At 38.3% G+C, this 576716-nt stretch overlaps 1 protein-coding gene, 1 long non-coding RNA gene and 1 pseudogene across 2 annotated transcripts; 1 reads left to right on the top strand and 2 right to left on the bottom strand.

Annotated features, from left to right (window-relative positions):
* Positions 1 to 26493: 26493 nt before the first annotated feature.
* LOC139031232 (uncharacterized) lies at positions 26494 to 40284 on the bottom strand. Its single transcript, XR_011483679.1, has 3 exons — positions 40128 to 40284; positions 33567 to 33642; positions 26494 to 32389 (listed from the first exon to the last, which is right to left on the bottom strand). It is a non-coding gene; the product is annotated as an uncharacterized lncRNA (long non-coding RNA).
* Positions 40285 to 40436: 152 nt separating this feature from the next.
* On the top strand, positions 40437 to 422944 carry CNTN3 (contactin 3). Its single transcript, XM_070455661.1, has 23 exons — positions 40437 to 40632; positions 143221 to 143355; positions 170050 to 170176; positions 184433 to 184608; positions 249068 to 249163; positions 300870 to 301073; positions 302541 to 302643; positions 303161 to 303345; positions 307046 to 307182; positions 308316 to 308445; positions 310836 to 310986; positions 344815 to 344942; positions 347413 to 347588; positions 374135 to 374252; positions 375147 to 375305; positions 375405 to 375554; positions 377457 to 377527; positions 378474 to 378708; positions 381810 to 381925; positions 398691 to 398877; positions 417755 to 417867; positions 418495 to 418663; positions 420945 to 422944. The coding sequence occupies exons 2-23, from the start codon at positions 143301 to 143303 to the stop codon at positions 421043 to 421045; spliced, it is 3087 nt and encodes a 1028-aa protein (XP_070311762.1). The 5' UTR covers positions 40437 to 40632; positions 143221 to 143300; the 3' UTR covers positions 421046 to 422944.
* Positions 422945 to 512004: 89060 nt separating this feature from the next.
* Positions 512005 to 512168, bottom strand: LOC139031327 (U2 spliceosomal RNA; annotated as a pseudogene).
* Positions 512169 to 576716: the final 64548 nt, after the last annotated feature.

Below are 576716 nucleotides of genomic sequence, written 5' to 3' on the forward strand. Positions count from 1 at the left end.
TAGAGGGAGGAAAGTGTGGATGGAGCAAGAAATCAGAGTACAGGATAACCATGAAAGCTATGCTTCTTGACTTTCAGACATCTCAGGGGGAATATTATACTTCCTGAGGACAACAAAGCAGGCTTGAACTAATTTTATTTGCATCTCAAAGGACAGAGTAAGTTACTTTGGCTGTTATCTGGGTTATACCTAGAACATAACTGGTACTCAGGAATTCTTCCTGAATGACCTACTTCTAACTGAATACTTTGAAAGTTATAAAACCTACTTGCTTTTTACTGTAAACATTTGTCCAGAGTATTGTGTTTCTGTCAGATACTTTGCTTGAAACTAAGTGGTAGAGCCTGAGAAATAGAAGGATATCATTTGCACCCATCATTTTGGGAAACTTTAATGATCAAATTTATTTTTAATTATTTAATTTTATCTGAGGTAAGAGGAAATGACCTGCTTATTAAACCAGTGTGGTAAAAACTTTCTGGAAGGAAGTTCTATGAAGTTTATCAAAAGCCTTTAAAGGACTTCTGGCCAAAAGTTTTCATTTCTAGGGATTTGCTATAAAAAAAGGCTCATAGATATATACAGTAAAAGTTACAGTGATAATGAATTGGTTCACTAAGTCTTGCCACATCCCTTCAAAAGCTTAAGTAATACATAACTACTTGGGCTGCTTTTACAAGACTGTTCAATGGCATGGGGAAAAATTTTGTACAGTATGAGAAAAAAGCCATAACGTATATTGTGACCTTTATTTTATAAACATATGTATACACATATAGTCATATGTAAAAAGTAGAAATATATACATATGTATATATAACCTTAATTTAAAAAAATATTTCTAGAAGCATAGACCTAAGAATTTTAACATTAATAACCTTTCTTTTAAAATTAATTAATTAATTTGATTGTGTTGGGTCTTAGTTGCAACATATGGAATCTTTTAGTTGAGGTATACAGGATATTTAGCTGTGGCATGCTAACTCTTAGGTGTGGCATGTGGGATCTAGTTCCCTGACCAGGGATCAAACCTGGGCCCCCTGCATTAGAAGTGTGGAGTCCCAGCCACTGGATCACCAAGGTAGTCCCCATTAATTAAACTTAAGTGATGCAGTAGTAAGTGACCTTTATTGATGCCCCTTTTCATACTTTTTGCAATTAATGCATGAAGTATGTGTGCATGGCAGCTTTGTCTTCAGAATTGCCTCACATGTAATTTATAATGCACATAAAATAAGAGTTAGAAATAAATATACCAAGTTGGGGAACAGTAAGTTCCAAAAACCTGGTCTTGAATTCAGGTTAGTATTCCAGCCGCCTGACTTAGCAAAGAGCTGGTTAAGCCCAAGACTCAACACCTTCATCTTTCTCTGAAAATGAAATACTTTGGCATGATTTCTATTTTTAATTATTTTTAATTAATGCTTAATTAATTCCTATTCATTTAAGCATATTTTCATTACAAAGTAGGCAACAAAAGTATTCTGACTCAAAAATATTAACAAAACACAGAAACAATAGATTTTAATGTGAATGTCTCAATTCCACCCAGTCTTCCAACCCATACCTTAATACACATACCTTAATACACATACACATATACCTCTTCTTCTGTGAGGTAATTACTATATATATGAATTTAACTTTATATGTATACTTAAATATGTGTATGTAGTTAATTTAAAATGAAAATGCTATTTTTTTCTGTGACTCTTAATGGAAATATTGACCTGACTATTCATCTATGTGACTATAGAAAGGGCCATCTCATTGTAAAATGTCTGCATTTTGTCTTATAGTATTGATGAATTGAAATTTTTTCAGTCATCCCAGTCCTGATCATTTAGTTGTTTCTATGCCCTGGAATTATTTATATGATGTAATTTATATCATATAGTAACATCTTTTAAAAAATATCATTTATAGAAATTAGCTTACTTTAGCCCATGTATGGTGGCTCAGTGGTAAAGAATCCGCCTGCTGATACAGGAGACTCAGATTCGATCCCTGGATCAGGAAGATCCCCTAGAGAAGGAAATGGCCACCCACCCCTGTATGCTTGCATGAGAAATCCCATGGACAGAGGAGCCTGGTGGGCTACAGTCCATGGGGTTGCAAAAGAGTCAGACCTGACCTAGCGATAAACAACAACAAATTTGTGAATGACTTGTCCATTTATTACTGAGATAGCCATTTGTACAGGCTCACTACTACCTGAGTGAATTAAGAAACTGTATTTAGATGACACCTTTCTCTTCATAGTTAAAATAATTCCGCATATAAGAGAACTTTATGTCCTATGAATTAAAACTTAAGGAACAAACCAGACATCACTTCTTTCGTCCCTTGAAAAATACCAGGATTCCTTTATAGATATTCAGTGTAAAACTACCCTTGACTTCTGAATAAATTCTCTGATTCTTCAAGTTTCCAAAGGCATTTGACCTCTTTTCGGGTGCATATCAAAAGTGCTTTCCTTTTTAACAGCCTTTATAAAAACGTGCTCATTTTATGAGTAAAAGGTCCTTTCTTCACTATTGATTGCAAAATCAGTTTGGAGAAGCTTTTTGGAAGGTGAAGGTGGGGGTCCTTGGGTTATGGTCATATATATATATGACCCTATATATATATATATATATTCATATATATATATAAGAAAGGAAGAAGTTCCCCTCAACCTTCTAGACTCCTTGGCTGGGTCTGAAAAAATCAAACTGACAAATACAGATTAAGAGAGAATAAAGCACACATGTTTATTTTCATGTGCGAGAGCCTTTCATTAGGAAATAAAAACCCAAAGAAACAATTAAACCTGAGTGTGGGCTTGATGAAGAGCAGGTAGAGGAATATGATAGGTTAAAGAATATGAGGTTAAGTGTAGTAAACTGAGGGTACAGCAAAGACGGGTTTGTTAGGATTCCTTTTGGTTTCTTATTTGTCTTCAAAGATAAGGATGCATCTTTCTTCTGAGTATGGGGAGGGCTCCTCTCATATGGGAATTTTATGTCCTGTTTCAAGTGAGCAGGACTGGGGAAAGAGCAGAGTAACCTTCATACTTGAGCTGTTTTCTCGAACTCTTTCAGTTTAAAATATTCAACATGCCCAGGGGTCATACTTTCAGGTTAGTGTCTCTTCAAACAAACAACATTAAGTCTTACATCACAATTTCATATCCAAAGTCTTGGCCTTTTATTTCCTCAAAATATTGTCTGGAAATTCATACATTTTGGCAAGATAGCAGTCATTTATTTTTACATCTCCTCCATACAATTGAAGTTCCCCGTATCCTTCCTATTTCTGTTTATTCCTGTCTTTTCTTCTTTTTCTATCTCAGACTTTCATATGTTCACATGTCCTTTTTATAAAAATAAAATAAATTTATTTTTTTCCTGTGCAGCAATATGTTTTAGATTTAACTAGAAGGAAGTTTTTACTAGGCTCTTTGCCTGCCACATGTTTTTGTAATCAAGTTTTTAATTTCACTTGCTTGCTTTCTTTGTATGTATGTTAAGTATGCATGTATTGCCAATACATATCCTTGAGTAATTCTTTCAAAGGCAAAATGGTAAAATTCAGAGTCCTTCCATGATAAAAATGATTATACACTTGAATCCAGAGGAAATTCTGAATTTTCAATTATTTTTTTACTGTTCTATTACATTGACTCTTATTGAAAATAACCCTGATATCATCTGGATTTTCATTTACTTGTAGGCAATTTGCTTTCCTCTGTATTGTACTCTTTATTCCTCATTGTTTACCTTGAATTTCCAGACTTTCACTAGAGTGGTTGAGAAAAAAATGAATAATTTTCATTTCATTCATCTTATTAGCTGCCCATTTAGAAATTTTTCCCTCATTACTTTGTCATCCTCTCTTCATCTCACTGAAACTTATAAATGCCTCCTCTCCTTCCTATGACGTTTAGTTCTTGTTTTCATATCTTTTGCAGTAAATTTTCTAAAATCCCTGGGTTTCCTTTTCTTGTTCCTTAATTTCCTCCATAGTTGTTCCCATTCTGATATTCAGCAAAATTTATTCTTACTATAATTTCACAAGAGTTTCTTGAAAAAAATCTTGAATAGCTTACTTTTCCAGCCTGTTGTTGATGTTAGGATGCTAATCCTCCTTGATGGCTCTGAATTTACCTTAAAGCATTTCCTGAGTCCTCTGCTAACTCTTCCACCAGCCCTTCTTTCCCCTTGCCTGAGTTTTCCTGATATGTAAAGACTGTCTGCTTTCATGTTGCAATTAAGAAGCTGATTATGATTACAAGAGTCTGCCCTTGACAATTTGGATAAAAGAGCAGAACAGGCTATATGTATGTACATATTCTTTCTCTTGTTTGAAGAGATTTGGAACAGAAGGGAATATTACAGACATGTAGCCATGTTGTCCCCTGAGTCCATATTTCTCAGTATTTTGCGAAAGTTTTTATACTTGGATTTTGATTATTGCCAAGACAGCCTCACTCTCATTTTAAATGGAACAATTGATATCATTTTAAAACCATCACAATTCATCCCTAGAAACAGATATAATAGGAAAAATATATATTAAACATATAAAACATAGGCCCACATCTTCCTTTCAGAGTTCTTAGGAACAGGATAAAATGTAGAGTGCTATGTAAATGTTATGGTGAAAACAATGGCATTCATTTTCAGTTTCTAGAAAGCATGAACCATGTTTTAATTCTGATAGTAAGCCCTTGTCCATTCAAGTGATTGATGAGTCACATTTTGCTGAATGAATAACTTTGTCCATGTCATATTTCATTTTCAAAACATACAAATTATGAGAATATCATGTTATATACATGAAATATCAAATATACAAATTTCATGTTATTTGTTATATACAGCATCATATGTTATATCTATGAAAATAACAAATATACACCAGTTTGCACTTGCTCTCCACTCTCTTCTCCACATTTACGGGCTAAAGTGTAGCCTGCTCACATTCCCTCACTCCTAGTACCTCAGGATGTTTGGAGATAAGATCTTTTAAGAAGTAATTAAGTTAAATGAGGTATTTCAGGTGGAACCTAATTCAATATGACCCATACCTTTATAAAAAGAGGAAATTTGAGGACAAACATATCCAGAGAAGAAAGTCCATAAGAGGGCACAGCAAGGAGGCGGCATCTGTAAGTCAAGGAGAAAGGACTTAAGAGAAAAACGAGCCTGCCAACACCTTGATCTTGGACTTCTAGCCTCTAGAACTCTGAGGAAAAATAAAAGTTCTGTCTTTTTTTTTAAGCCTCCCAGTCTGTACTATTTTGTTATGACAGCTCTAGCAAATGAATACAGATAACCTGCTGTGCTTTAAGAACAATATCTCTTTTAAACATCAAAATAGCACTATTGAAGTAGATGCATTGATCCCACCCACTTTATAGATGCAGTAACTCAAGTTTAGAGTTACTTACTTCAGAGTTAGGAACAGCCTGGTGTAAGTAATTGAGCAAGGTTTGCCTGACACCCCTTCAGGCTTTTAAATACTATGCTATGCTATTCAACTTTATACAGCCTTTAGGATGGTCAGACAAAAACAATTTGCTATACTTAAGAAAATTGTGGTAAAATACACATAACAGAAAATTTGCCATCTTCCCCATTTGCAAGTGTACAGTTCAGCAACAAGTTGAATACTCACATTGTTATACATTCCTAGTGTTATGCAGTCAATCCCTAGAACTCTTTTCAGTGGGATGTACCCATTAAAGAATGTCTCCCCACTATCCCCTCCCCAAAATGCCCAGAAACTTCTACCATTCTACTTTATTTCTCTAAAAACTTGACTACTCTAGGTGCCTCACATAAGTGGAATCAAACAATATTTATCTTTTTGTGACAGGTTTATTTCACTGAGTGTAACATCCTCAGGGTTCATCTATGTTGTAGTATGTACCAGTGTTAGGGGAAACACACTGACTGACCAACCAACCTGGTTGGGCACCATAGTAACCTTTTGCATGAGTTATTTTGTGACAGGAGGTCCTGATAAGCACAGAACTAACAAGCCACCACCAACTGGAAGAGTTCAGAAAAGGTCAAAAGTAGACACCACATGTCCTACCACCTCCCAGAATCCTTCTCATTGGCATCCATCTTGGCTGAACAATGAATGTACCACTAGGAATGACCTTGAGTCAGAATGGTTGGCCAAAGACAATTCAAAAACTAATCCCATCACCATAAAACCTGAGGCTGTGAGCCACGTGGCAGAGCAATTTTCCTGGGTTTCCTTATTCTCTGGCTCTCTACCTGGGAACTCCCTCCCAATAAAGTCTCTTGCACATGTTTCTCCTCAGATAATTCATTTGTGAGTGCTAGACAAGAGACTGCTTTTAGGCCCTAGATGGGGTCCCCCTTCCTGCAATATCAGGATTTCTTTCATTTATAAGGCTGAATAATATTCCATTGTTGTATATATTCTGTTTTATTTATTATCTATTATCTATTATTATCTGTTACCTATTATTTATTTATCTATTCATTTGTCAATGGAAACTTGGGTTGCTTCTACCTTTTGGATATTGTGTATAGTACTTCTAAGAACATGGATGCATTTCTTAGAGACCCTGCTTTAGATTATTTTAAATATACAACCAGAAGTGGAATTGCTGGATCATATGGCAATTCTGTTTAACATTTTTTTGAGAAACCACCGTACAGTTTTTTATAGCACCTGAACCACAAGGGTTCTAATTTCTTTACGTCCTCAGCAATACATTATTTGTGTTTTTTTATTAGAAAATTTAAGTTGTAGGGATTTGAGTCACTTTCATGGTAACAATTTACATCTGTATATGTTCTACTATTTACAATATAACTTTTTCTTCCTTAAACCTTCTCTATAAACCTACAGGCATATTACTATCCTCAGGTTATCAACAAAGAAACTGACATTTTTTCAGTATAAATAATCTAAGACCTCATGACCAGTGAGCAAGGAAACTAGACTCTGATTCCAAGTTTCCAGCTACAACTTGTAGTCTTTCCCCATGACTCTCTGTTGCCACCTTCATTATGTATTTGGCTTTTAAATATGAAGGAAACATTTTATAACAATACAATGCTTGAAACTAGGAGGAAGACAAACTATAAAAATGAAGACCATGAACTCTCCCTTCTCCAACAAATGTAATAACAAAATGCAAAAAAACACTTATTATTATTTTTAAATAATTTTTTATTGTAGTACAGTTGCTTACAATGTTGTGTTAATTTTTACTGTACTGCAAAATGAACCAGCCATACATGCACAAATACTGTCTCCTTTTTGGACTTACTTCCCAGGTCACCACAGTGCATTGAGTAGAGTTTCCTATTATACAATAAGTTCTCATTAGTTATATAGTTTATACATAGTATTAATAGTGAAATTAGAAATCCTTTGCTTCTTGGCAGGAAAGTTATGACAAACCTAGACAGTGTGTTAAAAAGCAAAGACATCACTTTCCCAACAAAGGTCCATATAGTCAAGCCTATGGTCTTCCCAGTAGTTATGTAAAGCTCTGAGAGCCGGATAGTAAAGAAGGCAGAGCACCGAAGAATTGAAGCTTTCACACTGATGATAGAAAAGACACTTGAGAGTCCCTTGGAAAACAAAGAGATCAAACCAGGCAATTAAAGGAAATAAACCCTGAATACTCTTTGGAAGGACTGGTACTAAAGCTGAAGCTCCAATAATTTGGCCATCTGATGCAAACGGATGACTCATTGGAAAAAGACCCCGATGCTGGGAAAGATTGAAGGCAGAAGGAGAAGAGAGTGACAGAAGATGACATGGTTGGATGGCATCACTGATTCAATGGGCATAACCTTGGGCAAACTCTGGGAAATGGTGATGGACAGGGAAGCCCAGCATGCTGCAGTCCATGGGGTTGCAAAGAGTTGGCCATGACTTGGCTGAACAGCAACAATCAATAGTGTATATGTGTCAATCCCAGTCTCCCAATTCCTCCCACCCCAAGTTTACCCTTGGAATCCTTTTATTTGATCTCTACATCTGTGTCTTCATTTCTGCTTTGCACGTTAAGTTCATGTTCACTGTTTTTCTAGATTTCTACAGATATGCATTAATAACAATACTTGTTTTTCTCTTTATGACTTACTTCATTCTGTGTCTCTGCAAATGGCCCAATTTCATTCTTTAATGGCTGAGTAATACTCCATTGTGTGTATGTATTGCATCTTATTTATCCATTCCTCTGTTGATGGACATTTAGGTTGCTTCCATGTCTTGGCTATTGTAAATAGTGCTGCTATCAACACTGGGATACACATGTCTTTTTGAATTATGGTTTTCTCTGGGTATATGCTCAATAGTGGGATTGCTGGGTTATATGGTAGTTCTATATTTAGTTTTTTTTTTAAGGAACCTCCATACTATTCTACATAGTGGCTATGTCAATTTACATTCCACTAAGTACACGTGGGTTCCTTTTTCTTCACTCCTGCTTCAGCACTTATCATTTGTAGATTTTTTGATGTTGGCCATTTTGACTAGTATGAGATGATGCCTCATTGTAGTTTTGATTTGCATTTCTCTAATAATTTGTGATGTTGAGCATCTTTTCATGTGTCTATCAGCCATCTATATGTGTTCTTTGGAGAAATTTCTATTTAATTCTTCTCCTCATGTTTTCATTGGGTTATAAAAACTTACATGTTATTGTAAGGCACTGATGTCAGGTTTGAAGAAAAGTAAAAGAACAACAACAAAAAAACTATAAAATATTTTTAAAAGATTGAAAATATCTGACACATTAAGATGAATGACTTAAAATGTCAAAGTTCATAATCCAAATGCCCAGTAGTCTAAACTGAGGCCAAGATAACATCTATTTAGATTTATTATTAGATTTCAAATAGGGTAATTAAGACATTGTCTGTGTAATATGTAAAAACTAAGTAACTGACTTACTGTCTCAAAACAGGCATCTGAGATTGGTAGTAAATATGCATATTACAGAGGCTCTGCCTTAGTATCAGTAATAGTAATAATAGAGAATTTATTGTTCTATTAATACATATCATTACAGTCACTCTCTGGTCAAGGTATGGTTCCCAGTTTAAAGATGAGAAAATAAGGTTTAGATATTTGCCCAAGCTCACAGATTCAGTTAAACAGTTAAGATAAAGTCACCAGGTGACACTGACCACAAATCCTAAATGTCCTTCACCACTGTACTACACCACCTACAATTTGATAGAGGAAGACCAAACTGTGATATAAACCCATTATACACCCCATCAGACTATCCAAGTTTTTCTTCACTGATTGTAACTGATTGAAATGTAAAAGTGATGTTATTAAATTTGCCTCTCTCCTTGAATAGATTTAGATGCAGATAGTATCATGTCATGTGCTAGTTAGTATTGACAAAGTCTAAAGGGAGATAAAAGTAGTAATAGCTCCATTATCGGAAAAATATGCCTAGGTTATGTGAATATCATTTAGATGGACTCATTTAGATAGGACTAACAGTGTTTGTTTTTACAAATTTCAAAGTCCTATTTATCTATAGGAGAACATTAAGAAAAAAGATGCTTTAAAAAGTCTGCTGATTAATTGAAAGAGAGAGTATGTATGTTATGCTAATGAAAGCATGATCCTTTAGCATGATATCTTATTGAAAATGAGCTGCCTGAGTCTACTAAGTGAAAAAAAAAGAAAGGCTGGAATGGAGAATATATTCTTATGAAAGAAAAAATGGGGAAAAAAAGTGTAAGATCAACAGAATAAGAAATAAAGGCAGATGGGAAGTAAATTAACCTTCGGGTTCATTGCAGCATGATAAAGGGAGATAGAACTGAAAGTTGCATTCAACATTTAATTCCAGATGTGAGGAAATATTCTAGCTGTAACTGCTCTTAAGGTGATTTGTTACCAGTAATGAAATGATTATATTCAGACTCCCAAGTTTGAGGTAGGATAAATCACTGTTCCACAGTTAATCAGTGAAATGTTCATTCATGTCAGATTTCACAAGGGGAGGTTCAAAACATATCTTGCAGAATATTAAATAACTGCATGTGTCTAGAAGTTTCATTTATTTTTAAAATAAGTTTATTGGCAATCTGTTGACCACATCTGTAATATTGACAGATACATTAAAAAAATATTGATCCTTTAGTCAATCTTCAAAAGAATCTTAAACAGAAGTGAACATTTTGGGGAAAAAGATGTTCAATTTCATGTTAATAAATACTGCCTTTTTCTAAATACCTTCTTTAAGTCAAAAATTCTAAGAACAGGATGTGAAGAATTGATAATGGGCCAAATCACACACTCACACACACATGTACACACACACGCACACACACACTCTTACATAAAACTGTTCTCCTTTCAAGCACAATTGAAGTCCTTGCCTCACTAAAAACCACCAAATTTGCAGCAAGTGTGTTGCTCCTTTTGTTCCCTCCCCCTAAGAAGTCCCTCTTATTCACCAGGTTTGAGGAGACACTTATTTCCTTTGACAATTTTTCCTGTTGCAATGACCTGAATAAAATGTTCGTGTCCTTACATTTTGACCCTCAGAGAATTTTTTTAAGCTTTTCATTTTGTATTGGGTTACAGCTAATTATCAAACAACGTAGTGATGGTTTCAGGTGAACAGTGAAGGGACTCAGCTCTACACATATATATGTGTCCCTTCTCCCCCAAACTCCCCTCCCATCCAGACTGCCATGGAACATTAAGCAGAGTTCCCTGTGCTATACAGTAGATTCTTATTGGTTGCACATTTTAAATATATTAGTGTATACATGTCCATCCCAAACTCCCTAACTATCTATTCTCCCTATCCTTTCCCCCAGCAACCATAAGCTTGTTTTCTAAGTTTGTGAATTTGTTTGTTTTGTAAGTAAGTTCATTTGCATCATTTACTTTAGATTCCACATATAAAGGCTATCATACAGTATTTCTCCTTTTCTGACTTACTTCATTCAGTATGACACTCTCTAGGTCCATCCATGTTGCTGCAAAAGGCATTATTCTGTTCTTTTTAATGGCTGTGTAATATTCTATTGTATACATGTACCACCTCTTCTTTATCCGTTCATCTGTTGATGGACATTTAGGCTGCTTCCATGTCTTGGCTTTTGTAATCAGTGCTGCAATGAATAATGGGGTGCATGTATCCTTTCAGATCATGTTTTTCTCTGAATATATATATGCCCAGGAGTGGGATTGCAAGGTCATATGATAGCTCTATACTAAGTTTTTTAAGGAACCTTCATACTCTTCTCCATAGTGGCAGTAACAATTTACATTCCCACCAAAACAGTGTTACTGTTCATGGATGCTGGTTCAGAAATAAGATGCCTGGTTCAGAGACACATGCCTTTACACTTACAGCACAGTCAGCATCATGAGTATTGATGTATCTGTGTATCTACCTCAGTTACCCTTGCTCCCAAGTCCTGTGGTGGGGGTGGTGGGTAATGTGTGTGATGCTACACATAGTGGATCTGTGTCATAGTTGAGAACTCTGAGGTTGGGGAAATCCATTGTTTTTATAACAAATAGTAAGCAAGCCTGCTCTTCAGACAGGAAGTAACCTCATCTGTCAAGGTTACTGGCTGAATAAATAACCCTGAGAAATACCTAAGAAACGCCTAATAGGGCTGTAAAACTTGTAGCTTTAGCGGAGCCAGCCAGACATATAGGCGAGCAAGAGGCCCAAGGAAGCTGTATCTAACTGTCTCTTTAAACACAGATCAGAAAATAAAGAAGAATCAAGGAAGAGAAAGAAAGATCTTGGTGAAAACAAGCCTTATCCTTATCTGCAACAAGTTGTCCTTCCAACTTACTTGCTCTTCACTACAGTCACTCCAAGCTCCATTCACTCGATCTTAATTTTTTTAACTCTTTCCCATCTCAGATCCTTTGTACATATTTTTTGGTAGAATGTTCTTTTCAGCCTCTGCATGTCTCCTTCTCATAGTTCAGGTCTCCGCATAAATGTAACCTCCTCAGAGAATACACTCCTGACTTCTCTATTTAAACTATTTGTTTCTCCCAAATCCTTTATTACTCTGTCTTAGCAATGACTTAATTTTCTTAAGAGGACTTTTCATAATATGCAGTAAGTATGTTTACTGATCTATGATAATTTTTGTCTGTTTCTTTCATAATTAGTAAGTTTCAATATGGAAAGCTCTCTGATATCTTGTTCACATTTGCATCTCCAGTAGTAGGTGTTGTCTAGTAGGTCCTAAGTAAATACTTCCAAACTAAATGAAAGAGTTAGCATGGTTTCAATCCATGTGCATATTTATAAACAGAAATTAATCAAGTTAAACTCATAAAAATGAATCAAAGTAAAAACACAACCTGGTCTTCTTCGATATCAATTTTTCTCTTTTAATTAAAAAACAGAAAGATGGGTGAAGTGGAATTCATAAGTCCCAGGTTTTAGTTCTATCTTCTTAACTGGCTAGAAGTGTGATCTTAGTTAAGTAATTTAACCCTTTTAATTCTCATTTTATTCATCTTTCAAAATGGAGAAGTATATATCACTAGTTTTTCATTAACTTTCAGTTCAGTTGCTCAGTTGTGTCTGACTCTTTGCCATCACATGCACTGCAGCACGCCAGGCTTCCCTGTCCAGACAAGATGTAACCAACTCCTGGAGCTTGCTCAAACTCATGTCCATCAAGTCAGTGATGCCATCTAACCACCTTTTCCTTTGTCATCCCTTTCTCCTCCTACCTTCAATCTTTTCCAGCATGAGGGTCTTTTCTAATGAGTCAGTTTTTTGCATCAGGTGGCCAAAGTATTGGACCTTCAACATCAGTCCTTTCAATGAATATTCAGGACTGATCTCCTTTAGGATGGACTGGTTGGATCTCCTTGCAGTCCATGGGACTCTCAAGAGTCTTCCCAGCACCACAGTACAAAAGCATCAACTCTTCAGCACTCAAATGGTCCAACTCTCACATCCATACATGATGACTGGAAAAATCATAGCTTTGACTAGATGGACCTTTGTTAGCAACGTAATGTCTCTGCTTTTTAATATGCTATCTAGGTTGGTCACAGCTTTTGTCCAAAGGAGCAAGCGTCTTTTCATTCATGGCTGCAGTCACCTTCTGCAGTGACTTTGGAGCCCAAGAAAATAAAGTCTGTCACTGTTTCCATTGTTTCCCCATCTATTTCCCATGAAGTGATAGGACCAGATGCCATGATCTTAGTTTTCTGAATGTTGAGTTTTAAGCCAGCTTTTTCACTCTCCTCTTTCACCTTCATCAAGAGGCTCTTTAGTGCTTCTTTGTTTTCTGCCATAAGGTTGGTGTCATCTACATATACGAGGTTATTCGTATTTCTCCTGGCAATCTTGATTCCAGCTTGTGCTTCTTGCAGTCTGGCATTTCACATGATGTACTCTGCATATAGGTTAAATAAGCAGGGTGACAATAAACAGCCTTGATGTACTCCTTTCCCAATCTGGAACCAGTCTGTTGTCCATGTCTGGTTCTAACTGTTGCTTCTTGACCTGCACACAGATTTCTCAAGAAGCAGGTATGGTGGTCTGGTATTCCCATCTCTTGAAGACTTTTCCAGTTTGTTGTGATCCACACAGTCAAAGGCTTTGGCATAGTCAATAAAGCAGATGTTTTTTCTGGAATTCTCTTGCTTTTTTGATGATCCAGCAGATGTTGGCAATTTGATTTCTGGTTCCTCTGCCTTTTCTAAATCTGGCTTGAACATCTGGAAGTTCTCAGTTCACATACTGTTGAAGCCTATCTTGGAGAATTTTGAGCATTACTTTGCTAGTGTATGAGATGAGTGCAATCGTGCAGTAGTTGGAACATGTTTTGGCATTGCCTTTCTTAGGGACTGGAATGGAAACTGACCTTTTCCAGTCCTGTGACCATTGCTTAATTTTCCAAATTTGCTGGCATATTAAGCCACTTTCACAGTGTCATCTTTTAGGATTAACTTTAAAGTTTTTTTATTGTCCTCCACATACAGCATTGCATTTCTGGTGTGTCATCTCACAGTTTATTCACCAAAGCCATCAGTAAAATGTCAGGTAACTAATGAATTTAATTTTTCATATACTTAGGGACTATTTTTTTTATCATCCAAAGCATAGCTTCAAAGTACATTCAAACATTTGCATGTACTTATTTTTCTTCAGTCACTATTACTGTATTAACTGCCCGCTTTGTTGCAGGTTCTGTATTAGATGTTGGGGAAAAAATAGTGAACAAAACTATTACGGCTTCTGGTCTCTGAGGGAGATCTGGTGTGATCTCATACCCACATCTAGGTTGCATTGCAAATGTATCCTTTGTTCACTCATAGTTGTACTTGGGTACATGGTACCACTGCAGTGAACAATCTTATTAACACCAGCTGTAAAAACATGTTAGTTAGGCCATGATTCTCACTACACAGAAAGAGGTTTGCTGACCCAGAGGAAGAGTCCCATAGACAGAGAGACAGAAGATATACACACAAACATATCTGGAAAGCACTGAGACTTCATTTTTAGACCCTAAAGCCTTAGATCTCTACCTTTCATTCTGAGAACTACCCTGTGTCATTCCCTGCTGCATCCTGAATAACTAAACTCTTTTTGTTAACCTTAAACTAGTTTGACTGTGTTTTCTGTTACTTGAAACTGAAAGGGGTTGGAAATACTCAGGGAAAGCATGAGGAGCGCAAAATGAAGATGAGAAAAACTCTAATTTAAGATCTTTCCCTATGTGGTCTGAAAATAGCACTGGGAAATCAACACAGTGGTTGTTACTGGATGGAAGATATCTTCCCACTTGTGACCCCAGGACAACATTGCAAAGGGGAATCTGGATCCAGAAATATAAGGGTTAACCTACTCAACCTGAATTTGTGTTGAAAAGACATGTATGTGACAATATTAGTTAATTGAACTGAATAAATTAGATTAGTCATAGCCTTAGAAAAAATTATTACTTTATGCTGACACTTTTGAAAAAGAATTTTTATGGTTACTTATCATACAGGAGGGTTTCCCTGACAGATCAGTTGGTAAAGACTCTGCCTGCAATGCAGGAGACTCTGGTTCGATTCCTGGGTTGGGAAGATCCACTGGAGAAGGGATAGGTTACCCACTCCAGTATTCTTGGGCTTCCCTTGTGGTTCAGCCAGTAAAGAATCCACCTGTAATGTGGGAGACCTGGTTTCAATCCCTGGGTTGGGAAAATCACCTGGAAAAGGGAAAGGCTACCCACTCCAGTAATCTGGCTTGGAGAATTCCATGGACTGTATAGTCTATGGTGTTGCAAAGAGTGAGAGATAATGTGAAGAATCAGAAATGAGAAGGGAAGATAGTCAGTAGAGGTTCTAACACATGCATAAATGGGCAAGAGTAGACTTTTGAAAATGCTATTAAAGGCAGAGGATCTACTAAAACTGCATACATTGTGAAACATGGAAGAGAAAGTTGGAAAGGAAAGGCTAAGTTATTTGACATCCTTACATAATATCACATACTATCAACCTGGAAATACCATACCTCTGTGGCTCTTTTCCCTGTATTCATTGCACAGTTTAGAAAGACTGCATGTATTCACAAATGTCATATGTATGTTTCCTGCATCATTTAAAGACTAGCAACAAGATATGGAAAAGTAATTTTATTCATATTTCTATGTTACATTTTGATATATGTTTCTGATATTTTTGTAAGTGTATGGTTTTATGAAACAGGCAGACAGAAAAATGGAGAGAGAAACAGAGGGTACTAGCAAAAGATTGAGATCAGAATTTACCATTTTGCCCTCAAGTTCCCTTCCCTGGAGGTAAACCATTCTATTTTTGATTTACCATCTGAGGATCCGTGTTTTACTTATCAAATGATGTCAGACTGGCTTAGTAAATGCTAGTAGATGTGATTCAGAGAACAACTGACAAGGTCTGTGAAAACCTGCTTCTGAACCTGTTACACGTTAAGAAAACTGAAGTCATAAAGATAATGATCGATAGATGTGTCACTATTCTAATTAAGAACACCAGGATCTGTCAGATGTTTGGAAATAGAATTGATGACCTGAAAAATAACCTTGGATTAGAAAATACCAGGTCTGTGTTGCTCCAGAGGCTACTGAGACAGCCGTGTCAGCTGAAATAGTCTTTCAACGGTGGATTATGTGGGAAATGGATAAGTCTGACCACTTTCAACAATAGACAGAGGCATTCAACATAAACTAGGACAGACACACAGGTGTGTGTGTGTATGTAGGTGAAAGGCTTTAGAAAGAAGATCTATTTGAATCTCATATTCTTCAATTTAAAACATTTGTCATTCTAAGTGATCGTTTCACTCTGATGAAACTGTTCACCTGTTATGAATAAGAGCTGGAGAATATTTTGTAGGTAGCTACTTTCTCCAGTCTTATGAAAGGCATTATGGAATTCAGATTTATATTATGTTTGAACCTAACTTGAAGAAATTTTAGACTGTCTTTGTCATATTATGTGGAGACCTTAAAATGAAAGTGTATGCCAGTGGATATTGCCATTAGCATTCTTAGTAATTCACTGTAAGAGGCTGAAGCATTTAAATTTATTTTTGAAACAAAAAGATATTTATTTCTCTATAATTCAAATACTGCATAAGCTGACAACCTCTTTGTAGAATGGAGAACAGAAAATTACTAGCCTGTAAAATTCTTAATGGAAACTACCACTTAAGTCTCAGATATTTAGTATTTCTGTTTCTTGTTATTTTGGGTTCTTATCAATAGGATTTAATCTAAATATTCCAATATCTACCCATAGGGAAGGCTTGAAAGCGATTTTTCAGATCTCTGCACCCCATACATTACAACCTTGGATATTTTCAGGTTAATGTTAATGAATTTAATATTCATAATATGTTGTTTATGTAAGGAGAGTTACAGAACCATATTCTCAAACTAACTGGGAAATGATAGAATTTTATGGGCCAAGTGGTCTTCTAAGCTTTCACTTTAAGTTCTAAATCATTTACTTCTCCACATCTGCTATAATTCTCTTTGTTTTTTCCCCAGCAGAGGGTGCAAAATGTTAAACCTCAGAACTACTGCATAAATGTGTATAAAATTATACTCATTTACAACTTCAAAAAAAAGATCCTTAAATGATCATAGAGTCTGACTTGATTATGAGAAAGGAGGCAATTAATAACACTGCCTCTCTGAAGACAGTGCCATGATTATAACTGTTAAGGATGCAACTTACTTAGGGGAGTGTTTAAAATGAGGGTCATAATAAGGACAATCTAGTCATGAAAGACACTAACCTTAGATTTAGTAAGCACAGCACAGCAACATTTTGATATCATAAATGTATACAATTTATATTGAAAATGCAGTAAAAAGGCAACTCATAAACCTCAACTTAGGAGGTCTTCAAATATGATTTAAAGTAGAATCATCGTTAGGTATCTTGGATGCCGACCACAGATAAATCCCCAAACAGCAATTGCTGAATGAAACTATCCAACTCTAGGATTGCCATTTCTTTCACGAATCTTCTTTATAACCTGATATGCCAGATGGAAATGTTGACCACAATTCTTCACCCTTGCCTGTCCCTATGCCCTTTACTCCAAGATTTTCCAGTTCTCATAGCCTCAAAGTATACTTAGCCATCCACTGACTTTAGGCTTAGCCATTTGGATTTTTATTTTATACCAATTTTATATTATAATTTTTAATTGAAGTATAGATTATTTATAATATCACATTAGTTTCAGATGTACAACATAGTGATTCAATATTTTTATAGATTATACTCCATTTAAAGTATTTGCAAAATAATGACTCTATTTCCCTGTGCTGTACAATATATCCCTGTTGCTTGTTAATACCAACTTGATATTAGTATCATGATACAAGCAAACACTTGATATGTTTATGTGGTTAGATTTGCTCTCTTGCATTTCTACCATCACTATGACAAGGGTTTCCATGGGTAATTTGCCACATCTCTACTCAGGCCTCTAGAATCAATACATATGGTATCAGTTCAATTCAGTTAAGTTGCTCAGTCATGTCCGACTCTTTGCGACCCCATGAATCGCAGCATGCCAGTCCTCCCTGTCCATCACAAACTGCCGGAGTTTGCTCAAACTCATGCCCATCGAGTCAGTGATGCTATCCAGCCATCTCATCCTCTGTCGTTCCCTTCTCCTCCTGCCCCCAATCCCTCCCAGCATTAGGGTCTTTTCCAAAGAGTCAACTATTCGCATGAGGTGGCCAAAGTATTGGAGTTTCAGCTTCAGCATCAGTCCTTCCAATGAACACCCAGGACAGATTTCCTTTAGGATGGACTGGTTGGATAGACTGAGCCCAATATGTGGTGAGGAGCCTGGACCAGCCGGATTCACAGCTAGATCAAAGCACAGACACATTAGCATGAATAAATGATTGTTATCTTAATCCACACAATCTTGGGGCAGTTTCTTATGAAGTGTTATCATGGTGAAGCTTAACTGTTACACCAGAGTCCATCCTCCTCTGTGGAACTGTCTTAATTATCTTATGTTGAATACATTGTTCCATTTATATAACAGGAAAAATAATTATAGACCAGAATTTACAATCTAGGCATAGGGATTACAAAAATTAAAACAAAAACAAAAACACAGTCCTTGTCTTTTGATGGGCTCACAGAAATAGGAAATGTGATGGGCACAGAAACTATTAATAAAAATGCAACCTGATAGAAGCATAGAAATGGTGGCGTGAAAGGTATGTTCAGTTCAGTTCACTCAGTCGTGTCAGACTCTTTGCAACCCCATGAACCGCAACACGCCAGGCCTCCCTGTCCATCACCAACTCCTAGAGTCCACCCAAACCCAAGTCCATCAAATCGATGATGCCATCCAACCATCTCATCCTCCATCATCCCCTTGTCCTCCTGCCCTCAATCTTTCCCAGCATCAGGGTCTTTTCCAATGAGTCAGCTCTTCTCATCAGGTGGCCAAGTATTGGAGTTTCAGCTTCAACATCAGTCCCTCCAATGAATACCCAGGACTGATCTCCTTTAAGATGGACTGGTTGGATCTCCTTGCAGTCCAAGTGACTCTCAAGAGTCTTCTCCAACACCACAGTTCAAAAGCACCAATTCTTCGGTATTCAGCCTTCTTTATAGTCCAACTCTCACATCCATAAATGACCACTGGAAAAACCAGAGCCTTGACTAGATGGACCTTTGTTGGCAAAATAATATCTCTGCTTTTTAATATGCTGTCTAAGTTGGTCATAACTTTCCTTCCAAGGAGTAAGCATCTTTTAATTTCATGGCTGCAGTCACCATCTGCAGTGATTTTGGAGCCCAGAAAAATAGTCAGTCACCGTGTCCACTGTTTCCCCATCTCTCTGCCATGAAGTGATGGGACTGGATGCCATGATCTTAGTTTTCTGAATGCTGAGCTTTAAGCCAACTTTTTCACTCTCCTCTTTCACTTTCATCAAGAGGCTTTTTAGTTCTTCTTCACTTTCTGCCATAAGAGTGGTGTCATTTACATATCTGAGGTTATTGATATTTCTCCTGGCATTCTTGATTCCAGCTTGTGCTTCCTCCAGCCCAGTGTCTGCATATACGTTAAATAAGCAGGGCGACAATATACAGACAGCCTTGACATACTCCTTTTCCTATTTGGAACCAGTCTGTTGGTCCATGTCCAATTCTAACTGTTGCTTCCTGACCTGCATACAGGTTTCTCTGAGGCAGGTCAGGTTGATCTGGTATTCCCATCTCTTCAGAATTTCCCACAGTTTATTGTGATCCACACAGTCAAAGGCTTTGGCATAGTCAATAAAGCAGAAATAGATGTTTTTCTGGAACTTGAAACATACGTGGAATGAGCCAAAGATAAGTGATCAGGTCTATCTGATTGCAAGTTAGGAGTATTTATAAAAAGTACTTCTCAGAGGGGCAGCCCTTTATATATTCACAGAAGCAAAGCAAAATATGGATTTCATTACCAACTACAGTTGAGATGATCGAGGTAAACACAAGACATAGGCATTTTTAAGACAAATGAAGACTAAAAGATTCATGCTATTCTAACAAATACGAATTGTGTACCAACTCTCTACACAGAATCCTGGACCAGGCTCTGACTAGATACATCAGTGAGTGGAACAAAGATCTGGTCTTCAAGGTGAATGTGATACTATTGGAAGGCTTGAATAAGTACAGCATAAAAACAAATGTGAATATCACAGAGGCAAGATATAAATGCACCTTGAACTCAGAAGGTTGCTATCTGAGGCTTGCACACAATGACTCTAATTCAAAGCAGAAAATAATGATTCAGTGTGAAGTTCAGAACTTGCTGTGATGGTTTAGAGGAAAGTGGCATCTGAAAAGTTTCAATACAGAAAGAATTTTAAAGGTATTGAGGACAGAAGGCCCTTTTTGAGGATTTAAGGACATTAAAAAAAATTAATGCCTAAAGTAGGTTATAAAATTTATACTGTATCTTTTAAAGTTTTCATGTCTTTGCATCCTATTTTCTACTGGGGATGTGTTGCGTAGCAGAATTAAACCTTTCAGAAATGGCTTTTGAATAGTTCAATGGGGGAGGCAATGTCTTAAGAGGGCTATATTGAGTTGTCAATTTGACTGCTGCACTGCAGTGAGGATCTGTGTTGCGAGGCTTAATGCAATTGGGAGGTCCCCGGTGTCAGAATGATTACCTCACCATCCTTGCTATATGATGTTCAGTATATGATTAAACCTATGTTGAATATATAGTTAAACATCTCAGAGGGTTACAGCCACGAAACTCTGGTCCAAATTTAAGCCTTTACTTTAACAGAGACCCAGTCCCCCCAGAAACAAACGTCTTTGGGAATGAGACTTGATTTTAAGACTAAGTTTTGGACTAATAACTGGTAGAAAGATTTCCTGCAAATTTTATATGCCTGAAGGCAGTCTCATGGGAAGAGGACTCGAGGACTACAGCGCCCTAAACCATGCTTGATACTCATGACCTCCCCTTATTTGTGCTTGGCTGATAAAACCTAGAGGTTTTGGTTTAAAAAGCTAAAACCACAACAGGTTGTTTGAGGGAAATGAGAGAAGATAAGAAATGTAGGCTATGGGTTCTGGTGGATGTCTGTTGTTACTTCCTGCCCAGCTGCAACTCTCTGTTTGTTTGTCTACAGGACCTTACTTTTCCTATGCGTATCACAGTCTGTGCAGTTAAGGGGAGCTGACTCCATGCCTGAGAGTCAAGAACAGGACTCAAACCCATCAATTAAAGCCTCATCTCCTCTGGTTCCAGAGACTGGATCAAAGATCAGTAAGTAACATAAGGTTGGCCAAGGAATACAATGAGATTTACTCTTTTAATATTTATATTTATTTATTTATTGTGCTAAGTCTTAGCTGCAGCACACAGGATCTTTGATCTTCCTTGCTGTATGCAGGATCTTTAGTTGCAGCATGTGGGCCCTAGTTCTACAACCAGCTATCAAACTCTGGCCCTCTGCATGCAGAGCATGGAGTCTTAGCCGCTGGACCACCAGGTGAGTCCTAAGACTTCATTCTGGAACTTCTTTTAGGACTGTTGGGATTTAGAACAATCTCATTCAGATATACTGGACTGTGAGAGATGTAGGCCTGCAGCTACTAGGAGTAGCCAAATGGTGAGAAAACGGAACTTAATTCAAAGGCAAGAGAGAAGAGAGAGCCTGAGTGTTGATGAGATGATATAAGGCTCTGGATCTAAAGCCTTATATCTTTATCTAAAGCCTTTAGTTTTATCTAAAACTTAACTATAGCTCTGGAGTTTTTGGTTTTACAAACAAGAACATTTTCCTTTTCGTTTGGGTATCTATTTTTTTTTTTTTTTAATTTTTATTAGTTGGAGGCTAATTACTTTACATCATTACAGTAGTTTTTGTTATACATTGATATGAATTAGCCATGGATTTACATGTATTCCCCATCCCAGTCCCCCCTCCCACCTCCCTCTCCACCCGATCCCTCTGGGTCTTCCCAGTGCACCAGGCCCGAGCACTTGTCTCATGTACCCAACCTGAGCTGGTTATCCGTTTCACCCTAGATATACATGTTTCAATGCTGTTCTCCTGAAACATCCCACCCTCTCCTTCTCCCAGAGTCCACAAGTCTGTTCCATACATCTGAGTCTCTTTTTCTGTTTTGCATATAGGGTTATCGTTACCATCTTTCTAAATTCCATATATATGTGTTAGTATACTGTAATGGTCTTTATCTTTCTGGCTTACTTCGCTCTGTGTAATGGGCTCCAGTTTCATCCATCTCATTAGAACTGATTCAAATGAATTCTTTTTAACGGCTGAGTAATATTCCATGGTGTATATGTACCACAGCTTCCTCATCCATTCGTCTGCTGATGGGCATCTGGGTTGCTTCCATGTCCTGGCTATTATAAACAGTGCTGCGATGAACATTGGGGTGCATATGGCTCTTTCAGATCTGGTTTCCTTGGTGTGTATGCCCAGAAGTGGGATTGCTGGGTCATATGGCAGTTCTATTTCCAGCTTTTTAAGAAATCTCCACACTGTTTTCCATAGTGGCTGTACTAATTTGCATTCCCACCAACAGTGTAAGAGGGTTCCCTTTTCTCCACACCCTCTCCAGCATTTATTGCTTGTAGACTTTTGGATAGCAGCCATCCTGACTGGTGTGTAATGGTACCTCACTGTGGTTTTGATTTGCATTTCTCTGATAATGAGTGATGTTGAGCATCTTTTCATGTGTTTGTTAGCCATCTGTATGTCTTCCTTGGAGAAATGTCTGTTGAGTTCTTTGGCCCATTTTTTGATTGGGTCATTTATTTTTCTGGAGTTGAGCTGGAGGAGTTGTTTGTATATTTTTGAGATTAATCCTTTGTCTGTTGCTTCATTTGCTATTATTTTCTCCCAATCTGAGGGCTGTCTTTTCACCTTGCTTATAGTTTCCTTTGTTGTGCAAAAGCTTTTAAGTTTCATTAGGTCCCATTTGTTTATTTTTGCTTTTATTTCTGAAATTCTGGGATGTGGGTCATAGAGGATCCTGCTGTGATTTATGTCGGAGAGTGTTTTGCCTATGTTCTCCTCTAGGAGTCTTATAGTTTCTGTGGGTATCTATTTTTTAATACCCAAAGCATCCTAATGCTGACAGAGTACTAATGAGAAAAAGCACAATGTAAAGTTGATGAATTTATACTTAATGTAGTCAGCAGCTGCAAGTTTCTAGAACTGAAGGTGGGGGGTGTTTGAGGAACAGGTGACAGACTATGAAATGAATTTGCTCTACATCAACTCTAGTGAAAAGTGAAAGTGTTAGGCATTCAGTCCTGTCCAACTCTCTGCGATCCCATGGACTGTAGCCAACCAGGGTCTTCTCTCCATGGAATTCTCCAGGCAAGAATACTGGAGTGGGTAGCCATTCCCTTCTCCAAGGGATCAAACCGAGGTGTCTTGCATTGCAGGCAGATTTTTTACTGTTGTTTCCCTGTTGGCTCAGATGATAAAGAATCTGCCTGCAGTGAATTATACCAAAAATTTAGTATAAATAACACCTATCCTACTCAAACTCTTCCAGAAAATTGCAGAGGAAGGTAAAAACCAAAACTCATTCTATGAGGCCATTATCACCCTAATACCAAAAGCCACAAAAGAAGAAAAAGATGCCTCAAAAAAAGAAAACTACAGACCAATATCACTGATGAACATAGATGCAAAAATCCTCAACAAAATTCTAGCAAACAGCATCCAATAACATATTAAAAAGATCATACATCGTGACCAAGTGGGTTTTATCCCAGGGATGCAAGGATTCTTCAATATTTGCAAATCAATCAATGTGATATACCACATTAACAAACTGAAGGATAAAAACATATAATTATCTCGAGATGCAGAGAAAGCCTCTACAAAATTCAACACCAATTTATGATAAAAACTCTGCAAAAAGCAGGCACAGAAGTGACATACCTCAACATAATAAAAGCCATATATGATTAACCCACAGCAAACATTATCCTCAATGGAAAAATATTGAAAGCATTTCCCCTAAAGTCAGGAACAAAATAAAGGTGCTCACTTTCACCACTACTATTCAACATAGTTTTGGAAGTTTTAGCCATATAAATTAGAGAAGAAAAAGAAAAGAAGAAGTAAAACTCTCACTGTTTGCAGATGACATGATCCTCTACATAGAAAACCCTAAAGACACCTCCAGAAAATTACTAGAGCTAATCAATGAATATAGTGAAGTTGCAGGATATAAAATCAGTACACATAAATCCCTTGCCTTCCCATACACTAACAATGAGAAAACAGAAAGAGAAATTTAGGAAACAATCCCATTCACCACTGCAACAAAAATAATAAAATACTTAGGAATTAATCTACCTAAAGAAACAAAAGACCATATATATAGAAAACTATAAAACAGTGATGAAAGAAATCAAAGATGATATAAATAGATGGAGAAATATACCATGTTCACTGATTGGAAGAATCAATATAGTGAAAATGAGGATACTACCCATAGCAATCTATAGATTCAATACAATCTCTATCAGGCTACCAATGGCATTTTTCACAGAACTAGAACAAATAACTTCACAATTAGTATGGAAATACGAAAAACCTCAAATAGCCAAAGCAATCTTGAGAAAGAAGAATGGAACTGGAGGAATCAACCTGCCTGACTTCAGACTCTACTACAAAGCTACAGTCATCAAGATAGTATGGTACTGGCACAAAGACAGAAATATAGATCAATGGAACAAAATAGAAAGCCCAGAAATAAATCCATGCACCTATGGACACCGTATCTATGACAAAGGAGGCAAGAATATACAATGGAGAAAAGACAATCTCTTTAACAAGTGTTGCTGGCAAAACTGGTCAACCACTTGTAAAAAAATGAAACTAGAACACTTTCTAACACCATACACAAAAATAAACTCAGAATGGCTTAAAGATCTAAATGTAAGACCAGAAACTATAAAACTCCTATGTAGGCAAAACTTTCTCTGACATAAATCACAGCAAGATCCTCTATGACCCACCTCCCACAGTAATGGAAATGAAAGCAAAAATAAACAAATGGGACCTAATTAAACTTTAAAACTTTTGCACAACAAAGGAAACAATAAGCAAGGTGAAAAGACAGCCTTCAGAGTGGGAGAAAATAATAGCAAACAAAGCAACTGACAAAGAATTAACCTCAAAAATATACAAACAGCTCATGAAGCTCGATACCAGAAAAATAAACGACCCAATTGAAAAATGGGTCAAAGAACTAAACAGACATTTCTCCAAAGAAGACATACAGATGGCTAACAAACACATGAAAAAAATGCTCAACATCACTCATTACCAGAGAAATGCAAATCAAAACCACAATGAGGTACCATCTCATGCCAGTCAGAAGGGCTGCTATCAAAAAGTCTACAAACAATAAATGTTGGAGAGGGTGTGGAGAGAAGGGAACCCTCTTACACTGTTGGTGGGAATGCAAACTAGTACAGCCACTATGGAGAACAGTGTGGAGACTCCTTAAAAAACTGAAAATGGGTCTGCTATACGACCCAGTAATCCCACTGCTGGGCATACACACCGAGGAAACCAGAACTGAAAGAGACACGTGTAGCCCAGTGTTCATCACAGCACTGTTTATAATAGCCAGGACATGGAAGCAACCTAGATGTCCATCGGCAGATGAATGGATAAGAAAGTTGTGGTACATATACACAATGGACTATTACTCAGCTATTAAAAAGAATGCATTTGAATCAGTTCTAATGAGGTGGATCAAACTGGAGCCTTTTATACAGAGTGAAGCAAGTCAGAAAGAAAAACACCAATACACATACATATGGAATTTAGAAAGATGGTAATGATGACCCCATATGAAAGGCAGCAAAAGAGACACAGATATTAAGAACAGACTTCTGGACTCTGTGTGAGAAGGCGAGGGTGGGATGACTTTAGAGAACAACATTGAAACATGTATTTACCATATGTCAAATAGATCACCAGTCCAAGTTCAATGCATGAAACGGGGCACCCAAAGCCGGTGCTCTAGGACAACCCAAAGGGATGGGATGGGGAGGGAAGTGGAAGAGGGGTTTGGGATGGGGGACACATGCACACCCATGGCTGACTCATGTCAATGTATGGCAAAAAACCACCACAATATTGTACAGTAATTAGCCTCCAATTAAAGAAGAAAAAATAATCTGCCTGCAATGCAGGAGAACTGGGTTTGACCCCTGGGTCAGGAAGAACCCCTGGAGAAGGGAGTGGCTATCCCCTCCAGTATTCTTGCCTGGAGAATTCCATGGATGGAAAGTCAACTATAATTTACTTCAAAAAATAAACAAAAACAAAAGAGAGAAACAGAGAGAGAGTGAGTGAGCTGTGGATCACAAGAGTGTTAAAAGAATAAATGAAGAAAGTCTCTGTGGTCTTATTTCATGTATACATTAAAATACTCAGAGTGATCTGGTCTTTCTTAGAGTTTAATCATACAGATGCACGCAGGCTGTGAGAAGGGAAGTACATCATACAACCAGAAGTGTCCTGTTCATAGCACATACCTATGAAATCATTTATAGTTGCACAGGTTTCAGAACAGAAAGCTGATCACATGAAAGACAGAATCAGAAAAACAACAGTGCTTTCCAAATATGTAATCTACAAAACATTGCAACAGATGCAGGAGGTTGGAGGCTATGACAATTCTATTTAACAAGCAGTAAAGGGAGAAATAAGGAAGGAGAGACACATTTTCCTCCACTTTCCTAGATTTAATGTCCAGAATACTTCCTGACTCATTGTAGCCCATATGCCTCTATCTGCTTTATGTTTTAAACCCAAATATTTTATTCTCAAATTGAGGGTAGTTGAACCAAATGGTTTTCAAGTTTTCAGGATGAAATGTTTACAACAAGCCAGAAACCATTGAAAAATCACCTACTACTTTCTCATGAGTTCTGCAAGCCAAAAGATGTGCTAGACAGAGAAAATGCATGCATCTTATTGCCGCCTGTGGCACAGAACACACAGTTATCTAAGTAGAAGGGGGGAAATGGTATATTGGGAAAAAAATAGGTCTTTAAAAACATATCAGTTCAGTTCTGTTCAGTCACTCAGTCATGTCCAGCTCTTTGTGAGCCCATGGACTGCAGCACGCCAAGCCTCCCTGTCCATCACCAACTCCTGGAGTTTACTCAAACTCATGTCCATTGAGTCATCCAACCATCTCATCCTTTGTCATCCCCTTCTCCTCCCGCCTTCAATCTTTCCTAGCAACAGGGTCTTTTCGAATAAGTCAGTTCTTCACATCAGGTGGCCAAAGTATTGGAGTTTCATCTTCAGCATTAGTCCTTCCAATGAATATTCAGGACTGATTTCATTTAGGATGGACTGGTTGGATCTCCTTGCTGTCCAAGGGACTCTCAAGAGTCTTCTCCAACACCACAGTTCAAAAGCATCAGTTCTTCTGTGCTCAACTTTCTTTATAGTCCAACTCTCACATCCATACATGACTACTGGAGAAACCACAGCTTTGACTAGATAGACCTTTGTTGGCACACTAATGTCTCTGCTTTTTTATATGCTGTCCAGGTTGGTCATAATGTTTCTTCCAAGGAGTAAGCGTCTTTTAATTTCATGGCTGCAGTCACCATCTGCAGTGACTTTGGAGCCCCCCAAAATAAAATCTGCCACTGTTTCCCCATCTATTTGCCATGAAGTGATGGGACTGGGTGCCGTGATCTTAGTTTTCTGAATGCTGAGTTTTAAGCCAACTTTTTCACTCTCCTCTTTCAGTTTCTTTAATAGACTCTTTAGTTCTTCTTCACTTTCTGCCATAAGGGTGGTGTTTAAAACAGATATTTTTATCTAAAAATCTATATTTAATCTGGGCAGGAGAAAATAAATGATACATGGACAATAACAGAGACATCTCTAAATTGAAATAATTGTTCTCATAATACTACTCTTAGCTTGTATTTTACAGACATATTTCATTTATTTTGTTTTTGGAAATAGGGTTTTGTTTTTGCACTGATGGGTCTCAGTCAGTGATGAGATTCCCTATGACTATTCATTAATTGTTATAGCTCAGTCTCTGGTGAGGTGTAAATATTTATGAAGGCTGTTCCTTTTTTGATTGGCTCTGAACCTGGTAGTCTTATGAAGAGTAAGGTTTATGAGATTTGCACTCTTGGTTAGCAGGGCGGCATACCAGATACAGGGCAGAGTTGGAATGTTTCCAGCAGAAGTAGCACCTGGGAGTATGAAAACTTGGAAGAGTGTATGTAGACCCCAGGCTGCTTTTGTGAAACGTATGTCAGTTTTGAGATTCTGCCATTTCTTGCTTAAAGTTAATGATGTAAATTTTCAATGCAAGAACTCTCTAAAAAAGGAGTGGTGGCGAAAATAGCTGAACAGTGTGGAAAAGGCAGATTTACCCTCAAAAGCTCTATCCGAATCACAAGGCCACATGTCTAAGAACCCTATCATCACTATCTTAACATGCAGGGTAAAAGTTGCTCGCTAAGAAAGACAACAAAATTAATGACTTCACTAATTTAAGAAAAGAATGAAACACACGTGAATGCATGCAGAAGAGGGAGAGTATGACTGCTTGTGGAATTATATTGTTCTCCTGTTGTCCAGTTGCTAAGCCGTGTTCCACTCTTTGTGACCCCATGGACTGTAGCATGCCAGGCTTCCCTGTCCTTCACTGTGTCCGGGAGTTTGCTCAAACTCATGTCCATTGAGTCAGTGATGCTATTCAACCATCTCATCCTCTGTCGCCCCCTTCTCCTCCTGCCCTCAATCTTCCCCAGAATTAGGGTCTTTTCCAATGAATCCTGATGCTGTTGGCATTAGGAGAACAAAGTATTGGAACTTCAGCTTCATCATCAGTCCTTCCAATGAATATTTAAGGTTGATTTTGAGTAAATATTAATTGTCTGAGGCTTCTTAGATAGCTTTTTCAGGTCGACAACACAAACTGTGGGTAGTTCTTGAAAGCAAACTTCCAATATGAATCAAAGAAATGACACTGGAAAAAGAAAGAAAAAGAAGAAAGGAAAAAAGAAAGAAAGAAAGGGAAGGAGGGAGTGGGGTGATACATACTCAGGAACACAGTTCTTACCTATTTTATACAAGAAAATAATAGATTTTTAGTGAGTCAAAATGTAGCTATAAGGGCTAAAAAAATGAAAGCACGATTTTTTATATATATAATCTATTAGATTGAATGTCTTTAGCTATTACCATGAAACCTACATATAATCCAGGACATTGTATGCTAGTGGAAGGGCAGAGTTAAAATTGAAAACTATAATTATAGATTTACAACAGCTTTTCCCAGGGGGCTTCATGGTGGCAAGACCCATGCAGTTGTTCAGCTCTTGGTTTAATGCTATATTGTAGCTGCCCTGACATTCTTAATAAATTTATCTTTGACCTTGTGTTCTGTAAATGAAATCCACCAGACAACAGAGTATGTGCTTAGGCAGAGGAGATACATTCAGTCTTGGTGTCTGACAGTCTTTGGTGTGCCATACACAAGTGTTCTTGCAAGCCCATAAGCACAGACTTCCATTGCACTCACTAAGCCTGGACATTCAACAAGAATCAAAGTAAAAAGTAAGCTGGTTACATCTGTAACTGAGTAAGCAAGGTGCTGATAGCCCTGAGAGGGCACATTTTCCATTGGAATCAGAATTTTGTTTCCAGTGCAGAAAGAGCAATGGCATTCTGAGAAATACTATCAACCAAAGAACACTATTATATTCTTTCTTATTTGCTATCATTTCCTGTACTAGCCAATTTTCACAAATGTGAAAGTTAAAGATAAAGCAACCTACGCTTCCTTTTCCTTTCAATGCTTCCTCATTCATCACTAAACACAAAATAGAGAGTATTGGTAGAATGTATGCATATCAGATAAAATAACAGCAGCTGAGTTAGCTTTGTCCAGTATTCCCATTGTTCTTGGAAGAGTGAAATACATATGCATGTAGAAGCTACAAAATATAAATTGTGTAATTTCGGTGATACCACATATGAGTTAAATGTTCCTATATTTGAATTTAAAACTGGCAGTGCACAACATAAATATTCATGGTAAAATTCATGCTAAAAATTAATATTTTTAATTCTTCTTAGAATGACATTAAACAGCAAATAAAGAACATGATAACTCAAGAGAGATTAACTCTGAAAGATAGGAAAAAGGTGTATTTATAGACAACATTTTTTTCCTGTGTTTCGAACAAGGGTCCCACATTTTCATTTCACACTAAAATTATGCCACAAATTATGTCGTCAACCATTAGCTACATATAAAATATATCAGCTCTCCATAGCAGGAGAGATCTTTCCTCTTCAATCATCTAGGTAGTATTATTGTAATTCTCCACCTTCCTTTCATTATGCCTGCTTTCCTTGCTAAGGATCCTGAGGATATAAAAGCCAGAAATAGCCCCAGAGAAATACACCTAGTGGTCAAAATAGGACTAGCCAAAATATCACAAATGCTTATTTCTAGAAACTAGCAATCTTTGATAACAGAAGTCAGACGCTCTCTCTCCATTAGTGGTATTTCTATACATATGACTCACGAACCAATGTCAAAAAAAACTCACTTGATAACTCTCCTGATGCTTTTGTAATTGTACACCTACATTTGTGGTTCTAATTTTTGTTAGTTGTGTTTCCAGTGAATTTAAAGTTCTTGCTTCATTGAGAAAGAATTCAGAGAAGAAGTGATAGGTAATAAGAGGATTTATTTACAGAGAAACACATTCCACAGAGAATGTGGGCCATTTCAAAATGCAAGAGAGCCCTGAAATATGACGTGGTTAGTTTTTATGGGCTGGATAATTTCAGAGGCTCATGAGTGGGTGGATTATTCCAATTATTTTGGGGAATGGGTAAGGATTTCCATGACTGGGCCACCACTCACTTTTTGACTTCTTATGGTTGGCCTGAGGACTGTCATGGCACTCACTGGTGGGTGTGTCATTTGGATGCTAATGTATTACAATGACTGTATAATGAGGTTCAAGGTCTACTGGAAGTGTAATCTTCTGCCACCTTGGACCTTTTTGATTCTAACCAGGTCTGGGCATCTCCTATGGCCAGGCCATTCTGTTCTCTTAAAGGTTATGTCCTGCCCCTTTTCTCCTGTCTCAGTTAAGGTGTCAGACACACCATGGTCATACTGGGGACTGTAATTTATAAACTTCTACGTCTGCTCTGAAGTTTCACACACATTCATGCTATAACCAGAATATCCTCATTAACTACAGAGTCATATTTGCGATTACTTATGTTATCACCTAAAACAGCTGATTGGGAAGAGAGTTGCTTTCTTGGGTTTTGATTACCAGGTTGTTTGCACCCATGTTCAAATCATGCTTATTACTTGTTTTCCCAGTGAATGTGATAATTGTGATAACAGTTTGAAAATGATTAAGAGTCACCTAAAGTCACTTTGAATCTCATATTTAAAATAATTTGTAATGTAGGAATATTTCATAAGTACTTAAAAACAATTGGAAGAGATTATTTTATGGGGACATATATTTGGGGACCTATCGCCTTGGCTAAAAAATTCAAGAAAAAGAAAGCCATTTCTTGTTCATTGTTTTCAAATGTTAAAATGTTTCAATTATATTAATTGAATCTTGCTTCAGTTGAACTTGGCCAAAAGAGAAAATACTGGAGTAATGTGACTCAGTATTTTACAGACCGTGATAGAAAGAATGTAAGCAAACATAAGCTTGGGCTAACAAGCGGCAAAGTCTAAACCCTAGAACAATGACCCAAACAAATGTTTCATGCAAATAAGTGCTTTGAATTTTTCTGCCTGGCTTAATGATCAAGGTACGGCAGAGAAAGGAATGGAAGGAGGAACATTTGCTCTAGCATAGTCAGTGAAAATGGCTATTGATTTAGAACCCACCCACCAATTCAGCTAGATGACTAAAAGTAAAAGGAGGAATTCACTAACTGCAAGCCAGCCTTGTTCTTGGACCCACTAAGAGGTGCTGCATACATTCGCTAGAGCTGCAGTGACAAATTACTCAGTAGCTTAAAACAACAAAAATTAACCCTTTCACAGCTCAGGAATCCAGCTGTCCAAAATCAAAGTATCAGCAGGGTGGGTTCCTTCAAGGTGGCTCAGAGGGAGCAGATGTTCCATGCCTGTTCTCTCGTTTCTCATGCTTCCTGGAAATCCTTGATGTGTTTTGGCTTATAGCTGTACAAAGCCAGTTTCAACCTCCACCTTTTCATGGCTGTCTTCCCTCTGTTCCTGTTTGTCCCTGGCTCTTTTCAGGGCATTCTCTTCTCTCTGTATATCCAAATTCCCTTGCCTGTAAAAGGACATCAGTCATTGCATTAAGGCTCACCATAATCCTTAAAATCTTCCGTTAATTTAACTAATTCCATCTGCAAAAATCCTATTTCCAAATAAATCATATTCACAGGTACCTGGGTTAGGACTTCAATATCTTTTTTGAGGGGACACATGTCAACCCACAGTGCTTCTCAAACTTAGCTACACAGTTGAATCACACGGTCTGTAAATACAGTACTGATACCTGGGTATTGTACCCTAGAAATATCAAGCTCAGCATAAGAGGTGAAACCAGGGAACTCAGATTGTTTAAGTCCCCCGCGGGAGCTCAGATTGTTTAAGCCCCCCACATGAATCTAATGTGAGGCAAAAGTCTCAGAAGTATTGAAGGATTCTAGTTATCAGTCTCTTGAAAGGATATTTAGCATAATAAAGTGTGTGTATTCCAATAAGAAAAATCTTTCCCTTTAATCATATTGACATTAATGAAAAAAATCAAAAGTAGGTGATCAGAATAAATGGCACATAATCAAAAGGAATTTTAGAAATTTGCCACTTGATACACATTCATTCAGTGAACATTTTAATGTTTTCTGTGTTAGACCCTGTGAGAGGTCCAAAAATGGTTATTAGAACCTTAGGAATCAGCTGCTTTTACTCCAATGTCTGGAGGAATGGAAGGTTTCCTTGCATTTTGGTCAGTTGCAACTAGGTGTGGAAGTTACTCCTCCCCTAAGACACTGCCCAATTATTAGCAAATGGTGGAAATGGATCCTTTTATTATTATTTTTATAGATCAAGTGGCTATGATTAGATATTCAACAATTATGACAAATACTTTGTGCTACTTTTAGCCTGGTGGGCTCCAGTCCATGGGGTTGCAAAGAGTCAGAGAAGACTGAGCAACTAACATTACTCATCTTAGTGTTACATTAAGTTCATAAAGAAAAAAGCATTTCAATGGGGTAAACTGGCTGAAATGTAAAACAATTTCTTATATTTCCTTTTTCAGAGCCTGAAAGACTCATTTCATACAGATGGCTATACATGTTGTCAAAATATTATTCACTATATTACTGTGTAGGCTTATTAGGATCTGAGGATAGCAAATAAAGCAACACAAACTTGTTCTTCTTTCTCCTCTCTTCTATACGATGGTTTCTATATCTAGCATAGTATTTACCTCAACTTACCTCATGTCATTGTGATGCACTGAATGTGTCCTCCCAAAATTCATTTGCTGAAATCATAACCCCCAATGTGATGATACTGTGGAATGAATGAAAGAAACTTCAGTTAAAATTGGAGTCTGTGCAGGTTTGTAGGGGGAGCTCTCATGCCTGCTATGCATGGTCATTTTCTACAAATATGAAAAAGACACATGCATGCATCTCATGGAGAAAGGCTTGCCTACTCTACTATCTAGCAGACAGGAGAAAAGTTAACTCCACCCTAAGACAGCTCATCCAATCAGAAGGTAGCAGCTCAACCAATGTAAAGCCTCCATACTTTGCACTCCCAGCTTCTCCCAAAGGACCATACTTTGGGACCAACCCCCCCCCCCCAACAATTCCCTATTAAACCAACTTCCTCTTCCTTGTTCTCCAGATTTGTCTGTTATCTGTCACAGTCTGGGTATTCCGAACTGCAATTCCTCTCTTCTTGAATAAATTCACGTTTACTGAAGTAACTGCCTGTTACATTAAAAATTTGACATTAAGAGGTAGAGCTCTGGGAAGTACTTAGGTCACTAGGGTGCAACCCTCATGAATGGGATTTTTGCCCTAATAAGAAGAGAACAGAGAACTCTTTCTGTGTGTCAGGTGAAGATACAGCAATAAGTCGTCATTTACAAACCAGCTGGAGCGCTTTCTAGAACCAACCATGTGGTATCTTCATCTTGGGTTTCTAGCCTCCAGAATAGTGAGAAATAAATGCCTGTGGTTTAAGCCAGTTAGTCTGTGGTAATTTGCTTTAGGACACAGAGCTGACTAAAACAATCTTTGTTTTCATTCTTTATTCCTCATCCAAGATACTTTTTCAATTAATACTAGTCATCCTCTATTCATTAAAAAAGTGTTTGTTTTTCATCCTCAAATTCCCTGTGAAGAATTTTATTTCATCATGAGTTTAGAAAAACACCCTTTGTCTTACCACATTAGCTAAGCTTTTTAGATATAGAAAATATTTCAAAGATACACATAGAGAAGAAGCCCATTTTTAACATCAAATACTTATTATTGTCAAAAATTTGCATCATAATAACAATATGAGAAGAATTAAAATGTAAAAAGGATGTTTTTCTATATTTCAGCATGTGAAAAAAATCTTCATTTTATTTCAAGAAACGTTGGCAGTCTTGGGGAAAACATTTTAGATAGATACAGTGATAAAATATTTATTGAAGCTCATAGTAAAAAAAAAAAAGAAGGATGAGGTAAATTAATGAAAGGCAAGTTACTTTGTGCAAAAGCCCATATTTTCAATGAAGGGACATATGTGCAAAACCTCTTTTTTGAAACATGATATTTAAATATTTAAATAGGAAAGACAGTGTTATGCCCATTAATATAGGGGCAAAAAACCCTATAAATAAGAGCTACTAAGTAGGAAACGTATACTGTTTGTGTACAGTCACATACATTAGGGGAAGGGCTTTTATATGCAGCAGTCTTTATCATGCTGTGTAACAGGTTATCAGTTCAAGAGCTCTGAACTTCAAATGGCCTCATTTCTTCCTTAGGGTGCAACAACCTCATCTCTACCAAAGTGCAATCGCTAACTACATTTGTGCACACTCTCTTTACCAACTCTCTTAACCTTGTCAGTCTGTTGCTGTTTCAAATTTTCATGCAATCTACTTTTAAAAAAGTGATCAAGAGGAGTCAGGGCTTTCTGATCAAAAACAGGACAGGTGGTTGCCATTTTAGCTCTGCAACCAGTGAACTGGGAAAAGTTACATAAGCTTTCCATGCCTCAGCTTCTTCTGTAAATACCTAAGTTGGTAAAGAATCTGCCTGCAATGCAGGAGACACCGGTTTGATTCGTGGGTCGGGAAGATCCCCTGGAGAAGATAGGCTACCCACTCCAGTGTTCTTGGGCTTCCCTTGTGCCTCAGCTGGTAAAGAATTTGCCTGCAATGTGGGAGACCTGGGTTCGATCCCTGGGTTGGGAAGATCCCCTGGAGAAGGGAAAGACTACCCATCCCAGTATTCTGGCCTGGAAAATTCCACGGACAGTCCATGGGGTCACAAAGAGTTGAACATGATTAATTTATTATCATGTTATGAAATAATATTAATTAATTTCATTAATTAATGAAAATTAATATTCTTTAAGATTTTAGTGGACTAGTCACTGTTAACCTAGATGAAATAATTCTCAGTAGAACTCTGTGATTTCATACCTATTTATGGAATTCCAATATTGTTTTTTAACTTCCATTAATGTCCATCCCTAAGGTTTGAGATGTGCCAATTGGATGATATGTTAACATGAAAACATAGTTCTTCCAAGTATGGTTCTGGACCAGCAGCACAAGCATCATCTGAGTACTTGGTAGAAATGCAGAGTCTCAGGTCTTACTCCAGATGTGCTAAATGAGAATCTGTGTTTTAACCAGATTTCCAGTTGCAGGCACATTAAAGTTCTACAAGTGCTAGACTAGGATGGGTGGTAAAATCCACTGTACAGAAAGGCGAGTCTAGGACCAGACCCCCTCAATTCAAGGCCAAACCTTGCTACTTTCAGCTTGTATAATTTTCAAACAGAGAGCTTCCAAATATATGAACTCAGTTTTCTGTCTTAGTGCCTTCATCTGTAAAAAGATGTTATAACAACAGTTAACTCCTAGGGTTGTTTTAAGAGTTGCAAGGTACTGGGTATAAGCAATGAATACCTGGTACACTGGAAATTCTTTCAGTCATTAAACGTTTATGGTACCCATATCATGTAGAGGTCAGATATGTACTGGGAGCAGTGAATGCCATAGTAAACAAACAAAAAAAGGCCCTACTTTTGTGCATCTTACATTCTATCGAGGGATTCTGGCAACAAAAAAAACATGTAAAGAAAAGTCACATAGGGATATTCTGTGAAGTAAACAGAATGACAGCATAGCTATTACAGAAATGTTGGCAATCACCTTCAGAGGAGAAAAGTGAGTTGTTGTTCGGTCCCTAAGTCGTGTCCGACTCTTTGTGACTCCACAGACTGCAGCACACCAGGCTTCCCTGTCCTTCACTACCTCCCAGAGTTTGCTCAGACTCATGTCCACTGAGTCAGTGATGCTAACCAGCCATCTCATCCTCTGCCACCTCCTTCTCCTCTGTGCCCTCAATCTTTCCCAGAACCATAGACAAATGAATATTAACCAAACAGAAGCTAAGTTTCAGGGACATTGGTAAGCATTTTACATGCATTCATGTTTCCAGAATCTTCCGGTTTGACTCTTACCATAAAGTGGAGAAATTGCTCGAATAAGACATTTAAGGTCAAAGTTTCATGGAAGAATGTTTGCTTGCATTATCAAGTTATTGTGACAACTAGTTTTTACTCCCATTTGGAATTCTGAAAACTCTTTAGTCTGACACAAGGAATTTCCTAGAGCTACCCACCTCAGCCCTAGAGATGACAATTCTGTATACTCAATAATACAATCTCTACATCTGGCTCTTTAACTTGCGGACAGTAACATGGCAAAGTTCATAGGACTTCTCTTTCCACCTATGGAAACTAGAAGACTCCTCACCGCTTTTTATAGAAATGGATATGTTTAACATGGGGCTTTCCAGGTGGCTCAGAGGTAAAGAATTTGCCTACAGTGCAGGAGCCTCAGGAGATGCAGATTGGATCTCTGGGTGGGGAATATCCCTTGGAGAAGGAAATGGCAACCCACTTCATAATTCTTGTCCAGAGAATCCCATGGAAAGAGAAGCCTGGTGGGCTACAGTCCAGAGGGTCGCAAAAAGTCGGACACAACAGAAGTGACTTAGCATGCATATGTTTAACTTAGTAACTTGGCTACATTCTGATTTACACTTTTCCCTCAGAATGTCAGTCTGTGGGTTTAGTAGGTATTTTTCTTCATTTCCTTCTGCTTTGCAATAAATAGGCAAACAAATAAATGTTACGCAGTGTCAGTGGCATGAAATAGCTTCTATATTCCAACACAGATGGGGTATCTTAATAATGGGAAGATGATCTCACACTTTAAAGTGCTTTGATATAAAAGGTGCCATATAAAAAGGAAGTTATTATTCTTAGTTATAATCCCCTAAAAAAAGGTGGGGGGGATTTGCCATCTAAATGGCTGCTGAAAATTAACTGCAGAATTGCTTATAATGCTACAATCAGTTGAGGCCAAATTCAATAAAAACTCCATCCGGCATTCACAGTGAGAAGACCCACATGTGCCTTTAATTTTTTTTTTTTTTTATTTCCTGGGCTTCCGGCCCAGAAATTGGATGGAAATTTTATTTAAACCTGCTCTTGTGTATCAACTTTTGGTAAATATCAGGTTTTCAGTTGACTCACATTATGCTTTACATTTTGAGCAAAGGGAGGAAATAAAATGATGCATTTCTCTTTACATACATATATTTACACACCTCTTACCTCTTCTGATTATGAAACTGTGGCTCACACAAAATGCTCATCATTACTCCTGCAAATTTAGGGTGTCCCCCTCTCTGCTGCAGCCACAGATTCGAAATTCCACTAAATTTCTTTCCAGCGCTAATCAGCTTTTGCCAGCACAGGCAGTGTAATCTGAGTTTGGAAATGACTAATTATTTGGAGACAGCAGTGGAGGGTTCAGGTTTAGATTTCTCTCCCTCTAATTTAAAGCAACGTCTGTCTTTTTCCCGTTATTTTGCTGCCTGGGGCCGGTTCCCCCTCCTTGATAAAAATGCTCTTTCCCTTCCTATTAGACAGGGTCTATGTTTATGTATGTATGAGAAGGAAAATGCATTGTGAGACATCAACTTGAAAATATTAAGAGAAGAGGCACTCCTGTGATGAATGTGGGCCTGGCAGTAATTGCACCTGCTAGGTGAAGGCATGAACATAATTTGCATGGAAAGTTTTCTCAGTTTCTTCCAGAATACACCAGTTCTGCCCAATAAAACATGTTGTCACACTCAGGGGGTTTGCCAACATGTTCCCAGATTGCAAGCAAAAAGATTATTTACAGTAACCAATAACAACTGAAACGACCATAAACCACCGTTGGGTACCTGTTCTATTTTTTCTTTTGCTAAGTAGAGAGAACTTAAGGAGCCCAAATTTACTGCAATTTAATTCTGATGGGGAAAAGCACATTATTTTTATTTATAGTAGTGAGCTCTATCTATGCTTGCCTCCCTTCTTTTGAAACATAAATAATTCCATCTTCTTTTTTTTCATTCAGCCATTTCTTTGACAGGCAAGAATAGTTTTCCTGATAAAGTGAGAGACAGGGTTAAAGTGGCCATGATCAAAGTTACCCAGTATATCCCAGGACCCTGCTGTGTGCTCAAGGGGAACCGAGGCACAGCTGCCCAAATGGTTCTGGGGGAACACTGCCTCACTTTGAAGCAGTTTCTTTCTGCCAGCAGGCAGGACTGGAGCCCTGCGTGGCGGCTTCACTGAAGGGAGCAGTGCCCTGCATCTTACTGACTTGGGTTCTACCTGTTGTCTTGTATACCTCCTGAAGTTTTCCAAATGCTTGAATTCCTTTCTGAGTTGTAGGGGACTAAACAGAAACACACATTTCTGGGAGAAAGAAGCAAAAATGAGAAAGAACAGTCAAGCAGCCATTTTCCTTAAACCCTCTCTCAGATCTTTTTGGCCCAGGTCACTGCCCTTGACTGGAGGTTGTGTTCCTCTGACAGTAGGGATCAGAGAGAGGAACCCACAGGAGAGGAGACAGGGACCTTTTAAATGTAATTGAAAAAAAAAAAAGTGGATTTTTTTTTAACTATAAAGGAAAGCAAATTTATGCTACATTTTAAAAACAATGTCAAATAATTATAAAATTCAGTCCCAGTTTCAATTTTACTCACAAGGACTCTTGTTAACAGTATCTTGGGACATCCTTCCAGAAATGGTGAAGGCATAAATATGCATGCACACATGTATTATGAACAAAATCTAGGAATACTTTTTCTGAACCCTTTTCCTCCTAGTAATACCTCTTGAAGGTCATTTCATGCCAATATTGGTATATGTTCTTCCCTCTCTGTAGTTGCTATATTATACTTTACATCCTATGCCTCCACTATGTTTTAACTAGCTATTCTCCTAATCATGGTAGGCTGTTTCCTACAGTTTTTCAATTAGAAGTAAAGCTACACTGAACAACCCTTGCACAGGTAGGGAGGTAAGCAGAGTCTAGCTGTTCAAAGCACGGGCTTAAGACTTCAGTAGGCTTTCATTCAAGGCCAGGTTCTCCAAACACTGTCTGATTTAAGAAAATAAAAGTGATAAGATCTACCTCACAGGATGCTTGTAAAAAGACACCGCCCCCCCAAGAGGGGAATTATTCTCGTAACTGACTCAATGAAGCCTTAGTCAAATTATTTCCTAATCACTAAAGCAGGGAGTAATAATAGATCCAGGGGTGCTCTGGGGACAAGCAATAACTAATTCACTTCAACCGCGCAGTCTACTACCTGGTACAAAGAGAACCCTTAGTATATTACTGAATTCAATATTAAAATTGTCCATCTGCGTGCACTTGTAGGAGCGAAGCAGCAGAAACCCCTGACCCCTACCTTTAACCCCGTGCTCCCTGGAGCCCAACTGTGCGCGCACGAGGCCACCCAGTGGTGACGCGCTGAGCGCCTCCCGCCTCCGGCGCCGCGCCCTGGGCCCTGCGGCGGGCGAACGCACGCGGGCGCACGCGGCCCGAGCGCAGGGCGACGCGGGGTCCGGCGGGGCGCAGCGGGGCGAGCCGGCGGCGCGAGGCGCGGGGCCTCGTTGGCTGTGCCGCAGCGCTCCCCGCCCCTCCCGCCCGCGCGTCTCCCCTCCTTCCCGCGCCCGCGCGGAGAGGCGGAGGCGCAGGCAGCGCTTGTCGGCGCCGGCAGCAGCCACAGCAGCCTGGCGCGCGGTGGCGGCGGCTGTCGGGCGGGCGCCGTGGGCTCGGCTGGGAACAGCGCGGGCCGGGACACTGCGGCGGCGGCGGCTCGCGCGGCGCGCACTGCTGCCCAGCGGGCCCGGGCTGTCGGCGGCAGGCAAGTTGGCGGGGCTGGCGCCTGGTCAGCTAGCTGCAGGGACCAGGTAGGTTCTGGCATGCCCGGCTCCTCGCGCCGGTTCGGGCACTGGGATGAGCCATCCGCTGGGGCAAACTTTCCTCACTGGCTTCTTGGCTCCTCAGCCCCAAAGTTTGTTCGCGGAGAAATACACCTGAAGGGTCGAGAATAAAAGCTGCCTCTCCTGGCTGCTTTGCCTTAGGGGGGTTATTTTGCCTTTTCTCGGGGGAGGATTGATTTCCAGATAGGAAGACGCCGCATCCCTGGCAGGAGCGTGGCGAAAAGCGAGGTGGGTTCTCCTCGCTTATCCTTTACGGAGCGGTTTTGGCCAGTGAAAGTTGGGAGGAAAAGTTGTGAACCATGAGGGTGCAGAGGAAGAACCCCAGGTCCATGGTGCAGAGAGTGGAAATGGGGAACCTTTTTTTTTTTTTTTTTTTTTCGCCAGAACCCTCCTTCCTGGCTTCCAGCTCTGAGCAAGCCAGGGTGGAGGATGCTTCTATTAGCAATCAAGTTTTCCAGCTGCATTCTTTTTCCACTTTCAAATCTGCAGTCTTGGACGGAATCCTCCGTTGCGTTCATTTGCCAGGTTTTCTCTGATGGGCAGTGATCCAGTGTAATTGAGATTGGCCGCTCGTCTTTGGATGCTTCTCAGTTCTCTGAGGAGCCCTGCGAAGCTCACCAAGCGGGTACCAGAATATTGAGATCAGAAAACTAGGAAGTGCTAACCGGGCACCTTAGGGGATTTTTTTTTTTTTTTTTGTTTGCTCGATATGAACAGCTTCTGGGCTCAGCTTGTGCAAAGCTCCACAGCTCACCAGTCCTATCCTTCCCTGTATCCTTCCCTGTTTCGTATTTGTTTATTGATTTACAACACGGAGATGCGCCCAGAGGAATGATTTAATAACAAACGGTGCCCGCTATGGGAAGGAGAGCAAATCTCCGTTCTGAGCCTAAGGGAGGGACACAGTCAGAGCTCTGGGAAAGGGGTGGCTAAATCTGTTCGTCTCAAACCAAGATATGGGGAAACACAGCTAGAGAAAGCAACAGACAGGAGATGTGTCATGTGCAGGAGGGAGGTCAGAAACCCCAGCTCATATGGTGACTAGCTAAATCCAGAAATAATTTAAAGATGATTAAGCAAGAATAACTGGGGGGAAAAAGAAGTAGGAAGACTGTGAGTGCTGTGGTCTCTGTCTACCCCCACAGAGATGAATATCACGCCGGCTGAAAAAGAATCCTGATCTGTAAATAGATTAAAAACAGGGATTAATCAGAACAATGAATCAGAGCCCTTCTGAGATTGAAAGGAGGAGTAATTGCTTTTGAAACAGCTATTATGTCTCAATATTGAAGTCAAATGTGTTACTTTTGCCTTGTTAGCCCCTGTTTAGAAACAGTAACAGGACTTTGGCTGCTGTAACCTGGCATCTGAGTTTGTGCTTTTAACCCTTTGTGGGTCAGGGTACAGGGACGAAGTTATCTGGGGTTAATATCCATATCCGTTTGAACCGTGCTTGCAAAATGCCTACTGTGTGTCAATTACTGAGTGCAATAAGACAGGTTCTCCCAAGCATTGTTCATAAAAGATGTCTGATAGGTTCAGCTTTCTTAATGGGAAGACTACAAATTATAAAATTAGGGGCTTCAGGGATTACTCATGTTTGAATGGTTGCTTGTAATCAGTTGAGAGTCAACATGTGGTTTGAGGACCCCGGAAAGGATCCATGTCCATCAGAAACATAGAGCAAATTGCTGCACATTTGTTTTTACACGAGTGGTGAGATTGAATACATATGCATGGGCCTCCTGTCTAAAGATGGGCTATTGGAGGCATTGAGTGGCTAATTGATTTGCAGCAGAATAGATTCAGGCACTGCCTGCCTCAGCAGACAATAACGTTCAGCCCCATGCCCTACTTGCTGTGTGGAAGTCATTAATGTAAGCCTGAAGACATGAAGGCATCAAGTTCATTTCTGCAGGAGAATGCTAACTTTTAAATATCCTTTACAACACAACCAGATAGCCCTTCAAATGGGAACAAAACATTTAATAGGACCAAAGTGCTGAGCAATTTCAACTCGAGCAAAAGATTAGCTGCGGACAACAAGCTGTGGCCTTTCGGTTGCTGATTTATGTTCAATTTTATCACTGTCACATTTCATATATGCCTAGTTATTACAAAATAATAACCTCTTCGCTCTGCTGGCAAGGTATGTCTTTCTCTTTTATAAGTTCCTAACTCCTTCTCATCCATTTAGTACACATTTTCTAGCTTTGTTTTTACTGCATAATTTAAGTGTCCAACTTGAAGTTCTCATTAACTCTTAATATGTTCTGTGCTGAAATAGTATATATATATATAATTGCCCCTTTCAAGCTACCAGATCTATCTATAGCTCCATGTATTGTTGCAGTGCCACCAAACAGAGAAGCTCTATTTTCCAGTTACCAGTTATTAAGTTGTTAGCAGTAAAGTAATGTTATCTTATGCATTAGGAGATACGCAGATGGCAGGAGGATTTATTGATGCTGTGCATGTTTGCCTGCCATCTCTGATTTAATCATTACCAGTCCAACTTTAATAACCCTTCTGATCTTAGGGAGGTACTTTGTTTCCCTGATGCTGCGCATCTCTGAGGTGCTCCTATAGTTTTATGAGTCACTTAATGCTATTGGGCTATTCCTTTCTTACGCTTGATAATAATGCATTGGATAATACTTTTTTGCAAAGATGTTTGGCAGTAATTAGCATGCTGCAGCCACAGAATATTTAAGATAGAACACTGCTTGACATTGATGGGTTACAGGTCTCAGTCTCAGATCTAATTTGTATAAAAAATTCAGAATTGAGTATTGGATCATGTGTGTGAAATGACTTTTGTGTCCACTCCCTGCAAGTGTTCTTTGCCCCTTAGTCCCTTTCCCCATTGCAGCTCAGTATGTCTCCTAAACACGATGGAATAGTCCTTTTGAAAATTTGCTGCAGGAGAAATGCACTTTCTCTTTGAAACTTTGCATGCCAAGTTTCAATCCACAGTACAGTTTTATTTCCCCCCCTTTTTATGTACATGTTATAAACAAGAAATAAGGCTTTGTAATAGAAGTGCTGGCAGAACTTTATTGCATCTCAAACAGCTCTGCTACTTGGAATGTAAATATTTGTAGAATCTTTACTGTGCAAGAAGCTGCCTTGCAAAAAAGTGAGAAGAAATGACTATTTTATTAAGTAGGATAAAATAATTCAGAAGGTATGCATATTCCTTATGGCAGACGTATTGACATTTTAAGAAATAGATTATGTATGTTATAGCAATTCCATAGCACTCTCTTAGGTGCCTTTAGAACTCAGGCTATAAATTTTCTGTGTTCTAAAATAGAACAGATTTGTTTTTCTAAATCGTGACTCTGAATGCCTTGCAAATGTTGAGAGATGAGCTCGGTAATTCAAAAAGCACTTTGATTATATTGCTGATAAATGAGCCTGACAGTATACTATTTTTAATAGAATAAAGAATTATTGAGATCACAATACTTGAAAAACTCTTATTTTGGGAACTAGTGCAACTCAGTTCTCATGTGTGCTTTTGATTATAACTCTAAAACATTTCTCCGATTTGCCCACTTCCCTCCAGTCATATCATCCTACTCCAACTCACCATCTTCTCTCCTGAGACAACTACACTGGCTTCCCTGCCTTCTTTCTTGATTCTTTCCCCAAATTCTCGCACAGCTGTCAGGGCAGTGTTTTTCTTTCTTCAGTGCAAATTAAATTAGTACTCCTCTCCTCCAAGCACTTAGATGGCTTTCTGTGGTGTTCAGAGCTATCTGTGGTAAGAGAGTCCTGTAGGATTCAAACACTACCAGTAAGAACTTACTAGGCTTTATTTTTTATGTCCCTGGTTTTGTTGACCTCTTTCCTGCCTTAGGGCTTCATCTGTCCCTTTGTCTGGTAGCTCCCTTTAGCCTTTGCCCCCAAGCAGAAAGACACATGAAGACACACACATAGACACACTCTGAAGATTTTGCCTGATGCTCATTCCTCAGGTCACGGTTCAAATACCAATTTCTAAGAGAGGGCTCTCTTTCATTTCCTTTCTTCTCTAAATTAGGGCACCTCTGTTAGTCTTTTTCTGTTCATATCCTCCAGAACTTTCTCTTCATGTCCTCCTTATTGTAACTTGGAACTGTTTCCTCATCTGATAACCTGTTGACTGTTCTGTGAGCCATCTGGTAAGCAGTTGTTGAGTCGCTCAGTTGTATCCAACGCTCTGGGACCCCATGGGCACGCTGCAGCACACCAGGCTTCCCTGTCCTTGACTGTCTCCCGGGGCTTGCTCAAACTCATGCCCATTGAGTCAGTGATGCCATCCAACCATCTGGTCCTCTGTCATCCCCTTCTCCTCCTGCCTTTAGTCTTTTCCAGCATCAGGGTCTTTTCCAATGAGTTGGGTCTTTTCAAATGAGTTGGCTCTTTGTATCAGGTGGCCAAAGTATTGGAGCTCCAGTATCAATCATTCCGATGAATATTCAGGTTTGATTTCCCTTAGGATTGACTGGTTTGATCTTCATGCAGTCCAAGGGACTCTCAGGAGTCTTCACTAGCACCCAAGTTCGAAAGAATTGATTCTTCAGCACTCAGCCTTCTTTATGATCCAACACCCACATCCATGTGTGACTGCTGGAAAAATCATAACTTTGACTAGACAGACAGTTGTTGGCAAACTAATGTCTCTGCTTTGTAATAACATGGTCTAGGTTTGCCATAGCTTTTCTTCTAAGGAGCAAGAGTCTTTAATTTCATGGCTGCAATCACCATCTGCAGTGATTTTGGAGCCCAAGAAAATAAAGTCTGTCACTGTTTCCATTGTTAACCCATTTTTTGCCATGAAGTGTTGGAACCAGATGCCATGATCTTAGTTTTCTGAAAGTTGAGTTTTAAGATAGCTTTTTCACTCTCCTTGTTCACTTTCTTCAAGAGGCTCATTACTGCCTCTTTGCTTTCTGCCATAATGTTGTCATCTGCATATCTGAGATTATTGGTATTTCTCCCAGCAATCTTGATTCCAGCTTGTGCTTCATCCAGCCGGCATTTCACATAATGTATTCTGCTTACAATTTAAATAAGCAGGGTGACAATATATAGCCTTAATGTACTCCTTTACCAACTTTGAACCAGTCTGTTTTTCCACGTCTGGTTCTAACTTGCTTCTTGATCTACGTACAGATTTGTTAGGAGCAGGTATGTTATTCCCATCTCTTTAAGAATTTTCCACAGTTTGTTGTGATCCACAGAGTTAAAGGTTTTATTTAGTGTAGTCCATGAAGCTTCAGTAGATGTTTTTCTAGAATTCGCTTGCTTTTTCTGTGATCCGATGGATGTTGACAATTTGATCACTGGTTCCTCTGTCTTTTCTAAATTCAGCTTGTACATCTGGAAGTTATCAGTCCATGTACTGTTGAAGCCTAGCTTAAAGGATTTTGATCATTACTTTGCTAGCATGTGAAATAAGTGCAATTATGCGGTAGTGTAAACATTTTTTGGCATTGCCCTTCTTTTGGTTTGGGATGAAAGCTGAACATTTCCAGTCCTGTGGCCACTGCTGCTTTCCAAATTTGCTGACATATTGAGTGTAGCACTTTAACAGCATCATGAAATAGCTCAGGTGGAATTCCATTACCTCTACTAGCTTTGTTCGTAGTGATGCTTCCTAAGGCCCACTTGACTTTGCACTACAGGATGTCTGGTTCTAGATGAGTGATCACACCATTGTATATATCCGTATCATAATGATCTTTCTTGTATAGTTCTGTGTATGCTTGCCACCTCATCCTAATCTCTTCTGTCCATACCATTTCTGTCCTTTACTGTGCCCATCTTTCCATGAACTATTCCCTTGGTATCTCAAATTTTCTTGAAGAGATCTCTAGTCTTTTCCTGTTCTATTGTTTTCCTCTATTTTTTGCATTGTTCACTTAGGAAGGCTTTCTTATATATCGTTGTTATTCTTTGGAACTGTGCATTCACATGGGTATATCTATCCTTTTCTCCTTTGCCTTTTGCTTTCTTTCTGTTATTTGTGAGACCTCCTCAGACTACCCTTTTGCCTTTTTACATTTCTTTTTCTTGGGGATGGTTTTGAACAGTGCCTCCGGTACAGTGTTATGAACCTCCATCCATAGTTCTTCAGGCACTCTGTCTATCAGATCTAATCCCTTGAATCTGTTTGTCACTTCCACTGTATAATTGTAAGGGATTTGATTTAGATACCTGAATGGTCTAGTGGTTTTCCCTACTTTCTTCAATTTAAGTCTGATTATTACAATAACTAGTTCATGATTTGAGCCACAGTCAGCTCTTGGTCTTTTTTTTTGTTTGTTTTTTTTGCTGACTGTATAGAGCTTCTTCATCTTTGGCTGCAAAGAATATGATGAATCTGATTTCATTACAGGCTTCCCTGATGGCTCAGATGGTAAACAGTCCAATTTCCATATTGACCATCTGATGATGTCCGTGTGTAGAGCCATTTCTTGTGTTGTTGGAGGAGGTTGTTTGCTATGACCAGTGTGTTCTCTTGGCAAAACTCTGTTAGTATTTGTCCTGCCTCATTTTTTACTCCAAGGCCAAACTTGCCTGTTACTCCAGGTATCTCTTGATTTCTTACCTTTGCATTTCAGTTGCCTCTGATGAAAAAGACACCTTTCTTTGATGTTAGTTCTAGAAGGTCTTGTAGGTCTTCATAGAACTGTTCACCTTCAACTTCTTCAGCATTACTGGTTGGGGCATAGACTTGGATTACTGTTATGTTAAATGGTTTGCCTTGGAAATGAACAGAGATCATTCTGTCGTTTTTGAGATTGCACCCAAGCACTGCATTTTGAACTCTTTTGTTGACTATGATAGCTACTCCATTTCTTCTAAGGGATTCTTGCCCACAGTTGTAGATATAATGGTCGTCTGAGTTAAATCTACTTGTTCCCATCCATTTTAGTTCACTGAGTCCATCGATGTTCATTCTTGTCATCTGTTTGACCACTTTCAATTTACTTTGATTCATGGACCTAACATTCCAGGTTCCTATGCAGTATTGCTGTTTACAGCATCAGACTTTACTCCCATCCCCAGGCACATCCACAACTGGTTGATGTTTCTGCTGTGGCTTAGCCTCTTCATTCCTTCTGGAGCTATTTCTCCACTCTTCTCCAGTAACATATTGGGCGCCTACTGACCTTAGTTCATCTTTCAGTGTCATATCTTTTTGCCTTTTCATACTGTTCATGGGGTTCTCAAGGCAAGAATGATGAAGTGGTTTGCCATTCTCTTCTCCAGAGTACCACATTTTGTCAGAACTCTACACCATGACCTGTCCATCTTGGGAGGCCCTACATTGCATGGCTCATAGTTTCATTGAGTTAGACAGGGCTGCAATCCGTGTGATCAGTTTGGTTAAGCAATTACCACATCTGTTTCCCTTGTTACTGCAAGGCAGGCCCTGTCATAGTACCTGGCTCACAGTGAGTTTGATCCACCCATGCAGCTTGCTGTTGCTCTTCACTTTCTAAGTTGCATCTGACTCTTTGTGACCCCAAGGACTGTATAGCCCTCCAGGCTCCACTGTCCATGGGATTTTCAAGGCAAGAATACTGGAGTGGGCTGCCATTTTCTTCTCCTGGGGATCTTCCTGACCCAGGAATCGAACCCCTGTCTCCTGCTTGGCTAGTAGATTCTTTACCACCGAGCCGCTAGGAAACCCTGACCCCACCCATGAGAACTGTGCTTTGGGGGCATTGAGTTTGCAACATGTGACAGAGCACCCCTGTGACCAGGGATTCTGTGAAGAGTCTCCCTGTTCAGCAAAAGTCTGCAGCTGGCTTTCAGAGTATTCTCTCTGTGGCATTGTGCATGGTCTCCTAGAGCTCTTGAGTATCTACTCCTTCAGACTTATTTTGTCAATATGGCAGTCATCCTTTTTCTTCTCAAGATGGTTCAAATTTAGAAGGTGTCTTTTTTCTTTGACTCTCATCGTGGTCCTCAAGGCATGGTGCACCAGAGGTGTTTAGCATCATCCTCTTCCTTTGTTCCTGTAGGTAGTCAACTGCTTAAAAATACAAGAACTTTTAGGTTATTATGCACCAGTGTAGTCTCCAAGGGTGACTCAGGTAAAGAATCTGCCTGTGATGCGGGAGATCCAGGTTTGATCCCTAGATTGGGAAGATCCCCTGGAGAAGGGAATAGCTACCTACTCCAGTATTCTTGCCTGGAGAATTCCATGGACAGAGAAGCCTGGTGGGCTACAGTCCATGGGTTGCAAAGAATCAAACACAACTGAGTGACTAACACCTTCACTTTAGGGTCCAAGCACTTTATTTCCTGTACACATTTTACTTAAATATGGCAGGTTAAGAAACGATCTTCCTTCCCACACTCCCCTTTCTTGCTCCAGTCTTTCCAACCCGTGGTGTTGTGTTAATCCATCTTGTGTCATTGGGCATTCACTGCCTAGAGAAAAAGTGCCACTGATGCAGCCTGTCTACATGAGACTTCTTCCCCTGGTTCCCCCCACATAGAGCATTCCCACTACAGGCACCATCTTTAACTTTCCTTACAATTCAGTGCGACACGACTTCAAGGTCTCTGCACCCAGGGGTTCCATCTCAAGCCCCTCATTCCCATTTCAGTTCATCTCTACCCTCAATTCACTGTTACCTCTGACAGGAAAGCTCTTTATTTTCAATCCTACCATTTATCCAGTTATGCCCATCCATGTTTCTCCAAGAAGTTTTTCTTGTCCTCCCAGACTAGATTTGCCCCATGCTGACTGCTCTTACCTGTGTTTTAAAATGTTCTTTAGAGAGACAATGGATTAGAGTTTAACACTGTTCATTTTTTAACATCTGCCCTTCCTGATAGACTGTGAGTAGAATAGAACCCACATATTAGGATTTTGGTAAGTATTTGTGGACGGAAAAAAAGATAGATTCTACTGTAGTTATATTAGGGCTTCTTTTTTTGAACTTAAAATTATTTTAGTGTATATGCAAAGATTTTATTTTACTTTACACAGGGTGACAAGCCATTCATTGACAGTAGATGAATATCTTGATAATGATTTGAATTTAGAAAATTATTTTAACAGACCTATACCATAAAAGAAGCATAAGCTAAAGGTTGTCAGTATCAAGGATTGGTCCTTGGTGTAATTGGTTCATTTTAGTGCAAGGGGATACTTTGGAATTCTCAAATTTCATTTTTTATTAGAATAAAACATTGGGATAAGAAATAACTAAATGACTGCATCGCAAGAAATCAAAAGCATTTCTTCCTGAGCTATAATTTTAATTGCTTATAAATGGATGAAAGCTTTATAAGCATTAAACAGTCTCACCAGTTATCCTTCAAACAGAAAGCCCCTTTTATTGTGCTGAATATACTCTTTTTTTCACTGCTTCCCAGTTAATGATCTTTCTAGAAACATGGACTATCCTTCTTGAAATAATGGAAATCCCTTGGCCCTTACAGGACTTTCGGAGTTACCTGTGGAAGTGAGTCTTGGTACCCTTCATCTTAAAACTTTTTGTTTTGAAGTTATTATACTCATAGCAAGTTGCAGAGATAGTACAAAGAGTTCTGACTATCCTTCACCCAACTACCTGCGATGGTGACGTTGCCTATAGCTGTAGTATCATACCAGAACCAGTAAATCGATCCTAGTGCATTATATTAACTAGACAACAGATCTGATTCTGGTGTCACTATTGTTTTAACCTGACTGCAAGAATGTGTATATACCTCTGTGCTGTTTTATGCCATATATAGGTTCATGAGTCTAGAATTTTAATTCAAAGGACAACTATCCTGAGAGCTGCAGTTTCTGTGTGAGCCTACACTGATGTAATATTTTTCAAGTATCTTTGAGGTGTCAAAAGTTCCACTTCTACAGACCTTTTTCCATGCAAATATTTGTCTTCTTCTTAAATATCATGCAGTTCTTTACCTTGGAGTTGCCTGTATGTTAAAAAAAAAAGGTTGCTATGGAAATGGAAATCTTGGCATTTTATAAATCAGGATATGACATTTGGGTGGTTCTCTGTGGTCATTGGTTTGGGAATCTGTGTTGACTTTCAGTACTACTTTTAACAAGTCCTGCAGGTAAACATGTTTGTTTAATCAGAGTTGGATAGCACTTTTATGCCACCAGGATGAAGACCCAGCTGAATGCATTCTTGTACTTTCAGACTGAATTAGAGTCCATTTTTATTTCTTACATAGAAATAGTCATTCTTTAAAATAACTTAACACGTTGCAGTAGACGGTAATGACCCTTTTCAGGCAATTAAAATCAACCGAACAGTATAGCTAGTGATCTAATCTTATGGCTGCTACTCACTTGGGCTGGCCGCCTCTGTGAATGTAAAGCAGCAGAAAGTTGCTGATTACCATTCCTTGTTACTAATTCTGATGAATATTCTGAAGCCTCTAGAATATAGATAAGGCACAGTTATACCCAAGTTGGGTGCCTGCAACAGTAGACAGTACCTCCTTTACCCCCACCCATTCCCTATATCTACAGAGGCATTCACATTTATATACTGGGCAGTTTGCCATTTTTCTCAACTCTTCTCAGCGACTCTTTACTGGGACTTCTTTTATTTTTGACAAGCGAAACCACCTGAGTGCTGTGTATAGATGCTGTGCAGTTTGGAAACTTGAGTCTTGGGTGTCAAATATTTTCTCACTCATAATCTCATGCCATTAAATAAAATGTTTCTCATATGCAATGGAAAGATAATAGATGTTTATACTTAGTGCTAATTTACTGAATTGTTATTTCACTAATATTAAGCAGTAATTGCCTCTGTGGGTTTGGTGTTATAGTACTCATTAGAGATATTAGTTTTTAAAAGTAACAGAAAGGTCTTAATATATAGATTTAGTTGCGTCATGAAACAAACCATATATTCTGTAAAGGTTCTTATACGTGGAGGGCATACATATCTCCAAAGATGAGAAATGCTAGACTTAGAGGCATTATCTCTTTTTAATCTAATAGGGTCATAATTGTCTGTTGCTGTAAATGTTTTTGCATTACAACTTGCTTGGGGATATTCTTGTCATTTTTCCAGAAATTTCTTATGGGGTTTTCTTCCTGAATCTTGATTTTCTTTTTTTTAAAAAATTATTATTCCATCTGATTATTAGTAATCTGATTATTTCTTTGTCATTCTTCCCACCCACTTTGATTCATCTTCCCAACACACCTTACCCAAGACATAGATTAGAATAGTGAATAGATTAATCCCAAATCATAAAGTTATAGGACTTCCCAGGTGGTGCTAGTGGTAAAGAGCTTGCCTGCCAATGCAGGAGATGTAAGTGATGCAGGTTTGATCCTTGGGTCAGGAAGACCCCCTGGAGGAGGGCATAGCTATCCACTCTCTTATTCTTGCCTGACAGGACTGAAGCGACTTAGCACCCACACACACACACACACACACAACTTCATAGAGTAAGAAATACATTCATTTTGTATGCGTTCAGGCAGAAGAGAATAAAATCTAATGATGGAGAGGCTTTTGCAGTTTTATATAGGGTTAAATGTCAGTGTTATTTAAAGTTAGTATCTTCTTCCTCCCTTCTTTTTCATCTCCCCTTCTCTTTATTTCCTTTTCTTAGTTTTATTTCTTGCTTTAGGGTCATTTTTGAATGGACTCTTCTATACTGACCCCTAGTGGGTAAAGGTTTTCAGTTGTCTGTAATTGAAAACATTACATATGTTTGCAGGTATCCCCCACCCCCCACCCCCAGGGATGGGAAAGGAAAGTCTAAACTGTGTCTGTCGAGTTTGATTGTCAGAGAAAAATAACTTTAGAAAAAGATAAAGCACACATCAGCCCTGTGGGAGACTGTCTGCAAAGATGGCTGCAATAACACTGTCTTTGGTACTCTGCTCTTTCTTCCCTTTAAGCAATTAATCTATTTCCCTTCCCTTTGGGCTAAGTTATGGTATTTGAGCAATAAAATGTAGATAAAGTGAAGTGTACGTATGAATCTGAATGCTGATCCTCAACCTTAAGATACTGGGAGGTTCCATTCTTGCCATGAGTTGTTGTTTTAGTTGCTGAGTCACATCCGACTCTTTGTGACCCCATGAGCTGTAGCCTGCCAGGCTCCTCTGTCTGTGGGATTTCCCAGGCAAGAATACTGAATTAGGTTGCCATACCCTTCTTCAGGGGATCTTCCAGAACCAGGGATCGAACCTGTGTCTCCTGCATTGGCAGGTGGATTCTTTATCACTGAGCCCCCTGGGAACCCCATCTTACCCTGAGACCACTACATAAAAAGTCCAAGAAAGCCTTTTAACAATGAGTTAAAAGACAGATAAAGACAGAGCCGATAAACAAAATTAGTAATCAGTCATGTGAGTGATCAGTTAAGTCATTGGAAGATTAATATTACATGAATGACCCCAGGCATAATGGCCAACCAATTGCTCAGGTTAACTCAGGTCAAATGCATAATAATCAGCAAATACATGTGGTTAAGTGATTCAGTTTGGGGGTAGTTTATGCAGCAATAACACACACATTCTAATTTTGAAAGCATATTATAAAAGATAGGTAAATGTTCTTAAAACATAGGGTCTCCTCTTTTTTGTTATTTTATAAATGTCTTCAGTCAGCTTTTCTTTTGTAAATAACTATCTGAAAATCTCAAGGGTTTGTAACAATAGAGTCCCCTCCCCTCTGTTGCCTGTGAGCCGAGGGTTGGCTCCAGGACGGTCTGGCTCCCTTCCATGCTGTGGAGTGACTGTGCATCTGCCCGCTGTGGCTTTCAATTTTGGAGTCCAGGTTGAAGGCCCAGCTGTAGTGGATACTGTGGTGCTCTCTCCAGGCCCACCTATTCAGGGCTGATATATCTACCCATGTCTGCTCGGAATACCAGCTACAAGTGGCCCTCAGCGTCCTCTCCCCCCTAGGAATTTCCTTCTGTGTAGGGAGCTGTCTCGGCCAAGTCTATGCCTTTTCTTGGGTGGTGCCTTGTACAGGTGACTGACTGATACAGGAACCACAAAACCCGGTCCCCTGGTTTTGGCACAACTCTGAAGGATCATCCCAACTCCAAAAGCCCTTTAGGACCAACTGATGCCTCCGTTGTAGCTACTTTACCAGTTCCCCTCTGGCTCTTCTTGCCTTTTTTCTTTTTTTAACTTCCTAATACCCTTATTTTTTTTTTTTCTTTTTCCTTTTTTCATAATCATTTCTCCATTAAACCTTCTTCATCTCGGATTTTGTTCCTAGGGAATTCAAGTTAAGAAAGCTCCTTATTTCTGGTATATTCTTATGGAAGGGAATAGAAACCCAAGGAACTTACCTGAACTGTGCAGTTGCTTTCAAAACTTTGGATAGAACTGGTCATATATCAGGTTTTCTAGCATTTCATTGGCCAGAAGCCACCATATGGCCAATAAAAAGATAAAGTAAATGTTTACAAATCATAGTAAATCTACCACAGTGTACCTGTTGCACACACAGTATACTTTTAATCACATGTATACAAATTTTGCTCACTTCCTCTACACAAATTATACCCCCAAAATCTTATCTAATCGTATCATCAGGTTAGAAGTCTAAGATTTTAGTAAAGTCTCAACATCTTATGAGACTAAGCCAGACCCTTCCTAGCACATTATAGTTTCTTCTGGGTCCTGGCATATGTCTCATATCTTGATACACTATCAAAAGACTGCATGGGCAAGACAATGGGCAGAAACACATTTCCTCATATAAGTCTGGGGGTGAAGAAGAACTATTTGTGAATCATGAGTACAGTTTACATCTATGATTGATTTATTGCCACAGTAATTCAAGTCTGTGCCCCAACCAGTAATGCCGAAGGAGCTGAAGTTGAACAGTTCTATGAAGACCTACAAGACCTTCTAGAACTAACACCCAAAAAAGATATCCTTTTCATTATAGGGGACTGGAATGCAAAAGTAGGAGGTCAAGAAACACTTGGAGTAACAGGCAGATTTGGCCTTGGAGTACAGAATGAAGCAGGGCAAAGACTAATAGAGTTCTGCCAAGAGAATGTGCTGGTCATCGCAAACACCCTCTTCCAACAGCGCAAGAGAAGACTCTACACATGGACATCACCAGATGGTCGACACTGAAATCAGATTGATTATATTCTTTGCAGTCAAAGATGGAGAAGCTCTATACAGTCAGCAAAAACAAGAACGGGAGCTGACTGTGTCTCAGATCATGAACTCCTTATTGCCAAATTCAGACTGAAATTGATAAAAGTGGAGAAAACCACTAGACCATTCAGGTATGACCTAAATCAAATCCCTTATGACTATACAGTGGAGGTGAGAAATAAATATAAGAGACTAGATCTGATAGACAGAGTGCCAGATGAACTATGGACAGAGGTTTGTGACATTGTACAGGAGAAAGGAATCAAAACCATCCCCAAGAAAAAGAAATGCAAAAAAGCAAAATGGCTGTCTGAGGAGGCCTTACAAATAGCTGTGAAAGATGGGAAGTGAAAAGCAAAGGAGAAAAGGAAAGATATACCCATTTGAATGCAGAGTTCCAAAGAATGGCAAGGAGAGATAAGAAAGCCTTCCTCAGCGATCAACACAAAGAAATAGAGGAAAACAATAAATAGGAAAGACTAGAGATCTCTTCAAGAAAATTAGAGATACCAACGGAACATTTCATGCAAATATGGGCTCAATAAAGGACAGAAATGGTAGGGACCTAACAAAAGCAGAAAGGAGAGGTGGCAAGAATACACAGAAGAACTGTACAAAAAAGATCTTCATGACCCAGATAATCACAATGGTATAATCACTCACCTAGAGCCAGACATCCTGGAATGTGAAGTCAAGTGGGCCTTAGGAAGCATCACTATGAACAGAGCTAGTGGGTGTGATGGAATTCCAGTTGAACTATTTCAAATCCTGAGAGATGATGCTGTGAAAGTGCTGCACTTAAAACGCCTGCAAATATGGAAAAGTCAGCAGTGGCCACAGGACTGGAAAAGGTCAGTTTTCATTCGAATCCCAAAGAAAGGCAATGCCAAAGAATGCTCAAACTACCGCACAATTGCACTCATCTCACATGCTAGTAAAGTAATGCTCAAAATTCTTCAGGCCAGGCTTCAGCAATACATGAACTGTGAACTTCCAGATGTTCAAGCTGGTTTTAGAAAAGGCAGAGGAACCAGAGATCAAATTGCCAACATCCGATGGATCATCGAAAAAGCAAGAGAATTCCAGAAAAACATCTATTTCTGCCTTATTGACTATGCCAAAGCCTTTGACTGTGTGGATCACAATAAACTGGGAAATTCTGAAAGAGATGGGAATACCAGACCAGCTGACCTGCTTCTTGAGAAACCTATATGCAGGTCAGGAAGCAACAGTTAGAACTGGACATGGACCAACAGACTGGTTCCAAATAGGAAAAGGAGTACGTCAAGGCTGTGTAGTGTCACCCTGCTTATTTAACTTATATGCAGAGTACATCATGAGAAACGCTGGGCTGGAGGAAGCACAAGCTGGAATCAAGATTGCCAGGAGAAATATCAATAACCTCAGATATGCAGATGACACCACCCTTATGGCAGAAAGTAAAGAAGAACTAAAGAATCTCTTGATGAAAGTGAAGGAGAAGAGTGAAAAAGTTGGTTTAGAGCTCAACATTCAGAAAACTAAGATCATGGCATCCAGTCCCATCACTTCATGGCAGAGAGATGGGGAAACAGTGGACACGGTGACTGACTTTATTTTTCTGGGCTCCAAAATCACTGCAGATGGTGATTGCAGCCATGAAATTAAAAGACTCTTACTCCTCGGAAGGAAAGTTATGACCAACCTAGAGAGGATATTAAAAAGCAGAGACATTATTTTGCCAACAGAGGTCCGTCTAGTCAAGGCTATGGTTTTTCCAGTGGTCATGTATGGATGTGAGAGTTGGACTAGAAAGAAAGCTGAGCGCCGAACAATTGATGCTTTTGAACTGTGGAGTTGGAGAAGGCTCTTGAGAGTCCCTTGGACTGCAAGGGACCAGTCCATTCAACCAGTCCATCTTAAAGGAGATCAGTCCTGGGTGTTCATTGGAAGGACTGATGTTGAAGCTGAAACTCCAATACTTTGGTCACCTGATGCGAAGAGCTGACTCATTGGAAAAGACCCTGATGCTGGGAAAGACTGAGGGCAGGAGGAGAAGGGGACGACATAGGATGAGATGGTTGGATGGCATCATCGATTTGATGGACATGGGTTTGGGTGGACTCTGGGAGTTGGTGATGGACAGGGAGGCCTGGCATGCTGTGATTCATGGGATCTCAAAGAGTCGGATACGACTGAGCGTCTGAACTGAACTGAACTGAACTGATTCTGCATAAATAGCAACCAGAAAAGTTCTGTAGCCTCAAAGGGAAATTCATCTAGTTTTCGCTGTTGCAGATTGGCTGGGGTGGCTCTGCTGAACTCAGCTACGCTTGCTCATGTTTTTGTGGATGATCTGAGAGTTGGCACATCTTGACCGGGCTTGGCTAGAGTGCTTTGCTCAAGCTGCAGGTCTGGCTGATGCGGGTATTTCCACATGTTATTCTAGGGTGCAAGCTGAAGGAGAAGCTCCATGGTAGAAACTGTTCTTATGCTAGTTGCATGAGTACAAAAGGATAAGTAGAAACATAGATCTATTACAATCTTGACTTGCAACTAGCATAAAATTTTTGTATATTCTGTGGGCCATAACAAAAAACACGGCCAAAGCCAAATTCCAGGGAGTGGGACTATCCTCTGCCCCTTAAGTGAGAGGAACTGTCATACGGCCAAGGCACAGGTAGGGAGGGGTAGAGAATTTGAGCCAATAATGAAACTGCCATACCAGCAAGCCTCATATCCATTAAGCATTGTAAATACCCTTTAGATTTTAGTTGCTTTTCAAATAAGAAACAGGAAATATAAATGTCTGTTTATTGCCTTTGAATGAATTATAACTCTTTAATTGCTGCCTGAGTGGAAAAGTTCAGTATGAGGTTGAGTAATACAGAGAGAGAAAATATAATGAAGGCTCTAAGGGAGCATACAGTCCAATGGGAAGAACTGACATGTATTTAGAAGCCTAGTGAACAACATTATGAAATTGTGCCTGTCGTTATGCCTGTGTGTCTTAATCCAGGCAAATTTTGTTTACCACTTAATAGTTTGTGACCTTGGCTACATTCTTCAGCTTAGTTTCTTCATCTTTGAAGTTGGAATATTGATTCCAACTGTGTGAATTTGTTGTAGTAAATATAGGAGGTAAGGACCTTAGGGGAAAGTCAACGGTTTTGCTGCCTATCAAAATTTGTGTTTGTACAGTATTAGTGTTGGTGTCCTTATTCTCTATTTGCATTCCCTCTCTCTCTCTCTCTCTCTAATTCATAGAATAATGGAAATGTGATATATGTGAAATGACAAGGGAGTTCAGAAGAAAAGGAATCTTAGCTGACTATCAAGTAGAATGATCAGGGAAGGCCTCCTGTGAATCTAGGACTGAACTGAATCCTCAGTGCATGGAGGGTTGGATGTCAAAATACATATAGTTTATCTGGTTGGTAAGAGCTGTCCTGGTAAGTTCTTGAACCGGTGGATTATTTCCATGCTTGTTGCAGTGGAGAGCATGTTAGGTGGATAGTTGGCAGGTTGTAAATTGTGACAGAGGAAGATTTTGCTCTGGGTGGAGTGTCAGGTATTAGACTATGGAGGTAGATGGGAGGTTGTGTCCTGTTGTGAATCTCAGGTACTAAGAGACCAAGGAGGGGGTGGATCTAGGTAAAATCTCTCTTTGTATTGCTTTCATGTTAGGTCCAAAAATGCTCGTACAGTTTAGCATCTTAGAATATATTTTACTAGTGAGACCAAAAAGATTCATTGAATACCTTAGGTCAAATAACAGATTAATAACCTAACCAGAAATGGAATCTGCATGTCCCATGTCTGAAAGTAATGCATTTTTCACCCCAGAACAGCCTCCACTTATAAGAAAACAAAATTATATAACTGTAAATGAGAGCTATTACCTTGTCTTCCATAGTGATTGTGAGTAAACTTTTCTACTCATCTCAGACCCCAAGTAGACTCAGTTTTCTTTCTATGTAAAATTTTATCTCTATGACTAAAATTGACTTTACTTTTCAGGACCTGTTTCAGCTTCCCTTCCCAGCTTAACCCTGTCATTTCCCTTCTTTCCAAGATGGTCTTCCTTCCCTCTTTTGGTCATGGAGACTTTGATTGGTTCATTTTCCTTCTCCCTCAAATGAATCATTTACTTATTTTCTTCCCCTCTTTTTCCTCTTCATTGTAACAAGAGGAATGCAAAATCTAATGAAAACTTTCACCTGTCACTGGTGATTTCCTTTCCATCATCCCACATTAGTATCAGGAATCCTCATAATTTCTTTTTCTTTAAGACTGATTTATTTATGGCTACGCTGGGTCTTTGCTGTGCACTCTTTTCTGTAGTTGTGGTGAGTGGGATCTACTCCTTGTCGTACGCAAGCTTATCATTGCAGTGGCTTCTCTGGTTGCAGAGCGTAGACTCTGTGGCACACAGGCTTCAGTAGTTGCAGCTTGCAGTCTCTAGAATACTGGCTCAGTAGCTGTGTTTCACAGGCTCAGTTGCTCCACAGCATATGGGATCGTCCTGGACCAGGGATCAAACCAGTATCCCTTGCATTGCAAGGCTGATTCCCAACTACTGGACCACCAGGGAAGCCCTTAATGATTTTCTTTCTTCTGTCAAAATCATGTGCTGTGCTTATAAGCACAATTATGAGCTGCTCAGTAGTGTCTGACTCTTTGTGACCCTGTAGACTGCAGCCCAACAGGGTCTTTTGTCCATGGAATTCTCCAGGCAAGAGTACTGGAGTGTGTTGCCATTTCCCGCTCCAAGCAGTCTTCTCAACCCAGGATCGAACCCGCATCTCTTGCATCTCCTGCATTGGCAGGCAGATTCTTTACCACTGTGCCACCTGGGAACCCCCTTAAAAATCATACCCATCTTTTAAAAAATTCACCTTAACATCTCTTTTTTCATATCTCTCTCTCTTTTGCTCTCTCTAGTTTAATCTAAAAGTCTAAACCTATTTATCTTAATTGTTTGCTTTATTACTGGAAGAAGCTATTGATAATCATTTACCCCTTCCCAAGGAAAGGATGATTTCTTTCCTGCCGCATTGTTGATGGCAGGCTTGGTCCCTTGACTTACTTTGGCCAAGGGAATGTGAGCATTTCATATTTAGTCCCTCCCTGCAGGGACTCTGGGAGCCCATGCATGGTTCTGTGTGTCCTCATCTGCTTCTGCAGCCATGAAAGCCTGAGCTTAAATGGAGTTTCCGTGAGCCTGGGGACTGAGTGGCTGCCTTGAGCAGAGCCCTCCGTGGACCTGCAGTGGACGTCAAATAGGAGCATGGGTTAAACTTCACTGTTGCCATCTACAGAGATTTTCAAGTTGTTTGTTGGTATGTGTGAGGGTGAGGCAGAAGCAATGGTATACTATAACCTCCTTTATGCTGGTCAGTACACAGTGTCTACTTGCATGTTTCAGAGCCCTTCAGCCTTAATATGTGTAGAGCTGACCTTGTCAGCCAGAGTCCTGGCCACAGTTATTTTTCTACCAATGTGTTCTCCATTGTCCCCACAGGAAAGCAACACCTGAATCAAATCAGTTGCTCAACCCACAAACCTAGGATTTCCTACTGATTTCTTCCCCTTTTTTGAGACATTAATTAGCAATAAGTCGTGTCTTTCCTGTGTCCAGAATATCTGCTGAAACTGCCCAGTTCCCTCCACCTTTAATGCCAACAGCTTCAGCTAAACCACCGTCATCATTTTTCTCAATTATTGCAAAAGCATACAGTCTGGCTTCTGTCTGTCTCCAGTATCTATTGACTATTCTGATTCTATTTTCACACTGCATCATGTGTTTTAAATACAAAACCCTGTTGAAATGCTTACCAAAACTCTGGTAAATTTCAGTTGACCTTAAGTTAAAGTCCAGGTTACTTGACATGAGTCCTGAGGACTCCGTGTGATCTCTTACCCTCCTGCCCCCTCTGGCCTTACTGTGGGGAGGTCCTCCCTGTGTTTTCTGATTCTAACAATGATGGATGTCTTCCATTTCTGGACCAGACCTTTGCATATACTGTTACAAATGTCTGGGTTACACTTCCCATTGCTTCTACCTCACCCTCACACATATCAATAGATTCATACATACATACCCAGCAGCCGTTGCCTGGCTTATTCCTCCTCCTCTTAAGAATTTCAAATTAAGCAACATTCCTGAACAGGTTATAATCTTTTACTCTACCTTTTGTATCTCTCATTATTCTTATTTGGTGTGTATTTTACAGATTGAGTAGTTTGAGAGAGGGAAACATGTCTTTATTTTGGCCCCTCGGGGTTATACTCCCAATGGGCAGAGAGTACCCTCTGAAAATTATTGAACCAATTAGAAAAAATCTGCAAATAACCTGCAAGCCACTCATGAGCTTTCCTTGTTTGAGTTCTTGTAACTCTTTGTATAGTTGAGATTTTTCAGCACCATTTAATGTGGACTAATTACGGTGTTAGTAATTAGTGCTAAGTGCTATGCTAACCACTTCATTTAATCCTTACAAAAAATGAGCCACCTTTCTTATGATGCTTATATTGCTTCAACATAGTTATCTCTAGATTGAGAAAAAAAAATCTCTATACCTTTATTTTAACTCTGTTATTTTGGGCTTCCCAGGTGGTGCTAGTGGTAAAGAACCCACCTGCCAATGCAGGAGACTTAAGAGACGTAGGTTTGATCCTTGGGTAGGGAAGATCCCCTGGAGGAGGACATGGCAACCCACTCCAGTATTGTTGCATGGAGAATCCTGTGGACAGAGCAGCCTGGTGGGCTGGAATCCATGGGACCACATAGAGTCAGACACAACTGAAGCAGTTTAGCACAGGGTAGCACATGATACCATTTGGTATTATGTATTATCATTGCCTTTATACCCCTCTACACTATAAAATTTTCTACCTGCTGGTCAGCTGTTCCTGGCATGCAATCAGTATCTTAGTAGCCATTCCATATTTATTTAATGAATTAATGATCATGCTTAATGCACATTATATTGTTGATATTACATGGTAGAGAGGTCTGACAGAATGTAGTCCCTGGAGAAGGGAATGGCAAACCAACTTCAGCATTCTTGCCATTAGAACCCCATGAACAGTATAGGACAGGATAAGACACTGAAAGATGAACTCCCCAAGTTGGTAGGTGCCTAGTAAGCTCCTGGAGATCAGTGGAGAAATAACTCCAAAAAGAATGAAGGGATGGAGCCAAGGAAAAACAACACCCAATTGTGGATGGGACTGGTGATAGAAGCAAGGTCTGATGCTGTAAAGAGCAATATTGAATAGGAACCTGGAATGTTAGGTCCATGAATCAAGGCAAATTGGAAGTGGTCAAACAGGAGATGGCAAGAGTGAATGTCAGCATTCTAGGAATCAGCTAACTAAAATGGACTGGAATGGGAGAATTTAACTCAGATGACCATTATATCTACTACTGTGGGCAGGAATCCCTTAGAAGAAATGAAGTAGCAATCATAGTCAACCAGAGAGTCTGAAATGCAGTACTTGGATGCAATCTCCAAAATGACATAATGATCTCTGTTCGTTTCCAAGGCAAACCATTCAATATCACGGTAATCCAAGTCTGTACCCCAACCAGTGATACTGAAGAGGCTGAAGTTGAATGGTTGTATGAAAACCTACAAGACCTTTTAGAACTAACACCCAAAAAAGATGTCCTTTTCATTATAGGGGACTGGAATGCAAAAGTAGGAAGTCAAGAAAAACCTGGAGTAGCAGGCAAATTTGACCTTGGAGTATAGTATGAAGCAGGGCAAAGGCTAGCATAGTTTTGCCAAGAGAACGCACTGGCCATAGCAAACACCCTCTTCCAACAACATAAGAGAAGACTCTACACATGGACATCACCAGATGGTCGACACTGAAATCAGATTGATTGTATTCTTTGCAGTCAAAGATGCAGAAGCTCTATACAATCAGCAAAAACAAGAACGGGAGCTGACTGTGGGTCATGAACTCCTTATTGCCAAATTCAAACATAAATTGAAGAAAGTAGGGATGACCACTAGACCATTCAGGTTTGACCTAAATCAAATCCCTTATGACTATATGGTGGAAGTGAGAAATAGATTTAAGGGACTAGATCGGATAGACACAGTGCCTGATGAACTATGGATGGATGTTTGTGACTTTGTACAGGAGACAGGGATCAAGACCATCCCCAAGAAAAATGCAAAACAACAAAATGCTGTCTTCGGAAGCCTTACAAATAGCTGTGAAAAGAAGAGAAGTGAAAATCAAAGGAGAAAAGGAAAGATATACCCATTTGAATGCAGAGTTCCAAAGAATAGCCAGGAGAGATAAGAAAGCTTTCCTCAGTGATCAATGCAAAGAAATAGAGGAAAGCAATAGAATGGGAAAGACTGGAGATCTCTTCAAGAAAATTAGAGATACCAAGGGAATATTTCATGCAAAGATGAGTCTCAGTAAAGGACAGAAATGGTATGAACCTATCAGAAGCAGAAGATATTAAGAAGAGATGGCAAGAATACACAGAAGACCTGTACAAAAAAGATCTTCACGACCCAGATAATCACAGTGGTGTGATCACTCACCTAGAGCCAGACATCCTGGAGTGTGAAGTCAAGTGGGCCTTAGGAAACATCACTACGAACAAAGCTAGTGAAGGTAAAGGAATTCCAGTTAAGCTATTTCAAATCCTGAATGATGATGCTAGGAAATGCTGCACTCAATATGTCAGCAAATTTGGAAAACTCAGCAGTGGCCACAGGACTGGAAAAGGTCAGTCTTCATTCCAATCCCAATGAAAGGCAGTGCCAAAGAATGCTCAAACTACCATACAATTGCACTCATCTCTCAGGCTAGAAAAGTAATGCTCAAAATTCTCTAGGCCAGGCTTCAGCAATACATGAACCATGAACTTCCAGATGTTCAAATTGAAATTAGAAAAGGCAGAGGAACCAGATATCAAATTGCCAAGCTCCATTGGATCATCAAAGAAGCAAGAGAGTTCCAGAATAACATCTACTTCTGCTTTATTGACTATGACAAAGCCTTTGACTGTGTGGATCACAACAAACTGTGGAAAATTCTTCAAGAGATGGGAATACCAGACCAGTTGACTTGCCTCTTGAGAAACCTGTGTGCAGGTCAGGAAGCAGCAGTTAGAACTGGACATGGAAGAACAGACTGTTTCCAAATCAGGAAAGGAGTATGTCAAGGCTGTGTATTGCCACCCTGCTTATTTAACTTCTATGCAGAGTACATCATGAGAAACTCTGGGCTAGAAGAAGCATAAGCTGGAATCAAGATTGCCAGGAGAAATATCAGTAACCTCAGATATGCAGATGACACCACCCTTATGGCAGAAAGTGAAGAAGAACTAAAGAGCCTCTTGATGAAAGTGAAAGAGGAGAGTGAAAAAGTTGGCTTAAAGCTCAACATTCAGAAAACTAAGATCTTGGCATCTGGTCCCGTTACTTCATGAAAATAGATGGGGAAACAGTGGAAACAGCAGCTAACTTTATTTTTCTGGGCTTCAAAATCACTGCAGATGGTGATTACAGCCATGAGATTAAAAGACGCTTACTCCTTGGAAGGAAAGTTATGACCAACCTAGATAGCATATTAAAAAGCAGAGACATTACTTTGCCAACAAAGGTCTGTCTGGTCAAGGATATGATTTTTCCAGTGGTCATATATGGATGTGAGAGGTGGACTGTGAAGAAAGCTGAGCACTGAGAAATTGATGCTTTTGAACTATGGTTTTGGAGAAGACTCTTGAGAGTCCCTTGGACTGCAAGGAGATCCAACCAGTCCATCTTAAAGGCTTGGAAGGACTGATGCTGAATCTGAAACTCCAATACTTTGGCCACCTCATGCGAAGAGTTGACTCATTGGAAGAGACCCTGATGCTGGGAGGGATTAGGGGCAGGAGCAGAAGTGGATGACAGAGGATGAGATGGCTGGATGGCATCACCGACTGGATGGACATGAGTTTGAGTAGACTCCAGAGTTGGTGATGGACAGGGAGGCCTGGCGTGCTGCGGTTCATAGTGTCGCAAAGAGTTGGACATGACTGAGTGACTGGACTGAACTGAACTGAATAGCAGTGGAAATGACGCGGTGTTGAATTCAATTATAAATGTATCAGTTACTTTTTGCAAGGTAACAAATCATCCCCAAATTTAGTGGTTTTTAAAACAGTCATTTTATCATTTACAGCTCTGCAAGCGAGTTAGAGATTCAAATAGGGCTCTTCAGGCACAGCGCATCTTTAATCTGCATCTGGGCTTGGGAATCTAAGATACCTTCACTCCCAAGCTTGATGCTTCCTGCAGTAACTGGACTGACTGGGACCTGGATGGGTTGCTGTGTCATCGTTCATGAACCTGTCATGGTTCAGTAAGTTAGCCTTGGTTTCCTTTACTTCCCACGAGAGTGAAAGTGGAAACCTCTCAAGGTCTAAGCCTGGAACCAGCGGAACGTCTCTTCTCCTGTATTCTGTTGAGTAAAGCCTGTCACCAGGTCAGTCCTGAATCAACAATAGGCTGTACATACTTGATGGTTAGAGGCAGTGCGGCACAGAGCATTAGGAGGAACTGTTTTAATTGTTTATTTAATTTTGGCTGCGCTGGGTCTTCTCTGCTGCATTCATTCTTTCTCTAGTTGCAGCACGTGGGGACTACCCCATGGTTGTGGAGTGTGGGCTTCTCGTTGCGGTGGCTTCTCTTGTTGCAGAGCACGGGCTCTAGGGCTCATGGGCTGCAGTAGCCAGGGCACTCAGGCTTAATTACTCCTAGGCATGTGGGGTGTTTCCGGCCCAGGAATTGACCTTGTGTCCCCTGCATTGTCAGTCAGATTCTTTTTTTTTTTCCATTTATTTTTATTAGTTGAAGGCTAACTACTTCACAACATTGCAGTGGTTTTTGTCATACACTGAAATGAACCAGCCATGGAGTTACATGTATTCCCCATCCCAGTTCCCCCTCCCACCTCCCTCTCCACCCGATCCCTCTGGGTCTTCCCAGTGCACCAGGCCTGAGCACTTGTCTCATGCACCCAACCTGGGCTGGTGATCTGTTTCACCCTAGATAATATACATGTTTCGATGCTGTTCTCTTGAAACATCCCACCCTCGCCGTCTCCCACAGAGTCCACAAGTCTGTTCTATATATCTGAGTCTCTTTTTCTGTTTTGCATATAGGGTTATTGTTACCATCTTTCTAAATTCCATATATATGTGTTAGTATACTGTAATGGTCTTTATCTTTCTGGCTTACTTCACTCTTTATAATGGGCTCCAGTTTCATCCATCTCATCAGAACTGATTCAAATGAATTCTTTTTAATGGCTGAGTAATATTCCATGGTGTATATGTACCACAGCTTCCTCATCCATTCGTCTGCTGATGGGCATCTAGGTTGCTTCCATGTCCTGGCTATTATAAACAGTGCTGCGATGAGCATGCACGTGTCTCTTTCAGATCTGGTTTCCTCGGTGTGTATGCCCGGAAGTGGGATTGCTGGGTCATATGGCAGTTCTATTTCCAGCTTTTTAAGAAATCTCCACACTGTTTTCCATAGTGGCTGTACTAATTTGCATTCCCACCAACAGTGTAAGAGGGTTCCCTTTTCTCCACACCCTCTCCAGCATTTATTGCTTGTAGACTTTTGGATAGCAGCCATCCTGACTGGCATGTAATGGTACCTCATTGAGGTTTTGATTTGCATTTCTCTGATAATGAGTAATGTTGAGCATCTTTTCATGTGTTTTTTTGCCATCTGTATGTCTTCCTTGGAGAAATGTCTGTTTAGTTCTTTGGCCCATTTTTTGATTGGGTCATTTATTTTTCTGGAGTTGAGCTGGAGGAGTTGCTTGTATATTTTTGAGATTAATCCTTTGTGTCAGACACATTCTTAACCACTGCACCTCCAGAGAAGTCCAAGGATTGTTGACTGCTTCGTTTTCAGACGATTTTCCACTCTAAGGGAACTCTGTATCTTCTAAATTTTCTTCTAGAAGTTTCCAAGGTACTCTTAAATGATATGGGACGTGGGAAGTCTATTCTGTTAATTTCAATGTCTTGTAATTTATTGAAAGTTAATATTTTTTTTGGAAACCTGAGGTAATTTCTAAGACTTATCCATTCTATTTCCCTTATTACCATATTTATTTTTAGTATTGCTAGATGTGTCTCATTTTTATGATTAAGAACAATATACAGAAATTAATCCTGTTGAGTGAATTAGAATGAGAAGTGTCACCTGCAAAGAGAGTTTTGAACATTGTAAAGTTGTTTCAAATATGTTGTGATAATATTTGATTGTTTTTAAAATTTACATATGCAAAGTACAAACTCTGGAAAAAGAAAGTCCTAAGTCCATTGTAATGTAAGTATGGAAGAAGAAGTTTTCTTCCTCTATGAATGTGGCTCTAACTTTATCTATTTTTAAAAATAAATGTGCTGATCAATGCCATGAATAATTAAGTGAAAGGAGTTGTGGGATTTGGGGCTCTTTTCTTTTTAGTAACTGTAAATTCCATTTCACAAAGCCACAACTCAGTAAATAGGCGGAACAAAGTCTGGGTTACGCCTTATCTTAAAAAAAAAAAAAAAAAGAACCAACAACCTACTCCCCAGTAAATTTTAGCTCTAGGAAGATTTTTGCTTAGAAAAGAGTTTTGCTTATAGATATTTTCCCCATATGATATTAAATCATGTGAAGAGGTTTATATATCTAATGAAATTATTCTTCCAAGGATAACGATGAAGTCTTTCTTTCTTAAGTGGTTACAAATAGTGGCTTTTTGGTTCAGGACCAAACCTAGTATAAGTCTGATTTATCGACCTTTGTATACGATCAATCTGCAGTGATGATTCCCGTCAGACCTGTGAACTGATGAGATGGTGAATGGAGCCCTCTTATCCTTCTCATTACTTTGCCGCCTTAGAATTCTCTGTAAATGAAATGGATGGTATATTTAAATTGCCTGCTTCTCCTGCAAGTAAGTATACCTAGGAGGATGGGAGGGACATTAATTCCAGGGCAACATTGCTCATGCATCCGTTGAAGGGAAAAGGATTAATTCCAGGTCCATAAGGTTCTTATTGATGCCATGTTGGAGACAACACTCTGCCTCATAAACAGTAATACCTTGTAGTGACTGAATTATATTTTTTCCAACTGGAAGGGCCTTTTTTACTCAAGTCCGTTTGCCTTTTTTATTTTGCATTCATTGACTTGCTCAGGGAATGAAATCCATTGATTTCAATGTTAATGATATTAATACATTGTACGGTTTTCTGCTGTTGTTTTGTATACATTGTTTTAATGCTTTTTTGAAATAGGAAAGGTTGTTTAGAATATGTAACTACAGTACTATTTTTTGTTTTCATATAAGTATAGGCACTGATGGAATTGCCCACTGCAAAAATCCCTATAACCTAGCGCACCCACATGGAGTGGACTAGAATATTTCCAACAGACCAGATCCTGATAGTCTATTGAGGGGCTGCCTGTGCTTCTTAACTCACCCTTATCTCTCACTTCAGTTCAGTTCATTTCAGCTGCTGAGTCGTGTCCGACTCTTTGTGACCCCATGAACTGCAACGTGCCAGGCCTCCCTGTCCATCACCAACTCCCAGAGTCCACCCAAACCCATGTCCATTGAGTCAGTTATACCATCCAACCATCTCATCCTCTGTCATCCCCTTCTCCTCCTGCCCTCAGTCTTTCCCAGCACCAGGGTCTTTTCTAATGAGTCAGCTCTTCACATCAGGTGGCCAAAGTATTGGAGTTTCAGCTTCAACATCAGTCCTTCCAATGAATATTCAGGACTGACTTCCTTTAGGATAGACTGGTTGGATCTCCTTGTAGTCCAAGGAGACTACAGGAAGACTCTCAGGAGTCTTCTCCAACACCACAGTTCAAAAGCATCAGTTCTTCTGCACTCAGTTTTCTTTCTAGTCCAACTCTCACATCCATACATGACCACTGGAAAAACCATAGCCTTGACCAGACGGACCTTTGTTGATAAAGTATTGTCTCTGCTTTTTAATATCCTGTCTAGGTTGGTCATAACTTTCCTTCCAAGGAGTAAACGTCTTTTAATTTCATGGCTGCAGTCACCATCTGCAGTGATTTTTGGAGCCCAGAAAAATACACTGACACTGTTCCCACTGTTTCCCCATCTATTTGCCATGAAGTGATGGGACCGGATGCCATGATCTTAGTTTTCTGAATGTTAAGCTTTAAGCCAACTTTTTCACTCTCCTCTTTCACTTTCATCAAAAGGTTCTTTAGTTTTTCTTCACTTTCTGCCATAAGGGTGGTGTCATCTGCATATCTGAGGTTATTGATATTTCTCCTGGCAATCTTGATTCCAGCTTGTGCTTCCTCCAGCCCAGTGTTTCTCATGATGTACTCTGCATAGAAGTTAAATAAGCAGGGTGAGAATATACAGCCTTGACATACTCCTTTTCCTATTTGGAACCAGTCTGTTCTTCCATGTCCAGTTCTAACTGTTGCTTCCTGACCTGCATACAGGTTTCTCAAGAGGCAGGTCAGCTGGTCTGGTATTCCCATCTCTTTCAGAATTTTCCACAGTTTATTGTGATCCACACAGTCAAAGGCTTTGGATAGTCAATAAAGCAGAAGAAGATGTTTCTCTGGAACTCTCTTGCTTTTTCGATGATCCATCGGATCTTGGGAATTTGATCTCTGGTTCCTCTGCCTTTTCTAAAACCAGCTTGACTGTATCTTGAACATATCTCTCATTGGGCAGAATAAAATGTTCCCCTTGAAGTTTCATCTCTTCTCTTCTATGTTCCCTTAGTCTTTTCTGTCCTCTCTGTCTTCCGAAGTGCTGTCTCGCTTTCTCCTCGTCCAGAGAGTTAACTGTCAGTTACTCTGTTCATGTCACTCTACAGTGTGTTGTGGCTCAGTTGTGAGAGGGTTTGGGAGAAGATATATCATATTTGATAATTCTATTTTGTAAGGATTTTTAAGTCAATGACACAGCTTTTACTCTCCAGGGCTTCCTCTTAGCAGATGCTCAAATAATAGAAACAGCAGCTAATATTGATCCCACTAGTAAAACAATACCAACCAGTGAACTGCATCAAAGTGAGGTTTTTACATAGCTTCACACCCCAAGTGTGTGTATACACACACACACACACACACACACACATATACATATACACACATGTGTTGTCTTTTTCAAATTAAAAATAATATGGTTTCTGGCACAGAGTTAATATTGGCACTTGTAACTATTTTGCTCAAATAACAGTAGTATTTTCTTAGCATTGATGGAAATACTTTCTATTCCTATGGGCATGTAGACTTTATAACACCACTAGGAATTCTGGAACTGTGTTATATTTTTGGAAATTTGAAGTCACATATAGTAATCTTCTTTAACCTTCGAAGTGTCTCTATTGTTCTTTGATATTCAGTAGCAAATCACCTTTGCACCAGAAGTTGTTATAAAGGAGAAGAGAAAATGGAGTTTCTATTCTTTCAGCCACTTACATGCATTGAAATTTGAGAGATTGAGATGGTTCAGTAGGATGTGAGGTGAAGCTATCACAAGGCTAATGCTTTATGTATGTCAAACCACAAAAAAGTCATTAATTAGCCACAGTATATTTTGGACTCCTTGTCAAAAATTGTTCTAAAGTGAAAACAAATTTGCCAGGCTATAAAACTCTCAGTTAATTTGCTAGTCAAAATGTGCGAGACTTCTAAAAACAAAAACAAAATTAAATATCTAATAATAAGTGTTAGACTATTGAGCCAATATACATAGTCATTTACTTTTTTGGAGGCTAAGTTATTTTAAAGCTATATCTGTGCCTGAAATCTACTAGCCATTCAATGGTTCCTCCTTTTATGAAGTGATTAAAGGTAACAATTGTTGATTTAGTATGTTATACATATTTTATTCTGTAACCTTACTAGAAAGAGATTTCCTAGAGAGAATTTATGATCAGTGAGACATATGGATCCAGAGTTTTGTTTAAGCTCTTTGAAAAATAAGTTTATTAAGAACACTGGAGAGGTAAATCTTTAGTTAGGTGCGACACACAATCATTTGCCGTGAACAAAATTGCCTTTAAGAATCTGTGTCTTACCCTCATTTTTGTTCAGGGAAGCAGTGACCCAGAGTGTCAGTCCATCTCGCAGCCAAGCCACGTGGGGCAGCCACATCCTGAAGTCTGAGCGCTTTGAAAAAGTGTGTGCGTTTCTTTCTTTGAGAATTATTGGGTATGATTTGTATATGTCTCATTTTGTTTTTCTTTTTGCCACGTGATGCATTTTGGAGTTGATGTATTTTTCCCCCAGTTCTCAGTTTTAGGTTTAAGTCCCTGTCTACATCGATCAACATATATTTTCATCTTCCATGTGGAAACCAGTAGTCAGTGACTTGAGGTTTCTTCCTGTTTCCCTCTTGTGCCCCTTGATTCCTTGCCCTCTTGACTTGGATAGCCTTCCTGTCCTGGCCTCACCCGTGTAGCAGGGGCATTTCTGAGATCATAGGTGGCTTCTTCAGGTCAGGTGCAGTGTTGTGTCTCAGTCCTTTTTTCCAAGCTCTCGGTGCTGTTTGCTGCTGATCTCTGCCATCACTTTACTTCTTTTGACTTTCATACCTCTGAACTTTTGGAGTTCTTTTATGTGTCTGCTCCATCTAGCTGGTTTTTATCCCTTCCTTGCTTCTTGTGGATGTTATCTGAACTTCAGCTGTTGACTGTCTTTTCTCTTTCCTCCCTCTTTCTTCCATTAGAGTCCTTCCATCCTCACTGTAACTCTGTTGTTCCTGTGTGCTGATTAAGTTTTGTCTGTCTAGTCCCAGTTTGCCCAACCATTGTCCACCATTTCCATCTGAATGTCTTACTGTTGATTTAAACTTGAGTATGTCTGAAACTGAACTCCTATTTCTCCTCGTATGTGACTTCATGACTTATTCTTCCCTATTTCTGTCTCTGGACCATCAGTCTTCCCTGTCAAAGGAGCCAGAAGCCTTGGATTTCCCATTGATTCTTTCCTCACCTCCCCACCTCCTTAACCAGTCACTTACCATGCTGGAGTCACCTTTGCATTGTTCTCAGATCCGTCTCCCAAGCCTGTGCACTGGGTTAGGCTTTTATTGTCACGTTCCCATGGCCGCAGCAGCAACCTCCTGGTTTCCGCTCTTCTGCTGTCACCCTGTGTGGTACCGTAGCAGTTACCTTTGGACATGGCCATGTTCATTCAGTTCTTTCTGCATGACTGTAATGCCTTTCTGCTGCTTGTAGGGGAAAAAACGCCAACCTGGTATCCAAGGCTTCCTGCATTTTGGCAACAGTATTATTCTTGCAGTTGCTATCCTCAAAATCGGTGATTCTCAATGAACCTACATATGAACTCGTATTTTGTAACATCCCTTTTACATATTGACATGACATTATGGTTAATACAACAGAATTATTCACATGATTTCAAAAAGGCCAGTGCAAGATCTTATGTATGATAAAAAAAGAGAAATACAAGGAAATTGATTCACAGTTGTTTGAAATTATAGTGTTTTATGATGTGTAATTTATTGTTTGAAATTGATTCATGGTTCTGTTGTTTTAGTCTTTCAGTGTTTTGTTATGCCCACCCCAGAAGATAAGGTTTTCTGTGCTTGCATGTCTTATAATCGTTAAGCTTGGATTGAAGAGACACTAGACAGTAGTCAGCTAAACTTTAGTGTTGTCTTCATATTTGACATTAACATGATAAATAAGTATGTGTATGTGAATATAATCATAAAAATCACTGTGAATGTGGTGGCTACAGCTGCAGACCAGTTACCTGTGAGTCAGATTGTTGACTGGGTGCCCATTATGGATGTTGCCACTGGTGATGTGGTAATGACATGAGCAGCAATTCTTGGTATCATCTGAACATTCATTGCAAATTTGATCTCCCTTTGATTCACACAGGATTTGCATCATTATGTATTAAGACCATGCAAATTATTCTGCATAAGCTGAGGTAGTGATGGATAGGTTTTTTTCTTACATAACATTCCTATGTGAAAACCCTGTGGGAATTGCATTGCAAAATATCTGGGTTTCATGGCCTCTGCTTTCTAAAGACCCTGGTATTCCCCAGTGAGAGAACCCGAATGCCCCGAGATGTTTTCCAGAGTATCCACACAGTAAGGTGGGGGATGGTGCCAAGAGCCATCACTCTGATCTCTGCGCAGGCATCTCTACCTCTGTGCTGTGCACCAACCTTTACCTGTGTGTCCTTCTCCTGGGGAGAGTCTGCACTCCTCTGGTTGCTTCTCAGAATCAAATCCATGCCTAAACCTTACACTCTGCCCTCCTGTCTGCTTAAAAGTGCATTGTGGTAATTTAGCACCTGTTGTGTATGCTCATTTTTTTTTTTTTTGTACATGAATGGTGCCTCTTTTGTAGTAGATGGTATATATTTGGTTGCAAAAGTCAGTTTGCAACTCAAACTGGCTCAAGCCTCTACCCTCTACCCCCTCTAAGTGCATCAGCCCTTCTTGTTGAAAAGTCCAGGACTCATTCACTGGGCAGAGTGAAACCAGAAGTTTATCCATGGTTTTTGGCTTGCTCTGCCCATATCTCCCTCTTTTCTTTTTGCTCATGTATTCATCTGGCAGGCTAAGTCCTCAGAGTCGTCATAGCTTCATACAGTTGCAGCTTGTGTCTTGCCCATGCTACATGCCTGACCTAAGCAGCAGATGGAATCTGCTCATTGTAGTTACTTAGGGACCCACATTGACTTGTGCCTCTGTTCTCCCAATGACGTGGAAAATGGAGCATGGCAAAATGTGTAGTTGTCTCAAAGCCTACAGGAAGTACAGGTCACTTCTGCTCACATCTCACTGACTAAAACCAGTCAGATGGGCATGTCTGTATTCAGAGTGGGAGTGCAGTCCTATCCTGTGCCTGAACTGAAAGGAAAAACAGCACTTGTGGACAGATAAGCCCTGATGTTGAACACACATGGGTTTCTTTTGCATTGTTGTTATCTGCCTGCACTGTATTTCCATACACACCCCATCCTCCATGCTTACCTGACTCCACTGTTATCTTTTAAATGCTTTTTTATTTCTCCGTGGAAAAAGAGGTCATTTTCTTATTACTAGAGACCAAGTTCTTGAAATTGACTTTTTGGAGCCAAGTCTGGGCCATGTGTGTATCCTTGAATCTTTCTGGGAACCAAGGAAGTGGGAAATGCCCCGCCTGAATTATAAATGGGGAGAGTAGCTGCGGAGGGAGGAGAGGTCTGGGGAGGGTAGCTTGGGGGTGCTACTCATCACAGTAAACGCAAGGCGGAACAGGTGCGAGGCAAAGGCAAGCAAATGCCATGGACACTCCTGTGTTCCCTACTAGATTCATCATTTCTTGAACAAAGATGCTTAATACTTTTTTTTTTAATATGCCATGGAAAATGTTTAAGATAGTATCTTTCTTAAGTTGTTGCTTATTTATTCATTCATTTATAATAATATAATTATATTAGTATTATTTGTTATTGTTGTTTAGTCGCTAAGTTGTATCCAGTTCTTTTGCAACCCCATGAACTATAGGCCACCAGGCTCCTCTGTCCTTGGGATTTCCCAGGCAAGAATACTGGAGTGGGTTGCCATTTCCTCCTAGAGGGGGTCTTTCCGACCCAGAGATCCAACCCGGGTCTCCCTCCTTGCAGGCAGATTCTTTACTGTCTGTGCCAGGGTTTTAAACCCAGTAAGTGCAGCTCTGTGTTCCACCCATATAATTATTTACTGAGCAGCCACTTGATATATTTTAATACATTTTTCCTCACACTGCACAGTATATCCCTCATCATTAATGCAGATTGAAAGGCAGAGAAGGACTTAATTCCGCAAGATCAAGGGGAGTGTTTCTGTCAGTCAACCCAAGGAAAGAAGTTAATGGGGTGTGTGTGTGTGTGTGTGTGTGTGTGTGTGTGTGTGTGTGTGTGTGTATGTATATATATAGTTTAATATTCTCCTTCCAGTCTTCCATGTTATTAATGACCTTTGTACATTTTCTTGATGAAACACCCATTCCATGTTTGGTTGAAAACCTCCTCTATCACTAAGAGGAGCAAATATTTTGATAAGTGGTTTTCTCAGATCTGGAATCTCTGCGGAGAAACCATTGCCCGAGGCTGCATGCCCTACTTTGTTTGCTGTCTTGTCCTGTGCCAGCCAAGATCAGGGTATTTTGCTTTCCTTTGTAGTTTGAAGACATCTAGCAGCTTGTCACAACTTCCAGAATCTTTGAGGAAATGAAGTCTGAATACCAAGACAGTAATTTTCCCATTATCCCAGTGGGTCGGTGTTCAACTTGATACATTGTAATTTTAACAAGGAAGTTACAAGAAAAGAATTTCATACTGTGCCTCTGTAGAAAGGTGAAATAAAATAGAATGCAATTCCCATTTGTTCTTCTGTAGCTCATTTTGACAGCTAAAAGAACTCTTAAATGGGCACAGATAGATCCCCTTTTAATCTGTTTATCTGATATATTAAAATTACATTTTTAGTTTTGTTTATTTTAGACAGTACAATCATTAGGTTTTGTTAAGAAAGCCATTTAGTATTTCAAGATGATAGGTACTATAAAGGTTTTTTAAAGAGTTTTAATTTTACACTGTGTTTTAAAGTATACATATACTTAATGTTTAATGATCAAGTCAGCATGTATTGTCTTTGGTATGTCCTACAAAAGGCAAATTTTATTCTATAAGAGATTTTGGGTCAATTGCAAATATGACATTTAATTCAGCTTATTATACCATAAAGGGTGGTCAGTTGTATGTAGTGTTCTGCTTGTCTAAAACCTGACTTCAAAATAAGAAATCTTATGCAATTTAAGCCCACAAATGTCAGTAAATGATTAATTCTGTAGTTTGCAGAACTTGATTTCCTCAGTTCTTTTGCAGAAAATCCAGGGAGTTTAGACTTATACACCATTATTATTTAACATTGAAAGCAATGTGAATTAGATACTCCAGTTCTGTTTCAATCGTATGTAAGTTCAGTCTGGGATTTACAACTTTTTTTTTTTTTTACAACTTTTAATTTGATTCTCCCTGTCACTCTAGCTTGGATTCATTTGTGCAGGTCCTCACTTGTGACTTGCGAATATGGACCCATCAGAACCCTTCAGTCTAATGACTCTCAATGCATGTAAAAATATCAGCTACAATATTTTTTTTAAAGCAAGATAGGCCACTTCCTATCTTCTTCCTTTCAAAGGAATTTGAAAATAAGTAACTCTGTGTTACTTATTCAACTGGTCGGATTAAAGAAGAACAAAGCAGAATGGCCATCTTTCTTCCTTCTGGACTTTGGATTCTGTATAAAGATGTGACATCCAATCAGAGACAGCCATCTTACAATCAGGAGGGGATGAACTGTTTTCCTGAGGCTTTCAGGATGGAAAGATGGAAAGAATCTGAGTTCTTAATGAGAAGAACTTACTCAATCCTTACTCTATCTCTTATCCATTTGCCATCTTTGAGCTTGGTACTTGTTTAAGCCTCAGTTTCCTCAAATGTCAAATGAGAATAATAATAGGAGCTATTTAATTGTCCTGTTGCAAGGATCACTTACAATAATATACATAAAACAGATTGTAAGTACTGTGCTGCAGTTCATACCTTTTGAGAAACAAGATAATATAATGACATGTTATATTCCTGTATATTGTCTCATTTGGATGTCAACAACTGTATCAGGTATCACATTCTACTATAAAAAGTAAAGTATAAAATTTACATATAATAATCATATATTACAATTGTATTGCCTCTAATTATCCATCCTGGAGACATGTTTGATTTAGGTTTTATTAACAATATAATCTTTACTGTGACTATGATTATCAGTTACCACCTCTGTTTGTGTTGTTGCCAGACTATTTATGTAGATAAGAAATAAGTACTGTTATCTCCATTTTTGTCAAGTGGAAAAGCTGAGGCTTTCAAAGAATAAGTACCTTGGTAAAAACTCACAGAGGTTTTTGGATAAGAACCAGGAACAAGAGCCAGGACTGGAAGTTAGAAGTCTGGAAAACCTGCACTTAGAACCCCTGTAATTGCCTCTCGCCTGCATGCGTGCTCGGTTGCTTCAGTCTTGTCCGACTCTTTGTGACCCTGGGACTGTAGTGGTCCGGGCCCCTCTGTCCGTGGGAATTCTCCAGGCAAGAATACTGGAGTGGGTTGCCCTCTTCCAGGGGATCTTCCCAACCCAGGGATTGAACCCGAGTCTCCTGCAGTAGAGAATCTGCTCCTGAGCTACTGGGGAAGCCCTTTATTGTCTTCTTATTGGACTCTAAATAAGCATACATGTGAAAAGTAAGCAATAAAAATAGAGCAATTCTGTACTTCAGATTTCTAATCTTCCTTAACAGATTATTTTCATTTTAAATAGTTGAAGCATAATTAACATGCAATTAAATGCATAGGTCTCATATGTTCAAATTGATGTCTTTTGACAATTAATTACCCTCAGGTTGTCACAAATGGGTACCCAAAACAAGATATAGGACACTCATGGCCCTTTCTAGTCAATCCCAAGCCCCTCGCCCCTGCCACAATAGATTTTTACCTGTTCTTAGACTTCTTATAACCTGAAGCATCATGTATATATTCTTAATAGTATGGCTGTTTTGTTCAGCATCATGTTTTTCAGATTTATGTCAAGTAGTGTTGCATCTACCAGTGTTTTTCTTTTTTTTTTGATTGAGTATTTATCTTTCACTACAGGGATATATCATAAACTGTTTATTCATTGGTCTCCTGTTGGACATATGGTTTGCTTTCCATGTTTCCACTCTCGGACTGTTGTTATACTAACTGTGTTTTCTTAGGTTCTGTTATTTGTCTCTTTGACATCTGTTAATTACAGGGCCAAACTACTGGCCAGAGCTGTTTATCTCTCCCGTGTGATCCAGAGTCCATATTCTGAACCACCTCCTTTATGGACTCTCATGCACCAAGCCAGTATTTCCATAGCTCTAGATCAATCCAGCAGAGAAGGCAATGGCACCCCACTCCAATACTCTTGCCTGGAGAATCCCATGGACAGAGGGGCCTGGTGGGCTGCAGTACATGTGGTCACTAAGAGTTGGACATGACTGAGCGACTTCACTTTCACTTTTCACTTTCATGCATTGGAGAAGGAAATGGCAACCCACTGCAGTGTTCTTGCCTGGAGAATCCCAGGGACGGGGGAGCCTGGTAGGCTGCCGTCTATGGGGTCGCATAGAGTCGGACATGACTGAAGTGACTTAGCAGCAGCAGATCAATCCAGAATCCTGGGGACAGTTGCTATGCCACAGAACCCACTCTTAATTATTCAAATCAGCCAATCCTAAACTGTATATTCAGCCCTGCCTTGCCCTCTTCCCAAGAAAGTTCAGATCATTTCAGTTGCTAAGTCGTATCTGACGCTTTGCAATGCCATGGACTGCAACATTGCAGGCTTCCTTGTCCATCACCAACTCCCAGAGTTTACTCAGACTCATGTCCATTGAGTTAGAGATGCCAGCCATCTCATCCTCTATCATCCCCTTCTTCTCCTGCCTTCAATCTTTCCCAGCCAGAGGTTCTTTTCAAATGAGTCAGTTCTTTGCATCAGGTGACCAAAATATTGAAGTTTCAGCTTCAGCATCAGTCCTTCCAATGAATATTCAGGACTGATTTCCTTTAGGATGGACTGGTTGGATCTCCTTGCAGCCAAACATCTTCTCAATTGTGTCTGACTCTTTGCAATCCCATCGACTATTGCCTATCAGCCTCCTCCATCCATGGAATTTTCCAGGCAAGAGTACTGGAGTGGGTTGCCATTTCCTTCTCCAGGGGATATTCCCGACCCAGGGGTCAAACCCAGGTCTCCTGCACTGCAGGTGGACACTTTACTATCTGAGCCACCAGGAAAGCCCTCTTCTCCAACACCACAGTTCAAAAGCATCAATTCTTCAGCACTCAGCTTTCTTTATAGTCCAACTCTCACATCCATACCGGACTACTGGAAAAACTATAGCTTTGACTGGACAGACCTTTGTTGGCAAAGTGATGTCTCTGCTTTTTAATATGCTGTCTAGGTTGGTCATAGCTTTTCTTTCAAGGAGCAAGAGTCTTTTAATTTCATGGCTACAGTCACCATCTGCAGTGATTTTGGAGCCCCCCCAAAAAAGTCTGTCACTGTTTTCATTGTTTCCCCATCTATTTGACATGAAATGATGGTACTGGATGCCATGATCTTAGTTTTCTGAATGTTAAGCTTTAAGCCAACTTTTTCACTCTCCTCTCTCACTTTCATCAAGAGGCTCTTTAGTTCTTCTTCGCTTTCTTCCATAAGGTTGGTGTCATCTGCATATCTCAGATTATTGATATTTCACCTGGCAGTCTTGATTCCAGCTTCATCCAGATTCATCCAGTCCAGCGTTTCTCATGATGTACTCTGCATATAAATTAAGTAAGCAGGGTGACAATATACAACCTTGATGTACTCCTTTTCTGGTTTGGAACTAATCTGTTGTTCCATGTCCAGTTCTAACTGTTGCTCCCTGACCTTCATACAGATTTCTCAAGAGGCAGGTCAGGTGGTCTGGTATTCCCATCTCTTTTAAAAATTTTCCACAGTTTGTTGTAATCCAGATAGTCAAAGGCTTTTGCATAGTCAATAAAGCAGAAGTAGATATTTTCCTGCAATCTCTTGCTTTTTTGATGCTCCAACGGATGTTGGCAATTTGGTCTCTGGTTCCTCTGCCTTTTCTAAATCCAGCTTGAACATCTGGAAGTTCACGGTTCACATACTGTTGAAGCCTGGCTTGGAGAATTTTGAGCATTACCTTACTAGCGTGTGAGATGAGTGCAATAGTGTGGTAGTTTGAGCGTTCTTTGTCATTGCCGTTTTGGGGATTGCAATGAAAACTGACCTTTTCCAGCCCTGTGGCCACTGCTGAGTTTTCCAGATTTCCTGGCGTATTGAGGGCAGCTCTTTCACAGCATCATCTTTTAGGATTTTTACAGCATCATCTCTTAGCTCATCTGCACAGTGCTGGAGGGGTGGCTGTGTTGTACTGGAGCAACTTTGAGGAGATAGGCCATGTCCAAGGGCAAAGGAGAAGCCCCAGCAAGACAGTAGGAGGCGTGAAATCTTGTTTAGAATCAAACCCTGTACCTGTCAGAGATACTGAGAGGGCTCAAACAAACCTTGTGCGCACCAGGACCCAAAGACCCCACGGAGACTGAGACAGACTGTGTTTGAGTGTCTCCTGTGGAGATATGGGTCAGCAGTGGACTGCTGCAGGGGCAGGGGCCCTGGGTGCTGCAGACTTGGGTATGGCATAAGCCCCCTTGGAGGAGGTCACCATTAACCCCACCATAGAGCCACAAGAACTTTACACAGGACTGGAGAAATAGACTTTTGGAGGACACAAACAGAACCGTGTGCATACCAGGACCCAGGAGAAAAGATCAGTGAACCCGCAAGAGAATGACCCATACTTACCCGTGAGTCTCCAGAAGTCTCCAGTGGAGGTGTGGGTCTTAGTGGCCTACTGCAGGGTCGGGATCACTGAGTGTAGCAGTGCCTACCTGGGACCTTTTGAAAGAGGTTGACATTGTCTTCATTATCTCCACCATAGTTTGGCCCCAGGTCTTGTCTAACTCAGTGAAACCAAGCCATGCCATGTGGGGCCACCAAAGACGGTCGGGTCATGGTGGAGAGGTCTGACAGAATGTGGTCCACTGGAGAAGGCAATGGCAAACCACTTCAGTATTCTTGCCTTGAGAACCCCATGAACAGTATGAGAAGGCAAAAAGATAGGACACTGAAAGAGAAACTCCCCAGGTCGGTAGGTGCCCAATATGCTACTGGAGATCAATGGAGAAATAACTCCAGAAAGAATGAAGAGATGGAGCCAAAGCAAAAATAACACCCAGCTGTGGATGGGACTGGTGATAGAAGCAAGGTCCGATGCTGTAAAGAGCAATATTGCATAGGAACCTGGAATGTTAGGTCCATGAATCAAGGCAAATTGGTAGTGGTCAAACAGGAGATGGCAAGAGTAAATGTCAACATTCTAGGAATCAGCAAACTAAAATGGATGGGAATGGGTGAATTTAACTCAGATGACCATTATATCTACTACTGTGGGCAGGAATCCCTTAGAAGAAATGGAGTAGCCATCATAGTTAACAAAAGAGTCTGAAATGCAGTACTTGGATGCAATCTCAAAAACGATAGAATGATCTCTGTTCATTTCCAAGGCAAACTATTCAATATCACGGTAATCCAAGCCTATGCCCCAACCAGTAATGCTGAAGAAGCTGAAGTCGAATGGTTGTATGAAGACCTACAAGACCTTTTAGAGCTAACACCCAAAAAAGATGTCCTTTTCATTATAGGGGACTGGAATGCAAAAGTAGGAAGTCAAGAAAAACCTGGTGTAACAGGCAAATTTGGCGTTGGAGTACAGTATGAAGCAGGGCAAAGGCTAGCATAGTTTTGCCAAGAGAACGCACTGGTCATAGCAAACACTCTCTTCCAACAACAGAAGAGAAGACTCTACACATGGACATCACCAGATGGTCAGTACCGAAATCAGATTGATTATATTCTTTGCAGTCAAAGATGGAGAAGCTCTATACAGTCAGCAAAAATAAGACTGGGAGCTGACTGTGGCTCAGATCATGAACTCCTTATTGCCAAATTCAGACTTAAACTGAAGAAAGTAGGGATGACCACTAGACCATTCAGGTATGACCTAAATCAAATCCCTTATGAATATACAGTGGAAGTGAGAAGTAGATTTAAAGGACTAGGTCTGATAGGCAGAGTGCCTGATGAACTATGGACGGAGGTTAGTGACATTGTACAGGAGACAGGGATCAAGACCATCCCCATGGAAAAGAAATGCAAAAAGGCAAAATGGTTGTCTGAGAAGGCCTTATAAATAGCTGTGAAAAGAAGAGAAGCGAAAAGCAAAGGAATAAAGGAAAGATATTCCCATTTGAATGCAGAGTTCCAAAAAATAGCCAGGAGAGATAAGAAAGCCTTCCTCATCGATCAATGCAAAGAAATAGAGGAAAACAACAGAATGGGAAAGACTGGAGATCTCTTCAAGAAAATTAGAGATACCAAGGGAACATTTCATGCAAAAATGAGCTCAATAAAGGACAGAAATGGTATGGACCTAACAGAAGCAGAAGATATTAAGAAGAGGTGACAAGAATACACAGAAGACCTGTACAAAAAAGATCTTCATGACCCAGATAACCACAGTGGTGTGATCACTCACCTAGAGCCAGACATCCTGGAATGTGAAGTCAAGTGGGCCTTAGAAAGCATCACTATGAACAAAGCTAGTGGATGTGATGGAATTCCAGTTAAGCTATTTCAAATCCTGAAAGATGATTCTGTGAAAGTGCTGCACTCAATATGCCAGCAAATTTGGAAAAGTCAGCAGTGGCCACAGGATTGGAAAAGGTCAGTTTTCATCCCAATCCCTAAGAGAGGCAATCCCAAAGAATGCTCAAACTACTACACAATTGCACTCATCTCACACACTAGTAAGGTAATGCTCAAAATTCTCCAAGCCAGGCTTCAGCAATATGTGAACCAAGAACTTCCAGATGTTCAAGCTGGTTTTAGAAAAGGCAGAGGAACCAGAGATCAAATTGCCAAGATCCACTGGATCATCGAAAAAGCAAGAGAGTTCCAGTAAAACATCTATTTCTGCTTTATTGACTACACCAAAGCATTCAACTGTGTGGATCACAATAAACTGTGGAAAATTCTTCAAGAGATGGAAATACCAGACCAGCTGACCTGCCTCTTGAGAAACCGGTATGCAGGTCAGGAAGCAACAGTTAGAACTGGACATGGGAGAACAGACTGGTTCCAAATAGGAAGAGGAGTACGTCACGGCTGTGTATTGTCACCCTGCTTATTTAACTTATATGCAGAGTACATCATGAGAAACGCTGGGCTGGAAGAAGCACAAGCTGGAATCAAGATTGCCAGGAGAAATATCAGTAACCTCAGATATGCAGATGACACCAGCCTTATGGAAGAAAGCGAAGAAGAACTAAAGAGCCTCTTGATGAAAGTCAAAGAGGAGAGGGAAAAAGTTGGCTTAAAGCTCGACATTCAGAAAACTAAGATCATGGCATCTGGTCCCATCAGCTCATGGGAATAGATGGGGAGTCAGTGGAAACAGTGTCAGACTTTGTTTTTTTGGGCTCCAAAATCACTGCAGATGGTGACTGCAGCCATGAAATTAAAAGACGCTTACTCCTTGGGAGGAAAGTTATGACCAACCTAGATAGCATATTAAAAAGCAGAGACATTACTTTGCCAACAAAGTTCCGTCTGGTCAAGGCTGTGGTTTTTCCAGTGGTCATGTATGGTTGTGAGAGTTTGACTGTGAAGAAAGCTGAGCACTGAAAAATTGATGCTTTTGAACTATGGTTTTGGAGAAGCCTCTTGAGAGTCTCTTGGACTGCAAGGAGATCCAGCCATTAACTGGGAGGGAACACCGCCCCACCCATCAACAGAAAATTGGATTAAAGATTTACTGAACATGGCCCTGCCCATCAGAGCCAGACCCAGTTTCCCCCTCAGGCAGTCTCTTCCATCAGGAAGCTTCCGTAAGCCTCATATCCTTCTCCATCAGAGGGCAGACAGACTGAAAACCACAGTCATAGAAAACTAACCGATCTGATCACATGGACCACAGCCTTGTCTAACTCAATGAAACTGTGAACTATGTCCTGTAGGGCCACCGAAGACGGATGGGTCATGTGGATAGTCCTGACAAAATGTGGTCTGCTGGAGAAGGGAATGGCAGACCACTTCAGTATTCTTGCCTTGAGGACCCCATGAACAGTATGAAAAGGCAAAAAGATAGGACACTGAAAGAGGAACTCCCCAGGTTGGTAGGTACCAAATATGCTACTGGAGAAGAGTGGAGAAATAACTCCAGAAAGAATGAAGAGACAGAGCCAAAGCAAAAATAACACCCAGTTGTGGATGTGACTTGTGATGGAAGTAAAGTCCAATGCTGTTAAGAGCAATATTGCACAGGAACCTAAATGTTAGGTCCATGAATCAACAAATTGGAAGTGGTGAAACAGGAGATGGCAAGAGTGAATGTTGGCATTTTAGGAATCATTGAACTAAAATGGACTGGAATGGGTGAATTTAACTCAGATGACCATTATATCTACTACTGTGGGCAAGAATCCCTTAGAAGAAATGGATTAGCCATCACAGTCAACAAAAGAATCTGAAATGCAGTACTTGGATGCAATCTCAAAAATGACAGAATGATCTTTGTTCGTTTCCAAGGCAAACCATTCAGTATCACAGTAATCCAAGTCTATGCTCTGACCAGTAATGGTGAAGAAGCTGAAGTTGAATGGTTCTGTGAAGACCTACAAGGCCTTCTAGAACTAACACCCCCCCAAAAAATGTCCTTTTCATTATAGGGGACTGGAATGCAAAAGAAGGAAGTCAAGAGATACTTGGAGTAACAGGCAAATTTGGCCTTGGAGTACAGTATGAAGCAGGGCAAATGCTAGCATAGTTTTGCCAAGAGAACGCACTGGTCATAGCAAACACCCTTTTCCAACAACACGAGAAAACTCTACAGATGGATACTATCAGATGGTCAACACCGAAATCAGATTGATTATATTCTTTGCAGCCAAAGATGGAGAAGCTCTGTACAGTCAGCAAAAACAAGACCAGGAGCTGACTGTGGCTCAGATCATGAACTCCTTATTGCCAAATTCAGACATAAATTGAAGAAAGTAGGGAAAACTACTAGACCATTGAGGTGTGACCTAAATGAAAGCCCTTATGAATATACAGCAGAAGTGAGAAATAGATTTAAGGGACTAGATTTAATAGACAGAGTGCCTGAATAACTATGGACAGAGGTTCATGACATTGTACAGGAGGCAGGGATTAAGACCATCCCCAAGAAAAAGAAATGCATAAAGGCAAAATGGTTGTCTTAGGACACCTTACAAATAGCTGAGAAAAGAAGAGAAGCGATAGGCAAAGGAGAAAAGGAAAGATATGCCTATTTGAATGCAGAGTTCCAGCGAAGAGCAAGGAGAGGTAAGAAAGCCTTCCTCAGTGATCAATGCAATGAAATAGAGGAAAACAAGAGAATGGGAAAGACTGGAGATCTCTTTAAGAAAATTAGAGATACCAAGGAAACATTTCATGCAAAGATAGGCACAATAAAGGTCAGAAATCGTATGGGCCTAACAGAAGCAGAAGATATTAAGAAGAGGTGGCATGAATACACAGAAGAACGGTACAAAAATGATCATCATGACCCAGATTATCACGATGGTGTGATCACTCACCTAGAGCCAGACATCCTGGAATGGGAAGTCAAGTGGGCCTTAGAGAGCATCACTACTAACAAAGCTAGTGGAGGTGATGGAATTCCAGTTGAGCTATTTCAGATCCTGAAAGATGATGCTGTGAAAGTGCTGCACTCAATATGCCAGCAAATTTGGAAAAGTCAGCAGTGGCCACAGGACTGGAAAAGGTCAGTTTTCTTTCCAATGCCAAAGAAAGGCAATGCCAAAAAATGCCTCCTTAGAAAGGCTAAGTCTTATGCCTTCACCGCTGTCCTGCTTCTCCTTAAAAAAACTGGTGTTTTCCCATGTCCCCTTGTGTGGCCTGGCTTGTCCCCTTCTCTTGGAATGTGGAAGCTGTGAGTCTTCTTTCAGTGGCATTTCCCTCTCTGTGTCTTCACTCAGTCACCTTCATAATTTAAAATCCCATAGGCAGAAGTGAGACTGTTTGAACTGTGTTTTGGGCTTTCTTTTTGACTCAGACAGTAACAAATATGTCTGCAATGGAGGAGACTTTGGTTTGATCCCTGAGTCAGAAAGATCCCCTGGAGAAGGGAATGTCATCTCACTCCAGTATCCTTGCCTTGAGAATTCCCTGGACAGAGGAGCCTATCTGGCTACAGTCCATAGAGTTGCAAAGAGTTGGACATGACTGAGTGACTAACCCCACAGAAACGTGCATATCATTCATTTTGAGCACTTGCTTTAATTTCTCTGAGTTAAATACCTAAGTGTAGAACTTCTTTGTCCTTGGGTCATACACATATGCATGCACAAACACACACACATTTTGTTTTCTAAAGTGGTTGTACCAATTTGCATTCCCATCAGCACTCTTTGGAAGTTTCCATTACAGTTCTTGTTTGGGATATTTCTGTCAGTATTTTTTATTTTAGCCATTCTAGTAAAAGAAAAAGTGTTTAGTACTATGATTTTAATTTGCATGACTAATGACTGTTAAGCATCTTTTCATATGCTAGTTTATCATTTATACATCTCCTTCTGGGGAGAGTTTGTTCAATTCTATTGCCTTTTTTTATAGGGCTTTTTATATTTTTATCTTTTACTTACATATTCAACATACAAGTTGACTGCTAATATTTTTCCTGACTGGCTTGTCTAGTAATATTTTAAATGACATTGTGATGAGAAATTTTTAATTTTGAAAGAATCCAATTTTTAATTTTTTTAAAGTTGTTGAGTTTTTGTTTGTCCTGCCCATGGTTACAAAAGTATTCTTGTATATGATGTTCTTGAAGCTTTCTGGTTTGCTGTTTTATGTTTAGATGTATGCAAGTGGAAGTGAAGGTCACTCAGTCATATCCAGCTCTTTCAACCCCGTGGCCTATACAGTCCATTGAATTCTCCAGGCCAGAATACTGGCATGGGTAGTCTTTCCCTTCCCCAAGGGATCTTCCTGACCCAGAAATCTAACTGGGATCTCCTGCATTGCAGGCAGATTCTTTACCAACTGAGCTATCAGGGAAGCATGAGCCATGTTAGATCTATGAGCCATGTCAAATAAGTGTTTGTTGATGCAATGACATAGGTTTTGAGGATTTTTAATATATAGTTATCTGTTTCTCTAATAACACTTATTAAAAACACTTCCCTCATGAAATGCCTTGGTACCTTGTTTTAATAACAAAAACATTGACCTAACATTTGGGGTCTGTTTCTGAAGTCTGTCTTCTCTTTAATGATCTATTTGTCTATCGATGTAAATTCAACACTGTCTTAATTGTTCTTTGAAATCAGTTAGTGTTTTTAAAATGTGTTCTTCTTTGAAATTTGTTTTGGTTATTCTAGATCCTTTGCAGTTGCATATAAATTTTAGAGTCATCTTGTCTGTTTCTTCAAAAGGGCATGTTGGGATTTTGAAAGGAATTCCATTGAAGCTATAAGACACTTTAGGATGAATGGACTTCATAACAATATTGAGTCTTTAAATCAATGAGTGTTGCATAGCTTTTTATTTCAGTTCAGCTCAGTTCAGTCGTTCAGTTGTGTCTGACTTTTTGTGACCCCATGAATCGCAGCATGCCAGGCCTCCCTGTCCATCACAAACTCCCCAAGTTTACTCAGACTCATGCCCATCAAGTCAGTGATGCCATCCAGCTATCTCATCCTCTGTTGTCTGCTTCTCCTCCTGCCCCCAATCCCTCCCAGCATCAGGGTCTTTTCCAACGAGTCAACTCTTCGCATGAGGTGGCCAAAGTATTGGAGTTTCAGCTTCAGCATCAGTCCTTACAATGAACACCCAGGACTTATCTCCTTTAGGATGAAGCTTTTTATTTAGGTCATCATTAATTTAACTCACCAATATTTGTGGTTTTCAGTGTAGAAATATTGCACATACTTGTTATATTTCTTCCTGGATATATTGATGGTTTTACATGCTATTGTAAGTATAATTTTAAAATTTCACTTTCCAACTTGTCATTGTTATATTTAGAGATACAATTAATTTTAGTGTGTTGTCCTGATATTCTGCATTTAATCTAATTCTGCACATTTTAATCTAAGCAGTTGTGTGTGTGTAATGTGCATGTATGTGCCTGTTTTATACATTTTATGGTGTTTTCTAAAACACAGTTACAATGTCTGTCAATGAGAGTTTTATAAATATTTCTATCTGAATGCCTTTTATTTTCTATTTCCTTTGCCTGCTTTATTACATTGTCTAGAATCTCCAGTACCATGGTAAATACATGTGGTTACAGAAAACATGCTTTCTGTCTCCCTGATGGTATGGGAAACGGGTTTAATTTTTACTATTAACAAAAGTGCTGTGGGTTTTTGTTATAGATAGAGGTTTTTGTTGTTGTTGTTGTTGGTGGTGATAATCAGTGTATTTTGATGATTGCTTAGTATTACTACTTTGTTGAAGGTTTTATTGTGAGGATCATGGCTTTTGTTTATATGCATTTTCTTCTTACATTGAAAGTGCTTATTTTATTAACATGGCGGTATTACACTGAATAGTATTTTGAATGCTAAACTGATTTTATCCTCTGGGGTAAACCACGTATTTTTCATGATATTTTACTTTTTTATATATTGAATGTTTGACTTGCTAGTACTTTTAAGGAGTTTCGCATTTTGTAGAATCTTAAGGGCCTTTTTTTTTTTCGCATGAGAAAATATTGGTCAGTAATTTATAGTATTTTCTGATATTTTTAGTAACATGATAATGCTACCTCATAAAATGATTTAGGAAGTATTCTTCTTTCTCCTATATTCTGAAACAGTTTGTACAAAATAATTGTTATTTTCTTGATATTAGAACTCCTCAATGAAGTTATCTGGCCTAAGGCTTACTTTTTGGGAAGGGTTTTGATTTCAGGTTAAATTTCTTTAAGAGATATGGGGTAACTTTGATTTGCTGCTTCAGCTTGAATCAACTGGTATATTTTTGTTTTTGAAGCAATGTATCCTTTTCGTCAAATTTTGTGAATTTATGGCATAAAGTTGTTTGCAGTATCTTCCTTTATTATCATTTTAATATTTGCGGGATCTGTTGTGATACTGTTCATTTCATGATATTGAATTTTGTGGGTTTTTTTTTTCATGTGTTGAATTGCTGGTGATTTATCAATTTTATTAATATAGTCAAAGAAACTGTTTTACTTTGTTAATTTTCACTGTTGTTTGTGCCTTAAAATTTCATTTATTTATGGTCTTTTAGAAACATTTTCTTTGTTACATTCATTTTGAACTTCAGTTGCTCCTCTGTTTTTGCTTCTTAAAGTAGGCTCTCATATGATTAATTTTGAATCTTTCTTCTTCTCTGTTGAGACTTAGAACTATATACTTATAAGAATGGAATTCTATACAATGCACAATTTTGATAGGTTAATTTTTATTTTTTATTTTAAAGTATGTTCTATTTATATTTAATTTCATCTTTAAATTTGTGGTTTATTTTTTTATTTTACTTATTATTTCAATTCTTTGATGTTTTCAAAACTTAATTTATAGAGCAATGTGTGGCCTGTCTCCATGTATGTTCCAGATGCTCTTGAAAAAAATGTATTTTATGTTGTTGTTATATTAGGGATACATACACGCTGGTTAGGTACAATATGCTGATTTCTGTTTTTAGATTTTCTCTGTCTCTAGGAATTTTTCAGAGAGACAGGTAGAGTCTACTTGTTCTATGTATAACTGAGAAGGTTCATTTAAAATCTTCAACCATTACTGTAAATTTTTCTGTTTCTCTTTCTGATTTGTCAATTTGTACTTTTTTATACTGAAGCTCTGTTATGTGCTTACTCTTATAGGACTGTTATGTTTTCTTAATGATGTGATCTTTTTATCATTATGGAATGCTTTTTATTTTTAGCAGTAGTCTTTGGTTTAAAGTCTACTTCGTCTGTTGTTGGTTTGTAACACTAATTTTCTTACGTTTAAAGTTTGCATGGTAACCCTTTTTTTTAACCTGTGTATTTTCAATCTGTCTGTTACCTCTTTTTAAAGTGTATTTCTAATAAGGAGCATATAGTTGCTTCATTTTTATTTAATATAATAGTTCTGCCTCTTAGTTGCAACAGGTAGTCTGCCTACATTTAACTGTTGATGTGACTAGGTAAGAGTGTCATATGTCAGTATACATGAATTCACTCCTGATTTCTGTTGAGGAAGGGGACAAAGTCACCATTTTAATTTTTTAAATTTACTTATTTAATTCTTTAACTTTGTGAGATATAATCGACGAACTTGAGATTTTTAAATTAAAGCTAGGTAACTCTTTTAAAACCAGATAAAGCTTTTGCAACTAGTGATTGAAACCTTGTAATTTTTTCTCCCCTCCCCTAAGGCTTTTAGAACACATAGAAAATGTAATAAGTCCTGGGGCCCTTTATGGAAGGGGCCTTCATTTTGACCTTTGTGGAACATTCTGCTTTAGCCAACTTTGAGTTGTTAATGATTCCTGATTTCTTGATGGAGTACTCTTAGGGTTAATGAATGCACTTGTAAATGAAGTGCAGCATGGGCTTGTAGAGAACGGATGTCCACATTCCACTCTGTGGAAGAACAGTACTTTCATTTAACTCTAGATGACCTGCCAGCCTTTCATAGAACATGATTTCATTAATTCACTACTGGAAGTGATGCACTGCATGAGAATCTCTTTTGTGTGTGATTTGTAACTTTTTACATGAATTTCCAACAGTGGAGAAACCTTTGACTGTGGTATCTGGTAGTTTGATACTGAATTTTATGTACTGTTTTCTGTAGTGTTTTTATAGTTTCAACTTTTTCGTTTATATTTTACAACCAAAGTCTGGTTATAGGGCTGTTTGATATTCTACCTCTGTTAATAACTAGCTTAACAGAAATGGGAATTTTAAGTATACAGTCATTTAGGCTTTCTTTAACAGGGAGTTCATAAATAGCATTAACTTTACCTTATAAGGAAGTTGCTATTTTTGTTGTTTAATTTGCAAATTGGTATGGATTCATCAGAAATTTATTGTAATGGAAATATGGAAAATTTAAATAAATATATCCTTTTATTAAAAAACTCTAAAATGAAACTTCCATCAGTTAGGCATTCATTAGTAAAGTTAACAAATGTGTGTAAAATTACTGCCTTGGGCCAAGCATGTTTCAAGATTCTGCAAACTGCATATGTGTTGGTAACATAATTAATATTAAAATATCTAATCATAGGTTTCTGTCAGTAACATCCATCAGTAGTTCAGGAGAAAACTTTTGCCTAAAATTAATGTTAGCATGTGATCAAGTCTTCAGCTTTTGCCAGTGTTATAATGCTTATTTTTTGAAATACTCAACCTTCTTTTATTGTAAAGAAAGGTGATGGGTTACAAATGCTACTAATCAAGAATGGAAATGGCTTTTCTTTTTTGGGTGAGTGAGAACATATGGATGGTACTGGGAAGGAGTGATCATGAATAATTTAGAATAACTTGAGCTCTTGTGTGGTAGTAAAAATGAAATATGCATTGGTTAAATGAGAGAGAACTATGCTATTTGGGTTTGAGGTCATTGCAGTAACATACACGTACTCTAATTCTTTTTTTTCCCCTCCACTGTTGAAAATGTGTAATAGAATAAGTAATGCTGTGAAGCCAATCGAGGAATGAAGCCAGATGCATTTTAATGCAATCACTTGGGAAGTTTGAGCAGTTAGAAATCACAACTTCCAAGAAAGAAATTGCTGATATCCCTTAGATTAACGATCTGTTTTAGTGAAGGATCTCTTCATTTTTATAGTGCATGGAAGCATTTGATACTCATTTGATATTAGTTTATCCATTCATCTAAAACATCTTTGGAGTGGTTCCCTGCGTGGCTTTTCTCCTGACTTTAGGTCATGAGGACTTGACTTTGTATTCTGACTGTAGTAACTACATTGTTTTCTAGGAAGCAGTGTACTTTGTTTTGCTTCCTGAGTGAAGTAGGGACACAATAAACTTCCAGGAAGTGTTCATTTACATTACTCTCAGGTATAGTAGGAAGTCTGCTTGCAATTTCTCTCCTGCTTCTCCTTAGAAGGCCAAGGATGGTCACTGAGATTCTTCAGGAATTGTTGGTTAATCTGAAAAGTAACATCACCTTAAATGTGGGAGTTAGGATTTAAGGCTTTCTTTGAATTTGTTTCATTAAAAACATTAGGATGAGGTAGTTAGATAGCATCACAGACTCAATGGATATGAATCTGAGCAAACTCAGGGAGATAGGAAAGCCTGGCATGCTGCAGTCTATGGGGTGACAAACACTCGGACATGACTTAGCAACTAAGCAACAACATTAAAAACACACACTTGTTAAAGGAATTCCCTGGTGGTCCAGTGGTTAGGACTCCATGCTTTCGTTTAGGCGACCTAGATTCAATCCCTGGTCAGGAACTAGAAGGATCCTGCAAGCTGCACAGCATGGCCTAAAAGAAAAAAAAACACACTCACACACACACAGAAGCAAAAAACCATACATTTGTTTAGAGCCAGTACTGTGTAAGATTACTTTTTATCTTTTCTAAATAGGAAAAAACATCATTAAGCATTGGGGTATGCCCACCCCCCGCCGTTTTTTTTTTTTTTTTTTTTTTTTACTTAGTATAAGTTTATATCATCAGGAAAAAAATTTTTTTAAAGAGTAAGTACAGTTTAAGGATGTCAGTTTAAGGATGTTATAATAGAATCATGTATGATTAGCTTAATTTTTATCTCAGCCATTAAAAGACCTTTTTGTCTTACAATAAATGATTAATGTAGTTTCAATTTCTATAGATTTATGAAATCATTTCCTCCTTGCTTGTGGCTAGGTTAAGGATTATTGGTTTTGTACATTCAAAATATGGTATTTTGTCTGGTTAGGTTTCGGGGATAAATTTTTCTTCTTCCATTTAACTAGACGTATGTGATATTGAATTTTTTTCTATTTTAAATGGGAAGGATGAGGCTAGGCAGCTTCTTTCATTTTATTGATGAAAATATTGGAAGCTTGTTTGATATGCTTAGATCAGAGACCTGTGTTTATTTTCACATACCTGCATGGCAGGATAATTTCTGAAGATACAGATTTGTGTGTGATATTCCTACTGTTCCTTTCCACTGTCTCTCAGGGAAAATGTCAGATTCTGGCAATGAGGGAAGGACAAAAAGAAGAGAAAAGAGTAGGGAGGGGAATGAGTTGATGAAAAGCAGGAGGAGGAAGCTTAACATTGGAAGGAGGTGGAGGTCTGGGGTGTTGGAAGGAACAGTGCCTGTGGCCAGTCCTGCTCAGGTGGTAGAGTCTTCCCGCGCTTAGGCTGCGTTGGTTGAGGCAGCAGTACCTGTGGGGGACCTAGGGAAGCTGGGCTCTGGGTACCACGATGGCCACCCTAGAAATAGTTTACCCACCCAGGCTCGGCTCTGAAAAAGTAAACAAACATGCTGGGTTCTCAGAACCCTGTGGGCTGAGATGGTAGGTATTTCCATAGTAACCCAGTGGGCTGAGAAGCCGCTCAGAAAGATTTCACATGGTTTAAGACAGGGACACCCCAAATTGAAGGGAATTAGGGGAACAAAGCCAGACATGGATATATCTCCTTAAATCAAGGAGCCACAAAAGATTATGCTGTGCAGTTTGAAACACTCTGTGTGTGTGTGTGTGTGTGTGTGTGTGTGTATGCATGTATGCATATGTGTGTGTTGTGGTAGAGACTGAAGGGTCAGTGACTCACAATTACATATCTTAAAATCACTTTATTTTTAATAGGTAAAAAATTCTGAGAAAACATCTGTTTTCGTCACAGTTATTAGTATGCTGTTTAGTATCTCATATTCACTTTCTCACCAGTGGTTTTAATCTTTTTTCAGAGGTAGGACTAAGTATAGGGAGGTTTTGTGGCTCCTTGAGGAAATGTCTGGTATGAGCTGATTTTTCTGAGAATCTTACAAAAATAGGTTAATCTAATTTGGTAGCATCTGATTCCCCAAATTATTGGTACTATTGGAACAATTGAAAACATAGGGGTGACACTGGAAAAGGAAAAGGAAAAAGCTTGTTAAAGAAAAGTGACATGAATTCTGTTGGAAGATCTTGAAGTTCAAAAGCCTAAGTGGCTTTGGTTTCATCACAATGAAACATAGCCAGGAATTAAAGAACTTTATTTAGCTTTGTAAAAATGTTCTAAGCAGTATTCTTTTCTTTAAATATAAATCACATATCATTCAATTCACTAAAGTGTACACTTCAGTGGGTTTCAGTATACTCAAAAAGAGGGAAATTGTAAGAGTTGTGCAACCATCACTACTATTTAATTCCAGAAAATTTTAATAACCCTGAAAGAATCCTATACCCATTACAGTCACTTATTCTCCCTCCCCTCCAGTTCCTACCAATGACTAATCTGCTTTCTTTCTTTATGGATTTCTTAACACACGAAAGTCCATATAAATGGAATTATACAAGTGGACTTTTGTGCCCAGCTTCCTGTACTTAGCATAATGTTTTCCAGGTCCATCCTTGTTGTAGAATGTATCAATGATTATTTTTGTGGCTAAATAATATTCCATTCTGTGCACATAGTTCTGTTATTTTGCTGATTCTTTAGGATCGTTTGCATATAAAAATGTGTCATCTGAAAATTCTGTTATTTTAGACTTATGATAGAAAACAAAAATGGCATGATGCTTTTATGTCTGGCACATATATTTAAATCATTTGATTTTCAATAATCCATGTGGCATGGTAAATAAATAGTATGATTTTTAAATAAGTATTTCATTCTTATTTAATGTAAATATAAATAATCTTAACTTTTGACCTATGAGGAAAACTGAGACCCAAAGAAATTAAGTGAATTTCCCAAGGTCACATAGTCAACAAGTAATCAGTCAACCCAGAAACTGAATATTAATGATCTGGCTTGACAGCCCAGTCTTCTAACAATTGTGCTCTTCCAATAAGCAAAGAGAGGAAATAGAGTATTCAGTAAATGTATGTGTTTAGTTGTTTCTGTATCATTAAAATTTGATACATACATATGTTTTGTGTAGTTTAGCTATTTCTATATCAATATAGATTGTGTATAAATTTATATGCTTTTTCAAAATGAGAAAATATTTCATTGTATTATGAACTTTTTGTATCATTTAATGGGGATTCTTGATTAATGATAATATGAATAGAAATAGCTGTTATTTACTGAAGATTTACTCAGTCCAAGGCCCCTTTCTGAGGTGTGCGTGTGTATAGTTTAATTCTCACAACAGCCTCTATAAGTCTGATGCATTTTAATACTGAAACACAGCTTACGCGTATTGCTAAAGTCTCATTAGCTAAGAGACTTGGTGGGAGATTTGATGATGTTTTCCACAGATTACAAGTGCAATATCCTAGACTCAGTCCTAGGCTGTCTGCTTTAGGACGCCTCTGTTGAACTTTATATCACTACTTGCCTCTGTTGAGCAGTTTTCTGTGTTGAACAATCTGTATCTCCACTACCCCTTTAAAAGGCACATAATATTCCAGTAGTGAGTATACTGGAGTCTACTAATCAGTCCCTAACTGTTGGATATATAAGTTGGATATAATTTTGGCATGCCCTGAACCTTTGAAAGCATTTTCTTGTGTAGGTAGACCATGACTCCTAGACTTGCTTTTTATGGCTTGGCTTAGGCATTAACTGCTCTAAACTTTCATTCCTGTCAAAGTTATCTTCCATAACCAGAATAGCAGTGGTGATTTGTGAATTATCATATAGATTCAGAAATATAAGTGCAGAGGAAATACACTGACCTTACTCTGTGGCAGCCTGGTATTTTGGAACTGGTGCTTATGAAAGCGTGCACAGTTAAAGAGTCTTTTATTTATTTGACCTGCCCGGTCACCCACCCCCATCTCATGCCACCCTCAGACATAGTCTGCTGTGTCTGTCTCTTTATGTCCTTTCCCTGAGACTTGGGGTGTCCTTCAGGTTGAATAGGTCCTTTCCAACTTAGTGGTGGGTGTGCTGATGGATCCCCTCCATTGGTCTGGGTAGAAGGCAAGCTGCTCTGGGTGTCAGGCATTTAGGCAGGGAATCGTGTTCCCTGTGGAAACTGCCATCCCAGCTTGCTCTATGAAGATAAAAAGGCACTTCCATTCTCTTCAGTCCATCTAAGCACTAACTGTATTCCAACATGGTGATTTAAATATGGCTCTTAGAGTTCAGCCTGGGTACTTTCTTGGGGAGCTACTTAAAGGGTAGAATAATTCAGACTTTCCTCATTCTCCAGATTGCACATGTCTGTCCATGCAGGTAGACAGGTACCCCGCGCTTTGGTTTCTCTTGGCTTCTCCTAAACGCTTGCACTTATCACCAGTTTAAGTGCTGCACGGGGAAAGGAAAAATAGAGGTCAGCTTTTCTTATTTTAGAAATAGGAATTTTATAATCACAGATTTAATTATATAATTAATAAATATATCCTTTAATAAAATTCAAGTAGTATAGATAAGATTACCCACCATTCTAGGGACAGTCAGATTTAAGAGTTTCATTTGTACATTGTGGGCCTTTTACACACACACACATATATACTTGCACACACACACACACACACAGTAGTGTCCTATGTTGTTTTAAAAAGAATAACTTCATAATATGTCCTCTTGCATCATCCTTTTATCACTTAATATTATGTTGTGTTGTAGGTAGATCTGACTCTTTCTTTTATTCCATAGTGGAATATATCATAGTTTAATTAGCCATTCCCTTTCTGCTAAACGTCTATGTTGATTCCCGATTTTTGTTATTGGTCCCAGGGCTGTAGTGAATGTCATGGGCTGTGCCTCTTTCTTCAAATGTGGGAAGATTTCTCTTACATTAGATATTCAGAATTAATTGTTGGTTCATCAGTAAGTGTATCATGCAAAGATAAGTCCATTTTAAATTTTGATAATTTCCAGTTGCTGTTCAAAGCGATAATTCATTTCATTCCCTCAAGCAGTATAGGGGACTTCTTATTGGCCTCCTTTCTACCAGGTTTTGAAATGTGTGTTAACCTAATGGGTGAAAAGTGGCATTTTCTTTTAGCTTAGCCTTTCTTGGAGACCCAGGGAACTAAAATTCATTATGTGCATTGGTTGGAGACCTTTGGGTGTAGCTGTTCTTAGTGAAGAAAGTAGTAAAGCAAGGCAGGCCCCTTTCCTTTATTTAGAGGTAACTCAGAAACACTAAAGAAGTTGATAAGATTTGCACAGACTTGGAGCCTGTGGCAGGTGGAACACAGATGGTGAGGCAGTCAAGACAGAGGTCAGTATACGACCCAAAGCCACCAGTGAAATATTTGATAGTATACCTTATTTGACAGCTGTGAAAGACTGCAAAGCCAGAAAGAGAAAATATGAACTTGGGCAAAACTAATGGTTGAACAGGAAGAAGTGACAAAATATATTAACATGGGATTTCTAATTGGTGTTAGTCAAAGAGAGACCTAAGTTCTGTAGGCTTTGTTTCCTAGTTTCAGACTGTAAAATGATGGTTTCTAATGTGTATTATCTTCAGAAATGACTAGATTATTTTGACAGAAGCCATCAGTAAATATCTAAGTTCATGTTTCCTGTTGTGGTAGGTTTTTAACATGTCTGAACAATAGCTACCACTTTAGGACATAGAGGGTAGGTCCTTTGCTAAGTGCTTTATATATATGATTTTCCCTGGTGGCACAGCGGTAAAGAATCTACCAGCAATGCAGGAGACCGAGGTTCAATCTCTGGATTGGGAAGATTCCCTGGAGAAGAAAATGACAACCAACTCCAGTATTCTTGCCTGGAGAATTCCATAGACAGAGGAGCCTGGTGGGCTACCGTTCACGGGGGGCAAAGTGACACGACTGAGTCCTGGTGGGCAGAGTTGGACTCGAATGAGTGACTCACACTTAAATATATTAAGGCATTAAGAGGTTTTGAACTTCCCTGGTGGCTCAGATGGTAAAAGCGTCTGCCTACAATGTGGGAGACTGAGGTTGGATCCCTGGGTTGGGAAGATCCCCTGGAGTAGGATCCCACTCCAGTACTCTTGCCTTGAAAATCCCATGGACAGAGGACCCTGGTAGGCTACAGTCCATGGGGTCCCAAAGAGTTGGACACAACTGAGCGACTTCACTTTCACGTTCAAGGCATTAAAGCCTCTTAATAATCCTATTATGGAAGAGTTCTGTAAAACAGACAGTAAAATTGTACCCGTATTACCATGCATCAGGGTAATACAACAGTGAAAGGCCAAGTTTTAGGTCTGAACCACCGAGCTAATCACCATCTTCATAAAAGTCCAGGCCATATCCCAAGTCAGCCACATTAGAATCTGGGTGCATGGAGTGGGTGTGAGGAAGCAAGCTGCTTCTGCTACTGCTAAGTCGCTTCAGTCGTGTCCGACCCTAGGCGACCCCATAGACGGCAGCCTACCAGGCTCCTCTGTCCCTGGGATTCTCCAGGCAAGAACACTGGAGTGGGTTGCCATTTCCTTCGCCAGTGCAGGAAAGTGAAAATTGAAAGTGAAGTCGCTCAGTCGTGCCATACTCTTAGCGTCCCCATGGACTGCAGCCTACCAGGCTCCTCTGTCCATGGGATTTTCCAGGCAAGAGTGCTGGAGTGGGTTGCCATTGCCTTCTCCAGTGAGGAAGCAAGCATGCTGAGGTAACTTAAAGCTCCCCAAATGATGGAATGGTCAACCCAGGGTGAAAGCCACTGAATCCAGTGCTACTGCTGATAGGAGCATTGTCTAAAATACAGCAGTGCTTGTTATATGCCAGAGACCACATTAGGCACTTGAGATGTATTAAATGGCTTTCAAATTGCTTTCGCTACAATCCATATTATGAAATGGGCTTTTCTGGTGGCTCAGTCAGTAAAGAATCTGCCTGCATTGCAGAAGACTAGGGTTCCATTCCTGCTTATGGAGATCCCTTGCAGAAAGGAGTGGCTTCCCACTCCAATATTATTATCCAGAGAATTCCATGGACAGCGGAACCTGACAGGCTGTACAGTCTATGAGATCACAAAGAGTCAGACACGACTGAGCGACTGACACATAATATGAACTATATTTCATATTGTAACCAAGCACAAATATACAGATATACATAATTCCTAAGTTACACTTTCATGTAAAAACAGTTATCCATGCAGATGTGACACACTATGATGTTTCTATTCTATTGTGTTATAAATCACATTGTCTTAGGAATGCCTTAAATTCAAATATGAATAAATGCTCCACTGTCCTGTACCCAAGGAAAATGTTCAGTCTAAATATCAAATCCTTCTCAGAAGTAAGCAAATGCATTCAAGTTCAAGTAAATTAAAATCTGCAATCAAATTCCTTGTCTTTCAGTTACAATTTCAAAATCTTAAGTAACAGTTGTTTCCAGTTCCATTCCCTCTAATTCATTTTAAGTGATGCCTCAGAAAATTGGTGATCCTTGAGCCCCTGCAGTCTGAGGAAGACCTCAGAAATTGAGGCCAAGACTTTGATGCCTTTTCCTTTTTAAGAATCAGAGAGTTAATGTGACACACAAGATTATTACACAACATTGGCTCCACTACAACATAATCTGAATTAAAAAACAACAACAACAACAACAACAAAAAACCTGTCTCTAGTCTCCAGAGCAGTTATCCCAGGCAGCATATGTTTGCAGAAGCCAGCATTTAATGTTGCCAGAAATCCAGTGCTCCACTACCACAAGGAGCTGATAGAGAGTATCTTGCTTTCAACTTCGTTTGCAGAATCTTCACCACGAAAAGAAACTCTGTCTTCATGAGAGTTTAAAATTGATGCTATCCATTTGCCATCCCTGGGAGAAAAATCCACCTTTGCATACTGTTTTCAGAGAATGGTTTTTTTAGACATTAGCCTGTTTTGCAACATGTAGTAAGCAGGATTGCAAGGTGGCCCCAAGACTCCTGAGCCTCTGCTCTATTATATCATCTAATTGAATATGGATGGAGCTCTGTGAATATAATGAGATCTCACTCTATGCTACTGGTACCTTATAGGACAAAGAGATATTATCCATGTGGACCTGATCTTATCAGGCAAGCCCTCTAAAAGCAGAGCAGTTTGTCAGCTGGCTGTAGAGAGATGCGCTTCTCTTGACTTGGAAGGAAGCAGCCGTCTGTATTCTGGACTGTCTTGGGTTTCTATGTGTCAAGGACTCAGGTGCGAACTCTAGGAGCAGAGAGTGGTCTTTGGTTGACAGCTAACAGGCTACCAAGAACCTAGTTCTACAACTTTAACGATTAATTCTGCCACCAATCTGAGTCACTGTGGAAGAAGTCTCAGAGTCTCAGGTGAGGTCACATCCCCAGCTGACACCTTGAGGTCAGCCTGGTGAGACCCTGAGCAGAGGCCGCAGCCAAAACATGCCTGTACTACTGACTCACAGACGCTATGAAAGCCTAAATTTGTATTATTGTAACCAGTGAATATGTGGTCATTTGTTATGCAGCTACAGAAAATTAATAAATAAATAATAAAGGTCGCTTAGTCGTTTCCAACTCTTTGGGCCCCCATGGACTATACAGTCCATGGAATTCTCCAGGCCAGAACACTGGAGTGGGTAGCCTTTCCCTTCTTCAGGGGGGTCTTCCCAACCCAGGGATCGAACCCAGGTCTTGCACATTGCAGGCGTATTCTTGACCAGCTGAGCCACAAGGGAAGCCCACGGAAAATTAATATGCAAAGTGAAAAAAAGTGTGGTGATGGTAGCTCTGATTAGTAGGTCTTATTTATCTTAACTACTAGATATGTCTTCATTTTCACTCCATCCAGACCTGAATGGAGTGTGGGCTTTATCTTCTGACGTAGTATCTCTTGTGACGTTGTACATTTTCACTTCCCTGCCCCCACAGCCCTCCTACTGCCTCTGTGTTTCCCGGGGAAGATTTTTTTCTGCATCTTCTCTGGCAAACTTCCTCTAAGCTCATCCTAGGACTGGAGGCTGCTGTTGATGCTGCTGAAGCTTGTACCTCAGGAGCTATTGAAAACCAGTACTTCTGTTGGAAGACTTTATTTTGAAGTTCTGTTTGTTTCTCCATCCTGTTCCCTCAGGGTTCAGACCTTACTTATTTACCCACTTCAAAGGTCATAGTTAGGTCATCACTTAGTCACTAGGTGATTTGAAAGCTCTTTATTCTTGAATCCGTGGACCGGCAAAAGGACTTCAGTCTCAGCCTTACTACGACTTCCTGCCTGCGGCCCAGAATACAGAATGGTTTCTAGGGCTCTTTACTTGGTGCAGCTGTCCTGGGTCTGCTGCCCTGGTTCTGGGTGGCAAGTGGAGCAATGCTATTAGACATGGTAAAAATTGTTGTGCCTCTCAAAGCCTACAAATGCTTTTCTTCTGCTCAGTAAAATCTTGATCCCAACCTTGCCTGGAGATAGTGGTGTCTTTTTAGTCAACTACAGCAGCCAGCCCTTGTGGCTTGAAGCTTCCCACCTCTCCTGGTTGGAGACAGCGCTGCTTTCCCCACCTCGCCCCCATAACCCCCTGCCCTCAACCCCCGCGCTGCTGTTAGACTTGGCTTTCCTGCCGCTGAGCTTGCGCTTAAGGCCTGGGCTGGGCTTTAGTTCCTGTCTCTGTGTACACAGCTACTCACTTGGGCCGAAGCTCTGGTATCTCTCAGGCTGGACGCCCCGACGCTGACCCCTAGGTGAGGTCTTTTGTATTAGTGAATTTTTCAGGAAATGCTTCCAGAAGGGGCTGGTGGAGAAGTGAGGGTCAGCGTAAAGAAAGGGGAAGCAGCCAAGCCGTGTGCAGGTCCAGGCCAAGTCTTGGCTGAACTTGCTCCTGCAGGGAACTTGGGGTATAAATTACCCCTTGAAGTCTGTCCCATGTTAAGTGGAGGAAGCTGGGCCTTTTTTTTCCCACACATTCACCTCTTGGCTTTGGGTTATGCCATGTGATATAATTCCCAGGCATTTTTTGTTTTGTGCTTAGAAAGGCAATCCATCTCTAGGAATACAAGGAGAGATCTTTAATGGAGGTTACAGGTAACAGGAATGAATTTTTATAAACACAAAGCATGTAGAAACTGGAAGTTAGATACATAGGACCTGTCAAATGGATCCAAGCGGATCTTGGTAGAATAGCAGCTTTTTTCCCTAAGTCCTCCAAGTTCAAGATACCACAAGCCCCAGACATGAATCCTCTTTCTTAAGGCATGGCTGTTTAACCCTCTTGGCCTTACATAAGGTTTATCCATCTATTAATGTTTTTGGGGTTTTTTTTTTGCCCATAGTCTAAAGTTTAAGACTCAGTCATCAGAATTTCTTTGCTTTACCCACACGATAAAATGCAAGACTAAAAGCCACAGGTTTTAGTGTCTGAGAGCACCATGTGCTTCACCAGCTTTGACACTTGGATGTGTACTTCACAGTACCCGAGATAGTTCCCTGAAGCCTGAAGGCATTGAGAGTGCCCTCAATAAATAGAACCCCATTCACCTACTTACTTACATTCTGAAACAGTGGAAAATAAAGTCATCTGTGGAAGATAAATTATTACATTTGTTACTGGTAGAGGCCAAGTCGGAGAGCGGTTTTAGTGCTATGGGCTAAGTGGGCTTGTTAAGGCTGAACGCTACAACTAGCGCAGTGTATCCCCACTCTTATAAGCAAAGATGGACAGGGTCTCACTGCTCAGACTCTTGTTCTAGAAGAGCAGGAGAATGAGCATGGAATCATAGGATAGCAATGTGGAGTGAGCTGAGAATGTTCAGTTTATTGTTTCCAACTGGATCAGGCACTTGAATCACTCCACATGTCCAGGAGCAGGGAAATAAGAAGATGCAGTGGTAGGTTAATAAGATTGTGTCCACATAGAAGGAGTGGAGGAAATTGTTTTCCCCAAACACATATACATATGCTCACATTCAAGTGCAAACACATGTATTTAGAGTCTGTATTAAGACTTTCTGTAATGCAGATGAGACTATTTCCATTTGCCATCATCAAATCACTTAGGAATCAATACTCAAATAGCGCATAACATTTTTTTTTTTCAAGTTAGATACATGAGTTTCTTTGTTGGACAGCACTGAGAGAATATTGCCTTGCAGTCATTAAGAATTGATATTGATGATTACTAAAATGCTTAACAGTTTCTTTCTGCTTTCGTTTAGAAAGTTACAGGGCTGCCATGAGGAATGTCCTTGAGAACAGTCAGCAAGTGGGCTTCAATTAGTAACTCCCAGTTTACAGAGAAAGATCGAAAACTACAAGAACTGTTCCAATTTTGCTAATGCAAATATTCCTCTAGTTATTTTTCACAGGTTGACAATTTTTCAAGGAGAGGAAATCCAGTAAATTATAACCAACAATGTACTGAACCCAGCTAATTGTTCTCTCATTTGTATTCTCTTAGCTCTTTTACATACTCTTAAATTTCCCATCAAATTGTTTTTGTTTAGCTGTGTGTCTTCCCCCATGCAACTCTAAGCATCTTGAAAACAGATACCCAGAAGCAATTGTCAGGCTATCAGCAGAGGAAAATTATCTTGTGGAAAAAGCCTACACTCTTTATCTTCTCAAGATTCAAAAGGGTCTACCTCTTGGAAGATGGGCAGGTACCTTCTGTTTCCCACTAACAAAGTCTTTGTAGGTGCTGTATTCAGATTTTGTCATTGCTCTAGTGCTTACCATGGTATGTGTTGCACAGCAGGAACTCAAACATGCTGAATTGATTTCTACTAATGCATGTTTATTAAAGGTTCAGAAGCCACTGTGTTGCTGAAGGTCCCTTTGGCAGAGACTTTAATTGCCCCCTAGTGTAGACTCTTGTTTCCTTCTTCGTCCTACTCTCCAGTCTGCTGTATGCCCTGAGGGATTGACTTGTATGGATTGGTCTAGTGGACTTTCTTGCTGCTCACTCCCCCATATTAGTTGATACAAGTTAGTCAGTTGATGGCAGGACATCAGAGGGTGAGGAGAATGTAGTCACAGTGGTCGTTCCATCATCTGTATCCATGTTGAGTCATCATACATCGGCTTTGTACCTGTACTGGAGGCTACAACTTCTCATATGCTGTTTCTCTTAAGCTGGAAGCCCTCTCCAGTACCTGGTGACCTCCTCCTCTATTGTGGGTTGGATTATGTTCCCTCAAAAAAAATTAAAGTCCTTACCCCCTGTACCTGTGAAGGTGACCTTAATTGGAAAAAGGATCTTGGCAGAGGTAATCAAATTAAGATGAGGTCATATTGGATTAGGATAGGGGCTCCTAAATAAACCTAAGGGTTGGTGTCCAGCATCCTTGTAAGGACAAAGAGAGCAATGTAAAGACCAGTGGAGATGCAAGGAAGAGGACCATGTGAAGTTTGAGGCAAGGAATGGAGTTATGATGGCACATACCAAATAAGGCTGAGGATTGCCAGCAACAACCAAGAGCTAGAAGAAGTAGGGGAGGGTTCTTCCCTGGTGCCTTTAGAGAGAGCCTGGTCCTGCCAGCACCGTAATTTTAGACTTCTGTTCTCCAAAGCACTGAGAGAATAAATTTGTTATTTTAAGTCAGCTGATTGGTGGTATTTGATTATGGCAGCCCTAGGAGATATTCCTCCCCTCGCCCCTCCGTTAGGCCTAAGAGTGACAAGTGCTCTTCACTATTGCTGATTTTAAGGTAATATCCCATGATAACTTCCTCTCTCCTTATTCATATTGTGGTTGTTCAGTCGCTAAGTCGTGTCTCCTTATTATGACCTCACTGACTGCAGCTAGCCAGGCCTCCCTGTCCTCCACTATCTTGCAGAGTTTCCTTGTTTATACATTTGTGAATAGTCAGTTTATTGAACTCAGTCCCTTTATTGAACTCAGTTACAGCTTTTGAATTTGCCCTCTCCTGCTGAAACAACCCTGATGGACACACCCAGTTTCCATTCTTCTCATCTTCCTTTTAGTTATAGAAACCCATGCCCTTTACCATTATTATTAAGTTTTGGCAGGGCACATGTTCACAGGGTTTTCTGAAATGCTCAGGATCCCTTGCAGCTATGGGTGGCTATGTGGCTAATTTTAAGTTAGTGAGATGTGAGTGAAAATGATAGGTTCTGCTTCTGGGGTTCATTCTGTGGTTGATTGAATGATGGTCTTTCAGGTGTGTCTATGTCCTAATCACTGGAACCCCTGAATATGCTTCTTGCTTTCTGTGGCAAAAGGAGCTTTCTCTATGCAATTAATTTATGGCTCTTTAAATGGCATCCTGGATTATCCCAGTGGAACCAGTGTGATAACAAACGTCTCTATAAGAGGGCTCCCAAGGATCAGAGTCATACAGATGTGTTATGGAAGCTGATGTTATAGTGTTGGTTTTGAGATGAAGTGAGGGGACAGAGGCTGAGGAATGCAGGCAGACTCTAGAAACTGGAAGAGCCTCCAGAAGGAACACTTTTGGCACCTTTAGTTTAGCTTGTAAGATCCATTTCCTACTTCTAACCTCCAGAACTACAAGATAATAAGCTTATGATATTTTAAGGCACAAAGTTGGGGAATCTTTTATAGCATTAGTGGGAAAAAGATTCAAAAAAGAAAACTACTTGTATTCCACTCAACTGTTTTTCCTTTTCCTCTGGTTTGAACTGTAAAAATAGTGGCAATTGAATTGGACCTTGCAGAAGAAGATGATGGAAAAAGCTCTAAGGAACCCAGATCCCCAGGTGACTTCATGGCACAGAGCTGGTGATGTCTGGATTATTCAGAGAAAAATAAGCATCTGTCTTATTTGGGTCACTGTATGATATGTTTCTTTGTACCAACCTATACTCCAACCATCATATATCATTGTTCTCCGGCCATATTTGTCAGGATTCTTAATTTGTAGGCAATATAGGTTGACTCTACCTCTTTAAGCAGAAAAGGGAATTTATTTAAAGGATGTTTGATAAATGAAGGAGAAAATATCTGAGACCCGAGAGCTAGGCCAAGAATTTACACAGACAAAAACCACGCACCTCACACCGTGTGTCATAAATATCATGACTGATGTAAGATCCAGTGCTAGAATCGCCGCTATGTGTTCTCCGGGAAATGAATGGACCTACCAACATGGCCATCACTCTGCATTGAGAGGTGACTGTAAAGTGGGTTTCGTTCTCACTTAGTAGCACCCTGGAACTTGGCACTAGCAGATGTAACCTTTTCAGTAGACAGTGATGTGTCTATTTTTAGCTCCCTCCGTTTGAAGAGCTACTGTGGATTTTTTTCCCTTTTGGGCTTATTTGATTTCAAATTTAAAAAAAAAAGGTATTCTGGAGAGGGGAAATAAGAAGACAGAAACATCTGCAACTTGGCAACCAGAAGGAGCATGAAGAGGTGGGTTGAGTAGTGGAATGTGTAGAAACAAATAGATGGAATCCAGCAGCTGTGGTGGGTATGCTGCTTAAAGCCATCCCCCCAGAAACAGAGCGGGGGGCAGACTGTTATTGAATTGCATGATGCATTGGAACGTTGAGCTAATCAGGCAAGCTAATTGACTGAACATCTGCAGCTGCCTTATCATTATCCTCAAATGGGCGTACTGTCTTTGCATGCTGGGGATGCCTCAGTGTCTCCTAGCCTTCCTAACAGAAGCTCACTGTGGGGTTTACATTTCAGCTGTTTTTAACTGCACTGAAATTCAAGCAATGAGATTTAAGGTCAAATACAGTAATTTTTTTTTTTCTTTCTCTTGTCTAAACTGCTTTGAAGGAAAGGGTTAGAAAAGTTAAAGTGTCCTGGAGGGAGAGGTACTCCCAATGGCTTGAGTGAGAGTGCTCTGGAATTGCTAATATAAAGCATCCAGAGATCAGTGCTGAGTCAGGGTTGCAAAGGGAGAGGTAGAGAGAAGGAATCATTTACAGCCAGTGCTTTCAAGATTATAGACACCTTCACCAGCTTATGTTCAACTCATTTTTGAAAAAAAAAAAGACTTTACCTTCCAAGGCCCATCATTAGCCCTTTATTTTTTTTTTTCTTTTGAGTTTACTACCTGGATATAATTTGTGTCAATGCCTAAGTCCTAATTATTTTCAATAATCGTTTTCTGGGTGCTGTTGCCATAGCATTTAATTCTTTGGCAAACAGAGAAGAAATAACAATGATGTGTGAGCTTTCCCTTTAGATACCAAAAGAAATATTAAAAAGGGAAAGTAAACACACAAAAATGAGAAATTTAAAAAGAGAGAATGGTATTGTTTTGGGAAATTATGACTCTAACACCAGATGCAAGAAAAGCAGGTCTTCATTTACTTCAACTTGGATCTGACTTTGTAAAACTGAATGTGTTTATTTTCCTAGCTAGTCATACATGCTAGAATCCATTACCTGCAGATATATTAACAGTTTTTTTCGTTTTGTGTTGTCAATCATTTCTGTTACGAATAAGAATAAAAAATGATGTGACTGGTTGGAAATACGGGGGAAATGCCAAGAGGCTTATAGGATCTCAATCCCAAGGGCTTAGGTGAATTACTGTCCTGGATGAGTCAGGTTTGTGAGAATAGCTTACTTCATATATTCTGGAAATGTTCTGTAAGGATCATACAGAGCTGCATTTTGAATGCTAAATCCAATTCAGTCTTTCTTACTTGTGAAATAGATGGTCAGTAGAAATAAAAATAAAATGCATTTCTGTAAAAAATATGATTACAGGTTCTCTTGGTGTATAAGTCATTTACTCTATAAAAATGATTTCGGGAAATCATTCATTTACAATGTACCGGATTACTTTTGACTGTGCCTGAAGTATTGCAGAAGGTACTGAGGATGTGATGGCTGTTTTCAGTCCCTTTCTCATGGAACTTCCTTGCTAATGGAAAGGAGGTGAACAATAAGTATAAAAATAAATGACTGTTATGAATCCAGGGAGTGATAATGAATAGGAGGATGATACAACAAGGTTTTGTAATGGGGGAGCTGAGGGACAGAGGACTCTTATGGAAGGAGGCTTCTTCTTGGAGGCCAGAAACATGAGAAGAAGAGCCAGCTGTGGGATGTGGGGCAAAAGAAATATTCTGAGACCTAATGTAGCAAGTGCCAGTGCTCTAAGGAGGGGATAATTCTGTCTTACTCAAAGAGTAGGAAGAAGGCCACTGTGGCTGGAGTGTCGTGCGGGAGCCTGGGGGTAAAAGAGGATGAGGTCAGAGGGAGAGACGGGGTCCGGGTGTGAAGGCTCTTGTAGCTCATGATCAGGAGTCTGCATTTCATTCCATGGACAATGGGAAGCTGTTGGAGAGTTTGAAACCAGGTACTAAGTGCCAATTTGGGTTTTGAGCACTGGCTCCTAGAAGAAGAGTGAAAAGGAGGAGGGCAAGAGCAGAAACAGATTAGTTAAAAGTCATTTTTCAGTCATCCTTTTAAGAGATTACAGGGATGAAAGCCTGAAGATGAGAGTCATTGATAGATTATTTCTAAGTTTCTATAAATCTTTATTTGCATACATGTATACACATAAATGTATACATGTGTAAGGAGATATAAATATCATTATGTATTTTATTTCATATATAAAATTAAAAGTTGTAATGTATTTATATGAAAGTGAGGCATTGGAGGCATGTCTAAAAATATGTGACTTATGTTGAGGTTGTCATCAATAATAACATCACACATAATAAATAATAACCCTTTTTTTTAAATTACTGTAGGAGTAATAGGAGTTTAGGAGTGGACCCAAAAATATATTAGTGTGATTTATGTCAAATAGTCTTCTGCCTAGGTTTTCCTCAAAGAGTGTTATAGCAACCAGTCTTACTTTTAGGTATTTAATCCATTATGATTTTGTTTTTGTTTACGGTATTACAGAAAGTTCTAATTTGATTCTTGTACTTGTAGCTGTCTAGTTTTCCCAGCACCACTTATTGAAGAAACTGTCTTTATTGTGGCATATTCTTGCCTCTTTTGTTGTAGATTAATAAACCATAGATATGTGGGTTTATTTCTGGACTTTCTATCCTGTACCATTGACCTATATTTCTGTTTTAGTGCCAGTACTATACTGTTTTGATTACTGTACCTTTGTAGTGGAGTCTGAAGTCATCTTTTTTGATCCACCTACTAAAGTAATGAAAATAAAGAGAAACAAATGGGACCTAATTAAACTTAAAAGCTTTTGCACAACAAAGGAAACCATAAATGAAAGACATCCCACAGAGTGGGAGAAAATATTAGCAAATGAAGTGACTGATAAAGGATTAATCTCCAAAATATACAACCAGCTCAGAAGCTAAATATAAAAAACAAACAAGCAAACAAAACCCAACCTAATCAAAATGGACAATTATTAAAATAGACATTTCTCCAAAGAAGACATACAGATGGTCAAAAAGCACTTGAAAATATGTTCAGCATCATGAATACTGGAAAAATGTGAATCAAAACTACAATGAGTATCACCCCATACTGGTCAGAATGGCCATCATTAAAGTCTACAAACAATAAATGCTGAAGAGGGTGTGGAGAAAAGACAACCCTCCTACACTGATGGTGGGAATGTAAATTGGTACAGCCACTATGGAGAACAGTATGCAGATTCCTTAAAAAACTAAAACTGGAGCTACTGTATGGTCTAACCATCCCACTCTGAGGTGTATATCTGGAGAAAAATATACTTCTAAAAGATACATGTACCCCAGTATTCTTTGCAGCACTATTAGCAATAGCTAAGGCATGGAAAATAGATGGATAAACAGTGGAAACAGTGACAGACTTTATTTTGGGGGGCTCCAAAATCACTGCAGTTGGTGACTGCAGTCATGAAATTAAAAGACACTTGCTCCTCGGGAGAAAAGCTATGACCAACCTAGACAGCATATTAAAAAGCAGAGACATTGCCAACAAAGGTCTATCTAGTCAAAGCTATGGTTTTTCCAGTAGTTGTGTATGGCTGTGAGAGTTGGAAAGCTGAAAGGAACATATAAAGAAAGCTGAGTGCTGAAGAATTGATGCTTTTGAGCTGTATTATTGGAGAAGACTCTTGACAGTCCCTTGGACTGCAAAGAGATCAAACCAGTCAATCCTAAAGGAAATCAGTCCTGAATATTCATTGGAAGGACTGATGCTGAAGCTGAAACTCCAATACTTTGGCCACCTGATGGGAAGAACTGACTCATTGGGAAAGACCCTGATGCTGGGAAAGATTGAAGGCAGGAGGAGAAGGGGACAGCAGAGGATGAGATGGTTTGATGGCATCACTGACTTGATGGATATGAGTTTGATTAAGCTCTGGGAGTTGGTGATGGACAGGGAAGCTTGGCATGCTGCATTCCATGGGTTTGCAAAGAGTAGGATGTGACTGAATGACTGAACTGAAATGAAGACATGGAAGCAACCTAAATGTCCATTAATAGAGAAATGGATAAAGAAGATATGGTACATATGTACAGTGGATTATTATTCAGCCATAAAGAGAATTAAGTAGTGCTATTTGCAGCAACGTGGATGGACCTAGCGATTTTCATAATAAGTGAAATAAGTCAGAGAAAGACAAATACCTTATGATATTGCTTATATGTGGAATCTAAAAAATGATAAAAATGAACTTATTTATAAAATAGAAACAGACTCACAGACTTAGAGAATAAATTTATGGTTACCAAAAGGGAAAGGTGGAGGGGATAAATTATGGGATTGGTATTAAGGTATGCACACCTCTATATATAAAATAGTGATCAACAGGGACCTATTGTATAGCACAGGGAACTCTACCTAATATTCTGTAGTAACCTATATGAGAAAGAATCTGAAAAAGAATGGATGGATATATGTATAACTGGATCACTTTACTGTACACTTGAAATGAACACAACATTTTAAATCGGCTGTATTCCAATAAAAAATTAAATATATATTAAATTTAAAAAATAGCCCTTATCAGGCAATCAGCCTTTATCAGGTGCTCTGTTCAGTGCTCCATAGGTATTAGCGCACACAGTTCTCAGAATGTAGGTGCCGTTGTAATTCCTGGTCTAGAGCAGGAACTGATGGTAGCTGGCCAGTGAGGTCACTGCTGAGATCTGTACCCAGGGTTTTCTGGCTTCAGAGCCTGGGTGGTGCTGACACTATGCTTGCATCATTTGTAGTCATCCAGGCCACATAAGTGAGAAGAAAAATAGCATGCTTATTGAATTTCACTCTTTGAGTAAATGATACAAGATCTTACTTTTCTTGGCAATGCACGTTCTAGACTAGGAGATTGGACTTCCAGATTATTTGAGTGCCCCAAGGTCTTGGATGCTAAGTTCTATCATAACTGAGACAGTTGTCTCCATGATTCTGGTAATGGGTCCCTGAAATACACTTTGCGGAGTCACAGAATCTCTATATTATTATATCAAATAATTGTACCTTGTGATCAGGAAGCCGTCGAAAGAGCAGAAAAAATTGAAGTAAAATTAGGATGACTGCATCTTCATTTCTTCTAAGGAGGCAGACTTTTTTCTTCCTTTTCTGTTTTCTCCTTTGTTTTCTGTACAAGTGCTAAAATATTGCTCAAGGTTGCTTCCCCCCACCCCACCCCAGTCCAGGTTGGTTGTATGTGTGTTTGTTTATTTTAATCTTCTGTGTTTACCCTCCAGTTCTGTCAGGATGGGCTGTCAGCCACAAAGCTCCCTGTTTGGCCTAGGTATGTAAAGTCACAAGCGACTGCCACGCGCCGAAGTCCCTGAGAGTGAGGGGTCCTCTGAGTTGCTGGGCAGCCGGGCTCTAATGAGGCCCCAGCGGAGCAGGGGTCGCCAGTGCCTCTCCTTGACTGCCAAAGAGTCAGCAGCATCCCTGGGGTTGTTAATACTGAAAAACCCACTGATGCAAGTCATTTGGGTCTATGTATCCAAAGAATCATGGTGTTTTTCTTTTCTTTTCTTGAAGAAAATAGCTCAGCAAGTCTTCTGTGCTTTCTTCATATTGTATTTAAGGAAACTGAGGTGTAGGCTAGACAAAGAAACCTGATTAAGCTTTAACAGAATTGGAGCTTAAACTCACTTCTGTGAGTTTTTTCCTAGTAATTTTAATTATGAAAATAATATGTAATTTTTATTTAGCTCTGTTGCTCATTACCTTTTGTGCCAGGGATTATTTAGTTCTTAAAATGACTCCCTGAGCACAGTTCCTTTTATTAACCTCATGTTATAGGTGAAGAAAATAGTATATGTATATTAAGTAATTTACCCAAAGTTAGAGACAGTAAGTAGCAGATTAATGACTCAAATTCAAATACATCATATCAGAGACTATGCTAATCACCTGTGTGGTGTTTTTTTTTTCTTTGATTTTGAAATGATATATATCTGATTTTTTTTTAAAGAAAAGTACAACTTAGATAATCATTTTTAATATATGGCTTAGGGATATATGGATGTGTCAGTCACTGTTGTTGAGTTGTCTCACCTGTGTTTCCTGCAGTTGGGGACATGAATGCTTCATTCTGAAAGGACCACTGCATCTACTCCTTGTGTCGGACACATCCACTTGCGTTTTCTGATAGGTTTTGGAAACAGCATTTCCAAGATTCCTGTTGGCCTTATTTTTGAAGAATCTTTCCAAAACATTTGGTCTGATTAGGGGACAGCCAGTGGGACAAAATGCATTGTTTATCTCTGCATTTGGCCTCCAAGTATAAAATCTGTATATCATTATACAGATAATATATTAAAATACTAGATTCTCTTTGACTGGCATTTCCTTTTCTACCGCCTTTTATTATAGACCATCTAGCATGAGGACCCTGAGGTGACAAGGTGCAAACTATAACTTAAAGTTCAGTGGGACTCTGGCTTTGTCCTCTGGCAGAAATGTTCTCTCTCTAGAAACAGATTCTTAAGCGATCAGAGTTTGAGAAAATCTAAAGAAGAAATTTTTGATGTGAGTTAGAGTCACAAGTGAGGCTGCTTTTGCTTCCATTCGTTGGTTCATAAATGTGTGTGTTTTCCTTATTAAGGACACAGCGCCATAGGATGGTCATTGATTTAGGGTATATTCTATGCACTAGAGAATTCTTGTACACATCCTTGCAGGGAATGCTTTACAAGCTGATGCCTCATTGTACCTTGGAAATGGGATTGCAATGCTGGGGCAACTGGGTATCCATATGTAGAAGAGGTTAGACTGCTGCCTCACACAACAGGCCATGTTATTTCAAAATAGGTGATAGACCTAACTATAAGAGCTAAAACCATAAAAATATTAGAAGAAAAGTGTAAATACTCATGGATTTGAAATAGAGCAATGATTTCTTAGGTATGTTGTCTAAGTATTAAAAAAAAAGACACAAATTGAACTTTGTCAAAAGCACAACACTTATGCTTTAAAGAATATCATTTAGAAAGGAAAATGTCAACCAATAGAATGGGGTGACATATTTTTTTAAGTCATATACCTGATAAGAGATTTGTACTAGAATAAGTAACTTTTACAAGGCAACACTAAAAATACAAATAACTCAAGTTTTAAAATGGGCTAAGAATTTGAATGGACAGTTCTATAAAGAAGATACAGAAATCTCCAGGAAACACATAAAAACACACTCAACACAATTAGAAGGTAAGTCACAGACTTGGAGAAAATATTTATGAAAGACATTTCTGATAAAGGATTATTTTCCAAAATATATGAAGAACTCCTAAAATTCAGCAATAAGAAAACAAACAGCCTGATTTTTTTAAAAATGAATCAAATATCTTAATAGAGACTTAATCAAGGGACATATACAGATGGAGAATAAATATATGAGAAGATGTTTCACATGATATATTGTCAGGAAAATGCAAATGAGAAGAAAATACCACTACATACCTATTAGAATGGCCAAAGTCCAGAACACTGACTTTCCCAAATACGAGTGAGGATGTGAAACAACAGTAACTTTCATTTGTTCCTGGTGGAAATACAAACTGTTTTCCAAACTGGTGGAAATACAGTTTGGAAAACAGTTTGAAAATTTATTAGAAAAGGAAACATACTCCTACAATATGATCTGGCAACCATGTTCCTTGGTCTTTACCAAAAGAGTTGAAAACTTATGTTTGCATGGATACCTGCACATAGATGTTTATGGCAGCGTTATTAATAATTGGCAAAACATGGAGGCAACTGAGATATCCTTCAGTAGGTAAATGGATAAATTAACTATGAGACTTACAGAGAGTATAATATTCTTCAGGGATAAAAGAAATGAGCTATTAAGTTATGAAAAGGTATGGAGGAAACTTAAGTGCATATTCCTAAGTCACATGTGCCAATCTGAAAAGGTTACTTGCAGTATGTTGTTCGGTGCTCAGTCATGTCCAGCTCTTTGCGACGCCATGAACTGCAGCACACCAGGTTTCCCTGTCCTTCGCTGTCTCCCAGAGTTTACTCAAACTCATGTCTTTTGAGGCAATGATGCCATCCAACTGTTTCATCCTCTGTCATCTGCTTCTCTTCCTGCCTTCATTCTTCACTGCCTACAATCTTTTCCAGTGAGTCAGCTCTTCGCGTCAGGTGGCCAAAGTATTGGAGCTTCAGCCTCAGCATCCATCCTTCCAGTGAATATTCAGGATTGACTTCCTTTAGGATTGACTGGTTGGATCTCCTTGCAGTTCAGGGGACTCTCAGGAGTCTTCTCCAAGACCACAGTTCAAAAGCATCAGTTCTTTGGCACCCCGCTTTCTTTTTAGTCCAACTCTCACATCCGTACATGACTACAGGAAAAACCATAGCTTTGACTGTACAAACCAATGTTGGCAAAGTGTTATCTCTGCTTTTTAATATGCTGTCTAGGTTTGCCATAGCATTTCTTCCAAGGAGCAAGCTTCTTTTAATTTTGTGACTGCAGTCACTGTCCATAGTGATTTTGGAGCTCAAGAAAATTAAATCTGTCACTGTTTCCACATTTTCCCCATCTATTTGCCATGAAATAATGACTCCACCCACATGACATTCTGAAAAAGTTAAAACTATGGAAACAATAAAAAGATCAATATTTCCAGGAGTAAAGAGGAAGAGGCCCTGGAGTAGGAAATGCCAACCAAATCTAATATTCTTGCTTGGAAAATTCCATGGACAGAGGAGCCTGGCAGGCTATGGTTCATGGTGTTGCAGAGTTGGATACGACAACAAGGGGATGAGAGGGATAAGTAGGTGGAGAACAGATGATTGCTTAGAGCAATGAAACTAGCCTTTATGATACTTTAATGGTAGATATATGTTATTATACATTTGCCAAAGTCCATAGAAGGTGCAGCACCAACAGTGACTCCTAAGGTAAACTGTGGATTTGGGGTGATAATGATGTGTCAGTGTAAGTCCATCAGTTGTAAGAAATGTACTACTCTGGTGTGGGATGTTTATAATGGGGGAGGCTGTGTGTGTGTGTGTGTGTGGAGGCAGGGAGTATGTAGAAAATATATTTTTTCCTCATTTTTGCTGTGAATTTAAAACTTCTAAAAATAAAGTCTCTTTTAAAAAGTGGCTATTATATCACTTTATCAGGCTGACAGCTTCTTGATATTGTGGAGTGTGTTAAGATAGTGGCTTGGGTACCATTGTGCTGTCTCTGGCATCTCTGTGGCTGCAGAATATTCTTTTTCACCTTATGTGCTTTATGTGATTTCATGTTGGATGATTTAGATACCCTTGGAGCCCTTTTATAGTGGTGCTAGCCAGGACACATGGGCAGAAAAGGTAAATCTGTGTCTAGAATATAGGTCAATTTTTGTCCAGATGAATTACTGCACCTTCCAGTAATAGAAGGAGTTTGATGTAACCAGCTCATTGCCAAGTGGCTTGTTTGCTGGTGGGATAGTGCGATTTCGGGACGTCACTGGTTTCCTGGTGGCAGGGTGCCCTGACTTTGGTGAGTGGGGAGACCGTGTTTTCGGGCCCACCCATAGCCTCTCTCTGTGGTGCCACTCCGTTCATGCACCTGTTGTGCCGGCTCTTTGGTGGATGAGCTGGTTGCTACCATCAGGCGAGCTGTTCTGCCTGAATTGGGTCTTAGGTGTCTGTCTGTTTTGTTCCTGGCAGCTCACCTGGTAAAGAATCCACCTGCAATGCAGGAGACCCTGGTTCAATTCCTGGGTCGGGAAGATCTGCTGGAGAAGGGATAGGCCACCCACTCCAGTTTTCTTGGACTTGCCTGTTGGCTCAGCTGGTAAAGAAGCCACTTGCCATGCGGGAGACCTGGGTTTGGTCCCTGGGCTGGGACGATCTCCTGGAGAAGGAAAAGGCTACCCTCTCCAGTATTCTGGCCTGGAGAATTCCATGGATTGTATAGTCCAACTATAGAGTGTCAGACACGACTGAGCGACTTTCACTTTCACTGGTGTGTATTAAATTGTAAGGTCTTCACATTTTATTCTCACTCCTATTTCTGTTCACAAGACTGTTGCCCAGGTTACCTTGTCTGTGGTCTACAAATTTTTTTTTTTCAGGCTCCTGACCACCTTAGCTAAACTATTTACCACTGCCTGTCAGTACATTTTTTTTCACCTTGGGATGCTTCTCTTTTAACAGAAAATGGATGCTCTACCTATTGTGAAATATTTTCCTTCACCACTGTCTTACAGGGTGACCTGTGATTGAAGATGTGGTCCAGGGGTTTACTTTTGATTTGTACCCACATACACAACTGGCTGGTCTGGCCCTGTTCATGCCTGATCCCAGGAATACCATTTTCATGTTATGATGGGTTTTGAATGTGCCTGCCTGACTGTATGATTTGGTGGGTTTGACTGAACCTAAGTTGTGATGGTCAGTTCTGTTGGAATGGTCGTATCATGTCCCATTTAATGTTAGACATCTCTCTTTACAGGAGCTTAGTGACATTCCAGGGACTGTTTTTCAATTTGGTTTATCATTCTTCACTGCAGATGGCATGTACTTGTTTCTGGACCCAGAGGGGATATGCTGTGATTCTCTTACTGTAACTTGCCAGAAACTTTACAGTGCATCTACTCACCACTCATATCTCTAAACCCATAACATCTGCCAAGTCATTTGGCCCTAGGAGAAGGGTCTCATGCAGAGTCTTTTACCACTCTGGGCCTACTCAAATTGGCCACCTTTGTATTACATGACAAACAGGTCAGAGTAGTATTCTTAAGACAAAGAGAACAAACTGGTAGTAGAAGATTTGACATAGAATAGTTTGTCCTTCAGTCTGGTGAAAATGTCCTCACTTGTCCCAGATCACTGAATCATAAAACAAAAGAGAAAAAAAAATACAGTTCAGCTGTGAGTAAGACCCCTGGATGTTGATGAGATTTTCTTCCCACCTTCTGGAACACATGTTCCAGAACACATATCAGGGCTTTTAATATCCTTGACATATCTTGCTCTTTTGGTCTGATTAACATGATTTTATTGACATAACATCATTTTTGCAGAGGATCCACATTATCTACTTCTCTTGAAGCTATAATGTAAATAACTGGAAGAGTTACTGTATCTTAGGACAAGACCATAAATACATACATACTGTTGTCTATCCCAAGCAGATGCCCTAGAAAAATATAGAAAGCTCAGCAGTTCATATTATGAATCCTATATAGTTTTGATATAGAAAGCTGTTGAAAGAAAGTGAGGTTGCTACATAGTGTCCAAATCTTAGCAAGCCCATGGACTGTAGCCTACCAGGTTCCTCCATCTGTGGGATTTTCCAGGCAAGAAGACTGGAGTGGGTTGCCATTTCCTTCTCCAAGAGATCTTCCTGACCCAGGGATTGAACCCAGGTCTCTCGCAAAAGCTGTTATGGTATATTAAAAGGAAGTTACCAAAATACGTGTGATTTTAGGAAAACTAATTCTAACTAAAATGTAAAAATTATAACTGAAATACTAACAGCTGGAATTTAGCAGTATGTTAGAGAACAGTAATTCTGACCAGGGAAGGTTTCTTCAAGGAAAGGAAGAGTATTTTACTATGCCATCAGAGTCAACAAGTTATTTTGGAAAAATCATGTGACCATGCTAAATATATAGTGAAAAGCCATCTTATAGGGTTCAGTTGTGATTCCTCATTTAGTAGATAGAAGAGACAGTATTTAGATATAGTAAAGACTATGTAGCAAAAACCTTCAAAGCTGCATATTTTGGCTAAAATGGCCAAGCATTAATGCTAAATTAAGAAATAGACAATGATGCCTTTGATCACATTATGTCAGAAAACTTTATTAGGGATTCCCTGGTAGCTAAAATGATCAAGAATCTGCCTGCGTTGCAGGAGACCTGGTTTTGATCCTTGTATCAGGAAGACCCTGTGGAGAATGGCTACCCACTCCAGTATTCTTGCCTGAAGAATTCCATGGACAGAGGAACCTGGTGTGGTACAGTCCATGGAGTTGCAAAGAATCAGAAATGGCTGAGTGACTAATGCTTTTACTTCAACAAATCTGTAGGATTTGACATAAGAATAGATTCGTGGATTATAATATAGAATCAGAAATAGATACTAGTATGTGTGGGAATTTAATATATACCAAAGGTGGCATTTCAGTGTAATGGTATATGGATGATTCCTTTAAGAAGTAGTGTTGGCACAAGTGACTATCCATCTGGAATAAAAATTAAGGTGGGTCCCTTATCTTACTATGTGGGTGTGTGTGTGTGTGTGTATAAGATAAATAATTAGATATGAATTCTGTATGAATGAAAGAAATTTAAGAGGCTCCAAGTTTAATTTAGTGGTGAGAAAACAATCCTTAGTCAAACAGCAATCCAGAAAAAATAGACATTTTCTATGTAAAACTTAAGGCAAATTACTTACACAGAAAATATTAGCTGTCTGAATCAACATCTTATCAGAGATTAGAGAAATGTTTAGGACAGATTTCTATTTAGAAAACTTTAAAGTAGATAATAGAGATTTAAATTGTAGTTTGGGGTAATAGACACCAATAGCTGTCAGTTAACTAGTGAGTATTTGAAACAGTTGCCTTACAAGTCAAAACACCCCAACAGTGTCTTGGAACTTTAGTCACTTCTTATATGCTTTTTAAAATAAGCACTCCAAGGGATTCTGAAGGGAATAGTTCAAGTCGTATCTTTCTAAAGGCACCATACATTCTTTATTTTAGAATAGATGATTGTCTGTATTCACCCTCTCAACTTTAGAAAATTTGTCATGGACTTATAAACAGCTGTTCTTAGATAAAATGATGATGTCTGAGCATCATTAAATAAATTTAAGTGCAAACACTAAAAACCTGTATTGCAAGTACTATATTAGAAGCAAATATTCAGGCATATGTTCAGTGAAGAGTTCAATAAGATGATCTGAAAATGAATAAAGCCTCCTTTAAATTTCAAAGTTTCTCAAAGTCAAGCGGATTATACTCTTGAATGTACAGTGTGTATTGTTTTATCATAAGGTTGTGAGTTCATATCATAATCTGTCAAGAAAAAATTCTAATAATGCCTTTCCCCTTTCAATGCCAGCCTGACCTCCCATGTTAGTTGCTTCAGTTTATTTCCTACCTTGTGGTCTGTGATCAATATAGAAAAATCAGTCTATGTTCTTTCTGACCTTTGAATTCCTAGCGTTGCTGATGAACTTATCCTCAATGGCTCTACAAAGTCCACCATTGCAAATTGAGAGTTTAACTTGAACTTCCCAGTCAAATATGAGGAACAACCATTTGCAAAGAAATGTTAATGTTCTTTCGTGTTCTTTGAGCTACCTTTGTACTTCTCCTTCCTTTCCTCTGGAAAACCTCTTAAGAGGACTTGGTCAGATGATCACACTGCTACTCTGTCCAGTTACATACTCCATATTGTCTCAGTTGTTCTGCCCAACCTTGGCATTTCTGTGATCTTCTGATTGGAAAAGTGAGGCTGTGGCTATCAGGTCTTTGTTAAGGTAACCATGGTCTAATCACAGATTTGACTATACATTGCCTATGCTTGTGCCGTTGCTATGATGGAAATGTTCCTCTAAATTTGGGGGAGGGATGGAAATAAAAAGTATCTGTGCATAAGATATGGATGTTAAGAAAATCTTCCAGGTAAAATTATGTAACAATTTTGAAGGTCTAATGTGTAGTACTTATGACCTTCTACTATATTAATTTATATCACTCAGTTCAGGTCAGTTCAGTCACTCAGTCATGTCCAACTCTTTGTGACCCCATGGACTGCAGCATGCCAGGCCTCCCTGTCCATCACCAACTCCTGGAGTTTACTCAAACTCGTGTCCATCAAGTCGGTGATGCCATCCAACCATCTCATCCTCTGTTTTCCCCTTCTCTGCCTGCCTTCAGTCTTTCCCAGCATCAGGGTCTTTTCAGATTAGTCAGTTCTTCACATTAGGTAGCCAAAGTATTGGAGTTTCATCTCCAGCATCAGTCCTTCCAATGAATATTCAAGACTGATTTCCTTTAGGATGGACTGGTTGGATATCCTTGTAGTCTAAGGGACTCTCAAGAGTCTTCTCCAATACCACAGTTCAAAAGCATCAGTTCTTCAGTGCTCAGCTTTCTTTATAGTCCAACTCTCACATCCAGACATGACTACTGAAAAAATCATAGCTTTGACTAGATATACTTTTGTTGGCAAAGTAATGTCTCTGCTTTTTAATTTGTTGTCCAGTTTGGTCATAACTTTTCTTCCAAGGAGCAAGTGTCTTTTAATTTCATGGCGCAGTCACCATCTGCAGTGATTTTGGAGCCCCCCAAAATAAAGTCTCTCGCTGTTTCCACTGTTTCCCCATCTATTTGCCATAAAGTGATGGGACCAGATACCATGATCTTAGTTTTCTGAATGTTGATTTTTAAGCTAATTTTTTCACTCTCCTCTTTCACTTTCATCAAGAGACTCTTTAGTTCTTTGCTTTCTGCCATAAGGGTAGTGTCATCTGCATATCTGATGTTACTGACATCACGGCAATCTTGATTCCAGCTTGTGATTCATCCAGTCCAGCATTCCTTAGGATGTACTCTGCGTATAAGTTAAATAAGCAGGGTGACAATATACAGCCTTGACGTACTCCTTTCCTGATTTGGAACCAGTCTGTTGTTCCATGTCCAGTTCTAACTGTTGCTTCTTGACCTGCATCCAGATATCTCAGGAGGCAGGTCAGATGGTCTGGTATTCCCTTCTCTTGAAGAATTGCATGGTTGTCTGAGGAGGCCTTACAAAGAGCTATGAAGAGAAGAGAAGCGAAAGGCAAAGGAGAAGAAGAAAGATATTCCCATTTGAATGGAGAATTCCAAAGAATAGCAAGGAGAGTTAAGAAAGCCTTCCTCAGTGATCAGTGCAAAGAAATTGAGGAAAATAACAGAATGGGAAGAACTAGAGATCTCTTCAAGAAAATTAGAGATATCAAGGGAACATTTCATGCGAAGATGGGCACAATAAAGGACAGAAATTATATGGACCTAACAGAAGCAGAAGATATTAAGAGGAGGTGGCAAGAATACACAGAAGAACTATGCAAAAAAGATTTCATGACCCTGATAATCATGATGGAGTGATCACTCACCTAGAACTAGACATCCTGGAATGTGAAGTCAAGTGGGCCTTTGGAAGCATCAATACGAACAAAGCTATTGAAGTTGATGGAATGCCAGTTGAGCTATTTCAAATCCTAAAAGATGATGCTGTGAAAGTGCTGCACTCAATATGCCAGCAAGTTTGGAAAAGTCAACAGTGGCCATAGGACTGGAAAAGGTTAGTCTTCATTCCAATCCCAAAGAAAGGCAATGCCAAAGAATGCTCAAACTACCACACAATTGCACTCATCTCAGATGCTAGCAAAGTAATGCTCAAAATTCTCCAAGCCAGGCCTTCAAGAGTATGTGAACCATGAACTTCCAGATGTTCAAGCTGGATTTGGAAAAGGCAGAGGAACCAGAGATCAAATTGCCAACATCTGCTAGATCATTGAAAAAGCAAGAGAGTTCCAGAAAAACATCTACTTCTGCTTTGTTGACTATGCCAAAGCCTTTGACTGTGTGGATCACAGCAATTTATATTACTAGACCTGAAAAATCTTTTAGTTTATTCAGATTAATTCATATTTCCTGTGAATGAATTTTTTATACTGTCCCTTTTGGATCTCAGACTGTTTTGAATTTAGCTACTTCTTGTAGAAAAACAATGTGTCATAACCAACTCTTTGCCAGGAGTATTAATTCCACATTCTTAGCTTTACAACATCAGTTTTGAAGTATTCTCAGACCTGTTACCACTAGAGTTCATTGCTCCCAGGCAATAAATTGTTATTTTAAACTTTTCGTCTGATAACATTGTCATCTTAAATGCCCACATGCTCTTTTTGTGTTGAGAAATGTGCCCCAGTTTTCCATACATTGTGTGTTTTCTGCCTGTTGAATACTATGAAACTTAATATACTGTTTTCAACTATCAAGTCAACTTGCGTATCAGTGAAACTGTATTCTTTTAATCAGTACTTTTTATTTTATGAAGAATATATAAAGCCATCAAACAACTTTTGCAATTGTATAAGTAGAAAGAAATAAATAGAATTGAAATTAGTGACTCTTGCACACACTATTTAAACAGTGTATATGATTGACACATTTAAATTGCTAGCTACAGTCAAGATTATATGATAACTACTGACACGTATCAAATTGGAACAGTCATTGTTTCTGATTCATCATATTATCTAATATTGCTCAGTGCATTTTAGAAGAATAATTAATGATAAATAAGTGATTCTCAAGTAGCTATTGGATCAGAATTGCATTAAGAACTTTTTCAAATGTACATTCCCAAAGCTTTTTCTTGGGTAGATTGAAATGTATGGACTTCAAAAACTGTGCCTCACAGTAATCTTCTGGTTCAGTGGTCTGATTTATCTTATTATAATCTTGCAAGTAACTACCAGGTTGATTTCCCTAAAGCATTTCATTATTTTTTTATTTGTTCTTTTTTGGCTGTGCCATATGGCTTGCAGAATCTTAGTTCCTCAGCCAGGGATTATACTCAGGCCCCAGCACTGAGTCGTAACCACTGGACTGCTAGGGAATTCTAAGATCACTTCTTTAAATAATACCTTTAAATACATCTTTATTCCAAGGCCTTGGTGAGTCACCATATTTATAGGAGGATATTTGTAGATTGCTGAAGAAGAAAAAGGCAACCCACTTCAGTATTCTTGCCTAGAAAATTCCATGGATAGAGGAACCTGGTGGGCTAGGTGTTGCAAAAAGTTGGACATGACTTAGCAAGTGAGCACATTCATACATTGTAGTATTTCATTTATCCACTCCTCACCCTAGAGAAGGCTAGAATGTGCTACAAATACAGCCCTAATTCTAACTGATATCAAGCAACAGAAATCCCTGGCACTAAACTCTTGGGTTCCACTTGAACCCATGGTGTACGTTGGCAATGAGGCATGACCTTCCTTTCAGGTGAATTCAAGTTCGGTCTGAGCACCTTTAACATAGTTTGACAGAAAGCTATAGCCAAAGAGTAAATTGACATGTAAAGTAAAAGCAATTTTCCATCGTATTCTACACTTTACACAGTGAATTTATATTATTAAATTAAAACCAAAAGTTTTGAATATTTTAAATGGAAAAATGTAGGCTACAGGACAACCCATATGTTATAATTGCAAATATAAAAATTATATGTACCAGTTGTCTGTATATATGTGTATATATAGTCATACACACATATAAATTTTTCCTTGAGGTTGCAAAGAGTCGGACATGACTGAGCCAATTTCATTTCATTTCACACGTATGAAACAGGTGAATGCTTAATTATTATTGTTTGATTCAGTAGAACCACTTGGCAATACCCTTTATTCTTTGTATCCTTTTTGTCCTAGGGATTAATTTTGTAGTTTGGATACAGAGAAGCAGTAGAAGGTCTTGGGCAGGCTAGGAGGCAGTTTAAAGAGTGGGGAGAGTGAGATAGAACTTTGGGGATTGTCTAACAGCTACGTCACTAATTAGCCAAGTGCAAATTGCTCAGTCTCTCAAACTTAAATTCCTCAAAGCTCAAATTCAAATTCCTTAGTGTAAGGAAGACCCTAATAATGACTGCCTTATGTGTTTGTATGAAGTTTAATTGATAAAATCTATATAAAACACTCTCTGTAGAACATGGCATGGAGTAAGTGCTCAGCAAACTTAGGTGAGCATCTGCTTGGAGAAACAGGATGGACATAAAGAAAATAACAATACTGGAAAACAAATACTAACTGTCAAAAGCAAAATGATGCATCATTTATGATCTAATCACTGTTCATATAAACTCATTTTGAAGGATCAAAGTATGAACTGTTAAGCTGTACATGAAGGGGAATCCCCAAACTGTTCCTTACTGTTTATTTATCCATAGCTTTCCCCATTCCCCCATCCCTTTTGTTGAATAACCAATGAGGGGAATCTAAGTATTAGCAGAAATAGGAACCAGAGAGGAATTACGATGTTCAGAAAGCTGGCTTTCTATTTCAGGTATCTACTTCTTGGAGCATGGATGGCTGCCAGAACTCTGCGAGAGAAGTGTTTTGCTAGCCACGCACTTCCCTAGTTCTTAGAAACTTCGTCCCCTAGAATGGTAACCTTGTAGAAGATGAGCTTCGCTAATAGAACATGCTGGTGTGACAGGTCATGCCGGTCTGGATTTTATGTGTAGTGTGGTTCTAGAAGGCTCTCTGCCAGGTCATTATTCTGTCACCTCTTAAAGCAAAATGGAGACTATTTTCTGAACAAATACATTGTGGAAGTGGGGAGTAAAGCCTTGATGTTTAGACTGTGGTGAGGGGCTTTGCATCATACTGGCATGTTCCTTTATTCCTACTTCTTTCCCATCTTAGTTCACCCACCACCCCCATCCCCTCCTCAGAGTCACAGAGGGTCCAGGAAAGTACAAACATGTCAGTGAACTCAAATAGAAAAATATAAAGAAGTGGTAGCCATTACCTAACAAGCAGCACCAGAGTTCCACAGCGGAAATATCTGTGCAGCGACTGCCTGGAGGATGATGTCTTAAATTATGATTTTGTTGTCATTCTATCCCAGAAGGAACAGATGCTTTAAAGAGACACATGGCTGTTTCAGGAAGTGGAAATTTAGTAGCCCAGTCTTAAAATTCCGCTGGAGTGGACTCCAAACCACTTTTCTGTAGCTGTGTGATGATGGATATATTACTTCACTCTCTTAAGCCTTAGTTTTTCCTCTCTAAATGGGAATAGTCAAAGCCCTTCCCTGGGAGGGTTAAATAAGCTCAGTGCCAGGCACATGTAATCATTAAGTACAGGAGTCACTGTCAGTATTTGCCAGTCAGTACATAAAAACATCTCCCAGCACCACTATTCAGTATTGAATAGTAATACAATACATTGGATTCTGCAATTTCAAATTGACAATCCTGCCCCAAAGGGCACATTAAATAGTTGGAGCTCACTGTTACCGTTCATCCTGTGCTTGGCAGTGTTTCTTCTATGTCAGGCCCATGTCCATGGGAGATGCTGCACTGAGAGGAAAATGTTGGGTTCACCAAAATATTCATTCAGGATTTTCCGGAATATCTTATGAAAAACCCAAACTAACTTTTTGGCCAGCCGAATATCTTGGTGCGCATTGAAATTATCGGGCAGCTTTCTTTTTAAAACATTAGGAAAAGATCATTTATAAACTCCCATATAATGTGAAAAAATCCACTAAATTATTTTTTAATGTAGTAAGAGTGATAGTCAAAATATTAGGAAGGGTGTGGCATTTCCCTGTCAGAATGCACAGCAACTACATATAACTGCCATGGCTGTACTGTGGACACCTGAATTAAATAGCAACCTTGATTGAACCTGGCTTGGAGAGTCTGGGTTGTGGCTGCAAATCTTTAGCCATTTCCATTTCCAGTCTTTTAGTAACCAGTCCCTGTAGAGCCAGCAGCTTTGTTTTTGATTTGTTTCCACCATTCCTGCCCCAGGGAAGCTGCTCTCACACAAAATAACACCATCTACCAAGGAGCTGAGTATCCACACATCCTTTATATCCTTATATCACAAAATATATAAGTTCTCAAAATGTCCAAATGACAGTAAACATTATCTATTCAAATACATGTGCCCCAATATAATAGAGCATCCCCCAAATGAAAATAAAACAGAAAGGTTTTTATTATGATACACCAGAATCTTTCTTGTTGTTCCTTGAAACCATGTTTCAGATCACCAGTTTTGCTAAATAAAATTATAAATGTCTGACCCTACAGATAATTGGGCTCAGGAGGAATACATGGGGAGAGAACTTTCACAGAAGTTCAGCCTTCTCAGCTTTTGTAGCTTGTGTTAAAACCTTAATCACTTTGCTTTCCAGCTGCAGAATTAGTAGATTACGTAACGAAAATAAGGAACATTCTTATTGCACCAGTCAAATTGTTTCACAGTTACTAATTAATCTGTGCAAAATCCTTTCAACTAAGCATCACCCCTGAGTTTATATAAAAAGGCTATTTTAGACAGGTGTTAGGGGTTGATAGGGATTCCCTGGTGGTTCAAACGGTAAAGCGTCTGCCCACAATGCGGGAGACCTGGGTTTGATCCCTGGAGAAGGAAATGGCAGCCCACTCCAGTACTCTTGCCTAGAAAATCCCATGGATGAAGGAGCCTGGTGGGCTACAGTTCATGGGGTCGCAAAGAGTTGGACACAACTGAGTGACTTCACTTCTTCACTTCAGGGGTTGAAATCTTGACTCTCCCTACCCCTGCACCCTAGGTTCATATGCCACAAAGAACTCTACTTCCTATATTGTTGTAACTCAACTTCACTGTTTGCTTTTCTTTCTTTTTAATGGCATACTCCATTCTGCCTCTCCAGGCATCCTCTTACATTTGCCAGAGTCGTCACAGAGCCCGTGACTTGTGAACTGAGAATGAGCAAGGCTTGGAAGGATGGGTCACGGGTCACTTATCCATTGAGGTTGTCTCTCTCCACTGTCTCTTCTGGTCAGGCTGCCTGTCCCAGCTCCCGTTTCTTAGAATCTTTTCCCAGTTCATCTCCCTGAGAGCTCTGGGTAACTGTTCCTCTCTTGAGTCCAGTCACCCTCCTGTGGACTTCCAAACCTCCTTAGCTGGAAGGTATTCATGTATTTCTATCCTTTTGTTGAATCTTCTCAATATTTCCTTGGGAACGGCTTGTGCTTTTGGAAACAGTTTGTTGGGAGGACAACTTTAACTTTCTCTCCTGCCTCCTCCTTCCTTGTGATAAAGAATCACAGAGCTAGCAAAAGGGGGGAGATTCAGGGGAAAACAAAGCAAGTTAAGAATATTAACAACAGCCCCAGAACTGAAGATACCTTTCAGTCTTGTCTCTGACACTAGGGCTAGAATTTGGAGGCTCGCTGAGTCCTAAGCGGTGGTTCCTGTATGCATGGATGACCCTGTGGCAGAATTACTTTGGGAAGTTAAAAAGAAACAAACAAATAAGCAGTTCTGGGCCTGGTGCCTGGAAGTTCTGGAGCAGTGGGACCAGGGGAATCAGCGTTTCCACACAGCTCCCCCAGATGGTCAGATGTGTAGCCAAGTGTGGCAGCTACTGCCCTAAGTCTGACGTTCGTTAATTCCACACATATTGTTTTGAGTGTCTTCTGTGGACCAAGCACTGCGGTAGGCTTTTGGACATGCAGCGGGAATGTGCACAGAAATGGCTAGGCAGACAGTATGTGTAACAGGGCTCATCTCTATGTGAAGAATGTCTCTCTTAAGAGGATTTTTGTTATTGTTCTTTTTTTTTTTTCTTCCCTGTAACTGTATCCAGAGGCCTCAGATTCCTGGCCTAGAGGCCACATCATATATACAGTTCCGTTAGGGCAGCCCCATGTTCAAAAAAAAAATAAAAAAATAAGGAATCACCAACATGAAAAAACAAAAAGATTAGCAGCTATTTTCTAAAACTGAGAAGCAGCTGTCCTTTTTATTGGCTAGCTTTTCAGCAGCTCCATGCCATCCCCACCTGGCATTTTCACTAACTTATAATGTCTGCCTGTTCTTTAATATCCTGACATTATGCGGATATTAAAAAAATTGTGTATGTGTTCATGGAAACTATCACTTGTTATTTTGAAATGTGAGGATTCAGTGAACAGAATTTGTTCAGGATCTACAAAATGAAATGTGTCCTCAGATGTCCACATAATTCAGCTTTATCTGGAGGATCTAGAGAACCAGTCAATCCTAAAGTAAATCGGTGCTGAATACTCATTGGAAGGACTAATGTTGAAGTTGAAGCTTCAATACTTTGGCCACCTGATGCGAAGAGCCGACTCATTGGGAAAGACCCTGATGCTGGGAGGACTGAGAGCAGGAGAAGAGGCAGCAACAGAGATGGTTGGATGAGATGAGACGGATTGTTGTATGGCATCATCAACTCAATGGACATGAGCTTGAGCAAACCGTGGGAGATAGTGAAGGACAGGAAAACCTGGGGTGCTGCAATCCATGGGGTCACAAGAGTCAGAGAGGCTGAACAATGAGAGAACAGGAAGTAAGCATCTGTGCTCTGAACAAACCAGAAATCTCAGAAGTCCATTCCTAGAAGCATATGTGTTATAAATGTATTCCTCCAGGCAGAATTCTCGGTGCTGAAGAAGCAGTACTGGTATTCAGGATTGTACCTTTACCTACAGATATGCATGTAGCCTTTTGGTAAATTCACTTCCATCTCCTAAATCAAACCATGTGGGGAAATGAAACCACAGTGATGACTGTTGTGTGAACTAAACTATATCAACTCTTAGCTGCAGGTCATAGTCTTCATTAAGATCTTCAAACTTTTCCTGCCAGTGGTTACAAATGCTTTCCTAAGATTTCCTGGGTGGCATGCATAGAAATGGTAGTATCTATGTGGAGCATCTGGGTAGAAAAAGGAGTCTCCTTGTGACAGAGGTAGTCTGGGTACATAGAGCTAAGGAAATCTCCATTGAGGGCACAGTCTTTGGGACACTCTGAACTTTTCTTGCAAAGTTTTGGTTCTTAGGCCTAAGGTCATTAGTGGATGAACAAGAACCATCTCAATGAAGAAAACAGGAGAGTTTCTACATAACAGAGATCTCCTGCTCTGGAAAGTTGGGGAGATGTAACCTCTTCATTGTTATACTTTCCCCAGTGGAAATATAAAACAAATTAAAAAAAAATGTATTCCTGGTTAGAAAAAAAAATATTACAGTGTTTTTAGTATGCAGTGTTGTATATTTCTCTGGAAGCAATAGAGTGATCAATTATGCTTTTCAGAATTTTAATCAGGAGCATGCATTTTGGTTGGAGGTTTCAAGATGGATTGTATCTAAATTGCAGACATATTTTGTTTGGTCAACACAAATGTTTTGACGCGATGATTTTAAATAGTTGCCTGCTAATATTTGAAAACTAGGAGATTTTGTTGAAAGTTCTGTCCGGGGTTCTCTTTGCACCAGCAGACAGCCCCTGAGGCTGAGTTAGATGAGCACATGCACTCTTGTTCTCCGCTCCACCCCTCCTTATGATTTTATGTGTGTACATTCCAGATTATTCCATATAGGCAGTAAGTTTGTGGTTTACGGCCTTCATGTGAACCATTATTTATTTGTGTGATAACAACTAGAGGTTTGTTGCGGTGGGGGAGGGGGTCCAGGATGCTTTTCCTTTGTCTCCTCAGCTGAAAATGATACTATGGATGTAAATTCAAGCTTCTATCACAGTTTGCTTCAGTTTAGATTTACACTTCAGTGTTGATAGAGTGGATGTTTTACACACCTAAATACGGCCACTAATAGGTGTGAATGCTAAGTAGATAACTATTCATAGCCACGATTAGCATTTCCAAAAGGTGTCAAAATCACTCCTTTCGTTGTGATAAAGCAATTTTAAAAAACACAGTTAAGCAAAACAAGTGTTTTAAAAAAAAAGATGTAAGCAGTCCATGAGGTGTTAATGTCTCTTTAAAATGAGTTAGAGACCTATGTTTGAGTTAGTACTTTATTTCAGTCTTTGATTTCAGTGAAGGTGTCAGTTATATTTAATATCTTTGAAGTAATAGCAGTAACTATCATGTCTGGCATACCAAAGAGTTGGTTCATCATATAATCACAATCATATTTAATTTTTACAGTAAACCAATTATGTGAATATTTGCCACTACCATTTTCCAGCTATAAAATTCAAAAACAAAAGAGGTTTAAGTAACAAGTAACTTGCCTGAAGTTATACAGCAGAGTATGTATATACAGATATATTTATGTCACACATCTATGTACACACACATATACACATACACCGTGTTTATAACCACAGTTAATTCTGCCTGTCATGTTTTTAAACTTGTTTTGACCACCATTCATAGTAAGAAATACTAGTTATTTCAGAGTTTAATGCTTAATATGTCGTCCTTCCATAGTGTCCTTATACAAACCAGTTCCAGTCCTTATTTAAATTTAGTACATTTTGATCATTTCTGTTCTTTTCTGTTCTCTCATTTGCCCCTATAGTAAATACACAGATGTTTTAAAAGCCCTGTGCCTAGTCCTCCAAATGGGATACAACCTGAAGTTTGCAAAGCACTGACTTAGAAGATAGATGTCGTGGAATCCATTTCTGATGGAGAGAATGAGGAGGGCAGATGCTTTTAAAATGAGGGCAAATGCAGGAGGTTTTGTGGTCCAGTAATTTATGAAGACATAAATTTGCCTCTGTATATGTGTTTCATTTACATTAGAAAGGTCTTTGTTTTATTTTACAATAAAGTGATTCCATATTAAAAAATTATACAGTGGTTTTAATGTATGCAAATTATACCTTAAATAAAAAGTGATAATCAGGTGGGAGTAGGGTGAGTGGAACTAGAGAAGAAACAAGAATGGCAGGTTATTGATATTTGTTTGAAATTGGTGGTGAGTTTATGGGAGTTTATTATCCTATTCACTTTACTTTGTATGTGATTGGGATTTTTTTGTAACAGAAAGATCTTTTGACAAAGTAGGAGGGCCTTCAAGATCTTTTATTCTGTTTTCCCACAAGGCTCATGGTTATATGAGAACAGGACTGTGTAGGTTGAAGTGTAACCTTTATTCTGTAAAGTTTTGTGAACAGTAAGTAGCCAGGCTGAACAGATGCTGGTTTTAAACTCTTCTGCTGCCAGATGGCTGTAAAGTTAGGTTTCTGATTTTGCGACGATTGACATTCCAGGGTGGATAATTCTTTGTTGTAGGGACTTGGCTGTGTACCTTAGAATTGTAGTCCGACCCAGGCAGCTGGTACATGCCCACCCCTTCCCTTCCCAGCGGTGACAGCTGAAAACCTCCTCACATGGGGACCGATGATGTCCCCTGCCGGGGACACAGTCACTCCTGGTTGCGAACCACTGCCCTAGAGCCTGTGCCCACCTTGTATATATGTCTAACTGGGCTTTGAGCAGGGAAACAAAACTTCAGAGAACCACATTCTGCCTGTGTTTTAGGTAAATGAGGAATCCATCAGGCCGAATCATCACTGCTAGGGATTGACTTAGAGATACCAGATTCAGGAAGGATCACATGTATGAAACTTGGCACTTTGCTTAACTCTTCTCTACCTTAGTTCCCTCATCTGTAAAATGGGGATGGGTGACAGCCCCTTTGTGATATTACATGAGTTTATATTTATGAACCACCCAGAGTCTTACCTGACATACGTTAAGGGTTTACTATTTCACCTACCTAGAGCTCCTGCTGGAATTGTGGTTTGGGTCGTTGAGGAATGAAGGGATTCTCTGGAAAGTGAAGGGGCTTCCCTGGTGGCTGAGACTGTAAAGAATCCTCCTGCAGTGCAGGAGACCCGAGTTGGATCCCTGGGTCAGGTTCTGTATTAATATCATGTTTGGGTACTAGTGTGCCTCAGTGAACCTCAGTGCTTTGAGACTGTTCACTTAGAATGTTTAGTCTGAGGCATGCTCTGCACCCCCTGGAGACACTGATAAAAGAAACCACAGAGATGAGCCTGAAATGCTCCAGAAAGGGTCTCTGCTCCAGAAGTTCACCTCTTGGTCACTGAATAGTGGTGAATCATCACTCCTCTTTCCTTTTCAGCATCTACTCTGAATCTTGCTCATGTGATTTTGGCTGAGGCACAGTCATTTCCATGCAAGTTCACTTCAGAAGAGTCTCTCCTCTAGTAAATTATACCTTTCATTTCTGTAGTTTAAATTCTTCTCCTCAGTCTATAAATATGCTCAAGAATTTTTCAACTTAAAAATATCCTTCATTGACTCTCTATCGACCGACCCTCCGGCCATCTCCAACCGCAGTCCCATCTCTCTCATTCTGAATTATTGAAAGAGCAGCTGATTCCAGCTATTTCCACTCCCTCACCCTCTGTTCACACTTCTGCCCACCGCAGTGAGGCTGATGCTGCTCCAGGACTCAGCTGAAACTGGACACAATGACATCACCAGAGGCATTAGGAGACCTTAATTTATAGCCTCTCTTTCCCGCCTGTGTCTCTCCTTCTAGTTTTTTCTTGCTTTCATTCTCTTTTTATTTCTGCTTTTTTAAAAAAAATAGCTTTATTGAGGTAAAGTTCACATGCCATAAATTGCACTCATATTATTGTGCAACTCAGTGATTTTAGTAAATTTGCAGAGTTGTGCAGTCATTTCTATAAACCAGTTTTAAAATACTTTCATCATCCTGGAAAGAACCTCCCTGCCTATTTTCAGTCACGTCTGTTCTACTCCTAGCCCCAAGCGACCTATTTCTTTCTGTGATGTCCATCAGCCCCTTGGAAAACAAAACGCTCTGCACGCACCCTTAGCTTTCCGAACCCAGGCACACTTGAGTTGCATTGGACCTCTAGGCATGTTCCTTTTCTTTCATCCTCAAGAATTTGATCTTCTTCTGCTCATGTCCTAAACACTGCACTTCTTCATTGTGCTGTCTCAGCCCAGTGCTCTCTGGATTTTCCATCAGCCACTTCTCTCACGCCCATGAGTCTAATCTATGGTGTTAGATTTTGCCAATGCTGTTCACTTCCTTGTACTCATCTCCTTCCTTTCCTCTTAGATAAGCCCTCACTCTTCTTTAGAGAATTACCTCAGATGCCACCAATATTGTGAAGTCTTCCTATTTTCTAACCACCATCCCTACTTCTTATCTACAGCTGTACCTAAAGAAATACAGCTCATCAGCTGTGACCCTCAGACAACTTTGTTGTCTCTCTTTGTGCTCTTAGATTCTCTCTGTGGGTTTCTTTTCTTGGTTCCTGGCTTGCCCCTGGAATAAAACCCAAGTAGCCTTGTCCACTCCATCTTTGATGATGCTTTAGGTATCTGACATCATTTCAATTAAAAAAAAATGTAATGTTTTGTCCTGTATAATCATTACAACTTAGAACTTCCCTTAAAGATAAAACAAATCTCCCTCCCCAGTGCTTCACTGCTGGAGGGGGGAAGTCTGCAATTAGAGAAAGAATGTTTTAGCCTATTTTCTCACCTAATATGTCTACACCTTCTGCCCCTAACTTGTTTCCCGTTCTGCTTACTGTGTTGCAAAAGAAGAGAAGGGGGACTGCACGTTTAACCTGATTGATTGCATTGCCATGAGCTAGGATCACGATCAAGGACTAACCAAGAACGTAGAACTGGTTTTTCTTTTAGCGGTTCTTTCCTTAGATGCCCTGCTTTCCCTCTGAAGGCTTTCCCATGCTCCTCCCGCCTCCCACAGTGGGTCTCTTGCTCTGGATGATTGACAGCTGTGTCCCCCCGGGCACTCCCAGGTGTGGGGTGTGTGTCTGGCTTACAGAACACACCATGCGTTCTGTGCCCTTAATGTCTCTGAGGACCCCCTCTCCATAATTGCAATCTTCTGCTTAGCCTAGTCTTTTTCCTTACTGTGGCGCTCTGCCCCTGCATCCCTCAAACGCAGCTCGCTGTGGTCTCCTTAGAGCATGTCCCCCCTCAGCAGGTTTAGAGGAATACCCTCCTTTTCCCCCTGAATCAGTGGAACTCACACAATTTCTCTCCAAAGGAGCTTTTTTTCAAATCCTCCCCTCAGTCTGCAAACACCTCTGATGTGAGCGAGGGTCTCCAAGGCAGACAGATGGTTTTGCAGTATTTCCTCTGAAAATGGGTTCCTCCTTGTGTTCCGGCACCCCCCTTACCTTTAGGATATAACACCTGCTGTGTCTTGGCAACTGGAGAAGAAACTTCCCGTTAACATCCTGTTACAAGCCTCTCTCCTCTGGTCTGAAGTTTGTGTTAAAATATTTCTGGGTCAGTTTGCTTCTTGAGACTGTGAGTACCTGGAGGTCAAAGATGATGATTTATTTTAAAATATTCTGTCTGTGCCTGTACTTGACATGCTGTAAAAGCACTCAGTGAATGTGTGTTTTTTCACCAAGATTATTCTCCGTTCAAAATTACAAGATAAAAAAAGAGAATGGCCATGTCAGAATTGGACTGCCCACTGAGTACTGCTTCATCTGGGCCAGAAAGTACTTTTTAAGCCCCTTGCAGCCTCTTGACTCCTTTCTCCTCAGTCCCCACAGAAGAATTATTTGCATATTTTGGAACCAGTTGTGATGTTAAAGGAGTATTTTTTTCCCTGTTCAAAATGTTTGGTAGTGTTTTGAGAAATCAATATGTGGACATTGTATAAAATTTAAAATATATGTAGAATGTAGAGAGAAAAGGATTTTGTCTGTTTTCTGTTCTGAAGTGCACAGTTCTCCCCACCCCCGGCAACAATATTCTTTCGAATTGTTCTTTGTGCTTGTAAATGTATATAGGTATATATGTTTGTCTCCATAAAAAAGCATGGTATTTATCACACTTTGTGTTGAATCTTCTATTTGTGGCTTCGTGTGTCTTTCAGATTTCTTGGTTTAATCCCAAATAGAGTTGCTGCATTCTTTTTGATTCTTTGCTCCAATAGGGATGATACATGATTGCAGTGTATATGCTTGAAATCAAGCAGAAGGATTATTCATTTAAATTGTCGAGTGCTTTCCCTTTATAAAAGAAGTTTAATTTGTTAAAATGTAATGGAATTAACAGTCCTGGGTGTTCATTGGTAGGACTGATATTGAAACTGAAACTCCAATACTTTGGCCACCTGATGCAAAGAGCTGACTCATTTGAAAAGACCCTGATGCTGAGAAAGATTGAGGGCAGGAGGAGAAGGGGACAACAGAGGATGAGATGGTTGGACTGCATCACCAACTCAGTGGACATGCGTTTGGGTGGACTCCAGGAGTTGGTGATGGACAGGGAGGCCTGGTGTGCTGCGGTTCATGGGGTTGCGAAGAGTCGGACACAACTGAGTGACTGAACTGAACTGAATGAAATTAAATGAAATTTAATGTATTATCAGTTATCACACTAGTTGCAACTTCCAACCATATTAATAGAAGCTTTTAAAGGTATACAAAAGATTAGGTTATACTTTATGTTTCCCTATCAATCAGATTGCTTAAATATTCCATTTGCTACATATTGTGTGAAAAAATTGAACATACAAAGGGTCTGTCTTCATTTATCTTGAATAAATGTCTTAACCCATGTTTGTCTTTCTTTCTTTACCTGAAGAATGTGGGTAGTAATAGAATGAACCTCATGGATTGTTGTGAGGATGAAGAGTTAATGTATAAAAAAAATTTGGCAAGTTACAAACAATAAAACATAGTGATTATTCTATCACAATTCATCTTCCTTTCTGATACTTAGAAACCTGTAGAAAAACGTTTGTATCATGTGATTATTAAGCTATTTTTAAGTTCTAAATAAATATATAGTGGCAATGAATGTTGTGGGGTAGACTTAAGAAGGATCCATTGCTCCTCATCACCACGTCATGAGGTCTGCAGTAATTTTCCATCCAGTAAGAAGTGAAGAAAACTCATGCAGTGTTTATAATTACAGAAATTTGTCTTTGTTCGTTTTGTTTCTTGTTTAATTTGGGAAATGTCAAGGATAAGTATATACCACAGAATTTGCTTGTTATTTGGTTTTCCTGTTACCGTTAAATGGGGTAGGACCCAGAAGTCTAAGGCCCTTTCTTAGGGCAAGGTTTCTTTCACTGGAAGAATTAAATTTATTTATTTATTTATTTTCATTTATTTTTATTAGTTGGAGGCTAATTACTTTACTATATTGTAGTGGTTTTTGCCATACATTGACATGAATCAGCCATGGAGTTACATGTGGGCACCAGCCCAGGTTGGATGCATGAGACAAGTGCTCATGGCTGGTGCACTGGGAAGACCCAGAGGGATGGGATGGGGAGGGAGGCGGGAGGGGGGATCGGGATGGGGACCACATGTGTTCTCCATAGTGTCTGTACTAGTTTGCATTAAATTAAAAAAAATCCCCACACGAACACCTTCACTCCGATTACCTTGGAAGAACATGAGTGTGCCAGTCTTTTTCAGGGATGAAAGTTCCATTAGAAGATGCTGTAACTTTATTGAAACTTGGACTTGCTCCGTAACACAACAGTCTTCAAGGGTCATTGCTGCATGCCACCCCGATTGGAGAGATGTTTGTAAAACATTGTGCCATGGAAATGGCCACATTATTTTGAGACTTATAGTAAAGCCAAAAATTGAAGTAAACCCTCTGTCAAGTATCCATAGGAGTATCAACACTGTGTCTAATATTTTGAAGCAGAAATTTCTATAGCTTGGCATGATTTGGTAGCTGTGTCCTCTTTAGCTTGCACTTGGATGAAATTTCTGCAACCACCTGAAAAATGGAATTGTATTTTTTTTTTCCTGAGGTGGTATCAATGAAACTGTCTTTGAGTTAAGGATAGAGAGATCTCTTGAGTTGCCAGAGAAGACATCTTTGAGTTGAGGACAAAGTAAAAAGAGGCTCTGAAGTCAACAAGAGGTGTCTCAGAGTGTTCCAGTAGTATTTTTATATAGCTGATTAATCTACTGCAATGTGCACAAAAAGAGCTCTGATTCGCTACTGCCTGTGTACACTGATTGCTAAAAGATCAAACAAAAAAATTAACTGGATGTGAGAGATAAGATACCTCTCCATCTCAAAGACTTTCATGATTTCAGCTTGTCAAGCTTTTCAACAGTAGCCTTTTCAAGAGCCTTTATTTTTTAACATTTTTTTTCTTTCCAACATTCATGTTTTATATTAACCTCTGTTTTGATTTATTTTTCATTGATTTCTGCATGAAAAAAGAAAAGAAATAAATCTGCAAAAAGCATACACACACATGTGCACATGTACACATTCATACACATACACACCTCACCTCTATGTAATAAATATAAACATGTAAAGGTATACACAACACACACAGACATGTAACATCAATGTAAAAGAAAAAAATTCCAGTGTAATAAAACAAATTGTGTACAAAACATAAGTTATCTTATGTCAGTCTATCTGTATTTGTAATAGAGAGGTAAGTGGGTCCATAGATTTGATTTATTTCTCAAAAGATACCTTAACCTACAGAAAGTAATGAATCACTGTTTTTTGCAGATTGTAGTCTAGTTGGAGAGAAAAGCCGTAGTCTCTCTAACTATGATGGAAGGTGTTGAAAGTTTTGAGGGTCAGGGGAAGGATGATAATGGGCTGTAAGTGTTCTTAACAGGAGGGAGCTTGCAGTTGTCATTTGCCTTATTTGCTGATTGTACTTCTGTAAGCACAGAACTGTTGGTGTGAAGATAATATCAAGCTGGGCTTATTATATTCCCCTCAGTTCTTAGCTGCTGCACACTTAGAAATTATAGTGAGTATGTATGTGGAGTTGTCAAGAATCTTGGACTTGGAGCCCAGTGTTCATGTAAATTTCATCCTCTGCTTGTTCAATTTTAGCAGGAAAGAGGTTGTGCATGCAGAGTGGATCAACTACATTTTTGGAAGATGTAGAGATTATGAATGAATGAATGAGTATGAATGAAAACCAAGTGGTGTTTGAAGCCTGATTTCTGAACTGGCATGATATGCAATCTTACCAAGTAGTAAACTCATTTATTAGCTCACTACTGTGGTAGTATGTTGCATACCACAATGGTGAAGTAATTTCTCTATAAGACTCAAAATAAAACACCATATTCATCAGACTTTTATGTAGTTAATGATTAAACATTTTGATTTGCTAAACGTCTGTAATCTGCTCAAGATTTTTTTGTGGGGGCTTTTGTTATGGGTTGGAAATAATGTATATTCTTGAATAGATTTTTTTTCTTGAACATCAGAGTTGGAGGTGATTCTTTTTAGATGTGAGAAATGTGTTAAGTAATGTTTCTCAACAAAATTGCTATTGGGTTTGTCTCTTTGAAAAGGAGAATAATCGTTAAGTATCTATTATTCTGATAGAAATGAGTCAAGTAATTCTCACACCAAAACTTTTCCACTACATGAAGAAACTTAACTGAGCATTTGTTAAGACTGCATTCAAAGTGTGTGTATGCATTTAATATTATCAGATACATATCAGTATTTCATGATCCACAAGCTTAGTAGCAATTTTGTAAAGTGTATGACAAAAGTCACAAATGGTCTCTTCCTCTAGAGCATTCAGGAACAACTATTTAGGGCATTTTTTGTTTTTAAGTCCAAGGTCTAGTATTTTTAACTCAGCTGAGATTGAGAATAGATAGTGCCATTGTTAATATGTATGAATTTGGGGGGCTTTTTAAATACCACCATGAGAAACGTGTTATGAATGTATTAAGCTTTAGCCGCCAGATGCAAATGTCTGTTAACAGAAAAATTCTAAAGGGTATCTATTTTTTTCCTTGATTTAAAACATTTCTGTGACTGGTGGAATGTTTTTATTGTAGCAGATGACATTTTGATTTGTATTTGTCTTGGTTTATTAGCTTCCTTTGTGTTTATTTTGGCGTGGTGATTTCAGAAGGGAAATGAGCTTTTGTATGACCCTTCTCTCTGTGACAATACTTGGCAGCACTGACAAGTCAGGTCATGATTGTATTAATTACCTTCATTATTTATAAAGTCAGTGCCCCACTTTAGCAATGATTAAAAATGAGCAACATAATTTTTAAAAATAATATTCTTGAATGAGGTTTCTTTTTATCCTCAAACTTTATACAGTATGTGCCTATGTGTGTATGTGAGCTTATATAAGAATAATGGAATATACTTATTTCTTCTCTTAAATCAGATAGTTTGGTTAGTGTGGTCTAGTTTCTGATTTCTATGAATTTGTAAGAATGAAATTGGTGTCTTGCAAAATATATTATCTTTTTACCCTTTTAAGCCTGATACAGATTATAATCTGTCTGATTCAAATGTTCACTATAAATCTGATCATGTTAACTCCTGGTTAAAATTGTATCTTGTATTCTAAGAGCTTTATCTTGATACTAATATTCTTAGCCAGACACAGAAGCTTGACCCTTATTATATATCTGCTGTCTCACCCTACAGTGAACTTGGCCATCTGCATTCCATCTTGTCAGTCTTCTTTCTGTTCTTATAAGTCATGAACACTGAAGCCCCAGGGCCTTTGCACATTCTATCCTTTACAGTGAGAGTCGATTGCCAGAGTGTTTAAGCAGCAACAGGGCATGGACACTGGCCAATTGGGAGAGAAACGGACTAAAGCAGGATTCTGGAAGCCCCCTGCTGAGCCAGTCATTAGTTTTTTAGGTCATGCATCTTGGTTTGTGGGCTGGGGTCCTGGTCCAGCCTAGGAGGCAAGGTGATAGTTGATGGGAAAGGGTCCCGACAATGGCTCCTCACCAGCCTGCTTACCAACTGAAGGCCATACTAAGTCTTTGTGTATACCTGGAAAATTTCTTTCTGTCTTCACCTTGCAGTACATACACAATCTGATTATATCATATCATATTTTCTTTTCTTCCATTTCCTTTCACTTCTTCAGAGGAGCTTCCCCTGACCTTCCTGATGAAGGTTATTCTCACTGAGGTTTTCATTAGAAACTCCTGTCTCTTCACATTGTACCTTTCACAATATCTTTCACAGTGTTCAGTTTACAAATAAACTTTGTAAGTAATTGAATCATATGTCACTCCCATTAGTTTGTATAATCCAGGAGGGCAGGGGTCATCAGTTAACTGACGGTCCCATCTCCACCTTCCTCCAGTATTAAAATTTCAACACCTGATAGGAGGTAAATATTTATTGAATGAATGAATTCTCAAAAAGACTTTAGAACTTCTTTGAGCATGTTTATATTTTGCAAATGCGACTGATAATGCATGTTACTTGTGGGATGCATTGTTGAGTAGATAACATTTTTTTTTAAAGTGGCCATATTCTTAATGCCTGCTTGAACAATTTTCTGAAATAAATTTTTAAGTAGTGGTGGCTGTATCCCATGCTGTTATTTATCTTTTCTTTCCAGTAGAAATGCTTCTCACTCACTTGGTGTCCAGTGAAATGATTTAATCTTCAGAGCTGATTTATTCATTTTCCTTAAAGCTCAGCAAGAAAAATTACTTAAAAGCCTACAATAATGTACAGGGTGTTGGGAACATTGTAACAGTCAGTGGTGGATAAGCTGTGGTCCTACCTTCAGAGACACTTCAGTCTAGTAATTTTCTCTTAATCCCATTTATAAGCATTTATAATATTTTGTTTTCCCATTGCCATATTAGCATGTAGAGCATATATTTTGCTCTCTGTAGACCACAGAGCAAAGCCTCATATTTATTTGGATGCATTTTAATGATTGTGATAATGTTTCCACAGGATCTTCTGCTAAAATATATCCTTGTTTTTTTCTTGAAAATTCCAACAATCTGTTCTTTTTAAGTCTACTGTTTTGTTATTAACAAATTCTTTTTAAAGTACATTTAATGTATAAGCTGGATAGCTTTGACTTCTCAAAGAAGGAAGTATTATTTCAATCATTGTTAGACTCCTCAAGGCTTTCCTGTGTTTGAGACTTAACTGTTGTCCCCAGACTTTAATATTCCTTGCAACTGTTCCCTAGCTTTTGATGAATATTTGACATTTCATGTATCATATGATTGCATTTAATGTTTCCAATGCCTTTTATGAATAACTGTCATGGTATTTATTTGAAATGTTATTTTTTTTCAGTTTTCTACTGGGTATATATTTGTATAGCGCAGCAATTGTGAGATGAGTGACATATACACTATAGTATCCTCACATGCATGGTTGTTGTTGTTCAGTCATTCAGTTGTGTCCAGCTCTTTGCAACCCCGTTGACTGTAGCATACCAGGCTTCCCTGTCCATCACCATCTCTTGGAGCTTGCCCAAACTTAGGTCCATTGAATCAGTGAGGCTGTCCAACCATCTTGTCCTCTGCCATCCCCTTCTCCTCCTGCCTTCGGTCTTTCCCAGCATCACAGTCTTTGCTAATGAGTCAGCTCTTCACATTAGGTGTGCCAAGTATTGGGGCTTTAGTTTCAGCATCAGCCCTTCCAATGAATATTCAGCACTGATTTCCTTTAGGACTGACTGATTTCATCTCCTTGCAGTCCACGGGACTCGTGCAAGGCTGTCATATTTAAGTGTAATGTAGAATCATTTAAGTTATTTTATTCATGTTAATGGCTGAAAATAAATATAGGGACTTCCCTGGTGGTCCAGTGGCTAAGACTCTGCTCCCAATGCAGGAGGCCTGGGTTCAATCTCTGGTCAGGGAACTAGATCCCACATTTCAGAACTAAAGATCTCGAAAGCTGCAACTAAGACCCAGCACAGTCAAATAAGTAAATAATATATTAAGTTTTTTTTTTTTTTAATATCTTACTGATTGAACAGAAAAAAGGAAGGCAGGCTAGGTAACTGAAACCCTTTGGTCCAGGTGGGGGAAATCAACCACTGGAAAGCTTTGAGAAGCAATGATTGAATGAGGTAGAATATGTGTCCTTCCTTCTATACTTAAATCATTTCATGATTTTGGGCATAAGTCTCTTGGAACTGAATGCTATTGAAAATAGCTTCAAAACATCTCAGCTTCATATGCACAGTGTGACAGACACCACATGTGACTCATTCATATTCTCTTTCCTTTTTCACTTCAGTACACACATCACTTCCAGTTGCCACCTAATGCCTTTTTTGATTGGAACTAATGGCTTTTTTTTTTTTTTTTTTTGCTTCTAGAGCCATTTTGCCACCCCTTTGAGAGGCTAAGTGCTGGGTCATTAATACTCCCTGAAAACAGCCTCCAAACAGTGACTCCTGGGAGTTGGCGTATAAATACCCCAGCTCCCTTGCCCCTTGGCAAGAATACCTGGACAACTCAAGTGTACCTCTGTCATTACTCTGAGGCATATGTTCTACACAAGCTGGACTTCGGAGTTTCCCCAGAAGGAATAGCCTCTGCTTAGCTCTCACATCTTACCCTTTATTGTCTGTCTTCCTTTCTCTTTCACTTTTCCATGTCCTGACTGATTTTATTGTTCACCTCTCATCTAAACTGCTTGCACCTGAATTCGTTTTGCAGTGTTTGCATTAAGGGGAGCCTTAATAGTGAAAAATGGTCACAGATCCCATGATGGTGGGATCTGTCAACCTGCAGTTCTTAGAGGAGTAGTTCTCAATTTTATTTCCCTCTATCTCAGATTCCCTTAGGCAAAGTCAAAGTTATGCCTAAATCCCAGAATTCTGGTTGCAGTTTTACCTCTTACTCCCTCTGCCTCCCCCAAGAATTGTATTGTAATGAACAAGAGCAACATCATATAACAGTAACTGATTTAATAACTTGTTTTAAGTATGTAAGTTGCAAGAGATCATGTTTTTACTCTTGAAATTGTCATTTGGGACACACTTAATTCTAACTGAATACATCACATGTCATGGCAAGATCCTGTAGCTAAGCAGTACTGAGATTGCTCTCCTTTCTTAGCAACAACTAAGATAGCCCAATCCATAGCAGCTGCTGACTGAAAGTTACACACATTCTCTGCTAAAATGACTGACATTAAAGTCGTTAATTCTCCTGTGTGGAACCATTTGAGTTTCAGCAATCAAAAAGTGATTTTCTGATTTTATGCGCGTGTGCGTCTAGCCTACTTGATCATTAACCATGCAGTTGAGGTAGTTTCAGATAGCCACAAAAAATGACACAGGATATCCACATAATTATCTACTCTCAGCCAGCACAGTCAAGTTTATGAAAATTCAAGAAAGCCAAAAATAAGGTAGTTCCATTTGCAAGATTATCTGACTGAACAATTTTCATTGTTAGCATTTTTATCTCTTTTATGAAGCTTATGTAATTGAGGACTTTCTACAGTTGTTCCTGAAAAAAAGGTTCAGGATGAACGTTGGCGATGTTATTTATAATTTATATGTCTTAGGAAGGATTAAGAGACTATGAAAAGCAGTCCTTCAAGATATCTGCTGATTTGACTCATTTAGTCTAACCAAAATTATTATTATGAGAGAAAATGAGAAAAATTTTAATTTCAAAGCCATATTTTATTTGTTATGATTACTATCTAGCAAAGTTTTAATATTTAATATTTTAGTTTTGTTGGACATTTCTAATTTTGTGAAGCTTCCTCTGTATGCCTATCAGTGACATAAAGAGTTTTTTAAGTATCTACATACCATACATCTTTATTTGCACCAAAAAGATTCATTTCATTTGGGGATTTTGGGTGTTGTGAATGGTACAGTTTTATGAGAAGAAAATCTACAATTTAAAGCAATTCTTTTTTTTTAAGTCTGACTTCTTTGTATATATATTTTACAGATTAAAGGATTTACCCGAAGACTAAACATTCTATTCATCAGAAACTGGACAAGAGTTACTCTTGCTTTTGGAAGTTAAAGATGTTGTTGTCATGGAAGCATTTGATCCTCCTTTCATTCATTGGCTGCCTAGGAGGTAATAATAAACTGTATTTTCTAAGTTGAAGTTAGAACTATGCTTGAGTCATATGTTAAATAATTTTTAAATGTTGAACAATACTGTACAAATCTTTTTTTCTGAGAAACAAATACTACTTTTCTAATAAATGGAGTCTTGTTTTGCTTCCTAATTTTTGCAAGCTATTTTACTTTCATCACAAATATAGTGTCACTTACTATAACAGATCTAGTTTAGTGCTATAAATATAACAACCCAGAACTTGAGAATAGTAGTGACTGTATGACATTTTCTCCAAAATGTTTAACTCTTGTAAACTTTAGTATAAAGAAAGAATATAGATTTTACAGAATTTCAGTATTTTCATGTCTAATCTTAAAAACAATACAGTTTTTCTTCTACCAAATAACCTATTTAAGGGAGTAAAAATAAAGATAGAATTTTAATTTTTTAAACTTTGAAAATTTATAGCTTGGAACAAAACAAAAAAGGGAAAGATTCTCCTATATTCACCATACAAAAGCAACTCTTAAAATATGTTTCATTTTGTTTGTTTTGTTTCATTTTCTGGAACAGTAGAGGAATAAAGACAAAGATTGCTTTAAATGAAGTAATATATATACAATGATTAATTTTTTTTTTTTTTGCTTTTTCATCTTATTACTTTTATTTCTTTTTATTATAAAATTTCTCCAGTAACTAAACAGTTGAAAGAATGGTATGATGAATACCCACATATGCACCATTTTATTGTATCTTTAATTGTACTTGTTCTATCTATATACATATGTAAATGCGTTTTCCATTTATTGATAGATTGACTACATCACTTGAAAGTAGGTTACAGAAGTTTTCACCTCTCACCCCCAAAATTTAAGCATCTGTCTCCTGAGAAGATGACCTATTTTCTAGATGAACAAGTTCTTTTTGATACTTAAGGAAAGTAGACAAAAATGTGGCCTGTCATTTTTCTTTTCTAAGAGGAGGAAATTTGTGTGGAATGAGGTCAAATGCAGTGTCAGGTAAAACATATGTTACTTGAAGACATGTTTATATTGGAGTAGACTTCTGAGCCCTTATGGCAAATTTTAAACATTCTTAAAATATTTAAATGATACTTAAACCTCCAACTTTTAAAATAAACTTTTTTTTAAAGCAGGTTGTTCCCTGATGCCTCAGTTTTATTTTCTAAAAGATTTTCTTTGCTACTAACCTAGTATTGAGCAAAAAAGGAATAATTATTTTAAATTTTTACTGTTTTAAATAGTCTTTGGAGAAGATTGACACAGATATGAAAGTAATTTTTTTTTCTTGCGCTGTTTCCTTCATTTAAAAAAGTTTTAAATTTGAGTTCTGTTGTTAAAGGAGAAAAATGAAAGGGAATATACTTCAGCAGTATTATTATTCACAATGTCAACTTTCATAGAAACAACCTTGAAATTTTACAGTTACTTGGAAGCGGGTGGATATCCTCAGAAAGTGGAAGTAAAGCTAAAGGAAGTGGGATTAGTGTGTCAAAGGTTTAAAATTTTGAGTTGTAATTTGGCACTATGTACAAATTGTATTGATTGCTTTCAGTAACTTCTGTTTTACACTTATGATACTGCTTTCTTATAGAGAAAGCAGTAAAAGCAGTATTCATTTACAAAATGTTAAAACATTATTTAAAAAGTTGTAAAGGAACACTTGATTTTCTAGGTATGTTAAAAAACCATAAAAGTTGGTAAAGGAGAATTGGATTAATATATGATAAATTGTATATAGAGTATTACTTGCAGAATTGGTAATCATTACAATTACAATATGGAGAAGAATTTGTCTCTGACCAATTTTCTAAAGAGTATTGATTGCATACAGTTCTTTATATACTGAATATACTCTTTTTGCATTTATATAAAATTTAGATAAAAAGCCAGCTTGTGAGTGTGATATTCTATTAACCAATATTGGGTCACTTTTTAAATATTAAGTTTAAAATCTGTTCATGATGTGGTAGGTATCTATAAATAAATACCAAGTAAAGACATATTATGTGAATTCACTACCTGGAGTTTATCCAAAGACATTAACTCAATAAATAGAGCAAATGCTTGATAATTTTGACTTTCTGTTTTCTCAGATCTAAGCTTTCTGTTATCCATTTTTATTTTGTGCATTTTAAAAACTATTTCCTTCTATTGTTTTGTCTCTGCATATTTCTCTCTGCAGCAAAGAGGCAAATTGCAATTTTGAGCTGGCAGTTTTTCCTAAGATGAACATGATCATTTTTTCCCTCAAAAAACCAGGCTGCATTCATTCTTTAAAATATATTTATTAAGCATGTATTATAAGCTGCACATTGTTTCCAGTGAAGAAAAGGGACATAGATCTGTGTCATGTGGGGTTTATATTCACTCAGGTTGTGGAAGAGAATCACAGTGAGTTAGTAGATGATGCAGCTATGAAGAAAAATAAGCAGCATAACATGAAAGTTGGGGGCGCTGGGGCATGAGTTACCATTTTAAATGACGTCTTCAGATTCATCCTCATAGGGAAGGTGATATTTGGCACAAAGACTTAGCAGTGAACGAGCTGACCTTGTGGGTATTTAGGGAAGGGAGCTTCAGGCAGAGTCAGCAATCCATGCAAGTGTCTAATATATGACATGCTGAGTATTTCTTGAAATAGCAGGAAAGTTAGCCTAGTTGGATATGGAACAGTTATGGAAAAGAAGTAGTAGGTGAAAGTCAAGAAGTAATGTGGAGATGGATGTAGCAGAAAATGAAGGCTTTGTGTATCACTGAAAATATTCACTGCTCTTGCTTTGAATGCCCTCAGGAGCCATAGTGTGATTTGATCAGGGCAGTGATGTAATTTGGCGTATTTTTTTTTTTAAGGACCTGGCTGGATATTGTGTTGCGGATTGATTGTAGAGATACAGGTGAGCAAGCAGAGGCCGCAGTAGGAAGTTAATGCCGTAATCAGGGAAGGGATGTCGGTAGCTGACTTCAGGGTGGTAGCAGGGGTTGTTGATGTTCAGTTGCTAAGTTGTGTCTGACTCTTTGTGACCCTATGGACTACAGCATGCCAGGCAGGCTTCCCTGTCCTTCACTGTCTCCTGGAGTTTGCTCAAACTCACGTCCATCGAATTGGTGATGCCATCCAACCATCTCATCCTCTGTCACCTCCTTCTCCTGCCCTCAATCTTTCCCAGCCATCAGGCCTCAGCTCTTCTCATCAGGTGGCTAAAGTATCAGGGTGATAGTCAGATTTTGGATATATTTTGAATATATATTCATGAGTATTTGTGGATGGGATGTGTGTGGAATATGAGAAAAAAGAAAGGCTTGAAGATGACCTCAAGGCTCAAGTGACCTTGTGTCCACTTGAAGAGGTGTACCTTGTGAATGAAATGAAGAACCGGCAGAAGACAGGGATGAGTTTTCCAAACTGAAGGTCATTACGGAGTAAGGGATTAAAAGATTGCTTCTTTGGATCATGTCAAGCATTTTTATTAGGATAAATAAAATAAGCATAAAGTATAATGTATCAGCATTCACTGTCCATTTAGTAAATGTAGTCTGCTGAGCAATTCTAGGCATTTGGGATATACCTGTGAACAAAACAGACAATGTCCCAGTCCTCCTAGAGCTCTCCTTTTAATATATGTGAATTGATCTTACATATGTTTTATGAGTCTTGATCTTACATATGTTTTTTACTGAGTTGCTATGAAAAAAGTTGAGAACTATGTAGAAAACAGAGTGTTAGAGATAAGAACCCTCCAGAAGTCTAAGAAACCAGAAAAAGAAGTAACACTCAGATAAGGAAAATAATAGTGAAGACTTCAAAATTAGTAATACTAATAGTACTCATTAATGGATGTTTAGGCACTGTGGAATATCCTTACTTAGGTCATCTAATGAACAAAAATACAGTGAAACAGATATTATTGTTTCTGTTTTGGAAGTGAGGAAACAGTCCCTATAGTTTAAGTAACTTGCCGTGTGTGTGTACACACACACAGAGGCTTTCCTGGTGGCTGAAACAGTGAAGAATCCACTTGCAATGCACGAGACCTGGGTTTGATCCCTGGGTTGGGAGGATCCCTTGGAGAAGGGCATGGCAGTCCTTTCCGTTATTCTCACCTGGAGAATCCCAGGGATAGAGGAGCCTGGTGGGCTACAGTCCATGGGATCACAAAGAGTTGGAAACAATTTAGTGACTTAACACACAAGTTCCAATCTATATGGTTATCTCAAGATTTCTTTTTATCTTTCCAATCAGAATATAGCTCCCTAATCATTAGAATTTATCACTTCAGTAGTTGGTCTTCTGGAATGAAGTGAGAGGTATAAGGCCATGGGTTAAAAATTACCAGGACCCAAAGAAATCATTGTTTTGCTCCTTCATTACCTACTAGTTCATTGCTTAGCTGTTTTAGGTGCTTTTTATGTTCACTGTCTGCCGAGCCACTAGCTGCATATGCTAGCTGAACTCTTGAAAAATGTACCTAGTCCCAACTGAAATGTGCCCTAGTGGAGACTGTAAAATGCATCCAGAATATAAAAGACTTACTACCAAAAATATTGAGTTAAAATAAATTATTTAAATATCTCAGTAATTTATATTGAATTAAATGCTGCTTTGATAATAAGTTATATTTGGTCAAGTAAAATCATTATTAAAATTATTTAACTTGTTTCTTTTAACCTTTTTAAAGTGATTACTAGAAATTATAAAATATATACATTACTTGTATTATATTTCTTATGGACAGCACGGCTCTTGATACTTTTAAAATAGAAACTTGACCATCTTGCAAAGATCTTCTAATATCTAATATCTCAAAGTAGCCTACAGCTGGGAAACTAATGAGAACTTTCTAATTTCCTGTGAGAAGTTATAAATATTTCCTGAGTGTTAGCAGCAAATACTCAATCCTTTGTCAGATGAGTTCAGATTTCAGGTATCATTGCTTCGTGAGAGTAGATAAGATAAATCCTTCATCAGTGCATGTAAAAATTCTAAACTTTGCAGAGAATATTCTGTTTTGTTTTTACTTAATCTTCCAGTGGGTCTAGCAAGGTTTATAGGTATTTTGAAAAGAGAAACATCCTTGGATAGCTGAAATTATTGTTGATGCCTAGTTTAAAACACCACCCTGGAAAATATCATATTTCTGTAAAAGTTCTAGTGTTCTTATCTCATCGGATTATTCTCTTAGATTTGTAGTCAGCAGTCACCATATTGGAATCTGTTATTATTTTGATAGTACCTAGAAATAACTTGTGAACATAAGTAGCCATCAATCTAAGAAGGGATTAGTTGTAGAAGGGAAGATGATATTTAGTTGTCCTTAACTTTCTTGTAGTGGATATTCTGTTGGTGTCTCCAGTGTCAACTGTTTACCGCTGCCATGAAACAGCCCTGAAGCCTGGAAGAGACTAACCCCATGCAGAGCTCTATGGATAGACCCCTCTGATTTGCCCCAGTGATTGGCCTAAGCCTTTGAGCTTAAGGAATTTTTTTTTTTTTTTTGCCTTAAGATTCTATTAAATCAAGGACATTCTGTTCAAACTTTAGGAAAACCGCCTTTTCTCCTAGTGTATCTGAATGGGGAATCCTGGCATCATGGTTGCATCAGGTGTCCAGCCTACAATCACATTGGGAAGCCAGCCTGAGAGCAAAGCTGACTCTGTGCATTCAGATCAGAGAAATCAGAAGATACCAGCCCCTTGATGAAATCATGTTGACATGCCCCCTCTGGTTTACACATCATCCAAAGCAGAAAATATCCCTCCTCTAGCCCCCATGACGTGGCATAACCCTTATTCCACAGAGCTGCTTGACCTATGAAATGTATGTTTGCCTCTTCAGGACCTACCAAGGCAGTGAAGGTTATGTCCACTCATAGGTATCCCTGAATGTATTATAACTGAGAAAAGACTTTAGCTTTATGAGAAGATTTAGATCATCTAGATTAAATCATTTTTTAAAATTTTTGGTATTATAATTGAGGCTAAAATGTGTGATCATTAGGCATGAGCCTTGGCTTCCTTTAACAGTATAGATTTAATAATGGACAACATGTACAAAGAAAATACACATATTTGGTCTGCATTTGCACATCATAAACTGCCTGTTTTAAAGCTGATAGTTTGTGTGCAAATACAAACCAAACTGAGCTTATTGGCACACATCTTAGAGTGCCCTCAGTCATAGATTCCATCCTGTTCTTTGTCATCTTAACATGAAAACTTTCTGCACTAGTCTTTCTTCCAAATAGTGATTAAGGAAAGTTTTGGAAACAGAATACACATTCCAATTTTCTCTTTGAGATAATTGAGGAATATTGTTCAATTGATTTAATAACTGCCACCCTTGTAATCATTGAGAAAATGAGTTTGTGGCATTGGATGTGGTGCTTCTAGTAAACTGTTTCCATAAACTCTAATAGCTGTCATTTTTTTCTGTGTGTAATACGATGTTATAGCATTGATACTGGTGAAATGGAGACATCACTGATCTCTGCATATAAGTCTTGACATACTCCGTGATTTCACCAGTAAACTTATTTCAAATCACTCCCTCAGTTGCACCACCCTCAGTCTTGAATTGCTTTTCATTTGTACTATTTAAATCTTGACAGTTTATCAGAGTTTGCACGTGAAAATCAGGGAGAGGAAAAGCAAGCATCGTTGGTGTGGTTTGCTCCTGTAATCTTGATCTCCAGATAATGGATTTTTGTGAGCTTTGTGGTGACTAAGAAGGCTTTGGGGGGGACTTAAAAAATAATATGTGTTGGAAATGCTGTTAGAGTTCACCAAGCACATAAGGTTAAATAAAACCCACAATTTTATTTAGTCTTAAAATAACTATTGTCTCAAAAGTTTCTGTTGATTAGTTCACTGACTCCTGCAAATAAAGTGCTCATTCAAACCAATTTAATTGACTATTGCCTAAGTGGTAAGCAGTCTTAAAGTACTCATCACATGAAAGTGTTTTTAAGTGCCTCTGTGCAAATTATGTCTTCTATGAATTGTATTAGCGGAGCTAAATGGTCTGGGCTCCTGGGATGTGAGGGTGCATTCTTAAGTATTAACTCATGAATAATGTTGAACTTTGAGTATAAGACAGTCACACTTGTATGTATACATTTATGCAAACCACAACAAAAGGAATCTTGATTCTAGTCAATAACACTTTTTTTTTTTTTTTTTGCAAATATGCCTGTAAGCAAAGAGAAGGCAGGGTTTATGCTGTTATACTGAATTATACTTCCTCTTTGTTGTCCCCCTTTCTCACCTTATCCCTACTCCCACTTTAGTATGTTTCCGTGGGCAGCTCTTGTCTTTATTATCTCTCATCTCAACTGTTGCCCTGGCCTTGCTCCTTCTCTCTGTGCCTGCTTTTCCTTCCTTTCGGCAGTGCCTTTTATACATTGCAACCAGAGTTCTCTTTTTGTGCAGCCATCCTGCAGGCATTTATGGAGTGTCTGCTTTGTGTGAGGCATTGCAATAAGTGCTTTGGAGGAGTCCACGATGAATCAGTCAGGTTGCATTCTGAGAGTGAAAGAAGGCACATGCAGACAATGAGAGGAGAAAAAAATGCTAAGATTTTTGTTTTTCAGTCACTCAGTCATGTCTGACTCTTTGCGACCCCATGGACTGCAGCACGCCAGGCCTCCCTGTCCTTTACCATCTCCCAGAGCTTGCTCAAACCCATGTCCATTGAATCAGTGATGCCATCCAACCATCTTGTCCTCTGTCGTCCCTTTCTCCTCCTGCCTTCAATCTTTCCCAGCGTCAGGGTCTTTTCTAACGAGTTGTCTTTTCGCATCAGGTGGCCAAAGTGTTGGAGCTTTAATTTCAGTATCAGTCCTTCTCATAAATATTCAGAATTGATTTCCTTTAGGATTAATTGGTTAGATCTTGCAGTCCAGGAGACTCTCAAGAGGCTTCTCCAACACCACAGTTCAAAGCATCAATTCTTTGGTGTTCAGCCTTCTTTATGGTCCAACACTCACATTCATACATGACTACTGGAATAACCATAGTTTTGACTATATGGACCTTTGTCAGCAAAGTAACATCTCTGCTTTTTAATATGCTGTCTAGGTTTGACATAACTATTCTTCCAAGAAGCAAGCATCGTTTAATTTTGTGGCTGCAGGTTTAGGATCCTATTGAAGAAAACTAGGCTTCCTTGGTGGCTCCGATGGTAAAGAATCTGCCTGCATTTCGGGAGACCTGAGTTCAGTCCCTGTGTTGGGAAGACCTTCTGGAGAAGGTCTACTACCCACTCCATTATTCTTGCCTGGAGAATCCCATGGACAGAGGAGCTTGGTAGGCTATAGTGCACTGGGTCGCAAAGAGTCAGACATGACTTGAAATGAATGGACAGAAAGTGTTGCCCTAGAGAGACTGGGCTGCTGAAAGGAAAATGGTGCCTGTGACATAGAGCCACTTTGAATTCAAAAAGTGTGAGGTTTAATTGGTATTAGCTTGCTTAGAGTTGCCTTGATGGGCCAGCTGGCTGACTGATCACATTGCTGTTCCTGATAAAATTCTAGCCCTGGCCTCTGTGTTTATCTCCTTTTCTTTCCCTCTTGAGGACTGTCAAGTGCTTTTCTGGAATAGGTTGTGGATACACACTGATGTGTATTGCTTCAAGTGACTGCTGATTCATCCCGCTCATCGCGGAGTGTTGGGAGCTGGGTTCTTGAGTGTGCTATGTGTATCCTCTATACTGTGTCTGTGCCGTCTTGCTCATCAGTATGTGAGCCTGATTGGAAATGCCTGCCAGTGCGGAAATCAGCCATTCCCTCACAAATATCAGTTGTCAGTGCCTCTGAGCTTACACAAAAATTATGACCATCATTGCTTGGCTGTCCTCGGTGCTAGGTCCTGTGCAAGGTATTTTAGTACGTGTGTCTGTAATTCTCACATCATTTTATTTATTTGTTTGTTTATGACTGCGCTGGGTGTTCATTGCTACATGCATGTGGGCTTTGCTCTAGCTGTGGCAAGCAGAGGCTACTCTTTAGTTATGGTGTGCAGGTTCTCGCTGTGCTGGCTGCTCTTGTTGAGCACTGGCTCTAGGACGCATGGACTTCAGTAGGTGTGGTACATGGGCTCAGCGGTTGTGGCACTTGGAGTTAGTTGCTCCGTGACAGGTGGCATTGTACTGGACCAGGGATTGAACCCCTGTCTTCTGCATTGGCAGGCAGATCCTATACCACTGAGCCATCAGTGAAACCTTTTCACATGCTTTCTGTCTTTCATTTTATCTCAGTTTTGAAACTTCTTTTTCTTTTGCTTAATATATCATTTGGTTCCCATGGTAGTGAAAAAACCTGACAGGTATTCCATGGGGATCCTTTTCTTCACTTCCGAGGACCACCTGCCACTAGCCATTCATCTTTTCAAGTGTCAGCCACACCCCAGTACCCTCCCTGTTTCCATACATGCATAGCTTGGTCGTAAGAAAATGTCCATATAGAGGGACCATTTTTTCATCCATATTACTTTCAAAGGAAAATTCTCACACAAAAAACTGCTGCATATTTTAAGTGGGGAAGTGGCCTGGCTGCTTGTTCCATTTTGTTAATGAACCTTAAGGTGCCCTGTCCATACTTCCTCCTCACCAAAGATCACACAGATCCCATTTATCTTCACTTCTGCACGTCGCTTTCTTTGAACACCAGTCCTCACTTTAAGTTTGAGACAGTGTCAAGAGACAGAACTCTGTGAGTAGACATGCAGCACTGTGTGATTAGTTGCTCAGTCATGCCTGACTTTCTGCTGCCCCATGGACTGAAGCCTGCCAGGCTTCTCTGTCCATGGAATTCTCCAGGCAAGAGTACTAGAGTGAGTTGCTATTCCCTTCTCCAGGGGATCTTCCCGGCCCAGGGGTCAAACCTGGGTCTCCTGCACTGCAGGCAGATTCTGTACCATCTGAGCCCCCAGGCAATGCATACAGCACTAGATGTTATTTTACATAAAAATATTTTTAAATTTAAAATTATCTAATGAGAATAGTATGTGGTAGGGAACAGTTGAATTATGGATACATCTTTACATGTATAAGTATCTGTGTGTATAATTTGAAGAAACTATAGGAGAAGATAGACACTTTATCTGTTCTGATATAGCTTCCCATAAGCTTAAAGCACTATCACATTACTGAACAACTTTTGGAGGTTTTATTTGCCAACAGTGGAGGGTTAGCCGTTTTTTTGTGGTTGGTATTTGTCCAGTGATTGCCAGTTTTCTTTTGTTTTTTACTGAAGGGTAACTAACAATGCCCACAAGGAACACATTTATTTCTTTGAAGGTTGTCAGTGAAAATGAGAAGGCAAGTGACATTTGTAAATGGCTGAAATGTTAGAATTTATTTGTCCCTCAGTAGATAAATATAATTGTTCAACAGCCTTTTTTATTTATTATTTCTTTTATCTTTCAAGTAAATGACATAATAATTGGAGCCTGAAATAACTGCCATTGCGTTACCAAAGCAGTTGTGCAGTTTTTCATTACTGTGATACTTCTACTTATAAAATTCCATGTTAGAAGGTTAAGATTAAAGTATTCTGATAATAAATGTTTGTTCAATGTTCCATTCATTTTGAAAAGCATCTGTTGAATGTGAAACACTGCTATTTGGTTAGACTGTATTTTGGGCATTTCTTGTGTTAAAAGGAGGAAAACAACAAACTTGATCTTGGCAAAAAAAGGGAAGGACAAAACCATCTACTGGATCCCTACTAGATTTGCCAGTGTAAATGTGCTTGCTCTTCCAACTTCTGCCTGGCAGCTGAGGAATTAAGCTCTTATCTTAGTAGGATAAGAGTTACCAGTTAGGTTTACTTATTTATGAGATTGCTGGAGACAAAGGTAATGTTCCCACCTGTCACTTAAACAGGAGGCAATTTGTTCCTTTTAACTAAAAGGACAGTTAAAAAAAAAAAAAAAGAAAGAAAGGAGGGCTTTCTCAGGTAGATCTGATGCCCGGCTTGTGTTGAGTGACCTTGGGAGGCTATTTCAAGGAAGAAGTGGCTCTTTTCTTGGACTTACTGTATATAAGTCACTGAGGGCCCCGTCATCTGTGGTCAAGAAAGAAAAGTTAAGGGATGGTGTGAGATGGTGTGGTGACTTATGAGTTCACATTCTCTGAACCCATGACTTAATTCACTTTTTTTTTTTAAGAACTTGAGAGTGGAATTTGTAAGCTGCTATTTTTAGTGGCTCTGATGACTAATTCAGTTGTTAATTACAAGCAAGTGAACTTTATTTGCTCCTCTAATCCTACAAGCAAGAAGGGGTGGTGAAGGATACTGTTGGCTGGACTTAAGGCATCCAGGCAGTGCTGGGATTGGTCGCTACCATTGTGACATTGATTGCTGCTGCCTGTGGACACGGGACATTGATAAGTTTCAACAGTTATTCAGAGAACACATGAATACTGGGAACAGAATTTCCCTGTTCTTCCTTGTTCACTGTGGCAGCATACAGTCTCTTATTTTAAGAATCTGTACCACATAAAGGGCAGTCTCATGTGCCACCCAGGTAGGTTTAAAAAGGGATGGCAGTTTAGTGTTTTTTCGTGTGTGTGCATTTTTATACTAGCATCAAGTTTTTGTAGCAGGACTCCTGGAATTTTAGTCTACACCTAAGACTTGCAAAACTACATATTCTTTCACAGGATTTTAATATACTTTGACTTTTTGACTCTATAGGAAAACAGCTTTTCATTCTGATCTCATGAGTATGTGTGTGTGCATACTCTCACACATGATATTTAAACTCAAACATATGTATAAGAAATATAGAAAAGTAGTCACATGCAGAGCATAATTTTGTCAGTAATTATGAAATATTGGACGTTGAACAATGTGATGCATGGGTTTCTGAGTGCCCATCTATCTTTTAGTTAAGAAATAATATTTATTATAGCATATTCAATGCCACACAAGCATTTTTTATGTGCTTGATTACACAGCGAAGTAAAATGAGGATCCTCAGTGCTGTGGCAATTATTTTTATTATGGGAGAAGAGAGAAGATACACATCCTGCTAACAGCAATATAAGAGAATTCTGTGGGGTTTTTTTTCTGCTTCATGGGGTTTTTGAATGCTCTTTGCTGTTACCTTATTGAGTTTTCCATTGACACTTCACTGGTGAGTAATTATTTGAAGACAGATTAGAAAGTAAATGCTTGTTGGAGAATTGTCTCTCAGTGAGAACTGATGTCATGCTTGTCATGAAGATTCCGTATTTTAAAACTTTTTGAAGTAATCACCCTCCACAGGCACCTTTTGTCTTTGACATAATACTTGCAATTATTTGCTCAAACCAGGTAAGTGAACACAGGTGCCAGTATTCACAACCATCATGAAGATAAGGAAAATTTCATCCTCTTTTTCATGCCATGTAGATGTGAGACTCTAATGAATGAAGTCATTTATTAGGCTACCTTCTCATAAATTACTAGTCCTCAACCAGATATAATTAAACATTTGACATGAGAGCTAGGCAAAAAAAAAAAAAGAAAAAAACAGTAACAATACCATTTATGACACTGCTGCTTGCTATATTAAAATTTTTTTCTTACCTTTGCATCAAAAGCCCTATAATATTGGCATCATTCCTGTATAGCAGTAGAGAATTCGGGGACTCTGAGAGCTAAATTGACTTCCTAAACCTAGATAGAAGTACTACAAAATAAATCTTCATTCTCACAAGGCAAAGTCGCTGTTCTGCTAACAGACGTGGCTCTTCCTAAAGCCGTGGTCAGCATACTTTTTAATAGAATGTTCAGATAGGATGTATTTTGGGCTTTGCATTCCATATGGTCTCTGTCATGACTACCCATCTCTGCCACTGTAATACGAAAGCAGCCATAGATAGTACCTGGCTGTGTTCCAGTGACACCTTATTTATGGACACTGAAATTTGAATTTCATATATTTTTCATGTGTCATGGAATATTATATTTTTGATTCACAGGTCATAACATAACAGATGGCTGTTCAATTTGACCAATGGCCATAGTTTTCTGATCCCAGTTCTAAAGCATAAATACATGTTTCTTTCAGATCATTTCTTAATCAAACACTTATGCTATCATGGGCAAGGTATTTTGCTGTATGCTCTAAGGGAATAAAAAGGCAGTAGGTTGAGGAAAAAGAAGGAAACCTGCATGGAAACTACTAAAATATAGAGGGTTTCAGAGAGGTATAATCCAGTACACTCCATTGCATTTCTGATAAAGTGGAGTTAATTTTGGCTGGAGTATCAAAATAAGACTCTGCGTCTTAAAGGACAGACTGAGGAAACATTCCAGACAGAAGAATGGCATCAGTCAATTAAAGATAGCTTATTTAGTAAACACAGTCATTCTGCATATAATTATAGATGACAGTCTTACTGACAGCCCTGAATGCGTTACTGCCTGCAGGACTGCCTTCAGGGGACGCTGTCTTTGTGACAGAGCCCAGACAGGGAGAGCCAAGAGACAGAGAAGGCCTCGTATTGCTAGACCTGCGATTGTTTTTTAAAGGTGAATTTTTACTTTATACCTAATACATTTCGATTTTTAAATGAAGTCACACTGAAGATTCCAAATATACATGACGGGTCACATCATACAAGCGCCGTATAACTCAAGAATCACAGATCTGCAGAACCCCAGAAAGACAATCTAGCTCAGGTTCTATCTGAAAAGCAAACATGACTTCCTCAGTAAAGCTCAAATTCTGAGGTAAAGAGAAATGTGGAGTGTGTTCAGGCATTCAACAGGTGGCTGATTGAAATCCTGACATTCCACTCTAACCTTAGAAGATTTAGACTAAAGTACATCAAGGCGGTATATTGTCACCCTGCTTATTTAACTTATTTGCAGAGTACATCGTGAGAAACGCTGGGCTGGAAGAAGCACAAGCTGGAATCAAGATTGCCGAGAGAAATATCAGTAACCTCACATCTGCAGATGACACCACCCTTATGGCAGAAAGCAAAGAACTAAAGAGCCTCTTGATGAGGGTGAAAAAGGAGAGTGAAAAAGTTGGCTTAGAACTCAACATTCAGAAAACTAAGATCATGGCATCTGGTCCCATCACTTCATGGCAAATGGATGGGGAAACAGTGGAAACAGTGACAGACTTTATTTTTGGGGGGGCTCCAAAATCACTGCGGGTGGTGACTGCAGCCATGAAATTAAAAGACATTTGCTCCTTGGAAGAAAAGTTGTGACCAACCTAGACAGCATATTAAACAGCAGACACATTACTTTACCAACAAAGGTCCTTCTAGTCAAGGCTGTGGTTTTTCCAGTAGTCATGTATGGATGTGAGAGTTGGACTATCAAGAAAGCTGAATGCTGAAGAATTGATGCTTTTGAGCTGTGGTACTGGAGAAGACTCTTGAGAGTCCCTTGGACTGCAAGGAGATCCAACCATTCTGTCCTAAAGAAAGTCAGCCCTGAATATTCATTGGAAGGACTGATGCTGAAGCTGAAACTCCAATACTTTGGCCATCTGATGTGAAGAACTGACTTATTGGAAAGACCTTGATTCTGGGGAAGATTAAAGGTGGGAGGAGAAGAGGATGACAGAGGATGAGTTGGTTGGATGGCATCACTGACTTGATGGACATGAGTTTGAGTAAACTCTGGGAGTTGGTGATATACAGGGAGGCCTAGCATGCTGCAGTCCATGGGGTCGTAAAGAGTCGAACATGACTGAGGGACTCAACTGAACTGAACTGAAGAATTTAGCCTAAAGATTTAGACTAAAGGCTGATTATGTGTTAAGGAAATTTGTGATTCACGTGTGTTACAGATACAGGTATCAATGTATCACAGATCTGGTGGTGTTCTGCAAAGAAATCCATCCCATGGAATGGTCAAACTTCTGCAAATGCTGATATTTTGAAATCCTCTTGAAACCCCTCTTAAAAATAACATTAAGCATAGAAAACTTCCTTATATATCTGGGTAATAAACAGCCCACCAAAAGCTCAAATTTTTTTTTAAATGATTCTGGTGACTATTCTAATGAGTAATTAAAATTCAGAAATGGGACTTTGCTTCAGCACTCAATTTATAAACGAGATTACTAATAAAGTGTTGTTGCTTTTAAAGTGCTCCTCATGTTTGGCTTTAGGAAAACAACTCCTGTGTAGTATTTGTATTCTCAGTACTGCAAAGGAGTGTGTGTAATGTAGATGGCCAAGATCCTACAAATTGTCCAAACAGAAATAACCACCCAATAATAATGAATGCTTCTACTTTAAGAAAGGGAAAGATACAAGCAACTGAATGAAGAATTCCAGAGAATAAAAAGGAGAGATAAGAAGCCCTTCTTAAATGAACAGTGCAAAGGAGTAGAGGAAAATAATAGAATGGGAAAGACTAGAGATCTCTTCAAGAAAGTTAGAGATGCTAAGGGGATATTTCATGTAAGGATGGGCATGATAAAGGCCAAAAATGATAAGGACCTAACAGAAGTAGAATTAAAAAGAGGTGGCAAGAATACACAGAACTATACAAAAAATGTCTTAATAATCTGGATAACCACAATGGTGTGATCATTCACCTAGATCCTGGAGTGTGAAGTCGAGTGGGCCTTAGGAAACATTACTATGAACAAAACTAGTGGAGGTGATGGAATTCTAGCTGAGCTATTTAAAATCCTAAAAGATGTCATTAAACTGTTCTATTCATTATGTCGGAAATGTGGAAAACTCAGCAGTGGCCACAGGACTGGGAAAAGTCAGTTTTCATTCCAATCCCAAAGAAAGGCAGTGCCAAAGAATCTTCAAAGTACCGGACAATTGTTCTCATTTCACATGCTAGCAAGATTATGCTCAAAGTCCTTCAATTTAGGCTTCAGCATTATGTGAACCAAGAATTTCCAGATGTACAAACTGCATTTAGAAAAGGCAGAGGAACCAGGGATCAAACTGCCAACATTCGTTGGATCATAGAGAAAGCAAGAGAATTCTGCAGAAACATCTACTTCTGTTTCATTGACTACATTTAAGCGTTTGACTGTGTGGATTATAGCAAACTATGGAAAATTCTTCAAGAGATGGGAATACCAGACTACCTTACCTGTCTTGGGAGAAACCTGAATGAGGGTCAAGAAGCAACAAAATTGGACATGGAACAGTTGACTGGTTCCAAATTGGAAAAGGAGTGTGATGATCTGTTATACTGTCACCCTATTTACTTAACTTCTGTGTAGGGTATACATGCGAAGTGCTGGGCTGGATGAATCACAAGCTGGAATCAAGATTGCTGGGAGAAATATCAACAACCTCAGATATGCAGGTGATACCAATCTAATGGCAGAAAGTGAAAAGGAACTAAAGAGCCTCTTGATGAGGGTGAAAGAGAAGAGTGAAAAAGGTGATTTGAAACTCAGCATTAAAAAAACTAAGATCATGGCATATGGTCCCATCACTTTATGGCAAATAGAAGGAAAAAAAGTGGAAGCAGTGACAGATTTTCTTTCCTTTGGCTCCAGAATCACTGCGGATGGTGACTGTAGCCACGAAATTTAAGACACTTGGCCCTTGAAAGTTATGGCATTATACAGAGCAAAGTAAGTCAGAAAGAAAAACACCAATACAGTATATTAATGCATATATATGGAATCTAGAAGATGGTAACCTTTATGATGACCCTATATGCAAGACAGCAAAAGAGACACAGATGTAAAGAACAGACTGTTGGACTCTGTGGGAGAAGGTGAGGGTGGGATGATTTGAGAGAATAGCATTGGAACATGTATATTAACATATGTGAAACAGATCACCAGTCCAGGTTGGATGCATGAGACAAGTGCTCAGGGCTGGTGCACTGGGATGACCCTGAGGGATGGGATGGGGAGGGAGGTGGGAAGGGGGTTCAGGATGCAGGACACATTATACCCATGGCTGATTCATGTGAATGTATGGCAAAACCACCACAATATTGTAAAGTAATTAGCCTCCAATTAAAAGAAAAAGAAAGAAAGTTATGACAAACCTAGACAGTATATTAAAAAGCAGAGACATCATTTTGCTCACAAAGGTCTGTATAGTCAAATTGTTACATATGGATGTGAGAGGTGGACCATAAAGAAGGCTAAGTGCCAAAGAGTTAATGCTTTTAAATTGTGGTGCTAGAGGAGACTCTTGAGAGCCCCTTGCCTGCAAGCAGATCAAACCAGTCAATCCTAAAGAAACCAACCCTTAATATTAATTGAAAGGACTGATGCTAAAGGTGAAGCTCCAGTACTTTGGCCATTTGATGCAAAGAACTGACTCATTGAAAAAGACCTTGATGATGGTAAAGATTGAGGACAGGAGCAGAAGGATGTGGCAGAGGATGAAATGGTTAGATAGCATCACCAACTCAGTGGACATGAATTTGAGCAAACTCTGGGAAATAGTGGAGGACAGAGGAGCCTGGCGTGCTGCAGTTCATGAGTTCTCAGAGTCAGAGTTGACTTTGTGACTGAACAACAACTACTGTAAAAATATAATGACGGTATCATTCAATTAGCTTATAGGAATAAGCTCCTATTTTCACAAAGTGAATTATTTTTCAGTTAGATATGCATATTCCAGTTGGAGATAGAATATTTGCTTATAGATTGATCCTGAGAATGGCTGTGTTCTTTCTTTTGATTCTCTGTTAACATTTTGTAAGTTAAAGCCATTTGCAATGAACCATAAACACACTCATTTCCTTTCAAATACTAGTTTATCAAATTATCCAGTGTATACAATATGATAGGGATGCTTAGGGGGTAAATATATGTTGAATACAGTCATTGTCTTCTAAAAGTTTAAAGACTGGTGATGGAGGCGTTATGAGTGAAAAATAAGTGAAGGTAATATGTAGTACACTAAGGAAATTGTGATGAATAAAACATAGAAGATTGTTCTAATAATTCACAGTGGGAAAAGATTGCTACTAAATGTTTACATGGAGGAAGAAATAATGAAATAATTTAGTGGTTTTCTTTAGACTTCCTAAATGACTGTAGCTTTCTCATGTTGTTTTTTGGTCGCTAAGTCATGTCTGACTTTGTGACCCTATGGACTGTAGCCCACCAGGCCCCACTGTCCCTGGGATTTCCCAGACAAGAATGCTGGAGTGGGTTGCCATTTCCTTCTCTGTGTTATCTTCCCAGACCAAGGATCAAACCCACATCTTCTGCATTGCCAGTCACATTCTTTACCACTGAGCCACCCTGGGTAGCCTGTAACTTCTCATGCATATCAGTAAAAGATGTTCTTCAGGATGATGCTACCAAAATTCTAGAGAGATATAACTCATCCTTACTAACCCTTAGGTATATTATTTATAATTTGTATCAGTATTAAAAGTAGCAATAATGTTCAAATGAGTACTATTTTTTATTCAGTATTTAATATTCACTTAGAATTATGTAGCTTGGTGGATGCAAAGTGTCTAGAGTAGGGCTGGATCCTCGATGTTTATTTTTTTCTTTATTAACTTTTGAGACTGTGCATGTGTTTATATGAAGTATTTATGATGAAGGATTTTTCTCCATATTATACAGAACTGAGGAACTATGTTTTTCAGAGTAAAATTTATTTCCTTCATTTGACTACCAGCAGGACACAATACTGTTTGTTCTTCCCAAGCCTACAGATACAGTGATTTCACAGATTTGGAGAAGGCTCACTTGTCACCACTACATCTTGGGACCACAGAAACTCCATGTTGAATGTGGTTTGTTCTTTTCCTTCATTGCCAAGATTCTTAAGTGAAGGAAATGAAAGAAATACCTTGCAATCATTACAATTTTACTCCCCTCCCACAAAATAGTAATCTTGGACTCTGGGGACAAGAAAGGATGCTTCTAGACCATGGATTATCAAATTGGGGGTAGAAAATGAAATAGAATAGAATTATGATTCAGCATGCAGTAAGAATTAGTACTATTTCAAGAAACTCTTTAATCAGTTGTGTATGTGAGTATATACACATGTACACTGTATCTACAATAAATCATGATAAAAAGTGAATCTAAGTTCTAGGTCAAGTGAAAAATAATTTGAAAAATTATTTAACTATTCATGTTTCTACAACTCTGAGACTCACCCAAGAATACCCCATAGTTCCAGATACAGTTTTGGGAGTTGCGGTTCATTGTCTTGCTTTCTTTGATCTCTGTACCTCCCCGATAACCCAGTTTAATTCCCCACTTGTGGTCTAGAAATATAGAAGCAAGTCCCTGTTTGGGAAAAGAAGTGGGAAGAGGGAACTAGATGGTATCTCATATGCTCAGATGTTTACAGACACAGCTCCTGCTTCTGCTTGCTGATGTGTAGGCAAGAAAAGAATTTTCTCTCTTCTACTTTATGAGATTACAGATGCAAGAATACTACAAAATGCAATCACTGGTTTGTATTCCTTCTTAATAGCTTCTCCATTATAACCATTTTATAATAGGGATTTTTTATTGTATAATTATTTTTTCATAGAAACAATAACCTTCAACTAGAGTTTGATATGAAACATCCTTATTAAAATACACAAAGAGAATCATGCCTGAGCCCCAGAGAGCCTTGACCCAATCTCTTTGGTAAAGAATAGAAACCACAAATACAACCAACTCTATTAAACTCTCCAAGAGAAGTTTACTAAAGAAATGTTTTTTTTTTTAATTGGTTAATGAAATAATGAAGTCTTTTCAATTCAACATGGTTGGAGAGAACCTTGTGAATCTGCATACTTCAAAGATATTCAGTGGAAGTTGGTATAATAGAAAGCAGGGATATAAGTGGTTTTTTTTTTTTCATTTTGAATAAATGAGCCATAGATTGTGTACTCCTGAGTGTATTGTACACATTGCATGCTGTATCTTTCAATAGCATTGTAACATATTTATCATGTTGAGTTGCTATCTATCAAAAAAGGTATAATTATGGACTGGGTATTATGGAAATATGTCAGAGAGATTCAAAAGCACTAGAACTCACATTCATAAAAAGACAATAGTGTATTTAAATGAAGAAAGGGACAGTATTATGAAAACATTTTAATCTGCAAAGATTTTGACCTATCTCCTATATGTTTGTTTTGTTCCCAGTACATTATTTCTTGTCATGACTCTGAATTGTTTAAACATCTTTCAAATGTAAAGAACATTCCACAAGTCAGAAATACAGCCATTGGATTAAAAGCATCAAGATGAAATATCAGATGCTCTCAGAAATATACCCAAGTTCTCTAATATTACTTAGCTATGTTCTATATTGAATGTTAATCCATCCAGTGAAATAGATGCTATCTTCCATCAAAATCTGTGATTGGTTTACTGAAGTGCCAAAATCCAGATATTTAGCCTTAAACATGACTGTTATGTACATAAATGTGTCTGAGTATGAGCCTTATTACTTTTTTTTTAGGCAGGTTGCAATGAGAGGAAAAATGCAATTTTTAGCTAAAAAACTTTTTCCTGCATTGAAAGGGATCTGCCACTTTATGGAAGAACATTCATTTATGTGAACATTTATTTCTAGTACTTGTAAAGCTCAAACAGCTGCTTTCAGTTCTAATTCTCTAACTATTGAGCACTGCTTCCCTTGCAGTTTTTCCATTTCTGGGTATGAATGAAGCATGAAGTAAAGATTGAGCAAATCATGTAGTAAGCTGTTAACTTACAATTTAAAGAATTTTTATCAGTTTCTCTGTCATGCTGTACTACACCAAATATATGTCATACTCCAACATTTTTCCTTTTAACCTAATTGCTTGATAGCATTTCCGATATGGAAAATGGATGAATTAGCTATTCTTCATAAGCATTTTACTGGCCTTTCTCATCTAAAGTATTCTGTAGTGTCTCCCCCCCCCCCTTTTTTTTTAGTGTGTGGGTGACAGTAAATTCAGCTGCAGGTGACAGCAATGCATTAAAGGTTTATTTTTCCAACACATAATGTTTAGAGTTAATGTAGTTCATATTGATTCAAGAGCTCAAGGATGTGAGGGCTCTTTTCTAGAAGATCCTAGCAGATTTTCCTCTACCTCTTGTGGCTCAGCTGGTAAAGAATCCGCCTGCGATGTGGGAGACCTGGGTTCAATTCCTGGGTTGGGAAGATCCCCTGGAGAAGGGAAAGGCTACCCACTCCAGTATTCTGGCTTAGAGAATTCCATGGACTGTATAGTCCATGGGGTTGCAAAGAGTTGGACATGACTGAGCAACTTTCACTTCACTTGTTACTGGTTGAATTGTATCGCCTGAATATTTGTGTGTTGAACCTCTAATCCTTAGGACCTCAGAACATGATCTTATTTGGACACAGGGTCATTGCAGATATCATTTTTGAAGATGAGATCATCAGGGCGACCCTAATCCATTATGACTGTATCCTTATTAAGGAGGTGGTATTAGAATTCAGGCATAAAGATGCACACAGAGGGAAGATGTGGTGAAGAGATGCAGGGAGAAGGTGGCCACCGGCAAGCCAAGGAGACAGGCCTGGACCTCATCTTAGGGCCTTCCGGAGAATTCAACCCTGCCCACACCTTGAGTTCAAAATTCTAGTCTCTAGACTGTGAGATGGAGAAGGCAATGGCACCCCACTCCAGTACTCTTGCCTGGAAAATCCCATGGACGGAGGAGCCTGGTAGGCTGCAGTCCATGGGGTCGCGAAGAGTCAGACATGACTGAGCGACTTCACTTTCACTTCTCACTTTTATGCACTGGAGAAGGAAATGGCAACCCACTCCAGTGTTCTTGCCTGGAGAATCCCAGGGATGGGTTTGCACATAGTCGGACACGACTGAAGTGACTTAGCAGTAGCAGCAGCAGACTGAGAGATGAGTTAAGTTCTGTTTCTTAAACAACCCAGTTTGTGGTACTCTGTTATGGCAGACCTAGCAAACTAATATACCCCTTTGTGGGTGTTGCTGGTCTCATAAGTTAATCCCCGCTGTTTACCCTGCTCCCCAGGCAGAAACTACAGAGGTCTGGAAAGGTACTGTATCTGGTGCTTTTCATATCTCAGGTGAAAGGCAGGTTCTGTTGGCAGGGAAAACAGTTACAAAAGATCTGTTGCATAGACAACCAACAGTATCTGCCACAGCTAGTTTTTCATGTGGTGCACATGTCTGGTATTCAGATATTTGTTAAAGAAATAAATTATCATATTGAAATTTTTGGCCTTTCCTGACTTTGGAAGAATATTAATGAAATTGTATTTCAGTCATTTCTTGCCTTTTTTTTCCTAGCATTTTCTAGCTGTAAGCCACCAATGCCAAAATCAATGGTGATGTCCCACTGCTACAAAGTGTTTCTTTGTATCTTAAATTTCCTTTCCTGTGGAATAGTAGGGCTTGTTATATAGATCTCATATTATTGGTGGCATATATTTTTTTTCTTTCTCTGACTTGCACTAGACATCCTTCTGTTTGGGTTGGGTATCTCTCTTAAGTACATCGAATATTCCTTTCTAGATCCACCGTCTTTAAATTCTTCCTTAAATATCACTATCATCCTAGCTCCCTTTTGGATTGACCTTCTTCATTTCCTCCTGTTTTGTGCTGTGTAGCTATGCTGCAAGTCTGCAAGGGGAAATGGTGAATATGCTTTCCTTTTCTGTGTGAATTTCAGGAGTAACATTACAGTCTTTTAGAATTTTCATTTCTTCTAGTAAAAGTAATGCAACTGCCTACAATCCTTTGTCTGTTTCTCTCTGTCATTCTTCATAAAAATTGTATAGAGTATGACCGTTAGAATTGATTTGCCACAGTTTGATCTTTTAGTGACTTTACCTTAGGAGCTCATAAAGCTTGTACTTGCATTCAAAGGCAGTTATTCCTCGTAGCCTCTGGGTGTTTGGGGGAAAAAAAAAAACACCTCAGGATTGGATTTTTCGACTTATTAGTCCTGTTCGGAAATGTTATATACCCTTTATTTTAGGTTGTAAACTTAAATGGAGCTTGGGAGTCAGGCCAACATATCAAAAAATGCCCCTGTCACAAAAAGTAAAGTTTAGCATCAATCTAAATGTTACATTGAATCCCTTTAGTTAGGCATGAAGCCCCCTTCTGTTTTCAGTCAAACTGCTTTCTGCTGCTTACGAGTATCTGTGTGAATAGTCAAGGTTTTGTACTTTGGAGGATCAAAATTAGCTTTGAAGAAACTGTTGGATAATTTCCTTTAGGTTAGTGAAGACCTCAGAATTTTTTTTCCTTTTAAGCTTATATTGCTAGCAGGAGACTAGAATATTATAACCCAGCATCTCTCATCACTGATTTTATTCCGGGGAAACAAGATTGAGTGGCCCATGTCTCTTTTCTGAATGTAAAGCATGAACCACCCTGTCATGTTTGATTATTATTTGCACTTACATTTTAGGAGTCGTTGGAGACTCTGGAATGGCTGCTGGTGGTCTGAAATGCCTTTAGGAGCCTTACATTTCAGACGTGTCTGGTATGTGCCTCAGAGGCTGTTAACTCTAGCGTGTCGTCAGGAAATGTTTGTGCTCAATTGCTCAGTCGTGTCCAACTCTTTGTGACCCTGTAGACTGTAACCTGCCAGGCTCCTCTGTCCGTGAGGTTTCCCAGGCAAGACTACTGGAGTGGGTTGCCATTTCCTTCTCCAGCAGATCTTCCCGACCCAAATATTGGACCCATGTCTCCTGCATTGCAGCTTCTTTACCGCTAGCACCACCTGGGGAGACCATCATCAGGAAATACTGAAGCTGACAGAGCAAGCTGATGGTTACTTTTCACCTTTGACCCAATTTAGAACAGTGTGGTTTAATGGAAAGAGAAGCAAACCAAGAACATAACCACTGGGCTGTGATCCCAGGTTTGTCAGCCAAAAACTGTGTTACCGTGGTTGGTTATTTAACCTCTCTGGGTCTCATTTCTTCTGGGGAGGTTAAACAACTATAATGTGAGAATATAAGCTCTGGAATTAAAACCTTAGCTTAATCATTCACCAGCTGTAAAATAGTATCTGTCTTATGTTGAGTTATTGTGAGAATTTCTTCATCTTAATCATCCATTCGGCAGACAGATATTGAATAGCTGCCATGCTCGGAGTTGGAGGAGCAGCAATGAATTAGATACAAAATAAATGGCAAGCACTTATATAAATGTGTCTAATATTTATAGATAGTGAGATACACAGCTGATGCCTGTGACTGGTGGAAGTGAGGGGTGAGTCATGACATGGTTGGGAGAGGGGCAGTCTTATTTAAGCTGAGAAGATGACATTTATGCTGAGCTCTGAATGACAAAAGGAAACCAGAACACAAGAATAAGAAGGAAGGTCAACCCAAATTACAGCCTGTCTGAGAGCCAAAGACAAGGATGATGGTGCAGCTGGACCTCAGAAAGTAGGCAATGGGTCAAATGCAGCCTGGGAATAAGGGAGACAAGGCTTGTAAATGGCCGAGTACAGTGCCTGGCTCATAAATGTTAGCAAGTTAGCTATTATCACCCCTCTTTCAAAAGGGTCTCAGAAAGAAATGCTTCTAATTATTTAATACTGCCACCTTAAATTAATAGCAGTCTCTAGAGAAGAATTAGAACATCATTTGGGAATTTGACTTCTACTAAATTATGATGAATGTGTTTTCCTTGTGGTCACTTGTAGGAAAATTTTTAAAAACACCTATATTTATCTTTCTTTAGCAGTATGTCCTTGTTAGTCATCTGTTTTAAATATAGCAGTGTGTACATATCAATCCTAAACTCCCAATCTATTCTTACCCTTCTTCACCCTAGTAACTGTAAGTTGATTCTCTAAAAACACCTGTCTTTTTCATTGAAATCACCCTTTTTATCTATACCCAATTTTCCTTTTGTTGGTTTCCTTCCCCAACTTACCTGTTGGTTTCAAATGTACACTATTATGTTAATATATTATTGCTTCCAAGCCCTGTGAACATCAGTTGGTCAGGACAACAGTGCTATACCATCTCCTAAATGAATAAAATACATGCCACTCAAAATATTCAGAAGCCATTGCGCTAGAAAAAAATACTATGAAAAAATCTATCTTCTTTGTAAATATTTACAGGCAGACATTGTAACAGACAGAAATATATTCAAATTTCTAAAACAATAAATATTATTAATGATACACTGTTTTTTTTTTCCTTTTTTACTTTTATGCAATAAACTGAGGGGGAATATTCAAGAAAATGACAGCATTGGCTCTTTTTAATTAAGAGCCATCTGTTTAGTACCTGTTTCAAAATCCCTCTCTTCAGGAGATTGTCCAAAGGAGACGTTTTTCCCCCTTGTGACATTTTCCCCTTATATGTAAATAAAAAACAGGGACTTCCGAGGACAACCCACGACTTTCTTAAATCATTGTGGGCCATAGTAAGGGTTAACTGTGTGGTGATGTTTCAGTGGAAGAGTTCTCAGAGTTAGCTAGAGTTTGAAGTTTGACTGCACAGTTCCCAGACTGCCATTTCTATCATCAATTGCACATTCTGAAAAGCTGTGTGTACTTGCCTGTTTCATATACCCACTCTTAGACTCAATACTTCTCTTCTGTACACTGGGAATAATTACGGTACTTACCTCACAAAATGTTGTGAAAGTTAAAGAACAGATGTGGACACATAGAATTCACATTGTGGCTTTCAATGCAGCTTTTTCATCATTTCAATGATTATTTTCAGTAGTGTGTTATTTTACCATTCCTGTTAATATGGGAAATTTTTTGTTAATGTTATAATGTTATTACTACTTAAGTAGCCTAAATTGTTTCTAGGCTTTTTTAATGCTTTTCCATCTCATTTTCTTTGTCATCTCTTCAGGGGTTCTCTTTGTCTCTTAGTCTGGTTATTTATTTATTTTTTCCTGCAGTTTTACTGAGCATTTCAAGACAGGAGTAAGGAGTTTGGTTGTGTTTTTATTTTTTCCTGTGAACAAGTTTGTCTTCAGAATGCTCTGCCAATGATTATACAGTTGCAGTGGCATAAACTGTTAGTGATGCCATTACTTCTTTCCTTTTTAAATTCATCATACAAAGACACAAGTTTCTAGTTGTATATATGTGGAAATTCTCAGAAAGTTCAAGTTCTCTTAACCAAAGTAAAAGCACTTTTTAAAGGACACTTGTTCCGTGTTGTATCCTTCTCTTCAATTTGCTAGTAATCAAATGGAAATCCTACCAAATATTGAGCGTTTTGAGATCGGAATGCAAAATAACATTGTCAACACTCAGAGTTGCATGCATGGCAAGTATTATGAGAAAGACAATACTCAGGGAATCAAGTGATTTTGAATACAGCTTTAGTTTTGTAAAGAGTCTTCTGACAGAAAGGCTTCCTAGACCAGGTAATTAACCAATGACAATTTAGGTAGAATTTATGTTATAAAAAGTGATTAGTACAGCCTTATTTATTCTTTTAAGTAATCTTATTAATATGGCAGTGGTTTTGAGAGTTGTTTTCATTCTCTTAGAAGTGTTACTAGGTTGCAAGGACAGCTTCAGTGATGTCTTGTAAACAACGTGGTGCCTGCAGAGTTTCTTTGTGGGTAAAGGAAGAGTCTGTCCACAAAGAGCCCACATCTTTGTGGATAAGGGAAGAAGCAGTGTCTGCTTCCCTTTTTGTTTTAAAACAGCACTAGAGACACTGGTTGGTTGCTTTTCTTCTTTAATTCTAGAGTGCAGCTGGTACAGTACCTTTTACTTATTATGATTATTTTTTGGATGTCTTCTACCCATATAGGTGAGCTGCTCTTAAAGGGCCCAGTGTTTGTCAAAGAACCCAGCAACAGCATTTTTCCCGTTGGCTCAGAGGATAAAAAAATAACTTTAAATTGTGAAGCACGAGGCAGCCCTTCACCTCATTACAGGTACAGTGGAAAGTTTGAAAGTCCATATAAAGAAAAAGCAGTTTGGCAACTGTGAACTTATTTTTTTGTTTCAATATACTTATGCTATCAGTAAGTTATAGTACACGAAGCTATAGTTGTCTGCTATATTCAACAGTCATCCCTAAACATTTGGGTCCATATTTTGTATATTTGATTAATTGTTTACTTTACAGTAAGAATTCTTGATTAAAGAAAACATGATAGAGTCTCTTAAATAAGCAATGTCTTTTCATTGATTTGTGGTAGAAATTAATGTATAAACTTGGATTTACATGTAGTCTTTGGGAACACATCCATTGTGCAGATGAAATTATGTTGTAAAAGTATGTAGCAGTCACAGTTTTAGAAAAAGGTAACAGCATCTATCCTTCTTCCTTTATTATTTTACTGAGTATGTGTTAGAAGGTTCATACAGTGTAGAAGAATAAAATACATCCCTACTAAAGTCATACTAACTATTCTTTAAGAGAAAATAAGTTGTATTTTTTTCATGTTAAAGTATAAATTTTTCAAATAATATAAATAATAACTTGTTCACTAGAAACCTTCCAACAACACAGAAAGGTATAAGGAAAAAAAGAAAAGAAAAAAAAAAAAACTGAACTCTCATCACCTTAAGATAAAAATATAATATTTGGGGAGGTGATGATAGTTTATTTGGGTGTGATGGATATATACTTTATTAAATAATACAGGCTTAGCGGTTTTTATTTTAGGGTTCTCAGGGGACCCACTTTAATGAAGAGATGAATTATTTATAAACACGATATGCTGCTTTTATTTAAATGGTTATGAGAAAGTGCCTGAGGCACCTTGAAAACAGCATGCTCTTGAGTACTGCAAGCCTTTGTTTCAAGCTCCCTGTTTACAATCTCCTTCGCTTGGCAAAACTTTTTCTATAACCTGAAGAACAAGCAGACTTCAGCCTTTATTAATGAAATTCTTAGTGTTTTGAGTAGTGATATAGATCTTATTGAACTATTGTTCTCTTAACCCATGTTGATAATAGCAGCCAACAATCATCGTTAACCTGGGTCAGCCTTAGGTTAGAAAGTAGACCTTTGTGTTTTTGCATTTGCAAGTAAAGGTCAGTTTCTGTCAGCAGTATTCAACAGCATATATATTGAGCACCTGCTGAGTATTTTCAGCACAATAATTGTAATGATCCTGGTTACTGGTCAGAATTGGCTGAGGTGATAGAAGATTTTCTTCTCTCTGCCTCTTCCTTAACCTATAGAAATGATAAAAGTTTTTAACATGATTTAAAATAGAACAAGAAACTATTTTGTGAGCTTGGTCAGTTAATCAAACACAGTACATACAACAGGTGGAAATATTTTCTTCTTTGGAGGGAAGATGAACAGGATAATAGGACATTATCTTGGAAATATTTTCACCAGCGTTTTTGTAGGACTTCTAACACTTTCTAAATGCATCTGTTTGTTTCTTCCTGAAATAGAAGATTATCCTTTTAGATATGACTGTAAATATTTTAAAGAATCCATGTGAAAAAAAAAAATCCATGTGAATGACTCATGCGTGGGCTGGTTTTTTTTTTTTTTTTTTTTTTGTTGTTGTCAGTAAAGTTATTTCCTGGCATTTTATCTTGTGAATAATTTGGTGATGAATGTGTTCAGCTGGAAACTTGTCAAGATATAAGATATAATCATATAGGGTTTTATTTCTAAATGAATAGATTAATTATGTTGGTAAAGTTTAATCAAACAGCAAGAAGTCTTGAGCTTAGAAATTCAGAAATATCTTTTTGTTGTGTTTATTTATCAGGTACTTATTTTAATTCCAGTGTATTACAATTAGAGTAAATACAATTAAAATACCAGGTATTTACAAAATTCTATTGTATAGACATGATATATGTGTTTAAATAAACTGATAAAATGTGTAAAATGTTGATAAAGTTCTGCCATTTGCACAGTACTTTTTATGTTTTATTATATGTCCTGAGATACTGTACATTGCATCTAAAAACAAATCTGTACCTGAAAATAGGAGATGTCTGACTGAAATTAATTAATCAGTTTAAGTTTGATAAATGAAGAAATTTTACATGCTAGGTATTGTTTTAAAATATTTGGTGTATAGGCAAATAGAAAACACTTTCATTATAGCTCTAAAGATACTCTAAAGTTAAGACTTCTGACCAGTATAAAATTTCACGTTAGAGTTACTAGAAATTGAGACCTGGAAAAAGCATGAGGAAACTTCTTTTCACTGTGAAAATATTAGGCTTTCCTATAATAAGCAATGATTCCTTATTATCCATGTTATCTGAATAAGTAATTAAGCTGATGAGTAGATGGGATTATAGACTATAGTGGGTTGTAATTATAACCTCATCTACTTAGACACTACCTTCACTTATGGCCTGATTTTTCTCCTAGTTTTTGATTTTAATAGTCAACCAAGTAATATCCTGCATTATTCCTTTACCTGTTTCAGAAGAAAATACACTTGCTGGCTCTTATTTTCTGCTATCCTTTAAAAATTATGAATAAATAGTGCAAATAGGTAATGACTTTGAAAGTGAAAGAAAGTGTTAGTTGCTCAGTTGTGTCCAGCTCTTTGCCATCCTATGGACTGTAGCCCACCAGGCTCCTCTGCCCATCAAATTCTCCAGGCAAGAATACTGGAGTGAGTAGCCATTTCATTCTCCAGGGGAATCTTCCCAGTCCAGGGATTGAACCCGAGTCTCCTGCACTGCGGGCAGATTCTTTACCATCTGAATCATCTAACATATTTTTTTTTTTACATTAAGTTAGAGAAAGGATATGTTTTTGTAAATATTTATAAATACAAGCACATAGATAGGAGAGAGAGAAGGGAAGGAGGGAGGAAAGAATGAGGGGAGGGAGGAAGGGAGGGTAAAAGAAAGATATCAAGGAGGAAATTAACAGTTCGTGTGAAAATGTAAATTAAAGGCAACACAAACACATTCTCTAAGATTCAGAGTAAAGTCTTAAGAGTCTTGTAAAGGAATATCCTTTTGAAAGCCCAGATCCTTTCTTGTAGACTGAGGCAAACTTTTCTGATGAGAGAGCTTGTCTTTGTTATTCTCCCACTGGGTAAAAAGAACTCTTAATTGGCCATATTAGAAATCCAAAAGTTCAGAAATTCTCAAGAGAAATTACTCATCTTAGGGTTTAATTGAGAATTTTATTCTTTCTTTTGCATCTTCCCGCCTGAGCCCCAAAGCCTGTATTTAAAGGTTAATTAGTATTCAGTCTTGTCGTAATTGCCGATGGTGCTGAAAGAGGTTGCCCTGAGGAAGTATTAATAACATTTTTTAAATGGGAAGGATTTTCTCTGACTTCTCATAGGGTTAAATATGCCCATCATTTGCTAAGATGAAAGACCCCAGATAGGAAGTTCCCTGGTCACTTCAACTAATGCCATTCAGCCTTACAAGGGATCACATATTGGACTGACCAGGGTATAATATGCAAATATCAGTGGGGACCAGGCAGGTAATAAATTAAAAGAGGTGGCCCTTAGTAACATGTAGACACATTGAATCATGACGAGACACTGTCCCACATTTAGCCAGAAGTCCATCCATTGCTTCTGAGCCCTGGCCAATTGTTATCATCCAGGAATCCTGGTCCACTACTACAAAACCTTTTCAAGAGATGTTTAAAATTGAGAAATTTCCTTTTTTTGAATCTCTGTATTTCTAATGTTGACTCTCACTTTTTAAACATGGTAAAGGCCAAAGACGATAAGCCTTTAATGTGAATATGGGCCATGTGGGTTTTGTGTTTACAACATTTAGTCTGGCTCAAGACTTAACAGGTCTTGTATGGTAGCCAGTAGCCAAATGTGTCCGTGTATGTTTAAATCAGTTCAACTAAGGATTCAATTCCTCAGTCATAGCAGCCTCGTTTCAAGTGCTCAGTAGCCACACATAGCTGATAGCTACTGTTTTGGACGCAGAAATGGACATTTCTGTGCTTGCAGAAAGTTTTGTTGGATAGCAGTGCTCTACTTTTTTCCTTGTTGGATCCACAACTCTTTTCTGTAAATGTTCTTCTGTTTTATTCTCAGCACAAGGAAGCAACCAGAATATAATTCTCTTCCAGCTTTATATAATAAATAAGTAAGCACTTTTAATGAAGTACAGGAGAGGACTCTTGGATGTACACATTGTAAGGACTACATAGCACTGCAAAATGCAGATTTTCAGGCAACATTTTCTCCTTTTTAAGTAGGGTTTGCTGTAATGGAGTTAGCTTACATGTGTTTAATTTACTGGAATTCCACTAACTGTATCCAGTATAAGAAAGAAAAAATAATAATAATGGACTAATTTCTGCTCATCATTTATCCAGGGAGTAAATGTAAGGTGTTTACTTGTTATCTGAAAACACACATCCCTGAAGACACAAAAATGTAATACTGTAAATGGGACCACATACAGTTTATGGGGTAGAGCATACGTAGTGTATGTATTATGCATAGTATGTGATACATTATATTAATACAATATGACATGTATTTAGTATATTTTTGATTATATGCAGTTTGTCCCTTTATTCTTCTAAAGCTTGTTGGTCCTAAGGAGATACAGTGCATTCTGCCAGGTTACTAGGCTCAATTCTGTGTTTATTCTCAAGCTCAACTTCCCTTGGCATCCCGACTTATCTAGCTGGTGAGCTCTGGTCCCCAAACACACAGTCAGTTTTACTAAGAGCAGTAAAATGTTTACGTGGTTGAAATGATTGCAAACACTAAGTAGAAAGAATTTCTGTGTTGCCTCATGGCAAGTAGAGGTAGGCATTTTAAACTTGACTATGCTACTATCTCTCTCATGAAGCCTTCTCAATACCCTCAGAGTTGGGTTCCATGTTCCCACCATGCACTACCTATTATACCTATGCCTTCCTGGATTATGAAATTTACTTAAATGAAGTGTACTTGCCTGGTTGAGTGTAACTCCCTTAAGGTGAAGACAGTTCTTTCTTCATCCTTCATTCAAAATGCTTAGTAAATAGTGAAAGCTAAATGGGTGGCATGAATAAAGAAATGGGATGAAGTTAACTGGGAGGAAACAGAGACAGTTTGGGACTAGGTTTTATTTCAGGAGTCAGGAGTGTCATGAAGCATCACAGGAACAGAAGCAATCTATAGTTTCTTCTATAGGATATTCTTAAATTTGTATTGAGCCCTTCTTTTTGGCTCTATTTTAAGACAGATTGCCCTTGAAGTGGCAAAGATGACTGCCGAGGTCTGCTTACAACCTCCACAGAATATTAACTGGAGAAAGAGGAAGCCTTTCCTATTAGTGTTACCAAAAGCTCTGAATGGTGTCAGAAAAACATGAAATAAAAACACAGCTAATACTGTCAGTAGTCAGAACCCAGGAGAAATGTAGAGGTTAGATTTTAGATATTAAAGATGGTAGTTGAAAATTTAACATATTTTTGTTGTTATGTTTTTGTCATGAGGCAAGAAGGAAGGAAAACACATAGTGATCAAACACTAGTTCAATCAACTGGATCACAGTTGTGTTCCTAACTAATTTCTAAGGCCTGAAATGAGGAATGGTCTCAGCGGCCATGCCTGGGTCCTGGGAGGCATGCCCTCTCCAGAGGAGAATGAGAAAGATGTTGCCAGTAAAAGCTGAAATGGAAGCAGAGATGGCAGAAAGAGCAGCCATCTTCTTTGATTCTTCTCAGAATAATATTAAGATAACCACTGGTCAATCTGAGCTAGGCTTTACCTATATAAACCGAACAGTCAAATTGTTTTTAATCCCAGTGTAGGTCTAATCTCTTTTTATGTCTTTTTTATTATATATGATTAAAATTGATCAATGAGTGGGAATCTCTGTCATGAAACACATTTTAGAAACTTGATTTTTAAAAACACAGAATGACAATTTAACTCATTTGTATCTTCACTAATTATTGCTGAAGCCTAACTAGTTATTTTTGGATAGAGTATTGAATATGCAAATTCAGGCATTCATTCTTTCAAGGGCTGCAATTATTCTCATCACTTCAGTAAACATATTAACAAACATTGCATTTGAACACAAATGCATTTGCTTATTAACTTGAAAGCTGCATCTAAAACCACAAATTGCTTCTGTGATTAAATTCCTTATTTTCCTGTCAAACCCTAAATAAAGTATTGCCTGTTGATTTAACAAGTGTTTAATGTGGGTGTATTTTCAAAACCCAGCCCCAGCTTCTTAAAGAATTTAGTAAATTATTTTGCCTTTTTCTTGGTTTTTCATCAAAGTCTAATATGTAACATTTGTTTTTCTCTGGAGTATTGTTTACGTTTCCATTTTCCTGACCAACCTTTATATGTTGATGTAGTTACCTTGAAGGATAATACAATCAACCATGAGATGAATTGCATCCTGAGATCATTTTGAAACTACCTGATGTCATTCAATTTATTATCACTGGATTTTGTTAGTTTTGATTTCAAAGGGTGATATTCTCTAACATTTTATTACAAAGTTTTAGTGGAAGATCCAAGTTAGGATTTAGTGCCTTAAATTAAACTGACAACAAGATATATCTATGTTTATCTTCATGATTCTCATTCCATACTAGTGTGGTTTTGTGTAAAGAGGTTGCCATATCCAATAATAAGTAGTATGATAAATAATAATAACTAGATGGTAGTGAAAATAATTATACCTTCATTCCCTGTCTTTGAGATATTTGTTGATAATATGCATGACCACAGTGAGAGGGATGACTGTATGGAGGCTAGGATGGCTAGGTTAGAGGGTAAAGTAAGGTTACTTCATTCAGGAAACTTCTGTGAGCACCTAATATGCTCACCTACCTGTTACAACTGATGGTAGGAATTCAGCAGTGATTGATAGTGTGCTTATATGGTTTGAAAAGTACCTTTCAAAACTTAGAATCTAGGCCTTTTATGTTAATTTAACTCATTGTTATATAAACTTCTGTTTGCACACAAACATACACAGAATCTTACACATAGTTTGTTCTCTGTATTGGAAGGCAGTGATTCATATACTCCCCATTATTGATGATTCTGTTATTTCTTAGAAGTCACAATTACTGTTTCCATCATTTGAAAGTAATAACTGCCAGTTGAAATATCCCCACCTATGCTTTATACTTAAGATTCAAAAACTGCTAACCCAAGGGCCTGCTTAATATCTTAAAGAAATTGTAGGCCAATAACAGGTTCCTGTTGTATAGAATGTGTAAATAAAATTTAGAAATGGACCAATCCAATCCATGCTACCTCAGGTCAGCTGGCAGAGTAAGTGGCCCAGGACTTCTTCTGGAACTGCAACTTCTTCCAGAACCCGAACCTGGAATTATTGATCTAGAAACAAATTCACACATAAGCTCCACAGCAAGCAATTAAAGAAAGGGGTTGAGAGCCTATTGCTTGCGAATCAGTTGTGAAATAGGAATAATAAGCCATTTCTCACTTGTGGATGCTAAAAGCAAACCCTACCTCATGTAGAATGCGCGTCTGAACGCTGAGAGCTGGCGGTGAACTTACAGGACCATTCAGGAGCTTTACAGGATGATGGGTATGCGCAGGTGCTTCATCTTGTGACATCTACCACGGGACTGAAGCTGCAAGGTCAGCCTGCTTCTGGAGCGCAGTGTAAATGTTACATGATTGTAGTGCTGGTGTGCATCACCCCAGGAGCCCCAGAGCTGTCTTCTTTTGCTCCAGATCACTGCATTAAGCTTTTTGGAATGAAATTGGAATATGCAAATTTTACTTTTATGAAGTTCTAAACGATTTCCATATTTCAAAAAGTATTTCATTCTGAGACTTTAAAGTCCTAAGGAGCTTCAAAATTCCTTCATAAAAGTAGACATTTTTAACTTTCACAAAGGATTGTGCATGTTCAAGGCTAAAAGGCAGTGTCTGCTTCTGAAAGCTTCCCAAACTTATGACCTAAATGCACCATTTACCTGTCACTGTCTTACCACTGTGCCTGATGTTCACGAACTCTGGACGGTTGGATTACAATTTACTGCAAAGTAATGTAGTCTAATTTGTAAATTTATTAGACATATTCTTTGTGGAAGGAGTATGTTTGTGTGCCTTCAAGTTTCCTGATTATTTCCTGTACAAAAGATTCTATTGAAAATATTCAGAAATGAATTTCTGTATTAGGAAGTGAACTGCACTATTTTCTCAGAATAAAATAAATAACATCTGGATGCCCAGGCTCACGGGTTGCTTATACATTGCAGAGTTTAAAAACAACCCTTTTGAATCAATGTATTTTTAGCAAGACAACCATGTATAATAAGATATTGAGAAATTTTATATCACCTGGGGATGAGTTCCATTTAGTGATGAATAGTATTAAGAAGGAGAGAAATAATTATATTGCTTTGTTAAAAGAAAATTAACCATCTTCTGAGTATCTCAAGTATATCTTCACTCTGATGAGTTTACTAAAACAAACGCAGTTATAATTTTGTTACAGCAGAAACATATGTAAAAGAGCAGTTTTGGCCTTTTTTGCACAGTGAAATAATTTAGAGATTGTGTCTATATGACTAAGAGTGAGATAACAGAAGTAAGTGACATTCATGCATAATGTAAGAAATGTTTTCTATTTTGGCTCTTCAGTCAAAACTTAGAGATATGATAGCTTTTACATCTTAGATGCTTACTGAAATAAGGTATTTTCCCACATATTTTATGATCTCTTAAATCTTTCCAGCTATTAAATAGACAAGAAGAAGTGCTTCTATACATTTTTATTTATCTTTATAATTTGCCACATAGTCATTGTACGTTTATTATTCATCAACTAAACATGAAAACAGAATTTTCAAATGAAGCCATCAGGCATGCTTCACCAGGCCATAAACATTCTAGACTTTGGAGCAGAAATGTTTTTTCCTTGATACGTACTGTTCTTTGTAGGTAACAAAGCCACAAGTACCATTTGTCATGAGAGATCTCCATTCAAAAGTGTGTGAAATTAACTGCATTTTTCCTGCTTTGCATTTAGAGGAGTTCTCCCTTCTTCCTCCACAAGCCATTAAATAGCTTAGTAACTAGCAAACTGTTTGCAGCTTAAAACTTCAGCCCACCTACTTGTGATTTACTGTCAGATTTATTCTTTGAAGGTCAAGCCCAGCATGTGTTTCGTCCCACGTTTCACTGACTTCTCAGTCAGGTACAAATGCAGACAAACCATATGTAGAAGACACAGTTCATTCCACATGAGAGGAGATGATCCAAAGCATTGAATCAAACAGGTTGCATTTAACCAAAATACACTCTATGAGGGTGGAAGAAAAGAAAAACAAAGCAAACGGATGGACTTGCAGATTTGGATGGAAGCTCCTCCCATGTTCACTGGTGCCTGCCTACTTGCTGGATGACTACCATGAGCCACTGGCTTTATATACACTGTCTAAATAAACTGATTGATTGATGGTTGTTCTGTCGCTCGGTTGTGTCTGACTCTTTGCAACCCCATGGACTGCTGCATGCCAGGCTTCCCTGTCCTTTATGACCTCCCAGAGCTTGCTCAAGCTCATTGTCTGCTGCGTCAGTGATGCCATCCAACCATCTTGTCTTCTGTCATATCCTTCTCCTCCTTTCCTCAGTCTTTCCCAGCATCAGGGTATTTTCTAATGAGTCAACTCTTCAAATCAAGGTGGCCAAAGTATTGGAGCTTCAGCTTCAGCATCAGTCCCTCCAATGAATATTCAGGATTGATTTCCTTTAGGATTGACTTGTTTGATCTCCTTGCAGTCCAAGACACTCTCTATAAGAGTCTTCTCCAACACCACAGTTCAAAAGCATCCATTCTTCAGCGCTCAGCTTTCTTTATAGTCCAACTCTCACATCCATTCATGGCTACTGGAAAAAATCATAGATTTGGCTATATGGGGCTTTGTTGGCAAAGTAATGTCTCTGCCCTTTAATATGCTGTCTAGGTTTATTATAGCTTTTCTTCCAAGGAGCAAGCATCTTTTAATTTCATGGCTACAGTCACCACCTGCAGTGATTTGGGAGACCAAGTAAATAAAGTCTGTCACTGTTCCCACTTTTTCCCCATCTATTTGCTATGAAGTGATGGGACTGGATGCCATGATCTTCGTTTTCTGAATGTTGAGTTTTAAGGCAGCTTTTTCACTCTACTCTTTCACCTTCCTCAAGAGGCCCTTTAGTTCCTCTTCCCTTTCTAACATAAAGATGGTGTTATCTGCATATCTGAGGTTATTGGAATTTCTCCTGGCAATCTTGATTTAAGCTTGTGCTTCATCCAGCCTGGCATTTCACATGATGTACTCTGCATATAAGTTAAGTAAGCAGGGTGACAATATACAGCCTTTACATACTCCTTTCCCAATTTGGAACCAGTCTGTTGTTCCATGTCCCATTCTAACTGTAGCTGCTTGACCTGCATACAGATTTCTCAGGAGGCTGGTAAGGTTGTCAGGTATTCCCATCGCTTTAAGAATTTTCCACAATTTGTTGTGATCCATGCAGTCAAAGGCTTAAGCACAGTCAATGAAGCAGAAGTAGGTGTTTTTGTGGAATTCTCTTGCTTTTTCTACAATCCAAAGGATATTGGCAATTTGATCTCCGGTTCCTCTGCCTTTTCTAAATCCAGCTTGAGCATCTGGAAATTCTCAATTTATGTACCATTGAAGCCTAGCTTGGAGAATTTTGAGCATTACTTTTCAAGCGTGTGAAATGAGGGCAATTGTGTGGTAGTCTGAACATTCTTTGGCATTGCCTTTCTTTGAGATTGCAATGAAAAGTGACCTTTTCCAGTCCTGTGGCCACTGATGAGTTTTCCATAATTGCTGGCATATTGAGTGCAGCACTTTCACAGCATCATCTTTTAGGATTTGAAATAGCTCAGCTGGAATTCCATCACCTCCACTAGCTGTTGGTAGTGATGACTCCTAGGACCCAGTTGACTTTGCATTCCAGGATATCTTGCTCTAGGTGAGTGATCACACCATCATGATTATATTGGTCATGAAGATCTTTTTTGTATAGTTCTTCTGTGTATTCTTGCCACCTCTTTTTAATATCTTCTCCTTCTGTTAGGTCCATACTGTTTCTGCCCTTTATTGTGCCTGTCATTGCATGAAATATTCCCTTGGTACCTCTAATTTTCTTGAAGAGATCTCTAATCTGTCCCATTCTATTGTTTTCCTCTATTTATTTTCATTGATCACTGAGGAAGGCTTTCTTAACTCTCCTTGCTATTCTTTAGGACTCTGCATTCAGATGGGTATATCTTTCCTTTTCTCCTTTGCCTTTACTTTACTTCTTTTCTCAGCAGTTTGTAAATAAATTGATAGAACAACCGTATGGGAAAGATGATACTGTCTTCATTTTACATGTTGAAATCTTAGGTTTAATGAATTTTGGTTAATTGCTCATGGTCACACGATGAGTTCAACCCATAAACCAAGGAGCACTTGGTTATGACTCTCACTTCTGTTCATTCTGCTGTTAATTGTAGGGTTGGATAGAGACTGGGACTAGACACGGGGGGAGGGGCAGGAACTGAGAAACAGAAAAAAGGCTTCTCCCAAAATGTAAGCTCCATGAAGGAGCTTTTTCACCCCTTCCGTAGAGCCTGGACAGATAGGCACTCAGAGGTGGCTCAGATGTTAAAGAATCTGCTTGCATTGTGGGAGAACCGGGCTTAATCCCTGGGTCTAGAAGATACCCTGGAAAAGGGATGGCAACCCACTCCAGTATTCTTGCCTGGAGAATCCCATGGACAGAGGAACCTGGCGGGCTACAGTCCGTGGGGTCACAAAGAGCGGGACACGACTGAGCAACTAACACTTTTCCCTTCCCTTTCAAATATTTTTTTTTTTTTTTTGCCAAGAAGGGATGAAGGGAGAGAGGGAAGAAGGGTAGAATGAAGAATGAAAGGAGGAAGGAAAGTTGATTTTTCTAATAATAGTTCTTGAAAATGAAATAGGATAAATCAAGATTGGGTAACTCTTACCTATGTCCCTCATAGGTAGTCCATGGTTACTTCTTGGGGATATTATAGACCAGTTCTTTCAAACTTTAAGGGGCCTATTAAACACTGGCAGCTTTCACTAACATGCTAATTTTGGCTTAGTAGACCTGGATAGCATCTAAGATTCTGCATTTCAAGCATGCCCTCGGATGGTAATGAGGGTGCTCATGACCTTGGTCTGTAGACCACCTTGTGTATCAAGAGTGCAGAGTATTCAGAAAGAATGTGAATGAACAATTTTCCTTAATCTCCTTTTCTGAGTTTCCATAGTTCTAGGATTTGGGCAGGAATAAAATGAAGAAGGGTTAACAGGTGTTTAGGGTCTCACTTCAAAATTCTAAGGGCAGGATTAAAGTCCGAATAGAAGAAAGTAATCTAAAAGACATGCAAATATAGACTTGCCCTGGGAAAGATCATGAGAGTTACTGTACAAGCCAAGCAAAATCAAACCAATAGCAAAAATCTGCCACAAATGAGAAGGCAGTTATGGTGTTTTCTATTCCTTTATCATTTTGTTCTTGTAGCTCAAAAGAAAAGACATGAGGCCTCCAGATTTTCCGCTTAATTTCAGAATTTTGCCTTAAACCTGGAGTCTTGTATGTGAATATAGAAAGAAAAGTCAAGGAAGTCTTAATTTTTAAGATGAGCAAATGATAAAATACTACTTTGATCAATAGAAACTAAATTTGTAAATGTATTCATTTCTTAGTATTAAATTGTTTTATGTTCTACTATTCAGGTATATATAGACATATAGTCAAGTGTAATGATGAATATCCATGTAAACAGTATTCAGTTTAGGAAATCAAACCTAAAAGGCTAAATTTCCCAGTTCTTGCCCTGCAACCCTTTCTCGCTCTTCACTCTGTGAAAGCACAAAAATACCTTAAACTTGAAGTGTTTTGTCCTTATACATTTTAAAACGTGTTTAATACTTCCCTAATATTACTTTATATATTTTGGAACTTTCTATACATAGTATCAACCTGCATTTTGAAAAAATGTTTTCATCTTTATAAGGCTTTTCTATGTTTACAAAATCTCATACATTTTTCACAGCTATGTGATATTTCATTTAACTTTATGCGCTTTGATTTGTGATAATGTTCACATTTCACAATACTTTATGTGCTTTCACAATGCTACTATTTCCAGTTTAAATATTTATATGTCCCATGACATGGTTAAAAACCTCTGGGCCAGAATTCAAATGGGTAGTAGTTCTGATCTGTAATTAAGAGTTTGGAGAAAGTTGACAACAGTTCACTCAGCTGTTTTATTGAAATTCTCATCTGTGAAATGGGCATTTTATTACTCATTTTCTGAAAGTTATTATAAAGAGAAATTGAGATGATTGTTGCCATAATACCCTTAAATTTATAGACCTGATACCAGTGTAATTTTCTTATAAAATCAAGTCTTCTGGCAGGTCGATGGCTTTATACAATGGATGTGTTCTTGAGATTGTGGGATATTTAATGAGTTTTTAAACGTAATGTCTACTTTTGACTTTGATGTGTCAGGTGTGCTTGCTGTTTAAAAAAATTCTGGTTTTTCTGTTTAAAAACTCTTATTTAAAAACCAACTTCTTTGTTTTTTTCTTTTGGCTTCCCATTGATAAATATGGCTCTCGGCTTAGTGCCTTTATTGTTTCCGACCCTCTAGGTGGCATTTAGGGTCTTTTACCACAGTGTACCATTTAGTAAATAGCTCTGTGATGGCTTAGGCGAGCCGAAGGTGCCTCGGGGACAGGTTTTTACCCAGACAAATTGAAATGGATAGTTGAACACTTACCCAATTAATTTATTAAATGTGCTCAGTCAGTCTGGATAAATCAAAGAAATGTGCTTCCCCCCTCCTTCATCAGCAGCATGAGACTGGCCTGAAGTGTATGAGATAATTACCTCAACTTTCTACTTCATCTTTGCCTGTGCAGACCTAGACTAATTTTCCCCCTAGTGAACAAACTAAATTATTTTCACCTCTTCAGAAAATCTTGAAAACTTTCAGCTTTTAGATACTACTCTATTGTGCTTTCTACTATAATTTAACCTTTTGTTTCTGTTTAAAAAAAACAACTGGGGCATCTTTGATTTCCAGTTATGTAACAGTTGAATGATATATTTGTTCCCTTTCATTTATAAGAGAGCTGATGTTTAAAGTAGATTCTATTATGTAGGTTTTTTAAAAAAATTATACTAAGGGAGAAATCCTGGACATTTGTTTTACAGATGGCAGCTGAATGGAAGCGATATTGATTTGAGTATGGAATATCGTTATAAGCTGATCAGAGGAAATCTTGTGGTTATTAACCCCAACAGAAATTGGGATACAGGAAGTTATCAATGCTTTGCTACAAACTCAGTTGGGACAATTGTCAGCAGAGAAGCTAAGCTCCAGTTTGCCTGTAAGTGTGTGTTTACACATATAACAGATCCAACATTTAAAAATACATAACTGACTTTGTGTGGTCATTTTGCATTTCAGAAACAGTATGAGGATTTTTATTAATTAAGGAAATAGGCTGATAAATTAATTCAGTATGTTTTTTATCTCTATATACTGCACAAAGCAGAGTTTAAAGTGTGTGTGTGTGTGTGTGTGTGTGTGTGAGAACGTGAGATGTATGTATGCATGCCTGTTTTCTGTTTGACTATTTTGTAAGGATTCTGTTTAAGGGAGGAAAAAGAATCTAGTTAAGGATGTGTTTATTCATTAGTTACTCTGTGCTTTGTACTATGATAGAACTAAAAAGAATATGATCGAATTGTCAGTCATGACCTTTGCTCTGGCAGAACATTGAAATTAGAGAATTACATCTAACATATCTGAAAATATAAAGGAACAAAGGCAGTGAGAAAGAAAAGAACGTAACATATCTTTGACCTCCATTGCAGTTTTGCCCAGCTCACGATGACCTTCAGTGCAACCCCCATGAGGTCTGGCTCTGGAGACAAAGTCTGTACCATGTTAATTGGACCAGGGTGAACCCATGTCCCATCCTGAGGAAATCACATGCTTTTTAGTTGGGAATTTAGAATGGAGACCAGAGACCTAATTTAGTCTTTTTCTTCCTGATGTATATTTAGACCATTTTCTACTTTTTCTTTCTTTTTACTAGTCTCTCTTTGTTTTTGTGTGTTTCACATATAATGCATATCATTATTACCTTGGTTCTAAGATTTCTTTCAGTTCTTTACACCTCAGTTATTCCGAAATTAGAATGCAGATGTTCTGATAATGTGGTAGTAGTCTTCCCCTACTGCCACAAGCCATTAATAAATTGATGATGTGTTATTTAATGCATGGCTTGTTCTTTTGCTTTCTGTTTTTATAATGGCAGTGGTTGGTTTTATCCCTGCCATTATATTCTCTGTGTTCTTTTTTTCATACTTCTTGCTCTTTCACTTCGTTTTCTTGTTTTCTTTTTCTCTCTTTGAATATATATATATATATATATATATATATTTTTTTTTTTTTAACCTGTATCTTCCCTGTGTAATTTGATAGTTTGCAGGAGACCCTGGTTCTATTCTTGCATCAGGAAGATCCCCTGAAAAAGGGACAGGCTGCCCACTCCAGTATTCTTCAGCTTCCCTGGTGGCTTAGTTGGTAGAGAATCCACCCGCAATGCGGGAGACCTGGGTTTGATCCCTGGGTTGGGAAGATCCCCTGGAGGAGGGCATGGCAACCCACTCCAGTGATCTTGCTAGGAGAATCCCCATGTACAGGGGAGCCTGGCAGGCTGTAGTCCATGGGGTTGCAAACAGTTGAACACTGAGCGATTAAACACAGCATAGCATATGTGTGTGTAAATATATATATATATATATATATATATATATATAATTTTCCAGCATGTAGCTTGGTTTAGATCTCTTAATCTGCTTTGCTTAGAACTTGAAAATTTATTTTGTTATACTTACACCTCCCATAAATAATTTAGGAAATTTTCGTATATCTATTAGTTGTATGTTGATTTATTTATATTCTTAAAAGGGTAGAAAGGGATTATTTTTGTCTTATTTCTTGAAATACTTTTTATTTCAGGTTGTTATTTCCTATGAATTTCTGTTTCTGATTTATTGAAGACACATCTGTTTGCTTGTATTATTCTGAAGATATAGTCAGTTTTCTAAAATGTCATTTTGGCTCTTAGAGGCAGTCTTTCTTCCTACTTTAATTTGGTCCTCCAATTTTTATGCTTAAAACTTTTAATAGGTTAGAAAGCAAATTTTGTCCAAAGTCAGCCTTTATACACACATGTCAGTTGATTACCCTGAATTTGCAGAGGTCAGATGCACTTCTCTGATCTACAGGGGAAGGTGCAATTTCGAGTCTTAATTTTGTATTTCCAGGAATCTTTCACAAAATACATTATTTCTTCTAACTGTATTTAAGTAGGGGCTTCCCTGGTAGCTCAGCTGGTGAAGAATCCGCCTGCAATGCAGGAGACCCCCGTTTGATTCCTGGGTCAGCAAGATCCACTGGAGAAGGGATAAGCTACCCACTCCAGTATATTGGGGCTTCCCTGGTGGCTCAGCTGGTAAAGAATCTGCCTGCAATGTGGTAGACCTGGGTTCGATCCCTGGGTTGCATAGATCCCCTTGAGAACGGAACAGCTACCCACTCCAGTATTCTTTCCTGGAGAATTCCATGGACTATCCCTGGGGTCACAAAGAGTCGGACACTGAATGACTTTCACATATTTAAATATATTTCTTAATACATATAGAAATATTGGAGTATATTTTTACTGTATGCTATGCTTTTCTAATATCTGAAAAAGTATCTTTAACTTACAAGTTTTTCCTTAGTCTGTTCTTCCAATATCTGAAAAAGTATCATTAAGTTACAAGGTTTTCCTTGGTCTATTCTTCCTGGAGAATGTAACTTGTTTGAAAGTACTTCTGAAAGTATATCATGCCTCTTGCAGTCTGCCCTTACTTCATGGCCAGTAATTTATAGGCAAAGTGGGATAAAGTTGTTGAGTCTGGGATTTTATTTTACCCCACTTAGAAGCTAATAAGCTAGCCTGTTGCTGTTTTATGGATGCTACCAGAAGACACGATTTCCTGGATCAGTAACACAGAGGTTTATTACTCACCACATAGCAAGCTCCATGCTTCAATTTCCCTTGCCCTCAGGTCCCACAGAGGTGATAGGATTTAGCCAGGATGGATGCTGCATTCTAGGAGGAGCACTGAGATTAGAGAATCCGCCTCTGTTATAGCAAGCAGTAAGCAAGCCTGCTTTTCCTAGAGGGAGAGCTTGTCTTATCCCTCCTGGTTGCTCTCTGAAAACATTTTCATGAGAAATGGGCCTGGTAAGGAGCGATTGGGCCTTTCATTCTTGGCAAACCCAGAAAATCTTAAAAGGAAGCAAGAACACGTGGAGTGGATTGCTTCTCCCAACCAAGTTTTTCTGTTTTTGACTTGGTACTACTGTCCTTGAATTTCTCTTTTGGGTGTATCCCGTCAGGATAAGTGTGGGGAGTAAGGTACAGAATACCTTGCTACTTTTGTTGTGATTTCTCTCTTTCATAAAGAAAACCCAGAATGTACCATTTAGTTCCTTGAGTTTCCCTGCAGTTTATCCTTATCTGCCTTCGTAAATTTTATTTTCTCATATGCTTGGCATGTGATTGCTTTTGTGGTTTTTGACATACAGTGATATTCTTTAGTCTTATTGGTTTTATAATTTTTTTTGATGGTTTCACATGTGGTTTTTGGAAGTTATGAAGAGCAGTATTGGGTATTCTTAGTATGATGCCTGACTGAGCTGAGAAGATAAAAATGAATTTTTGTGGTACAGGCTGAGATACAAGTTTCTGGTAAAGAAGCCAAAGAAGGTGGCAAAAAGTGGAGAATATTTAATACGTCAGGGTTTTAAGTTACAAGGCATTAGAAAGCCTTGGAGGCCTTGAAGGTATGTAATACATTCAGTGAAAGAAGCGGTTAATCAGGAGACTTGTATTCCTCCAAGTATATCCTTCTAGGTGCTCATGACTACAGGGCAGCCATGACTGGTTTTGCCAAAGGTAAACAATTGATGAAGTGTTGTTAAAAAAACGTTCTAATTGTTCACTATAGCTATGTTTGCAAGTTTAGTAATACTTCTTTTGTTTCTGTTAGTCATGGAAAAATATATTCATAATGTTCTTTGTGGAGAAATGAATAAATAACATTATCTTCAATGCAGCACTTTTAACACTGATGAAAATGCAATGAAATTTTATCTTACTGTTCAAGATGCTTAAAAATAGTATTTGTAGTTAAATGAAGGTGAAAAGCTCATTCATAGTTTAAGCAGCCTGCTTTATATAAGCATTCTTTATCCTCTTTAAAAGATTCTTTGTGGAACAATCACAAAATTTAGGGAGGGGAAAATACATGAAGTAATTCAGTGTTTGAATTGTAGACATTTTCTTAGTGATTTGCTGTTATGTTGCATGTGTATGATTTTTGAAGCTTTAAAAATATGTTCCCAGGTGTTTTTGACAGAATTTTAATTCCAACCACAAAATGTTAGGATAGTACCTCCAAAACTACAAGTATCTTTGCTTTGTTGACAATTAGTTTTACTTCTCTTATTCTTGAATTTCCTGTTATTATTTGTTAAAATGTTTTCATTTTACCTATTTCGAGGTACAGTACATTTTAATCATGAATTATATTAGTCATGCAAATGGTATGGAGAAAAGTATAAAGAATGCTGTGTAGCTACCACTTATCTTAAGATTTAGAAATTCAAAGTACAATTAAACTTACCTGGTAACTCACCTTGATGTCATTTCCTTCTCTCTTAAGCTCCCTCTGAATAGGTGGTCACTGTTCTGATTTATATGTTTCTTTTTTTGTCTTTTTTTGAATAAATATGTATGTGTTTCTAAGCAACAGATAAAATTTTTACCTTTTTAATTTGTAAACTTTTATGTAATGACATCAAGCAGCATTCTTACATCTATACTACTTTTCATGTCAACATTATATTTGTGACTATCTGTTAATATTTGTCAACATTTGTTATTGTTCTATGTTTTAAATTGTGCAATCTAGTGAATACAAAATTGTGTTTCACTTTTCAGTTGTCTTTTTTATTTTTAAAATAAAATGTAATTTTGGTTTTAATTTACATTTCTGTAATTACAGTGAAATTAAGTTCATTTTAATATATTTGTTGACCACTGTGTTATCCAGATACTTTTTCACTGTATGGTAGTCTTTTTTTTTTTTTTTTTAATTTAAGAGTTCTTTGTATATTTTGGATTAATCCTTCACCAGTTATATATGTTTCTCCATTTTAGTGGCTAGGTTTTTTATTTTTCCTTGATGCTGTCAAATGATGAACAGATGTTCTTAATTTTACATTAAAGTATTGATTTTTTTTTTATAGCTCACATTCTCTCATGAGTTGTTTAAATTTTTTTCTTCCTTATCCTGAAATGGTAAAAAAATTTTCTTAAATATACTTATAAAAGTTTAATATTCTCCTCTTTGCATATAAGTCTTTAATTACCTAGAATTGGTCTTGTATATCTTGTGAGGTAGATTAACTTGTTTATTTTATGTCAGAGGGGAAATCAACTCTACCAGCTCAGTTGATAAATGAGGCCATTCTTAACCAACTGTAAAACAATGTGTGGTCATGTCTCTGGCTTTTTTGGAATTTTGTGTTTGGAAAATTGTATTGTTTGAAAACAGTGTGAGTTTTGGCTCCTTTTATAGTTTTTATATGAGTGCACTTTCTCTCACCCAGTACAGTGTTGAATAGGTATTTTGAGCCTGAATGTCCCTGTCTTGCTCTTGATTTTCAAGAGTGACCATTTCACCATTTGGTATGATGGTCACTCTAGATTTCATAAATACTCTTTATCAAGTTGACGCAGTTGTTCTCTGTCAGTTTTTAATCAGGAATTCTTTATTATTGTAAATGCTTTCCTTACATTTACTGATATAGTCATTCTGTTTTTCTCCTTTAATCTGTTAATGCAGTGAACCATTTTTAGTATTAACCAACCTTCTAGTCCTGGGTTAGTTTCTGATTGGCTTTTATGTTTTTTAATAGTTGGATGTTATTATCTGTCAGTATTTTGTTTAGTATTTTGCACATATATCAATATAGGAGATTTTCTTTTCTTCTCTCATACTGTACTTTTTTGGCTTTAGTATAAAAGTTATTTGTCTCTATAAATGAATAGAGGATTACTTCTTATTTTATATTCCCTATAAGATTTTGAAAAATATTGAAATTGTCTATTTCTTGAATAAGAAGTAAAGCATACAAATAAAACTATCTGGGCCTGGAGTTCTCATTCAGGAAATATTTTAACTATTGATTAAAATCATTTGAATAGTTGTAGGACCAACCATACTATCTCCTTCTTTGTGGTAAATTGTGTTTTTTCTTCTAGAAATTATATCCATTTGGTTTTTGTTTTCTAATGAATTGCCCAAAAGTTGTTTTGAAGCATCTTCTCAATCTTCTTGTCTGTGCTTTATCAATAGATACATTCCCTATTTCATTCTAAGTATTATTTTAGTATCAAACCTTTCAGAATTTAATGTTATTCCTTGCTTTTGAATTTTTATACTATATTTCATTCATTTCACTCTTATGTTTACTGTTCTTTCCACTTCTTGGATTATTTTACTGTTCTTTTCTTAATCCCTTAAATTGTGTAGTTAATTCCTTACCTTTCTTCTGTTCTAATTTAAATATGTATGACTTTAAATTTTCTCAAAAGCACAGCTTTAGCTGTAAACCAGGGTTCTGACATGTAGTATATTTATTGGTTTAATTTAATTTCCCTGGTGTCTCAGACGTTAAAGAATCTGCCTACAATGCGTGATACCTGGGTTTGATGGATCCCCTGGAGAAGGGAATGGCAACCCACTCCAGTATTCTTGCCATGGACAGAGGTGCCTGGGGAGCTACAGTCTCTGGGGTTGCAAGATTTGGACATGACTGAGCAACTAACACTTTCACACTGTCTATAAATTTTATGATTTCATTGTGATTTTTCTCTTGGATCCATGAATTGTCAGATGTGTGTTTTTAAATTTCCAAGCATATGGAATTTTTCTAGTCATCTTTAGTTACTGATTTCTGACCTAGTGGCCTATTGACAAGAGAAGTGTCCTCCTTATGTTCTTTGGGTTAAAGTCGGCAATTGTTTCAAATCATATATATATATATATATATATATATATATAAAATCATATATATATTAATATATATATATTAATGATGTTTTATCTAATTAATCTATCAGTTTCTCTCACAGTGATGGTAGATTTCTGTTTATCCTGAGATTTCTGATTATTTTGCTTTTTGTAATTAATATTGATGTATGAAAGTTTAGAATGGGTGTATTTTTGGTCAGTATGAGGTGACCCACTATCTCTATTAAAGCATTTTGCCTTATAGTTTAAATATTAATATATTAATACAGAAATGTTAATATTTGTGTTCCTTTCTTTGGACTGATTGAGAATTTATTTTTCCCTCAGTAACATCAAATGTTATATATTCTATTTATTTTCTTATAGTAATCCCCCTAGAAAATTTACGAGACATATTTAACAAATTCTAAACTTAATGTCTTCAACAATAGAAAAATATTTTAAACCACATTTCCCTCCTCCTGGATGCTATATTAATATTATTGTTGTCCAATAGTTTAGTTAAATTTTATCATACCATTAATTACATATTATTACTCCTGTTTCTTTATTTTCTAGTTTTTCTTTTATATCTGAAATAATGTAAGCCTATGCAAACTTCTATGTAGTTTGGGAATTTCTTGTTTGTTTTCAAGAAAAATGCCAGACTTCTGCTCACATCCTATTTATTTCTCCTTTCCTAGAGGGAACAACTTTCAACTTTTTCATTGACCCTTATTTACTTCATTTTTTTGAAATTATTTGCTTATTTGCTACCTCTTGATTTTTCAATTTTAAGTATTATTGTTGGCCATCAAATTTGATAGCTGATACTTTAACACTTTCATACCACCACCTTGCCACCACAGAAATGTAACGTTGCCTTTCTGTGAGGTTTATGAAAGTAACAGCATTTTTAAACTCACAGCTCATACAAAAACACAAAAATTAAAAACAGGGAAATCCACACTATATTCCATTCTCTATACTTTGATTGGATAGAGTCCCAAGTAATGACAAGCCCATTCCTCAACCCAATCCCGATTCAGACCTCCACAGAGAATAAATATTTCACCTGCCTCCAGATGTCAATGGTTAACTTTTGAATATGCATTAATTCAGGGCATTTTATTTCAGGCTTTTATTGAGTCAGGATTTGAATTAGGTCAATATTCAGTGTTTATATTACTCTGAATTTATAAATGATATTCAGAGCTGACTTTTATAGCACACTATAATTATGATTGTTTTTCCTTCCATGCATAATTATTTTCCTTCAAATTAGTAATCTTACTTTTTAATTTTCCATTTTTCTATGGTCTTATATTTATGTTTGGAGAGGGAAATGGAAACCCACTCCTGTATTCTTGCCTGGAGAATCCCATGGACCGAGGAGCCTGGCAGGCTATAGTCCATGGGGTCGCAAGAGTCGGTCACGACTTAGTGACTGAAGAGAGAGAGAGAGAGAGGTGTTTATGTCAGCCAAAATTTTGGCCAGTTTTCTGAATCTCTTCTCAAATTTTTGAGAGGTGTCCAGTATTCTGTCTATTTTACCTTCTTTGAGAAAGCTTTTTTTGGGGGTTTTGGGGTGCTCCAGTGTGGATTTGGTTTTCCTGCACATTAGAGGCATGGCTGTATTTCCAGGATCTTCCTTCAGCTGTAATCTTGGTGGTGGTGTTACAATGTCTTAGAGCACCGTGTCCTCAAGTTTCTCAAGAAAGGATGAAGGATAGCTGTGATTGTTCTGGAGCATATGTTCTAAAAGTTATTATACTGGCATGCCTGATTGAGAGACAGTCCAAATGCCCCCTTGGATGATGTAAGGCTCCATTGGCATTTGGAAGCCTGATGGGAGAAGAGGCCTAAGAGACTGCGGCATCCAGTGTGTGTACATATATATTTACTTAAGCCACCTGTTTCCTCACAAGATCCTCTATAAAAACTGCCTAGTGACCTGTTTTCATCCTATGTTTTACCCTCTGTAGAGAGTTAAGCCTCCTCTGTTCTGATGTGGAGTGGTATGTAGGTGGGACAGGGAAACTGAGTACCTAATAATTGCTTAAAATTCCGACTTTACCACTTCCTCGCATTCCTTTCCTCACTGTGAGTTTAAAGACATCTTTCTATATTATGTCAAACCCTCAATACCATCACTTCTACTTTCTAGTTTCCAAAATTTTATTGCACTTCGCTCTTCTATTACCTGTTTTTGTTGAGTTTGTGCCTTCAAAAAATATCTTTACTGTACTTACATCTTACTTTGGGGAATCTCTCAGAGGAAGAGAGAAAGTACAGATGTGTGTGTTTGCCCTAGGAGACTTGTTCTTATTTCAAATCAGTGTTTTTTTTTGTTTTTTTTTTAGATTTACCCACATTTATTTCCTTTGTGCACCCTCATTCATGCATCTATGACCTTTTTTAATATTCTAGAAGTTCATTTTGTGAGTTTCCATTAATCATCAGTACTGTTTTGTTTTTCTTCTCGTCTCTCTTTTGGTCTCAGAGAGTGTGTTACTTGCCCTTATTCTTCCAAAAATAGTTCTGCTATAAAATGTAATTTTAAATATGCAGAGGCTGGAGCCAGGCTGCGTGGATTCAAATCCTTCCTCTTAGCAGCCATGTAACTTTGGACAAATATTGAACCTATTTTTCCAACTTTTCAGCTGTAAATCAAAGATAACAGTAGAATTTACTTCATCAGGTGTGAGGGTTAAATGAGGACAATATTATTGTTAAGCATCTGGAGCAGTGCCTGGCACACAGTGCATGCTGTTCAAGGGTAAACTGTTATCATAATTAGACAGTTCTAGGTTATGATTCCCAGATCTTGAAATACATGTCTTATGGTAACTGATGATTTCCTAGCTGTTCTCTCTTCCAATTTTGTTAGTCTGCTCCTTACTCCTTTTGGTTTTCCTTTATAAATGTATGTTGAAATTTCTCATTTCACCATGTCTGTTAACCTGTCTTTCATGTTTTCTGTCTCTGCTTACTTAGTTCTTGTCTTCAGTTCACTAATCTTTCTTCTCTGCCAAATTTACTATGAAACGGTCCTTTGAGTTGTTACTTTCAGTGGTTATTTTTCTTGTCTAGACTTTCTGTCTGATTCTTTTCCATGTTTCTGTTCTCTCCTTAGAGTATCCTATTTTTTTGAGTATTTGACATCCACCTTCATTTTCTTATTACTTCAATTGTTTAAAGTTTATTTAGGTCACTTCTTTCATTATGTTGTTCTTTAAGCTCAGGATATCATTGATGTTAACCTGTGATTTGTTGGTCTGTTCATTCTCATTTGTAGAACATATTAACATTTTTGTAGTGTTTGATGTGAATCTGATCTTTAGGAGAATTTCCCCCTCCCATGTCAACATGAGATTGTTCTTAGCCTTAGTTGAAGAAGTGTCCGTACTCAACAGCTATTGTTGGTTTCCCCAGGAACCAGGGATATAACCAGCCTGGAAACTGTATTATGTTAATGTATTGGCTCAATGTAGCCTACCATCTACAGTCACTTTTTCTTATCAGTCACCTATAAAAATGAATTTGTAGATACTGCAGCATCACTTTTAGGAAAAGTAGGGTTGGCAGGTTCCTGCAAACCTTGGGTCATATGGTTTTAATCCTCCATTCGATACATAACCTTGTTTTATGGATGTTTCTGTTTAAAGGCATCTTATGTAATAGACATAATTGGTTTGCTAACATTAACCTCATGATCAGGAACCCTGTAACTCAAGCCTGAACAAAACTTACCTAACACGGGTTTTTCTCCATAAGGTCAGCACGGCCTCCTTGTGCTTGAGATTAGGTAACGTTTCAGCATTATGCTTGAGTTCCAATTTAAACAGCAGAGTCAACAAAAAGCACAAAGATGCCCCCCAAAAAGGGCGCTAAATATATAGAAAAAGGGGCCCTATTTTACAGTTTGAGCTCTGAAACAAGGCAGAGAGCATTGCTGTCTTCCACCTCAGCTAGAAACATGCGTCTGGAGTGATTCGGATTTTTCACCACTTTGAGCATATCTGAGAATGACCACAAAAGCGCACAAATACTGATTAAGGCATTACAAATACATTTTAGGGAGCAGGTGAATTCACAAATGTGAAATCCACAAATGAGGGTCTATTATATGTAAAATGCATATGGAACCTGAATCATGTGAGATATATACCCCCAATCATAAATTCTTCATTGAAGTAGCCATTCCCTCCAAGTCTCCCACCTCACTGCAACCTCACTTCAAAGAGAAAATAAAGGACAGATCAACTCCCTAGCCTTCTGTCTAGGTTTGTGGGTGGGTTTAAGCGTGAGTGCAGCCCTTTAAGCATGCATGTGTGTTCAGTTGCTCAGTTGTGTCCGATTCTCTGCAATCCCATGGATTGTAGCCCACCAGGCTTCTCTGTCCATGGGATTTCCCAGGCAAGAATCCTGGTGTGGGTTGCGATTTCCTCCTGCAGGAGGGTTTCCTGACCCAGGGATCAAATCTGCATCTCCTGCATTGACAGACATATTCTTTCCCATTGAGCCACCTGAGAAACCCAGCCATGTGCGAAGGGGCTCCTTTTCAAATATCCAGCTCCTAAGCCCAGGACCTCCTCATCTCCTGTTTCCACAAGGGCAATTAAACCTATGCTCTCAGGTTGCTGAGACTGATCTCCCATTCCCCACACCTTTCTGCTGCCCTGGCTGTCACAGCCTAGGCTCTAGAATTAATCGTTCTGCTTTGCAGCTTACTTTGTTTGCTCAGCTTTACATTCAACTAAACTTTTGTTGTATTTAAACCAGCATTGCAAAGCAATTTTTGGAACTCAAAGTCTCCTACCATTTTTTTGTGCTTCTTTATGTTTCTGTTCAGTTGGATTACTTAGGAAGGTAATGTTCATGAGTGAAGCCATCTTTGTGTAAGCACCAAGGATAGTGAGATCTGGAATGAACCAGAGACCATGACGTGCTCTTCCTATCGGGGTGCTCCCTGCACAGCCATCCAGGCTTTTGTAAATAATGGATTCTGGGTTATTCTGAAAAGTGATCAGAATTTCACTCAGTTGCTATTAATGAGTGAAATAATGAATAAAATAATGAATGAATTATTCATGATTTCATGAGTGAATTAATGGGTGAAATAATGAGTGAGAAATGCAGGACCAGTGTTACTGTTGGGCTACAGCCCACAGGTCTGCAAATCCTGTGCTTGCCCAGATTCAAGACCCAAGAAAGAGCCTGGAGTCAGTGACAGAGACATCAGTAATTTACTGGATGGGGCATCTGACGTGTCTGAAGCACAGTCCTGGAGTGACCCCGCAGTGTGCTGTGCTGCAGAAGGCAAGCAGGACTTGGTGGGAGTTTTTACTCCTGGGGAGAAGAGGAGATTGCCAGTTTTGGGGGAATTGATGCCAGGTTGGCTTTTCAGTCACCGCAGAGACTAGCATAAGAGCAAGCCCCCCACCACTTCTTTGATAAGTACAATCTCTAGCTGGGGCCTGGGCCGGAAATATCAGTCAGGAAGATATAGGAGGATCAGACACTGGTTGAGCTGGGCCTGTACAGAGAGCGGAAGAACAGCCATGTTGAGTGGCCTGACCATACAGTTACCAAAGCTGATCGCTTTTCAGAATAACCCAGAATCCATTACTTACATACAGTGCTTTGACCTTTTACATGTTAGAGACTAAGTTTAATTTTTATGAAAACACTGCGTGGGTCAACCCTATCTGCAGCAGACAATTGAAAATCAGATGTAGCCCAGGGGTTGTCATTAATGACTTCCAACCTAGATGTTGAGAACAGATGCTCTCATCACATAAAAAATGTTACCCTGGATTATGAAATGTTCCTACCTCCGTCTCTTAAGAAGATATCTAAGAGCTCAATTCTTCAGCCCAAAGCTTCTTTTTCCTTTTTTTTATTCCCTTTTAGCTGCTGTCCATTTGCAATCTTTGTATAAAACATAAATTGACCATATTCCTGCTACAAAAGGTTACTTCTTCCTCTATAAAAACATATAGAGACTTAGAAAAGTAAATTTGAAGAAAGATTAAAGAAGTGCAGAAATTTTGAAGGATGAATCCCAGAGTGGCTGGCTGTATCTGAAAAGAAAAATTACTAAAGACTAATTAGCTAAAATTGTTCTGTTGTAATTAGTAGGAGCTTAGTTTGTTGTGAGTTATAGGCAGTGCTATTTCTTGTACTAAAAGTGAAGCTAAAAAAATAAATTTCATCTTTGAACATAAAGACTTTGATGAAGTTCAAAGCTACTTTGCTCTGATGGTTTAACAACAAGTTAAATTTCAAACAGAAGGCTGTAACTTTATCAGTAGTCTGTTCATTCTCTGTGAGTTTGAAAAGCAAAATGTTTTAGTCAAACACAATACATTTCAACCTAGTCACACAGGAAGGTTGTGAGTTTTAAAACTAAGATTCTGTAAAAGTCAGTGTTTTTTCAGTAACTTCTCAGTCTGTGTGTTTTATGTTTTTCCATGTAAATGGAATGTTTGCCTTCGAATCATAAAAAGGTTTTAGTTTATAAAATAGCTGCTGATATCTTAGGACATTTATGAAAATATTATTTCACCTCTACATTATGGGGTAAAAGCTAGTTGGAAGATTGCCCTGACAAGTGTCTTAATCCAAGTTTCTACTGGGTTTGCTGTGTTTACAATTAAATTCTCTTGTTTTTAGGGGCTTAATGTGTAAATGCTCACCACTATACCACCAACAAAGGAAAGCTATCACAAACTTAGACAGTGTGTTAAAAAGCAGAGATGTTAATCTGCTGACAAAGGTCCATATAATCCAGGCCATGGTCTATCTAGTGGTCATGTATGGTTGTGAGAGCTGGGAAGGTAGAGCGTCAAAGAATTGATGCCTTTAAACTGTGATGCTGGAGAAGACTCCTGAGAGTCTCTTGCACAGCAAGGAGATTGAACCTGTCAAACTTAAAGGAAATCAACCCTGAATACCCATTTGAAGGACTTATGCTGAAGCTGAAGATCCAATATTTTGGTCACCTGATGTGAATAGCCAACTCATTGGAAAAGTTCCTGATGCTAGGAAAGACTGAGGGCAGAAGGAGCAGAGGGCATCAGGGGATGAGATGGATGGATGGCATCACCGATGCAATGGCCATGAACTTGGGCAAACTCTAGGAGATGGTAAGGGACAGGGAGGCCTGGTGTGCTGCAGTCCATGGGGTCGTAAAGAGTCAAACACGACTGTGTGACTGAATAACAATGTGAAAGTGAGTGAAATGGAGCAGGTGGGACATGTCTTGATGAACATTCCTGATTTAATCAGAATGTTTCTTAATCCATTTTATCCTGAAAGCATGTTGATATGAATTTTCATCCCAGGACATTCTTTTGTATTGGAATACTGCACAGTAGCATTATCTGTACCACTGAGGTTGAGTTGGACTTGGAATCTTCATCTCTGAAATCTTTGTTGCATGAGAATGGCATGATGTATGATTCAATTAACTGACCTGTGATAGATAGCTTCCCAGTTGTAGATAAAGTGTTTTCACTGAAAAGTTTGTAATAGTAAGAGTGAGCCAACAAAAGAGGTTATAAATATGCCATGGCTAAAGTTCTTTCATCTATTCAGTGAGCATTTATTGAGTATTTGCTATTATTAGATATTTTACAAGTGATTGGGCATTCTGGAATGAATCTTATTTTCCTGGAACTGAGGATCTAATGGAGAATAGAATTTCATCAAATTAATACAAAATATGTACCAACTTTGATACTCTAAAGGAAAACAGTAGCCTCACCTTTCCCTATAATATGTCTTTAGTGCTTGAAGTTCTGCACTTCAGTCTTCATTAGTTAGCCTTAAAGAACATGAGGTCAGAAAGAGCTTAGTATGATGTAGATTTGAGTGAAGGTCAGTTCAATGTAAGTGGTGAAGGGGAAAATGACATGAGACGATTGGGCAGAAGTATTCATTGGCTGGATCGTTCTTGTGTATGTAAGCTGTCCTTTTCCAAGTACTTTAGAGGCCAATAAATAAGATGACATGTTTTGATGTATAAAGATCAAATGGCTGGCTGTTCTTTGGCTATTAGATCAAAGGGTATCGGGAATACAAATCAACAAACTCAGGAAATGATTATCTATATTTACACAGCCTACGAGTATAGAAGGAGAACTTGCATTTAGAAGGTTTGAGATAAAAATTATTTAACTTGGTAATAGATTGGATGTGGGGGCTATGGGATATTTTTCTCATAGACTTGAGTGGTTAGAGGTACAATTCACCAAGAACAGTGACATTAGAGGACCAGGATATTTTGGGTGGTAGGAGGCGGTCTACAGGGAAATCATGTGTTTGTTATTAAACATATTAATTTGACTGTAGCTCAGATCATGAATACCTTATTGCAAAATTCAGACTTAAACTGACTAAAGTAAGGAAAACTAGGAGGTCATTCAGGTATGACCTATATCAGATCTCCGATGATTATACAGTCAAAGTGACAAGTAGACTCAAGGGATTAGATCTATTAGAGTTCCTGAAGAACTATGCACAGAGGTTTGTAATATTGTACAAGATTCAGTGATCAAAACCATCTCAAAGAAAAAGAAATGCAAAAAGGCAAAATGGTTGTCTGAGGAGGACTTAAAAATAGCTGAGAAAAGAAGAGAAGTGAAAGGCAAAGGAGAAAAGGAAAGATACACCCATCTGAATGCAGAGTTCCAAAGAATAGCAAGGAGAGATGAGAAAGCCTTCCTCAGAGATCAGTGCAAAGAAATAGAGGAAAACAATAGAATGGGAAAGACTAGAGATCTCTTCAAGAAAATTAGAGATACCAAGGGAACATTTCATACAAAGATGGGCTCAATAAAGGTCAGAAATGGTATGGACCTAACAGAAGCAGAAGATATTAAGAAGAGGTGGCAAGAATACACAGAAGAAGTATACAAAAAAGATCTTCATGACCCAGATTATCATGATGGTGTGATCACTCACCTAGAGCCAGACATCCTGGAATGGGAAGTCAAGTGAGCCTTAGGAAGCATCACTAGGAACAAAGCTAGTGGAGGTGATGGAATTCCAGTTGAACTGTTTCAAATCCTAAAAGATGATGGTGTGAAAGTGCTGCACTCAATATGCCAGTGAATTTGGAAAACTCAGCAGTGGCCACAGGACTGGAAAAGGTCAGTTTTCATTTCAATCCCAAAGAAAGGCAATGCCAAAGAATGTTCAAACTACTGCATAGTTGCACCCATCTCACTCACCGGCAGTGGCAACCCACTCCAGTATTCTTGCCTGGAGAGTCCCATGGATGGAGGAGCCTGCAGGGCTGCAGTCCATGGAGTTGCACAGTGTCAGACATGACTGAAGCAAATAAGCCGCAGGAGCAGCACATACCAGCAAAGTAATGCTCAAAATTCACCAAGCTAGGCTTCAACAATACATGAACCGAGAACTTCAAGATGTTCAAGCTGGATTTACAAACAGCATAGGTAGGTGGTGCACTGGGAAGACCCAGAGGGATCGGGTGGAGAGGGAGGTGGGAGGGGGGACTGGGATGGGGAATACATGTAAATCCATGGCTAATTCATTTCAATGTATGACAAAAACTACTGTAATGATGTAAAGTAATTAGCCTCCAACTAATAAAAATAAATGGAAAGAAAAAAAAACAGCATAGGAACCAGACATCAAATTCCCAACATCTGCTGGGTCATAGAAGCAGCAAGACAATTCCAGAAAAGCATCTACTTCTTTAGACCAAAGCCATTGAATGTGTGGATCACAACGAACTGGAAAATTCTTAAAGTGTTGGGAATACCAGACCACCTGACTTGCTTCCTAAGAAATCTGTATGCAGGTCAAGAAGCAACAGTTAGAAATAAACATGGAATCAACAGACTAGTTCGAAATAGGGAAAGGAGTATCTTCAGGCTGTAGGTTGTCACTCTTTTTATTTAACTTATATGCAGAGTACATCATGTGAAATGCCAGGCAGGATGCACAAACTGGAATCAAGATTGCTGGAAGAAATAACAATAATCTCAGATATGCAGATGACACCACACTTATGGCAGAAAGTGAAGAACTAAAGAGTCTCTTGATGCAAGTGAAAGAGAAGAGTGGAAAATCCTACCTTAAAACTCATCATTCAAAAAACAAAGATAATGGCATCTGGTCCATAACTTCATAGCAAATAGGTGGATAAACAATGAAAACAGTGAGAGATTTTATTTTCTTGGCCCCCAAAATCACTGCAGATGGTGACTGTAGCCATGAAATTAAAAGATGCTTGCTCCTTGGAAGAAAAGCTATGGCCAACCTGGACAACATATTAAAAATCAGAGACATACTTTGCCAACAAAGGTCTGTCTAGTCAAAGCTGTGGTTTTTCCAATAGTCATGTGTGGATGTGACAGTTGAACTATAAAGAAAACTGAGCTCCAAAGAATTGATGTTTTTTGAACTGTGGTTGTTGGAGAAGACTCTTGAGAGTCCCTTGGACTGCAAGGAGATCCAGCCAGTCCATCCTAAAGGAGATCAGTCCTGAATGTTCATTGGAAGGAATGATGTTGAAGCTGAGACTCCAATATTTTGGCCACCTGATGTGAAGAACTGACTCATTTGAATAGACCCTGTTGCTGGGTAAGATCTTAGAATAAGTGAGACAGTTCCAGAAAAGCATCTACTTCTGCTTCATTGACTATGCTAAAGCTTTTCACTGTGTGGATCACAACTGGAAAATACTTAAGAGATGCGAATACCAGGCAACCTTATTTGCCTCCTGAGAAACCTGTATGCAGGCCAAGAAGCAACAGTTAAAACCAGACATGGGAAAATGGACTGGTTCAAAATTGGAAAAGGAGAATGTAAAGGCTGTATATTGTCACCCTGCATATTTAACCTTCTTCCAACAACACAAGACTCTACACATGGACAGCACCATATGGTCAACACCGAAATCAGATTGATTATATTCTTTGCAGCCAAAGATGGAGAATCTCTGTACAGTCAGCAAAAACAAGAACAAGAGCTGACTGCAGCTCAGATCATGAACTCCTTATTGCTAAATTCAGACTTAAATTGAAGAGAGTAGGGAAAACCACTAGACCATTCAGGTATGACCTAAATCAAATCCCTTATGGCTATACAGTGGAAGTGAGAAATAGATTTAAGGGACTAGATCTGATAGACAGAGTGCGTGATGAACTGTGGACAGGTTCATGACATTGTACAGGAGAAAGGAATCAAGACCACCCCCAAGAAAAAGAAATGCAGAAAAGCAAAATGGCTGTCTGAGTAGGCCTTACAAATAGCTGTGAAAAGAAGAGAAGTGAAAGTCAAAGGAGAAAAGGAAAGATATATCCATTTGAATGCAGAATTCCAAAGAATAGAAAGGAGAGACAAGAAAGTCTTCCTTGACGATCAGTGCAAAGAAATCAAGGAAAACAATAGAATGGGAAAAACTAGAGATCTCTTCAAGAAAACTAGAGATACCAAGGGAACATTTCATGCAAAGATGGGCTCAATAAAGGTCAGAAATGGTATGGACCTAACAGAAGCAGAAGATATTAAGAAGAGGTGGCAAGAATACACAGAAGAAGTATACAAAAAAGATCTTCATGACCCAGATTATCATGATGGTGTGATCACTCACCTAGAGCCAGACATCCTGGAATGGGAAGTCAAGTGGGCCTTAGGAAGCATCACTAGGAACAAAGCTAGTGGAGGTGATGGAATTCCAGTTGAACTGTTTCAAATCCTAAAAGATGATGGTGTGAAAGTGCTGCACTCAATATGCCAGTGAATTTGGAAAACTCAGCAGTGGCCACAGGACTGGAAAAGGTCAGTTTTCATTTCAATCCCAAAGAAAGGCAATGCCAAAGAACACTCAAAGTACCATAGAGTTGCATTCATCTCACAGGCTAATAAAGTAATGCTCAAAATTCACCAAGCCAGGCTTCAGCAATATGTGAACTTTGAACTCCAGGTGTTCCAGCTGGATTTAGAAAAGACAGAGGAACCAGAGATCAAATTGTCAACATCTGCTGGATCACCAAAAAAGCAGGAAAATTCCAGAAAAACATCTATTTCTGCTCTATTGACTATGCCAAAGCCTTTGACTGTGAGCATCACAATAAACTTTGGAAAATTCTGATAGAGATGGGAATGCCAGACCACCTGACCTGCCTCTTGAGAAACCTGTATGCACATCAGGAAGCAGCGGTTAGAACTGGACATGGACAACAGACTGGTTCCAAATAGGAAAAGGAGTACATCAAGGCTGTGTATTGTCACCCTGCTTATTTAACTTATATGAAGAATACATAATGAGAAACGCTGGACTGGATGAAGCACAAGCTGGAATCAAGGTTACCAGGAGAAATATCAACAGTCTCAGATATGCAGATGACACCATCCTTATGGCAGAAAGTGAAGAACTAAAGAGCCCTTGATGAAAGTGAAAGAGGAGTGAAAAAGTTGGTTTAAATCTCAACATTCAGAAAGCTAAGATCATGGCATCTGGTCCCATCACTTCATGGCAAATAGATGGGGAAACAGTGGAAACCGTGGCTGACTTTATATTTGGGAGCTCCAGAGTCACTGCAGATAGTGACTGAAGCCATTGAATCAAAAGTTGCTTGCTCCTTGGAAGAAAAGCTATGACCAAGCTGGACAGCATATTAAAAAGCAGAGACATTACTTTGCCAACAAAGGTCCATTTATAGTCACAACTATGTTTTTTCCAGTAGTCATGTGTGAATGTGAAAGTTGGACCACAACGAAGGCTGTGTGCTTACGAATTCATGCTTTTGAACTGTGGTGTTGGATGAGATTCTTGAGAGTCCCTTGGACTGAAGGAGATCTAACCAGTCAATCCTAAAGGAAATCAACCCTTAATATTAATTGGAAGGACTGATGCTGAAGCTGAAAGTCCAATACTTTGGCCACCTGATGCCAAGAGCTGACTCATTAGAAAAGACCTTGATGCTGGGAAAGATTGAAGGCAGGGGAAGAAGGGGACAACAGAGGATGAGATGGTTGGATGGCATCACTGACTCAATGGACGTAGTTTTTAGCAAGCTCTGGGAGATGCTGAAGTACAGGAAAGTCTGGAGTGATGCAGTCCATGGAGTCAGAGTGTCAGACACTACTGAGAGACTGAACAGCAATAACAAATTTGATGACATCTTCTGTAAGTAACTTGAAAAGTATCTCTTCCATCTGGTGTGATAACAATAGAGCAGTCTGTCAGCCTGAAATATCATGCATGTTTGTTCAGACCAGGCCTTGCCCGGAGGCAGTTTGATGAAGTCCAACTAAGGCTTCCTTTTCCATTGAGGCAGGCTGCCCTTGTTCTGGCTGGGTCTGCATGGAGGACGAGGTGACTTACTGTCTTATTCAGAGGAGGGAGCTTTTTACAGTTCTTACACAGACACTATATATGCCATGATGCTTCTGTCAATAGCTAGGGGTGTTTTGAGTTGAGACAATGAACGGATTCAGTTGATATTATTTTATAACTACTTCATTGAGATATAATTCACATTACCATATACTTTCCCATTTAATATAACTCAGTATATTACAGTATATTCACAGAGTTTTTAAATATATAAATTCGTCCATATGTTGTGTGTGATATACACGTTCACCACCAGCACAGTCAATTTTAGAACATTTTTATAATCCCCCAAAGAAACTGTACCCTTTTATCAGTCATTCTCTATTTCCTCCCAAGGGTCCTTCTACTGGAAATCACTCATCTTCTTTCTATCTCCATGGATTTCCCTGTTTTGAACATTTTATATAAATGGAGTAATACTGTATGTGATCATTTTTCATTGACTCTTTTTATCTGGTATAATGTCTTGGAGCTTCATCTATATTGTAAAATACATCAGTAGTTCATTCCTTTCTATTGCTGTATAGTATTCCTTATGTGGACATACCACTTGCTGTTTATCATTTCAGTAGTTGATGGTCATTAGGGTTGTGTTCACTTTAGGGATATTATGCCTAATGCTACTGTAAACATTTGTGTACAAGTTTTCTTGTAGGCAGTTTTCATTTCTATTGTATTTGTAACTAAGACTGAAATCACTACACTATATGATAACTATATTTCACCTTTTAAGAAGATGTGCCATACTGTTTCACAAAGTTACTGCAGCACTTAGCAGTCCTATTAGCAGTGTATGAAGGCTCCAATTTTCCCCCAAGCTAGCCAACATTTGTTATGTTTGTCCTTTGGATTACAAGGGCCCTAGTGGGTATGAAGTCATATCTCATTGTGGTTTTGATGTTCATCTCCCTGATGACTAGTGATTCAAACCTGCTTTCATGTCTTTATTGGCCATTTCTCTGGTTTGGAAAAAGGTCTGTTAACCTTTGCTCATATTGTAATTGGGTTATTTGTCTTACTAAGTTTTCAGAATTATTTATACATACTAGATATAAGAAGTCCTTTGTCAGATTCATGTAATGTTTCCTAACATTCTATTGATAAGATGAATTTTTGAGTCACCTCTGTATTTTTATTTTTCTGTGTTAATTCACTTTATTTTTAAAAATTTATTTTTAATTGGAGGATCATTGCTTTATAATATTGGGTTAGTTTCTATACATCATTAAATTTCTGAGGTCAGTGGTAGAAATGTGCGATTAGTAGGCTGAAAAGATTGAAGGTCATCCAGCCGTGTTAAAATGAAATACTTCAGATACTATAGTAAGCAAACAATGCGATAGAATTAATTCAAGATTAGATGTGGAAGATCTTGGTTCTAGTTCTGGCTCAGCCACTATGTGGGAGTCACTTGACCACCCTGGGCTTTAATTGCTTTATTTGTAAGGAAGAATTTAGCCCCTAAAAGACTCTCCTTCTTCTATTGTATAATTCTAAGTTTAGAAGTTAAACTGAAGAGAACAAATCTAGTTTTCCTTTCCAGGCAAAGATTCTAACTTCGGGATTTTGAAACGACTGAGAGTTTGGCTGGAATATCTTTCACCTCTTCTTTTTTTTGTTGAGAACTCTCCAAATGTCAGGGTACTACAAGGGTTCTTAGAATTCCCTTGCATTTCTCCCTTCCAAGGAGTCTAGTTGAAACTAAGAACCAAATAATAGGCTTATAAACTGTTTCTATAAGATGATTCACAGTTTGAACCATAATGTTAAATTCCTCCAGAATCTGTGGTCTCAAGGAGACTCATTTGTCATGTGGAGGCTGACTATTGGAAGTGGCTCTTGTTGGCTATTACTACAGGTTGTTACTCTAGAAAGTCTAGGTACTTCCCTCTTCCTGGTTTGAAATTTAGTAGCATTCTTGGAAATCCAGTTGATGGTTAATATATTTTTATTCCTCTCTTTTTTTTTTTTTTTTTGCTTTTATTTTCAGCTGTGGTTTGTCTTATCCAGTTGGTTTTGGTTAAAGCCATCATTAAAAAATTTGAGCCGTTAATTGTATGAATTCAAATAGAATATTTCCATCAGATGTGTTGCTATTGAAATAGAGTCATCTCATCAGCATGGGCCAATCACTGGATGTTATATAAAATTCATTAAGTTAGACTCTTTGATAATGATGAAAATACATCTCATGCATGAGCATCTAAAAGATTTCTAATCTCTTAATTACATATACAATTTAGTTTTTATTACATTTCTTTAAAAAAGAATTTAAATCTTTTATATTAAGCCTTGGTTGGGCTTTTGTCCCCTTCCCTTTTTTGTCCATTATCTGTCATGGAAAACTTCTAGACCCAAGATTTTGCCTGAGTAGCAATAACATTTTAACTTGCTATAAATATTTTTGAATGCAAAGCATGTTGATTACATCATGGTAGGGATCAAAGAAAAAATGCTGCTTAACTTTTAATGAAGCTGATTCAAATTGCTTTCAAATTAAATGCAATATATTCATTATATAGATGCTATGTATGTGTGTATATATATATATATATATATGCTATAATATATGTACATATGCATATGAAATCTTATCAGAATGCAGTATCCCAGAAACTTGGAAATTTCTCAAAGCTGGCAGTATGATCAGCCCATTTGGCCATTGGATTAACTGGCATTCTTTCATATGGATGTTTTTATGTTCATACAGTACCATTACAGTAGGAGTAGATTGGATATTTCTCTGGATAGATCAGTTTTATTTCCTTGAACCTCAGAGAAGTTCTTGCTTAGAAAGCATCCGCCTGTTGTTTTACTTTCCCTCTTTGGTCACTGTAGGCGTGTTCCTTTATTGCAGTTCTGTTGGGATTTTTTTTTTTTTAAACACTACTTCTTAAGGACTCTCAAAGCAATTTCCTGTCTATAGTAGAACTGTTATGGCTTGTCTGTGAAAGAAAGTGTTGCCTGGTGAAGGAAGCAGCTGCTTGGGTGGTATATTTAAAGTTAAAACCAAATGGCTTGTGAAAAGGCTGGAATTGAACTCAAGCATTTAATTTAGGATAAGGCACTGTTATATGAGTATGGTGTTTCATAGTATATCGTGTACCATAATTTTTTAGGCTGTTGTATTTCCTTGCTGCAGCATGCTAAAAATATTCTATAATTTCTTCTTCTACAGGAGCATCTATTTAATTGAGTTCTGGTTTAATGCTCATCCATTATACTGCTGTGATTCTGTTTTGCAAATGTTGAAAAATGTCTTTAAAATCATACCTGAAATCCTGTAATTTTCAGAGTAATGATCTCTTTTGGAGGATTTTTCTCTTCTTCCTCCTTTCCTTTATTTTTGTTCAATTTGGAGTTATGGCTTTAAAAATCAAAATAGCTTTTATAAGCACATAATACTTCACTGTATATCTTTTCATTATTCTAGTTTGGTAAGTCATCTCTTGTTTGTCAGTTTTAAAATGATTTGATTTGCAAAACACGTTATTCTTTTTGTTTTGTGAATTTTCTGCCCTAATTTTTCTGTGATAGAGGAAAGAATGTGCTACTCAAGAGCTCATTATATCTTTTTAAAAATTCTATTTGCTTATAGATCATGCTTAAGAACTTTTTATTTCAAAATCTCAAAGGATAATACTTTATAAAATTTATTATTTCATCACTTCAGTTATTTGATTTGGTAAAGCTATTGATAAAAATTTCCTACTGTGAACATTAATCAGTTTTTCTTTCTTATATGTGCAGATTATGATTAGCAATGCTGTCTGTCCCTTTCACACTAAATTTGTATCCCTTTCTTCTCAAAAACACTAATATGTTAATGGTTTAATGTCAATAGGTAATATTCATTTCTTTAGCATTTCTTTTTTATTCATAGTATCTTGATTAAGACTTTATCAAGTTCACATTTTTTAATGGTAACTACTCATATTATTAAATTTGTTTTAATGTGTATACTGAAAATGTTTCCTAAAAATCTATAGCTCCAGGTTTTTCAGTAGATAACTTGTTAATAAAATGTCTCCCTCAACCCAGGATTTTTAGATAAATTTTCCCCCAAGACAACTCATTGAGACTTGAACCTCCTATCAGAGGAGATATTAATGATAAGGCATATAACTATACATATTATAATTTTCTCACCCATCAAAATAGTTAATGTCTCCTAATGAATAACAGTAGTTACACAGCATAAATTTTAGGATGTGATTTCAATTTCATTATTATATTTCCCTGTCTTTCTTGATTATGAATTTCTTTGTTAGTAACGTTTTAATCATGGATTTTTTTTTTTTTAAACATTGTGGTTTGCTCCTGTCAGCAATTCAGAATCCTTTTGCCTTCAGTAGCTCCTTAGTTCCTCTGCAAGGAGGCCACTTAGCATGTGTATCTTTTCCTGTTGTCTGGTGTGTGTATGTGTGTGTGTGTGTCTGCTCAGTCATGTCTGACTCTTTGTGACCCCTTCAGCTGTAGCCTGCCAGGTCCCTCTGTCCATGGAATTTTACCTGAAGAATCCTGGAATGGGTTGCCATTTCCTCCTGCAGGCAGTCTTCCCCACCCAGGGGTTGAACCTGCATCTCCTGCGTCTCCTGCATTGCAGGCGGATTCTTTTGCCTCTGAGCCACAGGGAAGCCCCTGTTGTCTGTTACTGCTTCCCAGCTGGCCTCTGCTCCTGCCAGGCGTCTCTTGCCCTCCCACCAAACTCACTTGGCACTCTCTGTCATTCTCTCCTGCTGCAGTGTCTTTCTATTTCTTTTCAGATCCCGCTTATTTTAGCTTGGACTCTTTCAGTGACAAGTGATACAAACTCAAATCAGAACTGGCTTAAGCTCCAAAGGGAATTTTTGGTTCCTGCAGCTGAAAAGGCCTAAGTAAATTGGCTTTACTCAAAACTGAATCCAAGGTTTCAAATGATGCCCCGCAAGCCTTGGTTTCTCCAATGTCTCCTTTCCTCTCTGTTGGCCTCACTCTGGGTCATCCTCTGTCCACTCCGTGTCAGGATCACTGTCAGAACCCCAAGCTTAGCAATCTCAGGAGCGAGGACCCCAAATGTAAACCTTACCCACCTTGAATAGGAGGCCTTTCTCTCTTGGACCAACTCTGACAAGGTGGCTGTAATATACCAATGGGTAAGCCTCCTTCACTCTTTTTACAGTGAGGCATGAGGGAGTGCAGATTGGGAAGTGATTAGAAAGGAAATTAAATGTTCTGTTACCAGAGGAGGGCTGGAAGCTGCAGAGGCTAAAATGAGTATACTTCTGTAACCATTTTCTTGGATAGAAATATATTTTGTGTGTGCAAAGATGGCTCCTGGACAAGGGTGAGAAAGTGTTTAATGCCCTGGAAGCAATCACCACTTTACAGTGCTTTCTAGATTCTTTCTTTTAGAGAGGCAGCAGGAGAAAACAATTTCAGAGGTAGTTGGTTAATTGAGGCTGTAGTCAAGTTGTTTGCTTTTTCCCCTAGAACTTCTTTACTATGTAGTTATTTTTTCTTTCTTAAATAATGTACCAGTCACCGCCCCCGCTTACTGATTCATGAACCTAATAGCAGTATAAGGACCTTTATTTTTTTGTGCTTTTTGTCTATATGCACAGCACTTAGTACACTGTGTGGGATCATTTTATAGACTTTTTGTCCTCAGAATGGTACACAGTGCCTGAAGGAAAATAATTTTGATAACTTGTTAAGTTATGACGGCCTTCCATATATCAATTGCTTTCTTAAGTATCTGAGAAAGCATTTTAGGATCAGTGAGATTTCATAGGAAACTGAAGATGTCAGGGGATGTTCTTAGAGAACATGTATTTACTAATAACAGAGTTATATGTAATAGAAACAGTAAAATGTGGTACACATGTATTCTTGACTGGAAATACCATTTTCCTCTGTGGACTGTTTTCAAATTCAACAGTTTTGTTATATGGATTTACCGAATAAGGTAGACTTTTTCTCTGACTTGGCACTTTTCGTATACTGTCCCCTGGGTTCAGTGGTTCCTCAGTAAATGGTTCTGAAGGGCCTCCTCTTGACTGAGGTATAAGTGCTATGGGCTTTGACAGCTGATTTTTAAGCTGTCAGCAGGTTCTGCTGCTGTCATCTCTCCTTTAAATCCCTCTTCTTATGTTATGCCTTAGCATTGTTTTTCTACACCCCTGCTGTTATATCTGCATATACCATCAAGTATTTCAGCAAAGAAGAAATCACAATACATTAGTTTGGGTCCCATAACCAAGTTTATTTTGGGGCCAATAGGTGATGTGTTCACTTGAGAATTTTCAGTGCTGGTTAATAAAACATAGTTTATGATTTTTTCCTTCTGTGTATTTGAGATAGTAAATATGTAAAGCATATATTGTGAACTTGGACCCTGGTGACTCAGGCAGTAAAGAATCTGCCTGCAGTGCAGGAGACCTGGGTTTGATCTCTGGGTCAGGAAGATCCCCTGGAGAAGGGAATGGCTACCCATTCCAGTATTCTTGCCTGGATAATTCCGCGGACAGAGGAGCCTGGTGGGCTACAGTCCATGCGGTCGCAGAGTCAGATGTGACTGACTAACACTTGCACTGTTCTAATGAAGTCATTTGTGTGGTCCTGTCGTTTAATTCTTATAACAACTCTATAAGGTCACACAGCTTGCAAGAGGGGAGCCACATTTGAAACCTGATACTTTTCATGCAAAGTCCATGCTTTAACCACTAACTAGATTCACTCTAGGGGAAAAAAAAAATCAAACAATTATGGAAGACATTTAAGACCCAGCTAGGTTTAGTGGGAAACATTGTCAAGGGATTCTTAGGGAAAGTTTGTTTAGCTGTTTCAACTGGATCAAATGTAATAAAAACAGTAAAACCAGACACATATACCTTTGGCTGGAAACCACTGTTTCTTGTCCCTGTGGATTTTTGCTTTCAGATTCAACACTTGTGTAATATGGATTGATTTAAAGATGCTAGTGGACAAGGCAGATGATCGTTTAGACAACAGCATCATTTCATTAGAGAGAAAGTGAAAGGTGTGAATAAGACATGCTAACTCTCCAGGAGATGTTGACCTGAGAACAAGACAACAACACAAGACATGTTTCCTCAAATTTCCCTAAATGACTGACCAGGAAACCAGCCAGAACAGTGTTAAACTAGAAACATGTAACATTTCTGAGATAGTCTGGTCCCTGCTGTGAGATATGTCTGCATGAGGTGCAAACTCATTTGACATCTTACGTAGGAAATCTGGAATCCAGAAACCCAATTAGTTCCTCCTAGTGGCATTCAGGAAGGGAGTCAGCTTTATAATGAGAGAAAGAACCATGCATTCTAACAGCAGGCTACCAGGATAGGTATGCCTCACTCCCTCTCCACTCTGCCTAGAATCCTAGAGAGTGAGCTTTTAATCATCTACTTGGTAACTGAAATTCTTGTCTAATTGTATTGATGCTAGCTATCAATCATTTGCAGGTATTCAGAGATATTAAACATTATGGGAGAGACAAAAGGGACATTACACATACTCATGAGGCTTCCAGTCTTTTGCCAGAAAAGGATATACACAAAATGCCAATTAGCTAAGTCAAGACATTGTAGAATCTAACACTTAATGGATCAGAGCTTTTTCAAATATTCATTGAAGCAGTGATCCTGAGCCCATTTAATGCTTTATATAAATTAATAATTCTTTATGAGCAAGTTCTATGTGCCAGTCTTTATGCTAAATATGTGGGGTATAAAGGCATGCTTCCATGCCCTTAATTGACTTATAGCTTACCAAGAAAGATGGACTTATCTGCAGGTAGCAATTTGAAGAAACTATTGAAGTACAGACTAGGGAGAAATTCATGAAGGTTCTGGAAGGTTGTACTTCAGAGATGCCAGTTATTCTTGGACTTCAAAGACTTACAGGTCTTTCTTAGATAAATAGAGCACAGGCTTTATTATAGGCATGGTGAAGCCATTAAAGATAAATCTGAGAGCTCTTAATTCAGGACATTTACAGATGGAAAGAGAAAATGACATATGCCTTAACTATTGAAATTGGAATGAGGCGATACTTTAAAGTCTACACAGGACTATGGGAATCTGGAGGAATAAATAGAAATATTGTAGGGGAAGTCGTTCAATACATAGTTTCCCAAAGAATGCTGAGACTTGGCAATTAGGTTGCTCTAAAACTTATACCAACCGGTGGGATTGATTGGCTGACAGTCAACCTGTTTGTTGGTACCCGTGTAACACAGCTCATCAAAAGCTTTGAAGACACAGCTTTCAGTTTTTATAGATAACATTCTAGCCAGCAGTCCTTTTTAAACAAAGTACAGACTTATGGATACAAGGAAAGAGTGTTTTTTTGTTTGTTTCTTGAGTAAATTTCGCACAAAGGAGACTGGTGAGAAATAAGATTAGATGACATAGGTCTTATATGAAATTGTATGGAATTTGGGACTTAATTTATAGTCAACGGAAAGATATTAAACGTCAGAGTTGACAAGGTGACCAGGTGTGTGTTTTCAGATGTTTGATATGCAGGATTGTATGATGGTTTGGAGGTGAAGAGGTTAGAAAAAGGAAGGCTAATTAGAGTGCAGTTAGACGCAGCAGGAAAAGAATTGATAAAACATGTTCAAGATAGTCTGGACTAGGTCTGAGTAATGAATAAAGAAGCAAGATGACTCTGAGGCTGATTCTTTGCTTTTACTTTTGTGTAAGGGGGAGATTGAAGAGTGCTGTGATAGCTTGAGAGGACTGGGTGAAAAAGCATTTTTTCTTTGAGAAGTTTATTATTGATATATTTTTCAACTGCCAATGTGTTAGTTATGTACTAGGGGAGAGATAAGTGTTTATAAGGAAAGGCCTTATTATTGTTGCCCTCCCCAGTATTTTCTCATTTAGGAGGTTAAACTATAATGGAAGAGCATGGGAGATAAGTCATTTGAAGGATAGGATGCCTTCTTAATATGCAAGTAGTCATTATCTGATTACTTATAGTTAAGAAGTAATTGAGTAGCAAAGTGATTTTAATAAGAAAATATTCATTAATAAATTCAGTTCAGTTAAGTTCAGTCACTCAGTCGTGTCTATTTGCGACCCCATGAACTGCAGCACACCAGGCCTCCCTGTTCATCACCAACTCCCGGAGTTTACCCAAACTCATGTCCATTGAGTTGGTGATGCCATCCAACCATCTCATCCTCTGTCGTCCCCTTCTCCTCCCACCCTCAATCTTTCCCAGCATCAGGGTCCTTTCAAATGAGTCAGCTCTTTGCATTAGGTGGCCAAAGTATTGGGAGTTTCAGCTTCAGCATCAGTCGTTCCAATGAACACCCTGCAGTGATCACCATCTGCAGTGATTTTGGGGGCCAGAAAAATAAAGTCTGACACTGTTTGCACTGTTTCCACATCTATTTGCCATGAAGTGATGGGACCAGATGCCATGATCTTAGTTTTCTGAATGTGCACTTTTAAGCCAACTTTTTCACTTTTCTCTTTCACCTTCATCAAGAGGTTCTTTAGTTCTTCTTCACTTTCTGCCATAAGGTGGTGTCATCTGCATATCTGAGGTTATTGGTACTTCTCCCTGCAATCTTGATTCCAGCTTGTGCTTCCTCCAGCCCAGTGTTTCTCATGATGTACTCTGCATATAAGTTAAATAAGCAGGGTGACAATATACAGCCTTGACGTACTCCTTTTCCTATTTGGAACCAGTCTGTTGTTCCATGTCCAGTTCTAACCGCTGCTTCCTGACCTGCATACAGGTTTCTCAAGAGGCAGATCAGGTGGTCTGGTATTCCCATCTCTTTCAGAATTTTCCACAGTTTATTGTGATCCACACAGTCAAAGGCTTTGGCCTAGTCAATAAAGGAGAAATAGATGTTTTTCTAGAACTCTCTTGCTTTTTCAATGATCCAGCATTAATAAATTAAGCACTTATAAAAGCATTCAACATTGAAATATCCCTAGTTACTAATACCCCTAGTGTCAACTATGACCTATCCTAAGTTTTTCTCAAGCAATCTCAGTGATAATTCAAGTATCTAGTAATATAATGCGGATTAGGTGCAAACAGATTGAAAAGTGGAATTGCAGTTTTATCAAAACTCCAGAGTGATGGAGATTAATGCATCTAGGTAGAGAAACAAATAATATCTGAACCTACTGATCAACTTTAACATCCACAAAAAGGAGCATCCAGAATTAGGGGCCTTTCAATGTGATGCTATGGAAAGTATACAGTAAAACCTGTAAATGATGGTTAACTTAAATAAGTAAAAAATAACGACTCTAATTAAGTTTCTAAGTCAAACTACCAGTTTAGGGGATAGGAGTTCAAGTTAAAACAAATCACAGGGTTGCAATTAATCCATATTACAATCATTTCAACAGCACAAATGACTCATTTCCTTCAACAAATAAATGACATGAAGTAAAAGAGAAGGAGCAGGAAGAAGGGGAGGTAAAACACATCAGTGAAACAAAAAGCTTGTTGTTTTGGTTCATTTGGGCTGCTATATCAAATAACCGACTGGGAACTTATAAGCAGTAGACATTTATTTCTCACACTTCTGGAGGTTGGAAGTCAAAGATCAGGGTGCCAGCCTGGTCAGTTGAGGGCCCTCTTCACAGAGGGTCACAGACTTCTTGTATCCTTACATTGTAAAAGAAGTAAAAATCAACCAGTACATTTATCAACATGATACACAGGAAAAGTCATATGATCGTGTCACATATTTTATCACCCATATGTGATAAAATCTCTCACCAAGTTAAAAATACAAGGGAATTACCTCACTGAAGTTAACATGGTTTTTAATGGTGAAAGATTGAATGGTTTCCATATAAGATCAGAAATGAGTCTGAGATGTTTATTCTCACCTTTCTTATTCAGTATAAGGATAATAAAGTCACTAAGTCATGTCCAACTCTTTGTGACTCCAAGGACTGTAGCCCGTCAGACTCCTCTATCCATGGAATTCTCCAGGTAAAAATACTGGAGTGGGTAGCTATTCCCTTCTCCAGGGGATCTTCCTAACCCAGGGTTCAAAGGCAGGTCTCTCTCATTGCAGGCAGACTCTCTACCATCTGAGCCACCAGGGAAGCCCCGATAGTTAATATTGTATTTAATGGTGAAGGATTGGATGGTTTTTATGTAAGGACAGAAATGAGGCAGAGATGTCCTTTCTTACCTTTATTGTTCAATATAGTACTGAAAATTGTAGCCCCTGCAATAAGTAAGTCATGGAAAAGAAAAGGCATACATATTGGAAAGTAAAAGAAAAAAAAAAAAAAGCACACAATTGTATTTACAGATATATGTAAAATCCAAAGGAATCTACAAAAATCTCTTAGAACTAAGTTTAGCAAGGTCAAAGAAAACAAGTTCACATGAAAAACCATCATGTTTTTATACAATGACAAGTGAATTCACTGAAATCAAAATTGTTACAGGTGCTCCAATGAAAATGAAATCCTAGAGATACACACTTTGCAGAATACATTCAACATCCTTATGCTGAAATTTGTATAATGCTAATGAAGGAAATAGCATACCTAAATAAATGGAATGAAACAGAATGTTTCATAAAACAGAATGCCATCATGTCAGTTCTCCCCAAACTGGTCTGAAGGTTTAATTACATTCCAAAAGAAAAAAAAAAGTGAATTTTATTTTGATTTGTTTTGTTTTTATATATAGAAGAACTTACTCTAAAATTTATATGAGGCACACACTTTGAAAGCACTTGTGAAAAGAAGAATAAAGTGTGAGTAATCACTCTGATTCCTGGTATTGATTTTTAAGTACAATTTTTAATACAATTTTTAAGTATTGATATTTAAATACAATAAGGAAGACCATTGTATTGGAAAATGGGTAGCACACAGATGAATGTGTAGAATAGAGGATCCATACCTAGACCTACATATATATTCTAAACAAAGATGCAGAGATAATTCAAGATAATACAACCTTTTCAACAGATGGTGTTGGAACAATTGGATAGCTCTAAACAAACCAATGACTCAACAGAAACTTCATACTTTTTACAAAAATCGACTCAAAATTAATCATGGGCTCCAGCAGTATACTAACACATATATATGGAATTTAGAAAGATGGTAACGATAACCCTATATGCAAAACAGAAAAAGAGACTCAGACGTATAGAACAAACTTATGGACTCTGGGAGAAGGCAAGGGTGGGATGTTTCAAGTGAACAGCATCGAAACATGTATATTATCTAGGGTGAAACAGATCACCAGCCCAGGTTGGGTGCATGAGACAAGTGCTCGGGCCTGGTGCACTGGGAAGACCCAGAGGGATCGGGTGGAGAGGGAGGTGGGGGGGGGACCGGGATGGGGAATACATGTAAATCCATGGCTAATTCATTTCAATGTATGACAAAAACTACTGTAATGATGTAAAGTAATTAGCCTCCAACTAATAAAAATAAATGGAAAAAAAAATTAATCATGAACTTCAGTGTAAAATGCAAAAATATAAAACTTATAAAAATAGGGAAAAAATTTCTTGAGACCAAGGACTAGCTAAAGAATTCTTAGGCTTGGGCCCCAAAGCATTTTTCATAAAAGGAAAAATTTTAAATTAGACCTCATTAATTAAGAATCATTTTTTGCCCTATCAAAGACCATGGGAAGAGGATGAAAATCTATCCTATGGACTAGAAGAAATTATTGCAAACATTGTGTGTGCTAATGGTAAAGCTCATATGTTAACTGAATGAAATGGGTTGTAGCTATTAGAAATAATACTACAATACATTTGTCTCTCTGTATCCAAGGGGATTGGTTCCAGAATACCACCCCACATACCAGAATCCCCCTATGTTCTAGTTTCTTATATAAAATGGTATTATGTCTTCATATAACCTATACACATCCTCTGTTATACTTTGTCATTTCTAGTTTGCTTGTAATACCTAATACAGTGTAAATGCTATGTAGATAGTTGTAAATACAGTGTAAATGCTATGTAAATAGTTGATAGCTCAAGGCAAATTCGAGTTTTGCTTTTTGGAAGGAACTTGGTAGAACTTTGTTTTGAATATTTTCATCTGTGGTTGGTTGGATCCCAGGATGCAGGAGCCATGGATACAGACAGCTGACTGTATTTAAAATAATGAGCTGTTCAGATTTGCTTTAAAGTACCCCAGAAAAATATAAAAGTGGAATGTATGAAACCTCAGTAAAAGTGTGATGAAAGATGGACGTGATCGTGTTCATGAACTAAATTTAGGCAGGCTACCTTCAAGGTTAAAGACAGCTTTTAACTGAGGACTAATGGATGAATACAGGGTGAAGACTCAAGTAGAATGATTGAAGAAATGTTTCAACAGAGGGAATGGCATGTATAGAGTCTTAGTGGTTGGAAAAGCAGCAAGCATGCTAGGGCCTGAGAGTACTTTGATGATTGGATTTATAAATTCTCTAGAATTTATAGAGATCGGTGAAAAGAGATGAGGCATGCAGGGATCTCACAAACCTTGGTAAGAAGTCAGTGAGTGGGAAGACATTGGAGCGGTGTAAGCTGGGAGGTAGGAGAGTGAGGTTTGCACTTGGATGATTGTGGAGGATGTTTGGTAGAATGGATTAATCATGGTGGCTCAGAGAAGGATCATAACCCTGGAGGTCATTGAGGTAATTAGAAGTGTCAGAACTTGGTGATAGATTGAGTGTAAGGAAGAACAAGTGAAAAGTGGTAGCAAGATCCTTCTGGGTCTGGGGAAACAAGGGGGTATGAAGAGGCAGCATGGAGTAGAGAGAGCAACCTCTACAGAGGAGACTTCACACAACCCCCTGTTTCAAGGCACAGAGCTGAAGATTCGAGGTGCACTGAGAAGTCCAGTGTAGGAATGGCTCTGGGTTCTAGGTCAGTCAGGTGGGCAGAGGCTTTGCTGATCTTCACATGAGGCAGATGCTCTCAGCAATCTTTAACTGAATAAAATATAGCTCTTGCACTGAATGGTATGTGCATTGAGACTGCAGATTTACAGCTGCTCTGTAGCTTCCAGCTGGAAGAAAACAGAACTGAAAAGACACAAAACTGCATTTTATTGAGTCTGGATGGCTACAGAGTTTGGAACCAGATAGATCTTTTGTCTCTCCCTTAATTATGTAGTTCACACCATTTGGTGTATATAGATGTACAGGTGTTGATGGCTGCACGATGGTGCAATAAAGCCCATTTTCTCCAGCTTTCCTTTGTAGTCCAATTTCCCGTATCCCTTACTTTTGGCAACCTCTGATCTCTGTGTATATTGTTGTGCCTTTTCCATAAAGTCATATAAATGGAATTTACAGCAAATAACCTTTTGAGACTGGCTTCTCTGTGGACCGTATTGGTCTCTGTCCATTCATACTCAGTTCTCCGTTTGTAGTAGATACAGCCATAGAAAATGTGTAGATAAAATGGATTTGGCTGCATTCCGGTACAACTGTCTTTTGGCACTGCATTTTTTTTTCTTATAGTTGTTACATGTCATTGAAGAGAATTCTTCTTTTCATTATTTTTAGCTAATATAGCAAACAGGAATAACAAAAACTAGATGGCCACTGGATTTGGCCTTTAGGCAGTAGGTTGCCAAACCTCAAACCATTAACCCCAGATATGTTGTAAATCCTAGAAAATGTTAACTACTTTTATTATTGATGACTATATAAGTCTTATGATCTCCATTGCTGATTAGAAGAGATTAAGGTATGTATTAACTCCATCAGAGAGTTGTGTACCTGGACCTCATCAAAGTACTAGCCACTCTTCCTCAGTCTCTGAAGAATTGCTTTTACTGATAAATTCAGCAAGGATGACCACGGATGTCAATTTGCCTGGGGCATTAGAAGCTTAGATCTCCTTTCCCTTCTTGGTGCACTGTTGTTGTTATTCAGTTGCTAAGTCGTGTCCAACAGTTTGCCACACCATGGACTGTAGCCCACTAGGCTTCTCTGTCCTCCACTGTCTCCTGGAGTTTGCTCAAATCCGTGTCCACTGAGTCAGTGATGCCGTCTAAACATCCCATCCTTTGCCGCCCCCTCCCCATTTTGTCTTCAGTCTTTCTCAGCATCAGGGTCCATCCCATTCAGTCAGCTCTTCACATTGGGTGTCCAAAGCATTGGAGCTTCAGCCTCAGCAGCAGTCCCTCCACTGGGTATTCAAGCTTGATTTCTTTTAGGGTTGACTGGTTTGGTCTCTGTACAGTCCGAAAGACTCTCAAGAGTTCTCTCTAGCACCAAGCCTTCCTTATGCTCCAACTCTCATATCCATATATGACCTCCAGAAAAACCACAGCATTGACTATATGGACCCTTATTGGCAAAGCGATGTCTCTGCCCTTTAATATACTATCTAGGTTTGTCATAGCTTTCCTTCCAAGGAGCAAGCATCTACATGTGTATTTAGTGCCTATTTTCACGTTCAAAATTGTCTTGATGTAGATATTGTTATGTGGTCAATCCAGAGCCCATCAGCCTATGTGGAAGATGCTGTGAGAAATAGCCATGAAACACTCAGAGATACCAACAGAGTTCTCTGTATGGGAACGTTTAGTATCAGCTATGGTTGTGTTTCACTTGTGGAATGAAAAAAAAAAACAAAACTTTCTGGACATAGTGCATTGTTGAACCAAACAAATGTTTGTTCTCTCCATAATCATTGGAAAACTCAGAATGAAATTTATGGCTAGAATGTAAGAAGGTGGGACTTTACGCAGTTCCTAATTCTCCTTATTTTATACCACTGCTTTTTACTTTTTACACTTATTAGATATTTCTTATTATTTTTTTGTCTTGTCCTTCTGAGTCATGCAAAAGTTTTCTTAAAAAATGTAAGGCATTTAAAATTTAGTGCATTTTAAGTTTTGTTCATGCTTTCTTTACACATACTAAATGTAAAAGATTTTTTAGTTTTGATAGGGAGTGTAAGAAGTCAAAGTAAACATACGGAGTGAAAGTAAATTTTTTTGGCCTAATTATTTTTAAAGGGCAATAGGAATAGCTACAAGTGTTCTTCCTACACCTACACCTTGTTCTACAAATAATGTTTAAAATTTGAATAGTCGGTTTTTTTTTTTTAATTTTTTTGATAAAAAATAAAAAGGGGAAGCTTCTGGGAGGGCTGTCCTACTTAATTTGGTTATGGTAAATGGTATTATTCTGTTATTACTCTTTTCCTGATGAGAATACTGAGTCTCAAAGACTTTAGCTGATATGCTTTAGGCATATAGATTACGATAAACCTTGACTTCTTACCTGTAGCTGAAAGGTTGTTAAACGTCCCTAAACTTGTAAATTTTTGACTTTATGCAGAGTTATTTTCTGAAAACTGTTACCCATTTGGAGTACATTAAACCTTTGCAAACAATTAAAACCGTTTTAAATTTTTCTTACTCTTAACATTAAATGGTGATTTTTCCACTAAATTCAGTTATATAATTTTGTTTATCATAGGCTTCTGCAAAAATGTCAGATTTTTTTTCTGTTTCTTTATTTTTTCATTTATTTTTATTAGTTGGAGGCTAATTACTTTACAATATTGTAGTGGTTTTTGTCATACATTGACATGAATCAGCCATGGATTTACATGTATTCCCCATCCCGATCTCCCCTCCACCTCCCTCTCTACCCAATCCCTCTGGGTCTTCCCAGTGCACCAGGCCCGAGCACTTGACTCATGCATCCAACCTGGGCTGGTGATCTGTTTCACCCTAGATAATATACATGTTTCGATGCTGTGCAGATTTTTATAATATTAAAATGAAAGACTATTAACTACTAGAATATTAATTTTACCATAGACATTTACAAAATATAATGTTTTATGAAGGTAGAGTAAACTCTGCCATTAACATGGCATATTTGTGGAAGGAGATTTATTATCCTTTGTGTTTATTGACCTTAGGAATTACTTTGTTTTATTTTTATAGTATGCAAGGTTTATATAAAAAATTCTTCATAAATAGATTTTATTTTTCCCTTGAATGTGTTCTGATTTGCTATTTCAACATAAAAGGAACATTGTAAATGCTCATCCAGATGAAATGAACACCACGTGTTCATCTACCAAGAAAGTTTAAACCTAAGTCATTAAAAGGGAAATTGAAAAAGTTTTGTGTTTTATTTAATGGCAAATGCAAAATCACCTACAGTGTAACTTCCTACCAGTCATTGGCTTCCTATATAGCAAAACATTCAACAACCCAACTGTTTTTAATAATTTACTTTCCACCTCTGACACCTGCATGAATATCAGGTGCTTTTACCAACGCATACCGCCTAATGCTAAATGAGCAGATTATCTCTTTCAGTGTTTTCATCTGTTCCTACATGCTGACATTATGTTCCTATTTTAGTAGTGTACTTTACTGCTCTAAAAGAAACAAATCACTTTTTATATCTATACCACTCGTCCTGAACCCATTAATGCAATATGATTCTAACACGTTGCCAAAAAAGTGTGTAAGTAGCTTTAGGGTTCTCCAGATTGCAGATTTTATGCTACTGTAATAACTTTGAAGTAAGATGCTCCTAGGCAAGAAATACGTAGAGAGGTTTTGTGAATCAGTGGAAAAGTAATTAAATTTTAATATTGTTAATTTTTTTTCAATCAATAGATCTTCATTTTTTAAAGTAGCCTGTGTGCATGCCAAGTCACTCAGCCGTGTCCAACTCTTTGCAACCCCATGGACTGTAGCCCTCCAGACTCCTCTCTCCATGAGGTTCTCCAGGCAAGAATGCTGGAGTAGGTTGCCATGCCCTCCACCAGGACATCTTCCTGACACAGGGATTGAACCCTAGTCTCTTATGTGTCCTGAATTGGCAGTTGTTACCACTAGTGCCCTGGGAAGCCCTGTAAAGTGTTAAAGGTTTGTATTGATAAGGATGTCTCCTCCTTACCCCCATACCTTTGGTTGCCAGGCGACAATTCCTATATGACTGTTCAAACATGCATAGGTTTAAAATAGGAACACCACGTTGGTCAGCACCTTACAATTCCCATTCAGTATATATTGGATATGTTGGTCAGCACCTTACAATTCCCATTCAGTATATATTGGATATTGTTTCCTATCAGAATATATGGCTTTCCCCCACAGAGCTGTGTAACAGTCCATGCCATAGACCAGTATATTCAAAGCATAGTTCTTTCAGACCAGCAGCATCAGCTTCACCTGAAAACTTATTGCAAATCCAAATTCTTGGGCTCTACCTCAGACCTACTGCATCAGACAGTTTTGGGTAGGACCCAAGAAGATCTCAGGATATTCTGATGCCCACAAAAGCTTGAGATGCAGGGCTTCAGATGAATCATCTTCTTTATAGAGGTGTCTATTAAAAATCACTTAGGCTTTTTATAGCCTTTTCCTTTTATGAATAGTACTGCAGTGAAGATCCTTATATATAGACCTTTTAAGGAGATTGATAGATCCTTGTTAAGCTGCTCTTCAAAGTTATACCAATTTACATTCCCACCAATAATGTATGAGATTTTTCTAAGCATTTCTGAAACAATCTTTCTTGAGGTTTTCTTCTATTTTTGTAACTTTTAAAAATTAGTGTTGATAATAAACGAATGGCTAAGAGGGCTAGATAGAGGATATGTCAGGGGGGGAAAAGCCATTGAAAAAGACTGAGAAAATATGATCCTGTAGATAGGTAGGTGATTACAGTAGAAGAGAATATTAAAAGAGCTGTGGAAGATTGTATGTTTCAGGATGGCCAACCTACAGTGTGATATTAACATTCCTCCCGAAGAGAAGAAGTAGGGTCTGTGCAACCTTCTTGAATCTGGGCAAGCCTGTAACTAGAGTGGAAGTGATCATATGTGATTTCTAAAGATGAGGTCATCAAAGGCAATGTTACTTGTCCGTCCTCCTTTGATAGTCCCTCTTGAAATCGAGCAACTATGCAAAAAGCAAAACAAAACCATGTCACCCATTGAGAGAACCAAGGCTCTTTGCTTTCAGCTCTGACTTAACTCCCCGCTGACAGTCAATGTCAGCTTGCTGTCTTTGAAGAAAACCTTCTAGTCCCAGTAGCTGCCCCATCTGATGTCACATGTAGCAAAGATTATTAGCGTTCCCTGCTGAACCCTGCCCTGGTCACATATTTGTGAAGAAACAAACTATTATTGTTATTTTAAGCCACTAATTTATTTGGAATGATTGTTACACGCAGTAGAAAACTGGAACAAGGGCTCTTTAAGATCTAATAGGCTTCTAGCACTCTTAGAGCAGTGTAGAGGCAGATGCTTAAAAATAATAGGTTCAAAATTAAGTATTTCTTGTTCTGCATTATCCAGTTAAACAAGCTTGGAACTGAACTTTTGGAATGAGCAAGTTCTTAAATTCAGAATAATTTATAGACTGCACACATGTATAATTAGTCTAAAATATTGAGTTCCTGGTATGCTTAGGAAATTTAATTCATGATATATGTCTGTATCCTTATAATTGGAAGATTCAATGGTTTTTAAAAACTGTATGTCAAAGAATTGTACATATGTAAAATATATTTCAAATAGTTGTAATACAGAATATAAAATCTTCCCTACCATAGGGTAAGATGCTTATAACTATGATTTACTGAAAGACTGCTATGTTTTAGAAATTGAGTAACTCAATTTTCATAAGCTTTCAAGTGAAGGGTTTTCATTTTTAGATAAGGGATGAGGGAAATAACTCAGTGTATTTCATTCTCTTGTAACTAAGTTATTATGTAACTACTTATAATCACAGAAATTATTGTGAAAGTAAGAAATGTATTTTTAACATGCTCTTTTGAGAAACATGGAGTTAAATTGCCTTATGTGACCAGAATTTTCAAACACTTATGTTTAATGAGTGTTCCAAGGATATTCCTATGGATCTCAGGATCCTGGGTACATATATTTTACTTACTCTTTAATGGAGTAATCTTCTATTCTCCTGAACATTTGGGAAAAGACCAGTTAAGGCCACATAACTTTTGGTAACTGTCAGAATCAAAATGACTTCAGTCAGTGCAGGCTTACATTTTAATGAAGGGTAAATTCTGTCAGCAGGTTTTTCTGCCTGTCAAGTAGAATACCCCTTTGTGCAAAATATTAAAATGTGTGGCCCTCAAATCACTAACCAGATGTACCTATTTTGTATTTATATTTGTATTCGTGGTTTCAATCCCTGGTGGGAAGATTCCCTGGAGGAGGAAATGCCAACCCACTCTGGTATTTTTGCTTAGAAAATCACATGGGCAGAGGAGCCTGATGGGCTAAAGTCCTTGGGGTTGCAGACTCAGACACGACTGAGCATGCATTCATGCACATGTTTTATATTTATTAATAATAAATCCAAAATCCTTCCCTCCCACTGGCAGAATCAGAATCTTTAGAGTTGGGGCCTGGGGATCTTAACTTTAAACCTACTTCCCTGCTGATTATTATATACCAGAGTGAATTTTATTCTTCTCTCTATTAAAAATGATGGCTGGTTTTCTTTTTAATTGAGTACAGATGACTAAAGAGATTAGTGTTCTTAAAGAGCATATAAATAATTCAGGTTTAAACTCTTTGCTATAATGGTATAATTTACTTAAAACTCAGAACTTCATCTAAAAATGATTTTCAGTCCTTTTCTCTTACTTTGTCATTCTTGTGGTAGGATGTCAGTTAATAATAAAATGGCCCCAGAGCAGGTGCAATAAGCAGCCACAGTGAATCTCCATTAATTTTTTTTATAAATATGTATATATTTCTTCATGATTTATACTTAATGCCTTCTGAAAAGACGAGTTGGCTTGCAGAAGAAAGTTAGTATGAAACAGGACAGCCACAGATAATAATGGAAGGAGACTATTTAAAAGACAGAGGCATCTGGGAGATATTGATTCTAACAGCTGGTAAGTATCCTAATCACTGCCACCAAATGAAACACGTTGGCTTATAAATTTTTAATCGTGGTTATAGAAAGCATATATGACTGTCAGAAGAGGTTAACTTTTTTTTGTTTGAACTAAATAAGCAAGTGTGAATGTGGGCTGTATAGTGATGGATATTGTATAACAGAGAAAATAAGAAATGTTTTGCAAAATATAGAGAAAAGTATTTGTAAAATGTATCATTCTGGTTACTCTGAGAGCTTTGCATTAAACACAGCTATGAAAGACACTTCTTGTTTGGCTAATACCTTATAACAGTAGCTAACATTTGGTGTTTGTCCTGCCCTGTTATATGGTTTTTCATTTAATCTTCAAAAAACCCCAGAAATGTATATAATATTGTTCTTCTTGTTTTATATCTTAGAACCTTATGTGTGTGTAGGGAGGCTGAGTAATTTGAGTTGCTTGAGTTACCAAGTGTCACCCTGTCTTGAGAGTCTACACTTTATGTGCTTATCAGATTCATCCAAGTGGTTTGCCTTCTGCTGTCCTAAATTAAAATAATAAATTGTGCATATTAGAGAATAAAGATAAATACAGAGTTTGTAGTTTCATTATTTCAGACTTTCATTTTCTAGAGCAAGACAAATTACCTTAATCCCTTTATCTAGTGTCCTGTGATGAAACTGGTGTCTAAAGACTCTGTTACTTTATATTGTAGGTTAAAAGAAGCCCATCTATTTATGTGCTTTTTATGGCAATATACATGGCAAACATATGTGTTTGGAATGGATGTAAGCAAGGAAGGAGGATGAGTTTGCCCTCTTATTCTCACCTAGACCCTGGGCTTACCAACTGCAGTGTGGGTGTGTATCATGGAATTCATGAAGGTAGTAGGGTAAAAAGATTCTTTGTCCATAGGGTATCCATGGATCATACTGAGTATGTGTGCAAGCAACTCATTAAAATCCCTGGAGTTCTGCCCCATGTAGTATAGAAGGCAAAGCTTTAACCTGGAAAATCTTAAAGCAGATGTTCCCAGCTGAGTGCCTCATCCATAAAGTGACATCAAGCAGTGGGCTGCAGTGGATCATCCAGTTTGAAGCTGGGCTGCATCCTGATAGATCTGCCAGAATGAGTTATTCTCCAAGGAACTGAAAAATAAAAAGACTTATTGAGATTGCTTTCCTTTCTTCATTATAAACTGCATCATGTTTTTCAAATAGAACAATTTAATTTGAGATCTAAATTATTTTCCTCCTTTTAGAAACCCAGAGCAGTGAAACTCCTGCCCTCTTCACCTAAAGGACAATAACACCTGAAAACTAGATCATTCATTCTAAGAAAGTTGATGGTAAATCTTGAACTTGAAAATAGGACAGGTGGTGAGAGTAATATTGTGACCTCACTGGTGACAAAAATGCCGGAGCCTTTAACTAAATTCAATTTCAAATGTTTGGGGGAGCATGTCTTATTTTCCCTATAATTACTAATCTCTTCATTGAATTAATTGACCAGAGAATAATGAAAAAGGAATAAAAACAAGTTGTGCTAGTTGTCTTCCATCTGTCCTTCCAGAACCATCTTCCACCCTGTTTTCTGCCCCCAGGAGACCCATGTGGACCACATCAGAGGGTTTGTTTGCTATTTGGCTTTTTGGGTAGGTTTTGGCTAATGAGAAACAGTGTAGGAAGTTGGAGAGTGGGAAGAGGAAAGGTCAGGGTATTTACTAACCCAGCTCTCTGGCTGCTAGATCACTGTCTATTATCTAGGAGTCCTCCTACTAGAGGCTACAGCTCCGAACAGTACCTGTCTCCATATAGTTCCCATCTCTGGGTTTTGGAAGCCTCCAGTCCTCTCACTGTCCAGATCTAAGCATGTTCGTGTTCGCCAGTGTCACTAGCCCTGCACTTCTGCTTCATGCTCTGTCAGCTTCCTTATACTCTGCTCTTTGTCAGACTCTCCTCTAGTTGCCCCAGTGAAGTGTGCACCCTATACACTGCAGGAAGCTTTATGAATACACATTTGTGAAATAATTGTAAATAGACCCTAATGGAAGAAAACGTCTTTGGAACTTTCAAACTAGTTGTATTATATTCATATAAATAAAACCTGGTGGGGAATATTTGTGTAGAGAATAGTAAGGTAAGATTTATTGGCGTAAAAAAAAAAGATTCATTGGCATGCCCTATAATGCAAGTCTTTCTGTCTAAAAGTCAACATCCATACATTCTGACCCTAATTTCTGGAAATGTATTTGTATTTTGGCTTCCAGATGAAAAATACTTTTAAGCAGCACTGTCCAATAAAAATATAATGCAAGTCACTCTTGTAATATAAAATGTCACAGTAGCCACATTAAAAGTAAAAGGAAATGGATGAGATTAATTTTAAAAATATATTTTATTGAACATAGTATATCCTAAGTTTTGTTGTCAACATGAATTCAATATAAAAAATTGTTAGTGAGTTATTTGATGTTATACCTGTAGATTTTATTAATGAGGCATCTATTTTTTTTTTATACAAAATCTTTGAAATCCAGTTACAGTATACTGCAGTCCAGACTAGTCACATTTCTAAGGCTCAGTAGCTGCATGTGGGTAGTGACTGGTGGACTGGACTGCAACAGTTAATGTTTGTGAAACACTTAAAAAGCAGTGCCTGGTGCATAGTTGTTCATAGTTGTGTCTAACTGTTTGTGACCCTATGGTCTGCAGCATGCCAGGCTTCTCTGTCCTTCACTATTTCTGGGAATTTGCTCAAACTCATGTCCATTGAGTCAGTGATGCCATCCAACCACTTCATCCTCTGTCACCCCCTTCCCCTGCCCTCAATCTTTCCCAGCATCAGTGTCTTTTCCAGCCAGTCAATCTTTTGCATCATTTGGCCAAAGTATTGGAACTTTAGCTTCAGCATCAGTCCTTCCAATGAATATGCACGGTTGATTTCCTTTAGGATTGACTGGTTTACTCTCCTTGCTATCCAAGGGACTTTCAAGAGTCTTCTCCCCAACACCACAGTTGAAAGCATAAGTTCTTCAGTGCTCAGCCTTCTTTATAGTCCAACTCTCACATCCGTACATGACTACTGGTAAAACCATGGCTTTGACTAGATGGACCTTTGTTGACAAAATGATGTCTCTGCTCTTTCATATGCTTTCTAGGTTTGTCATAGCTTTTCTTCCAAGGAAACCTGGTGCATAGTACAATTTTGTATATATTTTTTTTCCTTGTTGTTACTTGTCATTAAAATCTTCATAAGGTATTCTAAATGAGTATTATTCTTATTTTACAGATAGGAAACTGAATCACAGGAAGAATAAGCAGCTAGCCCAGAGTTGCAGAGGTTTTATGTAACGGATCATAGACAAATATCCGGTTCTTATGGCTCTAAAACCAATGCACTTACAATTCAGAGGTCCGAGTCCTCCAGGTGTGACTAGGTAGAGGTAGGTTTGACCTGTAGGGGTTGACAGTGGGAAAGAGAGAAATTCTGACCTGGCATTTACTTGCCTTTGCCCTAGGCCACAACATTGTCAGATGTGCGTTATGTAGTGTAAAGATCAGGATCATAGAGACTTGGCAGTTAAGCAGAACTTCTCTCTGATTGACAGTTGAACACAGGACACATCCTCAGGGCCCTGTTTGCATCATATCCATGTGAAGGATTCTCACTTGAATTACAATCTGTGCGGCCGTGGGTGGCAGCCCTGAATTCAGGTGCATATGTACCCCAGATCAATAGGCAAATTACTAGAGTTCCCTCTCTTAAAAAAAAAAAAAAAAGCACTAATGAAGAATATACTCTGATGCCATCACAGAGGCCCTGACTTATCCTGTGATTCTTAATCACGGGGAACACATCTTTCTCCCCTAGCAGGACTATCGTATCCCTCATTTTTGTTACCCTGGGTTGGCAATACACAATTAAGGAGCTGGGTAAAATGTATTGCTTTCCAAATGCATGGCTTAGTAGTGCTGCTTTTGCCTACTGTCATAGTTAAATACATATCTTATTAAAGCAGTTCTCTCTAATTTCATTGATGCTAATAGAAGGCTTTCATAAAACAAGAGTAGTTTTTAATGTTTCCATATGTTACTGTCAGAAGACTGTGACATTCTCGAAAGTGTTGCATTGAAAACATCAGCTAACCTCCTAACTAAAATATATCATGAGTGCTTTAAATATTATGAATGCTGTTAGAGGCATCAAGCATACTGAAATGCAGTATTCATCATGGAGCAACACTATAGTAGCTGTCTAGACAATATCTACTTTATTGAATCTGTTCTGTTTGCTGACTTCAGGAAAGATCACTGTATTCAATTTCTTCTCGGTATAGTTATCTGTTTCTATATTAACATGTATCACAGGTAAGATATCTTGGTGGTATATACAAATATTTAGTCATTTATATTCAATATTATCTAGTTTTAACCATTTGTGGATTTCAATTAAAAAATTGTTTCTGGTTGGTAATGTCCCTTTATTGAGCTGTAAAGAAACAGGCTATATTTAGCTAGTTCCTGATAGGTTTATAATGGAGAAAATTTAAATTGTTGTTATAATAAATGTACCTGAATTAAAAGGGTTTTCTTAGAGTATATCATAATTTAAAGTAGTAATTTTTTAAAAGTTTAAAGTGAAGCTATGCTGCATTTAATGTGCCAGTTGTGTTGGAAGTAGACACCACCAGGAAAAGGAGTATTTGCTAAAAACTGGAAAGTTGGTTCTGTTTGACATAAGAAGACTCTAAAGAAAACTGTCATGAACTTGAAGCTTGTGATTAAACATATTTCATTGTCTGATAGGTGAAAAGTTCTGGGAAGAGACATAAAAAGTGTGACTTTCAGTAGGATATCCACTGAAATATGCATAGATATAAGAAAAATGCCCAAGTCTGTATTCTTGAATACCCTTTCTGCCCTAGACATAACATTTCTACTTGCTGTATTTATTATATTGTTCACTACCTATTGTGGGTTGAATTTTGTTCTCTCAGAAAAGCTACATTGAAGTCTTAACCCAGTACTTCAAAATGTGCCCTTGGTTGGAAATAGGGTCACTGGAGATGTAAACAATTAAGATGAGGTTCTGATGGCTCAGATGGTGAAGAATCTGTCTGCAGTGCAGGAGACCTGGGTTCGATCCCTGGGTTGGGAAGATCCCCTGGAGAAGGGAATGGCAACCCACTCCAGTATTCTTGCCTGGAGAGTTCCATGGGCAAACACTGTAGTCCATGGGGTTGCAGAGTCGAACATGACTGAGTGACTAACACTTTCACACTTCACATGCTCGAGTAGAGCGGGTTCCTGATCCAATGTGACTGATGTCTTTATAAGAAGACATCCTTGTGAAGACAGACACACACGGGAAGAAGGCATATGACCATGAAGGCAGAGATTGGAATGATGTATCTACCTCCTACCTGATTATGTAATCATTAAACAAGAAATGATTTTGATTAGAACAAGAACATAGTGATCTCTGTGTTTGAAAAGTAGAGCTTATAGACTATATGGGGTCCCAAGGGACACTAGTGGTAAAAAACTTGCCTGTCAATGCAGGAGACATGAGTTGCGGGTTCAATCCCTGGATTGGGAAGATCCACTGGAGGAGAAAATGGTAATCAGACAAGCATTCTTGCCTGGAGAATCCCATGGACAGAGGAGCCTGGTGGTACAATCCATAGGATCACAAAGAGTTAGATGTGACTGAGGTGACTTAGCATACACTCAAGCATAGAATATATACTTAGGGAAGAAAGTGGAAGAAATTGAAAGTGAAGTCGCTCAGTCTTGTCCGACTCTTTGCGACCCCATGGACTGTAACCCACCAGTCTCCTCCATCCATGGAATTTTCTAGGCAAGAGTACTGGAGTGGGTTGCCATTTCCTTCTCCAGGGGATCTTCCCAAGCTGGGGATCAAACCTGCGTCTCCCACATTGCAGGCAGACGCTTTAAACTGTCTGAGCCGCCATGGAAGCCCAATGGTAGCCTAATGTTTCGTGTTGGTTAAATGCAAGAGAGGGCTTATTTACGGATGGAAACATCATCCACAACTTTAATGGAGTGCATTTCTCCCACCAGCTTCACGATTTCTGACACCTTTAATAAACAGGTCCAAAGGATAATATAACCCATTAAATAAGTTTTCCCATTTATTCTAACAGTAATATATTTACATTTGTCCCATTTTCACTTTATTTTACCCTCTGCATCAGCACATTTGCCCTAATTGCATTCTAATTTGTATACACATTTGTGCTTTAAAAATTTAGACTGATAAAACCTTTTTCAAGGACTCTCTAAGTACTAAAGTGTATGTGTGTGGGGGGGCTGTCTAGTAGACTGATGGATCCTTATGTCACCTAGTATCATATGTAATGCATTTCTGTAGCACAAAATTGCACTGTTGTTCTTTACTTATTCTCGAATTCAGATATAAAGAAAACAAGTAGTATAAATTCATGCTTGCTTTCTTCAGAGAAACATAAGCAAATGCATATTCAGAGGTTGACTGATAGTGATGTTTCCATGGCAACAAGCAGACTATCATAATATTCATATCATCTATTATGCTTTAGTTTGTTTTAGGGTTCAGTGTTTAGGGTATGATGACAAAATAACATACACCCTTATTTTCTTAAATAACTTTATATTAGGTTGCTTTTTTCTGTGTTAAATGTTTTTGAAGACATCATGAAAATTAAGAAGTCATTATTACATGTGTAGACTTTTTTTAATCAATTAATTTTTTATTGGAGGATAATTGCTTTACAGAATTTTGCTGTTTTCTGTCAAACCTCAACATGAATCATGTGTAGATTTTTATTATTCCCTATTTTAAATTATATACATTTGTTTGTTTATATAAGTTTTGCAATTGACGTGCACAACACAGTAAGTCTGACCAGTATGAAAATTAGGGAGAAATACATGCATAACTTTAGATTTCACAATGATATTTTGAGGGAGATTTTTTTTATATCTATTTTGCTTTGTAAGCTTTAACTTAATCATTCAGGAGATACACAGCAGAACATCAGACGTCAGCTCTGCACAAGGTAATGATCTAAGGTATTCTCAATCTTGCAGCAACATACAGGAATTAGTTTATATGTGTTGTTAATATAGGGGCGTGGAGAATGAGATCTTTTATTGTAATCCTATGATAACATTAGTTTATATACTTGACCCATAATATATCCAAAACACTGTTCTGTATGCCTACTATTAAAATTAAGCAGAAGAAAGGCTTTAGTTTTGTAAAGTTTACTTTCTACCCAGGATTGAGGGATGGATGGACAGTAAATGAAGCATCAGTAAGTACATTCTACCCTATTGTATAATGACTTCAAAGAAACAGAAAGTACATGAGATCAAGAGGTTGATGACAAATGGGCGTATTTACAGCTAAATATGTTGCTATCATTTACACTTTAAAATCTGTTTCATTGATCATCGCCTTTGATCATTGTATCAAACCCCAAGGGATTCCTGGGTGGGTGTTATCCCTCCTTGTTTTGAGAGAGAAGACCAAGGCACTGCATGGTTAAAAAGTGAGCTGGCAAGGTCCCGAAGGGCGAGCACATCTTCTTCAGTGTCTTGTTGGCACATAGTAACATTTGTTGAAGAATTGAATGAACGATTGAAAGAATGAACATAGCTTATAGGACTTTTGAATTATCCATTTCAGTTTTCTTTGGTAGAATTTCTAAAGACTGAAAAGGAATCAGAAGCTTAAACTTTAATTTGGATGTGATATTCCTTCTTTTTTCTCCAAGTTAGAAATCAGAGGATATGTCATCTGTCTGGCCCTGATACTTAATTAGCAGTGTGACTTTGGGTAAAATCTAACCTCTCTTGGACTTGGCTTGCTCTTGTAGAAATTGGGAATAATGATATATGCCTTACCTGTCTCACATATTGTTTTTGAGAATCATGCGATAAAATGTGTCAACCTCAAGAGGTCTGTGCACATGCAGGTAATTTTGATTCTTTAGAAAGCAGTCTTCATTTAACTTGAATTAAGTATTTTTTTTCAGACACTCCCTAACTAATCTTTGATGTCTCTCTCTCTTTCTCACTTTGATGAAAATTGACAGCATGAAGTGTTCATACAATTAAAGAAAAATAAACCTAATTAGCTTCTTTCTTTGTAAAAAAAGGTGATCTTTAAATGCCAGACCCCAGGAGTTCTTATCACCTGTGAGCCTTGCTATTAGTCTGCAAATGTGCTGCTGAGTGAATCATTAAAAAAAATAAGCTATTTATAAATAAGGGTAAGGATTCATTATTTGATATTTTTTTTCTTATAATGTTGGAGGGTTATTGCATTATGCTAATTTATTTTTATTTTTCTTTGCTGTAATAGATTGTTCTTTAGTCACTATTTTTATTTTTCTTTATTCCTATAATGGATAGAAATAAGCATATAATGTAACACTATATATTCATTGCTAAAATCACATGTGTCTTAATGGCAACTGTTCCATGAAATGTATAAACAGTCTCAGTGACTCAGCCAATTTAGCAAATAACAGGAGCTTTTTAAAAATTCACTTCATGTGTTGAATTTCAATAAATACCACTTAGCAACTACTCTACTAATTGCAGAAAACAGTAGAAATTTATTATGTTCCTGGAGAGAGAGACATGCCTGTTAAAAGCATGAGACTAAGTATAGATAAATTGGAATATTGTTAAAATCTTCAAAGGAGAAAGGAAACTTTTAGCTGGGCTTAAATGATGCAGGTCTGGGCTGATGAGTATGTAGAATTTATCCTTGTTTGGGGAGGGGAAGCAGCTTGGTAATACTTACTGAGCACCTAATAAGTTCCAAGAATTTTGTATTTGTTTTCTCATATAATCCTCTCAGCAGGTTTCTAGCACAGATCATATTAGCTGCATTTTTGAAAAGAATCTGCTTATCAAAGAGTCTGAGAAAACTGTCTAAAACCACAAAACTTATTTTAGTAGCAGAGACTCTAACGGAAATCTAACTTAGATTCTTTGCTGAAGAAGTCAGTAAGCCATTTTAATCTAGACTGTTGAAAAGCTTATTTAAAATCTTTCAGATATTATTAAGATAACTGCATTGAAATTATGTGATTTGTTCCAATTTTCAGAATATTGTCATTTTATGTGACCTTTTTATTTCCAAATTGACAAGTAGATGTTTCTAAGTGAAAAGATCAAGCACATCTTTGTATAACTAATCATTAGAATTCCTCTATGACATACCCAATGATGTTTTTGAAATATAACATTTTTTAAAAGTCTTGAAAATAGTTTTCTGTATTTGGTACTATTTTGTATAAAAACACTGGCTTCTATGGCCCTGTAAAAATCAAATTGCCTTTTGAAAGATGGTTCTCATGCAGATTTTCTGAATTATCTCAAACCTCTGGCATACCTGGAGATCGTAGTTTCACAGAAAAGGAAAATGATTTATAATATCGCCACATAATTTTTTTAAATGTGGTTTTAATGACAAAGCTAGTTTTTTAAAGATACATGAAGCATAAGAAGAAAAAATTTTCAGAAAGTAAGATTTATATTACTCTTCAGTTTACATTAAACTGTTCATGTTTTAAAATATAGTATTATAGGTGAAATTAATATCCACAGTCAACTGGGAACAGTTTTTTGCTTTTCTTTTTCTTAGATTAATGTACTAGAAGAGTAGAACTGTCAGTATCAAAAACATCATAATTTTTCTCGTTTGATTTAAAAATCCAACATTTACTTTTCCCCAAATACATAGGGGGTGTTGATATAGTAAGGACCAGTAGTTGGACTGTTAGTTGAAAAACTCCTAAATAAATTAAAATAGATAATCATTTAAAGAAAAAGTATTTGTTTATTATAAAAATTTTATTTCTGCTTCAAATATGAATCTATATATGTCTTCTGCTTTTTGTTTTTAGTTTTTAATGTAATGCCAAGCACTATTCTTTGCTGGAAGGTATTATTCATTGTATTATTTGCATAAACCATACCTCTTATGAATCTGATTTCCAGCTATTCTTTTTCTTTGCATTTGAGTGATAATTTTAAAAATATTTTTTAAGAAACCTGGGTATGGAGATAGTCTAAAGATTTTTATCTGGTATTTATAAACTTCTATGGTATTTTGCAACATGGATTCCATCTATTTTAGCATCAATCTTGGGGAAAGGGTGAGTTTTTTTATTGAGTTTTTCAAAAGTTAAAAATTCTTTTTATAAGCAAGAGTTCCATTTTATCATACACTTATTCCATCAACTTTTTTAGTGTTTCATTAGTAATTTAATTTCAACAACAGCAAAGAAATGTAGCAAGGGTGATCAGTTCTGTTAACACATATAAGCAGTTCACCTGGTAGAAGCAGAAAGGCATGCTAGCAAGTAGCTACTAGGTACAAGCATTCTGTGTGCTCTTGAAAGAGGACAGTATCTATCTTAGAGGGGGTAAATCATACTGCTTGAGTGGAAGCAATTCGTGCTGAATAGGTGCACTTTGAGGTCTCTGGAAAGCAAAAAGAGCAGGTGGAGGAAGGCCTAACCAAAATCCTTAGTCTTGTGAGAGCACTAATCTAAAACACAATTACTGTATAGTTCAGGATTATCTGAGAACTCTTCTGTCACGAAGGATGAGTATTTTTAACTGGACCAAGATGATGCTATTTAAGTGCTGCCCTCAATATGCCAGCAAATTTGGAAAACTCAGCAGTGGCCACAGGACTGCAAAAGGTCAGTTTCATTCCAATCCCAAAGAAAGGCAATGACAAAGAATGTTCAGACTGTTGCACAATTGTACTCATCTCACATGCTAGTAAAGTAGTGCTCAAAATTCTCTAAGTCAGGCTTCAACACTAAGTGAACCATGAAATTCTAGCTGTTCAAGATGGATGTAGAAAAGGCAGAAGAGCCAGAGATCAAATTGCCAACATCCGTTATATCATAGAAACAGCAAGAGAGTTCAAGAAAAACATCTTCTGCTTTATTGACTATGCCAAATTTGACTGTGTGGATCACAACAAACTGTCGGAAATTCTTAAAGAAATGGGAATACCAGACCCCCTTACCTGCCTCCTGAGAGATCTGTATGCAAGTCAAGAAGCAACAGTTAGAACTGGAACAACAGACTGGTTCCAAATTGGGAAAGGAGTGAGTCAAGGCTGTCTTTTGTCACCCTGCCTATTTAACTTACATGTAAAGTACATCATGTGAAATGCCAGGTTGGATGAAGTACGAGCTGAAACCAAGATTGCCAGGAGAAATATCAATAACCTCAGATATGCAGATGACACCACCCTTATGGCAGAAAGTAGAGAAGAACTAAAGTGCCTCTTGATGAAAGTGAAAGAGGAGAGTGAAAAAGCTGGCTTAAAACTCAACCTTCAGAAAACTAAGATCATGACATCTGGTCCCATCACTTCATGGCAAATAGATGGGGAAAGAATGGAAACAGTGACAGACTTTATTTTCTTGGGCTCCAAAATCACTGCAGATGGTGACTACAGCCTTGAAATTAGAAGACAGTAGCTCCTTGGCAGAAAAGCTATGACCAACCTAGACAGCATTACTATAAAGCAGAGACATTACTTTGCCAACAAAGTCTAGTCAAAGCTATGGTTTTTCCAGTAGTCATGTACGGATGTGAGTTGGATTATAAAGAAAGCTGAGCGCCGAAGAATTAATGCTTTTGAACTGTGGTGTTGGAGGAGATGCTTGAGCGTCCCTTGGACTGCAAGGAGATCTGACCAGTCAGTCGCTGAAGCCCAACATAAGTTGAAAGGAGAAGGATAGGGAATAAGTAATATTTAAAATCAGAAATACTCTGAATGACAAAGCACGCTCTCTTGTCCCAATACCTAAAACACAGGTACATATTTCACACATGCATACAGATACACACACATATATTTAGAAATATAAACATGTCTGTCGAATGAATGGCCGAATGTTAGAACAAGAAAGTGGACTTCATCATCTAGGCAATGACAGATTGATGTAAAATTTTGAGCAGGTATTAAAAACTGGAAATGTGTTTTATGAAGAAAGCTGAACTCAACTCTGTGGGCACATAGATGGATTGATGAGAAGGGCGAGACCACGGGTGGGGAGACCAGCCCAAAGGTTAGATAAACTTCTCACATGGTATAAAGATAAAAAGAACTGGATTTGAAATCATTGTAAGTGGCTCTATCACTTACTGTGTCATCTTTGTCAAAGTCCATAACTGCTTTGAGCCACAGCTTTTTTGGAAAGTGGAAAAATATTACCTTTAAATGGAGCTTTTGTGAAAATTAATGAGCTCAATTCCACAAAATTCTGTCACACAGCCTTGTAAATCCATCCATCCATTAATCCCTTCATGTATCGATTTAGTGAGTTTTGATAGAGCCTATTCTGTGACAGTGGGGATGCTGAGAATTAAAAGACAGACATGGCATATTGGGGCCATATCCTTTGTATACCCCAGGTGAATTTGCATTCTAAAAATTTTCCAATAAAATTTAAATGGTAGTAGTGAGAAATTAGAGAAAAATGGGAAGAAAGAGGATGAACTTAGCAAAACAATTAACATGATAAAATTGAATGAGTCAAACAAATGTAGGAATGATAAGTGGCAAATTACATGGGAGTCTTAGTAACAATACAGTACAGAAGTTGTGGGGTTTTGTAGCGGCCCAAGAATAGGAAAATGAAACGTTGACTCTAAGATGGCATTTAGATTTCCAAAATGTATCCAGAGGCAAGCAGAAAATGCATGTTTTGGATAAAAATTCTGATCAGCACAGCATTGATATAGGCACAGTGATAGAAGCATCAAGAGTTCTGAGAGAATGTGAAGAAAAATGATAGTTATCACTTTTGAACATTTCTATGTTACACACTGTTTTAAGTAAATGGTATAGCATATCTTATTTCTTTCTCACGACAATGGCAGAGATAATTTTATTATTATCCTCAATTTACAGATGATGAAACTGTGGATCAACAAGTGAAGGAATCTACCGTAGGTCAGGCAGTTTCAGGAAAGGGATTTGTGGCTGGGTTTGTCTGATTCTTGAGGATACAGCCTTGAGTTTAACCCAAGTTAAAAAGTGGAAGGAAACAAAGAGGTGGTCAGTGGGAAACGGAACTTATTTAAGAAAAGTGGAGCTTGAGAGTTATTGGAAGATGTATTTTGCTTTTGTATGCATGATCTTTGCATGTTTGAAATCATATATGAGATGATGAAAGAGACTGAACTACAGATAGTTGTAAAAGCAGAGAAGGAGAGGACATATGTATACCTGTGGCTAATTCATGTTGATGTGTGGCAGAGGCCAACACAATATTGTAGAGCCTTGTCTTCCAATTGAAAAAAAAGAAAATGAAAAAAAAACCCAAAACAGCAATATGACTGCACCAGCAATTTCCGTACGCTTTGATGAACAGGATGACGAAGGAATAAGCCCTCCTGTGATTTCCACTCTGGCACCTGCTTTCAGGATCTAGAAGAATGAGAGCTATTGCCTTGGGTACCTCATCAAGCTTTCTGATTGTGAACATTAAAATAATTATGAACATCTTAGATTTTTATTGGATAATTTAAAATATATAAGTGCTGGAATACTGGGGGCGGGGGGAGGGAGAAGAGACTCAAAAGTAATAAGGGAGTCTTGCATTCTAGAATTATTTTTATTTTTCAGGGCTTTCAGGCCTGTGATGCTAGTGTTCCCTCTCAAAAAGCCCTGTGAGGTTCAGAGGGCAGGTGTTGTCCACAGTTTACAAATGAAAAACTGGGAGGCACAGACTAAAGATAGGAAATGCCAAAGAATGTTCAGACTACCACAAAATTGCACTCACCTAACACACTTGCAAAGTAATGCTCAAAATCATCCAAGCCAGACTTCAATAGTACAGGAACTGAGAATTCCCAGTTGTTCAAGCTGGATTTAGTAAAGGCAGAGGAACCAGAGATCAAATTGCCAATATCTGTTGGATCATAGAAAAAGCAAGAGAATTCCAGAAAAAAAATTTGCCTGTGCTGCAATGACCATGCTAAAGCCTTTGTCTGTGTGGATCACAACAAACTTTCGAAAATTCTTAAAGAAAAGGGAATACCAGACCACCATACCTGCCTCCTGCAAAACCAATATGCATGTCAAGAAGCAACAATTAGAACTGGAAATGGAACAACAGAGTGGTTCCAGATTGGGAAAGGAGTATGTAAAGGCTGTATATTGTCTGTCACCCTGCTTATTTAATTTATATGAAGCACAAGCTGGAATCAAGATTGCCAGGAGAATTATCACTAACTTCAGATATGCAGATGACACCACCCTTATGGCAGAAAGCAGAGAAGAACTGAAGAGCCTCTTGATGAAAGTGAAAGAGAAGAGTGAAAAAGCTGGCTTAAAACTCAACATTCAAAAAATGAAGATTGTGGCATCTGATCCCATCACTTAAAGGCAAATAGGTGGGGAAACAGTGGAAACAGTGACAGATTTTATTTTCTTGGGCTCCAAAATCACTACAGATGGTGACTGCAGCTATGAAATTAAAAGATGGTAGCACCTTGGAAGAAAAGCTATGACCAACCTAGACAGCATACTAAAAAGCAGAGACATTACTTTGACAACAAAGGTCTGTCTAGTCAAAGCTGTGATTTTTCCAGTAGTCAGGTATGGATGTCAGATTTGGACCATAAAGAAAGCTGAGCCCTGAAGAATGGATGCTTTCAAACTGTGGTGTTGGAGAAGACTCTTGAGAGTCCCTTGGACTGCAAGGAGATCAAACCAATCAATCCTAAAGGAAGTCAACCCTGAATATTCATTGGAAGGACTGATGCTGAGGCTGAAGACCAATACTTTGGCCACATGATGCGAAGAGCCAACTCTTTGGAAAAGACGCTGATACTGGGAAAGACTGAAGGCAGGAGAAGAGGACAACAGAGGATGAGATGGTTGGGTGCGTAATCGACTCAATGGACATGAGTTTGAGCAAGCTCTGGGAGATGCTGAAGGACAGGGAAGCCTGGTGTGGTGCAGTCCATTGGGGTCACAAAGTGTTGGACACAATTGAGCAGCTGAACAACGAAAACAACAACAGACCAATCAAGTAATAACTCCTCCAGGCTCACAGACCTGGGTTATCTTAGAGCAGAGACAGGATCCCTGGGGTGCTCAGTCTTGTATTCTTTTCCTAAACTTCATGGTAGTAAGTTTAAAAATCTGCAACCCAGGCATACAGGATTTAACTCTGGTGGGGGGACCCAGCATGGAGGTTCCACGGAAAACGACATGATGGATGCAAAGATAATTTAACTCATTTCAAACAACTATTGATGACCCATACAGTGCCAACAAATATGCAATAGCCTAGAGCTATCAAGATGAAAGTGACAATGCTCTAATCTTAGTGGAGCCCCTAGAATAGGAGAACAAAATAGAAAAAAAGAAAAGTACCGAAAATACTGACTTAAAAGGATGGAAGTAATTTCAAGAGTTTCAAGAAGAGGGTGTAAATGAAGCTGATTTTGAAGATGAATGAAAGTACAATGTCAGTGAAGGAGTAGGAGCACCATTGCATGATTGAACAAGCATGTTTATGCTTGTGGACGTCAAAGTAGTTTGTGTTTCATTGTATGTGGCTGAGAGTTGGGGGTGCTGGAGCAATGGGGTGATGGGAGACAGAGGAAGCTGAACTGTGGATTACCTCTGTGGAAAGGTCTTGTAACATGTTTTTAGGTGCTTAGATTTCAGCAGTTGTACCAATATTCCAAGTGTGTTTAGAAAACAAAAAATGTTCCCGAAGATGTTAAGGTGTTATGAAGTGCTTCTCTGTTTCCTAAGCAGATTTAAAATATTTAAGTCTGCTAAGAAACTTACAATATGAACCTACTTTAAAACCTCTAAAAAGGCAGGGCTTTAAGTATGAAATCTGTTTGCAGTAGACATTTTGGTACCCCCAAAATGTATTACATCCACTCTGCCCACCTCTGATTAATGTGCAGTGTGGGTAAGACAGATAGTTCCATGAAAGTTCACAGGGAGAACTCTGATGCCTGTAGGGGAAGTATTGCTCCTAGGAAAAACCTTTCACTATTAAGGTTGAAAACCTGCATTCAAATACTCCAGACTCCCATCTTTCTTTTTGATTAAAAGTTTTTTTGGTTTTTGATGTGGACCACTTTTAAAGTATTTATTGAATTATGCCCCCACCAGTAACACTGAAAAACCTGAACTTGAACAGTTCTATGAAGACCTACAAGACCTTTTAGAACTAACACCCAAAATAGATATCCTTTTCATTATAGGGGACTGGAAAGCAAAAGTAGGAAGTCAAGAAACACCTGGAGTAACAGGCAAATTTGGCCTTGGAGTACAGAATGAAGCAGGGCAAAAGCTAACAGAGTTTTGCCAAGAGAACACACTGGTCATAGCAAACACCCTCTTGCAACAACACAAGAGAAGACTCTACACATGGGCATCACCAGATGGTCAACACCGAAATCATATTGATTATATTCTTTGTAGCCAAAGATGGAGAAGCTCTATACAGTCAGCAAAAGCAAGACCAGGAGGTGACTGTGGCTCAGATCATGAACTCCTTATTGCCAAATTCAGACTTAAATTGAAGAAAGTAGGGGAAAACCACTAGACCATTCAGGTATGACCTAAATCAAATCCCTTATGATTATACAGTGGAAATAAGAAATAGATTTAAGGGACTAGATCAGATAGACACAGTGCCTGATGAACTATGGATGGAGGTTTGTGACATTGTACAGGAGACAGGGATCAAGACCATCCCCAAGAAAAAGAAATGCAAAAAGGCAAAATGGCTGTCAGAGGAAGCCTTACGAATAGCTGTGAAAAGAAGAGACGCGAAAAGCAAAGGAGAAAAGGAAAGATATCCCCTTCTGAATGCAGAGTTCCAAAGAATAGAAAGGAGAGATAAGAAAGCCTTCCTTGGTGATCAATGCAAAGAAATCAAGGAAAACAACAGAATGGGAAAGACTAGAGATCTCTTCAAGAAAACTAGAGATACCAAGGGAACATTTCATGCAAAGATGGGCTCAATAAAGGTCAGAAATGGTATGGACCTAACAGAAGCAGAAGATATTAAGAAGAGGTGGCAAGAATACACAGAAGAACTGTACAAAAAAGATCTTCATGACCCAGATAATCACAATGGTGTGATCACTCACTTAGAGCCAGACATCCTGGAATGGGAAGTCAAGCAGACCTTAGGAAGCATCATTATGAACAAAGCTAGTGGAGGTGATGGAATTCCAGTTGAGCTATTTCAAATCCTGAAAGATGATGCTTTCAAAATGCTGCACTCAGTATGCCAGCAAATTTGGAAAACTCAGCAGTGGCCACAGGACTGGAAAAGGTCAGTTTTCATTCCAATCTCAAAGAAAGGCAATGCCAAAGAATGCTCAAACTACCGGACAATTGTACTCATCTCACACACTAGCGAAGTAATGCTCAAAATTCTCCAAGCCAGGCTTCAGCAATACATGAACTGTGAACTTCCAGATGTTCAAGCTGGATTTAGAAAAAGCAGAAGAAGCAGAGATCAAATTTCCAACATCTGCTAGATCATTGAAAAAGCAAGAGAGTTCCAGAATTACATCTACTTCTGCTTTATTGACTATGCCAAAGCCTTTGACTGTGTGGGTCGCAATAAACTGTGGAAAATTCTGAAAGAGATGGGAATACTAGACCACCTGACCTGCCTCTTGAGAAACCTGTATGCAGGTCAGGAAGCAATAGTTAGAACTGGACATGGAACAACAGGTTGGTTCCAAATAGGAAAAGGAGTACGTGAAGGCTGTATATTGTCACCCTGTTTATTTAACTTATATGCAGAGTACATCATGAGAAATGCTGGGGTCGAGGAAGCACAAGCTGAATCAAGATTGCTGGGAGAAATATCAATAACCTCAGATATGCGGATGACACTACCCTTATAGCAGAAAGTGAAGAACTAAAGAGCATCTTGATGAAAGTGAAAGAGAAAGGTGAAAAAGTTGGTTTAAAGCTCAACATTCAGAAAACTGAGATCATAGTGTCTGGTCCCATCACTTCATGGCAAATAAATGGGGAAACAGTGGCTGACGTATTTTTTGGGCTCCAAAATCACTGTAGATGGTGATTGCAGCCTAAAATTAAAAGATGTTTACTCTTTGGAAGGAAAGTTATGTCCATCCTAGACAGAATATTAAAAACCAGAGACATTAATTTGTCTACAAAGGTCCATCTAGTCAAGGCTATGGTTTTTCCAGTAGTCGTTTGTGGATGTGAGAGTTGGACTATAAAGAAAGCTGAGTGCCGAAGAATTGATGCTTTTTAACTGTGGTGTTGGAGAAGACCCTTGAGAGTCCCTTGGACTGCAAGGAGATCCAACCAGTCCATCCTAAAGGAGATCAGTCCTGGGTGTTCATTGGAAGGACTGATGTTGAAGCTGAGACTTCAATACTTTGGCCACCTGATGTGAAGAGCTGACTCATTTGAAAAGATCCTGATGCTGGGAAAGATTGAGGGCAGGAGGAGAACGGGACAACAGAGGATGAGATGGTTGGATGGTATCACTGACTCAGTGGACATGGGTTTGGGTGAACTCCGGGAGCTGGTGATGGACAGAGAGGCCTGGCGTGCTGCAATTCGTAGGTTGCAAAGAGTTGAACATGACTGAGCGACTGAACTGAACAATATTGCCTCTGTTTCATGTTTTGTTGTTTTTTTATTTTTGGGGGGCTGTGAGGCGTATGGAATCTTAGCTCCCCAACCGAGAATTAAACCCATATCCCATGCATTGGAAGGGGAAGTCCTAATCATTGGACAACCAAGGTGAACCCCCCTTCCCCACCCATCTTTCAAACTGACAGTTCTAGGAAGCATTCTGCACACTTACCAGAGGTTCGTGTAGAATCACGCCCTCATTGGCTGTAGTAAATCATGTACCACGTAATGATTTTTTCCTCCATCCCTTTTTTACTCACCTCAGACTCTCTTACCTCCTGAGAAAATCATCCATATACACTCAAGTCTTTCTGGGCTCTGCTTTTGGGGAAGAAAAATTAAGATACTATTGACTTTGTTGAGCAAGCCATTGTTTTTACAGAAGGAAACACTTATTTTCCCAGGACATACATATTGCCTGCCATGATAGAATTTTCCATTAGTAACTTCATTGTTGATTAAACATTTTGAGAATTTGACTAACATGTGAAGTAGGAAAGGGAACAAAAGAGGAGGAGATGCTTTAAATTTTGGAGGTCGGAATATAGAGCAGGAGGTAATGGTTAAGTTTATGTCTTGCTAATACTGATGATGAATGAGAGTCGGTGGGTTCTGTGTTATATGCGAATTTGGGCTGCCTTCCAGAGGCTTCAGCTTTTGTTAGAAAAAAGGAAAAGTCATGATCATCCCCAGAACCCTAGTTTTCTTTTTCTTTTTGTAGTAAGGCTTCCTTTACTGAGATTTTTCAGCTAATTGAAATTATACCTGTGATCATGGAAGCTGGATCATTGCATGGGATTCTTCATTATTTATAACATCTGGTATCAGAGAGATTTAGACAGAAACCTTCACTGAGCTGCAGTCTTGATCTTTATTATCTTTTTGGGTGTGTTCATTGTGGTTTTTTTTTTCCCTAGCTTTTTTACAAACGCGCATGACTTCTCTTACTGGAAGCTTTCTGATTCCTTCAAAAGCAATCTTGTCGTTGACACTGTTGGGGTAATGCTTTAATTTGGTAACTATAAACCATTAAGCATTTCAGTATTAAACATTAAAGAAATTTAGGGAATTATGTGTAGAAAGCTATTACATTGCTAATATCTGTATTACATTTGCAATTTAACTATCACTACTAGACAGTAGTTTGCATTTTAATTGAAAAAGCAACACTTCACCTCATAGAATACAGTAGGATTGTGTTATACAAGTAGTAAAGCTCACATGCAGTTTTCAGTGATGCTGATTTTATTAGTTTCTCGTGTTCTAATTGCAAGTGATCACAAGGTGTTTTGAGACTGAGCTCTCAATTTTTAAACTTTAGGACCATTTAGTCAGCTGGCCACAGTTTCAGATTTATTGCTACTTGTATGTTCCATCTTAATCCTCTTTGGGGGATTTTTTTTTTTTTTAACCTTGACATCTCTTACTGTCATCTTTTTTGTATTTATGACATAGCCAACTGCACATATGTATATCCAGTTCAACATACGACCTTTTCCAGCATGTCCCATAAATGATCTATACAGAATTCTTCGGTCAAAAATGTATAGGCCATTCTGTAACATCCAGCCCACCGTAGTAGACCTTACCAGTGCAGATTTTATTTTATTTTCTGTCCCTGCCATATTGTATGTGATGTTTCTCATTTTGCTTAGCTGAACACACCTTGATACTCAAGAAACAAGTGCTTCTTTTTGGGAAACGGTAGGTAGGCATTCTTTGGCTGATTTTAAGTCCTACAGAGGTAGACTTGTGTACTCTAGCCCTGCAGTTATACTATATGACATTTCGCATATCCTGCTTGATAGCCTCCCCGGATGAATCCGCGTAGAGAAACCAGCATCAGTGATATGTAGCCAGTAGACTCAGACTCCAAACTGAGCTCCTGAGTGTCAGAGGAAGTCAGTCACCGCTCACCCTTCGCGTGAGCACTGCTGCCGTCTTGTGGCCTCATCTTCCTCTCTCTGTGTGCTGAGATCAACTTGAAAGTGAAGTGTGCGAGCAGCCCTTAGAACACCTGACCCTTTATAGAAAGTTAACACGTGTCAGGGTGAACTGTTTTATACACCGAGAATGGTCCATGTGCATATTCACAGAGAAAGCAATCAGAACAAGGAGTGTACCTTTCCTGGCTCTTCGTTCCTGCCTTTAATGTCAGTTTGGGAGTTACTGTCTCCAGGGTGTGATTAGAACTTGGAATGTCTTAGAGCTGCACAGCACGTGGCCAGAAGGGCAGTCAAGGTGAGCCACTTGCTGCCTGTAGGTGGTGTGGAAGAAGGCGAAAGAAAGTAGAAAATGTGGAGAGGTGGCTTTTATCTTTGTTGTGGTATCTTAGTTCTTTGATCAGGGATCAAACATGCACCCCCTGCTCTGGAAGCATGGAGTCAACCACTGGACTGGCAAGGAAGTCTCCATCTTTGATTTTTAATTCAGATTTCCCCAATTGTATATATACTTACTTTGTATGTTTCTGTGTATTTAGTTTTATACAGTTGTATCACATGTAGTTTGTATATCCATTCCTGGTCGAGAACCCTCACAATGCCCTTTTATAACCACTCCTGTAGTCCTGCCCCCAATTTCCCTAAACACTGGCAACCAGTAATCCATCCTCTTTCTGAAATTCACGTTCAGCTCTAATCCTAGTTCTAGTTCTTTTTAGATGCTCCTTATCATGTTGGTTTCCTGAAATCTGGCTTTGGAGGCTTCAGAATAATGTCAGAGTTTGCAAGAATTAGGAGACAGGAAGAAAAATCTTAAAAGTTTCTACCAAATAATTTCTGGCATGACTTCCTATTTATTTTGACTCCTAGACAGGCCTTGTTCTAATGCAGTTCTTGTCAAGATTGAACCATATGAAACTTTGACTTGGGTTTGGGGTTGTATATGTAATCTGTCAGGATATATCAGTAATCTGAAATTTTTTGGATGTTTATACTTCTTTTATCTCTATACTCCCTAAGGTTCAAAAAAAAAGAGCTGGCAAAAAACTTACAGCACTACAGTTATTTTTTGTTTGCTCTTCCCGGTGCATATTCTCCACGAACTGGCCACATCAGGTTTCCCCAAATAATGTACCGTACCCTTATATACTGTGGGGCTTCCCAGGTGGCGCAGTAGTAAAGAATCTACCTGGCACTGCAGGAGATGAAGGAGACACAGGTTCAATCCCTGGGTCGGGAAGATTCCCTAGAGGAGCGCATGGCAACCAACTCCAGAATTCTTGCCTGGAGAATCCCATGGACGAAGGAGCCTGGCCAGCTACAGTCCACAAGGTGCAGAGAATCAGACACACACATGCCCTTATATTCTGGAGAGACAGTGTCTGCAGAGCAAGGGACAGACATAGTTAGTGTTTAGGCAAAGAGATTTTCACCTTTGGAAGAGAAGAGACATTAGTTTATGTAGGACTTTTATCTTTTCTGGTGTATTCTAAGTAAAATCAATGATGAATATATTTTATGATGTGAAGCTATATATAATAGAAGAGAACAAGGAATTGTACAAGAAATCAGTAAAAATTATCATACACACTTGGCTGTCAGAAAATAATGATTTGAAACTTTTTCCATGTTTGGGCTAACGTTCTGATATGATGTACTCTTCTATCTAGTCTTTGGAAAACATTTCAGTATTGCAGTTTCAACTCAGTTACATTTCAAGAGCCTTACTGTTTTAGTAATACTACTTTTGGTTATAGATTTAAGATGATATAATGCTATGTTATATAATTTTTGTAGGGTAAATTCTGAGTAAATCCATGAACACTCTGTTTTCTCCTTTTATAGTCACACATATCATGAGTTTTGCTGATTGTTTTATTCCATGTTTATAATCTAACAATTTAATACTATTTTTAGTAACAATGAAATTAAATAAAGTAGGGCTTCTTGTTTCCCTTTGATGTGTTGATTTACTGTGCTTAGAATATTCATATGTGTCTACAGTTTGTAGTTTTATCAATTTGAAGGTGGTTGTTTTGGTTTTTGCATTTTTCAAGGCAAAGTTGAAATTTTTGAAGTTGTATCTTAAAATTCATGCTCTGCCTTACTTTTCGTAGTCACCACATAGGCAATTTATATCAACCCTTAAAAGCTATGAAGTAACTATATTCTTTCACAAATTGACAGTGCAATTGTTCTGATACAGAGAGTGACACCTCATGGTGTATTAACTGTGGAATGCACAGTATTTTTTTTTTTAATCAGAGTTTAAAGAAACAGATTTTTCTTTTCTTTCCTCATAGTGTTAAGCTTTGTTCAAAATGAAGCCCATAAATTTTCTCCATGCTGTAAGCTGGAGAATATGAATTAGAATTTGCTATTCTGGATTGTTACTAGAAGAAATCAAATGCTTTTCAAAAATAATCACTGGTGATCAAAATAGTTTTTGCCTTAATCACTTTATTAAATACTTAAAAATAATTATGTGGGCAATGATAAAAACAGTTTGTATTTTTTCACTATAAATAAAAAGAAATATGTGAATTTAATTTACAGGGTTAGTGAATATAGTTTTATTTTTATTACTGAATTTCTAGAAACATTAATAAAGAAATCAAAATCCAAATTTTCCTTCTCAAAGCAAATGCTGAAAGTTCTCCTAAGGTTTCTGAGAAGGGATTTTTTTTTTTTAATTTTCCTAAAAAAGAAAGGGATATCTCTTGTGCGAACATTTTAAATTTATGGTCCTTTCTGAAATCCTGTTTTGTTTTGTTTTCAAATCAGATCTTGAAAATTTTAAAACCAAAATGAGAAGTACAGTGTCAGTGCGTGAAGGCCAGGGAGTCGTCCTGCTCTGCGGCCCCCCGCCACACTCTGGAGGTAACAAGTGCTATGTTTTTGCTTCTTATATTTATGAAATAAGTTTCAGGGCAAGACCCACAGCATATGTGCTCTTATTGCTTCCATAAATTACCTTGAGAAACTTGATAATCCAAGCATTGTATTTTGCCAGCTGAGTTGGAATATAAGAAACTCAGTAAAACACTGTCTATCTAGAGAAGTTTACAAACATGATTTACTCATTCCAACAAGAAAGGTCTAAAGGCAGGCAAGATCAAGTTCATTTCACTTACCTAATGGTGCTGAACAATGCTTCATCCTTACACTATTATCATTTGTTATTCAGTTTTAGACCATGACATAAATTGGTGTCTCTGGGGTTTTTTCCTCTCTTTCCCTCTCTCTTTCTTTCTGTCTCTCCCCCCTGCCTCATACACACACACTTATACATGATTATTGATATATGCTGTTGGCCCTCTTGATATATATGTAATAAGTATTGAAAATGAAATATGTTTATATAGTCACATCATTTTTATTGAGGTGTTGAAATTGCAAATTTTATGCTACATTGGTATAAATTGAAATATTGCTGAAAATTCAGGAGCTTAATGAAATAGCTACAAGAGTGAAAATGATCTTCTGCACGTATGAAAATAATTTAATAAGCCCTGGTCCCTGTTAAGAGCCTGGAGTGCTGGTTAGATTTTCCTCTCGGGCTCCTGACCAGAGGGGAAACTGAAGTCTTCTTCCCATGAGAGTAAAGCTTATTCAAATGAAAACATGCTAGACTCCATTTGTTTCTTGACATCTGAACCAGTCCTTATGGCCCGTTGGTGACTTGGCAGTTTAAATCACAAAACCTTCAGCCCAGTAAAAGACATTTCCCGTCTTCAGTATCTGATCATTTGAAATGTCTGAGTCAGCTGCACACTGCAAATTTGGGGCTTCTCTGCCTTCCCTGCCCACGTGTTGGTGGGTATGAGTTTAAATCGGGCTCCCCAGTCTAATTCAGCAGTATGTATTTTGCTGACATCATGAAGTTCCATCAGATCTTTGACTTTGAAGGGAAGCATAGATTTTCTTGATTAGCAAGAAAAGCAACTGATCCCAAAGTGACTTGAAGAAAACAGGGAGTTTTACTGGCTCATGTAACTGGGTTGATCACGTGCTCTCTATAGAGCTGTGTGGCTAACGTGGAGATGTGCCACCCAGAACAACTCGCTGCCTTCCTGTGGGCAGTGGGGTCAGCCAGTGGGCTCCTGCTCTCAGCTCCTTCCCAGTCTCCTTGGCTGCAGGAGCCACTTGCCTATGGTCCCACCCTTCCAGGTGCTGCCTGCATCTGGTGTCTGAACAAGAGGAGGGTGTCTTGTGGTCAGCCATTTCTGCCTGTTAACACTGGGCAGTCCTGGTGAGCAGTGCTCAATCCAGAGCTACCTGCCAGGATGACCATGACTTTTTTTGGATGACCCCAATTTGACTTCTTTCTGATCTCAGATCCTGCTTCTGCCTCCTTGTATTCACAGGTTTTGGTCATTAATCAAAATCTTTTATCCCAGACTCTAGTCTTTGCTCCAGAGAAGGCAGTGGCACCCCACTCCAGTACTCTTGCCTAGAAAATCCCATGGACGGAGGAACCTGGTGGGCTGCAGTCCATGGGGTCACTACGAGTCGGACACGATTGAGCGACTTCACTTTCACTTTTCACTTTCACACCTTGGAGAATAAAATGGCAGCCCACTCCAGTGTTCTTGCCTGGAGAATCCCAGGGACGGAGGAGCCTGGTGGGCTGCCGTCTATGGGGTCGCACAGAGTTGGACACGACTGAAGCGACTTAGCAGCAGCAGCAACAGCAGTCTTTGCTCCCTGAGAACCCAAACTACTGGAACCACTAGCTTAGCCAGCTTCATAAGCAGTTTATCTTTCTTGGTATTTTTTGGCTCTGCTTCCCTCCGTGTTGATTCTTTTGTTCTGTAGACTCCCTGTGTAGCACAGGTGGCCCCTGGCAACTCCGGGCTCTCATGGAGAGCCTCTTGGACCAGACAGCCTGTTGCTCAGTGGCTCCTGATTTTAATTGGATCAGCCTTGCTTATGAGATTTTTTCCCTCCAGCAAAGGGCTGAAATCAGCTCCATCTAATGACAAGCACTGGGATAAGAAAGACATAGTTTTCAAAGGAAAAGGGTTTCCTTATGAGAAAAAAAAAAAGAAAAACAAGGGAGAGGGATGTGTTAGATTCCCACTAACCACTAAAGCAGTGTTAGAATTACAGCTAGTAAGCAAGTATCAAAACGACTAAAATTTACTGTTTAAATCAACATAAAATAGTAGCTGGGCAGTCTTGTCTATGATGTATTTGGGAAATGTTGACCCAGTTTATGAGCCTGCCTAGATGATCTTCTTTAAGTGCTTTTATGATGCACTTGCTGATGACAGAGGAGGGGCACTTTTAGTTGCACACAGTGAGAGTGTCTTAATAGGCTGTTGGATAAAACATTACACAAGATGAAACATTTCTACTGTCATGAAATTGGAGAACTGCCCACCAATCACAGCTCTCCTCATGTAATGACATACTGATTTCTCTCTGCCTTTGGTGACTTCATATAGTTCTCCTTTCATTTTTAAAGCTCACAGTCTGGGATGACCATGGAAGTCTGTAGAATTGTTGGCAAAGAAGGAAAGAAATCTGCCTGGATATGGTGCATTAGCTCTTAAGAACTCGGTGCATGCACCGGAGAACAAACAACTCAACAAAAGCATACTTTCCTTCATGCTAGGTTATGCAGGAAAATGAAAGGGACCAGAGCAACAGATTTAGACACCGAAAACAGAATTGTCATTGATCTAGGTCTACCTAATATTGTGCCTGCCAAGACACAATTTATATCCACTGCCCTGACCCCTTGGTTTGGGAGCATCTTGAAGACAGAGCCTGTGTTCAAGTTTGTTCTGCACCCAAGTGCCCAGCACAAGGCTGGTTTATAACAAGCAGTCAGTAAATAATAATTAACAAAGGAACATATTCATGAAATGAATAGAGGAATCTTTTTAGATTTGGCCAGTGATAAGTACTCTTTGACAATGCACTGCAAATCCTGTTTCTAGAGGTAGAAGCAATTAACAGCTGATATGCCCTGGGCATCGAGCAGACAGGTGCAGACATGGACAGATCACAGCAAACTCTGACCACAGCAACCCTGTCCACCCTGCTTCATTTCCTTATGGACTGGGAGACTTCTAATTCAGGGCAGGATATGAGGCAGCATAGAGCAGCTGAAGCCATGACCTCAGGGTTTATCAGCACGTGTGATGTGGGGCACTGGCTGCCTCGCTGCGATCCATTCTGTCTTCTTCCCATAAAGCTCCATCATCCCTCCAGGACATGAGTTTCCCTTTTCTGTCTTCACCACTGTGTTATTTTTACTCACTTTGCCATGTTTCTTCCATTCTACTTGGTCTCTTCTCATTGGTGAGAAATGTTTAATGTCACTATTACTTTCTGATTACTGAAGATACCCTCATATTTTATTCATCTGTCATATGCTCTAATAGAGTCATAGCCTGACAGAGTAGACACAGGGGCAAAATAATAATAATAGTAATGACAGTAATAATAACAACAAATAATAGTACCCTCTATTTACTGAGTGCTACTTAGTTGCTAAGCAGTATGCTGGCTCTTGGTGGAAATAAATCATCTTCTAGGAGATTCTTTTGATTAGAATTATGGAGAGGAACTGGATAAGTGACAACGGTGATAGATATGCAAGGGGAGAGCCTCAACAGGAGTCCCAAAGTGCGGAAACTGCATATGTTCCTCCTACTCCCTTAATTAATTTATGTATGCAGACAATTTATAGGAAAGTAGCAGCAACCTGGGGCTGCTTTGCTGAAGAGCAGTCCCCATTTATTTGATGCCATAGAAAGAAAAATTGTTTCACGATGGGTGACAATTAGAAATGTTTCTTGGGAGTCCGCATAATTCCTAAGCAATGCAGGCTACTCTCATTTGACAGGAGTCTTATCTCTCACTCATTCTGTGACCTTTCTGCCACTTCGTATTCACCATCATCTCTGCAGAATAATCCAGCACTTCTTTAAGGCGAATGGGATTTGTATACTCTTGAAAATTAACTGGAAGATCAGGAATTGGCAAGCCAAAAATAAGGTACCAGCCAGGGATTATCTGTGGCTTAATTATTATTCTAGTTACCAGTAGTGTGAAAAGCTGGGAATTAGTATAATTACCAGTCAGTTACTGATTTCACTACAAGACCATTAGAAATTCAAATGCACACAAAAAATTATCCTAGTATAAATAAAGATACAACACTGGTTTATGAGTCCTTCATGATAAGTACTAATTAGACAGGAATTCATAGGTTAATCAAGTTATTGCATACACACATGTTAACAAAGACTTGATTTTTGTCCAAAATGGCTGATGAGATTTATTCTGAATAAATAATAGGCCTGAGTGTTTCCCAGTGTTTCATAAGCAAATGACTGTGGTGTCTGATTCAGTTTCCCATGTCTGTGTTCTGTGAATATTCTTCTTGCAATAACAGCCCTGGATACTGCCATCCACTTAGAACAGCACAGTGTCTGAGATGTGAAAAGGAGAGAGTGGGATGCCAAACAAGTAGTGGAGGTTGAAGTAGCTTATCCTAAAAATTGCTTTGTAAATCCTGGTGTGACAGAGGTGAGAACTGTCAGCAACATAACCAGATGGCATGGGATTTACACCCTCTGTATCAACATCTTTTTATTTTTTCCCCCCTTTACTGAGGACCAGAACACGAAAGCTAACTTAGATAGTTTAGATGGGGGAACGTAAAGAAAAGTTTCTGATTAGGAATGTTCTGGAAAGATTTGTCCAGCTACTAGACTTTGTTTCAAGGGAATGAGGTATTACCAAGCATTTTCAATGTGATTTTGACCCCAAACAATAATTTCCCTAAATACGTTAATGTGTAATCTTAGCACTGTCTTGTCTTGGGCACTCATTTTTCCTTGAACTATAGTCTAATGTTCAGGTTTCTAATTTATGGAAACTTAGTAGCTGGATCCCAGGCTGGATCTCTGTGGCAAAGAATCGCCTGCCAATGCAGGAGATGTGGGTTTTATCCGTGGGTCTGGATCCCCTGGAGAAGAAAATGGCAATTCACTCTAGTATTCTTGCCCGGGAAAGAGGCGAGAAAAGAGTTGGTCACAAAGAGTCAGACACGACTCAGTGACTAAACAGCAACAATAGCTTTTTACAAAACTTTGAGGTAAAGAATACATAGATTGTTCATGGGCAAAATGTGCTTTCTGTCTTCCATGATATTTGCATCACTGGTCACTGTGTGAAAGGTTTTTCTGAGAACCCAGCGATTTCCCCTTACCTAAAACGGTGTATCTGAAAGTTGCACCATGGTACTTTATACTGTCACAAATTGTGAAATCAAAATACAACAGATTATCGGTGGGTTACTGAGGAGTAAGGCTCTAGCTCCACCACAAAATATCACTCCTCATTTAATGCCCCTAAGCCTGGAAGGCAGAGGTATGTTAACATGTCATGACAAAGAGTTAAGAGAACCCATCTCTAGACTGAATTAATAATATTTTTCAATTATAAAACTGTTTTTTGAGTATATGCCAATGTTGATGTGGCTGTCGACATTTTTAGGAGTCTAAATATTAACAAGTTCCTAGTGACATTTAGACAAGTATGTTCTGAATCTGTTGACACAAAAGCCTCAGTTACTATTTACATGGATAACAATGAAATATTTTAATCTCTCAAGGAAATACCTATTGTAGTAAATACTCTTATTCCTGCACATTCATTTTGCAGTTGGAAATGGAAATGAAAAACCCCCAGTTTCTCTAAATTATTTAAATGTGGAAACTGAATTAAAAGTATTCCTTGAGTCTGTCATGCCTCCTTACTTCATCCATCTATCCACCCTTCATCTGCCCACCTACCCATCCAACTATTTTATTCATGTTTTGATTTATTCATGCATTCATTGAGTATCTGTTGATGTAGGAAAGGTATTTATATCTTATAATGCTACTTTTACAGTAATAAAAATGGCCATTTACTTGAATAATTTTAACATTAAATAGAATAAAGTAGAAAGCATTACTGATAAACTTGATAGGAATGTATCAAATCAATATTTTTTGAACACCACCCAAACCGCTCCCCAAATGAAATTCAGTGCACTCATACTATAGGAAATAGGAATCCACCTGTCCTCAAGGGCTTATGGCTCCACTGGAAGGGAGAAGGTGGGGTTGCTGGTGACTGGTTAACACAGTAGTGACAGTAAGATAAGTGCTGTTATTCAGCTAGACGCTGAGCTTATTGCTGATGGCATCAAGGAAAGGGGTATCACTCTCATTCTGCACCGACCAGCTGCGCCTCGGAGCAATCAGGTGATCTGTCCAAAGACACACAACAGTAAATTTGACTTCAGACCTAGGTCTCTTGCTTCTTGATGGAAAATTTTCTTATGCTTACAGAAATTGGAGGCTTCAGTTTTCTGACTTACTGTCTTCTGCATTCTGGGACAGCATTCTCCAAACCCTTTTCCTAGATGCACTGATATAATTAAAATATTTTTTAAGCATCACCGCACAGTGCACACACACGCATATACACTGAGACAGACTTGCAGGCGTAGGGAGGACAAACCAGGCATCTAAGAACTAACCTCTGAGTCTCTGTTTCTTATGTGTAAACAGGGAATCATCCCAGAACTTACAGGGTGGTTGTGAGCATTTATGAAAATAATATATATAAATTTATGTCTGATTTATTTATATAGATCAGAATATGCTATAATCCTAATATGTTCACTGTGGAGAAAATATGAAATTAAAATAGCTAAGTGCATTTATGAAGAGGGTTTATTTCTATTTTCTTCTTGTACCCCAAGGCACATTTGTACATTTGTCTGGAATATTGGAACCCCATTTTAGAAAACATGGTTCTGGAGAGTGTTTCGGTTTCCTGCTTCCAGCCATCAGGGTCGGATTATCTGTGGTTGGAGACTTTAGACTTGCTGGTGTGTTGCTTAACAACACAGTGATACTTAGAGGATTAGAGATGGCTTTGAGGTGCCCGGCCTGTACAAGCATCAGTGACTGTCTCTCCTCCCGGGGATTCGCTCCTTCGCCTTCACAGCCTAGATCTGTACCTGGTATGTTCCAGCTAGTCTCAGCTGGTTAGCCCAGAGAAGGGCCAACCAGCTACTCTCCCCTAGAAGTTAGAAAATTGACCTGACAGGCTACAGTGTTTGAATTTGGAGATTTGAGACAGAACTTCCCTATCGTGCTGAGAAAGCTGATGCACAGAGAACAGAGAAGCAGCCCTTCAGAGGCTGAAAACAGAGGCCGGGGACAGAGTAAATAAAGGCTAAAGACTGCCCGGCTGCCGGCCCTCCAGCCTTCTTCCCTCGGCAGCTGCTTCTTGCCCTTTGTCGCTGTGAAGCAGCCCCGGTATAGGGATCTGGATTCTGTTCCCTTTGTTATTTTAAGCTGAGCCTACTGGGCTTCTGTTTTTACATCCAAGGGCTCGAGCTAATACAAAGGGCATTATGGTTAGGGCTACACCAGTGTGGAGGTGGAGAGGTAATGTAACTGATGCAAGGAGGAGAGGAAATTTAATGTAAAAAGTAAAGAAAGAGAAGCTACATGTCTGCACAATAGCCCCTGCGCTGTTCTAGCATCCTTTTGTGATTGAAGGCAGCGCAGAACGTACCGTAAGTGGTCCTGGAAGAAGACGGGTCACAGAAGGCAATTTGAAGAAACTGCATTTAGGGTTATTTACCTGTTGGTTCTATGAGTAAGTTTCCTGAAAATTTTAGGACTATCTAGGACTGCTCTGCATAAGTTTCATCACAGCAGCCTGAATTCAGGCTCACTCCATCCCCCCATTTCATTCTCAGATCCCATAAATGGTCTGCTATAGTCAGTCAGAAAATCATTTTCTCCCACTGGAAAGACCATAGTTTTCTTTGGTGTAATTCCATCCACTCACAAAGAGAAGTCAGAGAGAGCATTATGCTCATGAAAACAACAAAAAAATCACGTGTATGCTGGAAGTTTAAATCCTCTATTATAGCGATCGTGCTTCTATAAGAACTTAAAGATAGCAGAGCTCTGACGTTTTCTGCTTTAAGTAAAAATTGCAGTTACTTTAGTACAAATTGGGGATAGTAAAGGCTTTGATTCTTGACAGCTTAAGCAGAAATTAAGGATAATTATTACTTGGTGGGTTTTGTCAAAAAACAAAAACACAGTAACATTAGGCGAAACCTAAGAACTAATTTGTGTGCTAGCAAGAGAGTTAAATGCTCATTGACTTTCCATAAAAATGCATTTGTATGTACTAATGTTTTAATTAAGATTACATGAGCTACTATAACAAAGAAATCTGAAAATATATTAGCTCAAACCAAATCGTGTTTCTTGCTCAAAGTCCACATCATGTGTTTTTGATCGTAGGCCTCTGGCTCCATCTGTTTATGCCTCCATTTCAGCATCTAAAATTCATGGTGACTACCTCTGTCTTTGTAGAGTTGGCAGAGAAAAAAGGAGGGGAAAGTCCCATGGATGGTTTTTATGGACCTCTGACTGCAGGAGTTGGCACGTCACTTAAGTGTACTTTCTGTTGACTGGTTCCCAGTCACACAGTCACAGCGAGAGCAAGGGAGGACCACTGTGTGTCCCTGGGGAGGTGGGAACGGGGTTTCTCTGCCACACTTAGACACGTACTTTTGAAAATAAGTACAACCATGTTAAGACCAAAGACACATAAGGTGCAGAGTGTCTCAAAAGTCTCTATTTCATGAACTCTAGTGGCAACATAAGAAGCTCATTTTGGAGAACTTGTTGAAAATTCCACGATCCCACTCTCAGAGATTCTCATTCCTTACTGTGGAGTCTTTCCTGGGAATCTCTACTCTTTGGGCTTCTGCCTGCCAGTGCAGGAGATGCAAGTTGGATCTCTGGGTTGGGAAGATTTCCTGGAGGAGGAAATGGCACCCCCACTCCAGTATTCTTGCCTGGGAAATCCCATGGACAGAGGAACCTGGTGGACTGCATTGAAGAATTTCAGGAGTTGCATTTTGTTAAGTAGGAGATGTTGGACTTTGAAAGGAAAGTGGAATTTTTGCCTTGTACAGGACATTGATGTTCATTTATTTATAAGCTGGACGATTTCTATCTCAGCTCAATTTGTTCTTCATTAACATTGATCCTGTTAGAGAGTATGGCTGCCAGCGTGCCGAGGTGCATAGCGGAATATTCCCTGGAGCTCATCCACTTTACCACGTGTGGAGCAATTGATAGGTGCCTGGCAGTCAGCTGTGCTTGTTGATAATCACAGGAACTGAGCATTGGTTAAGTTTGCAGAGCTTTCAATCCTTGAGCATCTTAGCCTTGAGCAGTTTGCATTTGTTTATTGTTGTTATTGTCTGTGTTTGTGTGTGAGTGTTCATCTCAAGGGGATGTGCCCATCTGGAGTAGAACCCAGACTGATCTTGTCAGGAAGGAGTTTTAAAATCCTTCACCTCCCTTTTCCCTTTGAGGTCTGGCTCTTACTTAAAACCTATTTTTCCCTATTAACTTTAGGAAGTTTGACTTTGAAGTGATACCAGGATTTAAAACCAGGAAATTGTAGAATGACTAGTGTGAAGTTTTCTGTTAGATTACAAGAATCAGTTGATAACTGCATCAAAAAAAAAAAAATCACAATGATCATTTTGTGTATTGTCAGAGGTCTGCAGGGACCAGCCAAGTGGTTCAGATGAACGGGCAGGGCCAGATTTTGAGACTTGGACAACATTTTCCCCAGTAGCATATTTAAATCATTTCACAGCATCATTTACTTTATATGCAGTTTTTAAAACAGAAAATGCAGTTCTTTTCTGAGTTTATGGAGAGTTTATCACACATACTTTCCATTTGCTAGTTATAGTTCTTTACTGTGGCTTTTTACCTAATGTCCTCTTAAGTTAAAGTCATTAGATACAGACACACTTGGCATATTAAACACATACAAATATTTTTTTCTTTATTTATTTGAAATTTGCTCTGTATCAATCAAGCTTTTACTAAGTTCTGTTGCAGTAACAAATGACTCCAGAGTCTCAATGGCTTGTAATAATTTAGATTGATTTCCGATTTTGTAGACTCTATGCTGTGGGTTGGTTGCCGCTATATTCCATGAAAATGAAAGTCACTCAGTCATGTCCCACTCTTTGCAACCCCATGGACTATACAGTCCATGGAATTCTCCAGGCCAGAATACTGGAGTGGGTAGCCTTTTCCTTCTGCAGGGGATCTTCCCAACCCAGGGATCGAACCCAGGTCTCCCACATTGCAGACAGATTCTTTACCAGCTGAGCCACCAGGGGAGCCCAAGAATACTGGAGTGGGTAGCCTATCCCTTCTCCAGTGGATCTTCCCAACCCAGGAATCAAATCAGGGTCTCCTGCATTGCAGGTGAATTCTTTCCCAGCTGAGCTATCAGGGAAGCCCATGGCACTTACTTAATTTGGGAAAAAGCAGCCCCTGTCTTGAGATTTGTCTTTTTTTTTTTTAATTTTAGCTGTAGCAAGTCTTCGTTGCATCATGCAGGATAGTTCTTGGCGGTACACCAGTTGTCTAGTTGTGCGGCAGGCTTCAGTAGCAGTGGCGCGTGGGCCCTCTAGTTGTAGGTGTAGCACTCGAGCTTAGTTGCTCTGAGGCATATGGGACCTTAGTTCCCCAACCAGGGATCGAATCCACATCCCCCACATTGCAAGGAGGATTCTTAACCACTGAACCAACAAGGGAAGTCCCTGGGATATGTCATTCTCTTGGGAGAAAAAAAAATTTTTAAGACCCATTCAGCCTGTTCACAGGTGGTATATACATCATTTTTGCTCCCATTCTCTTTTGCAAAGCATGTACTATGGCCAGTACTGATCAAATGAGCCAGAAACCATTCTGTCACAGAAGGAGCAACAGATAACTTTAATAATAACGTAACTGACCATATATTTTTATTTTTTTCTTTAGCTTTTGGCCTTGTCATCTCTCTTTCAATTTCCCCAGATGTGATGACATCTAGATCCAACAACTAGTTTAAGATTTTCCGCTTTTCCAACAAGAAAATGTTTAAGCACAACAATATATCATGATGACAAATGGCACATGAAAGGTTCAAACCACCCAAAGTGTTCAAATGTTGCTTGTCTCCAGTTGATTATTTCCATGGGGAAAGCAAGAATATCTAGAAACTATATGTTGGCAAAATTTTCCAAAATGTTAGCAATGTGGATCAGACAGTACTTGGTGTGAGGGTGCCTTTAGCCTGTGGGTTGTAGTTAGAACTCTCTTCCTCAAGGACATTCAATGATGCTAATTTTTAAAAAAGTCTCATTCATTCAATAGTCCAAGGGGATGTATGTCTAAGATAAAGTTGAAAGTATTGTTTATAGCCTTTAAAAATTCATTTTTTATGAGATTCAGGAGTACATAAAACAATTCCAAACATGGCTAATTAAAACAGCTAATTATGGGCTCCTGGAGGCCTGCAGTGTTGGAAATAGCACTTCAATCCTTCTTTAAACAGTTTTCCAAATTCACTGTACATCCATTTTCTGAAGCACTTAAGCATTCTTCCCTTCTAGTCTGGTTTACATTATTACATTTATTAGCAAATGTTTTATGCCCCCAAAGTGGGGATAAACCAGTCAGCTATACACAGCAAAGTCATGAGGGTCTAATGTGTGAGGTTTTATTAGATTTAAGTACAAATTTTGTAATTTTTTGAGATTCCATTTGGTTTTATCTGAAAAGAAATGAACTTGGAAAGTCAGTAGTAAATGTCAGCTAAAGTTCAGTCGCCATAAAGAAGCATTGTATTCCCAAAAGTAAACATGATAATTAAGCAGTGTTTGTGTGCTAAGTGGCATCAATCTTGTGTGACTCTTCGTGAGCCCGTAGACTGTAGCCTTCCAGGCTCCTCTGTCCATGGGATTCTCCAGGCAAGAATACTAGAGTGAGTTGCCATGCCCTCCTCCAGGGCGTCTTCCCAACCCAAGGACTGAACCCATGTCTCCTGTGTCTCCTGCATTGGCAGGCAGGTTTATTACACTGGTGCCACCTAACTAGCTCTTCTGTTGTAGCTATGAGTATATAACTTTTTATTCCTAGTGTAAACTTTTATGTACATGTAGAAAGCTAAGGATTTTTCAGGCATTCCCTGATAGTTAGTCAGAACTCCACACTTGCACTGCCGAGAACCCCAGTTCAAATCCTCGTCCGGTGAACTAAAATTCCACCAGCTGAGCAGAGTAGCCAAAAAAAAAAAAAAAGACATTTTTTTTCTTGTGTTTCCAATATAATCTTAATGTTTTCAGTGAAATTACTATACTTGAAAGTATTACGTATTTTATAGCCCACTTTTATCACTTCTTTTAATTTTCCCTTTAATTTTCATACAACATCACACATACTGTTTGCACTCCCTAGTCTTGATCACCCATCACAGATAAGGACACCCCCGTCACGACCATCTGATGCATGGATTGATACATTATATACACTAGGGAGAGGCACTCCCTGTTTAACCTGACATGACTCCTTATTTTCTCTTATTTTTACTCATAGACCATTTGTTTGACACTGAGCAACATTTTTCACCATGTGTTCTTATGGAATAGTAATAGGCATCAAATAAAAGACTGAGGCAGTTTACAAAATTAAAAAAAAAAGTTTGCGAAAATGCTAGGAAGAGCAAAAGAAAGCATCTTTCTTTTATTTCTCAGAGCTTTTAATAGCACAGTGTTAATTTTATGTAACCTAGAGGAGGAGTCTAGTGTGCATGTTTTCCCAAACTGACTTGACAAGAGAACCCTTTATGTAGCATCTTGCAAGACCAGATATTCTGAGAAGTACACTTCAGGAAACACTTACATAGCTTAAGACCATACATACCAGAAAAATCTTCAAAATATACTCTGCCAAATGCTCTAAGGGTTTGTGAAAGTTTGGGATAGCTTAGTGTACAGACCTCACATTTCCCCAAAAGGGATCTTCCCAACCCAGGGATCCAACTCAGGTCTCCTGCATTATAGAATAATTCTGTCTTTACCAATTTTAAATGTTGTAGTTACACATGAATATTCTTTAAAGGTGGAATTCTGTGCTGACATATTATAAAAGAGAGGGAGAGAGGAAAGAAGGAGAGAAGGAGAGAAGGGCAGCGGTAGAGGACACGTATATCTTATCAGTGAGCAGGTGCAGTCAGTTCCCTGAATTTGTTCTGATTCATCTTGGCTGTAGAATTCTTAAAGTATTAGGGGGTGGAGTCTTCATTATATCATTATGAAAACTGGGGGAGAAAAATAAGTGTTGCTTTGACTAGTTAATATACTTCTAGCATTTTATAAATTCGATTAATTATGTGTGGATCACATTACATCTGTTACAGTAATAACAACAGGCTGGTGTTTTCTGGTGAGAAAACGAGTCCATCAATCATCTCTAATCATTGATCTTCAGATAAGGGGGCCCATGCTGGCTGGCTTACAGTAACCATACTATGTTTTGAAGACTACTGCCAAAACATATTGTATTCCACAAATCTCTTGAGAAGGCCTATTCTGTTTCTACTTGTGATTTGAAATGACATTTGAAGTGGTGATGTATGTAGACTTAACGCAATCTTTTTCAATCATTATGCCTTTAAGCACCACTAGCGTCCCTCAGGATTCTTTGACCTTTTTTTTCTGTATTATGCTTTTTTGACAGCTCAGAGAGAGAAGTGGTATACCTGACATCTGGTGGAAACATGAAATGTTAATTCTTAGCACATACTTAATATTGCCAACTGCTTTCCAATACTCATGTGAAATATTTTGTTTTTTCCCATGGCTATAACACACAATCTGTATGAGTTTTCTTAAACTAATGCTGGTATGCAGCAAAAGTTATTTTTTGGTTTTCCGTAGCTGTGGTTCTGAATCTTGGATTCCTTAGTGTAGATTAGTTGAGTGGCAGAGGTTCAAGAGTCCTTAGCCATAAAATGAGAGAATTTTGTCCTTTAGAGTACTAAAGTGGCTAATGCATGCGTATGTGCTAAGGTCACTTCAGTTGTGTCTGACTCTGTGTGATCCTGTGAACTGCAACCCACCAGACTTCTCTGTCCATGCCATTCTCCAGGCAAGAATACTGGAGTGGGTTGCCATGCCTTCTCCAAGGGATCTTCCCGACCCAGGGATTGAACCAGTATCTCTTGGATCTCCTGCATTGGCAGGTGGATTCTTTACTACTAGCACCACCTTGGAAGCCCCAGAATGGAGAATAAGGAAGGTTAAAGGAATATTAGGACAAGATGCAGATGCAAAAGAGGGTAAAATTAAGGCATTGCTAATCTTTCTATTATGGAAGTAGAACAGAGGCACAGTTACGTATCTCCAGTGGGCATTGGAATGTATCAAAGTTCCCATGATTTCTTTCTGATTCTCAGTGAAGTATTTTGGGGGTATATATTCCAAGCTACAAGGAATCATTAAGAATCCTAAGCTTAATTGAAAGAAATGGTGGTTTTCTAAAGCCAGGTCATTATGATCAGCCCATTGTGATATAATGAAGGAAATCTTGAGCAAGTGAAAGGAGCAGATGAAATGCAAAACTCACTGAAAATCCAAGTATCTCCAAGTTGGGAGAACTTGAAAATAATGCATGAATTAGATACCTAGTCGAAGGAAGGAAGCCTTAAAGACATGGCCTGGGAATTTCCATTGGATGTATTATGTAGAGAAATTTTAGAACTGAAAATGTGAGAAGGTTTTGCCCAAAGAATAGCATCTGTGTATACCTGGTGTTACATTTGTGACCCTCTGAGTCTTATGCACATGATTAGAGAATAATTCCTTGAATCTCTTTTACTAGGAGTTGAGACAGCTCACAGTGGCTTGGGCTTCCCTGGCGGCTCAGACAGTAAAGAATCTGCCTGCAATGTGGGAGACCTGGGTTCAGTCCCTGGGATGGGAAATTCCCCTGGAGGAGAGCATGGCAACCCGTTCCAGTATTCTTGCCTGGAGAATCCCCCTGAACAGTGGAGCCTGGTGGGCTACAGTCCTTGGGGTTGCAAACAGTCAGACACGACTGAGCGACTAAGCACAGCACACAGCACAGCAGTGGTTACTAGGACTGTGATAAGACATCCTGAAGAGGACATAACTTAAAACCATTTATATATATATATACATACACACATATATATAGACACAAATTTATTTAAAAATTTGTATCATATAAGACTGATTCATGAATGAGAACCTTTATACCTGGAATTGAAAAAAATGTAATGGAGTAGGTAAATGTATACACAATCATACTCTATCTTAGTACTAGTAGAGTACCAGTAAGAGCTTAGGGAAATAACCTTCACATGGTCTTTTGAACAATGGGGTGTTGCACTGGAAGACTGAAGGGCAGATGAGTTCTATGAAAATTCTTTTGGAATCGGAGAGTGCAAGAGCCTCCTTTGCCGGGTAATGGCCCTGACTAAGGGAAAGGAATTCTTTAAAAAAGTCACGTAGACAATTCCACGTGGGAAATGAGGGACCTTCTCCAGAGAATTCCAAGTCTGTTTACAGAGGTTCAGCATGATCTCTGTCAGGATAGGGGGATGCATTTGAATGTGCCTTTGGGAGAATGTCTCCTCCAATCTGGCCCAGTTTGGAAATGCGTCAAGAGACATTCAAATTGCAGGTTGGTTTCAGGTCTCAGTTGTGTCCCCTCCAAGGACAGACAAAACTTCCAAGTACAGTTGAAAGAATGGAAACATGCATTGCCTCCTGAGCGTGCCCTATTATTGTCTGTCTTATTTCTGTGATACCCTTTAAAAACCAGCCAGTTACTGTACTAGGGAGATAATCCAGGGATAAGACTTACTCAGTGCAAACCTTTTATTAAAGGCCTACAGTGCTTCGTTCTGGAGACTTTTGTTTTCCTTTTTTTAAACTCTTAGATCAGATTTTCAAAAGCACATCAGAAATATTCCTAGTCTTAAATCCAGGGATTTATATAACACAAAGTTGCAAGACCAGTGGGAAATTAATTTCCTTTGAAGCACATGAGCTTGAAGTTTGCATCCTCCCACCATGGAGCGAAATTTATTCAGTCACTGTTGATGACCTCTTAAGGTCCTTCCTACCCCAAGTTATAAGCTGACTGCAGGAAGCCAATGATTGCCTGGGCCATTCTGGCTAAGCTAGAACATAGCAGGTCAAAGAAAGGTTAACTGGAGACTGGTCACGTTGCTCACAAACACGAACCCCCATTGGAGAACATGTCTTGTATGTACATGGCATTTATGATATGCATCCTGTATAGTTAGGAGGGAGAATATGATTCCTTTAAATGTCAGTAAGGTATTATACTTTATCAAGCTGCTGTTGTTCAGTCAGTAAGTGTTGGCTGACTCTTTGTGACCCCATAGCTGCAGCATACCAGCTTTCCTGTCCTTCACTGTCTCTCGGAGTTTGTTCAAACTCATGTCCATTGAGTTAGTGATGCCAGGCTTCCCTGTCCTTCACTGTCTCCCAGAATTTGCTTAAATTCACGTATTGAGTTGGTGATGCCATCCAGCCATCTCATCCTTTGTCGTCCTCTTCTCCTCCTGCCCTCAGTCTTTCACAGCATCAGGGTCTTTTCCAGTGAGTTGGCTCTTCGCATCAGGTGGCCCAAGTATTGGAGCTTCAGCTTCAGCATCAGTTCTTCCAACAAATATTCAGTGTTGATTTCTTTTAGAATTGACGGGTTTGATCTCTTTGCTCCAGCACCACAATTCAAAAGCATCAATTTTTTAAAAGCCATCGTTTTGACTACAGTGACCTTTGTCAGCTAATTGCTGTCTCTGCTTTTTAATACGCTGTCCAGGTGAGATATTTTGTCAAGCTGAGATATCTTTAAATGGATATCTTTGAATGGATGCAATGTGTGTTATATTTTACCATCAAGTATTTGTTTATTTGTATTCCAAACTTGCTACTTAAAAATCTTCTTTGGGCACAAAAAATTCTGGGTCTTTTGCGAAGAACTTTTGGCATGTGTTATTCTTCAGTTTATTGTTTCTCTGAAGTTCCACAAGGCTTTATCTTGAGCTTTACATAGAAAAGTATAACAAATTCCAGTTGATGACTGAAACTGAAAGAAGACTTCCATGTTTAGTTGTAAAGGACAATACAAGACTCCTTCCACTCTACCACATTTTTCTGTAAACCTCAGCTCTCAGATCTGAGAACGAGATGCTAAGACAGGAACTTTCATTTTTCTTTTGTCCCTTTGTATATTTTTCAAGATACAATGTAGGAAATGAAGTAGAGTTGTCATTTTAGCCCTGAAAAAGAATTAATAAGTTCGTGTTCACTGCTAAAATTCTATATATCTTTTCTTTATTGCTTTCCTCCTCTGGCAGAAAAAAAAAAATTACTAACAATGAGAAATAATGTAGCTGTTATATTTCAGCTGTTTGTTTCCTTCCTGTGTGCATGTGCACACATTGCTTTTTTGCAAAATTGTAGATTTGCTAAGGAAGGGAATTGTCTGGATGCAGGAGAATGGCATGCATGGAGATAGTCTTCACTAAATATAGTTAAACTAAGGAGCATATTGAAAAGTAAGATTTTTAAAGTAAATCAAGCTTTTCCCTTGAAGATACTTTAAAAAAAAAGAGTTTGTGTTTTTTTTTTTAAGGTGTTAAAATCAATGGTGCTTGTTATAGAACAGAGAAAATTTAGCAGGTTTAAATCACAGAGGTAAAATTACCCATATTACCAAAATAGCCATCATTTTGGTCTATTTATTTTATTTTTTCTTAACATACTTTGTTTCATAATCGAGAGCAACTACACTGACATATTTACATTTTTTCTACTAATGTTGTAACATTTCCATGTTAGTATAAACACTTTAGAAACAATCTTTTCTCATTGAAAATCTTTAATATAAAAATAATGAGTTAAATCATTCCTTATATTTTAAGATGAATATCATTTTATTTGTCATACATGGCACATTTTTGTACTTTTTATCTGATTTGTCACCTTTTATTATTTTATTTAGTTGGTTTCATTCTTGTCTCCTTATTTTGCTTTATTAGAGTGTCAGAAATTTTATATAGTAAAATCCCTTCAGTTTACATGTAGTGTTCTGTTTTGAGTGTCATTTTTGATAAAGTCTCCACATTATAAGTATTTTCAACTAAATATGTATTTTTTCAGATCTTTATGCTCTTTTCAACTTTAATACTGATCTATCTAGAATGTCTTTGCTGTAATGTGTGAGAAAAGGACTTAGCATCATTTTTGTCACATGAACAGCTATTAATAGTTATCTCAACACACTTCAATGACTAATCCATTCTTTCCTCTGCTTCTTTGAAATTCCATCAAAATTGTATTAAAATATCATGTAGATTGATTGTACATATATACATGCATGAATCAGTTTTTGAACTCTTTATTCTGTGTTACTGTTCTGTTCCTACAGCATCACCATATTTAAATACTGTATCTATTTTAATCCCATAATGTTTTAATAATTTGTGGGACAAATCCTATTATACAATGAGCCAGAAAAGAAAAAAAAGTCTTTCAAACACATTCTTCTAAATGCCCATCAGAATCATTACATTTAATTTTTTTTAATTTACATTTTAAAAAAACATGGTGACTAAATTAAAGAAGGTTACCTAGTTTTCCATATTTATTTGCAAATTTTCTGGCCACTAAATTAGTGTCAGTGAATTCTTGGGTGACGCTCTCAGAAGATACTGTCGGAGCCATTTTTTAAATACACCTGGAGGAGAATTCCATTGCTCTTGTGTAACTTGGGCTATGCTTTCTTTTATTCTGATAGATAAATTCATCATGGTTTTGTTTGGTCATTTAGATTGTTTGGACTTCTGCTGTTATAATGCTGTGATGAATTGCTTTTGAGTGTAAAATTTAGCTCATATTTGGGGTTATTATAAAAGATTTTTCTATATTTGAATTCCCTTTCAAGACCACAAGTAGTGAGCCTGATGATAACAATTTTTGTAGTTGGAATATGAACCATTCTTATTTAATCTATCATTTTTTCTCTTCTTTTCCACTACTTTAAAAACATCCCATCAAACAAACAAGCAAAAACAAATCAATATCTCAAGCAAACTATATTGTTTCATAACCATGTCAATATTTTGCAGTAGTATGCTATTGAGAAGTCTAGTTACAGATGACAAATCTTGAGATCTTTATAGACTGACACAATATGTATGTCAGAGCCCTAGTCAAACTCAGGTTTTTTGATAACTCTGAATTGTTCTTTTCAGTACAGGATGCTGTCTCCTGGGTTCTTTTAAGAACATGATGAGTTCTGTAAGGAAAAATATGTGTTAAGCTTTTCTTAAAAAGAAACAGACTTCAATTTTAATTGGGAGGAAAAGGTGACGTTGTAGTCAAAGAGAGTCAAGCATGGAAATGAGTTATCATATTCAGTGTCCCCCAGTTAGAGAAACCAGACTAATGGACATTGAGGAGATTTAGCCATCCTCCTTTTATTTGTCCAGTGAGTACAGCATCACTGTCTTACTGAAAAGGCATAGTAAATAATTACCGAATTTACAAATGTTTTGTGAGTTCACTTTCACCAACTTCAATTAAGAAAGAAAATTCCTGTTCCCTTGGTATTTTTTCTAAAATGGAATGGACCCCTTATAGAGTAAACTTAACTTAAAAGTTAGGTAATTGTTTACTTTGTATATATTTATTTTTTGCCTTTAGTGTGAGGGGAAAGGATCTTATCAAAAAGATAAGTCTGAAATAGTTTATAATGTGTAAGTGGGAGCCTTAGACATTGGTCTAAATAATGAAAGACAGAGAATGGTGAGCCCATCACAGCCAAGTGAATGAAAGTATTGGGTTGACCAAAGGTTCAATTGATTTTTCCCATAAGATGTTAAGGAAAACCCAAACGAAGCTTTTGGCCAGCCCCATGTTAGGAGCTGAGACGAGAGAAGATTTAAGAAAGAGGCAGCTTGTGAAAGATTGTTTTACTTGATGAGAAGTAGGAGATTCCTGGCAAAGTGGCCTTGCAGAATTAGGGCATGGAGTATCAATAAATCTAGACAAAGGAGAGAAACAAGAATCGGAGGAGAATTAATTGAACTCCTTACATTAATGGGTTTAGTGGCAAACAAGAAGAAGGAAGTCAGAATATTTCTGAAAGCCTAGGAACTTCTGTTTGATTTCATGATCACGTTGAACAGGCTCCTATTTCCTGTGACATTTTTCTGAGTACATGTTTTTGAAAACAAAACAAAACAAAAAACAACACTGAAATTATGCAATATTGAACACCCACTGCTTTGTGGTATGTTGGGGATGGTGGTAGAGGGCAGTCAAACATCAGGTTAAGATTGAACTAGACTTTTAAGTTCCTTCTGATTGTATTGCCTTGCTTTCTACTGAAGAACTAGAATTTCTGAACTTGTCTGTTGACATCAAAAAGTTTCTGGGTGGAGTCAAAATTCTGCTTTCAGTCCTAATTAAACCTCCTAGGACCTTATGACCCTGCATGAGGTCATCATGTGACCTCCAGACTCCTCAGGCTGAGAGAATGCGTGTGGGTGTGCTATGTTCTTCTCTACCCTTCTTCTGACCTCAGCAATTCCACTCAACAAAGGCTTGGACATCTTTTAATTTCTCCAGTTCTCCTGGAAACTGCCAGTGTCTGTACCTGAGGCGTCTCCTCTCAGATTTCCCATTTCCACTATAGCCTCTCCCTACAGTCCTTGTCCAGAGTAGCCAGTTATGGCTTTAAAATGTAAATTCAGTCACCTTACTCTCTTGCTTAAAGCCTTCAACAGCTGCTTATCACAGATAAAGTCAAGTTCAGATTCTTGTCTTGCCCACACAGCGTGGAACATCTGGTATCAACTCAGGTTAGGACACTCTCCCATTCCACTCGCCAACATTTCCTTCTGCCCAGACCTGCTCAGAACTTTCGGCATTTAGGGCTGTTCCTTCTGCCTATAATATTCATCTCTCTCTCGCTCTCTCTTTCTGAAAAGAGGAGAGGAAAAAAAAGCACAGACCTTAGGGGTTCCGGGACATAGCCATGGGAAAGCAAACATAAACCCAAGAACCCTTTGAAGTCTCAGATGTTACTTTGAAGATTCTTGCAGTTTTTGCCTCCTGCCCCATAGTGTATCCACACAGTAAGATAGATGCCTTGGAAGATGTGCAGTGTGTGCCCCAGAGCCTCACATATCCCCAGAAGCCAGGCTTCTGCTTCTGAGGAGCATGCCCTTCAGTCTAAGAAACATAAAAGATCTTATATCTTTTGCAGAGTTTATCCTTAGGAGATGAGCTTGCTTCATAAGAGCTTCCCAACCACAGCCTGTTGCTTGAAAGTAAATATAGAAGGCTGATTGATTTATTGTTGTCGTTCAGTCACCAATTCGTCTCCAACTCTTTGTGACCCCATGGACTGCAGCACACCAGGCTTTCCTGTCCCTCTCCGTAGAATGATGATACGAAAGCTTAACTGTTGAAGAAAGATGAGCGTGGTTAGCAGAGTGGGCTCGTCTGGGAAAATGACTTACTGAGGAGCAGAGTTGTGGGGTGTGGGTCTGAAAGGATGAGGTGCACTCGGGGCTTAGGGAGCGCTGGGAGCGCTCATCACAGCGGCTTCGGCTCTGTCCCCGAGGCTCCCTAGAGCATCGCTTAGCATCCGCTTATTACATCATGTTAACCAATGCTTTTGCTATGAGAGTTGTGTTCCTCCGAGTCAGTATACAGAGAGAAGTGTGTCGTACATTTTAGAATGGCTCTTACAAATACTGTAATGTTTAATTAGGCTCCTAAATCAGCTCGTTTCAAATACCTGGGATATAAGATTAAAGCATTCGAATTCAGCTAGATGGATTAATGACCTGTGGCTTAGAGGTAAATTGGTAAAAAAAAAAAAATTTAAATACTGGTTTCCTATTTCTTTTTGATCTTGAGCACAAGCTTTTATGAAAACTAATTTGGTTACAATAAGAACAGTTTGAATCCCTTTTTTAGTATAAACAGTTTAAAAAGTGATTAAAGAATGCATTCTGGGTAGTGATTGAGCTTCAAGAATAAATTAAGTTGAATCTCTTTTTAAGTAGTGGAACCAAAATACATGAAGCCTTTGTTTGTTCTTGATTTTTTTGTTAATAACTGAGTTGGTCTCTTGGTGGTCAGGCACAAATAACCTTGGAGTTAAGATGCTTTTTTTTTCTTTCTATTACAAGGTCAGACATTTAACCCTCTTGAGTTTTTCTTCTCTCCTCACCTTACATGAACATTAATACATCTTTAAGAGAAGTAGTCAAAAGTCTGACTGTCTTCTGACTTGGAAATTCAAGGTAGAAGGAATCTTCCTTTGCTTTGATCTCATAACAGGTACTAAACACTGATCAATAAACTTATGGAAACAAATATTATAATAAAGTTCCCTTTGGTATATAGATAAATTCTTAAAATGTCATTGCTAGATTCCTGTAGGAATCTAATCTAATCTAATATTTTCCACGGAATTAAAATTTTATGTATACCTATGTAATCTGAAGTAATCACTAGCACTGATTTACAAAGCTGAGTACCCAGAGCTTTTATCTTCTCCTTTGTAAGATCATTTGGTATAGCATACATGGTAATCTGAATCCTTAAACAGTCTCTAATTCTTTAAGAGTAAACAACTAGAAAGGAACACATGTGTTGTCATGGTTGCAGAGAATTGTTGATCACGATTACACTTTTAAACCTGAATTGGCATGGTGATTTTCACAATGGCCTGCAATTACACATTCGTATAAAACTTCCCAAAATAAGTCTTTCTCAAATAAAAATTTTCCACACTGGAGCTGTACAAAGGATTATTGTTTTGCACGCTAAAGAAAATGTGTTAATTACTTGGAAGCAGATTCTAATTGAAAGAGTAATGGAAGGTATAGGACTTCTATCATGACCCCAATTGGGATGGTGCTCTTGTTTCAGAAAGCAATCTCACAGCAGCTCTGAACTTCAGTGTTCCCATCTGTTAAATGGAGATGATTGTGAACACCTCCTGTTTGAAGATAAACAAATGGGAAAGTTAAAAGAAAAAGTAATGGGATCTTTGAAGGAGAAAGGAAGAGACTTACGTTAAATTGGAGAATCTTTGTGTAAAATTTACTTTCAAATTTTAATTAGATGCTTCATTCAGAAATTTATTTTTAACCATTTAAACCCAGTTATAAGTCTCTGTCCAGAGCAGTTTAACTTTTCCAATTTTGTGATGTAGCCAGGCATAAGCAAATGAGTCAGGAGGTTTTGAGACTTCTCCAATATCACTTGTTCGTTTAATTCAGCAAGTGTTTATTTTACTCTGTGCTGGGCTCAAAAGATATAACAGTAAAGAAGACATAATTGTTGCCTTGATGCTGCTCATAATCTCGGGATAGAGAAACATGTGAAAAAGAGACCTTTAAGCCACATGATAAGCAGTGAATGGAGACATTTACAAACTGCTCTGGGGGTGTACCGGTGGGACTCACAGGTTAGCAAGGGTCTAAAGTTTCACCATTACACAGCATTCTGTAAAACCTCTCTTATCGTATGACTCTTCATCATAGAAACTCACTATACTGAAAGTTAGTTATTTAAGAATAAATTTAAATAAATAAATAAGAGATACACATTACAGCAGTCGAGCTAGATCATTTTTTAAAGTGTAGACAGCGGCAGTAGGGGAAAAGAGGTAGTGTTTTTTGAACCTGCATGCTAAATACTTTTCTGTTCATTTCCATATTTTACTCCTGACAAAAAACCTCTTAAGTAAGAAGTATTCCATTTTTCAGATACAGGAAACCCTGGCTCAGAGCGGTAAAAAGTTGCCCAAGATTGAGAAGGAAGTAGCCACCATAGGTTTGGCCTAGCTTGGTTTTTATTTGTTTTTAAATAAATCAAGCACTTATGTAAGCCTTACTAAACACAAGACACTATTGTAAATGTTTAATAAATCTGTATTTATTAGGAGTCAGACTCATATGTTTTGCTCTGATTTCAGTGTCTTTCTAATTTCCGTGTATATGGGTGGGTGTGTGTGTGTGTATGTGTGGGTGGGTATAATAGAGTAGGCAATGATGGATGCTTAGCATACTGATGATTGCAGAAAAGCTGAATCAAGCCAATTTTGGTTTTATTTTTTCAAAGCATGTGTGTTTCCCTCAGTTGCTCATTGGATAGAGCAGTTCAAGTGCATGAGTTCTTATGTTTCCTGACCTCTTACCCCATCCCGTGTTCTGGGGCCACAGAGGACAGTGCTCCTGATCTGAGATGCTTTGGGTCCGATAGGAGAAACAGAAAAGGACATGACCAATTTGCAGGAAAACAGAATAAACAGGATAGGCCTGTGTTAGCATGTGTATCTAATCTAGATTTCTCAGGCCACTCAGTTAATTACAGTTGTTTTGATAGTTATATCAATTTAGATTATTTGCATTTTTATCTTATTACATTATTAACATATGTTTCATTTTTATTGTACATTAAACATTTTCTTATATTATTTGAAAGAATGAGAGTTCTATATTTATAGATTCTTTTTTTCTATGAGTTCAAAGCACTTCCGTGCATATCAAATTATTAATCATCACTACAGAGTAACAAGGAGTGATTAAAATCATATCTTCTTTTAAAATTAGAAGCCACTGTTAAAGATGAGAGAGGAATCAAAGGTTTTCTTAATTGTGATGGTTATTTTAACATTTATTGCAAAGGCTTAAAAACTATCTTCACCCTTTATTATTCCACACCATCTTTTCAAATCAAATAGCTAAAAAGAGAGATTAACTTCCCATTTAATATTTGAGAAAAATTATTTATAAAATAAACATAAATATGGGGGCTTCCGTCATGGCTCAGCAATAAAGAATCTGTTTGCCAATGCAGGAGGCACAGTTTTGATCCCTGGTCTAGGAAGATCCTCTGGAGAAGGAAATGGCAACCACTCCAGTATTCTTGCCTGGGAAATCTCTCAAGGAGCCTGGTGGGCTACAGACCATGGGGTCGCAAAGAGTCAGACATGACTGAGCAACTAAACAACAACAAACATAAATATACTTATCTCTGTGTTTACTCTTCTTTGCTTCTTCTTCTTTTTTTAACCATGCTTGTCATTATCTTCATAATGACTTTTTACTGTTGGCCAGACATAATGAGGTTAGATGTCACGTGTCCCAGTGTCAAACAACAAATTCTTTGTTATTTCATTCTTTGCTGCTGCTAAGTCACTCAGTCGTGTCCGACTCTGTGTGACCCCACAGATGGCAGCCCACCAGGCTTCTCTGTCCCTGGGTTTTCCAGGCAAGAACACTGGAATGGGTTGCCATTTCCTTCTCTAATGCATGCATATATGTTAAGTCACTTCAGTCGTGTCCGACTCTGTGCGACCCTCGGGACAGCAGCCCACCAGGCTCCTCTGTCCACGGGATTCTCTAGGCAAGAATACTGGAGTGGGTTGCCATTTCCTCCTCCCATTTCACTCTCTACCAGATTAAAATAATAAATCTTCTATTTCTGTTCTCTAGGAGCCTTAGAATACATTGCTTGAGAATCACATTTTTATATTGCTAGATGCTTAATTAACATCTGAAAAGTTAATATATTTTATTAAGACTATATAATGTTCTCACTAATCAATCCCAGGCTTGTTTTTTTTTTTTTAATAGCTATTAACTTACTACCCTTTACTACCCTTTGAGTTTTTACTTAAAAATGAGAACAGTTTGTCCTTAAATTTAAATCTCAAAATCCCTTACCTTCTGTAGACTCATTTCAATAGTAATTTCAGGTGAACATCTCCACAGACTGTCTAATGAAATAAGTGTATTATTATTATTATTATTATTTTCAGCCTTTCCCATGAGGAGGAAGCAATTTTCTGAGCTCTCTCAGTGGTATGTCTTAGTCTGCTACACAAATTCTCCTCTACCTGATTTGGAATATTTTAACTCTTTGTTATTAATATTATTTTAGAATGCACTTTTATGATGTTCTAAATGCTTAACAATTGTTTTACTGGGCTTCCCAGCGGGTGCAGTGCTAAAGAATCTGCTTGTTGGTGCAGGAGACCCAAGAAATGCAGGTTTGATCCCTGCGTTGGGAAAATACCCGCGAGGAGGAAATGGCGGCCCACTCCAGTATTCTTGCCTGGGAATTCCATGGACAGAGGAGCCTGACAGACTACAGTCCATGGGGTCACAAAGAGTCAGACACGACTGAGCGACTAACACAACACTTTTATTACTATTAACCTCATGAAGGCACATCACCTGCAGTTGTGCTTGCCATATGCCATTCGTTGATGGCAACTTAAAGGTTAGCTTCAACAGTAAAAATTCTGCAAGTGGAACAGGAAAACTGCTTTGTCTGGCAGATTTTGAATCACAAGGCTATTTCCAGCCCTTTCTCCATCTCTGACCTCATCTGCTTTCCTTCCCCCTGTTCCCAACCTACACCCACTGTGTTTCAGCCACGCTGGTGAACTTCCCTGTCCCTCTGCACAGCGGGCCTCCGTCCCGCCTGAGGGCCGTTGTCCTCCGCCTCGTCCTCCCCTGTCTCCTCAGGGCCTGCTCCTCCGTGTTAATCACATCTCAGCTTGTATTACCTCAATAATACTCTTCTTACAAACCGTCAATGAGGGGACAGCCACACACTTTGAAAAATGTACCCCAGGAAAGGAGTGATGAGTTTAAGAGGAGGAAATTCAGAAGCTTTAGAGTTATGTGAAAAGATTTCCTAAATTCTGAGATGTCAGGGGATGTAAATATACAAAACAACAGTCAAATGTGCAGTGCTGGTGGGAGTGCAGAGTGGAATGTGTTCTGAAAAGTAGTCTGGCATTGATCAAATTATTCTTCCTATAGATGCACATAGTGACTTACTGCTTCTATTCATGACTTTTCTTTAAAAAATTCATATAGCTCAGTAAATGTTAATGTTTGAGGATGTCCCTTTCTGTGTTCTTTAGATGACCAGAATGTTGGAAGCAACCTTAGACCCATTACCAGGTTAGAGAATGAATAAAACTATGGTTATGCACATCACGGGGTATGTACAGAGGTTAGAAAACATAGGTAAATAGTGTAGTAGAGAGAGGTCTTAAAATAGTGCCTGGTGGGGAAAAAAAAGATATATAGCATGCTATTAATATCATTTATGAAAAACTAAAATACGTGAACCAAATCTCTGGACATGTTCTGGACTTTGATCTTGGTGACAGTTGCATAGGTATATACAGATATAAAATGCACCCTGCTGTGCATTTAGGATGCTGACCTCTGTAGGTGAATGCTAAACCTCAGTTCAAAAATTAGGGGAGTAAACCCTGTTCCTGACCACCCTGACCCTGTGAGTTCTCTCTTACCTTCTGACACTTTCTTCGTAGTAGCTCTCATCAAATGATATTCTTCTGATACAGATTTTTGTGTCTGTTATGAAAATACAGGCTCCCTAAGAGCAGAGTATTCCTCTAACTTGTTGGTCACCATACACTCACACTTATACTGGCACTGAATTTCTCTGTCTTCATGGACTATGCAATATCCTCTCTACCCGATACCTAATCTTTCCGCTTTTGTTACTGAGGTTTATATAGCATGTATTTTTATGATGTTCTGAGGATTTAATGATGCCTGAATAAATGTTTGTTGGGTGAATTGGAGGAAATAAGGAAGGAGAGAAGGAGTGTGGAAAAGATGGAGGGTAGGAGGGAAGCAGGGGAAAAAAGGAGTAAAACAGGAAGGAAAGAAAGAAAGGAAGAGAAAGGATGAAGTGTCAGTAGGACAAGCAGAGCTATGGGCCTTCCAGCCTCGCCTGCTCACCTCTAATTCTCTTCACCGGCAACTCTTCTTTGTCTAAGCACAGCCCTTTCCATTGGAGTAATGCTGTCTAATTTATCTCCCCTGAATTAAATATTCCACATTACCGGATCCTGATATAGACTCTGTCATTTTTTTCTCCCCTCAATCCTTCCTTAATTCCCCTTCCTCTTAACTTTGTCTTCATTCCTTTTTTCCATCCCTTCTCATCCTCTCTGTCATTCCACATCCCATCTCTACTTACATGAGTAAAGTCACTTAACAATTCTCATCAAAATTGGAGGGCACTGTTTTTCTCACCAATCTAAGTAGGAGAGTGCAAAATAATAGTACAAGTTAAAAAAAATAGGCTAATAGCTAAAGTTTATTGAGCATTTAATTTGAACCACTGAAGTATGTTAAGTTACTTAATCTTCACAACAACCTCATAAAGGTCAGGGTATATCTTCATTTCACAGTTGGGCATGGAAGCTCAGAGCAGTTGATGAGCAGCAGAGTCAGAGTTGATGCTCTTGAGCACTACTTAAAACTGCCTCCTAACCCAGGAAACAAATATTTACTGTCTATAAAAACATCCACATTCTTTGCAGTTTTTATGCCCGTGATATGGTATGCCTCCATATGTTCTTTAATCTGAACCCATATCACCCTAAGGAGGAAACATGCAGTTAGGCACACATAGATTATTCATGCGCAGCCTGTTTCCATTAAGCAGGACTGCTAACTTCAGTGTAAATCCCAAGATGATCATAATGTTTTATTGGGCTGCCAAATCCAAAGTTATTAAAACACCTTCATTCATATCACAGGTTGTTATGTGTTTAATTCCTCTGGTAAGACCCATCTCCGGTAATTCATGACCACGAATGGGCTCTTATTATACTTTAATAAATAGCGTTGTGGCAGAGAAACTAATAAATGTGAGAGGAAATGCTTTCAGAGCGCAGGATGCCTTTATAATCCTACTTGTTCACCTACATTAGCATGTGTATCATATCTCTGATTGCTCAGTTACGTTTACCCATTTGTCTGAACACTGCTAAATTCTGACTTTTATTGTTAGCCCATTACCAACTTTACAATGGTGTAATTTGTGTCAAGAAGATGTCTGGATGTGTTAAGTGGGGACCTGAAGAACAGGTGAGTGGATGGATCCTGTGCACTAGGAGAGGCATCAGGCTGACCCAGGTCACCTGGTAGGCTGAGGCTGGTCTGATCATGACAGTGATGACCACGCTGAGTCACTTCAGTCATGTCGACTGTTTGTAACCCTATGGACCGTAGCCTGCCAGGCTGCCCTGTCCATGAAATTCTCCAGGCACGAATACAGTGCTGTGCTGTGATTAGCAGCTCAGTCCTGTCCATGCTTGTGACCCCATGGACTGTAGCCTGCGAGGCTCCTGTGTCCGTGGGGATTCTCCAGGCAAGAATACTGGAGTGAGTTGCCATGCCCTCCATCCAGGGGATCTTCCCAACCCAGGGATCGAACCCAGGTCTCCCACATTGCAGGCAGATTCTTTACCATCTGAGCCACCAAGGAAGCCCCAGAATACAGTGACCTTGTGCAGTTCTCAGAGGAAGGACTCCTTTCCTTCTGTGACTTCCGCTCTGTTTCCAGTGCCTGATTTTCCAACTGGGCTGGAGCTTCTAAATGGGTTGAGTCTGTATCCTGATTTTTTTTTCCCCCCCAGTGGAGCTCAGAGCTTTCTGAAGCTTCATGGAAGAAAGAACATTGACATAGAAAACTGTGGAATCAGAACCAATTATTCTGTCCTGAAATGGCCCTTTCTCTAAAAAGAGCAGACTCTCAGCAGAGAGAGAAAGTATAAAACGGCATGCGGTTAGGGTTTTTTTTTTTTAACACTTTTCTTCTATTTAGTCAAACCCTTTGACAAAAGCTGGCATTCTCAGCCCTGGTCCCACCCTGGTCAGATACTTCAGGATGTGGGAATCCAGCCCTGTTAGAGCTCTAAGTTGACAGCTGGAGTAATGCTCCTTAATAAGATCGCTAGGCTAATAAATGAGAATTTTGTTTATAGTACTTCACAGAGTACTTTTTTGAAGACCATGACTGTAATTCTTAGTACTGTTTAGCGTTAGTAAGAGGTGAGGGAGACATGTGAATAGGGGATCAATTCAGAAGAAGAGATCTGAAGAAAGGCAAGGGTGTAGGTTGACTCCTACAAGTCATTATCATGCTTCTTCCCCAGAATCTTAATTACATCTTCCAGGAGTTCATTATTTATTTCAGAGAGAATAATATGGTTTCCTTCCAAGTCATTAGGCTTGGAATCTAACTTTTAGGCCTTCATTTTCTTTTATCTTTGGCACATGGAACAGAGCTTGGATTAAAGAGGGAGAATGGACAATGATGGCAAGCCTGAATTAGTGGATATGGAGCTGCTTAGATTTTAAGAGCAGAATCTTGGGAACCAGGCTGGGTTCAACTTTACTTTAGTCCCATACTGGGTATGAGAACTCATTTTTGGGGACCTCAATACTCCCACCCGTAAAATGGGATTAAAATAATAAGATTCTCTTCTCGTTTATGTAATACTTCTCAAACTGTAGCAACCAGCACAAAAATAATGTCATGGTCCTTATGTGAGTCTTTTATATTGTTTGTGAGAACTGGGATTTTTTTGGTTTTGGGTTCTTTTTAATATTTGTTTATTTGGCTGCATCAGGTCTTAGTTGTGGCATTCAGGATCTAGTTCTCTAACCAGGGATGGAACCTGGGTGTCCTGCATTGGGAACATGGAGTCTTAGCCACTGGACCACCAGGGAAGTCCTAAGAAGTATTTTTTAAATAGACTATAAGAGTCAGAAATATTCTTCCCATAAGAAAGGGGGATACGTGTTTCCTCTCATGTAACTCATAAACTCTTACTTTATTAAGCAGCATGTTAATTTCTCAAATTAATCCAACCTATTGATTCAGTGACAATATGAGGGTGACTTAATTCAGTGTTTCTGTAAATATATCTGATTCCATAGGTTTGTCTGTAAATTACCTATTTGAACATACAATAGTTGAAAGATAAGGCTCAATAATTAAAATTATATTTTATATGCCTTAATTTCTTCTGCCAATAACTTGCATAGAAAGTCACTTGCTTCATGTTCACAGACCGAATCTAAACTGAAAAATGATTCAGTTGTTTAGGAAAAATGCCAGGAGTATATATATTGATCTCTAATATGGAAAATTGTGAGAATTAGCTTCAGTAATCAAATTAAAACTTGGTAACTAACCTAAGAGATAAAAAAGAAAAAAAAAAGAAGAGGGTCTAATGGAATAGCCATCTTTTCTCTGAAGTAAGTATAAGGATAAATCCTTATAAAATTTGATTTCCTTGATTTTTATCTGGTACTTTCTGCCAACTGGCCTACAAGAGTGCCTTCTTTGTTTAGGTTATAAAGGCCAGTCAATTTTCTCTTGCCTGTGTGCCTGTAGGCAATTTTGTGAGATGTACTGTGAAGAAAAATGGGTAACCTATGTTGTATATCCAAAGACTGTTTTAGCTGCCCCTTCGAATACAAGTTTTCAGGAAAAAACTTATTAAATGTAATAATTAGGAAATTAGGATTTATTTGAAAACCTTTTTGTGGGGTAGGAAAGTTTCTAATAAAGATCAGTTTTTGCCGGGTAGTAAAAGCTATTTTCTATTTTTCTTTGTTTCTTTTCTTCTTTTAAACAATTATGAAACATCTCTGAGCATTCGTATGCTATAATTTTTCTGGTGCTAATTTTTGAGTCATATTTAAGATATCAAAAATTGGTGACTTTATAGCCACTCAATTTGAATTATCTGATCATAATATTATATAATTAATAATTCTAAGATGCTTTAAATTATTACCATTCTAGCATGTTAAATTTTCATAAACATTTGCAATGTAGAATTTTATTTAAATTCATGTTCCTTTTAAAATTTGTCCATATTAGTTTGTTTTTACTCTCCATTAGGTGCCTACATTTTGAGAAACACTAGGCTGATTTTACTTCGGTGATATGGTTTTTATCAGAAATCATCCTGGCACTAGGATGGGCTATTGTCTGGCTATTCAGAGAGCCTAGAATAAACCATCCTGACTCAGCCATCAATCAGCAGAGCTAATTTGGGCTGATCATCTGCCTTTAAACTTTCTTCCTTTAACTCCAGGGTAAGAATTCATCAACTAAAGAATAGTAGAGAGCATTCTTAATTACTAGGATCCCATTTTATGTGTGTGATATTAAAATGTTAAATATAAATTAACTTTCCTTTCCTACCTGTGTCATTATGCCATCATTAAAGTTCACCAGTTGAGTGGGATGGGGATCTGTTCTCCTTTTTATTTAATATCTGTATGCCTCCCAAAACAACAGCACACACTTAAGCATTTAATTAACAGCCCTTCTGATTTTAAAGGCAAAGCCTCTCTCAATATCCTCATAGAGATGTGAGGAGATATTTCTATGACTTAAGATAACAGACAAGTCAGCTGACATTTAGAAATGATCATTCCCATTTGGAAATAGCTCCAGGAGCAACTTAGAAATAGAACTGCAAATCAATGCTAGCTTCCAATGCTGAGCAGAGCAGGGTACCTACTTCCCAACATCTATACCCCTGCTTTTGTGACATACTTAGCTCATCTGATTAACTGTACAAAAAGGATGCTGCATTTTGTCTTGCTTGCTTTGTGACTATTTCTCAGAATCAATGTTCGATCCTATTACCTTTCTTTTAAAGTGAGGCCAGTTGATTTTTTTCAGAATACTTACCTTAGTTTGTATTTTCTCTTAAGAGTGGGCTTCCCAGGTGGCCCTTGTGGTGAAGAACAGGTCTGCCAATGCAGAAGACGTAAGAGATGCAGGTTCAATCCCCGGGTTCGGAAGATCCCCTGGAGAGGGCATGGCAACCCACTCCAGTATCCTTGTCTGGAGAATCCCATGGACAGAGGTGTCTGGTGGGCTGCAGTCTTTAGTTTCGCATAGAGTCGGACATGACTGAAGTGACTTAGCACGCCATGGACAAAGTGTGGACCATCTCAGAATCTCTCTTTCTCTCTCTCAAGAGTAAGGTGTAATCTTGGTTGTGCTATATAGTGACTTTAATCTGCTCTGTCCAATTCTGTCAGTTCTTTTGTTTGGGGAAAGTTTATTGCCAAGTTCTTGTTCTGTTTTTCACATGTGATTGTAATTATATATCCAGAAGTACATACCTCAGTGTCTCCTTAAAGTGTATCAAAACACTGTCAAAAAGCAACTCCCACCACTCAACCTAGCTGGTTATAGGAGTCAAGTATCTTCATGCACACCATCATCTTAGAGCTTGACATCTGCTACCAGCATCTTAAGCTCCTCCAGTTGGTTTGGTCTCTCCCTAGATCTGCCAGTGAAAATTGTATCTTTACTGTTTGAATTTGGATGGGCTGGTTCATTGCAGTGTCTGTGCTGTGCAGTCCTGCCTTTCTGTTTCCTCCACAAAATCTGCAGTTTGCATATTTAGCTTCTTTGTAGAATCCCCAGAGAGGACAATCAAACAAGAGGAAAACAACAAAAACAATAAACACAGACATTTATTGAACCTTCACTAATTATCATGCATGACTGTAAATACTTTGTGTTTCTTAATTAATCCAAACACCAAACCTATGGGATATCTCTATATTACAAATAAGGAAACTGAGGCATTGAGAAGAAAAAAGCCTTGCCCTGGGTTACATAGCTGTAGGGACAGAACAAGGGGTGGACTCTAGTCATGGTTTATTGTTTGATTTACCAGTAACTTTTGTTTTTAACCTCTACCCTAGACTGTCTTTTGTTGAGATAAAACTTATAACAGAGGATATTTAAAGGATAAAAGGGAATCTGAAACACAAATAGTCCTCAACCCTTTTGAATTTATGGATTCATCTTAACTGTGAAAATTTTACTATTGTCACATGACTTAGACACCACACAGAGAAGACAGCCCTGTGTCATGGGATCGACTCTGGTCCACATTGTGCTGTGGTTAGTCACTCAGTCGTGGCTGACTCTTTGCAGCCCTGTGGACTGTAGCCAGCCAAGCTCCTCTGTCCGTGGGGATTCTCCAGGCAAGAATACTGGAGTGGGTTGCCATGCCCTCCTCCAGGGTATCTTCCCAACCCAGGGATCGATCCCTGGTCTCCCACCTTGCAGGTGGATTCTTTACCATCTGAGCCCCCAGGGAAGCCCCTGTTCCACATTCGGTGCTGGGTGCTAAGTCACTTTAGTCGTGTCTGACTCTTTTTGACCCCATGGACTGTATCCCACCAGGCTCCTCTGCCCATGGGATTCTCCAGACAAGAATACTGGAGTGAGTTGCCATTCCCTTCTCCAGGCCATTCCACATTGCATGGATTCAGATCCTTCTAACACTATTTATTACTTGGAACTTCCTTTATTGTCTTAGTTAGTATGTAAAAAGTATATTAATAGACTTGCCTTATAGACTTTTGTGAAAATTAAATAACATAATATATATAATTTGCTAACATCAGTATCAGGCTCAAAGTAAGTACTCAGGTAATTTTATTATTTTTTGTATTTCTGAGAGAGAAAATGCATGATACCCAAAAGTCACAATGACTTCAGTAACACTTTTTAATTGAATGTATAGTTTTGTTATTACCGTATAACTCACATTTTAAATAGCAGAACCTTCTTATATATTTTGTAGTATATAATGTGTCCAGTCTCTCCATCATGATAATACATATGGATTTTCTAGTCTTATGGCAATTCCACAATTCCCAAAGAACCCATATCCTATAGGTTAGCAACCAGAGCAATCTCATAAAACTTGGCACTACAGGTTGGCACTCAGGGCAATCTTATGCAACCCTCTCATTTTTTCATGTAAGGGGAAAAACAGGCCAGATATTTTAAGTGAATTTACCAAAGACACAAACCTAGAATGAGAGAAAGTCAGGTGTAAACCCCAAATCCCATGATTCCAGTGCAGAAATCCTTCTTTCTTCCAAAGATGCCTCACACCGTCAAAGCTTACTTCAGGTTCTTTTCACAATCAAAGACATAGCTTGGTAAAAATTTGTGTCATCCTTAAACAATATTTCAAGCTCTCTTAGTTTCCGTTATCCCTGTTATATTTACTGCTTCTCCTCGCTAAGCAGTAGAAAAGTGTCCCTTTGTATCTTCTTCTATGAGGCTGAAAGGAAATTTGGAGAAAGGACAGAACAGTTTCCATCCTGTGTAACTGTTACCGTTACCGTCTCCTGACTCCTAGGAGTTGATGAGTGAATCCTCAGTGTTAGGATCTTGCCTTCTTACATGTTCTCTGTGAACAAGTGGTACAAAAAGAGGATTCTGACTGGAATTAAAAAATCTTTTTCTAAAGAGAAGAGATAAAATTTATTTTTTTATTGGAGCCCAAGTAATTTAAGTGTCTGTGAGCAGCAGAAATAAAATATAACTCTGATCCAAAACATGGCATATTAAATATTCTTTGATTTAACACATTCACATTGGAAGCTAGGACAGTCCTTCATTGCATGCCAGCTGAAGGTCAACTAATTGAATTAATAAAATAAAAGAATGAGAGAAATAAGCATTCTTATAAATTTCCCAGAAGATATGTTGTTGAAATAAAACGTGGTATAAAACAAATATGAGCTGTTTCAATAATTCCCAGAGCCTTAAACAAATGGTCTCAAAAAGGACGGCAAACCTGTCTAGAAGCAGAGGACTAGAGTCCTACAGGGTAACTAGAATAAATGCATTAATCTTGCTTATAATAGAGTATTAACTGCAGAAAAATAATTGACAGAAGAAATCTTTATATCACCTCAGGTAATGTGAAAGGAAAGAATCAAAGAAAGCAGGGTAAATCAACAGGACAACTTGTTTAATATGAATTTATTCTGAAAATATTTATTCTGTAATATTGTTAGGGAAATAAATAGAAGACATAATATTGAATTAGAAGTTGAAGGAATGAAGCTCAGTATCCTGCGTGAAAGAGGATCAGTGAACATTTATGTCAAACAGATTAAAATTTCTAGATATATTTATTCTTGACTTTGATCAAGGCCAGATCTAATACTCTTATACTGCAGATCTGCATATTTGCTTCTTGGAAACAACAACAACAATAAAACTTTTCATCATATCAGCTGAAGAATAGCTTACATGATTGCTCCTATTCCTTGCTGTTCCTTTTCAAAAGGAAACCTCTCTCTCCTTTATTAGAAACATTTTGCAATAAAATGTTTGAAAGAGTGAGCAGGTGGTGATTTTGTTTTGCATTTCTTTGTATTGTTTCAGTTAAATATATTGAGCCAAAAAGAAGAGTCAGTTGGTCTTAAGGCTTGTATTATAATTGTTTCTTGTTTGAAAAAAGTAAAAGGAAAGAAATTAATTAAAATAGTAAACATAAAATTTACTACATTTTGGAGACAGTTGTCAGTAGTACCACTAGTGGCAGACTTCAGAGATACTTGCAGGTTCAAACCAGACCACAACAATAAGCAAATACTGCAGTAAGGTGAATCACATGATTTTTTTGTTTTTCCAGTGCATATAAAAGATTTATTTATACTAGACTGTAGTTTATTGAATGTGAAATAACTATTTTTTGAAATGAGTGTTTTAACCTTAATTAAAAATTATTGCTGGGAGTTCCCTAGTGGTCCAGTGGTTACAACCTGGGGCTTTGGTTCCATGGATTCAGGTTTAGTCCCTGGTTGTTGAGCTCAGATTCCAAGAGCCGAGCAGTGTGGCCAAAAATAAATAAATAAATACTTTATTGCTAAAAATTCTAACCAATCTTTAAGCCTTCAGGGAGTTGCAGTCTTTTGACTGGTGAAGGACTTGCCCTGATGTTGATGGCTCCTGACTGATCTGGGTGGTGGTTGGTGAAGGTAGGGATGACTGTAGCAATTTCTTAAAATAAGACAACAATGAAATTTGCCTCATCAATTGGCTCTTTCCCTTCAAGGATGATTTTTTGTAGCATGCAGTACTGTTTGATAGCATTTTACCTACAGCAGAACCTTCAAAATTAGAGAACCTTCTGAAATCTGAAAAGTCAAATTTCTCAAATATTACATATTGAAGTATGTAATATTCTAAATCTTATATTGTTGTTTTAACAAACCTTAAAGCATCTTTACCATGAGTAGGTTTTGTCTCAAGAAATGACTTTCTTTGCTTGGCCATAAGAAGCAACTCTTCATTTGTTAGAGTTTTATCACGAGATTGCAGCAACTCACTCACATCTTCCAGCCCCACTTCTAATTTTAGTTCTCTTACTGTTTCTACCACATCTGCAATTACTTCCTTTACTGAAGTCTTGAACCTTCAAAGTCATTCATGAAGGTAGGAATTCACTTCTTCCAAATTCCTGTTTGTGTTGATATTTCGACCTCTTCTCAGGAATCATGAATGTTCATAATGACATCTAAAATGGTGAATTCTTTCCAGAAGATTTTCAGTTGACTTTGCCCAGATCCGTCAGAGGAATCACTATTATGGCAGCTGTAGCCTTATAAAATGTATTTCTGAAATAATATGTCTTGAAATTTGAAATTACTCCTTGATCCATGGGCTGCAGAATGGACATTGTATTAGCAGGCATGAAAACAGTGAGACTCTCATACATCTCCATCAGACTTCTTGGGTGCCTTGTCAAGGAGCAGTAATATTTTGAAAGGAGTCTTTGTTTCTCAGCAGTAGGTCTCAGAAAGTATTAAAGTATCATCTACCCTGTTGTCAATAGATGTGCTGTCATCTAAGCTTTGTTGTTCCGTTTATAGAGCACAGACGTAGCTCAGTTCAGTTCAGTTCAGTTCAGTTGCTCAGTCGTGTCTGACTCTTTGCGACCCCATGAATTGCAGCACGCCAGGCCTCCCTGTCCATCACCAACTCCCAGAGTTTACTCAAACCCATGTCCATTGAGTCGGTGATGCCATCCAGCCATCTCATCCTCTGTCGTCCCCTTCTCCTCCTGCCCCCAATCCCTCCCAGCATCAGGGTCTTTTCCAGTGAGTCAACTCTTCGCATGAGGTGGCCAAAGTATTAGAGTTTCAGCTTCAGCATCAGTCCTTCCAGTGAACACCCAGGGCTGATATCCTTTAGGATGGACTGGTTGGATCTCTTTGCAGTCCAAGGGACTCTCAAGAGTCTTCAACACCACAGTTCAAAAGCATCAATTTTTTGGCACTCAGCTTTCTTCACAGTCCAAATCTCACATCCATACATGACCACTGGGAAAAAATCATAAACTTGACTAGACGGACTTTGTTGGCAAAGTAATGTCTCTGCTTTTTAATATGCTATCTAGGTTGGTCATAACTTTCCTTCCAAGGAGTAAGTGTCTTTTAATGTCATGGCTGCAATCATCATCTGCAGTGATTTTGGAGCCCCCAGAAATAAAGTCAGCCACTGTTTCTGCTGTTTCCGTATCTATTTCCCATGAAGTGATGGGACCAGATGCCATGATCTTAGTTTTCTGAATATTGAGCTTTAAGCAAACTTTTTCACTCTCCTTTTTCACTTTCACCAAGAGGCTTTTTAGCTCCTCTTCACTTTCTGCCATAAGGGTGGTGTCATCTGCATATCTGAGGTTATTGATATTTCCCCTGGCAATCTTGATTCCAGCTTGTGCTTCATCCAGCCCAGCATTTCTCATGATGTACTCTGCATATAAGCTAAATAAGCAGGGTGACAGTATACAACCTTGATGTACTCCTTTTCCTATTTGGAACCAGTCTGTTGTTCCATGTCCAGTTCTAAATGTTGCTTCCTGACCTGCATACAGGTTTCTCAAGAGGCAGGTCAGGTGGTCTGGTATTCCCATCTCTTTCAGAATTTTCCACAGTTTATTGCGATCCACACAGTCAAAGGCTTTGGCATAGTCAATAAAGCAGAAATAGATGTTTTTCTGGAACTCTCTTGCTTTTTGGATGATCCAGCAGATGTTGGCAATTTGACCTCTGGTTCCTCTGCCTTTTGTAAAACCATTTTGAACATCTGGAAGTTCATGATTCACATATGGAGCATAATTCTTAAGGACCATAAGATTTTCAGAATCATCAATTATTGGTTTCAACCTAAAGTCATCAGTTGCATTAATCCCCAACAACAGAGTCAGCGTATCTTTTGAAGATTTGAAGCTGAGCATTGACTTCTCTCTATCAAAGTCTTAGATAGCATCTTCTTCTAACATAAAGCTGTTTCCCCTACAGTGAAAACCTGTTGTTTAGCATAGGCAGATTCAATTATTATCTTAGCTAGATCCCCTGGATAACTTGCTGCAGCTCCTACACCAGTCCTTGCAGCTTCACCTTGCACTTCCATGCTTTGGAGATGGCTTCTTTCCTTAAATCTCGTGAAACAAGCTCTTTTAGCTTCCAGATTTTCTTTCTGCATTTTCCTACTTCCCTCAGCCTTCTAGGAAAGAAAAGAAGTTAGGGCCTTGCTCTTGGTTAGGCTTTGGCTTAAGGGAATGTTGTGGCTGGTTGATCTATCTAGACCACAAAAGCTTTCTCCATATCAGCAATTAGGCTGTTAAGCTTTTTTTTGTTTTTTTTAATAATCCATGTCTTCAGTGGAGTGGCACTTGTAATTTCCTTCAAGAACCTCTCCTTTGCCTTCACAACTTCCTAACTGGCACAAGAAGCCTACCTTTCTGCCTGTCTCAGCTTTCCACAAGCCTTCCTTGTTATTGTGTGTGTGTTAGTTGCTCTGTCTTGTCTGACTCTTAGCGACTCAATGGACTGGAGCCTACCAGGCTCCTCTGTCCATGGAATTCTCCAGGCAAGAGCACTGCAGTGACGTGCCATTTCCTTCTCCAGGGCATCTTCCTGAACCAGGTATCAAGCCCTCGTGCCTCGCGTTGACAGGCAGATTCTTTACCGCTGAGACACCTGGGAAGCTCTCTTGTCACTTGACTAATAATTAAATTGACACAAGATAGATTAACCAGAGGAAAAGAAACACATTTTAATTCATGTGCACAGAAAGTGAATTCAGAAGTGGCTAAACAGGCCACTGTTACACTTTTTAGAAAAAAAAACAGTACATTTGTAAAGTTTTGACAGGACAAAGAAACTGAAGCTTTGGGTTCTTAATAAGTGAAGAATTTAAACAAAGTATGGGCTTTGGGTAGTAAAACAAGGAAATAACAAGGTTTGTTTACATGAGTTTCTTGGCTCTAGATTCCTATCTGTGGTGATAAGGATGTCCTTCTACCTCCAGACCCAGGGAGTGAACCTTTCCCAGGAGACATTTCTTTCTTTCTTTCAGAGAGACAGAAACGAGGTTCAGAGTGTATCTCCTGCATTGGCCATTTGAGTAACTTTAATTCAAAATAATCAGTATGCCATTGAGTCATATTTTGGGTAGCCTTTCCTGGCCCCCAGCAATTTGCTGCCTTAAGTGGATGCTCTGAACACTTACAGCAGTAATATCAAAGGTCAGTGATCACAGTTCCCCATAATAAATATAATAATAAAGAAAAGTTTGAAATATTGATTGCAACAATTACCAAAATGTGACACAGAGACAGGATGTGAGGAAATGCTGTTGGAAAAATGGCCCCAATAGACTCATGTAACACAGGGTTGTTGCAAACTCTCAGTTTGGAAAATAATAGGGTATCTGCAAAGCAAAATAAAGTGAAACTCAATAAAGTGATGTATGCCTTTATAAATGTGTTAGGGAGCATGGGAGGCAAGGAAATGTGAGGTGGTCTAAAAGCAATTTTTCTGACTCTATGATCTATCACTCTTCTGAAAGCCTGCTAACTTCTATCTATATTTGACTTGAACCTGAGGCTGCTATGAAATCTCCAGAGCATATCCTTTAGTGCCTAAAGAAATTGGCATTTATAGAGCCCTGCAGATTTGAAGGAAGGGAATTACTTTTGGTGACTGATTTCTTTGGGTCTTGTTTTTTTTTGTTGTCATGTTTATTTCACGTATTCAGGCATAATTGCACATCCTGCCGTAGTCAAATATTTATTTGATTTGGATTCATTTGATTTTCATTTGATTTATTTTTTTAATGAGATGACTTAGAACTATTTTAGTAATATAATTTATCATGGAGCCACCACTTTTTAAAATCTGTCATTCAGAAAAGCTAGACCAGGAAAGGTGAAGATCCATTTTAAAATAAGTTTTTTTTAATGATATTCAACCCTATTTTGATGGACAGTTTGATATGTTACTAATGGTAAGTAGTGGTACTGTGTGTGTGAGAGAGAGAGAGAGAAAAAGAGAGAGAGAGAAACATTAATGTCTTTATCTTCCTAAGAACTCATTTATTGTCCTCTGTACAAAGACCCTTGTGATTTGGCAGAATGACTTCATCTCCTACTAATAACCTGATTTCTATTTACCAGTGAAAATGAACATTTATTCTGCTTTAAAAAAGTCACCTAAATGGTAAGAAGAGAAATACCAAGTCCTCAACACATTCCTTAAGAAAATAATTTTAATTTTCATAAAAGAAAATGGGACTTGATGAGGAATGGACAGAGTTATTGTGATGCTGCTCCTTTATTCACTAGCCCTTAATTATTTCATTTATTTTATTGCACATTTTCCTCCTCCATAGACTTTCTTTTGTATCACTTGCAATCCCATGAAATCCCTGTCTGGAATTAGCTTCTGAGGTTTGATGTGGGAATTACAGCCTGAAAGCACCAGCTTTAGATTCATTAAAGGGCGGCCTTCCCATAGATAGCTTGTACTAAAGACAATTTCCATTTTGCAAAGGCAATGTAAATTTTGCATATCATTTTAATAAGCAAGGCAGGTCAATCAAGTTATAATTGGCTCCAATTAGCACTCCCATGAGCTGTAGGACTCTTTACCTTCTCTTGGACTGCACTTAAAAAGAAAATGTTATTTACTGTCACTGAAGTCATTAAAATTATTCAGTGTAAGTGATGAAGCAAGTGCAAACCTGGGCAAAAGGATATGGCATATATTTAAGATCTGTGCACCAAATGCACAGGATATCAAGTGTGTTTGTGTGTGTGTGTGTGTGTGCGCGTGTGCGTGTGCGTGCGCGCATGCTAAGTTGCTTCAGTTGTGTCTGACTCTTTGTGACCCCATGGACTACCCACCAGGCTTCTCTGTCCATGGTGGTCTCCAGGCAAGAATACTGGAGTGGGTTGCCATGCCCTCCTCCAGGGAATCTTCCCGACCTAGGGATTGAATCTGGTCTCTTATGTCTCCTGCATTGGAGGCAGGGGTTCTTTACTGCTAGCACCACCTGGGAAGCCCATATCAAGTGTGGCCTTTTTAACATTTTCAGGGTATCTAAACTGTTTGAAAAGGTGCATTTTTATAATAAAGATGAGGAAGTCAAGAAGAAGTGCATTATATTCCCCAAAGTCTCTTTTTTCTTAACTTCTAACTACTATTTTGTGGCTCTCTTCCTGAGTGTCATTGTAATACCAGCAAGTCTCATACAAGCTGGGGGATGAGTAACTGCTGATTGGGTCTGTGGCATGAAAAGTCTTGTCGTGTCCTCATAAAGCATCATGATGACTCCATCCTGTCCTTGTTAGAGCTCACCTTCCGTAATGAAAGTCTGAACCACTTTCTGTAGCAATATCCTATTTCTTTAGCACCCTTGCAAAGGAACTATGTCAGTAAATGCCTTGCCAGTGTTTTTCCAAATCCATCTCTAAATCTGTCTCCTCTTTTACCCCAGATCATTTCTGGGCAACAAGTATTGAATGTCATTGCAGTTGACTCCCACTTGTATTTCCTCCTCTTGAGATTACCTGGTAGCAAGGAGACAGTCTCACCAAAATAACTTGGAACTAAGGATGAAAGAGAGGAGGTTCATTGGAAAAATAAATAAATATATGTTCTTGAGAAAAAGGAAGAATGCATATATAGAAGCGGGCTTCCCTGGTGGCTCAGATAGCAAAGAATCTGCCTACAATGCAGGAGACCTGAGTTCATTCCCTGGGTCAGGAAGAACCTCTGGAGAAGGGAATGACCACCCACTCCAGTCTTGTTGCCTGGTGAATTCCATGGACAGAGGAGCCTGAAGGACTGAAGTCCATGGGGTTGCAAAGAGCCAGCCGCAACTGAGCGCCTACGCACACACATGTATGTAGAAACAAAAATTAAAAAACAGCCTCCAGAGAGGGCAGTGCACATTTCTGCCTCAACAAACATGGAGGAAAGAGTGTCACTTTGGCACCAAATCAATTTTAGCAGCCTTGATACCCAGAAGGCATTTGTTAGGCCATGAGCTTCCCTAGCAGAAACAATAAAAATGAAGACAAGGATGGCAGTGCCTAGTCAAGTCAGAATGTGATGGAAGATGCAGGTACCCACTGGAAATACTCCCTGTTCCTAAAAGAAAATAGTAGAATCAAAAGTCATGGTCACAGAACTACATTATTCCTTGGAAACTATTACACAGTGGAATGGCTGGCATGTGCTTCCTCATGGTACTGACTAAAGCAAGAGAGGGAACTAGAAATGTGAAGTCCAGGGGCTGACGGGCTAGCATGAGCTCTGTGATTTCTTTTATTTCCCCCACTAAAGAAGAACAACGTGACAGCCCTCTAAAGCGGAGAGCAGCAAAAATAAATAAGACAACTAAGAGGTCGTCAAACTCATAAATTTGGTCCAGAGATAATATTAACCTAAAACAAGAGTCAACAAACTTTAAAAAAAAGAAAAAAAGATCAGATAAATCTGTGAAGCTTCATGAGCCATATAGTCTTTGGGTCAGCTACTCTCTCTGCTCTTAGAGCCTGAAAGTGGCCCTAGACAATAGCGATTGAGTAGGTGTGAGTATGTTCCAAAAGATGTAGTTTACAAAGCAGGCAGCAGTCTGGGCTTGACCTCCTAGCTGTTCCTTGCTGACCTGTGGCCACCTGATACGAAAGGAGGAAAGAAATGTCACCTCTAGTGTTTTCCCTCCCTGATCATTGTTTTAATCCTAGGACCTTCACAAACCAAACCTGCAAGTACTGTAAATCAGAATGGGTTGGAAACCTGTATAAGTAATACTGTCACTAAAAGTTATTACAAAACAACTTTTGAAAGACAAGACACTGAAATGTTAGAAGTGGCCATAGATGTCTTCTGCTTCAAGGTGCAGGCTTTTCAATCCTAATCCTTGATCCTTCTTTGAAACTCAAATTTTGAATTGTCTACCATTGCTTTAGATTTCTGTATATATTATTTGTTCTAGATCCTCTGTTATTGTGGTATCATGTGTAAACTAGAAAAATTTCCTTCTCAACTGTATGAATCAGTGTTAAAAATCTTGAGTGACATCAAGCAAGCTCTCAGACCTTTTAAAATATGTCTTATTTTAAAGTAGGTCACACTTTCCACTTGGCGACACAGAAAATTGCCTAAGTTACTTGCACAGATTTGCTCAACTACAATTTTGTTTGACAGAATTTCTTCTAGAAAATGCCTATACAAAGAATTGGATATCCCTCATAATAGAATTTTATAATGGAACCTGAAATAAACCCTTAAATGTCAGTAATATGTGTATTAATGTAGCTCCAGGTAAACACTGAGGTGACATATTTCATGTTAAGTTGACTGGCCTTACACTTAAGTGACTCAGGAAGGCATGTGATTGGAGAAATGATGTCATTCATCAGCTATTACTTTTTAGAAAGCTGAGGTTCAGTACTGCATTTTGTTAATTTATGGCTTTGATTGGTAAAACCTCTTTGTTCTCTAATAAGAAATATTTCTCATTCCCAATATTCATGTAACATTGTTAATAGAAAGCCCAGCGGCCAAGAAGTTTTGGTATAATGTGCTTGTGATTTACACAAGAGGTTGGGAAAGGTTTCATAAAGCCTGGCTTGTTTGAGTATATAAAATTATCATTTTTATTATAGCTTTGTATTTATCATCATGCATAAAATGATGTTGAAAAGTCTCCAAAGAATGCTGATTTGATATACATTTTACTTTGCAGTATACAATTAACATTTATTGCAAATGCAGATTTTTGTGATGAATAAAACTCTGATAGTATTATGCCAGGTATTTTTTTTTCTTTTTTCAGAACACAGTGAATCACATAATTTTCTAACATTTTTAATCAGAGTGGCACCATATATATTTTAACATAGACATGCAGGCAATAAATGAAATAGTGCAGATCTTCTTTCTCTTCACTCTAAGACATAAAAGTTATATTTCATTCCATTTCAATGAGAAAATCTGTAAAGAAAGGTAGGTTGGTGCTAGAAAATTCTGTGTACCACTCATGACAGTATATATCATAACTATAGGTTTGATTTCTTTCCGTAAATCTTTGAGTGTCTGAATCTTTATACAGAACACTCACTGACTAATTCATTTGCCATGTGGTTTCATTGTAGCTTAATATCTCTTTTGGAATTACCCCTCCCTACTTGCACTGATCTTATAAACAGATTGTGTAACAGCTAATTCTTCCTTAGTCATCAGCAGGGTAGGCTTTCTCCACTTTTTGTCCCTGGTTGTTTGCTTTTCTTTGAAAATTGTATCTGTAGCATTTAGTGTGCCTAACACATAGTGAAGACTTCATTGGAACTGTCATCATCATTTGTGTTAGTTTCCTGTTACAAATTACCACAAATTTCATAGCTCAAAACACCACAGATTTATTATCCCACAGTGCTGCAGGTCAGAAACCTGTGGAGGAGGAAAAATAGTTTTTCTTCCACCCGTCTCTTGGCTTAGACACCCCCCACCCATAAGAGACAAATGAACAGAAGAAAAGCAAGCAGAATTTGAATATAAAACATACATATTATATATACACACTCTATATATGATAGCCCAGGTGGTACTAGTGGTAAAGAATCTGCATGCCAATACAGGAGATGCAGGAGACATAGGTTAGATCCCTGGGTTGGGAAGATGCCCTGGAGAAGGAAATGGCAACCCACTCAGGTCCCTTTCTTCATTTTTCAAACCAAAAATTTAGCATCTTGAAGTAATCTTTCTCTGACTACAACTTCTGCCTATGACATCACACATCCTTTTGATGACTCTGACCCTCCTGCTTCACTAATATAAGGACCCTTGTGGTGACAGTGGGCCCACCCAGATAATCTGGAATAATCGTCCCATCAAAACACCCTCAATGTATTAACATCTTCAAAGTCCCTCCTGCCCTACCAGGTAGCATAATCAGAATTTAGGGATTAGGATGTAGACATGTTCTAGAGTAAAAGTATGTAAACTCAAAGAATGTAAACTATTCTGTCTACCATTGTTAAGTGCAGGCTCTCTTTTAAACTTTTGTTTGCTAGGTTTCTGCCCCTGTGTTAGACATTTGCTTCTAAGTTATCTTCCTAGAGTCTCAAAATCTTTTTTCAGGACAACCTTTTTCCCATTTCCACAGTGGTATTTCTTTCTAATTTTCCTATTTCCTCTGCTTATTCCAGCTCAAAACCTTAGAGTTAATATTTTGTGTTGTTAGATTTATTTTTATCCCTCTTGATTTTCTGAGCATGCTTTTGGAGGAAGCAGTGGAGGAAAACCACCATATTATTCTAGTTACATCATATTCCAAGCTGGTTTATTGTACAGTGGTTTAAGGATACCAAAATCAGATTGATTTTGTTCTTTGAAGCCAAAGATGGAGACACTCTATACAGTCAGTAAAAACAAGATCTGGAGCTGCTGGTGGCTCAGATCGTAAGCTGCTTCTTACAAAATTCAGGCTTAAATTGAAGAAAGTAGGGAAAACCACTAGGCCATTCACGTATGACCTAAATCAAATCCCTTATGATTTTATGGTGGAGATGAAGAATAGAATCAATGGATTAGATCTGGGAGACAGAGTTCCTGAAGAACTATGAACAAAGGTTTGTAACATTGTACAGGAGACGGTGACCAAAACCATCCCAACGAAAAAGAACTGCAAGAAGCCAAAGTGGTTGTCTGAGGAGGTTTTACAAATAGATGAGGAAAGGAGAGGAGTACAAAGCAAGTGAGAAAGGGAATGATATATGCAGCTGAATGCAGAGTTCCAGAGGACAGCAAGGAGAGACAAGCAGGCCTTCTTCAATGAACAATGCAAAGAAATAGAGGAAACAGTAGAATGGGAAAGTCTGTAGAAATTTCATCAGGAACACTGGAAATATCAAGGAAACATTTCATGCAAAGGTGGGCACAATAAAAGACAAATTGCAAGGACCTAGCAGAAGCAGAAGAGATTAAGAAAACTAGGCAAGAATACACAGAAGAACTATACAAGAAAGGTATTAATGACGCAGATAATCAAGATGGTTTGGTCGCTCACCTTGAGCCAGACATCCTGGAGTATGAAGTCAAGTGGGCCTTAGGAAACATTTCTACAAACATAGCTAGTTGAGGTGATGTAATTCCAGCTGAGCTACTTAAAATCCTAAAAGATGATGCTGTGAAAGTGCTGCACTCAATATGCCAGCAAATCTGGAAAACTCAGCAGTGGCCACAGGACTGGAAAAAGTCAGTTTTCATTCCAATCCCAAAGAAAGCAATGCCAGAGTGTTCAGACTACCATACAATTGCACTCATTCCACATGCTGGCAAGGTTATACTCAAAAGCCTTCAAGCTAGTCTTCCGCAGAGTGTGAACCAAGAAATTCCAGTGTACAAGCTGTGTTTCAAAGAGGCAGATGAAGCAACATCCATTGGATCATCAAAAAAGCAAGAGGATTCCAGAAAAGCGTCTACTTTTGCTTCATTGAATATGCTAAAGCCTTTGACTGTGTGGATCACAACAAATTGTAGAAAATTCTTAATGAGGTGGGAGTACCAGACCACATTACCTGTCTCCTTAGAAACCTGCATGCAGGTCAAGAAGGAACAGTTAGAACCGGACATGGAACAACAGACTGGTTCCAAATTGGGAAAGGAGTACATCGCGGCTGTGTGTTGTCATCCTGCCTATTTAAACGCACAGAGTACATCATGTGAAATGCCAGGCTAGATGAACCGATAGCTGGAATCAAGATTTCTGGGAGAAATATCAACAACCACAAATATGCAGATGATACCATTCTAATGGCAGAAAGTGAAAAGGAACTAATGAGCCTCTTGATGAAAGTGAAAAGGCTGGCTTAAAACTCATCATTCAGAAACCTAAGATCATGACATCTGGTCCCATCACTTCATGGCAACTAGAAGGATAAAAGTGGAAGCAGTGACAGGTTTCATTTTCTTGTGCTCCAAAATCATTGCAGACAGTGACTGCAGCCATGAAATTAAAAGACACTTGCTCCTTGGAAGGAAAGCTGTGACAAAGTTAGACAGTGTATTAAAAGCCTGAGTTATCAGTTTGCCAACAAAGGCCCGTACAATCAAAGCTATGGTTTTTCTAGTAATCATGTACATGTGTGACAGTTGGACCTTAAAGAAGGCTGAGAGCAAGAGAATCAATGCTTTCAAACTGTGGTGCTGGAGAAGACTCTAGAGAGTCCCTTCTACAGCAGGGAGATCAAACCAGTCAATTCTAAAGGAAATCAACCCTGACTATTCATTAGAATGACTGTTGCTAAAGCTGAAACTCCAGTACTTTGGCCACCTGATGTGAAGAGCTGACTCATTGGAACAGACCCTGATTCTGGGAAAGATTGAAGGCAAATGGAAAAGGGGGCAGCATGGAATGAGATGGTTAGATAACATCAGTGGACGTGAATTTGAGCAAACTCAGGGAGACCGTGGAGGACAGAGGAGCCTGGCATTATGCCGTCCATGGGGTTGCAAAGAATTGGACACAGCCTAGTGACTGAACAACAAGAAATCAGTAACTAAGCCCAGAAAGATCGCATAAATGATGAAATTTTTTCTTCTTTGAGGGGGCATGAGTTAGGTATCAAGATAGGTTTACACTGATTCTGGGATACTGACTTGTCTGGACTTCTCTCGAGGACAGGTACTAAGAATAAAAGTGAAAAAGTGAAAGAGAAAGTCACTCAGTTGTGTCAGACTCTTTGCAACCCCATGGACTATACACTCCTTGGAATTCTCCAGGCCAGAATACTGGAGTGGGTACCCTTTCCCTTCTCCAGGGGATCTTCCCAACCCAGGGGTCGAACCCAGTCTCCCACATTGCAGGTGGATTTTTTCCCAGCTGAGCCACTAAGAATAAACCAAGGATCAATTTGTATATTTGAAGAGCTTGGGGGATGAGGAGCAGGACTCTGTTGATGGAAGTTGTGGAGAGGGACAGTTGCCTGAAAGAAAGTGAGTGAAAGGAAATGTTTCCTCCAGGTCTAATGGGAGGGGCAATTTTTAAATACCCTTCAAGGAAGGAGGATGGTGTGTTGCTCAATTTCAGTAGCACCATGTGAGTTCAGGTTTCCTAAGAAACAGACTACAAGACGGGATCAGAGAATCAGGTATTAAAACACACACACATAAACAAGCAAACAAAACAGAAAAAGTGCCTGTGAAGGATGAGGAGGAAGGGAGCAGCAACGGGTCCAGGGAGATTCAGACTGAGATTCAGCTCTGAAAGCTTTGAGCAGAGATAGGGGAGGAAAACTTGGGCAGGCAGAATGCCGGAGCCCAGTTCTGGAAACACTGTGGCCATCCTGGTGGGGAGTCCTCAAGCCTTAGTTGCCCTTGTGACGAATCCTGCAGAAATAGCGGCATTACCACCCTAGGGGAACTTCGTTAGCGGGAAGCAGCCTGTTCTGTTAGGGAGCAGTAGAAGTTTTACTCTCCCTGGATTAAAGAGAGAGGTACAATCATATTAATTTCATGAATAAAACATTTGAAAAAGCAGAATAAGATTGCTCTGCTTTGCTTTCTTTGAAACAAAGAAAGCCTGCATTGTCATTCTGTCATGTCCTGACTCTTTGAGCCCCCATGGTCTGTAGCCCGCCAGGCTCCTCTCTTCATGGGATTCTCCAGGCAAGAATACTGGAGTGGGTTGCCATTCCCTTCCTCAGGGGATCTTCCCAACCCAGGGACTGAACCCAGATCTCCTGCATTGCAGTGGATTCTTTACCCACTGAGCCATTAGGGAAACCAACATTCTTTAGCTCTGTAGTTTATTTAGTACTAGTGCAAAAGAAAGCACCATCAGGATAGACAAGAGACCGACTGAGGAGTGGATGTTGGAGATACATTTTGTTTTCATACAATTTAACAGACAAATCACATGACTGAGTAGAATTTCATGAAACACTCTGCTGATATGATAGCCTGATGTAAATCTCAGTTCAGGATTACAAATCAATGCTTCTGAACATCTGCACAGTATGACATTGACTTGCTAAGCTTTAGAATCATCCAGCATTCCCAGCTGCTTTGAAGGTAGAAGAGAGACAGTCATTTTTCATTTTCACCAGGTGCTGGCTCTTCACCCTGTTCCCCTTTTACATGCTGTTTTCCCTCGCTCAGGAGCACTTTTATCCCTTCATGTCAGAATGTTCTCCCTGTTTTCGAAGACCTGTTCTTCACTTATAAGAATGTCATCTCTCCTTCCTCTGACACCCATAGTAACTCCCGCCCACTGACATTGTGTCACTGTTATTTGTGTAATGACTAATTGCCTCTCTCTGACAAGTGAAAAGACCCTACACCATTGGATTATGCCTTAAATGCATTTTTTTGAGTTTGTTATTCATTAAAATTGATTTTTATTGCATCTGGTTTTTAAAGATCCTTTTGGAAAAGTATTACAGTATGAACCAGTGCTATAAGGTTAGTGAAATTGTAAAGGAAAATACAGCCACAGAAAGAAAGAATTAAATAAGCCAACTACAATAACTATACTTACATAATGACTTGCTTCTGAAAAATATGAGCATCTAGAATAAAGCAGCATAATATTTAGCTCTCATTATCACAGAGGAAGGAGAACAAGAACAAGAACTCTCCCTCTTCCTTTAGGGAGAGTTAGTTTACCTTGTACCCAAAGTTCAGGAAAACTCTAATGTTGGACTGGATTTAGACGTTAGTAACATAATTTTATCTTAATTAACTCAATAAATATTTATTGAGGACAGAAGTTTTCAGATGTTTCCATTTGCTAATTTTAGACGAGGAAGGCAAGCAGGATAAAGATTGACATCTCTTTTTGTTTACCAAGTGGTGGGAGGACAGATAAGTAAATAGATTTTTATATAAAAGTGGCAAGTAATTTAAGTAATATCAGCATAGAGTTGCTCTGTATAGAAGCACTTACTCAGAGAATGAGAGATAAGGGGGACTTCTCTGAGTAGGTGATTCATGAGTGGAACCAATCTTTGAAAAATAGTTATAAGTTATTTCGACAGAATGAGCTTTGGTGTTGAAAGGGGAGCAGAAGGATAGCACAGCCTCTGAGAGCAACATATATAAAGTAAAAATCCACAAACAAGAGACAGTAGCTGGCCTCTCAGTTTCTAAGGAAATAAGTAGGGGCTTAATCATGCATAGTCTCATTTTCAAGTTAAGCAGTTTTTCATTATTCCAAAGACTACCGAGTAATTGCCGAAAGTGTTATAGCAGGAGGTGGCATGATGAGATTGATAATTTTGAGAGATCATAGACCATGTAGTGTGGAGACACAAATTAAAAGGGAGCAAGACAAGCCAGAGAAACGTGTTAGGAGGTATCTAGAGTAGTGATAATGATGACAGTGATAATATTGCTCCCACAAGCATGCTGATCCACAGTGATCTCCCTCGAATGCAGGATGAACACAGCATCATGTCACATAATAGTTTCTCTCCATGACCTGCAAGAAAACACTAAGTGTTGCTTTGCAGTAAAGGTGATTTCAGATATATTTAATATATTGTAGAAAATTTACCTTCATGATGGAATTTCTTTTCTCTAAAAATTTTACTAGAACTGTCATATGCTTGGATCTTCAATGAATATCCATCATTTGTCGAAGAAGATAGTCGGAGATTTGTCTCTCAAGAGACAGGCCACCTCTACATAGCCAAAGTGGAACCATCTGACGTGGGCAATTATACGTGTGTGGTGACTAGTACAGTGACAAATGCCAGAGTGCTGGGTTCCCCAACTCCTTTGGTGCTTCGTTCTGACGGTAGGAAATATTTCAAAGGGCAATTCTAAGTGGAAATGTTGTTGTGAATACAAGACAAAACAAATTAGAAGTGAAAAGTATATCCTGCAGAATTATTTTGGTTTTTCTCTTTTCAGAACAAATAATATTTATGAGTACAGTGGCTAAAATGATTCCATCAACCATAAGTCCCTGTAATGTAATTCTTACTCAGAACTGGCTTCCTAATTTGCAGGGACCAGTACTGAGTGAAAATGAAGAATTGCTTGTTAAACATTGTTCAGGAATTTCAAGATGGTGGCACCATGCCTTTAAACCAAATATGAACCCTTCAAGCCTGGGTGTCACCTTGTATTCTCATGACGTCACCCGTCTTGAGTTTTGCCAACCTGAGATTATTAAAAGTTCTAGATATTTTGTTATAGGTTAAAAAACATCTATAAATAAAATTAAAGGAAAAAAGTGTACATTAGATCCCTAGAACTTACTCATCTTATAATTAAAAGTTTGTACACTCTGACCAACATCACCTCATTTCCCCTACCCCTACCAGCATAGTGATTATAGTAATGCTGTGTTGCATACTTGAAATTGGCTTAGAGAGTAAATCTTAAGTGTTTTCACTAGAGAAAAAAAAGTTATTTAAAAAAATTGAAACTAGCAACTATGTTAGGTGTTAAATATGTTAACTTGACTGGTGTAATTATTTCACAATGTATACATGTATGAACTCATCACATTGTACACCCTAAAAAAATTATGCAGTTTTTATTTGTCAGTCATACCTCACTAAAACTGGAGGGGAAAAAAGGAAAATATATGTTTCTTTAGCCACTCAGTGACTTTTTCAGGGGAGCCCATGAACTGCAAAGCAGATTTATAAGCCTGGGTAACTGTCCCACTTACACAAAACAATATCTGATACAGCACAATGCCATGAACACAAAGTATCTAAGTACTTCTTTCCACTTAGGTATAATTGAATTTGACCTTTCTTGTTTATTACATTACCATTTCTTGTCTTCAGGGAGCTATTTAATAAGTTTAAGGTTGGTGTCTATGCTACCAGGGTACCATTAAGTAAATTTCCTCTCATAATTTTTGCTCTTTAGGATATTTTAAGAAGTCATAATATATTGTATATTTAAGTTTGACTAGAAATTTCCAAATTGAATACAGAATAAAAAAGTCTCCCATTTTATATAATGTAAAAAAAGTCTAGTTGTTTTCTTGAAACTCCTCTGTAAGCTATAACTTATGAATCATGGAATCCAAAGTTTCCACATGTTTAATGATATTGCATATTTAGCCCAAGGTAACACTGCTTCTAAAAGTACCTACAAGATGGCAAGTCAGTAATTTAAATCATTAGGAAGAATTACTTCAAAATAGAGCAAAAAAATTTTATTTAAGAAAAATGGGAGAATTCCGAAGGAAACATTGAAACCATTAACTTACTGTTATTATTAACATATTGTGCATTTACAGGTGTGATGGGTGAATATGAGCCGAAAATAGAAGTTCAGTTTCCTGAAACTCTTCCAGCAGCTAAAGGTTCCACTGTGAAATTGGAATGTTTTGCCCTTGGAAAGTAAGTTTTATAACATTTACACCGATATGTGGAAACATTTGGTTGCTGTGAGAGATCAAGATAGCTTTTGACAGACTCTCCTTTTCCTTATTTTCTAAAAATTTCTTTCATTTAGAAGTAAAGGAAAAATAAAATAGAGGGTAAATTCACATATATAATTTAGTTTGAAATTTTAAAGGCAATTTGCAGTATATGACTATGCCTGCCTAATTTCATAAACTAGATTAGTGTTATTTTTCTTTTGCTTGTTCATTTGTTGTATTATAATACTGTGGGTGTGCATTTTCTCTAAATTATGAATTAACTCAAGAAAGTACAGTTTATTTTATTAAAATATCAAGTTAAAGAGATAAATCTTTGCATTTGCAGGTTTATGTAATTGACAGCTGACTGTTTCTGCATTTGAAAAATCTGTGCCATTTTTATTCTATCCTAACAAAAGTTTTATTTTGTCAAGCCTAAAAGGCTTCCAGGCATCTGCTTAAAATAGCGAATAACTTGATAAATTTCTTCATAGTCCTGTACCTCAGATTAATTGGAGAAGAAGTGATGGACTGCCTTTTTCCAGTAAAATTAAATTAAGGAAGTTCAGTGGTGTGCTTGAAATTCCCAACTTCCAACAGGAAGATTCAGGTTCCTATGAATGCATTGCTGAGAATTCACGAGGGAAAAATGTCGCCAGGGGACGTCTCACTTACTATGGTAAGCCTTCACTTTTGGCATATTGGATTTTTACCTTTTGCTCTCTCTATAAATTATTGGTATTGGGATTGGAGGCTGGGTAGGAGATTTTAGCAGAATCCCAGTGTCCAGCTTGTTCTGTTCTATACTTCATTAAATGAGGATAGATATTTAACATAAAAGGAATTAAAAAGAAAGAAAATTTTGCAATGAAGTTGGAGATATATATATTCTTGCTGCATTTTAAAGTGATTCATATGATAATGAAATACTTTTTTTGGGGGGGTGGTTAAGAATAACAATTTACTTAACGGAATCAAGGAGAGATCTTTCTGTCTGCTTATTACCTCTAGAAAATGGGATTTTATATCTTTCTCTGTGATCTTTACTAAGCAGAAAGAAACTGTCTGCTGGGGAAACTTGCAATTACTGCATTAGTCCAACCACATAAACTCAGGCTTGCTTGACCTCTTCAGTGTTATTCTATGCTTTCCAGTAATAAAAATGAACCATGTTTGCTGCCTTTAATATGTAGTCACATTTATTTTATGTACTGTTAAATTTGGGTAAGAAAGGTTAGTATTACCTTTGTTATAGAGTCTATTTTTAGGAAAATTCAGTTCAGTTCAGTCGCTCAGTCGTGTCCAACTCTTTGCAGCCCCATGGACTGCAGCATGCCAGCCCTCCCTGTCCATCACCAACTCCCAGGTTAACTCAAATTCATGCCCATTGAGTGGGTGATGCCATCCAACCATCTCATCCTCTGTCGTCCCCTTCTCCTGCCTTCAATCTTTCCCAGCATCAGGGTCTTAGGATAATTAGATTATCTTTTTTCTCCAAACTTGTTTTCAAATCACTTTTATTAAAAAATAATGTTAAGTATTTTTATGAAAGTATGATTTAGAAAGTAGAAATAAATCATTTTATAAAATGTACTATAAAATATGTGAAGATGTAAACTCAGTGAATGTATTTTTGCAGTTGAACCATTAAAAACATTGTAAAACGAATGAGAATTGATCACTTGTGAATGGCAAATGACAATATATTCTATTTTTTTAAAAAACTGAAAATTGAAATAATTTGCAGTGCAAATTTGTATAGTGTACATATATGTTGCAGAGAGGAAAAGTGTTGCAAAGACAAGTATAAAGACAAGTAAACCCTCTTCAAAAGAATGTGGAGTTTGCAAGTGCATTACGTCTGATTAGCCTGACATTTGTTTTGTTGTGAGTTTATAGGATCTTCCAGGAACAAAATGGAGGTGTGGATTGATAGCATGAGCCATTCTGTCTTGTAATTCTTCCTTCTTCTTATGAGATTTGGTTAGAATATACAGCCCCAAGTTGCAGTTTCCCAGATGCCGTGTTCCACATACTAGTGGTAAGATAAGGATATGTGTTGGGGACACCTAAACCATGTGGTTATATGACTCTAAGTCGACCACAAATAAGTCCAAGCTTATTTTCTCCTTTCTAAACAGCTAGTACCTGACCCAGGGTAAGAAGTGACCATGACAGGAAAATACAAGATATTCCAACTGTCTTGATGTTTCACTAGGAATGTTTTTAGCTCTATGGAACGGCGGCCCTGCACCAGTAATAAACCCTTGTTTGCTTGTTTGGCAAGACGTTCAAAGCTAAGTTGACATTTAAGTGCCTTATAATCAGGCCCTGGCTCAGTTTCTCTGTGACGTTTCTTTCTGCCTTTCCCTTTTCCCTTCTCTGCTTGTTGTTTTCCCTGATAGTCATAGAATCGCTGCCAGCAGTGACCCGCCCATTAGTTCTTGTCCATGCTTCCTTTCTCTAAAGCATCTTGCAGTTCACTTCTCAGATCTCATTAGCTGCGTGTTCATTCCTAAACCAATCACTAACACGGTGAATTGGCTTAAACAACTTACGAACCTTTTTTGGAACACAGAATATGGTCAGGTTTCCCTGGATTTTTTAGAAGAGAAGATAGTTCAATAAAAAATTAGGGCATCTTAGGAATAAAGAAGAGAGAAAATGGATACACAATAGACAACAAGCATCATCCACTATACTTAGTAAATGAGGCAGATGGTTACTTTAGTCCATTTTTATATGTACCTAAGAAATAGAGGGAACTCCCTGGCGGTCCAGTGGTTAGGACTCTGCACTCTCATTGCAGGGGTCACAGGTTTGATCCCTCATCAGAAAACTAAGATACCATATGCAGTACAGTGCAGCCAAAAAATAAAATGAAAAAAAATTCTCAATTAAAGAAAAGAAATCAGAAATCAACTAGAGAGTTTCATGAAAGTTACTTTAAGATTCTGTCTGAAGTCTAGTATATTCAATAAATGCCTTGCAGTTCTCTGATTATCTGCTCTGATATTTAATGTAAAAAATGGTCCAGTAGAATATTTGAATCTCATATGATGGAATAAGGGGATAAATCACATTATGTGGCAATTGCAATCTTAGAATTCGCTTAGTCCAGCAAATTATCTTTCCATTTGGAGAACAGTAGTATGAGAAGCCAGTGGAAATTTTTACTAGAAACTTGAGCCTCAGTCAAGGGATCATATGTGAGTCTATTGTAGTCTCATCCCACCTAGGCTGATTAATTCCTGAAAGAAGACAGTGTGTTTCAATATAGAGTAGAGAGGAGTGATTTGGGACTGAATTATACTTTAGATTGTGCAAGCTGTTTATATTTTATAAAAAGACAAAATAAGGTAAAACTTTGATGGGTACATTTTCTCTAAAAGCTAAATAGCTATAGTTTCAGTTTCACTTATAAAAAAGGCAATTTTATGAGATATAAACAGAAGGACAAATCTTCCCATGGTTGAAATTAAATAGAAATAGATAAAATCTTTCTTCATATGGAGGATGCAAATGTGAACCCCGAAGTACACATCACATGTATAATGCAATGTGAAACTGGGAAGACATCTCACCTCCTAGTCTCAGATCTAAAACACAGACTGAGATTTGGCTGAATATACTTTGAATGTTGAGTGACTTTCATTGTGAGTGGTATGTTGCTTTCATCTGTAAAAGGATTTCCCAAGTGTCTTCTAAAATGTAAGTAAAAATGATAAATCCACTTGATGCAACTTATTTGCATACATAATTTAAGGTTGCATGAGTTACTTCTTTTTCATAAAAAATCATTTGATTCAAATTGAACGAACTTATCCATCTTTCCCTGCTTTCATTTTAATTTGCACAGAGGTTCATAAGATGTTCACTGGTTTGTATTTAATTAAGAGTTATTTCTAACTTGAAGGAAATATTTTTTTTTCTTCTGCTGTACAAGTTTCTCTTCTATTGGTACTGATTTTTAGTGCATAATTATGACTGGTATCTGCTGTTATTCACATATTAAGTTGTCATCAGTTGTGATCTCATAATTCAAAAATGTACTTGGACAAGAAAATCTATATATTTTGTGTACCTGCATTTTTCTGCTGGTATCTGAAGAATGTAATACAGTGCCCAGAATTTTGAAAACAGAGAAAGCATAATGAATTTGACTTAGGAAAGGGCAGGTTGTAACATCCATTCTCAAATCTAGAAATGTTTCACATACCCACTTAGTAAATACCTAGTGAATTAAATACAATTTTAGCCACTTACATTACATTAGCTTACATTAATCTATTATTGCCCAAAGTCATATCCACATATGTTTTTGTGGATAAAGTATTTGTTTTTTATTGTGGAGTGGTTTGAATTTTTTTTCATTACAGCAAAGCCTCATTGGGTTCAACTCATAAAAGATGTAGAATTAGCAGTGGAGGACAGTCTTTACTGGGAATGTCGGGCCAGTGGTAAGCCCAAACCCTCCTACCGATGGTTGAAAAATGGAGAAGCCCTTGTGCTTGAGGTAAGGTCATGTGCCTGGTTAATATGCCTTTTTCCCACTCTGTATAAATGCCTTTTCTGGTACCAACTGCCAGAGTACACTGGTGAGTTTGCACACATTCATCTGAAGAGTTTTTATCACACTCATCTAAGAAGTGGTGCAAGGGAGAAAAGGATACAATCAAGTACCCAGTCTTCCAAGAAGGAAATATTTTCAGTATTGAATTTCATTGGAGAAAGATTATTTTTTGAATTTAGTTCATGATATAAAGTCAACCTATGAACAATGCAAGTGTTAGCTCTTCTATAATTTATAGTCAGTTCTCTGTGTCCCTGATCCATGGATGCAACCAACCAGGGACTGTGAAGTCCTGTAGTATTTACAATTTTCAGTGAAAAAGTATGCAAATAAGTGGACCCCCATAGTTCAAACTTTGTTGTTCAAGGGTCCACTGCACTATTTTTTTTTTTTCATTTTGAAATTAGAGAAGGCTTTATTTTAATCATATGTAGAATGTAATTTCCATTTTTCCTGTTTGATAACATGGGTGGCCTCTGGAGAATAAATGTATCAATTATATCATTACCTTGTTACATGAGTATTTTCTCAATCACTTCTCAAGCCATATAATTTTTGCTCTTTTTAAAAATTGTTGTACTAATTCACTTATATTCCTTCAGATTTTTCCACATAACCATTCATAATACCTACAAACCTTAAATAGATATGTGTTTCCCAGCACCCTTTTTAATACACAGAATTTATTATGTCTTCAATTTGCATGATTTTAAAAACTGGTGAAAACCTTTCCAGTTCATGGGATGGAAAGCCTGGTACATTGCTTAAAGTCTGCAACTTCATCCATAGGGAAAAATGAAATAGTTGCAAAATTTCCATTTATGCTTTGTTATTTATTTTATTGATATACTTTTTGACTGCAGTATGTTTATTAGTATTTTTAATGTCTAGCTGTTATGTTAAGTCACTCTCACCATTTCAGATGAGGGAATCATTTAAATTTCAGGTCAGATTGCCTAATACCATGAGGGAAATTAAGGACACTTTTGCATGATTAAAATAATATTCAGTGGTTATCATTTTTCATCTAAAATGGTATATACATTTATATGCAATGCATTTTTATTATTGTCTAGGAGAGAATACAGATAGAAAATGGTGCCCTTACAATATCAAACCTAAATGTGACCGATTCTGGCATGTTCCAGTGCATAGCAGAGAACAAACATGGTCTCGTCTATTCTAGTGCTGAGCTCAAGGTCATGGGTAAGACCAACTTTCTCATCTTAATTTATTTTTCTTAAATCCTCCTTTTTTGCCAGAAGCAGAAATATTACCTTTCATATTAGATTCCTACATCTAATAACATTTTCAGTATCACAGCAGAATCATGCAGAGTTTTGAATCAAGGCATACACTTTAATAATTCCTAAGGAAAAGCAGCAATTATGGCCAGAATTAAACCCAGAGTTTGAAGTAGAGAAACAGTAGGGAGAGAGTGTTGAGCTAAAACATCCTTATCCAGCACCAATAGTATGAACTAAGTAGTACCTTTTAGGAGAATAAGTGACTGGTGTTCTCAGTTGCTGGTCCATCAAAGTAAATATCAAAATTCACATCAATAGTTTATTGATCCAAAAAGAGTTGTTGTCTTTGTCTTTAAAAATTCTGCTGGAAGCTTTAAGCTTTAACACCAAAGCTTTAACTAACTGAGGCTCAACTACTTGAAATTACGAATTATGTTTCTCTTGTACTTCAGGTATAAGAGAAGAAAGGAAGTGTTATGTTTAGGACCGTTGTTCAGAAAAGACACTCTAAGATGCAAATGACTTCAAGTCCAACCAAAATTGTCAGAGCATAGCATAGTATGTATAGATAAGAAAGAGAGGAGGAAGAAAGGAAAGGTAGGAGGGAAGGAGGAGGCAAGAGAGCGAGGAAGAGGGTGGGAAGGAGGGAAAGAGAAGGAGAGTGGGGAAATTTATTGTTCATTGTAATTAAAGTAGAGAATTTGGATTTAATGTTTGATTTGACTCAGGGTTCTAGCATCATCACCACTCTCGGGCCTCATATGATGATCCCCAGCACATTCAATTTTCATTATCAGGGTCAATCTAGTGAAAGAAGGATAGCTTTCTTAATTGCTTAAGTGCAGGTCACAGTCCTGATTAATCTAACTCAGTGCTTCCCTACTGGGGACAGTTTTGCACCCTGGAAATAGTAGGAAATGTCTGGAGACATTTTTGGCTGCCACAGTGTAGGGTACGATAGCAAAGGATGGAGCCTGCATATGCTCCTGGCATCTTGCAGACAGATGCCAGAGAGACTGCTCAGTGTCCTTCAGTGCCCAAGATAGCCTAAATGTTATGTGTTTCATGGAAAAACACTGGTTTAAGGAAAACAGGTGTCTCTTGGTGCCTGGAAGTTAGAAACACATCATCTATACCAAGAAGACTAAAGCTTGGGATCAGTAGATCATCACCTGAAAATCTGGCTGGTGTTATCCATGACAGGGATATATGGTATTACAACAGAAAGGAGGTGAAATGTGCACATATCTGAAGTTGAAGCCTGCTGTACTCTTAATTAATCTTATAAACCATAGTTTATTCATCTTAAACCAAATGAATCTCTGCCTAGTGTTGCATGGGGTTTTTGTATGGGAAAAAATATGACCTATGTTTGAAAAGAGATTATATTGATATATAAAGGTATTTTTGGTTTGTTTTAGTAAAAATTTTTCTCTTAGAATCTTAATTTTTAAGGCCAGCAACCTCTAAGATAACATGTCTTCTTTATCTGCAATCACGTATATGTGTCATATAATTTATTGTATTATATCCAGTTATTAAAGAATAAATTATATTCACTGGGATATGCCATAGGAAAGTAGATTAGATATTTACAGAAATGCACTGAGTTCTTAACTTTTTTCCACATTTGCAGTAAAAGAAAGATGTTTTTCTGATGAACATATACTTTCCTTCAAATGATGCATTATTTTGTTTCTTGACTGTTCAGGTCTTGTTTCAAGATCAGCATTCCATGCATTATTACAAATTATTTTCTACATATTATAGTATTTAATGGAATATTGTAACATAGTGTAATAATGCATGTTATACTTCTCCAACTTTGAAGTTAAAGCTCACCACATGAAAATTTTATAATAGATCTTAATAATGTTTATAATAGATCTTGATAATGTTTATACAAGAGAATAAGTGTTCAGCACTCAGCCTTTATTCAATAAACATTGCTGAGTACCTACTGACTGTCAGGCATTGTGTCTTTGAAGTCACGAGAGAGACTGACCCTGTTGTCTTCATGGAACTTTCAAGAACATTCTATGGTAAATGTTTTTAGTGTTATTAAATCTGTGACTGAGCTATTTTAAAAGTTCATGGTAAACTTAAAATTTTCATATAAAATAACTGTCTCAAGAATTAGGACTTGCCAGGAAACATAATAGTAGGAATTAGTTTTTGAGCATTGAAAGCGTCTAGTAAGTGGTCCTCCATCAGTCAAATAAATCAAATAGTAATATCTCATGTGTCAAGAACCTTTAAAAAAATCATTATAAAGTCAACCTCTGAAATTTATGGGAATTTAAAGAAATGAAATCAAATATCAAATTCACATTCTTTCCTCCTTTTCAGCTTCTGCTCCAGATTTTTCAAAGACTCCCATGAAAAAGTTGATTCAGGTACAGGTGGGCAGTGAGGTCAACTTGGATTGTAAACCCAGAGCTTCCCCCAGGGCACTCTCCTCCTGGAAGAAAGGAGAGGTGATCGTTCAGGAAAATGAAAGGTATTCTGTTGCCCATAAATGTGGTGATTTACCTGCTTCCTGCTTTCCACAGTAATGCTGAAGTAGCTTTCAACATGAAATGAAATGCAGTAGCATTTCAATAAAATGTGAGGTGTTCAGGAACCACAGTAGCAGTGTTTTTGTTTGTAATACTCTCGAGATGACACTAATCAGGTTTTGGAATCTAAAAACAGATTTACCTCACCTCTTTCGACATAGAGTATTTTCGAAATGTGTTTCTTCTCCATTTGACTGATAAGACTCAAAACTGGAATGACAAAGGAATGCTGGCCCTGAACCCAGACCCTCTCTTAGCTCCTGGTGGCCCAGCATCTCAGGGCAAAGAAAATAGAAGATGGCAGCATGTGCCAGATGAATATCAATCTTGCTGTCTTATATGGAAGTAATTTTGCAGGTATTAGTTTAAGCAAAGGCTCACTTGATTTCCTGACTTCTGTGATAACAGAATTAAAATGAAGAGGCAGAATAGGGGTTACTTAAAAGCACAGATTTTGGAGCAAGACTGTCGGGTTCCAATCTGTATTCTTTTACCAGCTCAAGGAAGTGACTTACTCTTTGTGTGTTTCAAGTCCTCATTTGTTAATTAATAGGATGATATTAGCATATACTTCACATTATGAGGGTTGGTATGTGGGTAAAACCCATAAACATCTATACAGCACTTAGGTCAGAGCCTGGCAGAGAGTAAACGTAAGTATTGGGTATCGTTATTATTGACTGAGTACTTACTACCTCTTGGAACATTGTGCTGAAAGCTTCCAATAAGTGGAATTAATGGCCACAAACATGTCCATGCCCTTCTTCTGGAGAATTTAATTATATTATGTCACATGACAAAAGATAATGAAAGTTAAAGGTGAAATTAAGGTTGCCAACAACTTGATCTTAAAATGGGGAGATTATCTTGGATGCTCTGGATGGGCACTTGAGAAGAAGACAGCAGAAGTGTTTGAAAGAAATGTATGATAATGAAGGAAGGGGCAGGAGAGATTTCCAGCATGAGGGAGACCCTGACTGGGACTGCTGACTTTGAAGATGATGGGAGGGGGCCAATGAACAAAGGAATTCCAGATTCCTCTATCAAAAGGGAAAATCCTCAGTTGACAGTCAGCAAGGAAATAGGGATCTCAGTCCCACAACTTCAACGAAGTGAATTCTTCCAACAATGTGAAGGAGCAGAAAATGATTTCAGAACCTTCCAGAGTAACACAGGGCTTCCCAAGTGGCTCAGTGGTAAAGAATCCACCTCCCAATGCAGAAGACATTCATTTGATCCCTGGGGGATGGCAGGGGCTGGGGACAGAGATCCCCTGGTGGAGGAAAGGGCAACCCACTTCAGTATTCTTGCCTTCGGAAATCCCATGGACAGAGGAGCCTGGTGAGCTACAGTCCATGGGGTCGCAAGAGTTTTACATGACTTATCGATTGATCAACAACGACAACAACAAAAAGTATCACAACAGTAACAACACCTTGATTTTAGCCCGTTGTGACCCATTCTGGACTTCTGACCTCCAGAACTGTAACATAATATATTTATGTTGTTCTAGGCCACCAAGTTTATAGTAATTTGTAATTGGAGAATAAGGAAACTGATACAGAATGCCACACATATTATTTCCTTTAAATATTTCTATAGCTCTGTGCTGTTTATATCATATTATCATCTCCATTTCATTAATGAAAAAACTAAAGCTTAGAGGAATTATGTAATTCGCCTAAAGTCACATAGCCAGAGTGAAATCCATAGCCAGGGCATAACCATGAAGCGTTTTCAGAGCAACATTTTGTATAGAGAACAAAATCTGAGAGGTGGTCTCAGCGTTTGAAGTCATGGGGTCCAAATTATTCTTTTTGGAGATGGGGGAAACAAGGAAACAATTTCTTAGACCAAGAAATGTAAATTTACTTTTCCAAAACTGCTAAGGCTTACTGCAGACAGACAGCCAGGTTGAACTGCTTTTAGATTGTAGTCCCAAAGTTATTTTTGTGAGTTGGTTAGGATAACACAATCTGCTATTCCTATGATACTTTGTGGGGGACTATATGATACTTTATGCCTCAGGCAGCCACAGCAGGATGACAAGGCAAAATTGTGAACTGAGCAGTTACAAAACAATCTAACCAAGTGCTAGGCAGTACAGCATAGGTTTCTGGAACAGAAAAGTAATTAGTGATTTCAAATTTAGTTGTCCAAGCCAGTTTAAACAAGTCGAGATACAAACTATTTAATTTTTACAATGCTGCAGCTTAAACCTTTCTGTATCAATGGCGACGTTTTTGTTGTTGAAAACATGTTAAAGACTTTTAATTGTGTACATAAATTAAATAGTAATTGTGTTCCAAGGACTTAAGCACTTTGCACAATGATAAACACACTTGTCCTCACAGTATTGCCTACAGTAGGCAGAGGTTTTAATCTTAACTTTAAAAGAGGACAAGATTAGCAGGTTTACTGAAGCCGCACAGTAGAGATTTACTGCCATTTTAGTGAATGGTGGACTTCCCTTGTGGCTCAACTGGTAAAGAATGCACCTACAATGCAGGAGACCTGGGTTTGATCCCTGGGTTGGGAAGATCCCCAGGAGAAGGGAACGGGTACCCACTCCAGTATTCTGGCCTGGAGAATTCCATGGATAGTATAGTCCATGGGGTCCTAGGAGTTGGAGATGACTGAGCGACTTTCACTTTACATAATGATGGGATGATGCACGAAAAAAGGTCTAGAGTCTCACCTGGTATTTCTTACTTGGCCACTTGCTACATTGGTATCATTAGGTCACTTCTCTAACACTATAAACATTAATAGCCTCATCCATAAGAGAGAGATAATAATTCTTGCCTTCAGTTCAGTTACTCAGTCATTTCCGACTCTTCACAACCCCATTGACTGCAGTATGCCAGGCTTCCCTGTCCATCACCAACTCCCAGAGCTTGCTCAAACTCATGTCCATCGAGTCGATGATGCCATCCAACCATCTTATCCCATGTCATCCCCTTCTGCTCCTGCCTTCAATCTTTCCCAGCATCGATATTTTCCAGTCAGTCAGTTCTTCCCATCAGGTAGCCAAAGTATTGGAGTTTCAGCTTCAGCATCAGTCCTTTCAATGAATATTCAGAGTTGATTTCCTTTAGGATTGACTGGTTTGATCTCCTTGCAGTCCAAGGGACTCTCCAACACCACAGTTCAGAAGCATCCATTCTTTGGCGCTCAGCTTTCTTTATAGTCCAGCTCTCACATACATACATGACTACTGGAAAAAACAGAGCTTTGACTAGATGGATCTTTTTCAGCAAAGTAAGATCTCTGATTTTTAATTTGCTGTCAAGGTTGGTCATAGCTTTACTTCCAGGGAGCAAGTGTCTTTTAATTTCATGGTGACAGTTACCATCTGCAGTGAGTTGGGACCCCAGTGTTCCCATTGTTTCCCATCTATTTGCCATGAAGTGATGGGACCAGATGCCATTTTCTTAGTTTTCTGAATGTTGAGTTTTAAGCCAGCTTTTTCACTCTCTTCTTTCATTTTCATCAAGAGACACTTTAGTTCTTCCCTGCTTTCTGCCATAAGGGTGTTGTCATCTGCATATCTGAGGTTATTGATATTTCTCCCAGCAATCTTGATTCCAGCCTGTGCTTCATCCAGCCCGGATCTCACATGATGTACTCTGCATATAAGTTAAATAAGCAGGGTGACAATATACACCCTTGATGTACTCCTTTCATGATATGGAAGCAGTCTATTGCTCCATGTCTGGTTCTAACTGTTGCTTCTTGACCTACATACAAATTTCTCAGGAGAAAGGTAAGGTGATCTTGTATTCCGATCTCTTGAAAAATTTTCTACAGTTTGTTATGATCCACACAGTCACAGGCTTTGGCTTGGTTAATAAAGCAGAAATAGGATTTTTTTCTGGAACTTTCTTGCTTTTTCGATGCTCCAGTAGATGCTGGCAATTTGATCTCTGGTTCTTCTACCTTTTCTAAATCCAGCTTGAACATCTTGAAGTTCTCAGTTCATGTACTGTTGAAGCCTGCTTGGAGAATTTTGAGTATTACTTTGCTAGCATATGAGATGAGTGCAATTATGCGATAGTTTAAAAGTTTTTTGGCATTGCCTTTCTTTGGGATTGGAATGAAAACTGACCTTTTCCAGTCCTGTGGCCATGGCTGAGTTTTCCAAATTTGCTGGCATATTGAGTGCAGCACTTTCACAGCATCATCTTTTAGGATTTGAAATAGCTCAACTGGAATTCCATCACCTCCACTAGCTTTGTTCGTAGTGATGATTTCCTAAGGCCCACTTGACTTTGCATTCCAAGGATAGCTGGCTCTAGGTGAGTGATCACACCATCGTGGTTATCTGGGTCGTGAAGATCTTTTTTGTATATTTCTTCTGTGTATTCTTGCCACCTCTTCTTAGTATCTTCTGCTTCTGTTAGATCCATACTGTTTCTGTCCTTTATTGTGCCCATCTTTACATGAAAAGTTCCCTTGGTATCTCTAATTTTCTTGAAAAGATCTCTAGTCTTTCCCATTCTAATGTTTTTCTCTATTTCTTTGCACTGATCACTGAGGAAAGCTTTCTTATCTCTCCCTGTTATTCTTTGAAACTCCCATTCAGATGGGTATATCTTTCCTTTTCTCCTTTCCCTTAGCTTCTGTTCTTTTCTCAGCTATTTGTAAGACCTCCTCAGACAACCATTTTGCCTTTTTGCATTTCTTTTTCTTGAGGATGGTCTTGATCACTGCCCCCTGTACAATGTCATGAACCTCTATCCATAGTTCTTCAGGCACTCTATCAGATCTAATCCTTTGAATATATTTGTCACTTCTGCTGTATAATCATTAGGGATTTGATTTAGGTCATACCTGAATGGTCTAGTGGTTTTCCCTACTTTCTTCAATTTAAGTCTGAATTTGGCAATAAGGAGTTCATGATCTGAGCCACAGCTCCTGGTCTTGCTTTTGCTGCCTGTATAGATCTTCTCCATCTTTGGCTGCAAAGAATATGATCAATCTGATTTCAGTATTGACCATCTGGTGATTTCCATGTGTAGAGTCTTCTCTTGTGTTGCTGGAATAGGGTGTTTGCTATGACCAGAGCATTCTGTTGGCAAAACTCTGTTATCCTTGGTCGTGCTTCGTTCTCTACTCCAAGGCCAAATTTGCCTGTTACTCCAGGTATCTCTTGACTTCCTACTTTTGCATTCCAGTCCCCTATGATGAAAAGGACTTCTTTTTTGAGTGTTAGTTCTAGAAGGTCTTGTAGATGTTCATAGAATGTTTTTTTTTTTTTTTTTTTTTAATTACAACACTTTATTGCAGCATCGGCAAAGGTCAGATTTCTGAAGCTGGTGAAGATCGGGCAGCATTTCCTTGTGAAATGTTACAACTTTACAGTTTTGTTTCTTATTTAATTCTACATGCAGAAACTAAAACATGGTAAAAGAAAAAATGCAAAACAGCTAGAAAAAAAGATGTAATCAAGTTGTAGCTTACAGATGTGCTTGCTCTTCAACTAAATTCAGGGACAGGCTGGGGCCATGAGGCATAGAATGTTTTAACTTTAGCTTCTTGGGCATTAGTAGTTGGGGTATAGACTTGGATTACTGTGATATTGAATGGTTTGCCTTGGAAACGAACAGATATCATTGTGTTATTTTTGAGATTTTACCCAAATACTGCATTTTGGACCCTTTTGTTGACTATGAAAGCTACTCCATTTCTTCTAAGAGATTCTTGCCCACAGTAATAGATAAAATGGTCATCTCAGTTAAATTCGCTCATCCCAGTCCAGTTTAGTTCACTGATTCCTAAAATGTTGATGTTCACTCTTGCCATCTCCTATTTGACCACCTCCTATTTGCCTTGATTCATGGGCCTAACATTTCAGGTTCCTATGCAGTATCATTCTTTACAGCATTGGGATTTACTTCCATCACCAGTCACATCCACAACTGGGTGTTGTTTTCACTTTGGCTCTGTCTCTTCATTCTTTCTGGAGTTATTTCTCTACCCTTCTCCAATAGCATATTGGGCACCTACCCAGCTGGGAAGTTCATCTTTCAGTGTCATTTTTTTTTTTTTGCCTTTTCATACTGGGAGCAAGATGGCATAACAGAAGGACATGCATTCATCTTCTCCTGTGAGAACTGCAAAATTGCAACTTGCTGCTGAATAATCATCAACAGGAGAATGTTGGATACCATAAAAAAAAAAAAAAGAAAAACCATATGTCCAAGGGCAAAGGAGAAGTCCCACAAGACAATAGGAGGGGCACAATCACGTTTAGAATCAAGCCCCATACCCGCCAGATACGCTTGGAGAGCTCAAACAAAACCTTGTGTGCACCAGGACCCAGAGACTCCACAGAGACTGAGCCAGACCGGTCTTTGAGTATGTCAGTATCTCCTGCAGAGACATGGTTCAACAGTAGCCTGGCCTGGGATCAGGAGCTCTGGGTGCTGCAGACCTGGGCAACACAGCATGTGGCATAGGCCTTCTTGGAGGAAGTCACCATTAACCCCACCATAGAGCCACCGAGCAGATAACCCACAAAATGCGAATAATTATACCAAATAAATTCTCATACTGTTAAGAAAGTTCTAGGACCCATAACAGATTTCCCATCCTGGGGATCTGGCAAAGGGACTAAGAATTCCCCCAGGGAATTTGACTTTGGAGGCCAGTGGGATTTGATTACAGAACTTACACAGGACTGGGGAGACAGACTCTTGGAGGATACAAACAAAACCTTGTGTGCACCAGGACCCAGAAAAAAGGAGCAGTGACCCCACAAGAGACTGACCCAGACTTGCCTGTAAGTGTCCAGGAGTCTCCAGTGGAGGCATGGGTTGAAGGAGGTGGCCATTATCTTCCATTACTCCTACCATAGTTTGGACTCACATCAAACAGCAGGGAGGGAACACAGCCCTGCCCATCAATAGAAAATTAGATTAAAGATTTACTGAGCATGCCCCCACCTATCAGAACAGAACCCAGTTTCCCCCACAGTCAGTCTCTCCCATCAGGAAGCTTCCATAAAGCCTCTTATCCTTATCTTTCAGAGGACAGACAGAATGAAAACCACAATCCCAGAAAACAAATCAAGCTAGAACCAGAGCCTTGTCTAACTCAATGAAACTACAAGCCATGCCATGTAGAGCCACCCAAGACAGATGGGTCATGGTGGAGAGTTCTGACAAAATGTGGTCCACTGGAGAAGGGAATGGCAAACCACTCCAGTATTCTTGCCTTGAGAACCCCATGAACAGTATGAAAAGGCAAAAAGATATGACACTGAAAGATAAACTCCTACCTTATACAGTTGCTATAAAGTAAGCATTTACCATGGTACCCACTGTCTGTAGATACACTGATCAGTAAGAATGAGGTAGTGGTTGTTGTTATCATTGTTCACTTGCTACGTCATGTCTGACTCTTTGCAACCCTGTGAGCTGCAGTACACCAGGCTTCCCTGTCATTGACTGTCTCCCTGAGTTTGCTCAAACTCACACCCACTGAGTCAGTGATGGCATCCAACCATCTCATCCTCTGTCACCCCCTGCCCTCAATCTTTCCCAGCAACAGGGACTTTTCCAAACAGACAGTTCTTTACATCAGGTAGCCAAAGGGTATTGGAGCTTCAGCTTCAGCATCAGTCCTTCCAATGAATATTCAGGGTTGACTTCCTTTAGGATGGACTGGTTTGATATCTTTGCTGTCTAAGGGAGTCTCAAAAGCCTTCTCCAGCAGCACAGTTCAAAAACCTCAATTCTTGAGCGCTCAGCTTCTTTATGGTCCAACTCTGACATCCGTACATGACTACTGGAAAAACTATAGCTTTTACTATACAGACCAATGAGGTTACGTTATAAATAAAACATTGGAAGAAGCAGTGGCTGAAAGACGTAGAAGGTTTTTGTTGGTGGGTTGGGCTACTCATTGATTGGTTGGTCTCTTGGAAGGTTGGCAGTTAAGGCTACCCTAGAGTCCACACTCATCAAAGATACATACCTTTTTTATCTTGCTGCTCCACCAGCTTCCCATCATGAACCAGGCTGGCTGCTGGACGGCTTCAGCCTCTCAAAGACATTCTTCCCAGTGTCATCCCTATGTCGTCCCCTGATGACAGGAGAGAGGAAGGTAGAAATTAAGGTCTACTTACTTCCTTTTAAGAAACTCCCCAGAAGTTCCATCCAACAATTTTCCTTATGGAAAATTAGTTCCCTGACCCAGTTTGTCAGAAGTTAGTTCCCTAGCCAAATGTAGCTACCATAGAGATTGGGAAATACAGATTTGTTTCCTGGATGGGAATATTCCCAGTGAGAAATTGAGATTATGATTTAAGAAGAAAGAGGGGGAAGTGGTGGTCACTCCAACCCTGTCTCATGTTCATTAATGTTGTTTCTCTGACCTCTGTTTCAAACCTGGCTCTCCTGCATTGCAGGTGGATTCTTCACCACCTGAGCCACCAGGGAAGCCCCTTTAAGCTTTCTGACCTTCTACTTCGTATGATGTATTTCTTTTTTTTTAATTGTTTTATTAAGTGCCTTTATTTTTAACTGGGGTATAATTGCTCTACAATATTGTGCTGCTTTCAGGCATACATCAACCTGAATCAGCCATAGGTATGCATATGTCTTCTCCCTCCTGAATCTCCCATTTGAAGTATTTCTAACATCTCCTCAGTGAATAAGTAAACTTTCAGGTATAAAAAATGAGGTTAGAAAGAGGAAACATGTTTAAGGCAAGGGTCATAGTGCTGCAGTTTTTCACAGGTATCTTAGTTTGAGATTTTACAACAAAACGCCATAAACTTGATGGCTTAAATGCTGGAAATTTATTTCTCAGAGTTCCGTAGGATGGGAGCCCAGAATCGGGGTGCCAGCATGGTTGACTTCTGGTAAGGACATCTGCCTTCTCATTATATCCTTGACAAGGCAGAAAGAGCCAGAGAGCTCTCTGAGGTCTTGTCCATAAGGGCACTAATCCTATTCATGAAGGTTCTACCCTCATGACCAAATCCCCTCCTAGAGGCCCTGCCTCTGAACACCATCACATTGGAGACTAGGATTTAACATAAAAATTTTGGGGAAACACTCATACTCAGTATATGGCACCAGGGCTGGTAGTTTGGATTTTGCTTTTATCTCTTTGGACAGCAACAGCACTGATAAGCCAGGGCCTTGATGCTTGGGGGAAAAGCTGCTCGAAGCAATTATGGAACAAGATGCAGAGTTGAATCTTCTCCAAGTTCATGTGAAATTGGAGTGGGTCTCAGCCATCACTTGGCAACAGAAACCCCATGTCTATCTCTCTTGGTCTGTAGCCTTAAACCAAATTGGGAAAGCACTTTAAATGATAGATTTATTGTGGTGGTTCAGTCATGGGCTATTCCAGCATAATACATGCAGATTCAGATCTCATCTTGGGGACAAATGAATTCACTGATAAATTTAAAAATATAAGAGAAGGCAAAAATTTGGGGGGTAACATATTTATGGCAAGATTTTCAATCCATTTCTTAGTTACTTTGGTTATACTTTGTTTTTTTGTTTTGTTTCATGTTTTTAGGTAAATCAAGATGGGTTTGTCAGTGAATGAGAAACTTAGGATAAATAGGAAAGCTTTCCCTAGCCTAGCTTAGGGGTTGTTGACAGTTGTTCTTTGATTAAACCTGTATATACATTCTCAGGTGATGCTAGTGGTAAAGAACTTGCCTGCCAATACAGGAGACATAAGAGACACAGGTTCAATTCCTGGGTCGGGAAGATCCCCTGGAGAAGGGAAAGGCTACCCACTCCAGTTTTCTTGCCTGGAGAATCCAATAGGAAGAGAAGCCTGGTGGGCTACAATCCATGGGGTCGCAAAGAGTCAGACATGACTGAAGTGACCAAGCACATACGTACATGCATAAACATGTCTATATTTATATCTAGTGTGCTACAGAGACATAAATGTAGGTATCTATGTATTTATACAGATATATAGTATCATTCAAACCCTAACCATAAAAACAAATTCAAGGATTAAATGTGTCTTTTAAAAATTGCATAAATTGATAGATATACCCAATGTAAACCTCATAATATGTTTGAATAATTATAATTTATGTGGTGTGAAGGTTTTTGTATTAGCACAGTAACAGTTTTGTAGTTTTGCATCAGCCATAGTATTGTGGATCTAAGTGAGTAAGACACCTGAATTACAGAAACGTTTTAAAGAAACAAAGTGTTGGTGCTTTCAAGTGGAGAGAACCTTTCAAGCTAAGGTAATAAAGAGATTACTTCCCAACAGAGGAAACTGGTCTGAATAGACAATAAGGGCTTATAATGGAAATAGTGATTCCTGAGCTCTTAAAATTAAGTGCTCATCCATTCACTTGAAAATATTTTGAATACCTACTATGTGCTAGGCACTAGGTTTAAATTTCATCAGAGAAGTCCATCTCATTATTTATACCTTTACAGGATATGCAGACAGGTAACACAGGACAGTTACAACAAAACTCAAATGGCAAAGAACAGAATGTTCAGTGATTAGCTAAACAGGCCCCATCTTCAAATTAGGGGGTAGAGCAGGCTTTCTGGCAGATGTAATATGTATGGCAAGACTTGAAGGATGACTGGGACCCACTAGAGAAGAGTATTCTGGGCAGGAGGAACAGCATGTGCAGAGACACAAAGGCATTAACAGCACAGGCATCTAATGTTCAGTGAACCTGTTCAAATGTAAAGTGATTTAGGAGAGGAGGCCATGGAGGTGAGCAAGGACTTTATTGTGAGTGGCACAGAAGAAAACCAAATGAAATAAACAGTTCGACTTTATTTCTGATGAAACCAACAAAAAGCAATGGCCGAGTTAAAATATCACGTTTATTTATTTTTAAAAATTTTACTGAAATATAGTTGATCTACAATATAGTGTTAATATCTGCTGCATGGCAAGGTTATTCAGTTACGCATATACACACATTCTGTTCATTCTCTTTTCCATATGGTTTATCGTAAGATATTGGATTCAGTTCCCTCTGCTGTACAGTAGGACCTTGTTGTTTATCCATTCTGTTTGTAATAGTTTGCGTCTGCTAATCCCAAACTCCCACTCCATCCCTCTTTCACTCTCCTCCACCTCGGCAAGCACAGCTTTGACTTTATGAGTCAGTTTATGATTTGTAGATCAGTTCATTTCTTTCATATTTTAAATCCCACATACAAATGGTATGGTATGGTATGGTATGTATCTTTGTCTGTCTGACTTACTTTGCTTCATAAGATAATCTCTAGGTCTATCCATGTTGCTGCCAATGACATTAATTCATTCTTTTCTAATGGCTGAGTAGTGTTGCATTGTGTGTGTTTGTGTCTGTGTCGGTATACATATATGTGTGTGTGTGTGTGTATTAGGAATTCTTCTGTTGATGGACATCTACATTGTTTCCATGTCTTGGCTATTGCAAAAAATGTTGCAGTCAACACTGGGGTACATATATCTTTGAGAATTATAGTTTTCACTGGCCATATGAGGGCTTTCCAGATGGCACTTGTGAAAAAGAAGCTGGCTGCCAATGTAGAAGATGTAAGAGACTCAGGTTTGATCCCTGGGTCGGGAAGATCCCCTGGAGGAGGGCATGGCAACCCACTGCAGTGTTCTTGCCTGGAGGATCCCATGGGCAGAGGAGCTGGAGGGCTCCAGTCTACAAGGTCAGCAAGAGTCAGACATGACTGCAGTGACTTAGCATGCACGCACCCATGCACTGGATATATGCCCAGGAGAAAGATAAAATTTATGTTCTAAAAAAATCACAATGGTGGCAATAGAGAGCATGAATTGAAATAATTGCAACCTAGGGCAGCAATCCCAGTAGCAACAATTCAGCAGTCTGAGCAAGAGAGAATTAGCGCCCGAACTAAAGAAATAGCAAACAGAATAAAGAGGGTTGTGAAACAGTTAAATCAGCAGGGCAAAGGATTTGATTCGATTAGAGATAAGGAGGAAAGATGCTCAGTTCAGTTCAGTCAGTCGCTCAGTCGTGTCTGACTCTTTGCAACCCCATGAATCGCAGCACACCAGACCGCCCTGTTCATCACCAGCTCCCGGAGTTACTCAAACTCATGTTCATCGAGTCGGTGATGCCATCCAGCCATCTCATCCTCTGTCATCCCCTTCTCCTTCTGCCCCCAACCCCTCCCAGCATCAGGGTCTTTTCCAGTGAGTCAACTCTTCGCATGAGGTGGCCAAAGTATTGGAGTTTCAATTTCAGCATCAGTCCTTCCAGTGAAAACCCAGGACTGATCTCCTTTAGGATGGACTGGGTAGATCTTCTTGCAGTCCAAGGGACTCTCAAGAGTCTTCTCCAACACCACAGTTCAAAAGCATCAGTTCTTTGGCGCTCAGCTTTCTTCACAGTCCAAATCTCACATCCATACATGACCACTGGAAAAACCATAGCCTTGACCAGATGGACCTTTGTTAGCAAAGTAATGTCTCTGCTTTTTAATATGCTATCTAGGTTGGTCATAACTTTCATTCCAAGGAGTAAGCATCTTTTAATTTCATGGCTGCAGTCACCATCTGCAGTGATTTTGGAGCCCCCCAAAATAAAGTCTGACACTGCTTCCACATCTATTTCCCATGAAGTGATGGGACCAGATGCCATGATCTTAGTTTTCTGAATGTTGAGCTTTAAGCCAACTTTTTCACTCTCCTCTTTCACTTTCATGAAGAGGCTTTTTAGTTCCTCTTCACTTTCTGCCATAAGGTGTTTCTGAGTGCAATTATGCAGCAGTTTGAACATTCTTTGGTATTGCCTTTCTTTGGGATTGGAATGAAAGCTGACCTTTTCCAGTCCTGTGGCCATTGCTGAGTTTTCCAAATTTGCTGGCATATTGAGTGCAGCACTTTCACAGCATCATCTTTGAGGATTTAAAATAGCTCAACTGGAAATCCATCACCTCCACTAGCTTTGTTCGTAGTGATGATTTCCTAAGGCACCCTTGACTTCACATTCCAGGATGTCTGGCTCTAGATGAGTGATCACACCATTGTGATTATCTGGGTCATGAAGATCTTTTTTGTATAGTTCTTCTGTGTATTCTTGCCACCTCTTCTTAGTATCTTCTGCTTCTGTTAGGTCCATACCATTTCTGTCCTTTTTTGAACCCATCTTTGCCTGAAATGTTCCCTTGGTATCTCTCATTTTCTTGAAAAGATCTCTAGTCTTTCCCATTCTGTTGTTTTCCTCTATTTCTTTGCATTGATCGCTGAGGAAGGCTTTTTTTATCTTCCCTTGCTATTCTTTGGAACTCTGCATTCAAAGGGGAATATCTTTCCTTTTCTCCTTTGCTTTCCACTCCTCTTCTTTTCACAGCTATTTGTAAGGCCTCCTCAGACAGCCATTTTGCTTTTTTGCATTTCTTTTTCTTAGGGATGGTCTTGATCCCTGTCTCCTGTACAAGGTCATGAACCTCTCTCTGTAGTTCATCAGGCACTCTGTCTATCAGATCTAGTCCCTTAAATCTATTTCTCACTTCCACTGTATAATCATAAGGGTTTTTATTTAGGTCATACCTGAATAGTCTAGTGGTTTTCCCTACTTTCTTCAATTTAAGTCTGAATTTGGCGATAAGGCATTCATGATATGAGCCACAGTTAGCTCCTGGTCTTGTTTTTGCTGAATGTATAGAGCTTCTCCGTCTTTGGCTGCAAAGAATATAATCAATCTGATTTTGGTGTTGACCATTCGATGATGTCCATGTGTAGAGTCTTCTCTTGTGTTGTTGGAAGAGAGTGTTTGCTATAACCAGTGAGTTCTCTTGGCAAAACTCTATTAGTCTTTGCCCTGCTTCATTCCATACTCCAAGGCCAAATTTTCCTGTTACTCCAGGTGTTTCTTGACTTCCTACTTTTGCATTCCAGTCCCCTATAATGAAAAGGACATCTATTTTGAGTGTTAGTTCTATAAGGTCTTATAGGTCTTCATAGAACCGTTCAACTTCAGCTTCATCATTACTGGTTGGGGCAAAGGCTTGGATTACTGTGATATTGAATGGTTTGCCTTGGAAATGAACAGAGATCATTCTTTCATTTTTGAGATTGCATCCAAGTACTGCATTTCAGACTCTTCTGTTGACCATGATCAATACTCCATTTCTTTTAACGGGTTCCTGCCCACAGTAGTAGGTATAATGGTCATCTGAGTTAAATTCACCCATTCCTGTCCATTTTAATTTGCTGATTCCTAGAATGTTGACATTCACTCGTGCCATCTCCTGTTTGACCACTTCCAATTTGCCTTGATTCATGGACCTAACATTCCAGGTTCCTATGCAATATTGCTCTTTACAGCATCGGACCTTGCTTCTATCACCAGTCACATCCATAACTGGGTATTGTTTTTGCTTTGGCTCCATCCCTTCATTCTTTCTCGAGTTATTTCCCCACTGATCTCCAGTAGCATATTGGGCACCTACCGACCTGGGGAGTTACTCTTTGAGTATCCTATCATTTTTTTCATGCTGTTCATGGGGTTCTCAGGGCAAGAGTACTAAAGTGGTTTGCCATTCCCTTCTCCAGTGGACCACATTCTGTCAGACCTCTCCACCATGACCCGTCTGTCTTGGGTGGCCCCACATGGCATGGCTTAGTTTCACTGAGTTAGACACGACTGTGGTCCTGTGATCAGATTGTCTTGTTTTCTGTGATTATAGTTTTAGTGTGTCTGCCCTCTGATGCCCTCTCACATCTACCGTCTTACTTGGGTTTCTCTTACCTTGAACGTGGGGTATCTCTTAATGGGCTGCTCCAACAAAGCGCAGCCGCTGCTCCTTACCTTGGACAAGGGGTATCTCCTCACGGCCGCCCCTCCTGACCTTGGACGTGAGGTAGCTCCTCTCGGCCGCTCCTCCGCTGTCGCAGCCTGGCGCTCTAGGTCACCGGCCCTGACCTTGGGCAAGGGGTAGCTCCTCTCAAGCGCGGTCCCTCGTAGCCACGGAGCTTCTGCGAGGTCAGGCATTGCAGGTGGATTCTTTACCAGCTGAGCCACCAGGTAAGCGGGAAGATGCTAGTAAAAGTCAAATCCTACATTTCCAGTTCAGACATCAGGATAGTGTTAGACCTATTTAGTGAGATGGGGACCAATACAGAAAGAGTGGAGGTGAGGGCAAATGTGATACATTCAATTTGAAATTGTTTCAGTTTGATCTGCTTGTTGACCAACCAGCTGGATATATCTATGTGGGTTTAGAGATTGACTGAATCTGGAACTCAGGAATAAGGTCTGAGCTATATATAGAAATGTAGGTGTTATGTGTATATAGAAGGTAGCTGAAAGCATGGCAGTGGATAAAAGTTTATAGGCAGGTACATATCATTAGTAGTAAATCATTTACTTAAAAGAGAGTCTGTATCTTTAATTCTGAAGCCAATGGAAATTTAAATGTAAGTAGAGGATACCTATTTTTACATCATTTAAATGGACAACAGTCACAATTGATTTATATAGTAATTGATTTGTTAAGTAAAATTCTACTTGTTGCTTGAAATGCAGATATTCTAAAATTTTAAATTATTAGTATTAATTCTGATAAAGTTTTTCCCCTTCTTTTTGTTTATTTGTTTCATCCAGTACTAAGAAGAACTAGTCTGCTTTTTACCCTGTAAAACGGAGGTTTTCTTTATAAACAGAAATACTCCACCCATTCGAGCATACAGTGGTATTTCACTAAATGTCAAAATTTTAGTGCTTTTATATTCATTTATTTAAATCCACGTATTTTCAAAAGACTGCAATTAAAACAGTATGTTTTGTCTCCTTTCGGCCAAGGAGAATTGTAAAAGATGCTTGAGAATGTGAATAGGCATGGTATGCAAGAAGAGAAAGCCAGCTGGCATATTTTAGAGAATGTTTAGCTTTTCTGTAGCACTTAGTGGTACTTAAAACACATTAGCCAATTATCTTTAAAAATGGGGTTTTCTCTTGAATGCTATTGCTTATCATAGTAAATATTTTATTAAAATAGCCTTAATTCGGCAGAGAGTCTAAGAATGACCCATTACTTCTAATTAAACACATTAAAGTTGTCTCAAAGGTTTTAGGCAGCATTTAATACTATAGAAATTTAAATGCTTTCTAAAGAAAGAAATAAAGATTTCCCCAAATATTAATAGCCATAATCCAGTGTTTTAAAATATATTAGCCAATTTCAATGTATTTTTTTACATGTAGTGAGAAGCTGGCTTTAAAAGGCAGTTAGCTTTGTATGCTGTATGATTCCATGTATATGTAATACCTGGAAAAGTCTGCTTTACAGACATAAAACAGTGATCACTGCTTGTCCAGAGCTAAGAGTGGGAGGAGAGATTGTCTCTTTTGGGTCATGGTAGAATTTGGAGGGTAAGGGAATTGTTCTAGACCTTGGTTATGACAATGTTTACATGACTGCATTCCTTCTTTAAGTCACATAACTCTGTGCCAAAAAGGTTAATTATTTTGTCTATAAATTATACCTTAGTATTTTAAGCAAAATTTTGCGTGCAGTTTTAAATACATCTCCTGATTTCATGAGTAGCTTAATACAGGAGTTTGGGAGCTCAAGAAATGCCCCCACCTTGTCACTTTGCCCCTTTGAGGACACTGAATAGTTTGATGACGTTACTTGGAAGTAGCATCTAAGCTTTTGCCAGTAAACAAGATAATTCGTCAGAGCAAGAACCACCTGGCGTTTCTGCCAGTGCTCCTACTAGTCGCCACAGTCTTGTTTTGTAAAGATGTGTCTGGGGACTCTGTTACCATCCAGCAAATCTGTTAGATGGTATTTCCCTTGGCTGGAGCTTTTAGATGAAGATGAAGAATTTGTTTGCCAAATCGTTTCTGTCTCCATTCCTTCCCTATTTCCTCACATTTCTTGGCTCCTCTGTCTCTTATCACACTGGAGTCGATTTTTCTTCATACTATTCAAAAATGCTGTTCTCTCTCTGCCTGCCATTGCTCCTTTCACAGAAATCCAGGCTGGATTATCTTCATCACCTTTGGGGTCCCTGTCTCAACAGCTGTCCCCTCACACTGATCAGATAGGTAATGACGCTCAGAGAGTTTCAGTTCACCTACCCCTGGGCACATAAGCCAAGATCTCAAGGAGCCTTTACTCCTGTACCCTGCAGTTCAGTCTCTAGTTGTGTCTGACTATTTGCATCCCTATGGACTGCAGCACGCCAGGCTTCCTTGTCCATCACCAACTCCCAGAACTTGCTCAAACTCATGTCCATCAAGTCGGTGATACCATCCAACCATCTTGTCCTCTGTCATCTGCTTCTCCTCCTGCCCTCAATCTTTCCCAGCATGAGGGTCTTTTCCAATAAGTCAGCTCTTTGCAACAAGTGGCCAAAGGACTATACCCTTAACTCCAGATTAATCTCTTACTGGTAAATTTATAGTAACAGAGGAGAATTTTATTTAACACATGTGATGTTGCCAACTTTCAGGACCTGGATATTAGTTGTTTTGAGATTGCTGTCTCTGCTTCATGTCTGCAGGGAAGGTACTCAGGCTGTCCACTAGTTTCTCTTAGCTTTTCAACACTAGGGACTGTTCACTGGGCTGGGAATATAGAGCTAAACCCTCAGGGAGTCTACACACATTCTGTTTAGAATGTGGAGAATTTACCCATAAGTTAATTTGGGAGAGATTGTATGATTAAGGTGACCATATAATTTATTCTACAGTCTGGGGCATTCTGGTGAGAAAGGGGGCCCTATTAGTAATTCCTGCCAAGACAACACATAGAAACCAAGACTTGCCCAAGGAGTGGGACTTTTCCACCCTGTCTCTCATGGAGATGTTTGTAAGTCAGTGAGAAGCACAGAGAAGAGTTGTTGTCTCAGCCAGCATCTTGGGGGAGTGGGCAAGCAACTCCATACAGTGAGGTATCTCAAAGGAAATGATGATGAAGCTCCATTGTGAAGGATCTGTGAAACCAAGCAAAGGAAAAACAGCAGGGAAAACACCATCTGAACAAAATCATTGCATGGACAGGAAGTAAAACTACTTATATATTCCAATTATGTCCAAAGTAAAGTTCACATATAACTAGGAAAATAAGGAAGGCTAACCTGAGTTCCTTCCCAGATAAAGATAGAGAACCATCTTCCTCCTTCAGAGGATGTGAACCCTGAAGGAAGATAATTTTTCCTGAAGGGGAGGTTGATACACCTGGGTAAATACACAAGAATCTCAGAAAACAGAGAACATTCCTCTCCTGTCGCTGTGTTCTCCAACCCATACCTCCGTTTCTCTTATGCTTCCAGCTGGGAAAAAGAAGAGGAAAGGGTGAATTTGCCACATAATCCCCACACCCTAAGAGCATAAACTAGTATTTAAGAGAAGAGTGAAGATAATCAAGAGAGGAGTCAGTGCAACCCACGATTGGGTTTCGAACGGGACTTATGGGAAGGGATCATAATCACTTCTCTCCTTCCCATTCTCCAGCCACGAACAAGACCTACAGATCTTCTCCTCTTAACTGTAGTCAGCTTAATTTTCTGCCTATTTGTATCATTATTTACATGCATACTAATTCTGTGCATATTATTCATTGTGTCAGATGAAGTTAAGTGTATATTTTATTTGCTTCTTGATTTAATTTTAGTAAGTGGAAAGAGCAGAGCATCAAAGTAAAAATGATATTGGTCAAATTGTGGCTCTGTCATTTACCACACAGGTGTGATGTTAGGCAAGTTACTTAACCCCTGATCCTTGGTTTCCTAATTTTGTTCATCAGGGCCAGAAATTCTTACTGTGCAGGGTTAGTCAGTATATTGGGTGGCATTTGCTTGGTGGGCATAGCAAGAGGTTGGCTAAAAAGACTCATCTTGGTTGACAGGCAGAGAAAGGACAAGTTATTTCCAGCTCTGTCCTGCCACATTTCTCTTACATTCTTTTTTTTGTCTCAGTAGACTCTATTTGCAATAATAAAAATAATAAAATGAAGTATATGAAGCATCCACTATGGTGGTGGCTTCTACATAGGCTCTCAGAAAAAGGTACCTGGTGCTGTTGATGCACTTCTTTCAAATTTTATTTGATTGAAGTATGTTTGGTTTACAGTTTTGTGTTAATTTCAGCTGAACAGCAAAATGATCCAGTTACTGTTGTTCTTTAGTCGCTAAGTCAAGTTCAGCTCTTTTGCAACCCCATAGACTGATGCCTGCCAGGCTCCTCTGTCCATGGGATTTTCCAGACAAGGATACTGGAGTGGCTTGCCACTTATTCTCCAGGAGACCTTCCTGATCCAGGGATCAATCCCACATCTCCAGAATTGCAGGAGGATTTCTTACCACTGAGACATTAGGGAAGACTTACTCAGTTACACACCACACACACACACACGTGTGTGTGTTTATGTGTGTGTGTGTGTGTACATATATATGTTCTTTATAAATATTCTTTTTCATATTCTTTTCCATTTTGGTTTATCACAGCGTGTTGAATATAGTTCCCTGGGCTATACATTAGGACCATATTGTTTATCTACCCTATGTATAACAGTTTGCATCTGCTAATCCCCACATCTACATTTTTAATGTTATTTTTTTCATCATGTTACTCATATACATTAAGAGTAGTAAGACTGGGTTAAAAAGAAAGATGAGCAAAGACCTTTCTTAAAGCAAAGCAAAAAAGACCTTTCTTTTTTACAACAACCAGTTTTGATTTTTATGTTATTTAACCTCAAGTGAATAAATTCCACCCAAGTATTATTAAAGAATTGGCAGCTTTCGAATGTTTTCCTAAAATTATATCAACTAAATTTTGCAAATGACTGTGTGGTTCTTAAATCCATATTTTAAATTTGATTTTTATGGATGTAAAAGTTAAGGCCCCTTTAAAGATATTTTGTCAGTTTATGATTTTGGTAGGGGAAAGCTGGTTAATGAATTTGAATGTGCTGGGCATTGGAATTCACTTCCAGCCAGTTCTGTGTTAGAACTGGGTACATTAATTCATAATGATGCTCAGCATAGATGTTTTATTTACTGAGTGTGTCTCCCCATACCACATCCATATGGTCATATAGATTTTCTCACTCAAGCCCCAAAATCCCATGTGCATTTTCCTCCAGCCTTATCATATTCTATATCCCTGCTTTCACTGAAAATTTAAAGAAAAACTATTCTCTTGTAGAATCCTGTCATATCATTATGTACTATCTTTGCACATTTTCTGATATAATGTTTAAGATAGAAAAAAAGAGGAACTTTCTCTCAGAATAAGAATATTGTCTCCTTTAACATTATCAAGAGTATATACCATTGCCTTTTTTATAATTCTTATTTTAAAAAAAGGAGGACAAAGCAGAACTCTTATTGCAGTCTGCATATATATTCCTGCATTTATAACTCTGTATTTCTTTGGCTGGAATGTCTTTTCCTCTCAGCCCAGCAAACCCCTACTTATCAAGCAAGGCCCATCTTTTTATTATGCACTATGGGAAGCCTTTCCCAAGCCCAGTAGGTGAGATTCATAGCTCTTTCTTCTGCTTTACCCTTGAGACTTCTTTAGGCCCAACTGTGTCATTTAACAGTGTATCGTGGCTCTTAGTGCAGAAGGCGGTCTCGCCTGGGTTCTCACTTTCTCTATCTTTGTAGCCTTGATCACCGTTCCATACATGTTTATTCATTTTAGCATTCATTTACTTATCAAATATTATTCACTTCCTAAGGTTCCCTTTAACTATTGCTGCATAACAAATCACCTTCAAACTTAACAGTGTGAAACAGCAATCATTTTATTATCTCTTGCAGTTTCCGCGGGTCAGGAATTGGGGAAAGGCTTGGGCAGTGTTTGTTCAGAGCATCTCACCTGGCTGCAATCAACCTTGTGCTGGGCGTCCAGGAGCTGGGGGCTGGCCGTGCCCTGCTGTCTCTCTGCCAGGCCCATGGCTTCTCTAGGGGCTAGTTTGGGCTCCGCATGGGCTAGTTTGGGTTCCCTCAAAACAGTGGCCTCAGGGGAAGCGGAAATGGTTAAGGCCAATAAGGGCTTCAAGAGTGAGTATTCAGGCAAGCAAAGTGAAGTTTAATCGCCTAGGCTTCAAAGACACAAAACCTTATTTTCCTTGCATTCCATTGGTTACCAGTGAATTCCCAACCTAACCAGATTCAGAAAGAGGGGAGTTGGACTTTCCCTCTTCGTGGGAGAATGGCGGGATTCTAGGAGAGCATTTAGGATGGGAAGTCCTTCTGTGGCCACTTGAGAAATGCAGTCTAGCACACCCATCACATGCCTTGCGTTGTGCGGAGATGGGAGGAAACCACAGTGAACAAGACAGATATGGTCCCTTCCTCGTGGAACTTGGAGAAGGAGAGACCACATTTCATAGTGTAAAAATACAATTATTTTAGCCACCAAGGGGAAAAGGTATATAATTATATAGGATATTTCAAGAAAGGCCTCTTTAAGGAAGTAACTATTGGACAAGAACTAAATAGTACGAAGCAGTGGGTCATGCCAAGATGTGCCATTCATGGAGAGGCACTGACAAAAACAAAGGCCAGGAGATGGGAATGAAATTGAGTTATTTGAGACTCAAGAGCAAAGCCAGTGTGACTGAAGTGTCATGCATAGAGAGGAAGAATAATGAAATATGAGGTCCCAGAGATGGGCCGACTCATTGGAAAAGTCTCCAGTGCTGGGAAAGATTGAAGGTAAAAGGAGAAGGGAGCAGCAGAGGATGTGAGATGGTTAGATAGCATCACTGACTCAGTGGATATGAATTTGAGCAAACTCCAGGAGATAGCGGGGGACCAAGGAGCCGGGCGTGCTGCAGTCCATGGGGTCACAAAGAATTGGACACAACTTAGCAGCTGAACAACAGTAGAACCAGAATTGGGTGGAATCCAGAAATGGGATCCTTGAAGACCTTAATAAAACTGTTAGGTTTTATTTTAAATAAGTCATTGGAAATTGTAACACAGAGCTGTGTCATGCTCTGGTGAAGACCACGCTGGCTGTAGTGGATTGAGGAGAGAAAGAGGAAAAGCACAAGGACTCTTAATCAGGAGGCACCTTGGAGTTGTCCAGGCAATATTTACTAGAGGCTTGATTGATCCCTGGAGAAGGAAGTGGCAGCCCACTCCAGTATTCTTGCCTGGAAAACCCCGTGGACCGTGGAGCCTGGTAGGCTGCCATCCATGGGGTCGCAAAGAGTCGGACACGACTGCGTGACTTCACTCTCACTTTCACTTCACTTGATTTCGAATGAAGTGTAGGAATTGGAGAAAAGGTTACTGTGCGTATTGTGATCGAGCTGGATAAATTTGTACCTCAGATACAAAATTTTATACCAGACCATCAGATTTTATTGGTAGCTGTGCTTGAACTAAATGCATCCCCCTCAGCCATTAGATTGTAAGTCTCTAAAGAGTGGGGGCCAATTCTTACTCCTGTGTGAGTTTTTCAGAAAACTTGGAGTGTTGTAAGTGCTCAACAAGTATCTGTTGAAATGAATTTTATTCTTTTTTTGGATAGTTTCCCATATCTTAAAAGTACCTATAAGTTTCTTATTTAATTTATTGCAACAATTTCTTAGAAATGGATAAAATTGATTTTTTTATAGATTTATACTTGAAGCTTCCTATTAAAATATGAAAAGTGCATATTTTAGTTTACTCTTCCCCCCTCTTGAAGCCCATAATAGAAGGAGGAGTGGAATGGATAGAAGGATGTTGAATGAATGATTAGGTGACCTGTCATTGCACTTCTGTCAAAAAAGGAATAAACATGTGTGCTGGCACTGATGGTTGCTGCCTCCTGCATTCTTATGCTGGAAAGGAGTTATTCACAATTTATAATCTGTTATATAAATTCTATATAATCTGTTATATAAGTTCTAATCAGTTGGTACACGGAGTTACATTTCTCACTGCCTAACAAATTTTAAAAATTAAAAAAAAATCATTTTGTTCTTTCACCTGTTTCTCATTTACTGCTATTGCAATGTTTTATCTTAATGTAGACTACGTTAATATCTTAATGTAGACTACATTAATATCTTAATATAGACTTAATTGCTGAAGCAGTTTTTGTTGGGGCACGAGAGTGTTTGACCCTTTGTATGTCTTGTAATTCTGAGAAAAAAATCTGTAATTGAAGTTGAATATATATAAGCTGACTTGTTTTGAAGAAATAATTTTCTTACCTTTTACATTCAAATGCTAAAGAAGGAAGCCCCTTTAACTTGAAGATTGTATTAGGCACTTAATTTTCTGCAGTATTTCTTAATTTACATAATTGGGAAAATTGTTTTTAAAACTTGATATAAAGTATGTTTTTCTAGTTTAGGTTCTTGAAACACCTTATACCTCACTAAATTTATTATTTGCTTATGAATCTACTGATTTAATAAGTTTATCTCTTCTAGTTAATTTCACTTCCTGACATCATGCCTCATTCTGAAGAGTTTGAGGATAGTTTATCAAAGTACTCACAAAGTGAACATTGAGGAGAAAAAAGTATACCAGAGTTCCAATTTCCTAGAACACAGGTTTCATCAAGACAGAATAAATTCTTCCCAGTAAATCCTTTTTGCTTATCACAGAGCATGATCTATAGTCCACATTCATGAAATACTTACAGAATGAATGTCTGAGGTTAGTGTACAAAACATATGCCAACAGATTAATTCACTTAGTTGAGATCCACAGTGTTGACTCAGAGCTTTTAACAAATGAGCAAAGACTAGTACTGCTAATAACAGAATCCATGCTGTCCGTAAGATTGAATGAAGCCATTTGATGAGGAGATATGCAGCTATTCCTAGGCAAAAATATGCAAATGGATATGTCCAAATTCAGTAGATTATGATGGAGATAACATTGAGTAATATATACATTAATGTCCTTAAGATGAAATATGACTTTCAAAGTTTTTTTTTCCTTTCCCATAATCCAAGGGTAACCTTGAGTTTTAAGACTCTTGAGGAATAGATAGCCATTATTTTTAGCTAATTTTCCATGAAGCTTATTTCTCACATGTATGTTTTAATAAACTTGAAAATAGAAATTATTCCAAGGTTATATTCAGTGTCAAGCATTTTGGAGAAAGAGAAGGTGCTGCTGTGAAAATGCAGAGGCAAATGCTGAGTCAGTTGTACTAATGTTAAAGTTTGTATCATCTCATTAAGGATTGGTGGATTACCAAATACTGTGTCAAAATAAACGATGATGATTAAACTGCTGTGTGAAGGAGGGAAAAGCAAGTTCAGGTTATTGGGGCTAAGATTTTCCTCAGAAAACTCTGAGACCCACTCCAGTGTGTGGGTGAACGTGGGATCTAAGACTCTCCCTTCTGTGTAATATCAGTATTCTCTTTTGTGCAAAATAATTTATAAGTAGCCAGTAATCAAATGTACACAGTCATAAAAGAAAAGCTCAATAAAGCACACCTTAAAAGACTCACACTGAAACGTCCAAGACAAATATTCTAAACACACCCGTGTCATCAGATGAGTTGAATTTCTACCAAGAGTTGCTAACCTGGTGTCCACAGAAACATAAATGATACATCCTAATTTGTATCAGATCTTTTGTTATTATTATAGTTGTTTATGTGTGTGTGTTTTCTGCAGATGGAGTCCTCAGATTTTTCAAATAGTCAAAGAACTTTGTGTCCCAGATAAACACTGCATAAAGTTGTAAATGAACCACTTAAACATTGATGGACATCTCTAAAAGAGGATGACTTTAGAACTGGAATAGTCAGTCAGTTAGTTCAGTTGCTCAGTCGTGTCCGACTCTTTGAGACCACATGAATCGCAGCACGCCAGGCCTCCCTGTCCATCACCAACTCCTGGAGTTTACTCAAACTCATGCCCATCGAGTCGGTGATGCCATCCAGCCATCTCATCCTCTGTCGTCCCCTTCTCCTCCTGCCCCCAATATTAGGGTCACTCAATTTGTAGAAAAACCTCATCTTCTCTATGTAGAAAACTGTATCTGAACCCTTCACATTGGCTAAGACAAAATTTTACTGAGCAGGTACTACGTGCATGGCAGTGACTTTTAGTAACTTGTATGTTTTAGGGATTTGGGCACTCTAGCTGAGAAGCAATTCAAAGATATTGAACAAATTGTTAAGTAAGCTGTAAGAACTGACTTAGGAATGGACAGGAAGTGAATAGCTCCAGGAATCCTGCATTGCTACATCTTGTCACAGCAAGTGCTGAAATGAGTGAACTAATCATTATTTTCATCCTTATGTTACAAACCAAAGTCTGAAGTGGGTGAGTCCAAGGACATATCCTACATTACTGTTTTTCAAAATTTAGCCCCAAATCAGTAGCATCAGAACCATCTGGGAAATTAGAAATGTAACTCCTTTGCCCCTAATCTGGTGGTGGGCTCAGGAGAGGGTATTTGAAAGACCAAGTCCTCCGGGTGAATGATACAAAATCAGGTTTAAGATGGGCACAATAAATGACAGAAACTGTGTGGATCTAATAGAAGCAGAAGATATTAAGAAGAAGTGGCAAGAATACACAGAAGAAATATACAAAAAAGTTCTTAGTGACCCAGATAACCACAATGGTCTGGTCATTCATCTAGAGCCAAACACCCTGGAGTGCAAAGTCAAGTGGGCCTTAGGAAGCAATCACTACAAACAAAGCTAGCAGAGGTGATGGAATTCCAGCTGAGCTAATTCAGATCCTAAAAGATGATGCTGTGAAAGTCCTTCACTCAGTATGCCAGCAAATTTGGAAAACTCAGCCATGGCCACAGGACTGGAAAAGGTCAGTTTTCATTCCAATCCCAAAGCAAGGCAATGCCAAAGGATGTTCAAACTACCGCACAATTGCACTCATTTCACATGCTAGCAAAGTAATGCTCAAAATTCTCTAAGCTAGGCTTCAGCAATATGTGAACCGTGAACTTCCAGATGTTCAAGCTAGATTTAGCAAAGCAGAAGAACCAGAGATCAAATTTTCAAAATGCGTCAGATCATACAAAAAGCGAGAGAATTCCAGAAAAACATCTACTCCTGCTACATTGACTATGCTAAAACCTTTGACTGTGTGGATCACAGCAAACTGTGGAAAATTCTTAAGGAGATAGGAATACCAGAAACCTCTGCCTCCTGAGAAACCTGTATTCAGGTCAAGAAGTGACAGCTAGAACTGGACATGGAACAACGGACTAGTTCCAAATTGGGAATGAGTACATCAAGGCTGTCTGTTGTCACTCTGCTTATTTAACTTACATGCAGAGTACATCATGCAAAATGCCAGGCTGGATGATGCACATACTGGAATCAAGATTTCCAGAAAAAATATCAATAACCTCAGATATATAGATGATACCATCCTTATGGCAGAAAACAAAGAGGAACGTTTCATCAAACAAAGACATCTTGATGAAAGTGAAAGAGAAGAGTGACAAATGAAAATCATGGCATCCAGTCCCATCACTTCATGGAAAATAGATCGGAAAACATGGAAACTGTGACAGACTTCATTTTCTTGGGCTCCCAAATTGCTGCAGATGGTGACTGCAGTCATGAATTTAAAAGACACTTGCTCCTTGGAAGAAAAGCTATGACAAACCTATACAGCATATTAAAAATAAGAGACATTACTTTGCAAACAAACATCCCTATAGTCAAAGCTATGGTTTTTCCAGTAGTCATATGTGGATGTGGGAGTTGGATCATAAAGAAAGCTGAGTGCCAAAAATTGATGCTTTTGAATTATGGTGTTGGAGAAGACTCTTTTTTTCCCCCAATTATTTTTATTAGTTGAAGTTTAATTACTTTACAATATTGTAGTGGTTTTTGCCATACATTGACATGAATCAGCCATGGATTTACATGTGGTCCCCATCCTGGAGAAGACTCTTGAGAGTCCCTTGGACTGGGGTTTTCTAAAGGAAATCAGTCCTGAATATTCATTAGGGCTGATGTTGAAGCTGAAGTTCCCATTCTTTGGCCACCTGATGCAAAGAACTGACTCATTGAAAAATATCCTGATGCTTGGAAAGATTGAAGGCAGGAAGAGAAGTCAACAGAGGATGAGATGGCTGGGTGGCATCACTGACTCATTGGAAATGAGTTTGAGCAAGCTCCAGGAGATTGTGAAGGACAGGGAAGGCTGGCGTGCTACAGTCCATGGGGTCAAAAAGAGTCAGCCTTGAGTGAACAACTGAACAACAACAAAAGTTTGAGAAGGGCTTCCTAGGTGGCTTGGTGATAAAGAATCTGCCATTGTAGGAAACACGTTTGATCCGTGAGTTGAAAAGATACCGTGGAGTTGGAAATGGCAACCCACTCCATTATTCTTGCCTGGAAAATCCTATGGACAGGGAAGCCTGGCAGGCTCCAGTTCATAGGGTGGCAGAAAGTCTGACACGACTGAGCATTCACACAAAGTTTGAGAAACTCTGCAGTCCTGTGTTCCATATTTCTCCTTCGGCTAGGATAGGATGGGGACCTTAATTCAGATTCCTACCAAGACTGCGTACAATAATGGAAGAGAATTCTCCAAAGAAAGATCAGTGTTGGCTAATTAAGAAAGGGAAATAGATTCTGGGCAACCAAAAAATACCCAGCACCTTCTACATTCCTTGAGTCAATGACATTTCCCTTTTGCATACACGGTTATCTTGCTTCTATAGTTATCGTTGAAGGTGGGCTTCATTCCAGGACTGCTCGCCTCTAGGAAGAAGAGCATTCATTTGGATAACACTTGTGTCTCTCTTCAACACCTCCCCAGAGGAAGCATCTGACTCCTGAAATTGGGTGGAAGACCTTGAGATTGTAGCTCAGATCTCTTCCTTCTTTCCCTGTGGGTCTGTCTGCTTGTAGAGAATGAATATATTCTGCTGTTCTCTTTACTGTACAGGAAGGCAGCTTACCTTTAGAGGGAGGATCTGTGCTCATGTAACTGTGCCAGGAAGTCTAGACCTGCTTAATTCTGGGGTGAGGTGTCAGGAAACCACAGCTGCTCACTTAAGCAGTTTTGCACCACCTTTCTCTGTAATACAGTTGACATCTTGATTTGCATTGATCTGATTTATGAATCTCTCTTTCAGGCAGAGAAGAATAGTGTCAAGTATGAGGCCCCTTTGAATCTTATTAAATATTCTTTATGAGGTTTTCTTTGAATACATGAGCCATCAGAGAATTGTCGATTTGTCATGTTTGTTTGTTTGTTTTACTAACTCATTCATCTGAGTATTTGTAATTTTTGCAAATCTGTCGTATAAGAATTTAAATGTTTCCAATGGGTTGTTGCCGAGGTTTCAGGAATTACTTAAATAGTTTTATATAATCATTCGAACTGGAAATCTCTTTTTAGGGGCCTTTTGTTCTATAGATGTGAGTTCATTTTAGGAGAAAAACTGTTGTCTCTGTCATAACAATAAATTTAGCTCCAGATATATTTGTTATGATAGATACACATTTGGATAAGTTTTATAAATGTAATGAAAATGTTCTTTTATTGTTGGTTCTCTTCTTATGACTATGGGTAAGTATTAATGTGAGAAACACATATCTATTTTGGCTACAGAGTCAGGCCACACTGTTATTTCTTTAGGACTTCAGGTGGCTGTTCCATGTAACATGTGTACCCAACAGAGTAACAGAGCTGCATATTATTAGCCTGATACTTACTCAAATATAGGATAATTAACTCCTGAGTCTTCTCTACTCTGTCTCTCTTTTCCTTGGAGACTTTCTCACCAATAAACCACTAAACTAACACTGTTGAATTCATAAGATGAAAGCTCCAAATAGTATAGCTAAAAGGATGAAAATTCTAATATTATTTTCCTAAATACTATTTGTAGGTTATCTTTGAACTCAAGGGAGAGACGTTATTTACCAAGCATACGGCAGTGAGATTGGTTGTAAATGAAAACATACGCTATATGCTCTTTGTCTCTGACATTTATTTTCTCATGCGTTTTCATCAATTTATATTTGCTTTTCTCAAATGTCATTATTTATCCTGTAATATATGCATCATGAGTACTTTTTTCTTGTTGCTAATTGTAGGCATCCGTCTCTTACAATATGTACTCAGAAAGTGAAGTCCAAAATAGCCTTGTTATTTTCTATAGAGCAGTTTAATCATTACAGTCTCGTGTGATCTCATCTCCACTGAGATGAGCTTCCTGAGAAAATATAGAGTTGCCGTGTGTTTGTTAAAATTCAAGTTGAATAAATTACCGTAATATTCAGAACCTAGGCGGGGGAAAACAATGTTTTCCTGCCTTGCATGCTTAATACTCCACACTTTTTCCATTCTGAAACATAGTGTGTTTTTATGCTAAAATGTCATCATGTAGTACAGGTCAGTGTTGCATAGACAGCAGTCTACTTTCTGAGCAAACAGTTTCTTAACAGCCATAAATTTAATGCTATCCCTGAATTACAGAATGGACCATTAGAGCAACATAGAGCAATTAAGTTTCCTTATTCCAAACTAACCATCGACTGCATGAAGTTAAGTGAAATACTTAACCTCTTTTCCTACAAAAGGAAAAACCAGTAAAAGGTTTCATATAAAGGTATATTATAAAACTGATCAAGGAGTTAAAATGCCACAGTAATTAAAATTACACATTTCTCAGATCAGATCAAAGTACCACATTTCTGAATTTGTCTCATAAATCTTCGTTAAACTTTGTGTGCCAAGACTAGAGTCACTCATTGTTATCTACATTTTCAGCTCTACCCATTTGCAGAAAATCGTGTTCCCAGAAAGCACAGAAAGCTATTTCATTTATAGTGAAGTGGTATAAAATTTTCACTTCGAATCTCTGTAGGGAAGCATGGGTTATTGAAGGTTTTCTGTTGAGAAACAATTACTCTATCCATTTACTGAATATTGTTTATTTTTATGTTGTGTGAAATGCCCTGTGGGCCTCTTAGAATTGACTGGAAGAACCAATTGAGGAAGAAAATATCCAATTAGCTCAAAATTTTACAATGTACAGAGTTTGCATTCTTTCAAAGTCAATATGTTTGTTTTGGAGTTTTTGTGCGATTCCCGGGGTACCAGCCTTGCCTTTTAAACTGTTACTTAGCATAGTTGTGAGTCTAGGCCTGCTTGTTTAGAGTTATTAAACCTCATGCACTAAAGGATTTCTAGTTCTTACAACATTAAATAGTTCTATATTTGTAGTCAAAGGTTGACAGTTACACTAGTTTATAGCTTGAGAAGATATCTGAAATTGCCTGTCTTTGCTCTGTGGTACCCAAATGGAAAAGCTCTATGCTTAAGTTGAATATTTGTTCAGGCAACAGTAGACATCTTTACTTTGTTTTATTGCTTACTAATCTCAGAAGTGGTTGATTGCCCACCTCCTGGAGCTTCCAGTTCTATTTCCACCTTCCAACTCAGAACAGATAAGGTGGCCTCAGCCTTTCAATGTTTTAAGACCTTCTGATACCATCTTTCAGACTTCAACTTGGCTTTTTTTGCTTGTTTGTTTGTTTTGTTTTGTTTTGTTTTGTTTTGTATTGTCTTAAATATGAAAATTTCCAGCAAATCTCCACTTTCTTTTTAAAGCAGTGGGAGGGAAAATTTACCGAGTGAAGCTGTGGATCAAGGACTATGTTCTTTGGGGATCTTGGTCAAAAGTTTAACGAGTACATTAGCAACCAGAATCGGTCAGGAACATTGTCCTTGTTTATTCATTTATTCTCATTCCTTCTTCCTCTGAGACATTTCTCAGTCAGTTTTCTCTCTTTCTCCCCACCCCCTGCCCCCATTTCTCTTCCACTTATATTCAGTCCTTCTCCTTTTATTACCATCTTGCTTAATAGTACAAGCGTGTCTTCAGTCCTCTTATCTTAGGAGTTGTTGAATTCTCTTCATCCAGCCCTCTACTGCTTCATCTTCCCTTTTCCACATATGTATTTATGTACATATGTATGGGTGTGTATATGCACACACACATTTAAGAGGGCGTCAGAAGATGAGATGGTTGAATGGTATCACCAATGCAATGAACATACTCCAGGAGATGGTGAAGGACAGGGAGGCCTGGCATGCTTCATGCAGTCCATGGGGTCACAAAGAGTCGGACATGACTGGGCGACTGAGCAACACCACCATACATATATTTATATAGAGAAAAACCATGCACATGTGCATATGTACGTAAGTATGTGTGTGTATAAAAATCTGCACACTTTCTGAACTTGCTTCCTTGTAGTTTGTAGAGTTCTCAGCGCCTTGAAACCTGCCTTCACTCGTCCCATCTCCTCTACACTGACTCTCTAAAGGCACGTAATCACTTATTCATTCAGCAAGCTTTATATTTGAGCATCTCTCTGTACAGAAATAGTTCAAGGCTCTAGGAATTCAGTGATGAAAAATCCTGACACTATCCACTCTCTGTGCTTCAAAAGACCTTACCATCTCTAAACTCACAAGAGGAGGAAAATATTAGCCAGATAAGTACACAGGTATATAATTGGCCAGTTGCACAGTGCTATGACAAAGGCACAGATGATGTATAATCAGTAAAGGAAGATGTAATCAGACCCATGGCTTCAGGGAAGTGACCCAAATCTGATGGCTGAGTACAGGTTTATCAGACAAAGGGAACAGGTTTTATAAAGGCCCCAAGACAAGAAGCCCGAAAGCAATTAAAAGAAGGCTTGGGTGATGAGAAAAGCAAACAAAGCATAGAATTTATGAGGCCTTTTGTAGTTAGAGAGGCAGGGTCCTGATGGGAAATTATGGCTAAGGCTTAGGATGTCATCTTTTTCCTGCAGGTAGTAGGATGCCAGGAAGGAGGTCTAAACTAGAATTGGGCAGGAGCGAGTAAGGCAGGATTAGTGATCAGATTTTTATTTCTCTAAGCTTACTCCCCATGTTTTTCCAAAGAATCTCCGTATCTTAAGCTTTCATTCATGTGTACCTCCCTGCCGGCTTTTCCCTTTCAGTTATTGCACACTATTTAAGAAAATATCTGTTCTATGATAAGGTATAAAGAGATTTTTTTTTTTTATCATCCCTTTGCAAAAAGTGATCAGATTACATTTCACACCCAGCAAAGAGGGCAGGGCCTCTGGAAGGAAATCAGACATAGTGCCTTTTTTTTACAGGATCTTAGAATTTTTAACCCTTCACTGTAGTTCTTCAAATTGAGATAAAATAGTGCTGTGTGTTCTCTGGTTAGCTGTCCAAGCCATTGCTTTTAAACCTTTGTATTTGAAATATACCTTGGCATGTCACCAAAAAAAAAAAAAAAGAAAATCATATGAGAAATTAACAGTCATGGATATCTCTACCAGAATCACGAACAGGTCCCTGTATGCCAGCTCTGATTCCACTGCAACCTTCCCACCCAAGAAAATATAACCAACATGCAAGTGAAGGTGAATCATAAGCCATGAAAAATACATACAAATTATACACATACACACACACACACACATATACATATACAGCATGATCTGCATCTTGTGTATTTTGATACATAAACTTGTCCTAATAGTCACATTTTTTGACACACACCTGAATATCTTCCCACAAATAGGATAATATTTAGAGATTGAGTTGAGATCCTCCAACTCTCGTCTAAGATCCTCAGCATCTTTCCTGTCTATTGTACTGTGTCACCCAGAAGTTGGAGCATTGTTTGACCAGGATTTACACTTATCATGCCATGCTGATGCTGGAGTTGCAGATCTTTTAAGAAGCTTACCACTCATTTGGATAGATATGACACTCAGGTAACAGATATGAACCATAAACAATAAAAAGTATTCAAAGCATTAAATGCATAATATAGATAGTAAAGATTTTAGGGATTCAAAGAAAAGGAAAATAATTCTGGGTAGACAAGATGGGCAGTAAAGATTCGTGAATCAGACTAATGACAGGTCAGTTCTTTCTCATTCATCTTTCTCAGTTCAAATGGCACCTTTTCTCAGAGGCTTTTTGGAAGCACTCTCTCATAGAAACATTCCCTGTAGCCATCGCTTTTATTGTATCACCCCATCTGAGTCTTTCTGATTACTTCTCAAAAATCTGTACTTACCACATTCACCTGTTTCATCATTTACTGAATGTGCACTCACTAGACTGTTATTTCCACGAGGTAGCGATTATCTCTCTTGCTCACTCTATGATCTCAGAGACTCTGATAGTGTCTAGCGCATGTAAGGTACTCAGTTCTATGTCCTTACTTAATTAAGATGCAAAAACTTTAAGTACTTGAAGCGTACACTCAGAAATTCAAATGTGATATTCATTTACATTGTCCAAATTCTCTGCAGTATTTCGTAGGTGACCATGCGCATGTTCTTTTGCAAAATTTGGATTTATACTGGGTTAGGTGTGACTTTCCCAAGTTCAATGTTAAAGGCCAGAGAGTTTCTTATTTCTCATAAGCTATTTCACATTTAAGGGAAATAGTGTCCTGTATACTTTTTGTTTTCTCCAAATTGATAAGGCTAAACCATGAGTAATCTCATTCACCACATAGTTTTGGAAAACATACGACACTTATATGATAAAGGCATCCTTGAAATCAGGTAAAATATTTGGCATTGCTGTTAAGTAAATTTGTGTAAAAATATCAAGAAATACTCAAATTGGTAGAACGTCTTTTTTTAGTCATTTGTGTGCATGTGTATGTTAATTTTAATTTTCTTTATACCCAAGAAAGCTAAAGGGCTGCTTTATCTTGCTTTAAATATAGTAGCTAAAGGTGATACTTCTGTTAAAAAATTCTCTTTACTTTGGGGAAAAAAGTGACCTCTAGACATTTATTTGTTTCATTTATATTTCCTTTAGAACTTCTTTTCTAAATGATGGAGGACTCAAAATTGCCAACGTAACTAAAGCTGATGCTGGAATTTATACCTGCATAGCAGAAAACCAGTTTGGGAAAGCAAACGGCACAACACACTTGGTTGTTACAGGTAGGTGCCTTTCTTAAAGACTTCTTTACATAGGGATATGCTGTGTGCCTTCTTACTAAGATCAAAGGAAAAAACTGTTTCTCATGATATTCAGTGCACCATAAAGGTCGGCCTTGTGTTTGGCTCAGACAGGAAAGAATCTGCCTGCAATGCAGGAGACCCGGGTTCAATCCATGGGTCAGGAAGATCCCTTGGAGAAAGGAATGGCTACCCACTCCAGTATTCTTGCATGGAGAATTCCATAGACAGAGGACCCTGGTGAGCTACAGTCCATGGGTTTGCAAAGAGTTGGAGATGACTAAGTGACTAACAGTTTCACACTTTCACTGTCTTTAACAAGTGACAGTCAAGAGAACAGTTCTTAATATTTCCTTTACATCACAGTGTGTACCAGGAATCCACAAGTTACTAGTTGGCTTAATGGTCAATAAAACTGCAAGTAGCATATGCTGCTCCTTTACTTTTATTTTGTGCTATTCTATTATGTCAAATCTTTTGTACATTTTTTCCCTTTTCAATATCTTTAATATTTTATGGAGATGTTTAAATCTCTGCAATAATCCTTGCTATCAGTCAGAGTTACTTAGAGTTGTGGTTGTATTTTTGTTCATTTATTTGTCGAAGAAAAACATTGAGTACCTACCATGCTTGGGTTACCTTTCCCAGCCGGTGTAGTGGTAAAGAATCCGCTTGCCAATGCAGGAGATTCAAGAGACACAGTTTCGATCCCTGCATCAGGAGGATCCCCTGGAAAAGGCAGTGGCAACCCACTCCAGTATTCTTGCCTAGAGAATTCCATGGACAGAGGACCCTGGCAGGCTACAGTCCATGGGGTTGCAAAGAGTCGGACCCAACTGAGCAGCTAACACAACGCAACAACATGCTTGGGTTATTCAGTAAACAAACTGACAAAGATGCTGCCCACATGCACTGTTCCTTCTTCCAGAGGTACAAAGAAAATAAGCTGTGCATAAATATACTGCAAGGAATATAAAGCAAGGAAATACTTACAATGAAAGCAAAATGCAAACAAGCAGAAAATACCAGAGGAGTGTTTGAGAAACATAAGCTGGAGCATGAAACCAGGTGATCCGAGAAGGAGAGATGTGACCCAAGACTTCATGGAGATGAAGGAGTTCAGTTGATTTCTTAGGGACGATCCTGCAGAGGTTTTGTAACCCTTGTTAGCAGTTAGTTGGACTGAGGTTTTAGTTGGAGTGAAAAGTAGAGACCGGTGCAGAGTTCTGAGCAGAGGAATGAAATGATGGAAAGTGTGTATTTAAAGGTTTACTCTCACCCCTCAGTAGAAAACAGACTATGGAGAGTCATGGGCCGAAGTGGGAGGAGCCCCAGGAGACTGGGGCTGTGATACTGACCACAGTGAGGGTAGCCGCAGAGCTGGCCGATGGATGGAAGGCATTCAGGTCTAAATATATCCTGAGTGTGGGGTCCCTGGCATGACTGACGAACTGGATATGAGTGCTCAGAGAAGGAAAGAAGCATTCCTGCAGGGTACGTGGTGAACAGCAGGAAGAGTATCAGCCAAAACAACCAACAGGAGAAAGGCTGAGGTCCTACAGCACAGGGTAGGAGGAGCATCAGGAGATTGCTGTTGTAAAAAGCATAGGAAATGACTCTTTTGAAGACTTTGCTGTGACATGGAGCGAGAAATGGGGACTAGCAATGGAAAAGTGCAGTCAGAGAACTTTACATTCATGCATGAGACAAGTGCTCAGGGCTGGTGCACTGGGAAGATGCAGAGGAATGGGATGGGGAGGGAGGCAGGAGTGGGGATCAGGATGGGGAACACATGTAAATCCATGGCTGATTCATGTCAATGTATGGCAAAAACCACTACAATATTGTAAAGTAATTAGCCTCCAACTAATAGAAATAAATGAAAAATAAATAAATTAAATAAATTCACAAAAGTTGGAAGGACTGTGGTGACAGAAATGCGCATGTGGATATTTGCATTTGGGAAGAAACAAATTAATTAGCATTTTAACTAAGTATCCTACATATTCTAAACATCAGTTTTTTTGTAGTATCTCAAAAGTTTTGAGTCTATTTAAATCTTGGTAGTAGTATATTTTCCAATCATTGAAAATGCAGTGATTTCTATTTCTACTCTTATATTTCATGAAGCAGTAAAACTAAAATGAAATTGATTTTGTAATAGTATTATAACTCTTGTTTACAGGTTTAAACTTCTATAGCCTATAGATTTAGATATCCTAATTCTTTTAACAAGGATTTGTGTATGCAGTGAAATATGTTATGGGTCTTCATCAAAATGTCAGTTTTAATCTTGAAGACTTTTCATTATATAGAGGTATATTTACACACACATGTACATCTATACAAACATACACACTATAAGTGAGATTAACAATCTGCCTGTGAAAATTGCTTTTATCAAAATAAAAATGCTGAAGCTTTGCTTAATACTTTGTTATTTCCCCAATAGAACCGACGAGAATAACTTTGGCACCACCCAACATGGATGTCTCCGTGGGGGAAAGTGTTATTTTGCCCTGCCAGGTGAAGCATGACCCCCTGTTAGATATCATTTTTACCTGGTATTTCAATGGGGTCCTCACAGATTTTAAGAAAGATGGATCTCACTTTGAGAAAGTTGGTGGGGTAAGTCGTGACAACTTCCTCATGCTTTTTACACGTCTCTGATGTTTTGTCCCTATAGAAACATCAGGGACATACATGTTGTGCCAGTAATGTTTGTTCTTTGAGAGAACCAGGGTTTAAATTCTGTAGTGATCTATGATCTAACTTTATCACTGTGATTACCAGAAAGTGAGCACATTTACTTCAATCTGTATATTACAATTTTATTTAAAATTATGGCATCACCGACTCAATGGGCATGAGTTTGAGTAGACTCCAGGTGTTTGTGATGGACAGGGAGGCCTGGCGTGCTGCGATTCATGGGGTCGCAAAGAGTCGGACACAACTGAGCGACTGAACTGAACTGAATGTTTGTTTGTGTTTATGTTAAATACTACTTTAACATAAACATATATTTGTGTTTGTGTTAAAAGTACTTTGTGATATTTTTGTCATTAGCATTCCCTTCCAGAAGGGAAGGTGTTCTTATGAAAGTGTTTATTTTCAACATAAAGTGCTATGAAATTAAATGAAGTTCACATTTATGAAGTGCTTCCAATGTATCAGGCCAGGGTCTTCATCCCAGTTAATTCTTGCAGTGGTGCTGGATGTTAGTGGTAAGAATTGTCATTTTGCAGGTGTTTAAACCAAGGATTTGTAAACTTATTAATCTGCCCAATGTCACTGAGCTGGTTAGTGGTGGAACTTAGATCCAGGTTTAAATCTGTGAGTCCCCAAAACACAAGTATTTTCTTTTGGTCCATTTTGTCACCTCATGTGTGATGGTTCTACTTGAGGAAGAATTATAAATTTCAAGGGGAAATAGACACCTTGAGGAGAACTGCTGAGAAGGGGCTCAGTGTTGTGAACCACGCAGAGTTAAACAGCAGACCTCATACTGGCCACATGTCTGAGAAGTCAGAATCACAAGGCCAGTTTCCCTTGCCAGCCAGTTTGCATCAACACAAGATTATCTTCACTCATTTTGGCTAAGATGTCAGTGATGCATCATTAAAAAGTCTGGGTTTTCTCCTTATGGACAAAACAATATGATGGTTAATTCAGCTATATTCCTTTAAAAGTATTTCTTATTAAAAGTACATATGTATATACATGGGCCTAGTAATGTGTCAGGACTGTGTGCAGCTACAAAGGATGGTGTTAAAACTTGAATGTGTGTGTGTATGCTCAGTCGTATCTGACTCTTTGCATGGACTATAGTCTGCCAGGCTCCTCTGTCTATGGAATTTTCCTGGCAGAAATCCTGGAGAGGATTGCCATTTTCTTCTCCAGGGGATGTTCCCAACCCAAAGTCGAACCTGTGTCTCTTGTGTCTCCTGCACTGGCTGGCAGATTCTTTACCACTGAGCCACCTGAATGGTGTCCCCTTAAAAAGATCTGTTCTAATCCTAATGCCTGGCTGTGAAATGATAGAATTATTAGTCTTTGTCCCTGGTTCCTAGCACAGAGCTTCTAAAATCTTTAGAATTTCCTGGATGATGAAACCTCTCTTGCCCTAATGAAGTGAATCTGTGGGCTCCTGGATAGCTTCAGGATGGTCACGAGAAAGACCAAGCCATGATTAGAAGCCTGGAACTTCAGCACTCCCTACCCCAACCCCATCCTTCAGGAAGGAGGGAGGGGATGGGGATTAAATTTATGATTGACCAGGCCTATGTGATGAAGCTCCTATAAACATCCCAAAAGTAAAGTACTTTCCACCACAGAGAGCTTCTGAGTTGGTAAACATAGCTACATTCTTCATGGGTGACACACCCCACATTCACTGGGATAGAAATTCTTGCACCTGGAACCCCTCAGTATCTCACCCTATGTATCTCTTCCTCTGGATGTTTAGATGCATTCTTTATGATACTTTATGGTATTAATGTTTAATGTATCATAAAATAAATAAATGCTACCCTGAGTTCTGTGAGCCATTCTAGCACATTATTGAGCCCAGGAGCATGTCATGGGAATGTCAGTTTATAAGTGATTGGTGAGAAGTACAAATGGCAATCTGAGACTCACGATTGATATCAGAAGTAGGGCCAATCTCATGGGATTGAGCCCTTAACTTGTGGGCTCTGATGCTATCTCCAGGCAGTTAGTATCAGAATTGAGTTATAGGACCCCCTGTAATTGAATTACCAGACCTAGTGTTGGAGATTTGCCTGGTATGGAAGAAAACACACATTTGGTGTTCTGAGTGTGTGTAGAGTAGTTGACCATAAAGGTGACACAGAAAGAGTTTGTCCTTTACACTAGTGCCTCAGGATGTGACCTTATTTGGAAAGGGTTGTTGCAGAAATAGTGAAGTTATGATGATGCCATGCTAGAATAGGATGGAGCCTAATCCAGTATGACTGTTGTCCTTGTAAGACAAGGGAAATTTCTACACAGACAAACACACAGAGAGAACAACCTGTGAAGTCATAGACACAAGGAAGATGGCCCCGTGAAGATGGAGGCAGATGCTGTGAAGTTACGCTTCCACAAGTCCTAGAGTTCCTGGAGTTGCCAGAACCAGGAAGAGACAGGGAAGGGTCTTATCCGAGAAATATTGGAGGCAGATCTTGATTTCAGATTTCTGGACTCCAAAACTCTAAGAGGATAAAGTTCTGTTGTTTGAAGCCCCCCAGTTTATGTTACTTTGTTATAGCAGCCCTAGTGACCCTCTACAAATGGTCTTCAAGATATTGGAGATGTTTAGATATCTAGCCACAATTAAGTACAATTTCAATGCCATTTCTATTTTCTGTCATCTGGCTTGTTTTGTTTTCAAAGTTCTAGCTAACTTTCCAAATTGTTCTGACCAGTTCAGGGCTTTTAAGAACTTCATCAGTTGCTGCAAAGCATTGCCATTTCTTTCACTATTGCTTTAAATGCTTTTTTTAAAAATCAATAATCTCTTCTATCACAACAGGAAAAGGCATATGCCAGTATCCTCTGCCAGCTCTTTACTCCATGCTTAGGGTTTATCATTTGCTTTTACTTGGAGAGGAGGAAATGAGGGGAAAGAAAAAAAAGGCTAGAATGTTACCTTCACAGTGATTGCTTATCCAATCAGAAAAATGCTTCTCCTGTAACCCAGCTCTTACTCTGACTTTAATTCATAAAGAATTTGATTTAAAGCATTTGCTTTTCTGCATATTGTAGATAACGGTATTTGTGACTTATCCTCTGGATTTTAAACTGTTGATAATATTTTATCCAATACAATGTCCTCCATCTGAGCTAATGCTAAAGAAATATATGTTGATATACTAAAAATTCAAAGCATTTTTATTTTATATGCATCAAACATCCTCAAAGAAACATTTGCTAAGACTGAAGTAGACAGCTGCTTTCTTAAGAGGATCTTGGAATTGAGAATATTCAAGATAATAATGTTACTTAACTGCTGCTGTGCTACTGATAGGCTCTATGTAAAGTATTAAGTCAGCCGTCTCTCTACAAGTGTCAGGTATCTGAACCATGCAATTTCATGAATTAACCCTATCACTTGCCACTTCTGTTCTTTTTCTAACATGCTTGATCACAGCCTTTGAATTTTTTATTGACTTGTGACATTAGTTAACTTAATATTCTCCCATCAGTGTAAAATGGTAAGCCCTACAAGATGACATTACCCTTAAGCACAGGCTATTAAATAAATTGGTTTTCTGTTGCATGAGAAGGGAGTCACATAACAACGCTTTATCCTCTGATTGTGTGTTCATTGCAGCATTCACGTTAATATCTAGAAAGTCTGCTTTTCTTTTATTGCATTGTGTTCATAGATAGATTCCCTGTTTTCAAAAGCAACAGAATGTGAGAGAGGAGCTGGTAAGTGGGAAAGTTGTCTAGAAAGCTGGATAGTCTAAGAGACATTTTTTTTTTTTTAAAGAAAAAGAGAGAATAAAAAAATGGAAAATCAAGCATACAGCTTTCAGCTGTTCCAGCCACTTGTCCTTGAGACTACTCTGGGTACTCAGTATTCATTCATTCATTTGTTATAAAAAAAACACCCACATTTTGAGAAAAACCCAGAAGCTCAAAACAACCTCTAACAATTTAGATTAAATCTGTTGTATAGACTTGCACATCATGCCAAAGGAATGTGATGACTGTTGGAGGAGAGGAAATTGTCATGTCCAGTACAGGTCACCAAGTGAGGGTCATTGGTTTCATGCAGGAAAGAATTCAAGAGCAAGCCAGAGTAAAGTGGAAGCAAATTTATTTAGAGAGATAGATATTCCATAGGCAGAACGGGGACCTCCTCAGAAAGTGAGAGTGGCCCCAGGGCATGGGATGGTTGGTTTTTATGGACTGAGTTAATTGTGTGCTGTAAGGAGTTGGAAGAATATTCTTACTATTCCAGGGAAGAATCCAGATCTCCAAGAACTGGGATACTGCCCACTTTTTGGTCTTTTATGGTCCACCTCGGAATTCTCATGGTATACAGGAGACTGGTCTTGAGTATTATAATGAAGATACATTGAGCTAAAAGTCAATGACCAGACTGTTCTCTGTGCCACCTTGCATTCAGCTGGTTTCAGCCAGTTCCATCCAGTTTTTATCACATCCTAAAGACTGCACCCCTTCTTCATTAATCTTATTGTTGTGTCCCGCCCACTTACCTCCTGTCTCAACTGCAGTTCGGGTTTCTGCTCTGTCAGAATGTATAACATTCAGAAAAGCTTGTTAAGCTAATTGTGTAAAGCAAATTGACACATCACCAAGGAGAAATATAGGTCAAATACAGGCTTTGTTCCATAGGACAAATCAAAGTTGTATAACTAAGTCAACAGTAAAAGGCTTCCACTTAAGTCCACTGTTTGCCAAGCAAATCTTGTTTGCAGGCAACATGTGATGTAATTAGAGAAGCAGGGAATTTGTGTTCAGGTACAGGTGAGGTCTAGATCCTCTTGCTCACTAGATGATGCCCTTGCCTGGGGTCCTCTATGTTCCCCATTTTCTGGTTTCTTTTCCCAAAACTTTTTAGTATTTGCCATGTTCCCTTCCACCATGAGATTTTGCACACATTGGTCCCTCTTCCAAGAATACTGTTCTCTTTCCTTTTGCCCGTGTCTATACATCTTCATATGTAGTTGTGTCTATGTAGGTAAGAATGTATGTGGGTTTGTGTATATACTTAAATTTCACATATGCACAGTAATAGGATGAGACACAGTCCCAATAGTATGTTTACAGTAGCATTCTATCATAACCATGTTTAATCAACAGAACTCTATTCTATTTACTCCCCCTCCAAAAAAAAAAAAAAAAGAAGAAAAGAAATTTAAAAAAAGGAGAAAGAAAAAAGAGGAATTGCATCGTTCACCCAGTACCCACTATAGCATCTTTCTTTCTCAGCTTTTAAATATATCTAAGCTTCTACTGACAAGAAAAAGGGGATAATAGCCCCAAGTACAGAAGAAATGAAAGAACATTATTGGCTGGTACCTAAGGATTTAAGGTCCTGACAACTTAAGTATGCTTTTAAGAATGTTCAAAAATAATTTGGCTTGCCGTGATAAGCTAACTTTTGGACTTAGACATGTTACATAATGGAGACTGACTATAGCTTGAAACTTTCAAACCTAAACATCTCATGAGTTCTCTGTATATTGTGAGGGTGTTTAGATGAATTTGCTTTGGTAAATCTAATGTGGGGCAGATAGTTTAGAAATGAGGAATATATAGAGCCAAGCTGTAGAGCTTTATATACCTCTTGTGGAATTGGATCTGTGATGGATTAAAATGTGTGTGGATAAAAGTCCCTGGAAGCAATAAGAGGTTTAGCAGTGACAACCGATCTGCCACTCATCGAACCGACTGCCTTCAGTGTGATTTATCTCCCACGGGCCACAATCGCAGTCAAGTGACAGCCAGTCCTTGTGAGCCTGAGTCTTGATGTATTTCCCAGCCCTCGATGGCAGGAAAGAGTATCTTTGAAAGAAATCCTTTGTGTGTAATAATACAATATGGTCACTTTGACTTGATTAATTTCATAGAATTATTTGGGTATGAGGACTAAGGGTTTGAAAATACCAGTTATTTTACTATATGAAATTCTGTAAGAGGTTTTATGTGCATTTGAAATACAGAACCAAGGCAAAGCATTCATTCCAAACAGTACCAGTTGTAATACACTGTGTTTTTAAACATCTTCCATTTAGAGTGTCATATAAATGTTATACCTTGTCCAAATTCAAAATATCAGCTGACTTGGAAAGATCATTAGGAGACTGTATTCAGCAATGAACCCATAAAAATTGGTGATTAGACCAGAAGAATTATTGTTATTCATCTTGAGTAGTACAACAGCCCCTCACAATCCCTCCCACAAAGCTATTTGGGGATGAAAAAATAAGAATTCTCCAGTGCCTGTTGGGAAAAGGGAACTGCACAAAATAGTTGAAGTTGAGTTTCACGAGCTCATTATTTGCCCACCCAGGTATATAGAGACTCAGTTCCTAATTAAGGTGTGATTAGTATGTGAGAGTTGGACTGTGAAGAAAGCTGAGCACTGAAAAATTGATGCTTTTGAACTGTGGTGTTGGAAAAGACTCTTGAGAGTCCCTTGGACTGCAAGGAGATCCAGCCAGTCCATCCTAAAGGAGATCAGTCCTGGGTGTTCATTGGAAGGACTGATGCTGAAGCTAAAACTCCAATACTTTGGCCACCTCACGGGAAGGGTTGACTCATTGGAAAAGACCCTGATGCTGGGAGGGATTGAGGGCAGGAGGAGAAGGGGATGACAGAGGATGAGATGGCTGGATGGCATCACTAACTCGATGGACATGAGTTTGAGTAAACTCCGGGAGTTGGTGGTGGACAGGGAGGCCTGGCATGCTGCGATTCATGGGGTCGAAGTGAGTTGGACACGACTGAGCGACTGAACTGAACTGAAGTATCCCAGAGCTGTGTTTATTATGTACAGTGTTTATTAAACTCCACCCCCAGTAGAAACCCTGCAAGACTTAAATTTATAAGAAGATGAGCAGAAGTCAGACCAAGTAACTTATAACTTGAGCTAAAATCCATAAAAACAGCCAGAGTTTAAAAAAAAAAAAAACACACACGAAAACAAAAAACAGCCAGAGTTAAAACAAAACCAACACTATGAGTGAAAAGATGTGCAAATAATTGTCAGTCATATTTAACAGAAAAAAAAAAAGCTAACAAGTGTTATTTCAAAAAACAATAGTAATTCAAGGCAAACCTTTAATGTAAAAAAGGAAATTTATTTTGGAAAAAGTTTTCTCTGCTGTAAAGATAGTAATCATGAATCATAATAGTCCAATTAATATGCCATTAAAATGTATCAAGTCAGGAACAAAGAGAAAAGTGAGAAACAAAATTGTCACATAGTCTGAGAATTCCTCTTTCAACCATCAACAGATCAGTTTGCCAAAAATTAGAAAAAATATTTAATAATGGAAGTAACAGATACATATAAAACATTGATCCTAAAATTAGAAAATACACCTTCTTTTTCATCCTTTTCACACCCTTGTAAATTTTAGAAAAGAAAAATAACAAAACAATTATATAGAAAGGAGATAGATGGAGGAAGAAATGGAAGGATGGAGGAATGGCCAAGAGCAATGGTTGAGCTCTGAAAGATACTAATGAAGAATAAAGCTGTTAAAACAACTAAAATTAGAAATGAGAAAGAGAATGTGATATGTAAGAAAGAATTAATAAACTGAGCATTCCATGTTTAAGTCATATGTATGAAAACCCAATTAAATATAAACTTTTGGGAAGAATATAAATGATCAATATTAATAAGAATTCCTTTGTAAATCCATAATCATAAAAAACTGTGTAACCCCCTGCCCCCACAATAAAGGATTCTAAGGCTAGAGTTTTACTGGTAATTTTTTTCAATTTTTTGGCAATAGATAAATTGTTATATAAGCTATTTGAAAATATAAAAAGTTTTAAATCTTTCTAATTTATTTTGTTAGGCTAGTATATTCCTGAGAACAAAACCTGGCAAGATTACAAAAAATTAGTAAATATGAATCAATTTCACGATTATAGGATAAAAACCTAAAGAAAATTTTAACAAAAAAATCTGAACATATACTAAAAGAATAAACATTTATAAGTACTCAGTGATGGTTTCAGAAATCTACATGCTTCATATCAATAAATATAATAAAATAGACCACTGTACCCTCAATGGACATTTATAAGACATTCAATAAAATTAATGACAATATCAGTTCAGTTCAGTTCAGTCGCTCAGTCGTGTCTGACTCTTTGCGACTCCATGAACCACAGCATGCCAGGCCTCCCTGTCCATCACCAACTCCCGGAGTCTACCCAAACCCATATCCATCGAGTCGATGATGCCATCCAACCATCTCATCCTCTGTCGTCCCCTTCTCCTCCCGCCCTCAATCTTTCCCAGCATCAGGGTCTTTTCCAATGAGTCAGCTCTTCACATCAGAAGGACCAATATAGAAAGAAATAATCGCTTCTTCCACACCTCAAAAATATCTTTAAAGGAAGTGCCAGGAACCCTTATATTTAAACCAGGAACAAGACAAAACACATACCAGTACCATTACCTTGGACTTCTCTGATAGCTCAGTTGGTTAAGAATCCGCCTGCAATGCAGGAGACCCCAGTTCAATTCATGGGTCAGAAAGATCTGCTGGAGAAGGGATAGGCTACCCACCCCAGTATTCTTGGGCTTCCCTTGTGGCTCAGCTGGTAAAGAATCTGTCTGCAGTGTGGGAAACCTGGGTTCGATTCCTGGGTTGGAAAGATCCCCTGGAAAAGGGAAATGCTACCCACTCCAGTATTCTGGCCTGGAGAATACCATGGACTTTATAGTCCATGAGGTCACAGAGAGTTGGACAGGACTGAGCGACTTTCACATAGACCATTACCTTAAATCCATTTGGAGGTTTTTGGTCCAATACAGTTGATATGAACAAGAATAAATGTCTAATTTGTGAAATAAGGAGACAGAATTATCATTATTTGAGAACAAAATGGTACTAGGGCTTCTCAAAACTGAGTAATATCAACTCTAAAATTTTTTTTAAACTAATCAGAGTTCAGCCAACTACTGTGATACAAAATAAATTCACAAAAAGCTTATCAACAATAACCAATGAAAAGTATAATGGGACAATAATGTCCCTCAAAAGATAGATTAAAATACATGTAATAATTTGCACAAGTACAGGTCTAAATAAAGGCAGCTACAGTACTTTCTTAGGATTAATGAGTGAATGTAGAGAAAGACAGGGAAAGAATGATAAAAAACATCAGTGCTCCTACATGAAATATAAGAGCTATATATCGTAAGGCTTTTCATTTTTCTTAGATTTTTCCATAGTTCCAAAATGACTATCAGTCAGATTCCACTTGGGACAATTCTGAGGTATAAAGAAAAGTTTATAGTGTTCTGAAGGAAGAGTAATGACACTTTGTCAGCAATTTCCAGGTTGTTTTCTGGAGGATATTTGTTCAGGTATGAATTGCTGGATAGGATTGGAATTATACATATAGTTACATCATCGAATCATCTGAACTCAAAATTCCAACTCTTGTAATCTGTTTCATTCTCCTATGAACTGTTGTTTATCTTTCTTTGCCTCATCTATAAAACTAACATGATAATAGTACTTTATCCTAAGGTATGCATAAAATGCTTAGACCAACTGTGTTCGTTCTTGCCCTTGTTGTTGCTGTTACTACAACTAGCACTGCTGGTTGGATTGTTTCTAAAGTATTCTCTAGGAAAACTGCAGCAATTTACAGTCCATCAGCAGAGCAGGAGGGTGCCTGTTTCCCCAGTCTTTTCCACACATTTTTTTCCCTTGATATTTTTAAATAAAAAAATTCCCAAGCAGATGGTTGAGAAGTGTTCTCTCTTTATGAACAGTTTCTCATTTCTCAGAATAAAGAGTAGAGTTGAGAATATTTCCATTTTGTTTATTAGTAACTTAGATACTTAAGGAAGATTCAGAATTATAACCGACTCCTCCAAATCAAGAAAATTTGGGGCTTAGTACCGACTTATGAAATGCATGAAACTTCTGCAGAAAATGGAAAAAAATTACCTAATTGCTAGCTCAAGAAATTTATAAAAGCCCAGCTGCCTGAATTATTGTATAGGAGAATATTCAAAAAATTATTTTAAATCTAGCAATAGAGAATGACTTCCCCAGATTGCAAAAGCAAGTTGCTTCAAAACAACCATCAGCTAGATAAGACCTATTTTATTTCTGCTAGAAACAAAGTAATGATGTTGATATTTGCATATGATAGATTTTTAATCTCACGTATTTTTTGTGTCCCTTAGACAGTATTCTCCTTAGGTCACAGCAGGAAATCCCTCACTTACACATAAATTCACAGTATGTACTGGCCATTTCCTGTTCGTCTTCCATACCTTGCAGATTTGTATCCTCTGCTCATTTCTTCTATTAGAAGTCAGGTCTTTTGTTTTACAGATTTACAGTAGGTCTTTATGTAGTCAGGCTCTTAATTATATCTTAGTGTGATTCACTGGAAATGTCTTCTTTTTGTATGTCACTTTTTTGTTAAACTTGTCTATTATTATATCACTCAGAATAAAACTTTTCATGTAGTCAAAAAAATCTGTATTGTTCTTTTCCTAGTAGTTCTCATAACTTTTCTTGGATTGAATGAAATATTCAAACTGTAACAATTTGAAGAGGAATATGAAGATTTTAAAACTAGTATTCGTGGAGAGTTAGTTAAGAATATTTGGGGAAGTTAGAGAGGCTAATGCTATGGGAGAGAAACTTTGGGAAATACTTACAGAATTTTTCAGGGAGTTACCACTCCCAATTTTTAGGAATTTGAATTTTTCTCAGGGGTGGGGTTGTCTGTTGTTTACTGTTGATCTTAGGACATATTGAGATTCCACCATTGGACCCATCCTCCAGTTAGTCAGTTGAAAACTGTAAGCTACCACCAAAGAGATACTAACGTGTATGTTTGTGTACCTATAAATATGTTTTGTATATATCCCAGCACATGAAAATCTAAATGCAGCTATGTACAGATACTTTAAAAAAAAAAAATCTCTAAAGGAAGTTGTGAGTCAGCAATAATTCATTCAATATTGCTTATAATTCTTTCAGATCCTCCATTGTAAATAACAGGTGTTTGCTTGTATCTGTGATTTGCAAATTTAAAATATCTCATCTCTGGAGGTGGAGGAATGAACTAGCAGTTTATAATTTTGGTTTTGTTTTTGGGGTGAGGCAAAGGTTCATGAATACATTCTGAAAAAGAAAACTTGTCAAAAATAGGCTTAAATCTAACAAATCCAATAAATGAACAAATCAGTCAAACCAAATGAGGAGGTAAATGGAATCTGCTAATCATAGCATTAGCTTTTATTCATGATGACTTATTATTTTAAAAGCTTTGTGAGGAAATAATTCTCATAATTCAGCTATTTAAAGTGTACCATTAAACAGCTTTGGTATGTTCAAAGAGATGTACATCTATCATCATCATCAAGTTTAGAGTGTCCTAACAACCCTTGGCACCCGATAATCTTTACTATCTCCATAGTTTCGCCTTTTCCCAGAATGTCCTATAGTTGGAATCATGTGGTGTATATAGCCATTTTGGATTGACTTATTTCACTTAGTACTGTATATTTTTATTTCCTCCATATCTTTTAGTGGCTTAAGAGGTTTTTTTTTTTCTTTTTCTTTTGTACTGTATATAATAGTGTATCCACTCACCTCCTGAAGGCCCCCTTGGTCACTTCCAAATTTTGAAATTATGAATAAAGCTGTGTGCAGGTTTTGTATGGACATAAGTTTTCAATCTGGTTAAACATCAAGGAGTAAGATTTCTAGGTCCTTTTTGTTGTTGTTGTTGTTGTTCAGTCACTCAGTTGTGTCCAACTCTTTGCAACCCCATGGACTGCAGCAGGCCAGGCTTCCCTGTCCTTCACTATCTCCCGAAGCTTGCTCAAACTCATGTCCATTGAGTCAATGATGCCATCCAACCATCTCCTCCTCTGCTGTCCCTTTCTCTTCTTGCTGTCAATATTTCCCAGCATCAGGGTCTTTTCCAAAGAGTTGGCTCTTTGCATCAAGTGGCCAAAGTAATGGAGCTTCAGCTTAAGCGTCAGTCCTTCCAGTGAATATTTAGGGTTGGTTTCCTTTAAGATTGACTGGTTGATCTCCAGGGGAGATCTCCAGGGAAATCTCAAGTCTTTTCCAGCACCACAGTTAGAAAGCATCAATTCTTCAGCGCTCAGCCTTCTTTATGGTCCAACTCTCACATCTATACATGACTAATGGGAAAACCACAGCTTTGACTGGACAGACCTTTATCAGCAAAGTAATGTCTCTGCTTTTTAATACACTGTGTAGGTTTCTCATAACCTTTCTTCCAATAAGCAAGTGTCTTTTAATTTAATGGCTGCAGTCACAGTGATTTTGGAGCCCAGGAAAATAAATCTGTCACTGTTTCCACTTTTTCCCCCATTTATTTCCCATGAAGTGATGATACCTGATGCCATGATCTTAGTTTTTTAAATGTTGAGTTTTAAGCCAGCTTTTTCACTCTCCTCTTTCACTTTGATCAAGAGGTCTTTGGTTGATGAAAAATTCCTCTTTGATTTCTGTCATAAGGATGATGTCATCTGCCTATCTGAGGTTATTCATATTTCTCCTGGCAATCTTGATTCCAGCTTGTGCTTCATCCAGCCTGGAATTTTGCCTGATGTAGTGTGCATATAAGTTAAATAAGCAGGGTGACAAAATACAGACTTGACATACTCCTTTCCCAATTTGGAACCAGTCCATTGTTCCATGTCAAGTTCAAACTTTTGCTTCTTGACCTGCATACAGATTTCTCAGGCAGCAGGTATGGTGTGGTATTTCTATCTCTTGAAAAATTTCCCATAGTTTGTTGTGATCCACACAGTCAAAGGTTTTAGCATAGTCGATGAAGCAGATGTTTTTTCTGGAATTCTCTTTTGTTTTTTCTATGATCTGACATATGGCAAGAATATATTTAGTTTCACTTTCCTCCTAGCAGTGAATTGTTATTCTGAAAACAACTATTAGATTAAGAATATTTTACTCATTTATTTTCTGATGTTCTTTTCTTATTTAGTCACATGTTTCTGGCCTTTATCATTTTCGTACTCTCTGGAGAGAGACCTGTGGTTTGATTTCAGATATAAATCTGGGAAATTCCTCATCACCACTGCTTCACATGTTATTTCTGTTCCTTTTTTCCTTTCCCCTTCTGTTACCACCATTATACAGTTCTCAAGTATTTTCTTCTTTATTTTTAGTTGTTTCATCTTTTAAGTTTTAGAACATTTGATCATCACACACACACACTTTATCCTCAAGCTTAGAGATTGTTTTCTCAGCCGTGTTTAGTCTACTAATGAGCCCATCAAAGCCCTTACTTACCTCTTTACAGTATTTTTGATCACTAGCATTTCTTTCTTTAAGGATGTCTTTCAAGGAGACTTTCTTCTCTACAGATCCTTGAGAAAACAGGTGTCTTGTCTTATACAGCTTCCTATAGAGGATAGGAACTTGCCTTCAACTTATGCATTTCTTTTTACTATTTTTTTTTTTTTTTTTTTTTAGAATCTCCATTCCTCTGCTTACATTGTCCATTTTTTGCATACTGCCTATTTTTTTCCCATTAAATACCTTAGCATATTAATCATAGTTCTTTAAAATTTCTGGTCTGATAAGTCGTGCCATGTCTGATGCCTGTTCTGATGTGTATTCAACCTCTTAATACTGTGTTTTTTGCATTTTAATATACTGTGTAAGTTTTCTCTTGAAACTCATGAATGATGTTCTGTCTGAAAGAAGAGCAGTGAATAGGACTTTACAAATATAGTGGGAAAGTATGGGAGTGAGAAGGGAGTTTTCTCTAGTTATGAGGTGTCTTGATCCCATTGTTTTAGTGAACCTGTCCTCCTGAATTATCAACTTCACCAGTTCTTTATCTCCTCCTCACCCATTTGGTGAGACAGGATGGCTGGAGGGACTGGGGCTGTGTGTTTCTGTTCCCCCATGTGGGAAGCTAGATTTGGGTATTTTTCTTATAAAGAGGTGGTGGTTTTGTGTTGCTATCATGTGTGACTCTATGCAACCCCATGAACAAGATTTACTAGGCTACTACGAAACCCCAGCAGGTTAGGCTCTGGTGAAATAGTTTCTTCTGAAGGCAAAATTTGCTTTTTAAGAACAATATAGTGCTCTGGCTTATTGTAGAATGGTTCATTTTACCTTCCCCTCCCAGAAATATGAGAGGATATTCAATCATTATTCACTATGATGATCCAGTTGAGTTCCTGGAGGTAAAATTCAGAAAAGTGTGGGGAACCACCGATGTCCTGGGTTCCCGGGAGTGTTCGCTCTTAGACTGGTTCTGCTGACCCTCCAGAAATTCATCAGTCACAGTTCAGATTTCTCTATTCCAGTACTGGCTTCCAGGGAAAATTCTGCTGTTGGATTTCTGCTCCAGAAAGTTGTGGTTCTCTGTATTTGCCTGTCTGTCTCTCCATTTTAGAGGTAGTGGTTTTATTCTGTGCCCTTACTTCTCTGCCAGATTTAAGAGGAGTTGCTTAGCTCTTTACTTGTCAGAACAGAGTGATGACTGCTAAACTGTTTATATGCCAGTTGAAAATCAGAAGTCAGGGTGATTGGTCTGTTTTTTAATTAGGTTATTTGACTTTTTATTATTGAGTTGTAATTGTCCATAGTGGCTTAGATTTTTATGTCTCAATTTCAGGAAGAAAATTTTTCTACTTTACAAGACATAATATTTAATTATACCATATAGTTGATCTGGACATGAATAAGAAAGTGAAGAATAAATGGCTCATTTGGGGCAGTTGAAAATTTTAGACACAAAACCTAGGAATTTTAGATGTTTTTTATTACAGCAAATACTCGAATTTTGAAAACCATTTTTTAATACTGACTTTAAAATTTTAGATGATGCTTTTTACTAGAAAAATAGTCTAATGATAATATTTGATGGCCAACCTCCTGTCTTTGATAGCGTACAGTGAACGATGTCAGATTCATGATCTCCAAAGAAGATTTAGCTTCGGGACCAGGGACCAGTCTTGATCACTCAAGAGCTTTTGTGTAGCAGAGTTTTGTTAAAGTATGAGAAGGGGCAGAGAAAGCTTCTGACATAAACATCAGCAGGGGGACGGAGAGTGCCCCCCTTGCTAGTGTTAGCAAGGAAATTATATACTTGTTAATTGGTTATTACAATAGATCAAAAGAATGTCTCAAGTTTGTAAAGATCTTACTAGATCCACTCCTATAATATACATTTTAAGATAACAGGATTAGTCAGAAGGTTTTCAAGAAGGAGAAACTGTTCTCAAGCAAGATATATTGTTGTTATATAATCCTTCCTACAAAGTTTAAACTGAGTTGTTGTTTGTTGCATAATCATCAGTTATGGAAAACATTTTATGTGACTAATTTATGTAACATTTTAAAATGTTTTATGTGACTAAGACTAAGGAATATAGACAGAAAAAAGACATTTGTCCTTTTCTTATCAACCTGCCTAGGAATTGACTCTCTCAGTCTCTCATCTTTTTTGTCATCTTTTTTGATAAGACTTTGAGATTTTGGAGAAGGAAATGACAACCCACTCCAGTACTCTTGCCTGGAAAATCCCATAGATGGAAGAGCCTGGTAGGCTGCAGTCCATGGGGTTGCAAAGAATCGGACACGACTGAGCGACTTCACTTTCACTTCTCTTTCTTTCGCTTTGAGATTTTAAAAATCTATATTTCTGGAATATCAGGAAAGCTGTTGGCATATTTTGGTCTGAAGTTGTAATAAAGCTAGCATGATGACTTTGTGAGCAACTCTCCTAGGAGAGAGTATAATTTTATTCTCTCTGACTCTGGGTATCTTTTCTCTGGCTTATCACACAGGCTACTGACATGAAAGGACATCTAGATCAGGGTTGTTGGAGTTTTTTTACATCTATTTTGGTTTCTTGGCACAGTCAGCTTAAAACAACCCTGCAAGGCTGAATCTTGATAAACAAAGAGTACAAACTCACCATTCTCCCTCTCTCAGAACTGCTGATGGGAGGAACCCAAGGAAAAGACAGAAAGTAAGAGGACCATTTTGTGTAGTCTTTGTAGGTCACCTGCCCTCAAAAGAGGCAGTATGGCAGCTACAGAATGGATCTGAAGGGATGTGGCTCATGGTGTTTTCCAAAAAAGGCTTCACAAGCACACTTTGCCCAACTTGCTCTTCTTTCACTATGACTTTGACGCTGTTCCTCATCAAGTGGTGAAATGTCTACCTCTCCTCTTAAACCCAGGTAGGCCTTTGTGACCACCTTAACCAATAAAGAAAAATAAGAGTGAAGCTCTGTGATTGCTGAGGCTACCTCATAGAAATGCATGCACTTCTACCTTGTTGTATTGGTACAGTTTTGCTTGGAATCCAGCCAGCATGATATGAGGAAGTACAAATAGGTAAACAGAGAGGTCTACCTTAAGGGCATGGCTGTGCTTCCACTCACTAGCCAACACCACTCAACAGTCATGTGAGCTGGTCTGCCTGTCCCCATTCAAGCTGCCCCAGCTGATAAGGTTTACAGCTGAGATGAGCTGATGATCTCTGCTCAGATCACACATTGTTGAGTGGTATAAATGATCATTTTTTTTAAGCCACTAAATTTTGGGAGTAATTTATTACACACCAGAAGTAATTGGAACTAGGAAGTGAACGCAGGGCATTTGGCACAAATTGCTTGCTCAAGTTTCCATGAAACAGTGGCTTCTTGTACCTTTGAATCAATGGATTTCATTTTTTATGTGCTAACTTTATAATTCTACAAGGGGCAGATCTACTCCCAGTATATTTTAAACCTCTCATGTCAGGGTAAAAACAACAAAGACAAAATAGACATTTGATCTGTGAGATGTGATTGCTACTCAAGATAAGCTCTTAGATATTGTGCTCAAGATATCGTGACTTGAAATACCTTCATTCTTTGTCAGAATTGTCATATCAGTTCAGAGTAATCTTAGGGTGATTCACATTGACTAGTAATTTCTGTAGAAACCTATCACTGTGTTGAATTATTTCAATGACTATTGTTTTAAAAATGACAACAAGTACATCAGTGAATCTAATGTCAAGGAAATGAGCCTCATGCTTGACCTTTAGTACCTGTTTCACAAATACTGCTTTCTCACCCATCTTCCAGAATGAAAATATGTACTGGAGTACTTTTCTCAGCTTATAAATCCAGCAGTAAACAACCTAACTTGATGATTATTTTATGCATTTATTGACTGTAGAGCTTTAAACCTAGGGAGAAGATGTTGATGACTTCTTGAACCTTTTAGCTCCAGGAGGAGTGAAGATGAATATGAAATCTCAAAAGTTTAATGAGCTTTGATACTAGCTGATCATTAGAATTAGCTAAAAGTTCTCCTCTTTCTCATCCATGCTTATTTAACTGTTCTGGGATGTGGCTTCATGATTTCTGGTATGTTTATAAAGACTGTCCAGGTGAACTTATTGTATAGCCAGTGTTGAGAACTACTGGCTTAATGATCTGGGTAGCCAAGCATTTTGCAAAGCACAGATAAGGTACCCAGTAGGCAACATTAAACAATGCAGAATAAGATCCATGCTGTTTTCAATTTTGTTTCAATCATTTAGGTTAAATCAACGAGAGTAATTCAGTGTGGTGTTGAGTTTGTCACGAATGATTTTCCAATTCTTGTTAATCTGCCTTTTTAATTAAAAGAGCAAAGGTCACATTCTCAGAGACTTTGAAAATGTACATCTAGTGTCCATTTACATTATTTTGGATCATGTCTGTTTGCATTATTTTCTATGTCTACCCTTTTCATTTTATCAGTTAACTATTATTTTGGTCAGCACTGTTCCATGTTAGATAAAAGTACACATATTTCTGTGTTGACTTCTATATAATTTAAGTTTAAGAAAGTTAAATAGTTTAAGAAAAAATTAAGTGAATAATAGAGCATTTTGTCCTGGGATGTGGCTTACCAAAAATGGAGAGGTGACCTTCTAATGACTGAAGTTTAAGAAGCATTGAGGGAATAATCACCGTGGGAATAGACACTAGGTGTTGATGATCGTGAGATCACCAGCTTTCAGTAAGATACTCCACAAACACTACCCTGACCAGAAAAAAACAATTCCCCAAATCATTAGTATGAGCTTGATGTTGAAATAGAAGCTGATACCTCTAAGGTAACTTGGGTACTGGATACAATTAAAAATATGTCTAAAGGGTCTTTGACCAAGTTTTTATCTTTTATATGTCACTCTTGCAATAGTTATGATAGGAGAAACTGATATCTAAATTGTAAAGGATCAGTTCAGTTCAGTCACTCAGTCGTGTCCAACTCTTTGTGACCCCATGGACTGCAGCATGCCAGGCCTCCCTGTCTATCACCAAACTTATACTCAAAAGTTTACTTTTGGGTGTACTCAAACTCATGTCCATTGAGTTGGTGATGCCTTCCAACCATCTCATCCTCTGTCATCCCTTTCTCCTCACTCCTTCAATCTTGCCCAGCATCAGTCTTTTCAAATGAGTCAGTTCTTCGCATCAGGTGGCCAAAGTACTGGAATTTCAGCTTCAACATCAGTCCTTCCAATGAATATTCAGGACTGATTTCCTTTAGGATTGATTGGCTTTATCTCCTTGCAGTACAAGGGATCCTCAAGAGTCTTCTCCAACACCATAATTCAAAAGTATCAATTCTTTGGTGCTCAGCTTTCTTTGTAGTCCAGCTCTCACATCCATACGTGACTACTGGAAAACCATAATTTTGACTAGATGGACCATTGTTGCCAAAGCAATGTCTCTACTTTTTAATATGCTGTCTAGGTTGGTCACAACTTTTCTTCCAAGGAGCAAGTGTCTTTTAATTTCATGGCTGCAGTCACCATCTACAGTGATTTTGAAGCCCAGTCTGTCAGTGTTTCTACTGTTTCCCCTTCTATTTGCAATGAAGTGATGGGACCAGATGTCATGATCTTAGTTTTCTGAATGTTGAGCTTTAAGCCAACTTTTTCACTCTCCTCTTTCACTCTTAGTTCTTCACTTTCTGCCATAAGGGTTGTGTCATCTGCATGTCTGAGATTATCAATATTTCTCCCAGCAATCTTGATTCCAGCTTGTGCTTCCTTCAGCCCAACATTTCTCATGATGTACGCTGCATTTAAGTTAAATAAGCAGGGTGACAATATACAGACTTGACATACTCCTTTCCTGATTTGGAACCAGTCCATTGTTCCATGTCTGATTCTAATTGTTGCTTCTTGACCTGCATCCAGGTTTCTCAGGAGGCAAATAAGGTGGTCTGGTATTCCCATCTCTTTAAGAATTTTTCATAGTCAAAGACTTTGGCATAGTCAATAAAGCAGAAGTAGATGTTTTTCTGGAACTCTCTTGCTTTTTCAATGACCCAATGTTGGCACTTTGATCTCTGGTTCTTCTGCCTTTTCTAAATCCAACTTGAACATCTGGGAGTTCACAGTTTACATACTGTTAAAGCCTGGCTTGGCATGTAGAAGCCTGGCATTACTTTGCTAGTGTGTGAGATGAGTGCAATTGTCCAGTAGTTTGAACATTCTTTGGCATTGGCTTTCTTTGGGATTGGAATGAAAACTGACCTTTTCCAGGCCTGTGGCCACTGCTGGATTTTCCAGATTTGCTGGCATATTGAGTGAAGCACTTTCACACCATCATCTTTTAGGATTTGAAATAGCTCAACTGGAATTCCATTACCTCCACTAGCTTTGTTCGTAGTGATGCTTCCTAAGGCCCACATGACTTCCCATTCCAAGTCTGGCTCTAGGTGAGTGATCATACCATCATGATTATCTGGGTTGTGAAGATCTTTTTAGTACAGTTCTTCTCTGTGTTCTTGCCACCTCTTGTTAATATCTTCTGCTTTTGTTATGTCAATACCATTTCTATCCTTTATTGTGCCCATCTTTGCTTGAAAAGTTTCCTTGGTATCTCTAATTTTCTTGAAGAGATCTCTAGTCTTTCTCATTCTTTTGTTTTCCTCTATTTATTTGCATTGATCACTGAGGAAGGCTTTCTTATCTCTCCTTGCTCTTCGTTGGAACTCTGCATTCAAATAGGCATATCTTTCCTTTTCTCCTTTGCCCTTTGCTTCTCTTCTTTTCATAGCTATTTGTAAGACCTCCTCTGAAAACCATTTTGCCTTTTTCTTGGGGATGGTCTTGATCACTACCTCCTGTACAATGTCACGAACCTCTGTCCATAGTTTTTCAGGCACTCTATCAGATCTAACCCTTTGAATCTATAAAGTATCATTTATTCCAATTTATTGGTACCAAAGAAAGTAAAAAGAAAAATTGATGTGAGCCAATTGCTTATTACTGCCCTAAATATGACCTTTGTAGATAACTTGGCATCCAAGTTTCAGATGAAACTATTAATCAGTCAGAAAAACTAACACCGTTTCCAGTGTTAGGGTCTATCTTCATCTTTCAGTGGTTGCCAGTTATTTCTGTTCCTTGGGTGAGCAGTGTCCATCTGTAAAACAGGTGGTCATGTCACAACCATTTGGGATGTGTTGGGGGGACTTAACTTGGTTGGTCAGAAATACAGAGGTGACTCACATCCGCCACCAATTCCCTCAGGGACTTTCACAGTTAAAACCACCACTCAGGTTTCAGAGGTAATCTGCTGGTTAGACTGTTGCAGGGTTCCTGTGTATGATTTACATGCATTGTCAGGGCTTGGAAGACAACCCAGTTGCTGGGATGAATGATTAATATTGGAGTCTGTACAATAATAGGCTGTGTAAAAGTGATTTTAAAAAGAGAAGCAATTCTATTCTACCTTGCCTTCCAAATTGTTTTCAAAATACCTTTTTTTCCCGCTTAAACTGGCAAATTATGCTTCTTGGCAGCGCAGCAGCAGCATTTATATCAAGAGTGCTTACTAGGGAATTAGTTTTTGCTGAAAATTTGTTTTATTTAAAGTTCATGTTATATTTGCAGGGTTCAAGAGGTTTTCCAAGTTCCAAGGTTTATTTTATACTTTGACTTTTAGCATGCAGTATATCTCGCAATGTACTTTCAGCTTACCTGTATTTAGTGATGAGCTGTCTGCTTCCTTATCTTCACCTGGTGTGGGTTATTATGTAGTGTTTTTTCTTTCAATACAGAGTGGTTTTTAAATTATATCAGAAATTTCATTCCCATCATCACCTAAGAAAATATATGGGAAAATTAACAAACTTCTCATCTAATTCATCTCATGCACTCTGGACTTTCCCTTAGCATTTACTTCAAAGATGATTTAGCTTATAAATCCATTTACTGTTTATACATGTAACATGTTCTGTACATATGATCTTTACTTGGAGAAATATATGTAATTAGATAAGCATATAATTAGATAAGTAAGTAATTCTTAATTACTTAGCAAAGCTCTTTGAGTTTTTTCAAATATAAAAAAAAAAATGTACTGTCATTAAGACATGAGTATGAACCTGAAATCAGCTACAGCAAAATTAAGTGGAGCTTTTGGTAGTGGGGGAGGCTTATTCGTTTGGATTTGTGAATTGATTATCCCCCTTACATACTCTACCCCTCACACTCTCAAAGTAGACTATTTTCTCACCTGTCTTAGAGTCTCTGCATATGTGTAAGTCTCTGCTGCTGCTGCTGCTAAGTCGCTTCAGTCATATCCGACTCTGTGCGACCCCGTAGATGGCAGCACACCAACTCCCCCATCCCTGGGATTCTCCAGGCAAGAACACTGGAGTGGGTTGCCATGTCCTTCTGCAATGCATGAAAGTGAAAAGTGAAAGTGAAGTCGCTCAGTCGTGGCTGACTCTTAGCGACCCCGTGGACTGAAACCTGCCAGGCTCCTCCGTCCATAGGATTTTCCAGGCAAGAGTACTGGAGTGGGGTGCCATTGCCTTCTCTGTAAGTCTCTAGTATAGACCATTTTTTCTAACCCTCTTTTGCTAGATAGCTTCTGTTCCTATTGCAGATACTAACTATATTGAGGCTCCGTAAAGTCATAGATTTGTCTGCATACTTTGACCTTGCATTACACTGTACTTTTACATTGATTTGTAGTAGTCATTTTGGGCTCCAAGATCACTGCAGATTGTGATTGCAGCCATGAAATTAAAAGACGCTTACTCCTTGGAAGGAAAGTTATGACCAACCTAGACAGCATATTAAAAAGCAGAGACATTACTTTGGCAACAAAGGCCCGTCTAGTCAAGGCTATGGTTTCTCCAGTGGTCATGTATAGATGTGAGAGTTGGACTATGAAGAAAGCTGGTATTGGTATTGGACTCTTGAGAGTCCCGTGGACTGCAAGGAGATCCACCCGGTCCATCCTATAGGAGATCCCTCCTGGGTGTTCATTGGAAGGATTGATGCTGAAGCTGAAACTCCAATACTTTGGCCACCTCATGTGAAGAGCTGACTCATTGGAAAAGACCCTGATGCTGGGAGGGATTGGGGGCAGGAGGAGAAGGGGACGACAGAGGATGCGATGGCTGGATGGCATCACCGGTTCGATGGACATGAGTTTGAGTAAACTCCGGGAGTTGGTGATGAACAGGGAGGCCTGGTGTGCTGTAATTCATGGGGTCGCAAAGAGTCGGACACGACTGAGCGACTGAAATGACTGACTGTAGTAGTCATTTGATTAATCTTTCAGCTTTAAGCTCCATGAACATAAAGACTGTTTTTTTGTTTTTTTTTTTCCCTCACCATGTTATCCCCAGTGACTAAAGTATAGCCATTGTTTAATGAATATTTTTTGAATCAATGATCATATTTAAAAAGATAGTGCTTTTTCGAAAGAACTAAAATTCATATGACTGAGGGAAATGTCTGCCTCATCTTAAAACCCTGTTTAACCTGTAGGAACAGGGCTCTTCTATTACTGAAAAGCTCCATTTTCAAGTAATGCTATGATCAGCAGCATAGAAATAAAACTTGCTTTCTGAAAGACTGAAATTATACTGCTACAGTTTGAGGTAGATGTTTTAAGGGAAATAGGAATAGGGAAATGAAGATTTGCTTCTGTATTTTAATTCTAGTCCATTCTATTTGAGGTGGGGGGAAGGAGAATTTAGGAAAACTGTATAAAGAAAGACTAAAGCACTAATTTAAGAGATAATAAAGTAGGAGCTATTTTTATTCAAAGAGTTATTGTGCTCCTAAGAATTTATTCAAAGAGTATTAATGTTTGTAATGTTTGTAAATTGCTTTGTGTGAATTCTGTTTACACTCAAGGGATTACAAGCTTGTTTCTAAATATTTCTAAATAATAGATATAATTTTACTGATGACTATATTGAAAAATAATCTATCAAGGGCTATTATACAGAGAATAGACTAATTCTATTTGGGTTTTTTCTGGACACTCTTCTCCTATTCTCTCTTATAATCAGTAATTAATTACATGTAGTTTAACCATTAACAGTGAAAACTGATGGGGACAAGATTGGTTTGGTCAAAGTGAAACTTCCTTTTGGAATTCCCTTGTCTGTTTTTATCTTTTTTTTTTAATGTCTGAGCATAGTCATTTTCATTTTAATAATAAAGTATCAAATGGTCTAGTTAATAGTATTTTTATTATTATTAAGCATTTTATTCTTGTGAAAGAAATTGAAGTTTAGAATTACAGCCATGTTTTTTTGACCACTTAAACTGTGGTCCTATTTACAGTGGTGCTTTAAGAGCTATAGTTACACATTAGAAGAACTGCATCTTGAGAGCTATTATGTTCTCCCCCAAAATACACAAGCTATAAATGCATAGCCTGATGACTTTTCACAAAACGAACCCATTCAAGTAAACAACAGTGAAATCCAGAAGCAAAGGAACCCCTACTCCAGAAGTCCTAGTGATTGCTTCACTGCAGTACTAACTATCCCACCAAAGATAGTCACAATCCAGATTTATAATATGATAGGTCAGTATCATTTTACTCTTTTCTGTCTGATTTATATCTTTTATTTATGTTGAGGCTTGGCTGTGCATGTTCTGTGTAGTTATAGTTCATTGATTTTCATGGTCTGTTAGTGTTTTGTTAAATGAAGATTGCACTGCTTATTAAGCTGCTTTATTGTGATGGACTTTAGATTGTTTCCATCTTTTAGCTACTACCACAGACATTCTTATAAATGTCTTTGATGAGCATATGCACACATATCTGTAAAGTATGTAATAGCGGTGGAATTGCCGGGTTGTAGATTATGTTTATATCCTGCCTTAGTAGATATTTCTAAACAGTAGATACTTCTAAACAATGGGAGTAACTGCACCAGTCCACACTCCCATTAGTAATAATAAGAGTTCCAGTTGCTCCAAATCCTCAGAGGAACTGGAAATTTCTTTCCTCTTTCATTTTGAGGTTGTATATATATGGTATGTGCCATGCGATTTATTGAACCTTTATTACATAAACTTCCATAAATTTGTAAACATAACTTTTTTCACACACACATAAAACCCTGACTTAGGTTTTTATCCTACAGAGCAGAGGTTATATATAAGGCACTTCTCTAACCTCCAGTGAATCATATATGGCAAGCATTTAATGAAATTTTGTTAAGATCAATCTTAACTCTTTATATTGCTTCATTAAAAGACAACAGATAGGGTGAGAGAGAGAAAGCACTAGAAGAGGAATAATATAAATTTAGTCTACTGTGAAAAAAATTAAGGACAGGATCCTTCTTAGTTTTTGCTTCATTTTATTTTTCATTAATGTATTCATCAACATCATTTCATGTTGGTTCTGAAAGAAAAACTCAATTGTTCCTTGTCTGCATGTTCATTGCTTCCGTTTTCACTTTCAGTGTAAAAAATAATTAAAAGTTACATTTCCCTTGATCGTGAGCCCAGCTGTATTTCTTCAGGAAGATGGTTTGGGTATTACATAAACTAGCTAAGTTATGTCTCTCTTCACCCATCAGTACTGAAATGAACAGAAATGACAAACCCAACATCAGTCTTTTTTTTTTAAACTTCTTCAAGAAGCAAAACCAGCTTATGTGCCTATAAACTGTATTCATGAATCTACAGACATAAAGAAAAATCCTGCTTTCAGCCCCTTTTTACGCAACTGCTTTCAAAATAAGCAAGTAAACACAGGAAATAATAATAGCTTACCCTAATGCCTTAATGTAATTTAATCGTAACAGTTCTTACTTCACTGAAAATAAGAGATTTCTATAGAAATGATAATCAACCTCCTGTGAGGTTATGGAGCTCATAAAACCTGAGAGTTTCTAAAGGTCAGCAAGCATTAAAGGTTTTGTCCTAGGGATAAATTTCTAAATAACCCTGAGGAGAAAGAGAGAGAGGGAGAGAAAGGAAAAAGTTTAACTTGATGAAAGTAAAATGTGCAAACTTAACAGTTTCTGGATTATTATTTAATTACAGCCATCAATCACCTCCCATTTGTCTATTCCCAGTACTCAAGAAAATCATGCTAAAGCCATACTGTCCAAACCATCAGAGAATGTATAGACCATTTAAAGTCCTAAGGATTTGAAGCAATATTTAAGAAATCACCCTAGATAAGATCTTGGGAAATTACCTGAAAACAAGATAGTGGAATCCATCTTTCAACAAATACTAGGAAAACCCAAAAGTAAAATTATCCTTTTAATTTATAAGACAAACCACTCATTGCTTCCTTGTCTGTACCAGTTTAGAGATTTTCCCAGTAAGTGATCCTTTTCAAAAGGCTTTGCTTTCCAAATCATTTTATTTCAATTCATACTTTTACTAATGCATGAAACTGGCCTGTAGTTAGTCATTTTATGAACATGATTTTACATTCTTTTAAAATGAGGACTATTTGAAGTTGAGCTTTTAGAAATACATTTGCTTCATTAATTGGCACTGGGAAGTGCCAGCCAGTGTCTTTATGGGCAGCTATTATTTTTTGGTTTAAAATGTTTAATTTCTTCTTACTGAAGAGTTCATACTGACTGTCCCTAAATTCTATAGCAAAGGAATTAAACAGCATTAAGCTTTTTAAGCTTCAAAGAGCTCAGAAAAGTGTCTCAACCGTGGTAATCCCCTTGTCCTGCTGCATTTATCTCCCACCAGATAGCTAAATGCTTCCCTCTTCTTCTCAGGCAGATAATTGCAGAGAGGCTGGAGCAAGAGAAAGAGTTGAGCTGGTGCTGAGCAGTGGATATAAAAAGAAGTGTCATCCTAGTGGAAGTAAATAGACTCTGAGACTGTAATCTCTGCCCTTATTTATCTGTGAAACCATAAATGCTCAGGGGAAAGCTTGTCATTTATTTAGCTACAAAAACCTATGTCTGCAGTCATGTATGGTTTTTAACTTGTTTTTATTTCCATACTTTCCATTGGAGCAATCTTCTGTTTTGTAACCACCTAGGTCTTCTCTCTAAATATGGGTTTTGTCCCAATGGTGTTGTTGAATATGACCTTTAAGATTCTCAGTGTTTTCTGAATAATAATATGTTCATTACCTGTGTTTTCCAACAGAGTTCATCAGGTGATTTAATGATCAGAAACATTCAGTTGAAGCACAGTGGAAAATATGTTTGTATGGTGCAGACGGGGGTAGACAGTGTTTCATCTGCCGCTGACCTCATAGTAAGAGGTAAGCATTAATGGCTCAGTGTTTTTTGTTTTGTTTTGTTTTTAAACATGTTAATGGAGCCTTCCGTGCTGAAGAAAAAACCATGATGAGATAGCAATATGAGCATGCAAGTTATAATATTGATTTGATCCCCACCCCACCCAAATAGACCAGAAGATGTACCAACGAGGACTGATGCTAATTCAAAGAAATAAAAATCTCAATTCTGTCATTCCAATAGCTCTCACAGTAATAAGCATTCCACAGCTGCTGACAAGCTGATGTGTTTTTGAACATGTCATTAATTCAGTGATAGTGTTTAATGTGAAAGAGAATAGTGATAGAGTGTGTGTGTGTGTGTGTGTGTGTTGTATGTGTGTGTACTTCCAAAAAACCAGGATCATCCAGAATGACTGAGAAAATTTGCCAATTTGAGCTACTGTCCAAAGTACTGATTTGCTACTGGGCTGAAAAATGACCCAGAGTGCATTGTAGAATAAAACAGCTCTAGATAACAAACTGGAAACTTCAGAGATGTCCCAGAAGATTAAAAAAAAAAAAGGTTCACGCAAAAGTGAAGGTTATTGAATTTGGAAAGGTACAGGAATCCTGCCAAACAGAAGACTCAAAAAGCAGATGTCATTTGCAGTCATGGAGTGTTAGGCCTTTGGAATTTATGGCTCAAAATCCAGATTTAATATCTAACAATAGGAATGCAAAAGAAAGAAAATGGTTGTTTATTGCCAGGGAAATTTCCTTTTTCCATACGTGCTTTTGAAATTGGGATCCATTGGAGGTATTCACGTGTCATGAGGCAGGTTCTTCCCTTTGGTTTATGGAATTGCTAACTGGAGTCAGACATGACTGAGTGACTGGCCTGAACTGAACTGTTGTTTGCATTTTTGCCTTCCATAGGTTCACCTGGGCCCCCAGAGAACGTGAAGGTAGATGAAATTACAGACACAACAGCCCAGCTCTCTTGGAAAGAAGGTACAGACAACCACAGCCCAGTTATAGCCTATTCTGTCCAGGCGAGGACGCCCTTCTCCGTGGGTTGGCAAACAGCCACAACAGGTAAAGGGGGAGAGGCAGATGCCACTGGTGCAAACGAATGGATTTCAGATCAACCCTGAGATGCGCGAACGTTTACCTCTCTGAAATATTCCTTTGTAGTGCCTGAGGTCATTGATGGGAAAACACACACAGCTACGGTAGTCGAGTTAAATCCATGGGTGGAGTACGAATTTCGGGTTGTAGCCAGTAACAAAATCGGAGGTGGAGAACCCAGTTTACCCTCAGAAAAAGTAAGAACTGAAGAGGCAGGTTAGTGTTTTTGTTTTCTGAGTCGTGGCTTCATAGGTCTTCCTTGGTGTGTGTTTCCACTTTTGCCCTTGATCCCCAGGCCGGCAGGGGTTCAGCCTCAATAATGCCTCGTTGCAATTATCTGACCTATCTCACGGCAGACTGGCCATATGGCATTTGTCAAAAGATATACATGTAAGTGAATCTGATGTAGTGTGACATTTGCAAGAGTTCAGTCCAGCGCCGGCCTTCATTAGTGCATGTAATGTGACTATGTTTTTGTCACTTAAGGTTATAATTACTATCTGACATCGTCATCCTGTTAACAGGGGAAGTGCTGTTTTCATTTATAACAAGCATTGACAAATTGGTAGGATAATGACTTTTGGGAGATCAGCTGCTAGGAAATCTCATTCTGCCCTCCAAGCTCAGTGAATGAGCTTAAGTGATTGATGAATAGGTATATTTTGGCTCCTTGACTATTAAGTTAAGAGAGAATTATTTTTAAAATTTTCATGAGGGGCAACTATTAATATTAACTGTAAGACCCCTTTGTAATGCTAAAAATGTAATGCTAACATTGAAACCGCAGAATAGAAACTGTGTATGTTATCATGTTATTGAGGCATCAGACAGGACTTAAGACTTTGCTTTTCAGAATCTGTAGACTAAAATTATGTTTGAAATACAGCCGATATATCACTTTGGAGCAAGGCCAAGATAGCAGTCATGGGATATATTTCAGTAATTTTCATGATGCTTTTTCACTTAGGACAATGCGTAGAATGTTCGTGCCAGGGATTATGAGAAATTGGGGAGCCATGTTTGTCTTGAGACTCTGTTCATTTATTCACAGAAGTATGTTTAGGAAGTATCTGCTGTGTGCTGAGCACTTTGTAGGTACAGTGGGTATGGCTGTGATCACAACAAGGACCAACTTTAGGTATCTTATACTCTGGGTGTGTCATGAGATTTACAAAATATACATTTCTGTTAGTGAGAAATCGAATGCCTGTGTGAGATTCATAAAAGAACAGGATTTGGAGATTTCAGTGTGAGTCATTTTCATATAAAGCCAGTGTTCTGAGAATTCTATCTTTACTTAGAGTAGTCACACGTTACATGTTCATGCTTACGTGGTTAGGCCTAGAAATTATCATACCAAGTAAAATTAAGGCAGAAAGAAAGGCTGCAAGAAAGGCTGTAATATCATATGATATTACTTATATGTGGACTCTAAAAACATGGTACAAATGAACTGATTTACAAAACAGAAATAGATTCACAGACATAGAAAAGAAACGTTCCCAAAGGGAGAAGGAAAGGGGAAGGATAAATTAGAAATTTGGGATTAACAGATACGCACTACTATATATAAACTAGATAAAAAACCAGGACCTACTGTATAGCATCGGGAATTGTATTCAATATCTTGCAATAATATAAGGGAAAAGAATCTGAAAAATATATATATGTGTGTGTACATATGTATGTATATATGTCTGTAATTGAATCACTTTGCTGTACACCTAAAACATTGTTAGTCAACTATATTTCAATTTAAAAAAAGTAGCTTTGACACTTGGGGAAAAAATTTCCATGCTGAATTGATTTGTCATAATCCCTCATGAAATACTTTTTCTCATTTTATTAACCTTCATACTGAGTAATTTTTTCTTACTGTTTGAGATATTTTGAATCTTTCATAATTTTATGCAAATGTAAATCATGTGATTATCTCCCCAAAAGATAAATATATTTAGATATACACACATACATATTGCATGTATATACATACATGTACATGTAATATGCCAGTTGTAGAATTATTCAGATATTAAAAGTAAACAATGTTGAATCTTCTTTCTGATAAATATTACCTAATGTGAATAGGGTTTCATCTCTTCTCTCTAACCTGTGTAGTGCCAGAAGTGCCTCCTTCAGAAGTCAGTGGAGGAGGTGGGAGCCGGTCTGAACTGGTGATCACCTGGGATGTAAGTGTCTGGGCAGCGTCTGCCCCCTTAGGGTGATGGTCTTCCCACAGCCCTGGCTTCCTGGGTGATGCTGGTGGTGCTAGTGATGGTGGTAGAGCTATTAATACTGGCTCATATTTTTTAATGTTCATTTTGTGTTAATCTCTGTTCCTAGCATTTTGCTTTTTTTTTAATTTTATGCTTACAACATTTTTTTTTAGGTTAAAAACACTAAGGCATAGAGATATTAAATAATTTGCCCAAGGTCATCTGGCTGGGGATGAGTCAAGTCTTGACTGTTGACTCTGGAGCTGTTCCCCCACTGATGATGCACATGCCACTGCTCCAGGCAGTGCTGCTTTCTGGCCATTCTCTCAGCCCTTGCTTTATGTCATACTTAGGAAGAATGTTAACTAACAAAGCCAGAAGGCACTAGAGTTGTCTTTCTTTTTTGAAGATGTCGATGGAGAAATAAGAAGTCAAGAGATCATGGAGTATCAATAGAAATTTTTGACATGATGCAAATACAGCTTTGAGTTTAAAAATTGTTTTTACTTCCTTTCTTAAAGTTTTATTCTTGCACTGAATTATCATATCAATATATAATTTTTTCTATAAGATCAACATTAGGGAGGAGATGATTTTTATTTAATTTAGAGATGCAGTATTTCAACTGAAAGTATATCTTTATTACTCAGAACTCAAATTGGGGCTACAGGATGCTCAAAAATCTAAATTATTTTGGAAAATTCTAGTTAGTTATCTGGATGGCTATGAAAGAGTGGCGTGTGTCTATTTTAAAGCAGCTCACTGTCTCCCTGTCCCTTTTCTCTTTTCTTAATCCAGCCACTTAGTACAATGAAGATGATTACTTAATGACTTTTAGAAAAGACCCCACATTATAGCTGAATTTATTTTTACCATGCCCTCATGTGGAAGTGTGATTTAATATGTCTTTTCTTTATAGCCAGTACCTGAAGAACTACAGAATGGTGAAGGTTTTGGGTATGTTGTTGCTTTCCGCCCTCTTGGAGTAACCAACTGGATCCAGACAGTGGTCACATCTCCTGATACCCCAAGATACGTCTTTAGGAATGAAAGCATCCTGCCATTTTCACTGTATGAAGTTAAAGTGGGTGTTTATAATAACAAAGGTGAGGGACCGTTTAGCCCAGTGACAACAGTTTTCTCTGCAGAAGAAGGTATGGAAAGGCTATTAATGATTTTTCAACTTTACAATGGTGTGAAGTGGGACACATATTCAGTGCAGATTTTACTTTGGTTCAGTCTTTTCCTGGGCTGGTGATGTGGAGTCAAATAATGTATCAGGGTGTTGGGCAGCAGTAGACACAGCTCCTAGTTGGCCAGGCAACCACAGGGGTCAACAGTGGATACACGTATGACCATTCTGTACCATTTAACCATTCTCCATTCTGTTTTTCACTTCAAGTACAGTAGCCAATAAATTACACGAGATGTTCAACACTTTATTGTAAAATAGGCCTTGTATTAATTGATTTTGCCCAACTGGAGGCTAATGTAATTGTCCAGGGCCTGTTTAAGATAGGCTAAGCTAAGCTAGAGCTTCCCCTGATAGCTCAGCTAGTAAAGAATCCACCCGCCTGCAATGCAGGAGACCCCGGTTTGATTCCTGGGTTGGGAAAGATCCCCTGGAGAAGGGTCAGGCTACCCACTCCAGTATTCTTGGGCTTCACTGGTGGTTCAGACAGTAAAGAATCTGCTTGCAATATGGGAGACCTGGGTTGGGAAGATCCCCTGGAGGAGGGCATGGTAGCCCAGTCTAGTATTGTAGACTGGAGAATCCCCATGGCCAGAGGAGCCTGGCATGCTACAATCCATGGGGTCGCAAAGGGTAGGACATGACTAAGCAACTCAATACACACAGCACAGACTAAGCTATGCTCTTCAGTATATTTGGTGTATTAAATGCATTTTCAGCTTATATTTTTGACTGACGATGTGTTTGTTGATATGTAACCTCATCATAAACGGAGGAAGCTCTTTTTATCAGTTCCAAACATAATAATCCAATTGTGATCCCAAACCCCAATTTGGAAGTTCTTTGTGAGTTCAGATGTATTTCTTCAAAAGAAGAATGTTTGAAGTCACAGTTAGAGTCCTCATCCAGGTAATAAAGATCAACCATGCTTACCTGAAGTGTGAAACTCAGTGAATAGTCAGAGGGGTTCACAATTAGTTAAACATCTGTTTAGGGGGAATACATTGAATTCTAGTCTGTGAAGCAGGGAGCGGCTCTGCCTTCCAGAGCTTTCTTCTTTTGGGGGTAAGATTAAGATACTCTCTTTGAAGTGCTCTAGTCTCAAGTTATAAAGTGGTTCCTAAGAGCTGAAAGAGAGGTTTTAGCAGATTGACATTTACAATGTCACAAGTATGACATTGGTGAAGCACAAGAATGTTCAGGTTCGAGGATGGGGTTCACCAGTTCCATTTGGCATAGACTCACACACACTCCACTCTGGACTCATTCCCTTTGTCTGCCTTTCTGTCCCAGTTATTGCACCTCTTTAGAAAATAATAGTAGTGTTAGGAGAAGTCTATAAAGCCATTTTGTAGGTCAAAAGCAGCTGAATTTTTGCTAGCTCATGTGGTTCTACCTAATTAGAATGACAGGAGTAACAAGTATTGAATGCTTACTATGAGCCAGACATTACCTAATTTGAATTTTCCAAAGAGGAATGATGTGTTGGTACTATTGTCATTTCCCACTTACATAGGAGAAAATGGAAGCTTGATGAAAAATTAATGAATTTGCCAAAATCCATACAGACCTATTGAGCTAGTATTTTAACTTAGGCTTTTGCTCTTGAGTAGTCTGAGCTCATGAAATATGATTTCACAGCATCTCCTCTATCCACCAAGCCTTACAGTAAATTGCAGAAGTGGGTCCACAGTTGTCATTCCTAAAAACAAGTAAGGAAAGCTCACTTTTTCATCATACTATCACCCCTTATTTTTGTTCTTTTTCCACCAAGTTTTGAGAGAAAAAAGAAAAGGCATTATCAAAATTTTTGCAGCAGAAGGAGCTTTTAAATTCATAGCCAGAACTCTTCTCCAAGAGTTACTAAAAAGGATTTTCATTACAAAGGCAGATCAGGGGTCTGGAGAGTGATGGTATTTGACCAGGGAGCTTTGGGGTGCTGTCCACCTTGTGCATCCTAGACAGGAGGGGGGCTGGCAGCTAGGAGGGAGGCAACAGCCAGAGCCTTTTACTATCCTCTTGCCTCCTGCACGTTCCTTCTCCTGTTATCATTCCTGCCACCAATGATGAGTCAGTTAAAGGTCTTTCTGTCTGATCCAGATGTCAGAATCTGACTTGACTGGTCTTTGAAAAAAGCGAGAGTTATTGGAAATATCCTCAGACATTTCACTGAATCAAAGGGTGGGGGGGGGGGGGGTATTGAATAGCAGACCTCATGAAGAGCCTTAATCAAGGAAGCTCTGAGCCCTCAGAAACCTAGGGCTTCTCCAGGGCACCAGGGCTGATTGACTGGCCTCAAGTCTTCCTTATTTCTCCAAACCCATGTTCTCAAGAGAAAGGTGTCTAATAGGCCCATCCTTGGACCAGGCTGTCAGTATCCATCAGCCATGGCCAGGAAGTAGGATCCTTTAACAAAGAAGTGATTATTGGGGGAGGAGACATGTCTACTCAGAGCTGTGTCCTGAGACAGGAGAATCACTGCAAGGGCCTGTGAAACCCCAGGAGTTCTCCATTACCAAGGGGATCTCTGTACTGTGTAATAGCTCTGTGCAGGTTTGTCTCCTTCTTCAGAAGACTACAGGATCTCATTGAACTTTGCCCCTCTTGTGATCCTGGTTGGACAAGACACTCACTAAATGCTTATTGAGTAAATGAATTCTGTAGACCTTGACTTTTGTTTCTCAAGGCCAAAAATAAAAATAGGTAGCCTTTATGGACATAGGATTTCCCACAGGGGCTGAAGGATGAAAAAGAGAGAAATAATGATACAGTGGAAAGAACAAAGGGGAAAAAAGGGAGAAAAGTAGTATATAAAGAAGGGAGTGCCAGAGAGGAGGGTAGAGTTGTTCTGGTTGTTCAGCAAGAGAAAGCCTGTGGTTATGATGCCATCTTTTCCTAGGAAATGGGACATGACCAAGACATGGTTCATATTTTCAAATATTTTTAAAGAGTATCTTACAGTATTTTTCAAATATATTAAAATTTTTTTAATAAAAACTTCAGTAGATTTTTAAAATTAACTATCAAAATTATAACTGTATTTCACATTCTGTTCCCAAACAGAGCCTACAATAGCTCCATCTCAAGTTTCTGCAAATAGCCTATCTTCCTCAGAAATTGAAGTTTCATGGAATGCCATTCCTTGGAAATTGAGCAATGGACACTTACTCGGTTATGAGGTAATATCTTTTAAAATTAATTAGCTCGCATAGGAGTGTTGGCAGGCTGCTTTTGTCTGCTTTCAAAGACTTTCGAAGTCTTTATAGCAATGACATCTTAGCTAAAGTTTGAATTTTGTTCAGTTGTATCACTATATTGTTCCCTGTGACTATCAACAAATATTGATTTTAACCAATTGAATGAAAATAACTTTAGCATGGTAAAAAAGAAAATAATAATAAAATGAAAGGAAATAATGTATCCTGTGGGCCTAATCTTTTAGCTGGGTTGACAAAAAATAAGATTGAACTGTAGTATTAAAGTTCATAGGATGATTGTGATGACAGTTCAATCAGTCTCCAGCGCTTTGTCTTATTTTCTTGGTGGACTTGTTGCTTCTAGGCTCTAAAGAAGCCAGCAGTGTAGAATATAATTCTTGCCTTCAAATAATTCTCTTTGATGAAAGAAGATGAGTGGTGTGAAATAGGATAATGCACAACCAAATGTAATGAAGATCAGAATAGGTCACACAGAATGGTTGAGGGATAAGCGACCTTGAAGGGTCTCATAAGGGCATTCAGGTTTAACAGAAAAAGGAAGTAAACATAGAGCAAGTGGAAACATCCCATGGCACTTTGGAGGAATGGAAGGAGTAGAGGTCTTCCTGTGGAAGCTGATTTCAGGTGAAGAAAAGAAAAATAGAGTGGGCCCAGGTCACAGATGGCTATAACTGTTAAGAAGAACCATTCTGACTGGGCCCCATGTTTAGGAGGGAACAGTTAGAGAGAACTGAAAACAGGTGAGCAGAGAATGGACAAGATAAAAAGTTAAGTCTTAAAATTTCTCTGGCAATGACTTTGTAGTAGCCGTAGTTGTGATTTCGCTTCCACCCCCAGCCATCTTCTCAGGAAGCTTCTCGTGCTCCTAATTCCTGATTCTGTGGCAGATTTACATGCAGTACAGGACCATGTACCCTGCCACCTGCCAACATAACCTCAAATGATTACACTAGGGTGGCCACTGGATCAAAGGCAGCTGCCCATGGACAGTTCAGCTGAACAAGTCAGATTCTTGTATGATGTCTTGAAGCAAGCAATACAGAGGTTGTGTTTAGTGAGAGTGATGCAGTGATATGTCAAATTTAGGACCCAGGTCAGACTTGGCAAGTGAAAGTGTGAAAGAGTTCATCGCTCAATCGTGTCCAACTCTCTGAGACGCTGTGGACTGTAGCCCTCCAGGCTCCTCTGTCCGTGGGATTCTCCAGGCAAGGAATATTGGAGTGGGTTGCCATTTCCTTCTGCAGGGGATCTTCCGACCCAGGGATTGAACCCAGGTCTCCTGCACTGCAGACGGATTCTTTACCATCTCAGCCACCTGGAAGCCCAGTGAAGGCCATTGGCAAATAGAACAAAGAAGCTCTACAGAGACGAGATGGAGCAGACATACTCTGATGCAACCCTAAACAAATGGAGGAGACAAGGACCCACAGAGCCTTAAAGGACAAAACAGAATAGCTCTTTGACAGCATCCCGTACTCAAGTTGGCTGTGTTCTTTCTCAGAATGTCTCCTTGTCCTTCTTTTCAGTCAACTTTCTTTACAAGTGAGCTTCCAAGTGTTCTGGGTCCTTGTAACCAAACAAGCAATGACTTGAGTAAGCACAAATGACAAAGTCAAGAAAGGATAGGCTGGAGGAGTGATGTTCAAAGGAGGCACCATAGGCTACCTTTCCCACAATTATCTGAATTTTTGCTGAAGATGAGTCCCCAGAATCCTCCCTGGACCCACTGAACCCACACATCTAGGGAAAGATGTCATGAATGTGAATTTTTAGTGAGTACCCATAGGGAAATATCTTCCTGCACATGTGTGTATAAGAGGCCCTGGTCTTGAAACAGTGACCCTTGATCACAGACAGAACTGTTCTGACTTAAGGCAAAATGATATTGAAGAAGCAAAACACCACATACATATAGAAGAGCAACTTGGTTAGCCTATTAAAGGAAGCCAGGAACATTTGGATGAAAAATTCCTCTAATTCCCTAACAGTGAATGGAAGCAGTAAAAGATAGTGGGCAACCAATAGTAGCTCCCCAATAATTAGAGAAGTGGCATTGACAGGGAAGTTAAGTGGGATAGAAGGAACACAGATGTAGTACCATAGTTCTGAGGTCAAATCTGTGCCGTATTCCAGCCGTGCCGTTCACCTTGCTGGAAAAGCGATGTAAATTCTATGAGCCTTACTTTCATCACCTGCAGAATGGGAACAATGGACCTAACCTAACTAGGAATTTGAGAGCATAAACTGTGATTCGGTCCTTGTGCATCTCACAGTTTCTGGCTCATGTTAGTAACCAATGAAGAAGCATGAGCCATATTCCCAAAGAATTTTGAGATATAAATTTATAGATTTCTCCCCAGTAAATATTCTCAAACAGTTCTTCAACTCCAAGCTCTTTTGCCTCAGGAGAGTTTGTGACAGCTATTAAGATGGAATTACCTGTGAGATTCCTTCCTTCCTGGCTTTGTTTCCAAAACTCAGGCCTATAAGCCGATTATTTCATGTATCCTAGAGAGTGGGGAGAGAGAAAATGCCACAGAGGAAAAAAATGCAAGAGAAATTTCAGGTAATTTTGGAAGAAGCAAAGATCTTAGGCTTACGAAGTCCTGTGGGTGCTATCACTTTCTCCCTGGCAGTGCCCAGGGTGATGGGGAGACCACAGAAGGGAACAGATGCGCTTCCTATACTCAACAAGGACTTCTTATTCTCCCAGCATGGCAGAATTGCTGGGCCTAAAGGGATCAAACAATGTAACAGTAAGTTATCTTGGCAAGGCTTTGGGAAGGGAACCCCAGGAGTGATTGAAGTCAAGCAGGATATGAAATTCAAGGTTAAATCAGATTTACTTGGAGAAAATAAATGAGCTCATCGTACACCTCCCTCATTCAGTAACTTTGTCCTTTACAAACTCTGTGGTGTGTTTATTTCAGTGTGTGTTAGTCATTCAGTCGTTCCCGGCTCTTTGCAACCCCATGGACTGCAGCCCGCCAGTCTCCTCTGTCCACAGGATTTTCCAGGCAAGGATACTGTATTGGCTTACCATTTCCTTCTCCAGGGTACACTCTATGACAGGGGCATGATTCCTGACCTGGTTGTAGCCTGTGAAATAATTAAGAGAAATAAACAAGAGATTATATATAAATGAGCTTTGTAGGCTTCCAAGGGCCACAGGAATGTTACTAGTCACTGGTGATTGTCTGACAGCTTGAGGGCAGGTAGAGGTTGATGTTAGAATATGTCAGTTTAAATGGATCAGGAGTCATCCAGATAAGCAACTCTGTAAGAAAAGAGAATTACACCGCTGTGGCTCAGGTCAGGAAAGAGAGGTTGATTGAACAAGAGAGAAAACCAAAGAATCCATGTAGTTCCAGGATAGTGATCTTGTTAAGTTCACACCATTTTTGAATTAAACAAACCTGCATTCAAATCCACTAGAGTAGAATACAATCTCCATCAGGGACAAGAAACCCTGCCTATTTGCTCACTTATGTATCCCAGGTGCCAGCAGTTGTATCCAGCACACAGGAAGTATGCAGAAAGCTCATAGTGACTGAATAAATGCGATTTCAGCTCCATTATCTTACTGCTCTGTGGCCTTGAGCATGTGATGAATGTTCTCCAAGGCCCTGTTAAAATAAAGATAATAGTAAATAACTCACACATCATTGGAGAAGTTTTAAATGAGATAAAGCAGCCATTGCGAAAATGGGCCAAAGAGACTTTGGGAGCTTCTACTTTTCTGTTTTTGCATATTGGGCATTGGGATAAGATTTCATTGGAAGGAAAATTTTGAAAACCACTGAAGTAGCATAGAAACACATAGCACGATCTTGAGTATGGAACTCAGTACTATTTGTGTTGCTACTGGTGTTGCCATTGGCAAGGGGAGCAAAAAAGAGGAGGGAGTGATGAGCAAATGGAAATTGCCTTGCATTAATTATAGCATCTTCCCTATGAAGAGTAGCAAACTTAACATCCACATAAAGCCCGAATACAGTATTGAAAGGAAACAACTAGTGACGATCTCTCCCCCAAGGGCGTGCGCTGTGCTCGGTGTGCTCCGTGGTGTCTGACTCTTTGCACCCTATGGACTGTAGCCCGCCAGGCTCCTCTGTCCATGGGATTTCCCAGGCAAGAATACTGGAGTGGGTTGTCATTTCCTCCTCCAGGGGATCATCCCGACCCAGGGATTGAAGCCTCATCTCTTGAATCTCCTGCATTGGTGGGTGGATTCTTTATCACTAATGCCCCCTGAGAAGCCCCCAAGGGTTTGGTGTGTATGAAAAGAAAGAAACAAGTTGAGAGAAAGATACATTCTTTGCCACAACTTAAGAAATAGTGTATATAATTGTGCCAAGATAGAAATACCTATTTTCATAGTCTCAGTAATGATTTAAACAGTAACCTGGAAGAATAAATGACTTAGCTGAGTATTTAATTAGCAGTCGTGTGGCTAACTTTCTGGGTTGCAGTTTCCCCAATATATCTTCACAATTGTTAATAGCTCCTGCCTTCCTCTCATCTCAGTGGGGGTTGATCATGTGCCATGAGGCGTGCTGAGCACACATCATCATTAGCATCTAGACTAATTTTTTTTTTCTGATTTGACCAAGAAGTCGTTGAGGAGCTCATTTCCCTGGGCTCCAATTTATTTCATCTTCTAACCACAATACTCAGGCTCAGATCTTTTCTTGTGCTCCTATTTGTAGCAACAACAGATAAGAACAAGATAAAGAGAAGACAGATGGTTTAAGTTCATAGACAGTAGGTGCCTGGGAAACAAAAGCTCCAAAGTTCTATTTTGGTACATACAGTCCATTTCTTTACAGTCATTTTGTGTCTTGAGAAAATAAAACTTGGGAGAATAATCTTGACAAGCAGTGGGAAAGGCTGTATTGTGAAATATTGTGTGTGTGTGTGTGTGTGTGTGTGTGTGCGCGCGTGCATGCGTGTGCACGCGGGCACTCAGCTGTGTCAGACTCTTTGTTACCCCATGGACGGGATACTTGAGTGCGTTGCCATTTCCTACTCCAGGGAATCTTTTTCGACCCAGAGGTTGAACCCAGGTCTCCTGAATTGGCCGGCAGATTCTTTACCACTGAGCCACCTGTGAAACATTTTGAAATATTACATTGGGAGGGAAGCTAATAGATTTTTTTTAAAAATATTTGACAGAGGAACATAACTTGGGCAGGGAAGGGGTGGGGGACCTAGTAGATTTTTGTTGTTGTTGGCAGGGATATATAACTAAAAATGTATACAGAAGGCCAAACTGAAACTTCACTGATATCTCTGTTCATCCTCCTGTTGTAAACAGCTGTATGGAATATATTTAGCTCCCATTATTTTAATTAGAATAGGCAAAGATGTTAAATATTTGAATTTTTTTAATATAAAATTTCTACTGACAAATGAAAACATATAGAAACAATCTGATTCCTTACAGTCAGGCAAAGAATTAACTTCACTGTAGAACGATGAGTCACAGGTACATAGGAAAATTGGATAGAGACAATTCAAGCCCTTTTAAGTAAATAGAAAGCCAGCAAAAAATGAATTGAGTAAATAAAAAGCAGACTTTTGGGAGGTAATGGAAGGATTTGTTACGCTGGAGAGAGCAGTAAGTATGTGTGTGAGTGAGGGTTGCCCAAACAAAGCAGGGTGTGTTATTAGGCAAATATTGTTCTTATCAAACTGCGACTCACTCAGCATTGAGAGACTAAATACCCCAGCCTCTCACCAGCCCATCTCCTGGCTTCTCTGTTTCTAAACTCAGGTTTGGCTGCTCACCTCTCAAAAGCTCGAGAGACAAGTGATGGTAGGAACAGAAAGGTTGCTTTATTCAGGAGACCAGCAACCTGGGGAGACTCATATCCACAAACTGATTCTGAAGATTCTGCTTGACCGTGAAAGTTTTTTTTTTTTTTTTCATTTATTTTTATTAGTTGGAGGCTAATTACTTTACAGTATTATAGTGGTCTTTGTCATACATTGACATAAATCAGCCATGGATTTACATGTGTTCCCCATCCCGATCCCCCCTCCCACCTCCCTCTCCATCCGATCCCTCTGGGTCTTCCCAGTGCACCAGCCCCGAGCACTTGTCTCATGCATCCAGCCTGGGCTGGTGATCTGTTTCACCCTTGATAATATACATGTTTCGATGCTGTTCTCTCAAAACATCCCACCCTCGCCTTCTCCCACAGAGTCCACAAGTCTGTTCTGTACATCTGTGTCTCTTTTTCTGTTTTACATATAGGGTTATCATTATCATCTTTCTAAATTCCATATATATGCATTAGTATACTGTATTGGTCTTTATCTTTCTGGCTTACTTCACTCTGTATAATGGGCTCCAGTTTCATCCATCTCATTAGAACTGACTCAAATGGATTCTTTTTAATGGCTGAGTAATATTCCATGGTATATATGTACCACAACTTCCTTATCCATTCGTCTGCTGATGGACATCTAGGTTGCTTCCATGCCCTGGATATTATAAACAGTGCTGCGATGAACATTGGGGAGCACGTGTCTCTTTCAGATCTGGTTTCCTCAGTGTGTATGCCCAGAAGTGGGATTGCTGGGTCATATGGCAGTTCTATTTCCAGTTTTTTAAGAAATCTCCACACTGTTCTCCATAATTGCTGTACTAGTTTGCATTCCCACCAACAGTGTAAGAGGGTTCCCTTTTCCCCACACTCTCCAGTATTTATTGCTTGTAGACTTTTGGATAGCAGCCATCCTGACTGGCGTGTAGTGGTACCTCATTGAGGTTTTGATTTGCATTTCTCCGATAATGAGTGATGTTGAGCATCTTTTCATGTGTTTGTTAGCCATCTGAATGTCTTCTTTGGAGAAATGTCTGTTTAGTTCTTTGGCCCATTTTTTGATTGGGTCATTTACTTTTCTGGAATTGAGCTTCAGGAATTGCTTGTATATTTTTGAGATTAATCCTTTGTCTGTTGCTTCGTTTGCTATTATTTTCTCCCAATCTGAGGGCTGTCTTTTCACCTTGCTTATAGTTTCCTTTGTTGTGCAAGAGCTTTTAAGTTTAATTAGGTCCCATTTGTTTATTTTTGCTTTTATTTCCAATATTCTGGGAGGTGGGTCATAGAGGATCCTGCTGTGATTTATGTCGGAGAGTGTTTTGCCTATGTTCTCCTCTAGGAGTTTTACAGTTTCTGGTCTTACATTTAGATCTTTAATCCATTTTGAGTTTATTTTTTGTGTATGGTATTAGAAAGTGTTCTAGTTTCATTCTTTTACAAGTGGTTGACCAGTTTTCCCAGCACCACTTGTTAAAGAGGTTGTCTTTTTTTCCATTGTATATCCTTGCCTCCTTTGTTGAAGATAAGGTGACCATAGATTCGTGGATTTATCTCTGGGCTTTCTATTCTGTTCCATTGATCTATATTTCTGTCTTTGTGCCAGTACCATACTGTCTTGATGACTGTGGCTTTGTAGTATAGTCTGAAGTCAGGCAGGTTGATGCCTCCAGTTCCATTCTTCTTTCTCAAGATTACTTTGGCTATTCGAGGTTTTTTGTATTTCCATACAAATTGTGAAATTATTTGTTCTAGTTCTGTGTAAATACCGTTGGTAGCTTGATAGGGATTGCATTGAATCTATAGATTGCTTTGGGTAGTATAGTCATTTTGACAATATTGATTTTTCCAATCCATGAACACAGTATATTTCTCCATCTGTTTGTGTCCTCTTTGATTTCTTTCATCAGTGTTTTATAGTTTTCTATGTATAGGTCTTTTGTTTCTTTAGGTAGATATTCTCCTAAGTATCTTATTCTTTTTGTTGCAATGGTGAATGGTATTATTTCCTTAATTTCTCTTTCTGTTTTCTCATTGTTAGTGTATAGGAATGCAAGGGATTTCTGTGTGTTAATTTTATTTCCTGCAACTTTACTATATTCGTTGATTAGCTCTAGTAATTTTCTGGTAGAGTCTTTAGGGTTTTCTACGTAGAGAATCATGTCATCTGCAAACAGCGAGAGTTTCACTTCTTTTCCTATCTGGATTCCTTTTACTTCTTTTTCTTCTCTGATTGCTGTGGCCAACACTTCCAAAACTATGTTGAATAGTAGCGGTGAGAGTGGGCACCCTTGTCTTGCTCCTGACTTTAGGGGAAATGCTTTCAATTTTTCACCATTAAGGGTAATGCTTGCTGTGGATTTGTCATATATAGCTTTTATTATGTTGAGGTATGTTCCTTCTATTCCTGCTTTCTGCAGAGTTTTCATCATAAATGGATGTTGAATTTTGTCAAAGGCTTTTTCTGCATCTATTGAGATAATCATATGGTTTTTATCTTTCAATTTGTTAATGTGGTGTATTACATTGATTTGCAGGTATTAAAGAATCCTTGCATTCCTGGGATAAAGCCCACTTGGTCATGATGTATGATTTTTTTAATATGTTGTTGGATTCTGTTTGGTAGAATTTTCTTAAGGATTTTTGCATCTATGTTCATTAGTGATACTGGCCTGTAGTTTTCTTTTTTTGTGGCATCTTTGTCTGGTTTTGGAATTAGGGTGATGGTGGCCTCATAGAATGAGTTTGGAAGTTTACCTTCTGCAATTTTCTGGAAGAGTTTGAGTAGGATAGGTGTTAGCTGTTCTCTAAATTTTTGGTAGAATTCAGCTGTGAAGCCATCTGGTCCTGGACTTTTGTTTGCTGGAAGATTTCTGATTACAGTTTCGATTTCCTTGCTTGTTATGGGTCTGTTCAGATCTATTTCTTTCTGGTTCAGTTTTGGAAAGTTATACTTTTCTAAGAATTTGTCCATTTCTTCCAAGTTGTCCATTTTATTGGCATAGAGCTGCTGGTAGTAGTCTCTTATGATCCTTTGTATTTCAAAGTTATCTGTCGTGATCTCTCCATTTTCATTTCTAATTTTGTTGATTTGGTCCTTCTCCCTTTGTTTCTTAATGAGTCTTGCTAACGGTTTGTCAATTTTGTTTATTTTTTCAAAAAACCAGCTTTTAGCTTTGTTGATTTTTGCTATGGTCTTTTAGTTTCTTTTGCATTTATTTCTGCCCTAATTTTTAAGATTTCTTTCCTTCTACTAACCCTGGGGTTCTTCATTTCTTCCTTCTCTAGTTGCTTTAGGTGTAGAGTTAGGTTATTTATTTGACTTTTTTCTTGTTTCTTGAGGTAAGCCTGTAATGCTATGAACTTTCCCCTAAGCACTGCTTTTACAGTGTCCCATAGGTTTGGGGTTGTTGTGTTTTTCATTTTCATTCATTTCTATGCATATTTTGATTTCTTTTTTGATTTCTTCTATGATTTGTTGGTTATTCAGAAGCATATTATTTAGCCTCCATATGTTTGAATTTTTAATAATTTTTTTCCTGTAATTGAGATCTAATCTTACTGCACTGTGGTCAGAAAAGATGACTGGAATGATTTCAATTTTTTTGAATTTCCCAAGGCTAGATTTATGGCCCAGGATGTGATCTATTCTGGAGAAGGTTCTGTGTGCACTTAGGAAAAAGGTGAAATTGATTGTTTTGGGGTGAAATGTCCTATAGTTATCAATTAGGTCTAGCTTCAACCGTGAAAGTTTTTAAAGAGAGAATCATTTGGGGAGGGGGTCAGAGCCTTCATCTATCTTCCTCACGTGCAGACTATTTTCTAATTGGTTGGTGGTGATGTAACAGGGAAGTACTCTGGGAATCTTGTGCTCATCCTTTACCTGGGTGGGGGGAAGCATGGTGGTTAGTTCCTGCAGAAGAACTCAGAGGTATTGTTAAATGTATTTCTTAAGGACCCTGCACCTCCACTCCACTCCCATGCACTATTATTTCTTTACTGCTTCTCCTTAGTTTCTGCATTTCCTCCCTTTCCTGATAAGCAACTATTTTAATCTGCCCTTTGGAAATCAGGAAAGGTCAAGGAGGTTAAATGAAACTGTTTTCTGCAAACAAGAAATAGGGGGCACAGAAAGGATTTGTACCTGGAGGGTCCCACAGCATCCTGCTCCATCTTGTCTTCATCCAGTGAGAAGCCAAAGGGTCAGCAAGCCTGGCATGTAGTTCTCACAAGTCAGCCCCCCAGGGACTGAGAGCCAAGCGGGGAAGAGCTGCCGGGGAACCCCTAAAGAAGAGTAGAAGACAGATCTGGATTTGTCTTCTTAAACACCATTGAATGCATTTGCCTGCCTGATATTTATTGAAATGTGTTTTGTCTGGCAGCTAAGATGAATTATTTGTCTCCCTGAAAATCTAGCAGTATACACAAAATTATTTCAGTCTATTAAAATTGCATTTCTGACTTAATACCTGTACTTTAATGACTTAAATAGGTGCCATTTTTCAATACATTATTTTTATAAACTGCGTTTTGTTTTAAGGTTAAGTGAAATCTGTGATGCCATAATATGAAGGACTCCTCACTGCAAGGACATTAGTTTTCGGAATAACCAAATTACTTGCAGGAATAGAGAGAGCAATTTAAATCCTGACATTCCTCAAGTTTGCTTCTGTTTACCTACCCAGATCAAAATATATTGGCTTGTGAAATGGTGTTACGGTTCTAAAGAAAAAAATATTATCTCATCAAGAAATTGGAGTCCCAGTGTTTTATAGGCACATAGAGTATTAGGACTTGAGTAACTAGCTTGGTGAATTAAAGGAGAAAAAATATCCATCTCTGTTCTATCCACAGAACAGTTCTAACTTGAAAAATGTGGGTTTTTTTTTTTTTTTTTCTCTACACCAGCCTGTTCTCTGATACCAGCAGCTGTGCTCTGCTTAGTCGCTCAGTCATGTCCGACTCTTTGCGACCCCATGAACTGTATGTAGCCCACCAGGCTCATCTGTCCATGGGATTCTCCAGGCAAGAGTACATAATGGGTTGCCATGCCTTCCTCCAGGGGATCGTCCCAACCCAGGGATTGAACCCAGGTCTCCCACATTGCAGGCAGATTGTTAACTGTCTGAGTCGCCAGGGAAGCCCCTGATACCAGCTAGGTGTCCCAAAATACAGTTCAACTCTGACACTGTACGAGGGGTTAGCTTCAGATACTGCACGCCTTCCTGGGTCGGGAAGATTTCCTGGAGAAGGGAATGGCTACCCACTCCGATATTCTTGCCTGGAGAATTCTGTGGACAGAAGAGCCTGACTGGCTACAGTCCATGAGATCGAAAAGAGTAGGACACGGCAAAACAACTGACACTTTGACTTTCCTACAGGTTAAGGGTTCAGTCCCACAAGACTGGTACCCACCACACACAAACATCAGATGCCATCAGTCCAGGTCTCCTCTGATCAACTTGGGGGTTACCACAACCCCCTCCTTGGGTTTGAGAACTTGCTAGAATGGCTCACAAAACTCAGGAACGCATTTTACTTACCATTATCCATTTATCATAAAGGATACAACTCAGGAACAGCTAAGTAGAAGAGATGCCTAGGGTGAGGTCCGTGAGAAGGGGCACAGGGCTTCCATGCCCTCCACTCTCCCAGCACCTCAATATGTACAGTTACTAGGAAGCCCTTACTAGGAACCCCTCAAACCTCATCAGTTAGGGTTTTTTATGGAGGCTTGGTAGCGCTAGGGGTAAAGAACCTGCCTGCCAGTGCAAGAGACATAAGAGATTGGGTTCGATCCCTGGGTTGGGAAGATCCCCTGGGGGAGAAAATGGTAACCCACTCCAGTTTGCCTGGGAGATCCCATGAACAGAGGAGCCTGGCAGGCTACAGTCGACAGAGTTGCAAAGAATCAGACACAACTAAAGCACCTTAGCACTTCATTGGAAGGAAGGATTGAATCGTTGACCATTAGTTAACTAAAGTAAATTAACCTCCAGCCTTGTGTCAGGAGGTGGGCCTCAAAGTTCCAACCTTCTAATTACAAGGTTGATTATCCTGGCAACCAGTTTCCATACTGAAGGTAACCAGGAAGGCACAGTCACCAGATATCTCGTTGGCATACAATGACACTTATCACTTCTGACATCCTAAGGATTTGGAGGGAGGTGTGTGTCAGGAAACTCCAGCAGAGACCAGATACATATTTCTGCTGTATCTCTGTGATGGGAAGGAGGGAGGCATTTGTAAACTGCATGTGTTTAAGTTATTTACAAATTAAGCAATATTGGGTACTTGATGTGTCCAAGCTTTGTACTGAGTGGCAGAGCTATGGTGACGACCAAGACAAATCTGCCTCCTGTGCTTGATTCTACTTTAGCATCCTCCCTCCCTGCTATCTGCTGTGCCGAGGAATTCAGTTGCTACCCCTGGGGCACACTCCCTCTAGCAAAAACCAAGGCAGGGTCATCCTCTACTGATGAAGGGAGTGGCCTGTACCTCTCAGGTGATGAAACAATGTTGAGAGCCACAATTCAGTCTTAATCACCTTTCTCTTTGGAGTAGCTTTGCCTTTTATATTTGCCGGCTCTGAACTCAGTGAAGCTGCCACACGAAAACGTCTGTGTTTCTTCAGGTCTGGAAAATTCTCAAGACATTTTCTCTTTAATTGTTGCCTTTAATTGTTGGACTTTTCCTTCTGGAACTCTGGTTGGAACATTTCACTTTATTCTCAGGGTTTCTTAACTTGGCTTTCATAATTTTTGTTTCTTTCTTCATGTTCTGAAATTATCCATTCTTCTATACCTTCCAGTCTCCAGCTCAGTTTTAGGACTGATTTCTTTCTTAACACTGTATTCTTCAGGGGTTGGAATTCTACTTGATATTTTTCAGATTTGCCCCATCTTTTTTCTTTGTCTCCTCTTCTCATATCATAAATTTAGCCCCTTCTTGAGTAAATGTGAACATTTTAAATATACTCATTTTAAGATCACTTCGGGAAGTGTGTTATAGCCGGTCTCCTGTGGTCCAGTCCGCTGACTCTGCTTCTTGTCGGCAGAGCTCGTCATGAGCCTTTGTAGGATTTCTTTCTCTGCTCTTCCTTTGTAGGTGCTGCCTTCATGTTCTGTCAGTGTCACACTAACTCTTTTTACACAGTTGTGTTTTCAGAGTTTGTTCCTCCCATTTCCTTTCTTCATCCCTGTATTGTGGTTGTGCTTGGGAAATCCAAATTAGTGTGGAGTTATATTCTCTCCTCTCAGGCGTAGAACTTTTGGTCTCTTTTCACACTTGGCTTTTCCCTCTTTAAAAATAGCCTATCCTCATACAAATATTTTGAACAAAATTTTATAGAATATAAGTAATTTATTACTTATATAATAAAAGTATCTATCCTCATATAAATATTTTTGACCAAAATGTAACTGATTTATTACTTGGAAATATATATGTCACTGCTTTATTTCTTTATGCTTTGGTTATATGCATTTTTATTCAACTTTTAAAGTAATGCTATTCGAGAAGATCATATAATCAATTCGAACTAATGTGCTCAATTTTTGCACTAATTTTCTTTATGATTAAATATTGATAATACTTGTCAGCAACTGAGATCTAAAAATAAATCTCTCATTCTGATACATAGAGATTGCTTCAAGTGCTTCAGAAACTGCTATTAAGAGCCTTCAAGCACCTTTTATGAATTGATTTATAAAAGATAATCCGTATGCCAATTGAAAATTGTTTTTATCTGTTCTTTAAATCGGTCTTCTAAGGAGAGATTTCTTAGGCAACTTATATTGAGGTAATTTGAGTACAAGAAGAACGATGCAAGGATTGGAACCTAACAAGAGGCCAGTATGTAAGGATCCTGATAGATTACTTAACTTCAACTGACCTCTGCCCTTCCATATGTTGAGTGACCTTTACTAAAGCTCATAATTATGTGATCTTTTCCCCAATCTATGCTATATCCCAGGCCACAAGTTTTGAGGTTGCCCATAATGTTTTATTAAAATTATCAATTATGTGCCATTCTTAGTTAATAACTAGACAGTGCTTTCAAGGGCAGGGAGAGCATTTTATGTTTGGAGTCATCTAAACCTAGCGGTACCTCTAGTGCTTACAGTTGATGAATTTAGAATGTATTGGGTTGTCAAAAAAGTTTATTTGCATTTTCCTGTAAGACGTTATAGGAAAACCCAAATAAAATTTTTGGTTAACGCAGTGTGTGAGTTTTCAGTAGCCTTTAGCCATCTGTCGCATGTGTGCATGTGCATGCTCAGTTGTGGGTTGCCATTTCCTACTCCAGCGGATTTTCCCAACCCAGGGATTGAGCTCATCTCTTACACCTTCTGCATTGGCAGATGGATTCTTTACCACTGTGCCACCTGGGAAGCCCCAATTTATTGGGTGTGACTTTATAAAAGACAATTTGACATGTTATTTCTAATTAATAAAAAAAATATGTACTTTTGTTTGAGAATGGTAAATGGTGTCTGTCAGATATGTGGACTTTTTTTTTCCCCTACAATTTTATCATCAAGTTTTAGTATGTGCTGGCATGAGCTTGAGTGAACTCCGGGAGTTTGTGATGGACAGGGAGGCCTGGCGTACTGCGATTCATGGGGTCACAAAGAGTCGGACGTGACTGAGCGACTGAACTGACTGACTGATGCTATGCTTAGTCGCTCAGTCATGTCTGACTCTTTGTGACCTCATTAACTGTAGCCTACCAGCCTTCTCTGTCCATGGGCATTTTCCAGACAAGAATACTGGAATGGGTTTCAGTGCCCTCCTCTAGGGGATCTTCCCAACCCAGGGATCGAACCCAGGTCTTCCACACTGCAGGACAATTCTTTACCATCTGAGCCACCAGGGAAGCCCATGAATACTGGAGCGGGTAACCTGTCCCTTCTCCAGGGTAACTTCCTGACTCGGGAATCGAACCAGGGTCTCCTGCATTGCAGGCAGAGTCTTTACCAGCTGAGCTACCGGGAAGCCCGAGTTTTAGCATATCTAATGCTTTAAAGTTGTAGGAACTACATGTTCAGTTTAATCCTAGTCACTTGGGCTTGCATCTTCCTTTCAAATTTTTTTCTGAAAATTGACAACCTCTTTCCCGGAAAAATGCACATACCCCTATCCATGAGCCCAGTATTTTGCATGAATTTAATAGGTCATTGATATAAATATAAATATATAAATATATATGCATAATATACATGCACATATATGGGGAAAATATTTATCTAGCATAATTTTACTGTGGCATTTTGTGATCATTATTGAAAAACCTGAGATTTTATATTTTACTACTGAGATTTTATATTTTACTACTAATTTTTTAAAGAAATAATTTTATAGTTGATCATTTAAAAGAAAAAACAAAACACAACTGTAACTTTAGGTGTATTTTTCTCAGAGAACTGAAATGGGTTTACTGTATGCAGCCTATAAACACATTTTGTTTGTCCACACATTGTTTTTAAAAGATGGAGCCAACTCTTCACTTAGGACAATTTGACATTAAAAGCAGGATTTCTGCTTTCTTTTATAAAAAGACCTGTAAGCCCTGGGTCCACCTTCTCCCCATCAGCCAGAACTGAGCAGAGGTTCCATTACAAAGATGAGACTTGCCTGTCTTTTTTCCACAGACCCCACAAGTCTCTATTGCATGATGACTCTGATGACTAAGGTTTGATTGCTGTTTTCATAGTGCTCGAGCAACTGTTTACTTACTCAAATTATAGAAATGGTTTATTGTTTTCATATTTTGGTGTCAAAGTAGACCAGTGAAAATCAAACCAAAGAGCATATATCACAGGAAAACCTGAGGAATAGTTTGGTAACTTTCTTGCTGCTGTTGGTTTTGTTTCTTTTTTTTTTACCTATGAAGGGTACAAACTGTCTACCAAACATAGCCAAACTTCATTGCATAAATTGGAGTTCACTGGGGAACATGTCTTATTATGGTTATCTCTTCTACCCTTATTTCTTTAATTTATCAAATACTCTCATGGCTTATTTTTACATTTTTATACTGTGAATGTAAATATATATATTTATGAGAAGTCTCAGATCATGTTACACAATTCAGTATAATGAAATACAAATGAAATATTTCAATATATCCATAAATTTACCTGCTACGTGCATTTCTGTTCTCTGCAGCAGCTCTGCCTGCACAGGCTGCCTTGGTGACATTTATTTATCACTGTAGGACAAGCCAGTGGACAGTCTTGGCTTTTTGATGGTCTCTGCTCTAACAAGTCACTTTCTTCGTAGAAGGAATCTTCACCATCCTTTAGAGTTTACGCATAGCTGTCAGCCTTCTGGAGTCGAACTTGGGCCAGGTTGATTAGGGCCTGAGAAAGCGGAGCAGCTCAGTCTATTAGAAATGCAGATTTCCCCTTCATTTTCCCATTTATAAGGCTATGGTCTAGTAGCATGTAGCACTTACTCTTTGAATTTATCTGGTTTATTTGCATACTTAATATCCGCCTCCTCCTGGGGTCCCTTTTCTTTCACCTCTCTGAGCCTAAAGCAGCACCTGGCATGTTGCCTGCATGCTAAGTCATGTCCAACTCCTTGAGAAGACCCATGGACTGTAGCCTGCCAGGATCCTCTGTCCATGGGATTTTCCTGGCAAGGATACTAGCATGGGTTGCCATTTCTTCCTACAGGGGATCTTCCCAACCCAGGGATTGAACCCTCATCTCCTGTGCTGGCAGGGAGATTCTTTATCACTGAGCCACCTAGCACATAGTAGGTCCTTAATAACTACTTGTGGAATAACTGATGAAGTACATACATTACAGTGCCCATGTCAGTGAAAATCATTTAATGTAAGGATGCTGTTTTGTCAACCCTCCGCATCTTTTATGCTTTCTGTCTGCCAGGTGAGGTACTGGAATGATGGAGGAGAAGAGGAATCATCAAGCAAACTGAAAGTAGCCGGAAATGTGACATCAGCCAGACTCCGTGGCTTGAGGAGCAACCTGGCATATTACACGGCTGTCCGGGCTTTCAACAGCGCTGGTCCTGGTCCCTTCAGTGCCACAGTTAATGCAACCACCAAGAAAACTCGTATGTACATTCTGATATTTTAAACGGCAAAAAAAAGTACTTTCCATTTAAAAATAATAGTCTTCTTTATTAGTCTAGACGGACAACCCAAGTCCATAAGCCCATTTAATTCCATAAAGCCAGCTCAAACTCAGAGGCACACGTACATGTCTTCCTGACTCCCCTAAATCTTTGGTTAGAAATTCCTTGTGAATGTGAAGGCGCATCTTTTGAAAAATCTTAGTGTGGGATGTTCAGTCATGTCTATCCACTTTTCTTTTAAAAATGTGATCACACTAATTGGTTTGTTTCATGTGTTTTTAGGTCTCCAAAGCTTGAGGATGTTTGATAAGCATGAATAACTTAAAGCTCAGGCCAAACAATCAAAAGTGATTTTTTTCTTCTTTCCTACATTATTTGAAAGAGGGCAGTGTACAATTAAAGGTTACAATCCAAAGATGTTGGTCCACATGAATATATTGATATTTTAAAAAAAACTGACCAGAGATGTCAGTCAGTGTTGCCTTCAAAGCTGAGTCTTTGGTAACTGTGTATTCACAGGTGCATTCACAAACACCAATTATGAGCTATACATTAACCTGGCTTTAAGTTAGGCTACAAGAAAATCAGTGATTTGCAGTTTGATTGCTGTTCACATATATTTCCATGAAACTGATAGCAACCAGTATCTATGTAGTCACTGTATACAATGCAGTCTCTTGAGTTACATTGTCATCATCATCATGGCGACTGAGAACATTTTATGTGCACATGTTTGACATGTATTTCCACATCTACACTTCAGACCTACCACATTAAGATAGGTATCATTTTTTCTTTCTTTCTTAAAGGTGAGGAATGTGAGGCATGAAGGGATTAACTTTAATTTTACCACAATGATGTATTACTTTGACTTGCATAAATCAATTTTTCTTCTAAGTTTATTCCCAAAATTAATTAACTCAGTAAAAAATGTTTTTAAACTTGCTCTATATGGGAATGAAATAGTTATTTTGCTTCATCGCCAACTTCATTAATGCTATTTCCATATATAATTCCTAGATTTTCATTGGCTAGCTAAAATTGCTAAGAACAAAAATAGTATAAAATTTAATTGTATTGACTAGTGTTGTGGGTAAATTAAAACATGTGTTAGTCACTCAGTCGTGTCTGACTCTTTTGGGACTCCATGGACTATAGCCCACCAGGCTTCTCTGTCCATGGGATTCTCCATGCAAGAAGACTGGAGTGCCACACCCTTCTCCAGAGGATCTTCCTGACCCAGGGATCTCCCACATGCAGGCAGATTCTTTACTATCTGATCCACCAGAGAAGATCTAAGTTAAAACATATATATAATGATAATTCTAGAGATTCCCTTGGTGGTCCAGCAGTTAAGATGCTCCTCCTGCAGAGAGCCGTGGGTTCAGTCCTGGGTCAGGAAACTAAGATCCTGCATGCCATACAGTGTGACCAAAAAGTGAAAAACAAACAACAACAACATAATTCTACTACTTTGGATTTTTTTTTAACCAGTGTTAATTTGATGAGCAAAGCCCATGTGGTTACTTTTATATTAATATTATCTATAAAAAGAGTTTGGAGTAAAAGTTTAGCAATAAAACACTTTAATCCCTTTAAGCAGCATGCATTTACAAGCAGCCATCTAATGTGATAATTAATTGTCCTTCACTAATTATTAGGAGAAGCCTGACCCAATCTCTTATTTATAGCACATGGTTGGGGTTTAGACCATGGAACATACAGGTGTGACAATAAGCTAAAAATATTCTGCATTTAGAACTTGTCACTAAGTATGTTTGGTATTCCCAATAACACTTCTGAATTAGTAAGATTTAAATACACATCATTATTTATATATTCAAAGCACAGTATTAATCAAAATTTCTGATTGCACAAATATATGCAAAAAGATTTATCTGGTTCTTTCCTCTGACTTAATAATTGTGATTACTCACTAAGAAATTATGATTGTAAAAGACAGTGTGACATCATCATGGAATCAGTGAAGAGCTTAGTGAATTGGTTAGACAGAAGGAAGAGATTGATTATAAATCAGTAGGAATATCATGGTAATGTACAGTGAGTGAAATAAAATTTTAAAAGGAAGCAAAATCCCTTTGAAATTTAAAGATAGCTTATAAATACCCCATCTAAAGTAGAAATTTGCAGGTTATAATAATGATGATGATTATGATTTTAATGACTAGCAATTTAGAGAGCAATTTCCAGTCACTGTTCTAAGTGTGTTTCATGTATTGATTCTTAATACTCACAGCAACACCATGACTTGGAAATTATTAATAGTCTCACACTTTGGAGATATTTTATAACTATATATATATAATTATATATAGTTTGCTGAGACATTATATGACTATATATATAATTATATGAGAGGTTATGTAACTCCATGAGATCACAGAGTAAGTAGCCAGAGAGCCATACAAATTAGCCTTACTCACTGTGCTATGTTCTCTTTCAGCCATATAATTAGAATGTTCATGTCATACATAGCACCAGTATTTATTGGGAGTTTAGTTTGTGTTTAGGAACCAGGTAAGGTGATCAGAGATAGACAGAACTTCTGTGCTCATGGAACTGGAATGTGATGGAACTTCCAACAATTGAATAAAATCCTCCTGAAAATGATACATTCCTACTGCCATAATTTAACTGGAATTTGTCTGTGGGGCTGTCAGTGTTATTAAAGAAAGTTTTCTTATGCTGAGTGGGAAATTCATAGAATTAAAATCCCATAACTATTTGAATATTCTATATAAAAGACCATTGTTAATTTTGAAATTTTATGGTAATAATTTTTCAAATATATCAAAATACCAAATAAGAAAATCTTTTAAAAGTATTTCTCACAGATCTTAATAGTGATCCTAACCTTTAATGTGGTATTAGCTTGAAATCCTAATTAAGAACTTTGAGAAGGCTTTTGTGATTACCATTCTGAGGAAAATTATTGTCATGCCTCAGGCATAAAGAACGAAAATAACATCTTTGAGTCCTTCCTTGCTATCTGTCTTCTCCTCTGTATTGTAAACTTTATGGGGAATGAGTCCTTCTGCGCCTTGTTCATCCAGCCCCAGTGCCCAGCATGGCACTGGGGGTCACTCCTTCAATGTTGAGTGGGTGGCTAGATGGATGAATGAAATCTAAAGAAGCCGGTAAGTGTGAAGTACTATGTATTTCCTCTTGACTGAACATGATGAATTCAAAACTCCAAAATTTCTGGAGTCCTTCACCATCTTGCTTAGAATGTGCAAGTTTCATGTACTTGTAATCAGGGAATTCTATATGCAAGGCTTCATATTCATACAGACCTTGAGTGATATTTTTGATTAATGTCAGTAATACAAGGATGCTCAAGTATTGCACGTGAGCTTCCATTAAGCACTTAATTTCTGATATTCAGATACTTGTATTCTTTAAAGCATTTCTAAGTTAAACACTAATTAGCATGTTTAAATAAGATGGAGTTTTGTTACTGGCAACCCAAAGAGAGCTAACTCTTAAGAACAACTTTTATCTAAATGTGCTGATGAGGAAAAATTTCAGATGGCATATAAATGATGAAATGATATGGCTTCTGAAAGGAGACATATTAAGAAGTTTATGTTTTGAGATTGCAAGAAGGAATGTGGAGGCCACATATTCTGCTTTGTGTGACTGAGAAGTCAAGTGGTAATTCTAGCTTTCATTGTGGGTAGATTCAGCTCTTTGCTTCCTTGAGAATCATCCGTTATCTCAAATTGACTGTCAGTTATGTCTGACTCTTTGAGACCCCATGGATTGCAGCCCACCAGGCTCCTCTGTTGATGAGATTCTCCAGGACAGAATACTGGAGTGGGTAGCTGTTCCCTTCTCCAGGGGATCTTCCCAACCCAGGGATCTAACCCAGGTCTCCCTTATTGGAGGCGGATTCTTTACCAGCTGAGCCACAAGGGAAGCCCAGGAATACTGGCCTGGGTAGCCTGTCCCTTCTCCAGGGGAACTTCCTGACCCAGGAATCAAACCAGGATCTCCTGCATTGCAGATGAAATTCTTTACCAGCTGAGCTACCAGGGAAACCCATTTCTAAAGCTAAATTATGTAAATCATTCACCCTATTTCAAACCTGGCCCTTCTACAGTATTGCCCCATCTTGGTAAATTCAATTCCATTATCTCAGGCACAAAATTTGGGTGGGGATCACTCTCAGCTTTTCTCTTTCTCTTATACCCTACACCTGATCCAGAACCTGACTTCTACAAGAATCCACCACTTGTTAAGGCAGCGGCCGCCCTGGTACCAACTGGCACAGCCCTCACAGGGACCAGAGCAGTGGCCCTGGGCGTTCAGCCCAGCTGCTTTTGCCTCCCTCAGCCAGAGTAGGTGTGATGGTGTTGTTTCTCTGCTCTGATCCTTCCAGTCACTTCCCATCCCACTCCAGATGAATGCTAAATCCTTAAAATGTTGGACAAGGCCTGTATAATCCAACTTCAAGTCCTACTTAGACTTGCTTCCTACTATTTTCCGCCTGACTCATTCCACGTTCCTTTCAGGGCCTCTGCATTTGCTTTTCCCCTACTGGGAAGGCTCTTCCCCTAGATGCCCATGTGGCACCCTCCCCCAGGCCCACATGTAACCTCAGTGCCCCCTGAGTGCCATGTTTAAAAGCACTGCACCTCATCTCCCAACCTTCCCTCATTTCTTCCTTGCTGCTTTATTCCTGCTCATCACACTTAGAACCATCACACACACTGTGGCATGTTCACATTTATTTTATTGTCGTTTCACCATCTTCCTTGACTGAAGGGCACACTCCTGCAGGGCGGAGATTTTCCCTGTTTTGATCATTGCTCTATCATTACTCTCTAAGTAATCATGGTTGGTGCTCTATACGTATTTATTAAACCAGCAAGACTATCTCTTGGCTCTGTTCCATGGTGACATCATTCTCACCAGATACCCTCTGCAGAGTAACAGGATTTACACATTTCTATCAACTCAGCATGCTGGGAAAATTGGGCAGCTCCTTCCTGGTTCTTCCACTCAGAGCCAAGTTGTGTCCAGTAGGTAGAAAGCCTTGATTTGCCTGGCCTCTGTCACATGCCCAGATTCTCCCCTTAAAGAAAGGGAATCCTATGTTTTATGCCTTCATCAATGATTATACATGAGTATCTACTTGAGAAAACAGTGAAATTAAATGGTGAAATTGAGTGTTCACATGTCCAAATGGAAAGCTCATCCGTGTAAGTTGAGCCAAAATTAATTGCCTGAATTTAAGGAAGCCAAGTAAGTGTGTCCTCAAAAAGTAAAAAGGAAATATGAATAAAACAAGCATGGGAAGAATATGAGTCAGAATATTTCAGAGTCTGTTGATAAAATGAATATTCCTGCTTCAAATACCTAATTTGGAAATTCTAGAGTTTTTATAGGTACAATTTAATTATATAACCAACCACTCTAAGACTCAGGATGCATATATATATCAATGCAAGGCTTCTCAAATTTTAGATGATGATCTGCTTTCTTAATTTTTGCCATTTCTATAGGCCTTCTCTACTAATGTGTACCTAGTATTTTTTCTTAAAAACTAACTTCTCTTTTTACTTAAATAAACTTAAAGAAATTGAAAACTAACTTTCTGTGTAAGGAAACCAGTATCATTGGATGTTAAAAAATAATAAACAAGTAACAATGACAAAATAATAAATATAATGAAAAATAAGCTATTCTCCATTTTAATGCTAGCACCATGGTCTTGTCTGTTCAGACATCTGAACCTGCTTCCTCTTTGTTTGTGATGTTAGCACTAAAGTAATATGAAGGACCTGTTGTTGTTTAAGTTGTTAAGTCATTCCAACTCTTTTTTGACCCCATGGACTATATAGCCTGCCAGGCTTCTGTGTCCATGGGATTTCCCAGGCAAGAATCCTGGAATGGCTTTTCATTTCCTTTTCCAGAGGATCTTCCCGGACCAGGGATTGAACCCATGTCTCCTGCATTGCAGGAAGGAATCTTTACCACTTAGCTACCAGGGAAGCCCGTAAAAGATCTGTGCATGCGTGTGTGCTTATGGCCTCCAAATCCAGCTTTCTCTTGAAACCAATAAGAAGACTAAAAGACAGTTCCTCTCGCAGTGACTAAATATTATTTGTTGGTTTTTGTGTGTATCACATACCATGTATATATATCACCTACTCATGTTTGTTTATGACATGCCACAGATCACACATACAGCATTAGAATACACTGTTTACTAACAATGCACATGCCTTGGATTTAGACTTTTTTTTTTCCCCAATCTGTGGATTTCAGGAAATTGATTCCTGATTTTGTAAGCTCTGAAGCAAGATAGCAATATAACAGTGAATTTAATCAGGATTCCATTAGGAAGTTTCACCTAATACAGATCAAATACTCCCTTTGGACAAATGTATAAATTGTATGAACTTTACTTGGTAGGAGCTTTGGTACTTTTTTGAAAATTGGCCTACCTTGCCCATTAATTCTCTAAAAATTTATAAATGTTCTAATTATAGACTACAAATATTCATGTTGATACTATTCTAAAGGAGAGATTTTAGTTAAGGAAATCCCCAGTCATTTAAAAATGAAGAAAGGATTTCTTCCCTGACTTTCTAGATTAGACCCCAAGAAAAGTCTTTTCTAGACTTCCCAGGTGGTACTAGTGGTAAAGAACCCGCCAGCCAGTGCTGGAGACATAAGATATGCAGGTTTGGTTCCTGGCTTGGGTAGGTCCCCTGGAGAAGGGCATGGCCACCCGTTCTAGTATTCTTGCCTGGAGAACAGAATGGACAGAGGAGCCTGGTTGTCCATAGGATTGCAGAGAGTTGGACACGACTGAGGTGACTTAGCATGCACACATGCAGAGTCTTTTCTGAGTTTTTGATAAATTAAGAAGCAGGTGTTTGTTGGTTTTTTTTTTAAAAGTGGTGTCAATTTCCTATGCCAAATACATTTATAATTCAGTGATTTCAGGACAAATATATCTTATTATTTGGGAAAAAGTGGCTTTTGGTGACTTGTTTCCTGCACCCTGTCATATATTTTAGCACTTTAATTACAAATGCTAATGTTTAACTCAAGTGAAATCCAAGTGGAAAGTATATCTTCAAGCTACCACTTATCATGTAAGTCAGCTCGTTACCATCAGGTAGTCAAGAAATCTATTGGGTTTTGCCTTAAGTCACAGCAAACATATGTTCTTAAAATTCCATGTTTTGAAAGTCAGTGCCAACTTCCCTATCCACACTATGAAGGTATCACTACTGAAAATTCTTGACAGCAATATTCTTTAACAATCTCTACTTTTTATAAATAAAGGAAAACATTCATTGCTGAAAATTGGAGAAAACTAGAAGAAAGTAATCACCCATAATCCTATCACTCAGAAAGACCATTTTAAAATTGTTCTTTCTTTTCAAACTTATGTTCTATAAAGTGTTTTATTTTTAAGATATTTTAAATTATCTTAGACAGTGGAGGTCTTGCCGTGTATTTAGTTACCTGGTATCAGAACTTTCCCTAGGTCATTAATAATTTTCATAAATATGTTACTGTATGTATAACATTCCATTGTGATAATGCATCACAGTTTAGCCATTTTCCTATTGGCAGACATGTCTTATATTTCCAGCTTCATCCAATCGATAGCCTTGTTGTAATCACCTGTATGCAGTCAAGTGGCTGCAGACTTAGTAAAATTTATAGAACTGGTGTTGAGGAGTCTGATAATCAGATATATGGAGGGTATCATTATAGGTGCTAAAAGAATGATAATAATAAAAGCCTTCAACATAATATTATTCTTGTCACATAACATTTGAAATTATTGAAATAATGTTGTAGCCTATCAACTAGTGTATCACTGTGCCACTTTTCTACTAGAATTAGATTAGTTTTTATCATTTTCTCTCTATTTTACTATACTGCCAATACACTAGAGATTGAGTTGACAAAGGAAAAATCTTCAGGTTATGAAAGTTGAGCTATGATTACACAAATTTCAAAATGTAGATCATATATCAAGTTAGTTCTAATGAAGTGTGGAACTCACCCAGCCTTCTGGGTTGGGTTTCCAACCAGATGGAACTGAAAAATGAAACTGGGATTCCTAAGAGAAATGCCATCAACTCTCTCCCACCCATTTTCACTTCAGTACCTAACTGCATGCAGGTAAAAAAATGCATTGTGTTTCATCAGAGCTGCTTCAGTTCAATTCAGTTCAGTCACTTAGTCCTGTTGACTCTTAGCAACCCCATGGACTGCAGCACGCCAGGCTTCCCTGTCCATCACCAACTCCCGGAGCTTACTTAAATTCATGTCCATTGAGTCAGTGATGTCATCCAACCATCTCATCCTCTGTTGCCCTCTTCTACTCCCGCCTTCAATGTTTCCTAGCATCAGGGTCTTTTCTGCGAGTCAGTTCTTCACATCAGGTGGCCAAAGTTTTGGAGTTTCGTCTTCAGCATCAGTCGTTTCAATGAACATACAGGACTTATTTCCTTTAGGATTGACTCGTTGGATCTCCTTGCAGTCCAAGGGACTCTCGAGAGTCTTCAACACCACAGTTTGAAAGCATCCATTCTTGGGTACTCAGCTTTCTTTATTGTTCAACTCTCACATCCATACATGACTACTAGAAAAATCATATCTTTGAGTAGACGGACCTTTGTTGGCAAAGTAATGTCTCTGCTTTTTAATATGCTGTCCAGGTTGGTGATATATTTTTGTTCCAAGGACCAAGCCTCTTTTAATTTCATGGCTGCAGTCACCATCTCCAGTGATATTGGAGCCCCCCAAAAATAAAATTTGTCATGGTTTCTATTGTTTCCCCATCTATTTGCCATGAAGTGATGGGACCAGATGCCATGATCTTAGTTTTCTGAATGTTGAGTTTTAAGCCAATTTTTTCACTCTCCTCTTTCACTTTCATCAAGAGGCTCTTTAGTTCTTCACTTTCTGCCATAAAGGTGGTGTCATCTGTGTCTCTGAGGTTAGTGATATTTATCCTGGCAATCTTGATTGCAACTTGTGCTTCTTGCAGCCCGGCATCTCGCATGATGTATTCTGCATATAAGTTAAATTAGCAGGATGACAACATACAGCCTTGACATACTCCTTTCAAATTTGGAACCAGACTGTTTTTCCATGTCCAGTTCTAACTGTTGCTTCTTGATCTGCATACAGAATTCTCAGGAGGCAGGTCAGGTGGTCTGGTATTCCCATCTCTTTCAGAATTGTCCAGTTAGTTGTGATTCATACAGTCAAAGGCGTCGGCATAGTCAATGAAGCAGTAGATGTTTCTCTGGAACTCTCTTACCTTTTTGATGATGCAACAGATGTAAGCAATTTTACCTATGATTCCTCTGCCTTTTCTAAATCAGCTTGATCATCTGGGAGTTCACGGTTCACATACTGATGAAGCCAGGCTTAGAGAATTTTGACTTTACTTTGCTAGCATGTGAGATGAGTGCCATTGTGTGATAGTTTGAACATTCTTTGGCATTGCCTTTCTTTGGGATTGGAATGAAAACTGACCTTTTCCAGTACTGTGGCCCCCGCTGAATTTTCCAAATTTGCTGGCATATTGCATGTAGCACTTTCACAGCATCATCTTTTAGGATTTGAAATAGCTCAACTGGAATTCCATCACCTCCACTAGCTTTGTTCATAGTGATACTTTCTAAGGACCACTGACTTTGCATTCCAGGATGTCTGGCTCTAGGTGAGTGATCACACCATTGTGATTATTTCCATCTTGAAGATCTTTTTAATACAGTTCTTCTGTGTATTCTTGCCACCTCTTCTTAATATCTTCTGCTTCTGTTAGGCCCATACCATTTCTCTCCTTTCTGTGCCCATCTTTGCATGAAGAGTTCCCTTGGTATCTGTAATTTTCTTGAAGAGATCTCTAGTCTTTACCATTCTATTGTTTTCCTCTATTTCTTTGCATTGATCGCTGAGGAAGGGTTTCTTATCTCTCCTTGCTCTTCTTTGGAACTCTGCATTCAAATGGGTATATCTTTCCTTTTCTCCTTTGCCTTTCACTTCTCTTCTTTTCTCAGCTATGAAAGGCCTCCTCAGGCAACCATTTTGCCTTTTTGCATGTCTTTCTCTTGGGGATAATCTTGATCACTACCTCCTATACAGTGTCATGAACCTCCTTCCATAGTTCTTCAGGCACTCTTGTCTATCAGATCTAACCCATTGAATCTATTTCTAACTTCCACTGTATAATCGTAAGGATTATAACCCATGTAATCATAGCCTCATGAACTATATAGTCCATGTAATTCTCCAGACCAGAATACTGGAGTGGGTAGCCTTTCCCTTCTCCAGGGAATCTTCCCAACCTGGGGATTGAACCCAGGTCTCCCACATTTTAGGCAAATTCTTTACCGGTTGAGCCACAAGGAGAGCCCAAGAATACTGGAGTGGGTAGCCTATCCCTTCTTCAGCAGATCTTCCCAACCCAGAAATTGAACCAGGGTCTCCTGCACTGCAGGTGGATTCTTTATCTACTGAGCTATCAGGGAAGCCCCAAAAATGAAGGAAAAATAAAATTCTCAATCGTGTAATACTCTTTGCAATCCTGTGGACTGTTGCCTACCAGACTTCTCCGTCCTTGGCATTTTCCAGTCAAGAGTACTGGAGGGGATTGCCATTTCCTTCTCCAGGGATTCTTGCCAACCCGGGGATTGAACCCAGGTCTCCTGCATTGCAGGCAGACACTTCACCCTCTGAGCCACCAAGGGAAGCCATAGCTGCTTAGGCTACTGCTTAATAGCTCTGTCAGACTGGGCTAGCATAGCTCAAGCATCGAAAATTCCCACACCTCAGATGCTTTAAACTTAACAAGAGTTTCCTTCCCATTCATACTATGTATCCATCACTGGTGTAGTTCAGATCCAGTCTATTTCATCTTCACTCCAGGACCCAGACTGAAGGAGCAGCCGCTCTCCGAGTCATGCTGGTCTCAGTCAGGGGGAAGATGATGAACCATGCTCTTCAGTGCCTTCTACAGGTGTCATTTCACATTTGCTCCCATTCCACTGCCTGAAGAAAGCCATATGACAAAGCCTGATGTCTGTGAGATGCCAGTGAGAAGGGAATGTATGTCTTCCTAATGGCAGGGGACCACAGGTGCTGGAGCCAAGCTGCTTGTCAGTGAGAGAGTCAGGGGAGCTTGATCTTCTCACAGAGGGTGAGGAACAGAGGATTTGCGGAGACTAAATAATAATACAGTCTACCCCAAAACATTTTTAGACTCTGATAATCAATCCTACCAGCCAATAATAAGGATCATTAAAAATGTTTCTGGAGGAGCTAAGAGTAAATTTCAGGTATCAAGAGATGCCTGGGGTCCCTGAAGTGCTCTTTCATCTGCCTACACTGCCTGCGCCTTCGTCCTTCATATCCTGTCCTTCAGCATCTTCAGCCTCAAGCCTTTATAGATATAACAAGTTAATTTATTCCATCCAGATGGATTACTTATATAAATATGTCAATTAAATATCCTCAAGATATATAAAAAATATCCCAAATGACTCTATTTAGAAAGAAGAATGATAACCTGAAATGCCTTCAATGGACAGGCAGGTTTAAATAAGCAATGGTGGGTGGGTGGGGCAACCTCTTCTTCCTTCATCCCATCCTTTCTATCCATCACTGTAGGACCAGTGTTTCTCATCATCTGGTTTTGCAAAAGAAACCTGAAGTCTAGAACTTAAATGAAACTTCCCAAGTTTAAATGTTGGCACCTACCCCAAATTAAAATACAGTGTTTGGGTTAGACAAAAAATATTTGTTAGCTGGGTCTGGCTTTCAGGAACTTTAAGGTTGCAGCGTCTGAGTTGAAGCTTTATAGTTTCAGATGTTCCACTGTCTTGTGTTTTTAAATTCAGCAATAGCTCTGCCAGCCATTTTCCTTCTTTTGCAATTGAGACACTGTGGCTTCTATCAGATCAAGGGAGTAAACTCAGGACAGGTGACTTGTGAATAACCACAGTGCATCTAGTAAGTCTGAAGTGTAATAGGTAGATCCTGTCTGTGATGTTTCAGGCTTGCTGTTTGTTGGTGCACGGAACTAAATTCTTAGTGAAGTGGCAGCACATCAATCTCATAATCTGAAGGTTCTGAGCTCATGTCTCAGAGAGGGCATAGTGTTAAGACTTCCCAGGTGGCTCAGTGGTAAAGAATCTGCCTGCAAAGCAGGAGACCCGATTTCGATACCTGGGTCAGGAAGATCCTCTGGAGGAGGCATGGCAACCCACTCCAGTATTATTGCCTGGAGAATTCCATGGACAGAGGAGCCTGGCAAGCTACAGTCCATGGGGTCCCAAGGAGTTGGACGTGACAGTGACTAACACTTTCACTTAAAGGTAAACAGTTTTGACAGTTTGTGGAAGGAAAGGGTTAATATTTGAAGTTTGACCTTAGTAAGCTGGAAAAGAAGAGCAGTTACGGCTTGATACAAGGCACATACAAGCTCAGTCACTTCAGTCACGCCCAACTCTTTGCCGCCCTCTAGACCGTAGCCCGCCAGACTCCTCTGGCCACGGGATTCTCCAGGCAAGAATACTGGAGCAGGTCACCATGCCTTCCTCCAGGGGAACTTCCTGACCCAGGGTTTGGACTCAGGGGTCAAACCCATGTCTCCTGCATTACAGGCGATTCTTTACCACTGAACCATCAGAGAAGCCCCTAATACAAGGTAACTAAAGATTACCAAGGGTGGAAGTTGAAAGTAGGCATGAAGATACTAAAGGGAAGTTTGGATCATATAATAATCATAATTTGCTTAATGTTTTACAATCTCCAGTCATTGAATGATTCTAGCAAGATTTTACTCACATGCTCAAACAATCTGATTATTATTTCCCTAATATATTTACTTTAATACTCAAATATATTTATTTTAAAAGGCTTTGTATCATTGTTATTAACAGAACATGATTAATATTCTCTCCATTACAAGGTGGTAGTCCTAAAATTTTTTTCTATGTAAATGAAATCAAATCAGTTATTTAAATAGAGAAAAGTTTTAACAGTTAAAACTACAGTGAATAGCAAAAAGAAACATAATCATTTGCCAGAAATGTGTCCATGAAAATAAGTTTTGCAATGAGCCAATCGGAGTGTTAATGATTGTTATTAGTAGAGTGATATTCTGTTCTTGATTGCTTAATTTCAGATGAATTATCTGTAGTAAATATATCCTTAGGTCAGAGTTAATTTGAATTATGACTGTGTGTTTTGGGGTGTTTACCAGACATCTGTGTGCAACTGAAAACATCTGAGTTATTTGTTTGTGTGATGCCCTTTGTTCTGTGTCATTATTTAGATCATAGTTTAAGCTATGTGTTGTATTTAAAGTAGATTACCACTGATGTGCCAATTTCAGCCTCATCAAAAAGAATCATCTTTATGAATAATTGCATCCAACTAAGAGTTGGATGTAGTAGGGTTTTTTTTTTCCCTAATGTGAATACAGGCAAATATTTGCAATTAAAACGTTATCCACGTAAATCATCTTAGTGGTACAAGTACTGATCTCTAGGAACCACTAACATGGTCCGTGGTTAGAAGTCAGACAACATCTTTACCTCTGTGCTCACTGTACTTAGGAGAATCTCTGACACAGAGCAAGTGCTTATTGAGCAAGTAGTGACTGAAAGGGATTTCCAGATAGAAACCTTTTCTGCAAGGCCTGTGTCATTCATCCAGTCTGCCAAGCCTGCCTTCTTATACCACCACTCATATGACCACTATCATCATGCCCTGTTCACAGATTCCCATTCTGCTCCATCCCTCCAACTCCATACCATCACTTGGGTTTGGACCTTTACTGCCTTTTACACAAAGTGCTACAGTGTATTCCCTACAGACCTTCCACTGGGTTCTCCTCCTCCTCCCTCTGCCCTGCAGAAGATCCATGAAAGCACACACCTGTTGGCTCCACAGATCTGATCCGTCCTCAGTCTTCTGCCAGTTGCCTGCAAAACAAATTCCTTTCCTAGTTCCTTTGACCTTCTAGACACTTTAGAATATGGCTCCTCCTACCTGCCTCTCCAACTGCCTTTGCTCTGATCCCTCCCCCCCATCCTCGCCTGTGCTGTCAGAATGAGCTCCCCATGGCACCATATTAGATCTTGGCCCCTGCACCCTCGCCTGTATCTTTCCCATGCCTTGGATACCCCCTGCCACCCCCTGCCCAGCCCAACCCCTGCATGTGAAACTCTTATCATCTTTCAAAATCCACTTGAGAGGCAGATGAGGCACCTCCTCATCTGCTTTTTCTCTTAAAACTTCGAACTATGTGAGTTAACAAATCATTTAAGTATTTAATTAACACATCAATTGTTTCACTGTTTTTTTCTTATTTTTTCTTTCTGTTATATTTCTTGTCTTCTCAGCCTCAATATGATCAGCTATATTCAAGCTCTCAAGCTGATGGTCAGCGTTAATGTCCCAGTTTGGTCTTTGTGAAATTTATAGCATTTATTGGGTTGTGTCTTGGAGGACTTTCAAAACCATGGAGCTAGAAAATTCATTCTAAATCCTGTTATGCCATATATGAGAACAGTGATCAGCCATATGTTGTCCTGCTGACACCATGGTGAATTGTAACTGATATTTTTTTCCTGACTGTTTACCCAATTACCTAATCTTACTTTATCATTGCATGAACTATTCCTTAGGGACACACGGGGAATAGATCAAACTTCTTTTCTAGTAATACTACGAAAGTTTTTTTCTTAATCCTTGTGTTGTACTTCTTGCCTTAAAATGGCAGTCAGTTACTTATAAAATCTTAAGTTGACATCTACCTTTGACACGTTACTGGATTAGTGAATAAAAACTGTGGACATATGGACAAATCATTTGTCAGCTTTTTAAAGAGTTGAAGTCACAGGTAGTTAGCACAATGTAATAGGGGAAGCATAGACTTTGGAATTAACGAGAGCTTGTTTGAATCCACATGGTGTCTCTTACCAGTTGTGCATCTTAGCAAGTTCTTTGCTTTTAATTTTTGTGATAAAAATACACATGACATAAAATTTCCATCATACTTGGTTTTTAAATGTATAGTTCCTTAGTGTTAGGCTTGGTTGTTCTGTAGCTGATCTCCAGAACTCTTTTCACCTTATGAAAGAGAAAATCTGTACCTGTTAAACATCTCCTATTCTCCTCTCCTTCACCCCGGCAACTGCAATTCTGCATTATACCTTTATGGATTAACTACCCCAGCTACCTTGTATATGTGGGTTCACATACAGAATTTGTCTTCTTGTGACTGGTTTATTTCATAATTTCCTCACCCATATTGTAACATGTGTCAGGATTTCCTTCCTACTTAGGGCTAAATAGTGTTCCACTATATGGATAAGCCTCGTTTTGATTACTTATTCATCTGTTGATGGACACTTGGGTTGCTCAATCTTCTGTCTGCTGGGAATGCTGCTGCTATCAACATGAATGTAGAATCTGTTTTTAAACTCTCTGGGTCCAGGTAACGCATGTACAGAAAATAGGCATTATTATAATGCAGTATAATGAGAATTGAGTATATTATAAAAAAAGTATATTCTACCATTCCTAACATATTTTAGGTTTTAATAAACATTAGTCACTAACAGCAATAGAATTTTAAATGTGAAGAGAAAGTTTGTCTCATCAAGGATTTTCCAGATGTTATTCTTACCAGTAGTGATAAGAGATGATTTTAAAATAGCTTATAAATATTTTTTTAAATTTCATAATGCTTCATTTATTAAATAGAATGCCATAGGAATGTAACTAGCATGAAAAGCTCATGATAATGTGACTGTTAGTGTTTAGGAAAAGGCTAAACTGCGTAGATCACCACAAACTGTGGAAAATTCTGAAAGACATGGGAATACCAGACCACCTGACCTGCCTCCTGAGAAATCGGTGTGCAGGTCAGGAAGCAACAGTTAGAACTGGACATGGAACAACAGACTGGTTCCAAATAGGGAAAGGAGTACATCAAGGCTATATATTGTCACCCTGCTTATTTAACTTATATGCAGAGTACATCATGAGAAACACTGGGCTGGATGAAGCACAAGCTGGAATCAAGATTGTCAGGAGAAATATCAATAACCTCAGATATGCAGATGACACCACCCTTATGGTGTTGGTGAAAGTGAAGAAGAACTAACGAGCCTCTTGATGAAAGTGAAAGAGGAGAGTGAAAAAGTCGGCTTAGCTCAACATTCAGAAAACTAAGATCATGGCATCCAGTCCCATGACTTCATGGCAAATAGATGAGGAAACAGTGGAAACAGTGACAGACTTGATTTTTCTGGGCTCAAAAATCACTGCAGATGGTTACTGCAGCCGTGAAATTAAAAGACACTTACTCTGTGGAAGAAAAGTTATGACCAACCTAGACAACATATTAAAAAGCAGAGACATTACCTTGCCAACAAAGGTCCGTCTAGTCAAGGCTATGGTTTTTCCACTAGTCATGTATGGATGTGAGAGTTGAATTATAAAGAAAGCTGAGTGCCGAAGAATTAATGCTTTTGAACTATGGTATTGGAGAAGACTCTTGAGAGTCTTGTGGACTGCAAGGAGATCCAGCCAGTCCATCCTAAAGGAAATCAGTCCTGCATATTGATTGCAGGGACTGATGCTGAAGCTGAAACTCTAATACTTTGGCCGCCTGGTGCAAAGAACTGACTCATTTGAAAAGACCCTGATGCTGGGGAAGATTGAAGGTGGGAGGAGAAGGGGACGACAGGATGAGGTGGTTGGATGGCATCACCGACTCAATGGACATGAGTATGAGTAAACTCCAGGAGTTGGTGATGGACAGGGAGGGGAGGCCTGGCGTGCTGCGGTCCATGGGGTCACAAAGAGTCGGAATTTACTGAGCGACTAAGCTGAACTGAACTGAAAGTCAATGGTTATGTGTTTTTTTTGTTCAATCAAGTTCATTTTTTTAAAAATAACAAAAATGATGGAAACGGAACACGATTATCTGATGCTTAGAAATACCAATATGGAAAATGAGTAATCAGACCCCGAATGAAGCTTTTATTTTCCCCTGGTCCCATTTCCTGTTTTGTTGTTGTTATTTTTTTTTCTTTTTGTCCATTCAAAAAGTATTCAGTTCAGAATGCACTCATTCAGCTTGTCTGTTGATATTCTGGGACTCAAACAAAATAAGCCTGACTGCTAAACTATGAAGTCACTTCTTCTGCAAGACTACTGTTGGAATAAATGATTCTACCAAAACCACTCAAGTTTTCCTTAATCTGCAAGCAGGTATCTCTTGACAGGACACATCATGCTGAAGTATATTATCTCGACTGCATCAAATGGAGCCTGTCCTTTTCTGCTGCTGCTAGGCCATGGGGAATCACAGATTTTGGTAACTGTTCTCACAACAGTGTGTTCGTAACATTTGGATGGAGCTCCAGAACATAGTCATTAGGAACCCTAGGCAACTGCCATTATGTATGTTTTGTTATGTAAGCTTTGCAACTTGAATGCTCTGATCTGACCTAAACTCCTTGTGAATACCAGATCACAAATTTTAAACGCAATGTGGAATAGCATGAAAGAACAGACAGTAAGCCAGAGAATCTGCAGGGAGTAGTCTTGTTTAGCATCATTAGTCACCTCAGTGTATCTGAGCACTTTTCCCATGTGTAAGTCCAGCCACCTCTCCCTCATGGCATGAGTCAGCGATAGCTAGAAATGTCTCAGCATAGCCCATCTTTTATATCATTTTCCCATAACAAATTCAGTTAACCAAGTTACATTTTATGGCTAAATCTACAAGTACAACGTATCTCAGCATTGTTTTGGGCAATCATGATGTTGTTGCCAAATGGATAATATGTTTGCTGTTTTGTGATTGAGAAACTGACTTTTCAGTGCCCTATGTTGCTCTTGACAAATGCTACCAAACTCCCCTCCCCCTGCGCCTAGCGTTCATGAGAGAAAACTAAATTATGAATCCAAGTTTTTAAACCTCAGAGAGTTTCATTAATTATGTAATAGAATTCTCATTAACGATTTAGTGTTTTGCCTTATTTTTCTCAAAAATTGATTTAAACTTGGAAAACGAAGACTAAAATATAGACTGTTTGCTGCAATTTTTCATGTGTGTAGCTATTACTTCATGGGAATAAATCTAAGTAATCTTTATTTTTGATTGCCTCCCATTTTGCTCATCTCATCGTACACGGCTGGCTTAAAAATCATCCGCACTTCATTTCCTGTAACTTTAATCTGCTCAATTGGCGATTTCTCTCAGCCTCTGGATGTATGCAGCAGGCCACACTGCCTGCCTTTCCTGGCCCATCACCAGGCAACCCTCTAGTGGTGGATAAAACAATTTCTTTATCTCCAGTATCAACAAGTTTTCCAAGAGATCACTGTGGTGATGGTGGTTTAGTTGCTAAGTTGTCTCTGACTTTTTGCGACCCCATGGACTGTATATAGCCCACCAGGCTCTTCTGTCCATGGGATTCTCCAGGAGTGTGTGGCCATTTCCTTCTCCAGGGGATCTTGCCAACCCAGGAATCAAACCGATGTCTCCTGCATTGCAGATGGATTCTTTACTGCTGAGCCACTGGGGAAGAAATGCCCTAAAGTGTATCATGAATACGCTAAAATGAATTGTCTCACGGTGTTCTAGAAATGACTTTGTAAAGGGAAATTTAGCTATTCTGTCATTTTTTCTGATTCTGCCTATGCACTATGAGTTACCAAAGAGATTCTGCCTTCCTTCTGCCACCTCATTTGTCTATGTGTTGTATGTAAAATATCACTCCATGCTCAAATCTATTTTACTTTTCTCATTTTGCATTTCAAGCTCCCAGTCAGCCACCAGGAAATGTTGTTTGGAATGCTACAGACACAAAAGTGTTGCTTAATTGGGAGCAGGTGAAAGCCATGGAGAATGAATCAGAAGTAACAGGATATAAAGTAAGTGGAATAATTTGCAATGCTTTCTTTTCCCACTTCTGGTAGCACTTTTCAAAGGAAGCTAGATTTGAACAGTTTTTTTTTTTTTTCTAAATGTTGATGGTGTGGTCTTTATAAGCTACTTTTGACATACAGATATCAAACTGTTGGAAAAGAATATTTTTCCAAAATGCCTGATTTATTAAATATAATTTTAAGTGAAATAATTGTGCTCATGTGGGAATTTTAGGCCAAATGTTGGTAAAGTGTTTGTTGTTTCCTATTTCTGATCCTCATCTATATACTACTTAAAGTGAATCCATAGTTTTGGCTCTGATTCCTCGGTCTGATGTTCAGGCTCAATACAGTAGGTCCTTGCCCGGTCCCTGAAGCCTTAGAAATACCCAACCAGTTGAATGTTTCATGGAAGAAATTCAGTCCCCCCACCTCTTTGATTTTGAGGATTTGATGATTCTGCCATGTGCTGATCCTTCATCTAAGATCTATGATAGATCTATGAATGCAGCAGACACTGTAGTGGGTATAGAAAAACAACCGATATAAGTGAAGTAACATCAGGGGAATAATTTTGATGAAAAAATAAAAGCAGACAGTAAAAAAAAAAATATGTTTGTTCATGCATTTTAGGTTTTCTATAGGACTAGCAGTCAAAATAATGTGCAAGTGCTGAACACAAATAAAACTTCAGCTGAACTTTTGCTGCCCATTAAAGAGGACTACATTATTGAAGTTAAGGCCACAACGGATGGCGGGGATGGGACCAGTAGTGAACAGATCAGGATTCCAAGAATAACCAGTAAGTTGGTCAAAGTCAGTGTCTCAATTCCCAGCATCAGTTATGAGCCCAAAAGAGAGAGTCTTTTTGTGCGTACCCCCTGCCCCATCTTTTTTTTTTTTCATCTGAATGCTGAGAAGGTTTTAGAATATGAGAAGTGAAGGAAGGAGGAATTCCTCAAGAGTGCTGCGTAGTAAGGAGAATGATAAGAGCTGAAAAGACAGGAAAAAAAACTTTGAGAAATGTTTAGCAAATGTTATTAGTTTAATAATTTTTGTGTTCTGAGCTTTGCATAAATTTGCCTTTGGAGTTCCTTAAAAAATAGAATTCCTTTTCTCAAGGGCAATGTTGAACCCACAAAACAATTTTGAGATCTTTAGTATTCCAGTTGTTTGCCTCTTAGAAATTATAGATATGTCTTATCAGTTCTTTACCAAGTAGAAATTTAAACATTTTTAAGGTCATAACCCACTTTTGGCCAAATCGAAGACACTTTTTAAAACAAATTCTTGGTTTCTGATTTCAAAGGAAGTTCATACTTACTTTTCCTTTCAAAATCCACATGAAGCCTACTTTATTACAATATAAAGTTACACTTTCAGAGTTGAGGGAAACAGACTTTTCATACATATTTTATCAGTGACAGCGGTAGAACACATTTTATCTTTTCTTTTAAATCTCAAGTGTGGATTTTTGGGGCCTCATTTAAGTACCAGAAACCATCCTCTCTTCATACTTTACTCTCTGGTCCTTAGTAACCTAAATTACTTTTGTTTGTTTCACTGAACTCTGCCTAATCTATAGTCTTGGACATTCAAGATTAAAACCCTTATCTGTAATCTTGGAAAACAAAAATGGGACATCTTTAGCAAATATAGAGAAAGGGAGGTGTGGAAATTTGGAGGAATTTTATCTTTTCATGAAAGCATAAAGACTGCAATACTTAGACCAAAAACAAGTAACCAGTGTGAAGAAAATGGGAAATGTTTATTTCAGAACTGAGTTCTGCGACATAAAAATCTGTAGAAACCATTTAGGTCTACAGACATTTTTAAAAGTGTATGCACTTCAGTAGAGCAAAACCAGAAATTAATTTAAGCTTATTATTGGTAGTATTAGTGTTAGTATTTAAATTTTAAAATTAAGATGAAGATACTCTGTCCTGTTCCTGTGATAGCTCAAGGTTGAGAATTAAAATTACAGTATGGCCAGGTACTTCTGCAGTGGTCGAGTGGCTAAGACACCACACTCCCAATGCCAGGGGCCTGGAGTTCAATCCCTAGTTAGGGAACTAGATCCCACATGCCACAACTGAGAATTTGCATGCTACAACTAAAAATCCCGCATGGGGACGTCCTTGGTGGTTTGCATGCTGCAACTGAGAGTTTGCATGCCACAACTAAAGATGCCACATGCCGTAACTAAAAGACCCTGCATGATGCCACTGAAAGATTATGCATACTGCAACTAAAGGTGCCACATGTCGAAATGACAAAGATCCTGCATGCTACAGCTAAAAGATCCAGCACGGGGACTTCCCTGGTAGTTAGCATGCTGCAGCTAAGAGTTCGCATGCCACAACTACAGATCCTGCATGCCACAACTAATGAACCCACGTGCCGCAACAAAGACTGAAGGTCCCATGTGCCCTCAACTAAGATCTGGTGCCCAGCATGGCCAAAGAGGAACTGTCAACAGGAATGGGTTCTGTGTGTTTGCAGGAACAGACATGACTTTAGCATGTGAGGGCTGCCGACTCAAGAGTAGCCTTTTCCTCTGACATCTGCCCTCTTGCTGAGCACGCATAGGTTGCCGGTCTTAAGTGCAGACAAAACCATCTCTAGGAAAATGGAGCTTGTTACTGATTGCTTTTTTAAGATGTTGTTTTATAGTATACATAACAATTTATGTAGAAATGCACAAAAGAGAAATAAACACAGATTTTTCAGAACCCTTCTCTGATGAAGCTTTAATTAAACCATTAAATTAGCTCAAAATTGTCTGTAATAGAGTATAGTTGTTTTCAAAATGATTAAGTTGCTTTTCCACTTTCAATTAAAGTTAAATAATGCTAGATAAACAAAACCCAGAATAATTTAAGAAAACTTAAGTACATCAGGGTGTTTGTAGATACTCATGGCAAATAATATTGGTTACATTGATAAATGAAAGCTAATGTTAACTTGTGGTCGTAAATTAGGTCCCTGATATGATTTGCTTATGATTGGAAAGACTTTGCCTTTGTCCTGGTTGCTTAAATTGGTATGGTTCTCATTAATGAGCTGTTTATCGTCTTTGACAGATATGGATGCAAGAGGTTGTACGTCAGCCATCGCCACTGTCTACCCTGTGTCAAGTTATGTCTCTGTAATAATGTTCTTTATTGTAAACACCTTGTGTTGATAGTCACTTTTTAATTATTTATTGGAAACTGAATTGGTTACAAAAGAAGTGCTTTCATGAAATACAATGATGATGCATGTTTTTTTTTTTCAACTATATTTTTAAATTTCTACATAGGTAAAATACGAATATAATAGAAAAAAAACAGTAAATCCTTTTAAGGGGAATCTGAAATGCCTTAATATTTACTTGATAAACCAAAGGAATTTACATATTGCATACATCTGATTTTTGATAGAGACATTCTTAAGCTATGATTTGAGGCACTGCCTGTGGATGAAGACTCACATGCTACTATGAGTACACACATGCAGACACATACATTGGTTGTAGTGGTTTTTTTTTTTTTTTAATTAATAGAGAAAAGCTCATGTAATCCAAATGCTTTCTTCCCATTGTAATAGCACTGTTTGGAAGATATAATTAATATTATTTTGAAATGCTTATTTGAAATACTCAAGGATGAAAATTACATTTTAAAAATTACCCTGTTTGGAAAAGGGTGCATGTGATTAAAAGAATGTTGTTAGAGATGTTCTGCTAGAATTTGGAAGTGTGCTGTTTTGTTCAGGTATACTAGTGAGTGTTTGTGAGATTGTTTACAAATCACTTTTCTCACTCTACTTCTCAATTACTCATCCATAAAATGTGGAGATAATAATACCCATCTTATCTGCCTCTGCCCAGTGGATTACTTGCTAAAAGATAAAGAAGGAAATCTGAAAGTGCTTTGTTACCCCTAATGCACTGAGCCTGTACAAAATATTAGTGTGAGTTTATTTAATAATATTAAAGTCATGAGAACCTGTCATATTTTTAAAGGTTGCACTTTAAAAAAAGTTTCCATTGTAGGTAATGCTTTCTTTTTCATTCCATGATATTATATTGACATGATCACATTCTATCCTTTTCTCAAAAGTTTTAAAAAATGAAATAAAATTAAAAGGAATCATTTCTTTCACATCTATGAACAAGCTTTCAGGTTTTATTAAAACCTGGTGGAGGAAATAAGAAATGACCTGAATCTTAACCCATATATTATACAAAATTCACATGATCCTTCATTTCCAATTTTTGATTCCATTACGGGACTCTTTTTTGGATGGTGGAAATGGTTTTTTAATGAAGTCCAACAGTCTATCAGAGTGAGTCTGGCAGGATTTTTAGCTCGTGAGCTAAATTTGTAATAGAACCATGGCCATGCTGCTGACTTTGATATGTATGACTCAGTCTCTCAGTGCATTGCGTTCAAAGGATTGTCAAAGACATGACTTCATAGCAATATGTTAAAAATATAAGAAAATCAGCAGATTGAGTGTTAAACATTGCAAAATCAATTTTTTACCTCTTTCCAACAGTTTGACATTTTGCAGGAACTTGTTCTTTGCAAAGATACCTGAATTTGAAACCAACAGATATCAAAAGAGAATACATATTAGCAAAATTCTGATATCACCATAAAGCATTACTTTACATTTAGAGATTCCTTTTAAGATAACATCATCATACATAAAGAAGAAAAATATTTATAACTTTTCTCTGGAAGGTCTGTATATAGTGTATATATCTAGAAAAAAATCTGAACAAGTAGATTTCATATGACCATTGTTATTTCAGGTCAAAAAGTGGGGAAACACTTTCTCCAATACCTGTATTTTATGCAACATGTAATGGAGTTGTACCTTTTTATTACTTAGTAATTCCTATAATATGTTCCTATAGTTTTCATTTTCAAGATGATTAATCTCTTGTTTCATGGTGTTTCTAGAAATATATCTCCATGAGATAGGTACTTTGTTTCATATTGAAAAGTATGACATTTACCTTTAAATTCCTGTGTGTGTATCCTATGGTTATCTGTATGTATTATTTTTTATTATTCTAATAAAATGTATAAAAAGCAAATGCCTATTCGTGATTAATTGTGTGATGGTCAAATTGTATTATGGTCAAAGTGTGATGTTAATTGTGTTATGGTCAAAAAGAACATTTTAAGAGGGAAATAAGAGGGCACCATAATAGTTGTTCCAATGCTATCATTTCTTATATTTTTCAGTCTAATTTTTGTCATTCTATCTTTTAACCTTTTATCTTTTTATAATCCCATGACAGTAGTTGGAGACAATGCCCTCTCTATTAAAGATATATCAGCTTCGGGGAAATGGGAAAAAAGAGAAGCAGAAAATTCTGTTATTGAATTATGGTATTTAGTTTCTTCTGATTTTATTTGGTTGATACAGCCACTCCCACTTTTTTGACAAATATCTTCTTAATATTGGTACCAATTTGTCAACTCTTTCATTAATTTTCTCCTTGGTATGAGGGTTAGAGACTTGCTTCTAAACAATCCTTATGCTATAATATACACTAAGTATTTGAATACATGTAGTAGAAAAAGATTATTTTTAGTTAGTAAAGAGTTTTAAATGTTATCATTGATGTAAGGAAAATTAGACATGAAATAGTAATTCAATCATTTTCTTACATGAAAACCTAAGGTATATTTAGAGGCAGGAGAATTCAGTGGAAAAAGTATGTGTAGGGCTTGTGCCAGGGTGTGAGAATGCGTGTGTGTGTGTGCACGCCTGTGTGTGTGGCTCTGATTTTAAGTCTAGTTGTACTGGTTGTGTTACTGTAACTTCAGCTCCCCTGGTGGCTTAGTGGTAAAGCATCCACCTGCCAATGCAGGAAAAATGAGTTTGATCCCTGGGTCAGGAAGATGGCCTGGAGGAGGGCATGGCAACCCACTCCAGTATTCTTGCCTGGAGAATCTCATGGACACAGGAGCCTGGCAGGCTACCATCCATGGGGTTGCAAAGAGTCAGACATGACTGAGGGACTGAACATGCAAATAAAGGTCAAAGAACTGGGGAATGTGCAGAAACAGATTAGAAACCATCCAAACCAGCCCCAGGGGTATTATCTTCTCAGGGTTGTCAAATCTTCAGTGACTGCTGTTTGTGGAAGTTTCCACTCTTAAGAAAATGGCAGTTATTGGTGTTACCTGTTGAGAGTTAGGAAACAAAATGATGTGCCTGAGTGCCTAGAGTTATGCTCTTAGCATCCGTCTTCGCATCAGTAGGTAACTATATGACACTGGAAGACAAAAGACAATGTTTGAAGGTGGCCTTATATATGTTCAGAGCTCTCCTTTGGTCTCATTCTACTGAGAAGAAAGGTACATGATTCCAGGACTTCCTAGAGGAGAGAGTAAAGTGATTCTAGTATCAAATTAACGTTTCATCGTCATGTAATATTGATGCTGTTAACTTGTCTTTACTCTCTATGTTCCAGATTCTGAGGTAAGCTCTTTATCTTTTCTCAATTCAGCTACACAGCCATCTTCTTAACTAGATACCGTTATTGAGCCCTTTCTACAAATGAGGAAACCAAGGTTCAGGAAGATTAAGGACATTGTACCAGATCATCCCAGCAGGGACACAGTAAAAAGGGATTCCAACCCAGGCAATCTGGCTGCAATCGCCAAGTCTGAGGCATGATTAGGTTTTTAATCTCTCTGAAAATCAGATCCATTAGATTTAGAGATCCCAAATAAGTATCTCTAATGCCAATCTATAGTATAATTTGTTCTGCTGCTATTATTGATAATTCAAGTTGGAGAACCAAACACCTAGGAAGACTTCTTTTAGGTATTGTGAATTTTGATAGTCTCTAAATTCTTACATGGAAGGCTATCCAATCTAAAATTGACCAAGTGTCAGAATTTTTAGTAAAAATTATAAAAATATTTGTCTGTTTTAAAAATATTTTTCAAGCTGTATGTTTAATTTTCTTCAGACATTTTAAAAATGAAAATGGTTTGTGTTGATTTTCAATAGTATTACCATTTTCAATGAAAACCTAGGAGTATAGTTCAATTGAATAAAGAAAAATGATTAGAGTGTTACAAGTTTTATTTTCTAATTAAAATCACCCCTGCTGTTTCATATTCTTATAATGACATCTCTTTTTAAATTTAAAATTCATCTTAACTGGTTTCATTTTTTCTAAAGTATTTTACCCTTTTTAAAAATGAAAATTACGCTGATATTCATTATCATTTGGATACACTTCAGTAAATATTGGAGGTAAAATTACCAGAACAGCAATTACAAATTTAGCAATTAGTAAATTGTACCATACTTTTGAAAGAAAATATGTAAACAGATAGGACTATAATTCATTTGAATGGTTATGTTTTCTGCTGCTGTTTTTACTTGAGCCCTGTGTCTTAATGTCTTGGTTTACATAGAGGTGATAATTACCTCTTGAACTTGCACCAGAATAATACAGAATTAAATTTGTAAGAAAGGGTATTTCTATTGGTTGTCAGCATTCATTCTTATTCTTGAATCTTACTTTGCCTGCTGAAATTATTTTTCAGGCTGATGATTCTACCTTGATCAGTAATACCATGGGGAAGGAAAAGAATTAAATCCTGTATAATTGGATGTTACCTGGGAAAACTTAGGGAAAAAAAGAGACAAGTGATAAGAATAGCAAATTAGTAGAATTATTTTACTGCCAGGTAGTCAAATGGGACAGACTAATGTAAATGGCCATGCTAATGCGAAGTGTTGGTGGAGACTGGCAATTGATGAAGTGAAGGATCCATTCAGTGTGATTGGTGTTTTGGCTTTTCCAAAGCCTTCAGACAGGAATGGCTGCCCTTGCAAGAGTGAGTTTCGGATTCACATATGGAAATGCTCATCGGGATCATAAACTGTGGCACAATAAGTACACTCATCATTGTATGCAGCTCATAGTTAGATGTTCAGCGCCTAACAGTTGAGTGAACCATTTTGTCTCACCCTTGCATATTTTACTTGACTACTTTTTTTCCTCCATGCTGCCCCTGGAGACATTAAGATATGCCAATTAGGAGACTAAAATGCATTTTAAAATGTATTTGAAATAAAAGCAATAGATCATCTCTACTGGGAAAGTTGAACAACTGGAAAGAAGTGTGACATAGTGGTTAAGAATATTTGTTCTCAGTAGTAGTTCTGGGTTGGAACCCTAGGCATGTCATTAAACAACTGTGACCTTGTGCAGGCACGTTAAACTTTCTGAGATACAATGCTTATCTCTAAAAGACACCAATGAAAGGAAGGACCTGCCTTGAAGAATAGTCATGATAAGAGGACATGATCCAATCACGGTAAGCTTTTATCATGTTTGGTTAATGGGTACTCAATAAGAGAGTCTAATAATAATAATAGTATGATGATTGGGTTTTAAATGCTGAATTATTCCTCAAAGGTTACTTGCAAAATACACAAACAGTATTAAACCTCCAATGGTAGTTCCTTATTTCATCCATAGTTTCATATACTGGTCTTGGGACAAGATGTCTCCTTTTATGGAGGTTCCATGTGAGTTATAAATCAAAGGAAAGGAGTAGAGAGTAATTTGGGGATGAGAAAGATACTGTAAAATACATGCTCAGGTAATTGTGAGAGCTAAAGTAATATTTATAGGGCTTATAGCAAAATACTGGGTACATTTCAGGCACTCCGTCTCTGATAGTGGCAATCCTTATTCTCTCAAAACAAGATCCAAATGGCAGGTAGCTCAGAATGTTGTCACAGGTAAGTCCGGTAACACTATTCAGAGGATGTTATTCAGAAAGATGTTAAATCTCAGACTAAAAATGTCACCACTTCTACCTTAAGTCAGCCAAGCCTGTTTATGACCTCATACTTGCTCCTCACGTAATTGAGTTAAAACCAGTGTCTTTGGCCTACTACGGCTTGTTTGGCTACAGAGAATGTTCCACATGTTAGTCTAAGGAGCAAGAGGAGCTGAGAATTTTTACAGAGCTTTGGCATAGAGGAATGTGTTGAGTAAAAGGAAATCATGGGAAGACTGAGAGCCCCATTTTGAGGACAGTTCTTAGTCTGGTGTCCTTACCTAGAGCAGTTTGCTTTCATCTGCCAGGACCACAGCCCATGAGTGACAGACTAAGTTCTGCTAGGACTGCAAGAGTCAAGGGATATTTTTTTTGGCTCCTGCTACCGCATAAAGAGAAGCTTTCTTACTTTAGAAATTAAGCGCATTTGTCTTAATTTGCAACACCTGACTAGATCCTTTCGGTGGGAAAGGAAGCCATTCTCTCCTTGGGTTTCCCCTCTCCTGTAAGAGGAGGTGCTAAGGAATGCAGAATGGGGGAAAAAAAATCTAGTTGCCATAGCTTGGGAGATTCATTGATATAGTAGTGAAATGATCGTGAAGAGAGAAAAAGAGAAAACAATAGATCTAGGCCAAGGTTTGAGTCTAAAAGAAAAGGCACAGGGGAGAGTAAGTCCTAGGAATATTTTCCAGGGTAATACTAATTGCCTTTTCATAGTGTTCATGGGGTTCCCAAGGCAAAAATACTGAAGTGGTTTTCCATTTAGGAGATCCAACCAGTATATCCTAAAGGAAATCAGTCCTGAATATTTATTGGAAGGACTGATGCTGAGGCTGAAACTCCCAATACTTTAGCCACCAGATGCAAAGAACTGACTCATTTGAAAAGACCCTGATGCTGGGAAAGATTGAGGGCAGGAGGAGAAGGGGACGACAGAGGATGAGATGGCTGGATGGCATCACCGACTCAATGGACATGAGTTTGAGTAAACTCCAGGAGTTGGCGATGGACAGGGAGGCCTGGCGTGCTGCAGTCCATGGGGCTGCAGAGATTTGGACACAACTGAGCGACTGAACTGAACTGAATACTAATTGAAAACATTTCACTTATTTTCAGGGACATGTACCTTTCACTGAAAGGTTGTTCACTACCTTCAAAGAGAATTTTCTTTAAAACAACACATACCCATACTTCTACTCAGAGGCTTGCGAAGTTCTGTGGAGATCATCCTGCAGAGAGCCCCACTGAAAAGGCAGCTAAGTAGCTACAGGGGTTTTTGAAGGCAGATGAGCCCCAGCTGGTCAGGAGAGAAGCACGGAGGCTGAAAGGTCGCAGGCAAGCGGAAGGTGCTTGCCCAGGGGCAGTGGGGGGAAAGAATGTCCAGATCTGAGCAACACGCTGGTGGAAAAGAAGTGGTGCGGACCTGTGAGCTGAGCATCCAGTCATGGTAGGTACACTGAAATCATGTTTTAGAAGGGTTGGTGTAGGAGGGTTTAGGAAACGATTACAATAATGTGCTTTCAAATCAGAGAGCCTATAATGCCCGTAGCTGCCTCTCACTTGCCTGGGGCTTTCGAGCTCAGTGCCTGAGCGTTCGAAATCCCTTTCCTCACCTATGAAAAGAAGGTGGGATGTGCCTGCCTCTGGTGTGTGATAAATAAAGGAAATAATACAGAGACTGTGATTACCGCTCTGCCTGAAGAGGGAAGCCCTCGGCTTTCTGAACTTAGGGCCAGTTCTGCTTTTCTCCCATCTTAAGTATTACAGAACTGAGAAGGTGAGTGCTAATTTCTTAATACTTGAAGTTTCATTTTGTTTATCGTTTTCATTGACCCCATGTGTAGACTTCCTTGTTGCTCAGGGTGAAAATTAACACACACAACACCATATTGAAAAGAGATACCCACAGCTTTTTCTTGGGTTTAAAAGGGAGATCAAAAAGGAAAAGTAGCGTTCATTCTTTACTGATTCAGAACACCTTCCCAAAGTGGTCATGTGTAAATAATTTTAGGGCCATGCATCCCTAAGTGTTGTATTTCAGTTATTTTTTTCCTTGAAACAAAATGGTATTCTTCAGGGAAAAAATGCACCAAAAATTAACTGTTTTCTCCCTGTTCTCCAATAGCATATTCCCATCTGAGTGTTTTAGTTTTAAAACCTTTCTATATCAATAAAGGAAAAACTTGACTCTTAGATACCTTCAAATTTTTATGAATAAAACATGTATGAAACCCCTGGAATATCTTCAGTCTTATTTATGAGATTTTTTTTGAGAATTTGAGTAAAACTCTTAACATGAAAACAGAGTTTAATCATGGCATCCTGATTTTAAGGACTTCATTTCAGTCGCTCAGTCGTGTCCAACTCTCTGCAACCCCATGGACTGCAGCACGCCAGGTTGTCCATCACCAACTCCCAGAGTTTATTCAAACTCACATCCATTGAGTTGGTGATGCCATCCAACTGTCTCATCTTCTGTCATCCCCTTCTCCTCCCGCCTTCAATCTTTCCCACATCAGGTAGCCAAAGTATTGGAGTTTCAGCTCAGTACCAGTCCTTACAATGAATATTAAGGACTGATTTCCGTTAGGATGGACTGGTTGGATCTCCTTGCAGTCCAAGGGACTCTCAAGAGTCTTCTCCAACACCACAGTTCAAAAGCATCAATTCTTTGGAGCTCTGCTTTCTTTATAGTCCAACTCTCACATCCATACATGACTACTGGAAAAACCATAGCTTTGACTAGACAGATCTTTGTTGGCAAAGTAATATCTCTGCTTTTTAACATGCTGTCTAGAGGAGTGGTACCTTAACTAACCATATGGATCTGGATATTTTTCTTTTACTTGAACAAACCTAAGATCCCTTTTCTAACAGCAGGAAAAAAAAAAAAAAAACCCCAGGAAGCTTTCCAGCCGTTAACTTGAGATAGAAAATCTTTGAGTGCCTTTCTACCAACATATACTATGGATTTTTTCTTGGCTCTTCCTTGAAAATCCTGTGTTTCCCAGGCCAAACCTAGGCCCTGTGCACAGTTATTTGTGATGTATAGATGATATCAGTAGTTAGAAATACCAGCAAGTCCCACAGTTTTTCTGTATTAGGACATCAGAAGTTACTATCTAGATACTGCTGTCATGGCAGAGCATAGCATATGCATGAAAATAACTTACACTGAGAATTTTCTTTAAGACAAGGTTAACAGAAGGAGGAGTGTGTCTTTAGGTCTTCTTTCTGTATTGTGGTCTTTCAAACCAAAGTATCAGAATTGGGCTCTGCCCCAAGTGTCTTGAATCAGAGTCTCTCAGAATAAGGCAAGGCATCTAGAGATTTTTGTCTAATGAGCCGATTAAAATGAACCATCAGATTTGATATCCATTGTTCTAAAATACAAATGAGTAAAGAATATCTGAGACAAGACAAAAACGTTTCTTAATAAGACAAATAATGTGCAAAGTAAAATCAGACATCATGATTAAGATCTATGAAAGAATGAATCTAATTAAAGTATTTATCTTTTAGCCTTAAGAATTTATAAACTGTGAGATTTACATCAAAATGCTTTATTAATAGTATAAGAAGGATATTCATTGTCTGTGAAAGGAAAAAAGAAAAGAACAATTTAGAAGTCCACAAGAAGGGAAACTATTAAATATAATATGATAAATGGATGCTGATGATTAGCATGGAGTACTTAAAAAGAAATCTGCAAGTAAAAAATATGCAAGACAGATTGCTGCTTCATAACCTCCTTAGGAGCTTCCCGGGTTTAATCTGAAATAGGTGGAGGGTGTGAGAGACCAAAGGAAAAGGCATATCATCCAGATTCCTAGGTGGCAGGTTTATAATAATAATAAGCAGGAGAGCATAGGAGGAGGCTTATCTTGGATAGTTGCAAGAAGAGCAGATCTCCTTGCCCACCAGACAGAGGTTAAATGTTTATATAGAGCACCTAAGTGGATTTGTCACTCACCTAGAACTCTTTTGAGGCTGTATCCCTGGAGCAGCTTCTAAGAACAGGGAAGGCAAATTGAACACATGTACCAAGACAAGGTAAGTGGGATGGGAAGCCTCCAGCTGCCTGGGTCTAGCTTTGGGTCAACCAACAGTCAAGTTTTCCTAACTGCCTCCCCCAGTGCAAGTTTTGGGAGTTACAGGCAAATATAAAGATGAAAAAAATGAACAGTTCTAATCATGTGAAAATGTAAATGATATTTTCAATGGATATACTTTCATTATAATACCATAGGTCTGAAAGAAAATGTATTAAATCAAAAATAGTAGTTATCTCTGGAATGAAGTGGCAGTATTGAGGAATTGTAATATAAGGTGAATTTATCCTTACCCATGCTAATTTTGTTAAAATATTCACCTTAATTAAAATAATGCATTCCATGATTCATGATTTACTTAGGTATATATAAAAAAATGTGGTGTAACTCTTTTATACCACAAAACAAACAAGCAAGACTCATGGGATATAACTATAAAGCATCTTATTTTTGACTTATTACCTCATTATTTTTGTTATTTTCTGGATTTTTTGTGATATAATTGATACATAGTTGTATAAGTTGGGGGGCTTTCCTGATAGCTCAGTTGGTAAAGAATCTGCCTGCAATACAGGAGACCCCAGGTTGATTCCTGGGTTGGGAAGATCCACTGGAGAAGGGGAAGGCTACCCACTCCAGTATTCTTGGGCTTCCCTTGTGGCTCAGATGGTAAAGAATCTGCCTGCAATGCGGGAGACCTGGGTTTGATCCCTGGATTGGAAAGACCCCCAGGAGAAGGGAAAGGAGTCGGACAGGACTGAGTGACTTGTACTTCACTTCAGTATAAGTTTAAGGTGTACAACATGATGATTTTACTAATATGTGTCATTCAATGATGACCACAAGTGCAGTTAGCATTCATCATCTCATAAGAAGAAAAGGGAAAAAAAATATTTTTCTTATGGAGAGAACTCAGAATTTAAGAACGCTCATATATACTATATGTCATTGTTAACTGTAGTCATTATGTTGTATATTGCAGCTCAGAAGGCAGGCTGGACGGCTTATCCTTCAGATAATCCCATGTGGGAAACATGTTACTGAACCAAACTTGGGTCCACTTGCCCTCATGTGGTAAAGCCAATCTACTAACTCCTTGTGGTAAAGGAAAATGTAGTGTTTATTGTAGGCGTTGTACAACGAGTCCAGGCCGCACATGCTCTAAAAACCCAAACTGTCTACTGGATTTCAGGGAAGCATTTTTAAAGGCAAAGTGAGGGAGGGAAGTTACAGGGTATGTGATCAGCTCTGCACAGTTCTCTGACTGGTTGACGGTGAGGTAGCAAGGGTGATGTCACAGGATTAACATTGTCAATCCTCAGACTTCAGCCAGTCTGGGGGCTGTGTGCTTATGGTCATCAAGCAGTTGACTTCTTCCATTCGCTCGGGGCGTCAGCATCTGTAAAATGACTCAGGGACTGTGCACCAAAGAGTGTTACCTGTGTACTTCAGGGAGGAACTAAATATTCTGTGATTTCCATGTGACTGATAGACTATTTAAATTCTTACCAGTTAGGCTGGTCCAACTGCTATTCTTTAAAAAAAAAAATATTTATTTATGGCTGAGTCTTCGTTGCTGCTCTTGCGTTTTCTCTTGTTGCAATGAGCGGGGTCTCCTCTCTAGTTGTGGCGTGCAGGCTTCACTTGTGTGGCACCTCTAGTTGTGGCACCTTCACTTGTAGAGCGTGAGCTCTAAGCACATGGGCCCAGTAGTGCTCTCGGGTTCTAGAGGGCTGGCTCTGTGTGGCGGTTCATGGGCTTAGTTGCCCCGCGGCATGTGAGATCTTCCTGGACCAGCAATCAACCAAACCTGTGACCCCTGCATTGGCAGGCGATTCATTGGCAGGACCACCAGGGAGGCCGCTGACAGATATCTTTGTCGCTTCATGTTCACATCCTTTCAATTATTAATTCCTCAGCCAGACCTCTGGGACTCAGCAGAGGCCTAGGAGACTACAGCTTTTCTACAAATAAGAGGCAGGCAGAGGACAGAGCAGGAGGAGTCTGTCCTGGAAAGGCCCCATAGGGTCCTGCTCAGTCACACACACATCAATCCAGTATGTTCTCAAAATACAGATGACACGTAAAGTGAACTCCTTGAAGCCTCTCTCTAGAACTGAGATAAAGAAGAAGAAACATTATCTTCCCGATTCAAGGGAATGAGTATTTGCGATGGTAAAACACAAAACCCTCCTCAAGATTCTTATAATAACTATCTATGGAGTGTATTCTATATAAATATTGAGTCATTATGTACTTACCCTGTGAGATAATTATACTTCAATAAAACTCAATATTTTAAGAAAATGTTTCCTCACTCATAAACTTCTTACATTTATTTAGCATGAATCAGGGGTTTGACTCCTATAATTTGTTTTTCCTCATGTTGATTTTTATTATTTAGCTTTTTTTCTTAATTGAAGTATAGTTTGTAAGTCTCACATGGAGGTTGAGCTCTACACTCTTAAAATGTGGACCCTGTTGTCTTCAGGCTTCATCTCAGATTTACATTTCAGATTCGTTTATCATAGCATTGTTTTCTTAGGGGTGGTTTGAGTATGTTTTCCTTTATGGGCTCATAGCTATGGCAGCCAGCAAGGTGGATTTCAAATGAAGCTTTTCTTGATTCACGCAGAAAAGCTTCTGGTTATGAGTGAAAAGTTTTCCTTTACTAATTTTAAATCAATATGCCAGCAAATATGGAAAAACTCAGCAGTGGCCACAGGAGTGGAAAAGGTCAGTTTTCATTCCAGTCCCAAAGAAAGGCAATGCCAAAGAATGCTGAAACTACCACACAATTGTACTCATCTCACATGCTAGAAAAATAATGCTCAAAATTCTCCAAGCCAGGCTTCAGCAATATGTAAACTGTGAACTTCCAGATGTTTAAGCTGGTTTTAGAAAAGGCAGAAGAACCAGAGATCCACTGGATCATCGAAAAAGCAAGAGAGTTCCAGAAAAACACCTATTTCTGCTTTATTGACTATGCCAAAGCCTTTGACTGTGTGGATCACAATATACTGTGGAAAATTCTGCAAGAGATGGAATACCAGACCACCTGACCTGCCTCCTGAGAAATCTGTATATAGGTCAGGAAGCAACAGGTAGAACTGGACATGGAACAACAGACTGGTTCCAAATAGGAAAAGGATATGTCAAGGCTGTATATTGTCACCCTGCTTATTTAACTTATATGCAGAGTACATCATGAGAAACACTGGGCTGGATGAAGCACAAGCTGGAATCAAGATTGCCAGGAGAAATATCAATAACTTCAGATATGCAGATGATACCACCCTTATGGCAGAAAGTGAAGAACTAAAGAGCCTCTTGATGAAAGTGAAAGAGGAGAGTGAAAAAGTTGGCTCAAAGCTCAACATTCAGAAAACTAAGATCATGGCATCTGGTCCCATCACTTCATGGCAAATAGATGACGAAACAGTGTCAGACTTTATTTTTTGGGGCTCCAAAATCACTGCAGATGGTGACTGCAGCCATGAAATTAAAAAGATGCTTGCTCCTTGGAAGAAAATCTATCACCAACCTAAATGGCATATTAAAAAGCAGAGACATTACTTTGCCAACAAAGGTCCGTCTAGTCGAGGCTATGGTTATTCCAGTAGTCATTATGGATGTGAGAGTTGGACTATAAAGAAAGCTGAGCACCAAAGAATCGATGGTTTTGAACTGTGGTGTTGGAGATGACTCTTGAGAGTCCCTTGGACTGCAAGGAGATCCAACCAGTCCATCCTAAAGAAGATCAGTCCTGAGTGTTCGTTGGAAGGACTGATCCTGAAGCTGAAACTCCAATACTTTGGCCACCTGATGCGAAAAGCTGACTCATTTGAAAAGACCCTGATGCTGGGAAAGATTGAGGGCATGAGGAGAAGGGGATGACAGAGGATGAGATGGTTGGATGGCATCACCAACTCAACAGACATGAGTTTGAATAATGATGATTCCAGGAGTTGATGATGGACAGAAAGGCCTGCTGTGCTGCAGTCCATGGGGTTGCAAAGAGTTGGACACAACTGAACGATTGAACTGAACTGAATCTTAAATCATCATTCTTGGAGCCAAGTAAAACAGGAAAAGAATGGGCTCATAATTTGAATAATGCAATAAAGCACAGGTTAAATTTGCATATTAGACAAAGGAGCAGGGGTATGAAAGGAGGATTTCCTTATGGAGAGATTGGGTGATTAATCAGAAGAGGTCAAAGGAATTTCTGAAATGCTTGCTTGGCTTGGAGGCCCTGAAGTCATGTTAAGGTTACTAGCTGGGGCCTGAGAGAAAGCTATGTTTTGCAAAATCTTGGTGTTGTATATATCGTACTGTTTCACTTTTACTTTCCTAAATATATGTGTATATAATATATAATTAATATGTATGGTGTATATAAGTCATGTATTCATTATAGAATATTTATATTCTTTATATCCCTTAACTTTTTAAACTTTAACCTCTAAAAATCTGGTATGACATAAAACAAGCATGAAAAAGACAAGAGAATGTTGCAAACTGAACATAGAAATTATATTGAAATTTTAAAATAGTTTTTAAGCATGTGAGTATATAATAATCAGTGTTATACAGATATCAACAAAGAGAAATATATTTGAATCAAGTGTAAGAAAGGAAATAAACTTTTAAAGTCATAAATAAATATTTCAGGAATAGAAATGCTTTTGTCAAATAGTTGTGTTTACAATAATGTGTCTATATTCCCAGCAACGTTAATTTGGAAAGATGCTTTAAATTTGACTTGTCAGTATAAAAATATCACTTGGTTTACAAGACAATTGACTGTCAAGTATTTTGCATAGATATCCTGGACATTTTATAGCTATGTCGTGTAGTCACTAATTTATCCTTAAGAATTATTGGAAATCAAATTTAGATTGTTTTCCTGAAAAGGGTAAACTTATCTATTGTGAGAATAGAAAAGTTGAAACCATCTGTCAGGCAGTGGCACTTAGGAATTAAATTCAGACAATCGAGGATAAAGTTTTGCATGAGAGCATGCATTAATCTGACATCTTTATGTCTAAAATAAATAGCAATATGGTATGAATTTGGTGAGTGGGATAAGTAAGTAAATAAACAGTAATAAAGTAAATTTTCTTGTTTCACAGCAATTTTTTATTTCCTTCTGAAAACTGTTTTTTGATTATGTATCTATTAATATATACTAAGATGTGTATAATTATTTCATAAGTTGCGTTTTCAACGTTTCCCTACTTTTATAAAAGAGCATCTGACACCAACTGGTTTTGCACTGATTCCTTTACTCAGAAGCTAGGTATATATTTAACTCTTCATGTGTTCCGTAAATACCATCTATTATAGAAGTTATCACAGCGTATTTTTATCATTGGTTTACTTGTCTCTGCTCAAATGACAGTCACTGAGTCTAGGGCAGGGAATACATTTTCTTCATCTTTGTAACTCAGAGGTAGGCACTCTTCTTGGTAACTGGTAGAGAATCAATAAATAAAATAATTAAATGAATTAATAAGAGTTCTGGAATCTTCTCTCCCATCTTTTAGTCTGATGTCATCTTCTCAGTCCTGTTGCTTCTGATGCCAGTGTCTAATAACTGACATTTCTGTGTGAATTATGGGGAAAGACATGAAATGTCCTTTCCCTTAATTAACTGGGGATTCCACAGTCTCTCCATTCCCTAGCAAGAGATCGAAGTTAAACTAAGATTCATAAATGGTTAGACACAGCAGTGAAATCTGCAGTGTCTTCTTTTCTATTAGTCTCGCTGATGATTTGCTGAAGTATTATTTCTATAGCCTGTTGAGATAAGAGACTCAAGAGTCCCTAATCTGCAAAATGAGGACAGTGGTCATAGCACCTCAGTCAAGTTGTTGTAAGAATTAATGTGGAACCCACATAAAGCACAGTGCATAGGCTGGTGTAGCTTGGAGTGCACTGAATTTACTGAGATGACATTTTGATAGAGGAATGTTTCTAATCAGGCTCCTGTTGAATCTGGGGCCATAAAATCAGTTACATAAAATCATTCTGATTTTAAGCTTTCTTATGTTTTTTCAGCATAAAAGATTCTTTGAATTTTTGCTCTTATATTTTCCCTCCCTTGTCTGTCTGCATTTAATAGCTGATTGTAATTATGACATTTTCAAAAAATGCCTTATTAGCACTTGAGGCTTTAATTATAAAATATCTAGTTCTGTGTGTGCATGCTTTTCTTATATTGTTATTATTTTATCCTTGGATCTGCAGAACTTTCATCCTTTATGTGTATCTCATTCATTCACTAACACCTGATAATCTGTTGTCATTGAGAAATTAATCATTTGTGGCAAAGAGATGGAAAATTTTATTTGAGCCAAATTTGATGATTATAACCCAGGAACAGCATCTCAGAAAGCTCGTGAGTACTGGGCTTCCCCGGTGGCTGAGTGATAAAGAATATGCCTGCAATGCGGGAGACACAGATTCAGTCCCTGGGCTAGGAAGATCCCCTAGAAGGGGGCATGGCAACTCACTCTTATTCTTGCCTGGAGAATCCCCATGGACAGAGGAGCCTGGTGGGCTACAGTCCATCGGGTCACAAAGAGTCAGACGTGACTGAAGCGACTGAGCAGGCGGGTACTCTGTTTTACCAATTAGAAATCAAGAAACAGTTACATAAGTTTTTTGAGGCAGAGGAGACTATATCAAATGACATATTATTGACAGTTTATGTAATCCTGATCTAAGTGTCCTTCTGGTGGGTCATGTGACCCCTTACAAGATCAAGAAGGAATGTTAGTTTTTTGAAGAGCTGTCTGGTTGATTCTTGATGCTAGAGAATATTGGTCTTTATGGTTGAGCAGGTATTTCTGCCAGAGGAGGAGGTTCGGTTCATGTGTAATTCAGATACGCAGTGCACAGCCAGGGGGAAAAGGCAAAGAATTAATTTTACATATAATTTTTTCTTGTATTGCCATACAATATGAATTTTACTTCACATTTTCAAACAGAGAAAGCATTTAAAGACTTTGAGGCAAGAATAGCGTTTGAACAAGAGAAAATAATATCAGATGAAATATGCAAACATCTTGTAGACTTGTCATGCTAAGGAAGTTGGATTTTATATGCAGTAAAGTGGAAAACGATCTAATATTTAAGCATAAGAATGGTATGATCTATAGTTTTAGAAGAATCAAATTGGCCAGTGTGTGTTAAATGGTTTAAAGTGGGGAGGCCAGTTGGGAGGTCAGTGTGATTGTAACAATAAGACTTTCGGTTGTGCAGACTGGAGTAGAAAATGGAAAGGGTGATAAAGAGGAATGGAAATGAAATACCTGTGAGATTCTGGTGTCAAGATCAATAATAGTGTTAATGAATTCAATAGGGGAGGATATGGGAAAACTAGAAACACAGGATGATGTCTTATTTTGTTTTTGTTTTTTGTGTGAAAGTAAAACTCACAGGGCATCTCATTTTTAAAAAGTCTCAATAGGAGAATGCATAAGGGCAATTTTCCTTTACTGTGTATTTGGTATTCTCATTTATACCACATGTTATAAGTGCTGTATTCTCTTCAGATAGATTGTAGATCACTGTCAATAAAAATCAGGAAATCCATCCTACCCTAATACTAAGTTACTATTTTTGGTCTAAAGTTCATTTCTATGTTTATCAAATTAACACACCTCTAGAGCTTAACTTTTTAAGTTGATTTTATTTGAACAGAGAGTGTTGAATTATTTTCCAAATAAAGCAGCTCAAGAAAGCCAGATCAGTTCCTATAGGTATAATGTTCTGAGGATGGTAGGATTTATTTTTTAATTCCAATGTTTATTTGGTGATCTTTAAAAAGTATGCAATCTTAGGAAACTTTGCACATCTCTGTTTTCCTTAGACCGTTTTTTTGGTTCTAAAAAAGTAGGTTCAATCAAATTTATTGTACTGTTTTAATAGCTTAGATAAAATAACACTCATGGAAATATTTTAGACATCTGCAATCACAGAATGAGTAAACTGGGGGAGAACTTTGTCTAAGATAGACACCTATGTCTCTGTCTATCGGTGAGTTGGTTTTCCAGTTTTTGACCAAAAAATCTACACTGGTAAATGGTTGAACCACCACTAATATAACAATTTTGGATGATACTTGACATTTTTAATGAATACTTGGTAAGAAATACATCCATGACATTGTTATTTTAGCAAAATGTTATTTGATGGTGTGTAGGAAAAAGGTCAAGGTTACATTGTACCACATTCAATTTTAACTTTACTTTACGAAGTACCACAAAGCTTCCCCAGTGAGCATTACAATCAAAATGAGCCTGTTGCCCTTTTACTTCTATATAACACAGTATCAAAAACATTTTATCTGCCAATATGTGATTCTAGTGACCTTTGACATTTTTGAGCATATATTCTCATGCATCATTAGAGGTTTCATGCCAAACCAATAACAAACTTCTCTGTTGTTTTCAAATGCCTTCTAAAGCAAAAGGTTAATGATCAATAAAATGCACTGACATAGTTCTTTTTGCTGCCATACCTCATCTATTTCTTTTTTCACTTAATATGCACATGCTTTTAATATATTTTCTGAGTAGGTTTTGTTCTTTTCATTTAATGAAAAATAAATGATGTGCCATTTTCTCTTTATAAAGTAACAGTCTACTGGGATTCTATCCACGGGGGCCAGTTATATTCAAGATGCCTTTTATTTGCCCTATGACAGTGTTTTACTCATCACTTGACAATTGTGTGCCTTTAGAAATTAAAAGTCTCTGTGAAATCTGCAGTTTGTATGAGTGTGCACAAGGATATAAAGTTCATGTAAATGCTGTCTGGCTTAGGGGACTAGGAACTAGTGTTAGATACTGAAAAGTGATCTAAAATAAGGCTCAGCAAACAGAACCCTTAGGTGAAGTTGATCCTCAACAGGTTTTTTATAAATAAAGTTTTATTGGAACACATCCATTCCTATGAGTTTACATATTGCCTTTGACTGCGTTCATGCTACAATGACAGAGTTGACTAGTTGCAGCAAATACTATATGACCCTCAAAGTTGAAGATATCATCTGGCCCTTTACAGGGTAAAAAAAAAAGATTGCTGATTATCAGTTTAAGTAAAATTAAACCTGTTTCTTTTTGAAGCTGTAAAATCACAAGAATATATATTATTGATATTATATAGATTGTCAGATTTAAGGTGTTTGTCATACAGTTTGAGGCTCTATAGAAAGTAGAACTTGCAAAGAAAAACATGGACTGTTGTCCCTTTTTAAAATATAGAACCCAATGTTAGTCAGTGGTTATACATGCTTCAAAAAATATACCAGCCTCAATAAATGGTTATACTTCAGGAGGAAAAGAAGGAATTTTGGCTTTTTTACTGCATATGCTATTATACTTTCAGAATTTCTGTATAGTAGGCACATGACATATCAGTGTACTTTTATTTTAAATAGGTTTCTATATTACTAGACTCCTTCTATAGCTCTGTCACAACCTCTGTAATTATTATATGAGACATATACCTCAACTGAGAATTCTTAGGATTTCTTTTAAAATATAATTTTTAATAATACTACTTTAAAATTATGTGAAATGTAAAGGATACTGTAGTCAACATTTCTCTTAAGCTCCATTGCAACCCAGTAAAATGGAGCCAGTATTTTAACCACTTCCAAGATAACAAAAATGATGCTTCTGGTATATAATGCCTGTGTGCGTATACAGACGATGATGATGATGATGATGGCCATTCACAGTGGCTCTGTTGTTAGGATAATTGCTTAGAACTGCCTAATGAAGTTAGTGCTGTTAACCCTGCTTTATAGAAACAAACAAAAGGAAAACAGGTTTTGAGTGTCTTAGTGTTTCGAGTCTAGGTAAGTATCTAGGTGTTTGACACCAATCATGGATGCTAGCCCTCATGGTACCTCCTAGTAGGTTGAGTGAGTACATTTAGGCTAGAATGAGTTGATCAGGAACATTTATGGAAGTTCTCTGTATGAGAGGTGTTAGTTTCTGTGCTTTTGAAGAATTAGTTAAGATGAATTTGATAGTCCACATTTGACCCTCAAATCAATGAATTTGAACTTCCGGGAGCCACTTTTTTTTTCAATAGTAGATATTTTTCAATAGTAGATTCTATAGTGCTACATAATTTGTGGTTGGTGGAATAGGTGGATTCGGAAGAACAGAGGACACAGAAGTACCTCCAGGATATACAGGGCTGACAATACGTGAATATTTGACTCTGTGGAGAGTGGGTGCCCCAACCCTCACCTTGTTCAAAGGTTAACTATGTATCACACCCATTTTAGATGCTGGGACTAAAATTTTCGGATACTTTTTAAGTAGTCTCTTCACTGTAATCCTACAAATTTGAATAGATCTAGCCATTTGCCTTTTTTCTTTCCTATTACAAGTGTTATTTTTATAAATATCCTGGCCAACGTGTATGCATGTCTGTAGGCCTATCTTCTAGAAACGAGATGGCAAGGTCAAAAGATAAGCAATAGTGTTAATAGATATTGCCAAATGCTCCTCCAATATGGTGTATCAGAATGTAACCATCAATGTTTCACCAGGATAGCCATTACCTACAGTTTAATTTTTTAATAAGGGAGCTCTTAAATTAGAACCACTAGCATACCAGCTAATAAATAATCACCTATCAGTACACAGAGGACCTACACCTACATCTTAGTTCTTGACTATGCTGAGTTTTTTAGCATGCTATTATGTGTCTGTTTATATGGGAAATAAAATGTATCTAATATATTCAACTATTGGTGGGTAGCTATTTTAAAGACAAGTGTGTTTTTATGAGGAAGTACCTTCTGAGATAGCTGTTAGAAAACATGGTTGTCTATCCTAACGTCTGATTTCTTGCTTTATTTCTTTTAATCCTGCATAAGCCAAGTCACCTCTTTGGTCTTCTGTATTCCGTCTGTCAAATGAGTGTAGGATTGAATCAGCCCTAAATGTTCTTCTAGGTTTAACTTGTCGTTAATGTGTAAATCTGGATATAATGAATAATGTATTATTACTCACTGCTAGTTTTTTTTTTTTTTTTTTTTTGCTTTCTTTTGTTTATCTAGTAATTTGTGGTTTAATCCTTTCAAACAAAAAACACAAATCAAAAACCTGGATCTCTCAATTTTCACCTACGTGAGTCTAACCTCTGTCCTATCTAGCTGGCTCATTAACACATAGTGCTTATAGGGCACACTGGGATTTTGATGGATTAATAAAATAATTGGGACCCTTTCAGCTTGACTGGCATAGGGGAAACCATTCAATAGAGCAAAACCAGAAGATTATTTAAGCTTTTAGATCAAACCTCAGTGTAACATCACAGATATTATAAATAGATATTCACTTGGCCAAATTCTTCCAATTTTTCTTTTTTTTTACCATACTCTAGGAAGGTTTTCTGGAGAAGGCAATGGCAACCCACTCTGGTACTCTTGCCTGGAAAATCCCATGGACGGAGGAGCCTGGTAGGCTGCAGTCCATGGGGTCGCAAAGAGTCTGACACGACTGAGCGACTTCACTCTCGCTTTTCACTTTCCTGCATTGGAGAAGGAAATGGCAACCCACTCCCGTGTTCTTGCCTGGAGAATCCCAGGGACGGGGGAGCCTGGTGGGCTGCCGTCTGGGGTCACACAGAGTCGGCCACGACTGAAGTGATTTAGCAGTAGCAGGAAGGTTGTCAAAAATTATGGTAGGTCATTTAAACAACAGCTTCTTAAATTTCGTCTTTTTGGCCACTCGGTGAGGCGGGTCTTCCTTGCAGCATGTGGAATCTTTTCGCTGTGGCTGACAGTCGGGATCTTTTCCCGGTTGCGCCCCGGCTCCAGAGCGCATGCGCTCTGTAGTTGCCGCGCGGGCTTCTGTCTCGTAGAGACGCGCGGGATCCAGAGCCTCTGGGCTCCGCAGGTGTGAGGCGCAGGCTTCGCTGCCCTGTGACCATGTGGCATCTCAGCTCCCCAGCCATGGAGGGAACCCACGTCTCCTGAATTAAAAGGCGAATTTTTACAGACTGGACCATGAAGGAAGCCCGTGCTTCAGGTATTTCTGAAGTGGATAATTAAGGGCTTTCCACAATCCAAGCCCATAAAATATCTGTATGTAATATTTCAAATTTATATAACTTGATATTTTTGAGGATACACCCTCTGCTTTGAGTTTATTAATATGTATAGTGATAGTTCACTCAGTTGTTGAAATATCACCAGTGTCTTTCTCCACTTAATACTTTATTTGAATTTTGACTCATTTATTCAACAAAATCTGACGAACTTTTATAAGCTAAGCGCTTCTCTAGGTGCTTGGAAACACAATCAGTAAACAAGACCAAAAAAAAAAAAAGCCCTGCCCTTGTTTACATTCATGAGATTTTATGTCAGGAAGTGCAGTGATTAAACTTAATACTATTTTGTTCTTTTAAAATCCCAAGACTTGGCTACATCAGAGGTTTTTTTTTGTTGTTGTTTTCTTTTTTGTTCTGGCAAAAGAGAATCCTGTTGATTAGAAAAATAACTTGATCCCAAACAGTGAGTCCATCTTTGCTTAAGATTTTGACATTTGACCTTTATTCACCTCAGCCACTTTAAGGATCTTTTGGGAGCCTTGATCATTCCACAGGGGGGAACAATACAGTTAGGCCTGTAAATCATAATTTTGTACATACTTTTCAAAAGCATGAGACCTTCTCTAGTCCATCCACAGAGCTAAAAGCTCTGACCTAGAATACCTATTTGATAAGTTAATAGGATTAAGAATAATGTGCTATTTGATTTATTTTAAATGTGTAAATCCATTACACATTTTATTCATTCAGTGGTTGATTTATTCCACATATATTTTATTAAATACACATGCTCTTAGGTGCCAGACACTGTCGAGCGACACTGTCGAGCAACACTCTTATTCTCGAAACACTTATATGATTACTTAACATGTGGGTTTTGTCATAAAACCAATCAGTGAAGCATCTTGACTGAACCAAGTTTTATGTAAAATTTACAAGGAAACATTCATGCATTTACTAAGCATTACCCCTTCTAGTTTTTAATCAGAACTTAACAAGAGGAAATTTTCATCTTATTTTTATCAGGACTTAAGCAACATGATTTGACTATGTAGTTGTTAGAAACCTGTATTTCATACAAAATAAATAGAAGTGAAAATAAACTGTTGGTTTATTCTTGGTACATTCCAGTGTGTTTCCTTTGTGAAGTCCCAGATTATGCATAAGATGAAAAGAAGCAGCTTCACTCATTGAATTCTAAAAGATAAGTCACTGAAGCCCTTATATGTCTGTCAAGGATCTGTACTGATTTGAAGTATCATATTAAATACTGCATATTTTAATTATCTAACATAGTTTAATTTGTCCAAGTGGCATTGGTAAGTTTTAATGTAATAAGCATTACCAACTTTAGATTAGGTCTTGTGAGACCAAATGACACCAGAATTATAAGCAGAAAGTGTCTGCCATGCAATTATGCATTGATTTAAAATCAACATGCTCGAGGATCTTAACGGTTACAAATGAGATTTTAGGTCCAGAACAGCCTCTTTGTGACTTATTCTTTACATCTGTGTATTATTATTGTCCATGATTAAATGCTATAGGAAACACAAAACTTTCCATTTGAGATTACTAACTTCTTAAAGTTGTAGTCTAGAGAGATTGTCACTTACCAAGTGATACAGCTTTTTCAGTATAGAAACTAGCATAGAATGCAAGTCTCTGTGTGGGCTTGTCAATAAATCATATCCCTTAGAATATTGAGAGAAAATTATTGAGCTTCTATAAAAAGAATAGGAACCCATTAACAGGGGAAGATTAAAATAGCTTAAATTTCTTCTTTGAATTTAAAGTTATGAGATAATCCATGTCATCTATAGTAGTTTCTCCCCAGGTAAATAACAATGCATATCATGGAACTTTTAACTATAAAGTTTAAATAACTGAATGAAAATTAGTGAAAAACTTACCCTCTGGTTCCATTCTGGCCATGTAGCAGGTGAGGATCTAGGACCAGTCTTTCTTCTGAAAACAGTAAGTAAAATAGAAAAGAAATGTACATGTAATCTAGCAAGAAAGCAAAAAATTTAAAGCAATAATTAAGTGAAGGCAAGAACCCGAGAATAATAGGAAAACTGCCACCCGCTTTCACCTTGAGGGCACATGTGAATCAGATTTGCTGGGTATCATTTCTTGTTATACTTTTTCGCAGGACTGGAAAAGGTGCTGGTACAGAAGGAAAAAAAATTCTAAAGCTAATTCAAAATGAAAAAGAGAAATAGGGATCCTCTTTTCTTATAGCTGTGTCTCAAAAGGGCTACCCTCTCCATCTAAACTTGATTTAAAAGTAACTATGCATCCACATGAAAATAGGGGAATTGCCTGTAACCAGAAGCTGATATTTGAACCAGTCTATGACATAAATTCATCCTATGTGGTCAATACAAAACCACTTCAAGCCAGAAATTTAGATATATGTGTTTCCCAAGTAATAGTGCATATAAGACCCATGCCAGGACCAGATGACACATCCCCTCAGGAGGTACCCACCTGCATCCCACAACTCAAAAGAAGTTTCACGTGTAAGTCTACGAACAAAATGAGCAGCAAACAGTTAAAAATCGATAAACACACAAGGAAATAAGGCACCATGAGTGAAAGTCAGTAGAAACAAAACAAAAACAAACTCAACTTTCTTATAAAGTGTAAATTTTCATTTGGGATAAAAGTAATAACTCATTACCTTAGAAAACAGTTAATTATCTTAGAACCATAAACCTTAAATCACTGTTTTTTTTCTTAGAATATGCAATGCTAATATATCCTGGTAAGATAGTATTTATTGTAGCATACTTATGGATGGTCGGGAATGGTACATCATTAGAAAGTCTACTGTACCTGAGAAACTACTTTTTTCTTTTTTAGGAAGGAAGTAAAAAGACTGAAAATATGGGCTCAAAATTATACTAAGGTCTTTTACCCTATAATACATGTATGCTCAAAGGCCCTAGCTAGCGGTGGTTTCTATTGTTTGTGTTTTAGTTGTGGCACTTGGGATGAGTTCTCCGATCTTTGTTGCAGCACGCGAGATCTTTAGTTGTTGCATGAGGAACTCTTAGTTGTGGCATGTGGGGTCTAGTTCCCCAGTTAGGAATCTACTCCCAACCCCTTACATTGGGAGCACAGAGTCTTAGCCACTGGACGATCAGAAGTCCCTGGCAATGTATTTAAATTTGAACCTTTGCACTATTCATCTGAAAAATAGTCTTCAGTTCAGTTCAGTCACTCAGTCGTGTCTGACTCTTTGTGACCCCATAAATCGCAGCACGCCAGGCCTCCCTGGTGTGCTCCCAGGTCTATCACAAACTCCCAGAGTTTACTCAAACTCATGCCCATCGAGTCGGTGATGCCATCCAGCCATCTCATCCTCTGTCGTCCCCTTCTCCTCCTGCCCCCAATCCCTCCCAGCATCAGGGTCTTTTCCAACGAGTCAACTCTTCTCATGAGGTGGCCAAAGTATTGGAGTTTCAGCTTCAGCATCAGTCCTTCCAATGAACACCCAGGACTGATCTCCTTTAGGGTGAGAACTGGTTGGATCTCCTTGCAGTCCAAGGGACTCTCAAGAGGCTTCTCCAACACCATAGTTCAAAAGCATCAGTTTTTTGGTGCTCAGCTTTCTTCACAGTCCAACTCTCACATCCATACATGACTACTGGAAAAACCATAGCCTTGACCAGACGGACCTTTGTTGGCAAAGTAATGTCTCTGCTTTTTAATATGCTTTCTAGTTTGGTCATAACTTTCCTTCCAAGGAGTAGGTGTCTTTTAATTTCATGGCTGCAGTCACCATCTGCAGTGATTTTGGAGCCCAAAAAAATAAAGTCTGACACTGTTTCCACTGTCTCCCCATCTATTTCCCATGAGGTGACGGGACCAGATGCCATGATCGTAGTTTTCTGAATGTTAAGCTTTAAGCCAACTTTTTCACTCTCCCCTTTCACTTTCATCAAGAGGCTTTTTAGTTCCTCTTCACTTTCTGCCATAAGGGTGGTGTCATCTGCATATCTGAGGTTATTGATATTTCTCTCAGCAATCTTGATTCCAGCTTGTGCTTCATCCAGCCCAGTGTTTTTCATGATGTACTCTGCATATAAGTTAAATAAGCAGGGTGACAATATATAGCCTTGACGTACTCCTTTTCCTATTTGGAACCAGTCTGTTGTTCATGTCCAGTTCTAACTGCTGCTTCCTGACCTGTATACAGGTTTCTCAAGAGGCAGGTCAGGTGGTCTGGTATTCCCATCTCTTGCAGAATTTTCCACAGTATATTGTGATCCACACAGTCAAAGGCTTTGGTGTAGTCAATAAAGCAGAAATAGATGTTTTTCTGGAACTCTTCTGCCTTTTCGATGATCCCTCGGATATTGGCAATTTGATCTCTGGTTCCTCTGCCTTTTTTAAAACCAGCTTGATCATCTGGAAGTTCTCGGTTATATCTGTATTCCCAATACCCACAATGAGTTGCTGTGAGAATTGAAAAAACACCTGTCAAGCATGTCTCATAGTGTAACATATTAATTTGTTGATTCTTTGCAGTTTTACCCATTCTTCCTTTTGCAGGGCTAGTCCCATGAGACCGAGTAAGTTACTCTGCTACATCTTTCAGAGAAGGATCATCTGGCCCTGCATTTATGAGGTTTAAGGCTCTTCAGTTTTTAGGTAGGTGAATTGGGCCTTTAATCTGTACCTTTAAATATATACCTCTATATACATAGAGGTATACATCATACCTCTATGATGTATAATTATGTACTAAGTCTCAGGAAAATCTAAGGATTCATCGGAGACTCATCTATTGGCTAGCAATGTAATTTCACTGACTTGAGTAATCAGATATTAGAACTTTCCAAGTGCTTCCTCATTGCCCTCTCATAAAAGGGATTCAGTGGGCACCTGCTTAGTCTCTGTGGCATTTTGGTTTCTGCATTTTCTGACAATGAGAATCCCAGCCCCTACATCCTTTGAAGTGTTGGGTTGACCAAAAAGTTTGTTTGAACTTTTCCATGTTATAGAAAAATCCAAGCACACTTTTTGACCAACCCAGTATTTACTTATCTGCTCACTCTGCTTATGTGTAACCAAGATAGAATTGCCACCATCACCTGCTAAAACCCTTACCACCTCTCCTTTCCCTGTCCACATCCCAGTTTCTCATACTGAGGACTGCACCCCCAGGCACCCCCCTAACTATATTCTCCTCTTACAGGGATGCCTTCATCACCTAGATAAAGTCCTGACACGCTGAGTAAAGCTGCTTTCCTGTGTAGATGACAGCTTAACTCTGCTCGGCCTCAGGTACCCCTTTGGCAGACCGTCTTCCACATGCATGCCCTTTGAACCTTTCCGGGGCTCTTAACACCCCACAATTGATAGCCCTCTGCACCCTGCTAGGACTCTGACACTACCTCCAGGCTACATGCCAGGCTACCTCCTCCACCCCATTCCATACTTGCTGAAGAACACCCCTCTTCGTCTCTGATCTCTGGTTCCCCTTGTACCTCCCATCCCCAGAACCCCACCTGGACACTTACCTTGCTCACCTCCACCTAATGACTTTAGGCCTGAACTCTTTGAGGAGGGAATACCATGCTCAATTGGGTCCTGAGAAAGGTGAGGCTATCAGCTACTACTGAAAACAAAAGGGCCTTTGTTTCTTGAATTCTGGAATATATCATCTTCTACTTGCTGAAGTCTCCCAGATATTGCCCAAGTATTGAAGTCTCCTTTGTCTTTGAGAATGTTAGTATAAGACAGAATTTTAAAAAGCTAATACAATGTAATATGCAGAGTTCATTTCTATAAATACATGTATACACCACTCTCAAAGAACCCCAGATTTTTGAAAATTAATTTCCTTTTCCATGATGTACACAATTTCTTATTAGAAAGAGCTACAAGATAAAATTACAGGGTTGACCTAACAGGACCTAATATTTGAGATTTGCTAGCTGATTTGTCAGAGAGATGGTTTAACCTCATAACACTTTTCACTTTGTCAGACACTCTGAGATCTAAAGATTAAATAAGTAATAAAGACCCTGTTTCCATGTCCCTAGAAGAAGGGACATCCTCATTCTTCTGAGGATGAACCTCCTTAGAAATTAATTGGACAGTATTCTCCTGAATGCTGTAAGGAAGGACTTTTAAGACATTTCAACGTGCTTGCTTTGGGATGTAAGGATTATGATTGAATATAGAAGGGTGAGGACTCCCAAGAAGAAGTAGAAATCACTATGTGTCAGGTAAAATGAGTGATGCCCCTTAGGCATATTCTGGTGTTTTACATAACATAGAAAAAGTCAAACCATTCTTAACTTGTCCTCCTAAAGTAAGGAATAAATATAAGTAAAAATATTACATTCTTCCTCTCCCAGCTTCTTCTGAGAACAATGTTTTAAACTTGGCTGTATTTCTATGAAATTTTCATTTGTAGCTAAGGCTGTTCAGTCCAGATATAGGAGCCGTTAATACCCAGGGTTTTAGTGAATTACACACTGCATCTTCTGTGTAGAAAAGAAACCATTTGCAAAGACTGTTCATTGCATTACGTAATTCCACCTGAAATTCCTAGAATAATTCTCTTTTTATTACTCAGAACTCATTAAGGAAGACATGTGCATTAAAACAATATGCATGTGGTGAGTGGTATGGTTTTTACCTTAAAATAAGTAGACACCTACTTGAAACCTTTTATACCATCAGTTTGACACCTCCATTGGCTCACAGATATGTTAGGTTCTTAATCAGTTTCACTCACATACAAAAAAAAACCTCCTATTTGAATATTTCCTGTCTATTTTTGGAAACATAATTCCAGGGCTTTACTGTAAGTTTTCAGCAGCTTTGCTGTATTTTATGTTGGTTCAAAAGAAGAAGATGATGGAGATTTTTCACATTCTCATATAAATATGATATCATGAGAAACAGTCCATAGGATTTATTAGAACTGCATAGATGATACCTTTTCTAAATAATTTACAGCTGGAAAGTGAACTGAATATCTAGGAGAGCCGATCATTTTTAAGGACATTTCACTGCAAGTAGATGCTGCTGCTGAACAAGTGGCTATAATTCTCAGTAGTTGCATTTAGTCTGAGAAACCGATTTTGTCTTTGGCTACTCAGTTACATTTGTCTCAAAACACCAAAGATGATGCACAGAAGCTTTTTTGAAGATGGTGTTTCATATACTGGTATTTAATGCAAATCTTTAATTTCATTGAGACATGTGATGTCACAAATATTATGAACTCTTACAGATAAGAATGGTTCTAAAAATACCACCTTTTGGTGGCCAAGAGCTCTGGTTGGAAATCACACAGTCTAGAGTTCAAGTCTTAGAAATGCTGCTTATCATCTGGATGGCCCTTGGGTGTTTTGCTTGAGCATAAACTAACCTTCAACTTGTTTGACTGTAATTAACAAAGTATATTTATATGTTTATAATATGAAAGTAAAATATATCTATTTATAGACATAGATAAATATATAGATAGATAAGTACAGCCTGGTCATAAACATAGATATAGACATATATCATAAAATATAGATATATCTTGCCTCTTAAAGTGGTTAAATTGTAATGCACTGTAAAGAATTTACCCAAATTACCCAAGTATACAGTAATTTCTCAATCAGACGTAGGTCTTATAAGTGACAAGGCAGAAGCCAAAGTGAATTTGTCCAATCAGGGATTAAAAGAGAAGGTATATGATCATGTTAGAGAAACGTTATGACTAATTATAGCCAATTTAGCAATTTATATTAAGATACTCTCTTCCAAATGTGACTTTGTTATGAAGCTATACTTTCCTTCAGCAGAGGGAAAGAATATCTCCCAGGCTGGCACAGGGAAAAGCAAGGTATATATAAAACATGACAAAGGTAATGATTTTCTTTGTATAAAGTGGGTACTTTTGGTGCTGAGTTAATATTCTGAGATTTTTGCTTACTGCTTCACACTGAAATGAAAGGTAGATTTCATAGATAGGACTCACTGGCTCTGCTGATGACATCTGAGCAGACTGGGGCAGGAATGGTTACAGAGCTGATTGTTGCTAGAATCAGTACTATTTGTCATAGAGTTTAATCCCACAGAAATCATTAACTAGAGTGCCAAGCAATTAGAGTGAAAAAGCAAAATGTATAAAGAAGTCTCCAGAGCAAGATGGAGCTACTGTGTGTTTTGATTATTGATCCCTTTGAGTTTAGCCTCCTTATCCAGCCTCCAGTCAGTTAGTCATCTGAGCAGAGCCAAATGAAAATCCATTATGTTTATTTCTTTGCTTTCAAGATACAGACCAAGTCAACCATAAGGTCAAGTTTACTATTATGTGAGCACTTGTGGATTGGAACGGAAAACCATGAAAACAATAAAAGTAGTTCCTAGGCTAGCTCAGAGTCTTTCTCTGGTGATTCACAATCTCTTTGGTTCTGCCTCCCAGGCCTTTGAATCCAAAGCCTAAACTCTCCTCTATGCTGCTCCTGCAAATGTTAATGACCAACATGATTAAGTTTAATTTTTCTGAACTCTAGACTTAAATAGTGAGAGCTGCATCCCTATGATCTCTCCTTATGAATGCTGATAGGCATTGAGAAAAACTGAAAATTAACCCCTGATCTTGTTTCCAAATCCAGTTGCCCTGTTTACCACACAGCAGGCCAACAATTGGGAGATGAGGTGTTGTGGCAGGAAATAGAAACTTTATTTGGAAATCTGGGTGTCTGAGATGATGAGAGGCTAGCGTGCTAGAGTACTGTCTTATTGGGGCCTGGATGCCAGTTCTCTTACAGAACAGAGTGGGAGAGGAAGTGAGCAAGTAAAGTAAAAAGGCCATAAATCTTGCAAAATGTCTCCTGGCTTGGCCAACATCGGGGAGGAGATGTGTCAATTTCTTCTTTTCTCCAGACTTTAACAGGTGGGCAGGATCGGAATGTCTCCCTTGTGCTGAACAAAGGCATTTTAGTTTAACATTCAGGCCAAAGGGAAGGGTTCCCCAAGGCAGGCCATTTTGTATGTTTACAGCTATAGACAGCATGCTTTTTCAGTGATGACTGTATCAAAAGCCACAGAGAACAAAGGTTAAAGGAAAAGAAACAGATCCAACATGGATAGATTCTGTTCTTCCCTAGTACAGTCTCCCCTGACTCTAAATATGGAGGAAATGACCCCACTACTTCAATCCTTATAATGCCCTTTACCCCAATCCCTTGTATTCACTTCACCGCCAAGTTATCTTGATTATTTTACCTCCTGAATGTATATCAAATCTGTCCATGTTTTTCCATGTTCACTACCATCATTTTTGTTCAAGACATCCTATGTCTGGCACGAAATATCTACAAGGATTGTTTGTTTCCTTGTTAGTCCTATCCAAGACGGTCTTCACACTGTGACCAAGAGACCTTTATAAAAATGGAATCTGCTTTATGACATTTAATTTGTAAGTCTTCAGATCTTTTCTGTTGTTCTTTACATGTTCAGTGAGGTCACAGATGCTGTACCTCTTTGCCCCTCTCCCACCATGTCAGGTCCACCACTTAGGGCTTCCCTGTGGCTCAGCTGGTAAAGAATCCGCCTGCAATGCGGGAGACCTGAGTTTGATCCCTGGGTTGGGAAGATCCCCTGGAGAAGAGAACGGCTACCCATTCCAGTATTCTGACCTGGAGAATTCCATGGACTGTATAGTCCATGGTGTCGCATAGAATCAGACACGACTGAGCAACTTTCAGCATGTCCACATAGCAAGTTTTTTCCTGCTGAGTAGCTTTTCCAAGTCAAGGCCTTCTCATCCTTCTCTTCTTTCCTTGCTATTCCCCAGTTCACATCTGACCCTCATGACATATGTCATGAGCACAAGAATTATTTATTATATATAATATTATATATTATTCATCTGTAGCCCTGGTACGTAGCATAGTGAAGTGAAGTGAAGTGATGTCACCCAGTGTGGCCGACTGTTTGTGACCCCATGTACTGTAGCCTACCAGGATTCAGTCCATGGGATTTTCCAGGCAAGAATACTGGAGTGGGTTGCCATTTCCTTCTCCAGGGGATCTTCCCGACCCAGGGATCGAACCCAGGTCTCCCACATTGCAGGCAGACGCTTTACTGTCTGAGCATAGTACCTGGTGCTTAATGATTTGACTAAAGGATAATGAAAAGAGAAGGTGATAGAAATCTTTAAACAATTTGTTTCACATTTAAGGAGCTTTTTATGAGGTACACCAATTGTTTCTTTAAGGACCAAATGGAGAAAAGTGATTAAATTTAAACTGGCATAATTTACACATGAAGAACTTAGCCAACAGGGACGGGAGGAAAATCTGTCCAAGATTTGACTAAGACATTCCCCTGGATATCTGTATTAGTGCTGCTTTAGAACATCTTTAAACCCAATGATTGTCTAAAAACATATGGTGATGAGAAATTCTCATGCACTCATTATTATGTCATATGGTTATGTATGAGACAACTTTGAAATTATTGTTGACATTTTCATCTCATTGAATCGTTGAGATGGCTATGTCCCAAATCTAAATCCTCATCTGCCTGTCAGCACTCCATTTCTCTAAAAGTAAAGAGAGCACTCTGAAATTAGGTGCATTCGTATTAATGCAGGAATTTCCCTGTTAGATTCCTTTTGATCTTTAACACAATTGGACAAGTCTGGGAGACTTGAGAGCCTCAGGAATTCACAGAAACTTCAGGTTGTTCCATGGTGGGAAAAAAAACAAATCCACCATTACTGCAGCAGGCATAAACAAACTTGTCAACTCTTTTCTTAAATCAAAAAGAAGCCTTAGTATGTCTTCCATTTTCCTTCTTCTCTGGATAAGATGGGCTCTGATTGATCTTGGACAAAGGATATATTCTTTTGCGTTTTAAAGCAAGAGTGGTGATGGATTGAAAAGGTTGGGAGGTGCCCTCCCAGGCTAGGTATTACCATCTGATTGCTGAGTTCATGAGTAGGTTGAAGGGAGTTGTGTGGGTAAGGAAGGGAAGGGAAGGATTTACTCCTTTCAATGAAAGGCTGCAGAAAATGACAAATTACTATATGTCATAGACATTTATAGGTTCCCAGGTGGCAATGGTAGAGAACCCTGCCTGCCAAAGCAGGAGACTCAGGAGATGCTGGTTTGATCCCTGAGTCAGGAAGATCCCCTGGAGAAGGGCATGGCAATGCATTCCAGTATTCTTGCCTGGGAAACCCCATGTACAGAGGAGCCTGGTGGGCCAATATCCACGGGATCATAGTCAGACACAACTGAAACGACTTAGCATACATTCATAGTCACTGCCAGTTGTCAAAATCATGAAGTTTAAATCTCTGAATGATGGAGATCTACTGTAGACTGTAAAAGTGTTCAATTTAAGATGATGAGAATGTTTTTTTGAAGGTATAATAATAATAGGATCTGAGACATTCATATTGACTTTTTAAAAGTAGCTAAAATGGTACTATCATACTTAAAGGCACTTTAGAAATCAGGTAATTATTCTACCTGGGAAGGACATACATTAAAAAAAAAAAAAAACAACTCACCACCTCCGGGTCATTATACTGTCCTCACAATGTGCTTACTTGAAAAAGATTATACTTAAAGGGTAAAGATTAGATTCCAAATCCTTTTCAAAGGAAAAAGATAGATGTAGTTTTTTCAGGTCACTTTTGAATTCATTAAGAGTTCAATCATCTCTATCCAATAAGGGGTCTCTGATTCAAACATCACCACATGCAGCAGTGAAACAGAGTATTTGGTGGTTATCCTTGCTCAAGCTCAAACTTTGTTTTGACATGCTCCTATTACATATTCATTTCTCTTCCTGAAAGGTATATTCTAATTACATTGCATCTTCTCTTTAGTTTGTGCATAGAAATTATAGTTTAGAAATAGAAAGTTCAAGACTAGAGATCCAAGTTTTTAACAGTTCATAAAAACAAACATTGACCAAGGACTGGATAAATATGCTCATCTCAAGGTATTAATCATGGATCTAGTGACACAATGGGTGTGAGAATGTTTGGGTATTTATTTGAAGTGCCTTCCTTCCTTGATGCAGTTTTCTTCTCAGTTATGAATATGTTCAGCTCCACTCTGTTGCACGGAGGTAAACTGTCCTCATGCCTCTGTATGCATTGCCTTCTGAAGGGGAACGAAGGACTCTGTTCTCCACTTTGCACAGATTGCATCACTGCTTGCAATGAAAGGCCCGATTTCAGTGCTCACTATGGTCGCTGCCGCACTCAGCCTAGCGTGTTGGCTCTGTTGTCTGCCCAGAGCCGTACTCTCCATAGAAAATCACCCCCCTCCTTCCATGCGTCTTGCTAGTGCCATTGCTGTGGGGCCTGGCCCTCCGCTGTGGCTGTGCAGCTGGCCAAGGCTGAAATAAAGGCTTGAGTTTCTGGCTCCAAGCCCTGGCCCCACAGGCCTGGAGGAGGAACAGCCTCTTGATCGTGCCTCATAGAGAAGGCCTTGCTTATTATTTCCTTAAAGGAGTTGGCAAGGCCATGTGTCCTGTTAAAAACCACAGACAAAAATGAAAACCTTTAAGCCTCGTCACCACTTGATGTGATGCTAACAGTAGGAGTTTACAAGCAGAGCAGGAGCCCTCTGCCCTGTCCCCTTTCTTCCCACAGAGCTGTACCCCCACGCGGGGCCGGGGAGAGGGCTGGTGGAGCTGCAAACCGAGGGCTCTGGCAGCTTTGTGGACCCCGAAGTCGAGGGCAATGGGAAAGGGAAGACCTCAGAATAGGAAAATGCTGGGTGCGGAGTCACTAGGAGCGGATCCCTCCTTCACAGGGGGCCTCGGCGGCGGAGGCACCTGAAGGAGTCGTCCGCCTGAGAACTGAGATAGATAAGAGTCCGGGGGATGAGCACTCTGGAGCTGGCAATGGGAATGTGTGACGAGCCCCTGCCCAGGGGCCTGCGTCCTCGACTGCAGCCCCGCTCAGAGGCTGCACGTCTGCATCCGGTGCTCATGCACAGCTCTGCTCTGGGCCTGCCGGCTGCAGCCTTTGCAGGCTGCCATCGTCAGGCCTGAACACTCACACTACTCAGGACTGTCACCAGCAACCAGACTCCTCAGTAACCCTGTCCTCTTCTTCACGCTTTCATAGTCAGGTTTGTATCCTGAAAGCTGCAGTCTAATACAAAAGATCTTGAGTTTCCGTCTTATTTTTTACATTGTTTTATGTGTTTTTTACAGAATCCCTTCATTCCTTTGGGAAAGATGGCCTTTTTTTGTCAGTTACCACCAAAACAACACCTCTTTCTTTCTTTCTTTCTTTTTTTTTAAATCTTGTTGGTTAGTTATGCTCCTGGTCTCTGCCACTGATATTCTGTAAGAATAAACTCAGTGTGAACCTGCTGGGTTGAAGTGTCCAACACAGAAATGGGACCTTCCTCTTTATTTCTGAGACATAGGTTCTATCCATTCTTCTTAGTTGCAGGTAGGTTTCTTTTTCTGTTGTCAAGTTGGGCATGTATTATATGCTTCAAAAATACATATCAAATTAAGTCAACATGACTCCTTTAAAAAAAAAGAAGCCGCCATTTCAGAGTGGAGTAAAGGAAAGCTTGATGAAATACTAAGCTATACGGAAAAGTGCTGTAAGTTAGGAATCCAGAAAAGAAACAAGAATGTCCTCAGGACCTTGGTAAGAGTGAAGCACCTTATGATGCTGTCTCTAAGGAGACACAGGCAAGTTTGAACTGTCCACTGATCTTGCTTGCTTTTGTACATAAATAGGGAAGTTACAGAAAGAAAACCACATAAACTAGATAGTTGGATGTGAGGAGAGAGAAGGGTAGAGAAGGAAGCAAAGACGATGAAGGGTTTCAAGCCTCGTCTTAATTAGATGTTGACTCTGTTAGTGTTGAACTCTGACTCTGCTAACAGTCATTGCTATGCATAATGGAGATAGGAAAAGAGAACAGCAAACGAAGGCATTTGTTTGTGTACTGGAGACAGAGACTGGGCAATTGGCCAGCATGCTAGATTTTAGGTAAAACTGAGAAGTAGAGGAGGTACCCAGCAGGCAGTGTGAGGTGTGAATTCAAATTAAGAAGAACGTTCAGAGATGCTGATTTGGGTGAACATCCATATAATGAGCATCTTTATGTTGGTGAACACATACCTACACACACACTCATAACCACTGCCACTAACAGTAAAAGATGAAATGACTAAGGGGAATATCCACATAGTTCAATTTTGTTGTTGTTCAGTTGCTAAGTCATGTCTAACTCTTTGTGACCCCGTGGTCTGCAGCACACCAGGCCTCCGTGTCTCTCACCATCTCTCAGAGTTTGCCCAATTTCATGACCACTGAATTGGTGATGCCATCCAACCATCCCATCCTCTGTCACCCTCTTCTCCTCCTGCCCTCAATTTTTTCCAGCATCAGGGTCTTTTCCAATGAATGGGCTCTTTGCATTAGGTGGCCGAATACTGGAGGTTCAGCTTCACCATCAGGGGAGAGTCTCTGGACAGCAAGGAGATCAAACCCATCAATTCTGAAGGGAATCAACCCTGAATATTCATAGTCCAATTTAACTGCCATGTAAAAACCAAAAGATATACCATATATAAATAATGGTGAACATCAGAGATGCTGTTTCATAAGAATTGTACCTAATATGTAATCTACAGAAAAGGGCACTTAGATAAAGACCATAAATGTGTTTCTGATTTTGGCTTTAAGACATGTTAAAATAGGAGTCAGTTTCCAAGGAAGGACAATGTAAGTGAGGAAATATATCTTATTTGAAGGTAAACACAATCAGATAGAGAGGGGTAAAGGCAAGGGATTATATTCCAGACTGACTGTGTTTCCCTTTCTTGTAAATATATATATTGCATTGGGTTGGAAAATGCTTGAAATTCATTGGTTTAAGAGGGAAAAATAGAATTGAAAAGTACTCTTGGTCTCTTTGTAAAAGAAAATATCTTCCCTTGACGATTCTGTTACATAAGGGTAAATGTACTCTTATGTATTTCTTTCAATAAAACACACTTTTTTGTATGTTGAAGGTGTTTTAATCTTTTACCTGTGTGTTAAACTGATAGATCCAGCTTCTATCAATCTAGGTCATTGTGTCTCTGGGAAAGGTTATCTCTTGCCTCTAGGTACACACCAAAATTATGATGTTGTCTAACCAGTGAATCATTGCACCCCTTGATGTCAGGAGAACTTGTCACCTATGTCACCGAAATGTTGTCTCTGCCCTCCCTGAAATTATAAACTTTGTCCACTCTGATTGTAGGAACAGTAATTTCTCTCTCTTTAGAATTTAGATTGTTCCTCATATAGCGCAAGTGTGATTTATTTGTGTTTGTGGTACATCGTGGTGTCTTGTGTTTATAACTCTCCTTGTTTATCTCTTCTTTCTCATCAACCTATGATTTAGAGTTTTCATCAGAAAGGTCAAGTGAAATATACAGCCTAGAGAATTTCCTTACTTTCTCTCGATGGACCCACTTGCCTGTCTTCGAGAGAAGGATATGCTAGATTATACTTAGGATATGATTGCCTTTCTAGAAATGGAGGATGTAGCGAGACTAGTGATAGAAACCTCTATTTGTCACATTCTCTGGTTAACTTTCCTCTCCAGTGGGTCCTATTCGGCACAAGATTCCGCAGTGGCGCATCAGTATCTGTCCTCAGGGTTGGACCCTGTCAGTATCACACCTAAAGTTCACTAGAGACAAGATATAAACTCTTCTAAGGCTATTTATAGTTCTAAATCTCATCTTCAAAGTAAAAATGAAAAGTTTTGCCCCGTCATGGAATTTCAAGATCATTTCAATATTGTGTGCACCATAATTTTGACTTCATTGTCATAAAATTATGTTTCCAGCACCAAAATGGGCCACATAAGTGCCTGTAGAACAACTTAAAAGTTTAAATTCTGTTTCTTTCCTACTCATCCTGTTAAAATATATATATATGTATCTATCTATATATATATAGAGAGGCATATATATATTTATAAAATGGGGATCTTGTTTCTTTCTTTGATTTGTCAAAGCATGTCTCTTTCTGAGAAAATAAATATTTCCAGCTATAGAGACTTAAAATTGCTTGCTGTCATTTTTTGACTGGTCAGCTATAACAAAGAGATTCTATGTGCACAAAAATATCCTGTTTTTGTAATTTTTTATAACATGAAGGGAACAATTCAAATATATTAGTACAGATGTATTTGTTTTTAGAATAAACAGTACTTGACCCCTTGAGGGAAAAAACTAAATTGAGAGTTCTACTTCACAAAATGCATCTAAATACGTTCTAACTGGAAAAATGCTAAGTCAAAAAACATATGAAAGTCACTCAGTGGATTCCGACTCTTTGTGACACCATGAACTGTAGCCCACCAGACTCTTCTGTCAAATTTCCTAGGCGCATTGACAGTGGGTAGCTGTTCTCTTCTCCAGGGGATCTTCCCAACCCAGGGATTACCCAGACCTCCTGCATTGCAGGCAGATTCTTTAATGCCTGATTATATATATAATATTTAATCATATATGAATAAGAAGAAAAAAATATATAAATAGGTAACAGAAAGGGAGAGTTTTTTCTAAGTAGAAATGCAAAGAAAGAAAGCATAAGGGAAAAATTATATATATAAATACATAAAGCATATACAGATATTAATAAAGGCTATCATCTATATATGATAAATAGTAGACAAAACAGAAAAAATTTGGCACATGTATTCTACAATAAAGTTAATACCTGCAATATATAAAGAATTCATAGTAATAATAACAAGATGAGTAACTCTATTGAAAAATGAGCCAAAAATAAGAAGGAAATTTTTCACAGGACTAATAAATGTAGAAAGTAACAAGGCCAATTCACTAGTGTTCTGAGAAATACAAACTAAACAAGAAAAATGTAATTTTTTTGCTTGTCAAATTGGTGAGCCCTTTGTATCAAATTCACCTGCAATGACCCTGGTTCAATCCCTGGATTGGAAAGATCCATTGGAGAAGGGATAGGCTACCCACTCCAGTATTCTGGTCCCGAGAATTCCATGGACTACCTCTAAGAGTCAGACACTACTAAGCAACTTTTACTTTTCTATAACATGTTGCTTAACCAAAGAAAAAGATGCTCTATATCAACCCAGTTGGAAAGGCTAACTGGATTTGGACTTCTAGAAAAATTACATGTTAGGCTTTCCTAACATCCTTCCTTCTAGAAGAGATTTGGAAGAGCAGCCGTGTGTGTGTGTGTGTGTGTGTGTGTGTGTGTGTGTGTGTGTATGCTTATAATTTTATTCCTTCTTTCAACCTGTTTATTTTTAAACTACTCCATTGAGGTATTCTTGGTAAATAGAAAGCTATACATGCTTAATGTATATAAGTTCTTGAGTTTGGAGGTATTTTTAATAAAAGTATAAAAAAAATATAGAGAAGAATATAGTAAACCACCATATATCCATTAAATAGATTAAACATTTATCAAGATTCAAAGGCAATTTTGATCAAAAACCTTTTTAATTGTCTTTTGACCTATTCTTAGATATGACACTAGCAAATGGTAATTATCAAAAGACTTTATAATGTGCAAAAATTTGACTCTACACTTCAACCAGTAGGATATTATTCTAAAACAATTATCTAGGACTTGAATATAACCTATTTTTTAGATGTTAAGAATGATAGAAAATGGCTTACACATTTACTTTTCTTAAATGAACCTTTATACTATTTATGAAATCAGGCAGAAAATAGTCACTCTTCTTAAATTATTTGGACTTAGTCTAAACCATTAGACTCCATAAGCTCTGCTCTTTTCACCACTTCTAGAAACTAATGGGTCTTAACCCCATATGTGGATCAGCCTCAGTGATTTAATATGAACACTTGCATCCTTATGAAAGCTCTGAAGTTGTTGTTATAGTTACTCCTCTTTCCCAGATGAGGATGAGCAAATGGCCTATTGTTCACACATTGAGGTCATGCTAGCATTGGGGCATCCAGGATCCAGAGATTCTTGCTAAAGCCCTGGACGATTACTGCAGTGCTGAGATAAGAAAATGGAACTGGTTTAAGAAATGAGTCAGTAACAGCTGAATCCAGAATGATGAGTCCTGAAAACATGCCCAGTATTTATTCTGTTTTTTTTAAATGGTATTCATTTTTCTTTTTAATGTAACTTTAATATTGCTCCAGTAAAGTAAATGCCTTAGAGATATTTGTAAAGAGCCCAATGTGTAGAAAAGGTAATATTTATTCTCTTGGGTAGAACTACACTGTCCTAGCAGATGTGTTTATATATTTTTATAAGAAAATAAAGTATACGTTAAAGAAAAACCACACAAAGCAAATGTATGCCCTAATAAATTCTTACATAGCAACTACAACCAGGATGAGAAATAGAACTTGGCCACCTATCCCAGGTACCTTTCACGGACTCCTTCTCAGTCACAACCCCTCCCCCTTCCATAAGTAGTAAGTAATCATTACCTTGGTTTATAGTAAACATTTTTAATGTTTTTTTTTATCACCCAGATGTGCAGCAGAGACACTTGCGTTTTGTCTTGCCTCTTTATTTTAATCCTTTAAGTCTCTTAATCTATGGGTTCTCTCTCCATCCTTTTTCTTTTCCTTATAATTTGTCAGCATAATGCTATTTTTTAAAATCATCAATTGTAGGTGGTGACATGCTTTTCCTGCAGATAAATTCAGCCATTGAACATGAGTGGTTATTCTGTGTTCAAAGAAGCTGAAGCTAAATCACTCTTTAAACCTCAACCTATGATTCTTCCAGATCCCCCAATGTTATTTTTTCTCAGTGTTTATTTTCATGCTACTTTAGTAGTAGTAGTGTTAGCCACTCATCATGTCCAACTCTTTGCGACCCCATGGGCTATAGCCTACCAGGCTCCTCTGTCCATGGGATTCTCCAGGCAAGAATACTGGTGTGGGTTGCCATTCGTCCTGCTTTGGGGAGGGGAAATTGTTTATAAGTTAAATGTAAAGTTTGTTTTAAGAAATGAAATTGATTGAATAGGTAAAGTGGAGCTTTCTAGGTTCTGCTAGTTGCAGGTAGCCAAAGCCTACTGAACTAGAGGACAAGGGTGTAGGTGACAAAGACTTGGAAGTGTTGCAAGGAGTCCAAAGCTTGGGCTGATCGGCTATCAGTATCAAAGTGTGTCAAATAGTCATGCCTGCAGATCATCTGAGGATTTTCTGAAGATGCAGATTTTGATTTAGTAAGTTTACGGTGGGGTGAGAGATTTTGTACTTTTAATGACCTCTTAGGTGAGGTCAATACTGCTGGCCCATGGGATATTCCAGTAGAAGAGACCAGTCATCAGTTGTGGCCAACGGGGTGTTACGACTATAGAATCTCCCATTGTATTCATGTGTCAAAATATAGGGGAATAAATGTATATGCAGAAGAGTTGGAATGGCACGTGTGTAAAATAACAGGTACATGCTGCAAGACACTAGGATGGAAACCTCAGAGACATTTTGTTTTCGTAGAGCACAGGGACATGGGCTACTAGAACCTGCGGAGAAATCCTGGAGATCATTAGCCGTCCCCCTCCTGGCTCCGTGTAACATCTTTCCAATATCCCTGTATGCACCTTCTTCCCTAAGTCTGCCCTCTCATTCTATAAAATGAAGTTCCTAATAGCCATTGGACACTGCCTTGAGGGGGCTCTTACATCTATCCTATCGCTTCCCCTGTAAATAAGTAATCATTATTTAAATTTTGTGGATGAGGTAGAATGTTAATGTCATAGAACATGCTGGACTGTCCTGAGTTTATTAATTAATCCTAACTTGGTCTCCTAATTAAGCATGTATTTTTAAAAGAGGTAACACCCAGGCTTCAAAATTACCAAGCAGGTGTTTAAAAGACATCAGTAAGCATTTCTGCAATAGTCTAATTAGTGTTCTAATACATTTTACAGTGCACGGTCATCATATTTCTTCTTCATTAGTTGCTGATATATTGCATAATGCATCTTATGGAAATGTTTCAAACAAGTTTCAGAAGATATGAGTGCACCCAAGGAAAAAATGTCTGTTCCTTTAAACACCACACACACCCCAACGGCCTGTAATCTAGGCTTAATATTTATTTATATACAATAAAATAAGCTTGTAAATATTTATATTGTGCAGTTCTGTTTATTCTGTACTGAAGAAAAGTACTTTATGTAGCTAGAAGAATCAGCCACAGTCATTGGCATTTTTATGCTGACAACTACTTAGCAATTAAATGACATGCTACATTATCTCCATACCCATCCTACCCTCACGCCAACACACACCACTGCCCACCACCACACACACTTAGGACAATAAGCCATAGTCATTGTCATATTTATGCCAACAACTAGTTTGCAATTACATGACATGTTACACTCACCATCTCCACTCCCCATCCTACCACACACATACACGCACACCCACTACCCACCCACCAACACACAGTAAAAATGCTGGGTGTTGTGTAAAAATTCAGCCATAATAACATATCCTCTGTTACATGTATTCTTTTTTTTTAATGGAGATTTCACTTATATATATATAACACTGTGTAAATTTAAGGTTTACAGTGTAGTGATTTGATACACATATATTGCAAAATGATTACCACAGTAAGCTTAATTAACATTTCCATCACCTCACCTGATTACCACATATGTGCGTGTGTATGTGTGTGAGGTGAAACCATTTAAGATTTACTCTTTTAGCAGTTTTCAAGTTTTTAGTAAAGCTTTGTCAATCCTTGTCACCATGCTGTTTCTCATATCCCTAGAACTTACTCCTTTTATAACTGGGAATTTGTAGTCTTTGACAAATGTCTCCCCATTTCATCCCTCCCCTCCCAGTCCCTGACAGCCTCCATTCTACAGTTTCAATGAGCTTGTTTTCTTTAGATTCTGCATATAAGTGAGATCATAACAAGATTTGTCTGACTTATTTTATTTCACATAATGCCTTCAAGGCCCCTATATGTTGTCACAAGTAACAAGATTTCATTCTTTATTTATGGCTCAATAATATTCCATTGTCTGTATACACTCTGTTTCTTTATTCATTCATCCATCACTGGACACATAGATAGTTTCCATGTCTTGGCTGTTGTGAATACTGCTGCAGTGAACATGGGGGCTAGCACAAACCTGTATTTTTAATGGGTATGTGAGCTATATTGCACTCTCCTTAAGGAGAAATTAAAGTTTAGTTTAAATCAATTGTATTAATCCATTTTACATAAATTTGAATGTCATTTAATTTTTCTGCTAAGGTCAAGGGAGGAGTTGATAAGGAAAAAAAAATTTAGAAAAACTGCTGTAGCCCATATTGATTTAAAGAACTGAAACTGCAAATTAATTCAAACTGAAAATTCAGGAAATATTTATCTGTCAAGTTTGGGGCACTGTATTGAATACATAGGGAAGTGTTAGAATAGATTCATCCCCCTAGATTACTGAGGATGTAACATCCTTAGGATGCTTTAGTTTTCCATATATAACTTCAATTAAAAATTGGTTGAAAATAAGCACATGTATTATTGCATCTTCTGCCCAGTGATATGGTAGCTGCAGGTGTGGCAGTATGAATAGATCAGTAACATCATCAAGGACTTGGGTTGTTCCATTGTCTTTTCTTTCATGATGGCCTATTATTATAACTGTAAATTCTGTTCTGTGATACAGATTAAGTCAGTTGTAAAAACCTGAATAGTCACAAGTTTACTTGTCAAATATAAGTAAAGGTTGTGAGTTTTGACTTCTGTTGGTTGCTCTCATATTTGCTGCTACTCCCCAGATACTGTAGTAAAGACAGGAATACTGCACCTTTCCTAGTGCCTCTTTCTTAGCAAAAAAAAAAAAAAACCTTTCCCCAAGCCCCACCGCCTCCCCTCACATTACCTCAAGCAGAAGTGAGAGCACAAAAGATCACAAATCTTCTACATCAATCATTAGCAAAGAGAATGAAATTCCCAAAATGGAATTAAATCATCTCAGGTGTGCTCTCTGCTTGTAGTAGCTTTTAATTTTGGGTTTGTAAACTTAGTGAGTTGAATTGACAGGTTTACACACACAAAAACTATATAATGAACGTGTTTGAGAATTTGCCAAGTTCTGCAATACATGGTTTATATTTATCATCCAAAGAAATAATGGTCAATAAAAATAGCAAATGTTTTAGAAGATTCAGAGGGAAAGTGTATGAAAAGAAATAGATAATATAAGCAATAAAAATGAAAAACATCTAAATCGTATATATATTTTTCATTTTTTAGTTTGCCCATTGCGCAGCTCATGAAAGGAAGTGCTCACATGCTTAAACTGTTAAAATTTTGATATACTTTCCTTTTTTTGAAGTATTTAATTCCAAATTTTTATTTGGCTTAATGTTTTAATTACAATATTTTGACATAAAAGTAAAATCAAGTGAAACAAAAGTTTTAGTTTCTCTAAAAACCCATTAGAGAAAAAAGGAAATTAATTTTACTGGAAACCTGGGGTTATTTTTCAAGAGCTGATATTTTATTTTTAAACTTCCTTGCAACTGATTTTAGCTATGTCTCATAATGGTCATTGATGTTCCTGTGAGAGGAAAAATTGAAAAATTAGTGAATTTTCAAATTGGAAATAGTAAAAATTCCAAAATTGTTAGGATTTAAAATATGGCCAAAGGTTTTAATTTTTAAAATATTTTTAATGTATTATAGCACACTTAATGTACACGGATTATCAGCTACAGTTCATTTCAATTCACTTGCCACAAAATGAGCCCTTTCATGTAACAAGCACCTAGAATAGCATCACCTATTAGTGATCTTGCTTCCAGAATACTTCTACCAGTTTATGTCAGCTTGCTGATGTATAGCCTTTGGCTTAAACTGTCATCTTTTCCAAATGAGCTACAGTTTTCATTCAGTAAAACTAAAGGAGAATAATTAATTCCACCAAAAAAAAAATAGTACACAGTAAATTCTAAAGGAGAATTTTAAAAACCTTTCCCTGAAATTATGCTTTTCACATTGTACTTGTGAAGACATACACCCAACACATACCTAAAACCTAAATTGTCCAATAATAAACTGTTTTTTTAACCTCAGCAAGCCTGCCTCCTCTCTCGAATTTCTCAACTATATCTCTCTATTTCCTGAGGTAGACGCTTCGGACAAGCATAATCTCTTGTCCTGTGACTCCTTTAAACTTTACACTTAAACAGCCCCAGTTTCTTTTGGGAAATTTCTTTCAAGTCTGTCCACTGTTCTCTGCACCTTGTATCACTGCCTTCATTCAAGGGTTTTTTCCCACCTTACGCAGATTTACCTAAGTTCATTGTCTTTTATTCTTGCCGTGACTTTGTCTCTACTTCAGTGTCTTTTCCATAATATTGTTAAGAATAGTATTATATTATTTGAAGAATTGGAGTGCTTAGTGGTAGGTGAATAGGCTATGCTGGAGGGGCCCAAGCTGGAGATATAGTGGGTGATGACATTGTATGTCTCTGTTCATCACAGTGCATGATCTGCGATCTCATTTCACTCAGTATATTATACATTTCCTTATTATTAGCTGAATGCATTCTCCATGCCCTGCAACACACCCCTTTCCTGCCCACCACCCCCGACCTCTCATTTTCTGTTCTACTCCTATGTACTGTCTCTGTCAACACTAGGTTTGTCATGACATGTGTTTTTCAAATCAATTATGCTTTTGCTATTGTTATTGATATTCCCTCTGTTATTGACATGGCTCACTTGTTCATTATTTTTCAGGATCTGCTGAAATGTTACCTTGAGAAAAAGGACTTCTCAAAATAAATGATGTTTTTAAATTAATTTTTCTTGAAGTATAGTTGTTTTATAATATTGTGTTAGTTTCTGTTTTACTGATAAAGCCACTATGGAGAACAATATGGAGTTTCCTTAGAGAACTAAAAATAGAACTACCATATGACCCAGTAATCCCACTACTGGCCATATATCTGGAAAAAAAAACATAATTCAAAATATACATGCACCCCAGTGTTCATAGCAGCACTATTTACAGCAGTCAGGACATGGAAGCAACCTAAATATCCATCAACAGAGGAATGCATAAAGAAAATATGGTACATATATGCAATGGAATATTACCCAGCAGTAAAAAGTAATGAAACTAGCTCATTTGTAGAGATGTAGATGGACCTTGAGAGTGTCAAATGATCTTATATTAAATAGGTCTTTGGTCCCCTTCACTCCTATTCATTTTGTATTCTTAGCTGTCGTAAGCAAGTACCTGGTATATTATGTCTGCTGTCTATTTTCTCCTTCCCATTGAAAACAGAGGCTTTGCTGTGTTACATACACTGGTATATTTCTAAGCACTTTTAAAAGGTATTATCACATAGTAGTTTTCAATACGTGTTAATCATGTGTATGAATCTATGAATGTATTGCGACCTGATGCTAGGATGAGACAACAGGTGCTTGCATTACAGTGTTGCTTACAAGTAGGTGAGGAGATAAAAGGCAGAATAGATGAACAAAGTTCTCATATTCTAACTAGATATTTAATAGTGTCTCACATTGATAAATCTAGGAAAATCAATGTAAGTGTACTAATTAGGATTTGGAGGTGATCATTAAAAGACCTAATATCAAATGTTTATAAGTAGTTGATTCTGTTTTGGGGGATAGGGTGGGGAATATAGTAGAGCTGGTCATGATGGCTTCATTTCTAATGCTTTGACTTCGTAATATGTGAGTAGTTTTGATGTTACTTTTTAGTCTGAGTGTTCTCCAAGATTCATATATACACCTTTTCTCTTCTCACCATCATGATCCATTTGCAAAAAATAATATATCAAAAATATGGGGAAGGCAAAGACATTACTTAAAATATCTAAAAGACTCCACATTACAAAGAATTGTAGTTCCTCAATCATGTCTGACTCTTTGCAACCCCATGGACTATAGCTGACCAGTCTCCTTTGTCCATGGAATTCTCCAGGTAAGAATACTGGAGCCATTCCCTTCTCCAGGGTATCTTGAATGACCCATGGATTGAACCCAGGTCTCTTGCAATGAAGGCAGATTCTTTACTGCCTGAGATACAATACATAAAAAATATGGGGAAGACAAAGACATTACTTGAAATATCTAAAAGATTCCACATTACAAAGGGAGAGAACAAAATTCTTAAAGGAAAAAAGGGAAACTTTTTATGTATCTGTCTTAGTAACCATCACAGAGTACACTGGTAGAATAAATGAACACAAATTCAAACTAAATTGGTAAGGTAGTTTTGAATTATCCATGGTAAGACTTTGGCATTGAGTGGAGTGCCTGGCATAGTTCCAGCTAATTCAGTTTTTCAGTCTCTTCCTTTATAAGCCTCTGCAGTGTCTATAAAGCACTTTGCAAAGATAACTTTTAAATAATCCCAATTATTTAAGATTATATCCCCAGACATAATCTTGTCAATGTGCATTAACAATTCAGAAAGCTATAGCTATGTTGAGGGAAAAAGTTATATAGAAATAGAAACTGAGGTTCATGAAATCAGAAACTTGAAGACAGGGTCTAGTGAGAGTACCAGTGGTGCAGAAGATAATAAAGCAGTTTAGTAGATGAGGCATGACAATCAGTTTTTTGAAATTGTTTGGAATGGATCCCTGGGTTTGACAACTTGTTAAAAACAGGCTGGGGAACAATAGAGCTAATATTTGGTCTTGAGACTTACCATTCCAGGAAGCTAAGGTAGATAAGTAAAAGCATGATACCACATAGAAATGTCACTCAGTGAAAACTAGAACTGAAAGAGCCATTTCTTTTGATGTGTGTTAGGCACTAAAGAGTAACACTTTTTGTTCAATGTGCAACACATTATTGAATGATGTCAAACAGTGTAATATCAGAGTCGAATGCCAGCAAACCTCCTGACAGGCTTTCGATTATCGGAGGAGAAATGCAAGTCCATATATGATGTGTAGCACATCTTTTAAGAAAAGAGCCACGTTGGCTGACACTAAAATATGCTTGTGCAGTGGGCAAGTGGGAAAACAATACAGAATAATGAGTGTGACATATGGAGAATCAGTTTGCTTTGTGAACATATTTGAGAGGAAAGTGTAACTTGTTGGATATGCAAAACTATGACTTCTTACCCTCTCTCTCTCTCAAAACGGCAGAAGTGTACAACACTCTTAATGGGAACATTGTGGCGTATAAACAGAGTAAAACTGAAAAGGCAGTCTCACATAGTTGATAATAGTTTAATGTGTGGACATTAGTTTTGTGTTGACATTTGGAACATCCCATATACAATTAGTTGTGTGTGAGTTTCAATTTGTGCTTGTCTGAAATGTTGTTGACTCTGTAAAGTAAGCTGATTGACCTATTTATCAACTAGGTGTAGGAAAGCTATTGTGCTTTATGACCTCTGAAATTATGTCCATCCATGTTAATGAACCATGAAGGAGGGTTTAAAAACCCCTTAAAGTAGCACTGCATTGCACACCTGATTGTTCCTAAATGACAAGGCCTGTTCTGCAATAAATGACCAAGACCCCAAATACTGAAAATTCCTTTTTAGCACACTGGCTAAAATAGCTTGAAGATATACTTTCGCTGTCGAAACACCCAAGTGAATATCCGAAGCTCATTACTTTATAACTTAATCTTACCAGATATTTAGGAGTGCATGTTTTCAGAGTTGTAGATCACCTGGTTCAAGCCTGGTGAAATTAAGACTTTTGCAAAATTAAGAATCAGTTGAGTATGATTAATTTCGAAAAGGTGGGACAGACTTAAAGGTGAGAGTGAATGGTACATCGTATCATGCTGCTTCTGTTTTTCTTACTCATATCCTTTTAGGCATCAGATGAGGCTGGGAACTTCAAGACTCTTAGCTCTTTGGGCCCCACACTGAGCTTTCCATCTCCCATGAGATATTTTACGTTCAGGATCTTTGAAACCTGGAGGTGCAAAGAGAGTAGTAATGAAAGAAGGTTTGTATCAAGTTCCTAGCCAAAATGTCCCCTAAGTTTTATGAGAGTCTTATCAGAGTATGAATAGCCCATGACTCTACTGCCCACCTGGGAAGGCTCACCTGGTCTGTTCAACCTAGTAGACATCTTTTTCTCCCCTCATCAGTACAAAAGATTCATGCTTTCACTTTCAAAATCCAGAAAAATAAATGAATAAAAAATAAAAATGCAAAAACAAGGATGTACTGACAGTTTTCCTCTTACAGAAAAAAATGTTAGTGTAGCAACCCAGGCCTTGACCTCCCACTCCCAATCCCTGGAGTTGGCATTAAAAGCTCAGGTTCCTAATCTGTGACCTGTTCCCCTTGTTTACCGTGTATTGAGCCGGGATTGATACTGTGACCCATGTTAGGTGAATGAGAGACTCCTATTAATGTTTGAATTCAGAGACACTCGCCTGCATTTTCTAGTTGCTTAATGTGAGACTGTGTGAACGTGGGTAAAGTGGGATGTTCAGTTTCTGCCATACACACCCAGAAGCAAAGAAAACTAGTCTGAGAGGAGAAAGAGATAGGTGTTCAAAGGAACAGAAAATACTGTCTAAAAAGTCCTGAGGAAAAAGAGATTCCATGCACGTTACCATCACTCTAGTTTCCACTGCCATCTCTCCTGAATCCCGATTCTACTTCCACCCTTGACTGCATTTACAGACCCTTGGATCCTCATGATAAATTCACGTTTTATGCTCAAGCAAATGTAATAGATTTCTCCTTGCAATCACAACAGTCTTTGCAAAGAAATTCCCATCATCCTTTTATTCAGCAATAACCAAAAACATCTCTCTATATATTAAAATATAACTATAGAGTTGTATTATACATATAATATACATAATGTTTAGTGCCTTGCTCCATTTTATATACTGTAAATATTTTTCATGGTATACATTGCTCTATGAAAACATTTTAAATGGCTTCAGAATATTCCATTGTTTAAGTAATAATTGATTTACCCACTTTTCTTTTAGATATTTAATTGCATTCCAATTTTTTACTATTCTAAACTGCATTGAAATATAACAAGCTGATCACATTCAGCCATTTAGGAAATAGTTTAAAAATTAACCTTGCTGTTTGAAAGAGCGTAAGAACTTTTAAACCTTGGCAACATGCTGTCACATGTTTTAGAAAAATTGTACAATCCCAACAACCCTATTTTTATTTGTTGGGAAGGGGACCCGATACAAGAGAGATCAATAAAAAAATGGCGCTCTAACTATATGAAGGGGATTCAGTTTGAGCTTACAGATTAAAAAATAGCTCAGTATGGAAAGTATAATATGAATACAATCAAAAGATAGCTACAAATAGGACAAGGACTGGCAGTAGAAAAGAAAAAAAAAAGATGTTGACTTAACTCAGATTTGAATCCCAGCTCAGCACGTTATCACTGTACCCCTGCCTCTCAACTGGAAAGTAATATTAATTGTGCCTACCTGAAAAAGTCATTGTGGAGATTTAATGAGAGAAGTATGCAATATACCTAGTACTGAGACTGGGCCATTGTTAAAGTTCAATTTTAGAGCAGTTGACTTTCGGATATATGACTGCTATTTTGTTTAGGGATTTATATCTTTTTTAATAATTCCTGGGCTTTAGAACTCAACTGATTACTTCAATTCCAGTTTGTTTCATCATCCCTACGTTTAATTACACATGGAAATTTTGTTAAGGATAAAGAATTAAGTGGCTTAATAGGGACCCTCTCCAGAGGCTCACCAAGATCTTAATGAAAGTGGAGGCCTCCAGTTAGCTGGTTAGGGTTTGGTCTTAAACGAAGACCTTTTGTGCATTTATTCTCTGAGCAGTGTCAGGCATCATTTACTGAGTGTTTGCTCTCTTAAAAATTGTATTAGTTTTGAGGCTTATGAGCAAGTATCTGGCTTGGTTTTGCTACATTAGTTACTTTATCATATAATGGTTTGGTTGTCCATATGTATTTTTTTTTCCTCCAAGTTTTTGCTAACTTTCAGTGATTTATTTTCAGTAATAATAACTTATTATAGTAACTGTGAAAATATAACCTCTGGGTTTTGAATATGAGGTGGCAGGAATAAAAGTATTCTTTAGAAATCTTAGATGTTATTTGTTGGGTTACATGTGTGTGTTTGGACAATTCTCAAACCTCAGAAAATAATGACACTCTGATTGGCGTAGGCTAAGCTCACATGATCCACTTTTGAGCTAAGTGAGAAGAGAGTTAGTCACTGAGAGAAAAATCTAGGTACATTTATCAGAAGAAAGTTGGATTAATGCTGGATAGGAAAAGCATATGCCTTGAGTTAATGCTACCTGGATACCCAGAATGACCCTGATTCATCTATTTTTAGAAGACTATTCTTTATTTGATTTTGAGAATTATCCTATTTTCTTCCAACTGACTTGTGTGCGTGTATATGAGTACGTGTGTGTGTGTGTGTGTGTGTATACATGCTCATGTGCTTATTAGATGAAATCTCTTTGTGTGGCCTGCAGTTAAGAAAGTCATATGAATTTGCTTTCTTTCTGGTGATCCTTTTTATTTTTAAATTCTTCCTTATGATCAGCAACCCTCATTTTTGCTCTTCACCCAGATTTCAACCAGAAACCAAAGGCAACAGGAAGATCTGATACTATACACAAGAACCCATCAAAATGGCCTGTCGTACTATATGTGTTCTTTGGTTTTTCAAAATTGCGATTCAGTATTTAAAACACAAGTGTCCTATCTAGCTCATCTCTAATTTCCTGTGTGTAACTTTTGAGTTTTAAATTTTAGAGCATCTGAAGCTTTTTTTTCTATCACTGTCAGGTTACTATTCTGACTTTGTAAGTCAAGTGCAGGATATTTAAAACTATCTGAAGTTGTTGATTTAAATCCTATTTCAAAAATAATAATTGAGGTGAGAAAATTCTCAGCTACAAAAAGATTGTATCTTGTGATTTCTAAAATTCTGTTTCAAACACTAACCTAAAAATGCATTTATCAGAAGGTAACAGAACACTACCTAGTGTGAAAAATGTGGTGTTTTGTTACTATGGTTTGGGGCCAATAATGCTCTGTTAAGTTCTAGGCTTTATATCCTTCTCATAGTGTGGCCAGCTCTCCTGAGAATCAATTATCAAATGACTTTCAGCTTATTTTGAAACAATAATTAAACAGACATTTTCAACCTTAAAGACAGATTTAACTTTGTGTTGCTTTTGTCTCATAATTTTGTTGAAATACCCCTTTTGCTGGGTGAGTTGTTTAACTTGAAAAACCAGTACCATCAGTATAATCCTCGGAATCTAATAAAGATTGCATCAGTGTAAAATTGTCATCCTTAGGCAGAAAGAGAACCAATTCAATTATGATGTTGGTTGAAAAATTGAAAGGCTTTTTACCTTGAGGGTGGAAAAGTTGTAGTACATATTAAAATGGTTAGTACAAAATTCGTGCATCTAGGCTAACAAATGCTAATATGTTCTTTTGTTACCCTCTAATTTATATGATTCATGTAAGCCTCCAGCCAGTGAAACTTGTACTAAATTTCATGTGCATTAAAAAATAGCAAAGCAATGAATTGTAAAGTTATTAACATTCGTGTCTACTTGCATTATTAAGCCATACACATCAAATCTGGTAGTACAAGGAGGGTAATGTCATAATGAAGTACAACAGCATTTAATCAGAAGAATTTCTAAAGGTCGTCAAAGCATCCTATGTTACCCATTCATGCATAACTGCAATCTGAAACAAATATCCAGTATAACATAATAAGGATTAGTTTAATAACTGTCCTATGGCCCGTTTCTGTTAATGAAGGGATTTACCATTGTAATGTTGGGAGATAAAACAGATTCTAGTTGCAAATCATATGTGCTGCTCCCTAAATAAATTCTAGATTAACAAGGAGATAAGAGAGCACAAACACAAAGGAGATTGATCTGCTTATTTACCTTCTACCCATGAGTAGATGCCTGCCTAGCCCAACCAAAGAGCTATTTCATCATTTGGGGGAGCCGCAGGCTGCACAATTTAAGTGTCCAATAATTTATTAATATTTTCCAACTTGTAATGGTGTTTTACGTGCTTCAGGACAGCTATTCACATTTTCATACTTAACAACTGCAAACATTTGACCCCTCTAAATATTTTACATGAACATTCCGTGGAAGGACTAAAATGATTTCTCACTTTGTTAGGAGGCTTTAGTGGGAAAAATAACAAAGTCAATGCCCATATAACTGCTTGGTTCTAGGTATAGTCATATGTCTAATTTTTATATTCAGAGATTTTTCCTATGGCTTTAAAGGCAGTTATAGTTTGCGCAGTTGAAAACCCCAACAGAGAAATGGAACACAGTTTAAGATGGTTACCATGGATTTGTGGCTGCAACTGCTGTTTATGGCAGCTGTCACTTTTTACCGCGGCCCTTCACACTTGACTTTGACCCTGCAGTCATAGCCAGAGAAAGCCTCCTTCGCTCATTTATAGACTCATGCCTGGCTAGACTGTCTCTACTATTTCTGGGGGCTGGTGCCGCAGTGTGATGAATATCTGGGCTCCAGAATTTTTTTTAAAGGCTTTGATTTACTTCTCCTGCTTCCTGTTCACCCGCTGCCCCAATCCCCAAAATATTTGCCCTGTTTTACTGATAAGACTGGCTCATGTGTATGTATTACCCTTTTCCCAGATGTAAATCAGAAGAGTGAAATTCTTAGCTTATGTTACTTAAAGACTATAAAATGTCTGCTTAAATAAGCTTACAACTGGACGGCTGAATATATAAAATTTGATATCCAAATCCATGTTTTCTGTTAAATAAGGCTATTTTTAATTGTTAGTATTTCCTCTATGCAATATATGTTTGTTATTTAGTTATTCTGTTCAGTAATGAATGCATTACGTCATTAGCATTGTAAAATTTTTTTCAAAATATAATACACGTACAGAAGAGTATACATATCATAAATGAGGAACACAATGCGTCTTCTCAAAGTAAAAGTATCCATGTAATCAAAAGCTATAGTTTTTTTAAAAAGAACATCATTGGTATCCTTAAAAGCCCTGACTTGAATAGCTTAGATTGGTTTGCCTCTTATTCTACTTCATGTACGTGGATTCATTTGGTACATACTCTTTTGTGTCTGATTTATTTTACAGACCTCATATGGAAGATTCATCCATGATGTGTGTAGTTGTAAGCCCTTTATTCTCCTTGCTGTATAACATTCCGTTACATGAGTCGACCACAGATTATATAGGCATTTTAGTACTGAAGGACATTTTGCTATTTTATAGTATGGCAGTGTTATGAATGATGCTGCCGTAGGCCTTTGAGGATCCTTTTGTTAAATGTACTAACACGTGGATGTAATGGGTTTAAACTGAAAAGTGGAATTGCTGGGTCATGGGCTATGTAGTAGATGAAAAAGCAGAGATCATTTTCACAGAAGGAGCTGGACTAAGTCCCCTTAAGCAGTGTGATATGTGAACTCAAATAAAATGGCAACTGGGAAAACATCAAAGTAGATATTAGTTGCATTATTAATTAAATTTTATTGCTTTAATTGAGACTGGTGAAAACTAGGACTAGAATTAGACTGACTGGGTTTAAATCTTGGCACCATGAATTTCCAAAAGTTATTGATCACACTGTGCTTCATTTTCCTTATTTACAAAATGGGGGCAATTGCAGTTTACCTTGTGAGTATGTCATGGAATTAAATCTGATAATGCATGTAAATTGCTGGAAATAATTCCCAAGTTATTAAAAATGTGAATTTCAAAAGATTGTTTCCCAGAACTTCAAACTCAAAAGGAAATGGAGCTTAGTTATAATAACTATACTTATGATGTGATATAGTCTAATTACCAGATTCTCTGAGAAAGGCTAGAATTACAAGTGAGTTTATCAGGTACCATAGGAATGAGTAAAATCATACCTTTTGTCTTTTCGATTAAATCTAAATATGGCCTATGTATGTGACCTCCTTTATGCACCTTGGAAATCTTTTCCTCCTCCAAGAAGTCCCTGTTAAGCCCCAAACTCCCATCCTCACTTCCTCTTCTCCTCCCTACATAATCTGTAACTTGTATTCAGTCTATTGTTATTCTTATCTCACTGTATTGCTGTTATTTATAGTTAAATTTGCTTCCTCTTTTCTTCTATGATCATGCAGACTGCAGGATACAAAGTTCAAAGTAGAATGGGTATTTAATAAGCTTGAACTGAATTAAAAAGGTAACAGAACTTTTCAATAGCCAGTAGCTTGATCTTTCTTTACATTGTATTGCTGGTGGAATTATTGACTCTAATACTGCTATTAAGTCATCACTATTAAGGAACTTAGGTTTGTTTTCCAAAACTTTTGCATATATTGCTCAATAAAAGTTATATATTTAATGGTTGATTATAGTTGAAATAATGCTATGTATTTCAGTTGCATATCTCACTTAGAGTTGTGTAGATTGATTATAGATATAACCTGTAGTTATGAAGTGAAAAATGTGTTTCAACATAGAAATGATTGCCTTCACGTTGAATGTCTAAGACTTATTTATAACCAAGTTCTCATTGACTGTATGCAACAGAAAATAATATTTAATTGAATGGAATTTGGACACAACTTATATAATTTAGTGTTTCCTGTTTTTTGGTTAGTTTTGCTTTTTATACCACTCTTTTCAACCTGAGCATCTTAATATAAAACTAGACCATGAAAAAAAAAAAAAACAGACCATGATAAACTGTTTTCCTTACTAATTCTGAATTACTATAGAAGTAGAAGTCCTGCTAACAGTTCTTAATTAGATTAAATCACCTCTGACACATGGTAGATTTCATATAATGAAAATATTGAAAACAATACAATATCTAAACTGATCACAGTAAAGTGAACTTTGGAAAATAAGCCAGCAAGATTGTTTCTAACATGTCGTAATACTTACATTATGAATTACAGATATACTTTTATTATGATTCTAGCTAGGCTGGGAACAACTGAATCCCCTTCCTTCAAAGGGGGAGAGAATAAAAAATCTATTTTAGTAACTGTACATTTTGTATAATTTTAAGGGATTCTTTAAAAATTTATTTTATTTTATTTATCTTTTTATTGAAGTATACTTGATTTGCATTGTTGTATTAAGCAACTCTTAAATGTTACTCAAAAGCAACAAACACATGCAGTTCCTTATTTACAGTACAGCTGAAGGTTGAACTTAAAATAATCAAATTTGAATGTACATAATTGTTAGTGCATCACCTAAGGTATTATGTTTGAATGGAGCAAAAGCCCCCTTGTTGTCCTCAAAGAACAGAATCTATGTAATGGCCAGTAGCCATTAAAAAGAAATGCCAGTCACCTGGTTTGTTTCATTTTTGCTGAAGAGCTCACATGTTTGAAGGTTCAGTTCTTCAGTTCAGTCCAGTCGCTCAGCCGTGTCCGACTCTTTACGACCCCATGAATCGCAGCACGCCATGCCTCCCTGTCCATCACAAACTCCCAGAGTTTACTCAAACACATGTCCATTGAGTCGGTGATGCCATCCAGGCATCTCATCCTCTGTCGTCCCCTTCTCCTCCTGCCCCCAATCCCTCCCAGCATCAGGGTCTTTTCCAATGAGTCAGCTCTTTGCATCAGGTGGCCAAGGTATTGGAGTTTCAGCTTCAGCATCAGTCCTTCCAAAGAACACCCAGGACTGACCTCCTTTAGAATGGACTGGTTGGATCCCCTTGCAGTCCAAAGGACTCTCAAGAAGCTTCTCCAACACCACAGTTCAAAAGCATCAGTTTTTCGGTGCTCAGCTTTCTTCACAGTCCAACTCTCGCATAATGCTATCCATTAAGATCCGTTGATCAACCTATAAGCTGTTACAGAGTGAATTCAGAAAGAGAAAGACAAATATCGTGTATTAATGCATATATATGGAATCTAGAAAAAATGGTACCGATGAACCTATTTGCAGGGCAGGAACAGAGACACAGATATAGAGGAAAGACTTGTGGACACAATGGGGGAAGGAGAGGGTGGGATGAATTGAAAGACTAGCACTGAAATATATGCATTATCATGGGTAAAATAGGTAGCTAGTGGGAAGTTGCTACGTAAGATAGGAGCTCAACCTGGCACTTTGTGATAAGGGTAGAATGGGGTTGGGAGTGGAGAGAGGTTCAAGAAGGAAGGGACATATGTATACTTATGGTTGATTTACATCTGAAGCTAACACAACATTGTAAAGCAACTATCCTTTACTTCAAAATATATATTTTTAAAAAAGATGCAGTGATCAGTCTTCATATTCCTAAAAGTAGATGGGGTGATTTTTCACATGGGATTTTTTTTTTTTTTACTCTGTTTTAAAAATAACAGGGCTGGCTCTAATTTATGAAGGTATGGTGTGATCTGAGAGAAGTGGTAAGTCATGATTAAATAGTCTTTAATTTTTTGAGATGGGACTTTCCTGGCACATGTGCATTTCAGACACACTCAGCCCAAGGATGAGCATGATCAGATCTCAGTCCATTTGGGCTGACAGTATTAAAGACAACTGAACAGGCAGATTCAGCATGTTTGTGGTTTATTTGCTCTGTGGCACCGAGTATTGATTAATGACATAATAAATCTTTGAGACTACTCTCCGCCGTGAACACACCATCCTGAAATGAGAGCTACAAGCATGAGTGGAGGTGATGAGATGTATGTCAAATAAGATAAGTTGGTCTGGGCTCGTAACTGATGAATAAATGCTTTGGGGAAGTTACCTGCTTGCTTTTCCTCAACCTTACACTGTAAAAGTGTCTTTCAAAGCCATCCTCAGATGCTTTCATTAGTTTCTATTGCATTTGTTTGGATATAAAACTTTCTACCATGTCTGTATGCTCTTAGGGAACACACTCAAAAGGTGGATACTATAAATAGATGATTCTAGTCATTCAAGGACTGTTAAATTTAACTCAATTATATCTAAAGGATAGAAAGTATAGATGAAGATTTAGGAAGATTTGCACTGAAAACTGGCTTCTGTCTCTTACTAGTTGTGTGACTCTGAACTAAACCTTGGTTTGCCTACAAAATCTGCTTCTGCCACAGTGTGGCAGCTAGAGTAATTGTTATAATGTGTGTAAGGCATATAGTATAGTGCCTCATGCATGATAAAGATTCAGTACATAGGGGATACATTTCACCCTTCTCAATAAAGGTCACGGTTTCTCCCACCAACATTCATTCATTTAGCCATCATTAATGAAATCTCTCTAATATGTCAAGCACTGAGGTAGCTTTTAATATCAGATAAAAGTTTTGATGGGATAGCAGGAGTGGGAAAACCCTTTATTTTAGGCTCTAATATTCTAAACATGCTATACTTATTGAATAATACAGCCAATTAGAAAATACAGTGTTTATAGAAGGGCATGAGGCCAAGTAGTTGGTACTTTAAAAAGTGATATAAGAGCTACTCCAAGCCCTCAAAAAACATAAAGCTAGATCAGAAGTTCTAAATCAGAGATAATATCCCCCCTGGGGTGTGTAGCAATGTTTGGTGACATTCTGGTTGTTAGACAAAGAAAGGAATGTATGGCATATAGTGACTTGGAATGTGACTAAACATTCTACAATGCAAAGGAGAGCCACCATCACCAAAAATTAACCATCCCCAAATGTCAGTAGTGCCTCGATAGAGTAACCCTGTGCTCCATGAAGCAGGAAAGCGAGCACATGCAGAATCAAGTCACAAAATACATTACCAGCAGCTATTTACAAAAGTACAGGCAACATTTGGCTATAATCATAGTAGCCACCAACATTCTTCGTGCCCTTATTACCTGCCTATATGTCTTAACTCATTCTCTTAGGGGTTGTAATTATTAAATTCATCCCACAGATAAGGTAACTGAGTTCTGGGGAAACTGCATTAATTGTTGAAGTTGCAGTTAGTATGTGGTACAGTCAAAATTTGAACCTAGGAAGTCAGGATTCAGAAGCCTTCCATCTTAACCCATTATGCCAATTCTGCAAAGCATGTTGGGATCTCTCCTAATAAGAACAGGAATTTTTTGTGTTAGGTGGAAGTTGAGAATATCGACTGTAGTTTCATTGTGGCTATAAACTCTCTGAGCCTCAATACCCAGAAGGGAAGGGTCAGATTCTGTCAGTTGTACTGTCACCTTAAAGTTCTTCTTCAGTTCTAAAATAGTATTATTCTGGTATTGAGCAGATAGCACCATTTCAACAAACTTTTGAATGCGTCATATGATAAAGCAACATCTGGGTGCTTGGAAAACACAGGAAAGATATTATTCTATGTGAAATAAAAGATGATAAAATAATATTCCTGGACTCAAAGATTTTAAATACTCAATAACAGTCTAAATTCCATCAGAGGAATTTAGACAAACTTCTGTGCACATGTAAAAAAATGGTTGTAATTGATGAGGCTGCAAAATCTCATTTTCCCAATGAAAAAGTTGAAGGTCAGAGTATTTGAATGATACCACTAATAATACAGATCAGATTTTAGTACTTAATATACATTATGTTTTAAATAGTTTCCAAAGAAATTGTGCATTTATAATTATGAAATTCTTTGTACTGTAGAATTATATAAGTGATGTGAGAGGGTGGTTTTAAGTCAGTGCCTAAGGTGAAACTAAAGCTGAATTGTGTCTAGTTAAATTTACCCTTGAAAATTCCTTATATTTCCTCTCAAATATGGGATACTTGGTATAATAGTTTCCTAAGGCTCAATGTCACAAACTCAGTGGCTTAAACCAACAGATATGTATTCTTTCACAGTTCTGGAGGGTAGAAGTCCAAAATCAAGGTATTATCAGACCATGCTTCCTCCGAACATTCTAGAAAAAAACCTTTCCTTGCGTTTTCCAGGCGGCCAGCAAGCTGTGGTGTGTCTTAGGTTGCAGCTGCATCACTCTGGTCTCTGGCTGGCTTCCTATGGGCTTCCTCTCTGAGGGCATCTCTGTGAGGCTCCTCCTCTTCTTATGAGGATGCTAGTCATTGGATTTAGGTCCCACCCTCATTAGTATGACTCATCTTAACCAGTTACACTGGCAAACAGTATTTCCAAATATGTTCACCTCCTAAGGTTTCTGATGAATGAGACTTTTGTGGGGATTTCTATTCAATCCACTAGGCGTGATGGCATATATATGTATGCACACAATGCTATGAGAAAAGGGATGTTTACATGTACAGTGCTTACCCAGGAGAAAATGTTTTTGCAAAAAGTTCTCCAGCATGTTTCTTTAAACACTAGAATCAGATGCAACATAATGAGACACTTAAATTATTAGTAGCTGTAAGAACTAACCTCTATTAATGACCCCAACTCTTGCATGGGAAGCAGCGGTGCCCACACATTTTTTTCTTCTCATGCTATCTTTGGTGCATGGTTAATTCTGTTTAACTAAAATGACATTGATGTGTATTTCCCCAAGAAAAAATGATGAATCACTGTAATTATTTTACCTTTTTGTGATTTTCCTATGCATCTAAATTATCTTATTAAAATAAGTATGTCTATTTTATATCGATCAGAATGTCTTAACCTGTATTTATTTTTTTTGCATGTTTTGAAATTATTAACCCTACTGTCTATCATTGTTATAAAGTTCTGTTTTGTATATTTGACATTATCACTGTAAAAAAAAGTTTATTATAAACTCTACCAGAGTCATAGAAAATCTCACAATATTCATATACATGGCTGTTTTTTAATAGTTTGAATTCACTAAATTCCGTCAAGCCATTAAAAAAAATTGAGAAAACTTACATACACATAAGTAAGTGAAATAAGGCAATCTGAAAAGGCTTCATTCCAGTTCTATGACATTCCAGAAAAAGCAAAACTACGGAGATTATAAAAAGGTCACTGTTTACTATGGGTTGGGGATGGGCAGAGGATTGCATGCACAAAGTACAGAGCTGTGAAAATACTGTGTAAGATACTTTAAAAATGGGTTCATGTCATTATATCCCCAAAAGTGTGTACCATTAATGAATGAGCACAAAGGTAAACTATAGGGTTTGAATAATTATGATGTGTCAGTGTAAGTTCAACTGTAACAAATATACCATCTGAAGGGTGATAATGGGGGAGCCTCTGCATGTGTATAGATATATGGAAAATCTTTGTACCTTCCTTTTAATTTTGCTGTGAACCTAAAACTGCTCTAAAAAACTGAAGTCTTAAAAAACACAAAATGAAACAAATAAAAGAAGCAAGGAGTGACTCATGAAGTATTGGATTGGCCACAAGTTTCATTTGGGTTTTTCTATAAAATGTTACAGAAAAACCTGAATGAACCTTTTGGCCAACCTAATACAAGGGATTCTCTATAATTTTAATATTGAGGGTCGCATCAGTAACCAAGGAAGTTAAAATTGCTTCTTATATAACTAGGAAGTATAGAAATAAAAAATGGGGTAAAAGTTAACTTTCTGGCTGGAATTAAGAGAAGAATTGGTTTTGACTATGACCTTGTGATTGGAATTGCTTGTAGTGGTGAGAACAAGATTAATATACCATCTAAAGAAATGAATCACCTAAAATAATATTTCACTTCTGAATTTTATCATTTCATAAATCATCTCCCAAATGCCTCATTGGACTGAAATTAGGCCTAATCACTCATATCGCATGCTTATTCTTACTAGGACAAGTCAAATTAAGGCAAAGAGCCTACATGTGACAGATTTTATTTCAGTGGGCTCCAGAATCACCGTGGATGGTGACTGCAGCCATGAAATTAAAAGACGCTTGCTCCTTGGAAGGAAAGCTATGAAAAATCTAGACAGCATATTAAAAAAGCAGAGACATCACTTTGCTGACAAAAATCCTTATAGTCAAAGCTATGGTTTTTTCCAGTAATCATGTATGGATATGAGAGCTGGGCTAAGAAGGCTGAGTGCCGAGGAATTGATGCTTTTGGATTGTGGTGCTGGAGAAGACTCTTGAAAGTCCCTCAGACTGCAGGTAGATCAAGCCAGTCAATCCTAAAGGAAATCAAACCTGACTATCATTGGAAGGACTGATGTTGAAGCTCTAATACTTTGGCCACTTGATGTGAAGAGCCAACTCATTGGAAAAGACCCTGATGCTGGGAAGGATTGAAGGCAAAAGGAGAAGAGGTTGGCAGAGGATGAGATGGTTAGGTAGCATCATGGACTCAATGGACATGAATTTGAGCAAACTCTGAGAGATAGTGGCAGAAATGAGCCTGGCGTGCTGCAGTCCATGGAGTTGTAAAGTGACAGACATGACTTAACGACAGAACAACAAGAGCAGATGGCTGCTGTGTTGGAATACATGTGTATTAAGCATTTGACACAAGCTGCATAGATTATTACAACTTCAGAGTCTTATTTTTAGAACTCTCATGCTGCAAACTCTTTCAGTTGGTCATTTGTTTGAGTACATTATTGATATATGTGAAAACAGAAAAAAAATCCAAATAAGAATTTCATAACTTAGGAAGTACTGCAATTAAAGAACTTTTCTAAGGCCGAGAATGGAGAACAGATATAAACCATAACTAGTCAAGTTCGACCCGTTGAAATCCTGGCTTGACTTCAGTTGATTAATTCCATCCACATGACAGAGGAGTAACTCTTTTTGTATGTATGTGGTCAGCCCAACTCTTATTTATGAGGCAATAAAGCATCCATGGTTTTCTTAACAATACAAAGTCTTTTCATAAATCTTGATCTGGGTCTCATAATGGCCCTTATCATCTCAGCTTTTATGCAGTTCAGAAGGGATTCCTATTTCATTTTGAAGTCTGATTTAACTTCTATAGTTCCCATTTGAGCCTTTGATCGGTTTTGTTTTAAATGGTTTCCTATTTGTAAGTTTGGATTATGTTCCCTCAGACACTGAGTGAGCATATGAGTGGTTCTTCATCTCCATCCTATTTCTTCTAATTTTACACACAGTACATACTTCCTGTTATTTTGACTGTGAGTCACAGCTGTTTGAGGCTAGGGGCTATCCTTTATCTAATTCTTCCTAGGAGATAATACAATTTGGGGTGAAAAGGTACTCAGAATTAGCCTGAGTAAATAAATAGCTGGACTTTGTGTATAAAGAAAATCTAATTAACTTTTGGAAAGTTGTCTGTCTCTTTTCTGGGCTGTAGTTTCTTATTTTCCATATATATATTAGAGCTTATTTCCAGCAACCAGTCAATATCCTGTCTGAATGTGGAAATAAATGCATCACTTCCTCATCAGTAAAATGGAATCAAAATAGCATTTACTTGTTAGGGCTACTAAATGGATTAAATAATTCAGTATATGGAAAGTGCCTGTTATATTCATTCAGTTATTCTACAGATTTGAGTGAGCACCTACTGCTAGAGATACATCAGTGAAAAAAGCAGCAAAAAAATTTCAACTCTTGTGTGGTTTACGGTCTCATAAGAATATGAGTATAGTGTCCTGAGTATACAAGTGGACTTGCTACCAGGCCAGAAAAATCCAAAGTAACATTATGGAAGTCTGACTCCTGAGCACATAGAAAAGGTAGTGATGATCGCTTAAAATGACTGTATATTCAGTAAAAAATTTCACTGTAGACCCAGTTCATTCCATTATATTTTTCAGGCCAGTAAACTGTAAAAGTGACAAATATAATGACCTGCTCTCAAGTCTAAATATTCCAGTTGTGCAGTTATAGAAATGGTATTGTCATTTAAAACACCTTGTGTGGAAAGCCTTCAGGAGCTTAATTGACCACAAGATCAATATGAGGAAGCAGTATGATATGGATAGAAAAAAAGAAGTAGCTTCTTTTTAATTCTAAGGCTATTATGTGTGTATGCTTAGTTGCTCAGTCGTATTTGACTCTCTGTGACCCCGTAGACTGTAGTCTGTCAGGCTCCCCTTTCTATGGGATCCTCCAGGCAAGAATACTGGAGTGGGTTGCCATGCCCTTCTCCAGGGGATCTTCTCAACCCAGGGATGGAACCCAGGTCTCCCATATTGCATCGGATTCTTTACCGTCTGAGCCACAGGGAGGCCCAAGGCTATTATAGAAATGTACATTCCGGAACAAGTGCTGTAATACTCTGGCTCAGTTCTGCACTTAATATAGTATGACTCTTATGACTCTGAAAGAAGTATGAATAATCCAGAATGCTTCTAGTGAAGAACAATCAGTATGTATATGAATGGGTGAAGAATAATGCAGTATGGTGAAAGAGGAATTTTTAATGAAACAACAGATGTCAGATGCAGAGATTTGAGAGGAAAATAAGAACTGAAAAATCACACGGAGAAAAGGAATTTAGACAGAATTCACATCAAATGAATGAATCTAAGGAAAGGAATATTTGAACTAAATATGATTAAGAGCAGAAAGAAAGTTCACACACCTGTGACATTTATGAATTTAATGCCTATAGAAGCAATCCCTTTATTTAGCATCTATAGAAGAGTTCTCCTTTATTTTCCTGGGCTCCAAAATCATTGCAGATGGTGACTGCAGCTACAAAATTAAATGACCCTTGCTCCTTGGAAGAAAAGCTATGACAAAGCTAGACAGCATATTAAAAAGCAAAAGATGTCTGTATAGTCAAAGCCATGATTGTTCCAGTAGTCATGTATGGATATGAGAGTTAGACCATAAAGAAAGCTGAGTGCCAAAGAATTGATGCTTTCGAACTTTGGTGTTGGAGAAGACTCTTGAGAGTTCCTTGGACATTAAGGAGATCCAACCAGTCAATCCTAAAGAAAATCAGTCCTGAGTATTCTTTGGAAAGGCTGAAGCTGAAGCTCTAATACTTTGGCCACCTGATGCAAAGGACTGACTCATTGGGAAAGACCCTTATTCTGGGAAAGACTGAAGGCAGGAGGAGAAGGGGATGACAGAGGATGAGATGGTTGGATGGCATCACTGACTCGATGGACATGAGTTTGAGCAAGGCTCTGGGAGCTGGTGGTGGACTAGGAAGTCTGGCGTGTTGCAGTCCATAGGATCACAAAGAGTGGAACACTGCTGAGCCACTGAACTGAACTGAGAAGAGTTCCCACAGATAGTGAATGAAGACAGTAGCCAGCTCCAACCAGTCTGGTTTTTTATTTTGAAAGCATGTCCCCTTTTGACTTTTGTCCCATTGTTAAGATGTAGGGGCTAATTTTTTGAGCAAGTTCAGATAGACTCAAAGAATTTTAAGTTTAGAAGAAAAATAAATGTAGATAGATAGCTCAGTTGGTAAAGAATCCACCTGCATTGCAGGAGACCCTGGTCCAGTTCCTGGGTCAGGAAGATCCCCTAAAGAAGGGATAGGCTACCCACTCCAGTATTCTTGGGCATCTCCTGTGGCTCACCTGGTAAAAAATCTGCCTGCAATGGGGAGAGCTGGGTTTGATCCCTGGGTTGGGAAGATCCCCTGGAGAAGGGAAAGGCTATCGACACCAGTATTCTGGCCTGGAGAATTCCATGAGCTGGATAATCCATGGGGTTGCAAAGAGTCGGACACAACTGAGCGACTTTCACTTTCTGTCTTCATAAGAGCAGGTTTTATTATTACTACTTCTAACGAAATACTTTCTCTTGATAATCAATCAAACATAGCATTCATAAGTTGGTTGGTGAACCTTGAAATTCATTTTTCCCTTAAAAAGTAATGTCTTAAATCTTGATTAATTACCCCACAGCCTCTTTAAATCATAAAATCGATGAAGATTGAGATTAAGAGATTAAGAAAATCCTATAAAAGGGCAACCCTTTATTGAATGCTGTGTTGACATTAGCAATAGTCTCTGTAATCAATTCCACTGAATTGGAAATGACTCCCTAGTTATCTGTGTTTAGAAGGATTCTGAAGCAGATTGTTTCTTCAGTAGGGAAACAGGGCCGTGATAAGCATTGTCTGTCATTTGCACTATCATTATCTTGTTACACACATGTCACATGGCATGAAATGAAGAGAGTCATTGGTCTTGGTGGGTTATAGTTCATCCTCTCAGGTTTCTGTTTGTGCTTGACACCACACCTCATATCCAGCCTACCCTTGTGGAGGCCAGCCTATCTGATCTGTAACAAGTGAAACCCAAAACCGGATGCAGAAACCATAGCCTTGCATGGACCTAACCCCCAGATCTTGCATTTGCATAATATCCTATCCTCATACACGGCTCATAGTGGTCCTATTCTGATCAAACCCTCCCTGTTACACTTGACACATATCGCACATAAGATGGGATTCAATGTGAGAAGTTGAACCAAGTGTACAGTAAATTCTTTTGGTTAATAGTCCCTAATAAGAATAAACACTTAATGGTTCCATATATCAAATAAGTCATTGACAGGACCCAGAAGCCTTAGTAGGTTCTTGCTTCTGTCAAATGCTGAGTCAGACCTTACTGTAAAAGATCACTGTGTGACTAGAAATGGGAAATACCAACACAGCACTTCAGATGTTCTAGGTTGCTTATTTCTTGGGATTAAGTGGAAATGAAATGCTCTGGGCAGCTTTATTGCCAAGGCTTTATTTGAAGGTGCGTTTTAAGGAAATGTCTGTTACCTGTACAGTGTTAAAGGTGCCTTTATTTATTTTTTTAAAAAGGCCTCTATTTTGGGGGAAATGTGATCAGATCTCTTTGTCTTATTATTGTGACATGTGAGTAATGTTTATTATAATAAAATCTGTAAGCAGGAGCTTTTTAAAACTTCCATGAAAATAGTACCTTAATGGATTTTTTCTCTTCAAATTTCTCAATTAAGGAAATAATAGATACACTTATAAAAATATAATGTGTTTTTCTTTTGACTTCCTAATAGATATGGAGGTGACTGATTAAACAAATCTCTCTCTCTCTCTATCTCTCTTTCCCAGTGTCTAATTTGTATGCATGCAGAAAGAAAAAAAAAAATTGAGGAAAGCCCATAAATTAACAAATTAAGGCGGCTCTGTCCATTTGATAGAATGAAAAACTTTTATAAATGCAGTTCCTCTTCCTCTTCCTAAGATATTACAACGTAGAAGCATTCTCATTTCTATCTAAAGCCATTGTAAAAAAAAAATTCATAAGAAACTGCATTTCTTCTCGCCTATATGCTGCTCAATTTCTACAGCTGTTTTGAAGGGGATGCCAAAACCCATATCTGAAAAAGAGGCAAATAATGGTTTTCCTATTTCTGAAGTATGTGCATAACCCAAACTCAATTTTAACTGAGGGACAAAATGGAATTCAGAGCTCACAGTGAGTCTATTTGATGAATGCAGCAGCATTTTTACATTTTCATTGTATGCTCAATTTCCTACTTTAAAAATTTCCTAAAATTCATCAAGCATTAAGCCCTGCTGGGTAGTGACAAGGTGTGGGCACAGCAGTGTCTGTAAGACTGCCTGAGTTTCTCCCTTAGGGATGTTCCTAATTAAAAACTGGCTGAGGCCTGCAAGTGGCTTGCATTGCTGTATATAGAGATCACCATAAATTTCAAAGTTCTGCAGAGGTGAAGCTGTGGTATGCTGAAAAAGGAAAAACCTATTGCAAGTGGAGAAAAGCGAATGTGTCTCCTAGATTGACCAGGTAAAAAGGGAATTCAGAAATTTCAGATTTAATATTCTTTCTCCTCTGCTTAGAATTCAGTTTTTTCTTGATCTTTACAGTTCAATGTATTTTAAATATCAGGATGCATCAGAGTTACCTAGGAAACGTAAAAATGTACAGATTTTGTAGGGCTCCCTCCATTCATTCTTAACTGAATCCAGAATAAGTTCTGGGAATCTACTTTGATACCAATGTCTTCAGAAATTATGGCACATGGTACTGTTCGAGCACAATAAATCACAGTGCAAAACTTCCAACCTGTAATATGAAACTGTAAGGTAAAAAATACAAAAGACATCTAGTGAAGAATTAGTCCAGTGTTGTACCACAAACCCACACTCTCTGTATACTCTGCAAGCTTAGTAACCGTGAAGGAAGAAGGTCCTCATACACTTCTGTGTGTGACCAGTGCCAACTCTCTGAGAAAAATGCAGGTTATCTGGCCTCACCATTTTCCCTAGAAATCTTAACACATCTGGCCTTGAACCCAGGAATGTCTACTGTTTGCCCATACCCCACGTGGCCCTGCTGCCCGTGGTTCTCAGAGTACCCGCGCCAAAATTCTGCTGAAGAAATGTGGTCAACACATTATGGGAACCAAAGAATGTGATTACAACAGCGGTAACTTTATACAATCACAAACTGAGAAGCAGTGAATCCACATTACTCTATGAGCTACGTAGAATTTTCTCACAAAGTACATGAGCATCAGGTACTTCTGTTAGCGTCTTTTCTATCTAGTAATAATTTTGTGTCACTCTGGGTTTCTTTGTATTAATAAAAAAGGGAACCACTGGCTTTTGAATTTAAATGGTCCAGTGTTAGCTTTACCTTCAGGCATCTAATTGTGCCCATGGACTGTTTATCCCTAGTTGTTTGCTCTGCTGTCCACATGCTAACTTCTCCCTCTAATGCCAGCCTCTCTACTTTGGTGGACAGTTGGCTGCAGGAGCTCCAGTCTTACAGCCCCTTGGGTTCATATCCCGTGGGAACAGCTAGAATCTTGTCAGCTAGCTCTGCAAAATCTTGAGAGTTGCTATTGGGCAAATGGAGCTCATGTGGCTGGTGGAATGTGATTGCTTTAGCCTTGGTATATGTGTTTGTGGGATAAAAACCTCCAAGACCATACTTATTGAGAGAGTTTAAGGCTTGCCAGGAATAGGATAGATCTGGGAAGAAATCTCTGGTAAACATCCACTATGACACTGTATAGGTACAGATGCAATCAGAAATAACATACAGAGTTAGTGCCTGGAAGGTTGCCTGATGTCTGGTATTGAAAGAAGCAATCTAATATTTTGAGCTCTCTTGCTAGAAAACACAGCAAAGAGAAGTACTAGTGCAGTCAGTATTTGTGGTTTCTGATTAAACCAGTTTGTTACTTTGTTGGGATCTTTAGTTTGCACTGATGCTTCAACTCTTGGCCACTCCCCTGCATCTGGCATTAAGATCTGGCATTAAGATAAATAAATAAAGCAAAAATGCTTTGTCAGTAGAAAATGCAAGTCAGTAGAAATGGCCACTCGTGTTACATCATCTGGCTACCCAAGTGTGGTGTTTGTGCTTCCTTTTGGGAAATGCTGGTTTAAGATTGGGCTCTGAATTGGCCTCTGTCAAACCTCCCCTAGTTAAAGTTCCTGGCATCTGCTCACTCACTGTAATTTACTCTGATTACAGCCCTCTCCAATTATGGGCTTCCCGATGGCAATGTAGGAGACACAGGGGACATGAGTTTGATCCCTGGGTTGGGAAGATCCCCTGGAGAAGAAATGGCAACCCACTCCAGTATTCTTGCCTGGAGAATCCCATGGACAGAGGAGCCTTGCAGGCTAAGTCCATGGGGTCATAAAGAGTCAGACATGACTGAGCACACACGAATGCTCTCCAGTTATACTCACAGCTTTGACCGCATGGCATTAAATGTCTAGGAGCTCCATGGTTAGGAGCTAAGGGCAAAGCAGGCAACTGGCAAAACTATACAAAAATATTTATCTAACTTCAGCATTGCCTCTTCCTTCTCCATTTTGCTTACCTCTTCAAGAATTCTAGTTGCTCATATGCTTTCAGTGTCCACCCCATACTGAAAGTCTATTGATTGTTTGTCCTCTAGAAGCAGAGATCTTGGAAGAAAGCATTTTTTTCCATTTATATTCGTTTCCTCTGTGTTGACTCAGAACTTCAGAACACAACTTTCCTGGGTAATCTCTCAAATACATGGTTGATAACTCTCTGATGTAATATACTGATTCTTGATGGACTTTCTAATTGGTAATAATGTGGCCAGATTTCTTAGTCTGTGCTAGAGAAGAGGGCTTCCCTCACAGCTCAGTTGGTAAAGAATCTGCCTGCAGTGCAGGAGACCTGGGTTCAATTCCTGAGTTGGGAAGATTCCCTGGAGAAGGAAATGGCAACCCACTCCAGTATTCTTGCCTGGAGAATCCCCTGATAGAGGAGAAGAGATTTGAATTTTAATGGAGAAGTAGTCTTGACTCATTCTCTTTTATTCTAAAATGATTGAGAGAGAAGTTTAATCTTCTTCCTGAGTTGATTTTTCTTGAGCAGAGAGCTTTCCAACATCATCCTGCAGATTATACTATCTAGCGTAGAAATTCTAAATCTTTGGGAACTGAAGTCCCATTAGTCTCGCTTTAAAAGAGTCTGGAATCTTCAAAGAAATAAGCAAGAAATTTTTTTCTTTAAATATTTTAAAGTATCTGTTACTGTTCTCATTTTCAGTAAGCTTTATAAGCGTAAAGAAGCAGCAGAGTAGTTAGAAGCAGATTATGTAGCAACTTGCTTATCATTATTGTGAAAATCTAGTGTCTGGCTGGACTGTGTGAGTTGCAGCCTACGATAGAGATGCTATTGGCTAGGAAAGCCTGAGGCATCACCTGGGCTCCTGCTACTGGGAGTGAGGCCCGCACACATTTCCCAACAGGAGCCAAGGCTGTCGCTGGACCAGCCCTGATGATTCTCACTCTGATTGCCAGATCCACCTCAGCAACAACCCTCCTGGAACTTTAAAAGAGCAAGAGTTACTACTCTCTTTTATTTACTTATTTTTATTTAAAAAATTTTATTTTACTTTGGAATATACTTGATTAACAGTGCTGTGTTGTTTTCAGGTGTGCAACAAAGTGAGTCAATTCTACATATACATGTATCTGTTCTTTTTCTAATTCTTTTCCTAGGTAGATTATTTACAGAATATTGAGCAGAGTTCCCTGCACTAGGCAATAGGTCCTTGTTGGTCATGTATTTTAAATGTAACAGTTTGTACATATCAGTCCTAAACTCCAATCTGTCCCTAAGTCCTGGAAGGTACAGGAGACACCTGATGGTCACACAGCGTGGTCGTGGGTTGGGAGGGTATGGTGGGGAAGAGGGGGAGAGGGGACGAAAGAGAGAAAGAGGGCATGCCTGGGGTTCTTTCTCTTTATTGGGGGCTAATAGTGGGGTGCCTCATATTTTATGGGTTCACTCTTTATTGGTTAATTTAAAATGCAAGAGAGAGAATTGGGATAGAAAGTGGGAAAAGCGGGATCACTCAAATGGCAGTTATGTAGGACACCCACGCCTTTCTAAATGGGGAGATTTGTGAGTGTGGGTGGCCTAGTTCCGTATCTGGCTGATTTGCTAGTAAGTGTGTTGTACAGTTGGCTATACCTTTAACTGAGGTCGACTATCTTTGAAATGGACACTTCAGCAATTAAAACCTTACTGCTCGGCACTTACACACATTGGTCCACACTAGTTTTGTCCCGACAAAGTGTGGCTGCCAGGGTGCAGTTGAGAAGCACCAGAAGCTAAGCAGAGGCACACTTGCTGTGAAACTAGTGAAGCTGAGCAAAGCTGCAGGCCTCCTTGTGTACACGCCCCTCTACCAAAAGATTGTAGCAAGAGTCCAACAAAGTATACACTATGGGTTGACCATGATGTGTCCTTGTAAAATTTGCAAAAGTAGGACATTGTGATTTCAACTATTTAGGACCACTTTTGCCTACCTCTGAAACACCTTCCATCTCATTTCTTCTCCTATGAAGCAACTTTGGCCAATTATACATAAAATTCGCTGAAGGAGGTATAGTTGAGGTGTACACTTAGCTTCACTTTGGGATGTGGGGGAGGTTCCATGAAATGCATGGTTCAAAGTCACTTCTGTGTATCTGTGTGATGAAATTATGGCCAACCATCCTGGATTATGAATATGCCTCCCTGGTATTCTACTGCCAATTTCCCTGACATCTTGACCAAAAGGTGTGGGGTCAGATTTATGTCAAGATATGAATTAAATGCTGTGAAGGTTTTCTCTGAATTTTGGGCTGTTTGTGGCATATGTTAGGTTTTTTAACATTCTTAATCAGTTGTGGTTTCTTTTGTCACTCCAGATAAACATCCCCTGTTAGTTTGCATTAGCAAAAATTTTTTTAAATCATTTTGTGAAAGGCCCCAAGTTGTCCATGCTTCAAACCCTTCAATTCTGCCTTCAGGCATGAGCTCTATAGGTTGTCCTCCAACTGTGACTAGTAAGACCACTTCAGCAGGCTGCGCCCCTTGTGAGATGAGTACTGTCACTGTATTTGGTTTCTGGAATATCAGTGACTCCATCATGATGATAGTAATTCTTAGCAGAAATGTGCAGTGTCATTCACAACTTCTCCCACCACCTGCTTCAGCAAGAATGTGGCCTACAGTGATGGCTCTATGTTTTCCATTTATTTTTCCCTAAGAAGTTTTCATTTTGCTTTATTTCCTTCATCCTTAGGGCACTCCTCTTAAACTAGTCCCTTTGATATTCACTCTCTATCTTCCATGCCTTGGAACAATTTCCTCAAGATTTAATTAGCTCTCGCCTCAGTGAAGCTGTTCTTTGCTCTGGTGCCTCTGTTTGTAAACAGGAACGTCTTTCATCTTTGGCTGCCCAGAGAATTTGCTACTCAAGATCCATTTCCCCATACAGTTTATTACTTCTTGAGTTCAGAATTGTGCATACTTATGTTTTTGCTCATAGCTACCTTACCTCAGGGTGTAAGACTCAATGACATATATGGCATCTTCCACCTCAATATTGGATTTGTTGTTGGAAAAATACCCAAAAGACTTCACATCTCATCTCCAGCTTTCATTACTTTCTGGTTTCTGTAGCTCAAGGATCTTTAAAAGAGTGAGGAATTTTTCAGTCTTTCTGGATGGTTCAAATGCCATGATAAGTGTCCATTTTACCAATTACCAATCAATGTGCTTAAATATTTTTTTTATAAATAGTGAGTACTTTATTTCATCATGTTGATTCATTTGTCTTTCTTCTTATCTCTTAAAATGTTTCCAACTCTTACTTAACCATTTCAGCAACTATAAAGCTTGGGACGGTGTAATACAAAAATCTTTTATATTTGCTTTCAATAAATCTCAATCTATATTTAATGAAAACAGATTGTTTAGTTTAACTTGCTTAACATGAAGTTTCTTTTAATGTTAAGATTTATTGTTGAAGGTGATTTTAAAATAGATGTTTCTATTTTCTTTTTTGATCATGTTTACATGATCTAATTAAATTTTACTTAGTGTTTGAGGATTCTGTTGCACTTAAGGTCATTATTCTGATCCTCATCAATTCCAATTGAACAATACTTAAGAGACGGTAAATGTCAAAAGGACAGGGTCCAGAGTTGAATCTGGAAATGAGTTGGAAAGTAAAAACAAAACAAACAAAAAGAAGGATAAAAGGAAATCATATTTCTTATCTCAGTTTTTTCTAGTAAATTAATAGATGTAAGAAAACAATAACTATGAATTATTAGAAGTGTGAGTTCCAGTTAGAACTTTATTTCCATATACTAATTTTTAATACACCATGTTTGCCTTCTAAATTACCCAAAGCCTAGTACTGATATGGAACTTGTTTCTGTTTGAGCACACTAAAGGGTAAGAGGAAAAGGAAACTGAAAATATTCTGGTTGGTCTTTAACAGTCTGACTCTGATGCATGAGATCTTAACTGCTACGCTGTTCTTCCTTCCCCAAAGTATCAGTTATAAAATAATGAAAATAGCCCTGTACATTTAGGTGGTACTTTAGGTTGTTATATAGCACCTTTACATCCAGTGTTTGATTTCATTTTTACCATGGCCCTATTGAGAAGGAGAGGAGATGAATATCCTCGAATAATTATTTCCAAAGGTAAATGCAACAATGGATTTAATGTGGTGCATTGTACAGAATTCAAGATTATAGAAAGTTATACAATACAAAGTAAATCTCTGTTTCCTGAACTTCATACATCTAATTTATTTTCCCCAGAGGCAGCAGTTGCTTCTGGGTCTTGTGTCACCTTCAGGAGCCTGCCTTTACCAGAGGTTTTCGCTGCAGCCCTCAGGCCAAATCTGATCAGCTGCGTATTTTTGTGATAAAGCTTTACTGAAACAAACCCCGCCCATCCATGTATGCATTGCCTATGGCTGCTTTTGTGCCACAGCAGAGTTGAGGAGTTAAAACAGAAAGGATCAGCCACAGAAAAAGTTAGCCAGTTTCAACTTTCAAGTAGTAAGTGCGAGACAGGGAGTTTGAACTCCCATGCCTGTCTTACTCCGAGGCTTGCATGCTGGCAGTGGGCAGTTTGTAAGCTATTTGTTGAACATGGACTGAATCAGAGAATAATGCTCATTCTGATGTGTATACCCCATCCAGGTGGAGGGGAAAGTGTCTTGTAAGTTGGTTATGGACTTGCTTTTCTAAGATGATGCTCAGGTCTTGACCACTATGGATTTTAAATGTACTCAGTCAGCTGATTTCAGCCTTTTCAGTTTGAACTCTAGCTTCCTTTTTTCAGGTTGTTGGACATTTTCCTCTGGAGAAACCCTCAGAAGTCTGCCAGCTATCCACAAAATACTTTTACCCTTCCCCCACAACCCGCTTCCTCCCCGCCCCCCCCCCAGACTCCCCCTCACCCCAGAGGGAATGGATAAATCTGATGGCTATGGCTATGAATCTGATTAGGATCATTAAATTAAAACTTCTCAGATGCTCAGAGTCTTAAATTAGATGATAAAGTAAAAAGTACACATTGCTAAAATTACCTTTGAAAATCCATTCAATTTCCCATAAAGTATGGTATACAGGCATATTATTTCCCAGTAGGGCCAACACGATAAGTTCTTCCTTTGGTGCTGTTTTGTTGGTTGAGGAATAGTGAAGATAATAGATATTTAGGAGAAATATTGCATGCAAATACTTAACCTTTTCCGTTAGAATCATTGTTAAGGTAGGGAGATGCTCACACTCTAAGTCAAGTCACTGAAATGTAAGGTCAGGAATGAGCATCTTCATTTGTTTAATTTTATGACTATTTTAGCACATGACTTACTGAGTGGAAAGAGTGAAAATGATTACTGATTCTAACTAAAATGTTTTTCTCCTTCACTTTCTCATGCTTTTCATTCTTTATTTTGTATAGGTACACTGCGTGTATGATTCAACTTTACCCACAGCTTCCTTTACAATTTTTTTTGTATTTGAAAAACTCACTGTTACACTTTTTTGTAGCCAATCAATGCTAAAAGCTCACCTAAATATTTAGGACTTCAAAGAAGGGAGGATTCTCCATGCTGAGTGCCACTTGTACTCATGGACTGTTTCAAATGTCTGGAAAAAAAAAATACAAATTCTGCTCATTTTCTAGCTTGCTTAAACTAGACAGACAGAACCCCCTTTTAGGCATAAATAAAACACAAGACATCAGAATTCCTAAAGCCTCTTTCTAGTGTCTATGGAATACAGACTTCAAATAGCATACAAACAGAATTATTTTTGAGGTCATTCTGTGACTATTAATATCATCATCTGGTATTTCAAATTCAGGGAAAACAAGCATTAGTTAAGGCACAGTGTAATATCATTCTAATGAAATTACTGATTAAATTATTTCACAATAAGGAATGCTTGCAATAATCTGCTATAGGTGAATGATGACAATATTTTCTGCATATCTCATAATCTAGGTTAAAATAACCTCTCTTGTCCAATAGTCCATGTGAAGAATAGGCTGCATTTCATTACAATGAAAAGAACTTAACATACAAGAACACTTGGAAGAGTTTCAAAACTCCCTTAGGCACATCTTTGCTAATCAGTGTGAGCAGAGTTGGAGGAATTCTGTTTGCTTTGCTAAAATAATAATTTGCTTACAAAATACTTGAGATATTGATGAATAATAAATTTAAATTATTATGAAATATGGTACATCACAATTTTCTTAGGAACAGGATTAGAAAACACCATTCTAACTTGCATGGCATTAATTTTAAAAACTTTTGACACTGTCAAAAAATTATTTTCCTCATTTTATTATAACACTTTTTACATGATCCATATTATCAAAGAAAAGAAAAATAGCTGGCTATGTTATTTTTATTCTGGGTTGAGATTTTAGTGCTTAAAATTAATGCTGCAGTTTTTTCATATATATGCAGAAAGATTTTGGTGCAAGATACTTTGGTTTTGTTAAAGAATCTGAGAAACAGGATTCATATCAAATGAGAAAAAAATATTTTTCTTTATGAGAAGGACCCTACTAAATCATACCCATGCCTGCTACTATGCATGCCTACTTCTACTACTATACAGGCCTACTAAATCAAGTTTCAGGTAACCTGGTTTCAGCTATGAATCATTTGAAGCTTGTAAAATAAATCCCCTAGGTCAACATGCAGAAATTCAGAATCAGAGTTACAAGAGTGAGAATTTTATGATAATGTCTGCCACTACAATTCTACCAGAAATATCTTTTTATGTGAATGATAGCTGTGATGAACACAACTAAAAAAGAGCTCAATAAGTACAGTTTGCTGGAGCATTAAGATGCATGGAAAAATCCCTGGACCAGCTCTTGGGAAAGTTGTGTGCTTGTTTTTGCTATAAGTGTAGCAGACACAGTGGTCATCAAATAATCCCATGTGTCTCTATATTTCCCAGTCTGCCTTGTAGTTAGATCAAGGTCACATGACTACTTCTGGTCAATGGACTATGGTCAGAAGACACATGTGTCACTTAGGAGCCAAGACAATTAGGAGATGTGCTTCCTGCCTCTCTTCTTCCCTGTCTTTGCAGCCTTAGAAGCCACAGACAGCATATATATGAGATGGAAGGAGGCTATCCAACCCTCAGTAGACTTTATGTCAGAGACAAAGGGATGTAGAAGCCACTAGGTTTTGTAGGTCCAAAACCCAGTGTGGTAGCTGATGTGGTAGCTAATACAATTATCCTCTGATACAAAGAACATAAATCATAGATTTTATTTTTATTCAATTTTTATATGAAGGTAGCTACTTGCTTATTTAAAAGATAGAATAATTCCTGCAAAAATATTTGGCAAAACTGAACGCTAGTAAATTGCTAGCCCAAAAACTTTGGGATAAGTTGGTTTAAACTATCACAGGTAAAGGAATATATCTGCACAAGTGTGATCTCACAAAGAATTTAGTACTGAATTGTCATTGTTTGGCTATTTACTTTGTATTTCTCCAGTCACAAATTAAGGCCATCATAATTTATCTAGCTTCTACTAAATGATAGGAGTATCTGTTCACTATCCTCAACATTAAAAAAAAAATCTTTAGATGTTTGAAATAAATACTTTTAATTCAATAAAAAATAATAATTTATCACCACTTTTACTTTTATCAAAATAATTCTATAGGGATATTATGTTTCTCAATCTTTTCACAGTTTGCTCTGCTGTCCTCAATCCCGGAGCTCAGAATAAAGTGCACAATTTATTAGTGATGGATTCAGTCTCAATCAGAACTTATGGTTTTGATGTTTAAGGTATATCTTCAGATCATAATTAAGACTGCTCTAAATTAATGGTTCATTTTTGGTTTGTAGCCCTGGAACAATTCAATCTGTTTCTTTAAAAAAAAAGAAGCAAAACGGAACTGGAATCTTATCTGAATTTATATTTTCCCTTTATTTTTTCAAACCTTAATTTGAAACCAGACTGTAGAGCAGGAAAATTGGTGAGAATGTGATTTGGTTTAACAGTATTTATGTAGTTATATATAGATATATGACACACACACACACATATATATGCACACATAATATGCTTACTGTTATGTATATGCATATATACTATTTTATATATATATATACACTGTTACACTTACCTCTGATGTACTAAAACAGACTCAATTTGCAACATGAAACAAACTATTCAACTTTTTATTGTCCTATGTTTAATATAAATTGCTATAAGGTGAAATGTATGCTAGCTGTGAGGAATGTGGGGGTACTAGGAAAAAATAATTAAAGACTGAGATTGTGTCTTCCAAGAGCCTGCAGTAACTGGTACAGATTTCTATACATGGAAAATGTTAAATTACAGATCATTTGATTGAGCTAAAACTGTGAAGGAGTCACTAAATGCCGCTGAAAGTTTCAGTTGTAGAGTCAGACTTCGGCTTGAGTTTTGATTTCAACACTTAGCAAAAGAGGGGGATATTGGTATATTTATTTTAAAAAGTGAGTTAAAGAGCTTAGCCATTAGCCTAGAGCAGTTACTCAATGAAAACCAATAAAGGCAATAATAACGTCTGTATCAACATTATAAGACAAAAATGGGTACATGTGTTTGTATCATTCACTAATTCAATTATTCTACCAATGTGTATTGAGCATTTGCCATGTTGAAGGCTTGCGCTGGTCTCTCTGGCCAAAGCACAGTTCTATCAGCGGGGCAGGGATGGCTACTTCCCCTCTTAAGCTGTGGTGCTCCCACTTCCATCCTGTGACATTTCTGCTAGGCTGCCTGAAGCTACACATCCTCACCTCTGTGTCCATGTGACTTGTTCTTGCCAATGGAAAACAGAGAAAGTGTGACTTCTGATCCTTTAAAGAAGCAGGTATGCTTTCTTCTTTATTTCCTTGGCATTAGCTAGTTGCAGAGGACTCTCAGGCCCTGAAAGTATGCAACCACAAGAAAGACAAAGTTTGGGTGTTTGAAGATTGACAAGGACAAAAGGCTCCTGGATTGGACTATTAGATAAACAAATCAACATTTGCTGTTTTAAGCCATTGACATTTGGGGATTAATTTGTTATAGTAGATAGTACTAATCCTTACATAATCAGGTGGAACTTGACCTAATTGAATTTAGGCTCTGAAAGAAAATACCTGTTGGAACAGCTTGCCTTATTCTTGTGAGTTGGTGGGTGTGTGTAAGCCAGTCAAGCCCTTTGGAAATTCAAGATTTCATGACCATAACAGGACAGTTTCTGCTTCCTTTTCCCTATGTCTTGCCTTTATGTTCCCACTGGTTAGAGAGACTTGAAATGAGATGAAGGCATGAATTCTGGTGTTTGACTTTATGCCTTTCCTATTTTTCACCCTCCTGTTGGTGAGCTCAGTGCCAGTCTGAGAATAGTTTGACAACTGCTTACCACTCTTGCTGTTCACTGTTCACTCTGCCATGCCATTTTGTTCTACACTGAAGCTGGTCTAAGATTTACATAAAAATTTAATTGATAGAGTATAACCAGGGAGTCTAGATTTCTGAAGACTATGAATATAAAATGACATCAAATTAACTTTTAATGTTTTACTCAAGTTATATGTTAAAACAGCCCTTACAAAGTATGTCTTATGTTTTGGTTTTAACTGATGCAAAAAAATCCTTTGAGACTATAAATGCCATTTCCAGGATGTGCCTGGCATCTGCATCCAGTCAGCTCTAAGTGCTTTGTATTGTTACAAACTCTCCTCACAGTGACTTGGCAAATGGTCCCCTGTGATTTGCCTCCATGACTTTTTATATGACTTTCATTAAACGGCCAGGTGGCATACAAAAATAAACATTGACTTCTCCTGTATCTGTGCTGGTCTTGGTGTGGTTCACTCAGACATGTGAGAGTTGTCATGAGGCTAGCTGCTCCAGATGGGGCTTGGATGGGAATACTCATTTCTGCCCCACGTCTCCCATCCCTTCCCTTGGAGCAGTGGGCCAGCCCAGGCACGTCCTTCTCTTGGCCATGGTAGGATCATGAGAGCAGAAACCCAGTCTCACAAAGAATTTTCAAACTTCTGCTTACGTCATGACAAGCTGGGCATCAAAGAAAGTCAGTGATCACATCCATACTCAATGGGTTGAGCAATATACTCATCCTGTTGTTGGGAGGACATGCACAGTTGTGTGGCAAAGGCATGTCCTTAAAAATGAAGTATTGGTGTCATTAAGGCAACTTACCATAATCACCCTGTCTTCCCATCAGAAGACAGTAATTTTCTAATTCGCACTCCCTTCTTAAACACAGGCATTTTCCATTTGAAGCTGACTTATTTTATTAATTCATTAAATAAAAAAGCCTATGTCCTTACCAGAACAGATTACATAGGAGGCAGCAAAGCAGTATTTTAAAAGGAATTTTGAGCAATAAAATTGCAGCCAATAGCAAAATTTATCTTTCAAAGAGCATATGTAAATATGTGTTCATAAATTTATTCATTCATTCAACAAATATTTGTGGCACTGATAATTTACAGAAAGTCAAAGTGCTTCAAGGAACAAAATACTAATAAGACAATATCTCTGCCTTTTACAATGAGTCATATCAGAAAAATGACCCCTCCCTGGACACATCAAATAACTCATAATAGGAGTGTATAATACTACTATTAATACTACTACTAATAATAATAATAACTCATAAGTCCAATAAGGCAATTGACTTTTTGTTTGTTTTGTATTATCTGTTCCTCATCACAACTTCCACTAAAAAAAGTGCATATTATTAGTTATGTTACTTAGTGTTAAAATACATATGCTAACAATCAATTATACTGGGTAAATGGCATTCCCCACAGGGCTGTGTTAAAATGGAAGAGGGGAATCAGATAGAAAAGGTGAGCAGCACTGTGTTTACCTGAGAAGTTGAAATGAGTCTTCTGTAGAAAACTGTAACATAATACTCCTGAGATAGCTGTCCATCAAGAAGGCCACTTCTATTGTAAACCCTTGGATGGTGTCTAGGAAACCAAATTTTAAAAGAGTTTCCACCATGCCTAGAGATAACAATGACTCACTGTGCCTAAACTGTTGATGCAAACAGTATGATATATGCAGACTATCTATTTTCCTTCAAGGAGTCTGCAATTTTGGTATGGGCTAGGCAGCAGGTGCGTATGTGACAAGCCCTCAAGAAAACTGTGAGTCCAGTGAGCTTCCCTGGGAGACAGTGTTTCTTATATGTTGTCACATTTGCTGGAGAATTGAGCATGTCTTCATGACTGCATTGGGAGCTGGTTCTTAGAGGCTTGCGTTCATTTTCCTAATATCCTGAACCCATGGCTGACTGTGCTCTGTGGCCCTTTGCTGGAGTAAATCATAGCTGAGAGTACAATTGAGTCCTGCGAGTCCTCCTAGGGACTATCAAAACTCAGTGGGATCTTGAGGACTTTTGACCAAAATGCAATCTTCTGTTCCTTTGTTCCTGGATGTCAAAGGTGACCTTGTATGACAAATGCACTCACCCTTTCCATGGAAATTTACTGAGCACTTACTATACAGTAAGTGTCCAGGCTAGATAGAATCTGAGAGTAAATCTGTGAATAAGGCCTTCGTGGTCCCTACATTCATGGAATTTGGGTTCATCAGGGATTGAAATAATAAACTAAGACAAAGACAACATTATTTTCAGCTTATCCTTCCTTTTTAAAATTTTTTCTAAAATGAAAAACATGCCCACGAGCTGTAAAATAGTAAACAAAGGACCTAATCCTTTAATAGAACACTTCACTAAAATGCAGTGCTTGGTTTCTCTGTTTTTCTTAGGAAAAAAATGGATCATGTTGTTAAGAGTAGCATATGATTTTAAAACTCAATAAAGATATAAAGATAATTGTTAGATAAGCACTGTCCAGTTATGTACAGTTATATAGGATGATATACAGTTATGTAGGATGATGCTAAAATGGTTACTGTATATTTTCTTAACAAAGTTTGCCAAAGTACTTCAAGGACTTCACTTCCAAGAGAAAATAACAGATGTCATACATGTGTTATAACTGGAAACTCTATTGCTATGAATTCTGACAGCAAGTTCAAATAATGAATTTGTAAGTGGAAACAAAACATACTGGGTATTGTAATTGATTTTTTTTAAGTGGCTTCAGCATCCTTGCAATAATTAGGTCAGATGTAGTATTTGAAATGTGTGGATTTCAAAAGGAATCAGATGAAGTGAAAATGGCAGCATTATTATCCCTTTGAAAATTAAAAAATTGCAGTGACATATTGGAAATTTAAATTCCTTGCTTCTTCAGTTTTATGCACAGTTTTTCTTGGTGCAGATCAGCCTCCAGTTTTTATTTTAAGATGTGCTTAGAACATATGAACCAGATAAAGCTAGCTTCCATCTGCACAGAAGTGGGAAGGTTTTACTGCCTGTATCGACCGCAAATATTTTCTCTTCTTATATCAACTTCTGCTGGGAGATTGAAAAAAGAAGATGGAATAGAAAAAAGTAGCATCATGATCTAATTTCGTGCAATCACTTTGAGTCTTACCAGAGAATATGTCTTATATTTTATGGACACTCATTTATCTCCTGTGCTTTGATGCTTTTGTAATCACATCATTAACAATATATGAGCAGAACAGTTCTTCAGATTTAGGTGTAACCGTGACTTGTTCATGGCTGCCAGCACATGGCAGGTGGATTGGCTTTTGTTATGAATCATTTGTGCGCATGATTTAATATATGTTTGGACCATAAGTCTGGCTTTGATTTTTAAACATTTGGCAGGTTGAGTCAATCTTGTGTGAATGTAAGTAAAATGCAGTGTGCAGTCAACATTATCTCCCTAAGCATCGCTTTTTCAGGCAGGTAATCATTTGAGGTCATGGCTGTTGTGAATTCACAATCATTTAAAATTATACTTTAGCCTGTTTTTGTTGCTCCAAATCTTGAACAGAATTGTTGAGAGAGTTTGAAAAAAAACAAAAACAAAAAACCGTTGAACTAAGAAGCAATGAAAGTGTTACATTTAGTGATAAAAGAAAATGCATTTGTCAAACAGAAGGATCTGGGTTGAAATTTCTTGACTCTTCGTATCACACATACTTGGGTTGTTTCATCAGCTTTCAAGAACTTCTTTATTTGTAAAATGAAGTTAAAAACAGGATCTGTCTTATAAAACTGTTTTGAATATTAAATGGTACAGTGCTTGAAATGTGATTATTTCCATGCCTCAACAAACATTACCTATGACATTTAATGTAAACATTTGTAGTTTCACATACATAAAGAAAGGTGCATAAAAACCTAACTGTATTAGCTCAGTAAATTTTTCTAAAAGGAAACATATCAGTCTAGATAGCACTGAGATCAAGAAGTGGAGTATTCTGACATGTTCCTTGCAGAAACTACTTCTTACCATTATCCAGGAGTTATTGTTAACGTGACTTTCTTCATTAGGGATGAGTTTAGCTTATTTTTAAACTTCATTTATTGATTCTTTCAGGTTTTTCTCCAGATACTCTCATGTGTCTGTGAACAAAGATATTTTTCTTGGCTAACTTTTCTTTCACCCTTCTTTCAGTGTACTAGATAGGAGTTTCTGTACAGTGGTGACCAGAAATGGTAAGAGCAGTCATCTTTTTCTTAACTCTCTATCTCAAGCAGAAAGCATTTTGCAATTCATCATTGTGTATAATTTCTGCTGCATTTAAAACTGATAGCATATTCAGAAAACTTTTATCTATTCCACATTGGCCAAGAATATTTGTATTTTGGGGATTCCCTGATAGCTCAGTTGTTAAAGAATCCGCCTGCAATGCAGAAGACCTCGGTTCGATTCCTGAGTTGGGAAGCTCCAATGGAGAAGGGAAAGGCTACACACTCCAGCATTCTTGGGCTTCCCTTGTGGCTCATTTGTTTTGCTTTTAGTAAAGAATGTGGAATTTTATCACAAACTTTATCAACATTCATAGGATTTACCTTTCTTTTTGGGGTTAATGTGTTATATTATGTTTTTTCCCCAAATGCATTCACAGAGTAAACCTCACTTAATTGTGGTGTATTATCCTTTCTATATATAAATGAGTTTGATATAATACTTTTGGAAGATTTTACATCTATGTTGATGAAGAAGATCTGCCTATAATTTTTCTTTCTTGTAATGCCCTTATCAGGTTTTGTATCAAAGATGTGCCTCATTAACCACAGGAGAAGCAGCCCTCTTTTTCTAGAAATTCACATTTTCTTCCTTAAATGTTTGGAAATGCTCATTGCTAGAACCATCTGGACTTAGGGTTTCATGTGTTGGGTTTCATAATCAGTAGTTTTCAAGAATGATACACTTTTCACTGAATTACCAAATTTATCTTTTGTTCTTTATTACTTCCTTTACTTTCTTAGGATTAATTTGCACTAGAATCGTTTAGTTTCTTTAGATGGATGCTTGGTTTATTCTCAATCTTTATTATTTTCTGATATATGCTTTTTATTAGACATGCCTCTAAATACTGTGTCAGATGTGTATCTCCAAAAATTTCATATATTATACCTTTTTAACCATTTGTTTCCAAAGATTACTTGATTTTCTTTGTGATTTCTTTCTTGACCTACATTTTATTTTAAAATTTATGGCTTAATTTCTAAGAATCTGGGAGATATTCTCATTATTTTTTATTGGACAAATTAATTATCATATGTCCCCCAAACATAATTTGAATTAATTAAATGCTGTGCAGTTTGTTTAGGCTTATTTGATGACTTATCACATATTTTATTTTGGCAAATGTTGTCTATGGACTCACGAAGATTGCCTATTTTGTCATTGTTGGATACAGTTTTCTATAAATGTCAAATTAGGTTAAAAGTGATGTTCAGATCATCTACTTCACTGTTTCTAGTTGTTTTGGGTGAAGGTGCTCGTATCCTGACAATGATTTCATCCTATTTTTGAGAAGGAGTCACTGGTCTATAGTTATCTTATTTCTGCTGTTTAATTTTGGTGAAAGATGTCTTAACTTTGGTAAAAATTGTCTTTATATGCATGTTGATGCTTGAATATTGACTCTTAATATCAATGGATATGATTTAGAATTCACATTCAGAGTGTCACTTTACTTAGTTGAAAAGCCATCTGAATTCTTATTTTTTATTAGCTTATTAATTTAATTTTTCTAGAAAACATTGTCACAGTCAGAACATTTTCTTTCTTGGACACTTAAAGAATTTTGAGAATAAAATGCTAAATCTTAATTTATAGTTCACTGAGTCAGTGGGTAATACTAACGATGTCTAATTGTCCTAAAGTTGACAAAGTTAAATAGACCTTCTGCTTTGTTGTTGAGTTGCTGAGTCATGTCCAACTCTTTGTGACCCTATGGATTGCAGCACGCCAGGCTTCCTTGTCCTTCTCTATCTCCCAGAGTTTGCGCAAACGCATGTCCGTTGAGTCAGTGATGCCATCCAACTAGCTCATCCTCTGTTGCTGGCTTGCACTGTAACAATTAGGTGACTTGGTAGCCAGCTTTCCCAAGTAGAACCCTCAGAGGATTTTGAAATGATAAATGAGTGAACTATTATCCTAGAATCTCCAACTGGTAATGATTTTTCATATAAACAAGTTACATATTTCAGACTAAAATATTGAAACATTTGTTGTCAATCAACAAGTTAAATTGTATCTGATATGCTAATAATCTAAACATAAGGCTATGCTTCACCTTTGGTAGCTCAGCTGGTAAAGAATCTGCCTGCAATGCAGGAGATCCCGGCTTGATTCCTGGGTCAGGAAGATCCCCTGGAGAAGGAATGGCTATCCACTCCAGCATTCTGCCCTGGAGAATTCCATGGATAAAGGAGCATAGCGGGCTACAGCCCTTGGGGTCGCAAAGAGTCGGACATGACTGAACGACTTTCAGTTTCACCTTTAAACAAGTGATGGGATTCTGAAGCTACTGTTTATGGATGAGCAGGTAGGACAAGTTTTCAGTTTCAGTTGGCCAACAATAAATAGTTGTCAAACAAGAAGTTGCTTTGTTAGTAAATTTGGTCTGAACCATCATATCTATGAGCAAATGTATGGGGAGTAATACAGCTGCCTCAGTACTGGGAAATATTTTTAACATTTTAATGCATGTACTTGGTACAATAATAGTTTGGGAGTTTAAAATTTGTTATTATGTACTGTAAAACTATCCATTGACTGAAAGGCTCTAAGTCATGCCAAAATGTTGTAATATTTATTTGCTAAGTTTTCCTTTTTTGTAATTATCTTGTCTTTCAAAGTGAAGAGCTAGAATGAATGAAATGGGTTTCTGTTAGAATATTCTAAACAATTCCTGATGAATATTGACTGTACCCAAAGCCAGTGGTCTAACACTTCTCAAAAGGTAAATGATTGCTATTTTGTTCTAATCCTAAAAGCAGGCATACTTTATTTTTCACAAAGTGTTAAATGTTCACTTTCACTTTTAACTTCTAAGAGCTGAAACTGAAGCTGCTTAGGAAAAGTTGGCTGAATCACTGACTGAACCACCATGGTATACACCTGAAACTAACACAGCTAACACAACACTGTAAATGATCTATCCTTTCATTAAAGAACAAAGAACAGTTGGCTGTTGAGTACTGCAGTTCTCAGGAGGCAGTATGATAAAGAAAAATTATACACAACAGAATAGATGTTGATTATAAAGAGAATTTGGAGTATTAGAGAAGTAATATTTTGAGACTATTCATTTCCTTCCTGAATTTTGTGATTAAACATCCTTGTTTTACTTTCTGTCCTATCTTAACTGTGAAAAAAATGTTTTGCGTCCAGTTTCTCCCAAAGCAAGGTGGGCTTTGATATTCAGAGATAAACTGCATGATTTCCATCAAAGAAAAGTAGCTTAACATTCAAAGGCATCAGAACACAGTGATCATATGCTTGATCTTTAAAGAATTATTTTGAATGCACATCATAGAATTGGCCACACACTACATCCTTAGTTCGTATATTCTGTAAATGCCATGACTGATATTCCTCCTACGCATATTAGAAGACTTGAATGAAATAGAATGCTCTTTAGAGTTCTTTACAACATGGGTAAAGCTTGTGTTTTAAGCATGAAGCTGTTTTGCTTTTTCTTTCTTCTAAGGTAAAATGCACAAAGAAAAAAAGCAAGAAAATCTTGTAAAATTAGGGTAAAAATCCAATGTGGGTTATTTTATTTTTAAAATAAATTTTACCTTAGATCACATTGGTGATGTCTAGCCTTAATCTAAGGCTAGATTGGTGAGTGAATTCTTACATAAGATTTCATCTTTATACTGGTATTTATAAATTGAGAAACTAATCTATATTAAATTGAAGTCCCTCCTCTTCTAGTATTAGATTTACCAGAGTTACTTTTCACTATAGAATCTCTGTGGTTTTTGGATTCTTTATTTAATATTAAAAATACATAAGGATGGAAGCCATGATGATAAGAATAAATTGATATCTTTCATTATAATCATTTTAAAGATTCTAGATAACACCTTACTATATTATTTTTATAACATTATGGTTTGTTTTCCTAGATGAGTATAATAAATATTATATATTTATGTTTTAAATTTTACAATGTAACTTTAATAATTATACAATGAAATGTCACATATGGAATCCTTGCAGTATATTATTAAAATTGTGACAAAATATAAGTAACATAAACTTCACCAGTTTTAAACATTTTAAGTGTATAATTTGGTGGCCTTCAGTACATTCATCATGTTGTGCAATCATTACTGCTGTCCAGTTTCAGAACTTTTCATCACACCACACAGAAACTTTATTTGTGAAACAGCTCCCCCATCCTCTCTTCCCTCAGCCCTATTCCACTTTCTGTCTCTCTTAATTTACCTATTATAGATACCTCATATAATTGGAGTCATACAGTACTTGTCCTTTCCTCACTTATTTCATGTAATGTATTTCCAAGGTTGATCTAGGTTTTAGTATGTATAAAAATGTCTTTCCTATTTAAGGCTTAATAATATTTCATTTTAATGATATATTGCATTTTGTTTATTCATCTGTTGATAGACATTTGGGTTACTTCCATCTTTGGGCTATTTGAACCATACTGCAGTGGACATTGGACTTCCCTGGTGATGCTAGTGGTAAAGAATCCACCTGCCGATGCAGGGGAAGTAAGAGACTCGGGTTTGATCCCTGGGTCAGGAAGATCCCCTGAAGGAGGGCATGGCACACTCTGGTATCTTGCTTGGTGAATCTCATGGACAGAGGAGTCTTCCAGGCTACAGTCCATAGGGTTGCAAAGAATTGGACATGACTGAAGCGAATTAAGCACTTATGCATGCATGCAGTTGGTATTAGTATACAAGCATCTCACTGAATTCTTGCTTTCAGTTTTTGTGGGCTATATTTAAAGAGGATTGCTGAACCACATGGTTCAGTTTGGTTCAGTCGCTCAGTCGTGTCCAACTCTTTGCAACCCCATGGACTGCAGCACACCAGGCTTCCCTGCCCATCATCAACTCCCAGAGTTTACTCAAACTCATGTCCAATTAGTCGGTGATGCCATCAAACCATCTCATCCTCTGTTGACCTCTTCTCTTCCCTCCTTCAATCTTTCCCAACATCAGGGTCTTTCAGATGAATTGGCTCTTCACATCAGGTGGCAAAGTATTGGAATTTCAGCTTCAGCATCAGTCCTTCCAATGAATATTCAGGACTGTTTTCCTTTAGAATTGATTGGATTCACCTCCTTGTGATTCAAGAGACTCTCAAGAGTCTTCTCCAACACCACAATTCAAAAGCATCAATTCTTCGGCGCTCAGCTTTCTTCACAGCCCAACACTCACATCCATACATGACTACTGGAAAAGTCATAGCTTTGACTAGATGGACCTTTGTTGGCAAAGTGATGTCTCTGCTTTTTAATATGCTGTCTAGGTTAGTCAAAACTTTCCTTCCAAGGAATAAACGTCTTTTAATTTCATGGCTTCAGTCACCATCTGCAGTGATTTTGGAGCCCCAAAAAATAAAGTTTGACACTGTTTCCACTGTTTCCCCATCGATTTGCCATGAAGTGATGGGACCAGATATCATGATCTTAGTTTTCTGAATGCTGAGTTTGAAGTCAACTTTTTCACTCTCCTCTTTCACTTTCCTCAAGAGCTTCTTTAGTTCTTCTCTTTCTGCCATAAGGGTGGTGTCATCTTCATATCTGAGGTTATTGATGTTTCTCTTGGCAATCTTGATTCCAGCTTGTGCTTCTTCCAGCCCAACGTTTCTCATGATGTACTCTGTATATAAGTTAAATAAGCAGAGTGACAATATACAGCCTTGACATACTCCTTTTCCTATTTGGAACCAGTCTGTTGTTCCATGTCCAGTTCTAACTGTTGCTTCTTGACCTGCCTACAGATTTCTCAGGAGGCAGATCAAATCATCTGGTATTCCCATCTCTTTAAGAATTTTCCACAGAACCATGTGGTAGTTATGTTTATTTGTTTGAAGATCCACCAAGCTGTTTTTCATAGCAGCTGCAGCATTTTATATTGCCACCAGCTATTGAAAAGGATTCCAATTTTTCCACATTCGCACCAACAATTGTTATTTTCTGTCCTTTTTGATATTAACTATCCTAATCGATGTGAGCTGATATATCTTTGTGGACTTGATTTGCATTTTTTAAGTGACTAGTGACATTAATCATCATTTCATGTGCTCGTTTTTCATTGTGCATCTTCTTTGGATAAGTGTTCTAGTCCTTTGCTCATTTTTAAATTAGGTTAGTTGGTTAATTTTGTTATGGTTGAGTTGTAGTAATTCTTTGTGTGTTCTGAATATTAATGTCTTATCATATATATTATTGGCAAACATTATCTGCCATTCCTTGTAGCTCAGTGGCTAAAGAATCTGCCTGCAATGCAGGAGACCTGGGTTTGATTCCTGGGTGGGAAAGATCCCCTGGAGAAGGAAATAGCAACCTACTCCAGTATCCTTACCTGGAGAATCTCATGGACAGAGGAGCCTGGCTCCATGGGGTTGCAAGAGGCAGATAAGTCTTAGCGACTAAACCACCACCACCATCTGCCATTCAGTAGGCAGGTTGCCTTTCATTTTCTAGGCAGTTTCCTTTCTGTGCATGAAAGTTTTAAAATTTTGATAAAATCCAGTTCATTAGTTCATACAACATTTCTGTTCAAAAAACATTTTTGTTATTGTCCTCTGGGTGTCTGGTGTTATATTCAAGCAGTCATTGTCCAGTTCAATATTATGAAGCCTTTCCCTATGTGTTCTTCTATGGTTTCTTTAGCTTTAGCACTTATATTGAGGTCTCTGATCTATTTTGAATTAAAATTTTTACATGGTGTTAGGTAAGGGTCCAACTACATTTTTTTGCATATGGATATACAATTTTTCCAGCACTATTAAAAGAGTACATTTTTCCACCTACTGTCCTTGACATTGATTTTGTATTAATAAATCAATTGACAATATATGTGAAAGTTTATTTCTGTGATCTTTTCTATTCCCTTGGTCTGTATATCTGTTGTTATGCCAGAACCACACTATTTTGATTAATATAACTTTGTAGTAAGTTTTGAAGCTAGGAATCCTGAGTCGTTCAACTTTGTTACTCTTTTCAAAATTGTTTGGTTGTTTGGAGTCCCTTGATATACCATGTGAACTTTCAGGTGGGCTTTTCTGTTTTTGAAAATGAATCTTGGAATTTTCATAAATATTGCATTGAATTTATATATTGTTTTGGATTGTATTGCCATTTTAGCAACATTAAGCCTTCTAATCAATGAATACTGGTTGTCTTTGCATGTATCTAGATCTTTAATTTCTTTGAGCAGTGTTTTGTAGTTTTCACTGTACAGATATTTTTCCTCTGTAGTTAAATTTATTTCTAGTTATTTTATTCTTTTTGATGTTACTATGAATAGAATTTTCTTTGTTTCCTTTTTGCACTGGTTCTTGTTAGTGCAAAAAAATGCAACTGATTTTTGTGTGTTCAGTTTTACTTGCTGCTTTGTTGGATTTGTCTATGAGCTCTGATAGACTTTGCCTGTGTGTATGTGCCCAGAAATGTTTACTCTTTAGGACTTTCTACATACAGATAATGTCTTCTGAGACCAGAGAAAATTTTGCTTTTGGCTTTTAATTACTTTCTCTTGCCTAAATGTTCTGAGTAAAATTTCAGTACTAGCTGATAGAAGTGGTAAAGGTGAGTATCCTTGTCTTGTTCCTAATCTTAAGGGAAAAACTGCTAGTGTTTATTCAGCATAATGTTAGCCATAGGTTTTTTCACATATGCAATATAAGAAATGACTTTTGGGGACCTACATTCCTGAATTCATTTTACTAATGAATTGTATAAATCAGTTAACTTCTATAAATTCAGTAGGGAGTATACTGAGTTGTATACTCCCTTCTGAATTCATTTTATTAATGAATTGTATAAGTTATTTAAGTTCTGTAAATTCAGTATACTGAGTTGTATACTCCCTACTGAATTCATTTTATTAATGCATTGTATGTTAAATAGGTTCTGTAAATTCAGTATACTCCCTACTGAATTTATAGAACTTAAATAACTTATACAATACATTAATAAAATGATTTTGGGAATATAAGTCCCCAAACATCATTTCTATAGTGGCTTTATGTGTTCATTACAGAAGACTCAAACAAGAATGGCTTAAATAAGACTCGGGTTTCTGATAAGAACAAATACTACACTTGATCTTAGCCAAAAGGCCGAGAAGCGATGGGAGACTCAGGTTTCTTTTTCTCTTATGTCACAACATCAGAGTCTGAAGTCTTATATAGTAATAGTTTTACAAAAACTTTAGGAGGCAAGATTCCTGATATTTTTAGGACAGCAGTGTACTTATGGAATGTAGGTAGCAAGACTATTTGGGTCAAGGGGCTAAGATCCTTTCATGATAAATTCATTTGGAAATCCCATCTAAATACTTCTTTTTTATTGATAAAATAGACTTATTTTTTGTTCATAGAAGAATTTGCTAATGTAGTTATGAGAACATGTACACGTGTGGTTTACTTTCTTTTTTTATTGGAGTATAGTTGCTTTACAATATTAGTTTCTGCTGTATCTTGAAGTGAGTCATCTGTGTATATATATGTACATACACGTGTATCCCCTCACTCTTGGATCTCACTCCCACCAGCCCTGTATCCCACCCAGCCAGGTCACCACAGAGCACCATGTTGAGCCTCTGTACTATATAGCAGGTTCCCACTAGCTCTCTGTTTTACGCATGGTAATGTACATATGCCAGTGCTAATCTCCCAGTTCATTCCACACCCTCTCTCCCAACCCGTATCCACACATCTGTTCTCTACATCTGCATCTGTATTGCTGCCCTGCAAATAGATTCATCTGTACCCTTTTTCTAGATTACACATATATGTATTAATATACAATATTTGTTTTTCTCTTTCTGACTAACTTCCCTCTGTATGACAGTCTTTAAGTCTGCTTACGTCTCATAGGCTAGAATCTATTTGCATGGACACCTATCTAGGCAATGAATGCGGTACAGTGCAGTTTTTAAGGTGGTTAGTTCTTCAAGTAAAAGAGGAATGATAAAATGGTAAGCATGAGAATAACAATCTATTCTATGTCATTTTGTTTCTTCATAAAACAGTAAGAGAAGAAATACTAGTATCAAATTCATATGTGCATATGCCTGATATACAATAAATATTTATGCAAAAAATGAATAACTGCATATGAAGTTCTTGAAGTGAAAATATCAGAAAGTTACTTTCAGCCATACATTCCATTTTGCTTTAAGAGTAAAATTAACAATAACAGTTAATAACAGTTTATTCTTAATAACAGTAACAGTTTAAAAGAATTAACAATTCTTTACATTATTCAAATGAAAATGTTGCATTTGCCTGGTTGAAGTGAGTGGAAAAACTAAATAAACCTCCCAGTGTCACTCTATAATCCCATTATTGTTTCATTCAATATTAAACAATTAAGCTTAATAGAGCAAGATAAATTGAGGGAGGTATATTTAAGAGTATACACATACACAAATATTCATTGAAGGTTTTTGTATCTCAGTTTTTTGATTTATAGGGTCTATTGAAAACTTACCCTGATTTCTCATTTCCCCTACAATTTCATTAATATACTCTAAGCCAGGAAGATTCTTGGAAGGCAGTGCCTTCCAGGAGCCAATCACTTTTCACTTCAAAAATTAAAACACTATTTACTCTTGCTTTCTACATGCATTCATTGAGGAATGTAAATTACACAATTAGATGCATTTTGTTGCTCAAATGAAAATTCCATATGCCAAAATCTCAGCTCAAGAGTGCCAGTTGGTAAAACCCAACCTCAGACCCTGCACTGCATACTGATTTGTATTTTTGCTTAAATCTTTCCTACTTGAAGGCTTAAAGTATCACTCTTCATCGTAAGTATTGTTTTCTTAGAATGGTTTTGATTTCTAACTAAGAGTGGTGAGTGATGAATTGAGGTTAGATAGTTAGAGTCACTGAGTGTTGAAATGTTGCTTCCTACTGTTTTCCTTTTACATCACAAGATAAAAATGAATCAAAATGAGAGATACAGTAGAACATGAGAAATAGTACTACTTTAAATGAATCTCTCAGTTCAAGTCAGAAAATCTCTTTATCAATATATCAAAAAATTTTCAAATCCTATAGAATAACAGAATTGAAATCTTTTCACTTATTATTTCTGAAGTTCTGTCATAACAGGCTCAGGTATTTTATAATTGTATTGCAATGACAGATGTTTATTGAACATACACTTAGAATATTTCCTCTGTTAAAAGTTTATCTTATCACATTTAATCTTTATAAACACTCTATAAGATAGGCAATTTTATCTCCATTTTATAAATGAATTTACTCAGCCATAGAACTACAAAGTTAATAGATGATTTGGATCCAGGATTGGACTGTAGATGATCTTTATTTAAAACTCATTATCTTAACCATTAGGTTATATGTATTCATTGGAATACCTTATTGTATTAGCTGAAATACACATACACATATTTGCACATGTAGGAGTTCCTATGTATCTGTATATCAAACATAGGAAAACTGTTCTTAGCATTTAGTAAGATGCAAAATTAATTAACAGAGAAAGGTTTGAAACAGTAGTTTCTTGACATTTAGGTCACTTAGACCAGTGTATAGGTTATATCATTCAAGAGACAAGTTGATGCACTTATTCAAAGTTAATACTTAGAGACCCAAAAAATATTGATTAAGATTGGTTTAACTCAAATCGAATCTGACCATGTCTTCCTTCATTCTTTAATGATATGAAAAATGTTGCCCAAGTAACAGTAAGACTAAGATTTAGTACAGGATAATCCTTTCTAAAAAATTCTTGATTCATGTGTATTAGACAAAAAAAACCTGGTTTAGAATGAAAAAGTTATTCCAAGGAACTGTATTAAAATAAAATTATGTCTTACCAAAATATTCTTTACTAAAAAATCAAATCTTCAAGTAGTTGTATTTAACAAGACCCATCTTGTATTACTTACTAAACTACCAACAGATATTTTTCTTTCTAAATTGATGCCATCATTTTGGGCCTTAAATGTTGCCATGCAGCATAAAATATGACATAATTTTACAAGAAACATTAATCCTTTCAAAAATTAAAATTTGCTAGAACTGAAAACAATAGGATGGTTAGTGATCTCAAAGTATTCACATGATAGAGGATATATTTTAACCTAGTTTATCCCCATACAAAGGTAACCACTGTGGGCCCTATAATGTGTCTTATTGTAGTCAAAGTCTAAATTCCTTCTTGCTATTGATTAAATCAGTGATCCCCAAACTTTGTGGCACCAGGGACCAGTTTCGTGGAAGAATTTTTCCTCAGAGTGGGTTCCAGGAGCGGGGATGTTTTGGGGATGATTCAACTACATTACATTTATTGTGTGTGTGTGTGTGTGTGTGTTTAATATCAGCTCAACCTCTGGTCATCAGGCATTGGATCCCAGAGGTTGGGGACCCCTGGATTAGATCATATTTTAACCATAGTAAAGGAAACATTACTTCAAGCAGCAGAAGTCTAAAATTTCAGAGAAACTGCTATCAATTTAATATATTTGCTTAAAGGACAAACTAACCAAGAGGTATTATTACCAAGAGTCACTCTTTGTGGTTTCTAGACTTTGCGATCCTAACAGCTGGACTATCCAAAGGAAATCTCTTCGTAGTTCTTTGCCTCACTTTTCCTGACTACCAAATGGGGATGGTAACTGTCACCTTTGAATGAGCATTTGTTTAGATACCATTTCAAGTATGTGCTTTAATATCTGTAATTATCTTTTTATCAGATATGCAGAATCTTCAAGATTGATATTTTCATTTACTTCTCTGAATTTTATTTACTTTGTTCTTCAAAAACCCTACAGTGGAAATATATGCTGTTCCAGTGTATCTTGGTACAAAGATGTCTTCATCTTGTGAAGACAAAACATCAGAAGGATTTTAAAATCATGTTAGATTGCATTTTTTCTGAAAGTCCTTAATTATTTGTTCATTCATGCATACATTAATTCACTTATTCAATGAAGACCTTTTGAGTGACATTCACCAAAGACAAGGTATTTCATAAGATCAGCATGGTTTCCACTCTCACAGAGTTTAATAGCCCTAATGGAGACAGATATTTCACATTGATCACACATGTTGGAAATCAGGAGACAGCCTACAAATCATAAGGAACTAGTAAGGGATTTTAACAAAGAATCACAACTGAGATTGAAGGGGTATTTTTCTGAGGAAGTGACATCTAAGATGTCACCTCAAGATGAGTGAGAATTTGCCCAATAAAATTATTTCTAGAGGCAGGAACAGAATGCTCAGGAGTTGTAAGGCAGGAAATCAAAGTGGAACAGTGTGAACGGAGCATTGTGATACACGCAGAGGTGTGCTTGGATGGATTTGTTGGGGGTCTAGACAAGGCCAAGTCTTGCAGGCCTCATAGGGTAAGTTGAAAACATAAAATGTTTCCCCTGTTCACATTAGGAAGTTGCTGCAAGGCTTTAAGCTGGAAAAAGATTGTTTAGGCTTTGCCATTTAAAAAGACATCTGGCCGCTTTATAGAGAATGAGTTGCAGGCATCAGAGTGCAATCCAACAGGAGGCCATAACCATTGCTGGATAGAAGACAGGGTCTTGGATGCTTAGCTGGAGATACTGGGATTGTAGATGGAATATGAGGCAGAAAGGAGACATGGTTTGGAGCATGTTATTGGTGGTGGAATAAATGTATGAAAGACCAGACAGACCATTGTACAGAATGTAACTGTGTGTCTGTTTCCTACATTCTCTGTTTCCTTCCCTTTATTTGTTACAGAGTTCATTGCATGTTCTTGCCTCTCTGTTCCACTAGTAGTGATTCTTAAATCTTTGCCTCCTTGAAGAGATTTTTTAAATGCTACTTTTTTCCCATGAAATCTTCTCTCAGAAGTAACTCAGTCCAGTAAGCTCTACTTTTTGCCACATTTTAGGGTTAGCATTATGCTACAGTGTGGCATCGCCATCTGTGTGGGAGCCTACCTCCTCCTTCTGCCCTACTTGTAAGCATCTCAAATGCCACAGCTCTATCTTGGTCACACTAGGCAGCAGGTCATATTACTTAGTATTCAATAAATATTTCATCAATTGATTTTCGTCAAAAGGTTGGAAAAAGAACTTTGGAGGATGGAAACCCAGATTCTGTATTTTGGAGGAAGAATTTTTAAAATAGCATTAAAACCAGTGCATAGTATAAGGATCAGTATATATTTGATTATCTTCTATCTAGCTCAAGTTTTACAAATCAATCAGCCAGAGACACTCTCTTAACATTTCTTATATTTTAAGTTCTGCTTATTTTAGTTCAGTGCTGCTCCCTCCCACATTGTTGTTTAATTCTTTTACCTGAGTTAATTCTGTGAATGACAGTGAAACTGTATATTTTTTTTAAGAACAGAAAACCTATTTTTCTTTGCATCTTCCAAGATGCCAATCCAAATTCCTGATGGTATTTTGTTTTCCTGAGTCATACTGCGTTCCTACAACACTAGGCATTCTTTTTGGACCCTCCACCAGTCCCCAGATTTCTTCCTGAAGCCCCACACCTTGGCTTGACTGTAAGAGTGTACATTCTCTATCTTGTGTCCTCATACCAGTTTTCTTTGACTCTGCCCACACTCTTTGAATCAGCAATTGTTGGCTTAGTTGTTTCATATTCACAAGTTTCTGTTGGGACCATTCAGTGATTAATTTTTATATTGCAACTTTGCCACATGCCCTGGAAGGTGAGTACCTCTGCCTTTGGCTGTCCTCATGGGGATTTTACATCTTAACTATTTCATGTGTGATACAGTTCTCAGCATATGCATGTAATTTTATGGCTCAGTGATCTAGAAAGCAAGATAATGGAGAAATATCAAACAGTCAATTGATAGAAAATTCACATTTCCACTTCCATTAATGTTTGTGCCAGAAAATGCTGGTTACCTCCTGTATGCCTTCCTTACTTCTTTAGTAATAGATCTTCTCTGTTGTTATTGGGCACATGGCCAAAAAGTTAAAAATTGTATTCACTAGCTGTGCTCTTTCAAACTGACATGATCATACAAAGAAATAATCCCGCTGGCCTGTAAAGGAAAGTGGTCTAAATGTTTGTTTCCTCCTAAAATCTCTATATTGAAATCCTAACACCCAAAGATGGTAGTATTCTAGGAGGTGGGGCCTTTGGGAGGTGCTTAGATCATGAGCGTGGAGACTTCATGACTAGGATTAACATTCTTGCAGAAGACACCCCAGAGAGGTCCCTGGTCCCTTCCACAATGTGAGGACACAACGAGAAGCATCAGTCAGGAAGAAGCTCCTCACCAGAACCTGACCACCTTGATCTTGGACTTCCCAGCTCCAGACCTGTGAGATAGAAGTTTCTGTTGTTGATGAGCTCCAAGCCTGTAGTATGTTTTATAGCAGCCAAAGTGGGCTGAGAAAGAAAGGTATGTGTGTAACTTCTCAGTCGTGACCTCACAGCACAGAAACATGGCCACTTCTTGAATTACCGGGAAAGTGAACTTGGCAGTAGGACCCGGGCAACCTTTTCAGAACACAAGACAGAAACCATCCGTTGACACTCACAATGCAAAAAGAAGCCGATTCGACCCTCAAGACTGAGGTGCTGCCCCTGCAGCAGCCCTGTATTGCTTAGGCTAATATCCAAAATATATTTTAAAAACTCAAAAAAAACCCCAAACAAACAAAGCTCATAAAACTCAGTAGTAAAGAAACACGCTACCCAGTTAAAAATTGGGCAAGAGATCTGAAAAAACATTTTTCCAGGAAAACATTCAGATGGCCAACAGACATGTGAAAAAATGATTAACAGCATTAATTATCAGGGAACTGCCGATCAGAGCCATAATAACATGTTACCTCACACCTGTCATGATGGCTATCCTCAAAAAGATGAGAAATACTAAGTGTTGGTGACCAAGTGGGGAAAAGCAAAACCTTGTACACTGTTGGTGAGAATGTAAATTGGTATAAGCACTATGGAAAATAGTATGAAGTGTCTTCAAAAATTAGAAATAGAGCTACTGTATGACCCAGGAATTCATTTGGGTTTTTACTCAAAGAAAATGAAAATACTAACCTCCAATGATATAGGCACCCCCATGTTCATTGACACATTCTTTGTAATAGCCAAGATATGGAAATAGCTTAAGTATCCATTGATGGATGAGTGAAGGAAAAACTGTGGTATCTCTCCCCCATATAATGGCTGAATTATATATACATATATAATTATTTAATATATATATTCATAAATATAATAAACATAACAAATACATATATGTGTGTAAATATATATATATATGCATATATATATATATATATATATAAGCCATAAAAAATAATGAAATCTTGTTATTAGTGACAATATGGATGGACCTTGAGGGTATTGTGCTAAGTGAAATAAGTCAGAGGAAGACTAATACTATATGTTTTCTCTTATGTGTATAATCTTGGAAAGAACACAGCTTGTTCATGGATAGTACATATTGGTAGTTGCCAGAGATGGGGTTGGGGGATGGGAAAAATGGGTGAATGCAGTATAAATATAAATATATATATATAAAACTTTGATGTAATTTTTTCCCCAAGTAACAAGCAGAGGCAATGTCTTTGGAATAATTTATTTCTTCTTAGTTTCTATATATAAAAGGAAAAAAATTAAGAAAAAAAAGAAAATCAGGAAGACCTCTGCTGTAGGATAAGTGACTTTTTGCTTTTGAGAATCTCAAGAAACATTTTAAGCTAAGTCATTTAGAAATATGATGGGGATGTTACATTTTGACTTAGGTAAATACAGTGGTGAATTAAAATTAAAAACTGGGGGTGCATATATTCTCTGATTTATTTCAAAGTACCTTCCTTTTGAATTTTTAAAAAAGCATGCCTGTAATTCACATTTATTAAATAACCATTAAAACAAACCTAGACAGCATGTTAAAAAACAGAGACATTACTTTGCCTGCAAAGGTCTGTATAGTCAAAAAACAATCCGAATACTGGTTTTTACAGTAGTAGTGTACGGATGTGAGAGCTGGACAGTAAAAAAGGCTGAGTGCCGAAAAATTGATGCTTTCGAACGACGGTGCTGGAGAAGACTCTTTCGAGTCCCTTGGACTGTAAGATCAAACCAGTCAATCCTAAAAGAAATCAACCCTGAATATTCTTCGGAAGGACTGATGCTGAATCTGAAGCTCCAGTACTTTGGCCACCTGATGCGTAGAACTGACTCATTGGAAAAGACCCTGATGCTGTGAAGGACTGAGGGCAGGAGAAGAAGGGACAACAGAGGATGAGATGCTTGGATGGCATCACCGACTCAATGGACATGAATTTGAGCAAATTCTGGGAGATGGTGAAGGACAGGGAAGCCTGGCGTGCTGCAGTCCATGGGGTCGCAAAAAGTTGGACACTACTGAGCAACTGAACAATGGCAACAACAACAAGACAAAAGGAGAAGGAATAAAAAATAATAATTTTTACCATCCAGTTAGTTGCAGGCAACCATTGTTAACATATTCAGCTATATAAAAAAAATATAAATGCTCTGTAGCCAACTTCAAGAAAATGGAAAGAGGACAAGCTCTAAGTATACAACTGGGATTGTCAAAAAAAAAGATTGAAAGTGGACACAGCCAGAGCTGTTAACCTTAACTTTCAGTTGAGTCTATAGTTATTTGGCACCTAGTGTGTAAGGCATAATTACAGTACTGGGTCTTGAGTCAATGTTCAGGGAAGAGTGGGTGCTCAGGGTGAATCCCCCTCCTAATATCTAAAATGAACTATCAGGGAGCAGTATATTTATAAGGCAACATACTCAACTGCAAATGAAAGGAAAATATTTCTTAGTTAACCATGAAACAATAGCATAAAGATCAAATAAAAAAGTGGAATAGTCATTTCCCTTTTCTCAAAATGTGGAATGGAAAACAGTGAAAATTAAAAATATTTAAAAACAAAAAAAATTCACATAGCAAGTGGCTAGCCGTTATTCCCAGTAATAAATTGGAATTAATACAGATTCTCTCTTTTTTAAAAATGTGGTATTTGAGGCTCTATTTCTGTATTCATTTTAATTTTTAGAGCTAGTGCGTTTAAAGCATTGTTTGTCTTGATCATTGATAATTTTGGTGTCTCAAACTTTCTGCTTGAGGCAGGTTCCTCACTTGCCTTACAAAAGAGATGACTCTTCCGGACTTAACCTTGAGGGAAAGTCATTTATCCACCAATAAATACCTAATGTCATTTTATCTAAGAACTTCAACCTGGGCCTCATGCCTGACCCTGTATGTCAATATCAAATTGGTTCTTTATTTTATAAGATAAAATAAATTAGCTAATCTCTGGTTAAAAATTATCTTTCTCACAAATGATGTAATAATTTTCACGGAGGAATTTTACAAACAGGGTGTTTGACCTAGCATGTAGTTTTCTCTGAAATAAGGATGTGTCTTCTTATTCTGGATCACTGATTTCAGTTGTTTTCAAAATAAGTTGTTTTGATCTTACATGCTTTGAAGGACCCTAGAATTGTGTTTGTTTCCTTTTTAATTATATTATCACTTTAAGCTGTTGAAAACCTCTAAATCTTCAAAATATGTGCATCTAAGCCAACTGTTAGTTTTTTGGATTTATTGCCATTTCCACAGTTAACATAAAGTTAATAGGAAGCCAGATGTACATAAAATATATATTTGGCTTTTAAAAAATCATCTAAATATGTCTTAGAATTTGACAAGAAAGTATCATTTTCCATTTAACTTAATGTTCAGAGATTTTATTGTCTACATGACTAAATTTTATATAAAAGGAAATATATTAGCAAACTCAAGTACTCTTCTATTTTTCTCATTTCTTACGCTTAGTCAAGGACCTTTCTTTAATATCTTAAGGTTCAGTGTGATTATACATCATCACATTTAAACCTTAGAAACTGAACTCTGGCAAATTCCCTATATCATTGTTAGTCTTGGGCTAACAATGGCTAACGTTTGCTAACTCTGGCAAATTCCCTATATCATTGTTAGTCTTGGGCTAACCCCTGGTGGGGTTTGTCATTTTTGTCACATATGATGGATAACTAACTTGCCATTTATCTGAGAGTAGATAAGATAATTTAAAGAAAAACCATGGATTAAATTCCAAAGACTCTAAGCTCATTAAGAAAATAGCCAGTCTTTCATCACTTAAACCCTGGCTAGTTTTTAAATACATATGTATTTTAGTATACATATTTTCATATGTGTATTATATGTTATGTGTATATATGGATTATATCTTATATATGTGTGTATATATATATGCCTTTAAGTAATAAAATACCAAGATTATATGAATAGGGATTTAAAAGGTTTTATTTGTTCTGCATTTTATTAAAATCCATTCCTTTTCAGTACATAGGTACAACCTCATTTACAAAGTTACTCTGAATCAAAAGAGAGACCCACAGTGGTTAAAAAGTTAAAGCTGAAAACCAGTTCCAAGAACTACTTTTAGAGTTAGAAAAGCTCACCTAGAGAATAAGAAATAGAAATATAATTCCAGTACCTCTCAAGAATGTTTGAAGGGCAACCACACAGCAGGGCAGGCATACTTATAAATTCTGTCAGTTGCTGGGAAACAGTGGTGTTTAGAGGCCTGTATGTGGCGTTCAGTTGTGTCTGACTCTTTGTGACCCCATGGACTGTAGCCCGACAGCCTCCTTCTGCCCATGGAATTTCCCAGGCAAGAATACTGGAGTGGGTTGCCATTCCCCCTCCAGGGTATCTTCCCAACACAGGGATTGAACTTGGTTCTCTTGCATCTCCTGCATTGGCAGGTGGATTATTTGCCACTGAGCCACCTGGAAAGCCCTTTAGATGCATATGAGGAATTAAATTGAGTATAAGTATAAACTGCCTTCTTGAAAGGAATGATTGAGTTATAAATTTTATCTAATTTTTTTCTAGGAGATTTATTAAAATTATAGCATGGGTTTTTAAAAATATCTTAAATTTGGTTCTACACAAAAACTAATCCATAGTGAGATATATTGAAGTCACCTTTAGAAGTCTGAGTTTATGAGAGTAAGAAATTCAATCCCCAAGCTCCTTAAACTGAAGTATTGCTATAGCAGTGTCTGAGAAAAGAAAGCTCTAAACATCATTTTAAGAATTTGCAGTGATAAAAATCAGGAAATAACATATCCTAAATAATGACTTTTAATCCCACTAGGAAATAACTCATTGTTTCTCTTTGGCACTTTGCAATTTCGATTTGGAAATAAATCTCTGGCTGTAAACATTATTCTAACTTTATTTTTAAAACTTTGATAGGACATAAAATTAAAAAATTCCATTGGAGAATAGATTTCCTCCTCCACCCTCTTTGGTGATTCTGTGCTCATTCCTTACTTGGAATATATGAGTATTCTTGCATGATTTAAATACTCAAAATTCTGTTCACTCTCTCTTATTGGTGACATCACCACTCTATCTTATGGGCAAAAAAATATCCAAGTGCTAAGAAAGGACACTATATTAAACCTGCCTGAGATTTGAAGGATCCAAAACGCCCAGGAGGGATTTGAAAAAGTGATGCCTTAATGAAAATGTTCAGAGTTTTTCCTACTCTTAATGCCAAAGTTTTGGGGGTTTTTTTTGTTGTTGTTGTTTTTTAAACCAGTGTCACTCTTGGAATGCCACAGCAAAGTATGGTGATGGTCTGATGGTGTATGTGTACTCATTATGTTTCTGAGTTTTGAGGGGTTTCTTTCTTTTTTCTTTTTTTGGGGCTTACATTGCTGATCTAGATTTAAATTGAACTTGTCATGCTGGAGTGCATATGTCCTGGTTCTCAATCTCCCCTGTTCTTGTTGCTATAGTGACCAGCAGACATCAGAAGCAAAGTGGGAAAGAGGAATCTTCATTTAAACAAGCATGTCCATCTGGCACCGCTTTAAACAGCATTTCTCTTTACTCTAACTTTCAAGGTTAATGTGGCCAGGGCAGCCCTATTTTGGCAGTTTCAGATTTTATTCTCACAACTTTTAAAAAATAGGTTCGTGGGTAATTCCAACAAGATTATTGTAACAATGCCAGAATTTAAGGGATGAGACAAGGCAAGATGTTTATATTATGGTGCTTGGGGAAGGAAAATATTTTCCTCTGTCCTGTCTAGGTTCTTCTGGCTGTTCTAAGAATTAAACTAACCTAAGAACAAGTTTAATCTTATGCCTACAGGGCCCCCGTAAGAGAAATGAGACCAAGGAAAAGTTAGGCAGTTGAGGCTTATATGTCATTTGAAAGAAAGGGAGAGGGGTAGGGTTTTGAGGCTTCAAAAAGGAGGAAGGCAATTCACATGGAGATTGGAAGCTAGATGTTTGGTAAACAGATGTTGGCTCTGCCATACAGAGACAACGAAGGATGCAGAGAAGTGTGTGGTCTCCTGCCCCTTCTGAGCTTGCTCTCCCGTACTTAACCCACATTCTTTGTAGACATCTCTGGTGACAGTGCTTTCCTAGACCAGGGTCTTCAGCCAAAATTTTGTAGGCAGTTAAGGGGACGGTAAAAAGAACAAATTCCTGAGTCTTCTGTTTCTTAAAAATAGCCTAAAATAACCCGTATGCCAAGGAGACACATTTAGGCATGGCAAATTTGGCCCCCATCCCCAGTGGCTTACAGTTTTCACATTATGTTGGTAAAATGTGTTCCACATATTTCACTGTTTTTATTTTAGATTTTAAAGCAGTGGTTCTCAGCCAGAATGGATTTTGCGCCCCAGGGGATATTTGGAAATGTCAGAGACATTTTTGTTTCTTACAAAATGGGGGGCTGGTACTGGCATCTAGTGAGTAGAATCCAGCACAGTTGTTGAACATACCATAGCACATGAGAGTGTGTTCTGCAGCTGTGAATTATTTGGCTCAAATATTAATAGTGCTGAGATTGTGAGATTGTACTTGAGAGCAACTGTGTTCATTTTTTAAAATGATACCACACTGTGAATCTTCCAGGTTGACACATTGACAAGTCTGAATAAGGGCTGATATTCTAATTCTTGGTGTGGGATGGGCAGAAGATAGGCAAGATGCTGAGGCAGCTACCTAACATATTTCTCTGTCTACCCATAATTCACGAAAAGACATAGCTTCCACAAAAAATATTTGAGCATTTCCTAACTATTGCATTCATCAATTCTCTTTCTTTAATTCACTTAGCCATGTAAATGCTTTTTCTTTACTTAGAAGAAAATCCAATACAAGAGAAATAGATGAGATTTCACTTTTAGTCATGTGACTGCTGTCTCTCGGTTGTGAAAAGAAAATGAAAATGGAGGCAGTATTGTTAAGAGAGCTCTCGAAAATGGAGCTGGGGGGCGGGCCACTGTGAAAGTAAGACTTAGGCAAGTCTCTTGCTGATAGAATGTGAGTTCTGACCGCTTGCTGTCTTAGTGCAGGTGCTCAGGACATCTGCACAATGTTCCAGAAACTCAAGCTATTTGTTGGGTCCCTACCCTAAATAACTCATGACAGCCTGTCCCCTAAGGACAAATATTCATTTGTGCTTCAGAGCCAATCCTAATTCTTGCAAGATAGCTTTAACAACTTCATGGCTTTGCCTTTACAAGTCTCTGACCCTTTCTGGTCTCTAGAACATCCTTTTAGTTTTTGAATTTGTCTCTGGGATTGCCACCCCTAAGTCCCCAAATCATGCTCTTTGTTCCTGGTAGCCTTTATACTAGCTACTGTTTGAGAGGATCCACCCTAAAATTCTGGCAGCTAGAGGTTATGTTAATACAGAACAGAGAGTTATTAATCTCAGGATTCCACCTTGAAATCCTGAATGCGTTGCATTTTGGAAACAGTCTTTATCTTTAGAGAGCTTTTTTTTTCATTGTTCTAGTTACTTAGAAACAGTGGGTGTAAGCATCTTTATGTCAACAATAGGTGGATAAAGGAGATAGTAGTTATAAAAATTAGCACTTGGCCATGCTCAAAAGAGATGGATTTCACAATGCAACAATGCATCCAACAAAATAAACACTTAACAAGTAAGGCTTCCCACAGTGTGGGAACATCTAACATCTAACCCTTCCCTGTCCTTCGTGTCCTTTTTAAGAACCATACTTTTGAGATTTGTGATTGAGAACATCAGACAGTTTCTGTTTTCTCAAATGGAATTGATACAACCTCTATGTGTTGAAAGCCCACACCACAAGATTAAAAAAAAAAAAGGGAAGAAAATTGATGATGCTCCAAGCTAGTTTCTCCTGAACTTCTCAAAGATAATTGTAATATCATACATTTGTTTTCAAAACAAAGAATTTAGAAGCATTCATGGAGTATTATTTTGCCTCTGCAGAATTTGTATTTTCTTTTCTGATATCAAACCTTTGTTTATCCTTGGGGAAATCCCATTCCCCTCTTCTGACTATATGTAGTTTAAACAAAGTTGGCTCTATCTTCCACTGGAACCCAGATGTTTGTTGATTTTCCAACAAACATCTCCTTCAGCAAGGAATTTAATTAAGGAGATGGACAGTTGAAGCAAGACAAGTCAGTGAATATATACAGGAAATTTACTGAATATAGTGACCCATTATGAAGTGAAACTTTAACTAAAAATTAAGGCAGCAAGAGAAAAAGTTTGGCCTGGAAAGGAGGAAGACCATTTCTAGCATAATCTGGGCATCTGGATACAGCCATGCTTGAAGCCAGACACACCTGAATATTTTAGCTATGTGCACCAATAAATTTGTCCTCTTTTCTTTTAAAGTCAGTTTGATTTTATTTTCTGCTACTTATAACCAAAAGTGCTAAAATGTAAGAAGAGAAAAAACTGCAATGTGAAACAGTTGAAAATCAGTAGATACTTGTGTGTTAGAAAATGATGATTTTATTTCTCTTATCTACCCTTTAGTATGTAAACAATTTTAAAGAGATGTTTCAACCAATTCAGCCAATTTGTTTCTCATCTGACACTTTTTTTTTCCTGCTAATGGATGTGTTACATTTTGGAAGATTGACTCTGGTTCCCTGGAGAGTTGATTTTCTTTGTTCTTAATATCACAAAATAGCCTTCCAATGAATAAAAGAAAAATTTATTTCAGTGCTACCCATTGTGTAGTGAAAATGATTGACTTACTAAACACCAACCACAAGACCAGTCTATCTTGTTGATTCAACAAAAATATCACCTGCCACTGAGAAATCTTTTCAGCTCCTGAAGCTAACTTGCAAAACATTTGTAATCATCATGCCTAGAAATATTGAGCATAGTTAAGATTCTTTATTTCCCTTATTGAGTAATGATTTGAGAAATAAGAAAGAAGAAATTATTGCATCTAAAAAACAAACTTGAAGTATAAACAGTATTTAAGAACAAAGAATTGTTGACATGTCTGGGTGAAGAGACTTAGCAGTCTTTCTGGATTTCTCAGACCATTTGTCAGTTACAGATCTGTTGCACATTAAAATAAGTATCATTGGAATTTTAGAAATTGTTTAATGTCATCAGAATTTGGAAATTTAACCATGAATTTTTTTGTGGTAGGATTTATTGAGATTTTAATACTTAAGTTACCAGGAAAACCTCGGTGGTCATCAGTAATCCTAAGTTTGGGGGCATGTTCCCATTTGAATGCAAACGTGGTTATTGTTAAGGCTCTGATCATCAGACGTGTCTACTTATTGGAATGTCCTGAGGATTTAAAAAGTACTAGTAACAGAAATACATGATATTGAAATACCAGTTTTACATAGGGATGTTTACAAAGCTCTCTAGGTGAGTCGAACGTGCGAAGTTTGAGAATCATTGCTGTAAGACACTACTGCAACCATTTTAATGGTCATGTAAATCATTGAAAGTGAAAGTATGAGTCGCTCAGTCCTGTCTCTTTGCGACCCTCTGGACTGTAGCCCACCAGACTCCCCTGTCCATGGGATTTCCCAGAGAAGAATACTGGGGTGGGCTGCCCTTTCTTCCTTGAGGGACCTTTCCAGCTGAGAGATGGAACCTGTGCTCCCCGTGTCTCTGCACTGCAGGCAGATTCTTTACCACCTGAGACACCAGGGAGGCCCCTAAGGATGTTTAAATCAGCTTGTGATGCATTAGGACTGGGGAGGGCAACTTTTCAGATGTTGCTGGGTCAGTTTCACACTGAGTAGCAGGGCTCTAAGGCATGGACTGTATTTTTGGAGTCACTGTGAATAAGGAAATTTTCTAGGGTTACCCACTGCCCATCTGGAGTGAAGACTGGGAATCTCTTACACTGTGGATGTTTCTGGTAATCCAATTTGAGCTGTGGAGGACATTCTATTATTATAATGACGACTAGTGGAAAGTTGTTATTCCCGCGGGTGGTACCACCTTTGCAAAGAGTGGGAGAAGGAACTCGGTGTACTTGAGTCTCCTGCTTTTCACAGCACTCTGCTCTCTGCTTTGGTTAAGCCTTGGGCAAAGCGGCAAAGCTTGACTTTCACACCTCCACCCACTCTGTCAGCATTTCCCGTCTGTCTCCTCCTTGTGGTCAGCTGGCCCAGCCATCCTCCTCCTCCTCCTCCTCCCTGCAGGCTGCCTGCGCTTCTGGGGCTTTGGCTTTAACCGATGAAGAACACGGTTTTGAATAGACCAAGTCTCAGACTGTCTTCCTGTAGTCATACCACAGCATGAGCCTTTTAACGAGTCCTTGGTCGACAGGCCTGTTTCTGGATAATTTGGAAGTGGAAGTTTCCACTTCCACAAACTGAAATTTCCACTTCAGTTTGGAAGTGAAAATAAAACCTCCTTTCTTCACCTTCTGTTCAGTGTTCTGCCGATATTTCATCACTTCCCACAGTGTGATGAAATACCTCCTCTTCTGAAATAAGGTGTGACAGCAAACACACCTTAGTCCAAGGAACTAACGTCAAAAAAGACCCTGATCTCTAACTCTCAAAAACCTTAATTTCAAATCTTTTTTAGTGTATTTTGAATGCCAGCATATATAGGGAAATTTTTATTTATTTATTTTTAGCAGCAAAACTATCCCAAGGGAAGGACCTGGTTTCCTTGGGTGGACATTTTGATCAATTTGGGTCAAATAAGGAGTGGAGCCTTTCCAGGGGCATGCTTGAGAAAATAAGAAGTTTGCTTTAGAGTTAAATAGAGAACACTTGTTTTGCCAAGTGAGGTAGAGAGGTTGAAAACAGAGCTGAGAACGGTAGACAAGACTTTTGGCTGCTCAGTCAGGAAGAGGGGAAGGAGACGGTGTTACTAGCAGTGAGGATTTTTTTTTTTTTAGGGCAAGTGGAGACATGTTCATGGAAGGGGATTTTAATATGTTTCCTCCATGTGATAGGCAGTAGGATTCCTCTTCTTGTTTCCTTATGGTGCCTCTAGCAGACTGTCCATTTTTCATGAACACATTGGGATATCTTGGTATCTATTTTATAGTTTAAAAACACAAGTTAGATCATGCTATACCCACACTCAGAACTTTCTGGTAGCTCTCCAGTGCATGCAGAGTGCAAGTTGATGGCTTTGCAGTGATCCAGAAGGCCTGCTGTGAGCTCATCTTCTGGTTCTTCCTGACCTCTCCTCTTTTCTCTCCCGTCCACATCTCGCTCTTCTTAGAACACGGGGCCATGTTTCCTTCCTGTGGCCTTTGCCATCCCTCTCTCTAGAAGGATGGGTCTAGAATATCTACAGGGGTCATTTCCCCCCTGCTGCCAGCCTTTCCTCAGATGCGTCTTTCTCAGCAGCTGAATTTAAAACAGAACGCTCCCTCCCAATCTTCCAACCTGTTTATTATGCTCTTTCTTTCACAGAACTTCTCTTGGTGTGCTCAAGAATGTATTTATTCATTATTTTAGTCTTTGCTCCCAAATGTAAGCCCCATGAAGATAAAAGTTTGTGCCTTTTTTCCAGTGACAGAGAGTCAGCATGTAGCACATACTCACTGAAGAAATGAGTGTAGAGAAACGCCCATTAAGACTTCCAAGTTGCCTGTAAGAAGTTAGTCATAACCAAATTACTTGGACACTACTTGTCATGGGGCTTCTAGTCAGTGGCTAATAAATTAGCTAGATGGAAATACGTGAATTATTCCTCCATAATCCTCCTACCCCAGTTCTAATGTCTTTTGCATCAACCAGTTTCTCTATATTCAGTTTTAGAATGGATTTACTTGGGGCAGTAACATTAAGTCCTTGGCACAAATGTGAGGCTCCCCTGGCGGGTATTTGCTCTCTCCCTCTTGTCCCCGCAACTCACACTGACTGCCGGCCCTTCCCTCAAAGGGAGATTCTGCAACTCCTGCCTCTTCAGCCAAGCACCAGCTTCCGACTTCTCCTTATTTATCTCTGTGAATTCGTCTTACCTTTGGCCTTGACAAAGATTCTTTGCTTGACCTAACTTGAGTCAGTTTCCTGAACCTTCTCCTAGGTGTATCTCTGTGCTTCCTTGGAAAACCGAGTTTTAGCAGAAACATGCTGAATCGGTTGAATCAGAACTCCTCACCCTTGATACCTGATTGGTCACCTTCTCTTCCACCAGTGGTGTGTCATGAACCTGGTTGGTCTTCGGTGAGGTTCCATTTCAGTTGGTTGAGCCCACATCTCTCCTACCCCAGGCGTTTCCTTGTAATAATTTCCCATCCACTGACCTCCACTCTTACTTCTTGAATGCCAGTCCCCACTTGCCTGTCTGTATTCAGTGTTGAGCCCAATCTCTTCCCCACACTGTAAAATTCCTTTGCGGTGGTTCGTGTACCTTCTGTGGTGTATGCGTGCATGCTCAGTTACTCAGTTGTGTATGACTCTTTGCGACCCCATGGACTATAGCTCACCAGGCTCTTCTGTTCATGGGGTTATCTCAGTAAGAATGTTGGAAGAGGTTGCCATTTCCTCCTGGGGGGAAATCTTCCTGAACCAGGGATCAAACCTGCATCTCCCACAGCTCCTGCAGTTGCAGGTTCGTTACCACTCCTTACCACTGAGCCACCTGGGAAGCCCCACCTACTGGGATGATCCTGAATAAATTTAGTCTGCCTTGCCAACGATAACAAGTGTCATTAAATATTCTTTTTCTTTAACAGCTTCCCTGCCTCTTTTCCAGTAGCTTTACATCCACTGTTTTTCCTTCTGCTCAGGACCTTTGCTTAGAGTCAAAAAGGTCAGAAGTTCAGCTGAGGGTCTGCTATTATACGTCTGTGTGGTGTTAGACATATTATTTATGTCTTATGGCTTCCCTGGTCATGCAGATGGTAAAGAATCTGCCTGTGGTGCAGGAGACCTGATTCAATTCGTGGATCCAGAAGATCCCCTGGAGAAGGAAATGGCAACCCATTCCAGTAATCTTGCCTGGAGAATCCCATGGATAAAGGAACCTGGTGGGCTACAGTCCATGGGGTCGCAAAGGGTTGGATATGACTGAATGACTAACACACACATACACACATATACATATTATATATATTTATAAATATGTGTGTATATATACACACATATATACTCTAAGCCTCAGTTTTCATGTCTCCAAGATGGGCATATAATATCAGGTTTTTGTTCCTTGTACATAAGATAGAAATGGAGATTTTAACCTAATGGGCAATATTAACCTTAGGTGAATAGTGAGATGATGCATAAATAGTGTTCTTAACTAGGTGGCCAGTAAATTTTAATATTTCCCCCCTTTCTTCTCCTTCCTTTTACTAGCTTCTGTTGAATCATAAAATCTTTGCTTTGAAATAGATATTAAGGGCACTTGATGTACCTGTTTATCTACAAATCTATTCTTTATCATCTTTGCAAGTCATTATCATGTCTCTGGTTGAAACTTTTGTTTCCTGAAAAAGCAGCCTGTAATCTTTTTGGTGTAGATATTGTTAGGGTTTCTTGTGTATTGAGATTGAATTGCTCACCCTAAAACCTCCATTCTTAACCATAACACCTAATGTTGGGTGTTCTATAGGCAAATCTAATTTTTACTTCATGGAACCCTTTCAGAGAGTTGAAAATAGTTACCCTGTCTTTCTCTGCTTTTAATCATCCTGACTAATTTCCCAGAGTAATATTGATCATTCAAAAAACAGTATTTTGATTTCTTTCTCATCCCGATCATTTCTCTGGGCAAGTCTATCTTGTGAGGCAGTAGACAAAGTGGTTAAAGATGCAACTAGTGTTTGAATCTTTTCAGTCTAAGCTCTCACTTATTAGCTGAGAACGTGCAGCAAATGTCTCTAAATGTTTGTATAAAATGGATATTAATGAAATGTCTTCCATGCAGCTGGTTGGGGGAATCAAGAGGAGGGTGCATTTTGTGTGCCTTGCACAGTGCCTGGCATATGGCTGTTGCTCTGGAAATGGGGGTTTGCAGTTGAGGAGCTGTTTTGCCAAAAGTTTTCACTTTCGTCTCAGGTTCAAAGGATTTGTTAACAAAATAAGCCACTCATTATATACACATAAATAATGCAAATATTTATTAGAGAATTATCTAGCTTATTTTCAGTATACTAACATTAAAAGAAAAAGAGAGATAGAAAGAGCAGAGAATATGTCACCAAATTAGATTTTGACCAACCTCCAGACTTAAACAGCACTGGGGAGTCCTATGTCACAGCACATGTGGAGTCCCCAATTGGGAAAGGGTCCCAGGCAGTGTGTCTGCTCCACAGGTAAGACTTCAAAGATTGCACTTCAGGGCTCCTGCTTTTAATCCCAGGACAGACGCAAACTGATATCATCATCAATCTGTGACCAAATTGCAAGCCTGGTTTCAGGTTAATGCTATTTGTCTTATAAAATTTGGAATGTTGCTAAGCTTGGGGCTTGGTTGGCCAGGGCCCCTTTAGGGGCTCAACAATTCAACAACAAGATTCCTCCCCAATCTTACCTGAGGTCCTGCAAAGCTTTCACTCACAGCAGGCAGTTACTTATAGGCACTGCCTGTAACAGGCAGTTACAGTCAGGGCAATGTCCAGGCAGGTTAGAAGTAAGGTCAGAGGCCTGCTTTCCTTTGTCTCTGAAGCCTAAACAAGACTATATTTTTTAAGTTTCCCTAACAGGACCCCAGCCTGCCAGATGCAGCCTGGTGGGGGTAAGGGGCAGGGCAAAGCTAGATCAGTGCTGTCCCTTTTGTTCTGGAAGCTGCTGTTTTACCTGTGTAGTCTTAGATAGAATGGGGTTTTGCTGGCATTTACATCAGTCAACGCAAACTCACTCCATTTAGAATCAATAACGCTAAGGATATAAGTAACATATTCCTAATGAAGCATTACAAATGCCAAAAGAATAAATAGAGATTCCTCTACAAAGTTGAAAAGACTTTACATATTAAAAAATTTTACTCTGCATACAGGGAGATCACATGTAAAAGTAATTCAGAGGTCAATAAGAGCTCATTCATTCATTCATTCACTTTTTCATTTAATATTTATTTAGTCACAACTGTATTCCATTAACATTCTAAGGAAGAGTATGTTTCCTCACATCCCTCACTATTATATTTCTGGTATTGGTAAGTACAATTCCCCACGTTGGTAGGTGCCTGATATGATACAGGAGATTACTGGAGAAATAACTCCAGAAAGAATGAAGAGACAGAGCCAAAGGAAAAAACAGCACCCAGTTGTGGATGTGACTGGTGATGGAAGTAAAGTCTGATGCTGTAAAGAACAATATTGCACAGGAACCTGGAATGTTAGGTCCATGAATCAAGGCAAATTGGAAGCAGCCAAACAGGAAATGGCAAGAGTGAACACCAACAATTTTAGGAATCAGTAAACTAAGATGGACAGGAATGGGTGAATTTAACTCAGATGACCATTATATCTATTAAGGTAGGCAAGAATCCCTTAGAAGAAATGGAGTGGCCATCTTGGTCAACAAAAGAGTGCAAAATGCAGGACTTGGATGCAATCTCAAAAACGACAGGATGATCACTGTTTGTTTCCAAGGTAAACCATTCAATATCACAGTAATCCAAGTCTATGCTCCGAGTAGTAATGCTGAAGAAGCTGAAGTTGAACGGTTCTATGAAGATCTACAAGACCTTCTAGAACTAACACCCAAAAAAGATGCCCTTTCATTATAGGGGACTGGAATGCAATAGTAGGAAGTCAAGAAATACCAGGAGTAAAAGGCAAATTTGACCTTGGAGTCCAGAATGAAGCAGAACAAAGGCTAATAGAGTTTTGCCAAGAGAATGCACTGGTCATAGCAAACACCCTCTACCAACAACACAAGAGAAGACTCTACACATGGATAGCACCAGATTGTCAATGCCGAAATTAGATTGATTATATTCTCCACAGCCAAAGATGGAGAAGCTCCATACAGTCAGCAAAAACATGATGGGGAGTGGACTGTGGCTCATATCATGAACTCCTTATTGCCAAATTCAGATTTAAATGGAAGAAAGTATGGACAACCACTAGACTATTCAGATATAACCTAAATCAAATCCCTTATGATTATACAGTGGAAATGACAAATAGATTCAGGGATTAGATCTGATAGATTGCCTGAAGAACTATGGATGGAGGTTCATGATATTGTACAGGAGGCATGGATCAAGACCATCCCAAAGGAAAAAAATGCAAAAAAGCAAATGGCTATCTGAGGAGGCCTTACAAATAGATGTGAAAGGAAGAGAAATGAAAGGCAAATGAAAAACAGGAAAGATAGGCCTATTTGAATGCAGAGTTCCAAAGAATAGCAAGAGAGATAAGAAAGGCTTCCTCAGAGATCAATGCAAAGAAATGGAGGAAAACAATAGAATGCAAAGACTAGAGATCTCTTCAAGAAAATTAGAGATACCAAGGGAACATTTCTTGCAAAGATGGGCTCAATAAAGGACAGAAATGGTATGGACCTAACAGAAGAAGATATTAAGAAGAGGTGGGAAGAATACATAGAAGAACTATACAAAAAAGATCTTCATGACCCAGATAATCATGATAGCGTGATCACTCACCTAGAGCCAGACATCCCGGAATGCACAGTCAAGTGGGCCTTGGGGAGCATCACTATGAACAGAGCAAATGAAGGTGGCTGAATTCCAGTTGAGCTATTTCAAATCCTAAAAGATGATGCTGTGAAAGTGCTGCACTCAATAGGCCAGCAAATTTGGAAAACTCAGCAGTGGCCACAGGCCTGGAAAAGGTCAGTTTTCATTCTAATCCCAAAGAAAGGCAATGCCAAAACAATGTTGAAACTACTGCACAATTGCACTCAACTCACATGCTAGCAAAGTAATGCTCAAAATTCTCCAAGCCAGACTTCAACAGTATGTGAACCATGCACTTTAGATATTCAAACTGGATTTAGAAAAGGCAGAGGAACCATAAATCAAATTGCCAACATCCGTTGGATCATCGAAAAAGCAAAAGAGTTCCAGGAAAACATCTATTTCTGCTTTATTGACTATGCCAAAGCCTTTGACTGTGTGGATCACAATAAATTGTGGAAAATTCTTAAAGAGACAGGAATACCAGACCACCTGACCTGCCTCCTGAGAAATCTGTATGCAGGTCAGAAAGCAACATTTAAAAATGGACATGGGACAACAGTTCAGTTCAGTTGCTCAGTCGTGTCTGACTCTTTGCGACCCCATGAACTGCAGCACACCAGGCCTCCCTGTCCATCACCAACTCCTGGAGTCGACCCAAACCCACGTCCATCAAGTCAATAATGCCATCCAACCATCTCATCTTCTGTTGTCCCCTTCTCCTCCTGCCCTCAATCTTTCCCAGCATCAGGGTCTTTTCCAGTGAGTCAGCTCTTTGCATCAGGTGGCCAAAGTATTGGAGTTTCAGCTTCAACATCAGTCCTTCCAATGAACACCCAGGACTGATCTCCTTTAGGCTGGACTGGTTGGATCCCCTTGCAGTCCAAGGGACTCTCAAGAGTCTTCTCCAATACCACAGTTCAAAAGCATCAATTCTTGGGTGCTCAGCTTTCTTTATAGTCCAACTCTCACATCCATACATGACCACTGGAAAAACCATAGCCTTGACTAGATGGACTTTTGTTGGCAAAGTAATGTGTCTGCTTTTTAATATGCTGTCTAAGTTGGCCATAACTTCCCTTCCAAGGAGTAAGCATCTTTTAATTTCATTGCTGCAATCACCATCTGCAGTGATTTTGGAGCCCAGAAAATAGTCAGTCACTCTTTCCATTGTTTCCCGCATCTATCTGCCATGAAGTGATGGGACCGGATGCCATGATCTTAGTTTTCTGATTGTTGAACTTTAAGCCAACTTTTTCACTCTCCGCTTTCAGTTTCATCAAGAGGCTCTTTATTTCTTTGCTTTCTGCCGTAAGAGTGGTGTCATCAACATACCGGTTCCAAATCAGGAAAGGAGTACGTCAAGGCTGTATATTGTTACCCTGCTTATTTAACTTATATTCAGAGTACATCATGAGAAATGCTGGGCAGGATGAAGCACAAGCTGGAATCAAAATTGCTGGGAGAAATATCAATAACTTCAGATATGCAGATGACACCACCCTTATAGCAGAAAGTGAAGAAGAACTGAAGAACCTCTTGATGAAAGTGAAAGAAGAGAGTGAAAAAGTTGTCTTAAAACTCAGCATTCAGAAAACTAAGATCATGGCAATTGGTCCCATCACTTCATGGCAAATAGATGGGGAAACAGTGGAAATAATGACAAACTTTATTTTGGAGGGCTTCAGAATCACTGTACATGGTGACTACAGCCATGAAATTAAAAGATGCTTGCTTCTTGGAAGAAAAGCTATGACCAACCTAGACAGCATACTGAAAAGCAGAGACATTACTTTGTCAACAAAGGTCCATCTAGTCAAAGCTAAGGTTTTTCCAGTAGTCATGTATGGATGTGAGAGTTGGACTATAAAGAAAGCTGAGCACCGAATAATGGATGCTTTTGAACTGTGATGTTGGAGAAGACTCTTGAAAGTCTCTGGGACTGTAAGGAGATCCAACCAGTCCATCCTAAAGGAAATTAGTCCTGAATATTCATTGGCAGGACTGATGCTGAAACTGAAACTCCAATACTTTGGCCACCTGCTGCCAAGAGCTGACTCATTGGAAAAGACCCTGATGTTCGGAAAAATTGAAGGTGGGAGAAGAAGAGGACAACAGAATGAGATGGTCGGATGGCATCACTGACTGGATGGACATGAATTTGAGTAAGCTCCAGGAGTTGGTGATGGACAAGAAAGGCCTGGCGTGTTGCAGTCTATGGGGTTACAAAGAGTTGGACACTACTGAAGAACTGAACTGAAGTACAACCAAAATCTAAATTCAATTTTTAAGATGTATTTTCCTCCATAAACTTAGATGAGAGGCTAGAATGCAGTGTGGGTTTATTGTTTTAATCTCAATTATGAAATCTAAAAGCATACAACATGAAAGTATGAATAAAGTCTGTATTTTAAAAATAGAAGAAAGATGAGTCGAAAATTTTTAAGCTTCTCAGACTTGCAGAATGTCCATGTTAAGTGACCTCTTGGCTGGGCCAGTGTTGTTGCCATGACAGGAGCATTACTTCACTTGTCAGAATGAGACTTGGATTATGCAAGTTTTGACTTGTGGAAGGACTTTGGAATACATCCTCCACAAAAAATATGTGATTCTCCCAATGTGGTCATCAAACCTATTATTATCTAAAGAGCTTCTAAAACGTGGGATTTATGACAGTAACAAAATATACCAAAGTATCAATAAGACTTCAAAAGATGCCATAGAATGAAGACATTCAGTCATGAGCAATTGATGGCAAAGCAGCACAGCAATAATATCAGCCTCATGGCAGCCAGGAGTTGCCAACATGTTGTAGAATAGTGAGAGAGAGAACATTTTGCAAGCATTCTAGAGACCAAGAAAAATAAATCTGTAGAGAGACACTTCCCATTCTGGAACAATGAATGGATCAATCGGAACAACCAAAGGACTTTAAGAGATTTGTCTCTGCTGTCTGAATACTGACTGTGCTAATCACAGAAAGTACTTTGCTCTTTGATTTAAACTCCGTACTTTGACAATGAACATATGATATGCACATGAAGAAAATTTGATTAAATATAAACTAAATGCACATAATTGTTAAAAGAACTTTGACCTGAGGACTGGCAATTTCCCTCCATTGTGAGGCCAAGGTGTGATCTCCTGGAGGAGAAAAAACTATTGGATTCCAACTTGGTGAAACGTTAAAGAAAGGGAAATCATTGCAAATGAGAAATTTGATTTTTAGAGTAGAAATTTTATATGTGCTCTGATAGAGTTCCTGGGTTTTGCCTTCTCTGCCCTTGATACGCAGCACATGGAACCTGCCAGTTTTGTTTTTTGATGTGCAAGGAGAAGGACTCTTAATAGTCATGATTCAGAAAACGAAGTCTGTTTTAATTTCAGTGAAGGATACAAGGCTAGTATCGAGGTCTGGGTTTTCTTTTGTCTTATTTTAGCTTAATATTCAAATGGATAGAATGTAGACAACAAAGAATTATGTGTAAATTTATCTGTAAGCATGGAGAGTCTGGTCACAGCTTCCCCCAGCATAAAAGGAGGCAGTGTATTTTAGTGATACAAGTGTGTCCCAAGGAACCAAATTTCTCAGGTGGGTATCCCAGCTATAACCTTGGGATAATAATAGTATACCTATCTTACAGGGCTATTGTAAAGTTACGTTCATGCATATTTAAAGCTGAGAACAGTGCCTGACATATATTAAACAATAAATGCAATCTATTATTCCTACATCACCAAATGAAATAGAGCCAGGTCACATCTCCGAAAACATTATCTATCTTGACTTCCCAGCTTCTCTCTAAAAGTTAAAAGAGGAATAAATTCTGTAACAGTATAGAATCGATTTCAAATAATCAATAGCAACCACTTTTCTGGGTAAAGACTGTAAAATGAACACAGCCAATTAAAACCTTTCCTACCCACACACTCTCTCTTTACCATCCCTAATTCTCAATGAAATCACTAAAATAATAAAGACAAGCATGGTAGAAAATACATTAATTTTTCAGCCCACACCCCTAATTATATGGGATGTCTAATGACCCCATGAATTGTAGCCCACCAGGCTCCTCTATCCATGGGATTTCCCAGGCAAGAATACTGGAGTGGGTTGCCATTTCCTTCTCCAAAATAAGAGGGTTAGGGGCTAGTTAGATGCAGTCGACCGAAGAATCAGTGGAATCATCATCAGGTCTGGGTACCACTCAATGTAGAAAACTTTCCTCAACCACTGAAGAGCAAAGCAGCCCAGCCCGAATGGCTGCCTAGATGAAGACGAGCATTGAAGCAGCAGCAGATGGATTGCTTTCAATGGGATCTGCTAAAAGAACATGGCAAACAACTCCCTCCAGTTCACTTGCCACCGTTGCTATCTCTGCTGCCTTTTAGGAATGACAATTATTTCCCATGCTGTTTCTGACTAGACCTGTTCTCCCTTTTTTATCTTCGACAGAAGTTACTCTCCCTCCTCTTTGAGATCTCCGCGTCCTTCTGAGGCCTCTTACCTTCTCAGGCCAGCTTTCTTTGTAGTACTCAAGGGAAAGTAGTCGATAAACAGATAAACTCTCTCTCTTCTGGGAATGTTGGAATCTGGTAAGGGAGCCTTTAAAAGAAAATGCTTTAGCCAATGGAATGAGACTTCTCGTATGTAATATACTCACCCTACTTTCTAGGTGCTGGAGATCTAGTGCAGATCCTGACCCTCTAGCTGTAGCTGCAGTGATAATTCTAGATTGTTGGGAACCACCACGTTTTTCCTTACTTCTATGTTGATTTTCAGGCTGTTTGTTTTCCTTCTTTTCTACTCGCATCTACCTAAGGAATTTTTTCCCCCAGAATAGATTTCTTCTAGCAGTAGCTCTTCCTATTTATCTTTCTGATTCAGCCCAGAGTTCAAAAATATCTTCAAATAGTCTTTTGAGAAGGAGATGATGTTACCATTACCTCTGGTTTTATGTTTTTGTTTGTTTGTCAGCAACTTGTTAGAGACCAACCTGGTAAAACAAAATCCAGGTGGGTCTCTGACTTTGGCCCCTTTGAGGAAATTTTTAATGGTATTTGAGTTTGACTCGGGGGTGGTGATGCTTAAAATGTGTGACAAGTGGTAGAGAGCTTAACTTATCTGGGTTATCCTTTGTACCAAAATTGATATTCCAGCCATGTACATTTTTAAAGTTTTATTGATGATAAGCTAGGATGAGGTTCAGAACAATCTACCACACAACTTGGGACTTTGGCGTATTTAATATCTTAAGCTAAAAGAGTTTGAAAAAAAAAATGGCAGAAGCAGGAAGGCCACTCACTGTGATCACCCACCCCTACCCCAAGCCCTTCTTTCTTGAGACTGGTCATAAAGTTCCAATGTGAAAGTCACCCTGCTTGAACCAGGAGGATGAAATATATCCTTATCACCAGAGACTGGGAACCTGAGGCTGAGAAATCTGTACAAATAAACCTCGTTAAACTAATCCTTAACTTCTAGTTATCCCTTAGCCATGACTACTCCTGGCCCAAACTCTTTGGTGAACTCATCACAAATATATTGCTTCTCTATCTGAATGACATAAAAACTTTCTGCTCTTGTCACTTCTTTAAGCCTTCATTCTCTTGCAAAATTTCCCATGTACATGTAAAAATTCATAACAAGTATATGCTTTTCTCCTGTTCATCTGTCTTTTTCACCTTAGTTCTCATACCCAGCCAGGGACCCTTAGAGGGGTGAGGAAAACTTTTCCATCCCCTACAGTTAAAAAGTATGTCCTGTTACAGTACAGTTGTTAGAGAAGAAAACATTTTTATCCTTTTAGATTCTTCTAGCTGGTTGAAAAATCAAATTGACATGAGACAGACTAACAGGAGAAAATGAAATGGTTAATAGCATGCATGCATGACAGAGAACTAAACAACTTAGGAGCTCAACAAAATGAGTGAAACCTTCACCTTAAATATCATCTTCAGCTAAAGACAGAAGAGGATGTTGGGGATAGGGATTTGAGTCTTCAAAGCAGAAAAAGGCATCTGAGCTGGAGATGGAAAAACAAATGGCACACAAATGTTTGCTGGGTCAGACAGAGCTGCTGAGACACGTAGTGGACTCTGAGCCCTAGGCCCTGCGAAGTTTATTCACTACATCGAGCCCGGATGCTTGGCGTACATCTCTAGTGGTAGCTCTATTCTGGCAACAGGCCCTCCGTCTGAGCTCTTTTAGACAGTGAAGGGGTAGAGAAGAGGAGATTTTTATGAATCTTCTGTTTCTTAAAACTACTCAGTCTAAATTAACCCTTGTGCCTAATGAACATACTGGGAGGGGGTGTCGTGGCAAACTTTACTCTCCTACACAGTGATCCTGCAATCACATAGATTTTTTTTTTTTAATCTTTGAGTAGGAAAATCTAAGTTTAAAAAAAAAAAAGCAGCCAAAAAAAAAATGCGCACATGAACACACACGCACACACCGCCACCCCCCAGAGAGAGAGAGAGAGTCACAGAACTTAATTTGAAGGTCAGTCAGTCAGTCATTTAGGTCTAATAGGATAGCTTTTTGCTCCAACATTCATTTGAACTTGAAAATAACAATAAAATGTGCCAAGTCAAAGGAATGATTTTCCTTCTCTCTCTTTTTTTAACTAGTCATCTTGGTTTTAAAACATGAGATACAAGTCATCAATTTCACTGTGACTTAGCAATTTATTTACACAGTTTTACTGCTTTGGACATAACACAGTGGAGTTTCGAGCTTGATGAAATATTGTTATCCACATAATTCATTTTCTGCTGCTTCAACAAGGTGTTTGGCTTTGTGGGAACTCCCATTTGAAGTCAAAATCGAATTGAAAATTCATGTGAAGGCTATACAGATAAGGCAAGTCTGAATATCAGGGAAGTGTCAATTAAATTTACTCTCTAGTCTCTGACATAAAAACCTGCTCCCAAGGCCTTGAAAATATCTCTCATTATCATATTGATTCAAGTCAACAAGTATAACTCATATCTAAGGTGAGCATAAGCTTATTTCTAGATATTTACAATAAATTTCTTTTATATATTGGTCACATAGATTTTAGTGTAAGTTATTAATGCTTACCATAATGATCTATTGGTTTTTTATGGGCAGTCCTCACTTATTAAAGATGTTCTTGATTGTACTGAAATTAGCAGTTCCCTATTAATTCATAATTCATTTTGCAGTGGTAATCATAAAATAAAACAAAGGCAGCATCGATCGTAAATTAATTTAGAAACAGATACAAAGGTAGAAATAAGATAGCAGCAGCTGTTTTCTCACAGGGGTACCAAAAACATCACGGCACAAAAAAATCTGAATGGAAAAAAATTACTCTTCTCCCCTATAACTGTTTTCTTTTACTTATAGAAATGGGAGGCAATTTTCTCTAGAGGCTGTGGGGAAAAACTCTCTCAAAAATCTGTGAAAACCCAATTCAAGTTCTTTGGAGAATCTTTAGATGGTATATCAGCATCACAAAGAGAAATACATGTTTTCTTCAGAAAACAGGGCTGAATTAAGGGTTCTCAAAAAGGAATTTTTTAAGTTCTCCACTGGCAAATCTTTTGGTAGATCATAGCTTTAAATTAAAAATGCCAACTTCTTACACTTGTAGGAAAGAGGGATGAGTGGCTGAGGGAAGCTGGGCAGGACTGTTTTCCATTTTTTTTGCTGAAAATGTACTGTTGACCAAATGTACTGTGAAATTTATTCTGCTTTGGAGGTGAAACTGCTCATTCATTCAAGGCAATAAATGTAGCCAAGTGACCTATATACAAACTACAGAACAAAGATAAAGATCACAAAAAAGAGGTTCATGTTGATTAGCAGGAATGACACAGATGAAAGAGGCACTGCCCATTCTCCTAAGGAACCTATAACCTAGGGCTTACATTCATTGTAATCCCAAAGAAAGGCAATGCCAAAAATGCTCAAACTACTGGACAATTGCACTCATCTCCCACGCTAATAAAGTGATGCTCAAAATTCTCCAAGCCAGGCTTCAGCAATACATGAACTGTGAACTTAAAGATGTTCAAATTGATTTTAGAAAAGGCAGAGGAACCAGAGATCAAATTGCCAACATCTGCTGGATCATTGAAAAAGCAAAGGAGTTCCAGAAAACCATTTATTTTTGCTTTATTGACTATGCCGAAACCTTCGACTGTGTGGATCACAATAAATTGTGGAAAATTCTGAAAAAGATGGGAATACCAGACCACCTGACCTGCCTCTTGAAAAACCTGTATGCAGGTCAGGAAGCAACCATTAGAGCTGGACATGGAACGACAAACTTGTTCCAACTAGGAAAAGGAGTATATCAAGGCTGTATATTGTTACCCTGCTTATTTAGCTTATATGCAGAGTACATCATGAGCAACACGGGGCTGGATGAAGCACAAGCTGGAATCAAGATTGCCAGGAGAAATATCAATAACCTCAGAAATGCAGATGACACCACCCTTATGGCAGAAAGAGAACTAAAGAGCTTCTTGATGAAACTGAAAGAGGAGAGTGAAGAACTTGCCTTAAAGCTCAACAATCAAAAAACTAAGATCATGGCATCTAGCCCCATCACTTTATAGATGGGGAAATAGTGGAAACAGTGGAAAGAGTGGCTGACTTTACTTTTCTGGGCTCCAAAATCACTGCAGATGGTGATTGCAGCCATGAAATTAAAAGACGCTTATTTCTTGGAAGGAAAGTTTTGACCAACCTAGACAGCGTATTAAAAAGCAGAGACATTACTTTGCCAACAAACGTCCGTCTAGTCAAGGCTATGGTTTTTCCAGTAGTCATGTATGGATGTGAGAGTTGGACTATAAAGAAAGCTGAGCACCGAAGAATGATGCTTTTGAACTGTGGTGTTGGAGACGACTCTTGAGAGTCCCTTGGACTGCAAGGAGATCCAACCAGTCCATCCTAAAGGAGATCAGTCCTGGATGTTCATTGGAAGGACTGATGTTGAAGCTGAAACTCTAATATTTTGGCCACCTGATGCAAAGAGCTGACTCATTTGAAAGGACCCTGATGTTGGGAAAGATTGAGGGCAGGAGGAGAAGGGGACGACAGAGGATGAGATAGTTAGATGGCGTCTCTAACTCAATGGACATGAGTTTGGGTAAACTCCAGGAGTTGGTGATGGACAGGGAGGCCTGGCATGTTGCGGTTCACGGGGTCGCAAAGAGTCAGACACGACTGAGTGGCTGAACCGAACTGTATTCTCAGTGGAAGAATTTTAACCCCCAGAGCATCTCACATGTGTTCATGCTAGTCACTCATTCGTGTCCGACTCTCTGCGACCTCATGGACTGTAGCCCACCAGGCTCCTCTATCTGTGGGATTCTCCAGGCAAGAATACTGGAGTGGGTAGCCATTCTCTTCTCCAGGGGAGCTTCCCAACCCAGGGATTAAACCTGGGTCTCCCACACTACAGGCAACTGCTTTACCATCTGAACCACCCAGGAAGCCTCCACGAAGGCTCAGAAAAGAAAGAAAACAAGTCAGTGATTTCTCTATATCAACTGCAAACTTGAAATACTCATATATGAACATAAAAAATGAAAGTGCACATAAAGAAATGTGACTGTTACAAGTAGTAAGTACAAGAAAAATGAGTGAAATATCTTCATTATCCTGCCATAATTGGAAGTTCTTCAAAGAAGATCAGTTCTTTTGATGCTTATGGATAGATACAATTTTCTATAAGAAATTCCTAATATAAAAATCTACCCCACCCTTTTTTTTGGTGGAAATTTCTGTTCGCTCTTTTCAGCATTTTGAAATTGTAAGTTAAATACATGGGCCATGTGTCCATACCCATCCTGAGGAGTTGATAACAATACAGGTCTTCATGAAGGTTAAAAGTCAGTACTAGTCAGTTGTCAAAATGTAAATTCCTGCTAGCCATAGTCCAAAAATAAGGTTAATGGGAGTATGAGAGCTTCAGGCATGTTGCATCCAGAAAATCAAATCATATTAGGACTCTTTTTTGTTGACTGAAAAGACAAATTGGTAATAGACTGATCAGCTCTTTATATCAGGCTTTCTTATGTATTATGTGGGAAAGAAATCTCACAAAGAAAAAAAAAAGAAATCTCACAAAGTTCATGGGGAAAGAGTCTCTTCCTATCCAGTTCTAGTAAAAGTTTCCCAGCTGTATCCAGGTAACCAGTGAATGTTCTGCATCCATTTCTGAACCAGTCATTGCAGTGCCAGAATTATACTGAATTACAGATTTAAAATATCTAGTTAAAGTCTGATTCTGGCAAGGCTTCAGAGCATGGCCCCCTTTCCAAGATGCTTGCAGTTTGAATACATTTCTGGCACTTTGAAAAGTAATTGGATTGCTATGGGACTTAATAGGAGAGTAGAGAGAAATCATAACTGTTACCTTTAGAGAAATCATAACTGTTTAAATGCAGTGCTTAGAAGTTTTTTTGAAACTTAGTTTCTACCATTCTTATCCTTTATTGTAGAGAGATAAAACAGTATTTAAAGATGAAAGCAAAGAGCACAAAGTAAATGAAAACCTGTTAAGGTCAGTGGACCAAGAAAAGGAATAAGCAGTATTTCTTTGAATGCTAATCTGCAAAAGGATGTTTGTTTTTCAAAGTACAAAGTTCAGTTCAGTTCAGTCACTCAGTCCTGTCCCACTCTTTGTGACCCCAAGGACTGCAGCATACCACGCTTCCCTGTCTATCACCAACTCCCTGAGCTTACTGAAACTCATGTCTATTGAGACAGTGATGCCATCCAAGCATCTCATCCTCTGTCATCCCCTTCTGCTCCAGCCTTTCATCTTTTCCAGCATCACGGTCTTTTCCGATGAATCAGTTCTTCACATCAGGTGGCCAAAGTATTGAAGTTTCACCTTCAACATCAGTCCTTCCAATGAATATTCAGGGTGATTTCCTTTAGGACTGACTGGTTTGATCTCCTTGCAATCTGAGGGACTCTCAAGAGTCTTCTCCAACACCACAGTTCAAAAGCATCCATTCTTCAGTGCTCAGCTTTCTTTTAGTCCAATTCTCACATCCATACATGACTACTGGAAAAACCTTAGCTTTGACTAGATGGACCTTTGTTGGCAAAGTAATGTCTCTGCTTTTTAATATGCTGTCTAGGTTGATCATAGCTTTCTTTCCAAGGAGTAAGCATCTTTTAATTTCATGGCTGCCGTCACCATCAGCAGTGATTTTTGCACCCCCCCCCCAAAAAAAATAAATTCTGTCACTGTTTCCTTTGTTTCCCAGCTATTTGCTATGAAGTGATGGGACTAGATGCCATGATCTTAGCCACTTTCATTAAGAGGCTCTTTAGTTCTTCTTTGCGTTCTGCCATAAGGGTGTCATCTGCATATCTCATGTTATTGATATTTCTCCCAGCAGGCTTGATTCCAGTGTGTGCTTCATACAACCCAGCATTTCTCATGATGTATTCTGCATATAAGTTAAATAAGCAGGGTGATAATATACAGCCTTTACATACTGCTTTCCTTATGTGGAACCAGTCTGTTGTTCCATGTCCAGTTCTATCTGTTGCTCCTTGACCTGCATACAGATTTCTCAGGCGGCAGATCAGGTAGTCTGATATTCCCATCTCCTTAAGAATTTTCCACAATTTGTTGTGATCCACACAGTCAAAGGGTTTGGCGTTGTCAATAAAGCAGAAATAGGATGTTTTTCTGGAACTCTCTTGCTTTTTCAATGTTCCAGCAGATGTTGGCAATTTGACAACATCCTTGTTCCTCTGTCTTTTTTAAATCCAGCTTGAACATCTGGAAGTTCATGGTTCACATACTGTTGAAGCCTGGGTTGGAGAATTTTGAGCATTGATTTGCTATCATGTGAGATGAGTGCAATTGTGCAGTAGTTTGAGCATTATTTGGCATTGCCTTTCTTTGGGATTGGAATGAAAACTGACCTTTTCCAGGCCTGTGGCCACTGCTGAGTTTTCCAGATTTGCTGTCATATTGAGTGCAGAACTTTAACAGCATCATCTTTTAGGATTTGAAATAACTCCACTGGAATTCCTTCATCTCCACTAGCTTTGTTTGTAGTGATGCTTCCTAAGGACCCCTTGACTTTGCATTCTAGGATGTCTGGCTCTAGGTGAGTGATCACACCATTGTGGTTATCTGGGTCCTGAAGATCTTTTTTGTATAGTTCTTCTGTGTATTCTTCCACCTCTTCTTAATATCTTCTGCTTCTGTTAGGTCCATACCATTTCTGTCCTTTATTAAACCCATCTTTGCATGAAATGTTCCCTTGGTATCTCTAATTTTCTTGAAGAGATCTCTAGTCTTTCCCATTCTGTTGTTTTCCTCTATGTCTTTGCATTGATCATTAGGGAAGGATTTATCTTTCCTTGCTATTCTTTGGAGCTCTTCATTCACCTGGGTATATCTTTCCTTTTCTCTTTTGCCTTTATTGTTTCTTCTTTTCTCAGCTATTTGTAACGCCTCCTCAGAGAACTATTTTGTCTTTTTGCATTTCTCCAAGCATCTCTGGCAGGCATGGGGTTTGATTCTAAATATGATTTCGCCCCTCCTACCATCTTGTTGGGGCTTCTCCTTTGTCTTTGGACATGGTGTATCTTTTTTTTGGTGGGATCCAACATTCTCCAGTGGATGGTTGTTCAGCAGTGAGTTGTAATTTTGGAGTTCTTGCAGGGGAAGATGAGTGCATGTCCTTCTACTCGACCATCTTGGAAGGTACCTTGATGTACAAAACTCAGCCATTAAAAAAAAAAAAAAATCATGCAGTTGCCTCCTCTCTTGTCTAGAAACTTCTCCACTAGCAGTAGCTGAGACACTCATCCCTTATTTCTCAGCCTTTGACCTTTGTTGATTTCCCCGGGCTTTTGCATTCCCTGGATACCCAGATCAGGACAGTCACTGTGTTTCTTGTCTGCAGGTCATCCTTTAAGATCTTTCTAGCATTCAAATGCCTTAGCGATGTTCAGACCTCTTTTCTCTGGTTGAATGAAGGAATGTAAAGTTTACTAGATTCAGAGTCACCTCTTGGGGGCCTGAGCAAGTCTGTTTTTCCATCTTAGGAACTAAAAACTCAGTTTTTTTCTACTTGTGTAGAGAAAAACCCAGTTCTTCCCTACTTGTGTGTTTCTTCCTTGTGAGTCTCCTTTTCTACTCACCCAAAATATTCGACTTTGGATCACCAGATATGTGGATGTTTTCCCCACACCAAGAAGTCCTCTGTGACATGAGCTGGGTGTCTTCCAAGGCAGCTCACATCTGACACTATTGACCTGGAGATAGCTTCAGATCCCACAGGTTAAGGGCTGTCTCTCAAGACTACCTCTACCTGAATCCTTACCCCCTCCACTGCAATCCTCAGCAACACATACTTCAGATAACACACAAAAGCCTAGGTTATCACTTGTGCTTCTGACCAACCAGTTCTAGGTTGGAGGTTTCATGATCCCCTCCTAGGGTTAGGTTAATTTGAAAAAGTGATTCACAGGACTCAGGGAAACACTCGTGTTTACCTGTTTGTTAAAGGATCGAATAAAGGGTACAGATGGGCACCCACATGATAAAGGAGCACAGGGCCTCATAGGTGTGAGGTGTGTGTGTGTGTGTGTGTGGAATCTCCATGCTCTCTCCCAGCACCTCCACATATTCACACCTGGCAATGTACCAAACCCCTGTTCTTTTGGGATTTTCCTAGGGCTTCCTCACATTGGCATGATGGGTTATTATTGCCATTTCCAGCCCTTCTCTCTACTCAGGGGAATGGCAAGCAGGGCTAAAAATGCCGTACTTCTCACCATGGCTTATCTTTCTGATGATGAGCTCTAATCGAGGAGCCAACTCAGAGTTACCCCATTAGGATGAAAAATACTCCTATCACTGAGGAACATGCATGGCTTTTAGGAGACATGGGCCAGGACTCAGCACAGATACCAATACATTGTGTGTTATCCCACACACTTGCTTTTCTGGGAGGGGGGAGAAAGGCTTATAAGAACAAAATAGGCAGCCCTGAGGTCCCAAGGGCTCCATTCCCTCGGCGCTCTTCTGTTGCCTTGGATCCTCACCCAGGACCCTCAGTATGACCCAAAATCCTGTCACTGGAAGGTGAAGACCAGAGCCAGCCATGGACCAGCACTGCCTCTAGAGTCCGTCCTGACTGCCCTCCTGCCCCTTAAAAAATTTCCAGAAGTGAAACTGCTGAATCATATGTAGTTCTATTTTTAACTTCTTGAGGAACCTATATACTGTTTTCTGTAGTGGTTGTACCAATTTACATTCCCACCTACAGTGTAGAAGTGTTCCCTTTTCTCTACATCCTTAAAGACATATGTTGTTTCTTGTCTTTTTAATAATAGCCATGCTAACAGATGTGAGGTCATATCTCATTATGGTTTGATTTATATTTCCTTAATGATTAGTATGTTGAGCTTCTTTTATGTGCCTGTTGGCCAAATATATGCCTTCTTCAGAAAAACATCTATTCAGATCTCTGCTTATTTTAAAATCAGATTTTTTTTTTTTTTTTTTGCTGTTGAATTGTATGAGCTCTTTATATATTTTGGGTATTAAACCCTTTGCAGATATATGATTTACAAATATTTTCTCCTGCTTTGTAGTTTGCCTTTTCATTTTATTGATGGCTTGCTGTATAGAAGCTTTCTAGTTTGATGTAAGCCCCTTACATATTTTTCCTTTTGTTGCCCTTGCTTTTGATATCAAATCCAAAAGTTCATCATCAAAACACATGTCACAGAGCCTACTGTTTTCTTTTCTGGAGTTCCTGGCTTCAGGTCTTACATTCAAATCTTTAATCCATTTTAAGTTAGTTTTTGTTCCTGGTGTAAGATAATGGTTTGGTTTCCTTCTTTCACATGTGGCTGTCTGATTTAATTAATCTTGAAGGATATTTTATATCCAATTATTTTTTGAACTTCCACAGAAAAGGAGGAAGAATTGTTTATTAAATTTTATCAATGAAAGAAACTCATATCTATGTTCTTGTATTTACTCTTCCACCCCAAGTTCCTGAGCAAGGTTTTCATGTCCCTGGCTTCCTCCTCCAGCAGTGGTTGGGGCTCAGGATGAAATCCCATTGATGGATTGCTGCACTGTGTGGTCTGGCCAATGTTCCTGTTTAAGAAGAGTGAGATGTAAGCTCAGTCTTGGAATATCTTGCAAAGAGTACAAATTTTTTTGCCAATTCTACCATTCTCAGTTTAGATTCAGGTCTCAGAGCTTTTGCAATGCTTTCTCTTCATGTCCTTTTTCCATTAAAGTAGAACTGTTGTTTTTTTGGATGTACTGGGTCTTTGTTGCCGCGAGGGCTTTTGTCTAGTTGCAGAGAGTAGGGGCTACTCTCTAGTTGTGGTGTGCAGGTTTCTCACTGCAGTGGCTTCTCTTATTTTGGAGTATGGGCTATAGGGCACGGGACTTCAGTAGTTGCAGCTCTCGGGCTCTAGAGCACAGTGGTTGTGGAGCATGGGCTCATTTGCTCCATGGCCTGTAGGATCTTCCTGGATCAGGGATCAAACCTGTGTCTCCTGCACTGGCAGGCAGATTCTTGACCACTGATCTACCAGGGAAGCCCAGGGCTGGCTTTTGATTGGTCCAACTTTCACAAGACTTTTCCATTAGAAATTGGCCCATATCTGCCATTACCATATCTTCCCTAAATCTACTATAATGAGTAAAGGTCTAAAAACTACTGACCCAGCTGATTAAAAATACAAATTCAGAAAAACTGAAAAAAAAAAAAAAAACTGTTTTCTGGTCAAGTTATGCCAACCTATATTCATATGCCAGATGCTGTGTATATAAGGATGAGTAAGACCCAAAATGACATCCGCCTGAATGGAACTTAAAATGTAAGTTTATATTTATAGTATGTAACTTATGTTTATACCAAAAAAAAAAAAAAAATCACTCGAATGTAGTCAGTATAACTTTTCTCTTTTCCTAAGGGGAGACAATGATGACAATCTGAAAAATTCTTCAGTAGTGCTGATAAGTCATTCTCTTTTCTTCCTCTATTCCAGAGCAAGGTAGTTATACAGAAACTTTGAAATTTCAGGAAAAGAGAAATTGTTTATTCATCCACAAATAGTTTTTGAATGCCAAAGCTACACCAGATGCTGTTTTAGGTGCCAGAGACACAACAGTGAATAAAACATTCTATGATTGAGTGATGGAAGTAATGAATGAATGAATCATAGTGATGAGTGTCATAAAGTAGTTAAAGCAGAGGAAGGGGTTTCTGAGGGATGAGGGGGTAGCTCTACAGGGTGGATGTGAAAGACCTGTCTGATAGGGTGACATTTAAGCCAAGAACCAAAACGTGTACAGAGAAAGCATGAAGGAAGAAGAGCATTCTGTGCAGAGGGACAGGAGCAGGGAGCCAGGACCACTGAAGTGGGAGCATGTCTGACCTGATGGTGATGATTGTAGAACTCCAGTTGACGTCTTTGGAGGTGGTGGGAAGGGGTTGTATTATACCTGTGTTTTGATGACCTTTTGTGGGTCAATTGAATATGTGCTGTGAATGCAAGATAGGAGTAAGAATGACTCCAGATTTGAGATGTAAACAACAGAAAGTATGAATCTGCCGTTTACTGAGATGGAGAAACCACATGAAAGTAGTTGGTTTGTTCGTGAGGTTCATTATCATTAAACAACAACAACAACAAAAAAGAATCTTTAAATGGTAGCATCACAATTAGTACTGTGAAACAGAGGAGGAAAGAATCATATCATGCTTCCCATTGTCTCTCACCCATGAATGGCAGGCAGGATTGGAGACAGTATTCCCACCCTTGTTCTCTTTGTAGTTGTTATTGTGATAAAGGTGTTAATGAAGCAACATCTTACTAGAATGACACAGCTAGAAGTAGGAAAAAATATAATGCGATGTACTTGATGTACACTACAATCTCTAACTATCGCTTGTTCTACTACATTTTATATTTACAATGTTATTCATTTGGTAGTCTGTTGACATAAATCCCTTGACAATGTCAAAATTTCTCCAAGCCCTGTGCTTCTGGAAAATCGCAGTGGTCAAGAAATTGCTTTGCACTTTTGTGTTATGGGAAATAGCTTACTGCAAAGAACTACACATCCCCATGTGACTTAGATCAAATACCATGCTCTTCCCCCTTCTTGTTTACAAGGCCAGAGACAGACCTTCCAAATTCTCATTCTTTGTCTTAGTAATGATTAGCTGACTTTTTGCCCCCACTATACAATCTGAACAGAATACATGCTAACTTGACTTGAGGAAACTAATCAGAACAAGCCTTGGAAAGCAGGAGAGCACCTCCTTAATGGTCCCTACTGAAAACAGGCTAACCTCAGGGAAGAACATTCTGGATGAGCTATCCAAGGTCACCATATCCTTATCCCACCTTCCCCCAACAACACACACACACACACACACACACCTAGTTCTTTCTAACCTTTTTTACCCCTTCCTGTACCAGACTAATCTCTCTACATATCCTTTGAGCTGCTTACAGACCTTACAATCAGGGTCTTCTCCCTAGAGCACCCGCTTCTTTTCCCCAATTGCAATATGCTCCTTCTGCACCTGGCAATAGTATTTTTGAATCAATTCTCTCCTTATCTAATTCCAGACTTGTTTTCCACTTGACAACCTTTATTAATCAGTAGCTTATTATTGTCAGTTTGTGTGCTTATTCATTTGTATTCAACAACCATTTATTCGATTTGTCCTCTGTGTATGTTCCTGGGGATAAGACAGTGAACAACAACAACAAAAAGAAAAACATAGTCCCTTTTCTGTTAGAGCTTGCATTCTAGTTTAGGGAGACAGATAAATAAGTGAAACATTTAACAAAGAGGATGGTCGAGGATGTGTGCTGAATACCTTCTGTTTGTTCCTTTAGACCCACTGTCCACCCATTGCCCAGTACACTGAAACTGCAGAGTAAGTCAGTGGGCTCTTTTGCTCACTGGCTTCAGCTTAAGTTTGGGCCAACACCCTAGCAGGAGATTGGTGAGAGGGAGGCAAGAGAAGGCAGGTAGTAATTACCTGGCTACCTCCCAGTAAGTTTGCCTTGGGCTGGCTATGAACCTCCTTTGAAGGTCATTCCCCTCTCAAGATGGCTTGATGAATAGGACTCTTCAGATGCCATAGTTTCTCCCCTTTCTCCCCACCCATTCAGGTCAAGGGGGTGTTAACAGTCCAGATAGGTTCCTGAACTATCTCTTTTCTTCCTCTATACCCCACCCACATGTTTAAATAGTCCCCTTGTGAATAAACCCTTCTAATTATTCTTAAAAAAAAAAAGAGGATGGTACTTCATGCTATAGAAATATTAAATCTATCAAGAGAGAGATGGGTTGGGAGGATTACATTCTTAAGGAAAGTGATTGGAGATGCATTTAGGTTATTTCTGCATTTCAGAGCAGGAAGGAAGTGGAGAGCTTGGGTCTCTAAATCTCAAATTTATAAATGGCAATTATTGAGGTTTCTGAACAACAGACTGGTTCCAAATAGGAAAAGGAGTACGTCAAGGCTGTATATTATCACCCTGCTTATTTAACTTATATTCAGAGTACATCATGAGAAACCCTGGGCTGGAAGAAGCCCAAGCTGGAATCAAGATTGCTGGGAGAAATATCAATAACCTCAGATATGCAAATAACACCACCCTTATGGCAGAAAGTGAAGAACTAAAGAAGATCTTGAGGAAAGTGAAAGAGGAGAGTGAAAAAGTTGGCTTAAAGCTCAACATTCAGAAAACTAAGATCATGGCATCTGGTCCCATCACTTCATGGCAGATAGATGGGGAAACAGTGAAAAGAGTGGCTGACTTTACTTTTCTGGGCTCCGAAATCACTGCAGATGGTGATTGCAGCCATGAAATTAGAAGACTCCTACTCCTTGGAAGGAAAGTTATGACCAACGTAGACAGCAAATTAAAAAGCAGAGACATTACTTTGCCAACAAAGATCTGTCTAGTCAAGGCTATGGTTTTTCCTGTGGTCATGTATGGATGTGAGAGTTGGACTATAAAGAAAGCTGAGCACTGAACAATGGATGCTTTTGAACTGTGGTGTTGGAGACGACTCTTGAGAGTCCCTTGGACTACAAGGAGATCCAACCAGTCCATCCTAAAGGAGATCAGTCCTGGATGTTCATTGGAAGGACTGATGCTGAAACTGAAACTCCAACATTTTGGCCACCTGATGCGAAGAGCTGACTCATTTGAAAAGACCCTGATGCTGGGAAAGATTGAGGGCAGGAGGAGAAGGGGACAACAGAGGATGAGATGGTTGGATGGCATCACCAACTCAATGGACATGAATTTGGGTAAACTCCAGGAGTTGGTGATGGACAGGGAGGCCTGGCGTGCTGCGATTCATGGGGTCGCAAAGAGTCGGACACTACTGAGTGACTGAACTGAACTGAGCATAAGTGATGCTCCAGTTGAGTAAGAAAGCCCCCTGACTCTTTGGAAAAATTTATTTACAACTGACTGCTTTGTTTCAAATCAAGATCATGAAAGTGAGGAGAGTTAAAATGTTCAGAGTAGAGTTCTTGAATTTATAGCATTATTCCCAAGCTGATGTAACCTAGAGAGTTTCCCATTCCACATACTTCAGGCCAGTATTGCACTAGCAATAAAAATGGATGTTAATGGATCATCTCCAGCCAGTTTTGGATCTTATCATTCCCAAAGAAAACTGTGTCCTAGTCTATTACCAACAAACCCAAAATAAAAATTAGTTGATGCTTTAGGAAGTCATCTATTCTAGCATTTTCTTGAGTCACTTATTTGAAGTGAAGTGTTTTTGCAGGGTTTTGACAGTGTTTTGTAGCATTGTAACTTACTTAAGTAAAACACTCTCCTTTAAATGCTCTGTGTTATACATCTGTCAGATTCTGAGACAGTTTAAATGTTTAAAAAAATGACACTGTGACTCAGTGCAGGTTGAAAGCTTTTTGTTTCATGAAAGCAAAACGGATGAAAATCTGAAGGCCCAGAGGCCATATTTATAACTCCATTAAGGTTATTTATAATTAGTACTTGGTATTTTCTCAAAAGACCCATCAGTCTATAACAGACAGTGTAAATCAAATGAAGATGTAAAGATTGAGTATGTCCAAGGGTCCCCAAACTGAGACAATAAATCCCAAGGCAACATTAACTATTCTATATTTCTTTTATGAAGCCCAAGAAAATAGCCTGGGTAGAGCCTAGGTATTTTTTTCTATTATATCTGGTCCAACACTTTCCATCAGTGTCTAATAAATTTCTCATAACTGGCTGTAAAAATCACACTGCAGAGCTTTCAAATGGGTAGCACTCAGAACAAAATGGATAAATTGGAAAGCTTATACCAAATCTAGTAGGTTGCTCCTCTTTGGTACAGATGCTCAGAGATGTAGCTACTCCAACTCCCAACACTTTTAAGGTAGGTATTTGATACTTAAACTCACTCAAGAAACAATAATACAAGGTAATCACTAAGTTATTACATTTTGCTGCCCCAACCAAAAATAGTAAATTATACAAACTGCTGAAATAGTTCAATATTGTTTAAGTTGTCAATAAATGACAGATTTGTTTATAATGCCTGACACTAAACTGAAGCATTATAGGGCAACTCTTGCCTCTTGGAATACTTGTAGCCATTATGTATAATCATTTAAGCTTATCCTGGTATTCTAGCTATTAATAATTGGGAGCGGGGTGGAAATAATACTCTTACTTTAAAAGCTAATTTGGAATTGCACTTTGGAATTTTCTATTTTGTTCTTATAGAAATCAGATTCAAACACTGGGGACTTCTCATTTCCTCTTCTACTGTCTTCCTGTATTTAGAAAGTGAAAGTGAAGCTGCTTCAGTCGTGTCCGACTCTGTGCAACCCCATAGACTGTAGCCTACCAGGTCCATCCTCCATCCATGGGATTTTCCAGGCAAGAATACTGGAGTGGGTTGCCATTTCCTTCTCCAGGAGATCTTCCCAACCTAGGAAGCAAACCCAGGTCTCGCATAATGTAGGCAGACACTTCACCGTCTGAGCCACCATATTTAGAAAGACACATAAATCATCAAATTTTTCATCTTCATTCACCACCGTTGTCTGAATCTGTATGGTTACTTAAAGCAGATGTTGATAGGTTGATGGCTGAGCAGATGAGCAGATTTTAACTGGCTAATTTGATTCAGCCTTCAAAAGACTTTTAAGAAATTCTAAAATACAATATAATTTCTAGTATTTCAATTATTTAGACAGTCAATTGGATTATCTTCTGAGCAATTGACCAGTTGAACAGCTATCAACCTGGAAAATAGAGCTTCAAGTGGTCAAGTATTGACTGTGCAACAATGGACTTTGTTAGAGTAGAACTTGAAATTAAAAATGGGCTGAATCATTCATCAATTGATGGATTACATGGAAGTCCACGCCATCCACATGACTTCTGAAGGGTGGGGGTGTTTAAGAGAGAGTAGTATCTCCTACTACTTTTTCGCTGGTGGCTCAGCAGTAAAGAATCCACTTGGAATGCAGGAGACTTGGGTTCAGTCCCTGGGTTGAGAATATCCTCTGGAGAAGGAAATGGCAACCCACTCCAGTATTCTTGCCTAGAAAAGCCCATGGACAGAAAAGCTTGGCAGGCTACAGTCCATGGGATCATAAAAAGTCAGACACAACTCAGCGACTAAACAACAAAACATACAACAAAAGTACCACTTTTCGTTCACTCATGCTAGTGATTATTACAGTTTCAAGATGTGATGTGTGATGCAAGACTGGAGCACAGTTGGTTGCACCTAAAGTAAACCACTTTTCTCTGAGTATTTTTCAAAGAGAATGAATTGTACTAAAAGCAGATGCCTGCAAAATTCCACCTGTTTTTGCTAATTGCAGCAATTTTCAGCAGTTTCTCACTGGAATGGCTGTTTGCTTTGATGATACAATCAGTTTGCCAATGGAAAATCTGCCGTAACAAATTAAATTCCCAGCAGCACAAACATTTATGTGTTCATTCATTGAACAGAAATTATTGAGGACCCATTATGTAAGAACAGTGTGGTAGGTACTGGGGATAAAAATATAAATAAGGCTCGATCCTAAAAGAACTTCTCTGTCTGCATGCTTAGTCGCTCAGTTGTATCCGACTCTTTTGCCGAGCCCACGGACTGTAGCCCAACAGACTCCTCTGTCCATGGAATTTACTAAGGCAAGAATACTAGAGTGGGTAGCCATTCCCTTCTCCAGCGGCTCTCCCACCAACAGGGATTGAACCCAGATCTTCTGCATTGCAGATGGATTCTTTACCAAGCATGTAAATAAGTGAACATGTACAACTTGAGTGTAATATTGCTTTAATGTAATTGTTCATAGTGTAATAATTTCTATCATTAACAGAAAGTCTAGATGTATGGGAGCTAACTACAGATTCACCCAGTGAATCTTGGTTAAGGAAGACGTCTCAGGAGAAGTGGCATCTAAGCTGACTGATAATAGGAGAGGAAGTAGGAGTCAGTCAGGTAGAAGTGGGAGTATAGAGACGAGTGTTTCCCACCCAGGATGGCCACCATGTGCAAAGTTCCTTACCTGAGAGGGAGCACAGGGTTGTGTCAGAAAGTTGCCCATCATGTCACAATCATGGAGTTTGGGACTGGAGAGTCCCTGGGGCCATGTGACAGTATCGTCAGACATAAAAAGCCACATGAATTTTATGCAGAGTTTAGTCAAGGACTGTTGAAAGTTTGTACACAAAACATTGGAACTGCAGAAACCTAAAGGGTGGGGATGACAAAAGAAATTTATTAGGAAAACTTGCAAAAGAGAAAGCCCTTCAACTTGTGTTTTAATCAGATTCCCGTTTACTAGCGTAATAAAATACAGCCAGCTGAGGCTCAGAGCTTATCATATGGATATTCTGCATTTTCCAGCAGCATGAAAAAAGTTATTGTGACTAATTATAGTGCCTATTTGAATGCAGTCATGCCCCATATCGCATGAAGAGTTCTGTCTCTTTTCTGCATACTCAAAGAGACAGCCGAATAACAGCTTTGTGTATATAATTTCTTCCCCATATTTAAATTTTAAAATAAGTGAGTTAAATTGCAATAGCACAGTTCTTCTCTCTTCTGCTATAGGAATGAATTTTGTGTTTAAAAAATTTCAGCCAAAAATGTGATAGTGAATAATTACAGTAAGCTTGACCTTACAGTGTTCATCTGGTTCTTTCCATGATTGCTTTAATTATGGAGTGAAAACCCGAGGAAACAGAAAAAACTTATTGAAACAGATTATATCATGACATTCTGTGAGCTTCTGAGGTTTTGCTAAGCTATTACTATTATTCTTTTGTTCATGCTTACACACTCAGATTTTTCAGTGCTGAGTCTGTTGCAGCAAATTCAGGATATTCAAGACACAGGTTCTACCTCACTTTAACAAAGTTCCCAAGACATCACTTTGATGCCTTTTGTTAGAAATGTGACTCACTAAAGCATAAATCCTCTTAGTCCTATCTCAGAATAGGGCCTTATCAAAGACACTTAGTCCAACCACTAAAGTAATTTTAAAAGAATTCATTCCTTAATAGATAATATAAAGAAGGACTGACAGATTTGGGTGGGGATTAAGTACCAAATGACCCAACATTTGGGACATCCTTACCTTAAAAATTATTTTTTGTTTGAAATTCACATTGAACCGAACATCAGTATTAGGAAAAACCCAGCTCTCCCTCCTGTGTCTCCTTAATGGTTGTTTCAGAACACTTAACTTCTGACCTTTGTGGTCACCAAATGGGAGGGAGTGATTTCCCCCACCAAGTAATTTTCCTGACACTGACTGAATGTTCTTCAGTTCAGCTCTACTGTGACACCGCCAGCCTGCAGATAGCATCAGATCTTGCTGCTTACGGGCTCAGTTGTATGAGACCTCTCCTACCCGACTTGAGGTGACAGTTGCAATTCTGGGTTGTCACTTGTGCTTCTGCTAACCTCAGGGTGCGATGACTTCCTCCTTGCTGCTAAGTCGTTTCAGTCGTGTCCGACTCTGTGTGAACTCATAGATGGCAGCCCACCAGGCTCCCCCGTCCCTGGGATTCTCCAGGCAAGACCACTGGAGTGGGTTGCCATTTCCTTCTCCTTAGGTTCATTTAATTTGCTTGAGATTCTTACAGAACTCAGAGAAACAGTAATGTTTACCAGTTTATTAAAGGATGTGAGAAGGGCACAAATGAACAGCCAGATGAAGAAATACATAGGCAGTGGCGTGGGTCATGAGCACAAGAGCTTCTGTCCCCATGAAACTGGGGGGTGTTACCCTCTCAGATTGTGGATGTGTTCACCTGCCTGGGAGTTCTCTGAACCTTGCACTATGGGCATCTTATGGAGACTTCCTCATGTGGGCATGATCAACCACTAAACCTGTTTCCAGCTCCTCTCCCCTCTCTGGAGAATGGGTGGTGGGGCTGAAAATTCTAAGCTTGTAGTCATGATTTTATGTTTCTGGTGACCAGTCTGCATCTAGGGGCCATCCAGAAGCCCACCCAGAGTTGCCTCATTAGAACAAAAGTTGTTCCTATTTCCTGTTATCACTTGGGAATCTACAGGATTTGGGGGAGCCTTTTGTTAAGGGTGGGGCCAGAGACCACATATCAGAAAAAGAGAAAATACCCATTCCAGGGGGGTGAACTCCTTTTCTATTACCCAGAAACAGCCCTTGTATTTTTTGATAACCATACAAAAAAGGAATCTAGGACTATTTTCCGTGGAGAATCTAATATCTCCTTTTGTCTTATACTCAATTCTGTTACATGTACTAGATAGATTTTCAGAATTTCCCCCATCCCTATAACATTCAGTCCTTTCTAGATCTTTCCATTGCTTCCCCTCAGTCCATTCCTGTATGCTATAGGTTGACCTGGCTTCTCTCTAGTGGAATGAGATATTTGCTCTTTAGAAAGGAGAAGAAGGAAAAAGATAGTTGTGCTAATTATGAGACTCTCAGAGGAGGAAGGGAGAGGGTGGAAAGACTGTGAATATTCCCCAATTAATTTGTGCCCCATTGAATACACAGAAACTCTAATACTTGTCAGTGGGACTAGATTTTTCATTTCTAAGATATCAACATCTTTTGTACAAATGTCAGTGAAATTTAAAAGTAAAATAAGTTTTGTCAAAATGAGAAACTAGTTCTATGATTGTTAGACAGCTAAATTAGGTCTTTGGGCTAAGATTGTTTCCCAGTCTGCTTTAGACTTTATCACATTGTTTTTATTCACTTCATATGCTATTTTAAGTCTTAGTGTAGCTCCTTTTCTTAGAAATCAAAGCTAAGCTTTGAAATTACAGTTAATTATGTTTCTAATTGTCAAACAAAAGAATTCACCTATAAATTAAAACAGTTGAAAAATGTGATCACTCAGTAATATTCAGAGTTGAGAATTACAGACAATATTCATTAAAATATTGAAAAGAAGCATAGCTATCATAATGCTAAATTTGGTTCTTGAGAAAAACTCAAGAATGCTGTCTCTCTAATTCTTTGTGAATTAAAAAGGGGCTTTGACAGCTGATTGTGTTTATAATTGATGAAAAATTTCAGGTTTATTGTTAGAAAATTATAATACTGTGAGCAATAATGGCAAAGCCAGATGTTTACCATATAATTACCATTCTCCTAGTAAATTTGTGGTTAGAGAGAAAATTAGACAAAGAAACTCTCAAATAAATTATATGTGTCAAAAACCTCTGTCCAAAGAGGAAATAATAGTAGCATTTCACAATAATCATTATAATTTTAAAAAGACAAAGATCTTTGACCCCTCATAATCATAATGAAGAGGGTTTTATTAATAGTTTGGGGGGACAGTTTGGAAGAAGACAGGTTAATTAGTAAGTATAAAAGATATCAAAGGATAGAGGTCAGTGCTCTAAGATTTAAAACATCTGTCTTAAAATATATGTTGATTTCCCTGTAGACTCCTCCTTTAGATTGTTCCAGCTGCCCTGTCCATTCCAATTACCATAAGCAAGGGAGATATTTTCTTCATATTCTTGGACTATTGTGATAACATGGTCCCTCAGCTCAAACCTCTCCCCACTCAACTTTTACTCTACTAAAAAATGAATTTGTCTCAATGATTGCTTTCCTGGTATGTAATAATGAACTTTTATATTGTCCTTCATTGCTTCCGTGTGTACACCTCATCCTCTCTCTGCTGATGTGGAACTTATCCCTTCTGCAGAAGTGCCAGCAACTCTCCACAAAAACCACCGACAGACAGACAGAGCTTTGGACCAAGAGTTAGAAAGCCTGGTCCTAATCTTTCTTGCCATATGAACTTGATTAACTCACTGTCTTTCTGCCTCACTTTCCTTATCTATAAAACACAAATCCAATATCACAAAATATCCAACTATCACAAAATAGTTGTGAGGAGCAGCAAATGAAAGAGTTCTAACATCAATAAATATTCCAGTCAAGATTTTTAATGATTTTAGATCCTTCTGGAAAAGCTTTCCGTGGTGCCTCATTACTTCCTAGACCCACCATGTTGTGATTCTGGATCATGAAATTTTAAACCTCCTGATTATCTGGCCCAGTCTATGTATGATTGAAGCTTTTAAATCATCATTAATAATTATCAAGTGCATATTGTAAGGCAGGCACTATGACAAACTGCTTGTACCCATGTTCACATTTTGACATCACAACAATATTATTAAAAAGTGCCATTGTCATCATGTCTTTTCATGGATAAGGAAGTGAGGCTCAGAGAGGTTAGATAACTTGCCGTATATTAAATGGCTGGAACTAGCCAGTCCAGTATCAGAATGTGACACTTTCACCCCTGAGAAATACTCCACAAAGAAATTTCTCTTCAGGCTGGGCTAATTGTTGTCACTGAACACACGATATATATTTCTGTACCTTTTGTTGTGTCTGTTTACTCCTCGAAGCCTATCCTGTTCTCTTTCTCTTTACATCTCTGAATTATATTATTATGATTTTGTGTATTTTGCATTTCCTGCTTTATAAGTACACCCAAACCTAAACTCTCTTGTATTCACTGAGCACTTTTGTATTGTAGTGACCAGAACCATACTGGATTGTGTTAGCTTGTATGTTCTCTGATCCATTCATATGTTTGAAAACTGATAAGCTGCATCTTCCCCGGGAGGGAAGGCCATTCTTCTCCCTCTTTTGCACATCCTAATATACACTGAAAAAAACAGTGGACTATAGACAGCATGCAAATACATAGAAAGAATACTTGTTGATTTCTGTAATAGTCTTTTGAGACTTGCAGGCTTACATTGTTCTGGAGGCTGTCTATTCAAGTCCTGTCTCTTTTCAGAAGCAACTCTTCTCTTCCTGGAATAAGTCCTGCTTATGCTAAATACTCCCTCCTCTTCTTAAGCCACCATTCTGCTGGTTTGGACTGTTTCCTCTGCTAGTAATGACTAACAGAGCTACAGTACATCACCTCAACAAGGTTATTAGCTTTGATGCAGTTGAGATGCAGAACATTTCCTTTGCCAAAGGATTTACAGTATAGGTCCTCAATTTAAGGCCCGATATGGTGTTTATCAGGAACAGAGAGGTCCTCCACTGACCTGATCATAAGCCCTCTCCCTCTTCTGCCCCAGCAGATCAGGACCCTTAGCTAAAGAACACTCCTCACTATGGGGGCAAGCCCAGTTCCTGCTTAGCCCTGAGCAGTGAGCTTTGGTTCCCTGGCACCCGTGGATTTATTCAAATAAGCCAATCACATCTCTACATTGGAACCAAGGGCCATCCAAAACTCTTGATACCACAAAAGCCTCCTTCTACAACCTTTGATCTTCACTCTGTTCTCCAGTGCAACCCCCATGTGGTCGAGTGTGGTGCAGTGTCTTCCTTCTCTGGGCTGTGACTGCCTGAGACTGATAAGCTCCATTTGATCTCACTTGTCCAGGAATGGATGCTAGGTGTTTGGACATCCTCTTAACCCCAGGGCTGGAATCTGTCCTTCACTAATGGGGTAAAGAGGAAGTGATTAAAATAGAATTCCTCAGGTTGACTTTTGTAACAATTACTGTTTTCCTTTCTCGCCCATTTGCTTCTTGATCTCTGGTGGCCTCCAGTCTGTTCTTCATTGCTAAATATATATTTTTTTCATTTCAAGAACTTTAAATGGAATTATACAATGCATAATTTGTTTGGATTGGCTTTTTTCACTCAGCTTAGTGCTCTGGAAATTTATCCCGGTTGCTACATCCATCAATATTTCATTCCTTTTTACTGCTGAGTAACATTTTAGGGTATAGGTCTATCAGTGTTTGTTTAACAATTCATCATTGAAAGACTTCTGGATTTTTCCAGTTTGGGGATTTTATGAATAAAGCTGTTGTAAACATTCATGTACAGCATTTGTATAAATACAAGTTTTAATTTTCCTGGGATAAATATTGAAGAGTGCAATTACTGAGTCATAGTGCAGTTGCTTGTTTAGTTTTTTAAGAAGCAACTAAATAGTTTTCCATAGTGGCTGTACTACTTTACATGGTTTTTAGCAATTTATTAGTTACTCAGTTCTTCCTCATCCTCACCAGCCTTTATTGTCCTCACTACTGTTTAGCCTTTCTCATAGGAGTACAGTTATGTCATTGTGGTTTTAATTTTCCTTCCCCTAATAGCTAATAGTATTGAACATCTTTTCAGTGTTAGGTGTTTATCTGCCATCTCTGTGTCCTCTTTGGTGAAATACCTTTTCATATATTTTATCCATTTTTGAACTGAGTTGCGTGTGTCCTTTTACTGTTGGGTTTTGAGAGTTTTAAAAAAATAAATTTTAGTTACTAATCCATGACAAAATATGTGGTTTGCTATTATTTTCCCCTATTCTGTACATCAAATAATTTTTTGAGTCACCTTTTTAAATTTCTGGAGTCAGTTGTAAAAATCTTCTGTATCTAGTAGAATAAAAAGTGCTACCTTCAGTTTTTGTTTTGTTTTTCTTGGGGGAGGATGTTACTTTAGTGCCCTTGTCTTTATTATAAATTTAAGAATAACCTTATATTTATTTTGAAAAAGAACATGCTGTATTTTTGATAGGAATTTCATTATTGTATATAAATTAGGGAAAATCAACATCACTGGTGTGTTGAATCTTCTGATCCAAGAAATGTTATATCTCAGTTTATCTAAATCTTTGATTTCCTTCATTAGTGTTATAATTTTCAGCATATAAGTTTTATTAGATCTATACCTAAGCATTCTGTTTCTTTAAGCCATTGTAAATGGTATTACACTTTTAAAAATTTGGTTCCCAAGTGCTCATTGTTATCTTATTCTATATCCTGTAACCTTGCTGAATTCTCTTATTAATTCTACCTTTTTTTGGAGATTTTCTTGAAAATATCTATATAGACAATTATATCAACTGTAAAGAAATGTAAAGGAACACTTTCACATCTCATTTCTGATGTGTGTACTTTTACTTCCTTTTCTTACCCTTTCCTTTCCTTTCTGGCTAGAATTTTTAATACTGTGATGAATCAATGTGGTGAAAGCATTGTTCCCAATCTTAGAGGTAAGTGAAAAGTGATAGTGAAAGCAAAAGTCGCTCGGTTGTGTTCCAACTCTTTGTGACTCCATAGACTATACAGCCCATGGAATTCTCCAGGCCAGAATACTGGAGTAGGTAGCCTTTCCCTTCTCCAGGGGATCTTCCCAACCCAGGGATCGAACCCAGGTCTGCTGCATTGCAGGCAGATTCTTTACCAGCTGAGCCACCAAGGAAGCCCAAGAATACTGGAATGGGTAGCCTATCCTTTCTCCAGCTGATCTTCCTGACCCAGGGATCAAACCAGGGTCTCCTGCATGGCAGGCGGATTCTTTACCAACTGCGCTCTCAGGAAAGCAATCTTAGATGTACAGAATTTGTTAAAAATGTTAGTTGAAGGTTTTTGCAGATGCTTTTTATTGACTTGTTATAGTTCCCCCTCTGTTTCTCCTTTTTCTGAGAGTTTGTATCATGAATGTGTATTGCATTATGTCAGACCCTTTCTCTGTAATGATTCATACTATCTGAAAAAATTTCTTCTTTAGTAATACAGTGGATTATACTGATTATCTTTCTAGTTTTGAAGCAGGCTTGCATCTGGGGAATAAATGCCACTTAGTCAGGTTGTATTATCCTTCTCATACATTGTTGAATTCTTTTTGCTAACTTTTTAAAGGATTATTTTTGTCTATATTGATGAAGATATTGATAGGTCATTTTCCTTTATTGTACTGTTTTTTGACTGGTTTCAGAGTCGGACACGACTGAAGCGACTTAGCAGCAGCATCAGCAGCAGTATCAGGATAATACTAGCTTCAAGAAATGAACTGGGAAGGGTTTCTTTCTCTTAGACGTCCTGGAAGAGATTATTTAAAATTGGTGTGTGCATGCATTCTAAGTCACTTCAGTCATGTCCAACTCTTTGTGACTCTATGGACTGTTGGCCACCAGGCTCCTCTGTCCATGGGATTCTCCAGGCAAGAATACTGGAGTGGGTTGCTATGCCTTCCTCCAGGGGATCTTTCCAACCCAGGGATCAAACCCACATGTCTTAAGTCTCCTGCACTGGCAGGCAGGTTCTTTACCACTAGCACTACCTGGGAAGTCTTAGAATTGGTACTAATCCCTTAAACGTTTTGTAGAATTCTCCAGTTAAACCACCTAGGCAAGGAGTTTTCTTGGGACATTTTTAATAATGAAAGAATTCAGTTTACTTAATAGGTATAGAATTATTAAAGTTATCTATTTCATGCATGTGATGTGGTACACTGATTTTTTAGAGGAATTGATCTAGCTCATGTAAATTATCAAATTTGTATGTGTGCATAGTTTTTTGTACTATTTCCTTTTTTTGCTTTTGATTTTTGATCCATAGTGATAACTAGTTTTTCTCCTGATATTGAAATTTTTGTCCTCTTAATTTTTTTCATTGTTAATCTGGTTAGTTTGCCAATTTTATTGATTTTTTAAAACAACCAGTTCTTTATTTCATCAATTTTTAATGTTATTTTCCTGTTTCCAAGTTCATTGAGTTTTGCTTTTCTTTTTATTAATTTCCTGCTTCTATTGATTTGGAATTATTTTGCTATTCTTTTTAAGGGTCTTTTGATAGGATCTTGGACTACTAATTTGAGGTACTTTTTTTCTTTTCCAGTGTACACAGTTAGTGCTATAAATATTTGTCTCAGCACTTGTTTGTCTATATCCCACATATATTGAAATATTATATTTTCAGTTTCATTCAATTTAATGTTTTTTATTTCATTTGAGACTTTATCTTTGGTTGATGGATTATTAGAGGTGTGTTGCTTAGTATCCAAATATTTGGAGATTTTTTTTCCTATTATTTTTCTGTTATTATATGATATCATCATAGTCAGAGAACATACTTGCATATGGCAGTTCTTTAATTTTTCCACTGTTCTTCTGCAGACTATTCTGTATTATTGATTAGGTTCTGTTGGTTGATGGTGTTGAGTTCTTCTACATTCCTGCTAATACTTAGACTTGCTATTTTATGAATCACTTAGGATGATTAAGTCTCTAACTATTCTTATAGATTTGCCCCTTTCTCCTTCCAGTTCTATTAATATTTGCTTCACATATTTTGAATCCCTTGTTTGCTGCATACTTATTTAGTGCTGGTTTATCTTTTGGTACACTTCTAACACTAGACAATGCTTTTTTCTGAATCTGATCATATTCATTGCTCTGAAGTGCTATATATCTGATTTTAATGTAGCCACTCCTGCATTCTTTTGCTTAACCTTTTGCATTTTCTTACTTTCAACAACCTGTGTTACTATTTTTGAAGTTGGGTCATGTATATAAATTCAGTCTGCCAATCTGCCTTTTAATGGGTGAATTCAAACTATTTGGTTTTACACTTAATGTAATTATTGATATATTGGGGCTTAAATATGCTGCTTGTTTGTTGTCTTCTTTTTCATATCTTCCCATGAATTACTTGAATATTTATAGTCATATTTTATATGTAGCATTTTTCAGGGTATTTATTTGCATAATTTTAAGTGGTTACTCTAAGTCATACATTGTTATACACATGTAACTAATGGAAATCTACTTGTATCCTTAATTTATTATTTAGAACAAATCAAAGACATTTTATTTCCCTTTATCTTCCTTTAATTTCTCACAGTTATTACATAATTGTCTTGAATATTCCTTCTAAATGTGTTCCGAACAACAGCAGATGGTTGTTAAAATTTTTTGTTGTTATAACATCAAACATGATTTAGAAAATTCAAGAAAAAAGGAAAGTCTAGAATATTTATACATCTTTTGGATTATCCATGTTCTTTCTACCTGAGTTTCCAAGCTTCCTTCTTTCTTAATTTCCTTTTAGTTTCTGTTTAGAGAATTTCTTGTAATCATTCTTTTAGGGTAGGTCTGCACCTGACACATTCTCTGAATTTTCTTTCATCTTTAGAATATCTTGATTTTTTCTCCATTTCTGAAGGTACTTAGCATTCTGGGTTGATATTTTTCTCTCTGCACTTAAAAAATGTGCCACTTCCTTCAGATGTCTGTGGTTTCAGAAGAGAAATCTGCTATCAATAAAATTGTTTTCTCTATATGTAATGCATTTATTTCTTTCTAGCTCTTGTTATTTATGGTTTTTTCTTTGGTTTTAGTTTTCAGAAATATAATTATACATGCTGTGTGAACGTTTTTGGTTTTAACCCATTTGGAATTTGTTCAGCTTCTACAGTCCTCAGGTTTATGGGTTTTTTTTTTTAATCAAATTTGGCAAGTTTTCAACCATTACTTCTCTCACTGTCTTTCATTTCTGCAGATTTCTTCTCTTCTTTAGGGACTCCCATGGCATGATTGTTATAGTCCCATAGGATCTAAAAGCTTTGCTTATTTTTTTGTTGCTATTGAATCTTTTTTTCTTTGTTGTCCAGGTTGGCTAATTTCTATTGTTCTAGCTTCAAGTTTGCTAATTCTTTGCTCTTTCCCCTCCATTCTGTTGATAAGCTTGTGCACTGACTTAAAAAGAAAATTCCCCATTCATATATATATTTAATTCTAAAATTTCCAGTTGGTTTCCTGTATTTCTCCCATTTCTTTACTGAAATGTTCTATTTATTTCCTAAGACATTCTGTTTCTTGTTTGTTTCAAATGTATAATTAATTCCTTATTGAAAGTTTTTTATGATGACTGCTTTAAATAATCTGTGTCAATATGGGGTTGACAGCTATTGTCTTTTTTTCATTAAGTTTAAGATCTTCCTGGTTCCTTATATAATATTTTTTTTTAAATTAAAACTCAGACATCCTGGGTATTATGCTTTCAGACTCTAGATCTTTATATCTTAAATATTGTAACTTCCTTTCACATTGCTATGGCAGGAAGAATGTTTGCTCTTATGTTCTTTCTAGGTAAAGGGAGAAGTCGATATTTTCCACTCAGTTTTGTTCACTCGCTCAGTCGTGTCTGACTCTTTGTGACCCCATGAATCGCAGCACACCAGGCCTCCCTGTCCATCACCAACTCCCGGAGTTTACCCAAACTCATGTCCATTGAGTCAGTGATGCCATCCAGACATCTCATCCTCTGTCATCCCCTTATACTCCTGCCCTCAATCTTTCCCAGCATCAGGGTCTTTTCCAATGAGTCAACTCTTCACATCAGGTGGCCAAAGTACTGGAGTTTCAGCTTCAGCATCAGTCCTTCCAATGAACACCCAGGACTGATATCCTTTAGGATGGATTGGTTGGATCTCCTTGCAGTCCAAGCGACTCTCAAGAGTCTTCTCCAGCACCACAGTTCAAAAGCATCAATTCTTCGGCACTCAGCTTTCTTCACAGTCCAACTCTCACATCCATACATGATCAGTGGAAAAACCATAGCCTTGACCAGATGGACCTTTGTTGGCAAAGTAATGTCTCTGCTTTTCAATATGCTATCTAGGTTGGTCATAACTTTCCTTCCAAGGAGTAAGCATCTTTTAATTTCATGGCTGCAGTCACCATCCACAGTGATTTTGGAGACCCCCAAAATAAAGTCTGACACTGTTTCCACTGTTTTCCCATCTATTTCCCATGAAGTGATGGGACCAGATGCCATGATCTTAGTTTTCTGAATGTTGAGTTTTAAGCCAACTTTTTCACTCTCCTCTTTCACTTTCATCAAGAGGCTTTTTAGTTCCTCTTCACTTTCTGCCATAAGGGTGGTGTCATCTGCATATCTGAGGTTATTGATATTTCTCCTGGCAATCTTGATTCCAGCTTGTGCTTCTTTCAGCCCAGCATTTCTCATGATGTACTCTGCATGTACGTTAAAGAAGCAGGGTGACAATATACAGCCTTGATGTACTCCTTTCCCTATTTGGAACCAGTCTGTTGTTCCATGTCCAGTTCTAACTGTTGCTTCCTGACCTGCATACAGGTTTCTCAAGAGGCAGGTCACTTGAGAAATATTTTCCACTCTGTGTCCATTAACACTCATTTCAGTGGGGTGAACTCCTTACTGCTACGTTGATCTCAGTAAGCTCCGATGATAAGATAGTTACCTGGCTGGAAGGGGTAAGAATGCCTCTTGACTACTCCCATGTTTCTTCTGCTGGCATCATGAGGAGGGACAGGGGCCTTGTTACCCACACTGGGTGGTGGTAAAATTGCTGACTCTCCACCAGGTCTCCTTTGACATCACCCCATTAAAGAGCAGGAGTGTATCTCCACTCCTGCCACATGGAGGTGGAAGTCTAAGTTTCTTATGTGGTCTTCATTGACTTTACAGTGAGGAGAAAAATAGGTTTATTACCGTCCCATAAGAATAAAGGGCTTCGCTGGTGGCTCAAGATGGTAAAGAATCTGCCTGCAATGCAGGAGACCTAGGTTCAGCTCCTAGGTTGGGAAGATCCCTGGAGAAGGGAATGGCTACCCACGCCAGTATTCATGCCTGGAGAATTCCATGGACAGAGGAGCCTGGCCGGCTATAGTCCATGAGGTTGTAAAAAGTCCCACACAACTGAGCAACTTTCACTTTCATAGAATTATTGTCCCAACTCCCTACTCAGCCTTTTCTGACACCAGGCTGGAGGGGTGGTTGGAGTTCTCTATTACATCCTGGAGAGGGTAGACCAGAGGGTCTGCCTTAACATTTATTGACATGGTTGGAGGAGATTCCACAGTTCTTTTCTGTGATGGTTGGCTAGAGTAGTGTTGATTGTCTAAAAGTTGTTGTTGTTGTTTGTCTTGGCTGGCTATCTTTTCCTTGTCCTTAGGTTGAAGATACCAGGCTGTTGTTAGGATATTTTGCCTTTGCCCTTTGGCGTGGCAGTACCCTATCAGGCATACATAGAAAACCCAGGGAATCAATCACCCTGTCGTTCCTTGGGCCCCGAGTATCCCAACAAGCTCAAATATTTGTTTACTTTATATCTACTTTGTATATAATTTCTAGGGTTTTGAGTTGTTCTTGGTGGTGAAAACACCTCTACTCCATCTTCTCAAAAGTGAAAGTAGTCTGGTTTTGGTTGTAGTTGGTGCTCTATTTGGGCTTCCCAGGTGGTGCTAGTGCTAAAAAACCCACCTGCCAATGCGAGACACAGGAGATGTGGGTTCTATCCCTGGGTCAGGAAGATCCCTGCAGAAGGAAAAGGCAAACCAATCCAGTATTCTTGCCTGAAGAATCCCATGGAGAGAGGAGCCTGGCGGGCTACAGTCCATAGGATTACAAAGAGTCAGACACCCCTGAAGCAACGTATCATGCACGTAGAGCTCTATTTACTTTAGATTTTTTAAATTTTTATTTTATATTGGGGTGCTTCCCCTGTGGCTCAGCGCCTACAATGCAGAAGATGCAGGTTCACTTTTGAAAGTCAAGAAGATCCCCGGGAGGAGGGCATGGTAACCCACTCCAGTATTCTTGCCTACAGAATCCCATGGACAGAGGAGCCCAGTGGGCTGCAGTCCATAGGTTCACAAAGAGCTCGACATGACTGAAGCAACTGAGCTAATTAACAATGCTCTGTTAGTTTTAGATGTATAGCAAAGTGATTCAGTTTTACATGTATCTATTATTTTTCAAGTACTTTCCCTGTTTAGGTTATTATGGACTAATGAGCACAGTTCTCTTGCTAGCTATATTGTAGTCCCTCATTGGTTATCTATTTAAAATAAAGCGGTGTATGCATGTCAACCTCAAACTCCCAATCTGTTTACTTTAAATTGGTAGCATTCTTGTCACTAAACAGTTTAGATTTTGAGGAACATTTAATCTATACTATAGATTCTGGGTATCAAATTGCATTAATGATTGGGGCTTAGAAATGCTTTATGCAATATTAAAACTTTTTTCCTGAAGATTAAGAGAGACAAAGCATGTAAAACTCCAAATGTGCTTTCTGATGCACTGAGTAAGCACTCAATAAATGCATGTCACAGTTTGGTTTTTTATTTGTTTTATAAAGCATTGTAATAATTATGACTCTGTATTTGGAGTCTGGGATAGTCCTACAACTGAACTAGTATATATGGTATGGAAAATTGCTGAAGTACTATGATCCTCAGTTTCCTTATTTGTCCTTTGGGGATAATAAAAACAATTACCATAAAATATGCTTGTGGTAATACAGTAGAATGACCCAGAGACTCTTTTTTTTTTTTTTTTTCAGAGACTCATTCTTATTTGATTCCCACTGGCACATAGTAAGTGTTCAATGAATATTAACAGCTCTTATGGCTGCTGCTGCTACTTTTATAGTAAGTTACCCCCCAAATAGATACCTAAGATGCATCTCTTAAGAAACATTAGGGGGCTGTTGAGAGCAGGAGGGCATTATTTTGTTTCTTAAGTTTGCTAAAATAGAGTAAGGCTCTCAGCTCATCAAATTTGTGCTGACTGTTGCCCTGTATAATGTGGTGATGGTGGTGGTTTAGTCACTAAGTCATGTCCAACTCTTGCAACCCCATGGACTGTAGCCCGCCAGGCTCCTCTGTCCATGGGATTCTCCAGGCAAGAAAACTTAAGTGGGTTGCCATTTCCTCCTCCAGGGAATCTTCCCAACCCAGGGATCAAACAAACCTGTGTTTCCTGCATTGCAGGTGGATTCTTTACCACTGAGCCGCCAGGGAAGCTCTGGTATATTTGCCTCTCACAAAAATGGCAAAGGGAGCATGTATTCTTATCTTTTAGTCATTAATATTCTCATCATCCTTCTTATTTTCACAATCTGTCAAACTCAAATACGTTGCTCTAAAATCTTCTCCTGTCCTCATTCCAACACCCCCAACCTCTCCTTCTTGCTTGCCCTTGCAGCCTCTTCTCTCTACTCTCTGGATAAGCTCTTTATTATAAGACCCACATATCCTTGCTAATTCCTCCTTTCTTATTTTTATTTCCCCTTACCTGGATTTTATCCTTTCAGAAGTGTTCAGGATCTTACCAGGTGAGCAAGAATGATTCCTTCTCAGAAACACCTTGATATTTCAAACACTTACCATTTAGTATCTTTTGTACTTGTATCACTGACATATAAATATGAGCAATAAACAGTGGGACAGCTTGTAAAACCTAGACTTTAGGTCTAAACAACTTTCAACTCTAGGACGTAAACAATTTTCAAACAACTCATCCTTTAAAAATCTCAAAGGAAATTATTTTCCAAATTATAGCAATCACTACCTGTCTTAAGGGTTGGAACCATTGGCAAGAATTGGTGTATTGATGATTTGTTAAGACTCTCATTCATTTCCCACTCGATTTCTTAACGTTTCCAACCTGATTGCTTTCTATTCCAAGAATGCAGTTATTTCTTCTCAGCTTGGCTGGTTTTGTTTCTTATTATACCTGTACAATAAATGCTTCTTATAGCCAAGGGGTTAGATCATTCATTTAAAGACAACAGTACCAAATCCTGTGGATTTTTCAAAACAAGTTTAATTTCACAGGGAGTTGTATCCTTCGTTCTTTTAATGGGATTATGCATTTTTTTTCTTCCCAGAACCATGGTGGCATAGGTAATTTAATTAAACTAAGAAGCACAATTCAAGTCAGTTGTTTTTCTCGTATCAGTGCAACTGGGGAAATAATCTTAATGAAAATATTAAATTTGGTTCAGGTTCTTGTTAGATGTTATTTTTATCTGCCATGTCAGAATTTCTCATCCATTGGTTACCATGAGCTGGTTTGTTTATGAAACAACAAATACCTACAGGGTGGCTTCAGAGCGTGTCTGTAATGAACAGTACACCTAGGCACGAAATGCCTTCTCTCCCTGCAAGAAGCTTACCAACTGTTTGGAAACACAAGAAATATATATAAATGAAGTAGAAGAAAAGGAGTCAGTAATAATCTAGGACAAAGATAAAGAGAATCACCAGCTGTGTGTAACTAAGTTAAATAATGGGTGAAGATTAACAGAGTTATTAGAGGGAGAGAAAGAGATGCTGAAGAGTAATTAAGGATAAAGATTATCTTTTAAAGACTGTCTCTTACTTACCAGACGTTGTGCTAGGCAGTCTATGTTGGATGGTTTTCACTTTAGAAAAATTCTAAGGTTATTTTTAAATCTACTTTTTGGCCCACCCAGTACATGAGGATAATGCACAGGGACTGTTGGTAAATGCCAGTAAGGGGCCCACGGGGAACTTGAACCCAGAATTCTCTCTCTCTCTGAATCTTGGATTCTGTTTGCTACCCATTGCTGCCAATATGTACCAAGCAGTGAGAAGTAGGGCTTGATTTGATTATTAAAACAGTAGTCAGAGTTAGAAGGAGAGTTAGGAAGGGAGGGAAAAAAGAGAGGGAATAGTTAAGGGTTATAAAAATAACAAGAATGGAGGCAAAAAAGTACAAAATGGGTTTAGTGGACAACAATTATACAGGTTTGTCTGGAGCAAAAGCAGATAATGCTTATAGATGTCATGAAGAGCATAGGCTCTGGATCTTGATGGATCAGTTTAAATTTAAGCTCATCCTTTTATAACTGACCTCTTTTAGACAGATCACAATATCACATAAAATAATTGTGATGATTAAAGCAAATAATGAAATTTGGGAGCAGGTTATAGACGGGTGTTTTGTACATGAAAATTCATCAAGCTGTATAATTACACACCCTGCTATCTATGTATACGTCAGTAAAAATATATTTCGTTTGTAAAAGCAGCTAATGTTTGTAACAGTGCTGGCATAAGTACTAACCATTCATTTGATGTTAATTTATTGTTTCAATATACTCAAGGCAGAGAGGTACTAGAATCAGGGCTTAGCAGAACATTGGCACAGTTGTAGAGCGTTTCTGTGCCTTGTAAGGTCAAGGAAGGATTGAAAAGATGAGGTATTTTCAAAGTGTTGTTGATTAAGATTGGTCTTTGTGACAGTGTGTAGAATGGATTGGAGGGAAAGGTATAAACCAGTAAGAGTATTAAGAGAGAGTATAAATCATTGAAGGATTTGAACAAAAATATATAAACCAGTGAGACCAATTATACAATTTTGGCTGTCACACCGGCATCTGGTATCATGTTTCTGAATCAGACACTGGCAAGAAAAAGTGTCTGATTTAGAATCCAGGAATTCCATGAAGGAAAAATCAATAGGTGGGCAGTGACATGCGATTGGGAAAAACAGTAAAGATTCAAAAATACTTTCTGTAGTTTATGCAGTCAGAGTGACTTGAATAAAAAGATGATGAGGTACAATGGTGAAGAGTTGATGATAAATCAAGTTCCAATTGGCAAGGTCTCTTTGGCAGCTGAAAGTGTCAATCAACAATAGAGGCTATCATCCAAGAACAAGTGTGGCTCTGCAAGACCCAATTTGTAACTATGTAACATTAGTTTCTTGTGGTTATTACACAAAAGAAAATCCAAAAAATGTGGTAATTCAAACAAAGTAATTTTGGATATGATTATAAATGTGTTTTATAGTTCTACTTGCTTGTCCTGTAATTGAACAGGGTCTTCTGCCCTCTAAAATTATTCAGAAAAAATGTGTTGATCTCAACCTACAGAAGTGAATAAAATTCCTATCTCCAGTAATATTTTCACTATAGGGAATTAGATTTCTGTAGTCATAATGGACAGAGTTTAAATTAAATGAATGTCATAATTCTGTTTAAGTGAAAGTATAATTTTGAAGACTCCACGTATTCTCTCCTTCAAACGATTTTTATTCTCTCCTGGACTTATCTTTGGGACATTTAGAAATAGAGCATTAATTATTTTGCATTTATGAGAACAGTTAAAAACATTCTTGAGGACAGTCTTACATATCTACCAAAATGCTGATTCAGTCATAATATATTGAAAATCTATATGCCCTACTCAAAAAATTCTAGGAACAAAAGTTCACACAATACTGAGCAAAAGTAATTTCTATTTATTTTAGACTAAAAATAGAGTGAGAATAAGTTTTCAATTTTTGAATTCAGGGAAAGTGCTTGTGTGTGTGTGTGTGTACAAGCTTGTGCATGCATGTGTAAATATGAAAGGGTAGAAGGAATATTGTAAAACCCCAGTTCTTATCCAAGGGAAATTAATTTTATAATTAAATATTTTAAAAAATTATTAATAGTTCTCTGGTGATGAAATATGTTGAGATGCATGACATTTAAAAATAGTTGTGCTGCTCACAGCTTTAAATTTTTTTTTTCTGGAATCAAACATTAATATTTGATGCTGGAGTGTGCAGAGAAATGCCAGTGACACAGAGTGTATTCCTCTACTATTCTTGCCTGAAAAATAATAATATTCTTTCAGCAATCACACTTTGGGGTATCCAGTAAAATGTGGGAGTTGAGTCTAGTCATCAAAGAATGTGCCTTTGAAGTTAAGAACTAAATTGATGCTATTGGTCTTCAAACTATCTCTCCCCTCCAGCTTCTCCAGACAAAATACCAGTCATTCATTGGTGATTCCATCAATGAGTTGCCTAATTCCCACCTAGTACTACCAGGCATTATATAAAACACAAACACTTGTAAGATATTACCCCTGTCCTCAAAAAGCCTAGTTAGAAACACTTTAAAAGGTAATAAAATATTATATATAATTGGGTGCACATGAGAGCATAGAACATAAAATAATTTGGATTTTAAAAGAGAAAGAACTCAATACTAATGATCCACTTGATGCTAACACCATGTTGCATGTTTTATACTTGAGATAGGGCTGTTTCTTACCTGCTGTACCCTCAGCATCTAGAAGAGTGCTTTCAATCAGTAAATACTTAATAAATATTTGTTGAGTAAATAAAGGAATAATTCTCCCATTCAAGCCTCACAAAGTCCCTTTTCAGTAGGCATTAGTTTCCCATTTTACAAACGTTAAACTAACGGCTTGAAAGATAAGTAATCACGCAGTGGTACAAATTAAGTTTTAAATTCAGGTCTACTTGTGACCACAGAGCTCACTTGTGCCGTTGAAAGCAGGCAGAACTCAGTGGAAATGTGTTGATTGGAGCAAAAAACATGAAGTCTAAGCAAACTGACCAGACTTCTACAGTAGTTTGATTATTCCTAAAATGAATGTTGTAACTGGTAATATTAAGCATTGATATTGTTAGAAATCAGGTAACTTTATTCTAAGTTAGTTGACTTCCAGCCTATCAGTACTTAATTTCCAAAGAATGCAAGTCTTGTTTTCAAAGGAATGCTTGTATTTTTCTGCAGTTAGAGATGAACAGACGGTAAGAATGACCTTCAAC

Source organism: Odocoileus virginianus, chromosome 26 (genome assembly GCF_023699985.2).
Source record: "Odocoileus virginianus isolate 20LAN1187 ecotype Illinois chromosome 26, Ovbor_1.2, whole genome shotgun sequence".
In the NCBI taxonomy this organism is placed as follows: domain Eukaryota; kingdom Metazoa; phylum Chordata; class Mammalia; order Artiodactyla; family Cervidae; genus Odocoileus; species Odocoileus virginianus.

Bases quoted from the DNA above. Each gene is read 5' to 3' on its own strand.
- CNTN3 (XM_070455661.1), top strand. From the start codon at position 143,301: ATGTTGTTGTCATGGAAGCATTTGATCCTCCTTTCATTCATTGGCTGC. The intron at 249,164-300,869 runs GTAACAAGTGCT...AAATTTTACTAG, and splicing joins CCCCCCGCCACACTCTGGAG to AACTGTCATATGCTTGGATC. The intron at 310,987-344,814 runs GTATTCTGTTGC...TATTTCCTTTAG, and splicing joins ATCGTTCAGGAAAATGAAAG to AACTTCTTTTCTAAATGATG.